A 576716-nucleotide genomic window follows, 5' to 3' on the forward strand; every position below is an offset into this window, starting at 1 on the left:
ATTAGGTTATGTGTAATAAAATGGAATTACACAGGGAAAAAGTATTGAACACGCTAACTAAAATGTATTTAACCTCTAGAGATCCGCACTATAGCCAAATGACGGCTACAGCATGGACCTGCATTGCCAGGACACATCTATTAACATCGTCCCATGCACGAGCGGCACGCTCTGTGATTAGCGAGTCTATGAGACTCGCTGGACCACAGATCGGAGTAAGGGGCCTATTTTTCCTCCTCGTGCTGGCAGAAAAAAATCCAATCACCGGCGGCAGTGACCAGGACATCAGTCCCGATCACTGAGATGTGCTCAGATACTCAGCGCCCACCTGTGCCCCCTACAAGTCCCGCCTACCAGTGCCCACCAGCGCCATCTGTCGTTGCCCACAGTGCCACCTGTCAGTGCCCACAGTGCATCTGTCAGTGCCCACAGTACCACCTATCAGTGCCCACAATCAGTGCCTGGACAGTGCTGCTGCACATCAGTGGCATCTATCAATGCCCATCAGTGTCACCTACCAGTGCCCATCAGTGCCACCTATCAGTGCCCATCAGTGCCCCACCTATCAGTGCCATCTATCAGTGCCCATCAGTGCCATCTATTAGTGCTACCTATCAGTGCCCATCTGTGCCACCCATCCATGCCACCCATCAGGGCCCATCAGTGCCATCTTATCAGTGGCTATCAGTGCCACCTTATCTGTGCCCATCTGTACCGACTTATCTGTCCCGATCAGTGCCACCTTATCTGTGCCTATCAGTGCCGCCTTAACTGTGCCTATTAGTGCCCATCAGTGCAGCCTATCAGTGCCCACCAATGCAGCCTATCAGTGCCCACCAGTGCTGCCTCATCAGCGCATATCAATGAAGCAGAAAAATTACCTGTTTGCTAAATTTTATAACAAACTATTAAACATGATTTTTTTTTCCAAATTTTCCATATTTTTTTGTTTGTTAAGCAAAAAATAAAAACCCAGCTGTGATTAAATACCACCAAAAGAAAGCTCTATTTGTTGGAAAAAAAATTATAAAAATGTAATTTGGGCAGTGTTGTATGACCGCGCAATTGTCATTCAAAATGCGTCAGCGCTGAAAGCTGAAAATTGGTCTGGGCAGGAGGGGGGTTTAAGTGCCATGATGTTCCCTCCTCCAAACTTCACTGTTGGTATGGGGGTGTTTTTTGGGGTGATGTGCAGTGCCATTTGACCTCCAAACATTGTGTGTATTATGGTATCCAAAGAGTTAAATTGTGGTCTCATCCGACCAGACTAAATTCTCCCACTATTTCACAGGCTTGTCTAAATGTTGTGCAGCAAACTACGAGCTTCAACATGCTTTTTCTTCAGCAATAGTCTTCCATGGTGTGCGTGCATACAGGCCATGGCGGTTGAGTACATTACCTATTGTTTTCTTTCAAACAGTTGTACCTGCTAAGTGCAGGTTTTTCTGAAGTTCTCCACAAGCGGCCCTTAGCTCTTGGACAACTCTTCTGATAATTTTTTTCCCTTCTCTGTCAGAAATCTTGCTCAGAGAACCTGGTCATGGCCGGTTTATGGTGAAATTATGTCCTTTCAATTTCCGGATTATATCCCCAATGATGCTGGATCATTCCGAAGTTTAGTAATCTTTTGTGTAACCAATGCCATCGGTATGTATTGCAACAATAAGGTTGCAAAGGTCTTGAGAGAGCTCTTTGCTTTTACCCTGCATGAGATGTTTGTTGTGTGACACCTTGGTAATAAGACACCTTTTTATAGGCCATCAGTTGAGACTGAACCGGCTGATAATAATTTGCACTGACAAGGGGACAAGGGGCAGGATTGCTTTCTAATTATCCATAGATTTCAGCTGGTATCTTGGCTTTACATGCCTTTTTGCATCTCCCTTTCTTCATGCGTTCAATACTCTTTCCCTGTGTCATTACATTTTATTACACATAACCTAATTTTTTAACCTATTTGTTTTGGTTTCTTTGTATTTATAGATTGCATGGGTTGTTACTAACATGTGGTGAAAATGTAATGTCAATAGCACCTTTAGAAAACAGAAAATTGTATATCAAATACTTACTGCAATTTTCCTTTCCTAAACAATCACAAATATCCACGCTTAGGAGAGTGAACTACAGCCTCCCTATAAAATGACACAAAAGTGAAGCAAAAAATGTATACAAATCTACAAAGGGATGATGGCGCTGTTCTAAAAGATAGTAGGTGCACTATGTATACACTATGTGTGTGTGTCCTACCCACACCTCTAAATAAAAGTGTGTATATGAAAACAAAACTACATATAAAGTGCAAATTGCAAAAAAAAAATAATAATAAAGTGCACTTTTTATATTTGATGCACTTTATTATTATTATTTTTATGCAATTTGCTCTTTTATTTAGAGGTGTGGGTAGGACACACATACTTCTTAGTGTATACATAGTGCACCTACTATCTTTTAGAACAGCGCCATCATCCCTTTGTAGATTCATATACAATTTTCCTTTCCTGACAAGCTCCATGTCAACCACCAGCGGGTAAGACCCTGCTCACCCCCATACAATCAGGACCTAACTCATAAATTTGACCCCCACACCCTAAATTGCATTACGAAACTAGAACTTTGTCCATAGGGTGGGAGTCCGCATTGACATGGAGCTTGTCAGGAAAGGAACATTGCTGTAATTATTTGATATACAATTTTCTGTTTTCCTGACAGCTCCATGTAAGCCACCAGCGGGAAATAACTAGATACAATGGTGGGATGCTGCTAAATTAGTTTAATTATGGCCACTGGCCACAGAAATAATAGTTTTGCCAAATTCAGCTGTGGTAAACATTTCCGGGTTAGTGCGGTAGTGAGAGAGAAACATGTACATGGACGAACAAGTTGCTGTCTTGCATATGACTTCTGGAGATATACCACATGTCCATGATGTTGAAACACTCCTCCTGGAGTGAGCCATTATTCTCTCTGGAGGTGACAACCCTTTATCCCTGTATGCCATGGCGATTTGTCTTTACGAGCCAGGTGGCGATGATCCTACTGGAGGCCTTATATCCCTTGCATATTCCGTTGGGAATTACGAACAGGGAGTCCGAAATTCTGACGCTAGAGGTTGCTTCAAGGTACACTTTCAATGTTCTACCTACTATCCAGTGGGCTGTCTTCTTGTCCATCCTCCTGGAAATAGGTGGGTAGCACTATCTCCTGACTTGGTTGAAACTTGGTGGCTATCTTAGGAATGAAGTCTGGCACTGGCCTTAGAATGACTCTACCTGCCCCGAAGGACATGTGGGGCTCTTTAGCCCTCAGAGCCACTATTTCTGAGACCATCCTGGCCAAGGTTATTGCAACCAGGAAGGATGCTTTCATCATCAAGTCTCGCATGCTACACACCTTCTGAGAAGGAAATTCAGAACTAGTGGCAGGTCCCACTTGCAAAGTGTGGGTGCTCTGGGAGGCCTTAGTTTCACTACAGCCTTAAAGAACTGGATGATTAGTTCGTTAGAGGCCCACTATATTCCCGTGACTGCGGAAAGGGCTGACACTTGGTCTTTGAGCATACTTGCACTTAATTCTATTTCTAGGCCCTTCTGCAGGAACTCAAGGATGTGACAGGCTCTAAGTTCTTCCATCCCAAGTCTGCTGATGCTGCATACTTTTGGAAGTTTTGCGAGCGTTTATTGTAGACACTGTTTGTAAGTGCCTGTACCACTTTCCCGGAGCACCCTAGGTTTCTGAACCTCCACCTTTCAATATCCAGGCCATTAACCTGAGTTTTTCTGGCACTAGGTGTAGAACTGGGCCCTGGCTCAGGAGATCTTGCCTCGTCTGTAACATCCGAGGTGCCCTGACACTCATGCGTAAGAGTAGAGGATAACATGGGTGTTTTGGCCAATCTGGGATCACTGCCAGTACCATGATGTCTTCCTGTCTCAGTCTGTTCTGAAAGAGCAGTATTAACGGCACAGGGGGGAAAAATTTAAGCTGTCTGAAAGTTCCACTTCAAAGTCAGAGTGTCCACCACGGCTGCTGGTGGATGAATCTAATTTGTGCAGAATCTGGAGAACTTCACGTTGACTGGAGATGCAAAGAGGTCCATTTTTTGGAGAAAAGACCAAGCTACCAGTTTCCTGAATACTTGTGTCAGAAGGGACCATTCATTGTTGTCCACTGTAGTCCTGGACAGGTAGTCCGCCTGGAGATTGGCATGTCCGGGTATATATATACTGCTGAGAGGCGAAGCAGGTTCTCTTGGGCCCAATTCATTATAGGTTCTACCTCTTCCAGGGGGGAAAGACTTTTTTTTTTATATATTTTTTTATTGCACACATAAGTATTTTACAAACAAACTTTTTTTTTTAAACCTAAAACTAATTGAATACCCCTGAGAAAAAAAAAAACTTCCATCCCAAGGGATGTCCGCCATCAGTGACACTTTAGGTAGAATGAAAATATCCCACCTCTGCTCCTACTGGAAAGAGACCTTCTTCCTTTTGCCTAAGTTCAAGAAGGATTAAATCTATGCAATCAAACTCCCTAGTCTCTCTCTTCCTCCAATGTATTTCTGGAGTCAACCCATCGGAACCATACTTTCTTAAACTTCTTGGGGGCACCCCTAGCCTCATAAGTCATTCTATACATCAACACATCTGCATTTATTATTTTTATCCACATCCCCAATGTCAACTGCTTATCGTGTATCCATCTCCTGGCAATGTGTTTCTTTAACCCAAAAAATAGGATCCTGAGAAATAGCTTTGTGTGAGCCTTCATCTCTCCTTCCTCGAAGATTCCCAGGAGACATCTCAGAGGAAAACAGATGTTGGGGAGATCAAAATGATCCAATATAAACTCAGTCACCTGGGACCATAATGGCCGCACTTTTTCACATTCCCATACCATATGTAGGAAAGTACCTTTCACCCCTTTGAATTTATGGCAGTTAGCCGAGTCCCTCCGCTGCATTCGATAAAGTCTAGCCGGTGTATAATATTGCTGATGCAATTAGCAGAACTGGATAATTTTTTCAGTGGAAGAAACAACAGATCCCAAATACGGGTCACATACCTCCGGCCACATTTCTCCCGAGAGTTCGGGGACAATCTTCACCCACCGCTCTATGGGTCTAGAAGTTGTAATTGTCACCTCCAGGCCCACTGCCGCATAGTACCTGGAAATTCACTTGGCTGGATCCGGATCAATTAGAACCTTCTCCAGCTCTGTATTCTGTACCAAAATGTCCCCTTCCCAAACTGTGTGGTAGCCGCATGCTTCAGCTGTGCATAGTAAAAGACCCAGGTCCTGGGCACTCCAAATTGTTCTCTTAATTGATCAAAGGTACAGAGATGGTTGTCTTGGTAGATTTGGTGCAGACCCTTTATACCATATTTAGCACAGGTGCTATGCCCATCAGGTAGCTTAAGAAATTCCTCTAGGGTTTTATTATACCACAGGGGACTATTAGGGGACAACCACAAAGGATTGTCTTTCCTCCATTGAGAGCATATGTGGAACACCTTCCCAGGAAGTGCCATGACAGTACCCATCTTCCTCCCCAGGATCCCCCTCCTATATAGCATGTTTTGTAGGGTTTCCTGTGAGGTGGCAACTGCTGCCTCCAACAGGGTAGTAGCATTGGGTGTTTGTGGATAAAGTCGCCAATGCAAAAATATAAGCTGAGAGGCCATAAAGTAGGACCTCAAATCAGGAAAGGCCATTCCACCAATCTTAACTGGCATCTTAAGGACTGTCAATGATATCCTGGGCGCCCTGGAGCCCCACAGAAAACCTACAATGATGGAGTCAAGTTGCGTAAAAAATGTTTGCGTTACAAAGACTGGCGAGTTTGAGAGAATGTACAGGAACTTAGGAAGAAAAATCATCTTAAAGAGATTTATCCGTCCCATCAATGTAATCGGCAAATTCTGCCACCTCTACGCCTTCTCTATAAAGTTTGCTGTTACTGGTGCCAGGTTTGTTTCCAGGAATTTAGATATGGGGAGTTGTACCTCCACCCCCAAGTACCTAAAAGAGGTGGACAGAGGAATGGGGCAATCTGACGGGACCGCCACAGCTTCAACAATAGGGAAGAGGGAGGATATATTCCAATTAATTTGAAATCTGGAGTAATCCCCAAACTCCTGAATCAATCAAAAGTCCTCCAACAGCGAGGGCCCCGGATCCTGCAGATATGAAAGCATATCGTCTGCATATAACGACACTCTCTCCTGAAATTCCTCACAGCAATGGAGATGTCCTCAACCTAACTGCTAGAGGCTCTATAGCCAGGGCAAACAGGTGGGGTGAAAGTGGGCACCATTGCCTGGTGCCCGGAAATATAGGAAATGCATCTGAGACCATGCCATTAACCCTCAGTCTAACGGATCTGTATACAGAAGCTGCACCCAAGAGATAAAGACAGGGCCAAATCCGTAAGACTCCAGAGGGTGGAACAGAAATGGCCACTCGACAGAGTCAAAGGCCTTTTTTGTATCCAAGGAGGCCACTATTCTAGTCCCAGAGTTGTCATGAGTGGTATGGAGGTTTACAAAGAGTCTCCTAATGTTCATCTGAGCACATCTACCTCAGATAAAACCTGTTTGATCAGCATCCACTAATTTCAGGATGACTGGTTGTAGCCTTCCTGCCAGTATTTTTGCCAGTATTTTTGCCAGAATTTTTGTGTCAACATTCATCAGCGAGATCGGACGATAGGAGTCACATTCTCGAGGGTCCTTTCACCCTTTAGGGATCAGGACAACTAAAGCTTACCTCATTGAGGGAGAAAGTCTACCGTCTGACCTGGCTGCATTGAATACTTTCAGAAGACGGGGGCCAACAAACCCCTAAAAGTGTTGTACTATTCCGAGGGGAAGCCATCTAAACCAGGAGATTTTCTAGGGGCAAAAGAGGCAGTCGCCTTCTCCACCACCTCCACCGTGATACCTGTTTCCAAAGCATTACTGTGCTCCTCTGACAACCTAGGTAGGTCTATATCTGCCATGTATTTTCCTAATTCATCCGTCCCCATAGGAGCACAAGACCTATACAGTTCCTCATAGTATTGAGCAAACACTTTCAGGATATCGGCTGAGTCACACACTTCAACTCTGAAATTTCCATATACTGATTTAATATAGACCGGTACATATTCCAACCGCGCCAAGTATGCCAGAAGCCTGCCATTCTTGTCGCCATATTCAAAAATACACCTACGTTGCGCAAGGTTAAGTTTGGTGGTATGGCCTGTAAGAACTGTGCGGCACAGTGGTGTAGTGGTTAGCACTCTCACCTAGCAGTAAAAAGGGTCCCTGGTTTGAATCCCAACCACGACACTACCTGCCTGGAGTTTGCATGTTCTCCCTGTGCCTGCGTGGGTTTCCTCCAGGTACTCCAAAGACATGCAGGTAGGTTAATTGGCTTCTGTCCCAAATTGGCCCTAGTATATGAATGGGGACCTTGGATTGTGGGCTCCTTGAGGGTAGGGACCGATGTGAGTGTGCAATGTACTGGGATAGGGACAATTGTAGACACTCACTCAGGTTGAACTGGATGGACTGGTGTCTTTATTCAACCTTACTAACTATGTAACTATGTAACTGTCTTGGACTCCCTGGTTCTGGTCTGTAGAGTCAGTAACCTTTCCCTGTTGGGGTCTCTAACATATTCTGCCTCCGCCAGTGTCACTTCTGTTTCCTTAAGCTGTACTGTGGAAGCTAGTTGTTTTTTAAACCCTTGAACTTCAGCAATAAACATCCCCCTTAACGTGGCCTTGAAGGCCTCCCATTGGAGGAGAAAAGAATTAGTATTACCATTTTCAGCCCAAAAGTGTTTGATAGCCTCTTTACACTTAATCCTTATATACTCCTCCTGCAGCCAACTGGCCTCCATCCTCCAGACACGTAGGCCTGGTTTCGGCCCCAGCTCCAATTCCAGCAGCATAGAGGAGTGCTCTGAAAGGGCTCTAGGCACATAAGAAACCCCCTTGACCAATGCCATACCGTCCCCCTCTGTCAGGATAGTGTCTATTCTCGAGAGCATCTTATGCGATTCCGAATAACAGGAGTACTCTTTTTTATCAGGATTATGTAAATGCCAGACATCTCTGGCCGCCATGCCAGAGGCCATTCCCAGCCTATCCAATGCCAGGTCAGACACAGAGTTAAAGTCTCCCAGTATGAAAATCCTCCCCTCTGCCACCTCATGGGTAGCCTGCAGCATATCATCTAAATGGGCCAGCAAGAAATGAGGAGGCACATACAGGTTAACAATTGTTAGAAATCTGTTCATCATCTGCACCACCAATATCACAAACCTCCCTCTCATGTCGGTCCGAATAGAATGTATCGAAATAGGCATACTCTTAGTGACCAGAGTAGACACCCCTCTGGCGTATGATGAATATGTGGCATGGTAGGCCCCAGCAATATGTGCCCTTTTAAGATAGAGAACCCTGGAGCCCTGGAGATGTGTCTCCTGCAATAGTATTATATGCTGCTTATGTTTTTTTATATAATCAAAAATGAATGAGCGCTTAAATTTTGAGTTGAGGCCCCTAACATTCCAGACCAAAATCTAAAGAGAAACCTTCATTACAGCAGCTTGTAAGGTGGGGAGTTATCCCACCCTCGCAAAGTAAATCTGACAATAGGAACGGGCTCCAGAGCTCCTCACTCTCATATACAGAGGCCAGCTTCCCCCTCAATGTAGACATTCCCTCATAGACATACCAAGTGCGGTCACTACCAACCAAAAACAGACATGTGATTCCCAACAAAAAGAACATCTCCCCTTCCCCCTCACCCCTCCCTGCACCAAGCCCCAACATGCTAGGCACTTTGATCCCTCAACCTTTGGTAAATTAGGCAGCAGCTGATGCGACTTAACTTGTCACATAAGCCAGGCTGCTCAAAAAAAGAGAACAACCCTTTTTCACTAAATGTCCCAGCACAGTTCTTCTGGCAAAAAAATACAACTGTAATTCAAAAACCATTCAAAATCGTATCAAAGAGGCAAATCAGCAGAAGTACTTATCCCTCTTTCCTGCAGATAAACTTTACTGCCTGAAGGTGTCTGCAGGCTCAGGATGTAGAACTGGCAAACGTGAGCTACAGTTTCAGCAAGTCAAAAAACTCTAAATCTGGATTTCCTTTGAAGATGAGATAACAGTATATCTTTGGGGATGCAGGCTTTAAACACAAAATGTTCCAGAGGTGTCCCAATTTCTGCGCCTCCCCCGAGAGAACCATAATCGCATAAAAAATATAAAGAGCCCCCCCCTCCCCCCCAGAAAAACAAAGTACCAGAAAAAAATGCCTTTTGTGAAACAGACAACTAAGGAGGGAAAAAAATTGCAAACATGCAGCAACAGGAAAACATCCAAGTGTCATCTACCACCTTGCATCCTCACTGCTTCCCCACAGTTTCCTCATAGAGCTTTGTCAGGGTGGATGGGGAGAGTACCTATTTCTCTCACGGCCTCTAGTGTCGAGCCATTCCGAAGTTTCAGTGGGGTTAGTGAAGAAAAGTGCTTTCCCATTTTCCACAACACGGAGTTTAGCAGGATAGAGCATGCTGTACCCCAGAGAGAGATCTCTCAGTCTCTTTTTTATGGGTTGAAAAGAAGCTCTCTGCTTCTGGGTTGTAGCAGAGAAATCCGGATATATCGATATGCGACTTCCATCCATCATTAAGTCAGGTCTTGTCCTAGCTCCTCTCAGTATGTTCTCCCTGTCTTGGAAATTCAGCACCTTCACTATCATGGACCTGGGGGGAGCTCCCTTTGGAGGTGGCTGGCCCGGGACACGGTGCGCCCGCTCAATAGCAAACAAATTTGTAAAAGTGTCAGGAGCCATGTGTTTAATCAGCCACTTTTCTAGAAATTCCTCCGGGCGTCTGCCTTCCACCCCTTCTGGGAACCCCACCAACCTGATATTGTTCCTTCTCATGCGATCTTCCATGTCAGCCATCTCTAAAGTGTGCTTAGACAGGGTCTTCCTTGTCACATGCGCAGAAGTAGTTAGCGGCCACACGAGTCCTCTAAGGTAGTAACTCGCAGTCTGTGGCATTAGCCCTCTCCCTCAGCTTCTGCATGTCATGTTTCAGAAAAGAGAATTCCACCTTGAGTTCATCAAAGTGATCAATGAGCTTGGTCTGACATCCCTGTATTGCAGCCATGATCTGTGTCAGGGATGGCTCATCCTCCCCCTCTATTTCTCTGTCTAGCCTGGCTCTAGATTCTCTGAGCCTATCCAGGGATCTCCCCCTTCTTAGCACCTCAGCTCTCTGTGGCTTGGGATTCACCAGGTCCGGTGGAGGAGACACCTGTTGCTGGATATTGTCAACTCTCTGCAGCGGTAGCCATTCCTCTTCCTCCTCTTCCTTATGCTACTGATCGGCGCCATTTTGGGAGATCCAGGCATACTTTGTCAGCCGTTCTGTGGTCGTATTTTACCATCCCCTGAGGTCCCCGGGGGGGGGGATCCCAGCACAAATCCCCAGCAAGCTTAGGTGGAATCTGATTGCCGGTTGCCCAGGATTTCAACAGGATCTAGTGCCTGCAGACGGAGCTCCAGTCCTGTGCTCCTCACATGTCGGCTGCTGGCTATGCCCCTCAGGAGGGAAAGTCTCTGCGTGCCTCCCTGCTTCTTGATATAGGCTACAGACATTACATTGTCCATCTTTAAGAGGACAGAGCCCCCACGGATTACCTGGGCAAAGGCCAGGAAAGCTTGATATGCCGTCCTCAGCTCCAACCTGTTGGCCACAATTTCCTTTGGTGGGTGAGACCATCTGCCTTGCATCCACTGGTCTCCACAATGGATCGATTACCAGCCTCCAGTCTCCCAACTTTTTCTGTACCAAAAATAGCGGGACATTGGTTCTATTAAGCACTGTTGTAGGAGTGTGTTCCTGTACTGAAGCAGAATCTCCTATTCCAGGGAGCATGAGGTTAGATCGGTCGGTACAAAGTTTGTCTTCAGTTTCTTGAAAAACTCCCAGAAATGGTTTGTTTTAATGGTGAGGAGCACCCAGCGGTCTCGGACGTTCTCCGTCCATACCTGCCAGATAATGCGCAGCCTGGGTCCCACTGGGCAAGCATGGATGGGCATATCGTCAAAACCATTTATGGGGCACCCAGCCCGCAGGTGTGATTGCCTTATTCAGTTTCGACCCTGAGGGAGTATTCCAAGGCCTGCAGAACTCCCTCTTTGGCCTATAGGATCTTGCTTCTCTCGCTCTTGTTCTTGCGTGCCAGCCAAAGACTGGATTTTTTTGGCGGAGTAAACTCCTATCCTGGAGGATGAAGCTGGACTTTCTCCCTGTCGCCCTGGCAATTGCTATATTGAGCTTGTCCCCAAATAAGGAGCCTCCCTCAAAGGGGATCCTGCACCAGCCTTGTTTGGAAGATGGGTCTGCCACCCAAGGTCTGAGCCACAAGAGGCGTCTTGCTGTGACTGCGCCAAGCATCACATGTGCCAGGGATCAGCCTCAGATTGTTGAGTGTGGACATTATCTCAGTTTTCTTCTGATCGCTGGCAATGGCTGATTCTGAATTGTCTAGCCATACCTCCATGGCTCTGGAGATTGCTACCAGGTCTATTGATTGCTTGCATGCTCCTCCTGCAACTGTGTAGACCCTTTTCAGGTCCAAGTCTACCCTCCAATAGAGGATGTCCTTGACACAGACCGCATTGTCTAGCGCCAACTAACATGCCTGGCTAGATGTATCATGGCTGCGTCGACTACAGGTGGGTTTTCCAGATGTTTAACATCCTTCTTTTTAAAGGGGTACAATTTGGCTAGGCGGCTCTGAAAAAAAGTGTTTTTCTCTGGCTGCCTCCACTCATTTTCTATTATGCTTTTAATTTCATCCATGAAGGGGAAGGTGAGCCCCTCTCTCTTTCTGTTCTTGAAATAGCGTCGCTGTTTCTTCAGTGGCTCCTCGATTACATCTTCCCATTTTAAGGCCTTCCTGACATCCTTTATGAAGGGCTGTACCAGGTTGAATTCGAACCCTTCATAACCTGCGTTCCCTTCCTCTCCAGACAAGTCTTCGGACACTGATCTGGGTAGCGCCTGGGCCTCTTCAGCCCCGGATCTTAGCTGAGGCGTAGTCAATTGAGACACAGAAGGGGCTTGCTGATGTGATGGCTGCAGCTGTTTAGCAAATGACTTTATCTTTAAATGCTTCTTTCATAAGAGACACCATCTCCTCCTTCCCTGCTTCCTTAGCCTTGGTTACCTCCTTAAGGTAGGTTTCGCAAACTGTTTTGCCAGGAAGCGAGTCCTTTGGACAAGCCCAACACATCTGGGGCCCAGATTGAGGATGGTGGGATGGGCTTCGGGTCCTCACAGGGGAGCTACGGCATGTGGACCTCGGCCGATCACATCAGTCTCTTGACATTTCTCTGCTCTGGCTACCCGTGAACCTAAAGCGGTACCCTTGTTAAGACCAGCTTCACTCTGAGCGGGGAGATGAATGGTGTCTTGATGAGCTAGCAGAAAATATAAAATAATTATAATAAAATATATGGTTTTGTTTGTTTTGTTTTTTTAACACAAGTGCCAAAATTCGGAACATGACCATTCCACTTATCGGTGGGTGAGCCTTCTACCTTCTCGGCTGGTCTTTTCTGGTTGTCATTGTCTCATTTGCAGCAATTGGAGATGCAGACTGTTCAGGAAGCACAGGAAGACAGGTCATCTATGGTTCACACAGCCCACAAGCTCCACAGCAGGCAGCCTTGTCTACCGCACTCTCCTCCTTGCAATCACAGCAGCACTAGCACACTGTCTCTGGTGAGGCAGCATTATACCAAACCTTCATCAGTTTAAATCCTGTAGCAAGTCGTCTGGCCCCACCCCCATGACATCCGATTGGTCACTAACCTCACACATGCTCTGTCCACCTGACTTCCTGGAACTAATGTGGAATGCATCACCATCTGGCTACAGCTGGAGGGCTTGACTGTAGCTGTACAGCGGAATCTCTGGGGCTCCATGAGCCGTTGAACGACCAGGAGAGGAGAGGCAATGCCCCCCCTGCTGCAGACCCTTGGTCCGCTTATCGATGCCCTGAAAACCAGCAGCGGGGACCCCATATAGCCTTTGCATTTAGCTAACAGGGTCTACGCCAGATGGCCAGATCATTGATCCAGCAAGGTAGGAGACTGCACCATGTCCTGACCACATAGAGGAAAGAAAAAGAACGCCGTTCAGGGCGTGGGGGTCAAATTTATGAGTTAGGTCCTGATTGCATGGGGGTGGGTAGGGCTTTACCTGGAGGTGGCTGACATGGAGCTGTCAGGAAATATATTTACCTAGAAAAATGGTGACGTTTTCAATACTTATTTTATCTGCTGTATATGTAACACCACTAAAGGGGCCGCTGAGAATATACCCAGATCTCCCAATGTAATACAGAGGTCATCAGTCACACAGGCAACATCCCATGCACACCAACAATTCAGGCTCTGTCTAGCCACTTGCTTACTGGGCACTTAAACACCCTTCCTGACCAGACCAATTTTCAGCTTTTGGTGCTCTCACACTTTGAATGACAATTACTCAGTCATGCAACACTGTACCCAAATGAATTTTGTGTCCTTTTTTTCCCACAAATAGAGCTTTCTTTTGGTGGTATTTGATCACCTCTGGGGTTTTTATTTTTTGCGCTATAAATGAAAAAAGACCGAAAATTTTGAAAAAAAACGCATATTTCTTTGTTTCTGTGATAAAATTTTGCAAATTATAATTTTTTTTTCATAAATTTTGGCCACAATTTATACTGCTACATATCTTTGGTAAAAATAACCCAAATTAGTGAATATTATTTGGTCTTTGTGAAAGTTAGAGAGTCTACAAGCTGTGGTGCGAATCGCACAAAATTGATCACACCTGATGTACTGGTGGCCTATCTCGCTTCTTGTGACCCGAACAAGTCAGGAAAGTACAAATACCCCCCAAATGGCCCCTTTTTTGAAAGTAGACATTCCAAGATGCATGGTGAGGTTTTTGATGTTGTCATCTTTTTCCCACAATTCTTTGCAAAATGAAGATTTTTTATTTTTTTTTTCTCACAAAATTTTCAATATAATAGGTTATTTCTCTCACATGGCATGTGTATACCACAAATGACACCCCAAAATACGTTCTGCTACTCCTTCTGAGTATTACGATACCAAATGTGTGAGACTTTTACACAGCCTGGCCACATACAGAGGCCCAATATTGAAATAGCACCATCAGGCGTTCTAGGAGCATAAATTACACATTTCATTTCTCAACCACCTATTACATTTTTGAAGGCCCTGGAGCATTAGAACAATGGAAATGCCCACAAAGTGACCCCATTTTGGAAAGCTAACACCCCAACGTATAATCTATGAGGCATAATGAGTCGTTTGAATGGTTCATTTTTTTTCCAGAAGTTTTGGGAAAATGTGGAAAAAAAATGAAACCGCATTTTTTTTACGCAAAGTTGTCCATTTATAAGATATTTCCAACACATAGCATGTACATAGCAAAAATGACACCCCAAAATATGTTCTACTACTCCTCCTGAGTATAACGATACCAAATGTGTGAGACTTTTACACAGCCTGACCACATACAGAGGCCCAATATTGAAATAGCACCATCAGGCGTTCTAGGAACATAAATTACACATCTTATTTCTCAACCACCTATTACAGTTTTGAAGGCCCTGGAGCACCAGGACAATGGAAATGCCCACAAAGTGACCCCACGTGGCACTGACGACATGTGGCACTGACAGATGGCACTGGAGGCAGATGGCACTGGAGGCAGATGGGGCTGGCAGATGGGGCTGGCAGATGGGGCTGGCAGATGTCGCTGGCAGATGGGGCTGGGGCTGGCACTGAGGCTGGCACTGGCAGATGGCACTGGCAGATGGTGCTGGCTATTTGCTCTGGCTAATTGCTCTGGCAAATGGGGCTGGCAGATGGCACTGCGGCTGGCAGATGGCACTGTCGCTGGCAGGTGGCGCTGGCAGGTGGCATTGGCAGGTGGCACTGGGGCTGGCGCACTGGGGCTGGCGGCACTGGGGCTGACGGATGGCACTGGCGCTGTCAGGTGCCACTGACAGATGGCACTGGAGGCAGATGGCACTGGAGGCAGATGGGGCTGGCAGATGGGGCTGGCAGATGTCGCTGGCAGATGGGGCTGGGGCTGACACTGGGGCTGGCACTGGCAGATGGCACTGGCAGATGGTGTTGGCTATTTGCTCTGGCTAATTGCTCTGGCAAATGGGGCTGGCAGATGGCACTGCGGCTGGCAGATGGCACTGGCGCTGGCAGGTGGCGCTGGCAGGTGGCACTGGCAGGTGGCACTGGCAGGTGGCACTGGGGCTGGCGGCACTGGGGCTGGCGGCACTGGGGCTGACGGATGGCACTGGCGCTGGCGCTGGCAGGTGGCACTGGCACGTGGCACTGGCGGCACTGGGGCTGGCGGCACTGGGGCTGACTGATGGCACTGGCGCTGGCAGGTGGCACTGACGCTGGCAGGTGGCACTGGCAGGTGGCAGGTGGCACTAGCAAGTGGCACTGGCGGCACTGGCACTGGCGGCACTGGTGGTGGCAGGTGGCACTGGCAGGTGGCACTGGCGGCACTGGCACTGGGGCTGACGGATGGCACTGGCGCTGGCAGGTGGCACTGACGCTGGCAGGTGGCACTGGCAGGTGGCACTGGCACTGGCGGCACTGGGGCTGACGGCACTGGGGCTGACGGCACTGGGGCTGACGGATGGCACTGGCAGGTGGCACTGGCAGGTGGCACTGGTGCTGGCAGGTGGCACTGGCAGGTGGCAATGGGGCTGACGGCACTGGCGGCACTGGGGCTGACGGCACTGACGGCACTACGGCTGACGGACGGCACTGGGGCTGATGGGCGGCACTGGGGCAGACGGGCGGCACTGGGGCTGACGGGTGGCGCTGGCAGGTGGCACTGGCACTGGCGCTGGCGGCACTGGGGCTGACGGCACTGGGGCTGACGGCACTGGGGCTGACCGCTGGCACTGGCAGGAGGCACTGGCGGCACTGGCACTACTGCCAGATGGCACTGGGCTGACAGATGGCACTGGGCTGACAGATGGCACTGGCACTGGGGCTGACAGATGGCACTGGCACTGGGGCTGACAGATGGCACTGGCACTGGGGCTGACAGATGGCACTGGCACTGGGGCTGACACATGGCACTGGGGCTGACACATGGCACTGGGGCTGACACTGGCACTGGGGCTGACACACAGATCGCTCTCCCTCCTCACACGCTGTCTCTGTGTGAGGAGGGAGAGACACGGCAATGGGAGATGATCTCATATGTTTACATATGAGATCATCTCCCATTGGCAGCTGCGATCGCGCTGTGAATGGCCGCTTTGATTGGCCGTTCACGACGATCTATATTTGCCTGTCTCCGGGAGACACGGCGAATACAATACTTCCGCGATGCGCGCCCCCGGCGGCGCGCATTGCGGAAGTAAACACCAGGCCGTCCAGGGACGGCCAGGCGAAGGAACCCGCCCGCTCTAAGGCCGTCATTCGGCTATAGGGCGGGTGGGAGGAGGCTAGAGGATTTATTTTTAATATTTATTGCTGAAGAACTTTTTTTTTGTATTTTTTTTTGTATTTTTTTAGAAAAAAATATTTTAATTAAATATTTTGCAAAAGTTCAAATACACAAATAGAACATCACAGTACGCTTCCATGAAAAATCAAAGCGACGTAGGGCCAGACATAGTCAATTGTTGCTTATACCCAACCCAAAATCTGGCTATAGTAACAAAAACCAACAAAAAAAAACTGGCAACAGAAAAAAACTAATAAAAAAAATCCCCAGTGGCAACACTAGGAACCATTAGAGTCCCTATATTTGATTGTACATTAATAAGAGAAAAGAAAGGGCTACATTAACCACTTCAGCCAGGGACCATTTTGCTGACCAAAGACCAGACCACTTTTTGCAATTCAACACTGCGCCATTTTAATTGACAATTGTGCGGTCATGCGACGTGGCTCCCAAACAAAATTGACATCCTTTTTTTCCCACAAATAGAGCTTTCGTTTCGTGGTATTTGATCACCCCTGCGGTTTTTATTTTTTGCGCTATAAACAAAAATAGAGCGACAATTTTGAAAAAAACGCATTATTTTTTACTTTTTTGTTATAATAAATATCCCTCAAAAATATATAAAAAAATATTTCCCTCAGATTAGGCCGATACGTATTCTTCTACATATTTTTGGTAAAAAAAAAATCGCAATTAGCGATTATTGATTGGTTTGTGCAAAAGTTATAGCATTTACAAAATGGGGATAGTTTTATAGCATTTTTATTAATGTATGTTTTTTTTACTAGTAATGGCGGCGATCAGCGATTTTTATTGTGACTGCGACATTATGGCGGACACATCAGACATTTTTGACACATTTTTGGGACCATTGTCATTTATACAGCAGTCACTGCTATACAAATGTAGTGATTCCTGTGTAAATGACACTGGCAGTGAAAGGGTTAACCAGTGGGTGGCAGTGTAGTGGTTAAGTGTTCCTAGGGGTGTGTTACTAACTGTTGGGGGCTGGGCTTTCTTTTAGTGAACACTGTTTTCTGCTCCAATCACATGGAACAGAGATCAGCGTCACTTGTTGCTAGGCCGAACAGGGAGATGCTGTTTACAATAACATCTCTCCGTTCAGCCGCCCGTGAGATGATTGCAGGTACACCCACGGCGATTGACTCCGCGGGACCCGCGACCAGACTCACGGGGGTCCCGACCAGCACACGAGCGCGCCACCGGGGGCACGCTCGTGATGGCAGGGTGGTACTAAAGATTGGATGTACCTGTACGCCAATATGCCTGCCTGTGCCATTCTGCCGACGTACATCGGCGTGCGCTGGTCGGGAACTGGTTAACCGGTTCTTAGTCAATAAGCCAGGTACCCAGTGGACATTTACAAGGGTTATTAAAGCATTATATTATGCAGTGCAAAAATAATCACAATGCAACTACCTTGTGGTAAAGCAGAATGACAACCACACCTGCCAGACCTTGTCAAATTTCTTCACACAACCCCTGGAAAGATAGGTGGCCTTATAGAACAGAATCATGGAGTTTACTAGGTATTTTTTCAGAAGAACACCATAGCAGTGGTGGGCCGTGCTTTGTGGGCGCATGGGCACTGCCTCCCATCTATGTGCCCGGCCCATTTCAGGGCACCGGACGCATGGATTCCTATAGCGGGGGTGGGAGAGAGTGGTACATTTTGAAGCACCTGATTACAACCTGAGGCTCTAATAGGCTTCAAAGCGGGGTGTGCTCGGGGCGCAGAAAGTGCGCCCTGATCCCACCCAATTGTGTGATGTTAGCAAATACATTTTCAGACTAATTTTCCTCTCCACCAATCAGGAGGCAGGACAACAGACCTGCTTCCTGATTGGCCAAAGTGCCAGGCCACCCTATTGGATGCCCGGCACTTAGGAAAAGGAGCAAGGAGGTCGCAGCCGATCTGAGAGGTAAGTCCCCTCGGCTACATACACCCCACCCCACCTCGGGTGCCAGAGTTGCGATCTGTGCATGTGGGGGGTGGGGGGATGCAGCCAGAGCTGCAAACCCCCACGAGTGGGGGGTGTTGGTATGCACAGTGGCTGCATTTGATGGGCACAGATGTCTGAATTTGATGGGCATAAGGGGCTGCATTTGATGGGCAGGTGGCTGCATTTAATGGGCAAAAGTGTCCGCATTTAATGGGCACAAGTGGCGACATTTGATGGGCACAGGTGGCTGAATTTGATGGGCAAGTTGCTGCATTTAATGGGCACAAGTGGCTGCATTTGGGCACAAGTGGCGGCATTTGATGGGCACAAGTGGTGGCATTTGATGGGCACAGGTGACTAAATTTGATGGACAAGTGTCTGCATTTAATGGGCACAAGTGGCTGCATTTGATGGGCACAAGTGGTGGCATTTGATGGGCACAGGTGGCTAAATTTGATGGACAAGTGTCTGCATTTAATGGGCACAAGTGGCGACATTTGATGGGCACAAGTGGCAGCATTCGATGGGCACAGGTGGCCTCATTTGATGGGCACAAGTGGTGGCATTTGATGGGCACAGGTGGCTAAATTTGATGGACAAGTGTCTGCATTTAATGGGCACAAGTGGCGGCATTTAATGGGCACAAGTGGCTGCATTTGATGGGCACAAGTGGTGGCATTTAATGGGCACAAAGGGCTGCATTTGATGGGCAAGTGGCTGCATTTAATGGGCTCAGGTGGCTGCATTTGATGGGCACAATTGTAGGCATTTGATGGTAACAGGTGGCTGCAATTGATGGGCACAAGGGGTTGCATTTGATGGTCACATGGCCGCATATGATGGGCACAGGTGGCTGCATATGATGGGCACAAAGTAGCTGCATTTGATGGGCACAAGTGGCTGAATTTGATGAGCACAAGTGGCTGCATTTGGTGAGCACAAGTGGCTGCATATGATGGGCACAAGTGGCTGCATTTGATGGGCACAAGTGGCCGCGTTTGATGGGCACAAGTGGCTGCATTTGATGGGCACAGTGAGGCTGCAATTGATGGGCACAGTAAGGCTGCAATTGTTGGGGGGGGGGGAATTTCAGTATTTTTCAGTTTGTTTCCGCCCCACCAAAAATTGCCACTGCACCATAGGGGTGGTAGATTTCTTCCAGTGTAAAATATTAATCTTATGAGCATAGAGCAATATTGTCATGGTTATGCAGTGATCTTCCTGTGTTTGCTTACCTCCCCTCATGTCTTCAGACTAGAGGTGAGCCACTTCCACCTGGTGGTTTTTATAACCTCTCCTCTAAGCATGGCTCCACCCCAGGCCCTATCAGGGAGCCCTATATTAACCTGTGCACTGCAGGCCATCAGTGCTGATCAACCATTGTGTATACCTTTGTGTGTTAGCTTCCTGTTTCCTACCGTGTGCTCTGCTACTGTTTTCCGTTACCGACTTTGGAGTGTCTTGACTATCCCTGTTTGCCTGTGATCCTGACCTTTTGGCGTGTACCTGACTATTCTTGTCTGCTTGTGGCCCTGACCTTGGCTTTGTCCCTCACCATCCCTATCCTCCTGTTGCGTACTGCGGGTTTGAGCTGGGGGACCCTGGGGGTCACGACCTGGAGCCAGTTGCAGCCAAGTCCATCCTCACCACCAGAGGCGCTGGTGAACACCTACTGGCTCTTAGACTCCGCGCCCCAGGGAATCTTAAGCTCTAACCCCAGTGGGATCTGTCCCCCGTCTGCAGCAGTCAGCCGTAGGGTCCACAACCTTGCGGTGCACTCCAGATCCCTGCGGTGTGCACCTGTCACCTCGCCTCAAGGGGACATGACAAATATTATGTTGAGTAGGATTCTATGGGAATTGGTCAGGATCACAGACTCTGCTAAGCCAAGGCAAACAGAAACTGTCATTGGAACGAGGGTGGCCAGGACCTTCACAGTACATTTTGTGACTTCTGTCCAAAAGTCATGGATCATTGGGCAATGCCAGAAAATATGGTCAAGATTGTCAGGGGAACAGACACATCTCCAGCATTCTGCGGAGCAAGATGAATACATCCCTGCCAATCTGGCCAGGGTGAAATAAATCCTGTGTAGGAACTTAAAGTGAATCAAGTGGTCTCTAGCTAAGACCAAATGTTTAAAGGGATGGTCCCACATATCATTCCCATCCTCGCCTTGAATATCGGCAACCTCAATATGCCACCTCTCTTTACACCATATCACAGAGGGAGGTGAAGTTCCAAAACTATTTTTTCTATATACCACAGACAAGGTTTTTGTCAAGGAATCGTCAAGTAACAATTTTTCACGAACCGAAGGCTGAGTCTCAATGGTCAAGCTGCCAAACTGTGAATGATATGCATGTCTTTCTTGGAGATAGCAAAAAAATATTTGGAATACTATGGTTCACTTTCAATTTGTCAAAGGTAAGTGGCTCCCTCAAACAATGTCTACTACCCTTATAATAGACTGTGTAGCCCACAACATTGGATCCGGAAGTGTAGAAAAATGTGGAAGTCGAAGATTCATCCACAGCGGAGAGGAGTGCGAGACCCCCAGTCATCTCAGGCTGCGTTCATTTTTGTGAGGTTTCCCGGGCCTTAAATCATTTGTTACCCCAACAATAGGGATAGGCCCTATGTTTGAGGCAAGCATAAGTTCGACTCAAACATCGAGTGTTCTCCTGTTCGCCGATTAGCGAACAATTTGGGGTGTTCGCAGCAAATTTGAAAGCCACGGAACACCCTTTAAAAGTCTATGGGAGAAATCAAAAGTGCTCATTTTAAAGGCTTATATGCATGATATTGTCATAAAAAGTGTTTGGGGACATGTATCAATGCCATAACCACCACTAACACACTAACCGCAAGCCGCCATCTGCCTACCTGATCAGCGCGTCATGCAGACAGACGGTGAATATTGCAGTGTTCAAAAGCCACACCTCCTCATCTGTGATAGGCGGAACACTCAATTTCACAGCAGGCAGTGTTCAGCCTATCACGGACATCCTCTCATCCTCGTCTGTGTTATGAGGAGGTGTTATGAGGATTCTGAATGCTGGGAAATTGAGTGTTCCGCCTATCACAGATGAGGAGGAGGCGCACCTTTTGAATACTGGAATGGCCGCCGATCAGGTACACGGCTGCCTGACCATAAACTTTATAATATAATATACTGTATAATATATATATATATATATATATATATATATATATATATAGTAATTTAATATATAATAATATATATATAAAACTAGTGAGAAGTAATTTAATATATAAATAAGTAATATATATATACTAGTGAGAAGTAATTTCCTTGTTCCTCATCCCTGCCATTTTTATATGGACAACCACCTCTACATATCCTCTTCTTTAACAGTGAAGATATCTTGTCAATACTAGGTTTAGTATATTGTATATGCATAGTATATTTTTATATAGTATGTTTTTTAATTCTGCTGTAGTGCAATGCATAATCAAAAAATAAAGCCCACATCTTTGGTTCAAAAAGAATCTCACTCAGAATTGTCCATTAGGTCACTTGTTTTACATATGTTAAAAATTGTATTTTTATATGAAACTTGTACATAAGTGCTAGCTGATGCAATCATAGTGATTATCACACTGACCTGCACTGTAATTAAATGTTATTTTATCAGGGAATAATGCAGAGGATACAACTACCACTGACTATAAATGTATAGGGTGCTATTTACAAAGAATATTAAAACCCTAAAACTGTTCCATTGCACACTCCCATATCTGGAATTTTAAGTGGCTATTCTCATCACCATTAAAGTGTCCAGATGTTGGCATTGTGTCCACTGATTTAGATGTTAAAATTCTTTGTTATTAGTTTGAAGTTCAAACTTTGAACTTAGTTATTTCCCCCCTCAGCAAGGACTACATTTTTTCAGGCTTGTTGGCCATTTAATTGCTGAGTGTTCTGCTCCTTGTCTGCTGTTTGGGCATTCAAAGTGTTTCTTTACTATGCCAAGAAAAAAAGCACAAAGCAGTTTTGTTAATGTTGAAAATAAAACAAAACCTTTCCTGAACACTGACTTTTAACTCATTTAAAGGTGGAAATTGGGTAGATCAGTATTTTGACTTGATTTGTGACTTGACCAAAATAAATGACTTGACTTGACTTGCTTGACTTCTAGCAGGGACTCGACTTGACTTGCTTGCTTTTCGCCACAGTAACTTGGGACTTGCTTGAGACTTGAAGGTTAAGACTTGAGACTTGCTTGTGACTTGCACACGTGTGACTTACTCCCATGTCTGCTTACCGGTAATCTCTTGTCCAGTAGTCTTTCAGGACAGCCACAACGAGAGAGATAGGCTCCTCCTCTTCCCTAGGAAACACTGCGCCAGCCCATAAATTCTTACTTCCCCCTGCCGGACCTCAGTTTTTTCCAAGATTATCTCCTGCCAGCTGGGGAGACACAATAACACATTAATAACATACTACCATCTATTATTATCATGCTGCGTTCTGGTCTTTTATAAGACCCCCCAAACTTTTGGGTGGGTAACTAGGCCTGTCCTGAAAGACTACTGAAAAAGACATGGAATAGACAAGCATTTACCAGTTAGAGTGAGATTAGAGCTTGCAAAACCTAAGAATACTGTCTTTAAAATACATTCCCTTAGAAGATATTTTTATAAAGGTTCAAATGGGGCTCCCGTTCTGCAAGACTAAAGATAGGTTCCGCCTGGGAAAGGGTGGACCTCGAGCTGATCTCTGTCTAGTCAGAACCCTGAGGAATCTGGCTGAAACTTGACTCTTAAGGGTATTTATGGATAAACCCTTGTCTGCCCCGCACTGCAGAAATTCCAACACAGCGGTGGGGCTCTGCACCGAGAAGGAGCTTTTTACGCCCCATTTGCTGAAACAAAGCCAGACCTTTTTATAAAACCAGCGCGTCTCTTTTTCTCTGCTGTTGAGGAGGGTGGAAATGAATCTCTCTGAAAATCCCTTAGATTTTAACATACCCTCCTCAGTAGCCAGGCTGCTAGCTTCCACTGGTGTACCTGTGGACAGAGGACTGGGCCCTGTAAGAGGAGATCCTCCTGAGGTGGTAGGAATAGGGGAGGTTCTCCTGCTGGTTGCTTGAGAACTGAATACCGTGCCCTTTTGGGCCAATGTGGTGCCACTAGAATCAGAGACATGTTCTCTATTTGAAGCTTCCTCAGAACTGCAGACAATAATACCAGAGGTGGGAAGGCATAGCATGTTTTGAAATGCCAGTTCTGGGTCAACACGTCCACCCCCAGTGCTCCTTCCCCTCCGTTTAGGAAGGAAAAACAGAGGGCTTTCGTGTTGTCCTTTGACATGAAGAGGTCCACATCCGGGGGTCCTCATTTTTGGATATGAGATTGAAGACCTCCTGGTTGAGGACCCAACCTTCTTTTGGCTGAGAAAGTCCGCTATCACATTCCTCTCCCCTCAGAAAAATTGATGAGAGTGAGAGAGTGTTGGACTCAGCCCAGCTCAGAATGTCTGTCGCTAGGGCCAGCAAGACTCTGCTTCTCATGCTGCCCTGCTTGTTTATGTAGGCCACGGCAGACGAGTTGTCTGACCGCACCTAAATGTGGTGGTCCTGGAGTTATTTTTTTAAAAACCTGAGGGCTAGCCCGACTGCCTTCAGCTCTTTCCAATTGGACGATCTTTTTAGTTTGTCGTCTCTCCAGGTGCCCTGTGCTAGAAGGAATCCCAGATGTGCCCCCCAGCCCATGCCGCTTGCGTCTGTGGTTACCACCTGAGAAACTGAAATGAGCCACAGACGTCCCTGAGACAGGTTCGCTACCTTCCTCCACCACCAGAGTGATCTTTTTACCTGATGTGGAACGTGTACTAAGGTGTCTAGATCCCTTTGACTGTGGTCCCACACCCTTAGGACAAAGGTCTGCAGGGGACAAAAGTGTAGTCCTGCTTCCTGCACTGCTGGAAGGGTAGAGGTTAGCAGACCCAGCGTTGACATTAGAGACCGGTTTGAGACCTGTTGGTTGCTCTAGAGAGAGGCTACTGCTCTGCCCAGTTTCAGTATTTTCTCCGAGCGTTGAGTCCAGCAGGTATCCTAGGTACGTAATACACTGAAGGAATCAGGCTGGACTTTTCCAAGTTCAGCAGCCAGGCCAGGTTTGTCAGGACCCTTTTTGTTAGATTAAGATTTTTGGCTAGTTGCTCTGGGGACACTGAAAATAGGAGCAGGTCATCTAGATACGCTATTATTGACACTCTCTGGAGTCGTAGAAAAGCCATGGCCTCCGCCAAGACCTTGGTAAATATGCGGGCGAGGAGGCTAGCCCAGAAGGCAATGCTTGAAATTGTAGATGCACTGTTACTAAGTCTACTGCTAGTAAGAGAAAAATCTGAGAGGTTTCTGCGATAGGGACGTGTAGATAAGCGTCCCTGAGGTCCAGTGAAACCATGAAGCAATTGTGGGGTAACAGGGCTCTGACCGTAAAGATTGAGCAGAATCTTTTGTAAGCACTCGACCTGTTCAGGGGTTTTAAATTCAGAATCAATATAAATTTTCCTGAGTGTTTTTTTCACCACAAATATGTGTGAATAGAGTCCCTCTCCTTCCTCCCCCCTTTGTATTCTGCGAATTACATTCTGATTTTCTAGATCCCTTAGTGCTTCTAATGCCGCGTACACACGATCAGACTTTCCGAACGAGCAGACCTGCCCACACACAAAAGGAGTTTTCCGATGGACTAGGGCTGCCGGACTATGGCGGGAGTCCGCCGTACTTTTGAAATGAACAGACTTGCCCACACACAGAGGAAAGTCCATTCATTTTGAGCGCAGCTCCAGGCAACCGGGACTAGCGAAGGAAGTCAATGTCGCCGCCTACGGCGGTGAGATTGACATATTGCTAGCCCCGTCACCTGGTATGGACTTAAAGGGGAAGCCCTATGCTGCAAAAACGGTGTGGGGTCCCCCCAAAGTCCATATAAGACCCTTATCCGAGCATGCAGCCAGGCCGGTCGGTAAAGGGGGTGGGGACGAGCGAGCGCCCCCCCGAGTCGTACCAGGCCGCGTGCCCTCAACATGGGGGGTGCTTTGGGGAAGGCAAAGCACTATGTCCCTATGTTGATGAGGACAAGGGCCTCTTCCCGACAACCCTGGCCGTTGGTTGTCGGGGTCTGCGGGAGGGGGGCTTATCGGAATCCAGGAGCCCCCTTTAATAAGGGGGCCCCCAGATACCGGCCCCCAACCCTATGTGAATGAGTATGGGGTACAATGTACCCCTACCGATTCACCTGGTAAAAAAATGTAAAAAAAAACACCACACAAGGGTTTAAAATAATTTATTGCACAGCTCCGTGGGTCTTCTTCCGTCTTGGGGGGTCTTCTCACCGGACTCCTCCGCTATCTACTGCTAACTCTTTTACTAGCGGAGGAGCCCGGCTTTATTCTTCGTCGCTGCCCAGGGGTCTTCTTCTGACTTCGGGGGTCTTGTCCCCCTCTTCGGGGGTCTTGTCCCCCTCTTCGGTTCTTCTTGCCGGGCCTCCGCGCCTTCTTCCAGCTCTTTTACAAGTGGTGGCCCGGTCTTCTATCGCCGCCACCGCTGCCTTCTCTTCTTCTTGTTCTTCTTGTTCTTCCTCCTTGAGATGTTGACTCAACGCTCTCTCTGGCCGCAATGACAGGGACGCGGTGTGCGGCGACTTATATAGGGACATCGCCGGGGGATGTCCCCGCCCATTATGATGACACCTGCACCGTAAGCAGCCCCAGGAGGAAGTCAGCATAGCACAGGGATGGTGGGAGCCCCTCATAATAAGCAGCCCCAGGAGGAAGTCAGCACAGCACAGGGATGGTGGGAGCCCCTCATAATGAGCATAGCACGGGGATGGTGGGAGCCCCTCATAATATGCACAGCAGAGTTACAGCCCCAGGAGGAAGTCAGCACAGCACAGGGATGGTGGGAGCCCCTCATAATAAGCAGCCCCAGGAGGATGTCAGCATAGCACAGGGATGGTGGGAGCCCCTCATAATAAGCGGCCCCAGGAGGAAGTCAGCACAGCACAGGAATGGTGGGAGCCCCTCATAATATGCACAGCAGAGGTACAGCCCCAGGAGGAAGTCAGCACAGCACAGGGATCGTGGGAGCCCCTCATAATGAGCATAGCACAGGGATGGTGGGAGCCCCTCATAATATGCACAGCAGAGGTACAGCCCCAGGAAGAAGTCAGCACAGCACAGGGATGGTGGGAGCCCCTCATAATAAGCAGCCCCAGTAGAAATATGACACCGCTCAACCTCTTCAAACAGGAGAGTACGGGCATATAGTACGGTGTGCTTTTTTTGGACAAGGAAGTGAGCCAAATGAAGAAAGAAGGTCTGTGTGCTCGATTAAAAAAATCGTTTATAGACATATACATGGTCTACTGGTCACATGTGTTGAATTCCTACGAGATCCATGCCTCATTCATTTTTAGAAATGTGAGGTAGTTAAGCTAGGCGAGTACCCTTATCGGTCACGATCCCCCCTGCTGCGCTGAACGTCCTTTTGGACAGGACACTGGACAAGGGGCAAGCCAACAGTTCGATTGCAAATTGGGCAAGCTCTGGCCAGAGGTCAAGCCTGCCCACCCAGTAGTCCAGGGGTTCATCACTCCTCAGAGAGTCCACATCGGCCGTTAACCCGATGTAGTCGGACACCTGACGGTCTAGGCGTTCCCTGATGCTGGATCTGGATGACACCTGTCAATGGGTCGGCTGAAAGAATTACCTCATATCCGAAGTCAGCAACACATCTTCAAACCGGCCTCTTCTTGCAGGCGCTGTTGGATTGCTACCCGCAACTCCTTCTCTAGGAGTGGAAATTGCTCCTCTGCCAGCGCACGCAAAAGCAGAATGCAGCATTTCTCGAAGCAAGGCCTGTAAGTGCTCCATTCTGACAGCCTTCTATGACGGCGGTAACATTTCCGCCATTTTGTGTTTGTACCGGGGGTCTAAGTACGTTGCCACCCAGTACTGGTCCTTGACCCTTATGCTTTTTATACGGGGGTCCCTATTAAAACACTGGAGCATGAAGGCCCCCATTTGCACTAAACTGGAAGCGGTGTGGTGGCCTGGCTCCTGCCCATCATCCAGGATAATGTCGTCCTCTTCATTCTCCTCTCCCCATCCACGCACAACAACAGGGATCCCAGAAAGGTTTAAAGCATGCTCTTCTTGCTCCTCCTTTTCCGCCCCGCCACCATCCTCCTCTGACTCCTCTTCAGACTCCTGTTGTTCACTTGTCTCAGATAGAGTAGCCCCCCCTGGGAAGTCATCCAGCATTGCGACTTCCTCATCTTCCCGCTCCTGCTCCTCCACAGCTTGATCAATGACACGACGCAATGCACGCTCCAACTGACCAGTTTGGTGATCTCCTCAAATGGCTGCAGAAGTCTGCATGCGCCACGCATGAGCAGCCACTGGCGCGGTGATAAAAAACCCAGCTCCCCAGAACCTGTTCTGTCGCAGAGTTCATACAGGTAGACGTTAACTGCACGTTTTTGCTGGAGCAGCCTATCAAGCATATAGATGGTTGAGTTCCATCGAGTCGGGCAATCGCAAATAAGACGTCTGACCGGCAGATTGTGTCGCCGCTGAATGTCAGCAAGGCGAGCCATGGCCGTGTAAGATCTTCTGAAATGGGCCAAGATTTTCCTTGCCTGCCGCAAGATGTGCTGGACCCCAGGGTATTTGACAACGAATCGCTGCACGACCAAGTTTAAGACATGTGCCATGCATGGCACGTGCGTAATTTTGCCCTGTTTCAATGCGCTAAGCAGATTGGCACCGTTGTCACACACCACTTTACCAACTGTCAAATTGAGCGGTGTTAGCGACTGATCTATAAAGTACAAAGCAAGAGAGAGCGCACACCAGCCCTAGTGCATTAACGTTTATTAAATCTAATAAGAAAGTAAAAAGCCAAGTATCACACTCACAGATTGCCGAATTTGTTGTAGCATTGAAATCAGAAGCCTCCACGGCTGCCTCATCTCCCGATTTCCTGCTCCCTGTAGCGGCTTACAGCGGGGATAACCAGACTTTCAATTTGCCTGCTTGCTATGAGTACACAATCCCTCTCTCCGCGTCAAGCCACTGATCTGCCTGTGAACGCAAAGCTGAAAGGAGTGCCGGGCCAGTGTGGCTCTTGGCTTCCAGGCACAACAGACGCAGCACGGCGTGGCAACGTCTCACCTGGCATGTCGCATAGGTTCTGGGGAGCTTGGGCGGCGCAGCGGAAGAGACGCTAGCAGCGGAAAAGGAGGAGTCAGCCGAGGAGGAGAGGGAGGAGGATGGAGTAGGAGGAGGAGAAGAAGAAGAGCCAGGCCTGCATGCAATCCGTGGCGGTAAAACCAAATCTACATGGGTGCCACGGGTTACATGCTTGACGGCCGTCAGAAGGTTCACCCAGTGAGCAGTAAAAGTGATATACCTTCCCTGCCCGTGTTTGCTAGACCACGTGTCTGTGGTCAGATGTATCTTGGCACCGACACTGTGTGCCAGAGATACATTCACTTGCCGCTGAACATGGCCATATAGCGCTGGGATGCCCTTCTGTGAGAAATACTTCCTTCCTGGGACCTTACATTGTGGTGTTCCAATGGCCACAAATTTTCGAAAGGCCTCCGAGTCCACCAGTTTATATGGCAGTAGTTGGTGGGCTATCAGTTCTGACAAGCCAACCGTCAACCGTTGGGAAGGAGGGTTATGGGGCATCATCATTTTTTTACGCTCGAACATTAGGCCCATGGAAGCCTGCCTTTTTGCAAAAAAACGTGAGCTTGGCATGATGAAAGGTGGAGTGGCGGACAATTGTGAGGAGAGAGGAGAAGTAGAAGATGAGGCTGGACGGTGAGAGCCTGGAGTGTGGCTTTGTGTGTTCCATTGCTCCCACTGGGCTCGGTGATGGCTGCTCATGTGCCTTCTTAAGGCGGTCGTCCCTAGGTAAATGTTGGGCTTACCACGACTAATGCGTTGACTGCAAAGATTGCAGATGGCAACGCTATTGTCAGCAGCGGACACGTTAAAAAAAGGCAACACAGTGGAGCCATGTGCCAGCATCCTGGGAGCGCCAGATGTGACCGTACATGGTCGATGACTCGCTCCTGATACATTAGCAGTCTGGAAATACAGAAAGCTGCGCCAACACAAAAAATATTCTATACACTAACTACCCAAAATACAAAATATAAAGAAAATATAATAAAAATTATAAATAATTAGTATACTCCAAACTTATAAAAATTATGACAATTAATATGAATCCATAATTAAAGAGTTCATGAAAAAGTCCGTAGATGATCAACACTTGAGATCCTATGTAAGAACACCACGGTGGTTACACACACTTGAAATGCGCACACGTGCCCGTCACCTTATAGTGAGTGCGCTTACCAGATTAAGGCTTAATAAAAGCGTTGTAAATATGTCCTCAATCGCCTCAGGATACTCCTCCTCTTAATGGATCAGCTCACTGTAATTAAAAGCAGTATTCACATGTACATATCTTATTCCATGATCCCACAAATTGCTATCAATGGCTCAAAGGAAGAAGAGGAAACCAACATAGTGTAATACCGATTGGAAGTTTAATAAGAGCAAAAAAGTAGCACACTTACATGAGCATCGAGTCAGTACAGCATGCACAATAAAACATAAAGAAGCCGGCCGGCATTCGGGAGCCTGTCCTCCCCTTCTGCAACGTGATGGCGTCACTGCGTGCCTTCCCAGACGCGTTTCGTCATAAGTTGACGTTGTCAATTGGGGACCTTTTTACATTAGCAGTCTGCTTTGTCCCTCCTGTGCAATGTAAGTTATTCCTGCTTCTCCTCCCTATCTGCTGGTCCATATCTCCCTCTGAACTCCCCTCCTCTTCCTCTCTTGTAGGCACCCACGTGACATCACTAGACACATCATCATCGACGTCACCTTCCCCACTGCTATAAGTACAGATCTCAGAGTAGGCAGCAACACCGGGGACCAACCTCCTCCTTGGGCTGATCTGGGTACTGTCGTCAGACTGCTGAGTGGCGGTTGTTGCTACCTCCTCTTCCCGATCCAATGCCAAGAGTGGCTGCGCATCAGAAATGTCTTGATATGGATCGGAAAATAATTCCTGTGACTCAAGCGGAAGGTATGTGGTGGTTGTGGTGGTGGTGTTGGTGGTAGTGTCTTTGGGGGTGCACATAGCAGAGAGTGAAGAAGAGGGTGCAGATCGAGAGGATGAGGAGGGTGCAGAAGAGTAAGGCTGAGTGAGCCACTCAACCAAGTCTGGTGCGTCCTTTAAAGTAATTGAATGCACCTTCTGCAACTTCCCACTTTGGCTCAAGCCTGTTGCTCCTGCCCTACCCCTACCACCCCTGCGGAAGGGCCTGCCTCTTCCTCTGCCTGTGATTTTTTAAATGACCCTGTGACAAAACTCTCAGTCCCTATACTGATAAAGGACTGCTGCAGCAGAAGGGCAGCAGTCAGCAGTAGTGCACCTCAACCCTATATATTGTGGACCTATACCAGTCCTTAAGGAATAGCAGACTGTACCTCACTCAACCCTATGTACTGTAGTACCCTATACCTTACCAGTCCTTATAAGGACCTTTGTGGAACTAGTAGGTTGTGAATGATTAGCAGACTGTACCTCAGTCCCTATACTGATAAAGGACTGCTGCAGCAGAAGGGCAGCAGTCAGCAGTAGTGCACCTCAACCCTATATATTGTGGACCTATACCAGTTTTTAAGGAATAGCAGACTGTACCTCACTCAATCCTATGTACTGTAGTACCCTATACCTTACCAGTCCTTATAAGGACCTTTGTGGAACTAGTAGGTTGTGAATGATTAGCAGACTGTACCTCAGTCCCTATACTGATAAAGGACTGCTGCAGCAGAAGGGCAGCAGTCAGCAGTAGTGCACCTCAACCCTATATATTGTGGACCTATACCAGTCCTTAAGGAATAGCATACTGTACCTCACTCAACCCTATGTACTGTAGTACCCTATACCTTACCAGTCCTTATAAGGACCTTTGTGGAACTAGTAGGTTGTGAATGATTAGCAGACTGTACCTTAGTCCCTATACTGATAAAGGACTGCTGCAGCAGAAGGGCAGCAGTCAGCAGTAGTGCACCTCAACCCTATATATTGTGGACCTATACCAGTCCTTAATGAATAGCAGACTGTACCTCACTCAACCCTATGTACTGTAGTACCCTATACCTTACCAGTCCTTATAAGGACCTTTGTGGAACTAGTAGGTTTTGAATGATTATCAGACTGTACCTCAGTCCCTATACTGATAAAGGACTGCTGCAGCAGAAGGGCAGCTGTCAGCAGTAGTGCACCTCAACCCTATATATTGTGGACCTATACCAGTCCTTAAGAAATAGCAGACTGTACCTCACTCAACCCTATGTACTGTAGTACCCTATACCTTACCAGTCCTTATAAGGACCTTTGTGGAACTAATAGGTTGTGAATGATTAGCAGACTGTACCTCAGTCCCTATACTGATAAAGGACTCCTGCAGCAGAAGGGCAGCAGTCAGCAGTAGTGCACCTCAACCCTATATATTGTGGACCTATACCAGTCCTTAAGGAATAGCAGACTGTGTCTCACTCAACCCTATGTACTGTAGTACCCTATACCTTACCAGTCCTTAGAAGGACCTTTGTGGAACTAGTAGGTTGTGAATGATTAGCATACTGTACCTCAGTCCCTATACTCATAAAGGACTACTGCAGCAGAAGGGCAGCAGTCAAGTATAATATTCTTTCTATATTTGGAAGAAAGAATATTATACGTGTACAAGCCTATTACCATACCAGTCCTTAAAAGAACCTTTGTGGACCTAATAGTAACAGCTACTGATTAAACTGACTGTCCCTCACTGCCACACACAGCTTCCTGTCTGTCCCTATTTAAACTGACAAAACACAGGCTGCTGGAACAACAACTTGAATAGCACTCAAAACTATATCCTGTACTACTTTACCATACCAGTCCTGAAAAGGACTTTTGTGGACCTAATAGTAACAGCTAATGATTAAACTGACTGTCCCTGCTGCACACAGTGTCCTGTCCCTCTCTCTACACTGACAAAAGACAGGCTGCTGCAACAATCACTAGCACAGCAGTGCCTCAAACCTATGTCCTGAACTACACCTAACACCTATACCATACCAGTCCTGAAAATAACTTTTGTGGACCTAATAGCTAGCGATTTGGGTCATTGCAGTCTCTCCCTGCTCCACACAGCAACCTCTCCCTATAGTGACATACGAAAGAATGTAAAATGGCTGCCGGATCGGGTCTATTTATAAGTTAGGGGGAATGTCCAAGTGTCCATGTGCTGTAATGTCTCAATTGGCTGTCCAGTACCCCATGATGGATGTGTCATCATAGGTCAAAGTTCTTTTACACAGTAAACACGGAAGTCCACCGGGCGAACAGCCGAAATTCGCCACGAAACGACCGCCTGGCGAACAGTTCGGCCATCCCTATTTAATAGCAATGAATAGCAGTGAACCAAATAGTGTATCATGGGTATGCATTGTAGAGGTATACTGTAACACACAACACACACTGTAGATAAATAATTTATTTGCTATGGGATTACAGTTACGGTGTGTTAATTGATATTTTTTTGCGATTTTATGAGTATTATAATCCAGTTACTTTTTTTTTTTTTTTTTTAGATAAATAACAAATGGTAAATTAAAGAGTAAATTAGCATATGGTGATTATGTATGATAGGTATAAATGGGCAACTCCACACGTTTATCTGTTGGAAGACTATATTTATAATTGTATTTATGGTCATACCTTTTATATATATGTAGCGGTACCCTCGCCACTTGGTTACTTAGCAATCCACCAATCACCCTGCTGCCAGACTCCCCACTATCAGTTAAGACATTGAACAGTTATTTTCACGGTTTTGTTATGTTTATTGTGGGATACAACTTGGGTGGAACAAGGGATGATATGAGATGCCCATAGCATTTGGTGTATTGTAAGACAATACTGAACAGCCTTGGCTTGAAAATTGATGCACATCTAGTATTCTCAGTCTCCTTCTTCTGCAAAACCACTGAAACGCAATTTCTTCACTTCCATTGGGACAAGAAAGAATCACTCTGAATAATTTCGCCTTGCAGACCATAACGGTATTGCCTCAGCGAATCAAATAACTAGAGGCCTACACAGCCTCTTCCCAATGGATCAATGAATCAGGCAGCCATACAGTCTTTTGGAAGGTTATTACCAATGTGCTAACCAGACCAGAGATACACGGTACCTCCCCCTGATGGCCTGGCACATGGTAATAGGCGGACTACTGTTCCCAGCCAGTCCTTTGCTGTCAATGCTGCATTCCACGGCCACAGCATTCTGCACTACTCTTGATAGTGTTTCTTCTCTTGTTCTGTTCACACTAACCTTTTGCTACTTGGTCGTTCTGTGTCTCCAGTCACAGAACGCTGATCTACTCTCTTCCGCTTTACTGCTACTTCTTCCGTATTGATTTTGTCCAACATACAAGTCCTGTGTTCCCCGGTCACAGCAGCTTGATACCTTTTCAGAGACGAAGATCTTTATCTAGCGGTTCCTCCATCCCTCCTTTGTGCTCGGCACATCCCCGCGTGGGGATGCCCAGAACTGCAACTCAATACTCCATGCTGTCTTTTCCTGCACTTCAGAACTCCCCCGGCAGCATGTGATGCCGGCTTATATGGGAGGCCTGCCCCCTGCCAATACCAAGAGATATTTGGTCAGGGGTCCTCACATGAGCTGCCTGCCACTCAGACTCCAGGTCCAACCCCTATTCCAGGCCCTTCTCTCTGAAAGCAGGGGAGGTATCTCTGAATCAGAGCACAGGTGACCACACCTATCACTACACTGAACACTCCCAGTCCCAAAATTCATATAGCAGTCTTATGGAAAATCCCGGTATGTTAACATCCCTATTAGGCAACAGTTGCTAGTATAACAGATTATTGTCAACCACTATTATAAAAGTGTAGATAACTTTTTACATAAAAAGTCAAGAAATACATTAATCCAATTTATACCACCAGTCCACGTGCTTTTTGAGCAGAAAATGTCTTTGTAATGTTGGCGAAGTCAAGACTGCAAAGTATATCTGATTCAGCAGACATTATAGACAGTTTGGTGAGACGACTTTGGCTCATGGTTGTGCGTTGTAGATTTTTGATCCGTTTCATTTTTGAAAAAGATCGTACACCTGAACAGTTAGTGATCATTAAAGTGAGATACATTTTTAAAGCAATTTCCGTATTGGGAAAGGTATTTTTTACATCCTTGTATTCTATGCTCTATGCTACAGTCATCTGTTTTTTTATCAAGAAACAAAGAAATGAATGACTGAAACTGAATTGCTGCTTGTAGAAGGCGGACAACTTTTCTGCTGCAATTTTAATGGAATCAAAGTCCATCACTGGAAAGTTTATAAAGAATCCAAATAAATCACACGGTAAGCTCCTAGTCGATGCTCCAGACACACTAAAAGTTTGTCAACACATGGGAGAAAGGCCTTAATATAAAAGGTCTCCTTGAGTGTTAAAGAGGAAGTAAACCCTGATGAGTTTACTTCCTCTTTCATTCCCTGCAAAGGCAAAGCATAATGGACTACTATGCATCGCATAGTAGCCCATTATGTGTCACTTACCTGACACAGGAGCCAGCGAAGTCACCGCTGTCCCCTGTAGTCCGCCACATTCATCTTCTCGGTGGGTCTCGCAGCTCCGCCACTGTCATTCGCGAAGCCGCAATGACGTCACTCCCGCGCATGCGCACGGGAGGTGAGACGCGCGGCATTGCACGGCATCTTCGTTAACGTAGACAGCGGTGCCCGTCTTCGGGCAAATATCTCCTAAACCGTATAGGTTTGGGAGATATTTCTTGGACCTACAGGTAAGCCTTAATCTAGGCTTACCTGTAGGTCAAAGTGGTTTGTAAGGGTTTACAACCACTTTAAGTGTGCTTCTTCACTGTGTCCATAGTCAAGTGGCTGCTGACGGACATTCCGGCCTTGAAGTCGACGATGTTGCACAGTATATTCTTCAATATCTGTGAGACACTTGCCAGCTTCTTCAAATGCATCAAATTGAGTACGTTGTTCATTCATAAATTTTTTTAATGATTTCAAAATGCCAATTGCTGAATTTAGGTTGAGTTGAATGGACTGCAAAGTTTTGCTGCTGCTGTTAAAGCGCTGTAAAACAGTGTTCCAAGAATTCTGCAAAAATACCGGTCTCACGTTTGCTCATCTGATCAAACAGCCATATTACGCCACTCTGACCTCTCTTCACAGTCAGCTGAAATTTCCAACAAAATGTCCATTATATTTTGATAGCCATGGACTAGTGCCTGACAAGCATCAGCATGACATGACCAACATGTGTCATGTAGCTTTTTTGGCATGGACACAGAGAGGTCATTCTCATCAAGCTTCATGTAGCGCTTCGTTGAGCCAGTAAAGAATGCATACAGAGATTGTATGAAATCAAAAATCTTGACAGCCTCACTGCATGAATTTGCAGCATCCTTTCCAACAAGGTTTAGTGAGTGTCCAAAACAAGGTATATACTTTGCATATTTATTCAGGGTAACAATTTCTGCTTGCATACCCTTGTAGTGACCAGACATGTTGCTTGCATTGTCATAACTCTATCCACGGCATTCTTGTATGGAAAGCCAACATTATTAAGGAATTTTAGAAGAGCATTCGCCATCTCTTCTTCTTTATGCCCTGTTGAGGGTAAGAAGGTTAGAAAACACTCCATAGGTTGATTTCCTTCTAAAGCCGCGTACACACGGGCGGACTGTCTGGCCAACTTAGTCCGTCAGACAATCCGACGGACAGTCCGTCATACTTTCGAATGAACGGACTTGACCACACACACCACTTTTTGAGCGGACTAATACGGCGTACTAAGTCCGCCATACTATTCGCCCTACTTTTGAACTGAACGGACTCGCCCACACACGCGGAGGAAAGTCCGCTCATTTCGAGCGCGTCTCCAGGTAGGCGGGGCCCGCGAAGGAGACGTCGCTGACCCCGCCACCTGGTATGGACTTGAAGGGGAACCCCAACGCCGAAAAAAAACGGCGTGGGGGTCCCCCCCAAGTCCACAACAGACCCTTGTCCGAGCACGCTACCCGGCTGGCCAGGAAAGGGGGGCGAGCGAGCGCCCCCCCTCCTAAACCGTACCAGGCCGCGTGCCCTCAACATGGGGGGGTGCCTTGGGGAAGGGGGGGCCACGCGGCCCCCCCACCCCAAAGCACCTTGTCCCCATGTTGATGAGGACAAGGGCCTCTTCCCGACAACCCTGGCCGTTGGTTGTCGGGGTCTGCTGGCGGGGGGCTTATCGGAATCCGGGAGCCCCCTTTAATAAGGGGGCCCCCGGATACTGGCCCCCCACCCTATGTGAATGAGTATGGGGTACAATGTACCCCTACCCATTCACCTGTAAAATAAAAGTACCAAAAAAAACACAACACACGAGATAAAATACTTTATTGCACAGCTCCGGGGGTCTTCCGTCTTCGGGGGTCTTCTCGCCGGACTCCTCCGCTATCTTCTTGTAGCTCTTTTGCTAGCGGAGGAGTCCGGCTTTCTTCCTCGCCGCCGGCCTCTTCTCCCGACTTCGGGGGTCTTGTCCCCCTCTTCGGTTCTTCTGCCGGGCCACCGCGCCTTCTTATAGCTCTTTTACAGGCGGTGGCCCGGTCTTCTGTCGCCGCCGCCGCCTTCCGTTCTTCTTCTTCTTCTTCTCCAGGAGATGTTGCCTCAACGATCTCTCTGGCCGGAATGCCAGGGACGCACTGCGCGGCCACTTATATAGGGACAATGAGGCGGTGTCACATGGCTTTATGTCACATGGGTTGGTCACATGGGTTGATGTCACATGGGGACTATCACATCGGAAGGGGGCAGGGTCACCATGTGACACCAACCCATGTGACATAAAGCCATGTGACACCGCCCCATTGTCCCTATATAAGTGGCCGCGCAGTGCGTCCCTGACATTCCGGGCCGGAGAGATCGTCGAGGCAACATCTCTTGGAGAAGAAGAAGAAGAAGAAGAAGAAGAACGGAAGGCGGCGGCGGCGACAGAAGACCGGGCCACCGCCTGTAAAAGAGCTATAAGAAGGCGCGGTGGCCCGGCAGAAGAACCGAAGAGGGGGACAAGACCCCCGAAGTCGGGAGAAGAGGCCGGCGGCGAGGGAGAAAGCCGGACTCCTCCGCTAGCAAAAGAGCTACAAGAAGATAGCGGAGGAGTCCGGCGAGAAGACCCCCGAAGACGGAAGACCCCCGGAGCTGTGCAATAAAGTATTTTATCTCGTGTGTTGTGTTTTTTTTGGTACTTTTATTTTACAGGTGAATGTGTAGGGGTACATTGTACCTCATACTCATTCACATAGGGTGGGGGGCCGGTATCCGGGGGCCCCCTTATTAAAGGGGGCTCCCGGATTCCGATAAGCCCCCCGCCCGCAGACCCCAACAACCAACGGCCGGGGTTGTCGGGAAGAGGCCCTTGTCCTCATCAACATGGAGACAAGGTGCTTTGGGGTGGGGGGGCCGCGGGGCCCCCCTTCCCCAAGGCACCCCCCCATGTTGAGGGCACGCGGCCTGGTACGGCTCAGGAGGGGGGGTGCTCGCTCGCCCCCCTTTCCTGGCTGGCCGGGTAGCGTGCTCGGACAAGGGTCTGTTGTGGACTTGGGGGGACCCCCACGCCGATTTTTTTTGGCGTTGGGGTTCCCCTTTAAGTCCATACCAGGCGGTGGGGCCAGCGACCTCTCCTTCGCGGGCCCCGCCTACCTGGATACCCGCTCGAAATGAGCAGACTTTTCTCCGGGCGGGAAAAGTCCGCTCATTTCAAAAGTACGGCGGACTGGCATACACACGGGCGGATTGTCCGAAATACTAAGTCCGCCGTACTGCACGCTGAAAAAGTCGGCTGAAGCCCACACACGAGCGGACTGTCCGCTGAAATGTGTTTCGGCGGACTAAGTAAGCCATACAGTCCGCCCGTGTGTACGCGGCATTAGTATCGTAAAATCACTATGAGCTGCTCAGTATGGGAATAATCTTCAGATGAATCTACAGATACCGAGTAGTACTTTGCCATTTTAACCCGGTTGATGACATGTTCTAAAATCTGTTACCTCTGTGATCTGTATAAGTTCTTCACAAACATTTGCTGATAGATAACTTGTAAATCTTTTGACCTTATTTGCCCTGGTTTAGATGTGTTGTGCTAGGAAAGCATCGTACTCTGACAGTAATTCCAAAATTCCAAGATAGTTGCCATTGTGTTTGGATCCAATAACTTGGTCATCTCCTCTAAAAGCCAATCCTCTTTCAGCAAGAAAAATTATGAAACTAAGCAACCAATTTACTAGGTTTTGACCATAACTTCTCAACTCTTCAATCTCTTGTTGCATTTTATGGTCAATCCGACCCTCCAGTTTAGAATATTTGGCTGTATCAATCACAGCATGAAAATGGTTTTGAGACTGTTTATGTGATGAAATTCGTTCACTGGCATGTTTCCAGTTGCTGAAGCCATCATTGAAAAATGCATTTCGTGATGCACCAAACAATTTGTAGTCAAAACAGTAGATTCTGCCGGTATTTTTTTAGTAGCAAAGCCACTTTCTTTCAACCTTGTCTCCATTGGGACAGTTACGCATAGACATGTCGATAGTAAAGCAACGTCCGTCTTTAAATGACGTTGCAAACCCTTCATTTCTCAGTTGTTCCAGAGGCTTTCTCACTGACACATTTCCATTTTTTGACCAGTACTCCCGCATCTCAATAGTAGATATGTTGGGCCACAAACCTGACTGTTTCACAAATTCAGGCATTATATCAAATTCTTCAACAGTAGGCTCCACGGTATGGAGGCTAGGCAGCAAACCAATATTTTGGAAAAGGCCTAGTTTCTCCACCTCCATGGGCACTGGTGTTGTTTCTAGTGGCGTTAGTGGATCAGAAGAATCACTTCCTGAGAAGATGCACCAGCAGATTCCTCAGAAGATCCACTTTTAGGTATAAGAAAACCAGTAATTCTTGGTATTCTGCATAGTTTTTCATCCAACTTTTGCTTCTTCTTTCGCTTCTGTGCACCACTCAGAGATTTTGACATATTGGAGTATTTATAGGCTCTTCAAAAAATAGATGTGACTGACACCTGCATTATAAAAATAAATTATGCTCTGTGCAGTCTCTTATTACCTTATAGTAAATGCTCATATGTTGTAGCGTTCAGTAGTAAAATGCCAGACTCCCAAACCACTCTTTTCCCCCCTCATGTTGTAGTCATGTACACTGATCTATGCACAATACCCATCCAATAGTCCATCTTAGGAGTGAGCAAAAGAGAGTGGCTACATTCCTTCATATAGTACAGTAGGACTATGAAGAAGGAACTCATATATCGTCTAACAGAAAGTCATATCACAGCACCCACAAAGGGAGATTTGGAGGAAGCTGAGAGCAAGAGAATCATTTTTTTTTGGCTAAGAATATAATGTATATACCAGGGTTCTAGAGTTAAAATGTATGTAGGTTCAGTTGGTAAAATATTCATCTGTCAGAGGTCTAAATATCATGTTTGCACTATAACACATCTCAGCAGTGTTTACATCACATTTGCAGACCCCCTTCACAGCAGTCCCATGGTGTCCTTAGTTCCTTTTTAGGTCACAGCATCCCATTACATTGCAGCCTCTTCACATCACATTGCCCCATTACATTGCAGCCTCTTCATATCACAGCGCCCCATTACATTGCAGCCTTTTCATATCACAACTTACCGCTCCTAAAGCCCCCCTGGCTATTGAAATCAATGGGCAGCGCCGCCAAACCACTGGCAAAGAGACGCTTTGCGGGTGCTTTTAACCCTTTTTCAGCCACTAGAGGGGGTTAAAAGCTCCCGCTAGCACCCGAAAAAGCACCGCAAAAATGATGGTAAATAATAGTGACATTTTACTGCCGATACCTGGGCGCTTTCAGTGCGAAAGCAGCCTAAATACAGTATGCCATGTGCTGTAAATCATGCTGTGTTCTCTCCTCTGAGGCCTCACTGCAGGTCTGCTCAGTGTTTTTAAACTTTCTTCTATAACACAGACATGGCATGGGGATAGGGGGAGCCAGGGGAGGAGAAAAGACCTTATCTTGTCCTGGAAAGCTCAGCTCTGATTCTCCACACTGCTTGTTTCTTTCACTTGACCAGGCAGGCACCAGGCTTCAGTGAATTCCTTCACTGCTTCTCCAATCAGGTACACAACACTGCACACATAGCAAGGGGCGGGGCCAGAGCATCAATGGAGCTCAAGGCCCCACCCACCCATGGGCCACTCCTCAAACAAAAAAAATAAGGCACTGGCACTGTGGGCACTGTGCGCGCCGCTGATCTAACATTTAGCGGCAATTTGCAGGGTTAACGGGCAGCTCTGCTTTGGGCCCCAAATAGTGATAGGGCCCTGGGCAACTGCCCCATTTACCCTGCGCTAAAGACGGCCCTGAGTCTGAGAGATTCCTCTGAGATAGATTCAAAAGGTGATCCCAAAAAGGCCTTTAAAACGATTGATAGGTCCCAGGATGGAGATTCTGACAGGTTTACATCTAGAGATTGCCTTACAGAATCTAGCAATGAAAGGATCTTCCTGTAACCGTTTCTCTAAGTATACACTTAAGGCAGCTGAACCTTAATAGTACTAGGAGTTAATCCCTTGCAGTGATGTAAGTAATAAACGGAGATACTTAACGCAGTTACTTTAGAGGGTAATGAGTAATCTAACGGATTACTCTTCCCCTCATGGTAACTCAGTTCCCATTACTCGGGCGGCGTTACCGCAATTACATATACTGCCCGGGAGGCCCGCTGTGGGCGCTCTGCCTGGCTGTTTGTTCCGCTATGGGGAGGGGGGCTTTCACCCGCTGAGCTGAGAAGAGGCAGAGACTCGGAAAGACTGTCTGGACTGCCCCATCCCGCCCCGCCTATCCAGAGAGAGAATGTAGTAAGGCGGGGCGGAAACTGAAAAATGAAGTTAGCTGACACCAATCGAGTGAAGGGGGGGGGGTCTCTCTCTCTCCCCATGAGGAAGGGCATCCCTGGAGGCATTCAAGTAAGTGACTGTCTAACGATTCAAATTGCAGTGCAATTGATCTATCCCAAGTCCTCCACCACCTCTGATTCTTACTGATCCCATCCCTACCCACCCACCATCACTTCTACAATAGAGGTGATGGGGGGGATACGGTAGGGATGAGATCAGTGGTGGTGGGGGATGGGATCAGTAAAAGGCAGAGGTGGTGGTGGGAGAGGATGGCACCACCACTGCTGCCATCCCTCCAAGTACCACCGCTGCCTGCCACCCCTCCCCAAGTATACCACTGCTTCCACCCCCCCCCCCCCCAGGTACCACCGCTGCCACCCCCCCAAGTACTGTACACCACCACCGCTGCCACCCCTCCAAGTACCACCGCTGCCACCCCTCAAGTACCACCGCTGCCACCCCCTCAAGTACCACCATTGCCACCCCTGTCACAGTTACTTTGCTGAGTAACTAATTACTTTTTCCAATGTAGTAACCGAGTTACTAACGCAATTACTTTTTGGGAGAAGTAATTTGTAACTTAACTAATTACTTTTTTAAAGTAAGATGACCAACACTGGTCCCTTGTCTATCCCCTCCTGGAGAAACTGTAGGATATTTGCTGTATCCTTTTTTACCTCACCTCAGCTATTCAGCCAGCTATTAAACTTTCTCCAGACTTTCCTGTAAATAGCTTGAGTGACTGGCTTTCGACTGTAGCAAGGTCTGAATCACCTTTTCTGTCAGGCCTTTGCTCCTCAGAATTTCTTCCTCAATAACCACGCTGAAAGGTTCAGTATGGTTACTTGTGGATGAAAGAGAGGTCCCTGTGACAGAAGATTTTGTCTGCAGGGAAGCCTCATAGGAGGCTGGTCTGTCAACTGTAAAAGTTGTGAACCATGGTTTCTTGGGCCAAAATGGTGCTACTAGGATTAAACACTTTGTTAGAACCCTCGGGATGAGGTGAAGAAGAGGAAACGCATAGGCCAAGCTGTAAGGTCCATGGAGTCTGTAAGGCATCTACTGCCAAGGGTTAATCTCCTGGGCATAGCGAGCAGAAACTGGCAATTTTTGCATTCTCCTTATTTGCAAAAAGGTCCACTTCTGGTTTCCCCCAGAAAGCTGCTATGTGGTCGAACACTTCCGGATGCAGAGACCACTTTTGATTCAAAACTAGATGTTGACTCAAGAAGTCTGCAGTGCTGTTCTGCTCCCCCATGAGGTGTATTGCAGAGATGGATTCCAGATTGGATTCTGCCCACTGAAATATATGTCTGGCCACCAACATTATCTGTGTACAAAAAGTGTTGCGCTGAAAGTAAATACAATGTGAAAGTGTACTAATGGTAACTGAATATCTCACTCATTTATATTTGAAAATAATAATAAACATCTAGAAAAATGGCAAATGGCTGTCAGCCTTTTATTGCTTTGTACATTCTCAGCAACAGAAACTGTCTGCATCCACCTGTATATCCAGTCTCTGGATATGTTGGGTTCTTTCTGCAGCTAAAACATTTATACTGTGTGAATGAGGACCAGTCTGCAAATACTGGGAAAAGTAAAGATTATGCCTGTGAAGAGCCACGTTTCTCCACACGAGGATGTACATGCATGCCTGTACAAGCAGTCCTGTTGATCTCAATTAGGAGGCAGCAGCTGCAAGGACACAGATGCTGCCCCCAGTTTGACATTCATGCAGGTTAAAGTGGTTCTTTAGGCATCTTTTAAAAAATTCAAAGTCAGCAGCTACAAAAACTATAGCTGCTGATTTTTTTAACAATAGGACACTCTCCTGTCCCAGGATCCAGAGATGTCCATGCCTGGCCGGTTTCTTCACCAGACTTCTCTCCCCGGCCCTGGCATACTAACTGTGGGCAGGTGGCTGTGACTGCTTGCGGCTTCACAGCCAGCTGCTCACTGCGCATGTGCGCACTGTGCTGCACTATCTGAATGAGACCTGTGACGTGTGACAGAAGGCTGCGGGTGAAGGGGGACCGACCGGAAGTGGGGTAGCACTTTGGAGTAAAACTTCCCTTTTGGGTGAAGTTCTACGAAAGGGCGGTAATAAACTCTCATATATAATTTTTGTTTTAGGGCACCCCAGGTGGGTTATGTCATAATGTGCTAATATGCACAACATATTAGTACATTGTGGCAGACTTATCTGTCAACAGGTGCCCTCCAGGGCTGCTGTGGGATCGATCCAACTGGCTCCTGGTGTTTCTAAGGGCGGTCTGAGGGGGATTGCTGTATAGAAGACATTTGATAGGTGGTGAGAGGGAGTTATGTGACCTACTCACTGCCTGCTTAAACCCCTAAAAGCCCGTACCATAATGGCATATATTGTACATGGCAGCAGGGCCCTATTCACTTGAATGGTGCTAGTACTGCCCACTAAATGTGACAGGGGCTTAATATCTGTCATGGCCAATATAGGATGTGGGCACCCCTTTCTGCCGCCTTGCAGCTTAAAGAGGAAGGAAACCCTGATGGGTTTTACTTCCTTGTTTTGTTCCCTGCAAAGTAAAGGCATAATGTGCTAGTATGCATCTCACTAGCACATTATGTGACACTTGCCTGCAAACGAAGCCTGTGCTGTCCCCACTGGAGGCTGCATCCATGTACCCCCATCTTCCTTTCCGGGTCCGTGGACTCAGACTCTGTGACTGGCCAGAGCCGCGTGACACGCCAGGCACGGCACTCGCTCGTGAAGAAATGGCACAGGGAACAATCTCTTCACAGCGCATTCGCTGATGACCTCATTGGCACAGTACAAAGTAAATATCTCCTAAACGGCGCATGTTTAGGAGATATTTACTGAAAGCCTTATTATAGGTTTACCTATAGGAAGTGGCATAGCGTGGGTTGTCAGCACCCAGTGCAAGACAAGTAATTTGCACCCCTAACCTGCGGACTTTTAGCACTCCCCGAGTCCCTTCAAATACAATAGTACTGACCTACCTGATTACTATACTGACCACTACACTAACCTACTTGATTTTAACACTGACCAACCTGATTCCTTTACACACTACACTGACCACTATACTATACTGTCCACTACACTGACCACTATACTAAACTGTCCACACATACTGGTACCCCCCTAAATGTCACGCCCGGGACCACGGCACCCCCCACGCTATGCCACTGCCTATAGGTACAACTTGAAAAAGGAGGTTCATCCTCTTTAAGGGATAGCATTTGAGGATGGGTTCACACTAAAGATCACAGCGGCTCACAGTAGGAGTCTAGTGTGTTTCCATTCAAAGTCCGATTTCAGCCTGAATTTGGACCAAAAGACACACAGCACTCCTGTGCAACTCGCATTGGAACCGCTGCGGAGATGTGTGAAAAGGCTCCATAGAGAGCCGGTCACAATCTCCTGCTATGCTTATTGGATGCGGTGAAACCTCATCCAATTCGCAATAATGTGAACCCAGCCTCAGGGTGGTAAAAGCATGTCTCAGCTGCTTGTTTTTACTAAAATGTAAATGTGCTCTTAGGCTTGTTAACTGTTTTTAACACCCCCGCCACTAGGGATGAGCTCAGGCGTGTTCGCATGGACCACGTGCAGAGCCCGCCAGGAAGTCGGCGCAGCGCTAATCACAGGCAATGAGACATTGCCCGATCTCTGCAGCCGCACATCAGGGCAATGTCTCACTGCCTGTGATTAGCGCTGCAGCGACTTCCTGGCGGGCTCTGCACATGGTCCATGCAAACACGCCTGAGCTCATCCCTAATGGCCACATAGTGTTTGCTGCGTGGCCCAGTGCAAAACCGCAAATCTACTGCCTATTTTGACTGCCCCTCGGCCAGCTGGGTAAACAAGACCTAAAGTGTAAAAAAAGGAAAATAAATGAAAATGGATCGATGCAACCATAAGAGAGGTTGTAATATAAAAATATTGAAGAACTTTATTTATTAACACAACATAAAACTTGTTGGTACAACAAGAACGTTCTTTAAAATCTGAAGCACGTTTTACACGTGAAAAAATGATGCCCTAAACCTACAGTGACATCTGTGAGGGCTCTAACTCTTGAGCAACGCAGCAGCTATTCCGTGAATCCGGCATATTGAATCCCCTAACAACTTCTTGTGGTGACGTCACTGGTAATTTTACTCTCGCGGCACTATACGCAGCTTCGGACTCGGGAGCGCGCGATACGTCTTGCACATGCGTAGAAGTAATTGCAGAGGCGTGAGCGCGCACTGTACCTGTTCTTCATTAGTTTACGGGCTTGCAGGTAGTTTGGACACCGAGAAGTTTTAAAGCCTGACAGAACGGTATCTTGTGAAAGTGGCGCCAGCAGCTCCAGGTAAAGGGATGTGTTTTTACTTATACGGAGAAGGTTTTTTTTAAGGTGGTTAATATAAATGAAGGAAGAAAAAATATATATATGTAGTCGCTGCGTGTAATTATGGGGCATATGTACGTTACCAGTCTAATTAATGAAACAGTCAATGAGGTGAAATGTTTGAAAAGTGATAAAAATCTACTTAGGTATAGTGAGGAGAGACCTCGTGGCGCAACGGTAGCGCGTCTGACTCCAGATCAGAAGGCTGCGTGTTCGAATCACGTCGGGGTCAAATTTTTTTTCTTTTATTTTTGCGAAGTGCTTTCTTTTTTTAATTAAAATGAAAACCTCTAGGTGCCTGTTTAATCTGTTGTGCTATTTAACACCATACAATTACTAACTGATATGCAAGCCTTAATATTAGATAATTACATTTAGAAGATCCTAATATATTATAGCGTTCAGGGAAGGGTAAGACTGCCATCTACTGGCAGCTCCCAACCAGTGTTTTCAGTCATCTTGTTACTACTGGGTTGTGTGAAGTGTTTGAAAATCGAGAAGTCGCTTGTCGCCTTGCAGATTTAGGGTTGGTTCACACTATTGTGATGGCAGACATTGCATGTAATTTGCAGCACACTGCTATTCACATGACATGCGATGTCAGCCATACAGATAGCATGGCTGATATCGCACTGCATTCGGTCCAGACACGCACGGTCGGACCAGAATGGGATTGCATGTGTGTTCACACATATGCAATCTGATTCATGTCCGATCTGTCAGTTCGCAGTGCGATATGCAAGCTGAAATGGGGGTGTCGTTAACATATGACACTCCTCAGCAGTTCTCTTATGGCAGTGTGAGCTGCCGTGCGCGTCGGGTGCGATGCGGGAACCCGCAGTGGATTCGCAGGGTTCTCGTATCGCACAAGTGTGAACCGGCCCTTAGCCCTGATTTATACTTCCAATGCCACGTTCAAATCGCACTGCCCTTGCAATCTGTAGTGGGTGTCAGAGCAATCTTAATAACCCCCCAAACGCCGGTCACGAACCCTGTGCGTTTGCCTTCACCTGGGCGCATGCTACAAAAGTACCATGCAATCAGGTTGCAGTACAGTTGGTGCTTGAATGACTTTGGTGTGTTGTGGTGCTCAAATCACACAGCATGCGGTGCAGGATTTACAGCGACCCCCTGATAGGGTTGCTGCCTCATCCCTTTAAAACTGAACGCATATTAATTACACAGGTTCTGCGGCTGATTAATGTGGTAATTAAATTCACTTGGACCCCTTTCACACCACACCGCCCATAGTGTGGGCGGTAAAACGCCGCTATTTTTAGCAGCGTTTTGCCGGCGGATTTGCGGCGCATTTCAGCCACTAGCGGGGCGCTTTTACCCCCGCTAGCGGTTGAGAAAGGGTCAAACCCGCCAGCAGTATGCCGCAATAGCGGCGTTTTGCCCGCAGTATTACAGCGCTGCCCCATTGATTTCAATGGGGAGCAGCGGTGGAGGAGCAGTACACACACCGCTCCAAAGAAGCTGCTGGCAGGACTTTTCCCTGATGTCCTGCCAGCGCACCGCACCGCTGTAGTGTGAAGGTCCTCGGGCTTTCACACTACAAACAATGGTGCAGCTTTTTTAGGGTGGATTGCAGGCGCTATTTCTAACGCTATAGTGCCTGCAAAACGCCCTGGTGTGAAAGGGGTCTAAGTGTCTTACCTACATTAAATTAGCTCCAGAACCTGTGCAATTTTATTTTATTTTTTAAGGGATGAGGTGGCACCCCTAAATCCTGCACTGCTTCACAATCTCGCTGCATTCAGGCAAACCGTTGCAAGTGTCACTGTTAAGATAACGGCAAAAAATATAGTAAAGGTCTTGCGAGCTACCAAATCAAAGTTCTCCTATCTTATAATCGTATGACGGCTGCTATCACTAACCAGTCCCATACTAATGTGTGAGAATCACAGATAAATCACGTGCTGCGCTATCCCCTTAATGATCTGCTGAACCTGCAGCAAAAATCTAAAAAAACAAAATTGTTAAAGTGATGTGCCTATAAATTTAAATCCAAGATTATAATAATATATAAGCATCTAAAGTATATACACACACATTTCATAACATTTATAAATATTGAGACACAAGTAATCCATAAACTGCTCAAGTCCATATAAGTCCATGATACTCTGACCCCCAGGGTCAGATTTTAGGGCCGGTTCACACTATTGTGATGCGAGCACCCTGCAAATCAACTGCGGGTTCCCGCATTGCACGGCAGTTCACTGCTGGGGAGTGTCATTATGTTAATGAAACGCCCCCATATCAGCTCGCCATATTGCATGGCGAACTGACAGTTTGGACATGAATCAGATCGCATATGTGTGAACACACATGCATTTAGATTCTTATCCGAACTGAAAAAAGGGTCCTGTGCGTGTTTGCGCTGAATGTGGTGCGATATCAGCCATACTATCTGTATGGCTGATATCTCACTGCACAGACATCGCATGTAATGTGAACAGCAGTGCGCTGCGCATTACATGCAATTTCTGCCATCACAATAGTGTGAACTGGCCCTTAGTGTCCTTAACACAGCAATAATAAACGTGACTTGATAGGTGACTGTGACTATAATGATCTGCAGCAGTGATTACACTGAGGTGCTCCCCACCCCAAGGTAAATGGTCGCTCACCTCAGAGCGTGTGACCTCGCAATTAAGTTTGGTCAATACATGCTTTTGAATCATCAAAACAGATTCCAGGTCAGGTTGCAAGGTCCAAACACTGCTCAAAGATGTGGCATCCGCATATATAAATATCAAAAAGATAAATGTAACACAAGAACAACTATTAGTAAACAACCATTTACAAGAAAGAAGAGCAGTGAAAGCAGGTGATGATCCTGAAAGCGACTTAAGCCCCCCACCTCAGCCCCAGGAGGCGTGATCACCCCCCTTCATCCCCTACACCCCCCCCAATGGTTTTTTTTTTCTCTTTCTCTCTTCCCGTCCCCCCTTCCGCTCCCTCTTCCCCATCTTCCTCCTTCACCTATTCCCCCCCCCCCCTCCAAACATACGAGCCCCTCCGCCATCCATACACTGACCCCCCCCCCAGTAAATCTTCTCTCTTGGTCCCAAGTCGACCACAATAGCACACCCCAAATTAAGGCCATGGACAGAAACTCATCCCCACAGAGACATACTGATTACTCCTCAACAGTCATGTAAAGCATACCACCTACGCAGATAAACTTACCAAGAACAAGGGGGCCATCCAATCTCCCTAGAGCACACTGGAATACAAGCTCACAGAACCAATCGGGAAAGGATGGGCGCACAGCCTCTTATACCGTTCATCTTGTTAGGTCTTCTCCTATGTCCTAAACTCTCGATTTAGAAATTATCCATGGCAATGTATACGCTGAGTTTGTACGATTGTGGCTTGAACTGTCTGTACATGCTAATGTGTTTTTATAATATTTCTCAACATGGAAGAGAGAGATATTGTTTTCCCTTGTTGTATCCTGTTAAAGATTTTATTTACCGCAAACAAAGCATTATTATAGGGTAATCGCATGGGTCTGGTGCGTTAGTGCACCTCTCTATAGCATGCCTTAACCACATTAAAGCCAGGCCTCTTTTTTTAGATGTGGTGTTTACAAGTTAAAAACAGTTTTTTTTTTTGCTAGGAATTACCTACTAATTACTTAGAACCCTAAAACATTATATATTTTTTTTCTAACACCCTAGAGAATAAAATGGCGGTTGTTGCAATACTTTTTGTCACACCATATTTGTGCAGCGGTCTTGCAAGCGCACTTTTTTTTTTGAAAAGTACACTTTTTTTGAATTAAAAAATAAGACCATGGTAAAGTTAGCCCAGTTTTTTTTTTATATTGTGAAAGCTAACGTTATGCCAAGTAAATTTGATACCCAACATGTCACACTTCAAAATTGCACCCTCTCGTGGAATGGCGACAAACTTTTACCATTAAAAAATCTCCATAGGCGACATTTAAAAAATTCTACAGGTTGCATGTTTTGAGGTATAGAGGAGGTCTAGGGCTAGAATTATTGCTCTCGCACTACCGATTGGGGCGATACTTCACGTGTGGTTTGAACACCGTTTTCATATGCGGGCGCTACTTGCGTATTCGCTCGCTTCTGCACACTAGCTGGGTGGGACAGGGCACATTTAAAAAATAAATAAATAAATAATTCTTATTTATTTTACCTTTTTATTTAAAAAAAAAAAAAAAAAATTCACCTTTATTCCTATTACAAGAAATGTAAACATCCCCTGTAATAAAAAAAAAAGCATGACAGGACCTTTTTAACCACTTCAGCCCCGGACCAATAAACACCCTAAGGACCAGAGGTCTTTTTACAATTTCGCACTGCGCTGCTTTAACTGGTAATTGTGCGGTCATGCAATATTGCACCCAAACGAAATTTGCGTCCTTTTCTTCCCACAAATAGAGCTTTCTTTTGATGGCATTTGATTGCCTCTGAGATTTTTTTTTTTGCGATATAAATGGAAAAAGACCGAAAATGTTGAGAAAAAATGATATTTTCTACTTTTTGTTATAAGAAAAATCGAATAAACTCAATTTTAGTCATACATTTAGGGCAAAATTTATTCAGCCACATTTCTTTAGTAAAAAAAAAAATGTCAATAAGCGTATATTTATTGGTTTGCGCAAAAGTTATAGCGTCTACAAACTAGAGTACATTTTCTGGAATTTACACAGCTTTTAATTTACGACTGCCTATCTCATTTCTTGAGGTGCTAAAATGGCAGGGCAGTACAAACCCCCCCCCAAATGACCCCATTTTGGAAAGTAGACACCCCAAGGAAGTTGTGGAGAGGCATATTGAGCCCATTGAATTTTTTTTTTTTTGTCCCAAGTGATTGAATAATGACACACACAAAAAAAAAAAAGTTGTCACTAAATGATATATTGCTCACACATGCCATGGTTATATGTGGAATTGCACCCCAAAATATATTCTGCTGCTTCTCCTGAGTACGGGGATAGCACATATGTGGGACTTTTTGGGAGTCTACCCTCGTACGGCACCCAAAAAAACCAATCACTGCCTTCAGGATTTCTAAGGGTGCAAATTTTTGATTTGACTCCTCACTACCTATCACAGTTTCGAAGGCCATAAAATGCCAAAATAGCACAAAACCCCCCCAAATGACCCCATTTTGGAAAGTAGACGCCCCAAGCTATTTACTAAGAGGCATGTTGAGTCCATGAAATATTTTATATTGTGCCACAAGTTGCAGGAATTTTAAATTTTTTTATTTTTTTTGCACAAAGTTGTCACTAAATGATATATTGCTCACACATGCTATGGGCATAAGTCAAATTACACCCCAAAATAAATTCTGCTGCTTCTCCCGAGTACGGGGATACCACATGTGGGGGACTTTTTCGGAGCCTAGCCATGTACGGGACCCCGAAAACCCAAGCACTGCCTTCCGGATTCAAATATAAAATGCTACCAAAAAAAACTTAGCGATCGCAGGGATCAGGCCTGACTCTATCACTGCAGTTATGTGTTTAGTGTTTTGTAAGTGACAGTGATCAATCGATACTGCACTTGGGTGGGCTGGGCGGAGGGGCAAAACGCAGGTGCCAGCAGGTATCTGGGCTGATCCTGCTAACAATGCGTTTTTTTGGAACCCTAAACTGCTGGGGACGCTAGTATAGATCTGATCAGATCAGATATTGATCTGTTCAGATTCTATACCACTACGGGAGGTTTATGCATTGCGTGTGGGTGTTAGCGGTACTGGCACTAACCTAGCACTGCCTGGAGCGACGCAGACCCTGACCCTAAAACCTAATTGATATCACCCGCCGGGTGATCAGGGGGTTAAACCTTTATTGGGTAATAAATGGTGGGTGCCCTGATGCTATAAAAAGCAAACTAACCAGAGTAACCCGTAACACTTATATGGTGATCACTGGTGAAAGGGTTAACTAGGGGCAATCAGGGGGTTAAAATTTTTATTAGGTAGTATATGGGGGTCCCTGGCGCTATATAAAAACCTGACGGGGAACCTAAATAACTAACTGGCTAACCAGCGTCACCAGTGACACTTATACTGTGATCGCTGGTGAAAGGGTTAACTAGGGGCAATCAGGGGGTTAAAACCATTATTGGGTAGTATGTCGGGGTACTTAGCGCTATAAAAACCTGGCGGTGAACCTAAAAAAATAACTAGCTACCTAGTGACAATAGCGACACTAATGCAGCGATCAGAAAAATTATCGCTTAGTGACACTGGCAAAAGGGGGTGAAAGGGTTAACTCTAGGGGCAATCAGGGGGTTAAATCTTTATTGGGGGGTGATAGGGGGCTACCCTGGACCTAACACTAACTGCCCTGACAGTTTTTACTTTTACAACTGACACTGAATGCAGTGATCAGTAAATAAATGATCAATGCAATCATTGACACGGGGAGGGGGGGGCGGGGGTGGGTTTGTGTGCCTGTGTGTACCTACATGTCAGTGTAGTGTTGGTGCACACTTACTTTTTGTCTTCTCCTCGTAGTCCGGTCAAAAAGACCGCCCCGAGGAGAATGACATCACTTCCTCCTTCCTGTGTATACAATACACAGTGGGAGGAAGCTTGTCATTGGCCAGGAGCGATCGAGAGGGGATGGCCAGAAACCAACGGCCATCCCCTCATCACGGATCGCTCCTGCAGCGAACCGGACCGCCGTATCCAGCGGGAGGGGGTCCGATCGGACCCCCCACCCGCTGGAAGGCAGGCACGTACATGTACGTGCTTGTGCCTGCCTGTGCCATTGTGGACCCCCCCAGCGTGATCGCGTCGGGCCGTTCCGCCGGCGGCCGGTAATTGAGGCCGCGGCTTTGAGGCCTTCTGCGGTCCTATGATTCCTTCTGGAATATGGCGCCCTCTTGTGGTGGCCGTTGGTATGACAACCAGCAATGCTAATGGAGCTTGCTCTGCCTGTTTATTACCTGCCTATCTACTTCCCTTTATTTAGAACCCCCTAAACATTATATATATTTTTTATTCGAACACCCTAGAGAATAAAATGGTGGTTGTTGCAATACTGTCTGTCACACCGTATTTGCGCAGCGGACTTACAAGCGCACTTTTTTTGGGAAAAATAATTTAGTTAATAAAAAAGTAAGACAACAAAGTTAGCCCAATTTTTTTTTTTTATATTGTGAAACATAATGTTATGCCGAGTAAATAAATACCCAACATGTCACGCTTCAAAATTGCACCCGCTCATGGAATGGCGACAAACTTTTACCCTTTAAAATCTCCATAGGCGACGTTTAAAAAAATTCTACAGGTTGCATGTTTTGAGTTACAGAGGAGGTCTAGGGCTAGAATCATTGCTTTCGCTCTACCAATCACGGCGATACCTCCTATGTGTGGTTTGAACACCGCTTTCATGTGCGGGAGGGACAGGGCGCGTTTAAAAATATATATATATATTTTTTTCCTTATTTTAACTTTTTTATTATTTTTTTCACTGTTCTTTTAAAAAAAAATTGTCACTTTTATTCTTATTATAAGGAATGTAAAAATCCCTTGTAATAGAAAAAGCATGACAGGTCCTCTTAAATATGAGATCTGGGGTCAGAGAGACCTCAGATCTCATATTTACACTAAAATGCAATTAAAAAAATAAATTTGTCATTTGAAAATAAATAAATAAATAAAATGTCCCTCTAAGAGCTATGGGCAATGACTTGGAGACGGGGGGGGGGGATGGGGGCGGAGGCGCTATCTTCCCCTCACTCGTCTCCATGTCAGGCCAGGGACAGGTCCAGATCGCCGTAACCGACCTGGCTCCTAACTTTTTAAGCTGGCTCCTAGATTCCAAGCAAATTTGTCAAGCCCTGCCTTAATGCATTCTATGCATTAAGGTGAGAAAACATCTGACAGTGCCTGCGCCCCGAGCCCCCCCCCCCCCCCCCCATTTTACTTACCTCACCCCTCGAAAATCCCTCGCTCGCCCCCGCCGTTCTTCTTTACCACTCAGCCTGGCTGCTGATTAGTTGGAGTGGATGGATGGAAAGCAGAGCAGCCATTGGCTCGCGCTGCTGTCAATCACATCCACTGACGCGGAGTGGCGGGGGGGCGGGGCCATGTGATACAGCAAGCGGCTATAGCCGACGGCTGTATCACGGGGGCATGCCCGCAGATGCTTCTCACCATGCGAGCGAGCTCGCATGAATGTGAGAAGTACCTGCGGGAGGAAGCAGAGACAGCCTCCGAGGGACCCCAGAAGACCAGGTCCGGGCCACTCTGTGCAAAACGAGCTGCACAGTGGAGGTAAGTATGACATGTTTGTTATTTAAAATAAAAAAAAATGTAACTTTACAATCCCTTTTAAAAAATAAATAAAATAATTGCCTTTTTAAGAACTATGGGCGGAAGTGACATTATGACGTTGCTTCCGCCCTGCAGTGTCACGGAGATGGATGGGGGCCCCTCACTCGTCTCCATGCACAGCACTGAGAAGGATCTGATCACCTCCGCTGCTGCAGATGGCTTCAAATTGCGGCGGGAGGGCCTCTCCTGCTGCCGATGAAATTGATCTTGCGGCGAATCCGCCGCAGAGACCACTTTTATCTTGTACCGGACCATCGGCTGAACACGGGAATACCGAGGTTATGACAGCTAGCTGCTGTCATAACGATATCTGTCCCCAAAGTAGGGACGTAAATCAGCATGCGGCGGTCTGCATGCCTTGATTGAGTTTGTGTGCTCCTACTCCAAAGGTAGACCAGCTGTCTCCTACGCCGTCCAGCCTGGTTAAAAACGACTCCAGTTAACAAGTACGTAAACAAGGTAGACTTTACTTCCACTTTAAGCTGCAAAGGCAGCAAATAGGGGTGTGCACATGCCAAACAATTGCAGTGTAGCAAAAATGATCTCATCTGACCAAAGCACCTCCTTCCACATTATTGCTGTGTCCCCCACATGGCTTCTCACAAACTGCAAACGGGACTTCTGATGGTTTCCTTTCAACAATGGCTTTCTTCTTGCCGCTCTTCCATGACTCAAGCCCCATACACATCAGATTTTCTGCAGTTTTTTGTCTTCAGATTTACCAAAACCATGTAATATGAGGTCAAACCTTAGGAGTTTCAATTTGTATGCAATCAGGCAGGCCCTTGCACTACATGGTTTTGATAAATCTGAAGAAACAAATTGGCAGAAAACCTGATAGTGTGTATGGGGCTTCATAGTTGTCCTGTGGACAGATTCTCCCACCTGAGCTGTGGATCTCTGCAGCTCCTCCAAAGTTACTGGGACGGTGCGTTTGCGGGACGTTGGGGAAAAGTCCTGCAAGCAGCATCTTTGGGGTGGTTTGGTAGCGCTGTATATATAGCGATGCCAAAACGCCCTGCCCATTGAAATGAATTTCATGAATGCATTTTGGACAGCGCCGCTGTTCTCCACATTATATATCTACAGAGCTGTTTCCTCTTTCACAGCTGGCTGTACCTCTAGAGCGCTATATACATCTTTAACCCATTCAAGCCTGAACTGAACTTTCCAGGGTCCAAGCTACCCCCCAACCCCTGGATTTTATTATAATCGCCTTTACCTATAGTTTTGTTGCCCACCTACCCATCTCTCTCCAAGCACCACTATACCCCCCCCCCCCCCTTTCTCGTTAATGATATCTGTGCATTGTGATTTGAGCCATACATTTTTGTATGGCTCAAATCGTATTGTATCCACCAAAATGGTGCGGGATCCATTTTTTCCCCACACCTGAATCGCATTGCATGGGTATTCATACATTTTGCATTGCATTTTGCGTTCTGTTTTAGGGTGTTTATCTAACATTGACACCTGCAGCAGATCACATGGATGCTCTGCAATGCGTTACAAATAATTTGGTGCTTTTCCCGTATCAGTGTTTGCTCTGCTCCTCTGAACGCATTTTCTACAGGCAGGAGAAAAGCTGCTTAATAAATGCACCTAAAGCTGTGTTTTGCAAATGCATTTAGGGCCTTTAAGCATTTTATGGATTCCGTTGGCTAGAATAATAATTTATTCTGCTGCTGGAATGAATGCTCATGCTCTAAATGCTTCTAGCATTTATGTGCATTTAGACACATTTGCATGCGTTTTTTGTGTCAAGAATTTTTAATGCACAATACTCCTCTCCTGAATGTACTGATGATGTATTTTTCTCCAGCTTGTAAACTCTTCCAAAATGCTTGTAAATGCCTATGTGTGCATGGACACAGGCTAACATAGAGGTGCATTGACAGGCTGAAAAACAAATGATGTGCCTATAACAGCAACATTGTTTGTTTGTGCCCAGTGTTCATGAGGTCTGAATGCTGGTCACACGTTTAGTATTTCTACATGAGTTGTCCCACACTAAGGAGATTCCTGACAGTGAACATTTTTGAAAACCATTAAATATAATATAATATATAAGTGGTCTGTAGCTGGTAAACTCTGTTAGTAATATTTCTGCATGTCTCTATATGTTTTAGGCTGGACATATGAGCACGCATTGGCTCACAGCGGGTCTGGTACGTCGCCATCCACTGTTTCGGGTCTCATTCCAGCCCCGATTTTTGGCTAAATTTGGACCTGAAACTGAGCAAGACGCACAGGGCTCCTGTGCAAATCGCACCGTAGATGTGTGATCTGGCTCCATAGAGAGCCGGTTACCATCTCCTGTGCGAAATGGATGGAGAAATCTGCCTCCAATTGGCACTAGTGTGAACCCAGCCTCAAACTTAACATTAAACATATATTTGTTTGAGGGCAATTAAATAATATTATAGTAGGGATAGATTTGGTAGCAATCTGGAAACGATAGTTTTAAGTCTAACATATTTATAGTGCCTATGAGATACTTCCTCACTGATCTGCACAGCAGATTTTAATAGAGACCTAGCTAGCTAATGAGACATTTAACTCCTTTTCAGGTCACTGAGCCTAGACAGAAGAGTAGAGCATAGGAGCCTGTGAGCGAGGGGCATTGCACAGCTAAAAGATTGCAGGGATGCTGAAGAGTTTCTGAGGAGGAAATTGGATCTGACAGGTGGCTGACCTTCCAGTGTGGGGAGAAGGAGCTCAGAGCCTCTGCACATCTAACATGGTTCTGGGAAGCCTTCCTCTGCAGAACTAGTGGCTCTGACAAGGCTGGACACTTGAAGTGGCAGGTGGCTGAGTATCGCAGTGCAGCTCTAAGTGGACAGAAAAAATAGCTGAAAGGTTATATTTGCCTGCCTATGTTAGAGCTAAGGTATGTTAAAGTGCTCTTCAAATGTAGTTTATGCTTGTGGATTAACTTTGTATAACACTTCAGTGTCTATATCTAATGAGCATGTCGTTTTCTGAGGGGGGGTGGAGCAGTGAGGTAGTACTGTAGACTGCTCAGGGCTTTTTTACACCAATCCTCTTTCATTGTGCTTTAGATATGTTTAAATAATGCTAACAGACTTGTGTTATGTGTTTTTAGTGAAGACACAAAGGAAACAGGAGTTAGGCCTCACATACACTGCTGCTGGTAAATGGATGTTTAGGAGCAGTTGTGTTTTATTTTTTTATTTTTATTTTTTTTTATTTCTTTTCTTCAACTGCCCTTGTTATCTTATCAGTACATGTACACAAGGGTCCTTTACAGTTGTTTCTAGGCAGTTGAGTTTAGAGGCATTTTTATTTTTTCAGACATCCCAAGACACAGCCGCCTTCCCGTCTCTCCTCTCCCGCCATCTGTGGGGATCTGTCAGGATGGCGAGTGGAGGAAGGGTCCAGTCATTTACTGGCCCCGTCTTTTCTGAATTGGACACAGTGAGCGAGATCGCTCCTGTGAAAACTGAGCGGAGCAACCTCTGTGTTTACTCTGCTCAGTTTAGGGCTGAAACAACTAATGGATTAATCGGCCAGTAACCTAATGGGGTTTAAAAAAAAAAACTAAAATGAGCCCTTTTATAGTACAAAAAGAGCAAATCACTACTGTAAATATTACTTTTACAGTTATACAGTAAAAGAAAACCCTTACAGTAGTGATTATCTGCTTTTTTTATTTTTTTTTTTGTACTATAAAGGGCTCATCTATCTGCGTGTTTTTTTTTTTTTTTTTTTTTTACCCCATTATATTACTAAACGTTTTAGACCTGTTTCACATCTATGTGTGGTTTTTTTTGGTGCTTTTTGCAGAAACTCACTACAGTTAATTTAAATGTTTTCCTATGGGACACGTTCACCTCTATGCTTTTTTCAGCCGCTGAGTATTTGGAAAGGGTCAGAGACTTTTTAAAAAAATTTAACACAAAACGGTGCTTTTTTGGTTCAATGTATTTCAATGGAGAAGCTTAAGAAAAGCATGAAATGTGTTTTTGCAGCAATTTGTGTTTTTTAATCTGCCCAACAACAAATTAGCCCAAAAAAATGCAAAATCACATGCGCAAAAATCAAAACACACAGCAAAAAGCACTGCTAAGTATTTAGTAAGATCAAAAGCAAACTGCATAGGTGTGTACCGAGCCTTATGCTGGCCACATAGATCAATTTACAGACGAAAAATCTTTGTGCATTCACTGAATGAATGTTGTTTGAAATTTTCACTTGGTTTTTAACATTCTGTTTTTAAAAGGAATTTAGTTTCTGAACGAAAACCACATACACTGAAAATTCCATTGACCGAGAAGTTTTCTATTATTTACAAATTATCCCGTCACTGTGGTTGAAAATTAAATTGTAGAAAAAAACAATATATAGAACTAATTACTAATTAACTAATTACTCTCCACCCCTCCCCCCAGAAGCACTGTGAAAAAAATATTTTAAACAATGATTTGCAAGAAAATAATAAACGCCAAAAAAAACTACACTGCTCTGCTGACACTGTCCAGTACCCCACCTCTAATCATTGTGAAAAACAAAAAAATAAAGTAAATGGTAAAAAATAATAATAATAATAAAGAACTACTGACCCCGTCCACTACCCCACTGACACTATCCTGCACATACTACTCACCGCTATACATTCCTCACTTGCACATATTACCCACTGCCATACTCTGCACTGTATATTCACATTACTACAGTCTGCACTATGCAAGTCATCTCAGACTCTATTAAACCAAATTTAAGCCATGCCCACCTCCCTGAAATTAGTTTTTGCAGGTTGTGGTGTCTGCATTTTTTTGACACGTAAAAAAGGGTTCAGAAGCTGAGTTTACAGGCATTTCAAGCGCGGTAACTCGCGTTTAACCGCATTTTGTTTATGCGCTTTTTTTTTCTCTAAACGCCAACGCAATTAACTGCAGCAAAATCAACATTTTAAACATTGGTCACTATCTGTCAAGTTAAATCGTTCAGGAGAGGTTGTAAAAATGTACTGTGTACAGCCTTAATACACCACACAAGGCTCATGTGCACCAATGGGCACGTGTTTGTTCCTTTATATAATTTTCATCTGTTGGTGTCTGCTGTAACAATGCATTGCACTACCGCTTCGCAATGAATCATATTGTTTTATTTTCATTTATTGAAGTGTCACAAAATTGCAATTAATTTAGCTTTATGAACCGCAGCAGGTTGTAATGCATCCTGTCCTAAACAATAGGGAGTCAAATTTGCCTTGTCTGTGTCTTGGGAAATGCCACCCAACGCATATGGTGTGATTTTAGCCCTGTTCTAAAAGTCTGAAAAACCCTCTCAATAGCGTTTTCAAAGCAGCTTTGATTGGACCATTCATGCAAAGCCACACATATAAAGGTTTTGTTATGCGTCTGGCAAGCTTTTACAAAAGTATTTTCAAAGCTTAATGTAAACTTCAAGCGATTTTCCCCCCCCCCCCCCCCATTTACCCCTTTTGCGGCGAGCAACGTCAGGGTTACTTTGGCAATGCAGCGGTTGTATACCCCTTTACTTGCAGGTAAGCCTATAATAAGGCTTACCTTAGGTAAAATGAATATCTCCTAAACCTGTACGGTTAGGAGATATTCACCTTGCATGCAGCTGCTGATGTCAGCGGCGCATGCGCTCTGAAGGTCCGGTGGATGCTGCTGGAAAATCGGAGCTCCTTGCGGGAAAGAAGACTCCAGGGCGCATGCGCAGGAGTGACGGCATCTTGGCTCTGGACACTTGCAGTGCTGGGGCGGAAGAATCGCCGAAGGCAAAATGTCAGCTTCCTCTACGGTGACAGGGAGAAGGTGTGGGGGCTTTGTACTAAGCCTTTGCCTGATAGTTTTTTTTTTTTTTTTTCCTTCTTCTGGGTATACAACCACTTTAACCACTTGAGGACCGCCGTATTGCCATTGTACGTCAGCACAATGGCACAGGCAGGCACAATCACGTACATCTACGTGATTGCCTTCCAGCGGGTGGGGGGTCCGATCAGACCCCCTCCCGCTGTTTACGGCGGTCCGATTCGGTCCAGGAGCGCTCCGTGATGAGGGGATGGCCGTTGGTTTTCGGCCACCCCCTCTGGATCGCTCCTGGCCAATGAGAAGCTTCCTCCCCTGTGTATTGTTTACACAGGAAGGAGGAAGTGATGTCATTCTCCTCGGGGCGGTCTTTTTGACCGGACTACGAGGAGAACAGTAAAAGTAAGTGTGCACCAACACTACACTGACATGTAGGTACACACAGGCACACAAACCCCCCCCCCGATCCCCCCCCCCGCCCCCCCTCCGATCCCCCCCAGTCACAGTGTCACTGATTGCATTGATCATTTCTTTACTGATCAATGCATTCAGTGTCAGTTGTGACAGTAAAAACTGTCAGGACAGTTAGTGTTAGGTCCAGGGTAGCCCCCTATCACCCCCCAATAAAGATTTAACCCCCTGATTGCCCCTAGAGTTAACCCTTTCACCCCCTTTTGCCAGTGTCACTAAGCGATCATTTTTCTGATCGCTGCATGTGTCGCTAGTATCGCTAGGTAGCTAGTTATTTTTTTAGGTTCACCGCCAGGTTTTTATATCGCTAGGTACCCCGATATACTACCCAATAATGTTTTTAACCCCCTGATTGCCGCTAGTTAACCCTTTCACCCCCTTTTGCCAGTGTCACTAAGCGATCGTTTTTCTGATCGCTGCATTAGTGTCGCTACAGTCGCTAGGTAGCTAGTTATTTTTTTAGGTTCACCGCCAGGTTTTTATAGCGCTAGGTACCCCGATATACTACCCAATAATGTTTTTAACCCCCTGATTGCCGCTAGTTAACCCTTTCACCCCCTTTTGCCAGTGTCACTAAGCGATCATTTTTCTGATCGCTGCATGTGTCGCTAGGTAGCTAGTTATTTTTTTAGGTTCACCGCCAGGTTTTTATATCGCTAGGTACCCCGATATACTACCCAATAATGGTTTTAACCCCCTGATTTCCGCTAGTTAACCCTTTCACCCCCTTTTGCCAGTGTCACTAAGCGATAATTTTTCTGAACGCTGCATCAGTGTCGCTAGTGTCGCTAGGTAGCTAGTTATTTTTTTAGGTTCACCGCCAGGTTTTTATAGCGCTAGGTACCCCGATATACTACCCAATAATGTTTTTAACCCCCTGATTGCTGCTAGTTAACCCTTTCACCCCCTTTCACCAGCGATCACAGTATAAGTGTCACTGGTGACGCTGGTTAGCCAGTTAGTTATTTAGGTTCCCCGTCAGGTTTTTATATAGCGCCAGGGACCCCCATATACTACCTAATAAAAATTTGAACCCCCTGATTGCCCCTAGTTAACCCTTTCACCACTGATCACCGTATAAGTGTTACGGGTGACTCTGGTTAGTTTGTTTTTTATAGCATTTTATATTCAAATCCGGAAGGCAGTGCTTGGTTTTCGGGGTCCCGTACGTGGCTAGGCTCCCAAAAAGTCCCCCACATGTGGTATCCCCGTACTCGGGAGAAGCAGCAGAATTTATTTTGGGGTGTAATTTGACTTCTGCCCATAGCATGTGTGAGCAATATATCATTTAGTGACAACTTTGTGCAAAAAAAAAAAAAGTTTGTAATATTCCCGCAACTTTTGGCAAAATATAAAATATTCCATGGACTCAACATGCCTCTCAGTAAATAGCTTGGGGTGTCTACTTTCCAAAATGGGGTCATTTGGGGGGGTTTTGTGCTATTTTGGCATTTTATGGCCTTCGAAACTGTGATAGGTAGTGAGGAGTTAAATCAAAAATTTGCACCCTTAGAAATCCTGAAGGTGGTGATTGGTTTTCGGGGTGCCGTGCGCGACTAGACTCCCAAAAAGTCCCACACACGTGGTATCGCCATACTCGGGAGAAGTAGCGGAATATATTTTGGGGTGCAATTCCACATATAACCATGGCATGTGTGAGCAATATATCATTTAGTGACAACTTTTTGTAAAAAAAATTTTTTTTTTTTTTTTTTTGTCATTATTCAATCCCTTAGGACAAAAAAAATAAATATTCAATGGGCTCAACATACCCATCAGCAATTTCCTTGGGGTGTCTACTTTCCAAAATGGGGTCATTTGGGGGGGATTTGTACTGCCCTGCCATTTTAGCACCTCAAGAAATGAGATCGGCAGTCATAAATTAAAAGCTGTGTAAATTCCAGAAAATGTACTCTAGTTTGTAGACGCTATAACTTTTGCGCAAACCAAAAAATATACGCTTATTGACATTTTTTTTACTAAAGACATATGGCTGAATAAATTTTGCCCTCAATGTATGACTAAAATTTAGTTTATTCGATTTTTCTTTTAACAAAAAGAAGAAAATATCTTTTTTTTTCAAAATTTTCGCTCTTTTTCCATTTATATCGCAAAAAAAAAAAATCGCAGAGGCAATCAAATACCATCAAAAGAAAGCTCTATTTGTGGGAAGAAAAGGACGCAAATTTTGTTTGGGTGCAATATTGCATGACCGCGCAATTACCAGTTAAAGCAGCGCAGTGCGAAATTGCAAAAAGACCTCTGGTCCTTAAGGTGTTTATTGGTCCGGAGCTGAAGTGGTTAAACACACTTCCTGCTGCTATAGTCCTTTAATAATCCTTTAATGGCCAATTCACACACTATGCAGTGACAGACGTTTTACCACTTGATATAACAACTGTTACTGCAGGGACACACAGACAGTTGTTTCCTATGTGTCCCATTCACACTGCAATGCAGCCTAGCGCTGAGCTGCAATGTTCTGCGATAAAATGCAGACATGCTGCGTTTTATCATTGTGCACCAGCCTGAATCCCCCTACAATGTCAGGCAGCACAGTGCATTGCACTGCCCAACATTGCAGAGATTAAGTGCTTTGTACCCTTCAAATAAAGCTTGTACAAAAAAAATGGATGGTGTGGTGCGTTGAAATCGCCCTCGCTGCTCCGCCATTTGACTGAGGACCAGTGTAAATCGGCCCTGTTTTCCTATATGTTTTGCAAAATTTTCATGCTGGAAGAAGAGTGTGTTTGCCACACAGTTAATGAGCTTCCTTGAGATCTGAATATGGTGGCAAATGGGAATCTGTGTGAAACAAATGTGTGTTGCATTTATGACAATGGAATGCAATACAAAGTATGCTCTGAGCTGCTTGACTTAATGTTTGCTGTTGGACACAATGGTCAAACACCTGCCTTGTATTCCCTTAACATTTATAAGGATATACCTAAAGCAGAATTAAACCCTCTCCTAAAAAATTAAAATGGCCCCTTGGAGCTTTATGTCATGTATTTATTGGTATGCACCCCATATTAGCACATTTTGGCAGAAATGCCTTCTAAATTCCCTCCAGTGCTGTGGCGTCAGCACGCTTGAGTGCCACGGGCACTGCCATTTTCTCCCAGTCTTCCTTCAGCTGCTTGACTGGCTGGGCCACAATGATGTCACGCACACGCACACACAGGTGTTGCATCATCACAGCATAGTGTTGTGCTGTAAATGTACACAAAGCTGCACATGTGTTGCTCAGTGTGAATGTAATGCTGACAGGCAAAGTGCCTGTGATTGAAGAATCCCATCGTACATGTTCCTGGAAATGGCAAGATGTAAGTTGATGTTGTAGCAATTGCCAGCTAGAAAAAAAGAGAATGGAAAAGTTGGTTGGTGGTCTCCTTTATCGGGTTTTGAATGGTGGATGGAACTTTAAACCCTAAGCCCAGGTTCACATTGGGATGATTTGGCATGTGAGTTGACATGTCAAATTGGAGCCTATTGCCGGCAATGTCACCGTCCGAATCAGTGCGACGCCGACTTTGCGGCACTGCACTGATTCCCACAAGTAGTTCCTGGACTACTTTGGTGACTTCTAGGGCTATTTCAATAGACATCTGTGCAGGTTCTGTCAAATTGCCCCAAAGTCAGACTGAAATGCCAGTTTGAAATTGTGCGAGTTCAGCTGAATTCGCACAATTTCAATCCCACCCTCAGTGTGAACGTGGGCTAAGAGCAGTTTCAAACTGCCATGCTGAAGTTTGGCTGCAGCGGGGGTGCAGATAAGTGTATCCACGGCTTCTGTACAGGTTACCTGCTGTTTTCTATAGACTTTTATTGTATCACATGTTTTTTGAAAGCGCACCAAAGTACTAATTTCATAAAATGCACCAAAAATTTGCAATCTAATAGAAGTTTGTCGGAAAATCACAGTTACTCTATGCTGCACCCACACTGCGGCAGTCTGAAACTGTCCTTATACAGTGCATACGGAAAGTATTCACAGCGTTTCACTTTCCACATTTTGTTATGTTTTATTCCGAAATGGATTCGGTTTATTATTTTCTCGCCTTGTCTTTCAGGACAGCACGTGGAGAGAGCACAGCTCCACCCACTTTCCCAGGAAATACTGCAGTCGGTTTCTTTAAAGACTGGTCACTTCCACCATGGCCTCGGTTGTAGTGTTTCCTCTGCCATGATGGAAGCGCTACAGGGAATCGGGGGTGTGCTACTCTCTCTCCAGGTGGGGATAGTAAGGGGCATACCTGTGTTATAATCTATTTGATTGTTGAAGGCCAGCCCAGCACTCTACCTGATGGGAGGGGGGTGCTCTGTTGTCTCCTCTTCATGCCCGGCGAGGGTTTAGGCTGCTGGGGGTCCCCGCTATCTTTAGACCAGCAGCTGTGGGCTGTGAAATGGATGGCGATGTCTGTTGCTACTTGCCTCCATGCTTTCCAGGTGGCGAACATGTCATTTCCAGCTGGGGGCGGACTTCTGGTGGTGCGCGCAGCTTCCAGTTCCAGCTGGTGGAATGCAGTGGGAGGAGGCGGCCTCAGCTGAAGTCATTTCTGGTCCTCAGTGGTGAAAGGACTGTGAAAATCAAATAAAAAAAAAAAAAAAAAAAAAGCAGCCATATGCCACTGGAGCAAGACTGCAAGAGGGATCCAGAGAAGCAGGAGCCACTAACACCAGCCAGACCCAGGTAAGCAGGGGCAGAGGTCCCTTTCTTTTATCCTATGGGGGTCATCCATTTTGTTTCTCTCACTTACTCCCCGGGGGGGGGGGGGGGGGGAGCCTCCACACTCTTCTTGGGTTCAAACACTAAGGAGATTGATTTTTTTTTTTTTTTTTTTTTTTTTTTTTTTTTAATGATAGTGACTTAGTGTTTTTTTTTTTTTTTTTTTTTGGTTTTGGTTTTGGTTTTGTGGGTCACTATTTTGATGTATAAGATCTATGGTGGCAGAACAGTAGCTAAAGGATTAGCTCTTCTGCTTAGCAGCACGAGGATCCCAAAAAAAGTGTAGTTTTAATCTTTTTTTTTTTTTTTTTTTTTTTTTTCTCCATGTGAATGATTCATTTGGTGAGGGGATCTTTTGGTGTATTTAAAAAAAAAAAAAAAAAAAAAAAAAAAAGCATTCCCAACCCCCCCCAGGAGAAAATGCCCATCCTGCAAAAATACACTTAGGGATTCCTGGACCAAAGTGTTGTGTAGGACCTGCATAGCAGATTTAGTCAAAGAGGAGACGTCCTCAGACACCTGCTTCCCAGCTGGAGCAGTTGCTTAGCTCCTTCCAAAAATAACTGCACTTTTTCAAACGTTACGATCTTTCCTGGACGTCTGGTTGCAGAGCCTAGAAGCAGGGGCAGTTCACTATCCTGTTCTCCTGCCCTCTATTGTGGCAGCCAGAGAGGTCAGTGAAGGGGGAAGGGATTGCCCAGGTTCAGAGATGATTAAAAAGAAGCCTCTTCACGCTACAGGCTGTCTCTAGAAGAGGTGGATGACCTATTAAAGACCATCCATGTGACATTGAACATTAAAGAGAACAAAGCCCAATGATGAAATGTTTCAGGGCTTGGGGGAAGTTAAATAGTTATATAGTTACATAGTAGATGAGGTTTAAAAAAAGTCCATCAAGTCCAACCCATGTGTGTGATTATATGTTAGTATTACATTGTATATCCCTGTATGTTGCGGTCGTTCAGGAGCTTATCTAATAGATTCTTACACTATTGATGCTCCCTGCTGAGACCACCACCTCTGGAAGGGTATTCCAAATCCTTTTGCCACTACAGTAAAGAACCCTCTAGGCAGTTTACAGTTAAACATCTCTAATTTTTAAGGGGCGTGGCCGGACGTTGAGCTGAGTGGATGCTCTGGCTGGGAGCTCCGGCCTTCTGAAGGCCTAAGTTCTAGATTCTTGGGTCCCTCTGCCCTTGCCTGGGCCTCAGTGCGGATCCCGGTGTCCCTCAGTATCTGGGGTCCTCTGGGCACCGGAGACGCGGATCGCGCACTCGCCGCGGCCGCTACTGCGCGAGTCCGCGGCTTCGGCCTAGTTGGAGCATACGGCGGCCATCTTGGTACACCCCGCGGAACGGAGGCCGCTGCCTCCTGCCATCCAGGCCCTCCCGTGGCTGTTCTTCGGCCTGCCAGGGCCGATCTCCTGGAGCCAGGCCGCCTGGAGTGGATTCCGCGGCTCCGGCCTGTTTGAGGGAAACGGCGGCCATCTTGGCCCACCCGGCAGCAACACCTCCGCTATTCTCTGGATCCACCGGCTCCCCTACACCTGCATCTCCTTTCTGGACTGTTCTACAGCTGGGCACCCCTTCCCACGCGGTCAGTGGAGCCGCGGATTCTGCTCCCAAGCCTACTACGTCGGTCAGCCAGGACATAGGTAGGAAGCAGCCATCTTGCTACACCCTGACACGAGTTATCAGCCTCGTCGCTTTGCCTTCCCTGGACCATCCCGATTATACAGCACCAGACACTGGCCTGTCTCAGGGTATCCTGCAGGCACCTTACCTGTACCAGCGCAGATACCCTTAACCACATACATCGGCCATCTTGCTCCACCCGGCGACAGGCCTTTGGGACCCTTCCTAACTCCTCCGGGTCTGGTTCGCCCCACGCAGGGTCTCTGGTACTGAGGGGCCTCAGGCGTGACATGTAGGAGGGAAGTCATGTAGTCTTTCGGTCCCTGTCCCTATATTTGCAGCTCCTGTACAGCGTCCACAGCTTCTTTAGATCCGGGAGCGACACCACAGCTGGTCAGCTACTTCCGAGCTGCTTATGGGAAAGATTGGTTTCCAGAAAGAAATTTACCGTGGATTTATCCCGCCACCACCTAATAAAACCATGGAGCGCTTCCTGTATAAGTCACAATCCCCGACCCCGAATGCTGTGTCGTGTTCACCAGTCCCTACCGACTCCCTCCCCACAGCCGAAAAATCACCTCAGACGGACCTCAGGTCCCACCCAACACAACTCTCCGATACATCAGCTATGGTAACAGTAGCTGTGTTGGACCTTAAGCTTCAATCACTGCTCCAGGACCTGACCCATAACATAGCTAGAGAGGTGGGTAAAATAGCACACGAACTCCGTGGGGAAATAGATCAACTTGGAGAACGTACAGACACCCTGGAGAACAAATTCGACGAGTTGACCCAATATGTACACGCTCTGGAGGAAGACAACGCCGCTATGAAGCACACGGCCTCCCAACTCCAGCTCCAACAAGAGGATTTGGAGAACAGAGAAAGGCGTCAGAACCTAAGAATCCGAGGAGTACCTGAGGCTATCAGTGATAAAGAACTCCGCCCATACCTCCTAAGCCTATTTGTCACCTTGGCCCCCCACATCCCAGATATCGATTGGCGCCTTGACCGGGCTCACAGATCTCTGGCTCCTAAACCTCCACTCGGCTCTAACCCCAGGGACGTCATTGTCCGTTTTCATTATTATGAGAGTAAGGAAGCCCTCACTACCGCAACTCGCAACAAGTCTCGCATTGACTTTAAACAAGCCAAGATTCAAATTTTCAGCGACCTCTCCCCCATCACCCTGGCGAAAAGATGCAGCTTCCGCCCAGTTACCACGCACTTACAAAACCATCAAGTGCCTTACCGATGGGGGTTTCCATTTCGTCTCTCTGTATCTAAAGATGGCGCCCAATTCTCCCTACGTGACCTTTCTGAAAGCGAAGCCTTCATTTGTAGCCTAGGTCTCCCACCCATCCCTGAGGGTGACCTACAGCTTCCCATCCAAAACCCCAAGCCTCTGACGACACCAGACCCCCGTACGTCGGCGACCGCAGAAGTCCTTCTCCACTCCTCAACGAGCTAATCCTGCAAGATTTCCTACCTGAGGGGGCTCCCTCTTCAAGGCTCTCTTGAGCATTTCCCAACCTTACCAATCTTACAGTAGCTTACAATCCTCTTGTTTAACTGCTAACCATCCATTGAACGGAGCTGACTATTTTTCTTTGAAGAGACAGAAATCTACCGTCGGATCGCATGGTCTGCCATGTCCCTTACTAATACCCCAGGCTCCTGCCTGGGTTCCCTGAAGTTTTTTTTTCTCTTCAGGGTCTCCAAAAATGTTTTCAAATTATTTTTTCCATTGTTTTTTTCTTCTTTTTTTTCTCTTTTTTTTTTTTTTTTTTTTTTTTTTATAGATTCTCATTCCCACTTCACGGAAGTCCTGTTTTCTGACCCTTTTTTGGTCACCAATGTTTCTTTTATGATACCATTTCAACTTAAATATTTACTTGTTACTGTACATATTGCACTAAGGTTATATTACTGTTGGTTTACAAACTATGGTACGTTAGCTATACACGAGTCTGATTTAGTATGGCTCTTAGAATATACTCCTGTAATGTGAAGGGCCTGAATTCCATCAGCAAGAGATGGCAAGCTCTGAAGGAGTTCAGGACCTCCAATGCGGAGGTGATCATGGTCCAGGAGACCCACTTCAGACCGGGTGGATCCTTTAAATTTGCATCTAAGCATTTTCCTTTGGCCCATTTAGCCTCTGATCCTTCTGGGAAGGCTGGTGTGGCAATTCTCATTAAACGTTCTTGCCCGCTACGCATCCTCTCTTCCTATCTGGATCCACACGGTCGTTTTGTGCTCCTGAGCTGTAGTCATCTGAACACTCAATTCATTTTAGCTAACATCTATGCTCCAAACATGGGTCAGATTGGTTTTATTACAAAAGTTTTGGAGAAACTCCAATCGTTTTCTCAACCCTTTATGATTATAGGGGGAGATTTCAATGTGTGCATGTCCCCGGCTAAGGATAGACGAGCCCTATTTCAAGACACCCCGCGGACCGCGGTCCAGAAGCTTTCCTCCTCATTCCGTAAACTAACTAGATCGCACAACCTCTTTGACACATGGAGAGTGAAACACCCTACTCAGACAAGCTATACGTTTTACTCTCCCGCTCACAAGATGTATTCCAGATTGGACCACTTCTTTGTAACTGCCCCTCTCCTTCCATACATTGTCTCTTCTGAGATCAACCCCATTACTTGGTCGGATCATGCACCCATTGAACTTGACATTGTCTTGACGGCCTCCACCCCCAAGACCTGCCATTGGCGTCTTAATGAATCTCTGATAAAAGACCCAAAAATCCAAACCCAATTGCATCAAAAACTATCTGAATTTTTCCACCTAAATGATGGATCGGTTGCAGAGGTTTCCACCTTGTGGGAGGCCCATAAGGCTTTTTTCAGGGGTGAATGCATCTCTGCGGGATCCCGCCTTAAGCGGGACTCCATCAAACTCAAAACTGATCTCCTTGCTCAACTGAAAATCGCAGAGATGCACCTACTCAACTCCCCCACGGTGGAACGACTGAGTAGTTACCTCTCTCCGGAACCGCATCAAATCTTTTGACATGAACAGGATTTCCAAATCTATGCTATGGGCCAGGCAAAAGTTCTACGAATTTGCAAACAAGCCACATAGAATGCTTGTTAATTGAAATCACGCCCCTTCCTTTCGATACCTGACCATTTGATGCGATCAGACGGCACTCCTACCCACTGCCCTAAGGCTATGTCCCAGGTATTTGGTGAATTTTACAAGAAGCTTTATAACTGCTTAAGTTCAGATTCTACGTCCCAATTCTCCCAGACAAAATTTGATGATTTTATGTCCTCCATAGACCTACCCAAACTGTCCACTGCACAAAACTCCATGCTCAACGCCCCTATTACTGTGGATGAGATAGCGGAGGTGATTAAAGCCTTGCCGGCTCACAAATCCCCAGGCCCGGACGGGCTCCCTTATATTTACTACAAAATCTTTGTTCCAATTCTAAATCCCCACTTGCAGACTTTATTTTCCTCTTTGCTCAAATGTTCTGTCCCACATTCACAGTTCCTACATGCACACATAACCGTCATTCCTAAACCGGGTAAATATCCGTCACTCCCAGATAATTATCGCCCTATTGCGTTATTAAATTCGGATTATAAGATCTTCACTAAACTACTGGCCAACAGACTTTCCCCACTACTACCGATGTTGATTCACAAAGACCAAGTAGGCTTTGTCCCAACATGACATGCAGGTGATAATACACGACGGACTATAGACCTGATAGATCTTTTGACTAAAACCAAGCAATCCGCCATTGTCCTAAGCCTAGATGCACAAAAAGCTTTTGACCGCCTAAGTTGGCCGTTTATGTTTGCGGCCCTTTCCAGATACGGATTCTCAGGACCCTTTATACAAGCCTTGCAAGCTCTATACTCTACACCTTCCTCTCAGGTTCAATTGTCCTCATACTTGTCGCAGCGGTTCCCCCTCACCAATGGCACTAGACAGGGGTGCCCTTTGTCACCCCTGTTGTTTATTCTAAGCTTAGAACCTCTAGCTTCAGCCATCAGGTCCCACCCAGACATCCGGGGGGTATCGTTGCGACAACAAGAATACAAACTATCACTTTTTGCTGACGATATTTTACTGACACTCACCCATCCCCTCATCTCCTTACCTTCCCTTCAGACAATTCTCTCCACCTTTGGTTCTCTCTCAGGGTTTAAAATCAACCAGTCAAAAACAGAAGGTCTACCCATTAACATTTCACCAACATTGCTTGACACCCTCCAACGCACCTTTAGCTATCGTTGGTGCCCTTCTTCCTTGAAGTACTTAGGAGTTCATCTTACTTCCTCGTACGACTCCCTCTATCAAGCTAATTTTCCTCCCATGTTTGCAGAAATAACCCGTCTCTTAAATCTGTGGTCCCCTCTTCCTATTTCTCTCCTCGGTAGAATTAATGTCCTTAAGATGTCAATACTTCCTAAATTACTGTATTTATTTGAAACACTTCCTATCCCAGTCCCAATGTCGCAATTGAAACTTCTCCAAAGAAAATGCCTCAAGTTCATATGGAATAATGCATCCCATAGGATTGCACGCTCCGTAGTCTACTCTTTAAAGTCTAGAGGTGGTCTGGCGGCGCCAGATATCATTAAATACTATTACGCCTCTCACCTCCGGGTATTGACTTCCTGGATCTCTAGAAAGGCTCCGAGCAGGTGGGCTGAGATTGAGATGGGGGTCACTGTTCCAGTACATCCGTGCTATATGTTATGACCTTCCTCTGCTAAATTTATGCCTCAATTGCGATCCTTATGCCTAGCACCAATGCTTTTCACCCTTTCCATTTGGAAGAGATGTGCGGAGCAGTTTTCCCTATCCTCTAAATGTCCCCCATTTCTGAATGTACTCTTTAACCCGGATATACCCGATGGTCTGTCTTATACAAGGATGCTTCCCTGGACTCAGGCGGGAATCTTTTAGTTGCGACATCTCGTACATCCGGCTACACGTAAACTTATGCCTTTCTCAGACCTGCAAACAAAATATGACCTGCCTACCTCCCTTCTATACTCATACCTACAGTTTAAACATTTCTTCCACTCTAACTCCCCCTCTCTTTCTTTGGAGAAACCGACTGATTTTGAGGCCCTGTGTGCCAACGGCCCCTATGAAACCAAACAGATTTCCTCTATATACAAAATCCTAAAGGAAACCCCACCTCTAACGGAACTCACTCATAATTACATGAAAAAATGGTCCCGCATACTACAACGACCAATCTCTATTAGACTGGGGTAAAATATGGGAATCTACATCCAAAACGTCACGTTGTGTAGTGCAGAGGGAAACCGCTATTAAGATCTTGATGTTTTGGTACAGGACCCCAGACTTGCTGCATGCTCGCAACCCAGCCATCTCCAATATTTGCTGGAGATGCGGCGAGTCTGTAGGTTCTCATTTCCATATATTTTGGGAATGCCCCTTTATTAGCCCTTATTGGACTAAAATTCAGGATCTTTTACAAAAGGTACTAATGACACCTATCCCTCTGAATCCCATGCACTTCCTTCTAGGCCTTCCTTTTCCGAGACTGTCTAAACCCTCGCGCAACCTGATGTCCTTTATCCTTCTGGCCGCTGAGAGAGCAATTCCTAGACATTGGCTATCCACCATTCCCCCCACATTCCATCTTTTTCTTTCCATAATGGCATATATACGTAGGATGGAACACTTGACTGCTAAAATGGAAGATACACTACCCTCTTTTTATAAAATATGGAAGAAATGGGACGACTCTGAGTTCCCCCTTGAGTCTGCTAACCCTTAAATCTCCTGATTCCCATGATGCAAATGTCTGATTAAGTTGTACCTTGCTATCTTTTTCTTTCTTTTTTTTCTGTAATGTTGTTATACGTAACTATATATCCTCTTCCGCTTTCATTCATCACATTATATGGTATGCTAATTGTACTTGAATGATCCATGGTTGGAAGATGCTTACTTTATGAACATACCTGTATGTACGCTCAATTTCGTACGTTTCTATATACATGGCTTTGTATTATCGAAAGTTGAAATGCTTTTTCTTTATACTGTATTGTACCTTTTTTCTTTTTTTGGAAAAAACTTTATAAATAAACAATTAAAAAAAAAAAAAAAAAACATCTCTAATTTTAATGAGTGGCCAGGAGTCTTGTTAAATTCCCTTCTGCAAAAAAGTTTTATCCCTATTGTGGGTTCAGCAGTATGGTATTTGTATACTGAAATCATTCTCAAGAGAGAATGAGTTCAGTGCTCGCAACCTTTCCTCATAACTAATATCCTCCAGACCCTTTTATTGGCTTTGTTGCCCTTCTTTGTACTCGCTCCACTTCCAGTACATCCTTCCTGAGGACCAGTGCCCAGAACTGGACAGCATACTCTAAGTGCAGCGAGACCAGTCTTGTAGAGCGGGAGAATTATCGTTTTATCTCTGGAGTTGATCCCCTTTTTAATGCATGCCAATATTCTGTTTGCTTTGTTAGCAGCAGCTTGGCATTGCATTCCATTGCTGAGCCTATCATCTACTAGGACCCCTAGGTCCTTTTCCATCTTAGATTCCCCCAGAGGTTCTCCCCCCAGTGTATAGATTGCATTCCAATTTTCTCTTTGGTTCACTGACGCAGCTCCATTAATCTTGACCATAGGGTTTTTACTCCACCTTCAGGAGAGGACTAGGCAGAATGTTATACGTGTGAAAAAACAGAACTTTACAGTTCTGCCCAGGGGGCGGTCCCTCTAGTAAACCTCTGCCTGCTTCCTGCAGCTCCAGTTTATTTTTTTCTGCCTAGTGAAGGAGATGGACCATCGGTCCTGGGATTTTTTTGCTGAATGTTTGCCTTTTGCGCAAGATGTTAAGATCCTGTGATCTGCTATCAACAGCCGGCTGGGTGACATTCTGGATACTGTAATCTAGATCATGGATATGCAATTAGCGGACCTCCAGCTGTTGCAGAACTGCAAGTCCCATGAGGCATAGGAAGACTCTGACAACCACAAGCATGACACGCAGAGGCATGATGGGACTTAGTTTGGACTGTAGTTTTGCAACAGCTGGAGGTCCGCTAATTGCATATCCCTGATCTAGATCCTTGTAGTCTCCCCAGCCTGGCCATCGAGCGTGTGCAGACCCTAGCTACTCGCTGAGTCGGCCACAAAATGCTCCAGGGGAGAGCGCAATGCTCAGGGGCACACATGACCGGACTATGTCTTTGTCACAGTGTGCCATGGCCAGCAGCCACCCCGTACTGTTCGGAGAGTGGGTCTGTGATGGGATGTCCCTAGCTCGTCTGGATGGTAAGTATAGCTCTCCCTGCCTCTGCGGGATTGAGCAGCTGGGCATTCCCTGGGAGGTCGATTAGGGGGTCCCTCTCCTCCCTCTATTCTCTCCCTGTCAGTATTCCCCCCCCCCCCCCCCGTGTGGGATGCTGCATGATGGGCTGCTGAGCGGTGTGTGTACCTGTAGCCAGGGGTCCCCTGAGGTGCTCTCACCTTAGATTGGGGGCTGCACTGGGTGTCTGTGGTCTCCCCGCTGGAGGTCTGCATGTGCTGATCACCATAGCGCTGTTCTGCTGCCATTTTCTCTGTCCTTTCACTATGTACAGTTGTTCGTCGGACATTTTTGGTGTGCCTCAGTGGAAAGCATGGTCAGGGGCCATTTTTCTGCAGCTCGCAGCCATTTTCTCTGTGATTGTCCTTTTATACAGGGTGGCCATTTTGTTGTAGCCCAGCATGGTTTTTCTGCTCAGCACTGGTCCCTGCTGCCCAGAACAGCACGGTTTTTCACCTGGGAGCTGATACTGGACACGGGCACGTGTAACTGAACAGCGCAGCACTCAGTTGGGGTGGTGAGTCCTGCGGTGGGGGCCCCTCAGTCTGCAGCAGCTAGGAGGGTGGGATTGTGCACCTGTCCTAAGTCCCCAAGGGTGGCAGACAGGGTGGGTCAGCATGGCTTCAGAAACTGGTGTTTCTTCCCCAGAACTCCCTACAATTGCAACCGGCTCGTCTGCAAACAGTGCAGTGCCTTTGGATGCTTTGTCGGCGGTCCTTGAAATTGTTGCCAAGGTGGTAAAAAGCGGCCCCTGTCCTCTGGGGAGAGCTCTGACGCAGACTTGGGCCCCGCTGAAACTGGCGGCCCCTGCTCTGTTGCTTCAGATGACGCTGACCAGGACAGTGAGGATGAGTCCATGTCCGGGTCCGCGCAAGACACGGCTTTAGTTGGAGCACTTATCACAGCTGTGCGTGATGCCCTGAAAATTCAGAATACAGCAGGTTCCTCTGCTGAAGTAGCGGCCCCCTTTGGGTTGCGTAAGCCAGCCTGTACACCTAAGGTGTCTGACTTATTTCGAGAAGTTCATATACAAGGAATGGGGAAGCCCACAATGGACCTTTTCGGTCCCTAAAAGAATGGCGGTGCACTACCCCTTTTGAGGAGAGCCTTTTAAAAAATGGTTGGCTCCTCTGGTCGTAGACCCCCCCCCCCCCCCCCCCAGTATCCAGGTTAAACAAAGTAACCACGATCCCGGTAGAGGGGACTCCTGCATTTAAGGACCCTACTGACAAGAAGGCCGAGGCAGTGGCCCATTTCTTGTTTATGGTTGTGGGGTCAGCAATACGACCAGTACGGGCCACAGCACTTGTGTCGCAGACACTTACTGAATGGGCAAAACTTTTGCACCGTGAATTGGAGAAGCAGCAGGCTACTCCCGTCTGCGTGGAACTAGCAGACCAGTTAGTGCACGGCCTTAAAGCGGCAGTAAACCCGCAAATTATTATTATTTTTTTTTTAAACCTGCAAAGCAAAAGGCATAATGAGCTAGTATGCACCGCATACTAGCTCATTATGAAATACTTACCTTCGAACGAGGCCCCGACATCTGGCCCGATCCACGCCGAGGGAGCTGACATTCTCCCTCTGTGTTTCTTCTGGGTATCGCGGCTCCGGCGCTGTGAGTGGCTGGAGCCGCGATATCGTCACTCCCACGCATGCGCGTGGAAGATTTCATTCCGGCCGGTCGACCACTGCTGAATTTTCAGGCCGAGAATCCCCTTGTGCGCATGCGCCGCTGCAGTCAGCGGCGCATACCGAGGGGAATATCTCCTAAACCGTACAGGTTTAGGAGATATTTTTTTTACCTGCAGGTAAGCCTTTATTATAGGCTTTCCTGTAGGTAAAAGTTAAATTGAGTATACAACCACTTTAAGTACATTTGCGACACAGCCCTGGATACGCTTCCCTTGCTGTCCAGGACTTCAGTGTCAACAGTGGTGCTGCAGCGCCTGATTTGGCTAAAATGCTGGTCTGCGGACCAGGCATCTTTAAAAAAAAATAAAATAAATAAAAATAAAAATAAAAAAATTAAAAATAAAATAAGCCTTGGTGGATCTACGCTTCCTTGGTGAGTGGCTCTTTGGAGCCTCGTTAGATGACTTTATTAAGAATGTCACAGGTGGGAAAAGTACCTTGCTCCCACAGGCCAGGAAGTCTAATAAGCCACGCCGCAGGCAAGGGCCCTCATTTTCAGCTCAAAAGAGGCTTTTTTGCCCGTCCCGGACTTTGGATAAATGCTCCCAGTCTGACTTCTGAGGTTTGCCCCCACCTGTCTCTCGGGTGGGGGGGTCTCCTTCAGCAGTTTGCAGCCCGGTGAGCCTCTCGGCTGCGACCAATGGGTCTGCAAACTGATTTCCTCTGGCTACAAGATAGTTCCTCTCTTGGCCACCAAACAGATCTTCCCCTCCAGCACACTTACTCCTGGCATGCCGGGAGGCCCTATTGAGGGCGTTAAGGGACCTGCTAAGCCGTGGGGTGATAGTGCCTGTTCCGGAGTTGGAAAGGTTCCAGGGGTTCTACTCCAATCTGTAGTCCCCAAAAAGGAAGGGGTATGTCCAATCTTGGACCTGAAAGCCCCCAATTGCTTTGTAAAAGTACAGAGGTTGATAATGGAATCAGTTCGCTCAGTAGTCCCTGCACTCCATCAAGGGGACTCCCTGGCATCTTTGGTCATCCATCATGCGTACCTGCACATACCCATATGCCTCTGGCATCAGAGGTTTCTGCGATTTGAAGTTGGAGAAGCCCACTACCAGTTTGTGGCTCTCCCTTTTGGCTTGGCATCAGCACCTCGAGTCTTTACCAAGGTATTGGCTCCAGTTTTGGCGTTGCGACAATGCAGGATCGCAATCGTAGGTTACCTAGATGATCTCCTCCTGAGAGCAGCTTCTGCCTCAGAATTAGAGGACGTGACGATCACCATGCAAACCCTGCAGGAATTTGGGTGGCTGTTGAACCTAAAAAAGTCTGTGCTCTTACCGACTTGGCGTTTGGAGTATTTCATGGAAGCGAGAGTTTTTCTCCCTTCAGACAAACTGCAGACTCTCAGAGCCGCAGTAGAACTATTGATGAACTGCAAGTGGTCGCCGCTGCACTTCTGCATGCGAGTCCTGGGCCTCATGGTGGGCTCCTTCGAGGCAGTACCGTACACTCAGTTTCACGCCAGAGTCTTGCAGAAGGAGATATTGACAAAATGGGACAAATCTCCGTTATCCTTGGATCGGTAGATTCGAGTGAGCCAGTCAGTCAGGAACTCCCCTGCTCTGGTGGCTGAGGTCCCTGGCACTTAGGTCCGGGAAGTCGTTCCTACCTCTACATTGGACAGTGATCACAACGGACGTCAGCCTGACCAGCTGGGGTGGAGTACTGGAAGTACAGTCGGCCCAGGGCCTCTGTTCGGGGGAGGAATCCAAATTGCCGATCATTGTGCTCGAGCTCAGAGCATTCAGGCTATGCCTCTGACACATGGTCAATGAGACTACGAGGGCGTCTGATCAGGATGCAGTCAGACAACCCCACGGCGGTGGCATATGTCAACCATTGAGGAACAAGAAGCTCAGCTACAGCACGGGAGGTGGCACACATCCTTCAGTGGACAGAGCGACATGTACCGGCCTTGTCGGCCATTTTTATGCTGGGAGTAGAAAACTGGCAGGCAGACTACCTAAGTCACCAGATGCTGAACCCAGGAGACTGGTCATTGCATCCGGAGGTGTTCAGGCTACTGTGCCTGCGGTGGGACACACCAGACGTGGATCTCCTGGCCTCCCGTCTCAATTGGAAGGTGCTGAGATTAGTATCCAGGACAAGAGAACCCTGGGCAGACGTGTGAGACGCGCTGGTGGCTCCGTGGGATCAATACCTACTGATCTACGCTTTTCCTCCGCTAAAACTATTACCACACCTGCTCCGCAGAGTGGAGGCCGAGGGATTCCAGTGATACTGATTGCCCCAGATGGCCTCGGTGTCCCTGATACGCTGACCCAGTATGCCTGGTTGCGGACTCTCACTGGCGACTACCGTTGCAACGGCAATGGGGTGAGTTTAGCCTTGGATAAAAATTAAATCACAAAATAGATAAAAGTACCATCATCCAGATCAGTAGTTTTTAGAGGCAAGAGGTTAGGAATACGGGGACAGTTGCTAATGTTGGTACCCAGTATATCCAAACCTACAAGATTTGTTGGGAGAAGACCTTTTGTGTCAAGGTCCGATTCTCCATCCTGCTTTACCATCGCTGGATTTAACGGCATGACTGTTGAGAGCCAGGTGCTAAGGAACCGGGGCCTGTCGGACTCGGTAATTTCACCTATGTTGTGGGCACAATTAGTCTTCTTCTCGTACCTGGAAAGCTTACATCTCCTTGTGTGAGGAGAAAGGGTGGCGTCCACGCACCTATTCCGTTTCTTGGATCCTGCTGTTCTTACAGCGAGGAGTAGACCAGAAATTGGCTTTAAGCCCCATTTAAAAGACAAATATCGGCTTTGGCTGTTTTTTTTCCAATGACCCCTGGCATCTCACACTCTAGTGAGCACTTTTTTTTTCAAGGGGTCCGGCATGTAGTCCCTCCGGTGAGTCCACCTTTGCCCCGTGGGATCTGAACCTGGTGCTATTGGCGCTTCAGAAACTGCCGTTTAAGAACATCAGGGCAATTCCCTTGTTGACTCTTTTGCAGAAAGTGGTCTTCCAAGTGACCATTGCATCAGCCAGGAGGGTTTCGGAACGGGTGGCTTTGTCTTGCAAGTTGCCCTACCTGGTTATCCATAAGGATAAGGTAGTGTTGCGTCCGCAACCTTCTTTTCTGTCGAAGGTGGTTTCGGTGTTTCACAGCAATGAAGACATTGTTTTACCATCTCTGTGTCCTAATCCCCTTCCTCCCTCAGGTTAGGAGGCCTAAAGTATACTCCCAGTATTATTTTTCCCTTAGCTTCATCCCTTTTGGATCTCTACCCATAAGGATTCCACCTCCTCCCTTAGTGATGTCATCTCTCACGTTCACTTGTACATAATTCTTGATATATAGGCTTACCCCTCTCTAGCCTTGCGATAAAGGGTATCTCTAATTCACCCATCTTGTCTGCCAGGCTCCTGACATTGGTGACCGGTCGCATATTATCCTCTTATTGGGTGTTCCGAGATTGCAACTAGGATTTGCTACTATACTTTGGGTTTATGTGCTTTGGGCAACCTACCACTAATGCCTCCAATACTACCCTCTGGAATATGTTACACGCTGACTATCTCTACCTCTGGACCCTCCCCATTGCCTACTTTAAAAACCCCTCAAACTTTTTGGCCATCTTCATTCCCAGCTGATCTGCACCCTCCTCCTCTAGGTGCAGTCTGTCCCTTCTATAGTACCAGTTATTGACTGAGAATCCAGCCCAGTCCTCCAGGAACCCAAACCCCTCCTTACCACACCAGCTCTTCAGCCACTTGTTTACTTCCCTAATCTCCCTCTTCCTTTCTGGTGTGTCTCAATGTACCGGTAGTATTCCTGAGCATATTACCTTGGAGGTCCTTTTCCTCAATTTAGCTCCCAAGTCCCTAAAATTGTTCTTAAGGACACTCTATCTGCCTCTGACTTTGTCATTGGTGCCAATGTGCATCATGACAGCTGGGTCTTCCCTAGCCCCTCCCAGTAATCTGTCCACCAGATCCATGATGTGCCGAACCCAAGTGCCATGTAGACAACATACTGTTTGGTGCTTCAGGTCTTTGTTACAGATTGGCCTCTCTGTCCTTCTAAGAATTGAGTCCCCCTACCACTAGAATCTGTCTTTCTTTTCCCTTTGCTTCCCCACCACTCACTGGAGAAGTTCTTCCCCCTGGCAGCTAGAGTCCCTCAGCTCCAGCAGTGCTGGTCCCTGACTGGTTTCATCAGTGCCACCCAATGGAGCGTACTTATTGGGATGCTACAGCCCTGGATCGACCTCCCTGGCACTTCTCCCCCTCTACCCTTCCTGTCACTCATCTACCCTTTGCTAGTGCCTGCACCTCTTTGTCACCACCCGTCTCTGTGCTGGCCCCAGCCAGCACCTGCCATGTACATTCCTGGCTCTCCTTTAGTATGGAGGGACTTCTCAGTGCTGACAGTTGCTTCCCCAGATTCTGAACCTGGGCTTCCAGGGAAACAATGCGCTTACTTTTTGTACAGCAGTATTCGTCCTCGATGATCAAAGAACGGATACATGCCGCAAGATGTACAACGAGTCACTTCTCCACACCCGTCGTGCATCGTACCTATTAAATTTAATGAGGATTGGGGATTATACCCTGTCCAAATTACCTAACAACTATCTTCCTGACACTAATGCTCAACAAGACAATACACAGGTACTCGCAGACCTACATGCATTTGCAATACACAGTACACAAGTACTAATGATCCAAAGAACACTCAGGTACTCACACTACACAGGTACTATGACCCCTGTTATAACTTTTTTTAACTCTGGTTTTTAACTCGCCACTTAGACCAGTTCCACTAGGACAGAGTTTCAGCAGACTCATAGATGAGCAGGCTCACAATGAGTTCTGCACAAGGTTATATAGGCCTCAAGCACCTATGACCAGTACATGGCACCTGTGAACGTGTGTTTCCAGTACTTAAATTCCTGTCGGAAACTGTGAAGAGGGAGTGGAAAGACCCTGAAAGAGCCCCTTTCTTCTCCAGATCACTCAAGTGGAGATCCTTTTGAAGAGGATAGCGCTCAAGTATGGAACAAAAAACCTACACTTGATGCAGCTTTTTCACAGGTGTCAAGGAATACAGACCTGCCATTTGAGGATATGGGCGTCCTAAAAGACTCCATGGATAAAAGGGCATATTCCCTGTTGAAGAAATCCTGGGACTCAACCTTAGCCAACTTAAAGCCAGCTATGGCTTCAACTGTGGTGGCTAGGAACCTAGAACACTGGCTTGAACAGTTGAAAAGCCATATTGAAGTGGGAACTTCTCGCAAGGATCTATTGGACACTTGGCCAGTATTACAGAAAGCGGTAGGGTACATGGGAGACTCCTCCACAGAATCCATAAGGATGTCTGCAAGATCCTCGGCCCTGGTAAACTCGGCACATCAAGCACTATGGGTTAAGACATGATCAGGAGATACTGCCTCAAAGGCGAAGCTATGTGGTCTTCTGTTTTTCAGGGAGCTCTAGTGTTTTGCCTGGATCTTGAAGATGTGTTGGACAGGACGGCAGACAAGAAGGCCTTTCCAGTAAGAAACATATTTGTCCTTTTCACAAAACCCAGGACATGAAGGACAAGGGATACAAGAGAACCCAGAGGTTCCAGAGAAGTCGAGGCAAGTCTGGGGCGCTATTCCAACCACCTAGCCAGACCACTAAAAATCAGTGACGGGCCTCTGACTGTGGAAGGGTGGCTGCAGTCCTTTTTCCCCACAGTGGAAGACCGCAACAACCAGTCCGTTTTGTCCTCAAGCCAATATCCGAAGGGTACAGTCTGAAATTCTCAGTCACTACCAAGTCTTATTTACATAACTCATGCTTCCCTGAAATTAGGAAAAGTCCCTAGCAGTGTCATCTCTCCTGCAAGAACTGGTTCAGCAGAAAGTGATCATCCCAGGTCCCTGAGAAGAGGAAGAACTAGGGTGCTATTCACACGTGTTCCTAGTCAAGAAACCATCAGGAAAATGTCGGTTAATTCTGAAGATATTAAACAGATCAAATCAGTTCAAGAGGTTTGGAATGGACACAATTTTCTCAATGAAGAATCTTCTAACGCCAAGCTGCTTACTAGTATCCATAGACCTCAGGGATGCTTACCTTCATGTTCCCATAGCACCAGCATTGCAAAAATATCTGGTGGTTAGCGATCAAGAGGAAAGGGGTAGTCTTGTACCTACAGTTCAGAACTCTTCCTTTCGGGTTGTATTCCTCTCCAAGTATTTTCACAAAAAATATGGAAGAAGCCTTGGCACCCCTTAGGTTGAGGGGAATATCGATTGTCCCATACCTGGATGACCTAGTTTTTGCCAAGTCAGGGGATCTTTTGGGGAAAGACCCGAAGGAGACAGACGCTTGGAGAGTCTCGGTTGGATAATAAACGGAGAAAAATTAAGCATGATTCCGTCTCAAACAAAAGCGTTCTTGAGGTATATAATCAACTCTGTACAGGAAAGACCCAGAGGAAAAGATAGTCCAAGATGCAGTAAAAAACATCCAAACAAATCTGCCAATCTCTATCAGGGCAGCCATGTCAGTGCTAGGCCTCCTTGCAGCATTAATCCCAGCAGTGCATTGTGCACGTCTCCATTCAAGGGATCTCCAGCAGGCAATTCTGAGGAATTGGTCCTATGGGGGGGGGTGGTCATTGGAGAAGTTATTCGGGATTCTCTCATATCCAGAGGGAAGTTATGGTGGTGGAGGAGACAAACTTGGACAGAGGCCTGCTCTGGACATTCCCAGTAGAAGAGTTTGAAAATAGATGCAAGCTCTTGGGGTTGGGGCACCCACCGGGAAGGGCAGATGGCCCAAGACGGAGGCCAAGAGATCCACCAATTGGAGGGAACTAAAAACGATTGTCCTGTGGGCTTTGGAGGATCGAGTCAAGGGCCACCACATTCAAGTGTTGTCCGACAATGCCACAGCAGTGGCCTACACAACAAAACAGGGAGGCATGAGAAGCGGAGTAATGCTGCCCTTGGCTTTTCAGATTCTGTCTTGGGCAGAAGGCAACTTGGCATCCCTGACAGCAGTACACCTGAAGGGTGACCTGAATCTCGTAGCAGACTTCTTTAAAAGAGCGTTCCGGCCAATACTTTTTTTTTTTTTTTTTTTTTTTTTTTTTTTGTAGCTGCTGACTTTTTTTACTAAGGACACTTACCTGTCCAATGATCTTGCGATGTTGGCCTCCCCGAGGCGCCTCCATCCTAAAGAAGGGAACGAAGTTGAGCTTCACTGCCCGTCTTCACTGCCTGGCTTCACTTCCCGTCTCCTACTTCGCATGCACGAATCATGCGGCGCTTTGTGAATGGGCCCCAACGGGGCCGCTCACCGAAGGAGGAAGCACCGATGAATAGGAAGACTGCCTAGCAACATTTTATTTTATTAATGCATATTTTATTTTATTTTTTTGGGTGGCCCTCCACTTTAAGTAGGCAAAGAGTGCTACATTCAGAGTGGTCTGAAACTAGTTTTAACCCTACTAAATAGGAAAAAGGTAACTAGGGCCACTTATTTTAAAACTTGGAAACGTTTCAACTCCTGGCGTGCGACTAAAGTGTTTTCGCCACAGGAGATCAAAATTCCTCCATCACTGAATGGATAAGGGGTAGGTGGCCACTTTATCAGTGTTTTATTTGTTTTTGTTTTTTTGTTTTTGAGACAATATCTCGGGATCCGCTAATCACTAGATTTTTATTTTATTTTTTTTAAAGCCATTGGCCAGAGCTAGGCCAGTACCATTTAAGTTTTATTCCAAGTGGGCTTTATCTGTGATTTTTACTGAAAAAAAACCCTTGAACCCCCTGGAAGAGGCTACAAGCTAATTTTTGCTCTCTAAAGTTAGCATTATTAGTGGCAGTTACATCGGCTAGGAGAGTTGGCGAACTGCAAGCCCTATCGTTGAAGTGTTTGTTTTTCTCTCTTCCCGGACTGGGTAGTGCTAAGAACTGACCCGTGTTTTCTACCAAAGATTTCTTTGGTGTTTCATAGGTTGCAAGAAATGGTTCTTACAACTTTTTGCCCAACACCATCCTGTCCTAAGGAAAGGGTATTTCATAGCCTAGATGTGAGAAGATGTCTACTGCACCATCTCGAGGTCACAAAAGAATTCAGAAGATTGAATTCTCTGTTCGTGCTGTTTTCAGGGCCATGTGAAGGATACGATGCATCTAAAAACACCATAGGGAGATGGCTGCAAATGGCCATCAATGCAGTTTATCAAGTTGTAGAAACATCTCAAAGATCATTAGTGGAAACAGGATGCACCTTAGCTCAATTTTGAGTGTCAAGGCAAAGGCTGTAAATACTTATGTACATGTGCATTTTTTATAAATTTGCAAACATTTTCAAACAAACTTATTTCACGTTGCCATTATGGGGTACTGTATTGTTTGTAGAATTTTGAGGAAAATAATTGAATTTGTTTTGGAATAAAGCTGTAACATTACAAATCCCCTCTAACAGGCCAATAGGGAATAAAACAGATGAGTCTCCTGCTCTGTGCTGGGATGGGAGGGAGGGGTGCGAGACAACTCCAGGAAGGCTTAGGTGTCGACTTGCGCTGGGTACACGTGGGCTGAAAATGGACGTCTTTCGGCTTGTGTATACCCAGTGTCTTACAATAGGCTTCTGTCGAACAGACATGCTTGAAAACCAGCATCATAGCAAAAAGATCGGGGCAGAACCACACTTGAGGGAAGTACTGTGTTCACTTTTCATGTCTGAGGTTTACAACCATTTTAATTGTTCTTTGCACTGTATCATGCACTTATCGCATGCCAGGCAAAGGGGTCCTATGTGGCCCCAAAATGTTGCACTTTGCTGTTTTGATGTGATCACCTGAATAAATGTTCAGACTGTTTCAAAGCTCTGTGGTGTGCTAGTGCTATAGCCATATACTTTTGGCTTATAGTACTGGTTTCCAGCTGGCAACTGCTACAGCACCCACTTACATCTTGGCATTTCCAGTAACCTGTGCAATGGGAATAGTTCACTGCTACTCAGACAAGAGGTATTTCGATTTCATGTGCCTGAAATTGTTGGAATGCATCCATTGATCTTTTTAATCATTCATGATCCCTGCCATTTGTCCAAATGGCATCTGATGAAGCTGTATCTTCTCAATCTAATATGAACTTTGGCAGTATCTAGTGTATAGCCAGGAGGAGATGGACACAGTTTTTTTTTTTTTCCCAAGATGCAGGTAAAGCATGTGGGACTGATACCACCCCAGACCCAATAAGGGAAATTAATAAAAAAAAAAAAAAGACTTGTGGATCTTGAATTGTACAGCCAGACATTGTCGGAACACTACAGGAAAAAAGATACGACAATGTTGGCTAAAGTCCCCTTATAAGTACTAAGAACAACTTAGCTATCTTAATTAACATTGGCCAATCCAATGGTTGAATAACTGATGAGGTGGCAGATTTTGGCTGGGTGTTTTTTTTTTTTTTTTTGTTTTGTTTTTTTAACAACCAGCTAGCATTCATTAAAATTTAGAGTGAATTGACCACCCCTTATTTAACCGCTTGCCGCCCGCCATATAGCAATATGGCGTTGTCAAATAGGTTTAGTTATTCTTTTCGGACGTCGTGTGACATGATCAGGATAACAAGCCGGCACGCTTGTCTGACAAACCACAGCTCCGATCATGGTATGACCCCTCTAACGGAGGCTTCTTACCATGTGTTCAGCTGTGACCAATCACTTGTGAATCACTTGTGAACCAGGAAGTGCCCCATCAGTAATGCCTGTCAGTGCCCTCCAGATGCCACTCGGTAATGCCGGTCAGTAGCCCCTCATCAGTAAACAGAACAAGGGTGCACACACCACTTCAGTAAAAAAATGGACACACCCGGTCCAAGGTGCTAATCCCGGCTCATCGCCATAGGCAATATCAAGAAGAAAAGAAAAGATTGATTGTGCACTTGAATCCAGAAGATGCTGTAGAAATCTTTGTCATGAGCTGGACAAAATTGCAATGCTGATCAGTTGGCACGTTTCACACGAAAAGAACTGTTTTTGTTCACAACAAAATTTTGGTCTTCTTTTTTTTTTTTTTTTTTTTTTTTTTTTTTTTTTTTAGTTTTGTTTAGCAAAAAATAAAAACCCAGAGGTGCTCAAATACCACCAAAAGAAAGCTCAGTTTTTGGGGGAAAAAATTTATTTTGTTGTATGACCGCGCAATTGTCATTCAAAGTGCAACAGCGCTGAAAGCTGAAAATTTTGTCCTGGGCAGGAAGGGGTGAAAGTGCCCGGTATATTGTATTATATGGTTAATGAATGCATTTGGTCACTTAGGCAGGTACATGCAGTGTTTAACGAAGGGTTTTTAAGTAAAGCATAAACTGCATGTGATAACCTTTTGTGAATTGACCCCATTGTTTGTTTCAGTGGGGATTATTCCTCTATTCACCTCAATTGTGGGGACAAAAATCTGTTCTCCCCTTTTTTTTCGTTAAATCCACTGGATGAATGGGGAAAGAAATGATCCATCTATGGCCAACCTTACCTACCTACTAGTAGTCCAGCAGGTGGGAGGAAGGGAAGAGACCGCTGTTTTGTTTGCTCCCTCTGGTAGATCTGATACATTTGCACGCCTTTTTATTTATTTTATTTTTTTTGTTTTTTTTTCTACAGGTCCTCTGTTTTTAGAAAACATATTTACTTGCTGGAGGGTCCAGAATAAAGTAAGCTGCCATTTTTATTTAATTTATGATGAGGCATGCTTTGTGATTTGGAACATGCTACAAATGTAAAGTAGGGGTTATCCCAATTTGGCTGCAAAAACATTGCCATATTGGGTATGCCTTTTTTTTTTTTTTTTTTTTTTTGTCATATGGGGCACAACGGTGGAGTGGGTAGTTGGCTGCATGGTTGCTGCCCACAATTAGGATGGCCAAAAGCTGCTTGGTCGGCTGCCCACAAGATGCCGCTGCTGGGAGCCTGGAGGCTAGTAAAGAACTAGCAGGGTTTTTTTTTTTTTTTTTTTTTTTTAAAGATTGCTGATGATTAAAAATGTGTGTGGATGATATAATGGAGTTTAGTCTCTACCAAAACATTTAAGGCCCACTCGGGCTCTTGGTTACAGACCATTCCATTAAATAAATGTAATACTATGTTCTACACCAAGGCATCTTCAGGCAGCAGGAGGGTGAAAGCTGCAGCAAATGCGTTTCTTCAGGGCTTGTGCACACTAAGCATAAAAACCACTGCTTTTAAGACCCCCCCCCCCCCCCCCCCAGACTGCCCTCTATTAGTCTATGTGGCCATGCACACAGACGCTTCTAGTAGTATTAGAAGTGGAGCGTATAGAGGCTAAAAAAAATAAAATAATCACGAGAGGACTGCTTTAACGGAAAAAGTTTGACCCTTAAAAGTGAAGCGTGTTTAGCTCTTCAGCATTCATTCCTTTCACTGACAAGAATAAACTAATATCCTTGCCACTGGAATGAATGAATGAATGCCCAAACGCTTGACACGCCTAAATGCATTTGCGAAAAGGAGAGAGGCTTTCAGAGAAGCTGGGCAAACGGCAAGTGTTCACGAGGCCTCAGCTCTAAAACCAAGAATGTCAGTGGAGGAAGAGAGTCACTTGCTATGATCAGCTGTGGTCACTAGGGGAGACTTGGGAGGCAATGTGCAGACTTTGAGATCATCGGTGTGGTGGAGGGATGTCATCATTAACATTATATGGCTCTTTAGATCGCGGCATGATGTGTTGCTTTTTGTATTTCAATATGTTTATTGAAGTAACAATGTTGTATAAAACAGAAGTGAAAATCGAGCGCCCTCAGGTAGTACTACTCTTTCAAATAATCCTAAACATAGAGCAAACAACGTAAAATGCACTTGGTGGGAGTGCCAATTAACATAGCTATAAAATATAATAAAAATTTTCTTTCCATCGACTGTTTCCAATGTTTAGCAATAATTATTCTAGCTGCTAGAAACATATATGTGATTAGTTTTGTAAATTTTTTGGGGACCTCATCAGGTAATTCTTGAAAAAACGCTGGTTTTGGGGATCTACGTATATTAACCCCTGTCACAGAATATACTAGGTTAAATATACAAACCCAAATCTAGAGACCAGAGGGCACTGCCACCAAACATGAAACATTGTACCCAATGTAATTTGGCCACAACGCCTGAAGCAGACGGGTGCATCTTTGCAACTCTTTGCAAATACCAATGTAGAAGTGTTTTATAATTTGCCAATTAATGTTGTATTGATTGATATTTTGGATAAAGCATAGGCAATATCTTGCCAATCCGATAATTCCAATGTGGTATTCAAGTCCCGTTCCCATTGATTCATGTAAGGGAGCTTAGCATTCGGGTCAGTAAGGATAGTGTATATTGTAGAAATCCTTCCCTATAAAAGGCCCTTCGTTTGGAAAGATAATTCAAAATTTGTAAGTACAAGGGGTCCATCCAACCGGTTAACCTTAGATCGTACAAAAGAAATATTCTGATTTATATCAAAATAGTTCGCTGGAGGGCATTGGAGCCATTCTGGGAGAGAATTCGGGGTTAAAGAATATGGGAGCTAGTGGAGTATGTGGAGAGAACAGAGGCTTACAATGTCGTACTCTGTCCCAGACCTCTAGTGAATGAGACAGGGTATGGCACAAGATAGGAGGGCAAAGACTGCTAGGGAGCCAAATTAGAGAACCTATAGTGAAAGATTGGCACGCGAGGGCCTCAATAGAGACCCAGAGGGTTGTAGATCCTTTGGCTGTTGTGTAAGAAAGCTGGGTTATTTGAGCCGCTTGATAATAAGCTTGTAGATTAGGGAGGCCAAGCCCACAGGACTGTTTCAAGACGTACAGGCAGTTTATTCATTCAATGTTTCTTATTGTTCCAAATAAAATGGCGGACGTCCGATTGCAGTCGCTGTATATCTCCCCTCGGAACCACAATTGGTAAAGTCCTAAAATAATAAAGAAACCTAGGTAGAAAAGTCATCTCAATAGACTTCTACCAAACCAGGACAAGGCATAGTCTGCCCATCGTAATTAGCCCGATAGAGTATCGATTTGAAGGTGTCAGTTGGATACCTAAATATGGGAGGGAGTTTTGTGTCGATTGGAAATTGTAGGTGTTTCGTAAGGTTGAGACCGTCAAGGGGGGTAAAGAAATATTAAGGGCCGTCGTCTTCTGGGTATTTAAAGAGAGCCCTGAGATGTGGGAAAATTGGTGGAACAAGTTCAAAAGATTAGGTAAGGTTAATTGAGGATTTGTGACGTACATGAGGATGTCGTTGGCAAACAGGGAACGTTTATGCTCCCGTTGCCCACAACATATGCCATGTATATTAGGATGAGATTGAAATGCTACAGCTAGGGGTTCAATTGCTAGCACGGGCAACACGGTCTCGTTCCACATTGAATAGGAAACTATGCTGATTTATAAACCTGAATGGAAACCTGGGCCGACAGGTTACTATAAAGTTGCTTAAGCAATAAGATAAAGGCAGAGACAAATCCGAAAGCCTCCAGGATGGTAAATAAGTAGCCCCAATTTAAGCTATCAAAGGCCTTATGAAGGTCCAATGAAAGAAGTAATAGTTCCCTCGATACAGGGGCATCGCATTTAGATTGTACCGCAGAGATCAACGCTATGGAACGATGAATCTGATCCAACATTTAGCGCTCGGTTATAAAACCAGATTGATCTTTGTGAATGTATTGCGCCAAAAGAGTACCAAGATGTAAAGCTAAAAGTTTTTTGTTAGGATTTTGAGATCGCAATTAATCGATGAAATAGGGCAATAATTAAGGATGTCTGTGTGGTTTGGGAATGACACTGATTTATGCCCTATTTTCATCTAAAGTGACTTTTCCGCCATCTCGCAAGAAATTAAAGTAGAGAGCCATGTGAGAAGCTAAGTGTTCAGAAAATTTCTTATTGTAAATATTAGGGAGGCCATCGGGGGCCTGGTGATTTTATTTAATGACAATATCTTAATAGTGGTATGCATTTCCTCACAGGTAATGGGTTGGTCCATAAGTTCTCTATGGGATTCCGTGAGAGATGGCAGAGATGAGGTGTGCAAAAAACTATTAATGGAAACGGGAATGTTGCCCTGGGATGGGTTGTATAATTTAGTGTAAAAATCTTGAAATTCCCAAACCGATCGGTCCCACCAAGTGAAAAACCTATTAGTCCAGCGTGAATGTTTCTCTGCCCTTGTGGTGAGACAATTAAGTTCTGTATGTGCCTGTTCAAATTTAGTCAACAAATCAGGGTGTGGGGAACGTTTTGTGTTGAGTAGCTATGTCTACATATTCCCTAATCCTGGCATGGAGCACTTCATCACAAGCTTTAAGTTTAGATGCCAACTGAATCAAAATGCCCTGTACAGAGGCCTTATGGGCTGCCCAATTGATGGTGGGGGTGGTATCCTCTGCTTTAATAATATCAAAATAAGTTTTCAGGTGGGTAAGGCTATCTTAAATGGTAAGATTCATTCAATCTCCAGTGGGACTTGGCCAATCTGATAGATAAATGAGTGAACATCAATACTATGGGGTTGTGGTCAGACCAGGGAGTCAAAATTATCTTAGCCCAGATAAATTTGGGCAGTAGACCCGAGGGGAGAAAAACATGATTGATACATGAATATTATGGGCTCTGGAAAAGTGAATAGTCTTGAGTGGTAGGATTGGACTCCCTCCAAGCATCAAATAAGGTCATGATGGTGTAACGGCTGAGCAAGGCTTTGTTTAGAAGGGGCTTGAAGGTGGAAAAGATGGGACTTGGCGCTGGACCACATATTAGATAAATTCGAGTCCCCCTTGAAAATTACATCTCCCTCGAATTCTAATCCCAAAGAATGGGGGAAAAAAGGCCACCTGACTTACATTGGGGGTATATTACACCAGGATCGTTACCAAATTTTCCTTCAGGTGCCCTTTTACCAACAAGTAAAGCTCCTCCTTGTCCCGCAATATTTTGGATTCAGTAAACGAAAGCCGCCTTGACAGAGCGCCACCCCTTGTTTGTTTTTTCTCTGTAGCATTGGCAAAATAGCAAACTGGATAATTCTTATGTGTATACCAGGGAGTAAAAGTAGAGGTAAAATGCGTTTCCTGAAGGGCCACAATATCAGCACCTATAGACTTATCCTAATTAAACATTTTAATACATTTAGATGGCGAACACAGCCCTTGGACATAATGGGAAAGCAGTCGTATGGTTCCAACGGGATCAGTTAACTTTGACAAGGACAAGAACAACTGTAAACTGGTAGACTTTCCCACCAACGTATGGACATCATGGAAGTCCAGGCATGATTCTAGCTGACCCTCAGGAAGGAAAAAGAGGGTTAAAAACAGTGAAAAGAGTAAAAAAGTCCCAATATCAACAAAGCCATGGTGTCCCAGAGAACACAAAGCACCAGGTTCAGAGACATATATAAAGTAATAACTATAACATAGGCAGTGACTAATGTCCCATGATAGGACCACTGAGAAGCCTTCGCCAAAAAACAAAAACAAAAAACGATCAACTGGTGCCAATCGGAGTTCTCAGTTAACGTGGCGTGAAGTCGCATGTTTCCATGATGATGGTGAAGACAGGGGACTGCTGAATCTTGGTTGATTCTGAGACGATGGATCCTGGGAGATGAATCCCCAATTTCAGCAAGATTTTTTTCACCTTCCACAAATGTGGAAAAAGAATATGATCTATTGTAGGTAAACGGAAAGGATAGTTCCAACGTTGGCAAATGTCACGTTGAACCAAATATGAAAGCAAATGTTTAAACGTTCTCCCTTTTTTGAATGGTAGCTTGGGAGATGTCTGCAAAGATCTGAATTTTGTAGCCTTCAATTTCCAGATCCGGGTGTTCCCTGACATACCGCATGACCGATTTCTTGACCCTGAAGAAGTGAGGTTTCACAATCACATCTCTGGGAGGCCCCTTCAGGTTTCAGAGGAACAAGAGCCCTGTGAACACGGTCAATTTCCATATGGATTTCATCAATATCTGGGATAGCAGATTGCATTAAAGAATAGGTGATAGAGGAGAGATCTTTAACCGTTTCTGGTAAACCACGGATACGGAAGTTGCATCGCCTGGCGTGATTTTCAAGATCATCAATTTTATTGTAAGCTTCTTCCAGGCTAAAATGATCAGTAATCATGGTAGAATGTTGTGCCACTCTATGTACAGTGTCATCAACTTTGGATTCAATACTGTCTAGGCGACATCCCAGCTCCTGGAAATCTTTTTTTCAAGTCAGCAGCCAGTTTAGTGGTAGCTTTTTCAAACTCTTTTTGCAGCATAGCTGCAAAACATGCAAGAAGACTAGTGTCTGGAGAATATGGCAGCTGTGCAGGTAAAGGAGCCAGGGGTCCTTCAGGACTGCCAGGATCTGCATCCTGGCTCCTGGGCTGCATATTATCAATGTCTGCGTCCTGGTCACTGGTCTGGCTGAGGAAAATGTCAGCCATGTCCCTATCGAAGGCAGAGGAAGTGTGGGAAGCATGGCTTGGAGATGAGAGGAGCCTGTGAAGGAGATCTGGCAGGGCTGGATGGATCACAGGGGAGGGTCAGTCGGCTCACTTGAGGTCCGGATGGCTGCAGATGGAGTCATGCTGTGTGCCCCTGAGCCTGGGGGCTTCCCCTTATTCCCCTGTGGCTGTGACTCTGGCTGCATCTGTCTCATGTCCGTCTGCATAGCACTAGTGCCGGCCTCCATCTTGGAATCTTTCCAAGACCCATGAGGCGGGTAGCGGGAGTCGATAAGGGTCTTCCCTGACCGGGTGGACATGGAGCCAGTCTCCGTGGTGTGGGCCTGCTGAACCTGATCTGCGGGGTAGGAGGGCTGCTAAGGAAGACTCAATGTGCCCAGGAGTGTGCAGAGTGGTCTAGGAATGCATCCGCTCCCGCTGCCCGCACATGCGCTCTCGATGTGTTGCTTTTATTGTAGCTTCTATTTAGGTGATTTCTTGATTCAACAGGTCTGATGGTAATCAGGCCTGGGTATGGTAAGTGAAATGTACATTAAAGTGGAAGTAAACCCACTTTTTTAACTTTTACCTACAGGAAAGCCTATAATAAGGCTTACCTGTAGGTAAAAAAATATCTCCTAAACCTGTACGGTTTAGGAGATATTCCCCTCGGTATGCGCCGCTGACTGCAGCGGCGCATGCGCACAAGGGGGTTCTCTCCGCGAAAATCCGGCAGCGCTCGTCCGGCCGGATTTAAATCTCCCGCGCGCATGCGCGGGAGTGACGATATCGCGGCTCCGGCCACTCACAGCGCCGGAGCCGCGATACCCGGAAGAGACGCCGAGGGAGCATGTCGGCTTCCTCGGCGTGGATCGGGCGAGATGTCGGGGCCTCGTTCTAAGGTAAGTATTTCATAATGAGCTAGTATGCGGTGCATACTAGCTCATTATGCCTTTTGCTTTGCAGGTTTTTTAAAAAAAAAAAAAAAAATGCGGGTTTACTACCGCTTTAACTCCGCTTTCCAAAAAATCTGGTTAATCACAGTTCATTTATGATTTAGCAAGGGTATTATGATTCCTGTTTGCGGGTGGGAGGAGCCTTCTCTCTTAGATGCTTCCAAGGCAGCATCTGAGAGAGGGCTCCTCCCACCTGCAAACAGGAAACATAATGTCCACCATTATAAAGTTTGCACATGCATGCCTCCATTCTTATATTTTCTCCGCACAATTTACTTCTGTCCTTGTGCTGGTTGCAGGGGGCTCCCTGTCCAGTTGCCTTTTCTGTACCTCTGAAGAGAGGGGTCAGGTGGCACAGGGCCAGGGCACCCAGAGACCCCCAGGGACTCTCCTTTCATCTGTGAGAATAGAAAAAGAGGGTTCACTGGCTTGGTGCATTATCCAACAGATTTATTTAAAAAAAATATGAAATGTCAAGATGTCTAATCGCAAACCCAAGCTAAAAACACGCTTGTCGGGCCACATCTCTCATCGGTGGCTTGAATCACCGAACCTAGGGGTGGGGGGGGGGGGGTCCTGAATAAGACCCCTTAAGGTGATGCATTTTAAAGGACTGGCTGCCTCCTTCAGAGCCTAGCTTGAAATGGCTTACCGTATATACTCGAGTATAAGCCGAGATTTTCAGCCTCTTTTTTGAGGCTGAAAGTGCCCCCTCGGCTTCTACTCGAGTCACCGCTGTCTGACTGCTCGATCAGCGTATCGAGCAGACAGACGGCGGACATTAAAATTCAAAAGCCGCGCCTCCTTCTCCGCCTCCGCCTGTGATAGGCGGAACACTGAATTTCCCAGCAGTCAGTGTTCCGCCTATCACGGACATCCGTTCATTCTCATACTACGGACGAGTATGAGAGGATGTCCGTGATAGGCGGAACACAGGCTGCTGGGAAATTGAGTGTTCCGCCTATCACAGGCGGAGGACGGAGGCGCGGCTTTTGAATTGTAGAATGGCCGCCGAGAAGAGCGGCGATCCTGGAGCGGCGATCCATCGGCACGACACGGGACGGAGGAGGCACGGGACGGAGGAGGCACGGGACGGAGGAGGCACGGGACGGAGGAGGCACGGGACGGAGGAGGCACGGGACGGAGGAGGCACGGGACGGAGGAGGCACGGGACGGAGGAGGCACGGGACGACGGCGGCTCGGGACGGAGGCTTGGGACACACACAAGGCTGCACGGACACACACACACACACACACACACACACACACACAGGGATGGATGGATGGATGGATACACACACACACACAGGGATGGATGGATGGATGGATGAATACACACACACACACAGGGATGGATGGATGGATACACACAGGGATGGATGGATGGACACACACACAGGGATGGATGGATGGACGGACACACACACAGGGATGGATGGACGGACACACACACAGGGATGGATGGACGGACACACACACAGGGATGGACGGACACACAGGGATGGACAGCCATGTCTCACCCTCGGCTTATACACGAGTCAATAAGTTTTCCAGTTTTTTGGGGGTAAATTGGGGGCCTCGGCTTATATTCGGGTCGGCCTATACTCGAGTATATACGGTAATTCACAATACTTATATCCCCCCCCCCCAATCTGAGTCTATTCTAAATTTTCACAGCTCTTACTGTGCAGAAACCTTTCTGTATTTGGATATGAAATCTTTTTTTCCTCTAGCCTTGAAGAGTGCCCCCTTGACCTCTGTGGTGACCTTTTAAATAACTCAACACCAAGTACAATATATGGACCACTTATGTATTTGTACATGTTCATCATATCCCCCTTAATCTCCTCGAGGGAATAGGTTCAATTCCTCTAATCTTTCCTCATGGCTGAGGTCCTTAATACCTCTTATCAGTTTGGTTTCCCCTCTCTGCATTTTCTCCAGTTCCGATTTATCCTTTCTGAGAATTGGTGCCCAAAATTGAACTGCATATTCCAGATGAGGTCTTGCTAATGATTTGTACAGGGTCAAAATGATCTCTCGTCTTCGCCCTCTCTGCCTCTTAATACAAGAAAGGACTTTGCTTGCTTTTGGAAACCGCAGCTTGGCATTGCATGCCGTTATTAAGCTTATGATCTACCAAAGCCCCCAGCTCCTTCTCCACCATTGATTCCCCCAGTTGTACTGTGCCTGCCCGCCCCCCCGTATGTACGATGAATACATATTCTTAGCCCTCAAGTGCATAACTTTTTACATTTTATCAACATTAAAGAGGAAGTAAACCCTGATGAGTTTACTTCCTCTTTCATTCCCTGCAAAGGCAAAGCATAATGGACTACTATGTATCGAATAGTAGTCCATTATGTGTCACTTACCTGACACAGGAGCCAGCAAAGTCACCGCTGTCCCCTGTAGTCCGGCGCATCCATCCTCTCGGTGGGGTCTCGCAGCTCCGCCGCTTTCATTCGGCGAAGCCGCAATGACGTCACTCCCGCGCATGCGCATGGGAGCCGACGTGCGCGGCAGCTCCGTCATTGAAAACGCCGCGCTCAGTGCGCCTGCGCGCCGCTGTCTACGGCGCATGCACCGTAGACAGCTGTGCCTGTCTTCGGGCAAATATCTCCTAAACCGTATAGGTTTAGGAGATATTTCTTGGACCTACAGGTAAGCCTTAATCTAGGGGTTTACAACCACTTTAAACCTCATTTACCTAGTTAGATGTGCATTGAGGTCAGCTTGTAAATTGGAGACCTCCTGTAAGGACGCTATTCCACTGCATAGCTTAGTATCGTCTGTAAAGGCGGAAATGTTACTTTTAATCCAAGATCCTAGATCATTTGTAAGGGTATTAAAAAGTAAGGGGTTCACCACTGATAACCCTAGACCAGTGATGGCGAACCTTGGCACTCCAGATGTTTTGGAACTACATTTCCTATGATGCTCAACTACACTACAGAGTGCATGAGCATCATGGGTAATGTAGTTCCAAAACATCTGGAGTGCCAAGGTTCGCCATCACTGCCCTAGACCATTCAGATTAAAGCCTCATACACACGATAGGACTTTGTACAAACTTTCCCTTGGATTTTTGTACAAAGGGCGTCGGCCCTGAACTTGTATTGCATACACACAGCAGGACTTTTTCAGCCAACTTTCACCAAATCATGTGGTTTTTCTGCTCTTTACCGCCACCTTTGGTCAACTTCTGTATTGTTGGCTGATCTTTTGCATTGGTTCTGAGCATGCCTGTTTGTACTTTGTACAAAAGTCCTATGGTTTTCTGTACACACGATCAGACTTTGCTCCATCGGACTTTTGTTGCCAGAAAGTTTGTCCGTTCGCACAGCCAACAAAAGTCAGATGAAAACCAAAAAAGTTTGTCCGATGGAGCGTACACACGGTCGGATGTTGCTCCAAAACAGCTAATTTGCATGTTTGTTGTCAAAAAGTCTGATCGTGTGTATGGGCCTTAAGAGTCATTAACCACTTCTGTCTTTTAGCCAGTTTTCTATCCATTTCCAAGCCTGTGGATTTTAACTTGCACATGAGCCGTGTGTGGGGAACTGTGTCAAATGCTTTTGCAAAATCCAGGTATACCACCTCCACAACCATCCCTCTGTCCAAGGTTTTACTTGCCTCCTCATGAAAAGAAATTTGGTTTAACAACTTCTATCTTTCCTGAATCCTTGCTGTCTGTTGCTTAAAATATTATTTTTTTCCAGTAAGAACTTATCTGTGGTCTTTTTTTTTTATTAAACTCTCCAGTGTCTTATCGACCACAGAAGTTGAACAGGTCTATAGTTACTTGTTAAAGACTTTGATCCCTTTTTAAATATGGGCACCACATTGGACCAATGCCAATCCAGTGGTACCTTTCCAGCCATTGAGTCCCTAAATATTCGAAACAATGGCCTTGAGAGGACAGAGCTCAATTCTTTTAGGATTTGTGGGTGGATGCCATCTGGTCCAGGTGCTTTGTCCACCTTTTATTCTGTCTAAATATTTCTGGACTATATCACTTTTGAGCCACTGTGGTACAGCATCCCCAACAGTCACAATCCTCTCATCTGTACTACACTCCAAATGCCAACAATGAGTGACCATATCACTAAATAGCAAAGGGCTTGGGGATCCAAGCCACTCGTCAGCATTTGGATTGTAGTACAGACAAGATGATTGTGACTAGAGGTCGACCGATATGGGTTTTTCTCTGGCCGATGCCGATATTTAGAAATCGGGGCAGCCGATGGCCGATATATTATGCCGATATATTATGCCGATTTTTGTGGCAGATTTTTTTTTTTTTTTTTTTTCCCTTCATTTCATTAAATCTAACAGTTTAGTTAAATAATAAAGAAGGGATACAGAAAATTGCTTAAATTAACCATTTATTAAACAGAAGTACACAAGCCTCCAGTCAGTGCACATGTATGTCAGTTAGATAAAAACATAACTATGTATGTTAAAAATACACAAAAACAGGTGAGGTAATCAAAACTTTTGAAAAAAATCAATGTAATCAACAGAATAGATAGTAAACAATAGAAAAGTGCAAATTTTCTTTAGTTTTAGGCTTTTTGCTTCAGTTCCCGTTCCCGATTCTTTTCTTCACTCACATCCATCACCTAAAAGTTCTCTTGGTACTCCCAGTTTAAGAGCTTCAGGTTGTAGTTCAGGAAACGCAGCCTCTGCATTTTCTCCTGTGAGCCTGCTCCTCTTCTTGTCATAGATGATCCCAATCTCACTGAACACTCTTTCACTGGGAACAGAAGAGGCAGGTGGACAGAGAAATTTTCTTGCCAGTGGTGCAAGGTGACACAGGTGGGATGCATTCTGTTTCCACCATTCCAGTGGCAGACCAGTCCGTCTGTCTATCAGTAGCTCTCGGAGGTACTTTTCCAACTGCTCAGAAATTAACTGCTCATCACTCTCTTCAGCAGGAGTTCCATGAGCCCTCAAAATGTTTGCATACATTTTCTCCAGAAGACCAGAGGGACTGGGTTCCTCCTTCTCTTCTGCCCTTGTCCTGGTCCGTTTTGGTTCTGGTCCTTCATCTCCACTGGTGGCTCTTTTTTGTTCGGACACAATAGCATTCTCTTCTCGCAGCCAAGTTTTTGCTTTGCTCAGTGTGTCACCTGCAAAATACATGAGCCTTGTACCAAGGATCAAGCAGTGTTGCCAGCACCAAACATTTGGTATCTTCAATCTTTGTGAATCGTCTCTCCAAGCTTTGCCACATGGTTTCCCGAAGTGTTTTGTTCCCCCTTGTGGTGTGACCCTCTGCCTGAAGCACCATCTTCAGTACAGCAATGCATGGGATGATGCAGGAGATGGAGGCCTCTGCCTTGCTGATATCCAAAGTCACTTCCTCAATAGGGCCCAGTGTATCTATCAAATTTGAAATGATATCCCATTGTTCTGCTGGAGGTGTGGTAAACTTGCCATGTTCTGCTACATAGAGATTGAGGGCACGCTTCTGCTCCAGCATCCTCTGCAACATATGTAATGTGGAGTTCCAGCGGGTGGGAACATCCTGAATGATGCTGTGGTGGGGGAGGCCAAGATCTTTTTGGATGGCTCCAAGACGCTGCTGTGCAAGCACAGAGTGGCTAAAGTGTGTAGCACAAGTCTTTAATTTGGCAATGATGTCCCCCACTACTCGCTGACTGCTGATGCCCTCTTTCACCACAAGTTGTAATGTGTGTGCACTGCAGCTTAAGTCTGATATATCTGCCAGTCTGAGGCCTTTAATCATGTTGGCACCACTGTCTCGCAGCACAAGCACCACTCTGTCTTGGTTGATGTCCCAATCATTAAGCATGCTAAGGAACATCTCCCTGATATAGTCCCCAGTATGGGAGCCAGACATGGCCTTGACATTTAGAACTACCCGTTTCCCAGTTACTGTCTATAAAATGACATGTTAGGCTCACAAGTGATTCTGCTTCACCAGACCAACAGTCTGTTGTGAAGGACAAATAGGGTCCAGCATTTTCTGTTGTAATTGGTGTCTTAATCTGCTGTGTAACCTTCTTGTACACACTGTCCAGCATGTCTGTGCGGTAGTATTTTTCACTTTTGAATATCTTGGTTCTATGGTTGCCAGCAAGCGTTGGAAGCCAATATCTGCAACAACTGTAAAGGGCTGGTTGTCTGTGGCAATCATTTCTGTGATTAGGGTATCAATTTTCTTGGACCGGGGATCAGTATTTTGCCATTTTCTTTTAGAATCAAACATCTCTACTACAGTGGGCTGAAAGTTGGCAGAAGAAGAAGCTGCATCTTCTTTCTCCCTCTGTGCGCCTTTATAAGCTTGGAGGTGGTGGACTTTCCGATGATTCCACATATTTGTGGTATTTTTAGCCTTTCCCTTTTCTGCTCCCATGCTCAGCAATTTCTGGCAGATATTGCACTTGGCCTTCCCTGATGTTGGCTCACTGAAATACTGCCATACTGGGTTTGATTTCTTTTCAGCCATCATCAAACTGTAATTATTAAAAAATGTTAAATTACAATCTTAGTCATTTTTAAAGGAGGGCACAGCAGTGGCGGCTGGTGCTCAAACATTTTTTGGGGGCGCAAACAAACTGGAAAAAAAACCCCATCAAACGCAGCCACTGTGCCCCATCAAATGCTGCCAGTGTGCATCCCCCATCCGCCCTGCACTTACCTTGTCTCGGTAAGGCAGTGGGTCACGGCGGCGGTGTGCTCCACAATCCTCAATGTCTTCTCCTGTCCTCTGTATAGGCGTCCAATCAAAGTGACTGTCGTTTCAGCCAATCAGGTGACAGGTAACAGACCCGAGCATCTGATGAGAGGCGGTTCAGGGTTAGGAAAGTGAATGAATCCGTTTCCTAATACAGCGCTGAGTGAACAGCGAGTGCCCAGCACCTTTTTGGATGCCTATTAGAGCCTATGGCTCTAATCGGGTGCTTCCAAAAAAAATGCCATGCATGAACTTATGGTGATAGAGATGTGACAGGAGAGAGGCGCCAGCGCCCGTGTGCCCCTTATAGATGCACCTCCACTGGGGTACAGAGAGGCGGCTGTGGAGGAGGGGGGTACAGAGAGGCGGCTGTGGAGGAGGGGGGTACAGAGAGGCGGCTGTGGAGGAGGGGGGTACAGAGAGGCGGCTGTGGAGGAGGGGGGTACAGAGAGGCGGCTGTGGAGGAGGGGGTACAGAGAGGCGGCTGTGGAGGAGGATCATCTATTTTCTAAATGCCAGGTTTCACTTTAAAATGATATTAATTTATAAAGTCTGCAAGGGGGCACAGTAGCATACTCCCATTTTTGTGACTTACCGTGCATACAAGCTGGCATCTATCTGTATGTACGTGACCCGATAGCATGCACCTAGCCCTGATGAGCTGACCAGCCAATCACATAGTGAGATAGCAGCAGGTTCCGCCTCCGCAGGGAAGGAAGAGGATCTTAGCTAGGGATGCACCGAAATTTCGGCCGCCGAAACATATCGTCCGAAAATGCCCTTTTCGGCAATTTGCCGAAAGAGAAAAACAGCCGATAATGGAGCCGAAAATGGGGCGGGGCCAGGGTAGGGGGCGGGGCTCCGCCCCCCGCCCCTGGTGCCACCATCATGAAGAGCTATATCATGGTATAGTGCAGGCGAGCCGTCTCCGTCGCCTGTTTGATCACAGCGCGGGAACATCACAGCTTTCAGTTCAATAGCTGTGTGTTCCCGGCCGCGCGCCGTCACGTACAGCCCCTCCCCCTTGTCAGGGCACTTTGATAGACAGATCACCCGTAGGGTTGGACGGATGATCTGTCTATCAAAGTGCCCTGACAAGGGGGAGGGGCTGTACGTGACGGCGCGCGGCTGGGAACACACAGCTATTGAACTGAAAGCTGTGATGTTCCCGCGCTGTGATCAAACAGGCGACGGAGGCGACTCTCCTCTTCTCTCTTCTGTTTTCTCTTCACAGGTTAGCTGCTATGAGGGGAGACGCACACTGGCTGCTATGAGGGGAGACGCACACTGGCTGCTATGAGGGGAGACGCACACTGGCTGCTATGAGGGGAGACGCACACTGGCTGCTATGAGGGGAGACGCACACTGGCTGCTATGAGGGGAGACGCACACTGGCTGCATTGTATCAATTGTATCATGTGTCATGTATCGTCTGCAGTCTCTGACCGTCTCCTGTACCACGTCCGCAGTCTCTGACCGTCTCCTGTACCACGTCCGCAGTCTCTGACCGTCTCCTGTACCACGTCCGCAGTCTCTGACCGTCTCCTGTACCACGTCCCCAGTCTCTGATCGTCTCCTGTACCACGTCCCCAGTTTTTTAAAACAGTCATTTTCGGTATTGGTGCTGTTTCGGTTTCGGTTTTCGGCCTAGTGTATTTTTCATTTTCGGTATCGGTTTCGGCACCAAAAAACCCATTCGGTGCATCCCTAGCTGGTGCTGGCTACGATCTCCTGCGGAGGCTTGTGATATGCGAATGACGTTCCTCTGCTACTGCCTGGGGAAGGGAGGGGCGGGGCAGTGCGGTGCCAGTGAAACTTTCTCCTTCCACTCTATAGTGGCCAGCCGCACGGGTGAAGGATCGAGGATTAATTTTACATGCTGCTGCAGCGGGGACACAGGTCTGTACTGCAGGCGGCCGAGTATAGTGTTACCCGCAAATCGGCATGGTATGCACAATAATCGGCCGATGCCGATTTCATAAAAACGGCCAAATATCGGCCGATATATCGGTCGACCTCTAATTGTGACTGTTGGGGATTCTGCATCACAATGTAGCATGTGCATTTGGCCATTGCCTGTGTAGCTGCAAATCTGCCTTGAGTGTCTTTGGTGGTGTTCATGGGTTTGGTGCATTGGTTCACTTCGCCTCCCAACCCCACCTCATTCAATCCCATGGGAGGGGCCATGGCTCTCATGTCATGGGTGTGTCTGTGGGATATAAGTATTGTGAATTAAGTAATTTCAAGCTGGTAGAAGGCCAGTCCTTTGACACGCATCTGCCTGAGGGGTCTTATCCAGAACCCCTGGGTTTGGTGATTCGAGCAACTGACGAGAGCCACTCAAGTGGCAGGACAAGCATTTTTTTTAGCTTGTTTGTGAGTAGACAACTTGATGGCTTTATTCATATTTTTAAAATAAATGTGTTGGATAATGCACTAAGCCATGCGCCCTGTTCTTTTTTCTAGTCTTGCAGTGCTGACGACCCCAGGAGGGCAGCAAGGCATCTGAGATCATCCACGGTTTGACCAGGCACCTGTGACACTACAGTCAGCTGACTCTAGCGCAGGAGTGTGTTTGTTTGTGTATTATTATTATTATTATTATTATTTTTTTTGTCTCATCTGCCTGATTTTTCGCCCCCTTGAGGGATAAGCAACTGTCCCCACAACCGACAAAGATACCTTGGGATGCCTCTCTGCAGTGCCCTCTCCATCTCTGCGGTGCAGTAGCAGTGCATTTCAGCTGGGCAGAGCTGCCTGCGGGCTGCTGGCCACTCTCCCTGCTCATCTCTCTTGCCCCCCCCCCCTTGGATCCTGTCACATTGATCGCATCAATTCTGGTGGAAAGAGCGTCCGGTAAAGCATTTAGGTGGGCGCTTGAAGGGGACAGTTAACATGGAACATACCAGTGACCTCACATCTGGTCGCAAGCGACAACCAAGAACCTGAAGACATGCAGGCTGAAAACCACAGTGCAGGTATGTGTCCACCCATATCTCGGCAGGGTGGCAAGAGGTGGGGCTGGAGCAGAGGGCAGGGGAACCTTAGAGCACCTGTCATCTAGCTCAGTGGGCTAACCATGTCAGAAGCTGCATCACCCTGCCCTGCGGATCCTGCAAGCCAGGACAGCTCCAAAATTTATACTGCTACATATCTTTAGTAAAAATAATCCACATTAGTGTATATTATTTGGCCTTTGTGAAAGTTATGGAGTCTACAAACTATGGTGCCAATCACTGAAAATGGATCACATCTGATGAGGCCTTCAGTACATCAGGTGTATCTCATTTCTTGAGACACTAACAAGTCAGGAAAGGACAAATACCCCCCAAATGACCTCTTTTTAGAAAGTAGACATTCCAAGGTATTAAGTAAGTAGCATGGTGAGTTTTTTTAAGTTGTCATTTTTTCCCACAATTCTTTGCAAAATGAAGATTTTATTTAAAAAAAAAATTTTATGACAAAATTGTCATATCAGGTTATTTCTCACACAGCATATGCATGCAACAAATTATACCCCAAAATACATTCTGCTACTCTTCCCGAGTATGGCGATGCCACATGTGTGAGACTGGCCACATACAGAACACCAACATTGAAGTAGTACCGTCAGACGTTCTACGAGCAAGACTCTTCTCATTTCTCAATCATATATTACACTTTTGAAGGCCCTGGAGTACCAGGACAATGGAATTTCCCATAAAATTACCCCATTTTCGAAAGCAAACACCCCAACATATAATCTGTGAGGCATGAGTCTTCTGAACGGTCTTTTTTTCATATTTTTTTCAGACTTTTTGGAATATGTGGAAAAAAATTAAAACACTTTATTTTATTTTTTTTATTTTTTTTTTACACAAAGTTGTCAATTTATAACATATTTCTAACACATAGCATGTGTGTGTATAGCAAAAATTACACCCCAAAACTGGTCACATAGAGAGGCCGAACATTGAAGTAGTACCTTCAGGCGTTCTAGGAGCATAAATGACACATCTCATTTCATTCCTACCTATCACATTTTTAAAGGTCCTGAAGCACCAGGACAGTGCAGTTACCCACAAAATAACCCCATTTTGGAAAGCAAACACCCCAACTTATATTCTATGAGACATGGGCTGCAAATAGGTACTTTGGTACTCTGATATGCTGCAGATAGGTACTCTGGTACTCTGATGGCCTGGTGACAGGTACTTGGGTACTCTGATGGCCTGGTGACGGGTACTCGGGTACTCTGATGGACTGTGAGTGACATGTACTATGGTGGGTGGTGACAGGGCCTCTTTATTTGGGGGGGGGGGCAATCAGTGTGATTGGTGTACACTGTAAGCGGTAACGAGATGTTACCGCAATCTTCTCACATACGATCGGTAGTAGGAGAACCCGGTAACATCTAGTTACCGTGGTTTGTTTACATTTTAGTGATCGGCTGTGAAACGATTACAGCCGATCAAGTGGGTAAACGGCCGGCCAATGGCTGTTTACCAGCGTCGGTGACGAGCACTGTTCCCGGGGAACACGCCGCCACCGACGTGCAGCGAGCTCGCGATCGCGCACATGTGCCGTGCACAGTGGGGGTGTGACCATCTGTGATCGGCCGTGACTTCGTCATGGTAAACAGCCATACCCAATGGCTGTTCACCCCCTTCGGTGGCGATCGGTGTCTCCGTGACATGCCGCCACTGACGAAACAGGGATGCGCACGATCGCGCGCATTCCCTGTTTAAACAGGAGAATGTCATATGACGCCCTCCTGCTACAATAGGTCCGGCGCCTGCCCGTCATTTGACAGCCGGCGGTTGTAAAGTAGTTAAACAAGGAAACCATGTTCCTTTCAGAGGAGGAAGAATAGGGAAGACTTTATCCTTAACCACTTCAGCCCCGGAGGATTTTACGCCCTTCCTTACCAGAGCACTTTTTGCGATTTGGCACTGCGTCGCTTTAACTGACAATTGCGCGGTCATGCGACGTTGCACCCAAACAAAATTTATGTCCTTTTGCCACCCCCCCACAAATGGAGCTTTATTTTGGTGGTATTTGATCACCTCTGCGGTTTTTATTTTTTTTTCGCTATAAACAAGAGTGACAATTTTGAAAAAAACACAATTTTTTTTACTTTTTGCTATAATATCCAATTTTTTTTAAAGAAACTTTTTTCCTCAGTTTAGGCTGATACGTATTCTTCTACATATTTTTGGTTAAAAAAAATCACAATTATTGATTGGTTTGCGCAAAAGTTATAGCATCTACAAATTAAGGGATAGATTTATGGCTTTTTTTATTTTTTGACTGCGACATTATGGCAGACACATCGGACACTTTTGACACATTTTTGGGACCATTCACATTTACACAGCGATCGTGCTATAAAATTGCACTGATTACTGTGTAAATGTGACTGGCAGGGAAGGGGTTAACACCAGGGGGCACTGCAGGAGTTAATATGTTCCCTATGAGAGTGATTCTAACTGTGGGGGGAGGGGACTCACAAGGGGAGGAGACTAATTGGTGTTTCTCTGTACTGAGAACAGACCATCGGTCTCCTCTCCACTGACAGGACGTGGATCTGTGTGTTTACATACACAGATCCACGGTCCTGCTGTGTTCCCGGGTAATCGCGAGTGCCCAGCGGACATCAGAGGACGTCGTATGACGCCCACCCAGGATGGGAGATCCCATCTGTGGGCGTCATATGACTATAAGCCGGGGCTGAAGTGGGTAACAAAATTTAGGAAAAAAGGGGGAAAAGAATGCAAAATTACTCACTAATAGAAGGTCGCTGTATTGGACCAAAAATTTAATCATTCATCCTTAATTAAGGTGTTGACGCCGTAACCAAATGGCATATAGGAAAAAAGGGAAGGGATTACAGGCCGACAGACTGTAAAAGAGGTTACTTTGGGCACCAATGAATAGTTCAATATAGAATTAATTGATTTAATTACAATATTTTATTTAATGTTATGGGTATTAATTTCGATAATATACCATAAATATTTTAATTAAAACCAATTGCAGTTCATAAAGAATATCTATACAATTAGACAGTACATTTACCACAGACAAGTAACTCACAGGACACACATAAATAACATACACAGCCATACACAACGACACTGGTTCGGACCAATTGCTATTGACTACTGTAACCATTAATTTTCATTATTGTAAATAATCTAGGTAAGCATAATTGAGAATTCCCAGTTAGTCTCTATACGGTTACCCAGTAGTCTACAGCAAGCTAATAGGAGGGGGTGGAATAGATAAGCAAAGTGTGGTTCAATTAACCTGAATTTAAAGTTGGGTACTATCAATTCAGGCTGAAATGGTGCTTAGGTTGGATGATTAATACGGAATGTCCACATCAGTTATATATATATATGTGTGTGTGTGGTGCAATTAATTTATAACTGGCGTTCATTTGCCTAAACTCCGATTAAAGTGTACCATGGGCTTTTTGTGTATGGTTGTGTATGTTATTTATGTGTCCTGTGAGTTACTTGTCTGTGGTAAATGTACTGTCTAATTGTATGGATATGCTTTATGAACTGCACTTGGTTTTAATTAAATATTTATGGTATATTATCGAATTTAATACCCATAACATTAAATAAAATATAGTAATTAAATCAATTCTATATTGAACTATTCATTGGTGCCCAAAGTAACCTCTTTTACAGTCTGTCTGTCGGCCTGTAATCCCTTCCCTTTTTTCCTGAAGTGGTTAAGCCTCCCAGGACCAACACCCAAAAAGCAATGGGGCCTTACAGGTGGGTTCTCGTCATTCGTAGACAAATGGTGAGACCTCACCGCAAACAAGTTTGTCCTTCACACAGTAGAACAAGTATATACAATGAGGGGAAAAAAGTATTTAATCCCCTGTTGATTTTGTACGTTTTGCCCACTGACAAAAAAATAAGTCTATAATTTTAATGGTAGGTTTATTTTAAGTGAGAGACAGAATAACAACAAAATATGCAGAGAAATGCAAAAAAGTTATAAATTGATTTGCATTTTAATAAGTAAAATAAGTATTTGATCCCCTATCAATCGGCAAGATTTCTGCCTCCCAGGTGTCTTCTACACAGGTAACCAGCTGAGATTAGGAGCACCCCCTTTAAGAGTACTTCTATTCTCAGCTTGTTACCTTATTAAAATACACATGTCCACTATGGCCAAGACCAAAGAGCTGTCCAAGCATATCAGGGACAAGATTGTAGACCTACATAAGGCTGGAATGGGCTACAAGACCATTGGTAAGCAACTTGATGAGAGGGTGACAACCGTTGGTGCTAATATTCGCAAATGGAAGAAACCTAAAATAACTGTCCATCTTCCTCGGTCTGGAGCTCCATGCAAGAGAATCTTGTCAATGATCTCAAGGTGGCTGGGACCATAGTCACCAAGAAAACAATTAGTAACAAACTACGCCTTAAAGGACTAAAATCCTACAGCGCACTCAAGGTCCCCCTGCTCAAGAAAGCACATGTACAAGCCCATCTAACATTTGCTAATGAACATTTGAATGATTCAGAGGTGAACTGGGTGAAAGTGTTGTGGTGAGATGAGGCCAAACTCAAGCTATTTGGCATCAACTCAACTCGCTGCCTGTGACTCCAAGAACACCATCCCCACCATAAATCATGGAGGTGGAAACATGCTTTGGGTTGTGTGGTTTTTTTTTTTTTTTTTTTTTTTTTTTTCTGAGGGGACAGGACAAATTCACCACATCAATGGGACAATGGATGGGGCCATGTACCGTCAAATCTTGGGTGACAACCTCCTTCCATCAGCCAGGGCATTGAAAATGGGTCGGGGATTGGTATTCCAGCATGACAATGACTCAAAACACAAGGCAACAATGTGACTTGAGAAGAAGCACATTAAGGCCCTGGAGTGACTTAGCCAGTCTCCAGACCCCAATCCCTTAGAAAATATGTGGAGGGAGCTGAAGGTTCGAGTTACCAAACGTCAGCCTCAAAATCTTAATGACTTGGAGAGGATCTGCAAAGAGGAGTGGGACAAAATCCCCCATGAGATGTGTGCAAACCTGGTGGCCAACTACAAGAAACGTCTGAACTCTGTGATTGTCAACAAGGGTTTTGTCACCAAGTACTAAGTTATGTTTTGTGAAGGGGTCACATACTTATTTCACTCCTAAAAATGCAAATCAATTTATAACTTTTTTGAAATACATTTTCTGGATTTTTGTTTGTTCTGTCTCACTGTTAAAATCTACCATTTAAAATTATAGACTGATCATTTCTTTAAGTGGCCGAATGTACAAAACCAGCAGGGGATCAAATACTTTTTTCCCTCACTGTACCTCTTAATTTTCCAAAACTCCATCAAACAGATTCTTGATGACCTCACTCCCCAGAGACAGAGGGGTTTCTATCCTCCCTAGAAAGCCTACTGACAGTTATCTCAGCGGTCCCGCAGGACAAACTAGGCAAAGGTTTTTACGTGCATATCTTTGCCAGGGGAAAAAAAAAAACCTGAAAAGTACAGGCCCATCCTGAACCTAAAACCCCTCGTCAAGGAAAAAAAAAAAATACAAAGTTCTGGATGGATTCCATTTACTCTGTGAGAAACTTACTGCTGCCAGGAGTCTTCATGGCAACGGTAGATTTGCAGGATGCCTGCCTGCACATGCCAATAAAAGATCACAAATATCTAAGGTTCGCAATACAAGGGCCAAAGGCCACTCTGTATTTCCAGTACACTCCCCTTGCCCTCCAGCATCTCTTTAGCACCCAGAATTTTCTTTTCTTTTTTTTTTTTTCTTACTACTTCAACGAATTTTCATGAGGTCCAATCAGTTTAACGTTCATTTACGTTGTCCTCATCTTCACATCATTGTAGCATTAATTTTTTCTAATTTTATATCACAAAAATTTCCTTTTTTTTTTTTTTTTTTTTTTTTTTTTTTCCAAGGCAAGTATAATGCAGGGAAAAGAGCACAAAGAAAATATCAAATCAACCCCTACGAATTTCTCCCTCTCTCCTCCCCCTTGCCCCCCCGTCTCCCACCCATCCCCCCCTCTATCTAACTATGCGTGGAGGTTTAGACCTTCTCATATTCTTATATGCTCGGCGTAGCTCCATGACTTTTTAAATTTTTTCCACTCTTGCCATTTATCTACTACTACCAATCCCTTATCATCATAGCTTTCCCTTCGCCTAGTCATACGGTAAGTCTCTTCCACTGTATCGATCCATTCCCAGATTGCTGGACTTTCCTCTTTTTGCCAATTTTTTGGTATCAATCTTGGCTGCGTTTAGAAGATGCGGGACCAATGATTCCTGATACTTTTTCATTTCCTCTCTAGTACCATGAAATAATACTGTCCATGGATCCTCTGAGATTGTAATATTATTAATTTTTTTTTACATAATATAAGATCCTTTTCCAGTATTTATTTATTTTAGGACAACTCCACCATAGGTGGGTCATTGTTCCCAATTCCCCACACCCTCTCCAACAATCCCTTGACTTACTTGATTGAAATTTGTGAATTTTGTCTGGGGTAGCGTACCATCTAGAGATACATTTGTAATTCATTTCTACTGTTCTGCTATCGGCTGCTGACCTGTGTATGAGTTTATAAATTTTCCCCTGGGTGCTTTTATCGCATTGTGTGCCCAATTCCATTTCCCACTTCTGTATATAAGGCGGACTCTCCAGCTCCCCTTTCTCGGTCAGTAGCCTATACAGCTTAGAGATTATCCCCTTGAGATTATCTGCTAAACAAAGCTTCTCAAGGGGTGACCACTCCTCTTCCGTTTTTAATGGCTGTGGTAGGCTTCTCACAAAGTGGGCCAACTGAAGGTACCGCCACTCATCTATTCTTCCTAAATCCCCTTTGTGTTTTAACTCGTGTAGTGACAAAATCCTTCCTCCTTTTATAAGATCCCTAACCTGTGCCTTCTCTTTTTTCAACCAATTCTCCCACCTGGCCTCAATATTTCAGAGCCACATGTCCGAGCCAAAAATTTAACAACCTGATGGAATACAATTGTATAGCGCCCAGCTTTTTTTTTTTTTTTTTTTATCGTCTCGGCCTTGCTCTTTCAGTTTCCAGAGAGCTGGTTGTGCCACATAGTCCAATATAACCCAGTGCTGTGTTGCCTGACCAAGATTAAAATACCGATCTAACCGTCAGGTAGAGCAGTTTTACTATAGCCGTTTTACCATACCCAAACTCTTATCTTATACGATATTACTCCTCCTGATTTCGGTATGCTAGTTGCACCACCTGACCCAGCAGAACCCAGCACTGCAAACCTGGCCCAAGTCAAAACAACCAAACAGCAATATCACAGATCACAGACACTTAATTTCTTATCTGTTCCACGTTGCTTCCTGGATCTAATCCTTGGTCCGTCTTCCTGCATCAGTCCTCCCACTCATATACCGGTGTTATGGTCACGGCTCTTGTGTAGCTCTATGCAACGCTGGACGCTGAGGAGATCCGACCAGAGAGAGGGGGGGGGGGCAGCGGAAGGGTAGGAAGCACACAGCGATACCACTGTTATATTCGTCTCTCGTGTGGCATCCGACGGGCGGGCGGTCTCCGGAGCGGCGGCAGGTGGAAGCTGTTTCATCCTGTTGGAGCCTCTCACTCTCCAGCTGTATTCCACGTGACGCGCCGTCCTCTCGCTCCGGCCAGCCTCGTACTAGTTCCTCCCTCAGATCCTGCATCCTACGTCATGACGCCGCTGAAAGTCCATTCATTCTCCCCTCCTGAGCACCCAGAATTTTCAACCAAAATCCTGGCAGAAGCACTGAAGAGTCTGACTAAAAGGCATGGGAGTCGTACCATACTTGGATGACCTCCTCTTCTTTGCCAGCATGAAAGAGACCCTGACCGAAAACCTCCAATCAAGTATTGTTTACCTAAAAGGTATAGGGTGCCTAATAGACAACCAAAAATCCCACCTAAACCCCAGCCAAAAGATAAATTATCTAGGGTATGTGTGGACTCTAAGGAAACAAAGATCTTACTCCCACAGGACAAAATACAAAAGGTAATGGAAGAGGTCACAGCCTTATGTCCCCCCAACCCCATCACTATCAGGAAGAGCATGAGGCTGCTTGTTCTTGTGACATCCTCTAGAACGGCCATCACGTGGGCACAACTGCACACAAGGCTGTTACAGAACCTCATCTTAGCACAGGGACCTGTGATCTATGGAGGCCCAGATCACATTCCAACTAATATACATATATACACACACACACACACACACACACACACACACACAGCCGGAGGCGCTTGTGGACACAAATGAATAGGATCTGTATCACCACAGATGCCAGCTCCTCAGGCTAAGAAGTGCACTTGGCAGAGCACCTAGCCCAAGGCATCTGGAGTCAGGATTGTTTTTGAGCCTCATCAAACAATTGTATTTGAATGTGTCTGTCCTTGATCAATGTTTGGAAGGATTTTAGCCATAGATGCACCGATAGCACTAGCCCTATTCGGCACAGTGGTGTAGTGGTTAGCACTCTCGCCTAGCAGTAAATGGAGTCACTGGTTCCAATCCCAACCACTGACACTACCTGCTTGGAGTTTGCATGTTCTCCCTGTGCCTGTGTGGGTTTCCTCCAGGTACTTTGCTTTCCTCCCACACTCCAAAGGCATGCGGCTCTAGTATATGAATGGGGACCTTGGATTGTGGGCTCCTTGAGGGTAGGGACTGATGTGTGTGTGCAATGTACAGGGATAGGGACAATTGTAGACACTCGCTCAGGTTGAACTGCATGGACTAGTGTCTTTTATTCAACCTTACTAACTCTGTAACCACCTCAGTAACCCTAAACTGGTAACCTGTAAAAAAATTGTTTTTATAAAGCTTGGAGATTAAGTGCCAAAGTTTGGCACCATTATACAAAAAAATGGGCTAACTACTGTTTTTTGTTTGTTTCATTAAACTTTTTTTTTTTTTTTACCAAAAAGTTTTAAAAATACCGTGTAACATAAAAAGTTGCAACAACTGCCTTTTTATTCCCTAGGGTCTCTGCTAAAAAAAAAAAATGTTTGGGGGTTCTGAGTCATTCTAGCAAAAAAAATGATTTTTACATGTAGGAGAGGAGTGCCAGAATAGGCCGGTATGGAAGTGGTTAGAGATATACTGTCAGTCCAGATTCAGCCAAATGCAGCAAAGTTGATTGGACAGCGCTTCACAGTACAGATGGACTGATCCAAAACACACTGTAAAAGCAACCCATGAGCTTTTGAAGGGAAAGTGGAATATTCTGCAATGGCCGAGTCAATGAATGAATGAAATACTTGTATAGCGCACAATGCGAACTGAATCGCCTCTAGGATCAATCGCCTGATCTCAACACAATTGAGCATGAATTTCACTTGCTGAAGGCTAAACTAAAGGCAGAAAGACCCACAAACAACTGAAGACCGCTGCAGGCAGAGCCTAGCAAAGCATCAAAGGAAGAAAACCCAGTCTTTGGTAATGCCCATGGGTTCCAGACTTCAGGCAGTCACTGCCAGTAAAGGATTCTCAGCAAAATATTAAAAAAAACATTTTATTTATGATTCTATTCATTTGCCAATTACATTTTGAGCCTCTGAAAAATGAGTCTATTCACACAAGGGCAACTTTGGGTACGACTTGAAGTCGTCCCAAGTTTCCTCAAGTCGCGCAACATGATAAAAATAAATGTAAGTGAATGGGAGCTGTCTTAATGTACACTACTGAAGTCGCTCCGACTTCAGAAAAGGTTCCTGTACTACTTCAATCCGACTTCTAGGCAACTTGTACCCATTGATTTTCAATGGAAGTTGCCTCCAAGTCTGATCCCCTGTCTTAACTGAAGCAACTTTCCAGGAAGTAAAAATAGTTTTCTAGGCAAACTCCTCCCTCCCACAGAGCTGATTATTTTGTGATTGGCCACTGGCAAAGTCCCCTGTCCTGGAGGCAACTTCAAGTTGCCTCAAGTCGTGTCCAAGTTGCCTCCCAAAGTCTCACTGGAAGTCGTGTTGCCTCTGTGTGAATGGACGCTAAGGGGACTGTGTATAAAAAAAAAAAAAAAAAATGGTTGCAGTTCCTAAAATGTTGTATTGATGTATAACCCCTTGAATTAAAGCTGAAAGTCTGCACTTCAAATTAATTTGTATTGTTTTGATTTTACTCTGGACACAGGCACAATTTTCATACTTTTGGCTCTGTATGCCATCAAATATATATGGAGGTAACTGTGTGTATGTGTGTGATATATAAATAATTTATATAAAAAAAAAAAAAAATATATATATATTAATCTTTTCATGTGACAACACTGAAGAAATTACACTTTGCTACAATGTAAAGTAGTGAGTGTACAGCTTGTATAACAGTGTAAATTTACTGTCCCCTCAAAATAACTCCAACCCACAGCCATTAATGTCTAAATCGCTGGCAACAAAAGTGAGTACACCCCTAAGTGAAAATGTCCATATTTACCCTAATTGGCTATTTCCCTCCCCAGTGTCATGTGACTCGTTAGTCTCAGGTGTGAATGGGGAGCAGGTGTGTTAAATTTTGGTACTCTCGCTCTTACTGGTCACTGGAGGTTCAACAGGGCACCTCCTTGCAAAGAACTCTGAGCATCTGAAAAGAAAAAAAAAATGTTTCTCTATATTAAGATGGCCTAGGCTATAAGAAGATTGCCAAGATCCTGAAATTGAGCTGCAGCACAGTGGCCAAGACCATACAGAGGTTCCAGTTAGAAAAGGTCTCGCCATGGTCAACCAAAGAAGTTAAGTGTGCGTGCTGAGCGTCGTATCCAGAGTTTGTCTTTGGGAAATAGACGTATGAGTGCTGCCAGCATTGCTGTAGAGATTGAAGGGATGGTGGTCAGCATGTCGGTGCTCAGACCATACACCGGACATGGCATTAAATTGGTCTGCATGGCTGTTATCTCAGAAGGAAGCCTCTTCTAAAGATGATGCACAAGAAAGCCCACAAACAGTTTCCTAAAGACAAGCGGAATAAGGACATGGCTTACTGTAACCATGTCCTGTGGTCTGATGAAACCAAGATAAACTTATTTGGTTCAGATGGTGTCACGCATGTGTGGCGGCAACCAGGTGAGGAGTATAAAGACAAGTGTGTCTTTCCTGCAGTCAGGCATGGTGGTGGGAGTATCATCGTCTGGGGCTGCATGAGTGCTGCCAGCACTAGGGAGCTACAGTTCATGAAGGAACCATGAATGCCAATATGTACTGTGACTTACTGAAGCAGAGCATGATCCCCTCCCTTTGGCGACTGGGCCGCAGGGAAGTATTCCAACATGACCCCGAAGGAGAGCAAGGTCTCCAACATCCACTAGCTCCATGATGATGTCATGGAGGAGTGGAAGAGGACTCCAGCGCAAACCTGTGAAGCTCTTGTGAACTCCATGTCCAAGAGGATTAAGGCAGTGCTGGAAAATGACGGCCACACAAAATATTGACACTTTGGGCCTGATTTGGACATTTTCTCTTAGCCCTTGTACACAGTCGGACATTCCGACAACAAAATCCATCGGATTTTGTCCAACGGATTTTGTCCAAAACTTGTGTTGCATACACACGGTCAGACAAAGTTGTTGGAAAATCTGATCGTATGTAACGTGATGCCGTTATTTCATTAGGACGGGACTACGTTCAGGCTAGTATCCAATAGCTTTGGTCTAGGAATTTGATCTGAGCATGCGTGGCACTTTGTCCGATCAGAATTCTCTACACACAATCGGACATAGTCCGATCGGATCATGTTTTTGGAAAGTTTTATAGCCCAGCTCTAAAACTTTGTCCGTCGGATATTCCGAAACAGTCCGATGGAGCCCACACACAGTCGGATTATCCGACAACACAGTCCGATCAGTCATTTTCCGTCGGAATGTCCGACCGTCTGTACAAGGGCTTAGGGATGCACTCACGTTTGTTGCCAGTGGTTTAGACATTAATGGCTGTGTGTTATTTTGAGGGGACAGCAAATTTACACTGCAAACTGTCATTTCTTCAATGTTGTCACATGAAAAGATAAAATATTTACAAAATGTGAGGGTTGTATTCACTTTTGTGAGATGCTGTATGTTGGTAACGTCTGACTGGCTCAGTGGCCTAGGGGGACTTGGTCAAGCATGGCAAATCAGATCCTCCTACTCTACAGTGGCTTGTGGGTAATGTCTCACTGTGGTGGTTCGTGAAGTGGCCCTTGTAATGTCTTCAGTTTTCTGTGTGCACAGTGGCCTGTGGTGACCTGTTCCAGCATGGGCATTAGCCCTACTACCCTGCAGTAGTCTGTGATTATCTGTGCCTCTGTGCACTGGAGCACCATCTTCACTATGGGGTACACCCCCTGGGCACTTTTCTGACGGGGTGTACCCTATTTATTCTCATGGGCACAGTCTAAAGGACTCCTATCGTAGCGTTATTAGCATTGTTCTGAGCCAACAAAAGTTTTTAGTAGGCCTCTTTTCTAAAAGAAACTTGGTTTCTCTTGGTTCCTTAGGAACACCCCAGGAACTTTAACCTGGATTTTTCTCTGCCATTGCTTGTGTGACTCATTGTTTTCTCATCATTGCTTCTACTAGATGAGTTCTGAGTTGTTGTCGTTTTTTTTTTTTTTTTTTTTTTTTTACCGTAAGAAGACTTCTTATATTCAAGGTTGTTTTGAGACCATGGCCTCTGTTCCTATGGTGTAAGGTGCTATAGGTTGTTCTGCATTCTAATCAAGCTGTTCTTGACTATTTTGATACATGAGCCTGTTTGCATTTGTTTTCCACATGGCCCACCCCTCAGTTGTATTTCTTTTGAATATCCCATGGTTAATGACTGAATATCCTGTTTCCTGTACGACTAATACTTTTTGACCTGTGTGTGGTACTATTCCATTACAAAGATCTCTCCCCCTGTTCTGTTCTTTTACATTTTTTCTCCCTCTTGTTTGCTACAAAAATTAAAGGGTAACTCCACTTTCATGGTGGGGAAAAAAATGCCAAAGAAAAAATATAGCGTATATAATTTGCGACACTAATCATATTGTAATTGAATGTTAGTACAAATTGTTTTCAATCTGCAGCCGATGTAATTTTTCTAAGAATGTATTGCAATATGGCTACCTGGAGTTGTTCTGTACACGGTGTACTGACCCCTCCCCAGAAACATCATTTTTTGCTTGTGTGATTGGCTCACCAATTTTCCCAGAAGTCTGCCTAAGATGCAAGTCAGATTTCAGACATCCCCTGCAACAAAAATGTCCTTTTTGGTGAGATGCTTTTATTAAGCATGTCTAAAGGGATGCAGGCCCAGCAGATTTCCTCATTGGAGCCCTGCAGCTGCACATCTGATAGTTAATTATGAAACCACTCCCATTAGACCCACTCAGAACAGAGGCAGAGACGGAGGGATTTCTTCAGAATAACAAAAGGTTGGAATCTTCAATAAAGTTTGTTATCCTTGCAATGTACATAGATCACCCAGAAGGGAATGTTGTTGTTTTTTTTTTCTCTCAACAAAGTGGAGTTACACTTTAAGCTGGCCATAGATGGTTCAAATCTCAACCGATTCAGCAGAGATTCCAACAGTATGTGTAGGCTGAGTGTACCCAAGTTGATCAACTTGGGTACAACCGGCATGTTGGATTTTTTACATGTGATTTATTGTTGGCGGCTATAGTCACTAGCAATAATCCTGGTATTCCCCCGGGCAGGGACTGCTCCCAATATCCCCCACCGGGAAAACACAATAGCTCCATGGAAGGGATTCCCCCTTCAACACTGGCTGTGTTGATGGGGGGGGGGGGGAATCGAGCGCTGTTTCCTTTCCTGCAACTTGTGAAAAGAAAATCGCATAATCTATGCCCTGCCTAAGGCTTGCTGGGAGTGAAGTTATATGGGGGGTGGGTCCCAGTTGCTTTAATTTTCACCAGTGTCCAGCTACCTTAAAGGTAGCGTCCTATAATCGATGATTAATGACGTAAAGATCCTGTGTTTTGTGCTATACTTAAACTAATTTTACTGGCAAGTCAAAATCTTTTAGTTTATTTTTTTTCTGTAAATTGCCTAGTTAAACCTACTAATGGACATAAGACTGTAATTGGAACACCACCATTGCAGAATAATCACTCTGCATACAAGTCTTTATAGAAACCGCCACAGTAATTTTGGCCAAATATTGGCCATTGACAAACCACTTTTTTTTATTTTATTTTTTTTTTTTTTCTGACAACCTTCTTATGTCAGTGGCAATTATCAAATTTAAAGTGTTAAAACCTGAATTGCTCTCTTAATTCTATTAATAGTTTCATGTTTTCCTGTGCTAATTAGTGATTTGTGCTTCTGCGTGACTGCTTTTAACACAGACATTTCTTTTCTCAGCTCTTGCCAGTTGGAGACTTCAAGGAAAATAGACAGAAGATGGACATAAGAAGTCTGAGCAATATTGAGCTCAAAGAACAGTTGCTGAAGCATGGGGTCAATCCAGGACCTATTTTACGTATGCATATCATATTTTACAGAACTTTTTTGTGTGTAGTGTCAGATAAATCTTCAGGAAGTTGGACAACAAGTACTTCATAAGTGTAATGTTTTATAAGTGTAGTTATACCTAATAAAAGTAGAATATATTGTATGCAAATAAGTCTATCTAAACCTAAGAACAAAAAGTAATATGTTAAGCTTAATTCACAATGGTAAAACACCAGGTTAAGGAACTTTTATTAAAAAAAAAAAAAAATTCAGCTGACTCCAGTCTCCTGGCTGATGTAAAGCCTTGTAAATTGAGCCTGTTGTAGGTCAGCAGTCTTTGAAAGTGATGGCTGCATTAGTTTTCTTCTTTCTTTTTTTTTTTTTTCATTTTCACCAGGTGATACTGCCAGTAACCCTTGTCCCATCAACATAAGGAGAAGGTGTTCTGTGGTTAAGAGCTGAACTAGGCTGGACTGTTAAGGCTCCATGGGAATTCAGCTCAGCAGCGGCACTTTGTTGTCAGCTCAATAACTGAAGTCAGGAGCTTTTAATTGTACATTTATCAAACCAGCAGGAAACAAATAAGATTAGTTTACTGTTAAGACTTCCCTGATGCCAATGGAAGTACCTGTGCATTTTCCTGTGTGCGCACCCACTGTGACCGCTGTGTCACTGACACAGTGGATCACAGATCAGGGTGCAGGGCCATTAAAATGACCAATCACAGTGATCACACATGTAAACAAAGGCTGCATGCTTACAGCCTTTGAGCTGTTCCTTCTAAGTGATCAGCTGTGGAAGAGAACTGACTGCTTACTAAAGTAATTCGGTCTAGCAAGAAGTCGGCGTGTAAATAGTGTGTGTGTGTGTATATATGCATGTGTGTGTATATATTATACAGGGCTCAAAATTTCAAGTGCTGAGCTACTAGCCAGGCCTTAAGTGTTACTATTGCTTGGCATGACAAATCCCTTATGGTACCTGTTGATAATGTCCCACTCTTCAAAAAGACTTTGTGAGCAAAATGTTCTAGGCTATCTTTAAGGCTGGGTTCACACCGCTGCGGGGGGAGAACCGGATGTGATTCGCACAGCAAATCACATCCGATCTCCGTAGCGCTGCGAGTTCAGCCATACAGATAGTATACAGATAGTATGGCTGAACTCGCAGCGGTCCCGCAGCAAACTCGCACGGGACCCTTTTTTGGGTCCGCAACGGAATCGGATCGCATGGGTGTTCACACCATGCGATCCGATTCCTGTGCGAGTCGGCAGATCGCACTGCGATATGCGGACGGATCTGGGGGTGTCATTAACATAACATTGACACCCCCAGCCGTCCGCATAGGGCAGTGTGAACTGCCGGCGGGAGGTATGCGATGCGGGAAAACGCCGCGGATTAGCGGCGTTCCCGCATCGCAGCAATGTGAACCTAGCCTAAAGCTTAATTTGCACCGTCAAGCTCCGATCTTGCAACCAGTGGTGGTGGCAGTTTGCCAAACCCTGGCAGTCTGGGCTAAGGACATGGTGTACAACCCCAGAGTGACCCAAACGGATCCCTCAGTGCTAAAAAAACTAGACCTTCTCCTGAACTACTGTGTAGGTGGGTTGGTGGACTTTCTACGACAAAATTCACTTTGCGCTCATGTTAATCCTCTGGCTGCTGAATTGGTCTGTGGACACTGTAAGAATAGCCTAAATATAATTCTGTTTGAATGATCCTTCGGTGAGTAAATGGACACCTTTTTAAAGGAGTCAAGGTGAAAACCCAGTAAAAAAGAATACTAAAGTGCAAATGGAAATGTCTGCTACTTCCAGGTTAGCTAAGGTTTCATTTCATTCCTCCCAGATATGCTCTAAAAGCTAAGTCCTCCAGTTAGTCTGTCACAAAACCTGGTTGGCCAATCCAGCCAGGACTGGAACCCAAGTCCCCCTTACAATAAAGGGCCCGATGTCTGCTGGCCTTTTGCAGCGTTCAGATCCATGGGTCCCAGGATGTGGTGTCCTAAGGGTACAGGCTTTATTTACTGCCTGGAGTTTGCATGTTTTCCCTGTGACTGCTTGGGTTTCCTTTTGGGTACTCCAGTTTCCTCCCACAATCCAAAGACATGCTGGTAGGTTAATTGGTTCCTGTCTAAATTGGCCCTAGTATGTGTATGTATGAATGTGAGTTAGGAACATTAGATTGTAAGCTCCTTAAGTACTGGGACTGGTGTGAATGTACAATGTATATGTAAGTGCTGCGTAAATTAATGGCACTATATAAGTACCTGAAAAAATAATTTCTCTTATATTCACTGACACAGCTCCTCTTAGCCACTGGGTTGTTACGCCACCTTTAGGCGAATACTAGGCATTACATGTTATGTAAAACACAGGGGGCGGTCCCTTAGGTAACAACCCCCCAGCCTGCCATGCAGCCATCAGTTTTATTTTGCCTAGTGAAGAAGGGCCTAGGAACCCTGAGGGGCCCATTGGTCCGTCTTTTTTCTTTAGAAGCTTTGCTTTTTGTGCAAGATGAAAGATCCTGTGATCTGCTATCAACAGCCGGCTGGGTGACAGGCTGGATACACTCTTATCCTTGTCACCCCTGCCTGGCCAGTGAGCGTGAGCAGGTCGCAGCTACGCGCTAGGCCGGCCATGACGTACCTCAGCTCCAGAGGTGGTCGGTGGGCTTTTATGCTCCCGGGCACACGTATGACCGGGCTACTGATGTCTGCATCAGTGTGCCGAGGCCAGCAGCCTGTACTGATCAGAGAATGGGTCTGTAATGGAATGTCTCCCAGCTCTTCAGGACTGGTAAGTACAGCTCTCCCTGCCTCAATGGAGAATTGGACTTGAGACAGAAGGTGCTCTCGCAACGGCAGTCGCCAGGGAGCATCTGCCGTCAGACTCACCAGGTCTGCGTTCCAAGGACGCTGAGGCCAATCTGGGGCAACCAGTATTACTAGGATCCCCTCACTTCCGGTTCCGGCGCTGCATGAGCTAGCTGCGTCTCAGCCTAGCTCCCGCAACAGAGCCCCACAAATTGGCTTAAAAAGCCAGCTTCAGCGGCCCCAGTGCCCCACATCGGACCCGGGTGTCCCCCCACGATCCCCGCTGCTATGGATCGCTTCTTGGAGAAAATGGGGGCCCGGTCGTACGCCGCCGCGGCAGCACCCTCCGAACGGCCGCTAATAGAGCCCCCGGCTTCGGCCTACTCCGCTCCAGTTACGCAGGCCTCTGCTGTGGATCACACAGACGCGGCTATGGAGGTAAGCGGGGCCGCCTCTCCTGCATCCACTGCTACTACCGGACCCTCCCACCCCCGTGGGCACGCTACAGAGACCCCTCATAAACTGACAGGGGATGCTAATCCGCCACCCCCAGGGGATGATAGCCATACTAACCGCATAGCACAAGCGGTGGCGGCCTTGTTGTCTCCCATGATCACTGCGTCAGTGGAGAAAGCTATTCAGACTGGTATGAAGCAAATTAAGGCCCAGCTCACAGAGCATACTACCAGGCTTAATGAACTTGAACACCGAGTTTCTGAGGTGGAAGATGATCTCTATCAGTCCCAAGCCGCAGAGCAGTCTCAGGAAAAAACAATTCAATATGTCATCCAAAAATTAGATGATTTAGAGAACAGATCCAGACTATCCAACCTGCGATTCATCGGTGTCCCCGAGTCGCTCCCTACAGCCGACCTGAACGACTTCTGCGCTAAACGCGTTCCAGAGGTCATGGGACTCTCGGGTCCATTCACAGTGGAAAGGGATCATTTAATGCGGACCGCAAGACCCCCCGTCCTGTTATTGCAAAATATCTCAATTATGCGGATAAAGACGTTATTCTCCAAGCTTTCTGGCAATCTCCATCTTTACATGTTGATGGTGTCAAGATTCTCATCTTTGCAGACTATTCTATTGAAGTATCCAAGAAACGCAAAGCCTTTCAACCGATATGCTCGGAACTGTTTAAACTGCAAATTAAGTTCTCTTTGGCATTCCCTGCAGTGCTTCGTCTCAAATCCCCTAAAGGGGAACAACTCTTTCCAGGACCCCTGTGAAGCAGAAACATTCCTGCGTTCTCTTCGTCCGGACCCATCGCCAGCAACGCCCTCCAAATCTGCCTTCTCCGTTCGCGCTTTGGATCAGAGAAGCCCCAGGAAGGACTCCCCTAAGCGCTTTTGAGCATCGGCTCCAGATCACCGACACCGTAACTTTCCACGCTGAAGTCTTTTTTCTGTCTCCATATGACGGTCTCTCGTATTTCCTCCCTTCGCCCGGGTCGCAAGGCAAGTTGTGTTAAATAGTGGCTGTTCGCTACCTTTTATTCCTTGACTTTCGTCTCTCCCTCCCTCCCTAATTCCTGTTACCCGGATCACATCCGTCCAGTACCGGGAGCTGCTTTTCTGCCGACCGCGGAGGGTATGGACACAGGACGCAGTAGGCCCTTTGCTTATGCCCCACTCCTATCCTTTGCCCCGAGCTCACTAACGAGTGTTCAGGTTACTTTCTACTGCATTTTCTTTTGTTTCTCCATTATGCTCTTCATTGTTTATATTTTTACTGCCATGACACGCCATACAGTTGTTTCTAAAATTATGTCGGGTATTAGCATGGCTCCACTGTATATTGATCCCCCTCATTACAGTTTTTGCCGCCGCACCGTGACACGTGTCTCAGAACGACGTGCCTATTAGGCATCCATGGTTCTGGCCGCTGTCACTCCTTTCATCCATGGGGCTCTGCTTGAGGAGCTCCCCCCTACACAGTGAACTCATGCTGAAAAAAGAAGTACTTGCGTTTGTTTGTTTGGTTATTCTTCCCTTATCACCTTTTACCCCCCATGCCCCCTCCAACCATAATCTTCCCCTGTTCCCCCCCCCCCCCCCCCCGACTACTTGGGTTCACCCCTTTATCCGTTCAGGATCCCTGGACAAGACCCTTGTCTCATATCTCTGAGTCCTGCCTAGGTTCCCTAACCCTCCATGCCCTTTTAAGCCACATATCTAGCCTCCCAAGTCCACAGCCTCCGTTCCTTTTAGAGTAATTTCCTGGAATGTCAAGGGCCTCCGCTCTCCTCAAGAGGGTGAAGATCCTTCGACACCTTAAACGTCTTAAGGCTGACATTGCCCTACTGCAGGAAACGCATTTACAAGCTTCCGATTTCCCGCGCATACAAAAACTGTGGGTGGGTACAGTACATGGAGCTGAATCAGTAGGTCGGAAGGCTGGGGTACTACTTCTAATACATAAAAATCTTCCATGCACAATCCTTTCCACTCTCTCAGATAATAAGGGTCGCTTTTTCACCGCCACGGTTCGGATAGGCACTAAAGAGCTGTTCATATCTAACATATATTCCCCTAACAACCCCACTAAGCAATTTTATACCGCGCTCTCGACATAGCTACTTGGCTTCAATCACCTACCTCATTTGGTAGGGGGTGACTTTAACGATGTTATGCACCCCTCAATAGACAGATCCTCGCTGAAAACTCTACCACCAGGTGTTGCCACAACAAACCCTACTATATTTGCATCCACCATGGATTCCCTACACATGACTGATCTATGGCGTCTCTCCCACCCTGTAGACAGGGAATTCACGTTTTACTCCAATCCCCATAGATCCCTGGCAAGGCTTGACCACTTTTTTGGTTCAGATGACATCGTTATCTTGACTTCTGACTCAGTAATACACGACCTAGCGATCTCAGACCATGCTCCTGTAGCGATTTCCTTAGACAGGCTGGACCTCCCCCCTCACACTAACCTCTGGCGCTTTCCAGCATTCCTGGCCAATAATTCCGATTTCACCGCATACTTGGACGGCCTGAGCGGAGTACTCCTCCACAAATGCCCTCCATACTGTAGACCCTAACCTATTCTGGGATGCCGGCAAAGCATATCTTAGGGGGCGCATTATTTGTTACGCCACGTCCTTTAAACGCAATGCACTCCGACACTACAAATCGGCCAGTGCCAGACTACATGCTGCCCAACAGCAGCTATCCTCATCTAGCTCCACTATACATCATGATGAATGGGTGTCAGCCAAGTCTGCTTTTGATAATTGGGCCGACACCCTCGAACGTACGAAAAAGGCTCACTTGGATGCTACCCTTCACAGGTACGGTAATAAAGCTGGGAAACTTCTCCAGATTGTGTAAAGGGGGCCATCACCCTACACACATCACCTCCCTTTGCGACCACACGGGACGCACTCACTCCTCCCCTCAAGCCATTAATGATATAATGCTGCGATACTACACAAATCTATATGCCCCAGACCCCATTGTACAAGAAAAGGCTTGGTCCTTTTTAGACAAATTGTCACTTCCCACCTTATCGACGGAGCAATTGGAGACCCTTAATGCCCCCATCACTCTCCCTGAAATGGAGAAAACCATTCGCCATCTCCACTCACACAAGGCACCTGGCCCTGACGGCGTCACTAGTGATTTTTACAAAAACCATATCCATATCGCGGCGCCCACACTTCTCTCAGTTTATTCCTCTATCTGGATGGGAGGCCCATATCTCGCTTCCAGGAATCAAGCTAGTCATTAAACTCCTCTCAAAAAAAGGGAAAGACCCGCTACAGCCCGGTTCATACAGACCTATCTCCCTTCTTAACTTAGATGTGAAAATCCTCTCAAAGATCGTTGCCTCAAGATTAGCCGATATCCTCCCCCACCTAATCCATCCAGCCCAATCGGGGTTTGTCAAGGGTCACACGGCCACTTTAAACATCCGTAAAGTTTTACTAGCTCTCGAGTCAGCCAAACAAAACCCCAATGGTACCTATGCCATCATTACTTTAGATGCGGAGAAAGCCTTCGATAACGTCAGTTTCGACTGGCTCTCCATGACCCTCTCCAAATTAGGCTTCTCAGGCCCCTTCAATCACCTCATTAACTCAATGTACTCTTCCCCTACCGCTAGTCTGGTAGCGGCAGGCCTCCTCTCGCCAAGATTCCCCCTACACAAAGGTACCAGACAGGGCTTCCCTTTATCTCCTCTCCTCTTTAACATCGCCCTGGAACCTCTCTCTAGATACTTATCCCATACGGCACCCCTCCACGGCATAAAAATCGGAGGGATGGAACTCCGTACTTCCCTGTTTGCAGATGTCCTTATCTTTACTTCAAACCCCTCGGCCGACACACACACCATTAAAAGCGTTTTCGATGACTTTAGGTTATGCTCAGGGCTCCGCATTAACTACTCCAAAAGCAAAATCTTACCCATTGGCTCTCATTCCACCCCATCCTGGGCTAGTGGCTCTCTATTTTCAGTTGCCCCTTCCTTCATTACCTACCTGGGAATAAAAATTGGGAAATTGCCATCTTCCTTGTATCAGCTGAATTATCCCCCCTTGTTGTCCAAGATATCCCAAGAATTGACCAACTGGATGGATCTGCCCCTTTCGCTCCTGGGAAGGTGCCACCTTGTAAAAATGGTCAGCTTTGCCAGACTTTTATACCCTATGCAAACTCTCCCACTATTGCTCAAACACAAAGATGTCACTTTATTAGATTCTGCTATTTCTAAATTTTTATGGCACGGCAAAAGACCACGTATTGCCTACAAAAAACTACACCTTCCCAGGGGAAAAGGAGGTATCAGTTTACCTAATATTCGATTATATAATTTAGCTTGTTTACTTAGAACTAGTCTAGATTGGATCACCCACTCATCTAGGTACTCTAACTTTGCATTGGAATCCGCTATGGCTCACCCATTCTCTTTGTCTGCCCTTTTGCATTGTCGCTGGAAATTGGTACCCCCCCCCCCACCAACATAACCTTGTCTTCAGAGACACAGCGATAGCATGGAGGGAGTCTAGGAAGCTGGCCAGACTTCCACCTTTTATATCCATCAATCTGCCTATTCAAGGAAATCCTTGCTTCACTCCAGATCTTCACTGCAAAGCTTTCTTAGAGTGGTCTGCACGGGGCCTGTCCCTCTTCTCCTCCCTTTGCAATCCGAATACTGGCAAACCTCTACCCTTTCGGAAGGTGATGGACTCATTCTCAATTCCTACCTCACATTTTCTCCACTACCAACAGTGTGTTAGTTTTATCACCCAAAATTGCAAGGAAGATTCTCTTCGTTTCCAATCCAGCTTCATGGATCAACTGATACGGGACAAATGCTTTAGGATCTCTGACGTCTACAAACCTCTTCTGGAACGGTCAACGCCACCTGCATCCTCTACCTCCATCGCAAATTGGTCCTCTGCCTTCCCAGACCCCGACCTCGTCCACAAGATTCTGCTTGGTCTTAACAAGGTACTGCGCCTCACGCCGAATGAAACCTGGAGGGAAACCCAGCTCAAGATTGCCCACAGGGCCTACATCCCTTTTATTTCTCCCAAATACAAGCGAGACGGGGCAGCCTGCCCCCACTGTCATCATTTGATGCCACTCCTCTTTCATCGCCTATGGTCTTGCCTGACTATATCTACCTTCTGGGACCAGGTCTTGGCTTTCATCTTTGATGTCACCTTGCTGAAATTATCTAAGGAACCTCTGCTCCTAATCTTCGGATATTGGGACCCCTTGCTGCTGCCATGGTCTACTTCTTCTTTCCGGTGCTGGACCCATTCGAGGCCCCACTCTCCGCGAGCTGCGGCCGACTGGATTCTGCTATGTTTACTTCTGGCCCGTCGTCTCATACTCCGTCATTGGCTATCGCCTCCTGGCCCCCCAGCCTCCCAACTCCACAAGGATCTTCTGTGCAAAGAGGCTCACGACAGACTTCTCCCATGTCAACCAAAAAGCGGCCTTCCTCGCAAGGTGGCAGTTGTTCATAACCTCAACCATGTCAATACCTGATCCACGTGCATTGGATCAACTTTCCTTTACTTACAATGAATCGTTTCACTTCTAATACCAACCTAGGAACTACTACATAGTCCAGATCTCCCTGATGCCCTTCCTTCCCCCCAGGATCCTTCTATATGGACATTACTTATGAACCCCCCCCCTTACAATGTATCTGTGTTTAAATCCACTTCCTCTTCCCTCCACCTCCCCCACCCCCACTGTTCCCTTACCCTCTCCTTGTCCTTCCCCCTCCCTCCATCATTACCTTTAATTATTAGTTTGTAGTTGGGCACTTGGTCCTTTGGGAGCCGGTCTTAGCACCTGCTTTATTTAGGGTTCAAAACCGTCCCTGATCCATCCAGTTTGGTCCTTATTGCCCTAGGCTACCATGGTTTTACTGTTTTTTGAACTTTCCTGTATCTCACGGTTTCTCCCTGCCCCAGGGTTTAACCTGGATTTGTATTTCTTTTTCATTACTGAATTTGCCTTTACATGAGCCTTTGTATTTTCTTTCTTTTTCTGAATAAAAATTATAAAAAAAAAAAAAAAAAACTGACACTGGGAACCGGCGGGGCTCTGATCCCGACCTGACCCCGAATGCTCAAACACCAGGCAGACTAACCCCCCCCCCCCCTCCTCTCATCAGGCAATCGAAACCTCCCCCCACCCTCAGCAGAACACTGGGGGAAGGAGGGGGCGGGAGAAGCGGCTGCCCTGCAGCCCCCAGGCGGACTAGCCCCCCCTGGCAGAGGCAGGCGATCGAATCCTCCCCCTCCCCGGTAGACACACGGAGAGAAGGGGGGGGCCCCCAGAGCCACCAGGTAGATGGACCCTCCCTTCCCCCGGCAGAAGCAGGCGACCTAACCTCCCCCTGGCAGAAACACCGGGAGAAGGAGGTTGGCGGGAGAAGCGGCTCCCTCGAAGAGACCGGAGCCGCCAAGCAGACGAACCTCCCCCTCCCCCGGCAGCATGCCAGGAGAGGGAGAAACAAGCAGATGCCCTCTCATGGAGCCGGACGAGCCGACACGAGAGCCGGCGTCCACGAGAGGAGGAGGCAGAGGAGGGCAGGCTTTATGCAGCCTGACTCCTCCTACAATCACAGGCTGCCCTACGGTCAGCCTTGCATTAGTAGACTAAATATGTCTCTCGCTCTGTCTTCAATTTCTTCCCATTTGCACTTCCTTTGCTCAATTCCTATGAAGAACTTATTCTATTGTTAGGGACTGTTCATGAGTTGTGTGCATTTTGTTTGCTACCCAGCAGATGTTCTTGTGCTCTGTGATCCCACTTGTTAGCCTTCTTGGCTGATGCAGTAGTTCTATTGTTGTCTGAACTTTAGCTGCCTTGGCCTTCTCTTTGTGTAACTATTTAACCTAAATACCATCTCCGAAAACCTGCCTCTTTGTGAATTACTTTCTCCCTTCGTCTTTCAGGACAGCACCTGGAGAGAGCGCAGCTCCACCCATTTTCCCAGGAAACACTGCAGATCACTTTAAAAGACCGGACACTTCCACCATGGCCTCAGTTGTAGTGTTTCCTCCGGCCATGGTGGAAGCGCTGCAGGGAACCAAGGGGTGCTGCGCTCTCTCCAGGTGGGGAGGGTTTGAGGCATGCCACTGTTGCGCGGTTGGTACAGACCTGGCCAAGCTTCCTCCCTTCATGCGCGGGGGTCGCTTCGGTGCCCGCTCTCCTTCATACCCAGGGGGGTCAGGCTGTGGAGGTTCCTCCTTCCTTAGACCGGCGGCTGGGTTTGGTACGCGGCCAATATTCATATCTCGCGCCGTTCGTCAGGCTCATGCCTTCCAGGTCCGGATGGCGAGTGCGTCATTTCCGGCCGAGGGCGGAACTTTCGACGACGCGGCTTCCGGTTCCGGCCGCTGGAACGCAGGGAGAGGGGGCCGGTCTCCTCGGCTGACATCACTTCCGGGAGGCGCGGAATTCAAACAGATAAAGCGCCCAGAAGCCATTCCATCCTCACTGACGATGGAGGAGGATCAATCGGCGGTGGCAGGAGCAGGAGCCACAATTGTCAGCCAGGCTCAGGTAAGCAGAGACAGTGGTCTCTGTCATTACTGTTAGAGCTTGTTTATTTTTTCTCCCTTCCTGACTTGGGGAAGCCTGCAGCATTGTTTTCCTAGAAATGTTATGTAGGAATAATGCTTTCAATGTTTGTTTAGTGAGTCTGTGGGGGGATTCACTGGCTGAAGAGCAAATAGAATGTGAAATCAGTTAAAATCTGTTCTATTTGGCAGCATATCTTCCTGTGTCTACTTTGTGTTTTGTAACTCAGGTTTGGAATTTTTTTTCTTGGTATATTTCAGAAAACAAAAGAAAAGACCAAACATGTGTCCCCTCCTAGCAAGAGGAGGTGCCCATCATGTAGAAATGTTCTAAAAGATTCTTGGACTAAGGTGCTATGCAGGTCCTGCATAAGCGACTTAGTCAACGAAGAAGCAGCCTCCAGTACCCCTGCGTCTCAGCAGGGAGAGCTACTAAGTTCTTTCAGGAAAGAATTATCAGACACTTTTGAATCTTTCCGGTCTTATTTAGACAGACGCCCAGCTGCGGGCGGTAGCTCAGCGCCCCGTTCTCACTCATCAGCATCTGCACCCAGGGGGGGCAGTGACTCGGAGGAGGAGGAACACGCTACGTCCTCTGTTTCAGAGGAGGAGGCAGAGGAAGCAAAGGAGGCTTCCGCTTCTTCATCCCGGTATGTTATCCTTGGGGGAGGTGGATGACTTACTGAAAAATATCCACACGACTCTAAATATCACAGAGGATAAGGCCCAACTGTCACTACATGACAAGATGTTTCAGGGTTTGGGCGAGGTGAAACGCAGAGTTTTCCCTGTGCATAAGTTTCTATCCGAAACTGTCAAGAAGGAATGGAGAGACCCTGAGAGGCCTCCTTTCTTTTCTAGGTCTCTCAAACGCAGGTTCCCCTTTGAGGAGCATAGCTCACAGGTGTGGAACAAGAAACCTAAGCTCGACGCAACCTTTTCCCAGGTCTCAAGGAATACGGATCTTGCGTTCGAGGACATGGGTATCCTCAAGGATCCCATGGACAAAAGAGCCGATTCCCTGCTAAGGAAGGCCTGGGACTCAACATTAGCAAACCTCAAGCCAGCAATGGCTTCAACTGTAGTAGCCAGAAATTTAGAGCACTGGCTAGAACAGCTAAAAGATCATATTGAGGCAGGAACACCTAGAAAGGACCTGCTCGATACTTTGCCTGTTCTCTTAAAGGCAGTAGGGTATATGGCGGATGCCTCGGCAGAGTCAATTAAAATGTCAGCCAGGTCCTCAGCCCTTATAATCTCAGCCCGTAGGGCCTTATGGGTTAAGACATGGGCAGGAGATACTGCCTCAAAAGCCAAGTTATGTGGTCTTCCGTTCGAGGGAGACTTGGTATTCGGCCCTGACCTCGAAGCCATTCTGGATAGAACGGCTGACAAAAAGAAGGGTTTTCCTCCTAAAAAGAAGGTGATTCCCCAGAGGACAAAATTTTTTCGTGCTTTTCGAAAAAACCTCTGAGACCAAGGAGACAGGATATAGGAGGCCCTGGAAGCCTCAGAGGGGAAGGGGCAAGTCGGGAGTGTTATTCCGTCCCCCTACCCCGAACCCAAAAAACCAGTGACAGTCTTCCAGCTGTGGGAGGGAGGTTACAGGCCTTCCTTCCGCAGTGGAAGTCAGTGACGGACAGTCTGTTTATCCTCAGTATAATAGAAAGGGGTTACAGACTGGAATTCGATCACTCCCCTCCCGCATGGTTTTACGTAACCCAGGCTCCTCAGGATTCAGTAGCCATGATCTCTATTCTGGGGGAACTGATGCAGCAAAAAGTGATCATGGACGTTCCCCCCGAGGAGAGGGGGTTGGGCTGTTACTCACACATTTTTCTTGTAAAAAAACCATCGGGCAAATTCAGACTGATCCTGAATCTGAAGATTTTAAACAAATCAATCAAATACAAAAGATTCAGGATGGACACAATCTTCTCGGTAAAGAGTCTTTTGATGCCAAACTGTTTTATGGCGTCCATAGACTTAAGAGATGCATATCTCCATGTGCCCATGGCTATAGCTTCACAGAAGTATCTGAGGTTTGCACTCAGGACGGGAGGCTCGGTGATACATCTCCAGTTCAGAGCTCTCCCGTTCGGTCTATCCTCATCCCCAAGGATATTTACCAAGATCGTAGCAGAGGCCCTAGCCCCCCTCAGGGTAGAAGGTATATCAATCGTTCCATACTTGGACGACCTTCTAATCTTTGCCAATACAAAACATCTATTGGAGAGGGACCTGGGGAGAACAGTAAGACACTTAGAGGGCCTCGGATGGCTAATAAACAGGGAAAAATCAAGCATGATTGCATCCCAGTCGATAAAATTCCTGGGGTACACCATCGACTCCAGGCAGGAAAGGATTTTTCTACCAGTAGAGAAGATAGAAAAGGTCCAGAGTGCTGTGAAGAGGACCCAGACAAACCTGCCTATCTCTGTCAGGGCAGCCATGTCTGTGTTGGGCCTCCTCACATCATCCATTCCCACTGTACAGTGGGCACGCTTGCATGCAAGGGAGCTCCAACAGGCAATTCTGACAAATTGGTCCTACGGGGACTCCCTGGAGAAACAATTCAAGATGCCCCCTCAGGTCCAGAGAAAGCTCTGGTGGTGGAGGGATCACTCAAATCTGGACAAAGGTCTACTTTGGTGTTTTCTGGTAGACCTGAGGCTGACTACAGATGCAAGCTCCTGGGGATGGGGTGCCCACCTAGAAGGGCAGATGGCCCAGGGGAGCTGGACAGTCAGGGAGTCCAGGAGATCCTCCAACTGGAGGGAACTCAGGGCCATTCTGCTCGGGCTATGGGCCTTCGAGGGAGTGGTTCAGGGACTCCATGTCCAGATCCTTTCCGACAACGCCACAGCTGTATCCTATATAACAAGGCAGGGGGGCACAAGGAGCAAGGTGCTGCTATCCTTGGCCAGCCAGATTCTGTCATGGGCAGAGGGTAACCTGAGGTCCATATCAGCAGTGCACCTCAAAGGGGACCTGAATGTGGTAGCAGATTTTCTGAGCAGGGAAAAAGTTCGGGAATGAGAATGGAGTCTGAACCACGAAGTTTTTCAAGAGCTGACTGTGAGATGGGGCCTACCTCAGACCTATTTGCGTCACGAAGCAACAACAAGGTGAGGGCCTTCTTCTCTTTAAACAGACAAGATCAGGCAAGCGGACTCGATGCCCTAGCACACCCGTGGGATTTCCACCTGTGCTACGCTTTCCCCCCCTTTCAATTGATCCCTCTGGTTCTAAAGAAATTGCAGGGGGAATCCACGAGTCTAATCCTAGTGGCCCCCTTCTGGCCCAAAAGGTCATGGTTTGCTACCATACAGAGGATGGCGGTGGGACCCCACTGGGTTCTTCCGCTTCGAAAGGATCTCCTAACCCAGGGACCTCTTCAGCATCCGAACATCGGGCAACTCAATTTGACCGGGTGGTTACTGAGGAGCAAATTTTGAATAGAAAACGGTTATCTGATAAGTTAGTCACAACCCTCCTAGGAAGTAGAAAAGATACTACTAGGGCAATTTATTTTAAAACATGGAAACGTTTTAACTCCTGGTGCCTATCAAAGGAATTTCCTCCCCAGGAGATTTTTTCAGTTCTTGAATTTCTCCATGAGGGCATGGAACTAGGGTTGGCAGCCAGTACCCTAAAGACACAGGTGGCTGCTTTATCGGTTTTCCTTGAGAGCGATTATCTCAGGAACAGCTTATTATTAGATTTTTTTAAAGCTCTGGCCAGAGCTAGGCCCGTACCATTTAAGTTCTTCCCTAAATGGGACCTGTCCTTGGTTCTACGGGCATTGACAAAGGAACCTTTTGAACCCCCAGCAGCAGCGACTCTCAGGTTGTGGTCGTTTAAGTTGGTCCTTTTAGTGGCCATTACATCTGCTAGAAGAGTAAGCAAACTACAGGCCTTATCAATAGTGGAGCCTTTCTGTTGCATATTCCCGGACCGGGTTGTTCTTAAAACTGACCCGGGCTTCCTTCCAAAGGTCTCAACAGCCTTCCATAGGACGCAAGAAATAGTTCTACCCACCTTTTGTCCTTCACCTGCAAGTGCTACAGAGAAATCTTTCCATACCCTAGATGTTAGAAGGTGTCTATTACACTATCTAGAGATCACAAGTGAGTTTAGGAAGTCAAACTCCCTTTTCATAGCATTCTCAGGACCACGGAAGGGCTATAGTGCGTCCAAAAATACTATAGCTAGGTGGCTACGAATGGCTATTAGGGAGACCTATAGTGCATCCGGGGTTGAACCCCCCGCAGGGGTTGTCGCCCATTCTACTCGGGCAGTAGCAACTTCCTGGGCGGAAAGAGCAGGAGCCTCTCCGAATCGAATCTGTAAAGCGGCTACGTGGACAAGCTTCGCCACCTTCACACGCCACTACAGGTTGGACCTGCTCTCAGCTTCAGACCAGGCGTTTGGCAGAAAGGTTCTGCAGGCGGTGGTCCCTCCCTAGAGTAAGTACTCTCTTATCTCCAGGTGCTGTCCTGAAAGACGAAGGGAGAAAAACCGTAGTTAGACTTACCGGTAACGGTGTTTCTACGAGTCTTTCAGGACAGCGCCGATGACCCACCCTATATTGTGTTTGATAAATGTGGTGTTATTGCTATGTTTCTGCTTATTTAATTTCAGCATGGCGGGGGTACTCTATGAACAACTGAGGCCATGGTGGAAGTGTCCGGTCTTTTAAAGTGATCTGCAGTGTTTCCTGGGTAAATGGGTGGAGCTGCGCTCTCTCCAGGTGCTGTCCTGAAAGACTCGTAGAAATACCGTTACCGGTAAGTCTAACTAGGGTTTTTTTAAATTCAGTTCAGTAGCCTGTCACCCAGATAAAACCAGTAGAGGAAGGCTGTGGTGTGGGAATGTCAAACCCAAACACACTGGTCCCTTCAAAGGAAAGACACGCTTTGGTCTCCCCATCTCAGGGGTTCCTAGGCCTACTACTGATGGCACAGGGGATCCACACCATTCTGAAACTTTTTTTAGGCTCTGGCACTCACTATCTCTATAGTTGAGGAATCTATATTTATCAGATTTTTTTTTATTTTATTTTTTTAGACTATGGAAATGTTCAGAAAATATTTCACATCCTTTATAGTTCAAACACACTCAATAACTCAATTACTGGTACAATGTCATAATATTTTTTTTGCTACATGAGTAAGATGCTGACCTGGAATATACCAACAAGTACTGGAACAGATGCAGCAACAAGGACTCTTCAGCACTTGTCAATTCATCTGTGTTATTTAATGCGTTTATAATTCACTGTTCCATCCTCATCGACAGGATCTGGGACTAACCTCATCACAGCTGACCCAACCATCAAGCTTAATACAGGGAATGGACCTAGAAGAGATACAAATAATTAAATATATACATATGCATTTTAACAGCTGTTTAAGTAACTTCTGACATTTATGATGAGAATGAAGTTGTATCGAGTTATGTTCAGCCTATGTCTTCAGAAAAAATTATATCGGTACTAGGATCCCCTCGGCTTCCACTCTGCGAAGCAGACGTGGCAACAGTTTCAGTGGAGGAAAGGCGTAGATCAGCTGGTACTGATCCCACGGAGCCATCAATGCGTCTGACGCATCGGCCCATGGATCTCTTGTCCTGGACATGAATCTTGGCACCTTCCGATTGAGACGGGAGGCCAGATGATCCACGTCTGATGTGCCCCACTTTAGGCACAGCAAACTGAATATCTCCGGATGCAATGCCCATTCTCCTGGGTCCAACATCTGTCGACTTGGATAGTCCGCCTGCCAGTTCTCCACTCCCGGGATGTAAATGGCCGACAGGGCCGATACGTGCCGCTCTGCCCACCGACGTATGTGAGCGACCTCCCGTGCAGCGGCTGAGCTTCTTGTTCCCCCTTGGTGATCGACATATGCCACAGCTGTGGCGTTGTCTGACCTTATCCTGATCGGACGCCCTTGCAGTCTAATCGACCATGTGTAGAGGCACAGCCTGATTGCTCTCAATTTGAGCAGATTGATCGGCAACTCTGACTCTTCCGTCAACCAGAGGCCCTGAGCCGACTGAACCCCCATCACTCCACCCCAGCCGGATAGACTGGCGTCCATTGTGATCACCGTCCATTTCAGAGGAAGGAACGATTTTCCGGACTGAATCACTGGGGATCTCAACCACCAGATCAGAGTCTCTGACTGACTGGCTCAACAACTGAGATTTGTCCCATTTTGTCAAAATCTCCTTCTGCAGGGCTCTGGTGTGGAACTGGGCATAAGGTACTGCCTCGAAGGAGGCTACCATGAGCCCCAGTACTCGCATGCAAAAGCAGAGCGGCTACTACTTGCGGTTCATCAGCAATTTTACCAAGGATCTGAGAGCAATTTGTCTGAAGGGAGAAAAACTCTCGCTTCCCTGGAGTCCAACAGCAAGCCTAGGTACTCCAAGCGCTGGGTCGGCACAAATCACTGACTTTTTGAGGTTCAACAGCCACCCAAATTCTTGCAGGGTCTGCATGGTGATCGCCACATCCTCCCCTAATTCTGAGGCGGAAGATGCCCTCAGGAGGAGATCGTCTAGGTATCCCACGATCATGATCCCACGTTGTCGCAGCAACGCTAAAACTGGAGCCAGTACCTTGGTAAAGACCTGGGGGGGGGGGGGGGGCTGAAGCCAGACCAAAAGGAAGAGCCACAAACTGGTAGTGGGCTTCCCCGACCGCAAATCACAGAAACTTTTGATGCCGAAGGCAAATGGGTATGTGCAGGTACGCATCCTGGATGTCTAAGGACGCCAGGGAGTAGCCTTGATGGAGTGCAGCAACTACTGAGCAAACTGATTCCATTCTGAACCTCTGCACTTTCACAAAGTGAGGGCTTTTAGGTCCAAGATCGGACGTACCCCTTCCTTCTTGGGAACCACAAACAGATTTGAGAAGAATCCCTGGAAGCGTTCTGAGACTGGAACCGGTACAATCACCCCGCAATTCATCAAATCCCTTACCGCCCCCTACAGGGCCACGGGTATGCTGGAGGGGAAGAATCTGTTTGGCGACCAAGACAGAAACTATCTTGTAGCCTGTGGAAATCAGATCGCAGACCCATTGGTCAGATAACCTGGAGGACCACCGGGCTGCAAACTCCCGAGGGTGACCCCCCACCCGAGACATGGGTGGGGGCAAACCTTCATGCGGTAGCACTTTTATTCGCAGGCTTGTGGTTTCAGGGACGTTTTTGATTGTCCGTGAGCGTCCTGTCGGGCTGGCGATGTTTTGTCGAAACGCTGGGTGAACGAAAAAGCCGCTTGTGAGCGAAAAAAGAGGGCCCTTGCCTACGACCTGGCTCCTTGGCCTTCCTGGCCTGTGGGAATAGGGTACTCTTACCACCGGTGGCATTTTTTAATGTCCTTTAATGAGGCTCCAAAGAGCCGGTTGCCAAGGAAGGGAAGATCCGTCAGGGCTTTTTTGGATGCCTGGTCAGCAGACCAGCCTTTTTAGCCAAATTAGGCGCCTCCACACCACAGCTGACACTGAAGCCCTGGATAACTGAGGGAGAGTATCCAGGGCTGTGTCAGACGTACTTAAAGCCTTGCACTAGTTGGTCTGCTAGTTCCACGCAGACAGGGGAAGCCTGTTGCTCTCCCTATTCGTGGTGCAAAAGTTTTATCCACTCAGTCAGTGTCTGCGACACAAGTGTGGACCTTCCTGTCCGTGGGATCCTTGAATGCAGGAGTCCCCTCAACTGAGATCGTGGTTACTTTATTTAACCTGGATACTGGGAGGTCCATGACCGGAGAAGGCTTTCCTCAAAGGGGTAACGCACCACCATGTACTTGGGGACCGAAAAGGTCCGTTGCGAGTGACCCCATGCCTTGTAAATGAATTTGTCAAAATAAGTCAGATATGGCAACACCTTAGGTGAACGGCCCAATCCACGACGGCAATCGGAACATCTTGGGCCTTCCGACATCAACCATCTGTCTCTAAAGTGTGTAAAGCGGCGACCTGGTCGTCTATCCACACGTTTACAAAGTTCTTCAAGGTAGATGTCAGCGCATCGGCTGATGCCTGTTTTGGCCGCAAAGTTTTGCAGGCGGCTGTATAGTTGCAATTGTATATGCAATTTTTCCTTTTTTTTTTTGGGGGGGGGGGGTTGGTTAAAAATGCAGCAGCTTTTAAGTTAATGCACTAGTTGCATTAGTTACCACAGTTTTTGGTGCGGGTGGAGGGTAGTGCCTCCTGTTGAGGGCACCCTGTTTTTTGTGGTGGTTTTTTCCCAACGCAGTGTTTGTTTGTTTTTTTTTTTTTTTTTTTTTGTTTTTTTTTTTGTGGGTAAAGTTATACTAGTTCCCACTTGCCATGGTGGATGAAGTTTTTATGCTATTTTCCCACCCCTCGTTTTGGCACTGCTTGGGGACGTCCCAATGGCTAAGCGAGGAGCTGTCAGTGGGTGAATATAAGAGAAAATAGGATCTTTTTTATAATCGCCGTAAAATCCTTTTCTCTGTAATTCACCGATGTGACACGGCACCCTCCCCTCCTATTTTTCTTTACGTTATACTGCTTGTTGATGTACTGATGGCTGCATGGCAGGCTGATGAGTTGTTACCTAAGGCACCTCCCCTTGGGCGGAACTGGAAAGTTCTGTGTTTTACATAGCATGTAATGCCTAGTATTCTCCTAAAGGTGGCGTAACAACCCAATGGCTAAGAGGCGCTGTGCCAGTCGCTGCGCTGTCAGGGCCCGTCTTTTTTTTTTTTTTTTCTACGCTGTGAGGTGCCTGAGTAAAAATTTACCTCTGGAAAGGCTGCCGCCACTTTTCTGAGGGCGCGGCCATTTTCCTGTAATCTATGCAGTGTATGGGCTGTCAGCCATTTTCTAGAAGGTTCGGTGGCCATTTTCTTGGTGATTTTTGTGCTAAGGATGGCCGGTGGCCATTTTCTTGTAGCCTCAGCACATTTTTACCTCTAGTGCTGGGTCTGTGTACCTCAGAACAGCTCGGTTTTCACTCTGAGCACTTTGTGACTGAAACAGGGCAGAGCGGTCAGCGGCAGCACGTCGCAACACTTGGTGAGGGTGGTGAGTCCTGCAGAGGAGCCCCTCAGTCTGTGTGGAGTTAGGAGGGTGGGATTTGTGTACCTTGCCTTAAGTCCCTAAGTTGTCAGGCAAGCGAGGGTCAGCATGGCGTCAGAAGCTAGCGCTTCTTCCCCAGACCTCCCTGCTATTGTAACTGGCTCACCTGCAAAAATTGCGGTGCCTATGGACACTTTGTTGGCGGTCCTGGAGACTTTTGTTGCCAGGAAGCTGTGTGCAAGTGCAAGGGGGATAAACGCCCCCTGCCCCCCCCCTCTTCTGGGGAGAGTTCTGATTCAGACCCGGGCCCCGCGGTGACTGGCAGCCCCTGTTCTGTCCTGTCAGAGGATGCGGACCAGGACCGTTCGGACAGTGAGAATGACTGACTGTGTCCGGGTTAGCGTAGGAAAACGCTAGTAGGAGCACTTATCACTGCGGTGCGGGATACCCTGAAGATACAGGATGCAGCAGGAAACTCTGCTGAGGTGGCGGTCCCTTTCGGGTCCCGCAAACCAGCCCGCTCGCCTAAGGTGTTTCCATATTTGACTTATTTTGATAAGTTCATCTACAAGGAATGGGCAAGTCCACAGCGTGCCTTTTCAGTCCCAAGAAGAATGGCAGTGCGTTTACCCCTTTGAGGAGAGCCTCCTGAAAAAATGAAGTCTCCGGTCGTTGATCCCCCGGTATCCAGGTTAAATAATGTAACCACGATTTGGGTAGAAGGAACTCCTGCCTTCAAGGACCCTGCCAACAGTAGGGCCGCGGCAGTGGCCGGTCCATGTTTATGGTAGTGCGGTCAGTGTTATGACCTGTGCTGGCCACAGCCTTGGTGTCGCAGACACTTACTAAATGGGCAACGTTGTTGCACCCTGAATTGGAGAAGCAACAGTCTCCCGGGTCTGCATAGAGCTGGAAGACCAGTTGGTGCATGGCCTTAAATATGGCTGTGATGCAGCCCTGGATGCGGTCTCCCTGCTCTCTAGAGCATCAGTATCCGCAGTGGTGCTATGGCGCCTGATTTAGCTGAAATGCTGGTCTGCAGACCAGGCCTCTAAAAACAAAGCACTGGCGGATTTGCCCTTCCAAGGTGAGAGACTTTTTGGAGCTTCACTGGATGACATTATTAAAAATGTTACCGGTGGGAAGAGCACGTTGCTCCCACAGTCCAGGAAGGGTAAGGAGCCATGCCGTAGGCAAGGTACCCTCTTTTTCCGCTCAAAATTGGCTTTTCCGCCCGCCCGGCTCGGCAGGTAAGCGATCCGTCCGACAAGGCGTCTGCTGACGTACAAAAGCGTCCCTGGTTTCGCGAGCAAAAATTTTACAGCATGAAGGTTTGCCCCCGCCCGACTCTCGTGGGAGATCGCCTTCGGGAGTTTGCAGCTCGGATGACCTCTCTACTGTCTGACCAATGGGTCTGCAAACTGGTTTCATCGGGATACCAGATGGAGTTTCTTTCTTGTGCATGAAACTGCAACCTCCAACCTACCTCTACTTCTGGCTCGTCGGGAAGCCCTGTTCGGGGCAGTACAGGACCTGCTATTGCACGGAATAGTACCTGTACTAATGCTGGAAAAGTTTCAGGGGTTCTACTCCAATCTGTTTGTAGTCCTCAAAAAGGAAGGGTTACGTCCAATCCTGGACTTGAAGGCCCTCAACAGCTTTGTGACAGTGCAAAGGTTCAGGATGGAATCAGTTCGCTCCGTGGTCGCTGCACTCCATCTGGGGGATTGGATATCTAGGACGCGTACTTGCATGTACCCATATGCCTCAGGCATCAGATGTTTCTGCGATTTGCAGTCGGGGAAGAACACTACCAGTTTGTGGCTCTCCCTTTTGGCCTGGCGTCAGCACCCCAAGTTTTTACCAAAGTGCTGGCTCCAATTCTGACGCTGTTAAGGCAATGTGGGATCGCAATTGTGGGTTACCTAGAGGACCTCCTTAGAGCGGCTTCCGCCTCAGAATTAAGGGAGGATGTTGCGATCACCATGCAGTCTCTCCAGGAGTTCGGTTGGGTGCTGAACCTAAAGAAGTCGGTGTTGGTGCCGACTCAACACCCTGGAGTACCTGGGCTTTCTGTTGGACTCCTCAAGCGAGAGTTTTTCTCCCTTCAGACAAGCTGTAGACTCTTCAAACTGTGGTGAAGTTGTTGGTGAACCACAGGTGGTTGTCGCTGCGCTTCTGCATGTAAGTTCTGGGCCTCATGCTAGCCACTTTTGAGGCGGTACCGTACGTTCAATTTCACGCTCGAGTCTTGCAGAGAAGATTTTGTCAAAATGGAACAAATATTCATTATCCCTGGATTGTCAAATTCGGACGAGGCAGTTAGTCAGGGATTCCCTTCTCTGGTGGCTGAGGTCTCCGGCCCTTCGGTCCGGGAGATCGTTCCTTCCTCTCCATTGGACAGTGATCACAACGGACGCCAGCCTGACTGGTTCAGGGGGAGTTTTGGGCGTGCAGTCAGTCCAGGGCCTCTGGTCATGGTAAGAATCCCAACTGCTGATCAATGTGCTCGAGCTTTGGGCGATCAGACTGTGCTTCTCCATATGGTCCAGGAGGCTACAGAGGCATCTTCTCAGGATCCAGTCGGGTAACACCACAGCAGTGGCATATGTCAACTATCAAGGAGGAACGAGGAGCTCCGCCGCAGCACGGGAGGTCGCTCACATCCTCCAGTGGACAGAGCGGCAAGTGCTGGCCCTGTCGGCTATATACATTCCGGGTGTAGAAAACTGGCAGGCAGACTACCTAAGTCCTCAGATGCTTGACTCAGGGGAATCGTCATTGCATCCGGAGGTATACCGGCTCCTTTTTCCTAAGGCAGGGCACACCAGATGTGGACCTCTTGGCTCAGTCGGAAGGTGCAGAGGTTTGTGTCCAGGACAAGAGACATCTGTACGGACGTGTCGTCAGATGTGTTGGTGGCTCCATGGGGGCATTATCGGCTGATTTTATGCCTCCCCCACTAAAACTTCTACCTTGTCTACTGCACAGAGTGGAGGCCGAGGGGATTCCGGTGCATCTGATTGCCCCAGATTGACCTCTATGTCCTTGGTACGCCAACCTAGTACGACTGGTGGAGGATATTCCTTGGGGGCTGCCGATGCGATAAGATCATCTTCTATCACAAGGTCCGATACTTCATCCTGCTTTACAGTCGCTGATTTTAAAGGCTTGGCTGTTGAAAACTAGGTACTAAGGGACCGAGGTCTGTTGGACTCGGTAATTTCCACAATCCTGAGGGCACGGAAGTAATCTTCTCGGAAGACAATGTGAATTAATAAATATTAGTGCGCTAAAACCAATTATGTGGTCAAAGAAATTAACACAACACTGTATCTACACTTTAAATGGACTCATAAGGATCCATCTTACACCAATATCCATATAAAGTGCTCTAATGCATGTGTGTGTGTAATAAATATAAATATAAATATATATATATATATATATATATATATATATATATATATAATATAATATAATATAATATAATATTGTGCAAAACCACCGTTTGTGAACATTAGGGAGTCCCTTGTTAACTCTTTCTCAGAAAGTAGTCTTTCTTGTGGCTATTAAATCTGCCAGGAGGGTTTCTGAGTTGGCGGCCTTGTCATAGAAGTCTCCCAACCTGGTCATCCAAAGGCTAAGGCAGTGCTACATCTGCAGCCCTCTTTCCTTCCAAAGGGGGTTTCGGCATTCGATCTAAATGAGGACATTGTGTTACCAAAGCAGACACACCCGAAAGAGGTTGCCTTACATTCCCTGGACGTGGTCTGGGCTCTACGGGTATATCTGTCTGCTACGGCTCCCTTCCGGAAGTCAGACTCTGTCTCGGTGGCTAGTCTGAAAAAAGGTCTGGCGATCTCGTCGTCCACCATTTCTCGGTGGATCAGACAGATCGTGGTTCAGGCCTATGCCTTAAAGGGATGAGTGCCCCCTATTCCTGTCTCATTCCACCAGAGCAATTGGAACCTCCTGGGCTTTCTAACCTCAAGCGTCTGTCTCCCAGGTGTGTAAGGCATCGACTTGGTCGTCCATTCACACTTTCACTAAATTCTACAAAGTTGACGTAAGCGCATCTTCGGATGCTTGCTTTGGCCGCAATGTTTTGCAGGCGGCTGTGTAAGATTTAAATTTACACTTTAAGTTACAAGTTTGTTGTAAACACATCTTTTGATGCATAAGTTGAGGTGTTGTGGGGGAAGTTATGTTTTGTTCCCCCCCCCCCCCCCCTCGTTTTTTTTTTACACTGCTTGGGGACGTCCCTAAGGTCAAGATTTAAAGGAGCTGTGTCCGTCCAATGAACGAAAGAGAAAATGGTATTTTTGTACCACCGTAAAATCCTTTTCTCTGAAGTTCATTGACTGACACAGCACCCACCCCTCCTGTTCTGCTTTTTGACGAACCAAGCTGCAGGAAGCAGGTTGAGGGGTTATAGCCAGAGGGACCTCCCCCTGGGCGGTGCTGTGCAGTCTTGCTGTTTTTTACATGTGTTGCATGTTCTGCCTAGTCCTCTCCTTTAAGGTAGCGTGATAACCCTAAGGTCAAGAATTAAAGAAGCTGTGTCTGCCAATGAACTTCAGAGAAAAGGATTTTATGGTGATTACACAAAACCCATTTTTCGCTTCCTCCGGTCTCTCTGATTATGCACTGATGGCAAACCTTGGAACCCCAGATGTTTTGGAACTACATTTTCCATGATGCTCATGCACTCTGCAATGTAGTTGTGTAGTTGAGCATCATGGAAAATGTAGTTCCAAAACATCTGGGGTGCCACGGTTTGCCATCACTGCCCTATGACCAGGCCACCACTCCAAGATTTTGGACTCTTCAGACTGCCTTACTACAGCTTCATTCTTTGAGAGTGATTGCACCAGTTCCATCTCTAGTTCCTTTTTTCTAAAGCCCAATGGTGGCATCCATACAATACTAGAATTGAAAGTTCTCCACACCTTTCAGTTCTTAATGATATCGGCCAGTTGGTCATTGCATTGATGCAACCAGGGGAATTTCTAGAATTAATATACCTCAAAGATGTGTATGTGAACAGCTCCACCCCCCCCCCCCCCCCAATCAGCCGTTCCTGCGATTTGCTGTGAGTGCAGTGCAGCACTTCCAGCTAATGGCTCTCCTCTTTGGTCTGTCCACGGCCCCCAGGTTTCATCAAGGTGCTACCCCTGATGTTTAGGCTGGTGCACTTTCACAGTTTTTGATACCTTCATGATCTTCCCTTGAAGGATCACTCCTTCCCAACCCTGGTGGCCAATGTGCATTGGAAGATGCAGACACCTCAGAGCTTGAGCTGGGTTCTCAAATTACATAAGTCTGGATCCAGCTCGCCTTGTGGAAGTATCTGGGCCTTTTCTTGGACACAGCCCAAGCTTGCGTGTTCCTTCCCCAAGAATGAGTATCGGTCCTCTAAGCTCATGTCTGGACCCTGCATTCCAATAAACTCCTTTCAGTCAGATTTTGCATGAAGGATTCTGGGCCTCATGGTGGCTTAGTTCAAGATGTTGATATTTTACCCAGTTTCATTCCAGACTTCCACAGCTCAATGTGCCGGCTGTGTGGGACAAGCCCTCTCATTATCATAACAAGCCCATGCACCTCTGTTCCAAGACCAGGATATCTCTGACCTGGTCGTTGATCAGTTCTTCACTGGAATCTGGTTAGTCCTTTCTTCCTTTGACATGGACAGTTCTCATGGAGGATGCCAGCCTGTCCATCTGGGAAGGTTTGCTAGAAGTGGCAATGGTCCAGGGACATGGTTGTCGAGGGAGAACACACTTTTTTTTTTTTTTTTAATGGGGAAACAGTGGATAGGGATACATGTCATGTTTAAACTAGCATACATCTGAAAAGCTAATAGAACGGCTGTTTAAATCCCCTCCCCTCACCTCCACTCTGAGGTGACTCTTGCTAAAGCACAGGAAAGGGCGTGCCGCATAGACAATCAAGCTCACACCTGAAAAAGCTTAAAGCTGATACTCTGGGAAACGGTGTCTATCAGAGCAGCTGAAGCAAGGCTGCCACAGGACACAGAAGCACTGGTGCATGTGAAGGGTTTACACAGGCATTTGCAGTACGGGAAAAAAGTATTGTTTAGCATTAGATCATTCTATGCTACCACTGTTTTTCCTACTATTGTTCAAATAAATAGAACAGTTCTTAGAGAACCTTTTTGCTTTTTGTGCTTTGCAGTATGGCTTCAAGGCTTACTACTAAGGCACCAAAACCACCCCCAGGCGCTGGGAACTCCAGACATGTCCACATTGTCATCCTCTGCGGAGATACCTGACATGTTAAGCCAGGGTGAGTCATTGGAAGCAATTGGTGGTGAAACTGCTTCTCACACTTCAGCCCCTGTATAGAAGTCTAAAGATGCATTTTCCTGCAGGGCTTGGAAAGAAGATTAGCGGCTTTAATCGCATCCTCCATTAAAGGGGATACGAAGTGTGCTAGATCCCTCTCTCCCACTCCAAACCCCTTACCAGGAGAACAGTGGGGACAGGATGGTATTACCCTCAAACGATCGAGAAAAACAAACTGATTACTCCTCTGCGGAGGAAACGGTTGAAGTTTCAGTTACACAATCTAAGGTACAAATCCTTACGGACATGGTTCGCTCCACTTTCATGCTACCCCTAACAGAGTCAGCTGAAAGTCTGGTTTCTTTTTTGGGTTCCTTGAAACCTTCACGACCAGTGCATGCATTTCCAGTCCACACATTACTAGAGAAGCTTAGTGGAAAATTTCACCAAAAAATGAAAAGTTCCAGCAGTAGATGCTGCAATTTCCAGTGTGAATAAAAGTAACTTGTCCAGTGGACAATGCACAAATGTTAAAAGATCCAACAGATAAAAAGTTGGAATTCCTGTTAACCTCTTTTTTCTTTAGCAGGTACTGTTGCTCAGCCTGCAATATCAGCTATAGACATCTGTCAGTCCTTTAAAAGACCATTTCACAGAGGTCCTTAACGAGCTCCCTGCACAACAGGCCAGTGAGTTGGCTGATTTACCAAAAGCATTGTTTTGCCATAGATGCTATGAAGGATTCTATTCACCAGGCGTCTCACCTTGCACTTGTGCTAGTACACATGCGTAGGGCCCTTTTGCTAAAGGGTTGGTCTGCCGAAGCACCCTGCAAAAACCTACTGTCTATAGTTTCCCATTTCATGGGGAGCTACTATTTGGCAATGATGTGGATAAATCAAAACAATTTCCAGTGGAAAGAGTACTCTTTTGCCAGTCAAAAGAAGGTATCCGTCAGATTCCAGAGGAAAATCGCAGAGTCAGGCCTAGGCTCAAAGGAAGATCGGGAGCCGCAAGACTACAAAACAGAATACTAAGACCTCTTCATGAAGAGGCATCTCCCCTCACCAAGGTGGGGGGGGGGGGGAGACTTCTGCATTTCACAGAAGTCTGGCAGAGGTAAACTTAGGACAGATGGGCTCTATTCAGTAACTCTTGAAAACCAACTAGTGTTTCGGGAGTTTCCACCATCTCACTTTCTGAGATCAAACGTTCCCAAGGATCCAGGGAAAAGACGATCCCTGTTTCAAGCATTAGAACGATTGACTCAAGGGGTAATCCTACAGATCCCCACAGAAGAACAGGGTTTAGGTTTCTATTCAAACCTGTTTATGGTACCAAAACCAAATGGAGATGTCAGGCCCATTCTGGAGCTAGAAAAATCTAAATCTGTTCCTAAAATATTTTCTCATTTCGAATGGAGTCTATCAGGTCAGTGCTCTCTATCCTACATCCTACTTCTGGCGTCCATTGACATCAGGGATGCATATCTGCGTGTCCCTATATTTCCCGCTCACCAAAGGTTTCTGCGATTCGAAGTAGAATGGCACTTTGAGTTTGCGGCTTTACCCTTTGGGCTAGCCACAGCACCACGGGTATTCACAAAATGCCCCCACCTCTAGCCAGGTTAAGGGCACAGGGCAGAACAGTGTTGGTGTACCCAGATGAACTATTAATCGACCAGTCAGTAACTCGCTTAAGGCAAAGCATACGCATTACAACCAGTTACCTGGAAAGTCTTGGTTGGATCCAAAACCAGTAAGAAGGGTGGATTACATGGGCCTGATCATAGATACAGCCCAGAAAAGGGTGTTCTTGCCTCCAGCAAAGATCAGCTCCATACAAGAGCTGGTACGGATGATCAGGTCAAAAGAAAATCCTTCAATTCACCTTTGCATGAGGTTGTTCGGAAAGATGGTAGCTTCATTTGAAGCAGTCTCCTATGCCCAGTTTCATTCAAGACTGTTGCAAAACAGAATCCTCTCTGCTTGGAACAAGACGATCCAAGCTTTGGACTTGCCAATGCAGCTATCCCCAAGAGCGTCTCAAAGCCTCAGTTGGTGGTTACAAAGCCAGAATTTGCAGAAGGGGAAATCCATCAAACCAATAATCTGGAAAGTAGTAACGACAGATGCCAGCTTCTCAGGCTGGGGAGTGGTACTAGAGGAGACTACCGTCCAGGGACAGTGGTCAAAACTCGAAAGAGCCCTGCCCATCAACATCCTAGAGATTCGGGCAGTGTATCTGTCTATGAAAACCTGGACCTCCAGGTTAAAGAATTGTCCAATCTGGATTCAATCCGACAATGCCACGGCTGTGGCCTATATCAATCACCAAGGGGGCACCAAGAGTCTCTCAGCTCAGAGAGAGGTGAACCATATCCTAACTTGGGCAGGAAAGAATGTCCCATCCCTATCGTCAGTTTTCATTCTGGAAGTAGAAAATTGGTAGGCGGACTATCTAATTCGCCAGCAGTTATTCCCAGGGGAATGGTCTCTTCACTCCGAAGGGTTTTTGGGCTGTTTGCTAAAGATGGGAGACTCCGGACATTGATCTTCTAGTGTCCAGATTCAACATGAAGTTAGTCAACTTTGTGTCCAGAACAAGGGATCCACTCGCATACAGAAGAGATACGCTGGTAACCCCCGTGGGATCAGTTTTCACTGATCTACGCTCCCCCAACACCCCCGCCCCCCGATTCAGTTGCTGCCTCGACTTCTTTGCAGAATTAAACTGGAAAGAAAGAAAGACGGTAATTCTGGTAGCACCAGCATGGCCAAGAAGGTCCTGGTATGCAGAGATCGTAAAGATGGCAGTGGAGTGTCCTTGGCCTCTCCCACTAAGGTCAGACCTGCTATCGCAGGGGCCGATATTCCATCCTACTTTACGAACGCTAAATTTAACGGCTTGGCTATTGAAACCCACATTATGAAGAAGCGTGGGCCTTCCAGGTCTGTTATCTCAACTTTAATCAATGCAAGGGAACCAGTTTCCAGAGCTGTATATTAGTTTGGAGCACTTACGTTTCCTGGTGTGAATCCAAGGGTTGGCAACCTCGGAGATATAGGTAGAATCCTTGCCTTTCTACAATTGGGCATAGAGATGAAGTTGGCCCTCAGTACTATTAAGGGCCAAGTCTCAGCCTTATCGGTTTTATTTCAAAGACTGCTTGCTACACATTCTTTTGTCTGGGGTTTTATGCAAGGGGTGATGTGGATTAATCCACCGGTTAAATCACCTTTATCCACTTGGGACTTGAATTTATTTTTGTCAGTGTTACAAAAAACCACCATTTGAATCATTACAGCATGTTCCCTTAGTATAGAAGTGTGTGTGTGTGTGTGTGTGTGTGTGTGTATGTATATATATATATATATATATATATATATATATATATATATATATATATATATATATATTATTAGAGGTCGACCGATATATCAGCCGACATTGGCGTCTTTTAATGATGAAAAAGGCCGATTATCACTTCAGCATCTGTAATAGAAGTCGATGCAAGTTGCCTAATTCTGTGGAGCAACTTTTCCTCTCTGGGCAGTCTGTCAAACAATCAAAGAGATACAATGTTTCTTCTTTAATGAACTGAACTCCGTGTAGGCGTTCTTAGTGTAACCATTTTAAAGACTAAATCTTTTCTGACACTTGTTGCTTACAAGTAAAAATCCTGTATTTTCTGATAGAAAATCACTTGGAACCTCCAAAAAATTATATATATTTTTTTTAGCAGAGACCCTAGGGAATAAAATAGCAGTTGTTGCAATATTTTGTCACAGGGTATTTGCGCAGTGGTCTTTCAAACGCAATTTTTTTGGAAAAAATACACTAATGTTACAATACACTATTAAAAACTGGCTACAAGGGCGAGTTCAGAGGGTGGTGATAAATGGGAGTACTCGGAAGGGTCAGGGGTGGGTAGTGGGGTCCCCCAGGGTTCTGTGCTGGGACCGATCCTATTTGATTTGTTCATAAACTACCTGGAGGATGGGGTAAAAGGTTCAATCTCTGTATTTGTGGACGATGCTAAGCAGGGCAATAACTTCGCAGGATGTAGAATCCATGCAAAAAGAACTGAGCAAATTAATGGGGTGGGCAACTACATGGCAAATGAGGTTCAATGTAGAACACTTTAAAATGCCAATGCCAAGCTGCTGCTAACAAAGCAAACAGAATATTGGCATGCATTAAAATGGGGATCAACTGCAGAGATAAAACGATAATTCCCCCGCTCTACAAGACTCTGGTCCGGCCGCACCTGGAATATGCTGTCCAGTTCTGGGCACCAATGCTCAGGAAGGATGTACTGGAAATGTAGCGAGTACAAAGAAGGGCAACAAAGCTGATAAAGGGTCTGTAGGATATTGGTTATGAGTAAAGGTTGCGAGCACTGAACTTGAGAGGGGGGATATGATTTCAATATACAAATACCAAACTGGTGACCGCACAATAGGGATAAAACTTTTTCGCAAAAGGGAGTTTAACAAGACTCATGGCCACTCATTAAAATTACAAGAAAAGTGGTTTAACCGCTTAAGGACCGCCTGCTGCACATTTAGGTCGGTAGAATGGCACGGCTGGGCACAAGCACGTATAGGTATGTTGCTCTTTAAATGCCCAGCCGTGGGTCGCGAGCGCAGTGGGGCGATCGTGACCCGGTCCTGAGCTCCGTGGCCGCGGGACCAGTGGACCCAATCGCCGATGGTGTCCCATGATCGGGTCACAGAGCTGAAGAACGAGGAGAGATCTGTGTAAAAAAAACCTCTCCTCGTGCTTCCTGTCACTGATCGTCTGTTCCCTGTTATAGGGAAAGACAATCAGTGATGTCAGACGCCAAGCCACGCCCCCTACAGTTAAAAAAAAAAAAAAAAAAAATACCACACTTAACCCCTACACTGCCCCCTAGCCAATTTTTGTTTTGGAGCCACGTCGCACGACCGCGCAATTGTCAGTTAAACTGATGCAGTGCCTAATCGCAAAAAGGGCCTGATCCTTTTGGCTGCAAATTGGTCCGGGGCTTAAAGTGGTGTTGCCCCACACACACACAAAAAAAAAAAGCTCAATATTCATAAAAAAAAAAAAAAAAAAAAAAAAATTGGAAGAAAATAATTTTCTGTTAAAAAAAAAAAAAAAAAAAAAAAAACTTAACCACTAGGGGGCAGCGAAGGGGTTAACTCCTTCACTGCCAGTGTCATTTACACAGGAATCTGTGCATTTAAATAGCACTAATTGCTGTATAAATGACATTAATGAATGTCCGATGTGTCCGCCATAATGTAGCACTCACTATAAAAATTGCTGATTGCCGCCATTACTAGTAAAAAAAAAAAAAAAAATGCTATAAAACTATCCCCTATTTTTTTTAAATGCTATAACTTTTGCGCAAACCAATCGCTAATTGCGATTTTTGGTAAAAAAAAATAAAATGTAGCATGTGTATCGGCCTAAACTGAGAAAAAAAATAAAACATTTTATATATATTTTATTGGGGATATTTATTATAGCAAAAAGTAAGAAATAATTTTTCTCAAAATTGACGCTCTATTTTTGTTTATAGCGCAAAAACTAAAAACCACAGAGTTGATCAAATATCGCCAAAAGAAAGCTCTATTTGTGGGGGAAAAAAGGACGCCAATTTTTTTTTGGAGCCACGTCGCATGACCGCGCAATTGTCAGTTAAACCGATGCAGTGCCCAATTGCAAAAAGGGGCCTGATCTTTTTGGCTGCAAATTGGTCCAGGACTTAAAGTGGTGTTGCCACACAAAAAAAAAAATAGCTCAATGTTCATAAAAAATAAAAATAATTGGAAGAAATTATTTTTTTTACTAGCCACTAAATGCCTTGTCCCTCGTAATCTGCCTTCTTCAGTGCCCGGGCTGGTGACATCACTTCCCCTCGCGCCGGACAGTCATCTGCGACCTATCACGTGTCCCAGATGACTCTTCGGCGTATCACGGCACCACTTGCGCAAGCGCAGTGGGTGCCCACAGTAATAATGCCGGCACTGCGAGCGGAGCGGTGAACGAGGGGGGGGGGGGACGACTTCGTTCTCCTGCATTGCTGTACCCTGGGACAGGTAAGTGTCCGATTAAGTCAGCAGCTGCAGTCTTTGTAGCTGCTGACTTTTAATTTTTTTTTTTTTTTTTAGGGGGCACCCCACTTTAAGTGGTTAACCTTAAACTACATAGAGGGTTCTTTTACTGTAAGAGTGGCAAGGATGTGGAATTCCCGGCGGTGGTCTCGGCGAGGGGCATTGATAGTTTCAAGAAACTATTAGATAAGCACATGAATGACCGCAACATACAGGGATATTCAATGTAATACTGACATATAATCACACATAGGTTGGACTTGTGTCTCTTTTTTCAACCTCACCTACTATGTAACTATGTAATTCAGTGTGCCCCAATTTTCTATGTTCTTCAGTGGATAATTCTGATGTTACATTAACAGATTCCACTAAATCGCCTTCTATTTAATGTTCTATGTTTGTTGCCTCTCTACTGGGCCCTGCCTTGGGATCACTGGAACTCTGTGCATGAGGCCTGAACATATCCGAAATTTTAGCACATTCTGAGCGTCAAGTTCCAAAGACTTCTTGTGTTTCTCTCTGATTTTTTTTTTTTTTTTTTCTGCTCCTCCTTTTTTGCTTTTTTGGAGACTTCAAAGTAAAATATAAAATCATAAAGAAAAAAAAAGGTGTCACTAATTCGGAGTCGGCAGGGAAGAGAATTCTCACAAACTTACTGTGAGAGGAGGACCAAGCCCCCTGCCAGCTTATTGGAGGGCAGCAGACCAGCACAGCACCAGAGAAGAAGAATAAAGACAGTATCTGGCGGCACCATAGTGTGTTCTGAGCACATTATGTATCCTACCTGATACATATTTTTTCCTCCTCCAGAGGGTTGCCTTGGCTAGCAGCCTACTGCCCCTCTGGCATTTCTATTGAGCGCCATGAGAGGTGACCCACTGCAGCGGAGCATTACTCAAGTAAGTTCCTGCCCATACCATAGTCCCTCCCTAAATGCCCGCACCAGCCTCAATATAGAAGTATAAAACAGAACCTGGCTATGCACATCGTGTAACAGATTTTGTTTTCTGTCTTCCACCACCGGGTTTTTACAGGCAGCTGCCATTAAGTGGTGTCATCTTGTTCTGTGGTGAGGCCGAAGGGAGAACCAGTCTGGGAGGTCGTGTCACTTGGTTTCAGCAGACAGAGACCCGCGAGTGAGAGCCAGGTGCATGATGTATACAGCCTAATTGCATATTTTATGCTGCATTTCTCACCCTCTGGAGCTCTGTCATATTCAGGGCTGTCTTTAATATTGGTTATATCCTGGGCAAATATTTTCCCAGCCCTCCCCCGTGCAACTTTGCTTTCCACTTGATCTTTATTTTTATTTTTTTCAGAGACCCTAGACAATAAAATAGTGGGTGTTGCATATATTTGTCAGACGATATTTGTGCAGAGGTTTTTCAAATCCAAACTTTTTGGAAAAAATACTTTAATGGTTTTTAATGTGCAAAGACACAATATAATACCCAACTGTTTTATAAATTATAAAAGATGATATGCTGAGTAAATAGATACCAAACATGTCGCAGAAATTGCGTCTGACCATGGAACAGGGCCAAATTGCGGTACCTAAACATCTCCATAGACAACGCTTTTAAAGTCTTTAGACGTTACCAGTTTAGAGTTACACAGGTGGTCTGGTGCTAGAATGATTGCTCTCACTATGTTTGTGACAATACCTTACCTCAGGGCTTGACAAATTTCCTTTGAATCTAGGAGCCAGTTTAAAAAGTTGGGAGACGGTTTTCTTTCTTTTTTTTTTTTTTTTTTTGAGTGGTATGGATTGTCAGCTCCTGGGGTAAGGCCAGTCATTTTCATCCCCTAACCCTAACTTACAACGGAGCACCCAGTTAATAACCCTGATGTAACGCTGTTACATCAGGGTTATGGGCTGACCAGAAAGAGTAAGGTTGGCAACAGATGGAACTGGTTGGTTCTGGCAGGTGCCACTGGTTGGCTTAGGCAGGTGGCACTGGATTGGAACTGGCAGTTGGCACTGGTTGGTGGCACTGGTTTGGGTCTGATGGCACTAGTTGCCACTGGCAGGTGGTACTGGTTGGCATTTGGAAGTTACAGGTGGCACTGGCAGGTGGCAGTGGCACTGATTGGCAGGTGGAACTGGTCAGCACTGGCAGGCAATGGCAGGTGGCACTGGTTTGGCATTGGCAGGTGATGCTGTTGGCACTGATTGGCAGTGGCACTGATTGGTGTCACTGGCAGGTGGCACTGATTGGCACTGGCAGGTTTCACACTGAGCACTCAGTATCTGTGTGAAATAGACAAGTAACGGAGGAGAGAGAAGCTGTCAGAATTGAGCTTAATGTCGGGCCAATGATTTGCCAGTTTCACACACTAAGCGGCTCTGGCAAGCATCAAGCGCTCCGCTGAGTGTGGAGAAGGGAGGAGGACAACAGGCAATTTTTTGTAATTCCTTTATTGAATGCAAGAAGAAATAACAGGCGCATGGACAGCAGTAATAAAACATACATAATTCCAAAACATAAACATCTTGGTAACACCTGGGTGGGAGATATAGAGACCATCCCAAACTTAGGCTTAAACAAAACATGAAAGCATTCCTGGACAGGGGGCTAGATTCCCCTCTAAAACCTCCAACACCAATTAGGCAATTTGAAACCACCCAGGCGAGCGGTAATCATCGCATGGCCATGCATTACAGTGAGATACACAAATTTTTGTTATTTTATAAATAAAGGGAAGAGGAGGGAGATGGGCGATGGGCCGGGCCCCTGGCGGGCAGAGCTTACACTATTGAAAACTAGTCGTTTCCGGGGAGGCCCACAACCCACCGCATCCTACATGGACTAGGCGCCAAAATCTAACTGTATAAGAAAAAGGACTGAGAAGGTGAAGAATAGAGGGAAAGGGGTTGTTGAATAAAGGGACTACAAGGGTAGACAAGGGGAAGGGGGGCCCAGAGAGAAAGGGAGAGAGACCAGAACAGAGAGAACAAGTATAAGAAGCAAAAGGAGACTCCAGGCGGGCTGGAGCAAAAGAACCTGACACAGAAAAGAGCAGAATAGTGACCGTGGGCGTCACCCAGCCGCAGGGGGGGGGGTCCAGGAGCCAGAGAACAGAGACCCTCTCAACGGGCATCCAAAGCCACCACCCAGAGGTAAGCCTCAGTGTAGGTGAAATGTTGCCATGGTCTCCAAGTCTCACGAAAGGCCTCCTCCCTGTTGTGAAGCGTCGCTGTGAGGTCTGCCATATCACTTAATTCGTTCATTTTAGAGAACCATAGAGACTTAGCCGGTGGGTTCTCCGATCTCCAGCACAAAGGGATGCAGGCCTTTGCCGCATTCAACAATTGAATAGTCAAAGTGTTCCTATACTTTTTAATGGATCGCTCTGACAGGTGCAGCAGGCAGACTGCAGGGTTCCCCTCCAGGGAGACACCCGTCAGATGACCGATCGTGTCGGTCACCTCGCGCCAGAAGGGGACCAGCTTGGGACAGGCCCAAAAGACATGCAACATGGTTCCCTCCGCCTCCTCACAACGCCAGCAACAATCAGGCACCTGAGGGAAGATGCGGTGAAGAACGGATGGGACCCTATACCACCTGGTTGTGATTTTGTAGCACGTCTCTTGGACTCGTGTGGCCATGGAGGATTTCTGCGCAAAATGGAGAATTTTCTGCTGTTGATCTGGGGTAAAGTGGGTGCAGAGCTCCGCCTCCCACTTAGCCACAAATGGGGGGACATACCCCTCAGCCGGACGGATCAGGGCAGAGTAAAGAAGCGAGAGGAAGTGCCGGACCCATTCCCCCCGATGGCAGATCCGCTCTAACTCCGTGAGGAGGCGAGAGATGCCCGGCGTCCGCAAACAGTTACGCAAGAAATTCCGCAATTGCAGTCCGCTCAAAGTCCAGTGGAGGGTCCACTGCCCGCATCCCTGCCTCTGGAGTAAGTCGACCATCCGGGCCAATAAAGTCACATAACCGCCGCCTGTCACCCGTCTGCAGATGATAGAAGCAGGGATTCTGGAAGCCCTGTATAAAATCCGGGTTGCCCAGGACCGGCACCATAGGGGAGGGCACCAGGGACACCGAAGAGCTCCGAAAGGCCTCCCTCGCCACCCGCAGGGTACCACCCAATGTGGGGTGATTTAGTATAGCCCTTGGCAGGGGCGTTGATAGCCATGGCCTGCTCCCGATTGTGTCCCCTGAGTTCTCCCCCTCCATGGTCACCCAATGCTTCGCCCCCGCATGACAATGCCAGTCCACCAACCTGGTCAGGTGAACTGCCCTGTAATATGCTTTCACGTCTGAAAGACCTGCCTAAACACCCCTGTGTTTAGGCAGGTGCAGAAGTTGTAATCGAAGACGTGGTTTCCGGTGTGACCAGATAAAAGCACGGAACAGGGAATCTATCCGCTTGAAGAAGGTGGGAGGGAGGTAAATGGGCAACGCCTGTAACAGATAGAGAATTTTCACCAACAGAGTCATCTTAAGTGCACTGCACCGGCCAAACCACGTCAGCGTTAGAGAATGCCAGTGCAGGAGATCTGCCCTTAAGCGATCCACCAGAGGTACAAAATTGGCTGTGTAGAGGGTCGCCGGGTCAGGGGTAACCTCTACGCCGTGGTAGCGAATATGATTCGTAGCCCACCTCAGCGGGTATGCCCCCCATAGACGCCGAACCACATCTCCCCGCACGGTGATGTTAAGGATGGAGGATTTAGCTAAATTGATTTGGAATAAAGAAAGAGAACCATACTCCGCCAGAGAGGATAGCAGGGTAGGCAGTGACGTAAGAGGGTCCATTAAAAAGAAAATAAAGTCATCCGCAAATGCGGCCACCTTGTGAATATCCGACGCCTTAGCATATCCAGCAATGCCCGTATTGGACCGAATATGGCACAGAAGGGGTTCAAGGGACAGAATAAAAATCAGTGGGGACAGGGAACAACCCTGTCGGGTACCGTTCTTGATAGAAAAGTAGGGAGACCTCGTTTCGTTGACCTTAACCGCCCCAGTGGGGCTTGAATAGAGGGACAAAACCCAGTTGAGCATGGAGTGGCGCAGTCCGATATGTTCCAGGGTAGCTCGGATAAACGGCCAGTCCACGCGGTCAAAAGCCTTCTCCGTGTCAGTTGACAGCAAGAGAAAGGCCCGCTTAGAGGTTCTGGCCACGTGGATCAGGTTGAGGACTCTAATGGTGTTGTCCCGGGGTTCACGCCCCGGGACAAACCCAGCCTGGTCCCTGTGAATGAGGCTAGGGATGTGTGGAAGCAACCTGTTCGCCAAAATTCTGGCAAAGAGCTTCAGGTCCATATTTAACAGTGCGATCGGTCGGTAGTTTCCACAGCACAGTGGATCCTTCCCCCTCCTTCGGGATGAGGGAAATATGAGCCCTGAGGGAGTCCACCGGAAAGGAAGTGCCCTCGGTGAGGGAGTTGAGGGCAGTGACCAGGGGCTTCCCCAGTATCCCAAAGAAGGTCTTGTAGTAGGTCGGCGTGAAGCCATCGGGGCCCGGAGCCTTCCTAGGCTTTGATGCCGCCAGTGCCACCCCCAGCTCCTCGACCAAAATGGGTTCCTCCAACTCATCCCGCACCTCCCCAGGGAGGGAGGGCATACCCGAAGCAGCCAAATACGACCGAGGGGCCAAGCCCTCCACATCATGGGAGTCAGGAGCAGGCTGCCCCTTCAGGTTGTAGAGGCCTTCATATCCTCTGACGCGCTCCGTTTCTGACCAGACGCCGACTTAATATGGGGAATGTAGGTCTGGGTGCACGGACCCCGCAAGGCCCTTGCCAGCAAGGACCCAGGTTTGTTAGAGTACTCAAATAGTCCGCCGGGCCCAGGCCAGCTTTTGTTTAGTCTTCTGAAAGAGAAGAGAGCGCAGTTCTTCACGGGCCTTAAGAAGGTCCTGAAGAACAGCCCATGCCAAGTGCGCCTTATGCTGAGTCTCCAGCCTCTGGATCGTGGCTAGGAGTTCTTCCGTGCGCTGCATCCTCTCCCGCTTAAGACGGGCCCCTACTTTCATCAGCACACCCCTAATCACCACCTTATGTGCCTCCCATACAGTAAGGGGGTTAGCCACCGAGGCCCCATTAATAGAGAAGTACTCTGGCAACGCAGTCTGGATCTCCAAGCGAGTATCCTCTGACTGGAGCAAGGCCTCATTGAGTTTCCATGATGGCGGGGGACGCGACATCGATCCCAACTGAAGGGTTAGGTGGACAGGCGCATGATCAGAAAACGAGATAACGTCTATGGAGGTGGACACCACCGTGGGCAGATCCCTATGTGATACCAACAAATAGTCCAACTGAGAGTACGTATGGTGCACCTGCGAGAAAAAAGTATAGTCTCTGGATTGCGCGTGCAGCAACCGCCATGGATCAACCAGGCGCAGCACCTGGAGATCCGTTTTCAGCCGCTTCAAGCGCGCGTATGACAAGTGGGAGGCTCCCCTAGATACGAGAGCTGGGTCCATGGCAAAGTTAAGGTCCCCGCCAAAGACCAGCAGCCCTTATGCAAACTCGAGCAGCTCAGGGATAAGAACTGCAAATGGTCAGTGTTCGGGAAGTACACGTTGGCAAAGATGACCTGCCTACCAAAAACCGTCCCCTTCAGAAAGATAAAACGGCCCTGTGCGTCTGTCCGCTGCGCCTCGAACGACCATGGAACAGATTTAGCCACTAAGCTACTCACCCACTTTGATTTGGAGATCGGAGAAACACTGTGGTAAGCCCGAGGGAAGGCCCCATTGGTAAGTCTGGGTGTGCAACCCGCGCAAAAATGCGTCTCTTGTAAAAATGCTACATGCGTCACACCTTTACGCAGATTCGTCAACAGCTGTGACCCCTTCTCCGGGGTGTTGAGGCCCCGCACATTCAGAGAGGTGACCTTAAGGAGACCCATCCCACCTCACTGGAGACCAACGGCAAGGGAGCTCACAGATCCCCGACCCGCCCCCCCCCCCCCCCCACGTCACGGGATCAACCCACAGAAGCACCGGAAGAGAGTGGGCAGAAACTACAGGGTGAGAGGGAAGAGAAGAAAAGAAATGGGGGGGAAGAGAGGAGAAGGGGATCACCGGGAGAAGGGAAGAAAAGAGAGCGGGATAAAAGGGGCAAGAGAGAGAGGGACAGGAGGGGGGGAAAGTAAGAAGGAGAATCGGCGGTGATAGCTACTCAAACTAGGTGTCCTCACCGGGGCCTACCCTAATGGTGGGGAAGGAACGCTGAGATTCTCGATGGTCAATCGAGAAATTGTAAAGAGACAAAGCTCAGTAACATTGGAGATGCAGGAGACTAGACAAGAAGAACTAAAATCTGGAAAAATACATGGCAAACATAACATTAACATATGAAAACATAACAGTTGTCAACAGTGGCATAACATATCCTAACCGGCCACCCAGGGCACTGTCCCGGGTCCCCTTACTGAGACCAGAGACAGTGAGGCAGGTACGGCCCAAACAGAGCAGGAAAATTCCCATCGTGATCAGCAATCTGGGGATGATCGGTAAGTCCATGGCAGTATAGGTAGGAGGGTGACTCCTAAAACTTCAATCAGCTACAATTGGGGGGTAGGGAGGGGCAAAAGCCCCAAAACCTGCCGGGGGAAGCCCGAGTATAATAGGGTGAATGAGAGCACCATGGAGGAACCGGGGGCACCCCAACTACCAGCCAACGGGGGGAGAGGGAAAGAACACAGGGCCTCCAGCTATGCCGTGGGCAGGTGGACCCACCCATCTCCCCGCAAACCCCCCCCCCCATCCCCCACCGCAGGTACAACCCCCTCCACAAAGAGGAGGAGCAGCCTCACCCCCAAGCAAACAGCAAACAGCTAACGGGATACGTGGGAAAGGATAGGCAATATAAAATACAATAACATCCCACAGTTCATCTCTTACAGAGTCATGGGCACAGAGGAATGTACAGAGTAGTACAGTGGCAATGAAAAAAGTTCAGCTGCTTACCCAACCCCGGACAGGGGTAGGATCAGTACTCAGAACCCAGTGAATGCCGTCTAGTGTCCTCTCTGCTGGGTGCACGGGAGCGAGGACGATGCACCCGCTGCGGCCTTGGCAAAGGTGGTCCGAGCGCCTCCTGGGAGAGCAAATAGTCAAACCAATTAGGGACCAAAACGGCTGGCTTGCCAAGAAACTCAAAGAGGTTCGGCAACTGATCAGGCAAACTAAAAAAAAATTCTGCTCCCCTCCTGCGGATGATTAGATGAAAGGGGTGGCCCCATCGATAGGTGGCTTCTGCCGTTCGGATCACCTCAAGAAGGGGGCGCATAAGGCCCCGCATGGCTCTTGTTTGCCTGGAGACGTCTGGGTAGATCCTAATGAGAGCTCCATCAGAGTCAATAGGGCCCCTTTCCCAGGCAAGGCGTAGGATTTCCTCCTTTACAGTAAAAAAGTGCACTCTGCATAGTACATCACGGGGCAGGTCCACTGCTACTGGGTCCCTGGAGGCTGACGGGGCCACTCTGGGGCCTGGAATCCGGTGAACCCGGTCTAGCTCTGTCAGTACCTGGGGGATTTTCCAGGACCTGGTTCAGCAGGGCCACCACTGTAGTACGTAGGTCAGGTCCCATGGTTGCCTCCGGGATGCCCCAGAGGTGCAGATTGTTCCTCCGGCTCCTGTTTTCACCATCATCTACACAGAGCTGCATCTCAATCAGGTGTCGCTGCAGGGCTTGCTGCCCGCACTCAAGGGCAGCCAAGCAGTTCTTCGAGGAAGAGCTGGAGGCCTCCAGTGCGGTGACCCTTTCATCAACAGTGTCCACTTGCTGGCGAAGGTCGTGGCGTTCGTGGGACAGGGCACTGACTATGGAAGCTGCCATCTCCTGCAGGTACTGCTTGGACGGCAGGCCTGCCACTAGATCCCGCCAAGAGCCATCCGCTCCAACCCACATGTCCCCGCCGCCTGTTAAACTGCAGGGAATGTCCATGTTTGGTGAGGCAGGGGAGGGGACCAGGGGAGATGATCCTTCTGCCTGAGGCGGGTCTGGACGGGATGTAGCTGCCCCCGCTGCGCCACCTATCCCCTGCAGAGTGGTACCTTGAGAGGATGAAAGACACTGTGGCGCCATCTTGGCCGGTACGGCGGGGGAGGCGAGCCTGTGCTGGCAAAGAAAGTAATTGCTAATGCCGTGTCCTGACGGTGTCCCTGAGCCCCGCCGTTGTCCGCGCGCTCCTGGCATGTATTTTTCACCGCGTCTGGCGAGTCTGCGGCCGGTTCTCTGGCTAGCTCCTGCAGAGCTCCAAATCGTTATTTGACAGGTATCTGTACAGGTTCATGAACAAATGTCTTTTCAAATGGCCCCTGAAGTTGGCAAAAGTAGTACAGGAACTACTTTTGGAAATCGGTGTGGTGCTGCAGAGTCGGCGTCGCACTGATTCGGACTGTACAACTGCCGGCAATAACCGATTTTAGCATGCGATTTGTCATGTCAAATCTCATACCAAATCAGCCCAATGTGAACGTGGGCTCAATGCAGGACAAATTTTGGGCACATCTTCGGGGAGGTGCGGGAGTAGTGTATACACTGCTCCTCCACCGCCCCTGCCCATTAAAATAAACGGGTACTGCTTTCAAAATGCCTTAAAGCGATTTGAAAGCAATGCTAAGCAGGCACGTTTAAGCCTTTCTGGGGGGTTAAAAGCGCCTGCTAGTGGCACCAAAGTGCTGCTATAACAGCAGTAAATGCCCGCAACGCCCCAGTGTGAAAGGGGGTCTCTGAGAGACTGACCACTTATTTTTTATTAAGATCAGTTTAAAACATTGGTGGGCATTAAAGGGGTTGTAAAGTAAAATTTTTTATTTTTTTAAAATAACAAACATGTCATACTTACCTCCACTGTGCAGCTCGTTTTGCACAGAGTGGCCCCGAACCTGCTCTTCTGGGGTCCCTCGGCGGCTGTCTCTGCTTCCTCCCGCAGGTGCTTCTCACGTTAATGCGAGCTCCCTCGCATTGGTGAGAAGCACTGCGGGCGCGCTCCCGTGATACAGCCGGCGGCTATAGCCGCTCGCTGTATCACAAGGCCCCGCCCCCCGGTGCGCTGCGTCATTGGATGTGGTTGACAGCAGCGCGAGCCAATGGCTGCGCTGCTTTCAATCCATCGGCGGGGGCGAGCGCGGGATTTTCGAGGGGTCAGGTAAGTAAAACGGGGGGACTGGGGGCGCCGGCAGTGTGAGATGTTTTTTCACCTTAATGCATTCTATAAAAACATTTACCTTTACAACCCCTTTAAAGAATAAAAACGTCAGCCAAGATATAAAAAAAAAAACACATTGGCAGACATGGTAAAAAACCATTGGCAACCAAGATAAAAAAAACACATTGACACTATGCCAGCCTGCCATTTACCTTTCATTCCAGGTCCTTTTTTTCGACACCAGGCAGAGGAGGTCTCCTCCAGCTCCTCCCCCTTCATGGAGACATGACCTGTCCTACCTCTTCATTTCCTCCTAAGCTGAATAGAAGTCTGGCCAGATGCCCACGGAGGTAGCCGTGGAGCTGGCTGTGGTGAGCGGCACCAGCACAAGGAGCAGTCCAGCCTGCTGCCTTGATGGTGGAGAGGGGACCCGGGCAGTACACTACCAGAAAGAAATACGGCTGTCTCCACGGAGTCGGCTGCAGAGCTTGCCGCAGAGAGGCCAGCGGCGAATGAGCAGGGCCAGCCAAGCAGCTGCAGAGTGGGGAGACGTGAGATGTGGGGAGGCATGTGACATCCGGCCCATGCCCAGTGTGCCCTATGGCCAAATCCGAGCCTGCTGATTCTACACTCTAATTTTCTGATATCTCAGCCAACAAAGTTGGTGGAATTCAAGCCTTTTTTTTTTCTTGTACAGAATTCTGTTTCCTTGTTAAATCTTTTTATTGAATTTCAAGAAAAAAAGTTTATAGATCATAACAAGCATCATATCATGAGTATCGTAAATTAACAATATAGTTATAATCAGGTATTGATCACATAGATTAGGTATGTTATAAGCGAAAGTATAAGTAACATAGAGATTGTATACTATAAGTACTGAACTAAATTAGGAACGAACTATATGAGAGAATTAATGAAATATGCCTCCAGACCACCTGTCCACCCCAAATGGGTTCAAGCTGTGAACACAGGTGGGGGCAAATATAATTCAAAAGTAAAACTCTTTTCCTGGTTAACTTTAGCTCGGCACAACCAGTATTTAAAGAAAGTTTTGAAGAATAGACCCTCTAAAAGAGAGATCGATTCTCTGTTGATGAGAAATAAACCAACTTTTGAAAATATATAAATAAAAGAAAAAAAGAAGAGGGATAGAAAAGGAGGAAAAGAGAGAAGAAAAGGGATGAGATGAAAACTCTTGAGGTAGTGACCTGGTACATGACATGAATCAATAGCACAACAGCGATACACAAGGATTTTATTGTGGGAACAGCAATGACTGGTCAAAATCAGAAGGAAAAATGTTTAACCCATGGTTGCCAAATCATGTGAAATTTACTAATATATTGTTTTCAATAGCTGTCATTTTATCGAAAATGAGAGCTTTGTTCAGTCTGTGTTTGGCTTACGTCACAATTAAATTTTTGGTTTTCCATGCCTTAGCTATGGTTTGTTTAGCTGCCGTATTAATATAAACAAGTAGTTTGAATTGTGTCCGTGTGAGTGAATCTGATTTGAGATTTAAAAGTGCAATAGCTGGGTCTGGGGCAATATAGATGTCTAAAGCTTTAGAGGTCATTGCAAATATGTTATTCCAAAATTCTTGCGCCACCGGACAATCCCACCATATATGAAAATGAGTACCAGGAGAGGAGCATCCTCTAAAACAATGATTAGGGTAAGATGGAGAAAATTTTGCAATCCTTGCTGGTAATAGGTACCATCGTGCCAGAACTTTAAAGTTAGTTTCCAAAGCATAACAGTTGGGAGATGATGATTTAGTAGCTAACCAAATGTTGGAACAGTCATTGTTGTTAAATATTCGACCCAAATCCTGTGCCCATTTAACAGAATATGATGGAAGTACCTCCATTGGGGGTAGTAATAAGGGTTTGGTACACATATGAAATTAAACCTTTAACATGTGGGCCACTTATACAAATATGTTCAAATTTAGACATCTGACTAAGTGCTAAACCTGACCCAATAAGAGGCATATAGAAATTAATTTGTAGATATCGAAATATCTCATTGTTTGAGAGCCCGTAGTTCGTACATAGCATAGGGAATGTTTGAAAGATATTTGAGGATAATAGCTTATAGAATCTAGTCAGATTAGTAGAAGACCATGCTGAAAAAGATTTCGGAAATGTCCATGCGTGATAAAAATCTGGATTCCCTAGAAAGGAAAGAAGTGGACTATGTACTGATTGTAATTTACATGAATTACCAAATCTATCCCAGATAACCAATTAATGTTTTGTGATAGGATTAGTCAGATGCGATCTGTCCTTTGGCAGAATCCATAGTAGACTGGCCACTGATATGGGGTCACAATCGATGGCTTCAATAGATACCCATAAAGGTATGTCTTCTGTTGAATGATATTTAGGGAGTATCGATAGTTGAGCTGCATAGTAAGAAGCGAAGTTAGGTAGCTCCAAGCCTCCACTGGTTTTACTAAGATATAAAGTAGATTTAGGTATACGGGGTTTAATATTCTTCCAAATAAAAGACCTAATTCTACGCTGTGTGAGTCGTAAAAAATATGAAGGTATGGAAATGGGAAGTACCCTATATAAATATAAAAACTTAGGCAGTATTGTCATTTTTATTGCGTTAATCCGACCCATCCATGATGGTGGCAGTGCGGACCATTGCTTTAATAAGCCTGTAACTTGCTTCAGCAGGGGTAAATAATTAGCTGCAAAAAAGATCAGAAAGCGAGGATGTAAGGTGTACACCTAAATATGGTAATTGGCGATCAACCCAATTGAAAGGTAGAGAGGATTAAGCCTGTAATAGGTCAGAGTGTTTTATAGAAATATTCAATGCATTTGATTTGGTGGGATTTACAAAGAGACCGGAAATATGTGAAAATGTATCCAATATTCGCATAAGAATTGGGGCAGAAATGGGGGGGGATGAGATGGATAAATAAGTATGTCATCTACATAAAGACACAGTTTATGGTGATGCCCACCTAGTTCAATACCTTTTGATATCTGGGTTGGATCTAATTAATTGTGCCAAAGGTTCCATAAGTAGGGCAAAAAGTAGTGGGGATAAGGGACAACCCTGTCTTGTGCCTCTTCTGATTTGTCTATTGCTGATTTATAACCTGCATATTTAATATACGCCCTGGGATTGTTATAGAGGGAAGAGATCCAAGTCAGAAAATGATTACCAAAACCCAATTTTTTGAGAGTAAATTGCATAAAAGGCCAGGTGACTGAGTCAAAAGCCTTACCGATATCCAAAGATAGAAGGCAAGTTGGGATACGTCTGTTTTTAGCGGCTTAAATAAGTAATAGTGTAATTCTAATATTGTCTCCTGCCTGTCTCTTGGGTATAAAACCCATTTGGTCTTGATGAATTATGTGACCTATAAAATTATTCAAGCGAGACGCAAGGACCTTAGCTAATATTTTAATGCCTAAGTTAAGGAGAGAAATGGGCTGATAATTAGACCAGATAGTTCAATCTGATCGTGGTTTAGGTAACATAACTATAATAGAAGATAATGACTCAGGCTGAAATAAATAACCAGACAGAAGGGAGTTGAAGGCTCTGGTTAAGACTGGTGTTAAAATATGCTCAAAGTTTTTATAATACGATGCCGAGTAGCCATCGGGGCCAGGCCTTTTATGTAAAATTTTAGTCCCTTTTATAGCAGTCTGAACTTCATTAGTAGTACTAGGGCTTTCTAGTCTCTCTCTTTGTTCAATATCAAGAGTAGGGAGATTAATATTAGAAACTAGCCTGTCCGCACTGGCCTGATTGAAAACAGTAGCAGGGGAGTACATTTTAGCTCATTTGGAATGAAACACCTCTAAAATTTTGACTTGATTATTGGATTACTGGTATATGAATCATGGGACGTTTTCAATCTTATGGAGGATCTGATTTGATTTATTGATCTTAAACTTCTGGCCATACGGGAGTCTGGTTTATTAGCTTTGAGGTATTGTGTATGTTGGCGTATACGGAGGAGTTTATCTGCCGAATCCGTTAAAAATAGATCCAAATCTAAACAGGCTTATAAACAGGCTAAATTAATGAAATTCTATCATCTAATATTATCCCGTTCACATGGTTCGACCATTGTGCCGTATTCACAACTATTGCTTCTATAATACCCAGATCACATACCACCTGGTGCATAAACGACTCTACATTAGAGGAAGATTGAAACGTATCATGACAGGAAGTGAAGTTAGCTTCCAGCTTTGTAAACATGAGTATACGTTCTTTTTTTAAGCTTTGCAGCTAGTTGTATCAACTTACCCCGAACAACGGTTTTATGGGCTTCCCACAATGTCAAGTCGGAAGTGTCACCAGTATCATTAAATGAAAGATAGTCATTAATCTCTTTTTCTATCGTCTGTCGATGTAGAGGGTTAGCTAATGTAGAGTCGTTTATGCACCAGGTGGTATGTGATCTGGGTATTATAGAAGCAATAGTTGTGAATACGGCACAATGGTCGAACCATGTGAACGGGATAATATTAGATGATAGAATTTCAGGTAGCATACTAGAAGGGACCAGAATATGATCAATACGGGAGAAAGATTTATGTGGTTAGGAGTAATATGTAAAACGTCTACTAGTCGGATTGGTTTCATGCCATGTATCAACCAGATTATGTTTGACAAGTAAATGTTGAAGATTAAGCTTATTAGAGCTAGTGATAGGGGCTGGGGGAGACTTGTATAGAAAAGGAAATACCATCGTATTCGAGTCACCACATAACACTACAGTACCAAATTTATGTGTCTCAACCACTTGAAAAAGATGTGATAAAGATTCTGTTTTTTTATTTGGAGCATAATATGAAACAATTGTAATAGCTATATCTGCTATATATCCAGTGAGGAGTAGATATCTACCTTCGGGATCATTTAGTTGTGTTAAGAGGGTGAATGGCATGGAACGGTGAAATCCAATAAGAGTTCCGCGTTGTTTAACTGTGGTAGAAGCGGTAGGAGGAAGAGGAAGAAATTTAGGGCAGCTTTGTCAATAAAATCGGTTTCCTGCAAACAGATTATATGTGCCTTCTTGGCCGAGAAAGATCTCATTGCTTTTGTTTGTTTGTGTGGGATATTAAATCCTTGTACATTAAGAGATAAAATATTTATGGGGGCCATAAAAAGTCTAAGTAAACTAGCTCATAATAAGAACAATGACTTGAACTTAGAATACAGGTCACCATCTCGAGAGAAAAAAAGAGAAGAAAGAATAGAATAAAGAAGAACATAGCTTGGAAGAATAACCCTAATATGAAAAAACTGAGTTAATGCAATAAGAAATCACTAGGGTATGAGAGCAACTCCTGGGAGTGAACAAAGGACTCACAGGGGCTCCACAGCCATCATCAGTCTCGCATAATAAAAGCAAGGGTCTGAGTACGGCGAAAGGGCAGCAAGTAGTTCCTAAAGTGACGAACCATGCCGGAGAACCACAGGAACTATACAAAAAGCATCTATACTATCATAATAACTGTGTGTGTATGTATGGTATGTATGTGTGTGTGTGTATATATGTATGTGTATATATATATAATATAATTAGCCAGAAAAAAAAAGGGGGGGGGGTGGGTTGGAAGACTATCAAGACAATAACCTCAGGAAATGACCACATAACTATCTTTGAATTATATGAGAGAGGGAGACAAAAAAAAGGGAGGGGGGGGGGGGGGAAGGGAAATGCAAGTAAATGAGCAGTAAAAAAAAAAAAAAAAAAAAAAGTTTTATATAGAAGAGGGCCAGCAAAGAATTGTAAGCCAAAGGGCCATAAAGTTGCAAAAATGTGTAACTTAAAAATCAAGTTGTTTCAGAAAAAGTGGAATCCTGCAGTTTTGAAAAAGAGGAAATGTATCAAAGAGGAGAAAAAAAAAATATTTATTTTAAACTCAGTCCATAGTTTTCAGTATTAGGAGGCTGATGTTCAAATCGACCACGTTTATGCTGATTATGGCGAGAAGGAGTAGATGACTTAGAGCTGGTTGCAGTGTTTTGTTGAGGGGACCTGGAGGCTGATCCTCTGCGGAATTGGTCTTTAATTGTGGTTTGATCTGCAAGACCTAATTCCACCAAGGCTGACTGTAAGTCCTCTGAAGAGTGACATACATATCTGGTTTCCAGATGTGTGAATTTGAGGGAGAAAGGAAACCCCCCAATAAGTGTTCTGGTGCTGTTGAAGTATTTGTAGCTGTGGTTTAAGAGCTCGCCTTTTTAGCCACTGTAATAGGAGATAAATCTGAGAAGAGTTGGTATACTTGTCCTTGGAACATTAGGGAACCCTTTTCTCTCGCTGCTGCCAACAATTGTTCTTTTGTACGAAAATAGTGCATCTTGGCAATTATGTCCCTGGGAGGGCTGTTGGGTTTACATGGCTCTAACGCTCTATGCACTCTGTCCATTTCTAATCTCTCCACAGGGATACCAGGGTGCAATTCCTGAAATAAAGCAATCATAGTGGCATTCACATCCATGACAGTCTCTGTAATTCCCCTGGTCCTCAAGTTGGCCCTTCTGTCTCTATTCTCCTGGTCCTCTAAACGTGACTGAAATATGACATTCTCTTTGAGACTATTCAATTCAGAAATGTAGTGCTGAGTTTGACTTTCAATATCATCTACTCGTATCTCTAATTCAGCTGTTCTCTGACCCAGCTCTCTAATTTCTCTTGTCAGTTTGTCAGTAATATGCTCTGATGTCTGTTTCAAAGCCTTCTGTAAAATATGCTCAAATTTTTTAAATATGACAGATTGAAACTCTGATTCTAATACCGAAGCACCACAATCAGTCAGTCCTCAGTATTTTCTGTGGTGTTTATATTGGATTTAGGAGGTTTAGCCAGCTGTGAAGAATGAGGCTGTGAGGAGACTGCTGCAGCCATCTTGGAAGACGGCTGAGGTAATTTCTCTTTGCTTGTTCCACTTTTAAATTTAGCTTTTGTACCCTTTAAAACCATACTTATATGTGCCTGAGTCTTAGTAGTAGGTTTTTCTCTCGTTTTGTGTAGAATTAGGGACTTTTGTGACCTGTAGTCCTCCGGCGCGTTCATCACAGGAGCGGAGCTCTAAGCCGGCATTACCGTCCTCCTAGGCATCCGCGCATGCTCCTCAAGCCTTTTTTATATCCAGTATCCTCTTCTGTAGTGTAATATACAGCACCGCTTGTATTCATAGGCATTGAACTAATCGGAAAGCAAAGGCATTCAGTACTGGAGTATGCGCATATATATCCTAAGATGTGTTTTAGAACACCCCTATTTTTCCAGGTTTTTATTGAAGTGTACACAATTTAACCACTTCAGCCCCAGAAGATTTGGCTGCTCAATGACCAGGCCATTTTTTGCGATACAGCACTGTCCCTTTAACTGACAATTGCACGGTCGTGCGATGCTGCATCCAAACACAACTGATTTCCTTTTTTTTCCCTCACAAATAAAGCGTTCTTTTGGTATTTGCTCACCTCTGCGGTTTTTATTTTTTGCGCTATAAACAAGAGTGACCATTTTGGAAAAAAACACTGTCTCTTGCTTTTTGCTGTAATAAATATCCCACTTTTTTTTCAAAACTAATTTTAGTCTTGGCCAATATGTATTCTTCTACATATTTTTGGTAAAAAAAATTGCAATAAGCGTATATTGCTTGGTTTGCGCAAAAGTCAGTCTACAAAATAGAGGATAGATTTATGTTTTATTTATTTTTATTTTTTCTAGTAATAGCGGCGATCTGCGTGTTTTTATTTTTATCGGGACTGCAATATTACGGCACACAAATTGGACAATTGTGACACATTTTTGGCACTATTGACAATTATACAATGATCAGTGCTATAAAAATGCCCTGAGAAAATTAAAAGAAAATGGGTAAGGCGCCAATTTACAATTGCATAACTATCCAAAGCTGATGCTCCTAAAATTAGTGATGGCTAATGAGCATATTGCGAAACAGTAAAGGGTGCAACAGTAGTGAAATCAAAAACAAGCTGAATATTCAAGTGAATGTAAATGTAAAATTAAATGTAACAAAGTCCATGATACTATCAAACATTGCTATAAGATGTAAATCATGACTCTTCTGTATGTGCTGCAAACACTGTGCAGTGCTAAAGTGCATATACTTCAAATAAAGTGCTTCACCCGAAGTGGTATATCAAAGAGCTCACCAGATTGCATCAGCCACTAAGTTACCACCAGTCATTTAGTATACAAAGAAACCTCTTTCATCTGATGTGTCCCTTCATATGCTTTACAGCATAAGTATGCTATACAGTAGGTGCCGTCGATATTGTGTTTCCAGCGCGACAGTATCGCGCTGGTTCCCGGCGACAGGCTCCTCTAACCAACGCGATACCGTTGTGCTGGCTGCAACAGGAAAATGTCATTTTCCTATATCAGCCAGAGCGAGGCGATAATGTCGCCTCACTCATGAAGCCTGCATGCCTTCTCGGGGGCATACCAGGCCCTAAGGTCCGGTAGGGATTTTAAGGGGAATCCCCTTCGCCGAAAAAAAACAGCGCGGGGTCCCCCCCAAAATCCATACCAGACCTCTATCCGAGTACGCAGCCCGGCCGGCCAGGAAAGGGGGTGGGGACGAGCGAGCGCCACCCCTCCTGAGCCATACCAGGCCGCGTGCCTTCAACATGGGGGTGCCTTGGGGAAGGGGGGGGGCACGCGGCCCCCCCACCCCAAAGCACCTTGTCCCCATGTTGATGAGGACAGGGGCCTCTTCCCGACAACCCTGGCCGTTGGTTGTCGGGGGTCTGTGGGTGGGGGGCTTATTGGAATCCGGGAGCCCCCTTTAATAAGGGGGCCCCCGGATCCCGGCCCCCCCACCCTATGTGAATGAGTATGGGGTACAATGTACCCCTACCCATTCACCTGTGAACAAAAGTAAAAAAAAAACACAAGGGTTAAAATAGTTTATTGCACAGCTCCGGGGGTCTTCCGTCTTTGGGGGTCTTCTCGCTGGACTCCTCCGCTATCTTCTGCTAGCTCTTTTGCTAGCGGAGGAGCCCGGCTTTCTTCTTCGTCGCCGCCGCCCTCTTCCGACTTCGGGGGTCTTGTCCCCCTCTTCGGTTCTTCTTGCCGGGCCACCGCTTCTTCCAGCTCTTTTACTAGCGGTGGCCCGGTCTTCTGTCGCCGTCGCCGCCTTCCGTTCTTCTCCTCCTTCTGGAGATGTTGACTCGACGCTCTCTCCAGCCGCAATGCCAGGGACGCGGTGCGTGGCGACTTATATAGGAACAAGGGGCGGGGTCACCGGTTGATGTCACATGGTGACCCCGCCCCCTTACGATGTCAGTCCCAGCATCCATTTTTTTTACTTTTGTTCACAGGTGAATTGGTAGGGGTACATTGTACCCCATACTCATTCACATAGGGTGGGGGGCCGGGATCCGGGGGCCCACTTATTAAAGGGGGCTCACGGATTCCGATAAGCCCCCCGCCCGCAGACCCCGACAACCAACGGCCAGGGTTGTTGGGAAGAGGCCCTTGTCCTTATCAACATGGGGACAAGGTGCTTTGGGGTGGGGGGCCGCGCGCCCCCCTTCCCCAAGGCACCCCCCATGTTGAGGGCACGCGGCCTGGTACGGCTCAGGGGGGGGGGGCGCTCGCTCGTCCCCACCCCCTTTCCTGGCCGGCCAGGCTGCGTACTCGGATAGGGGTCTGGATTTTGGGGGGACCCCACGCCGTTTTTTTCAGCGAAGGGGATTCCCCTTAAAATCCCTACCGGACCTAAGGGCCTGGTAAGGGCCTCCCAAGGGGGAACCCACGCCGTGTTTTTTTTTTGCATTTGACGTGGAGTTCTCCCTTAGGATTCATACCAAACACAGTGCCTGGTATTGGTGGGAATCCAATTAGGATCCCCGCACCAGTGTCAACCCGGCCAGCGATGCTTATCGGGCAAGGAAAAGAAACATTTTTCCTTTCCCGATGCGAGCCAGCTTGGCGCTGGCTCCCGCGACGGAGCTCGTAGGGTGTCAATCTCGCCGCTAGAAGCGGCGAGTGACACAATATCGGCGGCACCTACTGTATATGGATCATCCAGCTCTCAATCCAAGCGTGGCTGATGTACATATGTATTACTCTTTTTAGTATAACCAGCTCGCATCCAAATCAGCTGCAAGTACTGGCTCCACATACAAAGCAACAGAGAGGCTTGGATAGTAGAGGTCGACCGCTATATCGGCTGATATTTGCCGTTTTTTAATTAATCGGCATCGGCCGATTGAACTGATAAAAAGGCCGATTTCGAACAGCGCGACTTGGAAATGACTTCTGTAATAGAAGTCAGTGTAAGTTGCCTAAGTCTTCATAGAAACTACTTGTCTCCTCTCTGGGCAGTCTGCCAAGAAAAGAGCAAAAAGATACTATGTTTACACTTGAATGAATGAACTCAACTCTTCGTGTAGAAGTTCTCAGTTTAACCATTTAAAGGCTAAAATCTTTTCTGACACTTGTTGCTTACAAGAAAGTCATGTATTTTCTGCCAGAAAATCACTTAGACCCCCAAAAAATTATATATATATTTTTTTAGCAGAGATCCTAGGGAATAAAATAGTGGTTGTTGCAACATTTTATGTCACATGGTCTTTCAAATGCATTTTTTTTTTCGGAAAAAAAAATACACTAAATGATTTTAAAAAAAAACAACCTAAAACAGTAAAGTTAACACATTTTTTTTCGTCCAAAAGTTTTGACTACCTGTTTTTATTTTATAGGCTGCTTTCACACTGGAGCGGGCAGGCATTGATGGTAAAATGCTGCTAGTTTTAGCAGCGCTTTACCATCATTTTAGCGGTGCTATTTGGCTGCTAGTGGCGCGCATATAACCCAGCTAGCGGCCGAAGAAGAGGTTAAATGCGCCGTGAAGCACCGCTGCCAAATCGCAGTGCATGCTCTTCGGCAGTGATGCCCATTAATATCAATGGGCAGGAATGGTGGAGGAGGGGTATACACCACTCCAAACGTGCTGCTTGCAGGACTTTTTTTTTTTTTTTTTTAACATCCTGCCAGCGCATCGCCTCAGTGTGAAAGCACTGTCTTTCACACAGACTGCAGGGGAGCCGTTTTGCAGGCACTTCACAGGCGCTATTTTTAGCCCAAAAGCGCCTAAAAAAACGCACCAGTGGGAAAGGTGTCTGTTAGGTTTTATGAGATGAAGGGGGATAAAAAAATTAAATAAAATAAAAAAAATCGGCCTAACATATCGGCCCAAAAAAATCGGCATCATATATCGGCCATCGGCTGCCATGATTTCTAAATATAGGCATCGGGCAGAGAAAAACCTATATCGGTCGACCTCTATTGGATAGTGTAATAACTTATTTTTAAAACCTTAAAAAAAAACAAATCCAGTTAGTTTGGTATAAGGTACAGAAAAAGCGAGATACAGCTGTAGAGAGGGGCAGAAGCCGCTCCGATACCATGCTCAGGCTGTGTAGTACAAGCCCCACACTATATAAGGCCGCCAGCGCGGAGGCCTTGTGTAGTGTGTTGGCGTCTGTAGGAGTTAGTGGGTGTTCTCTGTGTACCTTCAACACAGTATATACCGTTTATCTGCCAATTTAGCATTCTTGCTCTTCTGTAATTGAGCTTTTAGCAATCTGCAGGAGTTTGTGCGTGTTGTCTGCGTGCCCTGAACGCAGTATACACCATTATATCCACCTATATAGCTAGCTATATTGCTCTTCTGTAGTAGAGCTTGTAGTCAGTTGTAGGAGATTGTGGGTGTTGTCTGTGTGCCCTGACCGCAGTATACACCATTATCCACCTATATAACTCTTCTCTAACTGAGCCATCTGCAGGAGTTAGTTGGTGTTGTGTGCTTCAGCACAGTATACACCAGTATCTACCCTTTAATTTCTGTTCTATAATAAAGGCATCTGCAGGAGTTAGTGGGTGTTGTGTGCCTCCAGCACAATATACACTACCCAATTGCTGGTTTTCCCATCTCCCTTCGGGTCATTACCATGTCTGGAAGGCCAACAAGGAGAGGCAGACAGGCACGAGCTGAAAAAAGAGGGCAAGCAGGCTCTGTGTCTAGAGACAACAGTGCTGGTCGTGGACACGGTGCATCGTCATCAACAGCACGTGGCCATGGGACACGCTTGTCCTTCTTTTCGGCAGCTGGACATGTTGAGCCGCATCATGCCGAAGACTTGGTAGAGTGGATGACCAAGCCCTCTTCATCCTCCTCATCCTCTCTCACCCAGGCTCGGGGTACTAGCAAAGCAGCTGCCAATGCATTGTCTTCCCTCGTCTGTCGTCATCAGTGACTCCTTCCCTAGACCCACCATGTCCTCCTGAGGAGTCCCTTGAACTCTTTGAGCACAGTGTTGGGTACATGCCACAGGAGGATGCTCAGTGTTTTGTAGGCTCTGATGATGACACTCAGCTAGAGGAAGGCAGCGTGAGCGCAGAGAGAGGGGATGCTCAAGAAGGACAGCAATCTGGCAGTCATGTTCCACAAGCTGCAGCATACTGCCAGGTTTGTCCAGCGATGAAGAGGGAGGGGATGAGGGCACTGACTCCACGTGGGTGCCTGGTAGGAGAGAGGAGGAGGAGGAGGAGGCACATGTCCAACGAGGCAGGATGCCCTCCGGGGGCCAGCTTAGGGGCAGCACACCAACTGAATCACACCTCAGAGCTCCGCCTGTGCAGGGCGCTGCCTCTGCGCGTTATTCTAAAAGTTCTTTTGTGTGGGCCTTTTTTGAGACGAGTGCATCAGATCACACCGTTGCTATTTGCAACATATGTCTCAAGCGTATCTTGTGTGGCCAAAACATCAGCCGCTTGGGCACCACATGCTTGACCAGACATATGTTGACCTGCCATGCAGCTCGTTGGCAAGTGTACCTCAAAGACCCACACCAAAGAACAAAGCAGACCTCTCATTGCTCCTCATCAGCTGGGATCTCCAACCCCACTTGACCTTCAGTCCTCTCTGAAACCTGCTCTGAGAGGAATGAAGGTGTAGAATTAGGTGTGTCACAGCCAAGTACTTCCGGGCACTCTGCTAGCAGTACACCCACGTCCGAGTATAGCAGTCAAATGTCCCTGCCCCAGCTGCTGGACCGTCGAAAGAAGTTCACTCCCAGCCATCCACATGCCCAGCGGTTGAATGCTAGCTTGGCTAAATTGCTAGCACTTCAACTGCTGCCTTTTCAGTTGGTAGACTCGGCCCCCTTCCGTGAGTTTGTACAATGTGCGGTTCCTCAGTGGAAGGTCCCCCAAACGTCACTTTTTCTCACGGAAGGCGATTCCGGCTCTCTACCGGCATGTGGAAGGCAATGTCCTTGCCTCGCTGGACAGGGCGGTCAGCGGTAAGGTGCATATTACCGCTGACTCGTGGTCCAGCAGGCATGGACAGGGACGTTACCTGTCTTTCACGGCCCATTGGGTCACTCTTCTGGCAGCTGGGAAGGATGCAGGACAAGGTGCAGTAGTGTTGGAGGTTGTTCCGCCACCACGCCTCCAAAAGGCTACTACTGGTTGTGACGTACCTCTCTCCTCCACCCCTCTCCTCTTCTTCCTCCATGGCCTCTTCCAGTGGTCTGTCCTCAGAACCAGCGGTGCTCCGTAGGCGTTCAAGGGGCTACGCAAGTATGCAGGCAAAACGATGCCATGCCATGCTGTGCTTGTTTGGGGGACGGGAGCCACACTGGGGCAGATTTTGTCAGCTCTGCTGGGGCAGCCCGAGAGGTAGTTGACGCCACGCCAGCTTAAGCCAGGAATGGTGGTTTGCGACAATGGGACCAACCTCCTCTCCGCCCTCCGACAGGGACAACTGACCCATGTGCCCTGTGTGGCTCACGTCCTTTACCTGGTGGTGCAGCGGTTCTTGGGCAGGTACCCGGGCTTACAGGATGTCCTGAAGCAGGCCAGGAAAGTCTGTGTGCATTTCCGCCGATCATTTAATGCCTGTGCTCAGCTGGCTGAGCTCCAAAAGGAGTTGAACCTGCCCAAGAACTGCCTTATATGTGACATGCCCACCAGGTGGAACTCAACGTTGGCCATGCTGCATCGGCATCACACTTAGCAGAGGGCCATCAATGAGTACCTGTGCGACTACGGCACCAGGACAGGGTCAGGGGAGCTTGGTTTTTTTTCTCACCATGCCAGTGGGGCATGATCAGGGATGCATGTACTGTCCTTTCACCGTTTGAGGAGGCCACAAGGATGGTGAGCAGTGACAGTGCATGCATCAGTAACACTGTACCTCTTGTCCACCTGTTGGAGCATACGCTGCGTGGAATAATGGACAGGGCACTTGAGGCAGAACAGAGGTAGGAAGAGGAGGACTTCCTTGCCTCTCAAGGCCCCCTTTATCCAGACAGTGTTCCTGCTGTCCCACCCATCACACAGGAGGAGGATGATTGTGTCAGCATGGAGGTGGAGGCTGGCACTCAGCATCAGCAGCAGCATTCTTGTAGGGATGATTTACAGTCCCAAGAAACCCATGGACTTGTACGTGGCTGGGAGGAGGTAGCTGCGGATCATGTTGTCCTTAGTGACCCAGAGGACTCCGGACCGAATGCCTCAGCTAACCTAAGCTGCATGGCCTCCCTGATCCTGCAAAGCCTGCTGAAGGATCCTTGTATTCTTCGGGTCAAGGAGAGGGACCATTACTGGCTGGCCACTCTCCTTGATCCACGGTACAAGGGTAAGGTTGCCGACCTTATCCTGCCATCGCAGAGGATGAGACATCTCCGGGAGGCCTTGCAGAAAGATCTGTGCAATGCGTTCCCAGAGACTGGGAGGTTACAAACTCCTGGTCCTGAACAACGTGTTGCTGAGGCATCAGTCAGAAGGAGCGGTAGAGAAGGTGGCCATCTGACCGATGCGTTCAGACAATTTTTTATTCCGCAGCCCCAAGGTATGATCGTTCCAGCAACCATCGCCAGCGTCTGATTTACATGGTGCAGGAATACCTAGGGGCAAGGTCAGACTTGGACACCTTTCCCACCGAAAATCCTCTGGCTTACTGGGTCTTGAGGATGGATCACTGGCCAGAGCTTGCACAGTATGCAATTGAGTTACTGGCCTGTCCTGCATCCAGCGTTCTTTCGGAACGCAGCTTCAGTGCTGCTGGTGGCTTTGTTACCGATCACAGGGTGCGCCTGTCCACCGACTCGGTTGATCGACTGACCTTCATAAAGATGAATCAGTCTTGGATCACCCACAGCTACCAAGCACCTGAAGCTGATGTAACCAAATATTTTTTTTTTGAAATATCACATCCCTTCAAGACTGCCTATGCTGATGCTGAGTGACTGTCCTGTTATGTTGATTGTCTATCCTCTTCCTCCTCCGCTGATATGTTGGAAGAACATTTTTGGTTCTGGGTGATGCCACCAGCCCAATTTTTCAGCCCCTGTTTAACAGGGGCGTTTAATTACAATTTTTGATGCAATGCTTTGCAGCCGGGCTCATTCCTGCACTACAACTAGAGTATATGGGAGAGGTTGCAGTGTCGTAGCACCAGTGCCTAAGGCCCAATTTTTCAGCCCCTGTTTAACAGGGGCATGTAATTACAATTCTTGATATAATATTTCACAGCAGGGCCCGTTCCTGTGCCCACCGAGAGTAACTGTGAGGACTTAGTGTTGTGGCACCAGCAGCACAACCACCAAAGGCCCAGTTTTTCTACCACTGTTCAACAATGGCATGTAATTACAATTCTTGATATAATAGTTCACAGCAGGGCGCTCCAGCGCCAACCAAGAGTCACTTTGAGGGCTTACAATGTTTTGGCAACACCAACACCTTGTTTCCGCCATTTCTGCAGAACATATAGGGCAGGCCCCTACTTTCAAACATCCAACTTACAAACGTCTCCTACTTGCAAACGGAAGTAGACAACAGGAAGTGAGATGAAAAAAGATGAACGGCAGAACAAATTATACAGGGGTGATAACCCTTCCCTATGTTTTCCACAAAGCTTAAAAATAGATTTTTTGACTGGCGCTACACTTTAAAAATGTACCAGTTTAAAATTACTAACAGATTCTACTTAACACAACAAATCTACACAGTCCCTGTCTTGTTTGCACCGCCTGTATACTGCTGTTCTGAGTATATAGGGCCTGGGGGCCCCGCGTCTTTCCTTTTTTTTTTTTTTTTTATATGGGTATGGGGTTCCCCTTAATATCCATACAAGACCCAAAGGGGCTGGTAATGGGCAGGGGGGGGCTACCCATGCCATTTTTCTCAATGATTTTCATCCATATTGTCGAAACCAGATATTACATTAAAAACGCAAGCAGTTTTAAATTACTTTTTTCCCGTTAAATGTCATTTTGTGCAGGGACTGTTCTAAAGACGGGGAAACGCGTGGCACTTCACAGGCATACTATAGACACCCCCAGGCATGGTGTTTAAAGGAATATTTCACTTTTTTTTTCTCACTTTAATCGTCATTAAAATCGGTGCTCCTGCCAAAACGGCCATTTTTAAAAACATTTTAGGCATTGTCCCCTGGGTCAGGAGCCAGGTCCCCAAACCCTTTATTGGACAGTATCTTGCATATTAGCCATTAAAATTAGCACTTTTTATTTAGAATGTTCGAGTCCCATAGACTTCAATGGGGTTCTAAAGTTCGTACGAATTTGCTCTCCGTTCGAAAGTTCTGATGCGAACCGGGGCGTGTTCGGCTCATCCCTAGTCACGAGCGATCATGGGTGCCCGGTTGTCATCGCTCCTGCCAGGCACTCGCACAGGCTGTGGGTCCCCCTAGTGGCCAGAAGGTAATGTCGCTTTGCCCAGCCGTGCCATTCTGCCACAGTAAAACTGCAGCGGCTGGTCGGCAAGCCGCTAATGTCGCAACATGCTGTGAAAATAAAGCACATAAACAGTTGGACATAAAGGAATTGTTTCTCTTTAAAACTCAAAACTCAAAACTCAAAAACTCAAAGTAGCCACCTTTTGCAGATATAACAGCCGAACACACGCATGACATGCTTTCTGCAATGGAAATCAAATATTATTAGAAAAGGTCTTCCCAACACTGTTGCAGAAGTTCTTGTAAATATGTTGCACTTGTAGACTGCTTTGCTTTCACCCTTTTGTCAAGTTCATCCCAAACCAGGTAGATGGGACTCAAGTTTAAAAACTGTACTAGCCATTCCATGGCCTACTGTCTTGTATCTTCTTCTAAGGTAGTTCTGACAGCCTGGAGGTATGTTTTTGGGTCATGGCCTTGCTGTAGGATGAACACCTGACAGAATAAATATTTTACCATAGAGTATTGTATGGAGCTGCAAATAGTACTTTTAGTTTAGGGTGCCACTCGCTCTGCAAGTTGCCTTCTCTGGATCCAGCAAAAGTGCCCCAGACAGTTACGCCTCCAGGTTTGACAGTTGGTGTCTCGCACCATCCTTTCACCTACTTGACCACATACAAAAACCCTGTGTGATGAACTGAAAATCTCAAATTGTGATTCATCCATCCATAAGACCTTCTTCTTTGTCTTCAGTAGTACACTGGCAGTGCTTCATGGCCAAGGCAAACCTTTTTTTTCTTTGCCATCTTAGCAATGGGTTTCTTACAGCCACGGGGCCTGCCAAACCTACAGCTCAAAGTCTTCTCTACAACTAATACTGAGGCTTGTCTACTTCAAGCATTGTTGAGCTGTGCTTGAAGCTGTCATCCTGCAAGCTGCCTGTCTCAAAAGCTGTTGACTCACAGAAACTTAATTCTGTTGTGGCTTTGGGTCTGTCAGACCTTCTCCTGTCAGTTTTACCCAGTTTCCAAGTGCCTTTTGATGGTTTAGCAAAATGTTCTCACCAACACGTTAGCCTTCTTTGCAATCTCTCTAAAGACCTACACTTTTAAGGGTTGTAATAGTTGGTCTGTCTTCCTTTTACATGTCATTTTCAGAGCAGTATACTACTTCCCTGCAGTACAGTACTGTCCAAATATTTCTGTTTCCCTGGAAAAAAATTAACTTTTATAATTCTAAAATGTACATTTTTCAGTTTTTGTAAACTGATTAACTTGCAATGTATGTGTGTATCTAACTCTTCTTGTTACACTGAAATGTTCAGTGTATTTTATGTGAAGCATAGTTTTTTCTTTAGATGAAGTATTCTCTTACATAGTGGTTGCTCTGGTCTTAAATGCTAATATTTGGGGGGTTAAAGTACACATTACTCTGCCTTATATTGGATATTATGCCTTTATTTTACTGTTGCATCTTCTGTTTATAGCCAGTACTAGAAGTGTTTATGAAAAGAAGCTGCAGCAGCTGTTGGAAAAAGTGAAAGTCCAAGAAAATGGTGATGCTCATGATGATCAGTATTCAGACAGTGATGATGAAGGTTGGTGCAGACTGCTACAAAACAAAACTTTATTTGTCTAGTTCATGTAAGCATGTGTGTATGTGTATACAGTAGCTCACAAAATTGAGTACACCACAGTTTTATAAATATTTTATTATATCTTTTCATGTGACAACACTGAAGAAATTACACTTTGCTACAATGTAAAGTAGTGAATGTACAGCTTGTATAACAGTGTAAATGTGCTGTCCCCTCAAAATAACTCCACACACAGCCATTAATGTCTAATCCACTGGCAACAAAAGTGAGTACACCCCTAAGTGAAAATGTCCAAATTGGCCCCAATTAGCCACCCCCTTGTCATGTAACTCATTAGTGCTACCAGGTCTGAGGTGTGAATGGGGAGCAGGTGTGTTAAATTTGGTGTTATTGCTCTCTCTCTCATGCTGGTCAAGTTCAACATGGCACCTCATGGGAAAGAACTCTGAGGATCTGAAAAAAAGAAATGTTGCTCTACATAAAGATGGCCTAGGCTATAAGAAGATTGTCATGACTCTGAAACTGAGATGCAGCATGGTGGCCAAGACCATACAGCGGTTTAACAGGACAGTTTTCACTCAGAACAGGCCTCGCTGTGGACGAACCATAGAAGTTGAGTGCATGTCCTCAGCAGCATATCCAGAGGTTGTCTTTGGGAAATGGACGTATGAGTGCTGCCAGCATTGCTGCAGAGGTTGAAAGGGGGGGGGGGGGGGGTCAGCCTTTCATTGATCAGACCATAGGCCGCACATTGCATCAAATTGGTCTGCATGGCTGTCGTCCCAGAAGAAAGCCTCTTCTAGATGATGATGCTCAAGGCCCGCAAACAGTTTTCTGAAGACAAGCAGGCTAAGAACATGGATTACTGAAACTATGTCCTGTGGTCTGATGAAAACAAGATGAACATATTTGGTTCAGATGGTGTCAAGCATGTGGCGGCAACCGGGATGGGGTACAAAGACAAGTGTGTCTTGCCTCAAGCATGGTGGTGGAAATGTCAGGGTCTGGGCTGCATGAGTGTTTCTGACACTGAGGAGCTACAGTTTGAGGGAACCATGAATGCCAACACGTACTGTGACATACTGAAGCAGAGCATGATCTCCTCCCTTCTGAGACTGGGCCGCAGGGCAGTATTCCAACACACTAACAACCCCAAACACACCTCCAAGATCACTGCATTGCTAAAGAAGCTAAGGGTGGTACCTCTAAGTGCAGTATGCCAAATTTAATAAAGTGCACAAAGGGTTAAAGGCACTGACAAGATTAAGTTTTTTAAGACATGATAAAATCAAGAGTCCTCATCTGTGGCATGTGTCCACCCTCAGCATGGTTGTAGAGAGCAGTGTAGAGCCATCCAGCAGCTGCAAAGTGTTCTCATACGTGTTGGAGAGAGCAAGGAGGCCTGTTCACTGCGGGACACACAGGGCTGATGGTGTCAGTGGAGAGAAGGGGGCAGTAATGCATTTCGGAGCATGTTCGACTCCTTCGTCAGACCTTCATCAGTGGTCTGACAAAGCCGCACATGCTCCTATTACAACACCACAGCAGAATAGGGAGACAAATGAGCCAAGAGGGACACACCTCAGAGGATGTAGATGCAAAATGGGGATTCAGTTAGATACACATTAGAAGCAAACACAAAGAGCTCAAAAAATATTCCATACTAAAGCTGAACTCCAGAAAAAATGCTAAATACATACAGTGGGGAAAATAATTATTTGATCCCATGCAGATTTTGTAAGTTTGCCCACCTACAGAGAAATAAAGGGTCTATAATTTTTATCATGTGTAGTTTTACCCCTGGTTTAAATGATAGAGACAGAATATCAACCAAAAATCCAGAAAAAGCACATCATAGAAATGTTATAAATTTAGTTGCAGTTCAGTGAGTAAAATAAGTATTTGATCCCCAAGCAAAACATGACTTCGTACTTGGTGGGGAAACCCTTGATGGCAAGCACAGAGGTAAGATGTTTCTTGTAGTTGGTCAACATGTTTGCATCCATCTCAGGAGGGATTTTGGGCCACTCTTTACAGATCTCTAAATCCTTAAGGTTTCTTGGCTGTCTCTTGGCAGTTTGAACCTTCCTGGCGGTCTGATATTTGAATGTCAAAACATTGTTTTGCATGGAAATTTGTTTTTATATTGTAGACCTGTAATTCTTAGGAATAACTCACTTAAATCTGTCCAAACAAGAGTCTGGTAGACATCCCAGGTATGATAAAGTTTGAATTACTAAATTGTAAATTATATTATAATAAATAACTATAAAAATAAAATACATTTTGTTCAATAATGTAATCAAATTAAAGACACTGAAATGTGTCCAAACAAGGGTCCAATATTACTAGTCCCTGTAAATATCCTAGGTATGATACATTTTGAAACGTGGGACTGCACAAAGTCCGACGTCACAATCAGGACAATTGGTTTCCTTTCTGATTTTCTTTCCACTGTAATCTTGCTTGGAGCAACAAACGACCATACTTGCAGGTGCTTACTTTTTCTCAGTTTGGGGGATGTAGTCCATGAAGTGATGACCAGTCAGGCGTTCTGGGTTGACAGTGCCAACAGCATGACGTCCAGCTGTTTTCACACCCATTGATGGAGTTTGGGGATTCACAAAGGTACGTTCGTCAATTTTCCAAATGAAGACAGAATGAACCACAGGCTTGTCACTCTTTGCTCAAAAAAAAAAAAAAAGACATTCCAAAGCATTGCTCAAGAAGATGCCTGAAGATCTTCTTGTAGTACTTTTTTTTTTTTTTTTTGCTGTTTCCTCATTACTGGGTAGAATGTCATTGCTTGGTCAGCTCTGTGGACAGCTCCCATGGTGTTATTGTAGTCTATCATCATTTGTGGCTTCATCGTTTCTTTCCCACCTTTTGTGCATACCATAACAGTGGAGGTATTATGAACTGTACTCATTAGGCACACATCTATCTTGTCGCACTAATCGTAGTGCCATCATTTTGCCTTTCTGCCAGGCAACCATTTCTCCAGTCTTCAGCTTCTTATTGCCAAACATTGGCAGCATGTTGCACCGGTTAGCCCTAACAGTTCCATAGGCATCTGTTTTTTGTTTTGCAGAAGAAACTCCTAAAGTTCAGGAGATGTATAAAAGTTGATGGTTGTTATGCAATAGCCTTGATTTAGCAATGGCTTAATGAGTGAAAGATCGAAAGATGTTGCCATTCCATATTTTGGATTGAATTTTGTTCCTTTTCCAGTGTATAGGACTGAATTCCAAATGTAGCCAGTTGACGATTCTTATAGCATGTAGGATTTTATGCCAAATCATGCTCTTTGATGCAATGTATTGTACCCAGCTGAGCCTTCCCTTGTAGTCCATTAGACTTTCATACCAGATGTGCCAGTAAATGGGAATCTTGGGGGTGCTGCGTGATCCGTACCACAGTCAATAGAGCACCAAGTTCACACATCACTGAACCCAGTCGCAGAATCGTCACTGTCGTCGCTTTAGGTGTCTGATGATGAATTTCCCCACAAATCTCTATCGCTCAATTCTGAAAGTGATTCTAATTCACTATCTCTGTTTTCTGTCTTCTAGCTTTTGATGTAGAGGGTTGCTTTTTGGATGCCATGGACGTTCTCAAGTTTCCAGGCAGAAAGAATTACAGAATGGTAAAAGTGCAGGCAGGGCACTGGACAAGGCACTAGGGACAAAACTCAGTTGAAATGATTTGGTACAGTAAATGTAATCCTAACAGACTACAATGTATTGTGTGTTTGTTTTGTACTTTTTTGAATTTGCTGCCAGTATCACCCCAATGCATTGCAACACTCGCAGGGAATGGAACCCGTAACACTGATGCATCGAGCGGAGGACATTGCGGGATCCTAGGGACAAGGCAAGTAACTGTACAAGGATACTGCGGTGTAATCCCAAGTGTGGCTTGGGGTTACTGCTTCTGGTCGAAAATAAACCCTGAGCCACTCAGGATTACCGGCAGGGAGGTTAAGGTCTGGAGACTGATTAGGCCACTCCATGACCATAATGTGCTTCTTCTTGAGCCACTCCTTGGTTGCCTTGGCTCTAGATTTTGGGTCATTGTTATGTTGGAAGACCCCATGACTAACTTTCTGGAAGAAGGTTCTTATCCAAGATTTTACAATACATGGCCCTGTCTATTGGCTCCTCAATGCGGCAAAATCGGCATGTACCTTTAGCAGAGAAACATCCCCAAAGCATCATGTTTCCACCTTGGTGCTGGACTGTAGGGATAGTGTTCTTATGGTCATAGTCAGCATTTTTCTTCCTCCAAACACGTTGTGTCGCATTAATGCAAAAAAGGGGCATTCGCCGTGTTTTGGAGGAAGAAAAATGCTGACTATGACTGTATATGCAATACATATAAGGGAACTGCTTTACCTACCAAAGGGTTTGTATTCCTTTCCATCCAGTTCTAAATTGTACAATGATCAGCTACACAGCACAGCTGCTGTCTGGCAAGCCACAAGACCTGATTTCTTTATCATCCAATGAGGGACACAAGAATTCAGAAACTCTGAAACAGTTCAGGTGAAATGCTGCTGCCCACGTCAAGTTTGAAAACTGGAAATCGGAAAAAAATGTTGCAGGTTAGCCTCTGTATATCCATGCTTTTAGAACCTTAGAATAACAAGAATAGACACAAATCCAGCCAGCAGCAAGGCTTTCTCACACCACGACTGCTTTGCAGGCATTAAAGTTTAATAATGGAGGGACTTGAGGTCCTTGGTTCACCTGGACAAGTGGTCTCAGAGGTCTGCTAAGGAGAGTAGAGCAACATCTAAGCTTGATGAGACCACATTTAATCCAGAAGTGTACTTCCGCCAGGTATCCCAAATTGTGTCAACGTGATCTCCGTGCTCTTGTAGGCTGCAATCCATGCTTTGGCTTCTATTATCTTGGTTACTTCCCTGATCCAGTCTTTGTGACTAGGAACACGTGCGCTTTTCCAATGGATCAGTAAGAGGCGCTTGGCTGCCGTAAATAGGTGGGTAAGAGTGCTATGCTTGTAATGGCCAAGTGGAAGAGGGGGGAACATGGAGCAGGAAATTTAACGATGCGGGGGGGGGGGGGGGGGGGGGTTCAAGCTTAACATATGGGGTCCAAAGCCCAGTCTCGTTAGTACAGCTGTGAGCTCCAATCTATATGGTCAAACACTTTCTTGGCATCCGTGGAAAGTACTCGATAATGGGGTTAACGTGAAGCGCCTATGGGCCCAATAAATAATTTGAATTGCTCTGATAGTTATCCCTGGCCTTCCGACCTACTATGAATACCTGATGTTGTAACTCTTGCAAAAATATTCAGGTCTGTGTTCCAACAGTGAAATGGGGTGGGGATTTTGAGGAAAGGTATCATCATCCTTTTCCGCTTTTGGGAGAACCCTAATGTGCGCTAAAAAAACTCCCTGAATGAATAACGAATAGCGCTACATATGCAAACTAAATCGCCTCAGGGCACTTTTGCCGTCAGTGTCTGTCTGGGTTTTCAGAAGAGATGGGTCTTGAGCTTCTTCCTGAAGGCCAGATAGTTTTCTTCCGAGTGGATGTCCGTGAAATCTGGCTACCAATGGTGAGCGAATTAAAGTTTTTACACGTAGGTGTAATGAACAATGGTAGAAACTTCAAGTAGTGCGCCTTTGTGTAGCCATCAGGGCCAGGGCTTTTACCATTTTTAGATAGAGATTTCACATTAGCTTCCATTTCTGCAGAGTTGAAGAGGAGTTCTAGTTCGGCCTGTTCAGGTGTAACGGTTGTATTCAGAGGAGGAAAGGTAGTCATCTGCATGGGAGAGCTTCAGTGCTCTAGCAGCAGGAGAAGGTGGGAACCAGATTGTATAGGTCAGTATAATAATCGATGAACAAGATGGGAATTTTGAAAGTGTGCAAGACTAAGCTTTTGCAGAGCTCTCGAACATTCTGCCTGTGTCTTGTTTTGGGGGTAGATGCTGCCAGGTGTTAGCAGGGATTACAAGCTATATCTATCATTTTGGAAAAGCTGTTTAACCCATAATTCTGCATTGTAGTCACAGGAATGGTAGTCTTTAAATTAGAAGAAATATACACAAAGATATAGTGAAAATTGTACATGCATTGGTAAGATTACCTTAAAAGTACTAATATATAAAACCTCTATATATATATATATATATATATATATATATATATATATATATATATATATATATATATATATATATATATATATATATATATATATATATATATATATATATATATATATATATATATATATAAATATATATATATAAATTTGTTAAAAATAGAGTTAAATTGGAACCATATCCAGGGATTTATAATGGTTTTAAAGACCCAAGGTTTTTTTACCTTAATACATTTTCTGCATTAGGGTAAAAAGCCTTGTGTGAGTTCCCCTAAGCGCTATCTTGATCCAACCTTGTGCCCAGGCGTCACTCTGTTCTCTCTCGCTTTCTCTCCTCATTGGACATCGTGGCAGCAGTGGAAGCCATCAGGAGAGAGAGTAGGACAATGCCGACCCATATGTGTGTGCCAATGCTTGCTATGGAGGCACTTGGGGGGGGGGGGGGGGTGGAACCAGGGCGCTGGCTGGTGACCCCAGAAAAGGAGACTTGGGGCTGCTGCTTGCAAAACAGTTGCACAGGCCAGGAAAGTATTGTGTTTTTTTTTGTTTTTGTTTTTTAAGATAAAGTACCTTTTTATAATCACTTTAAAAGAGCAGTATGGGTCCCCTTTCAGCTGCTCGCTGAGACAGACAGGCATCAGTCCAGGCACCTAATGGAGCAAGACTGTCGTGATGACGCAGTGCCTGGACTGATTCCAGTGATGTCAGCAGAGAGCGAACTTCAACGAATTGCACTCCTGTGACCATTAGGAGAAGCCCAGCCAATCGAGCTCAGGCTGGAGTTCTCGAAGTTTTCCAAAGCAATTATATTCAAGGCATATCTTGAACAATAACAGCTTAAGTTAGGGTCTTAGCTCTTAACTTGACTATTAAGCCATCAAATGACAGGTGTCATATTGGGTCTCATGTACAGCACCATGTCAACTGCAGATCAAACTGCAAATCAAACAAAGGCTAAGATAGCAGCTTCCTTGGCAGTTATGGCTAGGAAGGTTTGGTTCCACTTTAACCACTATACTCTTCCGCCCCTTCTTGCCCAGGACAATTTTCAGCTTTCAGCGCTGTCGCTCTTTGACAATTGTGCAGTCTTGCAACACTTTCTTTCCACAAATAGGTTTCTTTTGGTGGTATTTGATCACCACTGGGGTTTTTATTTTTTGCTAAACAAACTAAAAAAAGACTGAAATTTTTGAATTTTTTTTTTTTTGTCTCTGTAATAGGTTTTTTCTCCTTCATGGCACTGATATGTAGAATTGTTTGGCACTGACAGCCTGTACTGATGTGCACTAATAGATGCCACTGATGGGCAGCACTGATGAGGTACGGACAGATGTTACTGACTGGCACGGTGGTGGGCACTGACTGGCACATTGGTGGGCACTGAAAGGTGTTCCTGATAGGCACTGACTGGGAGCTGATGGGCACAGATTGGCATTGTCGTGGCACCTCTCATGGGGGCTGTGCTGATAATCAATGTGCTGATTATCAGCGCAGACCCCCCTCTGACAGGGAGAGCCGACAATCGGCTCTCCCTGTCAGTGCGAACCGAGGAGAGACATTTACCAGTACTTCCTGGTTTATGCTGTGATCAGCTGTGATGTGATTGGTCACAGCTGATCACATGGTGAGGAGCCTCCGTCAGAGGCTCCTTACCACGATCGGAAATGCGGTGTGTCAGAGTGACACACGGCACCACTGATCGCCGCCATTGCACGCCCCTGCGGGCGTCGTATGGCACACAGCCGGGATAACTGAGCCTATAGCAGAATGACGGCCAGGTGGGAAGTGGTTAAACAATTTATCCTAATAGTACTGAACAGAAGCTTAGTATTCGTATATAGGTTGGTACCATCAGCTGATTGGACACTTGCAAAGCTCTTGAGACCAATCTCCTGGGCATCTTCTCTATTACTCCACCACGAGTCCTGAGTTTTTTTTAGAGTGATGGATCTCTTCACACTTACAGGGAAATCATTCTTAACTTATTTTATCTTCAGATTCTTCAATCAACTCTTCACTGCCTTAAACCACAATAGGAACAGTGCATCTAGATTATTGCTGGCTCTGTAAAAGCTTGGGAGCCATACATGGACCCCACGGTGTGGGGACAGCTCTTAATTCTTCTTTGAGCACTGGACCCTACACAGGTGCTCAACTCGGAAACCAGCGTAATCAGCCACAGGGTGTTATACAGGTCCAGGCCCATGGTCCATCCCTATGGAGCTCTGAATTGTGCACACGGTTACCCTGTATCTCTGACCGTTGCTGTAAAAAACAGGGCCATCTTTGGAATGCACTGTACAGTGTACATTTTCAAATTTCACACTAAAACTTAACTGCTCAGTGTTTAGCCTCATTTGGCTAATCGAGTGTTACATCGCACCACTAATCGCACACTTTACCATCACTTTCTCCTAATGCCTTTAGAAAGTTTTCAGATGCTTCTTCCCACCAAGAGGACTGTCTAAACCCAGGTTGCTTCCTACACATTTATCCTATATTCCATACCCTAATCTGTAAGCAATGCACAGGGGATTACCCTCTCCTGTATCTATGACAGAAACCAGTTGAAAGGGAGCCATGACAAAAGCTCAGGTGAACATTTGCTCTGCTGAAAGTCTGCACTGCACACACACCTCAGAGCGACAATACCTTTCTTGCATCAGAGCAGGACCCAATTTTTAACACTGGTCACTACATCAGACTCTAGTTCTATTTCAGGCACACAACAAGCAGCTTAGCCGATAAAGGCAGTTTTTTTATTCTGAAACTATGGCACAATTTCTCAGATAACTAACTGCTTTAATACAGCCATATCTGTCCAGGGCTCTAAGATTCCAGGTCTATTCTCCAGCTCTATCAATAAGTTGGATAATAAACTTCCAAGAATCTGCTCTACAGGCTTCTCTTCACCTGGAATACTGGAGTCCAATTCTGGACACATTCCAAGCAAAGGTTTTCCTTCCAGAGACTATGATCTCCTACAGAGTTCATGCTCAGCAATTGAGGCTAAAGAGACATCCCTTGGTTCTAGCCCCATTGTTGGCTCCTTTTTGAGGCTCTTCCATTCGCCCAGTTTCATGTGACCATTCCAGCACATCATCTTGTTGACCTGGAACAAGCATACTCCTTTTCTTGACTTACCCATGCCCTTGTTCAGCCAAGCATGGAATTCTCTAGCTTGGTTGATTTCCATCCCAGCTGTAACAATGGTTAAAGGTTATAACAAATGATTATCAGTGGAAGCCAAGCTCTTCATCAACATTATGGAGCTCAGAGCAATAAGAAGGGCTCTGCAACACTGAGCTCCTGCCAGGACACCTAATCAGAGTGCAATCAGACAATGCCATGGCTGTGGCCCATATCTGCAACCAAGGGGGCAGATCATCTCACTGGCAGACTCCTTGTCCAATGGTCTTTCCAGTCCATATCCCTGGAGGGGACAACTGGAAAGTGGATTACCTCAGCTGCCACTGCCTGGATCAAGGGGAATAGGCCCTTGTGGACATCAACCTGATGTCAAAAATGGGGGACCCCAAATGTGGATATCCTGGCCTCCACTGTTAACAAGCTACCTTTTTGTTTGCGGCCAGAGCCAAGGATCCTCTAGCTTTGGCGTTTTTGAATGCCTTGATGATACCCTGGTCTCCATTCAGGCTAATCTATGCCTTTCCTTCAGTGTGAATTCTACTTGGTGTGCTCTATAAAATAGAGCAAAAGAAGAAGCTGGTAATTCTCATTGCACCAAATTGGCCCAGAAGAACCTGGTACACGCAAACTTGAACTACTTGAAAATTACCCTTTGACGTCTTTCCAACTGGCCAGACCCGCTGTCTCGGGGCCCTAAATTTAAACACAAGCTTTAATGACATGTCTGTCTGAAACCTATGTGTTAAGAGACAGAGGTGTCTCAGTCGGTCATTCCTACCTTGCTAAAAGCAAGAAAAGTCACTTCAGAAAGATCTACTACTAGAAATCCTTCTGTGCTTGGTGTGGACACAGGCACCTAATCCCAGGGATTTCTTTGTTTCTCACATTTTTGTCCTACAGTTAGGACTTGACCAACATTTTTGGCCTAAAGTACTCTGAAAGGACAAGTTTTGGCCTTGTCCAATATTTCTCCAAAACATGTGGCCTCAATCCCCTTTGGTAAAACCTTTATTGGAGGTGTATTTGAGATCTGGCCCCTCTTGTTTGTTTTTTTTGTGTTTTTTTTTTTTTTTTGGGACCTCAAGTTGGTTCTCTGCCCTGCAGAAACCACTATTATCGTACATCACAGGATTCAGAGCCATAGTTACTATGTGGGTTATAGGCCACCTTCAGGTGATGGACTCTGGCACACCCTAAGACAAAAAGTCCACTCCCTGTATAACCCCTCCCACTACTGGGAGTACCTCCATTTTTTGCCAGTGTTGAAGGTGTTGGTCACGAGTGAAGATGTGTTGTGCTGAGCTCCACTGGAGCAATTCTTGCTGGGGCTAGCTATGCCGCCGGATCCATTTAAAGTGTCTCTTAGGCTGAATTGAATGGTACCCGGGCCTCGTGTCCTAATAAACGAGGTTTGGCTTGTAAATGCTTCTCTTTTTAGAGGGCTGGATCCCCGGGATCCAGTACTTTTGGTATTAAAGTGGTTGTAAACCCTTACAAACCACTTTGACCTACAGGTAAGCCTAGATTAAGGCTTACCTGTAGGTCGAAGAAATATCTCCTAAACCTACACGGTTTAGGAGATATTTGCCAAAACACAAGCATGCACCATAGACAGCAGCGAGCAGGCGCACTGAACGCGCCACTGTCAACGGCGATATAACGCGAGTGGCGGCTCCCATGCGCATGCGCGGGAGTGACGGCTCCCATGCGCATGCGCGGGAGTGACGTCATCGAGGCTTTGTCAAATGTCAGCGGCGGAGCAGCGAGACCCACCGAGAAGATGGATGTTCCAGACTACAGGGGACAGCGGTGACTTCGCTGGCTCCTGTGTCAGGTAAGTAACACATAATGGACTACTATGCGATGCATAGTAGTCCATTATGCTTTACCTTTGCAGGGAATCAAAGAGGAAGTAACACCCACCAGGGTTTACTTCCTCTTTAAGGCCTTAAAGTTTTACTGTTGGGATGCTGTTACAGGTCCAGAATTGTGGGTTCCCAGAGGGTCCCGGCTCCTGAAGGTTTAACGGAACCCACCGTGAAAGGTGAAGATTTGTCTGTTTTACCTCAGAAAACCCTGTGGCGGGAAAGGTAAGTGGAGTTTTCTAATGCTGCATACACACGACCGTTTTTTCCATCAGAATAAACTGACGGTCTTTCAGATGCAGTTTCGACAGAGTTCCTCTGAAACAGACTTGCCTACACAAGACCACACCAAATTCCGATCGTTTAGAACACGATGACGTACGACGGGACTAGAAAAGGGAAGTTCAGTAGCCAATAGCATTTTTGGTCCGTCCAGCATACAGACTGTTTTCCCAATAGGAATTGATTCAGTCGGAAAGATTTAAAACATGTTCTATTTCTAGGGCTTTCAGAATTTTCTAAAGAAAAAGCCCAATGAAGCCCACACACGATCGGAATATCAGATGGAATGGTTCCGTCTGACCTTTTCTGTCAGAAAGTCCGACCGTGTATACACAGCATAAGACATTTTTTGAATTTTCTTATGAAATGTCTTCTTTAATTTGTAAATGTTGTCATGCCTATGGAGCACTGGGGGCTGTATGGAGCACATACCTTCTCATACTTCCTCAAACAGATCACGCTGTGTCCGGAACAGGCTTCCTTTTCTCTCCAGCCAGCAAGCAGACCTCCGGTAAGTCTGGGGGGTCTTTCCTCCCTCACCAGACACCCTCCACCTGTGCTGTATTCTCCCCCCTCTTCACGAGGAAGAGCGCAGGAGAAAACGAAAGAAAAAAAGGTCAGCACGCCGCCCTACTCAGAGGCTTGAAGGCTCTCTCCTCCCCATTTTTTCCCCTGAGTGATCCTGTGGGATCAGAGGCCCACACTGGAGTGGGAAAGTTCTTTTTAAAAAAAATAGGAGTGGGGCCATAGGCGATGGAGGGGGTGGGGCTTAGTGCAGCGTCTGGGGTCCTCCAGCGTGGGAATGTGTGTTTTAAAAAAGAAAAAAAAAAAGCACTATTATTGCTGCTGCAAGCTGACGAAGGGGCAAAAAAGAGGTTAGGTGATGCAGGCATTCCTTTGACATATTTACTATTGCATCAGGCTGAGCATTGATGGCAGCGGCAGGGCTCTGGACTATTGCTCAAGCAGTGGATGCATTCCTTCTGGTAGGACCTCTTTGTGAATCGGGCAATGGTCAGGGGGGTAAAAATACCTCAAAAAAGGGCTATAGAGGGACTTCTACAGCCATAAGGAAGCCTAGAACCGTCTCAAAGATGGCATCCTCCCCTGAGTGTGCCTTGGCTGGTCAGAGTGAGCCATCAGGGACATCGTGTGTTTCAGCTGCTCTTAACACTGTAGCCCCTATTTATTACTGAAGTGTTTTTTCCTCAACCATTTTAGGCTTGGAACAAAAGATTGGGATGCGATTAAGGCATCAGAGTGGGACCAAGCGTAACAGATCCCCGTCCATTACCCAGGACCCTCAATCTGAGGAACGGGGTGAGAGATGACGAATTTCTCTCGGGACCAGGAAGAGGCTGATGACTCCTCTTCTGAAGAGTCTAATACAGATGGGTCAGGTTCACAAGAAAGGTTGCTAGTACAATCGCTCTCACTGAATTGGTCCACTCCATGTTTTTACTGCCAGTAGCGGAGTCAGTTGCTGAGCCCATTCATTTGGGTTTGGGAAAGCCTCCCCAAGCTATTCATGCTTTTCCTATCCATTACTAAAAAAGCTTATGTATTCTGAGTGGGAGCACCCAGATAAACCGTTTTTTTTTCTTCCAAAAAAGTTTCAAAACTTTATCCTATGGGGGATTCCAGCAATTGATGCTGCTATATCCTCTATGAACAAAAACATAACTTGTTCGGTAGACAATGCTCAAATGCTGAAGCACCAACGGATAAAAAGTTGGAATTCCTATTTAAAACCATTTCTCTGGCAGGTTCAGTGGTTCAGCCTGCGCTGGCAGCTATTGGGGTATGTCAGTCCTTAAAAGACCAGTTTAAAGAGGTGCTCAACATTATTCCTGATAAGCAGGCCCAAGATTTGGTCAGTATAACAGAGGCGTTGTTTTTCAGTAGATGCTATGACAGATTCTATTCTCCAGGCCTCACGGCTTATGCTTAGCCTGGTGCATGTGCGTAGAATTCTATGGTTGAAAAATTGGTCAGCTGAAGTGCCATGTAAGTTCTTTGCTAGTTTTCCATTTCATGGTGAACGGTTGTTTGGAGACTATATTTTGTTAAATACATACAAATTTCTAATGGAAAAAGTTCCCTTTTACCAGTTAAGAAGAAGTTTAAGCGTTTTTCTTTTAAACAAGCTTCTTCAGTGCCAGGAACATCAGCCTCCAGGCAGTCACGACAGCCTCCACCATCAAGTTCAAGAGGTAAATCTCAGGGTCAACCCCAGGGTCAAGAGGCCCACGGGGAGGAAACCCACAAAACAAAATACTAAAACCTCATTATGAAGGGGCGCCCTGCTCGCTCAAGTGGGGGGGGGGGGAACTTCTGCAGTTCTCAAGGGTCTGGCAGGAATATTGTCGAGACAAATTGGTGTCATCCTCAATGTCTCTAGGTTACAAACTAGTTCAGAGAGTTCCCATCTCCCCGTTTTCTCAGATCAAATGTTCCCAGAGATCCAAGGAAAACGTCTTTCTGGCTTTGGATCATCTCTTGTCTCAAAAAGTGATATCAGTGGTCCCCATGGAAGAGCGAGGGTTAGGGTTTTATTCAAACCTTTTCTCGGTACCAAAACCAAAGGGGGCTGTCAGATCCATTTTAGTTCTCAAAGATCTAAACCAGTTTTTGAATATCCGCTCTTTTTGCCTAGGGTCAATCCGATCGGTGGTCTCCTTACTACAAGGTGGAGAATTGCTAGCGTCAATCAACATCAAGAATGCTTATCTCCCATGTACCTATTTTTACTGCCAGAAATACCTATGCTTAGAGATAGAAAATCTTCATTTTCAGTTTGCAGCTCTGCCTTTTGGTCTAGCTACTGCACCTTGAGTGTTTACAAAGGTTCTGGCTCCCCCTTTAGCCAGATTAAGGGCTCAGGGTGTAACGATTCTAGCTTATTTAGACGATCTACTCTTGATAGAGCAGTCGGTAGCTCACTTAAACCAAAGTTTGGTCACCACAGTCAACTACCTGGAATACCTAGGTTGGATTCTCATCCTAGAGAAATCCTCCTTAAAACCATCAACAAGATTGCAGTACTTGGGGCTAATCATATACAGCTAAGAGGGCGTTCTTGCCCCAGGCAAAGATCAGTTCCATAAGCGAACTGATTTAGGTGGTCAAAGAAAAGAAGAATCCTTCTATTCGACTTTGAATGAGATTTATGGGAAAGAGGGTGACTCCATTCAAGGCTGTTCCTTATGCGCAGTTTAGAGCATTCAAGACTGCTGCAAAACAGTATCCTGCTGACTTGGAACAAGAAGGTCCAAGCTCTGGACTTCCCAAAGTGCGTCAGCCTCATTTGGTTGATATCCAAGAATCTTCAAAAAGGAAAATCCTTCCTACCAGTTACCAGGAAGGTGGTAACAGATAAGAGAAGAAAAAGGCTGTGCCCTCTAAATGCAGCGTGTTTTGCAACACATTTATTATAGTGGATTAAAAACACTCGTATATAGGCAGATCATTTCCAGCATATTGGGCAGTAGCATGTGTTCATACGCATGTTCCCAAGTGGTAGGAGTATCACATGTCGGTGGAAGGTGTCCTGTATCTTGAGTCCTGCGGCTATCTGTTGGTGCTGTGGGTACTCAGCACTTCTAGGTGGCTGGGACACAGAAGAGGGGTGCTCTGTGATGTGCCTCATTGTACTGATGTCCTCGCTTCTGGGAACAGGGTCAGGTGGGCGGCGCTTTGTGTTTGGAGCATACGTGCTTCTTCATCAGTCTAAGCTGGCGGCCATCTTGGTGAAGGGAACGAATACCATAAGGGAGGGGAGGGATAGAGATGTGATTGGGCTGAGGGCAGGACTGTATGTGGTGATGCTGTGCATTTGTAACCATGGTAATGGGGCAAACAAAGTACGGGAATGATGTCTGTGTCACGGGGGAGTAAGGAAAGTTTAAAAGAATAGCCAGGAAGAAAATAGTGGGTGATGAAATGGGTACTGGAGATGGATATTTGAGTGTATAATAAAGGGTATATGATAAAAAAAGTTTTTTTACATTTGTTGGATATTATTTAAAAAGTATTATGGGGACAGGCTTGAGTACTGGACGGCTAAAAATTGAGATTTTACTATTTTTGTGGCTTTATACTTACAAAAAAGATGAAAACAACCAGTGGGAACAAAGTTTGAGATCTATATAAAAGAAATGATATTTAAAACATTAATGGGGCAATGTAAAATGACATCTACAATAAGAGAGATGAAATAAGAGAAAAAAATAAAAATAAATAATACTATATATATATATTTATATATATATATATTGTACAGGACGCCGTGGCTGGGTCCTGGAAGGACGCTATATTTCCCCTCTGTTTGGGTTGTGGTCTCTTTAAGGGAATAAAAATTGATTAACCCACCTGTTAAGGAAGTGTCTTTAAAAAACAAGACCAGAAGTGGTAGATGGGTGTGGAGAAGACATGGTGGATGGTGTTTATTTTGGACTGCAGCAACTGAAGTGGACAGTAGTGTCCTGTTTGGAAGGCTCCTGGCAGGGGAAGCTACCTGCCATCAAGATCAAGCTCTGTTTTGATAAGGACAGCTGTTCTGGACTTTGCAAGTCGGTGAGATTACAAACCTTTTTCCTTTTGTTTTTGGCTGCTGTAAAGCTATTTAAGTTAATAAACCCTTTGTTGTATGAAAAGCCTGTGTCCTGCGATCTACCTGGTCCCCCGAACATTACAAGTGGTGCTTGAATGCGGGCAGGACAAAGTAACAGGCGTTTTTCTTGCTATTTTTTATTTTTTTTGCATTGGATTTGAACTGACATTTAAAGAGACAGTACAGTGAATTTATGTCCTGGGTTAAAGCTGCACAACTGTTGAAAGCTGAAACAATGGAGGAGCTAATTAAACAGCTGTCCTTGGCTAATATGCAAGCGCAGACTCGCCATGAGGAAGCTAATCAGCACTTAGCAACCCAGCTGGAGGTACAAAAAACGCACCACAATGAGGCGCTGGCTCTGCAGCAAGAAAATACTCGCCTGTTGGTGGCTCAGTTAGCAGCCCAGCAAGCGACCCAACAAGGGGTGATGCTGGCTCAGATAACTGCCTTAAAAGAAGCAGTGCAGCAGCTTTCTCAGGGCCGTGAACAAGTGGCCGTTGCCCCTGGCAACCAGGTGACCATAAGGGCAAGCCATTTCTTGCAGAAGTTGTCCCTGAGTGATGACGTAGAGGTGTTTCTGGCAACATTTGAGAGGACGGCAGAGAGAAGGGTGGCCCCAGGACCAGTGGGCCGGCTTAATTGCTCCTTTCCTCACCGGAGATCCTCAAAAAGCCTATTTTGACCTACCACCAGAACATGCTAAAGATTATCAAAAACTAAAGGCAGAAATACTGGCTCGGTTGGGAGTGACTACGGCTGTTCGGGCCCAACGAGTGCACCAATGGAAGTATCGTTTCAAATCGGCCACCGCGATCTCAAATGCATGACCTGGTGCAACTTGTAAAAAAATGGCTGCAGCCCGAAGTGTTGTCTGGCCCCCAAATTGTGGAGCGGGTCGTGCTGGACCGATACTTAAGGTCACTGCCAGACGACCTTCAACGGTGGGTCAGCCACGGAGACCCCAAAACCGTGAACCACCTTGTCGAGATGGTGGAACGATATACAGTGGTGGAGGATCTGCTTGGCCCCGCCAAGCGTCAAGGGGCCAGTCTGCCAAGGCCTTTCCGACCAACTGCCGCCCTTCGAAAGAATGTCCCCAGGAGCCCTGGAACCAACACCCCGGAAGGCCAAGAGTCACACCCGTTACCCCCTCAGCGACCTGTTCCTGATCGGAGAGGAGGGGATGTACAATGTTGGCGATGTCATGCCTGGGGCCATACCCGGGCCCACTGCCCATTGCAGGAAGAACCCATGGAATGCGGGGTTCTTCGGAGGGGGTCTTTTTATGCCCATAAAGCGTGTACAACACATCTTGACCTTGGAGAGGGGAAGTTTGAGTGTGAAGTTCAAGTGAACCACCACCCTGCACAGGCTTTGCTGGACTCTGGAAGCATGGTAACCCTGGTTCACCCTAGAGTAATTGGGAAGATCGGTCCGGTAAGCAAAATTTTGCGGGTCGTGTGCATTCATGGTGACACTAGAGAGTACCCTCTCATCTCGGTGTCCATCTCCACAGCATGTGGCACTGGTACTCAAGAGGTGGGGGTGGTAAAGAACTTGGTACATGACGTTATCATAGGACGTGACTGTCCATTATTTGCAAAACTTTGGAGACAAGGAGAACTATCTGAAAGGTCCAGAGACTGGGAAGAAACTAGTACCTCTGTTCCTGTTGTTGAGGGTAATAACCCTGAGATGCCACATATTCGTAATATGGACCCAGTTAATAAAAACGCCAAGACTTTGGTTAATAATGATGAAAATAGTGCTGATACTGTTAAGGATGTCAATATGTGGAGTTCTCAGACCTACCTGAACACTGAGGGGGGGGGGAACCTTCCCCGCTTCAGGTATTGCTGGGGGAAGAGGATGAGGAAATGGCCTCTACCCCTGACTTGCCAGATTTGGGTGTTCCCCAGGGGGCATTTGGTACTGCCCAGATGCAGGACCCCACTTTGGCCAGGGCACGGGAACAGGTTGTAGTAATAAATGGGAAGCCCCAAGAGCCAGGTGCTAATGCGCGGTGGCCACATTTTTCAATATGTAATGAATTGCTTTATCGGGTTACTAAAGTGAGAGAAAATGTGGTAGAACAATTATTGGTACCCCAACAGTATAGACGCAAGGTCCTGGACCTGGCCCATGATGATGCTTTAGGGGGAGACCTGGGAGTTGAAAAGACGGAGGCACAGATCGCCGACCGGTTTTACTGGCCAGGCTTGAAAGCAGAGGTAAGGAGATACTGTACCTCTTGTCCCACCTGTCAGTTGACCGCTCCGGCGACCCATTTACGGAGCCCGTTGGTCCCTCTGCCCATAATTGAGGTCCCATTCGAGAGGATAGCCATGGATATAGTGGGTCCCTTGGTAAAGTCGGCTCGAGGTCATTCTTACATACTGGTGATCCTCGACTATGCCACTCGATATCCTGAGGCGCTACCCCTGCGGAATACCACCTCTAAGGCTATTGCACGGGAGTTATTCCAGTTGTTTACACGGACAGGTTTTCCCAAGGAAATTCTCACAGACCAGGGCACCCCATTTATGTCGAAGGTTATGGCTGATGTATGCAAACTGTTCCGGATAAAACAGCTGCGCACATCGGTCTACCATCCCCAAACAGATGGATTGATAAGACCCTTAAGTCTATGCTCAAGAGAGTGGTACAAAGGGATGGGAAAGACTGGGACTGCCTGTTACCAGCTCTCCTGTTTGCTATCCGAGAAGTGCCCCAGGCCTCCACTGGGTTTTCGCCCTTTGAATTGGTATATGGGCGGAGACCTCGTGGATTACTGGACTTTGTTAAAGAAGAATGGGAAAGTGAACCAATTCAGCATAAAAGTGTTCTTGAATATGTCAAATGCAGGAGAGTATCCGAACTGTGATGCCGCTAGTTAAGGAACATTTACAAAAAGCCAAGGAGGCTCAACGACGGGTCTATAATAGAGCAGCCAAAATTGGGAACTTCCAAGTGGGGGATCGAGCAGCAGTGTTGATTCCCACTGTGGAAAGTAAGTTCTTGGCCAGATGGCAAGGCCCTTTCGAGGTTGTAGAAAAAGTGGGAGAGGTAAATTATAGAGTCCACCAGCCAGGCAAGAGGAAACCCTTCCATATATATCATGTAAACTTGTTAAAGCCCTGGACAGACAGGGAACCAGTGACCTCCCTGGCTAGTACAAAACTTGAGCCTCGGGTTGGGGTGGAGAGTGTCCAAGTAGCAAATACCCTGTCTAAAACCCAAAGTCAGCAGGCAAAGGAGTTCTTGCAGAGAAATAAAGAAAAATTTTCAGACTTGCATGGGCTCACTAGTGTCATAGAGCATGATATTGTCACAGAACCAGGAGTCAAAGTTTTTGTCCGGCCCTACCGCATCCCAGAGGCTCAAAGGAAGGCCGTTTCAGAGGAAGTAAAAAAGATGTTAGACCTGGGGATTATTGAGGAATCGCAGAGTGAATGGTCGAGCCCGATTGTGTTGGTACCGAAGCCCAACGGGACTCTGCGATTTTGCAATGATTTCCGGAAACTTAATGAAGTTTCCCGGTTTGATGCCTACCCCATGCCCTGGGTAGATGAGCTTATCGAGAGACTAGGTCCAGCCAGGTATATCACTACGTTAGACCTTACCAAGGGGTATTGGCAAATACCGTTAACTAAGGCCGCTAGAGAGAACTGCTTTTTCTACCCCAGAGGGGAGTTTTCAGTACAAAAGGATGCCTTTTGGATTGCAAACTGCTCCAGCCACATTCCAGAGAGCAATGGATAGGATTTTACGACCTCACCGGAAGTATGCCTCAGTATACTTGGACGATATAGTCATTTTTAGCAAAGACTGGGAATCACATTTGCCCAAAGTGCAGGCAGTGCTGGACTCTCTTTGGAAGGAGGGGTTTACAATAAACCCTGAAAAATGTGCTTTGGGAATGGAGGAGGTGAAATACCTGGGTTATATCGTGGGTAGAGGGGTAGTGAAACCGCAGGTCAACAAGATAAAGGCTATACAGAATTGGCCCCGCCCCCTCACAAAAAAGCAGGTACGTGCATTCCTGGGCATGGTGGGATACTACAGGAGGTTTGTACCCAACTTTGCCACGTTGGCGGCTCCGTTGACCGATCTGACTAAGGGTCGGAAATCGGTCATGGTGGAGTGGAATGCAGATGCTGAGAAGGCTTTTTTGGAGCTCAAGTCGGCGCTGTGCCAACACCCTGTCCTGGTAGCACCCAATTTTTCAAAAGAGTTTGTTGTCCAGACTGATGCTTCCGATGTAGGATTGGGACCGGTGTTGTCACAGGTTATTCATGGCGAGGAACACCCGATAGTCTTCCTCAGCAGGAAGTTAACACCAGCGGAGAAAAACTACGCCATAATTGAACGAGAGTGTCTGGCCATTAAGTGGGCTCTGGAATCCCTCAGATATTACCTTTTGGGGAGGAAGTTTAGGTTGATTTCTGACCATGCCCCTTTAACATGGCTGAGGCAGGGAAAAGGGACTAATGCCAGGGTTACCCGGTGGTTCCTGGCACTCCAGGAATTTAAATTTGTAGTGGAGCCTAGGCCTGGGAGACTGCATCAAAATGCAGATGCCCTCTCCCGAGTCCATTGTTTGAGCTCCACTGTTGCCTCCACCTCCTTGGCATTGGGGCACAGGGGGGGGATATGTACAGGACGCTGTGGCTGGGTCTATATTTCCCCTCTGTTTGGGTTGTGGTCTCTTTAAGGGAATAAAAATTGATTAACCCACCTGTTAAGGAAGTGTCTTTAAAAAACAAGACAGGAAGTGGTAGATGGGTGTGGAGGAGTGGAGAAGACATGGTGGATGGTGTTTATTTTGGACTGCAGCAACTGAAGTGGACAGCAGTGTCCTGTTTGGAAGGCTCCTGGCAGGGGAAGCTACCTGCCATCAAGATCAAGATCTGTTTTGATAAGGACAGCTGTTCTGGACTTTGCAAGTCGGTGAGATTACAAACCTTTTTCCTTTTGTTTTTGGCTGCTGTAAAGCTATTTAAGTTAATAAACCCTTTGTTGTATGAAAAGCCTGTGTCCTGCGATCTACCTGGTCCCCCGAACATTACTATATATATATATATATATATATATATATATATATATATATATATATAATTGTACTTATCCAGACAGGTATAGGAAATGGGGGGGGGGGGGGGAAGAGGGAGAAGGGTTATTAATATATAAACATGTATGCGCATATATTTAAAAAAAAACACACTTATACGCATACACGCTCGAGCACCGGGCATGTGTAATATGTGCATATATATATATATGCCCACTCCAATGTTGGAGTAATAATGGGGGTACATGTAAACCAAAAAGGGATGCTCTAATAGAATGGGGTGGGGGGGGGGGAGGAAAGGATGTGATAAACGGCTTTAGATGGACAATTTTCTAGATCAGGATTGTATACAAAAGTTGTACAAATATAAGTGTGTGTGTGTATGTATATAGGTCTATTGGTATATAGACACACCAGTACATTACTTAAAAATTATTAAAAAAGACAGTCCAAATGGGTGTAGCTTTGGGATCATAATAGGATATTGATTTTTAATGCCCTTGATTAAGCCTCCTGGCAACAAGGTATCTAGTGTATAGAACCAGTAATTTTCTTGTTTGCACAAATGCTTGTAGCGTTCAGCGGTTGACAGGGTATGTGTGTGTGTGTGTATATAATATATGTATGTGTGTGTGTATACATGTACATATAAAAATAAATTGTACTTATCCAGACAGGTATAGGAAATGGGGGGGGGGGGGGGGTGGGGGGGGGGATGAAGATTAATATATATGCACTACGTGGAGGATAACCGTACACAGCTTCCAATCTAGTGCCAGCAAACAGGTCCTCCCACCGACCTTGTGTGTGTGTGTGTGTATATATAAGAAAAAAGTAAAAATTTGTTGCTTTATTTCATCAAATCTTTAGATAAAGATTCCAAAGCAAGTAGTCATTCAAGACAAAATAGTTGCAATCATCTGTTCAGACAAGGATTGCATTTCGGGCTGGTTTGTTCGCACTCTTCCTTGGATCAGTCATAACATGCACATATGTGTATAAACATGTATGGGCAAATAAAAAAAAAACATGTATACGCATACACACACGCTCGAGCACTGTGCATGTGTAATAAGCGCATATATATGCCCACTCCAATGTCAGAGCAGTCCTGGAAGAAGCGTCTGTGCAAGGAAAATGGACCAAAATGGACCTTGCCCATCAATATTCTATCTAGAGATTCGGGTAGCACGCCTGGCCCTGAAGACCTGGACGCTCAGATTACGGAATTGTCCTGTCAGGATCCAAACAGACAATGCCACAACAGTGGCCTATATCAATCACCAAGGGGGCAAGAGAAGTTGTGCAGCCCAGAGAGAGGTGAATCCTATCTAATCTTGGGTAGAAGACAACATTCTTTGCCCATCGTCAGTCTTCATACCAGGAATAGAGAATTGGCAGGCGGACTACTTGAGTCGCCAACAGTTGTTCCCGGGGCGAATGGTCTCTTCACCCTGAAATTTTTCTGTCAATATGTCAAAGATGGGGAATTCCGGACATGGATCGGTTTGCATCCAGGTTCAACAAAAAGATCAACAACCGCGTCAAGGACAAAGGATCTGCCGCCATGCTAAACGGATGCCTTGGTTTTTCGGTGGGATCAGTTTTCACTGATCTAAGCGCTCCCTCCTATTCTGCTGCTTCTGCGCCTTCTTCGCAGGAAGGGAAGGAGGTGATTCTTGTGGCCCAGGAGATCTTGGTATGCAGAGATCGTAAAGATGGCAGTAGTGGACCCTACCAGACCTTCTCTTGCAAGGTCCGGTATTCCATCCTACCTTACAAGCACTACATGTAACTGGCTATTGAGACCCACATTCTGAAAGACTGTGGGCTGTCAGGTTCAGTAGTTTCTGCTTTGGTTAATGCTAGGAAGCCGGCCTCCAGAGTCATACATTAGAGTGTGGAAGGCATATGTCTCCTGGTGTGAATCCAGGGGTTGGCACCCCAGGAAGTATGTCATAGGTAGGATCCTTAAATTTCTACAGATGAGATTAGAAATGAAGCTGGCCTTGAGTACTATCAAAGGCCAGGTGTTGGCCTTATCTGTGTCTTTTCAATGACCACTTGCTTCACACTCTCTGGTTTGTATCTTTATTCAGGGGGTAACTCGGATTAATCCTCCAGTTAGTTCACCCCTGAACCCTTGGGAGTTGAATTTAGTCCTGTCGGCTTTACAGAAACAGCCTTTTGAGCCGATATGAGATATTCCTTTGGTCCTTTTGACAAGGAAATTTGTTTTTCTGGTTGTCATATCTTCTGCAAGAAGAGTATCAGAGTTGGCTACTCTTTCTTGTAAAGAGCCATATTTGATTATTCATAAGGATAAGGTTGTATTGCATCCTCTTCCTAATTTCCTACCGAAGGTAGTGTCAGGTTTTCATTTAACCAGTTGCCGACCGCCGCACGCCGATGTACGTCGGTGCAATGGCACGGGCAGGCATAAGGGCTTACATGTACGTCCCTTGCCTCCCGCGGGTCGGGGGCCCGATCGGGCCCCCGCCCGGTGCCTGCGGCGGTCGGTATTCGTTCGGGAGCGATCCCGGACGAGGGGACGGCCATTCATTCATGGCCACCCCCTCGCGATCGCTCCCGACGAATGAAAATGCTCGGTGACAACACTTCCTCTCCTGTAATGTAAACACAGGAGAGGAAATGATGTAATCTCTCCTCGTGTCGGTCTTTTTCGTTCCGGCACGGAGGAGAGAGGATCGGTAAGTTGCACCCAACACTACACTTACAGTAGAACACGCCAGGCACACTTTTCACCCCCCTGATCACCCCCAATCACCCCCCAATCACCCCTGCCCCCCCCAGTCACAGTGACACCAAGTGCATTTTTTTTTTTTTTCTTTTTTTTTTTTTTTTTTTGCATTGGTGTCATTTGTGACTGTAATAACTGTTAGGGCAGTTAGGGCTAGCCCCCTTTAGCTCTAGGGTGCCCCCCTAACCCCCCCCAATAAAGGTTTAACCCCGTGATCACCCCCCGTCACCAGTGTCACTAATAAGCGATTTTTTTCTGATCGCTGTATTAGTGTCACAGGTGACCCTAGATAGGCAGGTAAGTATTTGGGTTCGCCGCAGCTTTTTATAGCGTCAGGGACCCCCATATACTACCGCATAGCCCCCTGATTGCCCCCCAGTTAACCCTTTCACCAGTGATCACCATATAACTGTTACAGGTGACGCTGGTTGGTTAGTTATTTTTTTTTTGTTTCAGGGCACCCGCCATTTATTACCTAATAAAGGTTTAACCCCCTGATCACCCGGCGGGTGATATAAGTTTTTTAGGGTCAGATAAGGCCTGCGTCGCCCCAGCGTCAGGTTAGTGCCAGTACCGCTAACACCCACGCGCAAAGCATACACCTCCCTTAGTAATATAGTATCTGATCAGATATATATTATCGTTGCCAGCATTTTAGGTTTCCCAAAACGCATTGTTAGCGGGATCAGCCCAGATACCCGCTAGCACCTGCGTTTAGCCCCTACGCCAAGCCCAGCCCAGCCCACCCAAGTGCAGTATCGATCGATCACTGTCACTTACAAAACACAACACACATAACTGCAGCGTTCGCAGAGTCAGGCTTGATCCCTGCGATCGCTAACAGTTTTTTTTGTAGCGTTTTGAAACAGTCGCTGACAGGCTAGGTGCTTTTTTACCTGTGAGTCTCACTAGTGTACCCCTAAATTTAGAGCCCAAAATGGCAAAGCGAAGGTACACTAGTGATGAGGCCTACACGTTTCTGAGCATGACAGATAGTGAAGAGGACGTCACTCATCTGTCAGATTCAGGCTCAGAATACGAACCTGTAGAGGACAGCGGCTCCATGACAGATAGCTCTGACGACGGAGATGAGGCCGCTGCTAAGAACAGGTGTGCCCAATCCCGTATGTATTCTGTTGTTGAGGTGCAGGAACCGCAGGTCACTCGTATGGAGCAGAGACGTACTAGAGCCGCTCAGCCTTCTGGTGAACTGGGAAGCACCAGCGGCCTAGTACACCCTGGACCTACATCCAGCACTGCAGTAACACGTGGTGACGTGGCGAGTCCCATAAGTGCAGTTCAAGCTGGCGAGGTGGCAAGCACAAGTAGTGTCCCGCTGCCACCAAGAAAACAAAGACAGGCCCGTCGTACCCATAGTGCCCTTCCTGCAGAATTCGCCAATCCTATTTGGGTGCCCACCACTTCTGCAGAACCCGTACTTCCCCCATTCACTGGCCAACCTGGCATTAACGTGGAAACAGTTGATTTTACGACACTTGACTTTTACTCACTGTTTTTCACCGAAGATCTCTATAGATCTATTGTGGACCAAACCAATTTGTACGCTGCTCAACACATCGCCACTATTCCCCAGTCCGCCCTTGCCAGACAATGGAAACCAGTTACGGTTTCCGAATTTAAAATCTTTCTGGGCCTCTCCCTCAACATGGGCATAACCAAAAAGAGTGAGTTGCGGTCATATTGGTCCATTGACCCAATTCACCATATGCGCGTGTTCTCTGCTTCCATGTCCAGGGCACGATACGAGATGATTTTGCGGTTCATGCACTTCAGCGACAATGAACTCTGTCGTCCTCGTGGAGACCCTGAGTACGATCGGCTCTACAAAATTCGGCCCCTCATAAACCACTTCAACCAACGTTTTGCAGCCTTGTTTACTCCCGATCAAGTTGTCTGCGTTGATGAGTCCCTGATTAAATTTTCTGGTCGCTTGTCATTCAAGCAATACGTCCCCAACAAGCGTTCCAGATACGGGGTCAAGATGTATAAGCTCTGTGACAGGGCCACAGGCTATACACGTAGTTTCATGGTTTATGAGGGAAGAGATAGTCACGTAGAGCCGGAGAACTGCCCTGACTACATAGGAAGCGCTGGCAAGATAGTGTGGGACTTGGTGTCACCCTTATTCGGAAAGGGGTACCACTTGTACGTGGACAATTATTACACAAGCGTGCCACTGTTTAGTCACTTGTTTGATCATCAGATTGGAGCATGTGGCACCGTGCGACCTAATCGCCGGGGCTTTCCCCAGCGGCTTGTAGAGTCCCGTCTTAGGCTGGGGGAGAGAGCCTGCTTGCGCAGTAATAATTTGCTCGCTATGAAGTGGAGGGATAATAAGAATGTTTTCGTTCTTACCTCCCTTCATGCAGACACGACGGTCCAAATTCCTACGGCGACTGGTATTGTGGAGAAACCCCTCTGTGTCCACAAATATAACCTTAACATGGGAGGGGTGGACCTCAATGACCAGTTGTTGGCGCCGTATCTAGTTGCCCGTAAGTCCAGACGCTGGTACAAAAAAGTGTCTGTTTATTTATTCCAATTGGCTATACTGAATGCTTATGTACTACACAAAGCTTCAGGACGGACTGGATCCTTCCTCAAATTCCAGGAGGATATCGTCAGAGCCCTTCTGTATCCAGGCGGTGCTCCACCTCACCTTCCCCTACCAGATGCAGTAAGCCGGCTGCATGAGAGGCATTATTCTTATGTCCTCCCGAGTACCCCTACCCAACGAGCCCCCCAAAGAAAATGTCGTGTCTGCAGAAAGCGCGGATTTAGGCGTGACACCCGTTCTTATTGTCCCCGCTGTCCTGGCCAGCCTGGTCTTTGTCAGGGTGAGTGTTTTGAACGCTACCATGAACTAGTTGAGTATTAGCGTAGGGTACAGCATTGCACAAGCTAGGCACACGTTCACAGGGTCTCCCAAGATGCCATCACATTTTGAGAGACCCAAACCGCTGGAACCGTTACAACAGAAGTGTTAAAGTTACATAAAAAAGTGTTAAAAAAAAAAAAAAAAAAAGTAAAAAAACCAAAAAAACCAAAAAAAATATAAAATAAAAAAACCAAAAATAGTTGTCGTTTTATTGTTCTCTCTCTCTCTATTCTCTCTCTATTGTTCTGCTCCTTTGTACTGTATTCTATTCTGCAATGTTTTATTGTTAACCATTTTTTGTTTTCAGGTATGCCATTCAGCTGTAGCGTGGATTTATTTATCTTGACAGCAACAGCGTTTGCTCCCACGATACGTAAAGCCACGACTCCAGCGCTGTCGGAGGTGATTTCACCACCACAGTTAAAAAAGAGCATATATGCCGAAGCATGGGGGCATAAGGGGTGGAGGAGCGATTTTGTTCCTAATGCCACGTACATACAGTCAAAATTCCGACGGAGGGCTTGCCCGTGGAAAAGTTTGAATGTATGTACGCGGCATAACTTTTTTGCGGGAGGATGCCCCCATGCTTCGGCATATATATATTTTAGGCACAGATTGTGTTAAATGTGTTATTTTTTGCGATTTTTTTTGTATTTGCTTTGCAGGTATGGTAAGTCCTACTGTTATACTGTAATGTTACTTTGTTTTATTGTTAACCATCATTTGCTTAGCAGGTACGCCATTCTGCTGCAGAGCGGATTTATTTATCTTGACAGCAACAGCGTTTGCTCCCATGATACATAAAGCCGCGACTCTAGCACTGTCGGGGGTGATTTCACCACCACAGTTAAAAAAGAGCATATATGCCGAAGCATGGGGGCATAAGGGGTGGAGGAGCGATCTGCTCCTACCTTTTGCGGGAGGATGCCCCCATGCTTCGGCATATATAAATGGTGCATGTATGCCCACCATTAGAAAGTGGGTGGATGAAGGGTGGTATCTAATGGTGGGCATACCCACCGATCAATATTTTTTTTTCGTTCAGCCCACAGGCTGCATGAAAAAAAAAATACAATATATGCCCAACCAGTTCCAGCAACATACTGGTATGTTGCGGGACTTTGAGTGCTTATACCAGAATGATGCCTGCAGGTTTAGGTATCATCTTGGTATCATTCTTTTCAGCCAGCGGTCGGCTTTTATGTAAAAGCAATCCTAGCGGCTAATTAGCCTCTAGACTACTTTTACAAGCAGTGGGAGGGAATGTCCCCCCCCCCCCGCACCATCTTCCATGGTTTTCTCAGGCTCTCCTGTCCCAACAGGGAACCTGAGAATGCAGCCGGTGGTTCCGCCAGCTGACCATAGAGCTGATCAGAGACCAGAATGGCTCCAATCATCTCTATGGCCTAAGACACCGGAAGCTACGAGCATTTCATGACTTAGATTTTGCGGGATGTAAACAGCGCCATTGGGAAATTGGGAAAGCATTTTATCACACCGATCTTGGTGTGGTCAGATGCTTTGAGGACAGAGGAGAGATCTAGGGTCTGATAGACCCTAATTTTTTTTAAAAAGAGTACCTGTCACTACCTATTGCAATCATAGGGGATATTTACATTCCCTGAGATAACAATAAAAATCATAAAAAAATATATATAAATGAAAGGAACAGTTTAAAAAAAAAATAAAAAAGCAAAAAAAATAATAAAAAAAAAAAAAAAAAAAAAAACACCCCTGTCCCCCCCTGCTAAGGCGCAACGCGGAACACAAGCGTTGGTCTGGTGGCATATGTAAACGGCAATTGCACCATGCATGTGAGGTATCACCACGAAGGTCAGATCGAGGGTACTAATTTTAGCAGTAGACCTCCTCCGTAAATCTAAAGTGGTCACCTGTAAAGGCATTTAAAGGCTTTTAAAAATGTACGTAGTTTGTCGCCGCTGCACGTTTCTGCGCAATTTTAAAGCATGTCGTGTTTGGTATCCATGTACTCGGCCTAAGATCATATTTTTTATTTCATCAAACATTTGGGCAATATAGTGATTTTTAGTGCATTAAAATAAAAAAAAGTGTGTTTTTTCCCCAAAAAATGCGTTTGAAAAATCGCTGCGCAAATACCGTGTGAAAAAAAAAAATGAAACACCCACCATTTTAATCGGTAGGGCTTTTGCTTTAAAAAAACACTTCATGTTTGGGGGTTCAAAGTAATTTTCTTGCAAAAAAAAATATTTTTTCATGTAAACAAAAAGTGTCAGAAAGGGCTTTTTCTTCAAGTGGTTAGAAGAGTGGGTGATGTGTGACATAAGCTTCTAAATGTTGTGCATAAAATGCCAGGACAGTTCAAAACCCCCCCAAATGACCCCATTTTAGAAAGTAGACACCCCAAGCTATTTGCTGAGAGGCAGGTTGAGTCCATGGAATATTTTATATTTTGACAAAAGTTGTGGAAAAAATACATTATTATTATTTTTTTTTTTTTTTTTTTGCACAAAGTTGTCATTAAATGATATATTGCTCAAACATGCCATGGTTATATGTAAAATTACACCCCAAAATACATTCTGTTGCTTCTCCTGAGTACGGGGATACCACAAGTGTGAGACCTTTTGGGAGCCTAACCGCGTACGGTACCCCAAAATCCAAGCACCACCTTCAGGATTTCTAAGGGTGTAAATTTTAGATTTCATTCCTCACTGCCTATCACAGTTTCGGAGGCCATGGAATGCCCAGATAGCACAAAATCCCCCCAAGTGACCCCATTTTGGAAAGGAGACACCCCAAGCTATTTGCCGAGAGGTATGGTTAGTATTTTGCAGACCTTCATTTTTGTCACAAAGTTTTGAAAATTGAAAAAAAGAAAAAAAATATACATTATTTTTTTTTTTCTTCATTTTCAAAAACAAATGAGAGCTGCAAAATACTCACCATGCCTCTCGGCAAATAGCTTGGGGTGTCTACTTTCCAAAATGGGGTCATTTTGGGGGGTTTTGTGCTATTTTGGCATTTTATGGCCTTCAGAACTGTGATAGGTAGTGAGGTGTAAAATCAAAAATTTACACCCTTAGAAATCCTGAAGGCGGTTCTTGGTTTTCGGGGCCCCGTACGCGACTAGGCTCCCAAAAAGTCCCACACATGTGGTATCCCCGTACTCAGGAGAAGCAGCAGAATTTATTTTGGGGTGTCATTTCACATATGTCCCTGGCATGTGTGAGCAATATATCATTTAGTGACAACTTTGTGAAAAAAAAATAAAAAAAAATAAAAGTTTGTAATTTTCCCGCAACTTGTGGCAAAATATAAAATATTCCATGGACTCAACATGCCTCTCAGCAAATAGCTTGGGGTGTCTACTTTCTAAAATGGGGTCATTTGTGGGGGTTTTGTGCCATCTTGGCATTTTATGGCCTTCAAAACTGTAATAGGTAGTGAGGCGTGAAATCAAAGATTTACGCCCTTAGAAAGCCTGAAGGCGGTTCTTGGCTTTCGGGGCCCCGTACGCACCTAGGCTCCCAAAAAATCCCACACATGTGGTATCCCTGTGCTCAGGAGAAGCAGCAGAATTTATTTTGGGGTGTCATTTTACATATGCCCATGGCATGCGTGAGCAATATATCATTTAGTGACAACTTTGTGAAAAAAAAAATAAAAAAAAAAAAGTTTGTAATTTTCCCGCAACTTGCGGCAAAATATAAAATATTCCATGGACTCAACATGCCTCTCAGCAAATAGCTTGGGGTGTCTACTTTCTAAAATGGGGTCATTTGTGGGGGTTTTGTGCCATCTTGGCATTTTATGGCCTTCAAAACTGTAATAGGTAGTGAGGCGTGAAATCAAAGATTTACGCCCTTAGAAAGCCTGAAGGCGGTTCTTGGCTTTTGGGGCCCCGTACGCAGCTAGGCTCCCAAAAAGTCCCACATATGTGGTATCCCCGTACTCAGGAGAAGCAGCAGAATTTATTTTGGGGTGTCATTTCACATATGCCCATGGCATGCGTGAGCAATATATCATTTAGTGACAACTTTGTGAAAAAAAAAAATAAAAAAAAAAAAGTTTGTAACTTTCCCGCAACTTGCGGCAAAATATAAAATATTCCATGGACTCAACATGCCTCTCAGCAAATAGCTTGGGGTGTCTACTTTCTAAAATGGGGTCATTTGTGGGGGTTTTGTGCCATCTTGGCATTTTATGGCCTTCAAAACTGTAATAGGTAGTGAGGCGTGAAATTAAAAATGTATGCCCTTAGAAAGCCTGAAGGCGGTGCTTGGTTTTCGGGGCCCCGTACGCGGCTAGGCTCCCAAAAAGTCCCACATATGTGGTATCCCCGTACTCAGGAGAAGCAGCAGAATTTATTTTGGGGTGTAATTTCACATATGCCCATAGCATGTGTGAGCAATATATCATTTAGTGACAACTTTGTGAAAAATTTATAAAGTTTGTCATTTTCCCGCAACTTGTGGCAAAATATAAAATATTCCATGGACTCAACATGCCTCTCAGCAAATAGCTTGGGGTGTCTACTTTCTAAAATGGGGTCATTTGTGGGGGTTTTGTGCCATCTTGGCATTTTATGGCCTTCAAAACTGTGATAGGTAGTGAGGAGTAAAATTACATATGTATGCCCTTAGAAATCCTGAAGGCGGTGCTTGGCTTTCGGGGCCCCGTACGCGGCTAGGCTTCCAAAAAGTCGACCACATGTGGTATCCCCGTACTCAGGAGAAGCAGCAGAATGTATTTTGGGGTACAATTCCACATATAACCATGGCATGTGTGAGCAATATATCATTTAGTGACAACTTTGTGTAAAAAAAAAAAAAAAAATTTTTTTTTTGTCATTATTCAATCGCTTGCGGCAAAAAAATAAAATATTCAATGGGCTCAACATGCCTCTTATCAATTTCCTTAGGGTGTCTACTTTCCAAAATGGGGTCATTTGGGGGGGTTTTGTACTGCCCTGCCATTTTAGCACCTCAAGAAATGAGATAGGCAGTCATAAAATAAAAGCTGCGTAAATTCCAGAAAATGTACCTTAGTTTGTAGATGTGACAACTTTTGCGCAAACCAATAAATATACAATTATTGACTTTTTTTTTACCAAAGACATGTGGCTGAATACATTTTGGCCTAAATGTATGACTAAAATTGAGTTTATTGGATTTTTCTAATAACAAAAAGTAGAAAATATCATTTTTTTTCAAAATTTGCGGTCTTTTTACGTTTATATCGCAAAAAATAAAAATCGCAGAATCAGTCAAATACCTTTAAAAGAAAGCTCTATTTGTGGGAAGAAAAGGACGCAAATTTCGTTTGGGTACAACATTGCATGACCGCGCAATTACCAGTTAAAGCAGCGCAGTGCCAAAGTGTAAAAAGACCTCTGGTCATTTACCAGCAAAATGGTCCGGTCTGAAAGTGGTTAAACCAGGATATTCTGCCTTTAATTTTTTTCCAGAACCTCGTTCTGAGGAAAAAAGGTCACTACATTCTCTTGAGGTGGTGAGAGCAGTCAAGGTATATTTGAAGGTGACCTCTCCGATTCGTAAAACAGATATTTTGTTTGTGTTGCCAGAAGGTTCTAGAAGGACAGGCAGCATATAAATCTACTAATTCTAAATGGATTCATCAAGTGATTGTTCAAGCTTATGCTTTAAAGAGGAAAATTCCACCTTTTCATATTAAAGCGTACTTCCTGGGCAGTGCATCATCAAGCCTCCATGGCTCAAATCTGCAAGGCCGCGAATTGGTCTTCAGTCCATACATTTACCAGATTCTATCAAATAGATGTAAAAGGTCGTGAGGATATCGCCTTTGGGCGCAGTGTATTGCAGGGTGCAATATAAGTCCTCTAGTCTTAGTGCCCTACTTTTATCCCCCTCCCTTCAGTTGGCATTGCTATGGGACATCCCACATAGTAACTGCTATAGCTCTGTGTCCCGTGATGTACGATAAGAAAATAGGATTTTTAAAACGGCTCACCTGTAAAATCCTTTTCAAAGTACATCACGGGACACAGAGGTTACCTCCCTTCTTTTTGGTATACAAGTGTATTGCTTTGCTACAAAACTGAGGTACTCCCAGTAGTGGGAGGAGTTATATAGGGAGTGGACTTCTTGTCTTAGGGTGTGCCAGTGTCCATTACCTGAAGGTGGCCTATAACCCACATAGTAACTACTATGGCTCTGTGTACCGTGATGTACTTCAAAGAAAAGGATTTTACAGGTAAGTTTATTTAAAAATTCTTTTTTTAAATCATCAGGCATTTCCCCTGGGATGACTTTTCCTAATTGCCTTTTTTGTTGCCATCACATCGGTCAGACGCGTCTTTGAGCTGGCAATTCTTTTATAAGGTGCTATTCCTTATTCTTCACAGTGACTAGGTAGTCCGCTTTAAGAAAAAAGATGGAACTTTACCCAAAATGACTTAATAAAAATGAATGTTCTTTAGCAAGGAAAAAAACATTCCAAATTAATAATTATGCTACCAAAATTTGTGTGTGCTGTAAATTGCCTCCAGCATTGCTCCTGTTTCTTCTTGCCAGAGGCTGCCATTTTACTGAAGTCCAGAGCCCCTGAACAGCAGTAAATCCATAAAGCGGAACTAAACTCATAGATTTGACTTTCAAAAAAAGTTACATTCCTGGAATGCCGGGATTGCTAACTGTCTCATTTGCTTGTGCTCTTAATCAAACTGTCAAACCCTTAAATGGCGGGTGTGCTAAACTGATCACGTGCAGCCCCATGGCATTTGGAGATCAAACAATAGCAGCTTCCTTGGCTGTAAAGGATAAGCGGGTTTAATTCCACTTTAAGGCTGTCAGCAGATAGGCCTCTACAAATTCGGCAGTGCCTAAAAATGAAGAGCAACTGAACTTGTGCAGAGCTGGGTGAGACAGTGCATTACTGGATTTTAAACTGTATACATTCTTATTTTAAATGTTTTACATAGGTATATCTAAAGGGGTCAGCCTGAAGTGATCTAGCAGGATTTAATTTTCTGACTAAAGTTCCACTTTAAAAAAACAGGGGGTGTGACCGGATGCGCAAGGTGGAGTGAGCGAGTGATGTGAGACGCCGTGTGTGACTCCCTCCCAGTCCCCCATGGTGAGAGTGTGGAGCGCTTAGTGCTACGGTCGGATGCAGCGTGAGGTGGGCTGGAGCTAATTATCGTAGCTGGACGGGAGGAGGAGTGACGGCGTATCACTGTACTGTGCTATTGCGCTGAGCCCTCGGAGATTTCCGTTGACTTCCGGGTTCCGAACCCCACCGAGCACGGCCAAAGAAGCACGAGTACCCCCGACCAACGCTGAACCCCTCCTGCTGAGAGACGCCGCACACAGTGGACACCAAGGGTTCTCCCGCTCTCCAGTAAGCCGCGATAGGAGGAAGGAGGTAAGCGGCAAGATTGCGGGGAGGAAGAAGTTGGCGGTGAGAGGGGCATAGCAGACGGAGGTCTGGCAGAGCAAGCTGTGACACAGCGATGCCTGAGAACCGGTAATTTGTAATCAGGAGGGCGCTGGACGGGGTAAGAAGGACTTATATCTCCTTGTTTTTTATCTCTGGATCTCATTGCCTCGTTTGTGTGCTCTAAGACGAGTGTTTGATAACCTCGGGTAGTATATGCAAGAAGTACCCGTTGTAAAAAAAAAAAAAACATTTGTAAGCAGCGAACCAGGAATATTTGAATCTGAGAGCTTGTGGACTGGCTATAAGACTAGCTCAGTATCGCATTAATTGACCAATCGAGGGATGGTGGCTGTTCTAAAAATCAACTGGCTGAACGGTACCTGAGCTAGTGCGTGCAAATAAATGTCTGTTGTGCTGTGAAGCCAAGAAACAGGAAGTTTTTTTTTTTTTTTTTTTTTTTTTTGTGATACCTGAACTGAACACTGGAATACGGCTAATATTGCACTAAGCGATTTACTGAGTGATGGGTGGCTGGGTTAAAAAGTTAAAAATCTATTAAAATACGATATATCCAGGACTGTTCTGAAGAAAGGGGCGAGAAAAGGAAAGTAAGATGCAGCACCTGCGTTCTGCAAAGGAAAGAGGGGAAAAAAGTTTGCAACAGTCCGCCACAGCAGCTAAATTAGAACAATTTGCTCATAACCCAGTACAGTCATCTCAGACCCCTCCTAAAAAAGGACAGACAAAGGGGCAGCAAGGTGTAATGTTTGAAAGGAAAAGCATGGGACAGTCAAACATTAATATTAATACGCAGGCTGGAGCAGTGGCAAAATGTTCAGTTAATAAAAATGCGGATACAGGGGAACAGAGTATAGAGCTTACAACGGGTGACTCTCCTCCGATAGAAAAAGAGCCAACTATTAAGGACGTGTTATTGGCCGTAAACGCATGTAACATCTCACTGAAAACTCTGTAACCAAATGAAGGGAGTGAAGGAGGATCTACTGGTGGTAAGGCAAGACTTACAGAAAGTGGTGGACAGGACGACAGAACTTGAGATAAGGACTAGTAGATTAGAAGACGATACAACCTTCCTAATTAAAGAAGTCGAAAGTTTGAAGGAGCAGTTTAGTGGATATAGAACAAGAATGGATGAAATGGAAAATAGACTCCGGAGGGACAATGTGCGCATAGTGGGTCTTCCTGAAAAAAGCAAGGGTGTAAATCCCGCTGAGTTTATGGAACATTTATTAATTGATTTGTTTGGTAGAGATGCTTTTTCAACAACATTCTCCATAGAGAGGGCGCATAGAGTGCCCTTTAGAGCCCCACTTGAGGGGGGTCGTCCTAGGCCATTACTGATGAAACTACTCAATTATAAAGATAAAGTGGTGTTACGGAAAGCAAGAGAAATGGGGAATATACTGTACAAGGGTGTTAGAATATCATTATATTCAGATTTTTCCCCAGAACTCCAGAGAAAAAGGGCAGAGTTTTTTTCAGGTGAAACGCAGGTTACAGAAGCTCAGGGTGTCGTATGCTCTTCTTTACCCTGCAAAGTTACGGATTAGTGCATTAGGGCATACCCAGGTTTTTAGCTCTCCAATGGAAGTGGAAAAATGGATAGAAGAAGATAGAGAAAAATTTTAGTCTTTGTGGTTCCTGGTCAGGAGTGCGAGTCTGGTAGGAAGATAGAAAGGGGTGGGTGGGTGATGTATGTATAGCCTTCCTTTTTTTTTTTTTTTTGTTTTGTGTGTGGGGGGGGGGGGGGAGGGAGGTAATACACGGCGAGTGTAGAAGGTGTATGTGGTGTATAGGTCGTGAAAAGAATGGTATAAGGTCACTAATAAGCCCCTTGGGTAACACCTGGGTAGGTGGGGGAGGGGTGGGAGGGAGGCAGGATGGGAGGGGAGGAAAAAATATGGGGGAGGTTGGGGGAAAAAAACATGTTTGCACTAATGAATGGGGCTCAGGAGATAACGCAAATAAAGAAAGGACACAAAATATGGGGTGGTAAAAAACAAGGAAAATTTTATTAATTACAAGGGAAAAAATTGTAATAAACAAGTATATAGCATAACTCACATTAGGAGATATATAATATATGAAATAGTGGTGACGGTCAGTAAATTTGTTAGCATATTGGGGATTAATGCTTGGGAAGTTTGGTATAATTTAATAAAGAAGGTAGGGGGGAGATGGAAGGAACTGGGGGATAAGTGGATCCTAGTATTGTCCTTTTTAGAAATACTCCCCGCCTTGTTTTCTCTCTCCCTCGCTCCATTTTTTTTTCCTCATCTGTTGATGTAAATGCAGGATGGGAAAATTAAGATAGGCTCCTGGAATGTGAGGGGCCTGGGGACGCAGGTGAAACAAAAAGCTGTGTTTTCCATGTTGGCGGGATATGGAGTAGGGTTGGCATGTCTGCAGGAGACTCATTTAAATAGAGATACAATATATCGGCTGCAGAGTAGAAAATATCAATCTCAATACCATTCTGTATACTCGTCATATAGTAGAGGGGGTGAGTGTCTTGGTAAGAACCGGGGTGAATTTTGTATGTAAGCGGGTCAGCCTAGATGAAAAGGGTAGATATATTTTCGTACACTGTTTAATTGAGAATAGAGAATGTATATTGGCAAACATTTATATCCCACCACCATTTAAAATGGAAGTGCTGTTTAAATTACATGAATTTTTATTGGGGGCAGATGGAATTCCCATCATAATAGCAGGGGATTTCAATACGGTTTTAGATATTAAAATTGATAGATTTCCAGAAAAGATACTGATGGAACCGGCTGGGCAGGGGAGGCTGGGTCAGTACCTGGAAGAAGTAGGACTACTGGACTTATGGAGAACTGGGAATCCGGGAGCCCGGCAGTATAGCTGCCGTTCGGTCTTACATTCCACGTTGTCCAGGATAGATATGATACTGGGGAATGACCTGGCCCTACAAATGGTGGAAAAGATTGAATATCAGCCTAGGGGGATTTCAGATCATTCTCCAGTGATAGTAGCATTAAAAATGAGAGAACGAAGGGTACAGAAGGTGTGGAAATTGAACCCGCTTTGGTTGGAACTAATAAAAAAAGACAGAAGAATGTCCAGAGAGAATCCAGTGGGAACTAAAAGAATTTTTAAAAAATAACCGTGGTACAGTAACATCAGGGATTTTATGGGACGCTCTGAAAGCATTTTTGAGGGGACTCCTGATTCAATCAATAGCAAAAATAAATAGAAAGTCAAGTGAGCAGGAGGTAAGAATAGGGAGAGAAGTGTTAGAGGCTGAAAGGGACTATATCAGTGACCCCACCCAGGGAAAAGAAAAAATCTGGCTAGATAAACAAGAAGAACTTAGGTTAATAATTTTGAAGAAAGCGGAGTTACAACATATGTTCCAATGGCAAGCCTCTTTTGCAGAAGGGGAAAGTATGGGAAAAATGTTGGCACAATTGGTGAAGAATAATTCTGGCCCTTCTTCAATCCCGGCGATTAGGACAATGGAGGGAGAGGTTACAACGGAAACTGGGAGTATATGTCAAGTATTTGGAGGATACTATAAAAAACTATATTCTGCACAGAAAGTGGGGATGGATGAGCAGATGGAGACATTTTTAGGTCACTTAGAGGTACCACGTTTGAAACAAGAAGAAAGAGAAGAATTAGAAGCCCCAATAACTTTGAAGGAACTTCAGGAAGCAGTTGCGAGCATGCCAAATCAGAAATCGCCTGGGCCGGATCGGCTGCCGATTGAAGTATATAAAAACTATGGCGAGATACTGCTTCCTGAATTGCTGGAGACGTTAAGAGGAGCAAATGGGGAGGGTAAATTGCCACCATCAATGATGGAGGCAGTTATAATTTTGTTGTACAAGGAAGGAAAGGATTCATTAGATGTAGCAGCGTATAGACCAATCTCTCTCCTGTGCACTGATACAAAGATACTGGCCAAGGTATTAGCAATTAGGCTTAATCGAGTTATAGCAAGATTAGTGCACATGGATCAAACAGGGTTCATAGCCAATAGGTCAACTAGCATAAATATTAGAAGAGCCTTTTTGAACCTACAGATCCCAACGGATAATGACACTCCGGGAGCAGTTGTGGCACTAGATGTAATGAAAGCATTTGATAGCGTAGAATGGGGATATATATGGAAAGTATTGGAGAAATTTGGCCTGGGTCCTTCTTTTATTGGTTGGATTAGGATGTTATATGATAAACCCAGTGCAAGATTAAAAATTAATAACGAGTTCTCCAATAAAATAGAGTTGGGGAGAGGGACGAGGCAGGGGTGCCCATTGTCGCCCCTACTCTTTGCTCTTGCCATAGAGCCTTTAGCCTGTGCAATCAGAGCAAATCGGGAGATAGTTGGTTTTTTAAAAAAACTGGGGAGGAAAAAATTGCACTTTACGCAGACGACATCCTGTTATTTTTGGGGGATATGAGACATTCATTGACAAAAGCAATAGGATTGGTGCAGGAGTTTGGAGGTTTCACAGGGCTGGAGATTAATTGGGAAAAGTCGGAATGTCTCCCTATGGACCCAGCCAGTCAGCAAACGGCCCTGGGAGTCCCCCAAATGTCAACAGTGAATAACTTGAAATATCTGGGAATAACTCTGACAAAGGACCCTAAGCATTTTATAAGTTATAATTTAGCCCCATTATTAGTTAAGTTTAAACAAAAAATTGCTATATGGAAGCGAATGCCTCTCTCGGTGGCTGGTAGATGTAATCTGATAAAAAATGATTTGGATGCCCCAACTTTTATATATATATATATATTGCATAATACCCCAATATGGATCAATAGAAGTTGGTTTAATAAGATCGAGATGTTGTTTAGGGAATATGGAAGGGAGGACAAGCCAGATTGAGATTGCGGATGCTCCAGCTACCGGTAGAGGAAGGAGGATTCGCAGTCCCATACCCAGAGTGTTATTTCTGGTCATCCCAATTACAACAGCTAGGGGGGATCGAAGTGGTGAATGGAGGAACTCCAAACGGGAGACTAGTTTTAACAGGCTCCCCTGATTGAGACCTTGGAAGCGGACTCATTCCAGTATAGATGCCCTACAGTAAAAATGATGTTAAAGCTATGGGATATAGTTAAAAAAAAAAAAGGGATATAGGGAAAAGTATACGCCTCTCTGGAACAATAGGAAGCTACAAGAAATATGGCGGGTTGGTAGAATTTTAGAATGGGGAAAAATGCGGTATTGAAAGGTTGAATCATCTATATGGAGGCAGGGGTATTAAATCATTTGTGGAACTGCAAAAAGAATTTAAGATATCACAAAACTCATTTTATGCATATATACAAGTGAGGCATGCTTTAAAGACCCAGTTTGGAAATGTATCACTAGTATGGGAAGAATTGCCATTGTTACATCTGGTAGCACAAGTAGGACCCACTAAGGGATTAATATCTAAATTTTACTCCCAGCTGGGTGAACAGATTAATTGTGAGAGGAAAAGTAGGGTCGAGAAGGGGAAATGGGAGCTAGATGTAGGTAATATAACACAGGCACAGTGGAAAAAGATTCTAGAGGCATGCCCAAAGGTCTCGGTTTCTCCCCCCCATAAGATATCTCACCTGATGGTGATTAATAGAGCATACTATACTCCCCAGAGGTTATTTAGATTTGGTAAAAGAGCTGATGACTGTTGCCCCAGGTGTGGGGGGACAGGAAATTTAATACATATGCTTTGGAAGTGTCCCAAACTATTTAGATATTGGGAAGGAGTAGTAGAGACGCTAAGTAGTGTCTTCAGGACTGTGATAGAATTAAATGCTATAGTGTGTATCTTAGGATATAGAAATGAGAAAGTAGAGAGAAAGGGAGTAACTATTGTAATTCTAAGATGCCTATTTCAAGCTAGAAGGATGATTGCTAGGAGATGGCAATCAAACCTGGCCCCCACAGTAGAAGATTGGGTGAGAGCTGTAAACGAATATCTATGTAAGGAGAGAGCAGTATATGCAAAACGAAATAACTTAAAAGAGTTTAATAGAAATTGGCGAGATTGGATAGAGGAAATGCATACCCCAGTTTAAACCATAATAACAAAAGGAAGAGGATAAGGGGGGGGGGGGGGGAGATGGGAGGGAGTAGGGTAGAGAGGGTTAAAGGTATTGGAATTACTTTACGAAATTGGTTATAAAGGGAAAGGTGAACAGAAAAGTAGAGAAACACACTGTAGGGTAAAAGCACAAATATATACACTGGAGGGGAGGGGAGGGGGGGATGAAGGGATAGAAAGGGAGGGAAGGAGGGGGGGGGGGTTAATTTAATAGGAAAAATGAAGGAAGTGAAAAAATAGTTGAGGATGGATAATGGGGGTTATGGTATTGTCTAGATATTGTTTTTATCTTGTTGTTTATTTTTGGTGCATGGATACATATACATGTCTCCCCCCTTCCTCAAACCTTAAAGCGGGAGTCCGCCGTGACTCCGCGTTTTTTTTTTTAAAGTCAGCAGCTACAAATACTGCAGCTGCTGACTTTTAAAATGGTGACACTTACCTGTCCAGCGCGCCCGCGATGACGGCACCCGAAGCCGATCTCTAGATCGACACTTGGGTGCTGCCGCCGCCATCTTGGGTATGGGAATCAGGAAATGGAGCCTTTCGGCTTCATTTCCCGGTTCCCTACTGCGCATGCGCGAGCCGCGCGGCGCAATCCGGACGGTCCCCGCTGCCTCTGGGATCTGTGTGTTTCCCAGCAGGCAGCGGGGCACTTGCGCAAAGGGGCGGGCAGTTGCGGAAAGGGGCGTAATCTACGCCCCTTTCCGCAGACAGCTATCCCGGAAGTGGGTGCAGTTACCTGGATTATCCAGGTAACTGCACCCCCCTCCCCCCCGGAAAGGTGCCAATTGTGGCGCCGGAGGGGGGGGGATTCCGATGAGCGGAGGTCCATTTTAGGGTGGACCTCCGCTTTAAGACTCAGACTCTTGTATGGAAGGACCATGCATTGGATTGTTGGTAACGTTGTGTTAAAATGTTGTCTGTATATTGTGAAAAATTTAATAAAGATTAATAATAAAAAAAAAAAAAAAAAAAGTTCCACTTTAAAGTGGTGTCAGTCTTTTTCCTCAGTGAAGACATAGTCCATCTTTGTGCCCTGCTCTAAAACACCAAATAGAAAATGTTGTTCATTGCCTAGAAACACTCAGCTGTCAGTTTGGTTTATCAGGAAGACAGACTCCCTATTTGTCCAATACTCAGGACCTTGTATTGCTTACACTCAAACGATTCCTCCTGCGCTTCTATGCACCCACTCGGGTAGGTTCTATGCACCCACCCAGGTTGGTGGATGTTTGCTAGGCATTCTGGCACCAAGTCTGTGTGGCCCAGAATTGTAAGGCCACCAATTGATCCTCTGTTCACACCTTTTCAAAGTTTTTTGCTAGGTGGATGACCTGTCTTTTATGAATGTTGCATCTTTCTGCTGCAAGGTTTTTACAGCAACATTATAAAGTTGGGTCTTTTGAGCTTGTTGGCACAGTTCTGTTTGCCAAGTTGTTTGTCCACCCTTCTCATTCATTGCTTGGAGACATCACAGGGTCTATGAAAAGTCAGGCTCTGTCCTGTACTGTACGATTTTAATATAAGAGGAATTTTCACTTACCTGTAACTTCCATATGTTGGAGTACAGGACATCCATACTTCTGTTCATTGGTTTCTCTGCATTGCTTCCTACAAAACTGAGGATGAAGTGGGGTAGGGTTATAAGGGAGGTGCCCTGAGAGCATGCCCTTAAAAAACAGTGTTCAATCACCTCAAGGTACAAGCCTAAAATCCAGGGTTTTTGAATACTTGGCTTGTGTCCTGTACTGCCCTTCAAGACTGTCTGCTTATAGATAAGTCACTAACTAAAGCCAGCAGATGGCAGTAAAGGGGGTGGATTTTTGTTTTTTGTATGATACTGCAAGGTTTAAAGTAGGTTCTCTTATAATCACCGACCGACAGTTCCTCTATTAGCCATTGGGTTGTATACCTCACCTCTAGTAGAATACTAGGCAAAAAGTTGTAATGCAACACTCAGAACGCTCAGTTCCGCCCAGGGGGCAGTCCCTTAGGCATCAACCCTCCTGTCTGCCAGCAGACCTCAGTTTTATTTTGCCTAGTGAAGGAGACAGACTTAGGAACCCTGCGGGCCCACAGGTCCGTGTTTTTTTTTTTTTTTTTTATGCAGAAGCTTTGCTTTTTGCGCAAGATGCATGGTCCTGTGATCTTCTATGAACAGCCGGCTGGGTGACAGGCTGCTTCACATATTCTTGTAGTCTCCCCAGTCCGGCCATCGAGCGTGTGCAGGTCGCAGCTACGGCTCGGCAGGCCACGACATACCTCAGCTCCAGAGGTGTTGAGCTTTATGCTCCGGGGCATACATATGACCGCGCTACTGATGTCTGCATCACAGTATGCCGGGCGAGTAGACTTCCCTGCACTGGCTACAATGGAATGTCTCCCAGCTCTTCAGGACTGGTAAGTACAGCTCTCCCTGTCTCGGCAGGATTGAGCAGCTGGGCATTCCCTGGGAGGTCGATTCGGGGGCCCCCTCACCCCCCCTCTTTTCTCTCCCCTGTCCCTAACTCCCCTCTTTTCTCTCCCCTGTCCCTAACTCCCCTCTTTTCCCCCCTCACGGGGGGCTGTACATGTACTGAGCGGTGTGTGTGTGTGTGCGCCTATGTGTGCCCCCTGGGCTCTCACCTGGGTTCTGGCTGTGCTGGGGTGCCTGGGTCCTGTGTGCCTTAATCCTGGAGGGTGCCTGTGAGGTTTGCCCCTGTGTTGGTGCAGCGCTGTGTCTGCCACATGTTTTCTTATTGCTTCTCATGGCTCTGGCTGGCGGTAATTTGGCGGTAATTTTTCAGTGTGGGCAAGGGAGCATGCTTCTGGGCTTCAGGCAGCCATTTTTCCGGTGATTCCCTATTCCGAAAACTGGCGGCCATTTTCTTGAAGCTCTAGCAGCAGCTCCTGTGCCCTCAGCTTCCAGTTTTGTCATCACAGAGCGCTGGGAGGCATTCTGTGTAATCTGGACACGTGTGTCAGATCGCTCATCGATCGTTCACTGATCGTGCTGGCGGACTGCCACTGACACAGCTTTGGTCCCTCCTGCATCTGGGAGCTCTAGGGAAAACAGCACAGAACTCCTCGGGGAGGTGAGTCCAGCGGGTTAGAACCCCTCAGTCAGCAGCAGCAAGGAGGGTGGGACTGTCACTGTCCTAAGTCCCCTTTGGGTGGCAGACAGGGTAGGGTCAGCATGGCTTCAGAAACTGGTGTTTCTTCCCCCGAAATCCAGGCAATTGCAACTGGGTCACTTGCGGACTGTGCGGTCCCTATGGACACCCCGACGGCGGTCCTCAATTTGTTCCTTGCCAAGATAGAGGCGGTGTGTGGGAAGAAAGGTGCTAAAAAGCAGCCCCCCGTCCTCTGGGGAGAGCTCTGACGCAGACTCGGATCCTGCTGAGGCCGGTGACCCCTGCTCTGTCTTGTCAGATGATGCTGACCAGGACAGTAAGGATGAGTCCCTGTCCGGGTCCGTGCGCGAGAAAGCGCTTGTTGGAGCACTTATCACAGCTGTGCGTGATACTCTGAAGATTCAGGTGCCAGCGGATCCATCTGCTGATGTACCGGTCCCTTTTGGGTCCCGCAAGCCAGCACGTTCACCTAAGGTATTCCCGTATCTGACTTATTTTGGCAAGTTCATTTACAAGGAATGGGTCGCCCACAACTGACCTTTTTGGTACCCAAATACATGGCGGTGCTTTACCCCTTTGAGGAAAGCCTTCTCAGGAAATGGTAGGCTCCTCTGGTCATGGACCCCCCAAGATACAAGTTAAATAAAGTAAACACAATCCCGATTGAAGGGACTCCTGCATTCAAGGATCCCACGGACAGGAAGGCCGAGGTGGTGGCTCATTCCTTGTGTATGGTTGTGGGGTCAACCGTGCGACCTGTAATGGCATCCGCACTTGTGTCGCAGACACTGACTGAGTGGACAAAACTTTTGCACTGCGAATTGGGAGAGCAACAGGCCTCCCCTGTCTGCGTGGAACTAGCAGACCAACTAGTGCAAGGCCTTAAGTACGTCTGTGACGCAGCCCTGGATACTCTCCCTCTGTTATCCAGGGCTTCAGTGTCAGCTGTGGTGCTGAGGCTCCTGATTTGGCTGAAATGCTGGTCTGCTGACCAGGCATACAAAAAAGCCCTGACGGACCTTCCTTTCCTTGGCGACCGGCTCTTTGGAGCCTCGGATGACATTATTAAAAATGCCACTGGTGGTAAGAGTACACTACTCCCACAGGCCAGGAAAGCTAAGGAGCCACACCGTAGGCAAGGGCCCTCTTTTTCCGCTCACAAGTGGCTTTTTCACCCGCCTGAGCTTCGACAAAACGTCCCCAGCCCGACAGGACGCCCACTGACGGTCAAAAATGTCCCTGGAACCACAAGCCTAACAAGCCTGCGAATAAAAGTGCCACCGCATGAAGGTTTGCCCCCACCCATGTCTCAGGCGGGGGGTCGCTTTCGGGAGTTTGCAGCCCGGTGGTCCTCCTGGTTATCCGACCAATGGGTCTGCGATCGGCTTTCCACAGGCTACAAGATAGTTTCTCTCTTGGCCTCCAAACAGATTCTTCCCCTCCAGCATACCCGTATCCCCGGGAGGCCCTGTTGGGGGCGGTAAGGGATTTGCTGAATCGCGGTTTGATTTACCAGTTCCGGAATCGGAACGCTTGCAGGGATTCAACTCAAATCTGTTTGTGGTTCCCAAAAAGGAAGGGGTACGTCTTATTGGACTTGGATTTGGACTTGAAATCCCTCAATCACTTTGTAAAGGTGCAGAGTTCAGAATGGAATCAGTTCGCTCAGTAATCGCTGCACTCCATCAAGGGGACTCCCTGGCATCCTTAGACATCCAGGATGCGTACCTGCACATACCCATATGCCTTCGGCATCAAAAATTTCTGTGTTTTGCAGTCGGGGAAGCCATTACCAATTTGTGGCTCTTCCTTTTGGTCTGGCATCAGCCCCCTGAGTCTTTACCAAAGTTCTGGCTCCAGTATTGGCGTTGCTCAGACAACGAAAGCGAGTACTGGTACTCATGGTAGCCTCCTTCGAGGCAGTACCCTACGCCCAGTTCCACACCAGAGTGCTGCAGAAGGAGATCTTGTTAAAATGGGACAAATCTCAGTTGTCCCTAGATCGACAGATCCAGGTGAGCCAGCCAGTCGGGGACTCTCTGATCTGGTGGTTGGGGTCCCCGGTGATTCAGTCCAGAAAATTGTTCCTTCCTCTGAAATGGACGTTGAGCACTACGGACACCAGTCTATCCGGCTGGGGTGGACTGATGGGGGTTCAGTCGGCTCAAGGCCTCTGGTTGACGAAAGAATCCCAGTTGCCGATCAATCTGCTCGAATTGAGAGCGATCAGGCTGTGTCTTGGTCGGTGAGTCTTCAAGGGCGTCCGATGAGGATACAGTCAGACAACGCCACGCCTGTTGGGTACGTAATTCACGAAGGGGGAACAAGAAGCTCAGCCGCTGCTCTGGAGGTCGCTCACATACTTTGGTGGGCAGAGCGACACGTACCGGCCCTGTTGGCCATTTACTTCCCAGGGGTGGAGAACTGGCAGGCGGACTATCTGAGTCGATAGTTGCTGGACCCAGGAGAATGGGCATTGCATCCGGAGACATTCAAGCTGCTGTGCCTCAAGTGGGGAACACCAGATGTGGATCTACTGGCCTCCCGTCTCAATCGGAAGGTGCCAAGATTCGTGTCTAGGACAAGAGATCCATGGGCAGACGCGCTGCTGTCTCTGTGGGATCAGTACCGGATGATTTACACGTTCCCTCCACTGAGCAGAGTGGTAGTCGAGGGGATCCCAGTAATACTGGTTGCCCCAGTTTGTCCTCGGCGTCCTTGGTACTCAGACTTGGTGGGTCTGGTGGCAGAAGCTCCCTGGCGACTACCATTGCGAGAGGACCTTCTATCTCAAGGTCCAATTTTCCATCTTGCTTTTCCATCGCTGGCTTTAACGGCATGGCTATTGAGAGCCAGGTGTTGAGGAACCGGGGTCTGTCGGACTCGGTGATTCCAACTATGTTGAGGGCACTGAAATCTTCTTTTCGGAAGATATACCATCGTACCTGGAAGGCCTACATCTCCATGTGTGAGGAGAAAGGATGGCATCCGCGATCCTTTTCCATATCCAGGATCCTGCTGTTTCTCCTGCAGAGAGTGGATCAGAGATTGGCATTAAGCACCATCAAAGGGCAAATCTCAGCCTTAGCTGTCTTTTTCCAACCACCCCTGGCATCACACGCCTTAGTGAGTACCTTCGTTCAGGGGATACGACACGTAGTCCTTCCAGTGTGTCCACCGTTACCCCCATGGGATTTGAACCTGGTGTTGGCGCTTCAAACACGGCCGTTTTAGAATATCAGGGAGATTCCCCTTTTGACTCTTTCCCAGAAAGTGGTCTTTCTAGTTGCCATCACCTTGGCCAGGAGGGTTTCGGAATTGGCAGTCTTGTCCTGCATGTCGCCCTATCTGGTTATCCACAGGGATAAGGTGGTGTTGCGTCCGCAACCGTCCTTTCTACCGAAGGTGCTCTCGGCTTTTCATATCAATGAGGACATTGTATTACCATCGCTGTGTCCTAAGCCGAAGCACCCTAAAGAGGTGGCCCTTCATGCTTTGGACGTGGTTAGGGCCCTGAAGGTGTATTTGTCTGCCACGGCTCCCTTTCGCAAGTCAGACTCGCGGTTTGTTTTGGTAGCTGGTCCAAAGAAAGGTATGGCGGTCTCGTCGGCCACCATTTTCCAGGTGGATCAGACAGATTGTAGGACAAGCCTACACCTTGAAGGGGCAGGTGCCCCCCTTTCCGGTCACGGCCCACTGCACAAGGGCAATCAGAACGTCTCGAGCCTTCCGACACCAAGTGTCGGTCGCTCAGGTGTGTAAGGCGGCAACCTAGTCGTCTGTCCATACGCTTACCAAGTTTTACAAGGTAGACATCAGTGCATTGGCTGATGCCTGTTTTGGCCGCAAAGTTTTGCAGGCGGCTGTGTTGTTGCAATTGACTATGCAACCGATCTTTTTTTCCTGGTTTTTCGAAAAAACGCAGTACTGTTATGTTAATGCACTGTTGCATTACTTCCGCAGTTGGCTGTGGTCTTGGGGATCACTCCTGTTGAGGATACCCTGCGGTTTTGTGATGGTTTTTCCATGCACTGCTGTTTTTTTGTGGGTTTAGTTTCACTAGTTCCCACCTGCCATGGTGGATGACATTTTTATGCTGTTTTTCCCACCCCTTGTTTGGCACTGCTTGGGGACGTCCCATTTTGTTACAGAGAGGCGCTGTCGGTCAGTGAATATAAGAGAAAATAGTATTTTTGTACTCACCGTAAAATCCTTTTCTCTGTAATTCACCGACCGACACAGCACCCACCCCTCCTTTTCTTTTCTCTTTACGTTATACTGCTTGTTGACGTACTGAGGCTGCTAGGGCAGACTGTGGGGATTGTAGCCTAGGGACCACCCCCTGGGCGGAACTAAAAGTTCTGAAGTGTTGTATTACAACTTTGCCTAGTAATCTCCAGTGATAGGGCTAACAACCCTTTTTTTTTTTTTTTTTTTTTTACAGAGAAGAGCTGTGTCGGTCAGTGAATTACAGAGAAAAGGAGTACAAAAATCCTATTTTCCTGACTTGTTAGTGTCTCAAGAGTTGAGATACAGCTGAAGTACTGAAGACCTGATCAGATGTGATCAATTTTCAGTGATTGGCACCATAGTTTGCAGACTGTATAACTTTCACAAAGACCAAATAATATACACTAATTTGGGTTATTTTTACCACAGATATGTATCCGTATAAATTTCGGACAAACCAAAAAAAATAAAATAGTGAACAAATACCACTAAAAGAAAGCTCTATTTGTGTGGATAAAAGGACGCAGGTTTCATATGGGTACAGTGTTGCATGACTAATTGTTATTCAAACTGTGAGAGCGCTGAAAGCTGAAAATTGGTCTGGACAGGAAGGGGGTGAAAGGGCACTCTATTGAGGTGGTTAAGGTATGCGGAATGATCAGTAAGGCATAGTATTACATACAGTAACTGGTGACCTCTAGAGATAGACATTAAAGTGGTTTAATGGTCAATTTTTTAACTTTTACCTACAGGAAAGCCTATAATAAGGCTTACCTGTAGGTAAAAAAAATATCTCCTAAACCTGTACGGTTTAGGAGATATTCCCCTCGGTATGCGCCGCTGACTGCAGCGGCGCATGCGCACAAGGGGGTTCTCGCCGTGAAAATCCGGCAGCGCTCGTCCGGCCGGACTGAAATCTCCCGCGCGCATGCGCGGGAGTGACGATATCGCGGCTCCGGCCACTCACAGCGCCGGAGCCGCGATACCCGGAAGAGACGCCGAGGGAGCATGTCAGCTCCCTCGGCGTGGATTGGGCCAGATGTCGGGGCCTCGTTCTAAGGTAAGTATTTCATAATGAGCTAGTATGCGGTGCATACTAGCTCATTATGCCTTTTGCTTTGCAGGTTTAAGTTAAAATTGACAGTTTCATACCTAGAAGATATGATTCCATTTTTATGCACGTGTTTGCAGGCTAATATAAAGGTTACCAGTAGCAACTCAAAAGCACAGAATATTTCTTAACTGGAGCACATTTTAAACCACCAGGCTTTTTTTTTTGGGGACTTTTTGTTTGCAAGTTTAACCACTTGACAACTGGGCACTTAAACTCCCTTAATAACCAGACCAATTTTCAGCTTTCAGTGCTCTCACAATTTGAATGACAGTTACTCAGTCATGCAACACTGTACCCATATGAAATTTTCGTCCTTTTTTTCACACAAATAGAGCTTTCTTTTGGTGGTATTTGATCGCCTCTGGGTTTTTTTTTTTGTGCTATAAATGAAAAAATAACGAAAATTTTGTAAAAAAAAAAAAAAAAAATGCTTTTTTCTTCATTTCTATTAATTTTTATTTGTAAATAAGTAATTTTTCTTCATAAATTTGGCCAAAAATGTATACTGCTAAATATCTTTAGTAAAAATAACCCAAATTAGTGGACATTTTTTATTCTCTGTGAAAGTTATAGGGTGTACAAGCTATGGTGCCAATCGCTGAAAATGTATCAATTTGATCACACCTGATGTAGTGACAGCCTATCTAATTTCTTGAGACCCTAACAAGCCAGTAAAGTACAAAAAAAACCCAAATGACCCCATTTTGGAAATTAGACATTCCAAGGTATTTAGTAAATGGCACAGTTAGTTTTTTTGAACTTGTCATTTTTTCCCACAATTCTTTGCAAAATGAAGATTTTTTTTAAATTGAATTTTTTTTTTCAATCACCAAATTGTCATTATAACAGGTTATTTATCTCACACAGCATGTACATTCAACAAATGAAACCCCAAAATATATTCTGCTGCTCCTCCTGAGTATGGCGATACCACATGTGTGAGACTTTTACACAGCCTGGCCACATACACAGGCCCAACATTGAAGTAGCAACTTCAGGCGTTCTAGGAGCATAAATTACCTCTAATCTCTCAACCACCTATTACACTTTTGAAGGCCCTGGAGCACCAGGACAATGGAAACGCCCACAAACACCCCAACGTATAATCTATGAGGCATAATGAGTCCTTTGAATGGTTCATTTTTTCCCCAAAGTTTTTGGAAAATGTGGGAAAAAAAATGAAAATGCATTTTTTTTTTTTTTACAAAAAGTTGTCCATTTATAAGATATATTTCCAACACATAGCATGTACATAGCAAAAATGACACCCCAAAATATATTCTGCTACTACTCCTGAGTATGGCGATACCTCATGTGTGAGACTTTTACACAGCCTGGCCACATAGAGGCCCAACATCTAAGAAGCATCATCAGGTGTTCAAGGAACATAACTTGCGCATCCAATTTCCTTACAATCTATCACATTTTTGAAGGCCCTTCATATTTCTAACATGGCACGTACATACCAAGTAAGGGGTAAACAAAAAATTACCTGTGGTTTTAGTAGTCCAATTGTCCACAGGAGGAGAGCCCTGATCCAGGCAGCAGGCAGGGACGTGGTCAGCGACAGTGAATGGAATTGTCCAGGCAGCAGGCAGGAATATTGTCCATCCTGGTAGTAAGCAGGAACATGGTCCAAGTAGCAGGCTATGAAATAATGGGGAAAGGGGTAATCTCTTTGAAGCCTCTGAGTCTCCAGTCCCTAATTCGGGAATAAGAAAACTAAAAAATTAGTTTTCTTCATCCAGAAAAACTATTTTGGAGCCCCTCACATATGTGAGACCCCTTTTGTTCCCACTAGAATAGCAGGGTAAAAGATCAATCCAAGAGGCAGGCAAAAAACGTGGTCAAACAGTCCATGGTCAGTTCCAGAGAAGGCAGAGGCAGGTACAGTTTAGCGTTAGGCAGAAGCGTGGTCGTATAACAGGCCAGGGTCAGTTCCGGAGAAGGCAGAGGTATGTTTAGCGTTAGGCAAAAGCTTGGTCGTATAACAGGCCAGGGTCGGTTCCGGAGAAGGCAGAGGTATGTACAGTTCAGTGCAGTGGCATAAGGGGTGTGGAGGAAAATGGCAGGAAATGAGAATTACGTTTACCATACTTCCCTAATAATGTAGAGAAGTATGGTAACGGCGGAAGCATTCACCTATACAGAGGCCTGGTTGGGAAGGACAATCGGGACAATAAAATGTGGTGTCTCTTCTAATTCCTCCTCTGGAGCACACCCAGCATTTTTTCTGACGTCTGCAGCCTGTTTCACGGGGGGGGGGGGGGATTTTGTCAGGAAAGTGGCGCTCGTGGAGTCTGCTCACACAATCAGAGCGAATAGTTTCTGGTGGGCCTTCAGGGTACAAAAGGGCGTAAATAACTTCTTCTTGGTAGTACAAATAGGATACAGGGTTCTCTGTAGATTTTTGGTAAAGTAAGTGTTAAATAAGTGTTATACATGGCCAAACTGAAAAGATAAATGGACACTTTTTTTATACCAGTGGCAGGATTTTCTTGTGGGAAGGTAGGGTTCAATTATCTGATCGTTAAAGTCCACTCTTCCCATAAACAAATTGTAATCATAGATGCAGGCTGGTTTCTGGATTGGGCCGTTTCTTCTGGAGACTTCTATGTAGGTGTCATTATGGATTGTCGTCAGCATGTGAACGTTTCGTTTGTCCCTCCACTCGACAGCCAATAGCTCCTGGTTCCGCAAAGATGCCTCCTCCCCTCGTTGTAGCCTTTCATTGAGTTTTTGCGGGAAGCCCTTTCTATTGGCTCTCACTGTACCACATGCTGGGGTGTCTCTCTGGTGAAGATTGCGGAAGAGGGGCAACTTCGTATAAAAATTATCCACATAAAGATGGTATCCCTTTCCAAGGAGTGGATAGACAAGCTGCCAGACCACTCTTCCGCTGGCTCCAATGTACTCTGGGCATTCAGGGGGGTGCAGTTGGGAGTCCTTCCCTTTCGTACACCAGGAAGGAGTAGATGTATCCCTTGGCTCGGTCACAAAGTTTGTACATTTTAACCCCATATCGGGCCCTTTTGCTGTGGATAAACTGTTTGATGCCAAGCCTGCCTGAGAATTTTACAAGGGACTCATCCACGGAAATATTCTGTTCGGGGGTATATAATTGGGGAAATTTTTCAGAGAAATAATTTAGGAGTGGCCGAATTTTAAATAGTTTGTCAAAAGCTGGGTCATTTCGGGGAAGGCACTGGGTGTTGTCATTGTAGTGGAGGAACCGCATAATCATTAGGTATCGTTATTTTGGCATAAGGGATGAGAAGAGTGGCATGTGGTGGACAGGTTTGGTAGACCAATAGGAGTACAATTGTTTTTTTTTTTTGAAAGTCCCATAGAAAAAGTTAGGCCTAAGAAAATTTAGAATTCCTCTACAGTTAGTTCTCTCCACTGAAAGGGACGGGCATAACTAGAGCCAGGGTTGCTTACTATGTGCTGCTGTGCGTAGAGGTTGCACTGGGCCACAATGGACGATAGTAAGTCTTTGGTGAAAGCCAAATGAAAAAAATCTAGCATTGAAAAATCATCGGTGTTCACCTGAACACCTGGCTGGGCGGTGAAAGGGGGGATATTTGCTTCTCCGGAATTAGAGGGCAGCCACAGGGGGTGTTGAAGGGCATAGGGAAGGCTGGCATGGCCCCTATTCGAGGTGGACGGCACTGCTCTCGGGGTGGACGGCTCTGCGCTGCTGGTAGTAGGCTGCTGCTCCACGCCAGAACGCATTATTTTCAGGGGCACATATTCCTCTTCTGATTCAGTATCAGACCCGCTGCTTGTAACGGGTTCATAGGCAGAATCCGAATCAGACTGAGAATCGGCGAGCTCCCCGCTGCTCTCATTGGTTATACTTAGAAGCTGGTAGGCCTCCTCGCTAGTAAAATATTTTTTTGCCATACTGGTGGCTGGTGAGCCTGCACTGCAGAGCACTGGTGGGCACAGGCGGCACTGGTGGGCACAGGCGGCACTGGTGGGCACAGGCGGCACTGGTGGGCACAGGCGGCACTGGTGGGCACAGGCGGCACTGGTGGGCACACGCGGCACTGGTGGGCACAGGCGGCACTGGGCACTATAGTGGCTTTGTTTGCACTGGTGTGGCTCTGGTGGCACTGATTAGCACACAGATGGCACTGGTGGGCACACAGATGGCACTGGTGGGCACAGGCGGCACTGATGTCACTATAGTGGCTTTGGTTGCACTGGTGTGGCTCTGGTGGCACTGATTAGCACACAGATGGCACTGGTGGACACAGGCGGCACTGGTGGACACAGGCGGCACTGGTGGACACAGGCGGCACTGGGCACTATAGTGGCTTTGGTTGCACTGGTGTGGCTCTGGCACTGATTAGCACACAGATGGCACTGGTGGGCACACAGATGGCACTGGTGGGCACAGGCGGCACTGATGTCACTATAGTGGCTTTGGTTGCACTGGTGTGGCTCTGATGGCACTGGTGGGCACACAGATGGCACTGGTGGGCACAGGCAGCACTGATGTCACTATAGTGGCTTTGGTTGCACTGGTGTGGCTCTGGTGGCACTGCTGGGCACTCACTGTATCACTCTAGCTCTCCCCTCCTCTCACGCTGCATCGGTGTGAGGAGAGGAGAGGGATGAACTTCAGATGACCCCCATATGACGTTTTTGTTTACATTTGTGATCGCTCCGTCATTGGACGGAGCGATCACGTGGTAAAGGGCCGCTGCTATTGGGTCCCGTGAACCCGGCGAGCACAGATGTTCTGGTGTGCACGCCCGAGGGGGCACGCAGGAACGATTCTCCGGGAGGACGTCATATGACGGCCTCCCAGAGATAACAAACCGACCTGTAGCCGTCATTTGGCTATAGGCCGGTTATTAAGTGGTTAAATCAGAATTTTTTGTTAGAAAATGACTTATACCCCCAAACATTACATATTGATAAAATAAAATGGCGATCGTTGCAATTTTTTGTCACACGGTATTTGCGCAACAGTTTTGCAAGAGCAAATTTTTGGATAAAAATACACTTGAATTGCCTGCCGTATTGTAGTAAAATGACAGCGGGCAGGAAGCACGAACAACGTCATATGTTGGCACCCCAGAATGGCCACTCACGCCCCCGTAGAGATGGCAGCCGCGCCTTGTTCCTAGGAGACGGTGCAGCCCCAATATCAGTAAAGAGCAGATTACCCATGTGATCAGCTGTGTCCAATCACAGCTGGTAATATGTAACCGTATGTCCTTGTGAGGCGAGGAGATCCAACCGGCGGCATCTCCTCACAGGGGAGAGGTGTAAAGGTAAACGGTAACACCAATCGGTGCCCTTCAGTGGCTGCTCATCGGTAATGCCCACCAGTGCCACCTACCTGTGCCGCATATCCGTGCCCATCAGTGCAGCAAATTAGTGCAGTCTCATCAATGCCCATCAGTGCTGCCTCATCAGCACACATCGGAGAAGGAGAAAAATTACTTATTTGCAACATTTACTGACAGAAACGAAAAAAAATTTTTTCTCAATTTTCTGACTTTTTTTTCTTTAGCAAAAAATAAACTCAGCAGCAATTAAATTCCTAAAGAAAGCTCTATTTGTGTGAAAAAATAATTATAAAAATGTCATTTAGGTACAGTGCTGCATGACGGCGCAATTGTCATTCAAAGTGTGACAGTGCTGAAAGCCGAAAATTGATCTGGGCTGGAAAGGGTTGAAAGTACTCATTAGGCAAGTGGTTAATGAATTTAAAAAAAAATAAAAAAATTTTTTGTTAAATGTTGAAAAAATGGCGTTCCGAGTAGATAACTAATATGTCATGCTCTAAAATTGTGCACACTCGTGGAATGGCGACAAACTATGGTACCTAAAAAAAAACAAAAAAAAATAAAAAAACTCCATAGGCGACACATTAAACATCTTTTTACAGCTTACCTGTTTAGAGTTACAGGTGCGATCTATAGCTAGAATTATTGCCTTTGCTCTAATGTTCATGGTGATACCTCACGTGTGGTTCTGAATAGCCAGATTTGCTGGTTGGAAGCTGAAGGGTAGGAAATTTGAGTGGAGAGTGAAAAACTGTGCTTCTTTTGACTGCTGGTGATTGCTGTTTGCATTTTTTTTTTTGGGGGGGGGGGGGGGGGGGGGGGGCGGCGGTCTTTCCTTGCAGCTTTTTCTGAGTAATTTTCTATCAAATGATTTTTACATGTAGGAGAGAAGTGCCAGAATAGACCCAATATTGAAGTGGTTAAAACTGTGTACACTTATGCAACCATATTTTAGTTTATTTTTACTTCCCTCCACCTAAAAGATTTCAGTTTGTTGTTTAACCGAGTTGTACAGTTTATAGGTCACATTCAAGGTGGAAAAAGGTCTGAATGATGTATCTTAGTCTAATTTTTTTTTTTTTTTTTTTTTTTACATCACATAAACCTGACGTTTTAACAGAGGTAAGTAGACTTTATATCCACTGCTGGGGCAGAAGTTTATGGGAAGGCTGGAGGAGTATTTAAACTAGGATATGGGGGGGGGGGGGGCGTAGAATTAGATTATAATGGGTCAGACAGGGATCAGCCCCTATTAGTGGGTGGAATGGGGGGAAATGGTACCATATTGTACTAAAATAATTTTGTCACATTTGGTGCACATATGTTGCATATTTTTTTAAAGTGTTTGTTCACCAGTGCCAGAAGTCTGCCAAGCAAAATAGGTGAGTTGGAAGCTCTGGTGCACGAGGAGAACTATGATTTAATTGGTATTGCTGAATGTTTGCTTCATTCTACATACGACTGGGCTACTAATATTCCTGGCTATGCTCTTTCAGAAAGACATGGTAAAACAGAGGGGTGGTTGTATCTGTCTCTTAGAAGTGATCTCAATGTGAGGTGTGAAAAAGGACCTAGTTGATGAGGAGTGTGATGAGTCTGAAGCGTTATGGGTAAAACTACATTGGTGTGCATCCTACAAAGGTTATCATTGGAGTTATAGACCTCCCAGTGTTAATGAGGAGGTGGAGACTGAGCTCCTTGCAAGGGCTGGGACATTGGTGATGATTGGGGAATTTAACTACCCGAACATTGACTGGAGTAATGGCACTGCTGGGACAGTTAAAGGGCAAAAATGTATAAACCTATTACAAGACAACTTTATGGTCCAATTTGAGGCCCCGACTCGAAATGACGCTCTGCTGGACCTGGTAATCTCAAACTATGCAGAGCTTATTACCAATATTCATATAAACGAACATCTGGGAGCAGTGATCATAACATGATTTCATTTAATGTTAGCTGTAAGCAACAAACACATACGGGAAAGATGAAAACTTAACTTTGAGAGCAAATTTTCTAAGGATGTGGGCTACTCTCCAAGACATGGGCATTCTTCATAAAGACTGTATATGAAGTATATTCCCATGGGCAAGAAGTTTTAAGTTATTCGCTTTAAGGCCATCACAGAGGACAAGGGGCACGCTTTGTCTAGACAAAAAAAGATTTAATCTCTAAATAGGAAAACGTTTCTTCACAGTAAGCTGTGAAAATGTGGAATAGACTCCCTCCAGAGGTGGTTCTGGCCAGCTCAGTAGACTGCGTTTAAAAAAAAAATCCCTGGATTCTTTCTTAAATGTACATAATATAACTAGGTACTAACATTTATACAGTATGTAAAGTTGATCCAAGGATGATCTGATTGCCTCTCGGGGGGATTAGGAAGGATTTTTTCCCCTGCGGTAGTAAATTGGATCATGCTTTTCTGCGATTTTTAGCCTTCCTCTGGATCAACTGTGGGTGAAGGATTGTATATATGAGATTGTATGATTTTTATTTTTTTATATTGGTTGAACTAAATGGACTTGTCTTTTTTTTTTTTTTTTTTCAACCTAACTATGTAACTGTTTTACATATGCGTTCGCTTCTTTGTGCGAGCATGTAGGGATGGGGGCGCTTTAAACATTTTTTTTTCTTATTTTAAGTTTTATTTTAACTGTCCCTTTTTAAAAAAAAAAAAATTTTTTGTTGAATTACTTATTCCTATTACAATGAATGTAAACATCTCTTGTAATAAGGATGCTAGGGCCTCTTTATGGAGAGATCTGGGATCAAAAAGACCCCAAATCTCTCCTTTACCTTTTTTTTAATGCAAAAAATCTTTTGCTTTAACCACTTCCGGATTAGCCGCTGTTATACGTCGACACTTTGACATAGAATACCATTGTTATGGCAGTAGATAGCTGCCATAACCCCAATATTTTCTAAAAAGACAGCCGGTCTTTTTAAGGTAAAAGTCTCTGGACCGGATTCACCACAAGATCACTTTTAATGGCAGCGGGAGAGGTGCCCACTGCCCTCCTGCCACTATCTGGTTGTCTCCACCACTTACCGGAGCAGTCGGTAGTGATGGAGAGGCAGTTCGAGGAGTAATAGTCAGAGGCTACAAGTCAAGTGAGGAAATGTTGGACCCACTCGATTAAATGACGGATGACGGGAGCGACGTTAAACGGCCTTAAATACTTATTTTTTTTTTTTTTTTTATTGCATTTAAGTGTAAATGTGAGATCTGAGGTCTTTTTGATCCCAGATATCACATTAAAGAGGTCCTGTCATGCGTTTTTTTTTGGAAGGGATGTTTACATTCTTTGTAATAGGAATAAAAGCAATGCAAAAAATGTTTTTGAAGTGACAGAAAAAAAGGGAAAATAAATAAAAAAATGTTAAAGCACCCTGCTGTGCTCGCATGCAGAAGTGAACACATGTAAATAACACCGTATATGTAAATGGTGTTCAAACAGCACATGTGAGATAGCGTTTTACTCTTGCTCTATCACTAATTCTAGCAAAGGACCTCCTCTGTTACTCAAAATAACCTGTAGAAATTTTTAAACGTCGCCTATGGAGATTTTTAAGGGTCAAATATTTTCGCCATTCCTCGAGCCGGCACAATTTTGAAGCATGACATGTTGGTTATCAATTTAACATTTATCTTTCACAATATAAATTTTTTTTTAAAAAATGGGCTAACTTTACTGTTTTGTATTTTTTTTTTTTTTTTTTATTAAAAAGTGTGTTTATCGCAAAAAAAATTGCGCTTAGAAGACCGCCGCGCAAATACGGTGTGACAAAGTATTGCAGCGACCACCATTTTATTCTCTAGGGCAGGGATATGCAATTAACGGACCTCCAGCTAACACGTTACGCTTAAAAGCAATAAAAAATACAATTTTTTTTTTTTAATAAAAAAAATTGGTCCCTTTTTAAGGCCAATGACGTTGCTCCCGTCATCCAGTGGTACAATCTCGAGTGAGCGCTATAATTCCCTCACTCGACTAACTGTCCATCAGGGGAAAGGATCAGATCTTCTCCACCGCTACTGACGGATCCGGATTTTCACAGTAGCCGAAAAAAGTGATCTCATGGCGAATCCGCTGCAGAGACCACTTTTATCTTAAAGCGGACTGCCCGCTGTTTAAAAAAAATACTGGGGTTATGGCAGCTATCTGCTGCCATAACAGTATTTAAAGTCAAAGTAGCAACATATATCGATGGTGGGTGGGCCGTAAGTGGTTAAAAAAAATTGTTCTCTTCCAACCTTGACTGGAAGTGATGTCATGACTTCGCTCTGGTCCTCCAATGCCATGGAGGTGTTTAAAGAGGATGTACCAGCCAGCCACACCATCGGGTGAACCGGAGGAAACAGTAAGTCCCCTCCCGCTGCTTCTGAAAGCATTCCGGTGGCTCATGAGAGAGCCAGCCATCGGTAGAAAGAAAACAATACCGGGGGTTACGTCTGATCTCTTCAGCCATAATCACAGTAAACCACTTCAAAGCCGCAATGTGTTGAATACATATTGTCTTAAAGGTTCCTGAACTAAGCGCTGCGTAGTCTATGGAACCACTTATTTGCAATGTTGCATTCATGTGAAAGTACAATATACAAGTTCAGCTTGCCCTTCACAAACAGTAATTCCCTGTGCAAACATGACAAAATAAATGTTAAAAAGTAAGGATTTTAAGAATGTAGTATAAATATGTTTAAAAATATTTTACGTGGATATTAATAAATATACAGCATAAATGATTTTTATATACCATATAGCTTAAGATGCTACAGAAAAAGGGATAGGGTATTAAACTACATTTGACTTGTACAGTACATGTCTTCAAATCCGTTACTACTTAAAACCAGTAGATGGTGGTACAGGGATGTTTTTTTTTCTTGTATAATAGTATAATGTTCAGAGCATAAATCCAGCATTTTTAATGACCGTAATCTCAGATAACCTGGCCAATTACATTGTCTGCTGCCTTTTTCTTTAAATATCTTAAATAGATTTTCCTTCTTGATTGAGTCAGTCCAAAATTTGCTGCACCAGGTTTCATCTTCTCGGGCAGCTCCATTTTCTTTGGGAATTCTATGCGAGCCACCCTTTTGCATGCGCTTCTGGGAGAGAAATTCCAGGGTTACATTATGACGCTGCCTGCACCAGCATGCACAGGCAGTCAGAGTGGTGTGCATTGGTAGTGATTGAAATCTTGAGACATAGTTCCAAGGAGGTAGATTGGAGAGGAAGTGGACAGTGATTGAGATTATAATTATGTGTTTCTCAACCAAAATTTTGGGAAATTGGTACAGAATAACCCAGCAGCTGTACTTGTAAACACATCACATTAAGGTGTTCTGTACTTTAATTACTAAATTCGAATAAAGTAGTTGTTGACCCACTTGACGACATTGCTACCATCCTCTCTGTAATATAAAAAAATTATGCTGCACTGCATGATCATATTGTAAAGCGCTGCGTAAATTGCTGGCGCTATATAAATCCTGAATAATAATGATCAGCACCATCAGCAATACTTTTGGTTGACCTATTCACCAAAGACTAATTTTGTCTGTGTAGGGGCTAGGCAGGCTTCTCATGTGTCTTATCAGGAGTTCTCTCTAGCTCATTTGGCTCTGTGCGATATGTGTACAGGTGGTATCCATGTTGGTGTCAGGGCTGGTGCTACCACTAGGCAGCCGCCTAGGGCACCCGGCCACTGGTGTTCCTACTCCCTTCTCTATGCAGCAAGCAACTAAGTCTGAGCATCAGCAGGCAGCCACCGCTTCATTCGCAAATAGTGTCAGAGGCACAGCTGCGGCAGAGAACTGTGTGTGTCCTGACTCCTGAATGAATGGAAGCAAGCAAATATTCATTGAAGGGCACTGGTGAGGCTGCAGTTGAAGGGCGCTGGTGAGGCTGCAGTTGAAGGGCGCTGGTGAGGCTGCAGTTGAAGGGCGCTGGTGAGGCTGCAGTTGAAGGGCGCTGGTGAGGCTGCAGTTGAAGGGCGCTGGTGAGGCTGCAGTTGAAGGGCGCTGGTGAGGCTGCAGTTGAAGGGCGCTGGTGCGGCTGCAGTTGAAGGGCGCTGGTGCGGCTGCAGTTGAAGGGCGCTGGTGCGGCTGCAGTTGAAGGGCGCTGGTGCGGCTGCAGTTGAAGGGCGCTGGTGCGGCTGCAGTTGAAGGGCGCTGGTGCGGCTGCAGTTGAAGGGCGCTGGTGCGGCTGCAGTTGAAGGGCGCTGGTGCGGCTGCAGTTGAAGGGCGCTGGTGCGGCTGCAGTTGAAGGGCGCTGGTGCGGCTGCAGTTGAAGGGCGCTGGTGCGGCTGCAGTTGAAGGGCGCTGGTGCGGCTGCAGTTGATCGGTGTTTCATTAAAAAGTTGGGGTTTACATGGGTAGGGAAATGGGGTGGAGTCAGGAGTGGAGCCAGGGGGAGTGGCAAAATGAGGTTTTGCCTAGGGCAGTGGCCCGCGGGGCCCTTTGAGATGGCCCTCGACCTTCTGCTCTGGGATGGCAGGTTGGCGAGCCCAGATTGTAGGTTGTCTACCCACCATGCCAGAGCATCAGTGTTGTGAATGAAGCCAGCGGTACAGGAAGCAAGCAGCTGCGGAGCCAATGCTTTTTGTATAGCACCGGCTCCTGTCATAGGTGGCGTGATACCAAATGCACTCTGCCTGGGACAGCAAGTTTATTACTAAAATCACAGTGTATATATGGACATATCTGTTCTGCCGTGGTTACTGGGCTGCTTTTAAACTGATCCACAGGTGTAGCGCAGTGTACCTGTGGCTTACCTGCACTAAGCCATAGACTTGTGGGTTTGGTGCACCACACCTCCAGGATATGATAGAATTTTATGGCAAAGTACAGCTAACCTGCAGGAAAGCCACAGGTGTGGGTGTAAAAGCCTTAGGCCCCTATAACATGATCTGTCTGACCCAATCAGACCCTCCATTCACCTCCTATGGAGCGGCAGATGTAAGCAGACTTGTGTCCGTTTACACCTGCCTCCTTCCAATCTGATCTGCTAAAAAAAACGGAAAGTGGATCCATCCCCTTCCATTTGATCAGATGAGAGGGCCTATAGAGTACAGTGGGCTGTGTCTGTGTCCGCTCTGCATACACAGATTGGACGCAGAACTGTCATCTGCTCATTGTGGCCCGTGACTGGTTACTAAGTCTCTTAAGTGGCCCACGTTCTTCAAAAGGTTGGGCACCCCTGGCCTAGGGTGTCAAAAATTCTTGCACTACCGCTGGTTTCCGAGAAACATAAAAAAGGGGCAGCTGAAATTAGACTAAGTGGTCTATTGCATCTCCCCCCCCATCCCCTTTATTTTTTATTTTTTTAACCATTTTGCTTGAGTGTAGATCTGTGCTTGTCTCAAGCATGTTTAACCACTTCAGCCCCGTAAGGTTTTGCCCCCTTAATGACCAGGCCATTTTTTTATTTATTTTTATTTTTTGTAATACGGCACTGGGTCGCTTTAACTGACAATTGTGCTGTCGTGCGACATGATACCCAAACAAAATTGACATCCTTTTTTTCCCCACCAATCCTTTAGTAGTATTTGATCACCTCTGCAGTTTTTTTTATTTTTTGCCCTATAAACAAAAAGGTGTCAATTTTGAAAAACAATATTTTTTCGTTTTTGCTATAATAAATATCCAAATAAAAAAACAAAAAAAAAAAATTCATCAATTTAGGCCAATATATATTCTACATATTTGTGGTGAAAAAAAATGCAATAAGCGATATACGATATGGTTTGCGCAAAAGTTATAGCGTCTACAAACTATGGGAAAGATTTATGGCATTTTTAAAATTTTTGTTCTACTAGTAATTGCAAGCAGTGTTTTTTTTTTTTTTTTTTTATCGGGACTGCGACATTGCAGCAGGCAGATCGGACACTTGTAACACATTTTTAGGGACCATTGACATTTATGCAGCCATCGGAACTATAAAAATGCATTGATTACTATGGAAAATGTCACTGGTAGGGAAGAGGTTAATACTAGGGGCTGATCAAGGGGTTAAATTTGTTTTACTGTGGAGGGATGGGAGTGACTAGAGAAGCCTGATCGTTGTTACTAGCTAGTAGGAACAGACGATCCGTCTCTCCTCTCCTAACAGAACGGGGATTTGTGTGCCTGTTATGTCTCTCGTGCCTGCAGTCATTGCGACCACCAGCCATGCGCATAGGCTCCCCCGCCATGCAGCGGGCTCGCGCCTGCTCTAGCTGTTTAAAGGGCCGACATACAGCTACAACGGTTTGCGGGAGAGACATCCTGCTGCCGTAGAATGATGGCGGCTAGTGGTTAAATTCACTTACTGTTGATTGACTCACTCCCTCTTCTGGAAGTTTATTCCTAGCATCAATTAATTAAAATAATAATTAGTGTTACACTAAATACACACAGAAAAGCTTTTTTTGGTTCAACCCAGCGGACTGAAAAAAAAAACCAGAGGTCTCTGTGCTAACTAAGCAATGTTGTTGTGGCAATCTCTCTCATGCAGTATGATAAAAATCTGACCTCACTAAAACAATGCCGTTTTAGATCCAGCAAGTTGTATGTTTGTGAATGATTCCATTCATTTTTCCACAGATGACCAAATCACTGGCTTGTAGTTGCCAGCTTCTATATCGCCCGTTTTTGTAGATGGTTATTTACAATATTGCAGACAAGTAATGGGGAGATACTAGAGGAGATTGAAAAGTTTGTGGCTGGACAACTATACCTCTAATTCCTCTAAGGATTCTGGGATAAATACCATCAAGACAGAGTAGTTTATTAACCACTTCAGTCCCCAAAGGGTTTACCTCCTTTCTGACCATATCACTTTTTGCAATTTGGCACTGCGCTGTTTTCACTGGTAATTGAACAAGTCATGCAGTGCTGTACCCAAAAGAAATTTGCGTCCTATTTTTCCTACAAGTAGAGCTTTCTTTTGGTGCTTTTTGATCACCTCTACATTTTTTATTTTTTTTTTTGTTTGGGGGTTTTTTGTGTGTTCTAAACGAAAAAAAGACTGAAAATTTAGAAACCTTTTTTTTCTACCTTTTTGTTATAATTATTTAATTTTAGTTAAACATTTAGGCCAAAATGCATTCAGCCACATGTCTCGGGTAAAATAAAAATGTAATAAGGGGATATTTATTGGTTTGCGCAAAATAGCATCTACAAACTAGGGTATATTTTCTGGAATTTGGTTTGCACTTTTAGTTTGACTGTCATTTCTTGAGGTGCTATAATGGAAGGGCAGTACAAACCCCCTCCCCAAATGACCCCATTTTGGAAAGTAGCCACCCTAAGGAATTTGTTGAGGCACGTTGAGCACAGTGAATATTTTTCACTTTTCAAGTTTTCGAAAAATGACAAAAAATAAAATAACAAAAATTACACAAAGTTGTCACTGAAATCATATATTGCTCACACGTGCCATGGGTATATGTGAAATGACACCCCAAAATACATTCTGCTGCTTCTCCTGAGTACTGGGATACCACACATGTGGGACCTTTTGGCAGTCTAGCCCTGTACAGGACCCTGAAAACCAAGCACCGCCTTCAGGCTTTCTAAGGGTTTACATTTTTGATTTCCTCACTGCCTATAACAGTTTCAGAGGCCATGAAATGCAGAGAGGACAAAAAAAACCATTTTGGAAAGTAGACACCTCAAGCTATTTGCCAAGAGTCATGTTGAGTGTGTTCGAAATCCTGAATGCGGTGATTGGTTTTCAGGGTCCTGTATGCGGCTAGGCTCCCAAAAAGTCTCACACCTGTGGTATCTCTGTACTAAGCAGCATAATGTATTTTGGGGTGTAATTTCACATATACCCTTGCTATATGTGAGCAATATATCATTTAGTGACAACTTTGCGCAAAAAAAGGGCTCATTTGGGGAGGTTTTGAACTTTCCTGGCATTTTATGCACAACATTAGAAGTTTGCCACACTCTTCTAACCACTTGAAGACAAAGCCCTTTCTGAAACTTTGTTTACAAAAAAATGTTGCCAGAAAATTACTTCGCTCCCTCAAACATTATTTAAGCACAGGCACTACAGATTAAAATGGTGGGTGTTGGAATTTTTTTTCACACACTATTTGCGCAGAATTTTTATACTGAAATATTAAAACCGTATAATATTTATGAAATTATGCAAAATCTGTGACTTTAGGGAGATTTTTTACATTTTTTTCCACAAATACAACCAAGTAATTCAAGTTTATCTGTTCGATTTTGAAGACAAGCGATAACAAGGATATGCTAAAATATATAAAATATATTAACTAAAATTCAGTATAAAATATCAAAAAACATACTTGGTGATACAAAAAGATAATCTTTCAAATATGAGGTTAATACAGATAATACATTTTCTTTTCATACATCAGGGGACACAGAGCCATAGTAGTTACTATGAGGTTTAATAGGCCACCAATAGGTGAGGGACACTGGCACGCCCTAAGACCAGAAGTGCACTCCCTATATAACCCCTCTCACTACTGGGAGTCCAGTGTCTAAGGTGCTGGTCACGAGTAAAGATGTGCTGCGCTCCACTGGAAGCCAATGGGGCTGGCCATGCTGGCCAGATCCGTTCAGAGTGTCCTTTAATGGGCCTAAGGAATGGTACCCAGGCCTCGTGTCCAAAGAAAAAAGGTTTTGCTTGCGAATGCTTCTCTTTATAGAGCTCTAGACCCTGGGATCCAGTACTTTTTGGTAGTAAGGCCATAAAGTTTTTACTGGCAGGGTGCTGTTGCAGGTCCATGATTGTGGGTAACCTCTGGGTTCCCCTGTTCCTGAAGGTTTCCGAGCCCACCGTGAAGGGTGAAGATTGGGTTTATCGCAGATAACCCTGCGTCGGGAGGGTAAGTGGAGATTTTCTTAAGAATTTATCCTTTTTAAGTTTATAATATTGTCATGCCTATGTGTCACCACTGGGGGCTGCATTGAGCACTCACCGCCTGATGCTGGAAACAGCGATGTGTCAGAAGCCATCATTTTCTCCTTCTCTGTCCAGAGCAGGCAGATCCTCCGGTAAGAAAAGGGGGGCTGCTCTCTCCTCCTGCACCCCCCATGTTGAACTGTATGCCAAAAGCATTCTTTTTTATGAAAAAAAAAAAAAAACAGACCACGCTCCTGCTCAGCGGTGGTTTTTAACCCCCCCCCCCCCACCCCCCCCCCACCGCCATATCAGCTGTTTGCAGGGCGCCTGAAGTCCGCCACTCGCGCGGGAAAACACTTTCTTTTGAAAGCTCGCGGGGAGGGGCAGGGCTAATGGCATCAGATGCCGGCTGCACGTGGAGGAAGTTTTTAAAGCACTGTGTGTGTGTAACTGCTGCTGGCTGTGGAGGGATCCAGGAGGTGGCTTACTTCAGGTTTGGTGACACAGGCATTTCCCTTTGACACATTATTACTTTACCAGGCTAGGTATTGCAGCTTATAGCATTGGACTATAACCTAGCAGTGTACATTCTTTTTGGTAGTGCCTCTGCTTTTGTGCTTCAAGCTATGAATGGAAAAGGGACCAGGAACTGCTCCAAGGGTCATAAAGGGTCAATGGTTTCACAACAAACTAAATCCATTTCCAAAAGAATGTCATCCTCCTCTGAGAGTGATGTGGCCGGTCAGATTGAGCTGTCAGGGGAGACTACTGTTGCAGCTCCGCTGGACACTTCTGTCCCTGTATATATCACACAGGAGGTTTTTTCTTCTACCATATGTAATTTGGAAAATAAGATTGATGCTATATCTCTCCATAGTGGGTCTAAACTTAGCAGATCCCCATCTAAGTGCTCAGGATCCTCTTATTGAGGTGCAAGGGGCAGGGATCAGGAAGATCTTTCAAGAGTTTTGGAAGATACTAATATATCCTCTTCTGAGGAGCCTAGTATAGAGGGAGTAGCATCACAAGACAGGTTGCTTGTGCACTCTCTTACTAAATTGGTTTGTTCAACCCTTTTGCTGCCCGCAGGCTCTTGATGAACCCACCTCTGGTTTGGGATCATTTAAACCTCCCCCATCTGGGGATGCTTTTCCTATTCATTCATGGCTAAAAAAAAGCTTATATATTTAGAATGGGAACATCCGGATAAACAACATTATCCTCCCAAGAAATTCTCCACACTTTATCCTATGGAGGAGGATTTTTATAAGAGATGGTGGGGGGGGGGGTTCCAGCAATTGATGCTGCAATTGCCTCAGTGAACAAGAGTCTCATGTGTCCGGTGGATAATGTGCTAATGTTAAGGGATCCAACAGATAAAAAGTTTGAACTTCTTTCCAAAAGCAATATGTCTTTAGCAAGTTCAGTAGTGCAGCCAGTTCTTGTGGCAATTGGTGTATCTCAGTCCATTAAGGAACAGTTTGTGGCTATACTTAAGATTCTGCCTGATCAGCAGGCCCAGCAATGGGCTGGCGTATCAGACGCACTATGTTTCACAGTAGATGCTATGAAAGATTCTGTCATTCAAGCCTCACGGCTTATGCTTGGACTAGTGCATTCTCGTAGAGTTCTATGGCTGAAAAATTGGTCAGCCGAAGCACCGTGTAAAACACTCTTGGCCAGTTTCCCCTTTCATGGCGAACGGCTATTTGGAGACTATCTTGATAAATACATCCACAGCATTTCTAATGGGAAAAGCTCTTTTACCAGTAAAGAAGTTTAAACATTTTACGTTTTAAATGTGCTTCCTCACCTGTGCCAGGGGCATCAGCCTCTAGGCAGTCTCGATGGCCTTAACAGTCAGGTTCAAGGGGAAGACCCCAAGGGTAGCACCAGGCTCAAAAGAGATCTTGGGGCAGAAAACCCACAAAGCAGAATGCTAAAGCTTCCTTATAAAGGGGTGCCCCCGCTGGCTTGGGTTGGAGGAAGGCTCCTGCAATTTTCAAAGATCTGGCAGGTACAATGTCAAGACAGATGGGTGGTTTCTTCAGTTTCTCTGGGTTACAAATTAGATTTCCGAGAATTTCCGTCTCCTCGTTTTCTAAGATCAAATGTTCCCAGGGATTCAGAGAAAAAGAAGTATATCTCTCTCTAGCTCTGGATCATCTATTATCCCAGCTGGTGATATCAGAGGTTTCCTTAGAGGAACAGGGCACAGGTTTCCATTATAGGACTAATTCAACTTGACAAAACAAAGAAAAATCCTTCCATTCAGCTGTGCATGAGATTGTTAGGGAAAAAGGTGGCCTCTTTCAAGTCTGTCCCTTACGTGCAGTTTCACTCAAGACTGCTACAAAACACCATCCTGTCCGTATGGAAAAAAAAGATTCAGGCTTTGGATTTTCCAATACGCTTGGCTCCCGATGTACGTCAGAGCCTAAATTGGTGGTTGATATCCAGCAACCTCCAAAAGGTGAAATCTTTTCTGCCAGTATCCTGGAAAGTGGTGACAACAGATACCAGCCTTCAAGGCTGGGGTGCAGTCCTGGAAGAATATTCTTTCCAGGGGAGATGGTCCAAGTCAGAAAGGACCTTTCTTTCAACATTTTGGAGATTCGAGCTGTATGTCTGGCCCTAGAACCTTGGACGCTAAGACTACAGGATTGTCCTGTCAGGATTCAATCCGACCATGCCACAGCTGTGGTTTACATCAATCACCAGGGGGGCACGAGAAGTCGTGCAGCCCAAAAAAGAGGTGAATCATGTTCTAGCTTGGCCAGAAAACATTCCTTACCTATCGGCAATTTTCATTCCAGGAATAGAAAATTGGCAGGCAGACTACTTGAGTCGCCAACAGTTATTTCCGGGGGAATGGTCACTTCACCCCGACATCTTCCTAGCGATATGTCTGAGATGGGGTATTCCGGATGTGGACCTGTTCGCATCCAGATTCAACAACAAAGTTGACAACTTTGTGTCGAACGAGGGATCCACTAGCATGTGGAACAGACGCATTAGTCTTCCCATGGGATCGGTTTTCACTGATCTATGCGTTTCCTCCAGTTCTGCTACTTCTGCGTCTTCTCCACAGGATCAATCAGGAACAAAAGGAGGCGATTTTGGTGGTCTCTGCCATTATGGCCAGACCTTCTCACACAAGGTCCAGTATTCCATCCTACCTTACGGACGCTAAATCTAATGGTTTGGCTATGGAAACCCACATTCTAAAGGATCGTGGGTTATCTCCTTCAGTAGTGTCTACTTTTGTTAATGCAGGAAGCCAGCTTCCAGCGTCCTTTACTATAGAGTCTGGAAGGCATATGTTTCTTGGTGTGGATCCAGGGGTTGACACCCCAGGAAGTATGTCATAGGTAGGACCCTTGATTTCCTGCAAATAGGAATAGAAATTAAGTTGGCCTTGAGTACTATCAAGGGCCAGATCTCGGCTTTGTCAGTATTTATTATACAGGGGGTAACACGGATTAATCCCCCTATCAAGGCACCTCTAAATCCTTGGGATCTAAATTTGGTCTCATTGGCTTGGCGGAGTCAGCCTTTTGAGCCTTTATGGGAAATTCCCTTGGTTCTTTTGACAAAGAATCTTTTTGGTTGCCATTTCTTCTGCTAGAAGAGTATCAGAACTAGCGGCTCTATCTTCTAAAGAGCTATATTTGATCAGGCATAAGGAGAAGGTGGTTTTGCATCCTCTTCCTGAATTCCTACCGAAAGTGGGGACAGGTTTTCATTTAAACTAGGATATTATTCTTCCTCCTTTTTTCCCAGAGCCTCAATCTAGGGAAGAGAAGCCACTACATTTCTTTGATGTAGTAAGAGCGATCAGAGTCTATTTAAAGGTGCCCGCTCAGGTTTGCAAAACAGATGTTTTGTTCGTTCTGCCAGAAGGTCCAAAAAGGGGACAGGCAGCATCAAAATCTACTATTTCCAAATGGATTTGTCAAGTGATTGTTGAAGCTTATGGCTTAAAGATGAAAATTCCTCATTTTTTATGTAAAAGCACACTCAACCAGGGCGATTAGTGCCTCTTGGGTGGTGCATCATCAGGCCTTTATGGCTCAGGTTTGTAGGGCTGCAACTTGGTCTTTAGTTCATACATTTACCAGATTTTATCAAATCGATGTGAAAGGTCATGAGGATATTGCCTTTTGGGTGCAGTGTACTGCAGGCTGCAGTATGAGTCCTCTAGCCTCTTTTTTGCCCTACTTTTTTGTTGTCTCCCTCCCTTCAGTTGCCATTGCTATGTGACATCCCACATAGTAATTTCTATGGCTCTGTGTCCCCTGATGTATGAAAACGGGATTTTTAAAACAGCTTACCTGTAAAATCCTTTTCTTTGATGTACATCAGGGGACACAGAGGTCCCTCCCTTCTTATTATACACTTGTATTGCTTGGCTACAAAACTGAGGACTCCCAGTAGTGGGATGGGTTATATAGGGAGTGTATTTCTGGTCTTAGGTCGTGCCAGTGTCCATCACCTATTGGTGGCCTATTAACCCACGTAGTAACTACTATGGTTCTGTGTCCCCTGATGTACATGAAAGAAAAGGATTTTACAGGTAAGCTGTTTTAAAAATCCTGTTTTTACCATAAGTTCTTATTACACAATGCCATATTTCAACATTTTAAAGATAACTTTGTAGCTTATGGTGAATAAGCTTTCCGTAGCTCCACAGACTTATGTAAACAACTAGGTGTTGGCTATGACACTTGTGACTTCTTCTCAAAACAAATAGACCTTCAAACTCTTTAAAAATGCACAGACAAAATGTTATACTGTGCATATAGCTTGATAATTTAATCAAGATTTGTTTTTAAAATGCATATCACAACAAAACCATTTTACAGACTTTGGTCTTAGCTTTGTAGAGAGAGACAAAAATGTGTCTTAATGTCTTAATATTTGGAATTTAATTATATCATGCTGCAGGTAGAAATAACTCCAAATTGCTAGACCACAAAATTAAATGGTTCTGTTTTGTATATGTCAAAACAAATCAATTTACCAAAAGGTCAAAATAAAAAGATTAATACTTTATCAGGACTTAAGAAATTTTGTTTTGAGAAGCATCAAATTAGGTGTCCGACAAGGGACCTCTTCCAGTACTCATACATCTCTGCATTATCAAGATCTCAACACCCTCTGCCCTCCAAGATTCTTTTTGTCTCTCAAGCTTTCGATCTCCCTCCCATCCCCCTCTGCTATGTGTAACCACTTTTATCCCACCCAAAAATTGGGTGCGTATGTCATTACTACGTAATTGATGTCAAATGACAGGTTGTTCCCATGTAACTATGACAACCTCTTCTGGGCGGCCATCTTGTACTCTTAATATTTTCACCACCAGGGGCAGTATAAGGACACAGGTAATCTTTAGGAATAGATAAGATCAAGGCGTTTAATTGATATAAAAACAATTTATTCAAAAATACAGAAATACAAGAATTTATTATCTCAAATTATGAGTCACAATTTTGTAGAGACGAATAAGGTAATTGCTCGACTAGTTTCGCTTCACAGCTTCATCAGGACATTACCTACATCTGAAAATACATTAATGTCCTGATGAAGCTGTGAAGCGAAACTAGTCGAGCAATTACCTTATTCGTCTCTACATAATTGTGACTCGTATTTTGAGATAATATATTCTTGTATTTCTGTATTTTTGAATAAATTGTTTTTATATCAATTAAGTGCCTTGATCTTGACTATTCCTAAAGATTACATGTGCCCCGTGATAGTCCCCCTGCTCACATTTCCATTGTTGACACCTCTGATAGGAGACCAGAGATATCAACACCTTTCTTTAGATTACCTCACTGGGATGAGGGTGCACACTATTAAGCTATAGTTTATTACATCCTAAAGCCATTCATTTTTCCAAGGGGCAGTATAGGATTGGAATTGATTGTCTAAATTCTGTCAAACCACTTCAGACATTGCATCTACAACTCAGAAATATGGTTGTGAGACTGTTTGGATAAGGTCATTAACTTAACTTCTCGCATAACTTGAAAGCTAAGTCATGGTACCAGGAAAACCTCCTGTTCAAAATACAAGGATTTTACATCCGTATAATTTCTATGTAAACTTTTCATAGGATTATATATTTGTAACCTTTATGATCTATGTAGTAATGGTTTATGAATACCTAAACAATACATTATGAATATATTATGATTTTTTTTTTTTAAATACATAAACCAATATATGTAAAATTATTCACTTAACCACTTAAGGACCAGGCCTCTTTTTCAGACTTGGTGTTTACATGTTTAAAACAGTTTTTTTTTTTGCTCGAAAACTACTTAGAACCCCCAAACATTTTATATTGTTTTTTTCTAACACCCTAGAGAATAAAATGGCGGTCATTGAAATACTTTTTTTCACACCGTATTTGCGCAGCGGTCTTACAAGCACACTTTTTTTGGAAAAAATTCACTTTTTTGAATAAAAAAATAAGACAACAGTAAAATTAGCCCAATTTTTTTTTTATATTGTGAAAGATAATGGTACGCCGAGTAAATTGATACCCAACATGTCACGCTTCAGAATTGCACCCGCTCGTGGAATGGCGTCAAACTTTTTTAGCCTCAAAAATCTCCATAAGCGACATTCTACAGGTTTCATTTTTTGCGTTACAGAGGAGGTCTAGGGCTAGAATTATTGCTCTCGCTCTACCGATCGCGGCGATACCTCACGTGTGGTTTGACCACCCTTTTCATATGCGGGCGCTACTCACGTATGCGCTCGCATCTGTGCGCAAGCTCGTCCTGACGGGGTGTTTTTAAAAAACTATATATTTTTTCTTATTTATTTTAATTGATTTTATTTATTTTTACACTGTTTTTTAAAAAAAATAAAAAAATGGATCACATTTATTCCTATTACAAGGAATGTAAACATCCCTTGTAATAGAAAAAAGCATGACAGGGCCATCTTGGCCTCACTCGTCTCCATACCCAGCTAACGAAAGGACCCAATCGCCTCTGCCGCTACCGACGGCTCCGGTAAGCATCGGGAGGGGGGGTGGCACCTCTCCCCCTGCCGATAGCGGTGATCTCGTGGTGAATCCGCCGCAGAGACCACCGTTATCGTACAGCCGACCGGCACCTGAAGAGATGGATATCTCGGTTGTGGCAGCAGCTGCTGCCGTTACCGAGATACCCCTCTTCAAAAATAGGACGTACATCGGCGTGCGCAGGTCGGCAAGTGGTTAATTATGCATCTAATTAATCTAATGTAATATCCATATAACTTTTGCTCATATGATTATTTGTACTTGCGTGATAAGGTTTGTTTGGAAAGCAACATTTTGAAATTAACCCAATTTCTCTTTCGTTCACTGACACAGCTCCATTATTCTTGACCATAGGGTTGTTACGCTACCTTCAGGAGAAGACTAGGCAGAACATGTTATACATGTGAAACAAAAAAAAGTAACAACCCCCCAGCCTGCTTCCTGCAGCTTCAGTTTTTTTCTGCCTAGTGAAGGAGATGGACCTAGGAACCCTGCGGGACCGTCGGTCTTGGGATTTTTTATTTTTTTTGCAGAAGTTTGCCTTTTGCACAAGATTTTGGATCCTGTGATCTACTATCAACAGCCAACTGGGTGACAGGCTGGATACCCTTATCCTTGTAGTCTCCCCAGCCTGGCCATCGAGCGTGTGCAGACCAGCTATGCGCTGGGTCGGCCACAACATGCCCCTCAGGCTCCAGGGAGGGTCGGTGAGCACAACGATCCCTGGCTACTGATGTCTGTCAGTGTGCCGTGGCCAGCAGCCACCCCTTACTCTTCAGGAGTGGGTCTGTGATGGGATGTCCCCAGCTCTCCCTGCCTTGGCAGGGTTGAGCAGCTGGGCATTTCCTGGGAGGTCGATTTGGGGGTCCCTCTCTTCTCTCCCTGTCCCCATCTCCACCCACCCCTGGGGGATGCTGCATGATGGGCTGCTGAGAGGTGTGTGCCTATAGCCTGGGGTTCACCGGGGGGCTCTCACCTGGATGGGTGGCTGTGTTCCCTGGGTGTCGGAGGTCTGCATATGCTCTTTGCCATAGCGCTGTTCTGCCACCATTTTCACTGTCTTTTCCCTGTGTACAGTTTGTCGTTCCATTTTTGGTGTGCCTCAGTGGGAAGCATGGTCAGGAGCCATTTTGCTGTAGTTTGGCGGCCATTTCTCTATCGTACATAATGGGACACAGAGCCTCAAGTATTAGTGGGTAGTGTATAAATGTCTATATGGGCGGTGGCTGAATGGTTGACGCAGCTGCTTTAGCTGTATGGTTTAATTACAACCCAGCACTTCCACCTAGTAAGGGGAAACTCCCTGTGCCTCTGTAGTTTTAAAGACTATAAATCTGCTGACAGAACTTCCCATCCCCCTCTTGTAGAGGTGTATAGTATGTCCACAAGTTAGATACTCGCCTTACTTTGTGTTGGCCATTCGTGTCCCTATCAGGGCCTGAGAATGCAGAGGGGCATGTCCGCAAAGTCACGTGGCGCTGTGTATGGATGGAACGTCCACACACAGCACTCAACGCTTAGCTGAGGGGGAATCGCTGAGGATGCCAATCAGGTTCCACCTGAGGCTTTATATCACACACTCATTTCAGAAAGACTTTTTAACTGAAGAGAGGCAGTCTGTCACACTGAGACACCAGAGCGCTGGGCACGTAAGGGTGTAAACAGGCATTTCCAGACAGGAAAAACGATTGTTACTTAGCAGCAAAAGAACTGTTATTTTGTTGACATTGTCTTTGCTAGAATTGTTGTCAAGCAAATATTTTGTGTGTACCTCTGCTTTGTGGTTTGCACTATGTCTTCCAGACGTATTGTAAAGGTACCTAAGGTGTCACCCCCAGGCGCTGGGAATCCCAGTTATGCCTCCATATGGTCTTCCTCTTCGGAGAGATCAGACATGGCAAGCCAGGATGAGTCATTTGAAGCTAGCGGTGGTGAAACTGTTTCACACACTTCAGTCCCTGTATATGTGACCGAAGATGCATTTTCCTCTGCCTTGAAAGGCTTAGAAGGAAGATTGGTGGCTTTAGTCGCATCCTCCATCCAAAAACGTCCTAGATCCCTCCCCCCCACCTTAGACTCTCACAATCTGAAGTACAGAGCCTTACAAAGATGGTTCGCTCTGCTTTCATGCTACCCCTAACGGAGTTAGCTGAAGATCTGGTCACCTCCTTGGGTTCCTTGAAGCCTTTACAGCCTTTGCATGTGTTTTCCATCCACACATTATTACAAAAGCTTATTTATACCGAATGGGATCATCCGGATAAGCATTTTTCCCCTCCAAAGAGACTCTTAAGCCTCTATCCTATGGAAGAAAAATTCACTAAAAGATGGAAAGTTCCAGCAGTTGACGCTGCGATTTCCAATGTAAAAAAAAAAAGTTTAACTTGCCCAGTGGACAATGCGCTTATGCTTAAAGATCCAACAGATAAGAAGTTGGAAGGTCTGTTAAAGTCCTCTTTTCCTTAGCAGGTACTGTTGCTCAGCCTGCAATTGCAGCTATAGGCATCTGTCAGTCCTTAAAGGACCAGCTCACAGATGCACACATGAACTCACCGAGCTACCTAAAGCATTATGCTTTGCTATAGATGCTATGAAGGATTCTATTCACCAGGCATCACGCCTTGCACTTGTACATATGCGAAGGACCCTTTGGTTAAGGGGTTGGTCAGCTGAAACTCCTTGTAAGAACCTTCTAACTAGTTTCCCCTTTAAGGGAGAACGATTATTGGTGATAGTTTGGATAAATACATTCAAACAATTTCCAGCAGAAAGAGTACACTCTTGCCAGTCAAAAGAAAATAAGTGTCCGTTTTAAACTGTTCGGCCTCCACCATCAGACCAGGCATAAAGGACGACCTGGGGCCGCAAGTCTGCAAAGCAGAATACAAGACCTCGTTATCAAGAGGCATCTCCCCTCACCAAGGTGGGGGGAAGACTTCTGATGTACGCAGAAGTCTGGCAAAGGGAGATTCAGGACAAATGGACTCTCTCCACAGTGTCTCTAGAATACAAGCTAGAGCTTCGAGAGTTTCCACCATCTCGTTTTCTGAGATGAAATGTTCCCAAGGATCCAGGGAAAAGGCAATCCCTGTTGCAAGCATTAGACCGATTATTGGCTCAAGGGGTGATCAGACAGATTCCTAAACGAGAGCAAGGTTTGGGGTTTTACTCAAACCTATTTACAGTACCAAAGCCAAATGGGGATATCAGACCAAGTCTAGATCTACGTAATCTAAAACGGTTCCTGAAGACCCGCTCCTTTTTGCATGGAGTCAATCAAATCAGTCTTTTCCATCCTTACAGGAGGAAAACTTCTGGCATCTATCGACATCAGAGATGCATATCTGCATGTCCCTATATTTCCTCCTCACCAGAGGTTTCTCTGGTTCGAAGTGGAACAGAAGCATTTTCAGTTTATAGCCTTGCCCTTTGGGCTTATTACAGCACCTCGGGTATACACTAAGGTATTAGCCCTACCTCTAGCCAAGTTAAGGGCACAGGGCATAACTGTCTTGGCTTACTTAGATGATCTGTTGTTAATAGACCAGTAAGTGGCTCGCTTGAAGCAAGGTGTAGCCATTACAAGCAGTTACCTGGAAGGTTTGGGTTGGATTCTCAACCTAAAGAAATCCTCCTTAACCCCCTCAATACAGTGCACTTACACCCCCTTTCTGACCAGACCAATTTTCAGCTTTCAGCGCTCTCATAGTTTGACAATTACTCAGTCATGCAACACTGTACCTGTACCCATATGAAACTTGCATCCTTTTTTCCACACAAATAGAGCTTTCTTTTAGTGGTATTTAATCACTAGTGGGTTTTTATTTTTTGTGCTATAAATAAAAAAAACATAAATTATGTGAAAAAAATGCCTTTTTCTTTGTCATAAAATGTAGCTAATTAGTAATTTTTCTTCATAAATTTTGGCCAAAATGTATACTGCTACATATCTTTGGTAAAAATAACCCACATTAGTGTATGTTATTTGGTCTTTGTGAAAGTTAGTCTACAAACTATGGTGCCAATCGCTGAAAATTGAGTCAGGAAAGTACAACTACCCCCCAAATTACCCCTTTTTAGAAAGTAGACATTCCAAGGTATTAAGTAGCATGGTGAGTTTTTTTAAGTTGTAATTTTTTTCCCACAATTCTTTGCAAAATTAAGATTTTTTATTATATTTTTTTTACAAAATTGTCATATCAGGTTATTTCTCACACACAGCATATGCATACAACAAATTACACCCCAAAATACATTCTGCTACTCTTCCCAAGTATGGGGATACCACATGTGAGACTTTTACACAGCATGGCCACATACAGAGCACCAACATTGAAGTAGTACCTTCAGGCGTTCTACAAGCAAATATGACAGCCACATATTACACTTTTGAAGGCCCTGGAGTACCAGGACAATGGAATTGCCCATAAAATGTCACAATTTTGGGAAGCAAACACCCCAACGTATAATCTGTGAGGCATAATGAATCTCTTGAACGGTTCATTTTTTTTCCAGAAGTTTTTGGAAAATGTGGAAAAAAATAAACACCTTTTTTTTTTTTTTTTTTTTTTTTACACAAAGTTGTCAATTTATAAGATATTTCTAACTTATAGCATGTATATAGCAAAAAATACACCCCAAAACAAATTCTGTTACTCCTCCCGAGTAGGACTTTTACACAGCCTGGTCACAAAGAGAGGCCGAACATTGAAGTAGTACCTTCAAGCATTCTAGGAGCATAAATGACACATCTCATTTCATTCCTACCTATCACACTTTTGAAGGTCCTGGAGCACCGGGACAGTGGAATTAACCACAAAATGACCCCATTTTATAAAGCAAGCATGGGCTGGTGACAGGTGCTTGAGTACTCTGATGGTCTGGTGACAGGTACTCGGGTACTCTGGCCTTGGGACAGGTACTCTGATGGCCTTGGGACAGGTACTCGGGTACTCTGATGGCCTGGTGACAGGTACTCGGGTACTCTGATGGCCTGGGGACTGGCACTCTGGTACTCTGATGGCCTGGTGACAGGTACTCTGGTACTCTGATGGCCTGGTGACAGGTACTCGGGTACTCTGATGGCCTGGTGACAGGTACTCTGATGGCCTGGTGACAGGTACTCGGGTACTCTGATGGCCTGGTGACAGGTACTCGGGTACTCTGATGGCCTGGTGACAGGTGCTCGGGTACTCTGATGGCCTGGTGACAGGTGCTCGGGTACTCTGATGGCCTGGTGACTGGTACTCGGGTACTCTGATGGCCTAGTGACTGGTACTCGGGTACTCTGATGGCCTGGTGACTGGTACTCGGGTACTCTGATGGCCTGGTGACTGGTACTCGGGTACTCTGATGGCCTGGTGACTGGTACTCGGGTACTCTGGTGACTGGTACTCGGGTACTCTGATGGCCTGGTGACTGGTACTCGGGTACTCTGATGGGCTGGGACAGGCACTCAGATGGACTGGGACAGGTCCTCTTTATTGGGGGGGCAGGCAATCAGTGTGATTGGTGTGTGCACTGTAAGCGGTGCAAGCGAGATGTTACCGCAATCTACTCCTCACACACGATCGGTGTGTGATTAGGAGAACCCTGTAACCTCTTGTTAGTGCGGTTTGTTTACATTTAGTGATCAGCTGTGAAACTATCACAGCCGATCACGTGGGTAAACAGCCGGCCAATGGCTGTTTACCAGCGCCGGTGACGAACAGTGTTCCCGGGAACACGCCGCCATCGTCGTGCACGCACAGCGTGCTCGCGATTGTGCATGGCGCTTGCGCGCAGTCGGGTGTAATCATCTGTGATCGGCCGTGTCTTCATCACGGCCGATCACATGGTAAACAGCCATACCCAATGGCTGTTCAACCCGCTCGGTGGCGAGTGGTGTCTCCATGACACGCCGCCACCGAAGGAACAGGGATGAGCGCACACGTTCGCGCACATTCCCTGGTTAAATGGGAGAACGTCATATGACGCCCTCCCGCCAAAAGAGATGTGCTGCCTGGCCGTCATTTGACGGTCGGCAGCTGGTTAAAGCCACTAACGCGGCTGGAGTATCTGAGCCTGATCATAGACACTGCACACAAAAGGGTGTTCTTGCCTCCCGCAAGGATCAGCTCTATACAAGAGCTGGTAAGGATGATCAGGTCGAAGAGAAATCCTTTGATTCGCCTTTCCATGAGGTGGTTGGGGAAGATGGTAGCTTCATTCGAAGCAGTTCCCTATGCCCAATTCCATTCGAGACTGTTTCAAAACAGTATCCTGTCTGCTTGGAACAAAAGGAAAAAGGAAAAAAAACAAAAGGAAAGAATTGTCCTGTCAGGATCCAATCTGACAATGCCACGGCTGTGGCATATATCAATCACCAAGGGGGCACCAAGAGTCTCTCGGCTCAGAGAAAGGTGAACCAGATTCTACCTTGGGCAGAAGAGAATGTCTCATGCCTATCAGCAGTTTTCATTCCGGGAGTAGAGAATTGGCAGGCGGACTATCCAAGTCGCCAGCAGTTATTCCCGGGGGAATGGTCTCTTCACCCCGAAGTGTTTCGGGCTGTTTTGCCAAAGATGGGGGACCCTGGACGTAGACCTTCTAGCGTCCAGATTTAACCCTAAGCTAGTCAACTTTGTGTCCAGGACAAGGAACCCGCTAGCATACGAAACAGATGCGTTGGTGACCCCTTGTGATCAGTTCTCACTGTCTCATCTATGCATTTTTCCTGATTCATTTGCTACCTCGAGTTCTTTGCAAGATCAAGCTGGAAAGAGAGTCTGTAATACTGGTAGCACCAGCATGGCCCAGATGGTCATGGTACGCATAGATCGTAAAGATGGCAGTGGAAGGTCCATGGCCCCTCCCACTAAGGCCAGACCTGCTATCTCAGGGGCTGATATTCCATCCTACTTTACGAACGCTAAATTTAACGGCTTGGCTATCGAGACCCACATTCTGAATAAACGTGGGCTTTCCAGGTCCCTTTATCTCTTTGATTAATGCTAGGAAGCCAGCTTCTAGAGCTATATATTAGAGTCTGGAAAGCTTGTTGCCTGGTGTAAATCCAAGGGTTGGTACCCTCGGAGATATATCATAGGCAGAATTCTGGCCTTTCTACAATTAAACGTAGAGATGAAGTTGGTCCTGAGTACTATTAATTTTTTATTTATTTCAAGGACCGCTTGCTATGCATTCTTTAGTCCAGGGTTTCATGCAAGGAGTGCTACGGATTAATCCACCAGTTAAATCACCCTTAAGCCCTTGAGACTTAAATTTAGTTTTGTCGGTGTTACAAAAATAGCCATTAGAACTGTTACAGCATGTTCCCTTAGTCCTTCTGACTAGGAAGCTATTTTTGGTTGCTATATCCTCAGCAAGGAGGGTTTCAGACTTGGCTGCTCTTTTTTTGTAAAGAGCCATATTTGAATATGGATGAGGACAGAGTGGTGTTACGCCCTCGTCGAGGCTTTTTGCCAAAGGTGGTTTCAAGCTTTCATCTGAATGAAGATATTGTCCTGCCATGGTTTTTCCCAAGACCATGTTCCAGGGAAGAAAAGTCACTACATTGTCTTAATCTAGTGAGAGTAGTGAAGATCTATTTAACCACTACAATACAGGGCACTTTCACCCCCTTCCTTCCCAGCCCAATTTTCAGCTTTCAGCGCTCTAGCGCTTTCAGTGACAATTGCGCGGTCATGCTACACTGTACCCAAATGAAATTATCATTTTGTTCGCAGAAATAGAGCTTTATTTTGGTGTTATTTATTCACGACTCCGTTTTTTTTTTTTTTTGCGATATAAGCGCAAAAATAGCGGAAATTTGGAAAAAAAACAATATTTTATTTTTTCTATTTGAAAAGAAATCCAATAAAATCAAATTTTGTCATAAATTTAAGCCAAAATGTATTCTGCTACATGTTTTTAGTAAAAAAAAATCCGTTAAGTGTATAATAATTGGTTTGTGTGATCACGGACATATGTACGCAAATGATCATGTACATATGTGTGCAGGTGATCACGTACATATGTGTGCAGATAATCATTGGGACATGTGATTTTAGTGGGACATATGTGGGGGACATGTTTTTATTATTAGGGACATGTGTTTTTATTATTTGGGGACATGTGTGTTTTGGGGACATATGTGGGGACTGTGTTTGTACTGTGTGGTGTGTTGTGTGTTTACACTACACTGATGATCAGTGAGTAAAAAGCTGTAAAAAGCAGCCCATACTCACTGATCATCAGCCGGCTGCAGCGTTCTGCTCTCCTCTCCTCAGCGGTGACTTCCGTGTGAGGAGAGGAGAGCCGATTGCCTAGCAACCGGCTGTTTACATCACATGACGGCCGTGATTGGACACGGCCGTCATGTGATCAGGAGGGCCAATCACAGAGCCCTCCTGCCGATCTGAGATGTGCCGTGTCCGGGTGACACGAGCACATCGGGATCGCGCCGCTGCGCAAGCGCGCGCACGCTCGATCCCGCTACTCCTGAAGGACGTTCCTGAACGGCCTATCAGGAGTAGACGGCTCCCACCCGGCCGTATATATGCATTGGCCGGGTGGGAAGTGGTTAAAGAAAACTGCTCTGATTCGTAAGACTGATGTCTTATTCTTCTGCCAGAGGGTCCTAAAAAAGGACAGGCAGTGTGTAGATCCACTGTCGCTAAGTGGATTCGGCAAGTTTTATAATTCAACTTATGATTTAAAGGGTAAGATTCCCCTTTTTCAAGTTAAGGCGCAGTTTACCAGAGCGGTTGGTGCTTCTTGGGCAGTGCGTCACCAGGCCTCCATGTCTCAGATCTGCAAGGCCGCGACTTGGTCTTCAGTACATACATTTGCAAAATTTTATCAAGTGGATGTAAGATGGAATGAGGATATCTCCTTCGGGCAGTGTGCTGCAGGCAGCAGTATAAATCCTCAGGTCTGGGGGTTACCCTACAGGTTGTGTCTCCCTCCCCTCAAGTAGCATTGCTATGGGACATCCCACTAAGTAAATACTTGAGGCTCTGTGTCCTATGCTGTACGATAAAAGTACATCATAGGACACCGAGCTCCCGCCCCTCTGTTTTATGGGGTGAGACTATATTGCTTTTATTGCTTGGCTACAAAAACTCAGTGCTCCTGGAAGGAAAAGGGGTTAGATAGGGGAGTCAACTTCCTGTATTGGTTATACCAGTGTCAACACCTTAAGGTAGGCCCATAACCCAGAAGAAATAAGAAGAATAAGATATTGGAAAACGAAGAATCCTACTCCCTCGGCGCTCACGGTAAAACATAAGTTGTAGCTGCTGCTATATTAATCACACAGAACTCAAAGAATGGAGCCCCAGCCAGTCAACGAATGGTGAACCTAGCAGCGCTTTGTTGTTTTAAAACTTAAACATTCAACTGTGAGTTTAAATTTAAATGTGATACACACTATCAAACTACGCCCAGTAAGGCACCTTATAATATATACAATTTTTCAAACTGAAAAAGTAAAAGTAAATGATATCACATATGCCAAAAACATAAAATATAGTCCATTAGTATATTGAATAATAGTTTATACTGGCAGGATTGGTGCTAAATATTAAGTACTGTAAGTCAACAAGTGGCAAAAGTTGCTAGCAGATCGTTCAGATTCACAGTAGTCCACCACCACACCTCCTGTGCAAATCCCTATAGGTTATGCACTTACCAGAAAACCCTGGTTTAAAAGCACATCTCATATCGCCGGAAAACCGATCGTATCCTTAGCTCTCATATATAGCAAGTCATCGGATGTATCCCGTCGGCTGTATAATAGTCACTTTCCCAGAAGGTATTTTGCACATATAAAGGGATGGAGAAACTACATAGCGTAATTCCGTACGTATCAAAAGATTTATTTCTGTTAAAAACACTCCTAAAATTGCGCACTCACAAAGTAAATATCTTGAATAATGCATAAAATTGAAACTCAAAATCCGATTGGTATGGTCTAACCTTACACCGCTGTCTGCGGTGTTCCCGGGAAGGGTAGACTGTCCAACGATCGTACACTATGCCTTGGTGCGTTTCAGTCATCAATTTCATCAGAGGGCATGGCCACGCAGCGCAGCAACCTTCTTTATATACATTCAGGACGAACGGAAGTGTCCCAACACAGTAATCACATGTCGTACGACACTTTCTGCACTTCCCAAAGTGTCAGCAATGTATGTAACAGTTTGGATATCAAACATGCTTCAACACTACAATGATTACATGCAAACATCCAAAAATAAATGCATGAAAAACAATTTTACAGAACCCTCAACTGCAATGATAATTAACCTGTTAGGCCCATAACCCACTAAGTAAATACTTGAGACTGTGTGTCCTATGATGTACTCCAAGAAAAGGATTTTACAGGCAAGCCGTTTTAAAAATTCTATTTTTCCCTGTTATGTCCTTTATACTGGATGGCCGGTGGCCATTTTGTTGTAGCCCAGTGCGGTTTTTATGCTCAGCGCTGGTCACTGCTGTTCAGAACAGCGCGGTTTCTCACTCAGGACACCTGGAAGCTGACACAGGCACTTGTATCTGCACGGCGCAGAACTCTGTCAGGGTGGTGAGTCCTGCGGTGGGGGCCCCTCAGTCTGTAGCAGTTAGGAGGGTGGGACTGTGCACTTGTCCTAAGTCCCCAAGGGTGGCTGACACGGTGGGTCTGCATGGCTTCAGAAACTGGTGTTTATTCCTCCAAACTCCCAGCAATTGCAACCAACTCGTCTGTAAACTGTGCAGTGCCTTTGAACGCTTTGTCGGCGGTCCTTGATACATTTGTTGCCATGATGGAGGCGGTGTGCGGGCGCAAAGGTGGCAAAAAGCGCCCCCTGCCCCCATCGTCCTCCAGGGAGAGCTCTGACGCAGACTCGGGGCCCCACTGAGACTTGGGGCCCCTGCTCTGTCATTTCAGATGACGCTGACCAGGACCAATTGGACAGTGAGTATGAGTCCCCGTCCGGCTCCGCGCAAGACAAAGTGCTAGTTGGAGCACTTATCACAGCTGTGCGTGATACCCTGAAAATTCAGGATACAGCAGATCCTTCTACTGAAATAGCGATCCCTTTTGGGTCCTGTAAGCCAGCCCGTGCTCCTAAGGTGTTTCCGTATCTGACTTATTTTGATAAGTTCATATACAAGGAATTGGGAAGACCGCAACGGACCTTTTCGGTCCCAAAAAGTATGGCAGTGCGTTAACCCTTTGAGGAGAGCCTTCTTAAAAAATGGTTGGCTCTTCCGGTTGTGGACCTCCCAGTATCCAGTTTAAACAAAGTAACCACGATCCCGGTAGAGGGGACTCCTGCGTTTATGGACCCCATGGACAGGAAGGCCGAGGCAGTGTCCCGTTCCTTGTTTACGGTTGTGGGGTCAGCAGTGCGACCAGTACTGGCATCAGCACTTGTGTCACAGACACTTACCGAGTGGGCAAAACTTTTTTGCACCGCGAGTTGGGGAAGCAACAGGCCTCCCCTGTCTGCATGGAACTAGTAGACCAGTTAGTGCAAGGCCTTAAGTACGTTTGTGACACGGCCCTGGATACTCTCCCTCTGCTATCCAGGGCTTCAGTGTCAGCAGTGGTGCTGAGGTGCCTGATTTGGCTAAAATGTTGGTCTGCAGACCAAGCATCTAAAAAAAGCCCTGACGGATCTATCCTTCTTTGGTGAGCGGCTCTTTGGAGCCTCGTTGAACGACATCATTAAGAATGCCACGGGGGGAGAGTACTGTTACTGCATGAAGGTTTGCCCCTGCCCGTCTCTCGGATGGGGGGTCGCCTTCGGGAGTTTGCAGCCCGGTGGGCCTCTTGGCTGTCCGACCAATGGGTCTGCGAACTGATTTCCTCTGGTTACAAGATAGTTCCTCTCTTGGCCACCAAACAGATTCTTCCCTTCCAGCATACCCTTACACCTGGCTCGCCAGGAGGCCCTAATTGGGGCAGTAAGGGACCTGCTAAGTCACGTGGCGATAGTGCCTGTTCCAGAGTTGGAAAGGTTCCAGGGGTTCTATTCCAATCTATTTGTAGCCCCCAAAAAGGAAGGGGTACATCCAATCTTGGACCTGAAAGCCCTCAATTGATTTATAAAAGTACAGATGTTCAGAATGGAATCAGTTTGCTCAGTAGTCGCTGCACTCCAAGGGGACTCTCTGGCGTCTTTGGACATCCAGGAGGCATACCTGCACATACCCATATGCCTCAGGCATCAGAGGTTTCTGCGATTTGCAGTTGGATAAGCCCATTACCAGTTTGTGGCTCTCCCCTTTTGGCTTTCCATCAGCTCCCCAAGTCTTTACCAAGGTATTGGCTCCAATTTTATCATTGTTGTGACAACGCAGGATTGCAGGCTATCTAGATGATCTCCTCTTGAGAGAATCTTCCGCCTCAGAATTAGAGGAGGATGTGGCGCTCACCATGCAAACCCTGCAGGATTTTGGGTGGCTGTTTAACCTGAAGTCGGTGCTTATACCGACTCAGCGCCTGGAGTACCTAGGCCTATTGCTGGACTCCATGCAAGTGAGTTTCTCCCTTCAGACAAACTGTAGACTCTGAGCCACAGTAAAACTATTGATGACCCGCAGGTGGCTGTCGCTATGCTTTTGCATGCAAGTCCTGAGGCTCATGGTGGCCTCCTTTGGGGCGGTGCCGTACGCCCAGTTTCATACCAGAGTCTTGCAGAAGGAGATCTTGATGAAATGGGGCAAATCTCCGTTATCCCTGGTTCGGGAGATTCAGGTGAGCCAGTCAGTCAGGGACTCCCTGCTCTGGTGTCTGAGGTCCCCTGCACTTCGGTCCGGGAAGTCCGTTCCTACTTCTACATTGGACAGTGATCACAACGGATGCCAGCCTGACAGGCTGGGTGGAGTACTAGGAGTACAGTCGACCCAGGGCCTCTGGTCGAAGGAGAAATCCAAGTTGCCGATCAATGTGCTCAAACTTCGAGTGATCAGGCTATGCTTCTCCACATGTTCGATGAGATTTCAAGGGCGTCCTATCAGGATCCAGTCAGACAACGCCACAGCGGTGGCATATGTCAACCATCAAGGAGGAACAAGAAGCTTGGCTGCAGCATGGGAGTTGGCTCACATCCTTCAGTGGGCAGAGCGACGTGTACCAGCCCTATTGACCATTTTACATTCCGGAAGTGGAAAACTGGCAGGCGGACTACCTAACTCGTCAGATGCTGGACCCAGGAGAGTGGTCGTTGCACCTGAAAGTGTTCAGGCTACTGTGGCTGCGATGGGGCACACTAGACGTGGATATCCTGGCTTCCCATCTCAATCAGAAGGTGCCGAGATTCGTATCCAGGACAAGAGATTCTTGGGCAGACACTCGGGTGGCTCCGTAGGATCTATACCGACTGATCTATGCCTTCCTCCGCTAAAGCAACTACCATGTCTGCTCTGCAGAGTGGAGACAGAGGGAATTCCAGTAAATCTGATTGCCCCAGATTGGCCTTGTCGCCCCTGGTACGCCGACCTGGTACGCCGACCTAGTACGCCTGCTTGCGGATGCTTCCTGGCGACTACCGATGTGAGAGGACATTCTGTCTCAAGGTCAGTTTCTCCATCCTGCTTTACCATCGCTGGTTTTAACGGCATGGCTGTTGAGAGCCAGGTGCTAAGGAACCAAGGCCTTCCAGACTCGGTGACTTCAACCATGCTGAGAGCACGGAAATCTTCTTGGAAGATATACCATCGTACCTGGAAGGCCTACATCTCCATGTGTGAAGAGAAAGGATGGCGTCCGCGCACCTATTCTATTTCCAGGATCCTGCTGTTTCTACAGCGAGGAGTAGACCAGAAATTGGCTTTAAGCACCATTAAAGGACAAATATCAGCCCTGGCTGTATTTTTTTCAGCAAACCCTGGCGGCTCATTCTCTAATGAGCACTTTTATTCAGGGGGTCCGGCATGTAGTTCCTCCGGCCCGTCCACCTTTACCTCCATGGGATCTGAACCTGGTGTTAACGGTGCTTCAGAAACCGCCGTTTGTGAACATCAGAGAAATTCCCTTGTTGACTCTTTACCAGAAAGTGGTCTTTCTAGTGGCCATTACATCGGCCAGGAGGGTTTTGGAAGTCGCCCTATCTGGTTATCCATAAAGATAAGGTGGTGTTGCACCCACAACCTTCTTTTCTGCTAAAGGTGGTTTTGGCGTTTCACATTAATGAAGACATAGAGATGGTATCACAATGTCCCAAAAATCAACACATCCTAAGAAGGTGGCCCTTCATTCCCTGGACGTGGTCCGGGTTCTAAGGGTGTATTTGTTTGCCGCGGCTCACTTTCGGAAGTCACTCTGTTCGTTTCGGTAGCTGGTCCGAAAAAAGGTATGGCGGTCTTGTCTGCCACCATTTCTAGGTGGATCAGACAGATTGTGGTACAGACTTATGCCTTGAAGGGGCAGGTGCCCCCCTTTCCTGTCACGACCCATTCCACCAGGGCAATTGGAACCTCTTGGGCCTTCCGACATCAAACGTCAGTCGCTCAAGTGTGTAAGGCGGCGACTTGGTCTAGAAAGTGGATGTCAGAGCATCTTCGGATGCTTGCTTTGGCCGCAAAGTTTTGCAGGCGGCCATGTGATATTGCAATTGTGCTTCTTTTTCTGTTTGTTTTTTTTCTTAAAATATAGTTACTTTTGAGTATAATGCACTGTTGCATTGTTAACCGCAAGTTCTGATGCGGATAGAGAAGGTGGTGACTCCCCTGTTCTGCTTGTGGGTGACGTTTTTTATGCTGTTCCCACCCCTTGTTATTACACTGCTTGGGGATGTCCCTGTGGTCAAGAATAATGGAGCTGTGTCAGTGAACGAAAGAGAAAATAGGATTTGTGTACTCACCATAAAATCCTTTTCTCTGAAGTTCACTGACTGACACAGCACCCTCCCCTCCTATTGATTTAAGTTATACTGCTTGTAGACGTACTGAAGCTGCAGGAAGCAGGCTGAGGGGTTTTTAATGAAGGGACCGCCCCCTGGGCGGAACTATAAAGTTCTGTTTTTTTTTTTTCACATGTATAACATGTTCTGCCTAGTCCTTTCCTGGCGTAACCCTATGGTCAAGAATAATGGAGCTGTGTCAGTCAGTGAACATCAGAGAAAAGGATTTTAGGGTGAGTACAAAATCCTATTTTTCGTTTCTCAGTCCTGAGAAGGAAAAAAATGTCCTCTAAGGTCATGGTTCCCTTATCTTTGACCAAGACTTCTCAACATTTATACCCTGGGAAGATTGTACACTGGGTCCTTTTAGTTTCAATAATTAAAGTTTTCATAGAACAAAAACAAAGATCTCAACTTTACATTGAGCATTACACAGTAGCAACAGTATCTTTAACTGTTGTTGCAGTAGTAACACAGTACTTCATATATATAAAATGTACTAGGAGTCCATCTTATGTTTTCAAAATCAATAATCTTGTACTGATATAGACTGTACCTTATTTGTTCTAGTGCTTGTGGTGTATAGAACATTTCCTACTGTGGTTATTCTGCTGTGGTCCTCATACCATAGCTTATGGCCATGTGTATGCTCTGTATCATGGGCCTTGGAGTACAGCCCAACCCCCGGGAAACACCAGCTCCCCTTCCATCTGTTGGGGGGAGTCTGGCCTTCCAAGTCTTGGGGGGGGGGGGCCCTCTAGACCACATTAAGTGAGTGTCTTGCCGAGAGAAGGAAGGAGGTAAATCCTGAAAGAAGGAAAGGGGGAGGGATCGGAATTAGTGGGGGGTAAAGTTGGGGGTTGAGGAAAGAGAAAGGAGGCTTCCAAGCTCTAGACCAGTCCAAGAGGGGTTCTGGTTTGTGATTGTCCTGGGATCATTTGATAGGTTTCTGATCCATGGTTCCCATACCCAACATTTTCATTTTATCCTGCACCATTGCTTTTAGCCGTTCATTTAACATGAGCCATGACATTTTGTCTTGGTCAAATGGTAAGGCCGCAGACCTCCAGTTCCTTGCTACAGTGATTTTAGCTGATGTGAATATAAATGTGAGAAGTCGTCTTTAATGCTTCCGCTATCTTAACACCCAGGAGTGCATGCTTTGGGGACTTCGCCAGGCTAATCTGGGTAAGGAATTTTAAAGGGAAAACACTGCGCTATGATTAAAGAAAACTAAAAATAAAAAATAAAGATCAGCAGCTAACACTCAAACAAAGTTCAGTGAAAATGGGGTAACAAATAGTGTAGCGCTAAATAAGTGAGAAAATGTCGGTAATGAAGCTGACGCTATACCGCACATAAATAATAAAATTTGCAATTACGTGAAAAAATACAAATATTAATTCGCTCAAAACACAACATAAGTGTAAAAGTGTATCGATACTGGTAGGTGTCAATAACTAAAATGTGAGTCCCAGTGAAATAGTCCACATATGTTAAATGGTAAACAAATATTGCTGTTAATCTTCCCAACGGGGAAATCGGACAATCCACAGATCGGATGAAACCGGAAACGACGGCTTGTCTGAAGTAACTTCAAAGAATAGTTAAACACTCTGGGGTGATCACATGTCATAATTTTGTTATAGTTTTTATGACCTTTTTTTTAATAAACCCAATGGTTACTATCTGATCTGCACCATTTGGAGACTTTTTTCCCTTTCTTTCCTACTTGCTGACTATCCTCTACATTTGGGGTTGGCACCCCAATGCTATCAATTGGATCCTGTCGCCCTGAGAGACGCATACCACAGCCTTTAATGCTGGAAGTCATCCCAATTTGGAGACAGCTGAGCCATCTGCCTGGACCACTATCCACTCACCATTGGTTCCAATTTTGGACCTCAAGCGCTGTTGACTCAACAGTCTTATGACAGATGAGTCCACCCTCTCTGGTAAGAGTGTTTAACTATTCTTTGAAGTTACTTCAGACAAGCCATCATTTCCGGTTTCATCTGATCTGTGGATTGCCTGATTTCCCCGTTGGGAAGATTAACAGCAATATTTGTTTACCATTTAACATATGTGGACTATTTCACTGGGACTCGCATTTTAGTTATTGACACCTACCAGTATCGATACACTTTTACACTTATGTTGTGTTTTGAGCGAATTAATATTTGTATTTTTTCACGTAATTGCACATTTTATTATTTATGTGCGGTATAGCGTCAGCTTCATTACCGCCATTTTCTCACTTATTTAGCGCTACACTATTTGTTACCCCATAATCTGGGTAAGGGTGTATATAAAGTTGTAGAGCCTGATCCAAAATCTCCTGACCCTGGGGCATGTCCACCAGGGGTGCAACGGATAGTCACCGATCCGTGATTCGAAGGAGTCACCCCGCTCGGATCGGCACATGCCGCGATTGGTCTGGGCCTTAGGAAAGGGCGCGGCTTCAGCCTAGCTCCGAAGCGGCGGCCATCTTTCTACACCCAGGCTGTTTACATTGGGATTGCTCCGGCAGAGCGATCACTTGTAAACAAACCGGCGTCATGACATGACGCCGGTTCCTCTCTCCCCTCTCTGTACTAATCTGTACAGTGGAGGGGAGAGATCGGATGGAAGCAGCCATCCCTCCATACCCTGCCAATACTCTGCAATACCCTGCCAATACTCTGCAATACCCTGCCAATACTCTGCAATACCCTGCCAATACTCTGCAATACCCTGCCAATACTCTGCAATACCCTGCCAATACTCTAGCAATACCCTGCCAATACTCTAGCAATACCCTGCCAATACTCTAGCAATACCCTGCCAATACTCTAGCAATACCCTGCCAATACTCTAGCAATACCCTGCCAATACTCTAGCAATACCCTGCCAATACTCTAGCAATACCCTGCCAATACTCTAGCAATACCCTGCCAATACTCTAGCAATACCCTGCCAATACTCTAGCAATACCCTGCCAATACTCTAGCAATACCCTGCCAATACTCTAGCAATACCCTGCCAATACTCTAGCAATACCCTGCCAATACTCTGCAATACCCAGCAATACCCTGCCAATACTCTGTGGTGCCCAGCCATACCCTGCCTTGCCCAGCCATACTCGGCCAATATTACAGTGGGGGAGATTGTGGATATTACAGTGCGGACTATATGGTGGTGGAATTTTCACAGGTTTTTGCAAATTAAATTATTTAATTTGCAAAACACAAATTTGCACAATGCGAACTGAATCGCCTCTAGGTGCTGTGACGAGCTTTGATCATCTGCTAAAAGAGGAAGGTCTTGAGTTTTTTCCTAAAAGCCAGGTGATTTTCTTCCAGGCGGATGTTGATTGGTAGAGCATTCCATAGCCGAGGCCCTTCATCCGAGGAACGATCCGATCTGTGAGTTTTTTGATCCGTTGCACCCCTAATATATGATATGCTATTCCCACCTGGCTGCATCCCCCAAAGCACTCCGGAATGGCTCTGGGCACAAAAGTGGCCAGTCCAGCTGGTACCATATACCATGTTAAAACCTTATAGTTATCCTCTATAATGGATGTATTGATGAGTGATCGAGAATAGAGGTCGACCGATATATCGGCCGATATTTGGCCGTTTTTATGAAATCGGCATCGGCCGATTATTGTGCATACCATGCCAATTTGCGGGTAACACTATACCCGGCCGCCTGCAGTACAGACCTGTGTCCCCGCTGCAGCAGCATGTAAAATTAATCCTCGATCCTTCACCCGTGCGGCTGGCCACTATAGAGTGGAAGGAGAAAGTTTCACTGGCACCGCACTGCCCCGCCCCTCCCTTCCCCAGACAGTAGAAGAGGAACGTCATTAGCATATCACAAGCCTCCGCAGGAGATCGTAGCCAGCACTAGCTAAGATCCTCTTCCTTCCCTGCGGAGGCGGAGCCTGCTTCTATCTCACTATGTGCTTGGCTGGTCAGCTCATCAGGGCTAGGTGCATGCTATCGGGTCACGTGCATACAGATAGATGCCAGCTTGTATGCACGGTAAGTCACAAAAATGGAGTATGCTACTGTGCCCCCTTGCAGACTTTATAAATTAATATCATTTTAAAGTGAAACCTGGCATTTAGAAAATGAATGATCCTCCTCCACAGCCACCTCTCTGTACCCCCCTCCTCCACAGCCGCCTCTCTGTACCCCCTCCTCCACAGCCGCCTCTCTGTACCCCCTCCTCCACAGCCGCCTCTCTGTACCCCCTCCTCCACAGTCGCCTCTCTGTCCCCCCTCCTCCACAGTCACCTCTCTGTACCCCCTCCTCCACAGTCACCTCTCTGTACCCCCTCCTCCACAGTCACCTCTCTGTACCCCCTCCTCCACAGCCGCCTCTCTGTACCCCCCTCCTTCACAGCCGCCTTTCTGTACCCCCCTCCTTCACAGCCGCCTCTCTGTACCCCCCCTCCTTCACAGCCGCCTCTCTGTACCCCCCTCCTCCACAGCCGCCTCTGTACCCCCCCTCCACAGCCACCTCTCTGTACCCCCCCTCCACAGCCGCCTCTCTGTACCCTCCTCCTCCACAGCCGCCTCTCTGTACCCTCCTCCTCCACAGCCGCCTCTCTGTACCCTCCTCCTCCACAGCCGCCTCTCTGTACCCTCCTCCTCCACAGCCGCCTCTCTGTACCCTCCTCCTCCACAGCCGCCTCTCTGTACCCTCCTCCTCCACAGCCGCCTCTCTGTACCCTCCTCCTCCACAGCCGCCTCTCTGTACCCTCCTCCTCCACAGCCGCCTCTCTGTACCCTCCTCCTCCACAGCCGCCTCTCTGTACCCTCCTCCTCCACAGCCGCCTCTCTGTACCCTCCTCCTCCACAGCCGCCTCTCTGTACCCTCCTCCTCCACAGCCGCCTCTCTGTACCCCCCACCTCCACAGCCGCCTCTCTGTACCCCCCACCTCCACAGCCGCCTCTCTGTACCCCCCTCCTCCACAGCCGCCTCTCTGTACCCCCCTCCTCCACAGCCGCCTCTCTGTACCCCCCTCCTCCACAGCCGCCTCTCTGTACCCCCCTCCTCCACAGCCGCCTCTCTGTACTCCCCTCCTCCACAGCCGCCTCTCTGTACTCCCCACCTCCACAGCCGCCTCTCTGTACTCCCCACCTCCACAGCCGCCTCTCTGTACTCCCCACCTCCACAGCCGCCTCTCTGTACTCCCCACCTCCACAGCCGCCTCTCTGTACTCCCCACCTCCACAGCCGCCTCTCTGTACTCCCCACCTCCACAGCCGCCTCTCTGTACTCCCCACCTCCACAGCCGCCTCTCTGTACTCCCCACCTCCACAGCCGCCTCTCTGTACTCCCCACCTCCACAGCCGCCTCTCTGTACTCCCCACCTCCACAGCCGCCTCTCTGTACCCCAGTGGAGGTGCATCCATAAGGGGCACACGGGCGCTGGCGCCTCTCTCCTGTCACATCTCTATCACCATAAGTTCATGCATGGCATTTTTTTTTTTTGGAAGCACCCAATTGGAGCCATAGGCTCTAATAGGCATCCAAAAAGGTGCTGGGCGCTCACTGTTCACTCAGCGCTGTATTAGGAAACTGATTCATTCACTTTCCTAACCCTGAACCGCCTCTCAGCCAATCAGATGCTCGGGTCTGTTACCTGTCACCTGATTGGCTGAAACGACAGTCACTTTGATTGGACGCCTATACAGAGGACAGGAGAAGACATTGAGGATTGTGGAGCACACCGCCGCCGTGACCCACTGCCTTACCGAGACAAGGTAAGTGCAGGGCGGATGGGGGATGCACACTGGCAGCATTTGATGGGGCACAGTGGCTGCGTTTAAGGGGTTTTTTTTTCCAGTTTGTTTGCGCCCCCAAAAAATGTTTGAGCACCAGCCGCCACTGCTGTGCCCTCCTTTAAAATGACTAAGATTGTAATTTTTAATTTTTTAATAATTACAGTTTGATGATGGCTGAAAAGAAATCAAACCCAGTATGGCAGTATTTTAGTGAGCCAACATCAGGGAAGGCCAAGTGCAATATCTGCCAGAAATTGCTGAGCATGGGAGCAGAAAAAGGAAAGGCTAAAAATACCACAAATATGTGGAATCATCTGAAAGTCCACCACCTCCAAGCTTATAAAGGCGCACAGAGGGAGAAAGAAGATGCAGCTTCTTCTTCTGCCAACTTTCAGCCCACTGTAGTAGAGATGTTTGATTCTAAAAGAAAATGGCAAAATACTGATCCCCGGTCCAAGAAAATTGATACCCTAATCACAGAAATGATTGCCACAGACAACCAGCCCTTTACAGTTGTTGCAGATATTGGCTTCCAACGCTTGCTGGCAACCATAGAACCAAGATATTCAATCAAAAGTGAAAAATACTACCGCACAGACATGCTGGACAGTGTGTACAAGAAGGTTACACAGCAGATTAAGACACTAATTACAACAGAAAATGCTGGACCCTATTTGTCCTTCACAACAGACTGTTGGTCTGGTGAAGCAAAATCACTTATGAGCCTAACATGTCATTTTATAGACAGTAACTGGGAAAGGAAACAGGTAGTTCTAAATGTCAAGGCCATGTCTGGCTCCCATACTGGGGACTATATCAGGGAGATGTTCCTTAGCATGCTTAATGATTGGGACATCAACCAAGACAGAGTGGTGTTTGTGCTGCGAGACAGTGGTGCCAACATGATTAAAGGCCTCAGACTGGCAGATATACCAGACTTAAGCTGCAGTGCACACACATTACAACTTGTGGTGAAAGAGGGCATCAGCAGTCATCGAGTAGTGGGGGACATCATTGCCAAATTAAAGACTTGTGCTACACACTTTAGCCACTCTGTGCTTGCACAGCAGCGTCTTGGAGCCATCCAAAAAGATCTTGGCCTCCCCCAGCACAGCATCATTCAGGATGTTCCCACCCGCTGGAACTCCACATTACATATGTTGCAGAGGATGCTGGAGCAGAAGCGTGCCCTCAATCTCTATGTAGCAGAACATGGCAAGTTTACCACACCTCCAGCAGAACATTGGGATATCATTTCAAATTTGATAGATACACTGGGCCCTATTGAGGAAGTGACTTTGGATATCAGCAAGGCAGAGGCCTCCATCTCCTGCATCATCCCATGCATTGCTGTACTGAAGATGGTGCTTCAGGCAGAGGGTCACACCACAAGGGGGATCAAAACACTTCGGGAAACCATGTGGCAAAGCTTGGAGAGACGATTCACAAAGATTGAAGATACCAAATGTTTGGTGCTGGCAACACTGCTTGATCCTCGGTACAAGGCTCATGTATTTGCAGGTGACACACTGAGCAAAGCAAAAACTTGGCTGCGAGAAGAGAATGCTATTGTGTCCGAACAAAAAAGAGCCACCAGTGGAGATGAAGGACCAGAACCAAAACGGACCAGGACAAGGGCAGAAGAGAAGGAGGAACCCAGTCCCTCTGGTCTTCTGGAGAAAATGTATGCAAACATTTTGGGGGCTCATGGAACTCCTGCTGAAGAGAGTGATGAGCAGTTAATTTCTGAGCAGTTGGAAAAGTACCTCCGAGAGCCACTGATGGACAGACGGACTGGTCTGCCACTGGAATGGTGGAAACGGAATGCATCCCACCTGTGTCACCTTGCATCACTGGCAAGAAAATTTCTCTGTCCACCTGCCTCTTCTGTTCCCAGTGAAAGAGTGTTCAGTGAGATTGGGATCATCTATGACAAGAAGAGGAGCAGGCTCACAGGAGAAAATGCAGAGAGGCTGTTTCCTGAACTACAACCTGAAGCTCTTAAACAGAGTACCAAGAGAACTTTTAGGTGACGGATGTGAGTGAAGAAAAGAATCGGGAACTGGAACTGAAGCAAAAAGCCTAAAACTAAAGAAAATTTGCACTTTTCTATTGTTTACTATGTATTCTGTTGATTACATTGATTTTTTTTCAAACGTTTTGATTACCTCACCTGTTTTTGTGTATTTTTAGGATACATAGTTATGTTTTTATCTAACTGACATACATGTGCACTGACTGGAGGCTTGTGTACTTCTGTTTAATAAATGGTTAATTTAAGCAATTTTCTGTATCCCTACTTTATTATTTAACTAAACTGTTAGATTTAATGAAATGAAGGAAGGAAAAATAAAAAAATCGGCATCATATATCGGCCATCGGCTGCCCCGATTTCTAAATATCGGCATTGGCATCGGCCAGAGAAAAACCCATATCGGTCGACCTCTAATCGAGAAGCTGACATTGTTATCGAGTGCCACTCTTCAAGATCCAAGGTTTCCTGAAGGTCTTGTTCCCATAGAGTCATATAGTTCCGTTTAGTCGAGGCATGTGTCAGTATCGTATATATAGGGGATAAATGACCCCTGAGTTTGTCATATTGTTTACACATATGTTCCATGGGAGTCATTGTTGCTAAATCACCTTTATGAGCTAGGGTTTGCATATAGTGGTGTATTTGAGCGAACCTATAGTGTTCAGTATTTGGCATTTGATATTTTTCTACCAGGGATCTTTCAGTTAGCGTACCCTTGTGGTCACAGAGGTTTGCTATCCGTATTAGGCTCTTGTTGGTCCACCATTTGAATGCGGGGGGTGAGGCCGGGGGGGGTTGTCTCTATTTATCAATAGAGATGCTTTCGGATTGTGGGGTGACTTGAATTTCTGGGTCCTTGAAAGTCTATCCCAGATCTCTGAGAAGGAAAGGGTAGGGCATAATATGATCGGTCTTTCATTGGTAGCCACATAATATGTGAAATTGGGTTAGGGTGACAGGAATAAGACTCCATTGCCATCCATATTGTTTGCGGTTGCTGGGAGTGGAATTTAGTAAGTTGGGCTATCTGGGCCACATTGAAGTATTTCTGTAAATCTGGCAGACCAAGTCCCCCTTTCTGTTTTGGGGTATACATTGTGCCTTTGTTCACCCTGGGCCTTGTCTCCCCATATAAACTGGAGAATCTTTTTTTGGAATGTCTGCAAGTCGGAGCAGACTAGTGACACAGGTATAGTGCGAAACCTTTGGTAACACATTCATTTTTATTGAGTGTAGTCTGCCGAACCACAATGGATTGTATTTGTCATCTGGCTAGATCTTCTGTCAGCCTTTTAAACAGAACAGGGTAGTTTTGTTTATATAAGGATTGTATAGATGAGGTTAATCGTATTCCTAGATACGGAAGGGCTTCTGGCTCTCATATAAATTGGTGGGATTGTTCAAGCGCAGTTTGGGTGGAACTCTGCAGAGAGGTTCAGTGCTCTGGATTTACTGTGATTGATTTTAAGGCCCGAAATTTCAGAGAACGGTCATAGAATAGCGTATAGATTAGGAAGGGAGATGATAGGTGATGACAGGGCTAACAAGGACTTCAGCGAAAAGTAAGCACTTGTGCTCTCTCTCTCCGCAGATAATGCCCTTGCTATCTGGACTGGTTTGAATCCTAATGGCCAATGGCTCTATTTCTAGGGCAAATAACAGCGAGGATAATTGACATCCCTGCCTAGTTCCCTCCCGATATTGAGGGGTTGGGATTAGGGATGCACCGAAATTTCGGCCGCCGAAACATATCGGCCGAAAATGCCCTTTTCGGCAAATTGCCGAAAGGAAAAAACGGCCGATAATTGAGCCGAAAATGGGACGAGGCGGAACTCCGCCCCCGCCCCTGGTGCAGCCCATGATGGGGGTGAATAGCGCAGGACTGATGCAGCCTGCGATGCCCCTCTGCAGTGAAGAGAGCCGTCTGGTTGAATAGAGCGCCGGGAACATCACAGCTTTAATTTCAATAGCTGTGTGTTCCCCGTCGCGCGCCGTCACACACAGCCCCTCCCCCTTGTCCGGGGAACCTAGATAGACAGATCACCTGTCCAGATTGGATGGGTGATCTGTCTATCAAAGTGCCTGGACAAGGGGGAGGGGCTGTGTGTGACGGCGCGCGACGGGGAACACACAGCTATTGAAATTAAAGCTGTGATGTTCCCGGCGCTCTATTCAACCAGACGGCTCTCTTCACTGCAGAGGGGCATCGCTGGCTGCATCAGTGGGGGGCATCGCTGGCTGCATCAGTGGGGGGCATCGCTGGCTGCATCAGTGGGGGGCATCGCTGGCTGCATCAGTGGGGGGCATCGCTGGCTGCATCAGTGGGGGGCATCGCTGGCTGCATCAGTGGGGGGCATCGCTGGCTGCATCAGTGGGGGGCATCGCTGGCTGCATCAGTGGGGGGCATCGCTGGCTGCATCAGTGGGGGGCATCGCTGGCTGCATCAGTGGGGGGCATCGCTGGCTGCATCAGTGGGGGGCATCGCTGGCTGCATCAGTGGGGGGCATCGCAGGCTGCATCAGTGGGGGGCATCGCAGGCTGCATCAGTGGGGGGCATCGCAGGCTGCATCAGTGGGGGGCATCGCAGGCTGCATCAGTGGGGGGCATCGCAGGCTGCATCTATCTCTTTTATCATGTCGCCAGTCTCTGACCACCTCCTGTACCATGTCGCCAGTCTCTGACCACCTCCTGTACCATGTCGCCAGTCTCTGACCACCTCCTGTACCATGTCGCCAGTCTCTGACCATCTCCTGTATAAAAATATTTTTTAAAAACAGTCATTTTCGGTATCGGTGCTGTTTCGGTATCGGTTTCGGTTTTCGGCCTAGTGTATTTTTCATTTTCGGTATCGGTTTCGGCACCAAAAAACCCATTCGGTGCACCCCTAGTTGGGATGAATATCCTCTTGAGCATTAAGGATGCTGTGAGCATTTCATACAGTGTTTGAAGAAGAGCCAGAAAGTGTTTGCCAAACCCAAAGCGACGTAGCACATCAAATAGGTAATCCCAAGATAGGGAGTCAATGTCTTCTGGATGTCCAACAAAAGCAGCATGCCCTGTCTAGGTCCCTTATTATCCCAATAAGATTGTACAGCCTAAATTAAATTTATGATTCTGCGGGTCTGGTCCGATGCTTGGTGGTTTGGGACAAAACCTGCCTAGTCTGGGTGAATATATTGTGGGAGGAAAGAGTTTAATATAAGGGCTAGTACTTTAGTCATTATCTTTAGATATGCTGCAGTCTTGTTTTTGGGGATTGTATTAGATCATTGTAATATGAGCATAAGTGTGGGACTAAGATCTCTTGATATTTTCTATAATGTCCAGAGCTTTAGATGGATGTTTTGTTTTGATAGCCATCCTGATCTCTGGTTCTGTAAATTCCCTGTCCATCAGTTCTTATGTCAGTCTGGGGGGGGTCTTATGTTCTTTCATTAGGTTATCTAGATTTGCTTCTAATTGATCGTTTGTTCTCGGGTCCGTTTCGCTCTGGCCATTTGAATTAGTTTGCCCCGCATAGTCGCTTTGTGGGCCAGCCAATTTATCGCGGGAGATGTTTCCAACGGCTTATTTGTCCTAAAGTAGGTCTGTAGTTTTTCAATTTCGGTGTATAGGATGGGGTCATTCAATATGCTTGCATTAAGTCTCCATGGAGAAGGATGAGGTTTAGTCCATAATCCCGTTGTGGAAAGTTTTGATCGGGGAATGGTCGGACCAAGGGGTGGATAGAATATTAACCAATGTCATGTATGGGAGCAAAGGAGTATTTACAATATGGTCTATCCAGGAATAAGTGTGATGAACCTGTGAATAGTGTGTGTAGTCCCTAACTGGGTTTTTTTTCCCCTCCAGGCATCAGTCAGGTCATAAGAGTGAAGGAGACGTGCTACTTTGCTGGCAGTTGTTCGCTTGAGAAGCGTTTTGGTGGGGTCTGATTTATCCATAATCCTGTCTAGTGGTATGTTGCTTCCCCCCCCCCATTATCACCTGTCCCTGTATTCTGGGCATCAATATCCTAAGCATTTTGCTAAGGAACTCAGCATGTCCGGAATTAGGGGTGTAATACAAGATGACACCAATTGATCATGTGGACATCCTTCTGTCGTCATAAATCGGCCTTCCTTATCTTTTATTATTGTGATGGGCATAAAGGGGGTCTGTTTCGAAAAACAAACCACCACCCCTGCCTTTTTTTCCAGTCCTGAGGCTATGTAGTATTACAGGTATTTGCTATTCAGGTATCGGGGGACCAAGGATTTAGAAAAGTGGGTCTCCTGCAGTAGAATTGCATCGGCTTGCTGTCATAATAGAATTGAAAAGCTTTGGTTCTTTTAGTCAGGGGAATTAAAGCCATTTACATTGTGGGTGATTACCGAATAATCAGTGGGGTATGTCTTAGCCATTGTGGTAGGGCAGAGCACTCTTATCTTGTGTTACATAGTGAGTTGATGAAGCTTTTGGGGTAGGTGCAGTCAGCTTCCATATCGACCAGGACCAGGTTGTGGGGCTGGCGCATGGAGCCAGGAGTTGGGATGAAGGGAGGGATAAGGAGAGAATAAGGACTAGGTAAGTAAAAGAAAATTGACCTTTGTTCTCAGGCCCAAGAACTCACTCTTGATAAAAAAATAATAAATCCTAAAATAAAAGAAATAAAATAATTATATCAAAACTCTAGTGAATGACGTGAAAATGGTGACTTAAGCAAATTCTTCTGTGCAAACAAATGCCAGTGCTTGTGAACCTCCACCACACAACATATGCGCTTACCAGAGGGTAAGCGATACAGGGCCCATAGTATTAAATCTGTGGCTTCAAATCAACCTCCAGACATCCATGGCAGGAATCAGCTGTGGTTAAAATGAGGACAAGCCAAACGATCCAAACTCAAAGAGCAGACCAGTAAGCAGCAATCACGATCTCAATGAAAAAGGAAAACTCACCATAGTGTAAGTCCATAAAACACAGTTTATTTTATAAGCAAAAATATTGCACTTACATTTGTAGAAATCTTAAAAGCTCGTAAAGAAATGCCGGCCAGCTGGCAAACACCCGTCCTAGACAGCGATGACGTCAACACGCCACTCTTCCAATGTCAGTTTCGTCAAAGAGTGACTTAGTCATGGGGAACTGACTCTTTGACAAAACGGACGTTGGGAGGGTGGCTAGGATTGCTTTTACATGAAAGCCGACCGGCCATCTGAAAAGAACGATAAAAAGATGATACCTAAACCTGTAGGCATCATTCCAGCATAACCACTCAATACTAGTACATTGCTGGTTCTTGTTGGGCATATATTTTTTTTTTTTTTTTTTCATGCAACCTGTGGACTGGAACGAAAAAAGATTGATCAGTGGTTATGCCCACCCCTAAAATACCACCCTGCATCCACCCATTTCTAATTATGGGCATGGATGCACAGTTTATTTTTTTTAACTTTGGTGGTGAAATCGCCTCCTACATCGCTGGTGTTGCTGATTTATGTATCGTGAGAGCAAACGCTGTTGCTGTCAAGATAAATCAGTGCTGTAGCTGAATGGCGTACCTGAAAAGAAAATAATGATTTAACAATAAAACACAGTAAACCATAAGTATAAAAGCATTACGTACCTGAAAAGCAAACGTGATAAAACCTAGTGACAATAAAACATTGCAATTTTTTTTACACTTTTTTATTTGTAGCGGTTTCAGGTTCAGGTCTATTAAAATGCAATGGCATCTTTGGAGACCCTGTGAAAGTGTGCTGTACTGTACCCTACGCTAATACTCCACTGTGTGTGGTAGCGATGGAAACCTTCAACTATGCAGAGAGGTTGTACAGGAATGACAAGAATAGCCTATATCCAAACTTGCTTTGGAAAGTTGGGATATAGCACCTTCTGGAACAGAAGGGCTGTGACAATCTCTTCCTGGAATTTTAAGGAAGGATCCAGTTCGTCCTGACGCTTTGTATATCACATAAGCACTCAGCAGAGCCAATTGAAATAGGTTTACAGACCCTTTTTTGTACAGCGTCTGGCCTTACGGGCAATTTAAGTAAGGCACCATCAACTGGTCATTGAAGTCTACCCCTCCCATATTAAGGTATATATGTATTCGTGGACACAGTGGGGTTTCTCATCAACACCTTCTCTTCGTATGTGCATGAAGGGAGGACAGAACGAAAACATTCTACAAGCCATTGCGGGACGCCCCGGCGATTAGATCGCACAGTGCCACATGCACCAGTTGCACAATCAAATAGGTGACTAAAAAGAGGCACGCTTGTGTAATTGTCCACATACAAGTGCTACCCCTTTCCGAATAAGGGTGACATCCAAGTCCCAAACAATCTTGCCACCGCTTTCTATGTAGAATGGCCAGTTCACATGACTTTTTCCCTAGTAAACCATAAAACCTATGTAAAGCCTGTGGCCCTGTCATAGAACTTGTACAACTTGACCCATATCTGGCATGCCTGCTGGGAAGATACTGTTAGAAAGACAAGCGGTCAGATGACTTAATCAAGGACTCGTCAATGCAGACAACTTGATCGGGAGTAAACAAGGCTGCGAACTGTTGGTCAAAGTGCTTTACTTGGGGCCGAATTTTGCGGAGCTGCTCAAATTCAGGGTCACCATGGGGACGACAGAGTTCATTGTCATTTAAAATGCATGAACCACGATTTGTTCATATCTAGCCCTGCTCGTGGAAGCAGAGAACACGGGCATATGAGGAATTGGGTCAGTGGTCTGCCCTTGAGGGGGGATAAGCCCAGAAAGGTCTTAAAATCGGAAACCGTAATAGGTTTCCATTCTCTGGCAAGGGTCAAATGGGGATTAGTGGCAATGAATTGCCCAGCATACAAATTGCTTTTGTCCACAATAGATCTATAGAGATCTTCTGTGAAAAACGGTGAATATAGATCAAGTTATATAGTTACATAGTAAGGTTGAATAAAGACACCAGCCCATCCAGTTAAACCTGTGTGAGTGTATACAATTGTCCCTATCCATGTACATTGCACACTCACATCTGCCCCTACCCTCAAGGAACCCACAATTCAAGGTCCCCATTCATATACTAGGGCCAAATTTGGACAGAGGCCAATTAACCTACCTGCATGTCTTTGGAGTGTGGGAGGAAACCGGAGTACCCGGAGGAAACCCACGCAGGCACAGGGAGAACATGCAAACTCCAGGCAGGTAGTGTCATGGTTGGGATTTGAACCAGTGACCCTTTTTACTGCTAGGCGAGAGTGCTAACCACTACACCACTGTGCTGGTGACTTAAGCGACTTAAAATCAACAGTTTCCACCTGAATTCCAGGTTGGCCAGTGATGTACGGGCACTACAGAAGTGGTGGGCTCCCAATCAGGATTGGCAAAAGCAGAAAGGGCACTATGGGCTTGATGGGCCTGTCTTTGTCTTGGTGGCTGTGGGACACTATTTGTGCTAGCCACTGCACCAGTTTGAACTGCACTTATTGGTCTCGCCACGTCACCATGTGATACTGCAGTGCTGGTTTGTCTACGACCAGGGTGTACTAGGCCACTGGTGCTTGCCAGTTCACCAGGATGAGCAACACTAGTACTTGCTCTCTGCTCCATACGAGAGCCCTGCTGTTCTTGCAACTCAACAGAAGAATGGGGTCGGCTACGCCTGAACTTAGCTCTGACAACGGAGTAGTGGTCCCTGCTATCTGTAAGGGTGCTGCTGCTGTCTACTGGTTTGTATACTGAGCCTGAATCTGCCAGTGAGGTGGCTTCCCCATCGCTCTCATCTGTCATTCTCAGCAATATGTAGGCTCCCTCACTAGTGTACCTCTGTTTGGACATTTTGGCCTCTAAATTTATAGGTACTAGTGCAACTCGCTGGCAAAAAGACACCTGATTGTGAGCCTGCTTCAATCGCTACCAAAAAACTGCATTCGCAGGGATCAGGCCTGACTCTGCGAACGCTACAGTTGTGGTGTTGTGTTTTGTAAGTGATAGTGATCGATTGATGCTGCACTTGGGTGGACTGGGCAGTGGGGCTAAATGCAGGTGCTAGCAGGTGTCTGGGCTGATCCCGCTAATACCACATTTTTAAGCCCCATACACACTATCAGTTTTTCTGTTGAGTTTTTCCTTCAGATTTACCAAAACCATATAATATGAGGTCAAACCTTAGGAGTTTCAATGTGTATGCAATCAGGTAGGCCCTTGTACTACATGGTTTTGGTAAACCTGAAGGAAAAACTCAGCAGAAAAACTGATAGTGTGTATGGGGCTTTAGGAACAGCTAAACTACTGGGGACGCTAATATAGTTCTGATCAGACTAAAGATATTGATCCGTTCAGACTGTACTAATAAGAGAGGTGTATGGTGCCTGTGTGGGTGTTATCGCTACTGGCACTAATGTGACACTGATGCCAAAACCGATGTCACCTGCTGGGCGATCAGGGGGTTAAACCTTTATTGGGCAATATACGTTGGGAAACCTGATGCTATGAAAATATAACCAGCATCACCCATGACACGAATACGGTGATCACTGGTGAAGGGGTGAAAGGGTTAATTAGGGGACAATCGGGGTTAAAAACTTTGGTATTATATGGGAGTACCCTGAAGCTATAAAAGACTGACAGTGAAACTAACAAACTGGCTAACTAGCATCACCCTTGCCACTAGTATGGCGATTAGAAAATAGATCTGTACACTATACTAGTGATGGGCTGATCAAGGGGTTAAAATTTATTAGGGTGTTAGTGGGGGTACCCTAAAACTACCTGGGCCTACTACTAACTTCCCTAATGCTGATTTGTGTCAAGTGACACCAGTACAGTGATCAGTGAAAAATCTGAAGACTGCACTTGATGGCACAGTGATGGGGAGTGAAGGGGTTAACACTGGGCAATCGGGGGCTTGCCCTTGAGGATATGGTTGCACTGTCATTTAGTGCATCCAAGGTTAGGCTATGTGATTTTCCACTAATGGGAGACCTGTGGTTCGACCTGGCTGTTCTGGATCGGACGGCTTTTCCCATCAAGCAAAGGACAGGGGAGCAGGCTAAAAAAAAGTTGCCCTCAGAAAAAAATGATGGCCCCCGAAGGCTGAAGAGCAGAAAAAGGCTTGGGGTCAGAAGGGCAGGAGTCACGTGGGGAGCGATTTTATTTAGTTTTTTTTCCTTCCTGAACAGCCCCAAAAGACCCAATGATGGGTTGACCACGGTGGGAAGAAGATTGGGAGATTTCCTCCCACAGTGGAAGGCAGTCTCCTCCAATCAATTCATTTTGTGGAATAGTAAATAGGAAGTACTGGCTGGAATTTTGAAGACCTCCCCCCACACAGGCTCCTTGTCGCTGATCTGCCAAGGTGCATGAGCCATTCTATCCTCCCTGAAAGAATTGGAGGAGCGTGCGGGTTCTGTCAGGGGAGATAGGCAGAGGGTTCTACTCCCACATTTTTGTAGTGCAGACAGCTTCTTGAAAATTCAGACTCTTCCTAAACCTGAAACCCCTGAATGCCTTGGTTTAACTACAGGAGGTTCAGTCTTCTCCAGTTTCGGGCTCTTCCCTTTTGGCCCCCCCGCGCGCGCATTATGGCGGAGGTTCTAGCCTTTTTGCAGCTTGGGCATTTCTGTGATTCCTTATCTGGATGATCTGCTCCTGGTTGCTCCCTCCCTGGTGCATATGTCCTGGGATCTGCAGGTTGCAACAAGCACCATAGAGAGCCTGGGGTGGCTCATGAACCTAGAAAAATCCAACCTGGTTCCATCCCAAAGGGTCATCTTTCTGGGGCCACGTGTTGCATTCTACGCAACTGAAGGTTTTTCTTCCTCAGGAAAAAAATCCAAAAATTGGACAAAGCAATGTTATTACAGAGCAGCCACCCGGTCTTGTTAAGGCAGGCCATGTCAGCACTGGGCTTGTTGATGGCTATGATTCCGTAATTGCAGTGGGTGGCGCTACACTTCCGCCCATTGCAACTTTTTAATTTTATTTTTAGGAAAAAACAATTTCCATAAAAAACCCTACATAGCAAAGGTAATAACAGTACTTTAAAACTGTAAACACGTATAAGAAAACATTTAAACCTACTCTGACCAACATATGCTTCCCCTTTTCAACCCTCACATCGGCAGTCTGACCCCCTCTTTGGGTGTTTTTAGAGACTTGTTCTTGAAAGATTTAAATGTCAAAGTCGTGAAATCTGGGATGGAGCTGGCTTTCAAAATAGGGTCTTGAGTCCCTTTAAAAAAAAAAAAGAATATCGTTGTCTACCCTGCTGATAAGGGGGAGGAGAGAACCGTTATTCTAGATCATGAATCATATATGGAGGAAATGAATAGAATTCTATCGGACGTAGGCACATATTCTGCATTACCCAATAATCCCAAGTCCCCATAAGTATGAAAAAGACCTGAAGACCATAGTCAAGGAAGGCTATCAAATGAAGATCCTTAACCACTTCAATACCAGACACTTACCCCCTTCCTGCCCAAGTCAATTTTCAGCTTTCAGCGCTGTCACTTTTTAAGTGACAATTGCTCTGTCATGCTACACTGTACCCAAACAAAAATTTTATTTTGTTTCCACAAATAGAGCTTTTTTTTTGTTGGTGTTTGATCACCTCTGTGGTAAACGGATAAATAGACAAAAAAATTTGAAAAAAATAGTTTTTTTTCCTTAGTTTCGTTATAAACTTTTGTAAAAATAAGTTTTTCTTTCACGGATGGGCACTGATAAGGTGGCACTGATGGGCGCTGATATGCAGCACTGATGGACACTCATAGGTGGCACTGATAGACAACACTGGGCACTGAAAGGCTTCATTGATTGGGTAGTTATGGTTGGCACTGATAGGCAGCATTGATGCATTGCACTGATAGGCATCACTGATGGCACTGGCAGGCATTTTTAATGGGCACTGATTGGCAGCTGCCTTGGGCACTGATTGGCATATCCCTGGTGGTCTAGGGTTACATACCTGGTGGTCCTGTGTGGTGGCCATTCCTGGTGGTCCTGGGAAGGCATCAGCGGGGAGGCTGCACTGATAAACAATCGGCACAGACCACTCCTGTCAGGAGAGCCGCCTATCAGCTCTCCTCTATTTGCATCTGTCAGACACGAGTGAGGAAAAGCCGATAAACGGCTCTTCCTGTTTCCATTGTGAACAGCCGTGATTGGACAGAGCTGATGATGTGGTAAAGAGCCTCAGTCAGAGGCTCTTTACCAAGATCGATATAGCAGTGTCAGACTGACATGGCGTACCACTGATCCTGGTGCTGTGTGCCCCCACGGGCATCCGCTGGCAGTTAACCTGAAAGACGTCCAGTCAGCATAACTGAACCACCGCCCAGATATCAAACTGAGAAGACATAGCCAAATAGCTGAATATTTTGTGAACTTTTTAAAGTTTGTTTGGCCTCTGTAGGTGAAAGTATGAAGGAGCTGAAACTTTTGGTAGAGGAAGAAGATTTTAAGGATTTTAAGCATGCTCTCATTGACTTCAATGTTAAAAAAAAAAGTTTTAAAAAGCTTAATAATCTAAAAAGTAGAAATAGTAGAAAAAAAGTTGAAGTCCAATCATCAGCTGAAAGAGCTGAACATTTTAAAAGTTGAATGACTTTAATAGCTGAAAGCATGTAGAAGTTACGCAGAGCCAAAAAATGTATGGAATAATAACTAGAAAATGCAGTTCCTGGAGAAAAATGCGTGGGAATGCTGAATAGCATCAAAATTGCCCCATCATATTGCCACCATCAAAACTGTCCCATCATATTACTGCCATCAAAACTGCCCCATCATATTTCCGCCATCAAAACGGCCTCCGTCGAAACGGCCTCCATCATATTGCCTAATCAAAACTGCTCCCCATCATATTGCCCCATCATATTCTCACCATCAAAACTGCCCCATCATATTTCCGCCATCAAAACGGCCTCCGTCGAAACGGCCTCCATCATATTGCCTAATCAAAACTGCTCCCCATCATATTGCCCCATCATATTCTCACCATCAAAACTGTCCCATCGTATTCTCACCATCATATATTGCCCCCCATCATATATTGCCCCCCATCATATTCTCACCATCAGAATTGCTCCATCATATTGGGCTATCTATGTATGGTAGTGCCGCACAGTGTATAGGGAAATTAGAGGAAAGGGAAAAGTGGTAGAGAGATGTGTAAGGGAATGATAGTTCACTAGGGTGGAAACAAGAAAAGTGAGATAGAGATGTGGAAGTGGACATATATTGTGTATGCGTTGTGTCAATGGTCACCTCTTATACCTAACGTTTATGCTATAAAATGAGCATGGTATACATCAAAATAATACTAGTAACAGTAATCCAAGCTGAATTAAATCTGAATGCTCATAGAATAAAGCTCAATACATATACAAAAGGTGCTAAATGTCAAAACCTTATATGTGCAAAAATCGCAAGAAAAACAAAGTCAGCTAATATCATAAAAAGTGCCAAGTGTCAAACCTTAAATGTGCCAATGAAAAACCACATAAAGATGAATAGCAGCAAATGAACATTGATTAATACTCTATATAGTATATATATTTCATTGTGCAAACACTGCAAGCAGCAAACAAATTAAAGTGCTGGTGCTTTAACCACTTAACAACCGCCCATTGCCGATTAACGGCTTCAGGGCGGTTGTTTAACTCTGAGAGGCCGTTAATTAACGGCCTCCCAGAATTCTGCTCTCGCGCGCACCCTGGGGCGCGCACACGAGATCATCCGTGACCGCCGCGGCCGTTTACCACGTGATCGCTCCGTCAAAGTGATCACTTGTAAACAAACCGGCGTCACGTTATGACGCCGGTTCCTCCCTCCCCCTCTCTGTACCGATCGGTACAGCGGAGGGGAAAGAGATCGGTGTTAGCAGCGCTGTGGGCTGCATCTGCAGGGCCCACATCGCTGCTCACCGAATTTAACCCCTCAATTCCCTGCCAATACTCTGCAGTACCCTGCCAATACTCTGCAGTACCCTGCCAATACTCTGCAGTACCCTGCCATTACTCTGCAGTACCCTGCCATTACTCTGCAGTACCCTGCCATTACTCTGCAGTACCCTGCCATTACTCTGCAGTACCCTGCCATTACTCTGCAGTACCCTGCCATTACTCTGCAGTACCCTGCCATTACTCTGCAGTACCCTGCCATTACTCTGCAGTACCCTGCCATTACTCTGCAGTACCCTGCCATAAATTGCCATACCCAGCCATAGACGCCCCCCACCCCTCACCGCCCTCTGGTGCTTCTACCAACTCGCCAGTACGATCAAAGCCAGAATCTTTTTTTTTTTTTTTATTTCAGGCTTCCCAGCCTAGAGGTGAGATGTGGGGTCATATTGACCCCCAGATTTCACTGTAAAGAGGACCTGTCATCCCATATTCCTATTACAAGGGATGTTTACATTCCTTGTAATAGGAATAAAAGTGATCAAAAATTAATTTTTGGGGAAAAAAATGTCAAACTAAAATAAAGTAAAATTAACAAAAAAATAACTAAAAATTTAAAGTGCCCCTGTCCCCATGTGCTCGCATGCAGAAGCGAACGCATACGTAAGCCCCGCCCACATATGAAAACGGTGTTCAAACCACACATGTGAGGTATCGCCGTGAACGTTAGAGCGAGAGCAATAATTCTAGCCCTAGACCTCCTCTGCAACTCAAAACATGTAACCAGTAAAAAAAATTTAAAGCGTCACCTATGGGGATTTTTTAAGTAGCGACGTTTGGCGCCATTCCACGGGCATGTGCAATTTTGAAGAGTGACATGTTGGGTATCTATTTACTCAGCATAACTTCATCTTTCACTTTATGCAAAAATTGGGCTAACTTTACTTTTTTTTTTTTAAGCACAAAACTGTTTTTTCCCCCCAAAAAACACGTTCGAAAAATTGCTGCGCAAATACCGTGTGAGATAAAAAAATTTGCAACGACCACCATTGTATTCTCCAGGGTCTTTGCTAAAAAAAAATATATAATGTTTTTGGGTTCTCTGTAATTTTCTAGCAAATAAATGATGATTTTTACATGTAGGAGAGAAATGTCAGAATTGTCCTGGGTGCTCCAGAACACCTGATGGCGCTCCCTGCATTTTGGGCCTCTGTATGTGGCCACGCTGTGTAAAAGTCTCACACGTGGTATCGCCGTACTCGGGAGTAATAGCAGAATGTGTTTTGGGGTGTAATTTGTGGTATGCATATGCTGTGTGTGAGAAATAACCTGATAATATGACAATTTTGTGGAGAAAAAAAATCTTGATTTTGCAAAGAATTGTGGGAAAAAATGACAACTTCAAAAAACTCATCATGCCTCTTACTAAATACATTGGAATGTCTTCTTTCCAAAAAGGGGTCATTTGGGGGGTATTTTTCTGGCATGTTTGGGTCTCAAGAATTGAAATAGGCCATCAGTCCTTCAGGTGTGATCAATTTTCAGATATTGGCACCATAGCTTGTGGACTCTATAACTTTCACAAAGACCAAATAATATCCACCAATTTGTACTTATTTTTACCAAAGATATGTAGTAGTATAAATTTTGGCCAAAATTTATGAAGAAAAAATTACTAATCTGCTAAATTTTATAACAGAAACGAAGAAAAATTAATTTTTTCGCAGAATTTTCGGTCTTTTTTCTTTTATAGCACAAAAAATAAAAAACTGAGAGGTGATTAAATACCACCAAAAGAAAGCTCTATTTGTGTGAAAAAAAGGACAAAAATGTCATATAGGTCCAGTGTTGCATGACTAAGTAATTGTCATTCAAAATGTGAGAGCACCAAAAGCTGAAAATTGGTCTGGTTATTAAGGGTGTTTAAGTGCCCAGTGGTCAAATGGTTAAATAGATCAAAAAACAGTCCATAAAGCTGAATGTGAAAATTCTGCCAGTGCAAACTTCAACAATATTGCAAAATCAAGTGCTGGTGCTTTATGAATCATGCAAACAGAGGTGTGGTGATCCTTTCTTCCCTCCGTCTAGTGGGTGAATAGGTGTACCCTTACCTCACAGCTGTAAGGTTACAGCGTAATCACAATGATGATAAAAATCTCCTTGCGTCCCCAAATATGGTGTCCCAGGGCAGATGTACCTATAATCTGTACTATTCATCGATTCTTCTGTGTATCCTTGTCACTTCGCCATGGAACATCCGGGGATTCCTCCTCCTGTGCGGTAATGCTGGGACCTTTAGCTCCTCCCCCTCCGCTCCTGATTGGTCAGTCCTCCTCCCTGAGCCCTTGGGGTATGTGTGTGTGTATATGTATATGTGTATGTATATGTATATATATATATATATATATATATGTGTGTGTGTGTATATATATATATATATATATATATATATATGTGTGTGTGTGTGTGTGTGTGTGTGTGTGTGTGTGTGTGTGTGTGTGTGTGTGTATAGAGAGAGAGAGATCTCCAATATCCTTGAGGGAAACTCAAGACTGGTAAAGCCAGTAAGGGGGAAAATGGTGATACAGAGGGATTACATGTAAAACAGCATGCTGGGTCGATCTATTGATCATCCCTTAGGCCGGGTTCACACCGCTGCGATGCGGGAACGCCGCGAATCCGCGGCGTTTTCCCGCATCGCACGACTCCCGCCGGCAGTTCACACTGCCCTATGCGAACGGCTGGGAGTGTCAATGATATGTTAATGACACCCCCAGATCCGATCGCATATCGCAGTGCGATCTGCCGACTCGCACAAGAATCGGATCGCATGGTGTGAACGCCCATGCGATCCGATTCTGTTGCGGACGAAAAAAAGGGTCCCGTGCGAGTTTGCTGCGGGACCGCTGCGAGTTCAGCCATACTATCTGTATGGCTGAACTCGCAGCGCTACGGAGATCGGATGTGATTTGCGGTGCGAATCACATCCGGATCTCCCCCCGCAGCAGTGTGAACCCAGCCTTAAAGGGGACCTGCTGTGTCTGACTCACTAGTGAAACTGGTCGGATTGTAAGGTGAGCAGCTAGAACACATTGGTGGAGGACAGCACCCAATTCCTCCTCTAGGCAGTAGTATAACCCAATTGTCTCTAATTTACTTCTGAGCATGTGTCCATTAACGAATGCTAATAGATTTTACAGTATGTACACAAATCCTGCTTTGTTATACAGTCTGTAAGGTTACTGCTGTGCTTTTTCTTCTACAGGTGCTCAGTTTAAAGACATAGCTGGATTGGGAAATGAGGTTAATTGTGATGGCGAAGATGGAGCCATTTTGAAAAACTACAGCTGCACCAATGTAAGTCTGTCATGTAGAACCCATGAACCCAGGGTTCAGTAGCTTTCTTTTTTGAAAAGATGGACTTTGTGTCCAGTATTGAACTAGTCCACAGAAATAGTTTAAAATAATGTAATTCTTAAGATGGTATACTACTGTACCTCATTCCGCATTGTTATCAGTAAAACAGTATAACATTGCTGTTTAATCTCAGGTCCACTTTAAGAATAATATATTTAACCACTCCCCCTCATACATATTAAAATCTGCTTTTTTGGCAATAAAATTCTCGATCAGCTGTGCACCCATTTTTATGTTGGGATTTTGACAGCTGTAAACCAGAAGTGCTAAAGCTGAGCTCTTTGGTTCACATTGCAAAGGAGATCAGGAAGCAGACATGCATCTGCCACTAATGTTGTTTGGTAACAGCGCTTCTCTGTAGCACAGTGATTTTCTGTGGTGTGTGTGTTCAGACTCCTCCCCTCAACGTTTAGTCACTCCTGTATGTGTTTTTAGCACATCTGATCCCGTGAAATCTATGTTTATGGCATTTTCCATGCAAATACCTTACGTAAATACCTAAAGGAAATTTTTCAATCATATTTAGAAATTTCAAACACTTAGCACCTATGTTTTGAACCTGCATGGGGGCTCACCTCAGTTACTTTGTGCAACATGTGTACTTAGCTGCAGGGGGCTATACAGGTCCAGAACCATGGTCCATTCATGATAAACCACTCCAGGTGTATGCCCACAAAAACAGGCAAAGCCTGGACCCTATATTGGGACCAGTAACATGGACAGTGGACAAATAAGACCAGGTCACCCTGTATCTTTGACTGTTAATGTAAAACTGGGGTTGTGTTTGGTATTGACTTTAAAGTGTAATGTCAGGTCACCTTGAGGCGAGTTGACAGGTGCACACCGTAGGGATCAGGAGTGCACCGCAAGGTTGTGGACCCTATGGCTGACTGCTGCAGATGGGGGACAGATCCCACTGGGGTTAGAGTGTAAGATTCCCTGAGGTGCCGAGTCTGAGCCAGCAGGTGTTCACCAGCGCCTCTAGTGGTGAGGATGGACTTGGCTGCAACTGGCTCCAGGTCGCGACCCCCCAGGGTTCCCCAGCTCACACCCACAGTAGGCAACAGGAGGATAGGGATGGTGAGGGACAAAGCCAAGGTCGGATGCCACAAGCAGACAAGAACAGTCGGGTACACGCCAAAAGGTCAGGATCACAGGCAAACAGGGATAGTCAAGACACGCCAAAGTCCGTTACGGAAACCAGAAGCAGAGCACACTACAGGAAACAGGAAGCTAACACACAAAGGAATACACAATGGTTGATCAGCACTGATGGCCTGCAGTGCACAGGTTAATACAGGGCTCCCTGATAGGGCCTGGGGTGGAGCCATGCTTGGAGGAGAGGTTATAAAAACCACCAGGTGGAAGTGGCTGACCTCTTAGTCTGAAGACATGAGGGAAGTTAAGCAAACACAGGAAGATCACTGCATAACCATGACATGTAAACTCTTCAAACTCTGTGCCAAAGAGGTTCGTCTTATTTGGATAACCAGGTGTTACATCTCACCACACAGATCACACACTTTACCACCGCTCCCACCTAGAACCCTTTTAAGGTACTCAAGCACTTCCTACCGCCCTTTTGACCTAAAGGATTTTGCTACAGGAAGGTCTGCAACCAGATATCTGTGTATTTCTTCTCAGACACGCTTACCTTATATTCCACACCATACTCCATTAGTACTCAACATACCTTCCCCCATAGCTATGGTGGAAACTAGGCAAAAGGGAGCTACAGCAAAAAACTCAAAAAAACTTTCATTCTCCAGAAAATTCGCAGAGCACTTCCCTTGCAACAAAGGAGGACCTAATTTTAACGCCAGTCTCTGCATCTGTTTCTAGTTGTAGTTCAAGCAGTGCAGCAAGTGACCTGCCTGGGTAAGGCCCCTTTTCACACATGTGGACCATTTGCTTTTCATCTGTCAATGGACGAAAAAGGACAAACATCGCAGAGCAGACGGCCATCCCCCTTGCCATCCTCTGCTGCATCTCTTCTTATTTTTCTTCTGGTGGCCCCTCTCATTTCCTTTAGATCTTTATCCTCTTTTCAGATTTTTATTGAGACATGTGGTCAGGGCCTTCTGTGGTACTCCTGAGGCCCTCTCCACGGTCTATACTCTTGCTTGTAATCTACTGCGTTGTAATGATCTGGGCCATGTGCACCAGGTGGGAGTTTATTCTCCGTTACATTCTTTCTACTCATGATGTACTATTATCATTCAGTTTCTATTGACCATTGTATTCTATGTATTAGTTAAATATGTGCTGCGATTACCGTATATACTTGAGTATAAGCCGAGATTTTCAGCCCCTTTTTTTAGGCTGAAAGTGCCCCCCTCGGCTTATACTCGAGTCACACAGATCAGGTAGGCAGACGGCGGCCATTCCACTATTCAAAAGCCGCGCCTCCCTGTCTGTGATCGGCGGAACACTCAATTTCCCAGCAGTCAGTGTTCCGCCTATCACGGACATCCACTCATTCTCATACTACGGACGAGGATAAGAGGATGTCCGTGATAGGCGGAACACTGACTGCTGGGAAATTGAGTGTTCCGCCTATCACAGACAGAGAGGCGCGGCTTTTGAACAGTGGAATGGCCGCCGTCTGTCAGACGAGGAGGAGAGGTGCGGCATTGCACACAGAGGCTGCAGATTGGCACAGGTAGGCTGCGATGGACACAGGGAGGGACGGGACACAGGGATGGACGGGACACAGGGATGGACACAGGGATGGACGGGACACAGGGATGGACACAGGGAGGTATGCAGCTGCAGATGGGCATTGTTGACCCTCTTTTCCACTCTTTTAAGCTGTAACAGTAGCTGCTGCATGTCTCACCCTCGGCTTATACACAAGTCAATACGTTTTCCCAGTTTTTTTTGTGGTAAATTAGGGGCCTCGGCTTATATTCGGATCGACCTATACTCGAGTATATACGGTATGTACGAAGGCATCTGTTAATTGTACTACTTATGTCTCTTATGCAATGCTTGTTGTTACCTACTTTCAATAAAAAATATTCAACAAGAAAAACGGACATCGTTGCATCTTTATGGAAAAATATATGTAAATGGATGATCATCCATTTACAGCCGCTTCCATCAACATTGTTTTTTTCTGGAATGGATCAAAACCCTTTTTCTCTTTTGTTCATTGACAGACACAGCTCCTTTAATTCTTGACCTTAGGGTTAATACGCCACTTCAGGAGAGGAATAGGCAGAGCATGTAACACATGTAAAAACAGCAAGACTGCACAGCACTGCCTGGGGGCCGTTCCTCTGGCTATAACCCCTCACCCTGCTTCCTACAGCTCAGTTTTTTTTCTGCCTAGTGTAGAAGGACCTGGCTCCCTGAGGGGACCATTGGTCCTGGGATTTAAAAAAAATAAAATTCTACAATTTTTGATCCTGTGATCTACTATCAACAGGCGGCTGGGTGACAGACTGGATAATAGATCCTTGTTGCCTCCCCAGCCTGGCCATTGAGCATGAGCAGACCCTAGCTACGCGCTGAGTCGGCCACGACATGCCCCTTCTGCTCCAGGGGCGGCATGTGACCTATATGCTCCAGGGAACACATATGACCGGGCTACTGCTGTCCGTGTCAGTGTGCCGTGGCCAGCAGTCACCCCGTACTGCTCGGGTGATGGGTCTGTGGTGGAATGCGTCCAGCAATCCCGACAGGAAGGGTAAGTACGGCTATCCCTGCCTCGGCAGGATAGAGCAACTGGAGCATTCCCTGGGAGGTCGACTAGGGGCTCTCCCTTTCCTTTCACCCTATCCCTCATTCCCTCCTCCCCCTGCTGGGGCCGCTGTGTGACTGGGCATGAGGTGCGGTGTATGTACCTACGCCGGGAGGGCTCTGAGCTTTCGCAGGGCTGCGCTGGCTGTTGGGGTCTGTTTTTTGTTTTTCTGCCCCTTTTTACTGTGCTGTGAGGTGCTTGAGTACATTTACCTAAGGCGGTTGCTGAGGCTGCAGTAATTTTCCTGTAGTCTTATGCAGTGTATGGCTGTTAGCCATTTTCTAGAAGGTTCTGCAGCAATTTTTTGGGTGTTTTTTGTACTGAGGACGGACAACGGACATCTTCTTGTAGCCTCAGCTCATTTTTACCTCTAGTGCTGGGTCTATGTACCTCAGAACAGCGCGGTTTTCACTCTGAGCACTTTGTGCCCGGAACAGAGCAGAGTGGTCAACGGCAGCAAAGCGCTGCACTTGGTCATGGTGGCATGTCCTGTGAGCAGCTAGGGTGCGATTTGTCTACCTTGCCTTAAGTTCCTAAGTTGTGGCAGACGAGTGAGGGTCAATATGGCATCAGAAGCTGGCGCTTCTTCCCCAGACATCCCTGCTATCACAACCAGCTCACCTGCAAAAAATGCAGTGCCTATGGACGCTTTGTTGGCGGTCCTGGAGACCTTTGTTGCCAGGGTGGGAGCAGACGCAAGGGGGGGTAGAAAACGCCCTAACCCCCCCCCCCCACACGTCTTCTGGGGAGAGCTCTGATTCAGACTCTGGTCCCGTGGTGACTGACGGCCCCTTTTTTGACGTGCCAGAGGATACGTACCAAGACCGTTCGGACAGTGATCGACTCTGTGTCTCGGTTAGCGTAGGAAAAATCGCCAGTAGGAGCACTTCTCACTGCGGTGCAGGATATCCTGAAAATACAGTATGCAGCAGGAACCTCTGCTGAGGTGGAGGTCCCTTTTGGGTCCCGCAAACTGGCCCACACCATAAGGTTTATCCATATTTGACTTGCTTTGATAAGTTCATCTAGAAGGAAGTTCATCTAGAAGTCCACAGCGAGCCTTTTCAGTCCCAAGAAGAATGGCGGTGCGTTACCCCTTTGAGGAGAGCCTCCTGAAAAAATGAACTTCTCCTCCGGTCATTGACCCCCCGTTATCCAGGTTAAATAAAGTGCCGAAGCAGTGGCCCGGTCCATGTTTATGATAGTGGGGTCAGTGTTATGACCTGCGCTGGCCACGGCCTTGGTGTTGCAGACTCTTACTAATTGGGCAAAGCTATTGCACTGTGAATTGGAGAAGCAACAGTCTCCCCCGGTCTGCATAGAGCTGGCAGAACCGGTTGGTGCATGACCTTAAGTATGTCTGTGATGCGGCCCTGGATACGGTCCCCCTGCTCTCTAGAGCATTAGTATCAATAGTGGTGCTATGGTGCCTGATTCGGCTGAAATGCTGGTCTGCGGACCAGGCATCTAAAAAAAAAAAAAAAAAAAAAAAGCTCTGGGGGATTGGCCCTTCCAAGGCTTTTTGGAGCTTCACTGGATGACATTATTAAAAATGTTACCGGTGGGAAGAGCACGTTGCTCCCACAGTCTAGGAAAGGTAAGGCACCACACCGTAGGCAAGGGCCCTCTTTTTCCTCTCAAACTTCTTTTTCGCCCTCCCGGGTCGGCAGGTAAATGTTCCCAGTCTGACGAGGCGCCTGCTGAAGGACAAAAGCGTCCTTGGTTTCGCTTTGGGCGATCAGACTTTGCCTCTCCACATGGTCAATGAAGCTACAAAGGCGTCCAGTCAGGATCCAGTTAGACAACGCCACGGCTGTATCGTACATCAACCATCAAGGAGGAACAAGGAGCTCAGCTGCAGCACAGGAGGTTGCTCACATCCTCCAGTGGGCAGAGCGACACGTGCCGGCCCTGTTGGCCATGTATATCCCGTGCGTAGAAAACTGGCAGACGGACTACCTAAGTCGTCAGATGCTGGACCCATGGGAATGGTCGTTGAATATGGAGGTATTCAGGCACCTTTGCCTAAGGTGGAGCACACCAGATGTGGACCTCTCGGCTCAATCGGAAGGTGCAAGGTTTGTGTCCAGGACAAGAGACCCCTGGGCTGACGCATCAGATGCGTTGGTGGCTCCATGGGGGAATTATTAGCTTATTTATGCCTTCCCCCCTACTCAAGTGTCTGCTGCGGAGAGTGGAGGCCAAGGGCATTCCAATAATTCTGATTGCCCCAGATTGGCCTCTGCATCCTTGGTACACCCACCTATTACAACTGGTGGTGATGTTCCTTGGCGGCTACCGCTGCGAGAGGACCTTCTAGCGCAAGGTCCAATGCTTCATCCTGCTTTACCATCTGGTTTTAACGGCATGGCTGTTGAAAACCAGGTGCTAACAGACCGAGGTCTGTCAGAATCAATAATTTTCATTATGCTGAGGGCACGGGAGTCTTCTTGGAAGATTTACAATTGTACACGGAAGGCTTACATCTCCATATGTGAGATGGGGTGGCGTCCACGCTTATTCAGTTTCCAGGATTCTGCTGTTTTTCCAATGCCCCTTGGCGACTCACTTATTGGTGAGCACCTTTGTGCAAGGGGTCCGACACGTAGTCCCTCCGGTTCGACCACCGCTACCCCGGTGGTATCTGAATCTGATGCTATCGGCGCTTCAGAAACTGCCATTTTGAGAATATTAGGGACACTCCCTTGTTAACATTGTCTCAGAAAGTCATTTTTCTTGTGGCTATTACATCTGCCAGAAGGGTTTCAGAGTTGGCCGCTTTGTCATGCAAGTCTCCCTACCTGGTCATCCACAAGGATAAGGCGGTGCTACATCCACAGCCCTCTTTCCTTCCAAAGGTAGTTTTGGCATTCCATCTAAATGAGGACATTGTGTTACCTTCCTCATGTCCTAAGCCGAGAGGTTGCCTTACATTCCCTGGGCGTGTTCCTTGCTTTGCGGGTGTATCTGTCTGCTACGGCTCCCTTCCGGAAGTCGGACTGTTTGTCTCGGCAGCTGGTCCGAAAATAGGTACTCTGGTACTCTGATGGCCTGGTGACAGGTACTCGAGTACTCTGATGGCCTGGTGACAGGTACTCGGTTACTCTGATGGCCTGGTGACAGGTACTCGACTACTCTGATGGCCTGGTGACAGGTACTCGACTACTCTGATGGCCTGGTGACAGGTACTCGACTACTCTGATGGCCTGGTGACAGGTACTCGACTACTCTGATGGCCTGGTGACAGGTACTCGACTACTCTGATGGCCTGGTGACAGGTACTCGACTACTCTGATGGCCTGGTGACAGGTACTCGGGTACTCTGATGGCCTGGTGACAGGCACTCGGGTACTCTGATGGCCTGGTGACAGGCACTCGGGTACTCTGATGGCCTGGTGACAGGCACTCGGGTACTCTGATGGCCTGGTGACAGGCACTCGGGTACTCTGATGGCCTGGTGACAGGCACTCGGGTACTCTGATGGCCTGGTGACAGGTACTCGGGTACTCTGATGGCCTGGTGACAGGTAATCGGGTACTCTGATGGCCTGGTGACAGGTACTCGACTACTCTGATGGCCTGGTGACAGGTACTCGGGTACTCTGATGGCCTGGTGACAGGTACTCGGGTACTCTGATGGCCTGGTGACAGGCACTCGGGTACTCTGATGGCCTGGTGACAGGCACTCGGGTACTCTGATGGCCTGGTGACAGGCACTCGGGTACCCTGATGGCCTGGTGACAGGCACTCGGGTACCCTGATGGCCTGGTGACAGGCACTCGGGTACTCTGATGGCCTGGTGACAGGCACTCGGGTACTCTGATGGCCTGGTGACAGGTACTCGACTACTCTGATGGCCTGGTGACAGGTACTCTGGTACTCTGATGGCCTGGTGACAGGTACTCGGGTACTCTGATGGCCTGGTGACAGGTACTCGGGTACTCTGATGGCCTGGTGACAGGTACTCGACTACTCTGATGGCCTGGTGACAGGTACTCGACTACTCTGATGGCCTGGTGACAGGTACTCGACTACTCTGATGGCCTGGTGACAGGCACTCGGGTACTCTGATGGCCTGGTGACAGGTACTCGGGTACTCTGATGGCCTGGTGACAGGTAATCGGGTACTCTGATGGCCTGGTGACAGGTACTCGACTACTCTGATGGCCTGGTGACAGGTACTCGACTACTCTGATGGCCTGGTGACAGGTACTCTGGTACTCTGATGGCCTGGTGACAGGTACTCGGGTACTCTGATGGCCTGGTGACAGGTACTCGGGTACTCTGATGGCCTGGTGACAGGTACTCGACTACTCTGATGGCCTGGTGACAGGTACTCGACTACTCTGATGGCCTGGTGACAGGTACTCGACTACTCTGATGGCCTGGTGACAGGTACTCGGGTACTCTGATGGCCTGGTGACAGGTACTCGGGTACTCTGATGGCCTGGTGACAGGTACTCGGGTACTCTGATGGCCTGGTGACAGGCACTCGGGTACTCTGATGGCCTGGTGACAGGCACTCGGGTACTCTGATGGCCTGGTGACAGGCACTCGGGTACTCTGATGGCCTGGTGACAGGCACTCGGGTACTCTGATGGCCTGGTGACAGGCACTCGGGTACTCTGATGGCCTGGTGACAGGCACTCGGGTACTCTGATGGCCTGGTGACAGGCACTCGGGTACCCTGATGGCCTGGTGACAGGCACTCGGGTACCCTGATGGCCTGGTGACAGGCACTCGGGTACTCTGATGGCCTGGTGACAGGCACTCGGGTACTCTGATGGCCTGGTGACAGGCACTCGGGTACTCTGATGGCCTGGTGACAGGCACTCGGGTACTCTGATGGCCTGGTGACAGGCACTCGGGTACTCTGATGGCCTGGTGACAGGCACTCGGGTACTCTGATGGCCTGGTGACAGGCACTCGGGTACTCTGATGGCCTGGTGACAGGCACTCGGGTACTCTGATGGCCTGGTGACAGGCACTCGGGTACTCTGATGGCCTGGTGACAGGCACTCGGGTACTCTGATGGCCTGGTGACAGGCACTCGGGTACTCTGATGGCCTGGTGACAGGCACTCGGGTACTCTGATGGCCTGGTGACAGGCACTCGGGTACTCTGATGGCCTGGTGACAGGCACTCGGGTACTCTGATGGCCTGGTGACAGGCACTCGGGTACTCTGATGGCCTGGTGACAGGCACTCGGGTACTCTGATGGCCTGGTGACAGGCACTCGGGTACTCTGATGGCCTGGTGACAGGCACTCGGGTACTCTGATGGCCTGGTGACAGGCACTCGGGTACTCTGATGGCCTGGTGACAGGCACTCGGGTACTCTGATGGCCTGGTGACAGGCACTCGGGTACTCTGATGGCCTGGTGACAGGCACTCTGGTACTCTGATGGCCTGGTGACAGGTCCTCTTTATTTGGGGGGGGGGCAATCAGTGTGGTGTACACTGTAAGCAGTAAGGAGATGTTAACTCAATCTCCTACTCGCACAGGATCGGTGTGTGAGGAGGAGAACCCGGTAACATCTCGTTACCGCAGTTTGTTTACATTTAGTGATCAGCTGTGAAACGATCACAGCTGATCACGTGGGTAAACAGCCGGCCAATGGTTGTTTACCAGTGTCAGTGACGAGCAGTGTTCCCGGGAACATGCCGCCACCGGCGTGCTCGCACGCCATGCACAGTAGGGGAGTAACCATCTGTGGTGTTCACCCCCCTCGGTGGCGAGCGGTGTCTCCGTGACACGCCGCCACCGATGAAACAGGGATGCGAGCGTACGATCACGCGCATTCCCTGTTTAAACAGGAGGACATCATATGACGCCCTCCTGCCACAAGAGATGTGTCGCCTGGCCGTCATTTGACGGTTGGCAACTGGTTAAAGCCACTAAGACAGCCGGAGTATCTGAGCCTGATCATAGACACAGCCCAGAAAAGGGTGTTCTTGCCTCCCACAAGGATCAGCTCCATACAAGAGCTGGTAAGGTTAATCAGGTTGAAGAAAAATCCTTTGATTCTCCTTTCCATGAGGTTGTTAGGGACGATGATAGCTTAATTCGAAGCAGCTCCCTATGCCCAATTCCATTCGAGACTGTTTCAAAACTGTATCCTGACTGCTTGGAACAAAACAATTCAAGCTTTGAACTTGCCAATGGGGCTGTCCCCATGAGTTTCCTAAAGCCTCAGTTGGTGGTTACCATCTTGGAACCTGCTGAAGGGAAAGTCCTTCAGACCAATTATCTGGAAGGTAGTAACGACAGATGCCAGCCTTTCAGGCTGGGGAGTAGGAGCCTTGCCCATCAACATCCTAGAGATTCCGGCAGTGTATCTGGCTCTGGAAACCTGGACTGCAGGTTAAAGAATTGTCCTGTCAGGATCCAATCTGACAATGCCACGGCTGTGGCATATATCAATCACCAAGGGGGCACCAAGAGTCGAGCAGTGTTCCCGGGAACACGCCGCCACTGACGTGCAGCGCGCTCGGGCGCCGTGCACTGTGGGGATGTAACCATCTGTGATCGGCCGTGATGAAGATCACGTGGTAAACAGCCATATCCAATGGATGTTCACCCCCCTCGGTGGCGAGCGGTGTCTCCGTGACACGCCGCCACCGAAGGAACAGGGATGCGTGCGCACAATCGTGCACATTCCCTGTTTAAAAGGGAGGACGTCATATGACTCCCTCCCACCACAAGAGATGCGCCGCCTGCCCGTCCATAACCAATAACCATGTCTCCAGCATTTCCCCAATAAACAGACAGAATCGCCATATTACGTCCTCATCTCAGCACGGCTGCCCTGCCGAGCAGTGCTCTGGCTCTTTTATTCAAAGACAACAAAAGCAATCACAAAAAGGAAGTCCTGGCACCCAACAGCCAATCGTTTCCTCCATGGGATATGACAACACGGATATGACTGTCAACACAGGAAATCCTTCCTGCAGGATGGGTCCGTTCCTGCTGATGGGAGATTATCTGCAGTTGTTTGCCATGGCACTCCAAATATGTTGATCAGGCATACAGGGGTGACACGAGCGCACATCCGCTAAACCGATAATATCTTTGCAGAGGGAACACATCCCCCCCCCCCCCGAAGATTGGTCTGCGCATCGTAAAGGGGCCCTTCGCTGGTGGACGTATCCCCACTCCCTAAACACTTCTCTCCAACCTCAGGAAGTTTTACACTACCAAACGGATCTCAGCCAGCATTAGTTTGCCCCAGTCGGCTCTTTAGAGCGGGCTGCGGGAGAACCAACACTGGGAGACACTGACAATACATATTAAAATACATTTTCATAAAATTTCCACAACACTCCCCCACCTCTGTCTGACCAGTTACTTACAAGCATGCATTTATAATGAGCTCTGAGTGGCAATGATATAGATTATAAAAATCTGCTGGCTGCTATGAAACATTGATTTCTGTGATCATGGCTGCGCCGCCTTGTTTAGGTTCAGAAGGAAAGGGAGGAGATGGGTCAGTGGGAGACAGATTATAATACAGACTACAGTGATCTGTTGTCTAGGATTAAGCATGGTACAATGATTTTTGTGATCAGAGCTCCTCTGCCTTAGCATTCCAAGAGAGAGGAGAGGGGTCTGTGAGAGGCAGATTACAATACTGAATACAATGAATTGCCAGCTGACAGTAAGTACAGTGATTCCTGTGATCAAAGCTGCTCTGCTTTATCAGCATTTAGAGGGAGGAGGAGAGGGCCAGTGAGACATTACTGTACAATGGGGCCACAATCGGAACAGGATCAAATGCTACATGCAGGGCTGGTGCAAGGATTTTTGACACCCTAGGCGAAAACCTAATTTTGCTGTACCCCCTTGCCCTCCACCCCCTTTGTCCTGCCCATGTATACCCCACCTTTTTAATTAAGCGCCCATCAAATGCAGCCTCACCAGTGGCCCATCAATGTAGCCTACTAGTGCCCATCAATGAATGTTTGCTTGCTTCCATTCATTCGGGAGTCCGGACACATACACCGTCCTCTGTCGCCACCGTGCCTCTGACACTATGTGCAAACAGAGCGGCAGCTGCCTGCTGATGCTGAGCTTTAGTTGCTTGTTCTAGAGAGAAGAGATTAGGAACACCAGTGACTGGGCGCCCCTAGGCAGCAGGGCACCCTAGGCGGCTGCCTAGTTTGCCTAGTGGTAGCACCGGCCCTGGCTATATGCACTTGGTCCTCTTGGTAATTCAGCAATGTTTTTGTAGTTTTGTTGATACTACTTTAACAATAATAAGTTCTAATTGCTTTGGGTGTGCCATGTGTTAAATATAGATGGTATTCTGTACAACCACAGTGCTGGAATGTTTTCATGCTAGCTTTCTTCCTCACTTGTCCCTAGTTTTACTGTGAATTTGTGCACATTCTCCCATTAGAAAATGGTGGTCAATTAGAAAACAAAGCGTGGATTCACAATGTAAGAGCTTTACTACAATGTTTGGGGACCAAGATGTAAGGTTAGAAAGGCTTGTTCTGCTGACTTTGAATTCTGAATTTGCACCCATGTAATTTGGGTGCTGCTCCCATGGTACACTTCACCCATGCTTCCCACTGTATTGGAAGTCATCTCATCCCTTGTCCGATTTGTTGAATTCCAAGACATGTTTTCTTAATCGTACAGGGCATAGGCAAAGTGAGTTTTTTATGCAATTCCTAGGTGGGTGAGTATTTGTTTGCGTAGTTACCAACATTTCAAGATAATTTATAACATTTTTGTTTTGCATCCAGCAAGCCATTGTAGGAGTAGAATGAACTTTTGGAGCGGGGCATTCATTTAAAATTGGAGTGGCTCTACAACAGGCATATTGTTTAAACTATTGTGCAATTTAATTATTTTTTTTTAATCCAAAAGAATTTAATTTTAAATACTGTACATACAGGAAGATGTATGATAATGACAGATACTCAACCAGTAAGTAAAATGATTTATGTATTTGTTTCGTAAGCTACAACTTTTAGCCTGCACAGGCTATTTAAAGTGCGACATCACTGCAGCTCTTGAAGAAAATACAGTGTTAAACACCAATTATACTGCAAACATATTTGGTATAAAATATTTAGAAAACATAATTTGACACTGAGAGCTCTGCCGTGTACTGCAACTGTTGTGGCTGCTGATGAGTTGAAGGTTGCAGAGCGATGGCTCAGTGAAAAGAGGTTTGGGGGGTGCACGAGGAGGTGCACCGGGCAGGGCTTCTCCTGGGTTTTGTAAAAGATCTGGGGCACCTTTTGGGCACACCAAGGAGAAGAATAATATAGAGCATGGAGCACGCCATGGTGAACAGTGGGTTTGGCCAAATTAACAGTGAGAAGGGCTAAAAGGGGCATGTTGCATAACCTAAGCCTACTAATTGTAGGCATTGTCAGTCTGGGAGAAGGAAGTGTTAGCTGTACTAGCAGATTTAGATACACTAACACATTTTAGTCAAACTCCAGCTAACAGTTACAGCAAAGCTTTTTTTTTTTTTTTTTTTTTTCATTTGGGATACAGGTTTTGCATAAATAAAAGCTGATCATTGTAAGCACCCCTGTTGGAGATGAATTGTTTGTTTCTACACTTTAACTGATATATTTGCAAGAGAGATTGTTCTGTTGGGAAAAAAAACACACATTTACCCGGTTCATCTGGTACAAATGGAGGAAAGAAAGCCTAAAAAGGAAAACAAATGCAGCCATCACATCTAGGGATTAGTAAGCTGCAGTATGTTTGCTTTTGGGTTTAATTCTGCTTTAAAGAGGACATTTATTGTAGACCTCTTTCACTAACGTATACAGTAGATCTTAAGCACTTCTGCAATCTACTAAGGGTTATAAGCTGACTTTTAATTTGAATTTGCAATAAGCAGAAGCTCTATCTTTAACTGTATATGGAGACTGAGATGCATTTTGTTCACGTCACATTTGGAGTACTAAACGAGCATTGGGGCTACCCCATAATGACACTGAAAATACAATCTATATCGACAGTAAAGATCTATACTTGGAAGAATGGACATTTTGGGTGTATTTTCATGCCTAAAAAATTCTTGGATATACACCTATTTAGTAAAAATTTTATACTGTACAGGTTTGCAAAATTTTTGTATTCTCTTTTGTGAAAAATTTAACAAATATTTATTCAGGACATTTATTAAAATAGCCACAGACTCTTAGCAGCCAGCAACTAAGACAATGAGCACTTTGGCAAGATGTGTGAAATGTACAATATGTTGTATACAGTATATAGTACAGAAGTCTGTAACATGCAGAGTGTAGGGAGTTAGAGGTGTGTAATGTACAGAGTGTTGCGGTTAGGAGTAAGCAACACAAAGTCCAAGGTATAAATGTGCAATAAAGCATGAGAGTGAAGGGTCAGGAGTGTGCAAGGGTCTGGAGAATGTGATGCACACTGCGCTAACACACCCCTGCACTGTTATACAGCTCAATTTACTGTCTATTGAGAATACAACTTGAAGGTGCTGCATGCTTTGATCCCTGGGGCACAGACATCACGGGACAGATAACTCGAAACTGTGACCAGTAGAGTTGACAGATAGGACAGGAATAGAAAGTTTAAAAGCCAACTCGGGTAAATGAAACATGATCTCCAATTACTTATTTTGTCTAGACGAGAGAAGAAACAGTTTTACATACCTCATCCTCTGTTCCCCTGGCTTGACACACTCCCCCACTCTGTGGTGGTAGACTGTCATTCAGTGTCCTAATTTCCAGTGCAGGATTATGGACCCTACAGGGACCGGTCTGGTTGCTGGGAGGAGTGGAGGATTGGGTAAGTAAATCTTTTTTTATTGCTTCCTTAGACATAAATGAGCAATCAACCCTGGCAGCCCCACTGCAAGGGATAATATTTTTAATTTCCTGGTGCTGGGCTTTAAAAATTAGACCTTGCACTGTTTTCATTGGCAACCGCTTCACTTATACCCTATTTTTCCCAACTCTGCCCCATGATCAGCACTTGGATAATAAAGTACCCTAAGTAAATCTAGAGAAATTTAATCCCTGCTAGTTCTAACATGGCATGCCATTATCGAGACTTTCTTACGTGACTCCGTCTTGAAGCACAGCTCTGTTTTTGGCTGCCATGGAGAACTCGCCAGCCTCAGCCTAATAGGTGCTTTTTGTCTGTGGATGGTATCTGACATGATCACATACTGCAAGTAAATAAAATCGCCAGGGGCCCACACTGAATGCAATAGTAAAGCGCAATATGGACTGAACAAAAAACACCAGCCAATGTCTGCTGACTCGCCCAAAGTATGTTTGGTGTGATCCAAGTAACTCAACTCAGTACTGTACAGAAATTCAGGCTGTGAGGGGCCCAGGAGGATAGTTACTAGTTAGTCACATACTGCAAGCAGCTGGTGGTGGCAGTGGCTTGTGCTCTGAAACCAGCACCTCTCCGGAAAAGATGCCCCATTGCATGACCCCATGCTCCAGCTGTATGTGCACAGATGACACTACACCTCAAAGTGAGACCTAGGTCAGTGGCGTGCATGAACTGATGGTGCTGTGCCAAGAACACTGAGCTGGCACATGCAGTATGCAACAACTTGGTGATCCCCTGATTCCAGGACACAGTTGCCAACTGTCCCAGATTTAATGGGGCAGTCACACTGCCACCACTGTGTGTGAAACCCCACACTTCTCTTTTAAAAACATACAGTTGTGCTCATAAGTTTACATACCCTGGCAGAATTTGATTTCTTGGCCAGCCATCAGAGAATACGAATGGTAACACAAATACTTTTCTTTCACTCAGTGTTTAGCTGAAGCCAGTTATTGTCAATCAACTGTGTTTACTCTTTTTAAATCATAATGGACAACAAACTGCCTAAAAGACCCTGATCAAAAGTTTACATACCCCAGTTCTTAATACCGTGTATTGCCCCCTTTAACATCAATGACAGCTTGAAGTCTTTCGTATTATGTGGATGAGGCTCTTTATCTTCTCAGATGGTAAAGCTGCCCATTCCTCTTGGCAAAAAGCCTCCAGTTCCTGTAAAATCTTGGGCTGTCTTGCTTGAACTGCACATTTGATATCTCCCCAGAGTGGCACATCTTTCTTCAAGTGCCTCCTTATTGCGCATCTTGAATCACCCACACTACATGTTTTCAGAGAGTCCTGTATTTCACCTGAAGTTTTGTGGGTTTTTCATTGTACCCGGAACAATTTTCCTGGCAGTTTTGGCTGACATTTTAGTTGACCTACCTGAACGTGGCTTAATTTCAACAGCACCCCTCATTTTCCTCTTCTTGTTTAGAGTTTGAACACTGCTGATTAGCATTCTCAATTCCTTGGATATCTTTTTATATCCCTTTCATGTTATATACAGTTCAACTACCTTTTCCCGCAGATCCTTTGACGACAATTCATTTTCTTTCCCCATCACCCAGAATCCAGAAACATAAGTGCAGCACTGGATGAAAGATGCAAGGGTCTGTCAGGAGTCCAGAAACTGATCTTTTATACTCGCACACTAATTATAAGCAAACAGATCACAGGTGAGGATGGTTACCTTTAGAGCTGGTTCACACAGGGGGGACTTGTCAGGCGACTTAGACGCCTGACAAGTAGCATCTCCTTCTGTACTATGGAACCATTCTAATAGGAGCGACCTAGAAAAAGGTTCCTGTACTACTTTTGGGGTGACTTCAGGCCGCTGAAGTTGTGTGCAGGTCGCCTGAGGCAGTTACGCTTCATGTCATGCTGCCTCTGTGTGAACCGGCTCTTAATAACCATTCAACCCCCTTTGTGTCAACTTGTGTGCATCTTATCAGGCCAAAATCGCCAGCAAAGAAAGACCCGCTCCAGGTGTCTGATTCCAAAGGATCTCCTCCCTCTTCAGGTGTGGAGACTTTGAGTGCGGCCATCCAGATTTTTGTTATTTTTGTGCATATGTAAACTTTTGATCAGGGTAATTTGGGTAGTTTCTGTTGTCATTATGATTTAAAAAGTAAACACAGTTGATAATAAATGGCTTCAGCCAAACACTAACCATGAGTGAAAAATGTTTCTTACACTTTTTTATCTGAATAAAGTGCTACTTTCTTTTACTATCACACTGACACAGGCACGCTTTCTGCTGTTTTTAAGAGCACAACTGTATAAACAAATTTAAAGCATATCTAATGCCAAGTGCAATTATTCAATATATTCTAGTTTACCAGTCAATAGCTGCGGGGCTGCATTTGCTTGTTTTTTTGTTTTGTTTTTTCTTTTTTTTCCACGTGAACTCCAATTTTTGCAAGTACAAGAATAATAGCAGTTGATCTTGCCAAAATGTTTTGCACTGATCTAAAACAAGCCTTCCTAGCTACAGTATCTCATCTAAGTGAGTATGCCCCACGCATTTTTTTAAGTCTTTTATTATATTTTTTCATATGACAACACTGAAGAAATTACACTTTGCTACAATGTAAAGAGTCTACAGCTTGTATAACAGTGTAAATTTGCTGTCCCCTCAAAATAACTCAAAACACAGCCATTAATGTCTAAACTGCTGGCAACAAAAGTGAGTACACCCCTAAGTGAAAATGTCCAAATTGAGCCCAAAGTGTCAATATTTTGTGTGGCCACCATTATTTTCCGCACTGCCTTAACTTATGTCATAGTACATGTTGGCATTCATGGTTCCCTCAATGTACTGTAGCTACCCAGTGCCAGAGGCACTCATGCAGCCCCAGACCATGACACTCCCACCACCATGTTTGACTGTAGATAAGACACACTTGTCTTTGTATGCCTCACCTGGTTGCCGCAATACACGCTTGACACCATCTGAACCACATAAATTTATCTTGGTCTCATCAGACCACAGGACATAGTTCCAGTAATCCATGCCCTTAAACAACTTAAGATACACTAACAATGACCTCCCAATTAGTATATCATCACAGCGCTCACACACCCCCTCCCTCCAGCTGCCACTTAAAAATTAAATATATCTATCAGAAGGTGGAAAGAAAGCAAATCTAACACTTGAAATGCAAACAAAGGCACCTAGTGGCGCTATACAACATCCACACTGTTAATTACCAGTGTGCTATAATAACCAAAAAATACCCAACGTGAGAATAAAAATGTGCATAAAAAATGATCAACAATACAATAAATATTGATGAAGTAGCAACAAAATACAATCGAACAAAAAAAGATTTACAGTCAAAAATATATAAATCACACAAAAAGTGATGCTGTGAATAAGTGACAAAAGGTGAAAAATAAAAAATGAACACAAGAACAAATAATGCTCTAATAAAGATGTGCAGTTCCAAAGTGGATTCAATTAATCTTCAATCAAGGAAAATTGATGGAGAGCAGTAACCATAATGGTGGCAATAGTTCAAAAAAAAATAAAAAAAATAAATAAAAAAAAATAAAAAAAAATTAATTCAGATAAACATTCTGTAGCCAAGTGTCCATCAAGTGAAAAACCTCCACCGCAAACTTGGTGCTCGTGCCCCCCTTGTATAAAAAACTCACCAAAAGTATTGCCCAGCACTCTCGTGTCAGGCAAAAACGCTTATAGTGTATATAAGTGATGATTATTTTCTCCAAGCCACTTCTTATGGGAACTTCGCAGGCAGAGGATAGTCACTTATTATCTCAGAATTACCTCAAGGAGACAAAAGAAACTTCCCATAGTGCAATAATGTAAAGCTAGTTTAATAAAACGTCAAATTTTAAAATCACACTCACATGGATCCAATTAAAAACAGGCACTTCAAATAGACAATCCACTGGTCAGTTTAAAGGTTCTTCCCTCATAGGCATTGGTGAGTATACTGGAAACAAGCTAGGTAGAGTCACATAGCACCGTCTCTATACAAGGTATCTGTGTGGTACCTGACAGCAGATAGCTCAAACTGAAACCAGCGCCAAATGGTGATATTCCGTCCTTCAATCTGTATGTTCTCCTCCCTCCGCCTTCTAACAAACGAATTACTGTGTGTGCTGGTCGCCGTATAGCCACGCCCCCGACATGTTTCGTCCAATGGACTTCCTCATGAGGAAGTCCATTGGACGAAACATGTCGGGGGCGTGGCTATACGGCGGCCAGCACACACAGTAATTAGTTTGTTAGAAGGCGGAGGGAGGAGAACATACAGATTGAAGGACGGAATATCACCATTTGGCGCTGGTTTCAATTTGAGCTATCTGCTGTCAGGTACCACACAGATACCTTGTATAGAGACGGTGCTATGTGACTCTACCTAGCTTGTTTCCAGTATACTCGCCAATGCCTATGAGGGAAGAACCTTTAAACTGACCAGTGGATTGTCTATTTGAAGTGCCTGTTTTTAATTGGATCCATGTGAGTGTGATTTTAAAATTTGACGTTTTATTAAACTAGCTTTACATTATTGCACTATGGGAAGTTTCTTTTGTCTCCTTGAGGTAATTCTGAGATAATAAGTGACTATCCTCTGCCTGCGAAGTTCCCATAAGAAGTGGCTTGGAGAAAATAATCATCACTTATATACACTATAAGCGTTTTTGCCTGACACGAGAGTGCTGGGCAATACTTTTGGTGAGTTTTTTTATACAAGGGGGGCACGAGCACCAAGGTTGCGGTGGAGGTTTTTCACTTGATGGACACTTGGCTACAGAATGTTTATCTGAATTAATTTTTTTTTTTTTTTTTTTTTTTGAACTATTGCCACCATTATGGTTACTGCTCTCCATCAATTTTCCTTGATTGAAGATTAATTGAATCCACTTTGGAACTGCACATCTTTATTAGAGCATTATTTGTTCTTGTGTTCATTTTTTATTTTTCACCTTTTGTCACTTATTCACAGCATCACTTTTTGTGTGATTTATATATTTTTGACTGTAAATCTTTTTTTGTTCGATTGTATTTTGTTGCTACTTCATCAATATTTATTGTATTGTTGATCATTTTTTATGCACATTTTTATTCTCACGTTGGGTATTTTTTGGTTATTATAGCACACTGGTAATTAACAGTGTGGATGTTGTAAAGCGCCACTAGGTGCCTTTGTTTGCATTTCAAGTGTTAGATTTGCTTTCTTTCCACCTTCTGATAGATGAATCCATGCCCTTAGTCTGCTTGTCTTCAGCAAACTGTTTGCAGAGTGGCTGGATATGATGCTAAGCGTGTGCACTCAACCATTTTGGTCAACCACAGGGAGGCCTGTTCTGAGTGCAAGTCCAAGTTCAACCAAAAAAAGAAAAAACAATCCCATATACACAAGCCTATACCCACAGTTGATCTAGAGGAAGACAAAAAACCTCAGCGAGGCATGCTCCAATTTGCTACAGCAGGGGAAGAAATTCCTTCCTGATCCCCCCCCCCCAGAGGCAATTGCATTTTCCCTGTATCAGCTTTACCTATAAATGTTAGTACTAAGTTATAGTTGTGTGAGATACTGTATCTTTTGTGAACTATATATGCTGCCTCCTAAAGTTGAAGCAAAGTGTAGGTGTTTGTGGTTCAGATCAGGAAAGCAGTAGGGTGACAAAGCCAATGCTGCTCCTCCACAGGTAAATTGCAGTGAGTGAGCATTGACACCCTAACACTCGTATTGACACCTTAACTTGGCTATAAAGCCAGCTCACAGTGATCCAACATGTCAACATGCAGCACAAGTCGCCTGAAATGTCAAAATCAATGGGTCCCTAAGAGAGTCATCTTAACTGGTCCAAATTGTTGGTCCAACTTTGAAAATGCTTCCCGCACTACTTTGGTTCGAATTGTGATCTGAGGATCTGGCGTGGATTTTGAGGTGAAACCCATGACAAAAAATAGTAAAAAGAAAAAACGTGTGGGGTCCACCCTCATAATCCATACCAGACCCTTATCTGAGCATGCCAGTCAGAAAGTGGGAGGGGCAACCACACCAGGCCACATAGAAAGGGGGAGGAGCAACCACACCAGGCCACATACCCTCAACATAGAGTGGGTGCTTTGGGGCAGGGGCCTCTTTCGGACAACCCTGGGTGGTGGTTGTGGGAGTCTGTAGACAGGGGACTTATCGGGATCTGGAAGCATTATAAAGGGGAGATCCCTGATCCTACCCCCCCATGTGAATGAATATGTGGAGTACATTGCACCCCTACTCACTCACCCCCTAAGAAAAAAAAGTGTAGTATCAAAACCATCTCTTGTTTTTATTTACAAGTCCATTATTAAAAGTTAAAATGCCCCCATCCTAGCTCTGTTTTCTTTCTCCGATTCTGCCACCAATGTGTTCTTCCTCCAGTCTTCTCCCTCCGCTGCTGTCTTCTCTTCTGCTGACCCGGTCCTCCGCTGGCTCCCGCCTGTGTGTCATCTCTGATGTCTGCCAGTTCTTATATAGCCATGGGGCAAGGCCATCCGATGACGTTGCCATGAGACTCCACCCTTGTGACGTCATGTCCCATGACTATATCAACTGCCAGAGATCATGGGTGAGACCAAGGCTTGAGCCAGCATTTTTGGCGTGGTGTTCCCCCTCGAGAATCATGCCAGACTCAAAGGGCCTGGTATGGTCGAATCAAAGTCGGATCCCATTCATTGAAGTCAGACATTAAATTACAGGGCAAAGTTGGATCGGGAAGTCGTACAACTTTTATGTTGGATCAGTGTGAACATAGCCTTAAAGAAACAGATTTTGGTCCAAGACCATTAATTTCCCTTTAAATAAATGTATTATTGCTGCTATAAATGGCTTAGTAAATAATTTTATTAAGGCGATGTGTGTATTCACTTTAGGTTTATACTGTGAATGTTCCAGTACCCAGGCGATCTTCTTTACCAAGCTCAACAAGACCCTCCTCTGCTGGCCAATATACACATGTAATTTTGCAGAAAATTCTTCTATTTGATAATATAAGCATGTCACTGGGTGAACTATCTTGCTGAGATTGTATTGTTTATTTTACAGTACTTCACAAGTCCTATGGACAACAATGCGTAAAGCTCGCTATTTTTTTTAGTGTTTAACTTCACTCTCATAGTGGTGTTGGTGTTTACTTTTTAGCACTTTGTGTTTCCATTTTACATTTGCTCCATGTACTTGCATGTACAGACTATATAATTGTCAGTAAGCTGACCTAGAAATCCTACAAAAAGCTACAATTTTTTGTAATGACAGACACCTGCATTATTTCCTCAGTATTTGTATTTAAGCCAGACAATAGCTGCTACATGTAAGAATGTGGAGCTGCATAATCCTAGATTCCTCTAAAATGTTTGTTAGATAATTGCTTGTATTGCTGATAATTTGTTAAATGAAGAAAAAAAATTACCATTTCAGATTCCCGCATGTATTGCAGCTGAATTTAACCAGACCATTGCAACACTAGGAGATGACTTCAGCGTAACAAAGATGTTAAAACAGGAAAGTAGAGTTCTTAAAGTGGATTGGTGCCCAAACCGCTAAATACAGCATTGACATACATTAACTTTGACTTTGCATAGATAAGATGCTATTTTGTTTACCCACTCTTTCATGAATGTACAACTGCTGTACTTCACATCCAGAAAAGTGACACCACAATTTACCACTGCAGCTTTGCACCTTCTTGTCACCTGCCTACTCCCTCCACTATACGTCTAGGTTCAGGTCTATTCTATCCCTTTTGTTTTTTCCCTTCCCTCCCAGGCGCCAGGCTGCATGCTTGAATAAGGGTCTGGTATGGATTTAAAAAATAAATAAAATTATGGGGGTGGGTCCCCTCCGGATTCATACTACACCCATGTCTTTTTCTTTTCCTTTTTTTCTTTTTTGTTTTTGCCATTCAGCGGGGAAGCCCACTGACACCTGATGACTCATCGGTTGTTAAGGATGCAGTGGCCGTCTTAGCGGCCTCCTTCTCAACCAGCTATATAGTGCTTTAAACAGAAAAATAAAAACCGCAAAACACATCAAAAATCGCTTCGCATACACAACACTTTTCTGGTGCAATTCCATTGAAGTCTATTTCACACACAATGCTTAAAGTCCCCAACCCTTTTCAAAAACACACCAGCTGCAAAACTCATAGATGTGAGCATGTACCATAGGACACCATGTTAAATGGATTATTTCTACAAACTGCAAAATGTACTTAAAAACGCATCGGTTTGAACCTAGGGTAAATGAGCGTCACACTAGAGTATCTGCACACATTCTCCCAGTGCTCTTTTATTCAGTAAGCCGTCTAACCCCCTCTCCTTATAACCTCAAATCCCACATTAGAATAACAGCATGGTAGAAGAGAGACAGCACAAAATGTCTCAATCTTTCTAATTTCTGCTGTGCAAAATAATTGGGGTAGATTATATAGTTTTGGTTTTCAGGCAAGTCATATATACACACATGTGTTTATGTATATAGACTATTATACTGTTAGCCTATTATACTGTTTCATACCCACACAAAAGAAGAGACCGTGTCACCTTTTTTTGTCAACGTACAAAGTTTTTAGCCAGCTTGAAAGTATTTCTGGTTTTAATCTTTCATAACGGATCAGATACATTTGGATACAACTATGTTGTAGGACTGTAAAAAGGTAGAACTTCATTGTATTCATTTGAGTAACAGAACCCTTTTCTTTTGAGAAATATATTGAACATTTGCTGTTATTAAACTAAATTGGTGGAATTCAGACACCTTTAATGTTCTGATAGGCTGCCAGCCCCAGTCAGGTAGTTGGTATTTGAATAAAAAATGTTAGAAGCAGAGGGTGACCTACTTACAGGTGTGAGCACAAAAAAAGCTGTGAGGACACTTTTTAGCTTATGTGCGTAGAGTTGTAGTTGAAGCACAGTGACATGTCCGTAACAGAGCTTTTGGAAAAGGCCATTGCAAAGCTCTTGCACAGATTTCCAAAGATCACAAAGAAAAATAAATGAGCATGGCTCATTGTAGACATGGTCTGGAGACTGCACTATAAACTTATGTTGGATTGATTACATCTAACATTATCATCTAACATTAAATTGTATATAATGGTGCCTTTGCTTACTAGTAGGCTACTGCCTCACTCCACAAAAACTATGTTTAAAATCCCAGTAATTTTGGGGTTAAATGGTATGAGAGCATGTGATACTCCCCTTGGCTTTCCTAACACAATGTTGAGATCCCGGTTGCCTGACTGGAACAATAGCATATGGGATAAGCATGAAGTGTGGCGTCAGGTAGTGTGCAAAAACGGTCTTTCGGGTTAAACTGATTTTTCCACAGAATTGGTAGCATTGGTGAATGAGAAAGAAAATAATGGTATTTACTAAGTTTTTTTTTTTTTTAATCCGCAGCTGCTGACTTTTAAAATATGGACACTTACCCGTCCAGCATGCCCGCGATGTCGGCACCCGAAGCCGATCTGTCGCTCGGCTCTTGGGTGCTGCCGCCGCCATCTTGGGTATGGGAATCGGGAAGTGAAGCCTTGTGGTTTCACTTCCCGGTTTCCTACTGTGCATGCACGAGTTGCGCTGCGCAATAAGGATGGTCCCTGCTGTCTCTGAGATCCGTCTGTTTCCCAGCAGACAGCAGGGGCCCCGCAGGAAGTGGCATAAATACCCGCAGATTCTGCGGATATCTATGCCCAGAAGTGGGTGCAGATACCTGTATTATACAGGTATCTGTACCCCCCTCCCTTCTGAAAGGTGCCAATTCTGGCACTGGAGGGGGGGAGGGTTCCGATGAGCGGAAGTTCCACTTTAGGATGGAACTCCGCTTTAAAACTTGAATCTGCTGATTAGCATGTATCTGCATAACTGAGTGAAGCAAATTTTCCAGCCCACACTTCCCTTGTGCTGTGTTGGGAGGCAAGTCAGGAATGAAACATTTCCTCACTTTGCTGCGAAGGCAATTTTCTTATTAGAGAGATCTGAATGGAGTCAGGGACCTAGTGACCAGACTCCACCACAGATATTATATTGTAGTACCTTATTCAAACTGATGTGCCAGCTGCACTGATCAGGATATCTCTTAGGCTGCATTAACACCTGAGCGTTTGTCTCATGTTTTTGCAGCGTTTTTTACTGTGATTTTGCCACAATTTTGTTCAGGTCGCCAATGTAAAGGGCATTAAAATGCCTGTAATCTGCCTCAAATAAGCTTGTGCTCTTTTTTTTTTTTTTTTTTTTGAGCTTAGGGCATTTTTAAGGCGTTTGGGTGACAAGACGCTCAGATGTGAACAGGTGCCATTGAAATTAATGGGATTTTGCTTGTTAGGCGTTTTTTTTGGGGCATTTTATGAGCTGAAAATGCTCAGCTGTGAATGCAGCCTTCATTTATTGACACCGACGCAGGAGTGATTATTTTTTTCTTCTTTTTTTTTTTTTTTTTTTACTGGCACTGACATGGGAGTGATTTTACTTGCCTTATTGTATAGTGACTTTATGCTGAGCCCAATAATTCAGCTGCCACCACAGCAGGCGTGCCTTGTTTCTAAGGGTCATGATCTTAACTAGGTTTGTCTCATCATAGATGTACAGCATTAGCTTCTTTGCTTCAACTAGGAATAGACTGAGATAGATATTACTAGAGTGCATATTACTGTTAACACTTAAAGCAGTTGTAAAGGTATTTTTTTTATTTTTTATTTATTTTTTATCTTAACGCATTCTATGCATTAAAGTGGAAGTCCACCCTAACACTTACAATCTCCACTGTAATCAAGTTCAGCCTTATGCCCCAAAATGAAAAAATCTGTTTTTCTACCTTTATTTTGCAGTATCCAGTGCTGCCACATGACTTTAATTCTACTTAGGAGTCTGAGAGCAAAAATTCCTCTAGTTAAACCATAAAAATAAATAAAAAATATCAATCATTCCCATATACCCAGACTTATACCCACAGTTGATCCAGAGAAAGGCGGAAAAAAAACAGCAAAGCATGATCCAATTTGCTACAGCAGGGGAACAAAATCCTTCCTGACCCCCAAGAGGCAACCGGATTTTCCCTGGATCAATTTTACCTATAAAGGTTAGTACCCAGTTATAGTGTGTGCCCTTAGGAAAAAATCCAGACCTTTCTTAAAGCAATCTACTGCTCTCATTGAAGAACCAAGTTCACTATATGGACCTCTTATATGTTTGTACATGTTGATTACGGATGAGCCGAACACCCCCCGGTTCGGTTCGCAGCAGAACATGCGAACAGACTGAAAGTTTGTGCGAACATTCGAACACTGTTAGTCTATGGGGACCTGAATGTGAAAAATCAAGTGTGAATGTTAAAGGCTAATATGCAAGTTATTATCCTAAAAAGTGTTTGGGGACCGGACCCTGCCCCGGGTGACATGTATCAATGCATCAGGAGCAGTGATTTTAATGTTTAAAGTGAATAAAAAAAGGTGAAATATTCCTTTAAATATTGTACCTGGGGGGTGACTATAGTATGTCTGTAAAGTGGACTGTGTTACCCATGTTTAGAACAGTCCCTGCACAACATGACATTTCTAAAGGAATAAAAGTCATCTAAAACTGCTTGTGGCTGTAATGTAATGTCAGGTGTCGGCAATATGGATGAAAATTATTGAGAAAAACGGCATGGATTCTGTTGAGCGTAGGAACGAGCCCTGCTGTGAAATATTAGAGCAAATATTGTAATTACATGCCCCTGTTAAACAGAAGCAGAAAAATTGGGCCTTAGGCAGTGGTGGTGCTGGTGACACAGCACTGTAAAGCCTCACAGATACTCTTGTTGAGTGCAGGAACGGGCTCTGCTGGGAAATATTAAAGCAAATATTGTAATTACATGCTCCTATTAAACAGGGGCAGAAAAATCGGGCCTTAGCCACTGGTGGTGGTGCCACAACACTGCAACCCCTTACAGATACTCTAGTTGAGCACAAGAACGAGCCCTGCTGTGAAATATTACAGCAAAAATTATAATTATACGTCCCCGTTAAACGGGCTGAAAAATTGGGCCTTAGGCACTGGTAGTGCCCTGAAACAAAAATGTTCTTAGAAGCTATCAACCTGAACAATGAGGTGGAATAGGATAGTCACTCAGCATAGGCAGTCTTTAAGGGATCTCCCATTGTTGGAAAAATTTATCGGTTTCATCAGCATCAGGTGGTTGGTAGCTGGTGATCCAAGATTGGTGGTGATCCAAGATAAATTTTTATGAAAGTGAGCCAATCAACTGAGTCTGTGGACAGGCGCACTCTGTGATCGGTTACAAAGCCTCCAGCAGCAGTGCAAGTGCATTCAGAAGGAACACTGGATGCAGGGCAGGCCAGTAGCTAAATTGCATATTGTGCAAGCTCTGGCCAGTGATCCATCCTCAAGACCCAGTAACCCAGTAGATTTTCGGGTGGAAAGTTCTCCAAGTCTGATCTTGCCCCTAGGTATTCCTGCACCCTGTAAATCAGATGCTGGCGATGGTTGCTGGAAACGATCAGACCTTGGGGCTGCGGACTAAAAAATTGTCTGAATGCATCGTCGGATGGCCACCTTCTCCGCCGCTCCTTCTGTGACTGACCGAAGCCTCAGCAATGCGTTGTCAAGGAGAACCAGGAAATTGTAACCTCCCAGGCTCTGGAAACGCATTGCACAAACCTTTCTGCAAGGCCTCCCGAAGATGTTTCATCCTCTGCTTCCTCTGCGAAGGCTGGATAAGTTCCGCAACCTTTATCCTTGTAACGTGGATCAAGATGGGTTGACAGCCTCTCCTTGATGCCACAAATCCAAGGGTCCCTTTGCAGGATCAGGGAGGCCATGCAGCCAAGGTTTGCTGAGGCATTCGATCCAGAGCCCTCTGGGTCACTAAGGATGTCATGATCCACAGCCACCTCCTCTCAGCCATGTACAAGTCCGTGGGTTTCTGGGGACTGATAGCGATCCCTTGTAGACTGCTGCTAATTCTGAGTGCTAGGCTCCACCTCCATGCTGACACAATCCTCCTCCTCCTCCTCTTCCTGTGTGATCAGTGGGCCCGCAACAATACTGTCTGGATAAAGGGGGCCTTGAGCAGTAAGGAAGTCCTCCTCTTTCTCCCTCTGTTCTGCCTCAAGTACCCTGTCCATTATGCCACGAAGCGTGTGCTCCAACAGGTAGACAAGAGGGACAGTATCACTGATGCATGCACTCACTGCTCACCATCCTCATGGCCTCCTCAAATGGTGACAGGACAGTCATCCTTGATCAGTAGCCACTGGCATGGCAAAAAAAAAACAAGCTCCCCTGACCCTGTCCTGGTGCCATACTCGCACAGGTACTCATTGATGGCCCTCTACTGTGTGTGCAGCCGCTGCAGCATTGCCAATGTTGAGTTCCACCTGGTGGGCATGTCAGAAAGTGAGGCGGTTCTTGGGCAGGTTGCATTCCTTTTGAAGGTCAGCCAGCCGAGCACTGGCATATGAACAGTGGAAATGCCCACAGACTTCCCTGGCCTGCCTCAGGACATCCTGTAAGCCTGGGTACCTGCACAAGAACCACTGCACCACCAAATTTAGGGATGTGAGCCAAACATTCCACAGGGGCAGAGTCTACCAGCTGAAAAGGCAGCAGTTGCAGTGCTAGCAATTTAGCCAAGCTGACATTCAGCCGCTGGACATGTGGATGGCTGGGACCAAATTTCTTTCGAAAATTTGGGCTAGGAAAATTTGCCTGCTACAATCGGATGTTGGTATAACGATAGCAGATTTCCTGCAAGTACTTGGCACACCTAATTCTACACCTTTATTCCTCTCAGTGCAGGTTTCTGAGAGGACAAAGTATAGTGGGGTTGGAGATCCCAGCTGATGAGGAGCAAGGAGTGCTGTTGCCAACTGACTGTATATGAGCTCGACATATGTCTAGTCAAGCATGTGGTGCACAAGCGGCTGCTGTTTTGGCCACGCTTGATACACTTCAGATATATGTTGCACACGAAAACGGTGCGATCTGCACACGTATCAAAAAAGCCCACACCAAAGAACTTTTCAAAATACGCAGGGAGTCGGCAGTGCCCTGCACATGTGGAGCTCTGCGATGTGATGCAGTCGGCTGCCCTTAAGCTGTCCCCTGGAGGGCATCCTGCCTCGTTGAAGATGTGCCTTATCTTCCTCTTCCTCTCTTCTATCAGGCGCCCACGTAGAGTCAGTGACCTCATCATCCCCTCCCTCCCCATCACTGGAACAATCCTGGCAGTATGCTGCAGCAGGGGGAACATGACTGACAGTTTCTTGTCCTTCCTGGGCACCCCTCTCTCTTGGCTCACGTTACTGCCTTCCTCAACCTGGGTTCCATCATCAGAGCCTTCAAAACGCTGCGCATCCTCCTGCAGCATGTACCTGACACTGTGGTCGAACAGTTCGGTAGACTCCTCCGTGCATGATGGTGGGGCTAGGGAAGGAGTGACTGATGACATTGAACCGATGGAATAGGCTGCTTTGGCAGCTGCATTGGCAGGCTAAATACTCTGAGTGTGGGTGACAGAGGATGAGGAGGGCTTTATCCATTCCACCAACTCTTCTGCATGTTGTGGCTCAATAACACTGCCAGCAGCAGGAAAAAAGGACAAGCGTGCCCCACAGCCACATGCTGAGAATGTAACCGTGCCCATGACCAGCACTGTTGGCTGTACACACAAAGCCTGCTTGCCCACTTTTAGTGGCCTGTGAGCATCTGCCTCTCCTTGGTGGCCTTCCAGACATGCTGTAAAGTTTTATTAGCAAAACACCGCCTGAAGTTTACTAGAAAAAGTACACCAGGAATGGCCTGCAGTCAGATATAGGCTTGGCTAGACTAGAAGTAGATATTGTAATTTTGGTCAGGGGACACAGGCTTTTCACACAACAAGGGGTTTATTAAACTTAAACAGATTTACAGCAGCCAAAAACAAAAGGAAAAGGTTTTTAGTCTCACCGACTTGCAAAGTCCAGAATAGCTGTCTCAACCAAACAGTACTTGATCTTTTATGGCAGGTAGCTTCCCCTGCCAGGAGGCTTCCAGGCAGGACACTGATGTCCACTTCTGTTGCTGCAACCCAAACAACAAACACCATCCACCATGTCCTCTACACTCCTCCACACCCATCTACCACTTTCGGTCTTGTTTTAAAACACACTTCCTCTGACAGGTGAGTTAACCACGTTTGTTCCATTAAAGGGACCACAGTCCAAACAGAGGGGAAACATAGCGTCCTTCCAGGACCCAGCCACGGCATCCTGTACAATATATATGTAGGAGACTGTGTATATATAGTTAATGCACTGCAGATCACTGAATCGCCTGCCTGAAAGTATATTTGAAAACATGCACCAAGAATGGCCTGCAGTCAGATATAGGCTTGGCTAGACTGGAACGCAGTGGATATAGGAGGCTATATATATTTAATGCACTGCAGATCACTGAATCAGCTGCCTGCCTGAAAGTGTATTTGAAAACATACACCAGCAATTGCCTGCAGTCAGATATAGGCTTGGCTAGACTGGAATGCAGTGGAGATGTGTGTGTTTGTGTGTGTGTGTGTATATATATATATATATATATATATATATATATATATATATATATGTATGTGTGTGTGTGCATACATACAGTATTTGCACAGGGATTTTTCAAACACTTTTTTGTTGGAAAAAACACACTTATTTTTTATTTTTTTATTTTAATGCTCTAAAACACACTATATTGCCCAAATGTTTGATGAAATAAAAAAGATCTTATGCCGAGTACATGGATACCAAACAGGACATCCTTTAAAATTGCGCAGAAACGTGCAGCGGCAACAAACTACATACATGTTTAAAAGCCTTTACAGGTTACCACTTTAGATTTACAGAGGAGGTCTACTGCTAAAATTACTGCCCTCGATGTGACCTTCATGGTGATACCTTACATGCATGGTACAATTGCTGTTTACATATGACACCAGATTGGCACTTGCGTTCGCCTTTGCGCATAAACACGGGGGACAGGGATGCTTTATTTTTTTTATTATTTTTTTTGCTTTTTTATTTTACTTTTAAACAGTTTCTTTCATTATTTTTTTTCTTTAATCATTTTTATTATATAAGGGAATGTAAATATCATTCCATATGATGGCAATAGTGACAGGTACTCCCTTTTTTTAAATTTTTTTTTTTTTATTTTATTATTTTTAAATTGGCATCTATTAGACCCTAGATCTCTCCTCTACCCTCCAAAGCATCTGAACACACTAAGATCGGTGTGATAAAATGCTTTCCCAATGGCGCTATTTATACCCGGCGAAACCAAAGTCATAAAATGCTCGTAGCGTCCAGTTTCTTAGGCCATAGAGATGATTGGAGCCGTTTCTGATCTCTCATCAGTTCTATGGTCAGCTGGCAGAACCACCGACTGCATTCTGTTTCCCTGTTGGGACAGGAGAACCAGAGAAAACCATGGAAGATGGTGGATGTTGGGGGGGGGGGGTGATACGGGGGTGAGGGAACGTTCCCTCCCACTACTTGTAAACACAGTCTAGAGGCTAATTAACGGCTAGGATTGCTTTTACATGAAAGCCGGCTGCTGGCTGAAAAGAATGATACCAAGATGATACCTAAACCTGCAGGCATCATTCTGGTGTACCAGTACGTCTCTGGTCCTTGTTGGGCATACATTGTAATGTTCTTCTTTTCATGCAGCCTGTGGGCTGAACGAAAAAGAATGATCTGTGGATATGCCCACCATTAGAATACCGCTCTTCATCTACCCACTTGTAATGATGGGCATACATGCACCATTTATTTATTTTTGTGGTGGTGAAATCGCCTCCTACAGATAGAGAAGAAAAATAAAACCACAACTATTTTTTGAAATTTATTTTTTTGTGTGTTTTTTTTTTTTTTTCTTTTTTTTTCACTTTCACTTTCACTTTTCAATTTCTTTAATCACACATCACAGGACACAGAGCCATAGTAATTACTATATGGGTTATAGTCCACCTTCAGGTGCTGGATACTGGCACACCCTAAACTGTAAGTTGCCTCCCTATATAAGCCCTCCGATACCGGGAGCATCTCAGTCTTTTTGCCAGTGTTTAAGGTGTTGGTCACAAGTGAAGATGTGCTGGGCTAAGCTCCATTGGAGCAATCCTTGCTGTGGCTAGCTATGCAGCTGGATCATTCAAAGTGTCTTTTAGGCAAAATTGAATGGTGCCCAGGCCACGTATATGAGGAAATTAGGTTTTGCTTGTTAAAGCTTCTCTTTTTAGAGAAGCTTTAGATCCAGTACTTTTGGTATTAAGGCCACAAAGTTTTACTGGCAGGGGTGCTATTACAGGTCCAGGATTGTTTGTTCCCCAAGGGTCCCCGGGTTCATGAAGGTTTAATAGAACCCACCATGAAGGGTGAAGATTGGGTCTGCTGGTTTTGCCACAGAAAACCCTGCGGCGGTCAAAGTGGAATTTTCTAAAGAATTATTACATTTTCTTGTGAAATGTCTTCTTTAAAGTAAATATTGTCATGCCTAAGTGTCACCACTGGTGGCTGTATAGAGCACGCACCTTCTCATGCTTTACTCAGATCACCTGGTGTCACAGAAGCAGCAAACTTTTTTTCCTCCGGCTAGCAGGCAGACCTCCATTAAGTTTGGGGGGTTTTGCTTCCTCCAGACACCTCCACCTGGGCTGAACACTCCTCTTCACGAGGCTGAGTAAAAGGGAGAACTAGGGGGCGTGGCCAAGATGGCACTGTGAGTGGCTGCTTTTCTAGTGAGCTCCGCTTTTAGATTCTTTACCCGGATCCAGGACAGCCTTTCTTCCACCATATTTGGCCCCTCCAGAGCTTGGGGTCAGAGACTGATAGGCCCGTGGCCCAGAGGGAGAAGTTTGGGGACGCTGCACTCCTCCAGACGTTCCGCGGCCTCCACGAGAATTTAGACCGCGGCCTTTCCTGGCGGCCTCCGCCCGAACGGCGGAACTCGGCGCTCCCGGCAGATCAGAGCGGGCCCTCCGCAGCCTGTGGCCGCACATAGAGCAAGAGTGATCCCTTCCCCGGCGGATGCTGGCGGCCTAGACATTACATCCAGACCTTTCCTGACGGCCTGCGGACCACTCGAGGGCTCCGGCCTGTAACTCCCCCCTACACTGAGGTGAGGACCCCTCCATAGCCCGCACGTTATATACGGAGGAGGGAGGGCCTGTCTTGGGGCAGATGCTGGCCTCCCCGGGATATACAGGGCCCTTCTATCTGGGACTGGGCCATGGCTGCGGCCCCTCCTGACGGTCCCTGCGGAGTGGGACCAGGACAGAGATTTCTTTCTGCCCCAGCTTCCGGATACCTTGGGGGACCCCAGCCCACAGACGGCGGACCGAAGGTGGCTCTGGGCACGAGACTGGGCCCTTCTACCCACACAGACCACGAACGAGGCAGGGCAGGCCTCTCCTAATGGCCCAACGACACCCAGATTCTGCAACCGTGGCCTCAGGGGTCTGCCGGTAAGGAGGAGGGTTTGCCTGGGGGGGCCTTGATTGATACTGGTGTCTCTCCCTGATACCCTCTGACCCCACTTGAACTTGTTCTACGCCACTCAAGCCACACACAAAGCAGTTAAGGGCCTTAACCACCTGAATGAGGCGGCAAAATTTAGTAAAGGGGGTAAACGTCTGACTTTCCCGTCTTAGCCAGACTCCCACAGACCCCCAGGAGGAGACGGGCCCCATGGATCTGGCCGAGTCCCGACCTCCCTGGTTGGGAGGTCATAGCGGCCATCGCCACTTGTCAAACCACCCTAACGGCAAAAATAGAAGCTGTGCAGCTGGATATGGGTCTCATCAGACAGGATATAGACAAACTCAGATCCAGGGTAGCTGAGACCAAGCAAAGGGTGAGCAATACTGAAGACAGTGTCCGAACATGGAGCTGCACTTCGCACCCTTCAAACCAAAGTCAAGGCCCTGGAATACAGAGCTGAAGATGCAGAGAATAGGAACCGGTGCAATAATCTCCGCATTGTTGGCCTGCCGGAAGGGGCTGAAGGGAACAACCCTACCTGTTTCGTGGAGGGCATGTTGCATGACCTCCTCCCTGATGCTCGCTTCACTACGCAGTGAAAAGGGCGCACCGCATACCGCCTAACCTGGGGCCTCCTGGATCCCCCCCACGAACCTTCATCCTCCGCCGCCTCAATTTCAGGAGATGAAAAACTGCGCGCTTCTAGAATTGTCGGCGACCTTCGATATCAGAATCTCAGGTTGATGATCTTCCCTGACTATTCGGTGGAGACTCAAAAGCTCAGGAAATCTTTTGACCATGTTAAAGCGGCTTTGAGAGCACGTGACATCCGATTATAGTATCCTTTTTCCGGCCCGTCTAAGAGTCCAGGACGGAGAGACGACCCACTTCTTTAACACCCCCAGGGAGGCATCTGCCTGGATTGACTCACTGCCGCTGGCCTGCTGATCGACCATACGCCCAGAGCTGGATGACACCCTACTTCTGAATTGACCACAATCCACTCCGCTGTTGAGATGCCCACATCTTTTGTTGCACCTGTTGTGCCTTGTTTGCACCCATGGTGGGCTCACCTCTAACGATGAAAGCTATCTCCCCGGTGGCGGGAGTTTAAGTTGGTACCCCTGACAAGAGAAACGGTCAGGAGAATGCTGCGACTTGATGCTCCTCTTTGCCCTTTTCTGCCCCCCTCCTGGAGCATGGGGGCTCATGCTATATGTACCATTTCCCCTTTGGATCATTTTTACTGATGGGACACACCACAGATTTTTTTTCTCCTCCTAGAACCATGTCCCTTACAGCTTCCTCCGTAGAGCTGGTGGTTGTCTCACGCTTGGTGAGCCACTCAATTTGTTGCCTAACCCCCCAAGAAGTTTAGGGTGGTGGAACTTGCCCCTTGCACAGACCCCCTGTTGCAGCCAGCGAGCTGATATGGTTTAGGATGTATACCCTCTTCAGTTTAAGGGGTTGGGTGGGGGGGTGGTTAATGTTCCCCTAACGGGGCCAGTGATTTTTGTTTACCTTTTTCTTCTCTTCATTATGGTTATTGGGGTTATACACATGTTCTCAGTTTAGTTTTGTTATACTTGTTTACTAAAAATCTTGATATTTCAGCGTTGCATTGTCCTCGGAAATGTATGTCTGGGGTCCAGCGGTCCAATCCCGGAGCTGGGTTCCACAATGATCCTGATCCTTCTACTGCCCTCAGAGTCCATGTCTACTCTTAACATCCATTCCTGGAACACCAGGGGGTTGAATTCCCTGGTTAAGCGATCCCTGTTCTTCCAATTCCTTAAAACTTATAACCCACATATATGCGTACTCCAGGAGACGCACCTCATCGGGAGTAGGCTTCTCTCCCTAAAAAAAAAAAAAAACCCTGGATGGGATACCATTACCACTCCACTCACTCTAGTTTTGTCAGGGGTGTACGTGTCCTAGTATTGAAGTCTCTCCCCTTTAGGCTCCTGGATCTGGCATTGGACCTGGACGGTAGGTATGTCATTATTCATGCGACAATATACTCAATGACCTGGACCATTGTGGGATTAAACTTGCCCCCGCCGGTCTCCTTGCTGGTGCTGAATCAAATCACTAGCAAGATGGCTGAGTTCACCTCTGACAATACTCCCATCTTGGGTGATTTTAATCTAGTTCCTGACCCAGACATAGACTGTCGCCGGGGGGGACACCACTGCCCTGGGCTGGCTGAATGGGCGGACACCTATGGCCTCACAGATGTCTGGAGGTGGAGACACCCTAGGTCTTGGGCATTTACATGTCAGTCTGCTTCCCATAAAACATTCTCTCGCATAGATTTGATTTTTGCGGGAAGTCCAGTCCTCCCAAGGGTCTTGGACATACAAATATTGCCCAGGGGAATATCGCATCATGCACCTCTGCTCCCGACATTGGATCTTTCCCTGGGACCAGCGGTTAGATTGTGGAGGCTATCCAGATTCTGGATTTCAGATACCGCTGTGGATGCTTAATTCAGGACTAAATTGAATAGCTATTGGGCGGTGAATGCAGGCTCGGCTGAGGCCAAGGTTGTGCGGGATGCCTTCAAGGCTACCACAAGGGGGCACTATCAGACCATTATTGCCAAAATACGCAGGGAACATAGAGCGAAACTGAATAGGGTTGAGGGAGAGGCGGTCTGCGCAGAGGCTCTTTGCCCGCACTTGGGACCCCCAACACTATCTGAAACTGCAGACCCTGACTAGGGAGGCTGTCGATCTCCGCACCCCTCTCACCCAGAAGAAATGCTGGCACAGTCCCAACGGATCTTTGAGCAGGGGGAGAGGTCGGGGAGGCTGCTGGCCTGGCTCTCCAGGGAACAGGCAGGGGGGCTGAGTATCTCGCATATCGGGGACCAATCCGGTCAGTTGACTCGCACCCCATACGGGATTAACAACTGTTTTGCGGACTTTTATAAATCTCTATACACCCCTAGGTCAGATTATAGTAAGGAAGATCTAACGACATAGTTGGCTGACATTGATGTACCAATCCTTACGGAAACGTACTGAAATAGGCTGGATGCCCCTACCACGGTTCTGGAGATTCTCTAGGTGCTTAAATCCATGCAGGCGGGAAAGGCGCTGAGACTGGATGGAATCCCGGTGGAATTCTATAAATACTACAGTACGAAGCTTGCTGACAGACTCCACCATCTATTCTCTGCGTCGTTGCATATCGAGAAACTTCCTGACACCATGAGCAAAGCGATCATAGTTGTGATCCCCAAGCAGGGGAAAGGCCCTACCTTATGTTCATCATACCGCCCTATATTTTTTTTAAATGTGGACGCAAAAATATTGGCCAAAATCCTGGCCAAACAGACAAAGCTTGGTCATTACGGCCCTTGTCCATAGTGACCAAACAGGCTTAATGTCGGGCAGAGGCACAGACATTAATATCAGACACCTACTCACACACAAGGAGCGGTCGAGGGGGAGTCGGGTGCGGTGGCCTCACTCGACGAAGGAGAAGGCTTTCGACTCTGTCGAGTGGGTTTATCTATGCGAGGTGCTCTCGCGATTCGGATTTGGCCTGGGATTCACAAACTGGCTCTGCATGCTGTACCACAGCCCCTCAGCTAGAATCCATAGCAACGGCTGCCTCTCCGGGCAGTTTCAGTTGGCTCGGGGCACGAGACAGGGGTGCCCCCTCTCTCCGGCCTTATTGCTGAGAGCAGAACCTGGGATAAAGGGAATACAGGTAGGGCCAATCGAAGAAAAGTTGTCCTTGTATGCAGATGACGCTCTGCTCTATTTAGCAGACATGTTGTCTTTATACACTGCACTGGAACTGATTAACCAATTCGCTCGATATTCAGGAATCTGCATTAATTGGGACAAATCAGTCCTTTTCCCGCTCCACTCCTCGACCCCTCGAGTGCCTAACCCACAGCTTAAATTGGTGGAAAGCTTTACATACATGGGGATTAAAATCAGTGGTAAGGTTCCGAACTATATGGATGACAATCTACAGCCACTCATGACACAATTAGGGGCTAGGTGTGCAGCATGGCGATCACTTCCCTTATCCCCAGTGGGCAAAGTCAATCTGCTAAAAATGATCCATCTCCAAGTACCTTTACTTCTTTCGCAACACCCCCATACACATCCCCAGGACTTTTTGTTTCCAGAGGCTGGAGAGTGTGCTGATATCTTTTGTCTGGGCAGGGAGGCCCCCCAGGGTAGCCAAGCAGATACTATACCTCCCACTATCGGGGGGGGGGGGGGTGGGGTCTGGCGCTCCCATAGTTTCAGATTTACTACTGGGTGGCCGTCCTGGTCCCAATTCGATGGTGGTTCTCCCAGCCTACACAGAACCTGGCGGCCACCCTGGAGGCGACCATCCTTGGCTCCTTTGCAGCTCTGAGTAACCTACCGTTTCGGGGACTTAGGGCTAGCTCATCCATGAGGAGTCTGATGCGTACCATGGTGAGGGTCTGGCGGGAGGCAAGGAAGAGTTACGGGAAGCCCAACCACATTTCCCCACACATGCTCCTATGGGGTAATCCCACGCTCCCTCACCTAAATAGTATCTCAGACCCTTCTCTGTATGCGAAAAAAGGATTTATCAGCTATAAACACATTTATTATCAGGGTAGACTAATGACTTTCCAGGAACTGAGATGTACATATGCACTTCCGATCTCTTTCCAGTTCAGATACTGGCAACAGACACACCTTTGGGGCCCAATTTCCTGCTCCTTTGACTCTGGAATCGGACTCCATTGAACGTCTACTGACTTCCAGGGTAATGGGAAGACCCCTTTCGACCTTATATCTTTTACCTCACGGTGGAATACGACACTGAATTGACCAAATCCCAGGGAAAATGGAGAGCAAACATTCCATCCTTAGATGAGGAAGAATGGGAGGAGTGCCTAGCTTCTTACATTCCATCAATGATGGCTGCAAAGGACAGATTCATACAATTTAAGTTCCTGCATAGGGCCGATTTTCACCCCAGAGGCTGGCGCATATTTACCCTCAAAGGGACCCTAACTGTCAACGATGTAAACAGGAGGCGGGCACTTTCTGGCACATGGTCTGGTCGTGTCCCAAAATCCAGCCCTACTGGACGGAAGTGGTTTCTACGCTGAATAATGTGACCGGGTCGAACCTCCAGGTTGACCCTCAAACCTTACTATTAAGCCACTTGGCAGACATTGAAGGAGACAGGTATTGCAAACTGTACACTATTTCTTGGGCGTTTTATCTTTTGAAGTCACCAATGATCAGTGAATTGAGGATTCCCTTATATGAACTTACTGTGGGAGTGTTCCTTGATCGCGAAACTTTGTTCTTCATCTTTGGTGTGGACTTTTTAACAGGGCTTCTTATTATATACTTTTTTTTATTGTTTAAGTTAAACAAATTTAATTTTTTGAGTTATAAGTGCACATTTTGACGTAACACTGTTCATCATTTACCACCAGTGGATAGGAAGCTAATATTGCTTCTATTGACACTGACATATGGTATAGGTGAATATGTCACCACATGTATTTAATTTACACAGCGCAACTTACTCTTTTGTAATGTTTTTATTGTGTGTGTCACATTTAAAGTGGGGTACCCCCTAAAAAAAAAAAATTAAAAGTCAGCAGCTACAAATACTGCAGCTGCTGGCTTTTAATAATCGGACACTTACCTGCCCCAGGGTCCAGCGATGCGGGGGAACGAAGCCCTCCCCTCGCTCCCGCTCCGCTCGCGGCGCCGTCATGCATACTGTGGGCACCCGGCTGTGGCTTCACAGCCGGGCACCCACTGCGCATGCGCGAGCGGCGCAGGGCGCCGTGATACGCCGTACAGTCACCTGGGACACATGACAGGTCCCAGGTGAATGTGCGGCGCGAGGGGAAGTGATGTCACCAGCCCGGGCAATGAAGAAGGCAGATTACGAGGGACCCCCTAGCAACCGGTATTTAGAGGTGAGTAAAAAAATTTTTTTTTGCCAATTATATTTTTTTTATTTTTTTTACGAATTTTAAGCAGCTTTTAATTTTTTGGTGGCAACACCACTTTAAGTTGCAGCTGTATATATATGTATGTGTGTGTGTGTGTGTGTATGTATGTGCATATATATATTTACTGCACTACAGTATAGTAGAATGGCTTATAAGACAGCACAGTAATTTCACCTTGACATTTAAGAAAGAGTAAATGTATTTTCGTTTTAAAGCTCCTCATCCTGTGCCAGGGGCATCAGCCTCCAGGCAGTCATGATGGCTTCCACCATCCGGTTCAAAAGGTAATCCTCAGGGTTAACCCCAGGGACAAAAGAGGTCTTGGTGCCCCTGCTCGCTCAATAGGGGGAATTTGGCCTTGGGGGAGGAAATCTACAACATACTAGAGCCTCCGTATGAGGTGGTGCCCCGGCTCGCACAATAGGGGGGAATTCTTCTGCAGTTCTCAAGGATCTGGCAGGAAGAGAGTCAAGACAAATGGGGGACTTCCTCAATAGCTCCAAGGTACAAACTGGAGTTCCAAGAGTTCTTGTCTCCTTTTTCTCTGGATCCTTAGAAACGTTTGATCTGAGAAAACAAGGTCTTTCTTTCAAGCATTGGACCATCTTTTGGCAAAAAGTGATCCTGGTGGCCCCTCATGTAAGAGCAGAGGTTGAGGTTTGGTTAAATCCAAATGGACATTTTGGATCTCAAAAATCAAAATTCAATTCCTGAATATAACCACTCTTTTTTCGGAAGGAGTCAATCCAATCAGTTATCTTCATCCTACAAGGAGGAGAACTTCTGGCGTCAATCGACATCAAAGATGCATACCTCCTCGCTCACTAGTTATATCTACTTTTCAAGGTGGAAAATCTTAATTTTCAGTGTGTAGCTCTGCTTTCCGGTCTAGCTAATGCAGCCTGAGTGTTTACAAAGGTTCTGGCCCCTCTTCTAGCCCGATTAAGGGCCCAAGGTATAAGATTATGGTTTACTTGGACGATCTGTTCTTGATAGTCCAGTCGGTAGCCCGCTTAGACCAAAGTGTGGTCACCACATTCAACTACCTATAATATCTAGGTCAGAGTCTCAACCTAGGAGAAATCTTCTTTAAAATCATGAAGACGGCTAAAATACTTGGGTCTGATCATAGGTACACCCAGAAAAATGTATTCGTGCCCCAGGCAAAGATCAACGCCATAAAGGAACTGATTTAGGTGGTCGAAACAAGATGAATTCTTCTATTCAACTTTGCATGAGGTTGTTGAGAAAGATGGTGGCTTCATTAGAGGCTGTTCCTTATGTTCAGTTTCATTTGAGACTGCTGCAAAACTGTATCCGGCTTGGAGCAAAGGGTCCAAGCTATAGATTCCTAATGTTTCTGACTCCAAAGCCTACAGCCACATCACCCTGAAAGCACCCAATCTCGTCTGATCTTGGAGGCTAAGCAGAGAGAATGGTTCCTTCACCTGGATATCTTCCTGTCAATATGTCAGAGATGGGGGATCCCAGACACAGATCTGTTTACGTCCAGGTTCAAAAAAGAAATCGGCAACTTTGTGTCAAAAACAAAGGATCTGCTAGCATGCAGAACCGATGCCTTGCTATTCCTGTGGAGTCAGTTCTCATTGATTTATGCATTTCCTCCTATTCTGCTTGCGTCCACGACTTCGCAGGATGAAGCAAGAAGGGAATTCTGTGATTCTTGTAGCCCCCAGTGGGGCCCAGAAAATCTTGGTATGCAGAGATCGTAAAGATGACAGTAGGGGACCCATGGACCCTACCACTGCGGCCAGACTTTCTTTCGCAAGGTTTGGTATTCCATCCTACTTTACAAATGCTATTGAGACCCACACTCTGAAGAAACATGGGCGGTCAGGTTCAGTGGTTTCTATCTTCGTTATTGCAAGGGAGCCTGCCTCCCATATATTGTGGAGTCTGGGAAGCATATGTCTCCTGGTGTGAAACCAGGGGTTGCACCAAAGGAAATTGGTCAAAGGTAGAATCCTTGACTTTCTGCAGATGGGGTGAGAAATAAAGTTGGCCTTGAGTGCTTTCTAAGGACAGGTTTCGGCCTTATCCATAGTATTTCAACAACCACTTGCTTTGCATTCTTTGATTCGTAACTTTATTCAGGGGGTAACGTGGCTTAATTCCTGGCAAGGTCACCCCTGATCCCTTGGTACTTGAATTTAGTCTTGTCGGCATTACAAACAGCCTTTTATGGGCCGATACGTAGAGCTGGGCGATTTTTCTCCCAAAAAATCTAAAACAAAATCTGCAAATTTAAAAAAAAACTCAATTCACGATTCAAATATTTATTTTTTTTGTTTTTTTTTTATGAACACCATGCCGGACCTGAGGAGCTGCAGGCAGGAGCTTTTAGGCGAGGCCGCGGCTTCAGCCTAGTCCTGCCTCGCGGACAAGGCCGAAGCCTTGGCCTCGCCTAAAAACTCCTGCCCGCAGCAGCTCAGGACCGTCGCGGTGTCAGTGCCGGTCCTGATTAAAATAAAAAAAAATTAGCTGAAACAATTTTCTTCTGGTAACCATATCTGCTGCAGGAAGTGAAGAGTATCAGAATTGGCTGCTCTTTCTTGCAAAGAGACATATTATTGTTCAAGGATGAGGTAGTATTGCGTCCTCATCCTAACTTTTTACCAAAGGTAGTTACATTTTTATCTAAACCAAGATAAAGGTAGGTTAAGTTTTTAGGTTAAGTTTTTATCTAAACCAAGATATGCTACATTTTTTACAGAACCCTGTTCTATGGAAGAAAAATCACTACATTCTCTTGATGTGGGGAGAGCAGTCTACTTAGACGACTGCTCAGATTAGGAAAACTGATGTTTTGTTCGTATTGCTAGAAGGTCCTAAAAGAGGACAGGCAGCATGGAAAGCTACTATTCTAAATGGATTTGACAAGTAATCATTCTAGCTTATTGCTTAAAGAGGTAGTTTCTACCCTCTCAAATCAAAACGCACTCTTCTAGGGCTGTTAGTGCTTCGTGGGCAGTGCATCACAAAGCCTCCATGGCTCAAATCTGCAAGGCCGCAACTTGGTCACCAATCCATACATTTACCAGATTCTATCAGGTGGATGTAAAAAGACATGAGGATGTCGCCTTTGGGTGCAGTGTACTGCAGGCAGCAGTAGAAGTCCTCTGATCTCATGGTGCCCTACTTTTGTTGTCTCCCCCCCCCCCCCCTCAGTTGGCATTGCTCTGGGACATCCCGCATGGTAATTACTATGGCTCTGTGTCCCCGTGATGTATGATTAAAGAAAATAGGATTTTTATAACAGCTTACCTGTAAAATTATTTTAAAGGACATCACCGGACACAGAGGTTTCCAATCTCTGGAAAGTATCAACTGGGGATTAGCAGCAATGAATTGACCAGCATACAAATGGCTTTGGTCCACAATCTATCTATAAAGATCTTCCGTGAAAAACAGCGAATAAAAATCAAGTGACATAAAATCAACTGTTTCCGTCTGAATTCCGGGTTAGCCAATGAATGGGGAAAGTATGGGTGCTGCACCCCAATGACAGCAGAAGGGTCGGGTACGCCTGACCTTGGCAGGGACCACTACTCCATTGTCGGCACTGTCAGGGTGCCGCTGCTGTCTACCGGTTCGTATTCTGAATCTGACAGATGGGTGACTTCTTCTTCATTATCTGTCATGCTCAGAAACATGTAGGTCTCTCCATTACTGTACCTTCTATTGGACATTTTGGCCTCTAAATTTACTGGTACAGTAGTGAGACTCACAGGAAAAAGAGCAACTGACTGTCAGCGACTGCTTCAGACGCTACAGAAAAAACTGTTAGCATTTGCAGGGATCAGGCCTGACTGCTGCAGTTATGTGTTTAGTGTTTTTGTAAGTGACAGTGATTGATACTGCACTTGGCTGGACTGGGTGGAGGTGCTAAATGCAGGTGCTAGCAGGTATCTAGGCTGATCCCACTAACACTGCATTTTTGGGAACCCTAAACTGCTGGGGACGCTAGTATAGATCTGATCAGATATTGATCCGTTCAGACACTATACTACTAAGGGAGGTGTATGGTGCGTGCGTGATGTTAGCGCTACTTTTGCTAATCTGCCCCTGTCTGGGGCGATGCAGAACCCTATCTGACACTAAAGCCTAACTGATATCACCCGCCGGGCGATCGGGGGGGTCCCCCTGACACTAATACGGTTATCACTGGTGACGGGGTGATCAAGGGTTTAAACCTTTGTTGGGGGAGGGTCCCTAGACCTATCTGGGTCTACCACTAAGTACCTCAACACTGATTTTTGTCACTAATGACACCAGTACAGTGATCAAAAATAAATATGAACACTGCACTGGGTGACAGTGACGGAGTGAAGGGGTTAACTGGGGGGAGGGGGCGATAAGTTTACCTACGTGTACTGGTATCATTGTAGTGTTGGTGCACTTACTCTGAGATGTCTTCTCTCCTCTCTCAGGAACGAAAAGGATTCCTTGAGGAGAGATGAAATCACTTCCCCTATCTGTGTTTACACTTACACAGGCTGGTAAAGGATTTCATTTGCCAGGACCGATCAGGCCCAGGCCAATGATTTCTGGACCTGGTGGAGACTGATCGGTTCTGAAGGGAATCCAATCGTCTTGGCAGCCTAGAGGGCGCACGCCCAATGTATAGCTAAGACGCTTCGCCCAGCCAGGGCAGCCTGCCGTAGTATAATAGTATAACTGCGGCGGCTGGTCCGAAACTGGTCAATATATTGGAAGAATTTTTTGGGGGTTGTCCTATCTTTTGCAATCTGTCATTAGTTTTGAATTTTTGCGTCTTTGATTTCCTTTTTACTTATGCTATTCTATTCTTTGTAACATTTAAATGACAATAGTGTTCCTTCATTTTTATATTTTTTAAAAGCACTTTTCTTATTGTTTATAGCTTTTTTAACTTTGCCTGTGATCCACACAATCTTTTTGAAGAATTCCCATTTCTGTTCTGTCATTGATGCTAAGATTCCATCCCAGTCTAAGTCCTGGAGAGCAGCCCTCATCCTTGGAAAATGTGCTCTCTTAAAGTTAAGTGTTTGTTTTCATCTTTTCCGTATGTGTATTTTGCTTACAGTGAATATCAAAATCATTTTATGATCACTGCTACCCAGATGTTCCTTTATATGAACATTAGTAATAAGCTCTGCATGGTTTGCGATTACCAGGTCCAACAGAGCATCATTCCTAGTTGCTCTACCCTTGCATTTACAAAGGGTCCACCAGGGGCACCAGACGACCCACCACCATTCGGCTTTATGAGTCTTCTAGGAAGGATGGTGTCCTTTGAGGCAGTGTCCTATGCACAGTTCTTTTCCAGGCCTGTACAAGAAGACATCTTGTCGGCTTGGAACAGGAGTTGGCAAGCCCTGGATTACCCCATGTTCTTATCTGCTTGGGCGTGCTTAAGCTGGTGGTTGCAGGATCAGAACCAGTGAAAGGGAAGATCTTTCCTCCCGGTGTCTTGGAGAGTACTGACCACAGACTCCAGTGTTCGGGCTAGGGTGCTACCATAGAGGGGCTCACAGGTCAAGGGCAGAACAGAGCCTGCCCATCAACATCCTGGAGTTTCGAGCAGTACATCTGGCCCTACAGGCCTGGATTGTGGAGCTTCAGACCTGCCCTATCAGGGTTCAGTCCAACAATGCCACTGCAGTGACTTTTATATAAACCACCAGGCAGTTCCTGGAGTCGTTCAGCTCAGGAAGAGGTGAACTAAATACTAGCCTGGGCAGAGGCACATGTGCTGGTTCTATCGGTGGTCCATATCCCGGGAGTAGGGAACTGGAAGGCAGATGGATGCTTCTAACCGTCCCGATCTACTGTCTCAAGGTCCTGTATTCCGCCCCAATTTACTGTCTCTAAATTTGTCAGCAGGGCTGTTGAAGCCAGGGTGCTGAAGGATCATGGCCTCTCGGAAGCAGTGTTGTCTACCCTAGTAAATGTTAGGAAAGCGGTCACTTTGAAGATCTAATATAAGATCTGGAAGACTTATAATGCTTGCTTTGAAGCCAGAAAAGGGCATCCTCGTACATGCGTGATTGGGATAATTCTCTTTTCTATAATCGGCTGTGGAAATCAGATTGGCTTTGAGTACAATCGGAGGTCAGATTTCAGCCCTGTTGGTATTCTTCCAAAGCCTTTTAGCCTCCCATTCACTGGTCCGAACCCTTATGCAGGAGAGGCAACGCGTTTGCTTCCCCCAGTGGCGGCTAATGAAGTCTTAGAATGGGGGGGGCAGAAGACCCTGTCCTTTTAGACCCCTCCCACTTCTCGTAATCCCCACCCCTTATACAATCCACCTACTTTGTCCCCTATATTCCACTTGCTTCCACCCACAGTATCAGGAGTATACAGACCCAGAATCACAGGACAGAGTATATGACTCACAGTTCAGGGTATACAGATAAGCATCACAGCTCAGGGTACACTACAGATAAAGGTATACAGATCAGGGAAGGAACAGGGTACAGCTGCCCCTGGCTTCCCCCTCATTGAGTCACCTATGTGTCTTGCTGTCATGCAAGCTAGCCTTCCTGATGGCCGTCACCTTGGCTAGAAGGGTTTCGAATTGGTGACCTTTTCATGTAGGGAACCATACCTAATTCTTCACCACGACAAGGTGGTTTTTCATCCTATTCCATCCTTCAAGGTGTTGGCCTTCCATTTAAATCAGAACATTGTTTTGTCATCTTTTTGCTCTCAGCCTCATTTGGTGAAAGAGAGACGACTGCATTCCTTGGATGTCGTCTGGGCAGTCAGTTTGTCTAGATCTGCAGAGATCCAAGGATCAGACTCTTATTGTTTTACCAGAAGGACCAAAGAAGGGGCAAGCAGCTTCCATTGCCAATTGGGTCATCCAGTTGGTTATTCAGGCCTATGGTCTAAAACGTAAAGCTCATTCCTTCAGAGTGAGAGCTCATTCTACCGGGGTGGTAGGAACCTCCTGGGCTTTTCACCATCAAGTACCTGTTGCTCAGATTTGTAAGGCTGCTACCTGGTCTTCAGTGCATATGTTCACAAGATTTTATCAGGTAGATGTTGGCGTAGCTGAAGATTCGGCTTTCGGCTGTAATGTACTGCAGTCTGCCATTTAAAGTCTGTCTATTTTTGTTTGGCAGGGTGTCTCCCTCCCCTCAAGGCTATTGCACTGGGATGTCCCAGTAAGTAATGCATAATAGCTCTCTGTGTCCCATGATGTATGATAAAGAAAATAGGGATTTTTTTGTCATACTTACCTGTAAAATCCTTTTCTTTGAATACATCATGAATACATCACGGGACACAGAGGTCCCTCCCCGCAGGATTCAGTGCTTGCTACAAAACTGAAGTACTTCCTGTATGGAAGGGGTTATATTGGGGTGGACTTCCTGTCTACCAGTGTCCAGTGGCATATAACCCAGTAATAAAAAATAGCCTAACTCTGTGTCCCGTGATGTATTCAACAAAAGGATTTTACAGGTAAGTGTGATGAAAAAAATACTATTTTTAATTTTGAAATGCACTGGTTCTGTAGGAGTCGTCGGGTGAAGCCAGCAAGTAATGCCTACCTAACAGTGATTGACATTTAGCAAATATTTTCCAGCTCATGGGGCAATGGTCTAAGTACCAGCAGACTAAGGGTGGCCATCACTGGGGCAAGTCAACCAAGCAGTTAACCCTTTAGACATGCACTGCAGACATTACCCTGGGATTTAACTGAAAAATGCACCATTCACAATCTGCTGCTGCAATTCTGACCTTTAAAAAATTATTGTATATATCACTTACTGCCACGGGGAAGGTAACTAATTTTACACTATGGTTGTTTCTTCAGGGAGGCAGAGCTCTTTAATTCCTAGTTGAAGCATTCAGAAATTTGGCTTAATGATTTTAAATTTATTGTAAAGAAATCTTTTTTTTATTTAAAATAAATAACAAACATGTTATTACCTGTTCTGTGCAGTGGTTTTGCACAGAGAAGCTCCAATCTGCCTCTTCTTGGGTTCACCCTTCCCCTTGCCAAGGGCCCCCATAGCAATCCGCTTGCTGTGGTGGCACTCGTGCATGCATGCTGGCTCCCCAGATGGCTCTCTGTGTCCATAAGACAGAGAGAACGTGGCTTAGCCCCGCCCCGCCCTGGCCTTGCTGGCTTTGATAGCAGTGGGAGCCAATGGCTCCTACTGCTGCATCTCAGCCAATCACTAAGGAGAGACCTGGGAGAGAGCCTTGGGTCTCGTGCATATCGCTGGATCAAGATCGGGCGTTGGTGGGGGGGGGGGGGGGGGGGTTGAGGGGAGAGCTGCACACTAAGGGTTTTTTACCTTCATGCATAAAATATATAAAAGTAAAAAAACCTGCCTTTAGAAAAACTTTAAAATAAAAGGGAAAAAGGTGCAAAATAGATTTACAGAAAATATATTGCAAAACAGACTTCAGCAGCAGTCAAATAAAAGGGTCTAAAAATATTTTTTTTTAAAACAGGAAAGTGTAGACTTTAGGTTACTTGAAGTTTAAGTCCAATCTGATGTTGCAGGAGTCATTGGCCCTAATAACTTATTATTCCTTAATAGTTCAGTTGGAAAATGACAACTCATACAGACATTTTATTATTGATTTATTACAGGTTACAGTTATAGCACAACAAGCTCTCAAGGAACTTAAAATCTAAGGTCCCTAACTTGCATTCATACATAAACATACTAGGGCTAATTTAGACAGAAGGTGTGCCCTTACAGCCATATTAAACCCAAGCCAAAAATCTAATTTAGTGTAGCTTCCAAATCATTAGATGTGGTGATTTCTTTTTTTAAGTTTTTTTTTTTTCCCCCTCTATTTTCACCTGGGGATTGGGCCAGTAACGCATCATCTGTATTAGGGTGGCTACACTCTGGATGAAGGAGCAACAGAGATACCTGTAGCATTGCCGGTCTGGGGGGAGGGTGATGTTAGATGTACTAGCAGATTTAGAAGCACTAACAAATTGAAGCCAAACCCTAGCTAACACTTTTTAAGCAGTTGCAGCAACGTGTTCTTTTTTCTTGTGGGATAAAGTTTTTACATAATGGCTGATCATTGTTAGCACCCAATGAGTTGTCTCAACCTTCTAACTGCTACATCTGTAGGACAGCTTGTTCTCTTGAAAAACAGACTTGGTGGCAGGATCACCAGGTGAAAATAAGAGGGCCTAAAAAAGAAAACGAATACAGCCAACACATCTAAAAATTGGTAAGATGCAGTATATTGTTTACTTTTGGGTTTAATGCCGGCTATCATAGGTACAACTGTATTTCCATATGACAAGGTTTCACAGTTTGAAAACCAGCATGTTTTTCAGCAAAATTAAATTCTGATTTAAATTATTTTCTGAATTCAATTTCTGATTCTAAATTAGATCTACTGTATAGCTGGTGTATATTTTTCCTAGGCAATCTAATGTATCGTATTAACCTTCTGGATCATGTAATATAGGTGTGTTTGGGGTCTGAGTTTTTTTTTTTCTTCTACTTTAGTGTAACTATTTTTAAGATAAATGAATTACAATAAGAATTATAGAATTTGCATGAGTGTTGAGAAATTTAGATGTATGAGTTCAGCTATATGTCAATATCCCATTTCTGTAATCTAGATAATTTAATTTATGCAGTGCCTGGACAAAGTCAACCAGTGTGTCTGGTGCTCCCCATTGGGTAAAGAAGGGGTCAGGGCCCGAAATGGTAAGCGCCAAAATGTTTGCAGCATGCAATGAAATGGTACTAGTGAAAAGTTTAAAATTTGGTGCACAAATTTGGGGCTAACGGTGGCCAAGGAAAAATGGTACTGGGTTGGTGGCGTCACTGAAATGGAAAAAAATATCCCTGTGTTGAGGTGACACAGAAATGGAAAAGATGTCCCTGGAGTTGGTGATGTGACTGGAATTAACAAAATGTCCCTGGGTCAGTGGTATTTCCCTGAGCTGGTGGTGTCACTTCCCCAGTGCACAGAACAGCCCAGTGTACAGAGAAACTCCCCTACTCCCACCCATGACCCCCAAATACAGAGCTTCCCCTTCCGCAGTACAAGATGCACACCAATCCTCTCACCCCCCAGTACAGAGCTCTGCTTTCCTCCTTCCCCAGTACACAGAAAATGCACCAGCTCCCACCTCTCCTCCAGTACAGATTTCCCCTTTCTTTCCTTCTCCTTCCTTCCCAAGTACCCAGAGCACCCCCTCCTCCCACTCCATCCCCAGTACAGATCTCTCGCCTACTCCCATCTCACCACCAGTACTCCTTACTGGATAATGCAGCACGCATTGTCACCTAACTGAAATGAGGAACACAGCAAGTCAGCACTTTTAACTTGCAGACAAATGTGCATTCATACATGGTGAGGCACACTACAACTTACAGTACACGGTTAGCTGCAGTTCTTGGGAGTCACTGTGCAGCAGGGTGGGCTCTGCAGTAACTGTCTGATCCAGATGAAACTGGCTCTACAGACATTGTATGCACCGTATAGGACATTAGCTGCAGTGATTACTACCACCTGAAGCTTAAGGGGCATGTGTGTTAGTCAATAGTGATGGGCTTGGGCATGTTCGGATCGAACCCGCCAGGAAGCCAGCACTACACACTGCCATTCATAGGCAGCGTGTATATGTGCAGCTGCCAGTCAGGAAATGCCTCATTACCTACGATTGGTGGTATACAGTGGTGGCTTCCTGGCGGTTTCGATCCAAACACGCCCAAGCCCATCACTGTTAGTCAATGGGTCCTGTGGCGCATCTTCAGACACATAGCATGCATGCTGCAATGGCTTATAATGAAAATTCAGGGGCACACAGAGGATAGGAGGAAAAAATTAAAGAACAGCACAGTTTTACACCAAGTACCAGTCAGAAGCATATCGGGGAGAAACCGATGAGACTGGTTGAGCAGATTGGCCTTTTTTTTTTTTTTTTTTTTTTTTTTTTTTTTTTTAATGCAGCGGCTTGTGCTTTAGCCTGCCTGCCTTGGGTAGCAATCCTATAATGCAGATAGTACAGTTTAATGACTTAAGCAATTGCTTTCATTCATGTCACATTTTTGTTGAGCATTGTTGTTCTGTATAGAGAAATGTAGACATGTCAAAAAAATGCAGGCAGGTGTGAACAAGCCCTTAATGTACAGCAGTCTTTAATCTCTGTAATGCACTGATTTTGGTTTTATAGCCTGTTCAGATGCAGTACTTCACATACTCCCCTGGAGGACCTTTTGCTGAATTTGTGTGCAGGTCAACATTTTCTGAGCCAGCTTCTATCCTCTGCAAAACTGGTGAAAAAAAGAAAGCTTCTCTACCTACTTCCCCAGACTGAGCTGTGTCTGGCTCAGTCCATTCACTTTCTGTTTGAGAGCTTTTGAGTGATGGAGATGAAAACTCTCTGTACCTCACGGCACCATATGACCTTGCGTTATCATGTGAGTAGTCAGGGATCAACTAGCAATGCATTGAAGACACAGATCAACATTATTTTGCAATATTAAACATATAAAAGCTATTATGTGCACAAGGTTTCATAAGTACATTAAAAAAAAAATTGTAGAAAATAAACAGTGCTTTGATAAAACATACTAAACTTTTGTATAGTTCTGTGCTTGCTCTTTGTTTTCTTTTTTGGCTCCAAAAATAACATGCTAGTTCAATTTATTTGAATGCCCCATAGCTAGACTTCTTCTTATGACCCAGATTGCCCCGTGTAAAGGGAACAGCAAGGCATTGATATATTTATGTACAGTATACAGCGGGTAAAATAAATATTGAACACATCGCCATTTTTCTAGGTAATGTTTTTAAAGGTGCTACCCTGTTTCCCCGAAAATAAGTCCTGGTGTGATTGTCGGTGATGGCTGCAATATAAGCCCTACCCCCCAAATAAGCCCTACCCTGTTTCCCCTGAAAATAAGCCCTACCCTGAAAATACCTACAAGGACTTTAACTAGGGCTTATTTGGGGGTGTAGGGCTTATATTACAGCCATCACCGACAATCACGCTAGGTCTTATTTTCAGGGAAACGGGGTATTGATGTGAAATTTTCACCACATGTCAGTAACAACCCATGCAATCCATACATGAAAAGAAACCAAAACAAATACTTCAGAAATTTAGTTGTGTACTAAAATGGAAGGACACAGGGAAAAAGTATTGAACGCATGAAAAAAGGGAGGTGCAAAAAGGCATAGAAAGCCAAGACACCAGCTGACGTCTATCAGTAATTAGAAAGCAATCCTGCCCCTTCTCAGTGCAAAATTAATATCAGCTGGTTCAGTTCTCAGCTGATGGCCTATAAAAAGGTGTCTCATTACCAAGGTCACACAAGAAACATCTCATGATGGGTTAAAGCAGGGCTCGACAAAACCCGGTCGCCAGGTCGCATTGGCGACTAGAAATAGCGACCTCGCGCCTGGGGCAGCACAGCTGGGGGTATCCTGTCTCTGTGGACCCCCCCAGCGTGATCGCGTCGGGCCGTTCCGCCGGCGGCCGAAAATTTAGGCCGCGGCTTTGAGGCCTTCTGCGGTCCTATGATTCCTTATGGAATCTGGCGCCCTCTTGTGGTCGTTGTTGGTATGACAAACCAGCAATGCTAATTTCCTCTGCAAAGTTTCCTCTGCCTGTTTTATATTACCTGCATCTTCTTCCCTTTATTTAGAACCCCCTAAACATTATATATATTTTTTATTCTAACACCCTAGAGAATAAAATGGTGGTTGTTGCAATACTGTCTGTCACACCGTATTTGTGCAGCGGACTTACAAGCGCACTTTTGTTGGGGAAAATAATTTAGTTAATAAAAAAATAAGACAACAGTAAAGTTAGCCCAATTTTTTTTTTATATTGTGAAAGATAATGTTACGCCAAGTAAATTGATACCCAACATGTCACGCTTCCAAATTGCACCCGCTCATGGAATGGCGACAAACTTTTACCCTTTAAAATCTCCATAGGCGACGTTTAAAAAAATTCTACAGGTTGCACGTTTTGAGTTACAGAGGAGGTCTGGGGCTAGAATTATTGCTCTCGCTCTACCGATCACGGCGCTACCTCCTATGTGTGGTTCGAACACCGATTTTATATGCGGGCAGGACAGGGCGTGTTTAAAAATTATTATTTTTTCTGCTTATTTTAACTTTTTTTTTTTCCACTGTTCTTTTAAAAAAAATGTTGTGTCACTTTTATTCTTATTACAAGGAATGTAAAAATCCCTTGTAATAGAAAAAGCATGACAGGTCCTCTTAAATATGAGATCTGGGGTCAGAGAGACCTCGGATCTCATATTTACACTAAAATGCAATTGAAAAAAAAATTGTCATTTGAAAAAATAAAATAAAATGTCCCTCTAAGAGCTATGGGCAATGACTTGGAGACGGGGGGGGGGGGGGGGGGGCGGCGACGGCGCTGCTATCTTCCCCTCACTCGTCTCCATGTCAGGCCAGGGACAGGTCCGGATCGCCGTCACGGACCTGGCTCCTAACTTTTTAAGCTGGCTCCTAGATTCCAAGCAAATTTGTCAACCCCTGGGTTAAAGCAAGGGGCTCGATCAAGAAAAGAAAGAAAGAACATCATTTTGCCATAAATCAGCCATGACCGGGTGTTTCTCGCAAGATTTCTGACAGAGAAGTAAAAAAGAATTATCAAAAGAGTTGTCCAAGATCCAAGGACCAGTTGTGGAGAGCTTCAGAAAGACCTGGAATTAGCAGGTACAATTGTTTCAAAGAAAATAAGTTATGTTATTTGTTTTGGTTTCTTTGCATGTATGGATTGCATGGGTTGTTACTGACGTGGTAAAAAATTCATGTCAATAGCACCTTTAGAAATGTATTTACCTAGAAAAATGTTGACGTGTTCAATACTTATTTTACCCTCTGTATTTTCTCTCCTTGTCAAAAGGAGTTCATCTGTATTGTTATTGCTTTTGATGTAAGTTATTTTAGTAAGATTGTTGAGTGCCCCCCACAGTCAGCAGCCCCACAGTCACAGCTCCATGTGTCTACTCAGACATAGAGCCCCCCCCCCCCTCTTTCCCCTGATTGACTGACAGCTGCCAATGGCACCAATGATATGTCTCAGCCAATCAGGAGGTTTGTCCTGGGCATTTGTGGACATCGCTGGAGAGAGATGGGGCTCAAGTAAGTAATTATGGGGGTGCTGGGGTGGCTTCTACACACAAGGTTTTTTATCTTGATGCATAGTATGCATTGAGATAAAAAAAAACCTGCCTTTACAACTCCTTTAAATCGCACCCCACATGCAGAGTATATGCAGCAGCGCTGTTAGATGGCTGCAGATAGTGGGATAAGTTTGCAAAACAAAATGAAACAGGCTAAACAATGGGAGACTGTATAGCTGGCACATGTCTTCAACAAGTGCAGCTTCACAACAAGAAAAACATGTGGGAGAAATCGCATGGCTGGCTCAGATGTATGCAACAGATGTTGTTGCAATAATGCTAGAGGGCTAGGCAAAACATAGCTGCAGTATACAGCTAATTTACCTTTATCCGGTTTCTGGGTGCTATCCAAACGGGACCTAAAATTACTTGGCATGAGATTACCTCCCATTTCAATTCTTCTGGGCATGATTTTTATTATATATATTTATATATATTTATTATTTAAGGTGGATGTTTAGGATCATAGACACAATTATGTGCCCGGACAAGTGATATGAAGCTTTCAGCTTCCAACAGAAGAGCGCTGTCCTCCATCTTGCTGTGCAGGATGGATTTCAAAAATGGTGCAATGCTTTTCACACTCCTGTGTGCTGTGATTTAGTAACAGAAAGTTCCTCAGTTTCAGAGCCGTTACACAGCCTAGAATAAGGCTTACTTATAGGTAGTGGAAATATCTCCTAAATGTGCAATGATGTCATAATCGGCACATGCGCTGTGAAGAAGCAGACCACTGTGCTGTTTCTTCCCCCAGCATGTGCCATTACTGACGGCAAGGGACGTTTTATGGGAAGTGACCTCACACGGCTCTGGCCAGTCGCAGAGCTGGAGTACGTGGCCCTGGAAGGAAGAGGAGCAAAGATGGACGTGGGCTTCATTTGCAGGTAAGTGTCATCACATACTAGCCCATTATGCTTTTAATTCGCAGGCCTTGCAGGGAGCAAAAGAGAAAGTAAAACCCCTCCCGACGCGCAATTATATCTCCCCCCTCTGAGAACGTGTGAGAAGTTATCAGGCTGATAACAGAGCTACAGAGCAAAATATAGGGACATAGTGCTTTGAAGAGAGATGAAAAAAAAAACACTAAAGATATGTTACCATCTCAAATTTAAAGCGGGAGTCCGCCGGGACTCCGCGTTTTTTTTTTTTTTTAAAAGTCAGCAGCTACAAATACTGCAGCTGCTGACTTTTAAAATAGTGACACTTACCTGTCCAGCGCGCCCGCGATGTCGGCACCCGAAGCCGATCTCTAGATCGACACTCGAGTGCTGCCGCCGCCATCTTGGGTATGGGAATCAGGAAATTGAGCCTTTCGGCTTCATTTCCCGGTTCCCTACTGCGCATGCGCGAGCCGCGCTGCGCTATGAGGACGGTCCCCGCTGCCTCTGGGATCTGTGTGTTTCCCAGCAGGCAGCGGGGCACTTGCAGAAGGGGGCGGGCACTTGCGGAAAGGGGCGTAATGTACGCCCCTTTCCGCAGAGAGCTAGCCCGGAAGTGGGTGCAGTTACCTGGATTATCCAGGTAACTGCACCACCCTCCCCCCTGAAAGGTGCCAATTGTGGCGCCGGAGGGGGGGAGGAATCCGATGAGCGGAAGGTCCATTTTAGGGTGGACCTCCGCTTTAATGAATCGGGTTTAAATACACTTAAAGTCCTGTGCACACGATCAGAAAATTGTATGGAAAATACCACTTTCGGAGTGATTGTACAATAATCGGATCGTCAGTACAGAGCTTTTGAGAGCCAATCATGACAGCTCCTCCTATATTATTTGATCAGGCAGGCCTGAAAATGTTTCCCGTTCAATGCCAGATCGTACAATTTTAATTCAATCAGTACAGTTGTCGTTCGAAACTGCAACACATTACATCACTTCCAAATTTTTATTCTGCCGTACGAGAATTTTCGTGACTTTAGTAAACTCTTAAGGTTTGATCTGAGGTTAACATGAAAAAAAAAATCATTAATTCGATAATTTTTGTGTGTACCAGGCATTACACTGCCCTTTTAACTCTGGCCAGCTATTTGACAGCACATTTTGGAGGAGGCACACTTTTAAGAGGATTTAAGTGAGCTGCTGTGATCCTTTTTATCCACGTTTTTTGCAGTCTGATTTTTATTTTTTTTGCCTTGGTAGGGCATATTACAGCTGTGGGACACTGTATTAACTTCTGGGCAGTTTTAACCCTTGCCACACTGCTCTGAAAACCCAGAGGAGATAATTGAAGGATGGATGTCAGGGGGCGTCCAAGCAAACCTTTTGCCAGCTAGTCAATGTGGTGGTGGATGCCCCACTAAAGACACTACTTCAGACAACAGAGGCGTGTATCCTCCTGATTTTTCTTCCTCTTCAATACTGTTATGCCGCGTATACACAACTGGAATTTCGGGTATGCTAGGTCCGACGGACTTTCGGCGTAGTTCCGACAGACTTTCCGAACAAATGGACTTGGCCACACATGAATGGACTAAGTCCATTCATAAGTCCGTTTGTTTTGAATGTGATGACGTAAACAGGACTAAACAAGGAAGTTCAATAGCAAGTAGCCAATAGCTTCCCTTGCGTCGTATTTGGTCCGTCGAACCAGCACACAGATGAACGGTTTTCCTGATTTTAGTCTGTTGGCATTGAGTCTGTTGGATAGATTTGAAACGTTCCATTTCTAGATCCGGCAGATTTTTTTTGTTTTCGAAAAATGAGTGGACTAGCCCACACATGATCGGACCTAGTCTGCCGGAAAGTCCGGTTGTGTACGTGGCATCAGACACTTCCCATTCCTCCTGTAAGATTTTATGGGAAAACTCACGGGCATGCTTGAAATGCCCCAGGGCCACAAAGGCTTTTTTTTTTTTTTCCCCTCTGTTTAATATTTTTAATAACCCACAAAAATAGGAAGCGCTGCATCTGATTAATGGAGAATCTCCACAGAAAAATGCCTTTTCGACCAGTCTCTAGAACTCTGATATCAATTCTGTGCTGGTGAATGAGGTGTTTCTGTCCAACTAAAAGTTACTAGTTCTGTGCATTTTCTGTGGTAGAGAAAGCTTTATATGGTGACTGGTCACATTTGGAAAGGTTTTTGTTATCTTTGAAATGCTTTTATAAGCAATATTCAATGGAAGAGAAGTTTTATTAAAAAACAAACTCCTGTGGATTCTGATAGTTCCTGCCTCAGTAGATCTCTCAGTTCCTGTTGCAAATGTACAGGGTTGAAGGGACGCAGTGGGCAAAAAAACTTGAATTGCTTTTTAAGGCTTCTTTTGCGACTACCATGCAGCATGTCATTGCGCCTCTGGAGATCTGTGAAACCCTTGTTGTCTGGTCCAAACATAAGGCTCATGACTCGGGTTCTATTCTCACAGATCACTCTTTACTTCAGTGCTTGAAACCTAGTCCACACAATACGTTTGGAAGGTCTTTGGCCTTTCAAAGGTCTTGGGGATTCTGTCCAGCAAATGTTCAGACTTGGCCTCCTGTCTGTTCAGATGCACAGGATTCTTTGGCTAAAATACTGGTCTGCTGAATCGGTCTGTAAAAATTGTTTGGTGCACATTCTGGCCAAAGTTTCTTTGAACATCTAGCCTCTTTTATTAATCGATTACTACTCGGCCACAGAACATTTACTGCAGAAAGGGCAAGCAGGATCACGTACATGTACATCATCCTGTCTCTTTTAGATTAGGGGTGCGCAGCAGTAAATCTGTTTGATTTTTTTTTTTTCTGACATGTTGGTGTTCTAGCTTTCACTTGGATGTTATAAGTTGCACTGAGTAAATACAGCTTGATAAAACAAAAACTGTGTCTGCCTTCATTTCAGACTGCAAAGCAATGAAATGTGATAATTTTAAAGGGGGAAGTCAGGGAAGTCAATTCTCCCAATGACTTGGAAGTGGAAAGGATTATGACCTGGGCAGAGCACCTTGTTCAGGCCCTGACTGCAGTATATATTCCCGGCATAGAATATTGGCAGACCAACTTTCAACCGTATTCCCGGCATAGAATATTGGCAGACCAACTTTCTCAACCGTCAGCGTCTGAATCAAGGAGAGTGGTCCCTTCAGAGTTTTTTGCAGGGTTGTTATTGCAGGTAGAGGATGCTGGTTGTGGGCCTGTTAGTAACTTTGTTCAACAACAAACTGAATAGGTTCAACGCCAAGTCTAGCAATCCTTAAGCTTTTGCAGTGGATGCTGTTGTGACCCATATTGGTATTAGTTTTGCCTGATCTATGCTTTTCATCCACTGAACCTCCATCACCAACTGCTCCACAGCATAAAGTCATAGGGCATTGCATTGATTCTTGTGACACCAGACTGGCCCAGGAAGGTTTGGTACTCGGACATACTTCGGCTTCTGGCAGATTCCCTTTGGCATCTTCTAGACCTTCTGTCTTAGGGCCTGATCTACCATTCTGCTTCTCAGCCTCTGGCTTTGATGAATGACACCCAGTCCATCTAGTTTAGCAAATAGGAAAAAAATAAACAAATAGAAAACCTCCATATACACAATACTATATCCACAGTCAGTCCAAAGGAAGGCAAAAAGAAAAATTAATAAAGAATGGTCCCGTTCTCTGGGGGAGGAGGAAAAAAACCTTCCTGATCCCTCAGGAGACCATCAGATATTCCCTGGATCAAAAATCCATGGTGCTTTTACATCTAAATGTTAATATCCAGATATATTTTGTACATTAAGGAATGCATCTAGCTCCTTTGCTCTAAAAAAAAAAAAAAAAAAAATCTGGGCTGGCCAGAACTAGTTCTTGAGGGAGTCAATTTCACATTATTTTTTTATTTTTATTTTTTTTAGCTCTTATTGTGAAAAAAGCCTTATTGTATTTGGTAGTTAAAGCTCTTTTCTTCCATTATATAAAGAGGTACTGCATACGTTTGCAAAGTTTTACAAGGTGGATGTTTAATTCACTGCTTGATGCCACCTTGGACTGTAAAGTGCTACAGTTATGCCCCATACACACTATCAGTTTTTCTGTTGAGTTTTTCCTTCAGATTTACCAAAACCATATAATATGAGGTCAAACCTTAGGAGTTTCAATTTGTATGCAATCAGGCAGGCCCTTGCACTACATGGTTTTGGTAAACCTGAAGGAAAAACTCAGCAGAAAAACTGATAGTGTGTACGGGGCTTTAGGGTCTTGCACTCTTGTTTGTTGCTGTGTTGCCCACCACCTTTTTTGTATTGCTTTTGGATGTCTTGGTCATCTGTGTCCTGTATTGTACAGTCAAGAAAAAGGATTTTTGACTTCCCTGTAAAATCTTCTTCTTGTAAGGCAGTAAAGAACACAGTACCCACCCCTCCCTCTCTCTTTGTATTGCTTGGTGTCTATTGAGGTTCTTTGTGGTATAAGTTAAGGAAGCTTAGACCTCTCTAGTGTATTAACATTTGCTTTACTAAACAAAAGCTGCACATACAACTGTAGGATATACAATGTATAGCATACAAAGTATAACAAAATATGCCTACAATGTGCAAACTAGCTATCCTTTCTAACAAATAAGCATGTACAATGTATGGGATAGGTATAGTAAACCGCTACTTACCGTATTTTTTGGACCATAAGACGCACTTTTTTCCACCAGAAATATGGGGGAAAATGTGCCCCCGTCTTATGGTGCGAATATAAGCTTGGCGCCACGCTCCCGAGCGTGCCTTGGCCTTAGGAAAGGCCACAGCTTCGGCCTAGCTCCGGAGCGGCGGCCATCTTGGTGCACCTGCTATTTTCAATGTGATTGCTCCGTCAAATGACGGAGTGATCACTTGTAAACAAACCGGCATCAAGATGACGCCGGTTCCTCTCTCCCCTCTGTGTACAGATCTGTACAGTGGAGGGGAGAGATTGGATGGCAGCAGCGCTGTGGGCACTACAGATGCAGCCCGCAGTCACAGCCTTCCCTCCAATACTCTGCCATACCCTGCCAATACTTTCTATGGTAATGGTCACTGCATTTTCTATGGTAATGGTCACTCTGCATTTCATGGGCACTGGAAAATATTTTAATACCATTTGGTTCAGAATATTTAGTTTTTTTTTGTTTTCTAGGTGTGTCTTATGGTTAGGTGCGTCTTATGGAGCAAAAAATATGGTAACTTGGGCATTCCATTGATGGTTCCTTCCTTCAGAGTCCCGCACAAAACATCTATTTCCTCCAAAGTTATCCAGCACAACTGTTGCTCCTTTGTTTTAGAACAAGTCTGTCCTTTGAGCATATGGTTTGTTCAAAGTCCTATTGCCCTTCCCCATTTCCTGCTACATCATATCCTGTAACCTAACTGCCTGTGCTGAGCTCATAAACTAGTCCAGCATGTTCATTTGGATATCAATAGGGGGGAGCTTTATCTTCCAATCACTACACTTGTAACTAAAATCCTACTCTGTAGAAATGCTATAAAAATCATTACAGCTAGCACCAAAACACATAGTGCAGTTCTTATCTGCTTTTTCCTTCCTCTATTTGCATGAGTCAATTCTGAAGGTTATCCCAGCACCATGTAATCTGCCCTTTCCGCACACAGGTGATTAACAACCTCAGCTGTGCATGTCTCCCTATGTATAAGAAGTGTCTATTCTCTTCATTCAAGTATTGGAATACATCCACCTCCAATGAAAGATTAGCAAAGCTGAATTTTATAAGAGACAATAAGGGGGGGGGGGGGTATGATCACCATTTATAAAATGGTCCTTATAGTAAACTTGGTGTAGCTATTCACTTTAAGGCTCCCTCAGGACAAGGGGGCACTCTACATCTGAAGTACGAGGTTTAACCTTCATATATGGAAAGTCTACTTCACCGTAAGAAATGTGATTCTACACAATGTGAGCTGATCTGCGGGTGCCACGGACTCTGGCCACAGACACAAGCCAATCACCCAGCAAAGCAGGGACACTGATTCATGCCTTCCCCTAGTAAAGGTACCTTCTACACTATAAAAAAACACTAGCTAGGCACACAGTTAACCCTTTGAGTGACCCACCCTGATAAACCCTTTCCAGCCAATGTCATTAGTACAGTGACCGTGCATAGTCTTAGCACTGATCACTGTCATTGGTCCCCAAGAAAATGTCAGTGTCCGGTCTGTTGCAATATTGCAATCCCGCTATAAGTCGCTGATCGCTGCCATTACTAGTTAAAAATATATATATATATATATACAGTGCCTTGCGAAAGTATTCGGCCCCCTTGAACTTTTTCAACCTTTTGCCAAATTTCAGGCTTCAAACATAAAGATATAAAATTTTAATTTTTTGTGAAGAATCACCGACAAGTGGGACACAATTGTGAAGTGGAATGAAATCTATTGGATAATTTAAACTTTTTTAGCAAAAAAACAACTGAAAAGTGGTGCGTGCAAAATTATTTGGCCCCGTTATTTTCAGTGCAGCAAACTCACTCCAGAAGTTCAGCGAGGATCTCTGAATGATCCAATGTTGTCCTAAATGACTGATGGTGATAAATAGCATCCACCTGTGTGTAATCAAGTCTCTGTATAAATGCACCTGCTCTGTGATAGTCTCAGGGTTCTGTTGAAAGCGCAAAGAGCATCATGAAGACCAAGGAACACACCAGGCAGGTCCGTAATACTGTTGTGGAGAAGTTTAAAGCCGGATTTGGATACAAAAAGATTTCCCAAGCTTTAAACATCCCAAGGAGCACTGTGCAAGCGATCATTTTGAAATGGAAGGAGTATCAGACCACTGCAAATCTACCAAGACCTGGCCGTCCCTCTAAACTTTCAGCTCAGACAAGGAGAAGACTGATCAGAGATGCAGCCAAGAGGCCCATGATCACTCTGGATGAACTGCAGAGAACTACATCTGAGGTGGGAGAGTCTGTCCATAGGACAACCATCAGTCGTACACTGCACAAATCTGGCCTTTATGGAAGAGTGGCAAGAAGAAAGCCATTTCTCAAAGATATCCATAAAAAGTCTCGTCTAAAGTTTGCCACAAGCCACCTGGGAGACACACCAAACATGTGGAAGAAGGTGCTCTGTTCAGATGAAACCAAAATCGAACTTTGCCCACAATGCAAAACGATATGTTTGGCGTAAAAGCAACACGGCTCATCAGCCTCAACACACCATCCCCACTTTCAAACATGGTGGTGGCAGCATCATGGTTTGGACCTGCTTTTCTTCAGTAGGGACAGGGAAGATGGTTAAAATTTGAGGGGAAGATGGATGCAGCCAAATACAGGACCATTCTGGATGAAAACCTGTTGGAGTCTGCAAAAGACCTGAAACTGGGATGGAGATTTATCTTCCAACAAGACAATGATCCCAAACATACAGCAAAATCTACAAAGGAATGGTTCACAAATAAACGTATCCAGGTGTTAGAATGGCCAAGTCAAAGTCAGACCTGAATCCAATTGAGAATCTGTGGAAAGAGCTGAAAACTGCTGTTCACAAATGCTCTCCATCCAACCTCACTGAGCTCGAGCTGTTTTGCAAGGAAGAATGGGCAAGAATTTCAGTCTCTCGATGTGCAAAACTGATAGACATACCCCAAGCAACTTGCAGCTGTAATCGCAGCAAAAGGTGGCTCTACAAAGTACCGTATATACTCGAGTATAAGCCGAGATTTTCAGCCTCTTTTTTGAGGCTGAAAGTGCCCCCTCGGCTTATACTCGAGTCACCGCTGTCTGACTGCTCGATCAGCGTATCGAGCAGACAGACGGCGGACATTAAAATTCAAAAGCCGCGCCTCCTTCTCCACCTCCGCCTGTGATAGGCGGAACACTGAATTTCCCAGCAGTCAGTGTTCCGCCTATCACGGACATCCGTTCATTCTCATACTACGGACGAGTATGAGAGGATGTCCGTGATAGGCGGAACACAGGCTGCTGGGAAATTGAATGTTCCGCCTATCACAGGCGGAGGCGGAGAAGGAGGCGCGGCTTTTGAATTGTAGAATGGCCGCCGAGAAGAGCGGCGATCCTGGAGCGGCGATCCATCGGCACGGCACGGGACAGAGGAGGCACGGGACAGAGGAGGCACGGGACAGAGGAGGCACGGGACAGAGGAGGCTCGGGACAGAGGAGGCTCGGGACAGAGGAGGCTCGGGACGACGGCGGCTCGGGACGACGGCGGCTCGGGACGGAGGCTTGGGACACAGGTAGGCTGGACACACACACAAGGCTGCACGGACACACACACACACACACACACACACACACACAGGGATGGATACACACACACACACACACACACACACACACACAGGGATGGATGGATGGATGGATGGATACACACACACACACACACACAGGGATGGATGGATGGATGAATACACACACACACACACACACACACACAGGGATGGGTGGATGGATGGATACACACACAGGGATGGATGGACGGACACACACACAGGGATGGATGGATGGATGGATGGATGGACACACACACAGGGATGGATGGACGGACACACACACAGGGATGGACGGACACACAGGGATGGACAGCCATGTCTCACCCTCGGCTTATACACGAGTCAATAAGTTTTCCAGTTTTTTGGGGGTAAATTGGGGGCCTCGGCTTATATTCGGGTCGGCCTATACTCGAGTATATACGGTATTAACGCAAGGGGGCCGAATAATTTTGCACGCCCCACTTGAAATTTTTTTATTAGTTAAAAAAGTTTCAAAAATCCAATAGATTTCGTTCCACTTCACAATTGTGTCCCACTTGTTGGTGATTCTTCACAAAAAATAAAAATTTTATATCTTTGTTTGAAGCCTGAAATGTGGCAAAAGGTTGAAAAGTTCAAGGGGGCCGAATACTTTCGCAAGGCACTGTGTGTGTGTGTGTATATATATATATAATATTGTGAAAACCAATCAATATAGACTTATTGGGATTTTTTTATCAAAAATATGAAGCGGTATACATATTGGCTTATATTGCTGAAGAAATTTTATAGCAAAAAGGTAAAAAAAATTGTTTTTCAAAATTGTCAATCTTTTTTTTTTTTTTTCTCTAGCACAAAAGAAAAAAAAACAGAGGTGATCAAATACCACCAAAAGAAAGCTCTATTTGTAGGGAAAAACTGATATAAATACAATTTTGGTTACAGTGTTGCATGACCACGCAATTGTCAATTAAAATAACGTATTGCCGGTAAATCCGAAGTGGGTAAAAAAGAGCTGGATGCACTCCTAAATGAACAAAACCTAACTGGATAGTAACATTGTTGAGCTAGGGAATATCCAATTGCCTTCTGTGTGATGTGTTCTAAGAAAGATCTGTGAAGCCAATTGTGACGTAACGTCCCTACACTGCACTTTAGTGCTTTCGTCATATACCACTTCCTCCCAGTCTGACTATAGCTATCAGATGCTCCCAAGCACAAAACAAGACGAGACTTGTTTCACTGCTAACATGGACTGATTTATTAGAACCAAATTGACAAATTTTAATAATACAGTAAGAAGAGGCAGTCTCCCCCCCCCCCCCCCCCTTCGTGCTCATAATATTCTAACAATACAATTGTAGCCAGAAACAGAATTAACATGAGCTAATTATCTACATCAACACTGGACGCCTTCATTCAATTGCAGGGTTAATTGGCACAAACAATAGGTGAAATACTCTTTAGAATCTGTGTCAAGCCAGACTAGACAAGACAACAGACAGGTGGCTGGAGTTGATGATATTTAAGAGTTTGTGTCCCAACAGTGTGATTCAGTTTATTGCTAACATTGCATATACATATCCAGAGTCTGTGTGTCTGTAGATATCCAGAGTCTGTGTGTTGTATAGCCCAGCATCCCTGGGCTATACAAGTGAAGACTGAAGTCCCATCCACCGATATCAGCTCAAGCTGCAGTTGTGAGGTGCAGATTGCATTCTCTCCTTGGGTCCTGATCTGCTGCTCAGGAGTGACCACTACCTCTTCACCCTGGGCCTCCAGAACTGCCACAGGTGTAGGGCAGAAGTCTTGGACCCTCTGTCTGGTTGACAGCACTTTAGCTGGGTTGGTGTCATCATTCTGGGGCGCCGTCTGCTGCTGGACTGTGACTGATTGCCCCAGCTTTCTGAAGCTGTAGAGACATTGTAGGTGCTAGGCAGAGGCCAGCGGCGCTCTGCTCTGTTGCCAGTGATTCGGCTGGGAGTAGCAGCTTTACTACCTCAGCTTGTCGCTGGAGAGAGGGGCCAACTGCCCTGGCTCCCTGGAACTCCACAGTTGTTGCTGGTGCTGGGCAGAGGTTGGTAGCACTCTGCCCTGTTGCCAGCACTTCTGCTGGGGACTCCACATCCTCCGCTCCTGTTAACTGTTGGGGCAGAAGGCTGGCTTCCTCCACTCCCAAATTGCGTAGCTGCCATTGTGAAGGGGAGCCAGGTGCTTTCTTTTCCATTCCCTGATCTGGCTGCTGGGACGTGACTGCCACCTTCTCACTCTGCGCCTCCAAAACTGCCATAGGTGTGGGGCAGAGGTCTTGAACCCTCTATCCAGTGACCAGCGCTTCAGCTGGGGAAGTTTCTTGTAACTCCAGAGATACTGCTGTTGGTGCTGGGCAGAGCACAGTGATGTTTGACCCTAATACCAGCACTTCTGCAGGGGGCTCAACAGATTGTTTTTCCTCAGCAGATAAGTCAGTCAAATCCCCAGTCTCTGCAACTGGTGTCTGGGGATAAAGGTTCACCATCTCCTGTCCATGGAACCCAGAAGATGCTATCGGTCCAGAGCAGAGGTTAGCAGAGCTCTGCCCTGTTGTCAGCACTTCAGCTTTGGGGATGGCAATCTCCAGATTTTCCACTGCAGATTCTCTGACATGCTGCTGGACAGGCACATTCCTCCATCCAGGATCATCACGGTCAGTCAGCACTTGCTGCATCCGCCATAAGACCTCCATGTCCATAGCTGCGGGGGGCAGGTTGGCAAAATACACTGTTACTCTGCCACATCGCTGACTCTTCAGTCAGGATTTAAGATTTTTCAACAGGTATTTCCTTATAGTCCCAGGCAAAGGGAGCCCAACCCTGGCACTGAGCAGAGTCTAGCAGCCATCCGTAGGCAATCTCCAGCTCCCATTCCTGAACTGCCAGAAATGATATATCTTCCAGTGCACTTCCGAGACGTTCAGTAGCCCTTCTCTGAAATCCATGATTTCGTCCAACCGCCACTCCTAATCACTCCTAAAGTTAGAGTCCCCTGTCAGCTTCACATACAACAGTCCCAGGCTGCCGTAGCTTAAGCCTTCCATTGGGCTGTCATCCACTATCCAGGGACATGCTTGGGATACATGCCACCAGGGGGCTCTAACTCTCATCCAGCTTCATCTCTGCCCAGACCAGCCTGCTTAATTCAGCTGTCTGCTCCTTGTGCGTTTTTTTTTTCTCCCAAAAAACAGCACCCGCAATCCATACTGCGACCAGTACCTTTCATGGTTGGAGGGGAGAACTCTTTCCTGGTGACGCTGCTCATGGGCTAGCGCTTCCTTCCAGCGTTCGCAGCGGATAGAATTAAACCATCCCAGCAGGACCTGCTCTGATACTGGTCCTCTGTGCTGTAGCTGCATCTCTCGCAAACCTCCTTCTGAATTCCTCTTCCATGGCGGCTGGTATCTGTACCTCTCCTCCTCTCTGCTATCCAGACCTTGGATCCAGGTGGAGGTTTGGATGTCCCAGACTGCAGGAAGCAATCTACCGCTTGCCACCAATGTGACGAAACGTCCCTACACTCCACATGAGTGCTTTCGTCCTATACCACTTCCTCCCAGTCTGACTATAGCCATCAGATGCTCCCAAGCACAAAACAAGATGAGACTTGTTTCACTGCTAACATGGACTGATTTATTAGAACCAAAATGACAAGTATCAATACAGTAGAAGAGGATGTCCTCCCCTCTTGCTCATATTATTCTAACAATACAACTGTAGCCAGAAACAGAATTAACATGAGCTAATTATCTAAATCAACACTGGACTCCTTCATTCAATTGCACGGTTAATTAGCACAAACAATAGGTGAAATACTCTTTAGAATCTGTGTCAAGCCAGACGACTCATTTACATTATACAAGACAGCAGACAGGTGGCTGGAGTTGATGATATTGGCATCTAAGAGCTTGTGTCCCAACAGTGTGATTCGGTCTATTGCTAGCATGGCACATACATATCCAGAGTCTGTGCGTCTTTGGGGGGGGGGGGGGGCATGGACCTGAATCCAAGTAACACACCTCAGGGGTCCCCAGGCATACAGCTCACAAAGAGCACCGTTCCCCCCAAATGTCAGGGCCCATAATCATTCGGCAAGAGGCCTGCATTCAGTTCCCTCCAAAAGCCTCGATCCCAGCTAGGTCTGTCACACCACTGTTTTCTTTTGTTGAAGTTTTATAGGCTGTGGAAAGAGCTGGGTCACATGACAGCTGTATATCGATTATGAAAATAAATACAGAGCGCAGAGCATATTCCAGAATCATGTCCTTCCTGCCCCAAAGCCTCCTGAGATGCCTTCAGTGCCTTGCAAAAATATTCACCCCCCCCCCACACCCCCCCGGCATTTTTTGTGTTTTGTTGCCTCACAACCTGGAATTAACATTGATTGAGGATTTGCATAATTTAATTTACAGAATATTGCCCACAACTTTGAAGATGTTGTGTTTTTTTTTTTTTTTTTTTATTGTGAAGCAAACAAATAGGACAAAATAACAGAAAATGTGCATAACTATTCACCCCCCTAAAGTCAATACTTTGTAGAGCGCCACCTTTTGTGGCTATCACAGCTCTAAGTCGTTTTGGATAATCCTCTATGAGCTTGCCACATCTTACCACTTGGATTTTTGCCCATTCCTTCTTGCAAAACTGCTCCAGCTCCTTCAGGTTTGATGGTTTGCGCTTGTGAAGAACTTTAGCAGGGTGTTTGTGGTCATTGTCCTGCTGGAAGGTGAACCTCCGTCCTAGCCTCAAATCACACAGTGGTACATGTTTTGCTCAAGAATATCCCTATACTTAGCAAAATCTATCTTTCCCTCAACTCTGACCAGTCTCCCATTCCTGACTGCTGAAAAACATCCCCACAGCTTGATGCTGCCACCACTATGTTGTTCTTTGGGTGATGTGTTGGGTTTGCGCTAGACATGGAATTTTCTTTGATAGCCAAAAAGTTACATTTTAGTCTCATCCCACCAGAGCACCTTCCTCCATATACTTTGGGAGTCTCCTACGTGCCTTTTTGCAAACTCAAAATGTGCCATTTTGTTTTTTTCTGAAAGTAATGGCTTTCTTCTGGCCACTCTGCCATACAGCCCAACTCTATGGAGCGTACGGCTTGTCCTATTTACAGATACTCCAGTCTCTGCTGTGGAACTCTCCAGCTCCTCCAGGGCTACCTTAGGTCTCTGTGCTGCCTCTCTGATGCCCTCCTTGCCCAGTCCGTGAGTTTTGGTGTGCGGCTGTCTCTTGGCAGGTTTGCTGTTTTGCCATGTTCCTTCCATTTGGTTATGATAGATGTGATGGTGTTCCTAGGGATAATCAAAGATTTGTAGATTTTTTTTTTTATAACCTAACCCTGACTTGTACTTCTCAACAACATTGTCCCTTACTGGTTTGGAGAGTTGCTTGGTCTTCATGGCAGTGTTTGGTGGTGCCTCTTGCTTCGGTGTTGTAGCCTCTTGGGCCTTTCAAAAAGGACTGTATATGTAATGACAGATCATGTGACGCTTAGATTGCACACAGGTGGACATCATTTCACAAATTTTGTGACTTCTGAAGGTAATTGGTTGCACCAGAGTTTTTATGGGCTTCATAAAAAGGGGGTGAATACATATGCACATGCCAATTTATCATTTTTTTTATTTCTGAAAAATTGTTTTATGTATATACTTTTCTAATTTTACTTTACCAACTTACACTATTGTGTTCTGATCCATCACATATAATTCAGATTAAAAAAACATTGAACTGAAGGCTGTAAATCGGTAAAAAGCCAAGGGGGTGAATACTTTTGCAAGGCACTGTATGTCATAAGTTGCAGGAGCCTTCGGAGCTGTGTCTAACCCACTGTGCAAGTGCAGTGCAATAGCATCAAGAGGCCAGCTGCAAGACCTGGAAGAGGGAGCCAGCAGAAGGCTTCACCAGACCCAGCGGTGCATCTGCTTTCAACAGGTGGCAACGTGACAGCGCTGGATTTGCTGGCAGGGTGAAATATGCTCCTTTTTTTTTTTTTTTTTTTTTACTCGCCCTCAGTAGACAAGGTAAGAATGGGTTAATATTGAAAATAAACCTGGGGAGATACAGAAAATTATATAAAAAATCTAATGGAGCATATTTTGTTTAAGCAGATGGAGCGGAGATCTTCTTTGGGCCAAACTTCAGGGAACAAAAATAAGGATGGTAAAAATCAGGCTCTGAAAAGTCAGGTAATGCCCTGTTTCAGGCTAGAATCTTTGAACCAAAGATAAGCAAATGTCTAAATACATTTGGTGTGTGTTCTTGAGTTTGGTGTGCTTTTTATTTATTCCAGATCTATGTAGTAATATGGTGAGAAACCTTACCTCTGTGCAGGACCGATCACTGCTGCTCTTTGGTAGGGTGACTGGTCTTGTCTTCACCCTCTCTCATAGTTTTCTGTAGGCAGCCTGTGGAAGGTGGAGCATGTTGGGGCCCCTCACACAGCTCTGCTCTCTGCACAGACTATGTATAGTGCAGTAATGATGTCACTGCTACTTTTACAAGTTCATATCTAGGGTGGAAATGCATTTGGTGCACACAAAGTAGATTTATAATTTTTGTGGCTATTGAAGAATATACTGGTGTATAATGGAAAGTTTTTGTGCCCTGGAGTTCAACTTTAACTAATTTGAGCCATAAAAAAATACCTTGCACCCTTAGAACCTAAAGCATTAAAGTAGAGGGCCACCCTGAAAAAAAAAAAAATACATTAAAAATTTGAAAAAAATCAGAAAAAAAAAAAATGAAAATTTTTATTTTTTTTTTACTTGCCAGAAATGCCTGTTGCTAGGCACATCATCCTAATCTGCCTCTTCCTCCTCCGTGGACATCTTCTTTCTTCTCTCCTCCGTGCGGCATCTTCTGGGTAATAGGTCGCGCTGTGTTCTGGGTACTGTGTGTCCCAGAACATGGCGCGCCCCATTCACAAAGTGCTGCGTGACTCGCGCATGCGCAGTAGGAAACGGGCAGTAAAGCCGCAAGGCGGTTGTATACCCCACTTTCAAATTTTCTACCTACAGGTAAGCCTAGAATAAGGCTTACCTGTTAGGTAAAATATCTCCTTAACCTGTACAATTTAGGAGATATTCACCTTGCATGCAGCCACTGACTTGAGTGGCGAATGCGCTCTGAAGGTCCGGCAGGAAAATCGGAGCTCCTTACCGGAGAGAGGACTCCCGCATGCACGTGTGGGAGTGACGCCCTTGCAGCTCTGGTCACTCACAGCACCAGAACCGCAAACCCGAAATAAATGCAGAGGGAACAGGTCCGCTCCCACAGTCCTGACCAGGAGGCGATGCTGGAGCTTCATTTCTACAGTAAGTATTTCAGGATGAGCTAGTAGCTCATTATGCCTTTGCCTTAGTTTTTTTATTTTTTTTTATTTATTTTTTTTGCAGGCATACAACCACTTTATCTTTTCTACAGAATTAAAACCAGATGCCCAATATGTTTCCTTGCATAACAATTCAGCAAAATTGTTTTTTTTTTCTGTACTTAAAGTAAGAATATTCTACAACAAAACTTACAGCTTCAATATATGGTTTTGATTCACTGTTGCAGGTGTACTAAAACAGGATGTCTAGCTTAAGACATCAGACATGTAGAAAAACATACATTTTAATGAGGTTTGTATTCACCAGGAAAAAGTGACTGCAGACAAGAACACAATGACCTACAGATCTCCAGCTAACACACCTAAGGCTTGTGTGTTTTTGAAGCAGAACAGACACCAGGCAATCATTTTATTTTATTTTTTCTATGGTTGTGGGCACATTAATTGTGTATTGTATTATTCCTTGAGGAAAAAAAAATGTAACTTGTATTTATAATCAATCCTTAAATATAAAAACATTTAAGCCGCCTTCTCCGATAGCACACTTGCTACTTAGATTTCTCCCACTGTTCATTTGGGGACACAGCGGATCTCTAGATAAATGCCATGCCTCTAGGCAAATAAAAAAGGTGGTTGTTCATATAATAGATCTGCTTGCCACTGAGAAGTTACTCAGTCTGTTTCTAGCTGTCCTACAGATTCTCAAAAGTGAGTAGCCAAACACTTGGCTTTCCCAGATTGGTTTTTCCGAACCATCTGCAATTTGATAATGGCCTTACTAGAAAGTGGTATGGAGTACTTTGTTGCCAAATGTTTTGATACATTTACCCATTCTATTAATGGTTTTATAAAAAATGTAAGCAACTGATGGCACCACTATTAGGGGACCCACTTTTTGTATCTCACCTTAACGAGGTAGTGGTTGTTCCAGTTGTTGAATGTGTGCTCTTTAACCACTTAGAGACTGCTTAATAACCAGGCCATTTTTTACAATGTCACTGCGTCGCTTTAACTGACAATTGCGCAGTCATTCGATGCTGTACCCAAACAAAATTGACATCCTTTTCCCACAAATAGAGCTTTCTTTTGGTGATATTTGATCAACTTTTTTCAAGCGTTTTTTTTTTTTTTTTTTTTTTTTTTTTTTTTTTACGCTATAAACAAAAAGCATCAATTTTGAAAACAATATTTCTTTATCGTACATCACGGAACACAGAGCCATAGTTATTAACTTTATGGGTATATAGGCACCTTCAGGTGAAGGACACTGGCACACTCAATACAGGAAGTTCACTCCCTATATAACCCCTCCTCCTACCAGGAGTACCTCAGTTTTTTCGCCAATGTCTTAGGTGTTCGTCACGAGTGAAGATGTGCTCTGAGGAGCTCCACTGGAGGGATCCTCCACAGACCTGATCCAGCCAAAGTGCCACTGAGGCCAAGGTGGATGGTACCCGGGCCTCATATAAGAACAAGGTTTTGCCTGTAACTCCTCTCCAGGCAGGGCTGGACCCCGGGATCTAGTGATTTGGTTATGCTCACATTAACTAAAGTTTCACCTGGCGGGGTGCTATATAGGTCCAAGGGAGTGGAACTTCAATAAAAAGGGACCCGATCCTTGAAGGTTTGTTAAACACAGCCCATTGTGATGGGTGATGGTTGGAATTGTCTGTCATTAGCAGTATCCTGCAGCAAGGATAAGGTAAGGGAAGAAGCCTAGGAACTGTGAAAAGTCCACCTATGGTTTTTCTTCCTGGGGGAGGGAATGTCATGCCCTAAGTCTCCACTAGAGGGAGTAAATGTACATACCTTAATTTGTTGTTCACTTCAGCTTAGTGTCGGTCTGTGTGGGTTTAGCAGCAGCTTGTCACAGCAGGGATTCCTCATGTAGGTAAAGAGATCTGCCATTCTGCATTTCTCCCCCCTGGAGGGACTAAAAGAATTGGGGAATTCAAAAAATGTTGCTGCTCCCCTTATATAGCCCCCCCCTCCCATGGGGTCAGGAGGTTGTGTTTTTGCTCTGAAAAATTTTCCCCCTATCTGCTTGCCATTTAGGACTCTGTCTTTCCTCCCCTCTCCTCTTGATGTGTCCGCAGGCACGCAGAAACTATTTGAAATTCAAAGGAGGGGGGTGGGGTGTTGTAAGGAGGGGGCAGGGCCTAGGCGCAGCGCCGTGTGTGGGATGTAGCATCCACGAGGACATACGGTGCTAGTGCAGGGCTGAAACTTTTTTTCAAGAGCAGTCTCTCTGCTGCATAGCTAGGAGAGCAAGCTGGCAGATTACCAGAGACACAGGAGCAGTGGGGCATGTAAGGGCTGCATATGGGCATTCCCAATAGTGGAAAATAATTTTTTTTTCCCAGCGCTAGGCTGAACTTTTATTAGGGGCATTCTATTGTCAGACTATTGTTCAGAAATTAGTGCATTTAAATAGTACCTTTGCTTTGTGCTTAGGACTATGCTTAACCCCTTAACGTTCTGCTCCACCTTTTGGTAGCACACATTTTGAATCACGCAAGGGTTAAGGATCCAATGGATAAAAGGTTGGAATTCCTGTTAAAATCCTCTTTTTCTTTGGCAGATGCAGTTACTCAGCCTGCAGTCACTGCAATAGGCATCTGTCAATCCCTAAAGGACCAGTTTAGACAGGCCCTTTAAGGAGGTTTCTGTACAACAAGCCCGGAATTTGTCCGAACTGCCAAGAGCATTATGTTTTGCTATAGACGCCATTAAAGAGCGTAGGATCCTGTGGTTGAAAAATTGGTCAGCCGAAGCACCATGCAAAAGGCTCCTGACTGGTTTTCCTTTTCATGGAGATCGGCTATTTGGGAATGATTTGGAAAAATACATCCAAAGATTTCAAGTGTGAAAAGTACTCTTTTGACAGTCAAGAGAAGAAATAAATGCCCTTTGTTTAAAGAGGAAGTAAACCCTGATGGGTTTACTTCCTCTTTCATTCCCTGCAAAGCATAATGGACTACTATGCATCGCATAGTAGCCCATTATGTGTCACTTACCTGACACAGGAGCCAGCGATGTCACCGCTGTCCCCTGTAGTCCGGCGCATCCATCTTTTCGGTGGGGTCTCGCAGCTCCGCCGCTGTCATTCGGCGGAGCCGCGATGACGTCACTGCATGGGAGCCGACACGCGCGGCAGCTCCGTTGTTGGAAATGCCGCGCTCAGTGCGCCTGCGCGCCGCTGTCTACGGCGCATGCGCCGTAGACAGCGGTTCCTGTCTTCAGGCAAATATCTCCTTAATCTAGGCTTACCTGTAGGTCAAAGTGGTTTGTAAGGGTTTACAACCACTTTAAGCGGGCTCTTTCTCCAGCGCCGGGGGCATCCGCCTCTAGGCAGTCACGACGGCCTCCGCTGTCGGTCTAGAGGAAGCCTCAGGGTCAGGCCTAGGCACAAAGGAAGTCCTGGGGGTGGAAACCTGCAAAACAGAATTCTAAAGCCTCATTATGAAGGGGCGCCCCCGCTCGCCAGTGTGGGGGGAAGACTTCTGCAGTTCTTAGAAGTTTGGCAAGAGGAAAGTCAGGACAGATGGGTAATCTCCACAGTAACTCTGGGGTACAAACTGTAATTTCGGGAGTTTCCACTGCCTCGTTTTCTGAGGTCAAACGTTGCCAAAGTTGCAGGGAAAAGGCAATCTGTTTCAGGTATTAGACTGATTACTGGCTCAGGGGGTGAGCATGCAAATCCCTACAGAAGAGCAAGGTCTGGGGTTTTATTCAAACCTCTTTACGGTACCAAAACTGAATGGAGATGTCAGACCCATTCTAGAGCTAAAGAATCTAAATCGGTTCCTGAAGGTCCGCTCTTTTCGCATGGAGTCTGTGGTTTCTATACTACAAGGAGGAGAACTTCTAGCGTCTATCGACATCAGGGATGTATATCTGCATGTTCCTATGTTTCTCGCTCACCAAAGGTTTCTACAGTTCGAGGTAGAACAGCATCATTTTCAGTTTGTAGCCTTGCCCTTTGGGCTGGCTACAGGACCCCGGGTATTTACAAAAGTTCTGGTTCCAACTCTACCCAGGTTAAGGGCGTGGGGCATTACAGTTTTGGTGTACCTGGACAATCTATTGACAATAGACCAGTTGGTGGCCCGTTTGGAGCAAAGTGTGCACATTACAACCAAGTACCTGGAAAATCTGGGTTGGAGTCTCAATCTCGAGAACTCTTCCTTAAAACCACTAAAAAGGCTGGAGTAATTGGGTCTGATCATACACAGCCCAGAAAAAGGTGTTCTTTCCTCAGGCAAAGATAAACATCATAAGAGAGCTTGGACAGATGGTCAGGTCAAAAAGATCCCTCCATTTGCTTTTGCATGAGGTTGTTGGGAAAGATGGTGGCTTCATTCGAAGTGGTTCCCTATGCCCAGTTCCATTCGAGACTGTTGCAAAACAGTATCCTGTCTGCTTGGAGCAAAACAGTTGAAGCTCTAGATTTGCCAATGCGGTTGTCCCCAAGGGTGTCCCAGAACCCCAGTTGGTTGTTGGTAACCCGGAATCTGCTGAAAGAAAAATCCTTCAGACCAATTATCTGGAAGGTTAGCTTTTCAGGTTGGGGAGCAGTGCTAGAAAAAAACTGTCCATGCACAGTGGTCAAGAACTGAAATAACCTTGCCCATCGATATCCTAGAGATTCGGGCAGCGTGTCTGACTCTGAAGGCCTGGACATTCAGGTTACGGGGGTTGTCCTGTCAGGATCCAATCCAACAATGCCACAGTTGTGGCTTATATCAATCACCAAGGGGGCACCAGGAGTCTCGCAGCACAGAGGGAGGTGAACCGTATCCTAACTCCTAACTTAGGCAGAAAGGAATGTTCCGTGCCTATAGGTAGATTTCATTCCGGGAGTAGAGAATTAGCAGTTGCTCCCGGGGGAATGGTCCCTTTAGCCCGACCTTTTTCTGGATGTTTGCCAAAAATGGGGGACTCCGGACATAGATCTTCTGGCATCCAGATTCAACATGAAGTTGGTCAACTTTGTGTCCAGGACAAGGGATCCACTCGCATGCGGAGCATATGCGTTGGTGACCCCGTGAGATCAGTTCTCACTGATTTAGGCATTCCCCCCTATTCAGTTACTGCCACGACTTCTTTTTAGGATCAAGCTGGAAAGAAAGCCGGTAATTCTTGTCCCCAGCATGGCCCAGAAGGTCCTGGTATGCAGAAATCGTAAAGATGGCAATGGGGGATCCATGGTCCCTTCCACTACATCCAGACCTACTCTCACAGGGGCCGATATTCCATCCTACCTTACAAACTCTAAATTTAATTGCTTGGCTATTGAAACCCACATTCTGAAAAAACGTGGGCTATACAGGTCAGTTATCTCTACCTTGATTTAATGCAAGGAAGCCAGCTTCCAGAGTCATATATTATAGAGTCTGGGGGGCATATGTTTCCTGGTGTGAATCCAAGGGTTGGCACCCTCAGAAATATAGCATAGGCAGAATTCATGCCATTCCATAATAGAGATTAAGTTGTCCTTGAGTGCCATTAAGGGCCAAGTCTAGGTCTTAATTCAAAGTTTCAAACTTTGCATTCTTTGGTCGTATTTTTTATGCAGGGGGTGATGCGGCTTAATCTGTCAGTTAGATCACCTCTGACTCCTTGGGACTTAAACTTAATTTTGTCAGTATTATTTTGAACCAATACAGCATTCTCCGTTAGCCCTTCTGACTAGGAAGTTAGTATTCTTGGTTGCTATATCCTCAGCAAGGAGGGTTTCGGAATTGGTTGCTCGCTCTTGTAAAGAACCATATTTGATTATTCATGAGGACAGGGTCGTGTTGCGTCCTCGTCCAAGTTTTCTGCCTAAAGTGGTCTCAGGTTTTCACCTGAACCAAGATATTGTCCTACCACAATTTTTTAGAAAACCGTGTTCTAAGGAAGAGAAGACACTACATTGTCTTGATGTGGTGAGAGCAGTCAAGGTCTATTTAGAGACGACCGCTTAGATCCAGAAAGACTGATGTCCGATTTGTGCTGCCAGAAGGTCCTAGGAAAGGTCAGGCAGCGTCGAGATCCACTATTTCTAAGTGGATTTGGCAAGTTATAATTCAGACTTATGGTTTAAAAGGTAAAATTCCACCTTTTCAAGTCGAGGTGCACTCTACCAGGGCAATTAGGGTTTCTTGGGCAGTGTATCACCAGGCCTCCATGGCCCAGATCTGTAAGGCTGCAACTTGGTCTTCAGTGCATACATTCACCAGGTTTTATCAGGTGAATGTAAAAAGGACTGAGCATATAGTCTTTGGGCGCAGTGTGCTGCAGGCAGCAGTATAGGTCCTCAAGTCTGCGAGTGCCCTGTGGGTTGTGTCTCCCTCCCCTCAAATATCATTGCTATGGGATGTCCCATGTAGTTAATAACTATGGCTCTGTGTCCCGTGATGTACGATAAAGAAAATAAGATTTTTAACAGCTTACCTGTAAAATCCTTTTCTTGGAGTACATCACGGGACACAGAGGTCCCTCCCCTCTTTTGGGATTTGTTTATATTGCTTTGCTACAAAACTGAGGTACTCCTGGTAGGGGGAGGGGTTATATTGGGAGTGAACTTCCTGTATTGGTGTGCCAGGGTTCTTCACCTAAAGGTGCCTATATACCCATATAGTTTATAACTGTGTGATGTACTCCAAAAAAATAATTTTACATGTAAGCTGTTATAAAAATCCAATTTTTTTACTTTTTGCTATAATATCCCCAAAAATATTTTTTAAAAAACAAATTTCTTAATCAGTTTAAGCCAATATATATTCTACGTATTTTTGATTAAAAAATCGCAATAAGTGTATATTGATTGGTTTGCGCAAAAGTTATAGCATCTACTAACTATGGGAAAGATTTATGGCTTTTTTTTACTAGTAGTGGCAGTGATCTGCAATTTTTAGCAGTAATGCGACATTGTGGCAGACAGATCGGACACTTTTGACACATTTTTCATCTCGACCTAAAGAGGGGGGAAGGGGAAATTGGGACTTTATATGAGGCAAAGAATGTATAAATTTTATCTCCACAGAGAAACGCTGGAGCTCTATCAAAGTGACCATCGAGTTCTTGGTCACCGACCTAAGGCCCTTCTCCCCTGATCGCTTGGCTTCCCCAGATTGATACAAGCCTGTCTTGGAGGTCTACAGACAATTCCTTGGACTTCATGGCTTGGTTTGTGCTTTGGCATGCACTGTTAACTGTGGGACCTTATATAGACAGGTGTGTGCCTTTACAAAATCATGTCCAATCAACTGTATTTACCAGAGGTGGACTCCAATCAAGCTGTAGAAAACATCTTGAGGATGATCAGTGGAAACAGGCTTCACCTAAGCTCAATTTTGAGTGCCATGGCAAAGGCTGTGTACATGTAATTTTTTTAATTTTTTTTGCTTTTATTTCTTTGCAAAATTGCAAAGATTTCAAACTCCTTTCACGTTGTCATTATGGGGTATTTTTTGTAGAAGTCAGGAAAATAATTTAATCCATTTGGAACAAGGCTGCAACATAACAAAAAAGTGAAGCGCTGTGAATACTTTCTGGGTGCACTGTATGTGATGCTTTCTTGGATGTATAATTGCCCATATCAGCTCCAGCTGGGTCACTGAGAATAGTTCTGTGACTTCCATGTTGGTCTGCAGACCAAACTTCAAAGATTTTCTGTGACACTTACTTTACTGGAGATTTCGCTTTTTGGGGCCTCCTTGATTGCAATTAAAAAGGACTCCAGAACAAGAGCACCCATCTCAATTAGACTTGAGACCAAGATGTTCCTACGCTAGGACGCTCCCTTCTTTCTTCCTTTCAGTGATACTTTTCTCCTTTAAAGTGGATGTAAACCTGATTCATAGACAAAACGGGAAGCTCATAAAGGGTTTTACTCCAAAAATCACCCATGAGCAGACTGTTACGGTACCCAAATGGAATAATCATGGATTATAAAATTTTATAAAATTGACATTTATGAGATTGTTTGATTTATACTTGTTATTTTTTTCTGTCTGTTTTTTATAAACTAACAATCATACATAATGTTCAGGTTTTTTAGGCAGACCTGAACGGATCTATGGAGCGTCGGATGTCAGCGGTGACATGTCCACTGACATCCGACCCATTCCTATCCAAAAAAGTGTGACGGAGGAAAAACATACTTTTCCATCCATCATTGGATTGGGTGACGACCGACTCTGCGGTCCGTCGTCATCCGATCTCCCATAGGGGAGAGCGGCACTCTGACAGGTCCGTCCCTGCACAGTGTGCAGAGAAGGACCTGTCATCTTCCTGCTCAGCGGGAATTGAAGGAGTGATCCCCACTGAGCAAGCAGATTTTCATGGGGCGGATCATCACAGATCCGTCCCATGTGAAAGAGGCCTTAAGCCTCTCTGGACACGGAGGGCCTTCTAATTGTCCAACATCTTGGAGGTTTTGGTGACCTCTCTCTTTTACCAGATGTCACGTCGGGCCAACTAGTAAAAATACAGTCTGACAATGCCACTGCAGTGGTACTGTACTTGTACTCGTGCTCTCAACAGTTCACATTCTAGGGGTATAATTTGGCAAGAAGATTTTCTAAGTTGTCAACAAATCGACTGATGAGACTCTGACTCTACACCATGTTTTCAGATTTGTCACCATTGGGATACCTTAGACATTGATCAGAGGAGCCCATAAACTCATATCCAGATTCAGCGTTCCTCTATTGGACACAGCTGATGCTGATTGTACCATGGATGCCACACTCCCTGATTTTTTTTTATTTATTTGTATTTTTTTTCCCTTTACATTTTCATAAAGGGTCAAATGTCAAAAAAAAAGACAACCCATTCTGGGTCTATAAATGAGCACATAACGGCCTGGTAGCTGGTAATCAGATTTTTTTTTTTTCTAATTGTGGACATCTGGCCTCTTCCTGTTTGGCTAAATATTCTTTCTCTGCACCCAATATTCAATCATGCTTCTTAGTCACCTATGTTTTGAGGAAATGTGGTCTGTTGATCGTTGGTGTAAATCTTACCCTCTCAGCCTTTTTAGAGACTGTTCTGGAAAGCCAGAGATCTGCTGTATCCTCTAGTTGACGCTAGGAATTAAATGTCTTTTTGTAAATTTTTGTAGAAATTTGGATTTGAGGTGATACCATTTATTGAATAACTAAATATGTTATAGTACAAGCTTTCATAGTACACTGGACTCTTCAGGCAATATCAAGTGGCAATAATAAAACATGCACTTTAAACATCAAACGACAAAGACGTATAGATATATCAACATGACACGAGTGGCATTCCTGATATGTGCCTGCTTTACCATGTACTTGTATCCTGTTCTCTTTTTATTGCTTCCTTTGTTTAAACTGCCAGGTGTTCCTGCCAGTCCCTCTGCTTTCCGATTACAAACTTACCATACTAGACATAAGAGCACAGAGTGGTCGGTGTCTTGGGCTGTGCTGGCAACTCAGCCCGCTCTACCCCAATGATCAGACTTGTGTTTACACTCTCTTGCCCCTGCACAGCTATTCACTGGGAACACCAGTGCACTGCTGTTTCTCCTCCCCTAGCTCTCTGATCTCCATATGGAGCTGACAACAGGGGGTATGCGATCACTTATAAAAAAGAGAGAAAATATGACTGCGAGTCAACCTGGATTTGTAGTAGGAGTTGAGCTGTATTTAAGCCCGCCCTCTATCCGCCATTTCCTGATGACCTTTCGTGTCATCCTTATTTCCAGTTTTGGCACGTCTGTCTGGCGTCACTTCCTGTTTCCGTACTTCCAGACAGCAGTGTTTGTACTGCAGCGAGTGGATTTTTCTTTCTCCCGATGCCTGCGGTGAGATGCGGGCTGGGGAGTCTATGTGGGTGAGCCGCCCACACTTTACTAGGCAAGGGTCGGTGACTCGTATGGTCAGTTTGGGGGCTACCTGTCTGGTCACCCCAGGCTGGGTCATCAAATCCTGCCTCATTGGCAGAATTATTGGTCAGTCTCCCTTGGCCAGGTTGTTGCTGTAATTTCAGGTAGCACTGGACTTCTCCCCACCTTGCGGTCTGCAGGTCACGGGGAAGGGTGTTGGGGGTGACCAGGTTCATTAGTAAACTGCTGTAAGTATCTTGTAGCCATAGTTGTCAGATCTCACTTGAAAGAACTGTTTGTGGTTATCCTTGGGAGGTGGGGGGTTTCCTGTGAGAACAGTGTTGAGGGGGGGGGGGGGGGCGCTGTATGATGGGGGGTGCCACTACTGCGGCCAATCAGTCCGGTTCTGGGGATCGAATTGACATTTTTTCATGTTCTGTCATAATGGGGTTGGCAATTTTGGTTTGATTCTTTTCATCAGTTGCCAGAAGTCACCAGCAGGCCAGCAATCATTTCTGCCGTTCTAGGGTTGCATTTGGTGTTTTTATTTAGCAGTCCTGAGGGTTGTCAGGGGGATGCTAGCTGCAGTTTCCTTTCGCCTAGGATGTGTTATGCTGGGACTGATAGTTCCACTGGGCATGGTTGCTCACAACTCCTTGTCTCCTTAGTACTATTTGTTACTGCACCCATGGTCATGAGGGGGTGGAGGGCTCATGCAGCTAACTACCATTCAACCCTACTTCAGGAGGGGAGGCAAGGTTCAGTATCAAACGTCCCGCTGATGTAGGGCTGGTTTTCAGGTAGGCCTATTTCTCATCAGTTCTCATTGGGCACATTTCATCTGTGTTTTGACACTTGAGTATCATGCAGTTACAGCACATACACCAGTAGCTGTTTCTATCCTCCTATGCATTTCAATGTCTTGCCGTACCTTTTTTGTTTGGTCGTTTCAGTACATATACACAGTTATAGTCAGCTGGTACTCGCATCTTAGGAACTGCTACCTCTATAGTTCCATATGGGCTGAGATTTTGTTTTTAAATGATTGTTGGACCACAATCTTCTTGCCTGTATACCATATGCCATACGATGCATGTTCATTTCATTACACCTGTACGACTACCCTCCACGGTCTGTGGGTACCTTAGCCCTGAGTGTTTTTTTATTTTAATTACCTCTCTTTGCGCTGCTGGTTACTCTGGCTTACTTATTGCATACACTAAGGTGGTGGTTGTGAGGTTCATATTCACGCGCTGTTGGTCTTGTCATTACTGCACCTACATCCATATACTTATTTTTTTACAGAAAATACATCCATATACTTGGGTAGACGTGAAGGGGTGGTGTTTTTCATGTTTTGGTTGTCTGTTGTCACTTTCTCTAGTTTGTGTTTCCTTAGATTTGGTCATGTTGTATGTTTTGGAAGCAAAAAAATTCCCGTTCATCCCTCTAACCGTACGTGGGGGTTCAGAGCATGATAGCACCCCGACATTAAGGAGTTATACTATACCTAAGCTCACAGCTGAGCTTTGTCACAGGAGTATTCCTTTCCCGGCCACATTCAGGAAGGCAGAAATCTTCAGATTTATTCCTAATTCCATCCCAGCCACTCCCATCCACCAGCACAGTACATGTTTCTGGGCATAATTCTTTAACTCTGTTTCATGCTGTGCTAAATATGCTCTCCACGTTACAGTTGCTAGACAGGATGGAGGTGATTGAAGCCCGCTCGGCTAGAGCTGAGATGTCAGCTGCACCCCCAGCCCCTGCTTTTCCCAGCACTCCTGCAGGTAATGTCGGCATTCCTCAAGTCCCCCTGTCTTGTCAAGCCTTTTGGTTCATCACGACTAAGCCACGTAAAGGCTTCCTTGATGGCTTTGGCTTTTACATGGGCCTCATCACTGTCTCTGAGTCTTTCAAATGTAGTGACTTGGCTTCAGCGGACAATCATGCTTCCATTGGTGATGAGTTACTGGAGACAGGCATTTTCAAGAGGTTTGTAATTGGTCTTTTTCTTTCACCATCGTTATGAATGTGAAGGTTCAGCCCCACCAGGGGGTCAGTGGCAATTTTTCCAAAAAATATCATTTGAGTTGCAATTTATCTGCCCTCATTCCTGTGGAAGTATTTTCATGTAAGTACTGATCCATGGATCTGGCTATCCAGCACATTCTACCGTTAGGCAGGGGTACTTGGCTATCCAAAGCTCTGATATTGGCAATGCTTTGAAGCTACTTCCATCAGACCTCCCCTCTGGTAATGGCACTGTAAATGGCGCGAACATTATTTCGCTTTACTTCGGGTCAAAAGCAATCCTTGCTTATTTGACACGTTTGCCAAGCACTTCATTGGATCTTGGCTAACTGCAAAGGGTGTCGGGGCATATTTTATTTAGTTTTCCTGCTGTTAGAAGACCCTGGTCACCTCCCAGGGATCTGTAGTCTCTCTGTGCTGTGTTCTGAGCTGAACATCCCCCTTGGCTGACCACAAAGTGTAAGGTCCAGGCCTTCATATTTTTCGGGGTCACTCTCAGCTCAAATCTCATGATTGCGAGTTTGCTCTTGGAGAACTGGTCAGATACATCAGACCATTCATGTTTGTATGATGCCCAGTCTTCCAAAAAGGGGGCTTACAATCTGTTTTGGGAGTGCTAAATCATGCCATGAGAATTATTTCACAGGGTAGAGCTTTTGTTTCAGTTTAATGTATCAAGACTGACTCAGTTGTCAGGTTTCAAGCAGATGCACAACCCGACTTAATCATGTGGCACTAGTTCCTGTGTGACTGGAATGGCATCTCCATGTTCAGTCCACAACCATGTCTCTCAGCCCTTGTACACACGGTCGGAGAATCCGTCGGAATGTGTCCTATCGGACCGTGTTGTCGGATAATCCGACTATGTGTGGTATGCATTGGACTGATTCCGTCGGACCCAATTTTCCAACATGTTGAAAATATTTCCCGACCAACTGGTTCGATCAGACATACTCCGATCATGTGTAGAGAATTTTGATCGGACCAAGTGCCACGCATGCTCAAATTCCTACATCAAAGCTATTGGCTACTAGCCTGAACGTAGTCCCATCGTAACGAAATTACGTCATCACGTTCTGAAAGATCGGATTTTTCGACAACTTAGTCTGACCGTGTGTATGCAACAGTTTCGGACAAGATCCGACGGGCAAAATCCGACGGATTTGGTTGTGGAAATCTCCTCCAACCGTGTGTACAGGGGCTCAGAGTGTTTCAGACGCCACTGCCTCAGGTGGTTTTGCAGCCATTTATAGACATGCATGGTTGGCCAACAGTTGAACTCCACCCCCCCACCCCCGAAAATATTTTCTCTGCTCATACTTCGTACTTCGGCATTGTTCGAAATGTACCTAATACTGGTGGCAGCAGTCACATGGGGACCAGTTGGCCAGGGATTTCTTTACAGATAATTTGGCCACAGCATAATTATTAATAAAGGTAGATCGGGGTCCCTTCTCATAATGTCCTTCATGCGTAAGTTGATATGGCTAGGCCTGACATACAAGTTTATTTTCTTGGGAGAGTTCCTCAGTGGGAATCAAAACAGCGCAGCCGATGCATTATCTCGACTTAATCTCCCTCAATTTTTCTTACAGCACCCAGAAGCAGAACTGGTGGGTAAGCCGGTTCCTCCTTTTGACATGCTGGTCATGGATTAGTCACACTCTGGACACAGGCAATCGATCTGGTTAATAGTTCATTATCCAGAAATACTCTTATACCACGGGTTCAAAGACATTTTTGAAGTTCATGACTCCATACCCTTCCAGTTGCCCCTGAAGACATTGATTATGTGTTGGCTTTCGCTGCAAATTGCCACAGCGAATTGGCATTATCTGCCAACACCATCAAGTTATATCTGTCAGGTGTCCAGCACTTCAGGTCCCTGCAGACCATATTGAGGGGTATTCAGAGAACTCGGGGACAATCACATCCGTCAGGTCTACCAGTTACTGGCCATATTTTTCGTAGTATTTCAGACTTCTTCTCTCCTCCCCCTTTTTGGCACAGGTCCCAGTTTAGTGCTCAAGGCAGTCTTCTACTTGAAATCCTTTGGGCTTCCTCAGACCAAGGGTAGTGTCCCAGCCTAGCTCAAAGGCAGTCTCACCAGGTTCCCTTATCACTACACTTTACAACTTCCCAATAACAAGAATAGGCAGGCAGGGGGTCAAATCTAGGTTTGGACCCCAAAGTTTATTCTGCCCATTCTTTCAGGATAGGCGCGGTTTCCACTGCCAACAGGTCCCTGTTCACATAATTAAGAAGTTAGGCAGGTGGAATTCAGCATGCTTCTCCAGAGGTATCCCAGATCCACATGTTGAGATGTCAGGCATTCGTGTATTTGCCTGATGTTACATACAATTACTTTCAAATAATCTGTTTGCTAGCTCATCCTACTGTTCCTATTCCTACTCATCCTATAGTTATTTTTGCCCCCTTTAGGCATACTGACCACGGGACTATGACACACCCCAGGTCATGCTTCCTGTTTTGCCTTCATACCTTTCCTAATACGGTCTACTAGAGACTAGACTATATACTATATTTTATATACACGATTTGCCTTTTATTTATATTCTAAACTAAATGGGTTGTTTTACAAGGTGAAGATTTACATTTACTTTAACCACCTCTCACCCGTGCTATAGCTGAAAGACAGCTACAGCACGGGCTCACATTGCCAGGAGGGCATCTATTGACGTCCTCCCATGATCGCGATTCCGGTGCACCCACTACAGGCACACATCAGCACAGATCTGTGCTCGGGGTAAAGCGCCAATCACTGCAGCTCTTTACCATGTGACCAGCTGTGCCCAATCACAGCTGATCAGTGTAAACAGTTATTGCCGATTATTGGCAGTCCTCTCCTCACCCTGACTGCAGGGGTGGAGAGGAGAACCAATAACCAGCAAATCCACACAGGAGGCACCTAGACTGATAATCAGGGTACTGATCTGCCTCTTGATTATACGTGCAGCCTCATTAGTGCCCACAAATGCTAAACTGTGGCCATCAGTGCTGCCATTTCTCAGTGTCCATCAGCGCAGCCTCATCAGCGTGCATCAGTGAAGGAAAAAAAATTACTTATTTAGTAAATTTTATAGCAGACACTAAGAATGTTTTTTTTTCCCATAAATTTCAAAAACACACTGAATAAATACCACCTAAAGAAATCTATCTGTCTCGTAAAATAATTTGTTTGGGTACGGTGTTGCATGAACGCCCAATTGTCGCAATGTTTTGTTTTTTTCTTCTCCATCCATACTACACAGAGCTGATGAATGATTCTCTCACTGGGACTATCCTACTTTGACAGCTGGCCCCAGCGCATGTCAAAATACCCCAATAGCGGCTAAATCTAATTTTCCAGTAGGCTCCTTTGACAAAAGTATATAAAATAATCCACTTTTATTGAAGGGAGGGGGCAATAGAGCCACACATTGTGTATTTCAGCTGTTGGGAAACAACCAAAATGCACAGGGTATGGCCATCTTTTTTCATTGATATTGCCTGAAGAAGCCAGTGTGGTCTGAAAGCTTGCACTACAATCTAGTTAAGAGATAAGGATCACCCTAAATCCTAACTTCTGCATTGATTGCTCTCATAGTAAATTTTTGTAAAATCCTTTTCTCAAGTAATTCATTGAGGGACACAAATCTCAGCCATTTTCATAGTTTTGACATAGTTGAGTCCCAATTGCAGTGTAGCAGCCCCCTCCCAGCCCAGCATTTATTATTTAAAGTGTTACTAAACCCAGGGCCCTGCAGTCACTATATCTGGTCTCCCACAGTACACGGTGCATGGAAATGCAATTATTTTAGTAAATATATACTGCTAAATACCTTTTTTCATCAGCAGTTAGAGCAGTCTTGTGACTTCTACAAGTGTCTGGTTAAAGCTTGTAGGAGGAGTTTCTATTCTCTCACAATTGTCCTATGAGAATGCAGGACCCCTGACCCTCTGGACAGTGCTGATTGGCGCTGTACTGATCACTTGCACCCTCCCAAGAAAAAAATAAAACACTCTAGCAATACACACCAAACCAAGCATGCTCAGCCTCTCCCCTGGCTCTGTAAATGTCAGGAGATACATAGGGGTCAGTGGAAGAAGGAGATGATGGGATTGAACAGCCTTTTTACACAATGCAGAGGACTAACCCCTTAGGTTCCACAGTGAGCATAACAAGCATGCTTTACTGCATATACACACTGTTGGGTTTAGTATCACGTTAAATGTGTTCTTAATACGTTTTTTACTACATGTCTAAAGTCCAAACAAGTGACGCACAGTCATTGTCCTTCTTTTCTGTCCTTGGCAGTAGGTTGTCCTGAATAGTGCAGGGAGCAGCATTCACATAATGTGAGTGGTGTTCTTTGCAGCATTTGCCTGTTAGTCATAATGAAGCTTCCCTTGGTCCATATTGCCCTAAGCTAACAGGAAGTGGGATAACTGAGCTTGGGAGCAATTCAACCTGAAAGTGCTGGACCTTGGAGTGTTAAGTCTGCTGGAGTCCATGCCAGAGAAAAGTTGAGTGTTACAAGGAAAGCTGTTTGTCTATTGTTTTTTTTTTTTTTTTTTTAAAGTGCTAGGCATTTTTTTTTTTTAATTAAGCTTGGAATTGGGCTTTAAAGTGTTTCTTGACCCAAAAAATGTATTGTATTGCACCTAACCAATCCATAAAGTGGATGTAAACCTGAAAAAAAAAATGTAATAAAGTTGATTCAGCTCTTAGCAATTCTCTTGTCTTTTTGTAGTAAGATGCAAATTGACTCGCGGTTAAGTTTGTGTCCCCACTGCTGTGACTGACATCTGATTTATCTCATGAACGTGCAGTGTGTGTTACAATTCCAGCTTCACATCCCTCCTCCTTTCTTCTCTAGCTCTCCCAGGATTGGCTGCTCCACACCTCAGCAAGATTGGACATGCTGAAGTTATGTGGTGCCTTTCCTGAGTTTTGACTGGATGTTATTCAAAACTCCAGAATAGGAGCGTGTAGAGGTAGGCGGGGAGCCTTGTGACATCACGACTCTGTCCACTGAGCTCCAGCTAGGAGAAGCCCGGCAATTCCAGAGTTTTGCAGGGCTCCTACTGCTGAAGGGGTTGACATTTGCAAGGTAGGGATACATGTAAAAGGCTTGCATGTGTGTGTATATATATATTGTGGCAGCACGCAGGTAAAATCACCTGGTTGTATTCAGGATGGGAAATGTGTGTCCTAGATTCAGGCTTTATGCAGACTTTTACAATTAGAGGGGAAGAGTTAATGAGCCCAGCTGTAGTAAGTGGGCTCATTAAGACCTCTACAAAAAACCCCAGCATGCATAGGGAGATGCTCCATCCTGGAACCAGTTTTGTGTGTATAGACTGGGGAGTCTGAGATCTGTTCTGTGCGGTGAGTTAACGCGTGTGTGGCAAACCCCTACAATAGAGACAGGGACTGGGGCAGCACAAGGCTGCACCCAGTTGTTAGACAGGGAGTCTACGTGTGTAGTTAGAGGTCAAGCTGACCAGGATTTATTTTCTTGTTTTATTTTGTTTGGCTGTTATATGTATCACTGCATGTAGCCTAAATAAACCGGATCTTTTGTTTTTTGCACCTACACCGCTGTCTGCTGTGCCTGACTTTGTGTTGTGAACCCATCCAGGGGGTCACACACACCCGCTACCGAGCGAACCCCCTCACAGTTGGTGGAGAATTTTGGCAGTTTTTTTTTTTTTTTTTTAAGGCCAGCATGGAGGAGATACTGAGACAGCTGGCTCTAGCAAATGCAAACCAGCAGCAAACAAATGCAGCTTTACAAAAGAGCTTTGCAGCTCAACAACAAGCCCAGCAGCAGGCAAATGCAAATCAGCAGCAGACAAATGCAACTTTGCAGCAGAGTTTGGAAGCTTAGCAACAAGCCCAGCAGCGATCTGAAGCCCGCTTCATAGACCTGTTGCAGAAGCAAGAGCAGAATTTTCAACAGCAAATAGAGACATTGATACAGCAACGTCCGCAGACCAATGAAGCAAGTGGGTACAATAATACCGCAACCTTTGGTGTGAGCCGTTTACTGACAAAAATGACTGGAGACAATGATCCGGAGGTGTTTTTGACCACATTTGAAAGGACTGCTGAAAGGGAAAAGTGGCCTAAGGAGCAATGGGCTGGACTGGTGGCCCCTCTGTTAACTGGGGAATCGCAAAAAGCTTATTATGACCTAGAGCCTGACCAAGCAAAAGACTATGTGGTGCTAAAAGCAGAAATATTGGCACGGCTGGGTGTCACCCTGGCAGTCCGGGCTCAGCGTGTGCATAACTGGACTTTTCAGGTTGGAAAACCCCCCAGGTCTCAAATGTATGATCTCATTCACCTGAGCAGGAAGTGGCTGCAGCCAGAGATTTTGACCGCACCAAACATTGTGGAACGTGTGGTTATGGATCGTTTCCTGAGAGCTCTTCCTACTGCCATCCAAAAATGGGTAAGCCATGGAGACCCAGAAAATGCAGATAAACTTGTGGATCTGGTTGAGAGGTACTTGGCTACAGAGAACTTGACCACCTCTTCCAGGGACTCACGGACTTTCCCCCCTAAGACCAGATCATCCCCAGTGGCGGGTAAGATGACTCCAAGGGGTGAGGGTGGAGAGAGTGAGAGGGTGGGAGTTCTACCTAAGGTCTGGCGGGAGCAGCCCAGGAAGCCCATGCTGCAAGAGGCAGCGAAAAAAATGATTTGCTACCGCTGCCGGCAAGAGGGACATATTGCAGCCAATTGCTCAGTTGTGGATGAGCCTATGCAATGTGACTTTATAAGGGAGAGACGTCAGTCGCTGTTTGCGACAGTTGCATGCACTGCCATTCGGGGACCTGAGAAACATTTATGTAAAATGTGTATTAATGGTAGACATGTTGATGTGTTGCTAGATTCAGGTAGCCTGGTAACATTGATAAAAGCTGAATTAGTTACTACAGAGGTCTCTGGGAAGAACAGGGTGGCTGTTATTTGTGTGCATGGGGACACCCGAGAGTATCCTGTAACTTCAGTGTTTTTTGAGACCCCCAAAGGTAACCTCTCTCATCAGGTGGGGTTAGTGTCTCAGTTACCACATGATGCTATTGTGGGAAGGGATTTTCCAAAATTCTGGGAACTCTGGGATTGTCCTGAGGCCCCCATTGGTGCCCCTATAAACCAGGAAGATGACCAGAATTCCTCTGGGAGTGGTGAGGACTCTCCTGAATTTCCCTTGTCGGTATTGGCGGGGGAAACTCGAGAAACTGGGGAGGAGCCAACATCCTCAGATGAAAACATGCCGTCTGTGGAGTTTTCGGATCTTGAGGTTCACAGGGAAAATTTTGCCACAGAACAGTTAAAAGACCCCACCCTAATAAAGGCACGGGAAAATGTGGTGAAAATAGATGGCGAGTTAGTGAACCCAGATAAGACTTGCCCTTATCCTTACTTCACTATGGAAAGGGACCTGCTATATCGAGTGGCTCAAAGAGCAGAAGAAACCATTGAGCAACTTGTAGTGCCCAAACCTTACAGGAAGTTGGTGTTAGAATTGGCTCATGGACACATTCTGGGAGGTCATCTGGGGACAGAGAAAACCAGAGAGAGGGTATTGCAGAGATTCTATTGGCCTGGGGTCATGAAGGAAATAGAAAAGTATTGTTCCTCCTGCCCTGTGTGTCAGAAGTCGGCACCTATGCCACATTTCCGTAACCCACTGGTACCTCTTCCTATCATTGAGGTCCCCTTTGAGAGGATCGCAATGGATTTGGTAGGTCCGATAATGAAGTCTGCTAGGGGGCATCAGTACATTTTGGTTATATTGGACTATGCCACCCGTTATCCGGAAGCAATTCCTCTCCGAAATACCTCGGCCAAAACCATAGCCAAAGAGCTATCCCTTGTTTTTAGCCGCGTGGGTATTTGTAAGGAACTGCTTACGGACCAAGGTACACCCTTTATGTCCCGGGTTATGAAAGAATTATGCAAGTTGTACAAAGTGAAGCAATTGCGTACATCTGTGTATCACCCCCAAACAGATGGGTTGGTTGAAAGATTCAACAAAACCCTAAAACAAATGTTAAAGAAGGTGGTGGATAGAGATGGAAAGAATTGGGATTGTCTAATACCCTATCTGATGTTTGCCATTAGGGAGGTACCCCAATCCTCTACGGGTTTCTCACCCTTCGAGTTGCTCTATGGGAGACACCCAAGAGGGCTGCTGGATATCGCCAAGGAAACTTGGGAAAATGAGAGTTCTCCTCACAGGAGTGTGATTGAGCATGTCGCCCTGATGCAAGATAGAATTGCACAGGTAATGCCAATTGTAAAGGAACATTTAACCCAAGCGCAGTTAGCACAGCAGAGAGTGTACAACCGTGGGGCCAAGACACGTACTTTTTCCCCGGGGGATAGGGTCTTGGTGCTAGTCCCTATGGTTGAAAGCAAATTTCTGGCCAAATGGCAAGGTCCATATGAAGTATTTGAAAAAATTAGTGAGGTGAACTACAGGGTTAGACAGCCAGGAAGGCGAAAGCCGGAGCAGATCTATCACGTCAATCTGCTGAAAGCCTGGAGGGATAGGGAATCCCTAGTCGCAGAGACTTTGTCACAAGTACAGCCTGATTGCTTAGTTCCTGAGGTTGGAATAGCAGACACCTTATCGAAACCCCAACAACAGGAGGTTAAAGAGTTTGTACTTCGTAACAAAGAGATTTTCTCTGAGCTTCCGGGACAAACATCTGGCGTAGAGCATGACATTATCACCCCGCCAGGAGAAAGGGTAAAACTAAAACCTTATAGAATACCAGAGGCCCGACGGGAGGCAATACGTGGGGAGGTTCAAAGGATGCTGGAATTGGGTGTGATAGAGGAGTCCCAGAGTGACTGGTCCAGTCCTATTTTACTAGTGCCCAAACCTGATGGGAGCTGGCGGTTTTGTAACGATTTTAGACAATTAAATAAAGTTACAAAATTTGACACCTACCCCATGCCACGTATAGTTGAGTTGGTTGACCGGCTGGGAACAGCCCGATATATGACAACTCTTGATCTCACCAAAGGGTATTGGCAAATTCCCCTGGCCGAGTCGGCCAAGGAGAAAACTGCGTTTGTAACCCCAGATGGGGCATTCCAATATAAGAGAATGCCGTTTGGGTTACAGAATGCACCGGCAACATTCCAGCGGAAAATGGATAAGATTCTGAGGCCCCATCATAAATATGCTGCAGCTTACCTGGATGATGTGATTATCCATAGCACAGACTGGGTCTCACATTTGCCAAAAGTACAAGCAGTCCTAGACTCTATCCGGGAAGCTGGGTTTACGGCCAATCCAAAGAAGTGTACCATTGGACAGGAGGAGGCCAAATATCTTGGGTACACTATTGGGAGGGGGGTGATAAAACCCCAAGTCAATAAAGTCGAGGCCATACAGAGTTGGCCACGTCCCAACAGCAAGAAACAGGTACGAGCCTTTCTGGGAATCGCTGGCTATTATCGACGATTCATTCCCCATTTTGCTTCTCAGGCTGTGCCCCTCACCAACCTGACAAAAGGGAAAGAGTCGGTTATGGTTAAATGGTCCCCAGAGGCTGAGGAAGCATTTCAGTCCTTAAAAACAGCCTTATGTAGCCAGCCAGTGTTGTACTCACCAGACTTCTCTAAGGACTTTGTTGTACAAACTGATGCATCAGACGTTGGGTTAGGAGCAGTGTTATCCCAGGTCTGGAACGGGGAAGAGCACCCAGTCATTTACCTCAGCAGGAAGTTAAAGTCCCATGAGGTAAATTACTCCATGATTGAGAAGGAATGTTTAGCAGTGAAGTGGGCTCTAGATTCCCTTCGGTACTATCTGCTAGGTAGGCACTTTGACCTGGTTACTGATCACGCTCCTTTAAAGTGGATGGCTCAAAACAAGGAGACCAATAGAAGGGTAAATAGGTGGTTCCTGGCCCTACAGGAATTTAACTTTACAGTTAAGCATCGCCCTGGTGTTAAAATGGGGAATGTGGATGCTTTGTCTCGGATACATGCGTGTCTGGCTGCTTGTGTTACAACCCCAAGGTTGAAACAAGAGGGGGGGTTATGTGGCAGCACGCAGGTAAAATCACCTGGTTGTATTCAGGATGGGAAATGTGTGTCCTAGATTCAGGCTTTATGCAGACTTTTACAATTAGAGGGGAAGAGTTAATGAGCCCAGCTGTAGTAAGTGGGCTCATTAAGACCTCTACAAAAAACCCCAGCATGCATAGGGAGATGCTCCATCCTGGAACCAGTTTTGTGTGTATAGACTGGGGAGTCTGAGATCTGTTCTGTGCGGTGAGTTAACGCCTGTGTGGCAAACCCCTACAATAGAGACAGGGACTGGGGCAGCACAAGGCTGCACCCAGTTGTTAGACAGGGAGTCTACGTGTGTAGTTAGAGGTCAAGCTGACCAGGATTTATTTTCTTGTTTTATTTTGTTTGGCTGTTATATGTATCACTGCATGTAGCCTAAATAAACCGGATCTTTTGTTTTTTGCACCTACACCGCTGTCTGCTGTGCCTGACTTTGTGTTGTGAACCCATCCAGGGGGTCACACACACCCGCTACCGAGCGAACCCCCTCACAATATATATATATGTATGTATATATGTATGTATATATATATATATATATATATATATATATATATATATTAATACTATGCGATTAGTTTATACTGGGTGAGTGGTTGGTTTACGTCCACTTTAGTAGATGCATGCATTTCCTTTTGTTTAGGCTTTATTTTCACCTGAAACAAAGTATATTATTATTTATATTATACAGGATTTATATAGCGCCAACAGTTTGCGCAGTGTTTTATATCCTCATATAAAGTGTACTTGGTCCAATCAATGGCACCTCAGCAAACTGCATAGTTTTTGCACACAGCAAGGCAATTCATGGTGATGCACCCCCCCCACAGACACCACTCTAGCACACAGCTGGTGATTAGCAGCCACAGACATGCATGTTTCCCAGTAAGTCTACGTAAAGGGTAGGTTTGTCTATTCCCGCCACTCTTGTGCCATACTCAGTTCTGTGCTGTGGAGTGTGATATCGATTCACAATCCCTGCCTCCTGGAAACGGTGTATGTTCAGGGAATGTAGCCCCTGGAAGGAGAGCTGCGCCCTTTGATTTTTATCTTCCATGCGCCTAGAGTCGGGGCATATACTCCGAGGTCAGCTGTGTCCTCAATGAACTACTGGAGAAAAGTTTGTGTAGCTAAATCCAGAATCTCACTGACACATTTTTAGTAGAGGACTGATTTTATATAATTGCTAGTGTCACAGTGGCATGGCTGTCTTAGAAGGACTGATGGATAAAGGGTTTACATAGAACAGGTCAGCCATACTTGTACATACAAGTTGTACCATTTTTGTTACCAAAAATATGAAGTAATAGGTGTCTCCTTAGCAAGCAATTGTATGCAATTTCATGCATCAACACCTCCAAAGGTGTAAATTTAGACTTAAATTACTTTTTACCAGTCTAGAAATTCTGTTTAATCAGTTGTCTCATGTTAGGATACAAATTTTGTTTAAAAAGTTTCTCAAGGATTAATATAGTTCCAAGTAAGTTGTATAGAACACATATTTAGCTATGCTGTGCAGGGATTTTACTGCACTATTTCTGTGTGATTGACTTCTTAAATCTGCAGTAGCAAAGTTTATGATCAAAAAATACATGTCATTTATTTATTTTGCAGCCGGAGGATACCACTTCTGGTGACCTGTCTGAACTGCTGTCACAGTCTGCACTTGGAATGAGGTAATACAGGTCAAAAGTCTGCTGTATTTTAAGTAATGGAAACAAACTCAATATATGAGATAAACACCAATAGAAAAGGTGTTTTAACTGTAGATAACCGTGGTAATGGTGTTTTGTTGATTTGGATTTAACAAGCAAAATTGGCAATGAAGTACAAGAAAAAGCACAGAGACTCAGTCAAAATACATTTAAAAGCGCATAAATCTGTCTGCCGGCTTGTCTTATCTTCTGTATTGATTTGGTTTACTGTTTACTGTAGCAGTTGGTTGTGTTGCGATGAATCCATTGCAGAACATCTGTGGCTCCCTGAAAATTGTTAACATTTTAAGTTCCATATAGCCAGCTAGATTCTTTATTACAAAGGTTGCCTGTCAGGAGATCTCTACATTATAAGCAAAACTTCATTGACCTTAATCACTTACCAATACTGGGCACTTTTACCCCCTTCCTGCTCAGGCCAATTTTGAGCTTTCAGCACTGTTGCACTTTGACAATTGCGTGGCTGTATCCAAACTATATTTTTATAATTGTTTTGAGACATATAGAGCTTTCTTTTAGTGGCATTTAATAATCACTATGTTTTTATATTTTTGCTAAACAAATTAAAGACTGAAAAAAAAAGATTTTTAATTTCTGTTATAAAATTTTGTAATTTTCTCCTTCACTGCGCTGCGTTGATGAGGCAGCACTGGCGTGCGCTGATGAGGCGGCACTGATTAGCATCAATGATGGGCACTGAAAGGCATCACTGGCAGGCATCGCTAATGGGGCTACACTGATGGTTGCACTGATACACCACCCGGCCGTTATTTTGGTACAGGTGGGGCGGGATGTGGTTAAAGTACATGTAAACCCATCTCAGGTTGTCAGGAGTCTCAAGTAATTGGTGGGTTATGGGCCTACCTTCAGGTGTTGACACTGGTATAACCAATACAGGAAGTTGACTCCCCTATATAACCCCTCCTCCTTCCAGGAGCACTGTTTTTTCACCAGTGTCTAAGGTGTTGGTTACGAGTGAAGATGTGCTCTGCGGAGCTCCAGGAGGGATCCATGCTGGATTTAAAAAACCTCCACAACTGGATCAATCATCGCCATTGAAGCCATAGGATGGTACCTGGACCTCAATTCAAGGCCCAAAGGAGTGGAACCCCTATTTAAAAGGCCCCAATCTTTGAAGGTTTAAACTACGCTGCCCGCTGTGATGGGTGAAAGTTGGATCTGTCTGTTAAATTAGAAGTATCCTGCAGCGAGGACAAGGCAAGGGAAGAAGCTTTGCTTTTTCCTTCAATATACCTTATATGCCTTATAAATGTCTCCTCTATAAGGAGTAACTTACGCTACCTATGTATGTGTCTTAGTGCAGCTCTGTCTCAGAACATGTGTGGTCCCAGCGGCAGAGGGGGTTCTTACTTAGATCTTGTGGGATTTTGTAAAAATACAGCAGTTGCTAATACAGAGATGTGTATAAACTTCTATATGGGTGGTGGCTGATTGGTTGACGCAGCTGCTTTTAGCTGCATGGGTTAATTACAACCCAGCACTTCCACCTAGTAACATTGGGAAATGTCCTATGCGTCTGTGGTTTTAAAAAATATAAATCTGCTGACAGAACCCCCCTCCCCTTCCCCTACCCCCTTGTAGAGGTGTATAGTACGTTCACCTTACTTTGTGTTGGCCTTTCGGGTCCCTAGCAGGGCCTGAGAACGCAGAGGGGCATGTTCGCAAGGTCACGTGGCGCTGTGTATGGATGTACACACACACAGCACTCGCCACATAGGTGAGGGGAAGCGCTGAGGGTGCCAATCAGGTTACACCTGAGGCTTTATATCACAGACACTCATTTCAGAAAGACTTTTTAACTGAAGAGAGGCAGTCTGTCACACTGAGACACCAGAGTGCTGGACATGTAAGGGGGTAAACGGGCGTTTCCAGACAGGAAAACTATTGTTATTTTGGTGACATTGTCTTTGCTAGAATTGTTGTCAAGCAAATATTTTGTGTGTACCTCTGCTTGTGCTTTGCACTATGTCTTCCAGACCTACCGTAAAGGTACCTAAGGTGTCACCCCCCAGGTGCTGGGAATCCCAGTTATGCCTCCATAATGTCTTCCTCTTCAGAGAGTTCAGACATGGCAGGCCAGGGTGAGTCATTGGAAGCTAGCGGTGGTGCAACTGCTTCACAAACTTCAGTCCCTGTAGATGTGACTGAAGATGCATTTTCCTCTGCCTTGCAAGGCTTAGAAGGAAGATTAGCGGCTTTTATCGCATCCTTCATCCAGTGTATAGGAAGCGTCCTAGACCTCCCCAAGCTTAGACTCTTTACAATCAGTGGAGGGTCCAAGGGCCGGTCTCTTCCTTGGGTTCCTTGAAGCCTTTACATGCATTTCCCATCCACGCATTACTAAAAAAGCTTATTTATACTGAATGGGATCATCCGGATAAGCATTTTCCCCTTCCAAAGAGACTCTCAAATATCTATCCTATGGAAGAAAGATTCACTAAAAGATGGAAAGTTCCAGCAGTTTTTTTTTTTTTTTTTTTAACTTGCCCAGTGGACAATGCGCTTATGCTTAAAGATCCAACAGATAAGAAGTTGGAAGGTCTGTTAAAATCCTTTTTTTCTTAGCAGGTACTGTTGCTCAGCCTGCAATTGCAGCTATAGGCATCTGTCAGTCCTTAAAGGACCAGTTCACAGATGCTCTCAGATGAGCTCCCTGCACAGCAAGCACAGGAACTGGCTGAGCTACCTAAAGCATTATGCTTTGCTGTAGACGCTATGAAGGATTCTATTCACCAGGCATCACGCCTTGCGTTTGTACTTGCTACCACTGCAGGGAACATTGTCTGTGGTAGGCACAGTCTCTTGTTTAACTCCATGATTCCTTCAACTTCTGTGGCTCCTTTCTTGATCCACACATCCTTTTCTTCTTTGTCAGCTGCCTCTGTTGTTCCTTGAGGTAAGTTCTGCTCACAGGAGGGTTTTGCAGAGTCATAACCGTTTGCGCTGTCTCTTCGAGATCATCTATTGGATCGTCTAGGATGGGTGCTGCATTCACTCTGCTGACCACTTCTCGCGTCCCATCTGCTGCTTGCTTTGCAGCAGTATCTGCCAGGTGATTGCCTCGTGCTTCTCGGGAAACCATTTTGCTGTGCGCTTTTACTTTAAGTATGGCTACTTGGCATCCATCAAGTTCTTGATAGCTGTGCTGTGTTTCACAGGTGTTCCTGCAGCTGTCAGGAACCCTCTGATCTTCCAGATGATCCCAATATCGCAGGCCACTCCCAGAGCATACCTCGAGTCTGTGTAAATGTTGGCTCGCTTGCCTTCGGCCAATTTGCATTCCATAGAGCTTGCAGTTCTGCTTCCTGGGCAGACATAGAGGGGGGGTAACGCTGAGGCCTGGAGAACGGTCTTCAGTAGTGCCTGCATATCCTGTGTGGTACCGTCCAGCCTCATCTGCATATCTGGAACCATCCACAAAAATTGTCAGGTCAGGGTTCTTGAGGGCTGTTTCACTGACTGTCGGTAGGTGTGATGTCTCCATCTTTATCACTTCAAAGCAGTCATGAGCAGTTTGGTGAGGATCAGCTTCCAAAAAGGTTCCCCCCTCGAGAATGGGAAGCAGAGTGGATGTTGTCAGGGAGAAGCAAGGCACACTGAAGTCTGAGGTGCCTCTGAGAAGACAGGTGTCTGGGCTGGGTCTGGTTCAGTATGGCAGTGATGTCATGCGGGGCGAGGAGGGTTAAGGGATGGCCCAGAATGAGGTCTGCAGTCTTGTCTAGGAAAATTTGGGCCACAAAAACAGCTCTGAGGCAGGAGGGTCCCCCCCTCGCCACGGAGTCCAATTGGCCAGAGTAGTAGCCTATGGGTCTGAGTCTACTGCCATGGTTTTGGGTTAGAACTCCTGTGGCATGTCCTTGTCTCTCTGAGACAAACAGTTTTAAAGTGATTCCATAGTCAGGTAGGCCCAAAGCGAGGGCTGTCGAAAGGATCTTCTTCAGAATTTCAAAGTTGTTCACAGCTTCTGGTGAAAACAGGAAGGGGTCGGATTTCAAAGCTTCGTAGAGCGGTAGCATCAAAATGAAGTCTTCTGGGATCCAAGCACGCAGTAGGAGATTAGTCCTAGGAAAGCATGGAGCGGCTTCTGCCCTTGAGGCAGGGAGAAGGCCTTGATTGTAGCAACCCTTTCTTCAGTGAGGTGTCGGGTGCCTTGGCAGATGCAATGACCTAGGAAAATCACTTTCTCTCTACACCACTGGACTTTTTGCTTTGAAACCTTACAACCTTGTTCAGCCAGGTAGTGGAGGAGGCTCTCTGAAAATATGGAGGCATCACCGAAGGTATTCGCACACAGCAGGAGGTCATCAACATACTGAAGGAGGACAATGTCAGGGTGGAGTTTCATACACGTGTTCAGGATGAGTCCCATTGCTTTGGCAAACTGGGTAGGAGAGTTCTGTGCACCTTGGGGCATGGCAGTCCAGGTGTAACAGAGGCGTGGCATTGGTCTTGGTGGGCGGTCCAAATATGGTGTACCAGAGGCCATCATGAGGAGTAATTCTTTTACTACCCTGTGCTGATTTTAAACCCTTTGCCACCAACAAAAACGTATCACTCTCCATTGTCTTGTACTCTGGTCGTGCTAGAAGCAGACCCTTTCGGATTGGTTCCCTAAGACCTGAGACAAAGGCAGCAGTCAGCATCTACACGTATGCTTTGATCTGCTTGCTGAACCCCAGGTCATTGAACACTTGTGTAATTCTGGTATGAAATTTCTCAACTGTTTCCCGCTTATCTTGTGTCATATCCTGTATTCCGGTCGCTCCTTTTCAAAAGAGAGTGCCATTCGTCTACTTGTAATCTCCCACCCAAATGCATGTCAATCTCACACATTTTGCTAATTTCTTCGCTTTCTTAGTGGCATCTTCTCCCTCCCGTTCCAACACCAAGTCACAAGCCGCAAACCTCTGTGGGCCTAATCAGTTTATTTCCCATCCTTCACAATTCTCAAGTTAAATGAAAGATAGGAAGGGATTGAGAGAGAGGAAGAGAGAGAAAATTAGAGACTTGAAGTTAGTATAGACAATGAGGAAGTAAGGGATCCTTAGTAATAAGTCACTTAGTGAAGGCACAGAGAGTGAGACCAGATGATGATTAAAAGATCCCTTGTAAAACAGTTACTGAGGAAACATACAATAAAAAATCAACAACCATTATTCAATGGGCCTTTCTAAACATTCCTAACACGTCCCAGTGCAACACACAAATTCCTCACTCTATCTTTCTGTCTCCTCGTAGTTTTCTGGTTGCGGAGGTTGTAGGGGACACCTTTTGCTCCCCGTCCTCTTAATCTAGCCTTAGCCTCAATAACTGCCAATGTCTTGCCGAGTAAAAATGTCACTGGATAATGCACATTAAATCTGAATACCATCACATGCGGACCTTCTGAGAACAGGGGTTTGTAACCGAGGAGAGTTCTGTTATAACCTGGTTCTACCTTTTTAATCAACCCCCAGCCGTTCTCATTAATACCGAACAACAATCCACAAATACTTAGGACGTACATGACATCACCACAATCAATGTGGCAACCAAGGTGAAGTATGGGATTGATTATCCTCACGGGATCCCCAAGCCCTCGCCTCGGGCGCATATGTGACGCCCCCTCTTGGTACAATTCCAGTACTCTTGGTACAATTCCAGTACTCTTGGTACAATTATTTATTCCCCCAAGAGGAGTTTGACCGCATCACCTCCATCCGTGATGACATACTCAACCCCTCCTTCCCAACAAAAGGTGGTTCCCACAAAAAAAACAGACAAACTCTAACAAAACACTCCGAATACAGGCGGGCCAGAAACAACAATTGCAGGTTCATATAAATGGACTCGAGAAGAAGATATATACCTGTCTTTTAGGCCTCAGGAAGCCGATGTCAAGACAGAAATCAACCAGATACGGATGCGGACTAAACGGTAGACAAATTAAGCAAAATGTCTTACCATTTTATCCAGAGTTGATCAGGCTCCGGCCCGTCCATATTTGGTATTATTTCGGTCTCTTTCCGTTTCGGCTGTCCCTTGGACCGACTCTCGAGCCCCACGTTGGGCGCCAGCTGTTTTGGATCCAAACTGGGAAAGCTCGGGATTGTTTCTGACTCCCTGGCCAAATTAATCCTTAATATAAGTGTGCACACTTGAAGTCAAACACTGACACACACGTAGTTCAGTATTCATATACTTCTGCTTTTTATTTCCTGAAACTCCTTATGAGCCGGATATCTCACTATCAAATCAAAAACTAGATAAAAAACAGCGTGTACAAACCACAAATTATACATATTCATTATTGTGATGAAGTATAAGCTTTTTAGCTGGGTTATGTCCAAAATAGGGGAAGAGCAAGCTTCGGTAGCTAAATTAGTCTTGTTCCCAGCCCCTTTTCTCCTTGGGTGTACTGTCACGGTGGCCGAGAACAGGCGCGATTCTTCTTTGACGTTGCTCTTTCTTTTAACTCCTGCAGTTTTCACATATAGGGAGAAGTTGGCAGACATCTTAATTGTGATTTTATGTGTATGATTAAGGTTGATAACTGAAAATGAAAGATAAGCACTTATACCTATAAGAGTACCAGAAATAGGCATTGCATTTATAACACTCATGATCACATCCATTACAGGGGCACATTCCTACATGTTTGGTGGGAGTGCCCAGAGATCCGGCCCTTCTGGAGGGATGTCAGGACCCAGATAAAGGTCATTTTAGATATTGATATGCGGGATTCCCCTATGGAATTCTTGCTTCATGTGCCATCCACCTCGCTTAACCTTTACCGCAAAACAATCCTACCACACCTTCTGAACGCCGCTCGGCACCTAATTCCCATCCACTGGAAGTCTACCCAAGATCCGGGACTTCCTGGCAGGGTTAGATTGGTTAACACTATTATGGAGGCAGAGAAGTGGATGGCAATATGCAGATAAATATGACTAATTTTACAGTATATGGGCCACTTAGATACACTACACCTCTGCCACTGTACGGCCGACGGGTGCTGCCCTTCCCGGGCTCCTATCCTAAAATACCATTTTCGAGGGCGAGACTGGCAGGCTGGAGATCCCCAAACTCCTTATAGCTTATACTAATCCATGTATGTAGTTTTGCTGATTACTTATTTGTTACATGCAACCAAATGTGTTTTCCCTCTCCCTTCCCCCTCACTTTACCCTTTCCCCCTCATTATAAGCTCTTCCTTACCCATTTTAATCAGGGTTGTAGGAGGTATGACACCTATTGAACTGTCTCTTGGAGTGACACACCCAAGACTTGATACTGTAGATCAAATGCATACATGCTCCCCTCCTTATGGTTGGGCATAATTTGATGATGTCGTAAGATGCTGACTTTCAAAAGTATCCTAGGTTTCTCTACATTCATGTTACGGTGATTAGCTCTAACCCTGATATGCCTCTCCTTGTTCCTGTAAACTCTGACTTTTGACATTTGTTTTTTGTTACTGTTTGTTATCTTGGAAAATAAAATAAAGATTATATAAAAAAATAATGGTGGGCAACAGATTCTGGATGGAATGGCCCTGCTCTTCACTCAATAAAGGTTGGGGCTCACAGAAGCTATAAAAGATGCATGCATTTGTTCATTGCCTTCCTCACCTTCTTTGAAGGAGGCATGACTCTTGCTGTTAGTGTTAACTGTTGCCTGTGGGAGAAACAAGTGTTACCTCTTGCCACCAATACCCCGAAGGCCAATACTCATAAATGCGAATGAACCTATGTGGATGCACAAGTTTGTCTTCCAAATTAAAACTCTGCTTACGCACCTTGGGCCTCTGCATGTACTGCGGCCTACTACCCTCAGTCTTAATGGCCAGATTGAGAGGACCTGCCAATCCTTAAAACTCTACCACCAGTGTGTTGCCTTTTATAATTGGATGGATTGGGGATCTCATTTAGCTTCTCCCAAATTTGGAGCTCTACCCAGTATAAACTTGTCCACAGCTGCCTCGCAAAAAATTGTTGCTGAAGCTCCTTGTCGCCTGCCTCCCAATTACAAGGTGGGTGACTAGATATGGCTGTCAACTAAAAACATTTTTATTAGGCCTAATAGCGATGCAGGTTGTGGTTGATGCGTTTTCATAGTGTTTTTTTTTTTGTTTTGTTTTTTCACAAAAGTTCTTGATGCATTTTTGGGAGGTGTCTGTTGTCTTGCTGGAGAAACCAGCAAAAACAAATTAAAAACACAAGCACTGCATTTTTAAAGTGATAGTAAAGTCTCGTTTTTTTCTAAATAAAAATGTTGTTATACTTACCTGCTCTGTGCAGTGGATTTGCACAGGACAGCCCAGATCCACCCCTTTTTGGGTCCCTCTTCGCTGCTCCTGGCCCCTCCCTCCTCTTGAATGCGCCCACAGCAAGCATCTTGCTATGGGGGCACCCGAGCCTTTGTGTGTTTTAAACACAAAGCTGTAGTTTGGCCCCGCCCCCTCTCTCTCCTGATTGGCTAACTGACTTTGACTTCAGTGGGATCCAATTGCGGCGAAGATGAGTTTCTGACCCTTTCCAAAAAGCACCAGTAGAAAATGCAGATCTGAACTTGATACCTTGGAAACCATGTTATATAGACTGTAGTGTGTTACTGAAAAACGCATAGGTGTAAACCAGGCCTTAAAGGGACAAAAAAAAGTTTCAGATGCCAATTATTTTTTCTCATATTGGAGATATGCTGTCTGTTATAGAATGGGAGATGTGGCCCACATTTAGTCAAACAGGTTATGGAAAATTTTCCTCAAGTGGGACTTCAAAAGGCCAGATCTCCTTATGTCTTAAAGTAACAACAAGATTTGTAAAAAGTAGTACATTTTATTTGTAAAAGTTAAACACACAGGATAGGTAGTGTTTAAGACTACAACTGATGTGAATATGGAAAGGGATACATGTTATAATACCATACCTAAAACTACTTGCTCTGTTTGGTGAACCACATATAACAGTACCACCAACGTGTTTCGAGTTGTAGCGTTTATCCACTTCATCAGGAGTGAGTGGTTATGGAAAAAGCATTAATATCTATGATGAATAGAAAACAGGAATAGTAAGTCATTGACTCACATGTTACATTCTCGACAATAAGAGTTGTACACTGACCGTATGGTTATGTAGGGTATCGCAAAAATTGCATTGTTTAAAAACAAGGGATATTTGCTGCCATAAACCAGTCAGAGTCTGTCCAGGGGCCCAGCACATGGGGGATCCCGCCAGTAACACCCACAGAGGGTACTCTGTCCAACCCAAAGAGAGCACCAGACCATGCATTGATAAAGTAATTCTAATGATGTAGATAGAAACAGGATATGGTCAGTCAATGGGTATAGGTTGCATAGCACCGTAAATGATCTACAGGGGTACACACTCCTCCCTGATGATAGAAACAGACTTTAATCTTCAGTGTCCAATTAATAAGAGACGGAATATCCTATACTCATACAGTATTGTTGGCTTAAAAAGAAAGAGGGGAGTTTGAGAGAAGCGCAGTATGCAAATAGTAAAATTACCAGAACAGACGGACTTATAAAGGCCATAATAGCTGGATACTGCACATTGACATCCAGGACACCGCCATGGCGTCATCCGGCCAGTGGGAGTGGCCGAATATGGCATGATGGCGACGAGGACCCGTGTCAGTGGCCTGCGGTGTAAACGGGCACCATGGAAACTGAGTGTACACTCAGTCTCCAGCGACCAAAACAAAGGCGGCAGCGAGGTGTGATGTCACTGGCGGCCTTTGTGTGCCAAGTGGAACTGGCCAGGAATCTGCATGCAACTCCCCCTATGGACAGATCTCTTGTGGCAGGCTGATAAATCATAACACAGAAGAGCAAAAAACAGAGCAGTACATACATATAATTTAGAGGCATGTGCAATTCTACAGAGATGGCATATAGAAACATTCCTGGCCAGTCCCACTCGGCACACAAAGGCCACCAGTGTTGTCACAGCGTTGCTGCCTGCTTTGTTTTGGTCGCTGGAGATTGAGTGTACATTCTGTTTCCATCATGCCCGTATGCGCCATGGGCGGCTAACGCGGGGCTCTTGTCACCACCATGCCATATCTGGCCACTTCCACTGGCAGGATGATGTCCGGCTGCCATTATCGTACTCTGCCAATGGCGCTGCATCTGGAGGCGAAGGTAATTATTTGAATATATAAACTATTGAGACATAGGATGCTTGCCGGCATCTTTCAGTGTGCAGTATCCAGCTATTTTGGACTTTATAAGTCCGTTTGTTCTGGTAATTTTAATATCTGCATTCTGCTCTTCTCTCAAACTCCCCTCTCTTTTTAGGCTAACAATACTGTATGTTGTATCATATGATATTCCATCTCTTATTGGAAACTGAAGTCTGTTAATCTCTATCATCAGGGAGTAGGTGTGTACCCTTGTAGATCATTTATGGTGCTACGCAACCTATACCCATTGACTTTCTGACCATATACTTTTTCTTTTTATCCACATAGTTAGAGTAAGGAATTATATCAGTGCATGGTGTGATGCTCTCTGGGTTGGCCTGAGTGCCCTCTGTGGGTGTTACTGGTGGGATTGCCCATGTATTGGGCCCCTGGACCGACTACCAGTCTCTGACTGGCTTATGGCAGCAAATATCCCTTGTTTTTAAATTATGCGATTTTTGTGATACCCTACATAACCAATACGGTCAGTGTACAACTCTTATTGTTGAACAATTTCATATGTAACGTATGCAAATCAATGACTTACTATTCCTGTTTTCTATTCATCATAGATATTAATGCTTTTCCCATAACCACCCACCCCTGACCGTTGGCTGTTTATATGTGGTTCACCAAACGGTTTTATGTGTGTTATTGAAACATGTATCGCTGTCCATATTCGCATCAATTGTAGTCTTACACTACCTATCCTGTGTTTTTTTTTTTTATCTTTTTTAAATAAAATGTACCATTTACAATTCTTTAATTCTTTACAAAAGTTTCTGTAACCCATTTTTTTTCTCAGTTTGCCACCTATTCTGAAGATGCACAATATGTTTTAATTTTCCTTACTAATACCGGTGCATCCTTTGACTTTCGTGACCTCTCAATCATTGATACAGAAGGCCTCATGCAAACTGGCTTTTTTACAGCCGCATTTAGGAGCGTTTTTTACTGCTTAAAAATGCCTCTCTATGTTATTCTATGGCCTCATGCCCACAGAGTTTTGAGCTGTAAATGGCATAGGCGCTTTTAATCTCCAAAAAAAAAACAGGACCAGCACATTCTGAGGCTCCACGCTAGAGCTGTAAAAATACCCCAAAGCACCCACTCCCTACGTTCAGGGCATGTGGCCTGGTGTGGCCCACTCACCCCCTTTCCTAACCTGCCAGGCTGCGTGCTCGGATAAGGGTCTGGTATGGAGTTTGGGTGGGTTCCCCAAAAGAAAGGCATGGGGGTTGCCATTAAAAGCAAATTTTTTTTAGCAGGAATTCCCCTTCAGGATCCTCGGCACACAAGTCGCACCGTAAGTCAGATCATCATCATCTGACTTCTGATGTGACTTCTATTCAAATCAATGGGATCCCATTGGGAACCATTGATTTTGAATAGAGGCAGAGAAACATGGCTGAAAGCTAGCTCGGCTAAACGCGCATTGACGCCAATGCAAAGCGCTGATTAAATTGCGTGTTTAACGTGTCTTTTTTGCTGGCGTCGGTACTAGCTTTACAACTCGTTTTTTTTATAATGCCCGTGGTCGTGAGGCCTAATAAAGATCAGGAAAAATAAGGCGCAAATGATGCTAGACTCCCGCTGGGTCAGGAAAAACAAATCAAGTATTGGAGAGGTTGCAACCCTAAAGAATGCTTCCTGGTTTCCTGCATTTTCAGTTCCTGCCCAGTGTTTAGTTAGGGAGTTCCACCAATCATATTCTGAAAAGCCAGCCCCTAGGGGTTCAGAAACTGCTTCTTGGGGGAAGGTGGGCAATATTGGGTAGCTTGTAATGTTGACTGCAGCCCTGTGCTAATCAGCTGTGAGGTAATGAATCTGGTTACACACATTCATATTTGGGATTGGTCTGTGGTCAGGAGGCACCCTATTTAAGCATCATCTGTGCCTTGGTGCTTTATGATAGCATTTTCTAGCTGATCAAGTGTGCTCCAGTATGACCTACTCCTTTGTATTGATTTTGTGGCTACATTTACTGGATTTCTGTCTGGTCTGTGGACCACCTTGAATATCAGCCATATTTACTGAATTAGTCTCTTCTGCTGCTCATTCTGGTCCCTGGCTAAGTTACCTGAATACACTGTTAACTCTGCTTCAGTCATCGCTACATACCCCATGCCTACTGTATGTTTTCAAATCCTAGAGGCATCCAAGTACCTTAAGGGAAAGGTGGCTCCCAGAGGGGAAGTACATGGTCACTATATACTCAAACCAGGGCATTGCGTATGACAGCCTTACAGGTGTGCATTTGATATTTGTTCCTTTTTTTTTTTTTTTACACTCTTCTGGCATTGACATAAATTTCTGCCACGTTCCCTCAGAGCTATAGATTTCTTATATTTTGTCAGGGTTCAACTTATGTTGAACTGTTATTTTTTAGGAATGCCTTATTAATCCTGCAAACAATGGCATGTAAACTTGCAACCTTTTTTAAAAGTAAGTCCTGCCTAAAGCCAGCTATATGTGGATAAAATTTTGGCCAATTCAGCAGGGGCCAGCTGAATTTCGATCCATGTATGAGAGGCTGGTTGTTTTTTCCTGAACGATCAGTGCCACCAGCACTGATCAATACAATAGCTCAGCAAGAGTGATCCTCCCGATCCACATCAAATGTGTGGATAGGGGAATCGGTTACATATTTATTTTTTAACCCGCTGGATGAATTAATGAAGTATGGACAGCATTGGAGTAAACCCCAAAAGTGCCTTTTACCGCTATTCATAAAAAAATGTTTCTTCTCTGTTTAGTGGGGTTTCGCTTTCCCTCTTTTCAATACTTAGGCTCCATTCACACTTGTACAGCTTTGGTGCAACTTTGGATGGGTTTGCCTTGGATGCAACTTTGGCTTTGACCATTGATAATGGACAACTGTCGCATGTAAAACATTCTGGTGCGACTTTTGAGGGTTAACATGAAAGTCGGACCAAAGTAGTGCATAAACTACTTTTGAAGTCACCATGACTTTAAGTTGCATAGATATGAACAATATTGATCGGAAAACATGGGGTGCAACTTTTTATGCAACTTTTATGTCCAAATCGCATGACAAGTCGCACGAGTGTTAAAAGAGGTTAAAGCTGATCATAGATGATTTGCTTTTTTGTGTTCAGCCACTGAACAAAACAATGAACAGATTCCTCCATCCACACACACGAGTTGGATAGAGGAATTACAACCCCCCTCCCATACTACCCCCCCCCCCTCAAACAGTGACATTTTATTCTGAAAGCAAGACTCCATATATGCTAAATACAGCTGCAGCCACTGATCAATAAGATTTTTCCAACTTGATCTTTTGACAGAAGTTGATTTAACAACTTTTGTTGAACAGAGATGGCCTCACACACTTACTGAAATAGGGCCCATCTACTGAATCAGACAAATGACAGATGAACCAGTCCGATGGGTCTGTCCTTACTAGCCACCAAAGCAGTTTCATTGAACAGTGAAAGGGCAGTAGCCAGGAATTTGCCATGATGTAAAGCAGTGTTTCAGGAGGTACTAATTTACTTGACATATAAACAGCAGTTTCAGAAGGTGCCAATATACTTGATATACAAATGTATATACCAGATGATAAACCATGATCAAGGAATAAAATTGCAGTTCAACTATGGACAAATTTTAAAAATTACCTATGAGACACTGTCGTAGCATTAAAGTGGTTCTGCCCTCGCTATGTGTTTTGAAGTACAAGACTTGGCAGACAGCTAACAACTTCCCAATAAAGAGTGAGGCTGAAGGGTTAACAGTTGTAATCTTTACTGAGAATTCGATTTTTTGTTTGTAAAATTGAAAAACGTAAACTATAAAAGTATGCATTAGCATTTTAACACGACAATACACATGCAAAATGCAAACGTGGCCTAGCTGAAAGAAATCCCTGACAGAAAAGTACCACCAAACACGCATACAAATGTAGTTGAATTAGTAGAACATATACTAGTTAATTGGATACTAATGACAGCCTTCTTACAGACTTATGCTTCCAAGGCCAGTATTAAGAAATAGTGCAGCTATTCCCAAGCTTTTTCACTGCATTAGCTATTGAGCAATAGGTTTGCTGGACAGGTAGTGGGTGTAATATACTACAGTTTGTCATTGATGGATGCCAATTTTTGTATAATCTTTATAAAGGAAAAGGTTGTACATTTCAATAAAGGTGTCATAATATACACAGAAGTTTACCACAACTGGCATTGTTGTCTACTCAGGGGCCAAAAAAGGCTGCCTGTTCACCTGGGGGAACCATAGGTACCCTCCCAGTGGACCCAATGGGAACATAGCGGGTGCTAGGTCCAATCTATTGTTAAGGCGATCCAAGATACCTAGAGCCTGGATTGTTAGCGGGGACGTAAAATCAGACAACCCTCTGTATTCCCGGGCCAACCAAGGTGCATAGGGTAGGTTTCTGCCTGCCAGGTATTTCTCTAGTGAAACCCAGAGTTCGGTTTGTGTGTGGAACCGCCAGTCAAGTATCCTCTGGCGGACAATAGCCTGATAGTACATCCTAATATCTGGCAATCCTAGGCCACCTGCTTCTCTTGAACGACGCAGAAGTCTAAGTGTGATTCTCGGCTTCCGGCCATTCCAGATGAAGCTCGAAATTAGATTGGACAATTGGGCAAAGAAACCTCTCGGTATGGGCATAGGTATAATTTGCATGTAGAACAATATCTGCGGGAGTATATTCATTTTTACTATATTAAGTCATCCTAACCAGGTGAAAGCAGTTTTGGTCCAGTGTGACAATTCCTTTTTCACTATTTTCGCGGGGGGGGGGGGGGGGGGGTGGTGTGGTGTATGTAGTTGGTGAATAGTGTCGGGTTTGTCAGTCAGCCGTACGCCCAGGTATTTTAGGGATGACTTAGTCCAGGTAAATGGGAAGGCTGTCTGTAGATTGTTAGTCAGAGAGGGTGATAGTTGGATGGGGAGTATCTCAGATTTTGTAAAATTTATTTTGAAATTGGAGAGTGTCCCAAAGTGTTGGAGCTCTCGCATCAGGTTAGGCAGGGAGATCAGGGGGTCAGTAAGGTGGAAAAGCACATTGTCGGCATATGCCTTGTGCTCTGTGGGGCCTACTGTCAGCATTTGCTTGCACAGTGCATAAGAAATGTTCGAGCACAAGGGCAAAAAGAATGGGGGGAAAGGGGGACACCCTTGTCTCGTGCCATTCCTGATTGCGAACCTGGGGGAAAGGAGTCCCTTGACCTGGGCGCCGGGTCTGACTATAGAGTTAGGGCATATGTCAGCATATGCGTTCTCAGCCCTATTGTTTCTAACACTGCGCGTAGATATGTCCAGTCCACCCAATCAAACCCTTTCTAATGGATGCCAATTTAAAGCAACAGTACGATAATGAATATATACTGTGTGGTGATCTGAACAAACGTGTATGTAAAAACACAACTTTTTTTTGGTATTGGATAGTGTGGGAAGGGGTTAGTCATCTTTTTGTTGCCATCTTTGTCCCAACGGGCAGATATTCCCCTCTAACTGACCTGTTGATTATTGTCACTGAGATGGAAAATTGAAGGGAAATCCAAGAAGAGGTGAGGGAAGATCATCCAATGGCAACAAATGTTCCAGTGACAGCTGTCCAAGATGGAAATTCTCATTACTTTGGGAATATTTTCCTGTTGCATTCCCTGGGCAGGCAGTAAAGAGAAATTTACAGGGCAAAATCATATTATACTGGTGTAGGCACTTACAGCAGTCACCTTTTTATTCATATGGCTTAAACTCAATTTAGTTTTAATTAATAAGAGACGGAATAACTCAAAACTTACCAAAAAAATTGTTTTTTTTTTAAAAGTATAATTCTAACTATTTACACTAAATTATATTATTAGAAATCAAATATGTGTAGGCTTTAATACATGCAGTGATATATTTTAGTGTTCAAATATAGAATACATTTTTCATTACTGTGGCCAATAGTTGTAATTTACAGATTTATAAAAAAAAAAATTTTTTTAGTTTTTTTTACACTTTACATTACCTATCACAGAGCCCCCTTCTTTCTTTACAACTGCAGCTGCTTGGAACATAAAGAAACTAAAATCTAACACAGCAGAAAAGTTTGTTGTTGGGCACAAATTTTCCTTTGATCTGAGTATTTACAGAATTATCAGAGTTTCCAGCTAGACTGTGCAGTGATCTGCAGGAAAGGAAAACGTTATCTTACAGTGGAGGGTTTCTGAAGAGGTTAACATATTTACATATTAAAAAGTAAAATAGCGTCTAAAAGCCCTCATTGACCTTTGTAGCAGCAGGAACTGGGGAGCAAACCTTCCAGTGGCACAGTTTAGGAGATATTTACTGTATATGCCACTGATGATGTCATTGGCGCATGCACTCTGAAAGAACGGGGACCCGTGCCGTTTCTTCAGAACCCTGTGCTGTGACCGCCGGCTCCCACGCACATACGTACGAGTAGGGATGAGCCGAACACCCCCCACCCCCCCCCCCACCCCCCGTTCGGTTCGTACCAGAACTTTCGAACGGACCCCACGTTCGTTACGAACGTTAGAACCCCATTGAAGTCTATGGGACTCGAACGTTCGAAATGGAAAGTGCTAATTTTAACGGCTAATATGCAAGATACTGTCCTAAAAAGGGTTTGGGGACCTGCCTCCTGCCCCAGTGGACATGGGTCAATGCCTAAAATGTTTTTTAAAATGGCCGTTTTGGTGGGAGCACTGATTTTACTGACAATGAAAGTGGAAAAAAAAAGTGAAATATTCCTTTAAATATGGTGCCTGGGGGGTGTCTGTAGTATGCCTGTGAAGTGCCACATGTTTCCCGTGTTTAGAACAGTCCCTGCACAAAATGACATTAAACGGAAATAACACCATTTAAAACTGCTTGCGGTTTTAATGTTATATCTGGTTCCTGCAATATGGTTGAAAATCATTGAAGGATTGCGTGTGGCCCCTACGCCCTATATACTCAGAACAGCAGTATGCAGGCGGTGCAAACAAGACAGGGACTGTGTAGGTTTGTTGTGTTAAGTTGAATCTGTTTGTCATTTTTAACTGGTACATTTTTAAAGTGTAGCTCCAGTCAAAAAAAATATTTTTAAGCTTTTTGGAAAACATAGGGAAGGGTCATCACCCCTGTATAATTTGTTTTGTCGTCCATCTTTTTTCATCTCACTTGCTGCTGTCTCTTTGCGTTTGCAAGTAGGAGATGTTTGTAAGTTGGATGTTTGAAAGTAGGGGCCTGCCCTATATGCTCTGCAGAAATGGCGGAACAAGGTGTTGGTTTTGCCACAACATTGTAAGCCCTCAAAGTGACTCTTGGTGGGCGCTGGAGCGCCCTGCTGTGAACGATTATATCAAGAATTGTAATTACATGCCATTGTTGAACAGTGGTAGAAAAATTGACCTTTGGTGGTTGTGGTGCTGGTGCCACAACACTATAAGTCCTCACCGTTACTCTGGGTGGGCACAGGAAGGGGCCCTCCTGTGAAATATTATATCAAGAATTGTAATTACATGTCCCTGTTAAACAGGGGCAGAAAAATTTGGCCTTAGGCACTGCTGCTGGTGCCACCACACTGCAACCTCTTCCATATACTCTAGTTTTCCCAAGGCGTCTTTCAGGACAGCACCTGAGAGATAGCGACTCCACCCTCCTCGTTAGGAAACACCTTCTTCCTCCAGACTTTAAAGGGAGGCGCCTCCCTACCACACATCAGTTTTTGTGTTTCCTCCGGCCCGGAGGGAACACCTTTTGGGAGGGAGTCTGTTTCTCTTGGGTGTTCCTGAGGGACTAGGCTTCTTTCCCTTTTTTTCCTCCTTTAGAGACCCGCTGTCCTCCCGACCTACCCACGCCTCGTCAGCGGTAGCAAGCGGGCTCCTCTTCCCCTCTTGTGCTCGGAGAGAGCCGAAGATTCGGTGGCCCGCACGTTCGTAGGCGGTCGCGCCGGAAGTGACAGAGCGGGTCATCGGGTCAGCTGAAATGTCGTTTCCGGCGTGGACGCAGGGGGGAGGAGGGAGGACAGGTGCTGGTGCCTATTTCCGCTTCCGGTCCGGTGCAGCTGCACGGCGTGACTCCGGAGGCGGCGTTTAGCCACAAGTGGATCTCTGCACACCTGTTATGGAGGATTCAGCGTCTGCAGCGGTGGGGACAGGCACAGGCACCAGCAAAGCCCAGGTAAGAGGCAGCAGTTAAAGTCTGCCTTTCTTTTCCTATTTCCTGGCGTTTGGTCTCGCTCTCTTTCTCCCCTTTTTTCCCCCCTGGTGGCAAGGGGCCTGTCTGGGCACTAGAAGCTGACTGGTTTCTTCTCAGTGCACCTGTGTGGTGATCCCTATCAAAGCTGAGACTGGGTCTCACTAAGGGTTCCCTGGTTTTTTTCCCTTTTTTTGTCTTTTTCTTCATAGGCTAAGAGCTCTGACCCAAAGAAAAGATGTCCTTCTTGCAGGGCCAAGCTGGGAGAAAATTGGAAGAAAACCTTATGCAGTCCCTGCATTACTTCTTTAGTTAAGGAGGAATCTGCCTCTGTATGTGAGGATCTGGTGGCCTCTGTAAAGAAGGAGCTGTACGCCACGATCCAGAATTTTCGTGACTCACTAGCAAACCCGGCTGCTAGTCAGCCTTCCACTTCAGAGTCTTCCCAGGGGTCTCTCTCAATCCCGGTGTTAGAATCTCTGCTTGAAGACCCTTCAGATAGGGAAAAGCAGTCCACTGCTCTTTCCGTTAAAGATTCGGAAGAGGAGTTGGAGGATTCTGAGGTAGCCCCCTCTAAATTCAAACTGTCCCTTGAAGAGGTCGATGGGCTCCTTAAAGCCATTCATGCTACGCTTGGTTTAAGTGAGGAGAAAAAGGAATTATCACTCCATGACCGCATGTATGCTGGGTTGGATGAGCCTAAGGGCCGAACATTCCCAGTTCATCCGGTCATCTCTGAGGCCATTAGGAAAGAATGGCAGGATCCAGAGAAAAAGCCCTTTTTCTCCAAAGCCCACAAAAGGCGTTTTCCTTTCGAGGAGGACCCTGCAGCAGTATGGAACAAGGTGCCCAGACTGGATGCCGCCTTTTCCCAGGTTTCAAGGTCCACGGATCTGTCCTTTGAGGACATGGGAGTTTTGAAGGATCCGATGGACAAACGCATGGATCTTTTGCTCAAGAGATCATGGCAATCAGTTATGAGCAATTTAAAACCAGCAATGGCCACAACGTGTGTAGCCAGAAATTTAGAATACTGGATTAACCAGTTAGTCACATATAGCCGCAGATTCCCCTAAGCAGGAAATTTTAGATTCTTTTCCTACCCTGATTACGGCAGTGGCTTATGTTGCAGATGCCTCAGCTGAGGCAATTAAGATATCAGCCAGGTCAGCAGCTCTAACTAATGCTGCAAGAAGAGCCTTATGGCTTAAGACCTGGCCGGGTGACTCGGCTTCAAAGAATAAGCTGTGTGGGTTACCCTTTTCAGGAGACTTGCTCTTCGGCTCTGACCTCGATAATATTCTTGACAGGACAGCCGATAAAAAGAGATCCTTTCCGGTCAAAAAGAAAAAGCAGGTACCAAAACGTCTTTTTCGACCTCAAAAAACTCAGGATCAGGACAGCAAGTTGCAGGGGGGAAGGAAAAGTTGGTCCGCCCCGAAGCCGAAGGGTAGAGGCGGAATTCTCTTCCGTCCTCCTACACAGGCCGAAAAATCGCAATGACTCGTCTCTGCGGGTGGGCGGAAGACTACAAGAATTTCTTCCGCAGTGGTCAGGGATAACTTCAAATCAGTTTATCCTGACCACTCTCGCGCAGGGTTACTCACTCGAGTTTGTCAACGACCCCCCAAAAAGGTTCCTGATTACCAACACCCCGCGGGACCCAGTAAGGGCCCTGGCCATGAAGTCCTCTCTAGAGGAACTGATGCAACAGGGCGTAGTAGTACAGGTACCCCTGCAGGAACAGCAGGAGGGGTTTTATTCCCATGTTTTCCTAGTAAAGAAACCGACAGGGAAATTTCGGTTGATTCTCAACCTAAAACCTTTAAACGAGTCCATAAGGTACAGGAAGTTCAAAATGGACTCAATTTTTTCGGTCAGAAATCTGTTGACGCCAGGATGTTTTATGGCGTCAGTAGATTTAAAAGACGCATACCTACATGTTCCGATCTCTCCCCAGTCTCAGAAGTTTCTCAGGCTGGCGGTGAGGTTGGGGGGTGTGGTGCATCATCTCCAGTTCAGGGCCCTACCCTTCGGCCTGTCATCATCTCCCCGATTTTTACCAAAATAATGGCAGAAGCTTTAGCGCCACTGCGTCTCCAGGGAATCGCAGTTATTCCTTATTTAGACGATCTGCTGTTTTTCGCCCCATCCAGCGAGGAATTGCAGACCAATCTAGGCAAAGCTCGCAGCCATCTGGAGGCGTTGGGTTGGATTTTGAACCTCCAAAAGTCGTCCCTAAACCCATCTCAGGAGATTCGGTTCTTAGGGTTTCTGATAAATTTGGCGGAGCAAAAGATCTTCCTTCCCTTAGACAAAAAGGACAGGATTTCCGGTGCAGTGTCTTTATTACAGACCAGCCAAAATCTGACAGTAAGACAGGTTATGTCAGCTTTGGGGGTTCTGTCTTCAGCAATGCCAGCAGTCCAGTGGGCAAGAATGCATTTCAGATGTCTGCAGGCTTTCCTTCTAAAATCTTGGGATCACACAGTGGCATCCCTAGAGGCAGAGGTGAGAGTGTCAACCCAGGTAAAAAGGGCCCTATGGTGGTGGAAAAGACAGGATGTCTTATCGGAAGGGTTAGTCTGGGCTTTTCCAGTCGGGAAAAGACTAACAACCGACGCCAGTTCCTGGGGGTGGGGGAGCCCATCTAGGAACACGTTTCACTCAGGGGTCCTGGGCCAAAGAGGAGACAGTAAGGTCCTCAAACTGGAGGGAGCTCAAGGCGATTGCCTTAGCTCTGGAATTGTTTGTTCAGGAGCTTCAGTCCCATCACGTCCAAGTCCTAACAGACAATGCCACGGCAGTGGCTTATTTAAACAGACAGGGGGGTACAAGAAGCAGGTCGCTTCAGGTACTGGCCATGGAGATTCTTCGGTGGGCGGAAAAACATTTGTTATCCCTATCAGCAGTCCACCTAAAAGGGGATCTAAACAGGGTAGCGGACTTCCTAAGCAGAAACGCTATTCGGGAAGCGGAATGGTCTCTAAACCCGGAGGTATTCACAATGATTGCCGGAAAATGGGGTTTACCAGAGGTAGACCTGTTCGCCTCAAGGGTGAACGCCCAGGTTCCCCAGTTCTTTTCCCTGGACAGTCGCGATGGCTCGCTGGGCACAGATGCGCTAGCTTATCCATGGGAATTTCGTCTTTGCTATGCTTTCCCCCCATTTCAGTTAATCCCGTTAATTTTAAGAAAAATTCAGAGGGAGAAGGTGCCAGTTATTCTAATCACGCCCTTTTGGCCAAAAAGGGCTTGGTTTTCGACAGTTCTAGGCCTGGCAATCAAGCCTTGTTGGCGTCTGCCCCTCAGACACGATCTGTTGTTGCAGGGCCCAGTGAACCATCCAGGAGTGGCCAGCCTGGCTCTCACGGCCTGGTTTCTGAAAGGCAGCTCCTTAGGAGCAAGGGGTTTTCCAACCGTTTGATCTCGACCCTTTTAGCAAGTAGGAAAAGGGTTACGAGGGCCATTTATTCTAAGGTCTGGAAGCGTTATAAAACTTGGTGTTTGTCAGCCGCCCAGGTGCCAGGGAGCCTTGTCTCCATCTTGGAGTTTTTACAGGATGGTGCAGACAAGGGACTGGCAGTTAGTACCCTGAAGGTGCAGGTAGCAGCCCTGACAGTGTTCTTAGAAAGATCTGTGGCCTCAGATCCGCTGGTGATCAGATTCTTTAGAGCTCTTAAAAGATCTAGGCCAGCTCCTGTTAAGGTTTTTCCTAGATGGGATTTGTCGGTAGTCCTACAGTCTCTAACAAAAGGGCCTTTTGAGCCTCTTGTGGAGGCTTCCCTTAGGTTTCTCACATTAAAAACCGTTTTTCTGATTGCCATTGTCTCTGCACGCAGGATCAGTGAGCTAAATGCTCTGTCAGTTAAAGAACCATATCTTTCCATTTTTCCTGACAGAGTTATTCTTAGAACAGACGCAAAGTTCTTACCGAAGGTAGCTTCAGTGCAGAACCGTATACAGGACATAGTACTGCCAACCTTTTGTGTTAACCCCAAAGGAAATAAGGAGACTTTTTTCCATACTTTGGACGTCAGGAGGACTCTGCTGAGTTATTTAGAAAGGACGGAGTCCTTCAGGCGTTCAGATTCACTGTTTGTACTCTTCTCAGGAAGAAAAAAGGGTTTTCAAGCTTCTAAAGTTACTTTAGCTAGATGGCTGAAATTAGCTATCTCGGAGGCATATTCCCAGGCAGGGTTATCTCCTCCAGCAGAAATTTGTGCACACTCAACCAGGGCTCTGGCGTCTACGTGGGCAGAGAGAGCTGGTGCCACCCCGGAGCAGATCTGCAAGGCGGCGACATGGTCGAGTTTTCACACATTTGTGAAACATTATAGACTGGATCTCACTTCTGCCAGCGATCAGGCGTTTGGCAGAAAGGTCCTGCAAGCTGTTGTCCCGCCCTAAGGGGTAAGTCTCTGTTATCCTCTCAGGTGCTGTCCTGAAAGACGCCTTGGGAAAGACCAAGTTAGACTTACCGGTAACTTGTTTTCCAGAAGTCTTTCAGGACAGCAAGCATCCCGCCCTATGGTATTGTATTATGCTACGCTGTGACTAACGTATGTGTTTATGTGTTCCAGCCGGGGCCGGAGGTTCTCTTCTACAACTGATGTGTGGTAGGGAGGCGCCTCCCTTTAAAGTCTGGAGGAAGAAGGTGTTTCCTAACGAGGAGGGTGGAGTCGCTATCTCTCAGGTGCTGTCCTGAAAGACTTCTGGAAAACAAGTTACCGGTAAGTCTAACTTGGTCTTTTTTGCTGGAATTAGCCCTGCTGCAAAGCATTGCATCAAAAATTGTACTTAAACGACCCTGTTAAACAGGGGCAGAAAAATTGGGCCTTGGGCTGAGGTGAATATCGCGGTGTATACTGCGGTCAGGGCACGCAGACAATAACCAGAAAACAGCAGAGATAAAGGGGTATATACAGATGTATACTGTGCTGTGCTGGAGGCACACACAACTTCCAATAACTCCTGCAGATGGCAAGTGGGCTCAAATAGAGAACAGCTATGTAGGTGGATTATAGCGGTATGTACTGGGTACAGAGCACGCAGACAGCACGCACTATCTCCTAACACTACTGACTGCAAGCTCTATTATTAAAGATAGATCACTAGCTATATAGGTGAGGTGAATATAGTGGTGTATACTGCGGTCAGGGCACAGACAATAACCACTACACAAGAGCAAGATAGGAAATCAGCCAAAAACGATCGGTGTGTACTGTGTTGAAGGTACACAGAACACCCACTGCTTCAGATGCCAACACACTACACGAGGCCGCCTCAATGGCGGACTTATATAGTGTGGGGCGTGCACTACACAGCCTGAGCTATGATTGGCCATAGGCATCCTGCCTGTGGCCAATCATGGCTCTCCTCGCTGCTGGCGCTGCGATTGGCCAAGCATGCGGGGTCACAGTGCATGCTTGGCCAATCATGAGCCAGCAATGCACTGCGCCATCGCAGTGCATTGTGGGCCGTGAGCGCCACACGAATTTTGACGCGAACGGACCAAGAGTTCGGATTTCGCCGAACGGACGAACAGCCAATGTTCGAGTCAAACGTACGTTCGACTCGAACACGAAGCTCATCCCTACGTACGAGTGATGTTCTGCTCCGGCCAGTCACACAGCCGGAGTCCACGGACCCAGAAGGAAGACTGGCAAACATGGATGTGGCTTCCAGCGGTGACAACGAGGGCTTAGTCTACAGGTAAAGTTTTTACATAATGTGTTGGTATGCCTATTCATACTAGCACATTATGCATTTACTTTGCAGGTAAGTAAAAAAACTGCATTTACTTCCCCTTTAAGCTGGCCAAACACCTGAGTCTTTTCATACCAATGTTCGAATGAAAATCTACATCAATACATTTGATAATGGCAACAGAGGCTTGACAAAAATCACAAAAGTACTTCAAAATGTTGTTTGCTTTTAACATGCAAGTTTGGTATGAATAGAGTTTTCTAAATGAAAAGCACAAACCATGTTAGAATTTTTTTTTTTTTTTTTTAAGAAAAATTTTCTATCCTTTTCCTTCCTTTTTGGTCTAAAATGGTTGTCAGTTTGACACCACTGATAATTATGAGCTGCCACTTCAGTGCTTCTTGCTGTGAATTTGTGAATGATTTGTTCTCCAAAGATACAGCTACAAACTTCTTTGTTTAATAAAGCTGATCTCCAGCTTTAATTCCAGTATAAATATTTTGTTCGGGCCAAGCTGGCCAAAACAAACTATTTCCCTCACTAACATGTTCATTTACCCGGTGTGCTTTATAAGCTTTATGAGGCTGCACACAGTATACAGAACTGTGTCCTTCCTGTCTCACATCCAGAACAAAATAGTGTGGGTCTGAGCTGTGCCTCTCTTCGCCGCTTCTTCCTCCATCTTCTCCCGCATCTTCATCCTCCGGTCTTCTCCTAAAGTTTTTCTGTCTTCTGTGTCCGGCGGTGTTCTTCCTCTGCTGCTGCTGCTGCTCCCTCCCACAACCCTCCTCAGATGCTGCATCCCGCTTATCTGTCGGCACCGATGTCCTGCATTCCTTAAATAATGAGGGGGTGTGGTAATCGGATTACATCACCGAAGGCCATGCCCCCTTGTGACTTCACTGACCTATCATGCCCTGGGCAGTGACGTCACAAGGATAGTGGCCTTCGGGTGACTAATCCGATTGCCACGCCCCCTCGTTATTTACGCAATGCAGGACATCGGCGCCTACAGATCAGCGGGACGCAGCATCGGAGGAGGGTCATTGGCGGGAGCAGCGGCAGAGGAAGAAAAACACCGGACAAAGAAGACCGGAGGATGAAGATGCAGAAGAAGATGGAGGAAGAAGCGGCGAAGAAGATTTTTAATAAAAGACTTGTAAAAAACTGTCTACAACTTTTTTTCCGGGTGAATGGGTAGGGGTACAATGTACCCCCATACTCATAAAGAGCAGATGCAGCACCCATCCCCCCATGTTGAGGGCATGCGGCCTGGTATGGTTTGAGGGGGGGGGGGGCGCTTGCTCGTCCCCTCCCTTTCCTGACCTGCCAGGCTGCATACTCGGATAAGGGTCTCATATGGATGTTATGGTTTGCTATTTTCTTAATTTTGACATGGGGTCCCCTCCGAATCCATAGGGCCTGGTATGGACCTGGGGGGGGGGGGGGGGGGACCCCACGCCATTTTTTTTTCTCGATGTTTTTTGTGTTTTTATATATATATATATATATATATATATATATATATATATATATATATATATATATATATATATATACATTCAGCGGGAAGTCAGCTGACAGCTGATGACTCATCGGTTGGTAAGGACGTGGCGGTCGGCATCCCAGCCCTCTCCTTAGCAACCGGCTATATACAATGTAAAAGGAAAAAAACGCGAAATGCGGCAAAATCGTGGTAAAAACACGGTACTTGTGTTTTGGATGCGGGTCCATTGAATTCTGTTATATGCAAAATGCTGCATTTTGCGGGAAAAAAAGGCTCTGACCCTTTACAAAAACACAGGTGCACTAAAATGCATTGGTGTGAATATGTTCCATAGGAATCCATGTTAAAAAAAAAATTCCAATGCGAAAAGCATCAAACGCATTAGGGTGAATACTGTCCATACTTACCAATGGTCCCTCATTAGCGCCAGCATCTTCTTCTGAGTGTTTGTCTTTGGGCCTCTTCATTGGTTGGTGGGGTATAATGCATACATAGGAGCTAGCTGTCTTGGCACTCAGAGACCAGCCTATCACTGTAAGCTGAGCTACACATGCACTACGCAGTTTACAGCACCGAGAAAGACAGTGAGCAGGCAGGGGCATTTTATTGCAGGAGAGTGCATGTCTATAATACAATAAAAGCCTGCTTGAATGCTGTTTCTTGCAGCAGAACTTAAGCTCCACTTTAAATGGCTTGTCTCCACCCTCTAACTGCTACATCTGCAAGACAGCTTGTTCTGTTGAAAAACAATTACAGGCCAAATCAAAATAAAGGAAAGAGCCTAAAAAAGAAAATGGGTGCAGCTACTGATTGATAGGTTGCAACATAGTAAATATTTGCTTTTGGATTTAATACCACTTTAGGTTTTTGTTAAGTGACAAGCTATGCTTAACCCCTTTCCGACCAGCTGCCGCAGTTGTACTGCAGCAGGTTGGCTCCCCTGGGCAAACTGACTGTACGTCTGTTTGCCTCTTGACCGCGCCCACAATGCCGGAGCCGATACGTGTGCCCGTCGGTCGCGACGAGGCAGAATGGAGATCTGTCAGTGTAAACAGACAGATCACCATGCTGTCAGGGATGAGGAGAGCAATCTGTTGTTCATACTAAGTATGAACAACGAATCGCTCTCCTCAGCCAGTCAGTCCCCTCCCCGAACAGTTAACCCCTTGATTGGCTCCTAATGTTAACCCCTTCCCTGCCAGTGACATTTACACAGTATTCAATGCATTTTTATAGCACTGATCACTGTATAATTGCCAGTGGTCACAAAAATGTGTCAAGTGTCCACCATAATGTTGCACTCCCGATAAAAATCGCTGATCACCGCCATTACTAGTAAAAAAAAAATGCCATAAATCTTTCTTCTATTTTGTAGATGCTATAACTTTTGTGCAAACCAATCTATATATGCTTATTGCGATTTTTATTACCAAAAATATGTTGAAGATTACATATCGGCCTAAACCGAGGAAACATTTTTTTAAAAAAAATTTAGGACATTTATTATCGCAAAAAGTACAAAATGTTTTTTTTATTTTTTTTTCAAAATTGTCACTTCTTTGTTTATAGCGCAAAAAATAAAAATCGCAGAGATGATCAAATACCTCCAAAAGAAAGCTCTATTTGTGGGAAAAAAGGAAGTAAATTTTGTTTGGGTACAACTTCACATGACCGTGCAATTTTCAGTTAAAGTGGCGCAGTGCCGTATCACAAAAAATGGCTTGGTCATTGAGCAGCCAAATCTTCCGGGACTGAAGTAATTAAAAGTGCTAGTTTTAAGGGGAACCTGTCTGGATAGAAAAATGTCATCCGCCCGTGTTGGATTGTTTTCGAAACTGCCTCTATGCATAAATGGTGCTGAAAAATCAGATATGAATGTGCTTGCTCTAGGTCAGTGACTCATTAATGCGCTTCAGGAGCCAGGGTGGCCTTGCATACCTGACTTGTAGAAATATTAGCGGGCCAAATGGTCTTTGCACGCCTTTGGTTGGTGAAAGATGGCGATGCAGCCACGGTTCTAGTGGGTTCCTATGAGGGTTCCCTTCTCTTTTAGGGATACTCTTTACTAACAGGCTCTATGAGGGTCCCTATCCAGGCATGGGATAAAGTTCAGCATATTATGCAGCCTAAGGGGGTAGGGTGCTCCTCTTCTACTCCACTATGGTATAATCCCCGCCTGCCTCAGTTTCGTGAATTTCCTGAGCCTATAGTGTGAGCTGAGGGGGCGATTAAACAAATTAAGAATATATATGGGGATGAGCCGGTTACTATTTTACAGATGCCATCTTCAGATCTGGAGCAGTTACTGAGGTCGGAGCTGCTTAAACAGACGCTGTCTGAGGTCTACAAGGAGCTATTTACAGTCAGGTCTAAGCCCCTTAACCACTTCAGCCCCGGACCATTTTGCTGGTCAAAGACCAGACCACTTTGTGCAATTCGGCACTGCATCGCTTTAACTGAAAATTGCATGGTCGTGCAATGTGGCTCCCAAACAAAATTGGCGTCCATTTTTTCCCACAAATAGAGCTTTATTTTGGTGGTATTTGATCACCCCAGCGGTTTTTATTTTTTGCGCTATAAACAAAAATCGAGCGACAATTTTGAAAAAAAACACATTATTTTTTACTTTTTGTTATAATAAATATCCCCCAAAAATATATAAAAAAAACATTTTTTTTCCCCTCAATTTAAGCTGATACGTATTCTTCTACATATTTTTGGTAAAAAATTGCAATAAGCGATTATTGATTGGTTTGCGCAAAAGTTATAGCGTTTACAAAATAGGGGATAGTTTTATGGCATTTTTTTTACTAGTAATGGCAGCGATTGGCGATTTTTATTGTGACATTATGGCGGACACATCGGACGTTTTTGACACATTTTTGGGAACATTGTCATTTTTATACAGCAATCACTGCTATATGCAGTGATTCCTGTGTAAATGACACTGGCAGTGGAGGGGTTAACCAGTGGGTGGCAGTGTAGGGGTTAAGTGTTCCTAGGGGTGTGTTACTAACTGTGGGGGGCTGGGCTTTCATTTAGTGAACACTGATCTCTGCTCCAATCACATGGGTCCATCGAGTCCGCGGGACCCGCGACCGAACTCACAGGGGTCCTGACCGGCACGCGAGCGAGCCGCCGGCAGTGTGCTCGCGATGGCAGGGCGGCATTAAAGATTGGACTTACCTGTACGCCAATATGCCTGCCTGTGCCATTCTGCCGACGTACATTGGCGTACGCCGGTCGGGAACCGGTTAAAGTGTAGAGAGGTGAATGTCAGTAATACCTAATTTTCAGGGTGATGACTGGGACGATATGTGGAATTACCCTTTTCACTACCTGCTGTTGGCTAGGGACTGCCTCATTCAATTTTAAATCTTACCCAGAATCTATTACACCCCAGCCAGGCTGGCCAACATTTATAAGTCTGATTTGCCGGATTGCTGGCGTTGTAAGTACGCCCTGGCAGATTTCAAGCACATCTTCTGGCACTGCACCTTGTTGCAAGCTTTCTGGCAAGGGGTTGTCTGAGCTATTGAAAATATAACTGCTCATCAAATACCAATGACTATCTCTGTGCATCTATGGGGATTTGTGAAGGAGCATGCTAGAGAGATGTACACGGTGCACGCTCCTTTGTCAAGTAGCTTTGCAGGCATAATTCACCTGCACATCTATTCCAGCAGTTTGTGTAACCTTACATAGTTAGGTTTTAAAAAGACACAAGTTCAACCACAAAAAAAAAAATATATCATACAATCCCATATATCCAATTCTATACCCACAGTTGATCCAGAGGAAGGCAAAAAACCCCAGCAGAACATGATCCAATTTGCTAAAGCAGGGGAAAATTCCTTCCTGATCCCCCGAGATGCAATTGGATTTTCCCCAGATCAACTTTACTTATAAATGTTAGTACCCAGTTATTTTATGTACACTAATCCAGGCCTTTCTTAACCACTTAAGCCCGGGACCATTTTGCAGCTAAAGGACCAAGCCCCTTTTTGCAATTTGGCACTGCGTCGCTTTAACTGACAATTGCGCAGTCGTGCGACGTGGCTGCCAAACAAAATTGGCATCCTTTTTTTCCAACAAATAGAGCTTTCTTTTGGTGGTATTTGATCACATCTGCGGTTTTTATTTTTTGCGCTATAAACAAAAATAGAGCGACAATTTTGAAAAAAATGCAATATTTTTTACTTTTTGCTATAATATCCCCAAAAATATATAAATTATTTTTTTTTTTCCTCAGTTTAGGCCGTTATGTATTCTCCTACATATTTTTGGTATAAAAAAAAAATCGCAATAAGTGTTTGGTTTGTGCTAAAGTTATAGCTTCTACAAAATAGGGGATAGTTTTATGGCATTTTTATTAATACCATTTTTTTTACTAGTAATGGCGGCGATCAGCGATTTTTATTGTGACTGTGACATTATGGTGGACACCTCGGACAATTTTGACACATTTTTGGGACCATTGGCATTAATACAGCAATCAGCAATACAGTGATTAAAAATCCACTGATTACTGTAAAAATGTCATTGGCAGTGAAGGGGTTAACCACTAGGGGGCAGTGTAGGAGTTAAGTGTGTGTGTGTGTGTGTGTGTTGTTTTTTTAACTGTAGGGGGCGTGGCTTGGTGTCTGACATCACTGATTGTCTTTCCCTATAACAGGGAACAGATGATCAGTGACAGCCTCACTAGGAAGCACGAGGAGAGGTTTGTTTACACTTGCCTCTCCTCGTTCTTCAGCTCTGTGTGGCAATCTGGTCCCACGGTCACGGAACTCAGGACCGGGTCGCAAGTGGGCCACCGGTGGCTGGGCACTTAAAGGGCAACGTACCTGTACGTTGCCATTCTGCCCACGTATATTGGCGTGAGTTGGCCCTTAAGCAGTTAAAGCAATCTACTGAGCTGGCCAGAACCACCTCTGCAGGGAGTCTATTGCACATTTTCACAGCTCTTCCACATTTTCACAGCTCTTACTGTGAAGAAACCTTTTCGTATTTGGAGATCCTCCATGCCTCTTATCAGTTTGGTTGCCCTTCTCTGCACTTTCTCCAGTTCCCCAATATCCTTTATGAGAACTGGTGCCCAAAACGAAACTGCATATTCCAGATGAGGTCTTAATAATGATTTGAACCAGGGGCAAAATGATATCTCTCTCTCTGGAGTCCATACCTCTCTTAATACAGGAAAGGACTTTGGAAACTGCAGCTTGGCATTGCATGCTATTATTGAGCTTATGATCTACCAAAACCCCCAGATCCTTCTCCACTATGGATCCCCCCAGTTGTACTCCCCTTAGAACACTGATTCTCAACCAGGGTTCCTCCAGAGGTTGCTAGGGGTTCCTTCAGCATTTTGCGATTTCTGCTTCTCAGATAAGTTCCCACTCATACCATTGATCTTTTTAGCTACCTGTAAGGGGGTAATTCTTCCCAATGACCAAAAGTGTAAGGACCATTCTTCCCACTGACCATCACACTAATGTATCATGAATTGTAGATTTCTAACTTTTAGCAGGGGTTCTCCGACCCCAGAGAACTATTTCAAGGGTTCCTCTGTGTTGAAAAGGTTGAGAAAGGCTGCCCTAGAATGTATGATGCATGCATATTGTTAGCCCCCAAGTGCATAACTTTACATTTCTCAACATTAAACTTCACCTGCCACATAGTCGCCCAATTAGATAGAGCATTGAAGTTGGCTTGTAAATTGGAGACATCCTGTAAGGACGTTATGCCACCGCATAGCTTGGTGTCATCTGCAGATACGGAAATGTTACTTTTGATCCCAGACCCAATATCATTTATAAAGATATTAAAAAGTAAGGGTCCCAGCACTGAACCTTGGGGTACACCACTGATTACCCTAGACCAGACATGTCCAAAGTATCTTTTGTGACCCCCGACGATCTCCCAGCGCCGGGGCCACAAAAGATGTATATGCCTTGGAAGGGACAGGGAGGAGGCGGGACCGAGCGCCGCACACACAGGAGAATTTCCTGTTTACGGGTGGCCTCTGTAATAGGAAGTCCCGTCTCCGGCACTGCCATTGGACGACTGTTCTGTCCATCAGAGGAGGCGGGATTTTCTATTAAAGAGGCCGCCGTGTAAACGGGAGATTCTCCTGTAGGTAATCTTAGGCGTTTGTCAGTGCATTCCTGGCAATGGTGCTGCATTCCTGGCAATGGTGCTGCATTCCTGGCTACGGTGGGGGCATTCCTGGCTACGGTGGGGGAATTCCTGGCAATGGTGGGTTCTGCGTTCCTGGCAATGATGAGGCTACAGTCATGGCAATGGTGGGTCTGCAGATGGGCACTGACCATTATTATTTTGCTTCACAGTTATTTATTTAAAATAAAAAAAAAAATTCCTGAAACTTCCCTCTTAAAATTGCGTGTTGTTATATGCCAATAAATATGGTATATCCAAATAATACACCCAAGCTCATCTCTTTATCACACCCAGCCACAAAGACAAGATAATTCTTGTTGGACAGTGTATTAGTGCTCGAACGAACACACTTAGACCGAATTTTAATGGTTCAAAGAATGTCAGGCCTCACGCATGTTCACTTCATCAAAAAAGTTTGGACACCCCTGCCCTAGACCATTCAAAGTATTGCCGCGTACACACGATGGGATTATCCGGCGAACTTGGCCCGACAAACAATCCGCCGGACTTTCCAGCCGAGGTCCGCCGGACTTTCAAACGAACGGACTTGACCACACACGAACACTCCAAAAGTCCGGCAGTTTCTAACGCTATGGAGTACAGCATGTATGACGGGACTAGAAAAAGTCCAAGACCCAGTACGGCACCCTTTGGGCTCCTTCTGCTAATTTCGTGTATATCTCGTGTTAGTAGAAGTTTGGTTAGAGATGATTCGCGCTTTTCAGACTTCAGCTTAATTCGATTGTTTTCTGCGGTTCAGTCTGTGCTTATGAGGTTTGTGTCTACTTTTCAGTGCGTGCGGATCAGATCGTACCTGTTCGCAGGCGCGTCTGGTCCACTCGTTCCTGTTTTTCAGGTCGTTCTTCATAGGCCTTGCTGTTCTTCAGTGCGTTTGGTTAAGTTTGTTTGACCAGCCGACCGTTTTGAAGCCTGGAGTGTGGACGTACTCGTTCTCAAGTTCGTGCTGTATGGGGGCTTGGTGTTGGGGTTAATACTTTGACCCAAGCCCAGTCCATGAACAGGGCGAGAAGGAGTTAATGGACGAAGAATTGGCTGTGCCAGCGTGACCAATTGTCACATATGCCTTTGCTCCGTGAGAATAATCCTGAGGAATTATCTCAGGATGACAGACCCCGTTTTTCACCATCTGCTGGCTTTGCTGACCCCTTATATCAGCAGGCAGAATACCTGCATGCGGCAAGCCATCACTCCGGAGCAGAGGCTAGTCACCACGTTGCGGTACTTGGCGATATGGAGAAGCTTGCAGGACCTCAAGTTCATGACAGGCATCTCCCCCCAGGCTCTGGGGATCATTATCCAAGAGACCTGTTCTGCCATTATTCAGGTCCTGCAGAAGGACTATATTAAGGTAAGTTTTAGCCTTTAACATTACATTATATGTATTGTATGTTTGTATTAATTTCATCATTACTTAATATCCATGACAGGAATATGCTGTGAATGTCCCCTTTATATCCATGCATGCATTTTTCAAATTCGTTGATTTTTCATTTCTCCTTTTGTGTCCTACATGCATATTTTCCTTCACTAACGTCCTCAGCATACAATCCTGGGCCCATGTACACCCAGCCTAGTCCCTTTTTTGCAATTCATGTGGCCAGCTCCATTGTACTGTTTTACCACCCCCCCACCCTCTTTTAAATGTCTTCAGGTGTAATGTGTGGTCTTCTAATTAGAACCCATCCTCTTTTAAATGTCTTTAGGTGTAATGTGTGATCTTCTAGTTAATTAGAACCCCCCCACCCTTGTTTAAATGTCTTCAGGTGTAATGTGTGGTCTTCTAATTAATTAGAACCCCCTCACCCTCTTTTAAATGTATTCAGGTGTAATGTGTGGTCTTCTAATTAATTAGAACCCCCACTCACTCACATATGTTTCATGGGCCATCAGGGGGGGGTGAGGAATCTGAGAATTGGGCCTTATCTTTGATTTTTTGAAAGACGACTTATAAAAAATGTTTTACTGCTGTTGCAAAATGTTTTGGTTTAATTTGTTAGCAATTTTTTATTAAAGTACTAATAATCTTTTTTCTCTGTGTTTGAGTTCAGTTTCCTTCATTGCCACAGGAATGGCAGACTGTGGCTTTCCATTTCGCTGCCCGTTGGGAGTTTCCCAACTGTGGAGGGGCGATCGACGGGAAACATGTGCAAATTGTGCCACCACCCCATTTGGGGTCTTACTACTGGAATTACAAGGGGGTTCCATAGTGTGGTGTTAATGGCGGTGGTGTCGGCACAATACCATTTTTTTATATGTGGATGTGGGGGAAGAACGGCCGGATGTCAGACGGAGGAGTGTTTAACCAGACGGAGTTCTGCCACCGTATCCAGACTGGTGGCCTGGGATTGCCACCAGATGCGGATAACGTGCAGGGAATTCCCCATTGTTTTCATCGCCAATGAAGCCTTTAGTCTGGGTGACCATCTGATGAGGCCATTCTCATAAAGGACCCTCACCCCGGAGAGGAGGGTTTTTAATTACCCGCTGGCCAGAGCAAGAAGGGCTGTGGAGAACGCCTTCGGGATTATGGCCAGCCAGTTCCGTCTGTTTGTACCCTGCAAGGTTTATGGATGTTAAAAACTGAACCATGTAATCCTATGCTGCTGCATTCTCCATAACTTTTTACGAAGACATTCTGGAACCTATTACTTGCAACCAATTGGGCCTGAGGCCGGACAATCACCACAACTCACAGGCCTGGATCCTGGCCGTCCTGGCTTGGCCCCCCAAACAGCACGTCAGGTGTGTGACCAATATGTCACCTATTTTAATGGTAGGGGGCCATTCCAATGCCAGCTGAGCTTTAAACATTTACCAAAAATAAATTGTCTGATAAAATCTTGAGTTTTTCTTCTTGTTTGCTTTTCTTTATGGCTGTCTCCTAGGTTCTCCTAGTGCATTTGTAGTGAAAAGTGGTTTTGCCTTTAGTAAATATTACTTTGCAAACTGGTATTGAAAGAAGCCACACAGACATTGTTAAACATTTTAATAGTGGGCATTCAAACATGTGCCTTTTTTTTATCAATCCAAAATAAATATAAATATATATATATATATATATATATATATATATAAATATAAATATATATATATATATATATATATATATATATATATATATATATATATATATATATATATATATATATATATATATATACATACACAATATAATACATATTTATCTTTTTTTTATTATTATTTAAAACAGGGTTTGTGCTATAAAAAAATATAAAATACACAACTCTGGAACTTACAAAGTTCAACAAGTAAAAAAAAAAAAAAGGTTGATGTAAAAGCCAAATTTTGAAGATGCACACAAATTGGTAATGTCAACATGTGCTATCTCCCATCATGAGTGATCAATGGACGTGTTTTGTGGGTGCAATCCCTTGCTCACCTACTAGAATGAGGAAGGGGTTGCAAACACAAAATGCGTACATTGAGATCCCCTAATGGCACATAGCACATGTTGACACACTGTGTGCATCTTCAAAAATTTGACAAATATTGTTTTGATTTTGCAAGGAAATGAAGAACATTATCAATTTGTGTTTTAGGGAAAAGGGGATTAGATTCTCCCCAAAACATCGACCATGTTCTTCATTTCCTGCTGCATGGTGTCCAACTGAATTTACATAGTGTCCATTTGGTTACGCATGGATTGTAGCTGGTTGCGCATACCGTCGATGTGCCCATTCCAGGTCATGATCTGCCCAATGAGTCTCTGGGCGCTGTCAGTTGAAAATGGCTCCGCGGCTTGCCCTTCCACAACCACATCATCACCTAAAAATCGTGTAGAGAAAAAATTGTGTAAAAATATGCAGCCATTAATTGATTACCTTAAGCTGGGTTGTCAGACACTCACTTGGTGGGGTGCATATCTCAGCCACTTCCACCACCGCTTCTTCCTCCACATCCTCATGTGGGCTTGGGCTAACTGCCCAATCAGGTCCTGGGGGGTCCTGGGATGCTCCGACTCATGTCTGAGTCTCTGTTCCCCTATGAGAATGAAACAAAAGGTATACTTTTAAGCACAGTGATATTTGATTACAGAAATAGGAATCTGAAACATTGGTTCAAAGTGGTGTCCAATTAGTAGCTGTTTGTTGCAAGATCCTAGTTGAAGACATAATTAAAATTCTCTTTTAACCAAACTGCAATTCTTTACATTGTTTGATGAAGTTTCACAGATGGAGACACCCGAATCATCCCCTGGAGTCCCTATGTGGGTTACACTAAAAAATGTTCTATGATGTCCCACACTACACTAGTGCTTCCAAGTCCAGATGTTGAAACAGCTGCTGTGTCCTCTCCTTACATTACACTGAATAACATTCTAAAACATTTGTAGCTCTTTAGACATCTACACAACGATATCCTAAACTGTGTGACAATACAATTTATCCTGAACAATGATAAAAAAAAAATAATATAACCTGGTACCAGCTAAATACAACAAATTTCTTCATGACAAACTAACGATTTTTACCAAACGCCGTATGTAGTATCTGAAAATTCACACTATTTACATACATTTGGCTATACGAACGATATGTACGAACGATCAAGTTAAGATTTAAGAGCGCACGACAAGTACTTACTTTTTTTAAGCGCCTTTTTAATTCTTCTGTACTGATCCAGCTCCCTCGATTTGATATTGGACCAGCACTTCCTCAGTTGATCTTTAGCCCTTCGGACACCAAATTTCCTCTCCAAAGTGCTCACAATTGTAGACATTTTGTCCTTCCGCAAATTGGGTCGGGGATAAGGGCCATTTTTGCCATCATAGTCCTTTCTCAAGATGTCCACCATCTCCACCATTTCTTCAAATGTCATGTTTGTTGCCTTAAATCTCCTCCTGGATCCGGATGTATGTGATTCAGGGCTTTCTTCCGTGCTGCTTGTTGAAAATGCGTCCGCCATATTTACTCTCCCACAGCGGAACGAAGGGAAAAGGGGCAGGGAAATTTGGTCACAAGGAACGTCAGAGGCGGTCGACGCAGGCAGAGCTTGACGCATGCGCAGTGTATATAATGGCTTCGAACTGAAGTAGCGAGCGGTCTGAATGAAGGTAAGATTCTAACATGGTACATCACAATGATTTTTACTGTTTTGAGTTTAAGGCCTGCACTAGGACAAAATTATGAGACTTTGCATTGTCCATAGATGTTTTACATTCTGGTGGGGGTGGTGGATGTGTGTAGTGTATGTCTCACCTGTATTGTGAGAAGAATAATACTGTGCGTTTGGACTGACATTATTGTTTTTGTCGTGTGTATTGTCTTTCAGAATACCAACAAGGCAAGATATAATCCTAACCCCTTTAAAGTGGAAGTAAACTCCCCTATCGTTTTCAGTCAAGGAAGCTGCCATGTTTGCCTCTGTTTAATCTTCAACTGCTATGGTGCTGCACATGTGATTCGTTATGACACCAGCCATTGGATGGTTTGATAGTTTGGCTGAGAGCACAGCCAATGTGCAGTTAGCATTCCTGGCATGCTTTTATTTTTTTTTTAACTGTTTAAATCAATGGGTTTACTTCCACTTTAAGGAGGAAGCTTTTTTGACCAAGTTCATTGAACTTTATCACACGCAAAGAAACCTGTGGGAGGTAAAGCACCCTTTATATTCCAACCGTGCAGCCCGGAAGGCAACACTGGTACCACTTTTGGAGTTTGTGAAGACTCGACTCCCCAAGGCAGACATTAAGTTTGTGGAGTCCAAAATTGGGATCCTGCGTAACATGTATAGGCAGGAGCACAACAAGATCATGAGGTCCCACACATCAGGAGCAGCAGAAGCAGATTAGATTTATGTACCCAAGCTAAGTTTTCTGGATGACCAGACGGAAGCCAGGGAGTCGCTTTCAACCCTTCCCTCCACCCCAGCTGAGGCGTCCCAGGAAGATCCAGGCCCTTCCATTCTGGAAGAAGTTGATGCGCCCATCTGGAGCCAGGTACATTTTATTTTAGCAAATATTGATTGTCCTAATATTAATGATGTAAAGTTAAATATTTGAATTGCTTCCAAATCTATAATTTCATCCCACATTATATATACATATAACTATACAGTAGTTTTCAGAAATGTGGATAAAATATTGGTGTACAGCTTGAAAAATGCTGGGATCAAAATTATAGCCTTTTTGATTTCTGGAAAAATGAATTTGCAAGTGAGAAACGGGAAATTGTCTGTGATGAAGCAAAAATAATAAAATGTCTTTTTTACACAGGATGAGCTCACCCAGGAGGAGGCCGGGACCAGCCACAGGCAAGAGATGGCTGGACCCAGCAGGAGCCTGACTGAAAGTCAAGTCCCTCCCTTCCGCATAACCACCAGAAGGCCCAGGAGGATGACACAAACGGAGGAAGGATCATTGGCACTAATTTGTCAGGCAAGCCAATTCCTCAGCAAAGCCCCAAATGCTGAAGAGGCCTACGGAACATATTTGGCCAGCAGGTTGCTGGAGATGGAAAAGGGCCAACGGAAATTCCTCCTCATCCTCATCCTCCTCCCACAAGTCCACCACCAGAGGCACAGCCGCCAATGAAGCGTGGAGGGAAGGCTGCACGAAAGAGTCTGAAGTGATTGCCTGCCTTAAGTCTGGTCTGACAAAAGACGCAGACTGTTGTAGTACCACAGCCTGGGGACATAGATGTCAGCTGCTGCTGTTCCTGGTCTGTGGGATTCCTGGACCATGTTGTGCTCCCTATTTTGTTTACGCACGATCCCAATTTTGTTGGCCACTGACTTGATGTGTACCCTGGGGGACAAAAGGCTTCACAAACTCCAAAAGTGTCTCCAGTGTTGCCTTCCTCTTTATTTTGTTTTAATCAGAATAAATGGACATTTAATTTTCCCCAAATGTAATGTGTTTTTATTCCAAAACCATAGTTTGTGAGTAGGCAGGTACATGTCAAAAGACTATGGGGGTTATTTACAAAAGGTACATTCATTTTGTAATACAAGTGCAATTGAAATTGCACTGCAAGGGCAGTTGGAAGTGCAGTCGCTGTAAATCTGAGAGTAACATTTGAAATGAGGGGAAGCTCTGCTTATTTTATCATCCAATCATGTGTAAGCTAAAATGCTGTTTTTGGAATCTTTCAATCTATCTACCTATCTATAGTTGCATAGGTTGGAAAAAAAAAAAGAAACGCGTCCATCTAGTTCAACCACAAAAAAAAAAAATATTATCAAAAAAAAAATATCTAATTCTAATATTAATCATAAGATGAGGATAAATAAGGAATAACGATGTTTAACTCTGTGTGAAAATAAGCAGCAAAGCAACTTCATTCTTCTAGCATTATAAAGAAGAAAAGAATGTGCTGTATTAAAAGATCACAAAATTAGCAGTGTAAGGAATGTGCTAGCTTCAATACGAATGCTAGTTTTACTAGACCGAGCACTTCCGTCCTATACTTGCTTCTGAGCATGCATCATTTTTAGTCCGCCAAACTAGAACACAGATGAACGGATTGTCCACTAGAAAGCCAAGTCCAGCGGACAATTTTGAGTCAAGACTTTTCTAAGTCCGCCTGAATTTTAAAGGGAAAAAGTCAGCTGGAGCCCACACACGATTGAATTGTCCAGCAGACTCTGGTCCGGTGGACCAAGTCCGCCGGATAATCCGATTGTGTGTACATGGCATTAGAAACATTAACCACTACTCTGAATTCTGTCTTTTAGCCAGTTTTCTATCCATTTACAAACTGATATTTCCAAACCTGTAGACTTTACCTCAGACATGAGCTCTTGTGGGGGCTAAAAATTGAGATTTGAAAAGTAAGGCATTCTAATTTACAATTTAAAATTTTTATTTTTTAATAAAGACTGAGGCAAGCATCTGTAAATGCAAACTTGTCAGGATCCTGGCATTGGGCTTTAAAGAACTATTATGGTCCTAAATGAAAAAAGCGCCCACCCTATAGCCGAATGACGGCCGTAGTGGCGCTTTCGTCCGGGTGGCCGTCCTAATGTTTACTTCCGCAATGCGCGCCACCGCGGGCACGCATCGGGGAAGTTCTGTGTTTGCCGTGTCCCCCGGGGACAGGCAAACACAGATCGCTGTAAATGGCCAATCACAGCGGCCGTTTACAGCGCGATCGGCGTGTCCAATGGGAGATGATCTCATATGTAAACATATGAGATCATCTCTCAGCGCCGCTCTCCCTCCTCACACAGAGTGTGAGAGGGGAGAGATGAACGGCTGCAGCGGCCGTCAATGTAAAAAAAAAAAAGTTAAAAACAGTGCCATCCTGCCCCAGTGCCATCCTCCCCCAGTGCCACCTGTTAGTGCTATCTGTCCCGTGCCACCTGTTGTCAGTGCCATTTGTCCCCAGTGCCACGTGTCATCAGTGCCACATAGTGCCATCTGTCATCAGTGCCACGTATTAGTGCCATCTGTCAGTGTCACGTGCCATCAATGCCACTTATCAGTGCCATCTGTCATCAGTGTCGCGCGTCATCGGTGGCACGTATAAGTGCCATCTGTCATCGGTGGCACGTATAAGTGCCATCTGTCGTCGGTGGCACGTATTGGTGCCATCTGTCGTCGGTGGCACGTATTGGTGCCACCTGTCGTCGGTGGCACGTATTGGTGCCACCTGTCGTCGGTGGCACGTATTGGTGCCACCTGTCGTCGGTGGCACGTATTGGTGCCACCTGTCGTCGGTGGCACGTATTGGTGCCACCTGTCGTCGGTGGCACGTATTGGTGCCACCTGTCGTCGGTGGCACGTATTGGTGCCACCTGTCGTCGGTGGCACGTATTGGTGCCACCTGTCGTCGGTGGCACGTATTGGTGCCACCTGTCGTCGGTGGCACGTATTGGTGCCACCTGTCGTCGGTGGCACGTATTGGTGCCACCTGTCGTCGGTGGCACGTATTGGTGCCACCTGTCGTCGGTGGCACGTATTGGTGCCACCTGTCGTCGGTGGCACGTATTGGTGCCACCTGTCGTCGGTGGCACGTATTGGTGCCACCTGTCGTCGGTGGCACGTATTGGTGCCACGTGTCGTCGGTGGCACGTATTGGTGCCACGTGTCGTCGGTGGCACGTATTGGTGCCACGTGTCGTCGGTGGCACGTATTGGTGCCACGTATTGGTGCCACGTGTCATCGGTGCCACGTGTCATCGGTGCCACGTGTCATCGGTGCCATCTGTCAGTGTCACGTGTCATTGTCCTGGTGCTTCAAAAGTGTAATAAGTAGTCAACAAGTTAGATGTGTAATTTATGTTCCTAGAACACGTGATGGCGCTCCCTGCATGTTGGGCCTCTCTATGTGGCCAGGCTGAGAAAAAGTCCCACACGTGGTATTGTAATACTCAGGAGGAGTAGCAGAATTTTTTTGGGGGTGTCATTTGTGGTATACACATGCCATGTGAGAGAAATAAATAACCTATTACAATGAAAATTTGGGGAGAAAAATAAAAAAAAATGAAAAATCTTAATTTTGCAAAGAATTGTGTGAAAAAAATTACATCAAAAAGCTCACTATGCCTCTTACTAAATACCTTAGAATGTCTACTTTCCAAAAAGGGGTCATTTGGGGGGTATTTGTACTTTCCTGACTTGTTCGGGTCACAAGAAGCGAGATAGTCCACCAGTACATCAGATGTGATCAATTTTGTGCGATTCGCACCACAGTTTGTAGACTCTCTAACTTTCACAAAGACCAAATAATATCCACTAATTTGGGTTATTTTTACCAAAGATATGTAGCAGTATAAATTGTGGCCAAAATGTATGAAGAAAAATTAATAATTTGCATAATTCTGTCACAAAAACAAAGAAATATGCATTTTTTTCAAAATTTTCGGTCTTTTTTCATTTATTGTGCAAAAAAAAAAAAAACTCAGAGGTGATCAAATACCACCAAAAGAAAGCTCTATTTGTGGGAAAAAAAGGACAAAAAATTCATTTGGGTACAGTGTTGCATGACTGAGTAATTGTCATTCAAAATGTGAGAGCACCGAAAGCTGAAAATTGGTCTTGGCAGGAAGGGTGTTTAAGTGCCCAGTAAGCAAGTGGTTAAACATCTCACTGGTTGTTTTGCAAATAAGATATCTAACTTTTCAGATGCAGCAGAATGCTCTCATGTTCACTTCCTTTAATGAGGAGACAACACTGATTCTGTTTCTAAATGTCTCCGTTGTGCCCTTTTACATGATGCCGCTCGTAACAGACTGCAACGTGCTGCCATTACTTTACTGGGGGGAGGGGTTGCTCCTACAGTCCATGAAAAGCTCCGGCATTTCAATATTTTCTGACGTCCTGACAAGGCTCCGCCCACTCCCCTTCATGATAGGCCCGCGAAGCCCCGCCTATGCCTGCCCACTGCTCTGTCTATGCAGGCTGCTCCCGTTGGCTTGGGTTTTCTTCTGTGAGTTTATCAAAGGACAACAGGCAGCGAGAAGCACACAGATTAACTTAAAAATCCAGGGCTTTTTGTTTTTGCCAGAACAGCAGTTGGTTTATGCTGCTGCCGGCTCAGGGAGTAAGCTGGCAGCAACATAAGCCGACATAGCTTCTATAGTTCTGGCTGCAGCCTTAAGAGTGGAAGGCGGAGTGATATCAGTTGCACTCCGCCTCTCCCTGCAGACAGGAAATTCCTTTTGTGAGGAAAAGATGCAGTATGGTGTTCTATCCTGTCCTGTTACTCCTAACTGCCAGACCCAAGGCTACATTGCTTTTGGTAATTGTTTCATTTGTCAGTTTTGCTGCCTTTTGGATTTGTGGGCTACCTATAAATGTGCCGCCAGGATATTGGGACTGTCTCTTGCTTTGATATATGTGGGCTGTCGATTGCGGGATGTGTGGGCCATATTTTCTCCACTTGAGGACGTCGTCCTCATGGTGTTCCATGCTATATCTAATGCCTTGAAATTCGTTTGCACCCTTCTCCTGACTGATACCTTTTAACAATGAGATCCCTCTGATGCTTTGTAAGAAGCTCTCTATGGACCATGGCTTTTGCTGTAGGATGTGACTAAGAAAATATCAGGAAAAACCTACTAGAACAGCTGAACGTTATTTGAGGTTAATCAGAGGCACTTTAAATTATGGCAGGTGTGTACGGACTCCCATTTAACATGAATTTGAATGTGATTGCCTTATTCTGAACACCGCTACATCCCCAGTTAACCACTTCAATACTGGGCCATAGTCATATGATACCCACAGATGGGTTCTCCCATCCCTGGGGGCCAGCAGCGCGGCGATCGTGGATGAGGTGTGTCCCTCAGACACAGCCCATCCCTGATCTGTGTGGTTGCCAGCCCCATCCACCCCCGATTATACGTGTCCAATCACAGCCGGTCACATGTACTTGTGCACATTCTTGTCGCTCATGCACACGCCTAGGGCGCGTGCAGAGCGACGATCAAGCATGCGGCTTGTCACCCTGACACAGCCCAACCCCAATCGCAGTAAAGAGCCAATGAAATTGGCTCTTTACCACGTGACCAGCTGTGTCCAATCACAGACGGTCACAGAATGTAAACAAACCGTGGTAACGAGATGTTACTGGGTTCTCCTCCTCACACACCTATTGCAGGTAAAAACTAATAGTGATGGTACATTATTACAAAATAAAAAGAAATATATAAAATGAATATACAGTTAAACACTTAAAGACCAGCTGCCACAGTTGTACTGCGACAGGTTGGCCCTCCGGGGCGAATTGCCAACATCGTATGTCAGCCGCTTTAATGCTTCTAGGGAGTGCGCAACGCTGGAGCAGAGCATGGCTGCGATGTCTGCCGACCACCTGCAATCACTCCTGAGAGACAGAACAGGGATCTGTCAATGTAAACAGACAGACTCCCGTTCTGGCAGGGGAGGAGAGACAGAGCTGCTGTTCCTATTCATTAGGAACATCGATCTGTCGCCTCCAGTCACTACACTCCCTCCACAGTTAGAAACACCTCCCTAGGGAAGACTTAACCCTTTGACAGCCCCCCTAGTGTTAACCCCTTCCCTGCCAGTGACATTTATACAGTAATTAGTGGCTATTTTTAGCACTGATCGCTGTATAAATATCACTGGTCCCAAAAAATGCCCGATCTGTCCGCCACAATGTCGCAGTCCCACTAAAAATTGCTGATCACTGCCATTACTAGTAAAACAATATAATAATAAAAATGCCATAAATTGATCCCCTATTTTGTAGGCGCTACAACTTTTGCGCAAACCAATCAATATACGCTTATTGTGATATTTTTGGTTAAAAAAAATGTAGGATACATATTGGCCTAAACTGATGGAAATTTATTTTTTTCTGTTTATACAGTTTTGTGTTTTGTTTTTTTTCCCAGTATTGTTGCTCTTTTTTTGTTTATAGCACAAAAAAGCTCTATTTGTGGGGGGGAAAAAAGGACATGCATTCTGTTTGGGTACAGCATTGTGCGACCATGCAATTGTCAGTTAAAGCGACACAGTGCCGTATCGCAAAAAATAGCATGGTCATTAAGGGGGCAAATCCTTCCGGTCTTCAAGTGGTGGTTAAACCTTCGTGAGAATAATTATTTTTTTTTTTTTTTTAAATCCAAGCAGTTCAATCTGTGTCACCTCTTGGTACCTATTACTGACAGAGGTTAAATAGTGACCAATGGTGTATCGTCTAGGGGAAGCCAGGGGGAGGGGTCATCCCGGGCGCAAGATCTAGGCGGGGCGCAAGAAAGCACCCACCATCCCAACTTCCAAATGTGCTGTGATTCTCCTTGCATCCATTAGCAGCCTGAACCTGGAAGCTGCCCCCCCTCCCAACCCCCTCCACCTAGCTACAACGCCTCTCCTCTGAGCTCCTAGCTCTGTCCTCCCTTGACCCGGCTGCAGCTCCCCCTCTCCACTGTGCATCTGGCTCCATCCTCGCCTCCACCTGGCTGCAACTCCCCCTCTCCTCTGTTGTACACCTGGCTGCAACTCCTCTCTTCTGTGCACCTGGTTCATTCATCATCTCCACCCCCCCCCCCCCCACCTGCCTGCATGTCTTATTCTCCTCTGTCCTCCCCTCCACCTGGCTGCATCCCCCTCCCCTCCACTGTATACTACTCAATGCTCCCCCCCCCCCCTTATTCACAGCCGGAGTCTCCGATTGGCTGCTTTTTTTTTTTTTTTGGTTGAATCTGAGATGGCTCTTTGCGCATGGGAGTCCAAGAGCTATCACTCAGACTTAACCAATAATAAAAACCTGCGGGGCTGCACACAGCCATCAGAGGTTAAGGCTGTGAATAGTGAGGAGCCCTTGGTAATCCATCACAGCAGAACTAGTGGAAGGGACCCGGAGTGCTAAAAGTCCATGGCTTAGAGGGCGCATATTACTTCCCTTGCCCCGGGCACTGCCAACCCACGCTACGCCGCTGAGGGTGACACAGGAGGAGCAGTGCCTAAGTATCATGGGGGACACATGCTAATCTGGGAACTCTGGAACCAAAGGGGACACAGGATAATCAGGGGCTCAGGATTCACAGGGGACACAGGATGATGAGAAGCACATAGGGTCACAAGGGACACAGGTTGATCAGGGGCTTGGAGGTCACAGTGGACACATGCTGATTAGGATTACAGGATGATCAGGGGTTACAGTAGACACAAGATAATTAGGGGTCAGGGGAGACATAGGCACAAGGGTCACAGGCTGATCAGGGGATGCAGGATGATTAGAGGCACAAAGATCGCAGGCTGATCAGGGGTCACAAGATATAGTTGGTAACATGGTTACATAGTTGGGGGGGGGGGGGGAAACATCAGTCCATCCAGTTCAACCTGTGGTGTGTGAGTGTCCTTGTGTTGTCAATAGTACCTTGTATATCCCTGTATGTTGTGATTGTTAAGGCACCCATCTAATAGGTTTTTTAAACTGTCAAGCTCCCTGCTGATACCACTGCTTGTGGAAGAGAATTCCACATTCTTAACTCTCTGACAGTAAAGGACCTGCTATAGTTAAACCAGTTTCAGTGAATGGCTGCGTGTCTTTTTTAAATTCCTTTTCACTGAAAAGTTTTTTCCCTATGCTAGGGTCACCAGTATGGGATTTGTATATTGCGATCATATGCCCTCTCAAGCATCTCCTCTCCAGAGAGAATAAGTTCAATGTTTGTAGTCTTAACTCAAAACTGAGATCTAGTCCCTTTTATTAGCTTTGTTGCCCTTCTCTGGACTCTCTCCAGTTCCAGCGAACCCTTCCTTAAGATAGGTGCCTAGAATTGGATGGCATACTCAAGTTGCAGCCGGACCAGAGTCTTGTAGAGTGGGAGATTTGTTTTATCTCTGGAGTGAATCCCGTTTTAAATGCATGCCAATATTCTGTTGGCTTTGCTTGCAGTAGTTTTTGCTTTGCATGCCATTGCTGAGCCTGTCATCTAGTAGGACCCCAGGTCCTTTTCCATCCTAGACACCGCCAGAGGTTGCGTTTGTATTTTTAGCACCCAAATTCATTTTTTAACATTAAACCCCATTTCCCAAGAGGTTGCCCACCCCATTGTTTTATTTAGGCCTTCTTGTAAGGTTTCCACATTCCGTGACGTTATTGTCTTTCTTAACTTTGTATCATCTGCAAATATTGAGATTGAGCCATTTATCCCATCCTCTTTTGTTTATGACTGAATGAAACAGAATTGGTCCTTGGGAGACCCCACTTACCACATCGGACCGTTCCTTGTGCTCTCCATTTATTACCACCTTTTGGACCCACCCTGTAGCCAGTTTTCAATCCAGGTACTCACCCTATGGTCCATGTTAACAGACCTCAGTTTGTAAACGTTTTATGGGGACCTGTATCCCATGTCTTTGAAAAATCCAGATACACCACATCCACAGGCCTTCCTTTATCTAGATGGCAGCTCACTTCTTTATAGTCAGTTATTAGGTTGGTCTGGCAATAACGATTCTTCATGAATCTGTGCTGATTATCACTAATGATACCGGATTTATTACTAAAATCTTGGATATAGTCCCTTATCATCCCCTACTTTAGCTTATATACAATCGATGTTCCAAATAGGCTCAAGCAGCGCATATATATATATATATATATATATATATATATATATATATATATAATTATACCCATAACCTGAGCAATCAATTCAACATATGTACATTCTCTATAGTCCGTACACAGTGTAAATATATAAAACATATATCAAAAAAGGGTTTGCAATCAAATGCTGCTGAGATAAAACTATCCTTTAAAGAGGAAGTAAACCCTGATGGGTTTACTTCCTCTTTCATTCCCTGCAAAGGTAAAGCATAATGGACTACTATGCATCGCATAGTAGTCCATTATGTGTCACTTACCTGACACAGGAGCCAGCGAAGTCACCGTTGTCCCCTGTAGTTCCGAGCGTCCATCTTGGTGGGTCTCGCTGCTCCGGCGCTGTGATTCGCCAGAGCAGCGATGATGTCACTCCCGCGCATGCGCACGGGAGCCGATACTCGCGGCATATCGCCGTGATCTGCAGCTTAACCTGCGCGCCACTGTCTACGGCGCATGTGCCATAGACACACGTGGCTGTCTTCAGGTAAATATCTCCTAAACTGTATAGGCTTAGGGGATATTTCTTGGACCTACAGGTAAGCCTTAATCTAGGTTTACCTGTAGGTCAAAGTGGTTTGTAAGGGTTTACAACCACTTTAAAGTCCGTTTGATGAAATTGCTGTCACCAAAAGATAACGCCTTCACATGTGCATAGAGAGATGAGGGGGGTGTGGAAAGAGACCCCCTCTTGGGAAAACCTTTACCAGAGAAGAGCTATCAACTCCCTTCACAGTATACACTCACAAAAATCATGTCACAGCGACGTTCACAACACATTGGGTATTGTACAGCGTCTCCTACCTTTCTCAGCTTGTATAACCGGGGACTAGTGCCGTGCTCCTGAGCTTGCTGATGTGACTACATTCGTCGTATGGCTCCACCCTGATGCGTTTCATCATTCATGACATCATCTGTAGGGTGGGGCCACGCAGCGCTCTCTTTCATGCATCTGAGATTAACTCTTGACTTGACAGCACGAGTCTCCTTGTCCGGCTGCACAATTAAATGGTCACAGCCTTTCAAGGAGCTGATCGCCAATTCGGCCGTGGAGGTTACAGCTTGCACTATGCCCTGCCGTGCAGCTTACCTACATGCGCCGACATCGGTCAATCTGCTCCAGTCTGCGAACCATTTCTACATACACCTTGCAAGCCCAGGAGCACAGCGCTAGTCCCCGTCAGTTATACAAGCTGCGAAAGGTAGGAGACACTGTACAATACCTGATGTGAGCTGATAGCTGTGACATATGTGATTTTTGTGAGTGTATACTGTGAAGGGAGTGGATTTTTAATAACATTAAAAGTTGTTTAAATGGGATTACGCTATGTCCGTTTTTTTTTTTTTATTTTTTTTTTATTTTTATTTTTTTTACATGATCCATTGAGTAATTAAGAGCGGCCGGCACAGAATGAACAGGGATAGAAGACGTTTGTAAAGTCATCCCACTGATTTGACATTTACACAAAAGGTTTTAGTTCTTCTTTGGTAAGGGTTTTCCCAAGAGGGGGTCTCTTTCCACACCCCCCTCATCTCTCTGTGCACGCATGAAGGTGTTATCTTTTGGTGACCGCAATTTCATCTTAACTCTTTCATGACTAAGCCTATTTTTGGCATTTGGTGTTTACAAGTTAAAATCCATATTTTTTGCTAGAAAATTACTTGGAACTCCCAAACATTTTATATATATATATATATATATATATATATATATATATATATATATATATATATATATATATATATATATATATAATTTAGCAGAGACTCTAGAGAATAAAACAGCGATTGTTGCAATATTTTATGTCACACGGTGTTTGCGCAGCGGTGTTTTAAACGCAACTTTTTGGGAAAAGGGACACTTTTATGAATTAAAAAAAAAACAGTAAAATTAGCCCAATTTTTTTGCATAATGTGAAAGATAATGTTACGCCAAGTAAATAGATGCCAAACACGTCACCCTTTATAATTGCACGCACTCGTGGAATGATGACAAACTATGGTGCCTAAAAATCTCAATAGGCGACGCTTTAAAAAATGTTTACGGTTGCCAGGTTAGAGTTACATAGGAGGTCTAGTGCTAGAATTATTGCTCTCGCTCTGACGATCGTGGCGATACCTTGCACGTGTGATTTGAACACCGTTTACATATGCGGGCGAAACTTCCGTATGCGTTTTCTTTGCTTCACGAGCTCGCGGGGACGGCGGGCGCTTTAAAAATTTTTTATTTTAAAATTAACCACTTGAGGACCACCGTATTGCCATTGTACGTCAGCACAATGGCACAGGCAGGCACAATCACGTACATCTACGTGATTGCCTTCCAGCGGGTGGGGGGTCCGATCGGACCCCCTCCCGCTGTTAACGGCGGTCCGATTCGGTCCAGGAGCGCTCCGTGATGAGGGGATGGACGTTGGTTTTCGGCCACCCCCTCTGGATCGCTCCTGGCCAATGAGAAGCTTCCTCCCCTGTGTATTGTTTACACAGGAAGGAGGAAGTGATGTCATTCTCCTCGGGGCGGTCTTTTTGACCGGACTACGAGGAGAAGAGTAAAAGTAAGTGTGCACCAACACTACACTGACATGTAGGTACACACAGGCACACAAACCCCCCCGATCCCCCCCCCCCCCCGATCGCCCCCCGATCCCAATCATTTCTTTACTGATCAATGCATTCAGTGTCAGTTGTGACAGTAAAAACTGTCAGGACAGTTAGTGTTAGGTCCAGGGTAGCCCCCTATCACCCCCCAATAAAGATTTAACCCCCTGATTGCCCCTAGAGTTAACCCTTTCACCCCCTTTTGCCAGTGTCACTAAGCGATCATTTTTCTGATCGCTGCATGTGTCGCTAGTGTCGCTAGGTAGCTAGTTATTTTTTTAGGTTCACCGCCAGGTTTTTATATCGCTAGGTACCCCGATATACTACCCAATAATGTTTTTAACCCCCTGATTGCCGCTAGTTAACCCTTTCACCCCCTTTTGCCAGTGTCACTAAGCGATCGTTTTTCTGATCGCTGCATTAGTGTCGCTACAGTCGCTATGTAGCTAGTTATTTTTTTAGGTTCACCGCCAGGTTTTTATAGCGCTAGGTACCCCGATATACTACCCAATAATGTTTTTAACCCCCTGATTGCCGCTAGTTAACCCTTTCACCCCCTTTTGCCAGTGTCACTAAGCGATCATTTTTCTGATCGCTGCATGTGTCGCTAGGTAGCTAGTTATTTTTTTAGGTTCACCGCCAGGTTTTTATATCGCTAGGTACCCCGATATACTACCCAATAATGGTTTTAACCCCCTGATTGCCGCTAGTTAACCCTTTCACCCCCTTTTGCCAGTGTCACTAAGCGATCGTTTTTCTGATCGCTGCATTAGTGTCGCTACAGTCGCTAGGTAGCTAGTTATTTTTTTAGGTTCACCGCCAGGTTTTTATAGCGCTAGGTACCCCGATATACTACCCAATATTGGTTTTAACCCCCTGATTTCCGCTAGTTAACCCTTTCACCCCCTTTTGCCAGTGTCACTAAGCGATAATTTTTCTGAACGCTGCATCAGTGTCGCTAGTGTCGCTAGGTAGCTAGTTATTTTTTTAGGTTCACCGCCAGGTTTTTATAGCGCTAGGTACCCCGATATACTACCCAATAATGGTTTTAACCCCCTGATTGCTGCTAGTTAACCCTTTCACCAGCGATCACAGTATAAGTGTCACTGGTGACGCTGGTTAGCCAGTTAGTTATTTAGGTTCCCCGTCAGGTTTTTATATAGCGCCAGGGACCCCCATATACTACCTAATAAAAATTTGAACCCCCTGATTGCCCCTAGTTAACCCTTTCACCACTGATCACCGTATAAGTGTTACGGGTGACTCTGGTTAGTTTGTTTTTTATAGCATTTTATATTCAAATCCGGAAGGCAGTGCTTGGTTTTCGGGGTCCCGTACGTGGCTAGGCTCCCAAAAAGTCCCCCACATGTGGTATCCCCGTACTCGGGAGAAGCAGCAGAATTTATTTTGGGGTGTAATTTGACTTCTGCCCATAGCATGTGTGAGCAATATATCATTTAGTGACAACTTTGTGCAAAAAAAAAAAAAGTTTGTAATATTCCCGCAACTTTTGGCAAAATATAAAATATTCCATGGACTCAACATGCCTCTCAGTAAATAGCTTGGGGTGTCTACTTTCCAAAATGGGGTCATTTGGGGGGGTTTTGTGCTATTTTGGCATTTTATGGCCTTCGAAACTGTGATAGGTAGTGAGGAGTTAAATCAAAAATTTGCACCCTTAGAAATCCTGAAGGTGGTGATTGGTTTTCGGGGTGCTGTGCGCGACTAGACTCCCAAAAAGTCCCACACATGTGGTATCCCCGTACTCGGGAGAAGCAGCAGAATGTATTTTGGGGTGTCATTTCACATATGCCCATAGCATGTGTGAGCAATATATCATTTAGTGACAACTTGGTGCAAAAAAAAAAAGTTTGTAATATTCCCGCAACTTTTGGCAAAATATAAAATATTCCATGGACTCAACATGCCTCTCAGTAAATAGCTTGGGGTGTCTACTTTCCAAAATGGGGTCATTTTGGGGGGTTTTGTGCTATTTTGGCATTTTATGGCCTTCGAAACTGTGATAGGTAGTGAGGAGTTAAATCAAAAATTTGCACCCTTAGAAATCCTGAAGGTGGTGATTGGTTTTCGGGGTGCCGTACGCGACTAGACTCCCAAAAAGTCCCACACACGTGGTATCGCCATACTCGGGAGAAGTAGCGGAATATATTTTGGGGTGCAATTCCACATATAACCATGGCATGTGTGAGCAATATATCATTTAGTGACAACTTTTTGTAAAAAAAAATTTTTTTTTTTTTTTTTTTTGTCATTATTCAATCCCTTAGGACAAAAAAAATAAATATTCAATGGGCTCAACATACCCATCAGCAATTTCCTTGGGGTGTCTACTTTCCAAAATGGGGTCATTTGGGGGGGATTTGTACTGCCCTGCCATTTTAGCACCTCAAGAAATGAGATCGGCAGTCATAAATTAAAAGCTGTGTAAATTCCAGAAAATGTACTCTAGTTTGTAGACGCTATAACTTTTGCGCAAACCAAAAAATATACGCTTATTGACATTTTTTTTACTAAAGACATGTGGCTGAATAAATTTTGCCCTCAATGTATGACTAAAATTTAGTTTATTCGATTTTTCTTATAACAAAAAGAAGAAAATATCTTTTTTTTTCAAAATTTTCGCTCTTTTTCCATTTATATCGCAAAAAAAAAAATCGCAGAGGCAATCAAATACCATCAAAAGAAAGCTCTATTTGTGGGAAGAAAAGGACGCAAATTTCGTTTGGGTGCAATATTGCATGACCGCGCAATTACCAGTTAAAGCAGCGCAGTGCGAAATTGCAAAAAGACCTCTGGTCCTTAAGGTGTTTATTGGTCCGGAGCTGAAGTGGTTAATAAATTATAAAAAAAAAAAAAAAAAAAATTTTGATCACTTTTATTGCTGTAACAAGGAATGTAAACATCCCTTGTGACAGTAATAGGTGGTGACAGGTACTCTTTATGGAGGGATCGGGGGTCTAAAACACCCCCGATCCCTCCTTTACACTTCAATGTATTCAGATCGCCAAAAACTGCGATTCTGAATACTGTATATTTTTTTTTAAAACCGCCGCCATTGGCAGCTGAGTAAACAGGAAGTGACGTCATGACGTCGCTTCCGTGTTTACTATTAGGAGACTGGAATGAAGCCGCTTACGGCTTCATTCCTGTCCCTGCCCAGCAGCCGGAGGCATCCGATTGAGCGGGAGCACCAGTAAGAGCAGCGGGAGGGGGAGACGTCCTCTCCCACTCCTCCGGCATAACAGCCGAGCAGCTTTTAGCCACATCGGTTGTTATGCCTGGATAGCCGATCGCCCGCTGTAAAAATCAGTACCGGGATGATGCCTGCAGGTACGGGCATCATCCCGGTATAACCACTGGAAGCCGAGTACGCACATCTGCATACGCTCGGCGGCAAGGGGTTAAAGGACAGTTTTATCTCAGCAGCATTTGTTTGCACACCCTATTTTGATATATGTTTTATATATTTATTTACACTGTGTACGGACTATACAGAATGGACATATGTTGAATTGATTGCTCAGGTTATGGGTATAAATATATAGATATATATAATATATATATAGATAGATATATGTATATATATATATATATATCTATATATATATATATATATAGATATATATATATATATATATATATATATATATGCGCTGCTTGAGCAAATTTGGGCTTGTTTTGTGTTTGTATGTTATTTTAATCCTTCTTTTTATCAAGAGTGTGGTTTTATGCAGCAGCGGTTGCCATTAGTTTGGCTGATTGATACTAATTGCTTGTTTTTGTGGGAATAGGCCGTTTTTCTCATATAATTTTCCATTTTAAATATTGGTACCACATTGCCTTCCAGTCAGCTGGTACTATTCAAGTCAATAAACTGTCCATAAAAATTAGTAACAATGGTCAAGCTATCACCTGGCTGTGTTCTTTAACCCCCCTAGCGGTAATCCCGAGTCTGGCTCGGGTTAGGAATTTACTGATAGGAGCGGTAACCCCGAGCCAGACTCGGGATCGCATCGCTGGATGCAGGGGAGGACACAGGGAGAGTTACTTACCTTGTCCCCTGGATCCAGCGATGTCCCCCGCGCTGTGTGATCGAGCTGTCCTCCGCTCGATTCACAGTGCCGAATGCCGCCGAGCTCCGTTCCCTGCGGCATTACGGCGCACGGGAACGGAGAACGGCGGCAAATTCAAAAAAGTAAAGAGACACAACACACACAACACTGTAATCTTACAGATTACCGTGCCGTATTAAAAATTACACGCCCCCTTTGTCCCTAGTGGTCTGTGCAGTGCCCTGCATGCACTTTTATATTATAAATACTGTTTTTTCTGCCTGGAATTTGGAGATTGCCCATAGCAACCAAAACATGTCCCTTTTTCAGTGTTTTAGGATTTGATTACATTATTGAATAATTTTTATTATTCTTTATTATATTATAAACTTTATCATACCCGGGATGTCCGCTAGACTCTGGTTTGAAGAGATTTAAGAGAGTTATTCCTAAGAATTACAGGACTACAAAATAAAACGCCAAATTTCCATGCAAAATAATTGTACCGCTTTCAGCACCTAAAACCGGACTGAATCATACCGCCAGGGAGGTTAAGGACCCTTGGGTATAAGCCATTTGGTACTGGTGACTTATTTATATTAAGTTTTTCAAGTCTATTTCTGATACTGGCTTCTGTTAGCCATGAGGGTGCATTCTGTGATGTGTTATTAACATTACAGTCTTGGTTACTATATCCCCCCATTTGCTTTGTGAAAACTGAGAAGAATGTATTTAAATCCTTTGCCTTCTTTTGTAACCAAATTCCCATCATCATCCTTTACATCCACGTTCACGCTCCATCCCTGGCTCATCCATCCACGTTCACGCTCCATCCCTGGCTCATCCATCCACGTTCACGCTCCATCCCTGGCTCATCCATCCACGTTCACGCTCCATCCACGTTCACGCTCCATCCCTGGCTCATCCATCCACGTTCATGCTCCATCCCTGGCTCATCCGTTCTCATGCATGCCAATACAGTGCCTCACAAAAGTGTAATATGTAGTCAAATTAGATTTGAATTGTATGTCCCTAGAATACCTGATGGTGCTCCCGGCATGTGGCCAGGCTGTGTAAAGGCTCACACATGTGGTATCGCCATTCTCAGGAGTAGCAGCAGAATATATGTTGGGGTGTAATTTTTGCCATGTACATGCTATGTTATAAATATTTTATAAATGGAAAACTTTATGTAAAAAAAAAAAAAAGTGTTTTTGTTTTTACACATTTTACAAAATCTTTTGGAAAAAAATGACACGTTCAAACGACTCATCATGGCTCACAGAATATACGTTGGGGTGTTTGCTTTCCAAAATTGGGTCATTTTTTGGGAGTTTCCATTTGTCCTGGTGCTCCAGGACCTTCAAAAGTGTAAGAGGTAGTCTAGAAATATGTGCAATTTATGCTCCTAGAACACCTGACGGGGCTCCTTGCACCTTGGGCCTCTGTATGTGGCCAGGCTGGGTAAAAGTTACACAGTTTGTATCGCCATACTCAGGAGAAGCAGTTGAATGTGTTTTGGGGTGTAGTTGCGAATACGTATATGGTGTGTGTGTGAAAAATAACATGTTAATATGAAAATTTTGGGGGAAAAAAATCTTAATTTTGCAAAGAATTGTGAGTAAAAATTACAACTTCAAAAAACTCACCACTAAATACCTTGGAATGTCTACTTTCTGAATGGGGTCATTTGGGGGATATTTGTACTTTCCTGGCTTGTTAGGATCTCAAGAAATTAGGCTGTCAGTACATCAGGTGTGATACATTTTCAATGATTGGCACCATAGCTTGTAGACTCTAACGTTCACAAAGACCAAATAATGTACACTAATTTTGGGTTATGTTTACTAAAATATAAGACCTAGCGTTGACTAAATACCACCAAAGGAAAGCTATTTATGTGACAAAACACTGGGTACAGTGTTGCATGGCTGAGTAACTGTCTTTCAAAATGTGAGAGCACTGAAAGCTGAAAATTGGTCTGATTAGAAAGGCGGTTTAAGTGCCCAGTGGGCAGATGGTTAACAGCATGATGACTATAGTTACAGCTTGTTGCCATTTTTAAGCAATCTAGTCTTGGAGCTGTATAATATGGTCTGTTATAGATTTTTATTCTTATCGTGGATTTATGCATTTGTCATTTGGAAAGTCTTTGAGAAAGCATTTTATTTTTCCCCTAATCGTCTTTCAGGACAGCCACTATGAGAGATAGACTCCTCCTCTTCCTCTGGAAACACTGCGCCAGCCCATAAATTCTTACTTCCCCTGCCGGACCTCAGTTATTAGTGTTTCCTCCGGCGGGGAGACACTGTGCAAGGAACTAGGCCGATCAGTCGGGGAGGCTGTGGCCATTTTGACGTTGAAGAGCCCGGTGGATAGAAGCAGGGGCTTCGTTTTAAAAAAGCCGGGTTCAAACCGTTCACAACCAACGTCCGCGTGTCGGACGGGTCGAACGGTTTACTTACCTTCACCAGGTACTGCCACCCCTTCCGAGTCAAGCGCGGCTTCAGGTCGTGGGGGACTCCTATCGCGTCTACAGGGACGCAGCTGGCAAGCCGTTCGGATGATTTCCCTGTACGGGGGTACAGTCCGCCTCCTTTTTTTTCTTGAACCGAGCGGGCCGAACGACGGGCGATGTCGTATCCGGCGGAAAACGAAGGCTTGACCTCGATCGACTTCCGGTTCCGGGTCGTGGAGCTGATAGGAGGGCCGGGCACAAGCTGGAGATGAGTTCAGAACGCGCGCAAGCAGCGTGGAACTCGGTGTTAAGCAGCCACCTGCAGTCATGTCGGAAGCCGAGGCTCAAACGACCGACTCTGTCTCCAGCATTCCTAAGGTAAGAGCACCCTGGGGAGGGGTTCTCTTTATCTAGGATCCCCCCACCCCAATGTATGGTTCTATCATGGGTGGGGGGGGCAGACCCCCTGGGTGGCCAGGGGGGAGGGGAGGCTCAGATCCCTTCGTTTTATAAAAAGGGTCTAGTGCACTCCCAGGGTTGTATCCCGAGCTTTTGATTGACTCTGTTTTTTCTTTCTCCTTTCTTTTAGAAAGCTGCGGAAAAAACTAGGTCTACGCATAGCTCTAGAAGGAAGTGTGCCTCCTGTAGGGACATTTTAGGGGAATCTTGGACCAAGGTGTTGTGCAAAGGCTGTATTGACTCCCTTGTTAGGGAAAGGGAATCTGAACAGGAGTCAGGACTAGCAGCTTCAGTTAAAGAGCTCTCGTCCACCTTCTCTTCTTTTAGGTCCCTTTTTGAAAAATTCCAGCTTCCCACGGGTCCATCTCCCCGGGATACAACCCCACCTCTAGCACAGAGTTCTGCCCCGGTCCAACCCCCTAGTGTAGGGGGGACAGAGGTTGCAGGCCCTTCAGGGACAGATAGGGAACTTCCAGACAGTTCCTCTTCTGATTCCGAGGAGGGTTCCGAGGGGGAGGACCAGGATGGGTCCAGGAAAGCCTCCAGATATAAGTTATCCCTTGATGAGGTAGAGGACCTCTTAAAGGCAATTTATACAACCCTCGGTATCCAGACGGATAAAAAGCCCCTTACCCTGCATGACCAAATGTATTCTGGTTTGGGGGAGCCAAAGAGAAGGGTGTTTCCAGTACACGATGTGTTAATGGAAACAGTTAAAAAGGAGTGGCAGGATCCAGAGAGAAAACCCTTTTTATCCAGATCCCTTAAAAGAAGGTTCCCATTTTCAGAGGACCCGGCATGCCTTTGGAATAAAAGTCCCAAGTTGGATGCCGCTTTCTCCCAGGTCTCCAGACACACAGACTTGGCGTTTGAAGACATGGGGGCCTTGGCAGATGTCATGGATAAAAGGATTGACTCTCTGCTTAAAAAGACGTGGGACTCGGCCATTGGCAATCTTAAGCCTGAAATGGCAGTTACAGTTGTGGCTCGCAATTTAGAGCACTGGCTCTCACAGATCCAACAACATATTGAGGCAGGCACAGATAAGGAAACCATTCTGTCATCCTTCCCTACTATGCTGCGAGGGATCTCTTACATAGCAGATGCCTCTGCTGAGTCCGTCCGCATGTCGGGCAGAACGGCGGCTCTAGCCAATTCGGCCAGAAGGGCCCTCTGGCTAAAAACATGGCCAGGGGATAATGCCTCCAAGATAAAACTTTGTGGGATTCCCCTCACGGGGGACCTCCTTTTTGGCCCAGGGCTAGAGACGGTTCTAGACCGGACAGCGGACAGGAAAAAGTCCTTTCCTCTCAAGCGGAAAATCCCTGTACCAACAAAGGAGTTTCGTCCGCAGGGGCGTAGGGAAACCTCTAAACCAGAGACAAAAAAGAAAACCTGGCCCCAAAAAGGCAGGGGCAGAGGAGGGGCGATTTTTCGCCCTCCTATCCAGCCCAGTAAAACCCAGTGACAGTCCAACTACAGTGGGAGGAAGACTGGGGGCCTTTCTTCCACAGTGGGAAGCAACATCCCCCAATCAATTTATTTTAGGGGTAATAAGAAGGGGGTACCTCTTGGAATTCCTAAGACCACCCCCTCAAAGGCTACTTGTCACGCATCTACCCAGGTGCAGGGTAAAGGCCGAGGCCTTGCTAGAAGCTCTGAGGGAGTTAGAGAATCAGGATGTTATTCGCAAGGTCCCGAGAGCAGAAGAGGGAAGGGGGTTTTATTCTCACGTCTTCATAGTAAAAAAACCCTCAGGGAAGTTCAGGCTGATTCTGAACTTAAAGCCTCTAAACGCTTCAGTGACATACAAGAGATTCCGCATGGAATCGATCTTTTCAGTAAAAGCGCTCCTGCCCCACAACTGTTTCATGGTGTCTCTGGACCTAAGGGACGCGTATTTGCACATCCCTATAGCGGAGGCCTCGCAGAAGTTTCTACGCCTTGCCATAGATCTGGGCGGGGAAACAATACATTTTCAGTTTCAGGCCCTGCCATTCGGGCTATCCTCTGCACCCCGCATTTTTACCAAGGTCCTGGCAGAAGCCATGGCCTTTCTTCGGCTCCAGGGGGTATGTGTAATTGCCTACCTGGACGACCTGCTTCTGTTTGCAGCATCCCCAGCGCAGTTGGTCAAGGATCTCAATCTAACCAAAAGGGTCCTTACAGACCTGGGGTGGCTTCTGAACTTGGAAAAATCCAGCCTGATCCCCTCACAACAGATCCCCTATCTAGGTTTTCTGTTGGACTCAACACTGTTGAGAGTTTTTCTGCCAAAAGAAAAGGTACAAAAACTGGACAGTGCGGTGGCCTCTCTTCAAAGCAATCAGCTGGTTTCCATAAGGGTTCTGATGTCAGTACTAGGTCTCCTTACATCCACCCTTCCAGCAGTACAGTGGGCAGGGCTACACTTTCGTCCCCTACAAACCTTCATCCTAGGGGTGTGGGACCACAGTCAGGAGGCCCTAGACACCCTGGTACATATTCCCCTCCAGGTAAAAAGATCCCTCTGGTGGTGGAGGAAAGTGACAAATCTGTCGCAGGGTCGTCTGTGGCTCATCCCGGTTTCTCGGGTAGTAACCACAGATGCAAGTGGAAAAGGCTGGGGGGCACATCTGGGTTCCCTTCTAGCCCAGGGCACTTGGGAAGACGACGAGTTGACTCGATCGTCCAATTGGAAAGAATTGAGGGCAGTGGGACTAGCCCTCAGATTCTTCAAAAAGGAGCTTCAGGGTCACCACATTCAGGTGCGGTCGGACAATTCGTCCGTAGTGGCCTATCTGAACAAACAGGGTGGCACCAGAAGCGGAACCCTGTTGTCTTTAGCAACAGAGATTCTGTCCTGGGCCGAGACCTACACCCTTTCGCTCTCAGCCGTTTTCCTGAGGGGAGAGAAAAACGTAGTAGCAGACTTTCTCAGCCGAAAGAAGCTGAGGGAGGGCGATTGGGTTCTCAACCAGGAGGTCTTCAATCTCATAGTAAAGAGATGGGGGTCTCCGGAGGTGGACCTGTTCGCGTCCAAAAACAATGCAAAAACCCCCTGTTTTTTCTCCCTAAAAAGGGGAGAGGGAGCTCTAGGGGTGGATGCCTTGAGCCAAGATTGGCATTTCGGAACTTGCTATGCCTTCCCACCTCCAGTGTTGTTGCCAGCAGTTCTGAGGAAGTTTCAGATGGAAAACACATCTCTGATTCTGGTGGCTCCACATTGGCCAAAGAGAGCATGGTTCTCAGTACTAAAACGGTTGGCGATAGAACCTCCCCTGCTCTTGCCCCTTCGGGACGATCTCCTCTCTCAGGGGCCAGTCCTATGCCCACAGGTACACCAGTGGAAGTTAGCGGCCTGGCTACTGAGGAGGGTTTGTTAAAATCTAAAGGATTCTCAGAGAGACTAGTTTCTACCCTTCTGGACAGTAGGAAGAAGGAAACTCGCCAGATCTATGAAAGGGTCTGGTTACGTTTCAACAAGTGGTGCGCAGAGAGCTCTTTCTCTGTACGAAGCTCCTCCGCAGTGTTGGAATTTTTACAACGTGGGGCAGATAAGGGGTTATCCATCAGTACCCTTAGAGGCCAAGTATCAGCCCTTAGTGTTTTTTTGGAGGATCATTTGGCTACCAATCCATGGGTAGTCAGATTCTTTAGGGCCCTGTCCAGACAGAGACCGGTCCAGGGTCTGTCCTTTCCCAGATGGGATTTATCTTTAGTTTTGCAGAGTTTAACTGGACCCCCCTTCGAACCTTTGAAGGAGTGTTTTCTGAGAGAGCTTACTCTGAAGACAGTATTCCTGGTAGCAGTAACAACTGCCAGGAGGGTCAGTGAGATGGAGGCCTTCTCAGTCAGGGCTCCCTTTTGTGTTATTTTTCCGGATCGGATAGTTTTAAAGACCGATCCAGCCTTTTTGCCGAAAGTGGCATCCAGCTTTCATAGAAGCCAGGAAATTGTTTTGCCCTCTTTTTGTCCCAATCCCTCCGGTGAGAAGGAATTAAGATTTCATTATTTAGATGTTAGGAGATGTATCCTACACTATCTGGAACTGACCAAGGCATTCAGAAGGTCAGATTCCTTATTTGTTTTGTTTTCCGGGGCCAGGAAAGGTTGTAAAGCGTCCCGGCGCACTATTGCTAGGTGGCTCAGAGTAGCCATTGAGCAGGCTTATTCAGCAGCAGGGAAAGAAATCCCAGTGGGTATTAAAGCACACTCCACTAGAGCTATGGCAGCCTCCCAAGCAGAAAGAGCAGGAGCGACGCCAGAACAGATCTGCAAAGCAGCAACATGGTCCAGCTATTCCACCTTTGTTAAACACTACAGAGTGGATCTGGTGTCGGCAGGTGAGCAAACCTTTGGGCGGAAGGTTTTGCAAGCTGTAGTCCCACCCTAACTGGTAAGTGCTCGCTTATCCTCTCATAGTGGCTGTCCTGAAAGACGATTAGGGGAAAATTAGAGTTACGCTTACCGGTAACGTCTTTTCCAGTAGTCTTTCAGGACAGCCCTAGTTCCCACCCGAAAATTGGGGGGAGTCTTACAAAGACCAGAGCGCAGCAAGATAATAGTATTTGATAAATATGTTATTAATGTGTTCTTGTGTCTCCCCAGCTGGCCGGAGGTATTCTCGATATAACTGAGGTCCGGCAGGGGAAGTAAGAATTTATGGGCTGGCGCAGTGTTTCCAGAGGAAGAGGAGGAGTCTATCTCTCATAGTGGCTGTCCTGAAAGACTACTGGAAAAGACGTTACCGGTAAGCGTAACTCTAATTTTTTTCCTCCCTTTTGTTTACCTGTAGTGCTACTCGTAGGAAGCCAATAAAAGGTGCGGCTGGTCGTCCTATTCAGTTCCAATATGAGGACATTGTCAGGAGAGCCAAGATGAAAGAACGCACTAAAGAAATTCAAGAAGAAAAAAAGCCACAATGCTTGATCTCTGTTCCTCTGCGGATCGCTATTTTTATTTTGGTAGCTTTTGTTGTCTTGGTCTTGCTTACCATGGAGAGCAGCCCTGAGAATCCATTTGAACCCCCCACAGAAGACACACCGTTACAGCAACATTAGTTCTCTGCACTATAGTTTCTAAACCTGTTTCCTAACCAAGATCAAAGTAACTAAAAGTAAGTGTAACAAAGGTTGAGGTACTCATGGTAATGTATGGAATTTCAATATGCAAATAGGTCACCTAGGTAACCTCTTTGAAATAGTAGATGAATGCAATTTCTTTGGCTGTTTCCTAGAGGTACTGAACATCAATTTTTTTGCTATACACTTTTCTTATTTCAGTTCATTGTTGTTTAGGTTGGGCATAGGTCCAGTATGGTGCTTGCATTATTAAGCTGAGCACACTATAGAAGTTCTTGTATATGGTCAGGTTTATCCTGGTAATTACAAATACAGTACATAATTGCGGTAATGCATGATAAAATGTCAACACTCAACACTAAACTTTCATTGGAAATTTCATTCCTGTTTTGTTAGCTTATCTTGTTTTTAACCTTGCTGCATATGCTTTATATCTGATATCTTATGTTTTCCTGAAATTAGTTGCTTTGAGACCATAACAGTTCAGAAATCTTTTCTTGTTGGACACAGTAAACTTGTAGTATTAACTAACTGAACAAAAAGCTTAGAGATGGTTTACTTCACCTATTATAGACAATGTAACAAGTGTCACTTCATTGGCGGCACCATACACTGAGCATACTTGTCTTCCCTATGCTCTCCTGTCACTGTGATCTTCCTTTGTGTTCAAAAGAGAATTTAAAAGGTGCACAGACATATTGTTGTGCCTCCTATATAGCAGACATGCAAGTTTGCCAAGTAAGTGCAAAGCACAGGTGTACTTTTAGTAAAAGCTATTGATTGCTCCCACCAGCACCATGTTTTGTATCAGTAGTGCAATGTTGTGGATTGTTAATATTTTACTATTTATTTACTTTTCATTAAACAGTGTTTGCTTGCCTTGTATTATTTAAGATATTTAAATAAAGATTGTTTATTTGCACCTCATTGTCTATAAAATGTTTCTGTATTAAACTTCTGCCTCTTTCACACAGTTAAGCGTGCGATAACAAAAACTTGCCACCGCCCTCATCTATAGCTGGCTATCGCAGTAAGCAGCATTGGAAGGCTAAAACAGGTAACAACAATGTCTGGGGAATGCCCAGGAAAAAAAACAAAGCCTACTTACCACCAGCTCGCAGACAACCAAATTGACCTAACAGTATGCGTTAAAAACAGGGGTTTAGTCCACGCACATTTGCAAATGCATGCGTGAGCCACGTCACCGCACCCTGGTATCTGTGGTCCTAACACTAAAATATAAGTGTCCCCGCAGTGGAGGTACATGCATTCTGATGGATAGATGAGAGCAGGTGGACTGAAGGGGAACCCACCCCTCCTTTAAAGGTACAGGAGCACACCAAACACCCAGCGATAGCACAATGGCTGCAAAGATGTTGGTGCACTGCTGGACCAATACAAACACACAAGTGATAACAAAAACTTGCCACCGCCCTCCTCTATAGCTGGCTATCGCAGTAAGCGGCATTGGAAGGCTAAAACCGGTAACAACAATGTCTGGGGAATGCCCTGGAAAAAACCAAAGCCTACTTGCCACCAGCTCGCAGACAACCAAATTGACCTGCCTAAAAGTATGCGTTAAAAACAGGAGTTTAGTCCGCATGCATTTGCAAAATGTCACGGCACCCTGGTATCTATCTGTGGTCCTAACACTAAAATATAAGTGTCCCCCGTAGTGGAGGCATATGCATAGTTAAGCATGCACCTGTACGAGGGCCATGTTTGGCTACATGGTGATGTACAGGTGTTCTTGCATTCCCACACACACAGCCCCATTGATGTCATTTGGGACGCAGTGGTTGTACGGACACAAGCACTGCTCCCAATTTTACATCATTGTGTAGGCAAACACAGCCCTCACACAGGCAAACTCCTAAAGTTCACCTTTTCAGGCAGAATTTCACTTCTCATAATAAATATCATTCTTTTATAATGGCATTTCTGCCACAGCTATATCAATGTTTTCATCTTTCACTTATCCACAAAGGGTATGACATTTTCATGTTTCTGTCTGAGTTTAAGTCAACCTTGAGACCAGCTAAAAGTATAAAGTATTTAGGTCTGATCCTAGATACAGTCCAAGCAAGAGTATTCTTGCCACCCGCAAGGATCTGTGCCCTGAAGGATCAGATGCATCAGATAAGGGGCACCAGACAACCCTCCATTCGGCTCTGTATGAGTCTTCTAAGGAGGATGGTATCCTCCTTCAAGGTGGTGCTCCATGCACAGTTCCATTCCAGACCTCTTGTTGGCTTGGAACAGGAGATGACAAACCCTGGATTATCCTATGTCCTTATCTCCTCGGGCACGCTTAAGCCTAAACTGCTGGTTGCAGGATCAGAACCTGCAAAAGGGAAAATCCTTCCTCCCGGTAACTTGGAGAGTAGTGACTACAAATGCCAGTCTCTCAGGCTGGGGAGTGGTCCTAGAAGGGCTCACAGCTCGGGAAATGGTCAAGGACAGAACAGATCCTGCCCATCAACGTCCTGGAAATATGGGTAGTACGGCTGGCCCTATCAGGGTTCAGTCAGACAATGCGACTGCAGTGGCCTATATAAACCACCAAGGCGGTACCAGGAGTCGTTCAGCTCTGAAGAAGGTGAACCACATTACTAGCCTGGGCAGAGGGGCATGTTCCAATTCTATCAACAGTCCATATCCCGAGAGAGAACTGGAAGGCAGATTATCTCAGCTGCCAGCAGATCTGCCAGGGGAATGGTCCCTACACCCAGGGGTGTTACAGAAAATTTGCGACTGTTGGGGATGGCCAGAGGTTGACCTACTGGCATCCAGGTTCAGTAGCAAGTTTGTGTCCCGAACAAGAGATCCTCTGGCAATCGGAGCAGAGGCTCTGGTAGTTCCATGGAGCCAGTACTCCCTGGTTTATGCTTTCCCTCTGATCCCTCTCCTTCCATATTTGTTGCGCAGAATTCGGAGAGATGGAGTTCGTCATTCTGGCGGCCCAAGCCTGGCCCAGAAGGCCCTGGTTCCCGGAGATTATGAGACTGATAATAGACGAGCCATGGACGCTTCCACGCCCCCCTGATCTACTGTCTCAAGGGGCCTATATTCCACCCCAATTTACAGTGTCTAAATTTGACGGCATGGCTGCTAAAGCCATGGTGTTAAAGGGCCATGGCATCTCAGGACCAGTGGTGTCTACCCTAGTGAATGCCAGAAAAGCTGTCACTAGGAAGATCAATCATAAGGTCTGGAAAACTTATTGCTTGGTGTGAAGCCATAAAAAGTCATCCTCGGAAATGCATGATTGGGAGAATTCTCCCTTTCTTTTCTTACATCAGGGGATACAGAGCCACAGTGATAACTATGTGAGTTATATCGGCGTATCAGGTGCTGGACAATGGCACGCCCCTTAAGGAGTGAACTTCCCCCGTATAACCCCTCCCATTACTGGGAGTCCTCAGTTTTTACGCCAGTGTCTAAGGTGTTGGGCACGTGATCCCTTGATGAGAGCCAGCCATCCTGACCGGATCCGTTCTGATGTCTCCGTAATGCACTTAATGACTGGTACCCAGGCCTCGTCATCCGAAGACGCAAGGTTTTGCTTGCGCATGCTTTTAAAGCAGGGCCCTGGAATGCAGTACTTTTTGGTAGTAAAGCCAATAAAAGTTTACTGGCAGGGTCTTCTCGCAGGTCCAGAATAACCTGAGTGTACCCCTGGTCCTGAAGGTTTCTTTTCTAGGTCTCGGAGCCTACCATGAACGGTGAAGATTGTTTTTGTTTTGTTTTTTTATCTCTGATAAACCCTGCTGTGAGATGAAGTAGGGGAGATTTTCTCAGGAATCTCTCCTTCCATGTATTGTGTTGTCATGTCTGTGTCACCACTGGAGGCTGTATTGAGCACTCACCATTCTGACGCTGGAAATGGCAGAAGCTCCAGTCTCCTCTCCGTTCAAGCCAGCTCAGACCCTCAGGTATGAAGGGGGGTTCTGATCACTTCCTGGGCCCCCAGATTGGCAGTTTTTGATCCTTTGAATGCCAGCCAGCTGCCTTTTTTTCTTAAAAAAAAAAAAGCTTTTTGGGCAGGTCGCGGACGCTTGTCAGGCAGTGGTCCCCCTCCCCCCCCGCCGCCGCCTGCCATGATGCCAGCGCTCACACACTTCCCTGCTGAAAGAGGAAGTGGAGGGCCGTTTTCGCATGGGCTATGGCTTAATGGCATCAGACGCCGGCCACACGTGGAGGAAGTAGTTTAGAGCTCTGCAAGAGAAGCTGCTGCCTGGTGGTGAAGGGACAGCGCAGAGTGGTTGCTGGTCAGGTTTGGTGACATAGGCATTTCCCTTTTGACAGTATTGTACTGTATAGCTAGGATTAATAGTAGTTGTACTGTACTATAGCCTAGCAAGTGAAACATTCTTTTGCTGGTACTGCCTCTGCTTTGTACTGTAAGCTATGACTGACAAAGGGTCCAGGAACTCCTCTAAGGGTTCTAAGGGGTTAATGGTATACAACAAACTAAAACCCCTTCCAAAAGAATGTCTTCCTCCCCTGAGAGGTAAAAAGAAACTACGGCCAGTCAGGTGAGCCGTCAAGGGTAGAACAGTTATGTCCCTGTGTATTTAATACAAACAGGTTTTTTCTTCTACCATTTAAAAGATTATTGCTATGATGTCTCTCCATAGTAGGACTAAACATAGCAGATTCTCATCTAGTCCTCTGGGCGCTTTTGTTGAGGTGCAGGAGGCTGGGGATCAGGTAGATCTTCCCAAATATTGGAAGATACTTATTTTTCCTCTTCAGAGGATCTTAACAGGGAGGGAGTAGCTGCACAAGTCGGTTGTTTGTCTACTCCCTTACTTAACCCGTTTGTTGCCTACAGCACATGCTCCTCAGGTATCTACCTCTTATAGGGTTAATTTGAACCTCCCCCACCTGGGGATGTTTTTCCTATTCATGCATAGATATGTATTCTGAATGGGAACATTTCTATGAAAGAAATGGCGGGTTCCAGCTATTAATCCTGCAATCACCTCAGTGAGCAGTCTCACATGTCCAGTGGATAATGCACTGATAAAGGATTCAGCAAGTTAAGGTTGGATTTTCCTTTTAAAAAAGACAAGATGTCTTTTTGCAGTTCTGGCTGCAATTGGAGTAGCCCAGTCCATTTACCCTTTAACGTCTGCTCCACTATTTTGGTGGCGCACATTTTGAGTCAAGCCAATGCATTGGAATATGGACTCTAAGGGGTTAAGGAACAGGTGTGAGATACCTGAAAGTTCTGCCTGATCAGCAGGCCCGGCAAGGGGCTGGTGTGTTTTACGCACTGTGTCTCACAGATGCTATGAAGGACTCGATCGTTTAAGCCCTGTGGCTTATACTTGTACTAGTGCATTTTTTGCAGCGGTCCGTGGCTGAAATATTAGTCAGCCGAAGCACCAGGTGAAAATCATTAGCTAGTCTGTGTCCCTTCCTGGGGTACGACTATATAGACTGGATAAGTACATCCAAAAGGGGTAAAGATCTCTTTACCTGTTAAAGGAGGTTCAGACAGTTCTCTTTTAATCATGCAGCCTCTCCTATGCCTTAGTTCCCAGGGGTAGCACCAGGATCTTGGGGGCAGAAAGCCCATAAAGCGAAATGCTAAGGCCTTCTCATGAAGGAGCACCCCACTCGTTCAGGTGAGGGGAAAGGACCTGTGATTCTCAAAATCTGGCAGGAACAATGTTAAAAGCAGAGATTGATTTCTGCGATTTTTATTCTCTAGGTTACATCTAACCCAGATGGCCCAGTCGGCTTTCGATCTGAGGGTCTGGGGTTCGGGTGCTGCCTGTGGGGTCCTTGGGGCTGCTGATGTGGCAGTCTTTATGCAAGAGTGTCAGTCTCCTCAAAGAATGCTCCTAAGGTTCCAGAGAAAAAAGAAAACGAAAGAGGTCTCTTTCTGGCCTCTGGATCAGCTGTTGCTTGCCATTTCTTCTGCTAGAAGAGTATTGGAACTAACGGCTCTGTCTTGTAAGAGCCATGTTTCATCATGCATAAGGATGAGGTGGTTTGATGTCCTTATCCTAAATTCTTACCAAAAGCGGTAACAGGTTTTCATTTAAACAAAGATATTATTCTTCCTTCTTTCTCCCCAGAAGCCTTAATCTGGGGAAGAGAAAGCACTACAGTCTCTTGATGTAGTAAGAGTGATCAGAATCTATTTAAAGGGGTCTGCTCAGGTTCGCAAAACACAGGTTTTGTTTGTACCGAGGATCCAAGATATGGACAGGCAGTGTCAAGATCCACTATTTTCCAAATGGGTTTGTTCATGTGATTGATCAAACTTCAGCTTAAAGAAGAAAATTATTCCTTCTCATATTAAGAACACAATCATCCAGGGCAATTAGTGCCTCTTGGGTGGTGCATCATCAGGCCTCTATGGCTCAGATCTGTAAGACCGCAACTTGGTCTTCGGTGCAGACGTTTATCCGATTTTATCAAATCGATATTAAAGGTCATGAGGATATTGCCTTTGGCCACAGCATATGCTGAAGACTGCAGTATGAGTCCTCTGGCCTCCTGTTTCCTTGATTCTGTTCCCCCCCCCCCCCTTCAGTTGCCATTGCTATGGGACATCCCAAATAGTTATTACTATGGCTCTGTGTCCCCTGATGTAAGAAAAGAAAATAGGATTTTTAAAACAGCTTACTTGTAAAATCCTTTTCTTTGATATACATCGGGGGACACAGAGGTCCCTCCCTTCTTCTTGTACACTTTGATTTCTTGGTTACAAAACTGACGACTCCAGTAATGGGAGGAGTTATATGGGGGAAGTTCACGCCTTAAGGGGTGTGCCAGTGTCCAGCACCTGATATGCCGATATAACCCACAGTTATTACTATGGTCTGTGTCCCCTGATGTACATCAAAGAAAAGGATTTTACAAGTAAGCTGTTTTAAAAATCCTAGTTTTCTACAGTCAGCTGTGGAAATCAAATTGACTTTGAGTACAACCAGAGGTCAAGTTTTGGTCCTATCAATTATTCTTCCAAAGGCCTTTAGCCTCCCATTCACTGGTCTGAACAGGCTGGCTTCTCTGGGGGAGGAATGTAGACAGGAGTCCATTTTGCATGACCCCTGACCACAGCCTTCACCACCCTAACCAGATACACTTTATCAGGATACCCCAATGTGAATGTACACCTTTCAGTCTGAATTGACTGACCTTGAAGTACATCCATCCCAAGAATATTTTCAGGTAACTCTAATACCAAAAGCTTTTTTAATAAATCTTGATCCCTTGTCAATAGCCAATTTCACCCGATTTTTCATCCTAACTGCTGGTTTGGTTTGCCCTCCTAAACCTTCTACATAAATCACTTTATGATGGGAAGGATTTTCTTGCAAAAGTGTAACTTCAGCTCCATTATCAATTAAAGCCATTACATGTGTAGGAGAAGATGACTTCCCCCACCATACAGTGACAGGTGCTTATGGGCGTCTCCTGTTGTCACTGCCCTCACTATTACAGGAGACTCTCCTTCCCTTCATAAAGGATAAGGAACCTCCCAATTCCCTTTTCTGATTCTCTCTAAATCCTCCTCGGGATAAAGGGATTTGAGTTTGGGTTAATGTTCAGTTTTGGGAATTGGTTTGGGGCTAACAGGAAGGGTCCATTCTGTTTTCTCTAAGTCTGGGCTGATGTTATCTTCACTAGGAGTAGTGTTTCTAACCCTGAAAGTTTTCCCTACGAAATATTTCCACCTCTTCAGAATTTCTGCAGTAGAAATACCATCTGTCTCATTTTTAGGTACTCTTGCCTTTAATAGGTCCACCCACATTTCTTTCCTAGAAATAACTAGCCTGTTTTTCTCCTTCTGTCTTCTCTCCCACATTCAATTTTCTGCTTGTATGCTTCCTGTCTGGCCTTGACCTTTACTGACCTGACAGGTTTTGTTTTAGTCTGTAGCTCCCCCCAACTGGCTTAAAAGGGTAGTGACGTCTTGAATCTTGCTGTTTAATCCCAGACCCTCCAACAAGGACAATAATGGAGCCCTGAGATTAAATGGCGCAGACTTCAACAGCTTAGAGCACAGAGCAAATGTAAAGGGCTCCATATCTGGACCCATCCATTTTGGAAATTTATTTAATCTGGTTATACAACACATCTCGCGTAACCTGGACATACCCTCTCCTATTGATCTCCAGGAATAGGTATTTTGAGAGTATATATATATATATATATATATATATATATATATATTACACACACACACAGGTCAGTAGGACTAGCATATACTCTATATAGACTATTCCATCTCTCACGAGGTTGCACAGTGAAAAATTCAAACTAACCTCTCTGGCTTTTTGCATTGCCTGACGCAATTGTGGATCATGGGTTAAAACTCCCATAGCCACTGCTTCCTTACCTGACAAAACACTGTACTGCCCCTTCATCCCACAAGCGTAGGAGCCAACTCAATAGGGGCTCCCCAAACCTTTTTGTTTGTTTTGTTTGCCAGATAGCTGGTGTTTTAATACCTTAACTTCTGCCTCTGCTTTCTCCCTTCTATGTGATTCTGTAAAATTAGCATGAAGGAAGTACCAACTCACCGTGGACACTGTCCTTCTCTTTTTTACTTAAATCCAATCCAAAAAATCTACAAAATGATCTGAGATTTTATCGCCCCAAGGAAGCATACTTCACAAATTCTTTAGCAAGAGGCTCCCACTCATTGTCTCTGACCCAGATAGGTAAGCTGCACACTTTCTACTGGCCACCAGAACACTCTGCAGCCTCGCTTTTCCTAAATGGCTTATGCAGCATTTTGCCTAGCACAAGCTACACAATAAAAAAACACAATAAAAAAATTAACCCTAGTTAAAGTCCTTGTAGGTCTTATTTTCGGGGAAACAGGGTAATAAGCAAAATAGCCTATGGTCTGTAACAGTAGAAATATACAAAAGTTACTTACAGTATCTCACAAAAGTGAGTACACCCCTCACATTTTTGTAAATATTTTATTATATCTTTTCATGTGACAACACTGAAGAGATGACACTTTGCTACAATGTAAAGTAGTGAGTGTACAGCTTTTATAACGGTGTAAATTTGCTGTCCCTTCAAAACAACTCAACACACAGCCATTAATGTCTAAATCGCTGGCAAAAAAAGGGAGTACACCCCTAACTGAAAATGTACAAATTGGGCCCAATTAGCCATTTTCCCTCCTCAGTGTCATGTGACTTGTTAGTGTTACAAGGTCCCAGGTGTGAATGGGGAGCAGGCGTGTTAAATTTGGTGTTATCGCTCTCAATCTCTCATACTAGTCACTGGAAGTTCAACATGGCACCTCATGGCAAAGAACTGAGGATCTGAAAAAAAGAATTGTTGCTGTACATAAAGATGGCCTAGGCCAGTGATGGCGAACCTTGGCACCCCAGATGTTTTGGAACTACATTTCCCATGATGCTCAACACTGCAGAGTGCATGAGCATCATGGGAAATGTAGTTCCAAAACACCTGGAGTGCCAAGGTTCGCCATCACTGGCCTAGGCTATAAGAAGATTGCCAAGACTCTGAAACTGAGCTGCAGCACAGTGGCCAAGATCATACAGCGGTTTAACAGGACAGGTTGCACTTAGAACAGGCCTAGGCATGGTTGGCCAAAGAAGTTGAGTGCAGGTATTCATTGTCATATCCAGGGGGTGTCTTTGGGAAATAGACGTATGAGTGCTGCCAGCATTGCTGTAGAGGTTGAAGGGGTGGGGGGTCAGCCTGTCGGTGCTCAGACCATTCACTGCATCAAATTGGTCTGCATGGCTGTTCCAGAAGGAAACCTCTCTTAAAGATGATGCACAAGTAACAGTTTGCTGAAAACAAGCAGACTATGAACATGAATTACTGGAACCATGTCCTGTGGTCTGATGAGACTAGGGATGGGCCAAACACACCCCTGGTTCGGTTCACACCAGAACATACCGAACAGGCAAAAAAGTTGTCAGAACACACAAACTCAGCTAAAGTCTATGGGACACGAACATGTATAATAAGTGCTCATTTTGCCCAAAGTGGTGTCGGCCTTTCATTTAAATCCAGACATTCTTTTGCCTTCCTTTTTCTCTCAGCCTAGTTCGGCGGAAGGGAGATGACTACATTCTTTGGACGTTGTCTGGGCAGTCGAGGTTTATTTGTCTAGATCTGCAGATCAGACTTTTTTTTTTTTTTTTTTATCAAAGGGACCCAAGATGGGGCAGGCAGCTTCCATTGACAATTGGGTCTATCAATTGGTCATTCATGCCTATGGTCTGAAACGTAAAGCTCCTCCCTTTAGGATGAGAGCTCATTCTACAGGGGTGTAGGAACCTCCTGGGCTTTTCGCCATCGTGTATCTTATCTGTAGCTCAGATTTGTAAGGTTGCTACCTGGTCTTGCAAAATGTTATCAAGTGAATGTTAGAGCATCCGAGTATTCGTCTTTCGGCCGCAGTGTACTGCGGGCTACCGTATAAGGTCTGATGGCTACTGTTTGGCAGGGTGTCTCCCTCCACTTAAGGCTATTGCTCTGTGAAGTCCCAGCAGGTAATGAATATTAGCCTAACTCTGTGTCCAATGATGTATGAAGAAAAAAATAGGATTATTTCGTCATACTTACCTGTAAAATCCTTTGTCTTTGAGTACATCATGGGATGCAGAGGTCCCGCCCCTCTTTTTGGGGATTCAGTGCTTGCTGCAAAAGTGAAGTACTTCCTGTATGGGAGGGTTATATAGGGGATCACTTCCTGTCTAAAGACCTTTGGTCTACCAGTGTCCATTCACCTGGAGATGAAGTATAACCCAGCAGGTAATGAATATTAGCCTAACTCTGTGTCCCATGATGTACTCAAAGAAAAGGATTTTTTACAGGTAAGTGTGACAAAAAAATTTCTATTTTTGTATTATGCGTTTTGTTTTTAAAAATTCCTGCATGGTACACTTTTGGTGCCTTGTTTCAAAATGCGCCATCCATTGACTTCAATAGAAGCTCAACAAAAACGTTTATTAAGCTGTAGAAATAGAAAGAAATAACACTTATGCACACCTTGCCTTTCCTGAGTAGCAGGTAAAAGCAGCCTCAGCTCCATTCACCTAGGCCACGCCACCAAGAGGAAGTAAACTCCCCTTATCTATTTGTAGCTATAGATAAGCCTATAATAAGGCTTACCTATAGGTACTGTAAATAGCTCCTAACTTGCACTATTTAGAAGATATTTACTGTATACTGCGCCTATTACGTCATTGGCACATGGGCTCTGAAGGAACAGCCACCCATGCCGTTTCTTCAGGGCCTGCGCTGTGACCGGCGGCTTTTGCGTATATGCCCTGGAGTGACGTTATCGTGGCTCTGGCCTATCGCCGGAGCCAGTGAACCCGGAAGAAACACAGAGGAAGATGTCAGTGGTGTGTGGGTGCCGCTGCAGGGCTTTGTTCTAAGGTATTTCATAATGATGTAGTATGCAATGCATACTAGCTCATTATGGCTTTGTCTTACAGGGAGTTTTTTTGTTTTGTTATTTCTGGGTTTACAACCTCTTTAAGTGCACTTTTGAGTCACATGTCCATATTTCACAGATACATGCTGGGAGTCAGGGAAATCTTTTTTTTTTTTGGTGTAAAAACATTAATTTGTGGGCCAACGTGTCTTCGAAATTAACACCATCACTTTGCTTCATTAAATTATGAAGGACACATGCCGCTTTGACCACTCTACATGCATTTTCTATTTTCAAATTATTGGCCTGTACATGATTTGCCATTTATGAGGATGTCGAAAGCATACTCCACAAGCCTCCTTGCCCTGCAGTGATGTTTATTAAAGATTCTCCTTTTGTCATCAAGATTTCTCTGGGAGTAAAGCTGGCTATACACAAATTCAATCAATGTATGGACAGACTGATTGTACCCTCGATCAACATGGGTACAACCAACATGTTGGATTTTTAGAAATGTGATTGCCAGCAGCTATGGTTGCTAGCACTAATCACTGTGCTCTCTCATAAGGGACTGCTCCCTATACCCCTCCCCCCAATTTTATTTCCTGAAACCATGGGAAAACCTCAAATAAATGTGCATAATATATGACCTGTCTAAGGCTTCATTAATTGTTCCTCAAAAGCAAAGGCCTCAGCAGTCACAAAAACAAATGCCTTGAAGGACAATCAATTCCAGGAAAGGGTCAGTTGTCAGGAAAATCAAGAACAAAAAACAGCGACTTCTAAGCGTAGCAGTTAAATGAATTTTTAACGATGAGGTAAATAAATGGCAAATGCACTCACAAACAGAGGAAAAAAAGAAATAGGGCATATCTCAGTGGTCATCCGCTCTGTCCCGGGAAGGGTGTCAGCTGGCTGATGGAATGGGCTGCAAAGTCTGTGTACGGTCCCTCGTGTGGCACAGCTGTGGTGGATCAAACACCTAGATGATATCCGGGGACAGATGTGTGGACACAGGAGTACAGCATAATGCAGAGGTGACGTCACTTCCAGGTACAGGGTCAGTGGGGAGGTGCGCATGTTCGAAGCATGCGTGCTTCTTCTTCAGGCTCTAATGGGGCCATCTTTGAAGCGGTATTTGATGCTGAGCTTAGTGTTACCTGATTGGATAGATAAGTAACCATGGATACAGACAGAGACCACGGCTAAGGGTAGTGCAATGGGACATACCGGGATGCATTACGGCTGGCGCGACACACAATGGCATGGCAGCAAATTTAACCACTTGCTTACTGGGCACTTAAACCCCCCTCCTATCCAGACCAATTTTCGGCTTTCAGCGCTGATGCACTTTGACAATTGCGCGGTCATACAACACTGTACCCAAATTACATTTTTATAGTTTTTTTCCCCCAAATAGAGCTTTCTTTTTGTGGTATTTGATCACCTGTGTGCTTTTTATTTTTTGTTAAAAAAAATGTAAAAAGACTGAATTAAAAAAAAAAAAATTATTTTGTTATAAAATTTTAAAACGGGTCATTTTTCTCTGTCGTTATGTACGCAGATGAGGCGGCACTGATGGGCACCGATAGATGGCAGTGATGGGCACTGAAGGGTGGCAGGGATGGGCACTGATCGGTTACACTGATAGGCAGCACTTCTATGTGGCACTGATTGGCACCACTAGTGGGCATTGGTGGGTGTCACTTGTGGGCATTGATAGGTGGCACTTGTGGGCACTTACAGGGTGCAATTATGAGGCATAATTGCCTCTTGTGTTTCGGGGCCGATGTCCCATTAAGGTGAGCCGCAATCGTGTTTTGTTTTTTTTCTCCTCCTCTGTCACCGAGCTTTTGTTTTGATCATGTGATCAGCTGTCATTGGCTGACAGCTGATCACATGGTAAGGGGAGGGGACCGGACCCTTACTCAGTTCAATGATCATCCGAGTCTCAGGGAGCGTGCACAGGGGAGGCCGTCATAGGACGGCCTCCCAGGAATTCACATCCGCACTGTGGCCGTCATTCAGCCATAGCACAGATGTCAGGTGGTTAAAGGGACGTACAGGTACACCCATTTGCCTGTTCGTGCCATTCTGCCGACGTACATCGGCGTGCGCTGGTCGGGAAGTGGTTAAAGAATTTCATCAACAATCCACTCAAGGACTTTGGGTTTGAGTCCTAGAAGCTATCTCTAAACATCTCCCGAAGGCAGAACATTACAAGAGGTTGTGTGAAAGGGAGAACTATTGGATTTTTACTTTGGATAGTCTCTCGCCTGTGGGCCTAAATGAGGGAATTTAAATAAATATCCTATTGTAATCACATCCAAAACCCCTAGCATATTATCATTGTCCCCCTATCCACAATTGTCATAAAACGTAGTTGCTTGTACACCCCCAACACATATATTATATACATTCCCAATATCAAGTATTTTCCTTTTTATTAAAGCGGAGGTCCACCCTAAAGTGGACCTTCTGCTCATTGGAATCCCCCCCCCCTCCGGCGCCACAATTGGCACCTTTCAGGGGGGAGGGGGGTGCAGGTACCTGTACAGTACAGGTATCTGCACCCACTTCCGGCGTAGATTCTGCAGAAGGTACGCCCCTTTCCGCAGAATCTACGCCCCTTTCCTAAAGTGCCCCGCTGCCTGCTGAGAAACACACCGACCCCAGAGACTGCGCATCCTTATTGCGCAGCGCGACTCGCGCGTGTGCAGTAGGGAACCGGGAAATGAAGCCGAAAGGCTCCACTTCCTGATTCCCGTACCCAAGATGGCGGCGGCGGCAGCACCCGAGAGGCGATCGAGAGATCGGCTTCGGGTGCCAACATCGCGGGCACGCTGGGCGGGTAAGTGTCATTATTTTAAAAGTCAGCAGCTGCAGTATTTGTAGCTGCTGGCTTTTAAAGAAAAAAAAACGGCGGAACTCCCGCTTTAAATATCTTACAAATATGCAACAAATATGAAACCTATATTGTATATCCTATTAGTGACAATTTTTTTTATTTTTTATTAATGTGCAGACATAAGTTCTTTGTTTTTGTTTTTTATCCACATTTTTTGCATTTTTTTTTTTAAATCAAATGAGTTTTTTCAAAAGTATTTTCTATCACTTATTCAAAAATATATACTGATAAACATATACATTCTAATATTTCATGAGATATCATATTTTCCTTACCCACTTTATATATTACATATATATATATATATATATATATATATATATATATATATATATATATATATATATATATATATATATATATATATATATACATACATAGGGTTTGTCTGTCTGACCCATTATCATTCTTTAACAAAATTTTTTAATTCCCACGATATCTGTCCTCATATATCCTCAATACTATGATTTTTGTGGTTGTGTAATTTAATTTTCACAATTTTTAGCCACTTGTGTATTTTTCTTTACTAATTATTATTGTAATGCATCCCGGTATGTCCCATTGCACTACCCTTAGCCGCGATCTCCGTCTGTATCCATGATTACCTATCTATCCATGGTTACCTATCTATCCAATTGGGTAACACTAAGCTCAGCATCATATACCAATTCAAAGATGGCCCCATTAGAGCCTGAGGAAGAGGCATCCATGCTTCAAATGCGCGCACCTCCCCGCTGACCCTGTACCTAGAAGTGACGTCACCGCCGCATCAAGCTGTACTCCTGTGTCCGCACATCTCCATCCCCGGACATCATCTAGGCGTTTGATCCACCGCCGCTGTGACACACGAGAGACCATACACAAACTTTGCAGCCCATTCCATCAGGCAGCTGACACCCTGCCTTGACAGAGCGGATGACCACTATGTGATATGCCCTATTTCTTCATCTGTTTATGAGTGCATTTTTCATTTATTTACCTCATTATTAAAAATGTATTTAACTGCTACACTTAGAAGGCGCCGCTTTTTGTTCTTGTATATGTTTTTAGATCCACTTCAGTCTGCAAGCAGGCAGCTTTCTCTGATACTAGCTTTTTGCCTAGCACTTTTATGGACCCATTACTATGGACGTATTCACTGTGCACTTTCTAAAAACATTGTTTGACTCATTATTTTTCCCTTGCCAGTTATATGTGATTGCACCCCCACCCAGAGTGCGCTTAATTCATTTACTTTTGTCAGGCAAATCAAGATAATTTGTTAAAAATCTAAAGGGTTGTGCTTAACCAGTAAAACGGACTGCTGTACAAACAAAAAATCCCTGGAAAGCGGGATACAATAATAATGTTGAAAAATAAGTGCGCTGTCTGATCAGTTTTAAATAATATGATCATCAAAATGTGCATGATCAAATTAGGTGACTAAATGTGTGAATATTGTGCTCTCAACAAACCATTGGAAATGTAAAAATGATTTAAATACAAAACAGTGTATAAAGTCTACAACTGTGCCAAAACTGCACTAGAAGGTTAAAAAAAATTGCATCAATCTGTAAATGCTTCACCACTGTGTAATGGGATAAAGTGTCCACTTACCAGACCCAAAGCTCCTCATGGGATCATATTGCACGTGTGGGGTATCACAGCAAAGCGGAATCGTCAGTCAGAAGATTGCTCACCAGGACCTGAGGTGAACACCGACTCTCCGCTCACAGACCATGGAAGTAATGGAGGTAGGGAAAATTCATAGGGGTTTATTTACTAAAGGCAAAATCCACTTTGCACTGCAAGTGTACTTGGAAATGCAGTTGCTGTAGATCTGATGGGAAGATCCGAAATGAGAGGAAGCTCATTTTATCATCCAATCATGTGCAAGTTAAATGCTGTTTTTTTTTGTTTATTTTTCCGTGCATGTCCCCCTTAGATCTACAGCGACTACTCTTCCAAGTGCACTTTCACTTTGCACTACAAGTGCACTTGAATTTGCCTTTAGTAAATAACCCCCATGGTGCGTTTATCCTTAAAACTGCACTGTTTAATGTAAAAAATCTGCACTTGCAGGAAAACACTTGAGTATGAGCAAACCTTCAGCACGGCCGGTGCGGCTGCCACTTTTTTAGTTTTGCAAAAAATAAACGAAGTAGTGATTAAATACCTCCAAAAGAAACCTCTATTTGTGTGAAAAAAAATATTTATAGGAGTACAATGCTGCATGACTGCACAATTGTCATTAAAAATTTGACAACACTAAAAGCTGAAAATTGGTCCGGGTAGGAAGGGGGTAAAAGTATCCAGTAGGCAAATGATTAATCAAATACGTTTCTAGGGCTGAAACAACTAATCAACCTAATTGGTAATAAAAATAGTTGTCAGTGACGATCTCTCCCCCCCCCCCCATACTTGCCTGAGTAAGATCTCAATCCAGCGCTGTTCTCTCTCCTTCCTCACAGAAAGCAGATACAGCTGTGGGAGCCAATGGCTCCTGCTGCTGTTAATCATAGTCTGTCAGAAGAGGGGGGTGGGACCAAGCCACACTGTGTGCATTAATAGAAGCACACAGGGGCATGGCCTGGAGGGCATGGAGCGCAGACACATCACCGCACCACCTTCAAGCCACCCGGCGGTGGTAAGGCTCCTGCGAGCAGGTTCCAGGCTTTTGTCTCCCCGCATGCCGCAGGCTCCGGACATGCTGCCAAGATGGCGCTGGGTTGCAAGGTGAGACCGCGCAGCTCTCCAGGATTCTGGGCCACACCACAGGTCCAGTATTCTAGCCCTTCTGCCTCCACTCACTCCATGGGTCAGTTCTCCCCACACTCTGACTTCGACACTGCAGAGGCTGACTGGGACCTCAGAGAAACACATTAGGCCTCTCCCCACTAGGGCAAATATGCAGCAGCTGATAGATGCTGTGGAATTGTCCTGTAAGCAAGAGGTATAGGGGCTCAGGGAGGACACAGTGGCATTGGGGCATAGAGTGGAGGCTTTGGAAACTGGACAGGATGATATTATGAAGGCTGTTATTGCTATCCATGCACCATTAAGGGGTTCCGAATTCCCTTATGGACCAGCTTTATGACTACGAAAATTGAGACTGGCATCAGAACATCCATATCTGAGGCCTACCTGAAGCAACCTGTGTTCCTGACCTGCTCCCTAGTGTGCAGGGCTTTTTTTTTTTTTTTTTGCTGAATTTTGGGGCGCTTCACACCTGACACCATCGAACTGGACAGAGTTCATTTAGCCCTACTTCCTGTTCCCCCGGATACGCACCAGCCAAGAGACGTTATTGCAAACTACATAGATCCTCCGTTAAGGAAGCCATTATGAAGGCAACCCGTGGCAAACCCGTCATTGACTTTGATGGAGCCCAGCTTTCACTGTTTCCTGATTTGTCCCATCGCACCCTCATGCAGTGTCGAGCTGTTTGCCCTCTGCTTGAGGGTTTGCACTCAGTAAATGTCAATATCCGCTGGGGCTTCCCCCTTCCACTTAACAGCCTCTCAGAGTGGTAAAATGGCAGTCCTCTGGACCAAGGATGACCTACAGCACTTCGTGGATATGCTGGATCTTCCCCGACTGATTTTCCAGACTGGAGACTGAACATTTCATACCTCTTCCCCAGCACCCTGAGCATTGGTGCCAAGCTCTGTCCAGATCACGACACAAGAATTGCTCTGGCAGGCGCAGTCAAAACCTGTCTCACACCTTACCTACATAAACCGTCTTTGACCTATGTGTAGCATGAGTCACCTGCTTGAATCGGGTTATATGTTGAGGAGGTTGTGCAATTTATAGACATATTTTTTTCTGTCCATTTTTATTACCTACTGATTGCTCTGGCCTCCTTACTGTCCATCTATTTACATATTGTTTCAAACTGACTCATTTGGTGGGCGATCTTTTTCTGTTCTAGCTTCATGGTCACTAGGTTCGTTGTTTTTCATATAAATTTACTTACGGTTGCCTGGAAAATGCTCAGTGCTCTATTATGCCTTTGGTTATTCCCCTCCCATTAGATTGGTCCCAAAGCGGGGGACTTTGTATTCTGCTTAGTTGCAGATGGGAAGAATGCCCCGGACACAGGATGTTTACCCCCTGCCCGAACCCATCTCCTCGTTTATCGGTTCTCTCCACATTTTGTTGAATATTGTTTTGTTCCCTTTCTCTCTTTTTTGGTTTATCTTGTTTGTATGTATTTCACTTTATTACATTTGGAGATGTAATCTCAACCAATTGTGAGTTTCTTTATGGAACAGCCAATGCCCATCCTTGTGAGCTGTGCAGTATTTGGTCTATTTTTCTATATGTCCAACCTAGATCTATGCAATGGGTGACTCCTTGAAAATTGTTTCTTATAATGTGGGAGGTCCTTGTTTACCCCATGAACAGGGTCCCCTTTGGCAGAAACTGCATCACCTGGCTGCAGACATTTCTTTGCAGGAGACGCACTTTGCGACAAATTTCACCCTCCGTATGCTCCTTCTACCTCATAGCCCGTGGTTTCATGCACCATCTCCTATCCCTAAGGCTGGGGGAACAATAGCTGTTCAGAAATCGTGCCCCTTCTCCATCATGTCTCTACTAGCTGATCCTGAGGGTCGCTTTCTTTTCATACAGGGCATGATGCACAGCCACCGATATACTTTTGCCTCTATCTGTGCCCCTAAAATCGCTTTTTGGGGGAGATTTCAACCTTACCCTAGACACCTAAAAATCCTCTTGTCCTTCAGAGCCCTTGAATACGTTAAGCAACTCTTGTGATCCCTCCATCTGGTAGATAAGTGGCGTGTGTTTCATGCCAGGGAAAAAGACTATAGTTACTATTCGAAAACATGACACTTATTCCCACCTAGATTTGTTATAGATAGATCAATTTTATTTGAGACTTTATTCTTTAATCTACTATTGAATCCATCACTATTTCAGATCATTCCCCCATAACTATAACTCTTCACCCTGTTTCTGCATACCCTCTGCAACAGGTGTGGTGAATGAATGAGTCTCTTTAAGATAAGTCTGTTTCTGAGGCCCTGTCCCATACATTGGCATTATATTTTGAAACAAATTCCCCCAGAGATGTGTCCAGCCTGCAATCTGGGAAGCTCACAAGCTCCCATATCAAAAAGGAAAAGCTGAGGGAAATTGCTGATCTTCTAGATAAAATCCACTCTCTTGAGACCAAGCATAAGGTGAGCTTTGACCCCGTTGATGCCTAATAACTAGAGATGTTGCGACTTAGTCTCTCTGTGTTTGCATTGCAAGGCATATGCACTTTGAACATGGTTTTTATGAGCAAGGGAACAAGTGTGGCCGGCTGTTGGCTAGACAATTATAGAAGGATTCCTGTCATATCCATGCTTTGTCCATCCACAACAAGCAGATAGTGGACAGCCAATCTATAGCAGTGGGATCCCCCCGACTTGTGTGGATGGTCATCAGGTTGATGAGATCTGTGCATATAATAGTCTGCCTTCCCTGCCCTGCCCCCCTCAGTCCTTGAGGAGTTAGCCCATTCACTGCTAAGGAATTGTGCACTGCAGTAGCTGCCTTTCCACCATGCAAGAGTCCTGGTCCTGATGGCCTAATGAACAGGTATTATAAAAAGTTCCTCTCTACCTTACCTTGATATCCCCCCGGGTAGTTACTTTAACTCAAATACTACCTCTAACCCTCTGCTCCCGGAAGCCCTGTTAGCCCATGTAGCAGTGTTAGCAAAACTGTTGTACTATTTACTCATCTGGCTTAAAAAATTCTGACACGAAACTTCTAGCTAAGCTCAGGGTAAAGGTGATGGACTGGTCAAGCATGTCTTCAGACCTAAACCCTATTGAGCATCTGTGGGGCATCCTCAAACAGAAGGTGGAGAAGCGCAAAATCTCTAACATCCACCAGCTCCGTGATGTCGTCATGGAGGAGTGGAAAAGGACTCTAGTGGCAACCTGTGAAGCTCTGCTGAACTCCATGCCCAAGAGTGTTATGGCAGTGCTGGAAAATAATGGTGGCCACACAAAATATTGACACTTTGGGCCCAATTTGGACATTTTCACTTAGGGGTGTACTCACTTTTGTTGCCAGAGGTTTAGACATTAATGGCTGTGTGTTGAGTTATTTTGAGGGGGCAGCAAATTGACACTGTTATACAAGCTGTACACTCACTACTTTACATTGTAGCAAAGTGTAATTTTTTCAGTGTCACATGAAAAGATATAATAAAATATTTACAAAAATGTGAGGGGTGTTCTCACTTTTGTGAGATACTGTGTGTGTATGTATGACACTGTTGACCACCCTCTTCTCCTCAAAAAACTTTACTCCCTTGGTCTCCATGACTGTGCTCTTCAGTGGCTCTCATCCTACCTATCCCAACGCACCTTCAGTGTCACTTACAATTCTACTTCCTTCAATCCTCTTCCCTTCTCTGTCGGAATCCCTCAAGGTTCTGTTCTTGGACCTCTTTTATTTTCAATCTACACTTCTTTCCTGGGTCAGCTGATAGCCATTCATGGCTTCCAATAGCATTTCTATGCTGACGACACACAAATCTATCTCTCCACCCCTCAACTCACGCCATCAGTCTCCTCACGCATCACCAACTTACTAACAGACATATCTATATGGATGTCGCAACACTTCCTCAAACTCAACTTGTCCAAAACCGAACTTATAATATTTCCTCCCCCACGCGCCTCTTCCCCTGACTTCTCTGTCAACAGTAATGGCACAACCATCCACCCATCCCCACATGTCGGGGTGCTAGGTGTTATCCTGCATTCTGACCTCTCCTTTCAGCCCCACATCCAATTACTTTCCAAAGCTTGCCGCCTCAACCTCCGAAACATCTCTAAACTACGTCCCTTTCTAACCAATGAAACCACAAAGCTCCTGATTCACTCCCTGGTTATCTCTCGGCTTTACTGCAACTCCCTCATTGGCTCAGCTCTATACAGACTATCTCCCCTTCAGTCCATCATGCTGCTGCCAGACTCATACACCTTACAAACCGCACAGTGTCTGCTACCCCTCTCTGTCTCTGCCAACCCCTCCACTGGCTACCACTTGCCCAACAAATTAAATTCAAAATACTAACACTTACGAAGCCATCCACAACTCTGCCTCGCCCATCCTCTGGAACTCACTACCCCAATCTGTCAGAATGTATCCACTTTTAGACGATCCCTGAAAACTTTCCTCTTCAGAGAAGCCTATCCTGCCTCCATCTAACAACTGCACTATTTTCTCCATTAGCTCACCCCCCACAGCTATTACCCTTTTGTAGAACTCGACCCTCCCTCCTAGATTGTAAGCTCTAAGGAGCAGGGCCCTCTGATTCCCCCTATCTTGTATTGTATTGTAATGTCTACCCTAATGTAAAGCGCTGCATAAACTGTCGGCGCTATATAAATCCTGTATAATAATATACACACACTGTGTGTGTGTGTATATATATATATATATATATATATATTATATTACTTTCACAGTATTAATTAACCCCTTTTAGTTGTGATTATCTGCAACTGAGTTGCAGATATTTGTTTTTGTACAAGTTTTGTTCACTTAAAGTAGCACGATTTCAAGATGGCAGGTAAGCACAATTTCAGGTGCTACTTGGCTTAGTTACATAGTAGGTGAGGTTGAAAGAAGACACAAGTCCAACCTATGTGTGTGATTTTATGTCAGTATTACATTGTATATCCCTGTATGTTGTCATCGTTTGGGTGCTTCTCTAATAGTTTCTTAAAACTATCAAATGCTCCCCGCTGAAACCACCGCCTGTGGAAGGGAATAACACATCCTTGCCACTCTTACAGTAAAGAACCCTCTACGCAGTTTAAGGTTAAACCTCTTTTCTTCTAATTTTAATGAGTGGCCACGTGTCTTATTAAACTCCCTTCCACGGAAACGTTTTATCCCTATTGTGGGGCCACCAGTTGGTATTTGTAAATTTAAGTCATATCCCCTCTCAACCGTCTCCTCTCCAGAGAGAATAAGTTCAGTGTTTGTAACCTTTCTTCATAACTAATAGTCCCTTTATTAGTTTTGTTGCCCTTCTCTGTACCCGCTCTATTTCCAGCACATCCTTCCTGAGGACTAGTGCTCAGGACTGGATAGCATACTCCAGGTGAAGCCCGACTTCATGCACAGATGTTTATGCACGTTGTACCTGAAATCGCAAAAAAATTGTGCAGGAACCTTTTTTCAAATCGGTGCTGCACCGCAAAGTCGGAGTCGCACCAATTTAAATGGTTCCATTGCCGACAATAGGGTGCGACTTGTCATGCGATTTGGAACTGTCAGATCGCATGACAAGTCACACTGGTGTGAACGGGGGCTAAATGTCTTGGTGAGAATAGGCACACGTTGCTTGTGTAATACCCTCTAGGTAGGTAGGTGGAGTGTTTTAGAGGGAAGTCAAATTTAGGCAGGCCTGGCTGGCAGCCAGGCCTGTTTGTTTTGATCTGGGCTGGGAGTGACTCAGGGTAGCAGCTGGTGACTCACAGGCTCACTGAGACCTCCCTCTTTCCTGGTTTGCTAGAAAAATAGGAAACAGAGAAGAGTAAAGGTGGAGCTGCCTGGGGAGTTTTAGGGAGCCCTGACCAATCCACAACCTGGATTGGCAGGGGGCAGGCCTCCTAAAATACGGAGTGTCAGCATAGCTGGGGAGGAGTTTTCAGGTGGAAGAGCTGGAGTGATAGAGGGTGGACGCTGTCAGGGCCTGGGTGGAAGCTCCCCAGTCTGAGGGTGAGACCTTGGGCCTGGGCTCGGGTGCTGTCGGGAACACTTCCAAGAACCCATGGAGAGGTCTTGGACCGGAGGCACAAGAGAGAGCAAGGAGAGGACAACAGGAGAGAGCACTGTTAAGAGACTCCAGGAAGGACACCTGGTCGCAGCCAGGAGGGCTGGTGAGTGAGGCACAATCAGGAGGACTGGGAGCTTGCAGTCTGAGATGGGTGCAGAACCAGAAGTGTGGACTGTGATGGAAGGGGCAGTGGAAAGAGGCAGCTGCAGCCAGGAGGGCTGGCGGGCCTGATGGCTAACTGGGATCAGTAGCCATAGATGGGGCGGCTAGCACAAGGACTTTTCTGCTACACCTGTGGCGCCCATGGTCCCAGCCTGCAAAGGGCATATGCTGAGGCCTGGTCAGGTTTAACCTACAAATAGTGCTAGCTGTCCCTGGGAAACCAAGTGATGTGCTGAGGAGTGGAACCTTTAAGCAATTTGTGCAGGAGGAAGTTGGAGTATGTACAATTAGTGTACATAGTTGTCCCAAAATCAATTGCTATGTCTATTTATTCATGTTGGGCATCCCATATCTCCTATCCCCATTTAAGTTATACTCAATAAAACAAAAAACAAAGTTCAGTGACTGCTTTATGTCTTGGAGTGCCTAAGAGTGAATGCAGGGCTGGACAAGGTGACAGACAAACCACAGTTCTTAGCAGCTCCTACGGGGGGGTACCATTACATTGCTACACGTGTATCAAACTGCCTGCCTAGGAGTTTCCTGTCATGCATAATACTATATTAGTCCTGTCTGAAAATCTGCAAAACAGTGTTTTAGGTCTTATTTCTTTAACCACTTCAGCCCTGGAAGCTTTGGCTGCTCAATGACCGGGCCATTTTTCTTTAATCGTACATCATGGGACACAGAGCCGTAGTAATTATTGTGGTCATAGTCCACCTTCAGTTGCTGGACACTGGGACGCCCTAACCAGGAAGTTGCCTCCCTATATAACCCCTCCCACTACTGGGAGTATCTCAGTTTTTTCGCCAGTGTCTAAGGTTTTGGTCATGAGTGAAGCTGTGTGGTGCTGAGCTCCACTGGAGCAATCCTTGCTGGGGCTAGCTATGCAGCCGGATCAATTCAAAGTGTCTTTTAGGCCCGAATTGAATGGTACCCGGGCCTTGTATCCAAAGAAATTAAGTTTTGCCTGTAACACTTCTCTTTTTAGAGAGCTGAACCCCGGGATCCAGTACTTTTGGTATTAAGGCCATGAAGATGTACTGGTGGGGTGCTTTTTACAAGTACAGGATTGTGGGTTCCCCAAGTGTCCCCGGTTCCTGAAGGTTTAACGGGACCCACCGTGAAGGGTGAAGATTGGGTCTGTTGGTTTTACCACAGAAAACCCTGCAGCTGGAAAGGCAAGTGGGGTTTTTCAAAGGAATTTTTTAATTTTCTCATGAAATGTCTCCTTTAAAGTAAATTTTGTCATGCCTAGTATCACCACTGGGGGCTGTATAGAGCAGGTACCTTCTGCTTTGCTCAGAGTCACGCTGTGTCACAGAAGCAGTAGTCTTTTTTTTTTTTTTTTTTTTTTTTTTTTTTTCTCCGGCTACCAGGCCAGACCTCCATTAAGTTTGGGGGGTTTTGCTTCCTCCTTCCTCCTGGCGGGTCTTGGCACGGTGTTTGCGTCCTCCAACGCGGGAGTCTATTTTTTTTTTTAAGAAAAACTCCATTTATGCTGGCTGCGAAATTGTCAGAGAGACATAAGAGCAAAGAAGAGCATGAAAGAGGTTTTGGTGATACAGGCATTTCCTATTTGACACATTTACTATTTGCATCAGGCTGAGCGTTAATAGCAGCGGCAGTAGTTGGACTACTCAAGCAGTGGATAGGATTTCTTCTGGTAGTACCTCAGCTTTGTGCATCGGGCTATGGTCAGAAGGGGGGGTTGAAATACCCCCAAAAAAGAGCTAAAAGGGTCTCCCTCAAGCTCTGGAAAGCCTACTCATCTCTACAAATGGCATACTCCCCTGAAAGGGGGTGGCTGGTCAGAGTGAGCATCAGAGCCATGAAATGTCTGCAACTGTTTTTAACACTGCAGCCCAGTGTATTTTATGATGATTAAAAAAAAGGTTTAGCGACTTTAAATCGCATCCTAGTGTGGGTCAAAATGCGACAGGTTTTTTTCCATTACGCATAAGATATAGCGCCTACAAAATAGTTAGATTTTTAGAATTTTTTTTTTTTTACTAGTAATGGCGGTGATCTGCGATTTTTATTGTGACTGCGACATTGCAGCGGACATATCAGACACTTTTGACACGTTTTTGGGACCAGTCACATTTATACAGCGATCCGTGCTATAAAAATGCATTGATTACTGTATAAATGTGACTGGTAGGGAAAGGGTTCAAGAGGTTAATATGTTCCCTAGGAGTGATTTTTAACTGTAGGGGGAGGGGATTCACAAGGGGAGGAGACCAATTAGTGTTTCTCTTTACTGAGAACACACCATCGGTCTCCTCTCCTCTGACAGGACCGTGGATCTGTGTATTTACATACACAGATCCACGGTCCTGCTGTATTACCGGGCAATGACTGGTGCCCGATGGACATCGAGGCCGCCAGGCACTCGCATCAAGTCCCAGGTGACACGTCGGGCGCGCGTTCCCCCTGGTGGGCCAAAAAGACGAGGGCGTAATTTGACACCCTCCCACAGTGAGAGCTGCGCCACCTGGCTGTCAATTGACAGCCGGTGGTTGGCAAGCAGTTAAACGGGTCTTCAAGGTTATCCTGCTCAGCAGGCCCAGGAGGCAGCTTTATGTTTGCAGTAGTTGCTATGAGAGATTCTATCTTTCAGGCCATGCGCCCTTCGCTAAGTGCCTTGTAAGAAGCTCCTGGCTAGTCTTCCTTTTTGCGATGAAACAGCTATTTGGGGATGTTTTGGATAATACATCCAAAGAAATTCTAGTAGAAAGCACCCCTTTTGCCATTTAAGAAAAAGAGTAAATGTATTTTAGTTTTAAAGCTTCTTGTCCTGTGCCAGAAGCATCAGCCCCCAGGCAGTAATAACGGCTTCCACGTTCAGGTTCAATCGAATAGGGAGAATTCTTCTGCAGTTCTTAAGGATCTGGCAGGAAGAGTGTCCAGACGAATGGGGGACTTCCTCAATAGCTCCAGGGTACAAACTGGAGTTCCAAGAATTCCCGTCTCCTCGTTTTCTCAGATCAAACATTTCTAAGGATCCAGAGAAAAATAAAAAAGTGATCATGAGGGTCCCCATGTAAGAACAGATGTTGGGGTTTGATCCAAACCTATTTTTTCACGGTGCCAAATTCGAATGGACATTCTGGATCTCAAAAATCTAAATTCAATTCCTGAATATAACCACTCTTTTTTCGCATTGAGTCAATCCAAATCAGTTATCTCCATCCTACAAGGAGAACGTCTGGCATCAATCGACATCAAAGATGCATACCTCCATATGCCTATTTCCTCGCACACGAGTAATATCTACTTTTCAAGGTGGAAAATGTTCGTTTTCAGTGTGCAGCTCTGCTTTCCGGTCCAGCTACTGCACCTTGAGTGTTTACAAAGGTTCTGGTCCCTCTGCTAGCCAGATTAAGGGCCCAAGGTATAACGATTATGGTTTATCTAGTCGATCTGCTCTTAATAGACCAGTCGGTAGCCCGCTTAGACCAAAGTATGGTCATCACATTTAACTACCTGGAATATCTAGATCGGATTCTCAACCTAGGAGAAGTCTTCCTGAAGAAGGCTAAAATACTTGGGTCTGATCTTAGGTACACCCAGAAAAAAGTATTCTTACCCCAGGCAAAGATCAGCACCATAAAGGAACTGATTTAGGTGGTTAAAGCAAGATGAATTTTGTCTATTCAACTTTGCATGAGGTTGTTGGGAAAGATGGTGACTTCATTCGAGGCTGTTCCTTATGCTTGGCTTCATTTGAGACTGCTGCAAAATCGCAATGTGTCTGACTCCAAAGCCTATGGCCACATTACCCTGATAGCGCCCAATCTCGTCTGATCTTGGAGGCTAAGCAGGGTTGGGCCTGGTTAGTACCCAGATGAGACCACCTGGAAATACCAGGTGCTGTAGGCCGGGTATGCCGGAGCCTCAGTTTATGATTAATATCCAAAAATCTACTAAGGGGAAAATACTTCCTTTAGTTACCTGGGAAGTGGTAACCACATATGCCAACCTTTTTTTGTTTAGGTTGGGGAACAGTCCTGGAAGAGGCAACTGTCCAAGAGACGTGGCCCAGATCAGAAATAGCCTTGCCCATTAACATTTTAGAAATTCAGGCAGAGCTCTTGGTCCTGAGGGCCTGAACGTTCAGTTTATGGTATTCTCCTGCCAGGATTCAATCTGACAATGCCACAGCAATGGCCTATATTAATTACCAAGGGAGCACAAAAGTTGTGCGGCCCAGAGAAGGTAGAATCATATCCTACCTTGGGCAGAAAACAATGTACTTTGTCTATCGGCAGTCTCCATTCTAGGAATAGAAAATTGGCAGGCGCACTACTTGAGTCACCAGCAGTTGTTCCCAGGAGAATGGTTCCTTCACCCTGATATCGTCCTGTCAATATGTCAAAAATGTGTCAAGAACAAAGGATCCGCTAGCATGTGGAACAGATGCCTTGCTATTCCCATGGAATCAGTTCTCACTGATTTATGCATTCCCTTCTATTCTGCCTGCGTCCATGACTTCTTCGCAGGGTCAAGCAGGAATGGAAGTCATTGATTCTTGTGGCCCCCAGCAGGGCCCAGGAAATCTTGGTATGCAGAGATCGTAAAGATGGCAGTAGGGGACCCATGGACCCTACCATCATGGCCAGACCTTCTCTCGCAAGGTCCGGTGTTCCATCTTTGGTTCGTAACTTTGTTCAGGGGTAACACAGCTTAATCTCCGGTTAGGTAACCCCTGAACCATTGGGACTTGAATTTAGTTTTGTCGGCATTACAAAACAGCCTTTTTTTGGGCCGATACAACATATTCCCTTGGTCCCTTTTTGACAAGGAAACTATTTTTTCTGGTAACCATATCTGCGGCAAGAGGGGTATCAGAATTGGCTGCTCTTTCTTGTAAAGAGACCTATTTTTATTGTTCACAAGGATAAGGTAGTATTGCGTCATCCTAACTTTTTACCAAAGGTAATATCAGGTTTTTATCTAAACTAGGATATTGTTCTATCTTCATTTTTCCAGAACCCTGTTCTATTGAAGAAAAAATCACTACATTCTCTTGATGTGGTGAGAGCAATCAGTCTACTTAAAGGCGCTGCCCAGATTCGTGTTGTGATGTTTTTGTTCATGTTGCCTGAAGGTCCTAAAAGAAGACAGGCAGCATCGGAATCTACTATTTCTAAATGGATTAGACAAGTAATCATTCAAGCTTATGGCTTAAAGTAGTAGTTCTACCCTCTCAAATCAAAGCACACTCCTCTAGGGCTGTTAGTGGTTTGTAGGCAGTGCATCACCAAGCCTCCATGGCTCAATTCTGCAAAGCCACAACTTGGTCTTCAAACCAATTCTATCTGGTGAATGTAAAAAGACATGAGGATGTCGCCTTTGGGCGCAGTGTACTGCAGGCAGCAGGCAGCAGTATAAATCCTCTGATCTCATGGTGCCCTACTTTAGTTGCATCTCCCTCCCCTCAGTTGGCATTGCTCTGGGACTTCTCACATAGTAATTACTATGGCTCTGTGACCTGTGATGTACGATTAAAAAAAATAGGATTTTTATAACAGCTTACCTGTAAAATCCTTTTCTTTTTTTTAATGTTATCTTTATTTTGAAAAGAGGGTTTTAAACAGACAGATAAGCATTCAACAAAACATAAATGGTTATTACATGACAGGTAGTGCTTGCACCGGATGCATATGGTCATCAGACATATTCAGGGACGTACACTCTACTGGGGCCAGCCTAGGGCTTTAGTTATCAACATATTACACCTATTGTATGAGTGCAAACAGCAATGAGTCACCCCTGTCATCTCCGTCTGGTGTCGCACTGCGAGCCCCCCCCCCAGTGAGCCTCTAAACAGAGGTATGATTCAGACCGCACTTCTGGCCTCGGGCCCATGAGGAAATTTAAAGGAGATGCATTAAATGGGTGGAGGATAAAGTAAAGTAAAAAGAGGTGGGGGGGTGGATCTACATCTGCTAATACATGCTAATACCTTGAGCTAGTAGAAGCTATGGCAAACCTGCTGGTATGCGGTTTTTACGTATCCTTATGTCCCCGGTGTCTCGGGCCCTCCCTGACCAGACCCCTTCACACACGGGGTGCCACTGTTGGCGAGGGTCCCGAGGTAGCATAGTTTATCCAGGTGGCCCAAATGGCATAGAATTTCTCATATCTGTCTTTACACTTTGCCATCCACTCCTCAGCCGCCATAATATTGACTAAAGTCATCCATTCTGTACGGGTAGGTACTCGGGGTATCTTCCAGTGGATTGGGATTAACCGCTGAGCTGCGTTAAGCAGGTGGGGCAGTACAGATTTGCGGTATTGGCTGAGAGGAGTGGTGGGGAAGTGCAGCAGGGATTCTAGTGGGGAGTCCGGGAGCTCCAGATCCAGTATCAGCAAGATCTGTGCATGAATATCCAGCCAAAAGAGCCGTAGCTTGGGACACTCCCACCAAATGTGAAGGAATGAGCCTCTAAGGCCACATCCTCTCCAGCATGCCTCTGACAGGGAAGGGTATATCTTGGTGAGCTTGGTTGGTACCCTGTACCATCTAGTTATAATCTTGTAACTATTGTCCTGCATTTTTGTATCCACTGTGCTCGAGTGTGTAAGTTTAAACAGAGGGTCTAGTTGAGGCTCGGTAAAGACGTGCTGAAGGTCCCTCTCCCATTCCCTGATGAAACTCGGCTTCCTCTCTGTCTGTAAGGTCTGAAAAAAGGTCGTACAGTACTGAAATGGCATGGGGGACAGCCGAGGCCGACATACACAGTCGTTCAAAGGGGCGAGGCCAGGGTAGGTGACAGAACGGACTGGGGTAGGCTAGTGATGAAGTGCTGAAGCTGTCTGTAACGCCACTCATCCATTAGGGAGGGGCCATACTGTTCCCTAGTGTGGCCAACGATAACAGGCCTTGGTCCTGGACAAATCTGCCACATCTGGACTCTCCATCGGCCGTCCAGGTCCGAAAGAAAGAGGGGGTGTTCCCCTGGAATGAACCAAGGGAAGCTGCCTAGGGACGCCAAGGGGGAAGTCGGCTGCACAAGCCTCCCCCCCCCATTTAGAGCGTCCCAGGTTGCCAGAGCATGGACGGCCAGTGGAGAGACCAGCTCTGAGAGACCTCTATGCTCCCGGGGGACCCATGGGGCATGTGACAGATTGCAGGCAGCCAGGAACTTGTCTAGGGGTACCCAGAGTTTGTAAGAAACATTGTGGTACCAATCTAAGATGCATTGTAGGGCTTCGTAATATCTGCGGATTACAGGAACCCCAATACCTCCCTTCGACTTAGGGCGCTGTAACATGCGGAGGGCTAACCGGGGCATTTTCCACACCATATATACTGTATAAACAGGCTGTTGAGAGTTGAGAAGAAATTCCTTGGCAAAGTGATTGGCATCATCTGCAGGAAGAATAAAATACAGGGTAACACATTCATTTTGAGAACACTGACTTGGCCCATCTACGAAAATGCAAACCTGCCCCATCTTTTCAGGTCCACCCCAATGGTGGAGAGCAGCGGGGTGTAGTTACTTTCGTAGAGCTGGGAGCAGCTCGTGGGCAAATAGACCCCCTAGGCATTTTAGGGAGGTGGAGCACCATGTGAATGAGAAGGCAGATTGCAGCCCTGTACGTAGGCCCGAGGGGACATTCAGGGATAGGATCTCAGATTTGTTATAATTTATCTTAAAGTTGGACAATATGTTAGGCAGTGATATGAGGGGGTCTGAGACAGAATAGGACATCGTCTGCATAAGCAGATGGTTTGTGTTCTGCCGACTTTGAAGCCTTGGATATCTTCGTTTAGGCAGATTCTATTGAGCAGTGGTTCGAAGGTTAGAGCGAAGACCAGAGGTGAGAGTGGGCACCCCTGGCGTGTCCCATTGCTGATTGGAAAGGTGTTGGACAATCCCCCGTTCACCTTTACTTTGGCGGAGGTCAGGGAGCTTTACATGGTGGATATACAGGCCAGCATGTTGGGGCCTAGTCAGCACCGTTCTCATATAGGTCCAGTCCACCTTGTCAAATGCTTTCTCTGCATCGGTGGAAAGCAAGAGATGGGGTGTGGCATCCTCTGGGATTTTACCTAGTGTATCAGTTGGAGCGCCTTATTGTAATTGTCCCTGGCCTCCCTGCCCTAATAAATCCTGTCTGGTCAGGGTGAATCACTGTCAGGAGGATCGGCTTGAGTCTGTTGGCCAATATTTTGGCCAAGATATCGACGTCCGTGTTCAAGATCGATATGGGCCGATAATTACCGGGTGAAGTGTGGTCCTTCCCTTCCTTTGGGAGTACGGTAATGTGCGCCATTAGCGCCTCAGAGGGCATTGCTGTACCATGAGCTAAAGCCATGAAATAGCAACACATGGGACCAGCAAGCATCTCAGAATGTTTCTTGTAATAGGCATTAGTGTAGCCGTCTGGGCCGGGGCTCTTGCCATTGGGGAGGTCTTTCACTACCGCTTGAATTTCGGATAAGGTAAGGGGTTGTCTAGCTGTTCGCCAACTGAAGCCTCCAGCTGTGGGGATTGGGCCTCTGTGAGGTATTGGAGAATATGGTCAGCCCGTTGGGGTTCCGTTGAGCCGGGTAATGTGTCTGGGAGATGATATAGCCGAGTATAATAGTCTCTAAACGTGTTTGCTATTTTTGAGGAATGGACTACCGATACCCCTGTCATGGATGTGAGTTTGTGCACATGTCCTGTATTAAGTTGGCATTTGAAGGCTCTTGCCAGCAGCCTCCCAAACTCCTAAAATTTGTCCGTCAAATGACAAAAACGTGCTTTAATCTTGGAGTCTAGTAGTGTAGCTAATTCCTGTCGAAGGGAATGTAGTTCTGCCGCCTTTGCATGGGTGATGTTCTTTTTGTGTGTAAGTTTCGCTGTGCATATTCTGGCTAGGAGGGTCTGCAATTTTTGTTCCCTGGCTTTCTTCAGTCTTGGTCCCTGGGATATCAGTTCCCCTTGAACCACTGCCTTATGGCCCTCCCATACAGAGCCAATGCTTACTTCGCCTGGTTTATTTTCCACAAAGTACATAGTGATGGTATCTGATACCTGTTTTAGCGCAACCGCATCATCCAGGATGCTGTCATTCAAGCGCCAGCTCCATGTCCTTGCCTTCAGTAACAGAGGACGCAGGGAGATAGAGACTGGTGCATGGTCAGAAATGGTAATGGAACCTATGGAGGCGCCCACTAGAGAGTCCAAGGAACATTGGTCCATCATCAGAAAGTCTATACAAGTATAGACACTGAGTGGTTGAAAAATAGCTGTAGTCCCTATCCGTCGGTTGGAGTATTCTCCAGCAGTCGACCAGGTGATGTGCCTGTAGGGTTTCCTAAAATGTTTTAGAAAGGCAAATGAGTGAGCTGAGCGGCCTGAGGACGTGTCTATTTGAGGGTCAGGGCTAACATTGAAATCTCCCCCTAGGATTAGCTGGCCCTCCCGGAAGGCAGAGAGGGACTCTAAGGTGGAGTCCAGGATGGTAAGCTGTTTACTGTTCGGGGCGTACAAGGCTGCAAGCGTGAACTTGCGGTTACAAATGGTGCCTTTAACAAATACAAATCGGCTCTCCAGATCCAGCAGTTAGGGAGTGTGAATAGCTATGGCTACCCCCCTGATTTAGAACAAGGGGAATTACTGAGATACCATGATGTGTACAGGTACGTGGGAAGGTGGGGGACAGAGTCAGTGTGGAAATGTTTCCTGCACTAAGATGTGTGCCCCCATGCGTCTCATCTCAAGCCACAACTTACTGCGTTTCGATGGGGATCCCAGACCTCGCATGTTATAGGATACGACCTTCAAGGCTGCTATGACGGGGAGTTAGAGTCAAGCCAGTAGACCGGCGCCAGGGGGGAGATGGTACCAACAGCACGTCCAAGCCCACAGCAAAGAGCATAGGGAGCACCTTGAGCTTAAGCAAAGGCCTGGAAAACAAACCCCAGTTATAGCAGACGTAGAAAACCTAGAGCTTAAGAAACAATGGAAACATTAACATAGAAAAATACAAATGGCAGAACATAGTGCAGCTTCTCCCTTGGTTGGGAGACTACACCCTCCCCCCCCCCCCCCCCCGTATTGAGGGGACGGCGGGGAGTCCAGTGAGCAGAGGTATTTCCCAAAAGGGAGCATAACTCCGAGGAGTTGTCCTACTGGGGGGAAGTGGTAGGGCACTAAGAGCGAGTCCACTGGAGGACCCGCGGCCAATATGAAGAGCTTACTCTACCCACAAAAAAAACGAACGGGTAGAAAAGCAAAAAAAGTAATACGGCGGCCAGGGGGAGGATCAGATAATGTCCATGAGATGGCTTAGGGGCCATCAGTGTGGTGGACAACTGTTCAAGCCGCCTCTTGTGGAGGATGAGAAGGTGGTGTGTGTCCAGAGGGGCCTCTCCTCGGTCCATTTTGGCGGCGACCTGATTGCCATGGTTCAGGGCGCGTAGGGAGAGGTAGGTCTGGGATGTCCACTTGCGGCAGTCCAAGGGATTCCAGGAAACGGGGTAGATCAGCTTTATTTTGCAGGGTAGACTGCTTGCCATTCTTAGTAGCTGAAAGACTAAACGGAAAGCCCCATCTATAAGGCAGTTGGGCATCTTGTAAAGTCACCAGCATCGTTTAAGCGCATGGCGTTGCATCAGCATGCGTCTTGAGAGATCTGGGAAGAAGGTAAATTTGGCGCCATCAAAGTCCACATGTCTGACTCCTCTAAATTGGTTCATGATGCGCTCTTTAAGTGAATATTTGTGCAACTTGCAGATAATATCTCTGGGTTTTTCTGGGTCGTCTGAGAGAGGTCTGCACAGTGGTGTAGTGGTTAGCACTCTCACCTAGCAGTAAAAAGGGTCGCTGGTTCAAATCCCAACCATGACACTACCTGCCTGGAGTTTGCATATTCTCCCTGTGCCTGCGTGGGTTTCCTCCGGGTACTCCGGTTTCCTCCCACACTCCAAAGACATGCAGGTAGGTTAATTGGCTTCTGTCCAAAATTGGCCCTAGTATATGAATGGGGACCTTGGATTGTGGGCTCCTTGAGGGTAGGGACCAATGTGAGTGTGCAATGTACAGGGATAGGGGTAGACACTCACTCTTTATTCGACCTTACTATGAAACTAGGTCACATGATTTCGATGTGTTCGGGTGCCTGCCAGCCTAGTATTTGTTTGAAGACCCCTTGCAAGGTGGGTATGATGTCCCTTGGACCTGTTGCTTCAGGGAGACCTCTTATGCGGATGTTAACCCTGCAGCTCCTGTTTTCAAAATCGTCCATTTTATCCAGTAGGGCCTCAAGCCTGCAATCTTGCATTTTACAGTGGTCAGTAAGAGCTTGCAGGGTTGGTGCGGTCTCATCCAATTGTGTCTCTAAGGTCTCCACTCTCCCTCCCAGGTGCGCTGTCAGCCTGCAAGTTTTAAATGTCCTGTCTCAGGGCCTTCTCTACTCTGTGAGCAAACCGCTCTAAATTAGCTTTAGTGGGGAGAGATAAGATGTGGGACCGGATGTCTTTATCCTCCTAGGGATGGCTTCTGCTTGTGGGCCCCTCAATGCTGTCGGATCTGGAAGGAGAGGAGGGGGGAATCGGGGACCGCACAGGCATATGTGGGGAGCCAATGGGTGAGGCAGCCTCGGCCGCATTGGTGCTGGGCGCCATTTTGGCTGTACTTGCCGGTTCTCCATGGGTCCCAAAGTAGTTATCCAGGGATTCGGATCGGCTCCACTGTGATTGCTGAGGCTGCGGGGATGTCCTGCGTTTCGGTGGCATCTTTTTATGTGAATATTCCCCCCGGGGAGCCGCCGTTTAGGCTCGTGAAGGCACGGGTCTCACGGAGCTCAGGGAGAGCACGTCTTCACTTGTGCATGCTGTAGCCACGCCCCAAATCCTTTTCTTTTGAACTCCCTGACAGGACACAGAGGTCCCACCTCTCTTTCTAGTATACACGTGTATTGCTTTGCTACAAAACTTAGCTACTCCCAGTAGTGGGAGGGGTTATATAGGGAGGCAACTTCCTGCTTAGGATGTGCCAGTGTCTAGTACCTGAAGGTGGACTAACCACATAGTAATTACTATGGCTCTGTGTCCTGTGATGTACTTCAAAAGAAAAGGATTTTACAGGTAAGCTGTTATAAAAATCCTATTTTTGTGATACGGTACTGCGTCGCTTTAACTGACAATTGTCGTGCGACGCTGTACCCAAACAAAATTGATGTTCTTTTTTTTTTCCCCACAAATAGAGCTTTCTTTTGCTGGTATTTGATCATGCGGTTTTTTTTTTTTGTTTTGTTTTTTGCACTATAAACAAAAACATTGCAACAATTTTGAAAAAAACACAATATTTTGTACTTTTTGCTATAATAAATATCCCCTTTTTAAAAAAAAAAAATCTATTTTTTTTCTTTCAGTTTAGACCGATATGTATTTTTGGTAATAAAAATCGCAATAAGCATATATTGATTGGTTTGCGCAAAAGTTCTAGTGTCTACAAAATAGGGGAAAGATTTATGGCATTTTTAGTATTTTTTTTTTTACTAGTATTTTTTACTGCGTATTTATTTATTTATTTTTTCCCGAGACTGCGATATTATGGTGGACACATCGGACACGTTTCACACATTTGGGACGATTGACAATTTTACAGCACTCAGTGCTATAAACATGCACTGATTACTGTATAAATGTCACTGGCAGGGAAGTGGATAACACTAGGGGGCGATCAAGGGGTTAACTGTGTTCCCTAGTGTGTGTTCTAACTGTAGGTGGAAGGGATTATAGGGGATGACAGATCGTGTTCCTAGCTATTAGAACTCACTATCTGTACCTCCTCTTCTCTCCTCACAGAACAGGGATTTTTGTGCTTTCACATGCTGTCCCTGTTCTGCCTCTCGCCCGTAATCGTGCGTGGCCAGTAGTCATCGCAACTGCCGGTCACTAGCATCGGCATTTCCGAATAGCAGCGGGCGCGCGCCTGCTATCCCGCTTAAAGGAGCCAACATACAGCTACGACGGTTCACGGGATCGTGCCAACCTGACGCAGTATAATGACGGTGGCTGGTTGGCAAGTGGTTAAAGATTTTGATCTCTCAGGCTGGGTTCAAACATATGCGGCCACAGTTTGTGTGCGGCAGTCTGGTGCAGTTCTGTACATCGGTTCAGGTGTGATTCAAGTGTGAATATTAACCTGAAATTGCACATGAACCTGAACTAAAAGCACACATGACCGTTTTTACAATCGCATTGTGACTGCTCCGCACATGTGAACAGGCTCCATTGAAAGCCGGTTTGATTCACATGTTATGCTTTTTTTAACCGCATTCAATTCGCATATCTGTGAACCAAGCCTTAAGCCTCGTACACACGATCAGACTTTCCGACAGAAAATGTGTGATGACAGGATGTTGGCGGTAAATTGTTGTCGGATTTTCCACAGACAAATGTTGGCTAACAGGTTTTAAAATTTTCTGTATGCAAATGTGTGTTTTCGGATTTTCCAAAAGTCCAAAGTACAAACACGCGTACTTGGAAGCAAGGGCGAGCCAGAAGCGGTCGGTCTTGTAAACTAGCGTTTGTAATGGAGAATTAACATTCGTGACGTGCCAAATTATGAAATGTCCCTTGTGAATTTTAATTTGTATTTTCTCTTATATTCACCAACCGACACAGCTCTTCTCTGTAACTAAATGGGTTGTTTAGCCTGCCATTAGGAGAACTAGGCAAAATTGTTACACAATGCACAGAACTTTTAGTCCCGTCCCAGGGGGGCGGACCCTGTGCTAACAACCCTCCCCGCTGCTCCCAGCAGATTCCGTTTTTATTTTGCCTAGTAAGGAGATTGACCTAGGAACCCTGCGGGCCCTTTTGGTCCGTGTTTTTGCTGCAGGTTTGATGTTTTTTGAGCAAGATGAAAGATCCTGGGATCGTCTATCAACTGCCAGCTGGGTGACAGGCTGGTTAATGATTATCCTTCTAGTCTCCCCAGTCCTGCCATCGAGCGTGTGCAGGCCGCAGCTAAGGCTCAGCAGGCCATGACATGCCTCAGCTCCAGAGGTGGTCGGTGAGCTTCAATGCTCCGGGGTATACATATGACCAGGCTACTGATGTCTGGATCACAGACACAGCTACCCTGTAACTGCACAGGAGTAGGTCTGTGATGGAATGTCTCCCAGCTCTTCAGGACTGGTAAGTACGGCTCTCCCTACTTCGGTGGGATGAGCAGCTGGGCATTCCCTGGGGGGGTCGATTCAGGGGCCGCCTCACTTCCTTATCTTCTCTCCCTAGTCCCTATCTCTCTTTGTCCTGTCACCACATGGCGCTGTCTGGCAGCCATCTTGACTGTGGAAAAGGCAGGTTCCCCTTGTGAGCCTCAGCAGCCATCTTCTATGGGATTCCCCTATTAGTTGCATTGGCGGCCATTTTCTTGAAGCCTGAGCGCTCTTTTCACAGCAGTTCTTTTGTGACAGCTTTACATGTGCTCTGTTTCCTGTGTCCACTGTGTGTGCAGGACGCTGGATGGCTCTTTGCTGAACGCTGGAGCAAGCTATGCAGAAAGTTTTACTGCTATTATTGACAGCTGCTGCCGACACAGTTTTCTCCACTCTGCATCTGGGTAACCTACTAGGGACTACAGGCACGGCTAGTGGCATTCACAGAACGCCCCAGGGTGGTGAGCCTGGCGACAAGTACCCCTCCCCTCCCCACGCGGCGGCAGCAGGCGGGTGGGACCTTCACTGTCCTAAGTCCCCTTGCAGGTGGCAGACAGGCTGGGGTCAGCATGGCTTCAGAAACTGGGGTTTCTTCCCCCGAAATCCAGGCTATTGCAACCGGGTCACCTGCGGATGGCACGGTGCCCATGGACACCTTGACAGCGGTCCTTAATTTTTTTGTTGCTAAGATAGAGGCGGCGCGTGGAAGGAAAGGTGCACGTAAGAGGCCCCTGCCCCCCCCCCCGTCGTCTGGGGAGAGCTCTGATGTGGACTCGGGCCCTGCTGCGGCTGGTGACCCCTGCTCTGACCTATCAGATGTAGTTGACCAGGACCGTTCAGACAGTGAGGATGATTCCGGGTCCGGGTGTGACAAAGCTCTTGTTGGAGCACTTATCACAGCTGTGCATGATACCCTGAAGATTCAGGATCCCTCTGCTGATGTACCGGTCCCTTTTGGGTCCCACAAGCCAGCACGTTCACCTAAGGTGTTCCCGTATTTGACTTATTTTGACAAATTCATCTACAGGGAATGGGGTCGCCCGCAACGGACCTTTTCGTTTCCCAAAAACTTGGTGGTGCGTTACCCCTTTGAGGAAAGCCTTCTCAAAAAATGGTCAGCTCCTCCGGTCGTGGACCCCCCAGTATCCAAGTTAAATAAAGTAACCACGATCCCGGTTGAGGGGACTCCTGCATTCAAGGATCCCACGGACAGGCAGGCTGAGGCAGTGGCTCGTTCCTTGTTTATGGTTGTGGGGTCTGCCTTGCGTCCAGTACTGGCATCCGCACTGGTGTCAGACACTGACAGAGTGAGCATAACTTTTGCACCTTGAATTGGGAGAGCAACAGGCCTTCCCTGTCTGCGTGGAACTAGCAGACCAACTAGTGCAAGGCCTTAAGTACGTTTGACGTGGCCCTGGATACTCTCCCTCTGTTATCCAGGGCTTCAGTGTCAGCTGTGGTGCTGAGGTGCCTGATTTGGCTAAAATGCTGGTCTGCTGACCAGGCATCCAAGAAAGCCCTGACGGATCTTCCCTTCCTTGGCAACCGGCTCTTTGGAGCTTCATTGGATGACATTCTTAAAAATGCCACGGGTGGTAAGAGTACACTACTCCCACAGGCCAGGAAGGCTAAGGAGCCACACCGTAGGCAAGGGCCCTCTTTTTCCGCTCAAACTGCTTTTTCGTCCGCCCAGTGGTTTGGCAAAATGTCCCCAGCCTGACATGACATCCACGTACGGCCAGAAGCGTCCCTGGAACCGCAAGCCTATCAAGCCTGCAAACAAAAGTGCTACCGCATGAAGGTTTGCCCCCACCCACATATCAGGTGGGGGTCGTCTTCGGGAGTTTGCAGCCCGGTGGACCTCCTGGTTATCCGACCAATGGGTCTGCGATCTGATTTCCAACGACTACAAGATAGACTTTCTCTCTTGGACGCCAACCAGATTCTTCCCCTCCAGCATACCCACGTCCCCGGTTCGCCAGAAGGCCCTGCTAGGGGCAGTAAGAGACTTACTGAATCAGGGGGTGATTTTACCAGTTCCAGAATCGGAATCCTTCCAGGGGTTCTACTCAAATCTGTTTGTGGTTCCCAAGAAGGAAGGGGTACGTCCAATCTTGGACTTAAAAGCCCTCAATCACTTTGTAAAAGTGCAGAGGTTCAGAATGGAATCGGTTCGCTCAGTAGTCGCTGCACTCCATCAAGGGGACTTCCTGGCGTCCTTGGACATCCAGGATGCTTACCCGCACATTCCCATTTGCCTTCGGCATCAAAAATGTCTGTGTTTGGCAGTGGGGGAAGCCCACTACCAGTTTGTGGCTCTTCCTTTTGGCCTGGCATCAGCCCCCCGAGTCTTTACCAAAGTACTGGCTCCAGTATTGGCGCTGCGCAGGATCGCGATAGTGGGTTACCTAGACGATCTCCTCCTGAGAGCATCTTCCGCCTCAGAATTAGAGGAGGATGCGGCGATCACCATGCAGACTGCTAGAATTTGGGTGGATGTTGAACCTAAAGAAGTCGGTGGTTGTACCAACTCAGCGTCTGGAGTACCTGGGGTTACTGTTGGACTCCAGGGAAGCAAGGGTTTTTCTCCCCTCAGACAAATTGCTGACGCTCAGATCTGTGGTCAAGCTACTGATGAACCGCAAGTACTGGGACTCATGGTGGCCTCTTTGGAGGCAGTACCTTATGCCCAGTTCCACACCAGAGTCCTGCAGAAGGAGATATTGACAAAATGGGACAAATCTCCATTGTCCCTGGATCAGCACCTGGATCGGCTGATCCAGGTGAGCCAACCAGTCAGACTCCCTGGTCTGTTGGTTGAGGTCCCCGGTGATTTAGTCCGGAAAATCGTTCCTTCCTCTGAAATGGACGGTGATCACTACGGATGCCAGTCTGTCCAGCTGGGGTGGAGTAATTGGGATTCAGTCGGCTCAGGGCCTCTGATCGCGGAAGGAATCCAAGTTGCTGATCAATCTGCTCAAATTGAGAGCGATCAGGCTGTGCCTCCACACTTGGTCGATGAGTCTTCAAGGGCGTCCGATCAGGATTCAGTCAGACAACACCACGGCTGTGGCATACATAAATCACCAAGGGGGAACAAGAAGCTCAGCTGCTGCTTGGGAGGTCGCTCACATACTTCGGTGGGCAGAGCGACACGTTCCGGCCCTGTCAGCCATTTACATCCCGGGTGGAAAATTGGCAGGCGGACTATCTGAGTTGTCAGAATCTGGACCCAGGAGAATGGCCGTTGCATCTGGAGATATTCCAGCTGCTGTGCCTGAAATGGGGCACTCCGGATGTAGATCTCTTGGCCTCCCGTCTAAATCGGAAGGTGCCGATATACGTGTCCAGGACAAGAGATCCGTGGGCAGACGCGTCAGACGCGCTGGTGGCTCCATGGGATCAGTACCAGCTGATCTACACCTTTCCTCCACTGAAACTGTTGCCACGTCTGCTTCGCAGAGTGGAAGCTGAGGGGATTCCAGCAATCCTGGTTGCCCCAGATTGGCCTCAGTGGCCACTGAGGGAGGACCTCCTATCTCAAGGTCCAATCTTTCACCCTGCTTTACCATCGCTGGCTTTAACGGCATGGCAATTGAGAGCCGGGGTCTGTCAGACTCTGTGATTTCAACTATGCTGAGGGTGCGGAAATCTTCTTCACTGAAGATATACCATCGTACCTGAAAGGCCTACATCTCCATGTGTGAGGAGAACCGGTGGCATCCGTGCTCCTTTTCTATATCCAGGATCCTGCTGTTTCTTCAGCCTGGAGTGGACCAGAAATTGGCGTCGACCACCATTAAGGGGCACATTTCAGCCCTGGCTGTCTTTTTTCAGCGACCCCTGGCATATCACTCATTAATGAGTACCTTTGTTCAGGGGGTACGACATTTAGTCCCTCCGGTGCGTCCTCCGTTACCCCCATGGGATTTTAACCTGGTGTTGTCGGTGCTTCAGAAGCCGCCGTTTGAGAATATCAGGGAGATTCCCCTGTTGACCCTTTCACAGAAGCTGGTCTTTCTAGTGGCCATCACATCGGCCAGGAGGGTTTCGGAACTGGCGGCCTTGTCCTGCAAGCCGCCTTATCTGGTCATCCACAGGGATAAGGTGGTGTTGCGTCCGCAACCGTCCTTTCTACCAAAGGTGGTTTCGGCTTTTCATATCAATGAGGACTTTGTATTACCATTGTTGTGTCCTAAGCCGAAGCACCCCAGGGAGGTGGCCCTTCACGCTCTCAATGTGGTCAGGGCTCTGAAGGTGTACTTGTCTGCCACAGCTCCCTTTCGGAAGTCAGACTGTTTGTTTCAGTGGCTGGTCCTAAGAAAGGCATGGCGGTCTCGTCGGCCACCATTTCCAGGTTAATCAGGCAGATTGTAGTACAAGCCTACGCCTTGAAGGGGCAAGTGCCCCCCTTTCCAGTCTTGGCCCACTCTACAAGAGCAATCGGAACCTCTTGGGCCTTCCGACACCAAGCGTCTGTCGCTTTGGTGTGTAAGGCTGCGACCTGGTCGTCTGTCCATACGTTTACCAAGTTCTACAAGGTAGACGTCAGTGCATCGGCTGATGCCTGTTTTGGCCGCAAAGTTTTGCAGACGGCCGTGTAGTTGCAATTGAGTTTTTTCCTGGTGTTTCGATAAAAACGCAGTACTGTTTTGTTAATGCACTGTTGCATTAGTTCCGCAATGTTGCGGTCTTGGGGCTCACTCCTGTTGGGGATACCCGGCTATATGGTGTTGTTTTTCCACACACTGCTGTTTTTTCTTTTTTTTTGTGGGTTTAGTTTTGCTAGTTCCCACTTGCCATGGTGGATGAGGTTTTTATGTTGTTTTTCCCACCCCTCGTTTGGCACTGCTTGTTACGTCCCATTTAGTTACAGAGAGGAGCTGTGTCGGTCGGTGAATATAAGAGAAAATAGGATTTTTGTACCGTAAAATCCTTTTCTCTGTAATTCACCGACCGACACAGCACCCACCCCTCCTCTTCTCTACGTTATACTGCTTGTTGACGTACTGAATCTGCTGGGAGCAGCGGGAAGGGTTGTTAGCACAGGGTCCACCCCCCTGGGGCAGGACTAAAAGTTCTGTGTAGTGTGTAACAATTTTGCCTAGTTCTCCTAATGGCAGGCTAAACAACCCATTTAGTTACAGAGAGGAGCTTTGTCGATCGGTGAATTACAGAGAAAAGGATTTTACAGTGAGTACAAAAATCCTATTTTTTTTTTTAACTGTAACTGCCTACTCCCAAACTGTCATTTGAAGTAAAACACAGTATTATTCTACACAATTTTTTTATTGTGCATTAAAAAAAATAAAAATTTATACATGCTATCTGCCAATAGAACTTAAAGCGGAGCTCCACCCTAAAGTGGATCTTCCGCTCATTGGAACCCTCCCCCCCTCTGGCGCCACAATTGGCACCTTTCAGGGGGGAGGGGGGTGCAGGTACCTGTACAGTACAGGTATCTTCACTCACTTCCGGCATAGATATCTGCAGAATCTACGCCCCTTTCCGCAGGTCCGCTGTCTGCTGGAAAACACGGATCCCAGAGACAGCGGGGACCATCCTTATAGCACAGCGCGACTCGCGCATGCGCAGTGGGGAACCGGGAAATGAAGCCGCAAGGCTCCACTTCCTGATTTCCATAGCCAAGATGGCGGCGGCAGCACCCGAGAGACGATCGAGAGATCGGCTTCGGGTGCCGACATCGCGGGCGCGCTGGGCGGGTAAGTGTTCTTATTTTAAAAGTCAGCAGCTGCAGTATTTGTAGCTGCTGGCTTTTTTTAAAAAAACGGCGGAACTCCCGCTTTAACCAATCGGTGCATTCTGTGCATCCAAAAATATAGAAAATAAATCAAATCATTATTCAGCCAAAAAAATATCAAAGCAATAACTCCAAGGCCAATAATGAATAACACGTTATCTCCTCCGATTCCGCATCATTTCTGGTTGGCAAGCGGCCGTTCAAAAACAAAATGAAAAGCGCAAATCAACACTCTCCAAACTTCTACTAACACAAAATTAGCAGAAGGAGCCCAAAGTATGGCGCTAAAGAGTTGAAACCACATAGTACGTCACTATGTTCATGTTTGTTGGCCAACAATTGTGTGCCGTGTGTATGCAACACAAGCTTGGGCCAACCCCCTTCGGTCAAATTTCCATGGTTTTGTTGGCCAACAATCTGATCATGTGTACGAGGCTTTAGTCTGATATATACCAGATTCTACTGCTCTTCTGTTATTCTGAGAGTGGATTTGATATATAACGCGGACATATGCATTTACATTGTGAAAGAACTTTGACCCATGATGACACATCCATCATGGGGTACAGGACAGCCAATTGAGACATTTCAGCACATGGACAATTGGACATTCCCCCTACCTTATAAATAGATCTGGCGGCCATTTTACATTCTGTCTTTTGTCAGTGTAGGGAGAGGTTGCTGTGGTGAGCAAGGACAGACTGTAGTGACACAAATCACTAGCTATTAGGTCCACAAAAGTCCTTTTAAGGACTGGTATAGGTGTACAGTATATAAGGTTCTGGTGCACTGCTGCTGATTGCTGAGTGCACTGCTGACCGATTCTGCAGCTGTCTTTTGTCAGTGTATGGACAGGACGCTGTGTGGAGCAGGGACAGTCAGTTTAATCACTAGCTATCACTATTAGGTCCACAAAGGTCCTTTTAAGGACTGGTATAGGTGTACAGTATATAGGGTTGTACACGTATAATATACTTTCTTTCAAATATAGAAAGCATATTATACTTGACTGCCGTGCTGAGTGCTGACCGATTCTGCAGCTGTCTTTTATCAGTGTAGGGACTGAGGGACAGTCTGCAAATCACTGGGATTAGGACTGGTATTAGGACTGGTATAGGTGTACTATTTGGTGTGCAGTATATAGGGGTGTAATACACGTATAAAATACTTGCACATATAGAAAGCATAGTATAGTGCATTTCCACTGTGCAGCATTGTGACTGCTGAGCGGTTCTGCAGCGATACTTCAAAGAGTGACAAACGCAATTTAAAAAAAGTATTATAACTGGTGTGATAGACCAATGGCCCCCAAAAACGACAGATTGAAGCGGGGTGTTATATACTTTCTTCCACATACATACTGCACTTCTCTAGAGACTTTTGTCACAGGGTCATTTAAAAAATGACAGGCAGAGGAAGAGACAGGCCCTTCAGCAGGGGTGGTAGGGGTAGGGCAGGAGCAACAGACTTGAGCCAAAGTGGCAAATTGCAGAAGGTGCATGCGATTACGTCAAAGGACGCACCAGACTTATTTGAGTGGCTCACTCAGCCTTACTCTTCTGCACCCTCCTCATCCTCTTGATCTGCACCCTCTTCACTCTCTGCTGTGTGCACCCCAAAGACACTACCAGCAACAGTGCTCTCTATCACGGTGCTGGTGTCAGTGCTCTCTATCACGGTGCTGGTGTCAGTGCGCTCTATCACGGTGCTGGTGTCAGTGCGCTCTATCACGGTGCTGGTGTCAGTGCGCTCTATCACGGTGCTGGTGTCAGTGCGCTCTATCACGGTGCTGGTGTCAGTGCGCTCTATCACGGTGCTGGTGTCGGTGCGCTCTATCACGGTGCTGGTGTCGGTGCTCTCTATCACAGTGCTGGTGGGGTGTCAGTGCTCTCTATCTCGGTGCTGGTGTCAGTGCTCAGTCTCTATCGCGGTACTGGTGTCAGTGCTCAGTCTCTATCGCGGTACTGGTTTCAGACAGTGAAGGAGATAGCAGCGGAGAAGCCAATCAGCAGGCAGTGCCAGCACTATGGCTGAGGATCAGCACTGGACTGGCACCTCCGGACCACCGCAGTGGAGCCCTGCATAGGTGGGGGTAAGGGCCGGGCAAAGGGAGGGGCTCAAGCACAGGTTGGTACACTGGGACACTGGCACAGGACTGCGCTGCCCTTACTGTGGCACTGATCATCTCCTGCACCCCCTTCATAGCCTGCCCTGACCTTGCCTCTCCTCCATGGCCTTCATGCGCTCCTGAATTGTCAAAATTTCACAGATAAAAAAAGAATGCTTGTCGTTGTCGATCCTAGATTCACTTAATACTTTTGTTATGTTAGTGTCCTTGTTGTGGGACTATGTGTGCACAGCTAGTAAGTATTTAGTGGCTGAAAATATGACCTGTAGGTTTTTAACGTTCGCCTGCTATTAAAGTCAATGGGGTCCGCCGCATTCTTTGCAGTTCACAAACTTTTGGCCGCTTTTGCGGTTTGCGTTCGCGAAGTGTCCTGTCAATTCGTCCATCGCTAATATTTACCACTGCATATACACTCAATGGCCACTTTTTTAGGTACACCTGTTCAATTGCTTGGTAACACAAATTGCTAATCAGCCAATCACATGGCAGAGACTCAATGCATTTAGGCATCTTGATATGGTAAAGGCAACTTGCTGAATTTCAAAGCGAGCATCAGAATTGGGAAAAAAGAGGATGTAAGTTACTTTGAATGAGGTATGGTTGTTGGTGCCAGGAAGGCTTGTCTGAGTATTTCAAAAGTTGCTGAACTATTGGGATTTCCACACACAACCATCAACCACAGATAATGGTCATAAAAAGAGAAAATATCTAGTGAGCAGCAGTTGTGTGGATGAAAATGCCTTGTTGATGTCCAAGCAGAATAGGCAGACTGGTTCAAGATGAAAGAAAGGCAACATTGATGCCGCGTACACGAGACCGGTTTTCCCGTCGGAATAAACTCCGAAGGTTTTTCCGACAGAGTTCTGCTGAAACTGTTGTGCGTACATACACACACACCAAAATCCGATCGTTAAGAACGCAGTGATGTACAGCATGTACGGGACTAGAAAAAGGAAGTTCAAGACCCAGTGTGCCACTCTTTGGGCTACTTCTGCTGATCTCATGTTAGTAGAAATTTGGTTAGAGACGATTTGCACTTTTCAGACTCCAGCTTTTTCAGATCGTTTTACTGCTGTTCAGTTTGTGCAAAGGGTTTGTATCTGGTTTTCAGTGTGTGTAGTCAGTTCGTATCTGTTTTTCAGTGCATTCTGGTCCGTTTGTTACTGATTTTCAGCTCGCTCTTCACAGGCCTTGCTGTTCAGTTCCTTCTGTTATAAGTTCGTTCTGACCAGCTGAACGTTTTGAAACCATGGTGCGGGTACGTACTCGTCGTATTGTTTGTGCTGTGTGGGGGCTTGGTGTTGGGGTTCATACTTTGACCAGTCCATGAACAGGGCGTGGAGGAGTTCATGGACCAAAAATTGGTTACTCCAGCATGACCAATTCTCGCACATGCCTTTGCTTCATGAGATCCAGTAGAATAAGCCCCCGTACACACAGTCGGACATTCCGATCACCAAATCCGTCGGATAATTGCTGATGGATTTTGTCCGAAACTAGTGTTGCCTACACACGGTTAGACAAAGTTGTCAGAATTTCCAATCTTCGAGAATGCGGTGACGTAAACGGCATACGAAGGGACTATAAAAGGGACGTTCAGCACCACATGCGGCACCCTTTGTACTCCTTCTGCTGTTTATTGCGTGTTCGTTGAAATTTGGTTAGAGACAATTCGCCCATTTCAGACTTGTGCTTCAGATCGTTACTGCTCCACAGTTTGTGCTTGTCAGTGCGTATCTGCTTATCAGTGCGTGTAGTCAGTTCGCATTTGTTTGTCATTGCGTCCTATATTTTATTTAGTACGCTATGATTTTCAGTGCTTATTGTCCGCTTGTTTCTGGTTTTCAGTTTGCTGTTTATCGGTGCTTTATGTTAGTCCGTTCTGACCAGCCGACCGTTTTAAAGCCATGTTTCGTGTACATACTCATCGTAGAGTTTGTGCTGTGCAGGGGCTTGGTGTTTGGCTTTTAGCTTGGACACAATCCCAGTCCATGAACAGGGCGAGGAGGAGTTCATGGAGCAAGAATTGGTTGCTCCAGCATGACCAATTCTTGCACATGCCTTTACTTCGTGAGATCCAGGAGAATAATCCTGATGATTTCAGGAATTCTCTCTGGATGACGGACCCAGTTTTTCACCGTCTGTTGGCTTTGCTGTCCCCTTATATCAGCAGGCAGGATACCTGCATGCAGCAAGCCATCACTCCAAGCAGAGGCTAGTTGCCACGTTGTGGTACTTGGCAACAGGGAGAAGTCTTCAGGACCTCAAGTTCTCGACAGGCATCTCCCCCCAGGATCTTTCCTAATAAACAAGGATTGCAATATGCTGTAATTAATATGCTGTACCCCTTTGTCCTCATCCATGCTGGAAGCTTTTAAAGTTCCTTTTTTGTCCTTCCTGCATATTTGCCTTCACTAACCTCCCCAGCATGCTCTTCTGGGCCCATACACCTCTAGCCTAGTCACTTAGCAATGTATTTTGTCAGCTCCATAGTATTGCTTTCCCCTAAACACCCCCTAAAATGTGTGCAAATGTTGTGTGTGCTTAAATTCATGCAAAGTGCCAGAGGTTTTTTTCGGAGGGCCTGAACTCAATAGCATCCCCCCTCCCCCAACTGCTAGGTCAGCAGATACCAATCCTCTATCTGCTGACTTTGCCAAACCCAATACACACTATACCTACCTCTTTTGTGGTCAGATTTATGGATGAATTCACCAAAGCATGTAGTGCAAGGGTCTGCCTCAATACTTTCAAATGCTACTGTTTTAAGTTTTTTTTTCTCCTAATATTATCTTGATGGGTAATAGCAGAATGTAAAAATGTGCTTCCATTTGTTCATTTTTTTTTTTTTTGTATTATGACACTTCTTACCTGTCAAGTGGGCTGCCAATAGTGTAAGTAAGGAGTGGCTATCCAAAGTATCACACATTATTTATGCATTCAGCTCTCAATGAAGTGGAGAGGGTTACCTGTCCAAAACATCATCCCCTCCCCCTAATTTTTTGCAACGGGCCATCAGAGGGGAGGAGGAATCTGATAAGGGAACCTTTATACTTTTGGCTTTAAATACTAATTTCCAAAAATGTTATACTGATCTTGGCCAAAAATGTTTGTGTCTAATCTGCTTGCAGTGTTGATGTGCGAAATTACTATTTTTTTTTTTCTTGTTTGACTCCACAGTTTCCTTCAACGCCACAGGAATGGCAGACTGTGGCCTCCCACTTTGCTACCCATTGGGACATTCTCAATTGTGGAGGTGCAATTGATGGGAAACAGGTCCGCATCGTCCCACCCCCCAACTTTGGTCCTACCATTATAATTACAAGGGGTATAATAGTATCGTGATGTTGGCGGTGGTGTCAGCGACATACGACTTCCTGTATGTGGACATGGGGAAAAATGGCCAGATGGTGGAGTGATCGCGCAGATGGAGTTCTACTGGCGTCTCCAGAGGAGAATGTGGAAGGACTCCCCTTCGTCTTCGTCGCGGATGAAGTGCTTGTGCTGGCAAACCATCTGTTGCGGCCTTTCCTGATGAGGACCCTCACCCTGGAACAGAGGGTTTTTAATTTCCGGCTGGCTAGAGCCAGAAGAGTAGTGGAGAACACTTTCGGGATAATGGCCAGCCGGTTCACCCTATTTTTTGAAACCAATCCACATGGCGGAATATAAACTCATATTGTGCTTTCATGCTGCATTCTGCACAATTTTTTGAAGAAGTACTTGCCAAACTATGTGGCCTCAGTTGGGCCTGATGCAGACTTACCTGAACACGCCAACCTGGCGGCCTTTGAAGCTGGCCATCCTGGCTTGCACCCCCAAAGCGCCCGTGAGGTCAGAAACAGATATATGAAGTACTTTGGGGGTAGGGGGGCATTGATATGCCAGACAATGTTTGAGAGGCATTTCTTTTATAAATTTCTCCTGCAAAGTGCAATAATATTTGTTTTCATTTACTACTTGGGTTTGTATTAGGTGTCTCCTAGCTTTTTTTTTTTTGGGCCTTTTTCTTCAACAGTGCAAACCCAATTTCTGTGCGAGATGAGGTGACGGTGTCTTCTTCAGATAATATTATTATGTTGTGAGTCTGCTACACACACACCTTGTTTTGTTGTTAATGTATGTAGTGCATTACTGACAAATATTGCTCTTTTTCAGCACCATGACAGAAATATGTGGAGTCATGAAAATGGCGTGATTGGGGAAAATTAAAAAGCACTGTGGGTGTTATTTATTAAAGGCAAATCCGCTATGCATTACAAGTGCACCGCAAAAGTGCACCTGAAACTGAACTTGGAGACTTGGAGTGCAAAGTGGATTTGCCTTTAGTAAATAACACCCATTGTCACAGAAAACAACTTTACTACAAATACAAATGCGTTTGCACATTGAAAAAGGAAGTCACACTTTGTTCATAATTAAACTTTTTACTCAAGCACATTCACATGTAGAGATGGCCTTGCGGTTCGCCCCACGGTCGGTTTGCAGCGAACTTTGCGTGTTCGCTATTCGCCAAACCAGCGGACATATGGCGCTGTTTGCGGCTGCCATTTTCTTTTACATTGTGAAGAACTTTGACCCATGACACATCCATCATGTGGTACAGGACAGCCAATTGAGACATTTCAGCACATGGACATACCCCCTACCTTATAAATAGACCTGATCTGGCTGCCATTTTACATTCTGTCTTTTGTCAGTGTAGGGAGAGGTTGCTGTGCCAAGCAGGGACAGTCTGTAATCACTAGCTATTAGGTCCACAAAAGTCCTTTTAAGGACTGGTATAGGTGTACTATTGTTTGGTGTGCAGTATATAGGGCTGTAATACACTTATAATATACTTTAAAATATAGAAAGCATATTATAGTGCATTTCTACTGTGCAGCATTGTGACTGCTGAGCGGTTCTGCAGCTCTTTTGTCAGTGTAGGGAGAGGTTGCTGTGCGGCGCAGGGACAGACTGTAGCGACACAAATCGCTAACGAATATAGGTCCACAAAACTCCTTTGAAGGACTGGTATAGGTGTACTATTAGGTGTGCATTATATAGGGGTGTAATACACGTATAAAATACTTTCAAATATAGAATGCATAGTATAGTGCATTTCTAATGTGCGGCATTGTGACTGCTGAGCGGTTCTGCAGAGTGACAAACGCTATTAGAAAAAAGTATTATAACTGGTGTGATAGTCCAGTGGGCCCCCAAAATGACAGATTGAAGCGGGGTGTTATATACCTTCTTCCACATGTACTGCACTTCTCTAGAGACTTTTGTCACAGGGTCATTTAAAAAATGACAGGCAGAGGAAGAGGCAGGCCCTTCCACAGGGGTGGTAGGGGTAGGGCAGGAGTACCAGGCTTGAGCCAATGTGGGAAGTTGCACAAGGTGCGTTCGATTAGGTCAAAGGACACACCAGACTGGGTTGAGTGGCTTACTCAGCCTTACTCTACTGCACCCTCCTCATCCTCTATCTGCACCCTCAAAGACACTACTACCAACACCACCACCATATACCCTCCGCTTGAGTCACAGGAATTATTTTCAGATCCATCACAAGACATTTCGATGCGCAGCCATTCTTGACATTGGATCAGGAAGAGAAGGTAGCATCAACCGCTACTCAGCAGTCTGACGACAGTACCCAGAGCAGCCCAAGGAGGTTGTTCCCCACTGTTGCTGCCTACTCCGAGATCTCTAATTATAGTGGTGGGGAAGGTGACATCGATGATGACGTGTCTAGGGATGTCACGTGGGTGCCCACAAGAGAGGAAGAGGAAGGGAGCTCAGAGGGAGAGATGGACCAGCAGATAGGGAGGAGAAGCAGGCGGAACTTACATTGCACAGGAGGGACAAACCAGACTGCTAACGTATCAGGAGCGAGCCATCAACCATGTACGGTCAAATCTGACGCTCCCAGGATGCCGGGACATGGCTCCGCAGTGTGGGCTTTTTTTTAACGTGTCCGCTGCTGACAGTGTTGCCATCTGCAGCCTTTGCATTCAACACATAAGTCGCGGTAAGCCTAACACTCAACTAGCAAAGCTGTCAGAACCCACAAAGCCACGCTCCAGGCTCTGACCGTCCAGGCTCTTCTACTTCTCCTTCTCCTCTCTCCTCACAATTGTCCTCCACTCCACCTTTCATCATGCCGTCCTCACGTTTTTCTGGAAAAAGGCAGGCTTCCGTGGGCCAAATGTTCAAACGTAAAAAAATGAAGACGTGGGGCGTGTCCGGAAGCCAAAGAGGACGGACGTGAATGAGAGGAGCTCCACTGAAGCCGGACCCCATCCACCTCCAGCCACGATCGGGATACCTGCAAAGGGACCCCAACCCACCCATCCATACTGCTGGAGCCACCCGCTGCCTGCTACAGCCATTATTTTTTGGCCTCGTCGTATCTGCTCCCTCCGGGCTGACTCACGGCCGCCGCCATTGCAGGAGATCCACCGCCGCCATCTTGCGGCCTACCTCCGCTACCCGAGTCCCGACCGCTATGGTAACTGCTCCCACAGCTAGATCGGCCTCATACACGAACCAGAGGATACCCCCCGCCTGGGGATGCAGAATTGTGGCCTTTCAGCGGTGGATCGAATGGCGATCGCGGCCCCGGGACCTCATGTGAGCGCCGACGGCCATCTTGGTACACCCAAGGCTGGTCACAGGGTTCCCTTTCCAGCATCCTTTACCCTCAATAACACGGACAACTCGGAGAGGGATAGGGGACCCCGCCACAATAAGAAGCAGCCACCCCTGGGAGTGCCATATATACTTCTTCAGCCGCCATACCACTCAGAGTTTGAGGCTTAGGCCTAGCCAGTGGCCATCTTGGGACTCCCGGGACATTCTCCCCCCCTAGCCCTCTACTCCTGCTGGCTTTTCAGGCTTACCTACTGGACAGTGCCCTAACCCCAGGAGTCCACCTGCACCACTGCCTATCTGCCACCCCCCCCTCTTGTTTTCTTGAGATTTGCACGTTACAGCTGCCACCACTTGTCATGAAAATCTCACGAAGAGATTGTCCTCCAGGTCTTCTGATGTACGATCGTCGCGGGTACGCACGATCGTACGAACGCCCTTACGTTCGTACACAGGTGCGCAGGCACGCGCACGGTCGCGTGCGTGCATCCGTATTGGCGCCAAACGGCCTATTTAAACCAGCCTCTTGCCAACAGTCTTTGCTGTCTGCTCAACAGCATTATACCTGTGAGACCTGATCTGTGTTGTTTGTTCCTGTTTGACCCGGCCTGCCTGTGACCCATCTGCTATCCGCCTGCACCCGACCTCGGCTTGTTGTGACTATTCTCCTGCCTGTTCCCTTGTACTTCGTTCCTGCCTGGTATCCGATTCGGCTTGCTCTGACCATCCGTCTGCTAGAAGGGTAACCTGCTTATATACTGAACTGTTCATCTGCTATAAGTGCCTGCTCATATTGAACTACCTATCTGCTGCAAATAATCTGCTTACTGAACTGTTCATCTGCTATAAGTGCTTGCTCATATTGAACTACCTGTCTGCTGCAAGTCACCTGCTTATACTGGATTGTATTATCTGCTACAAGTGATCTGCTAGTATTACACTATCCATCTGCTTCTAGTACCTGCTTATATTGACTGTTATCTGCTGCAAGCACTTGTGTATATTACCCTGTTCACCTGCTACTAGTGACCTGCTTCCCTGCACTGTTTATCTCCAAGTTACCTGCTCCATTGAACTGTGTATCTGCTATAAACTACCTGCTGGTCCCTTCACTGTGATCACCTGCTCCACTGATCCTCGCCTACCCATCCTACCCATCTGTTGATCCTGCCAGGCACCTGTACCCCTCCTTACTCCTGTGTTCCCTGTTGTATTGCCAGGAAACCGGTAGTGGGAGTCGTAAAGGAGGCCTCTCTCCGCAATTCGGGCTCGCTACTAGAAGGTACGTGACACCACTGTGGGCACACATCAGGCCTCCCATGATGGCAGCCATGTAACCATGTAAGCATGCTACGTTGACCCTTGCCACCTTCCTAAGCCCTTCCGCAACACATATCCACTTTCGCATCGGGGGGCATCATTCATACGTATTTATCTAACTAATACCTAGTCCCAGCATCTCATGGTGAAATATGGGCCAAAGCACCCCTCTCAGTCTCAGTCCCTGGATTTGCGGCCTTCACCGACTCTAGACCGCTTCCTGAGCAGGCCTGCATCCCCATCCCTGCACTCAGGCACTCCTGCCTCCTCACAGGTACCCTCTCCATCAATCGCACTAGCTACTTCGCAGACGCTGATGGACGACCCCTCAGGCACAATGTCTACACCCATGACGGTTGATGTACTAGACGCCAAACTACAGGCGTTAATGTTGTGGCCCCTTGGATCCCAGACATAGACTGGAGATTAGATAGAGCTCACAGATCTCTGGCTCCGAAGCCCCCTGCAGGAGCTAACCCCAGGGACATGATAGTCCGCTTCCATTACTACGATAGCAAAGAAGCTCTGACCGTGGCTACCCGCAATAAATCCCGGCTGGAATTCAAGGGGGCCAAGATACAAATCTTCAGCGATTTATCTCCAATTACCCTTGCTAAACCCCGCAGCTTCCGCCCTGTGAGCATGCATCTACAGAACCATCAATTCCCATACCGCTGGGGTTTTCCTTTCCGCCTGTCGGCCACTAAAGACAGGATCCAATATTCCATGAGAGACCTACAGGAAAGTGAAGCATTCATCCGCAATCTTGGTCTTCCACCGCTACCTGATGAGGATCCCACTCCGCTCCCGATGACACCTAAACCCACATCCATCCCAGGCCGGATTTGGACTCCTGTTCGTGGGAAGTCAGGGAATTCCTTCTCCACTCCCCAACGAAATCCCTTTCCTAGACTTCCACCTTGAGGGGAACTCAACTTCTATATCTGACTTTCTCCGGCTTCGGCCCTTATGTCACCATGTTCCCCCTAATTTGGGGGGTTTACACCCATACCCATGGGTTACCGGTTTTTCTTTTTTTTTTCTCCTTTGGACTATGGTATATTTTTCCCGCTGCCCTTAACCACCACTGGAAGGTGGCGGGGGTCACTCCAGATGTGCTGGAGCCCCTTGTGTGCTTCCTTTTGTTCCACGGCCGTGGACTGCTGGGTGGTTTTTACCCCCCAGGCCATATTTCATTGTTTTTTTGTTTATTTTGTTTTTCTCTAGGTCTTTTTTTTTTTTGGCCTGTTTTCCATATTTGGTTCGTTTTGTCCACATTCTGCTTAACTTTTTAACCTTATTGTTGATGTTGTATGCTACTATATGCTTTTCCTTCCTAGGATACACCATGAAACTCTTTGCTCATCTGGTTTATACGGGTATTTATGGCCAGTATTTGTTTTTTATGGTTACCTTAAGCTAAAGTCACTTTATAATAATGGCTTTGCGGGTCCTTACCTACAATGTTAAAGGTTTGAACTCCATCCCCAAGCGTTGGTTAGCTTTGAAGGAGTTCAAATCCTCAGCTGCAGACGTAGTCCTAGTCCAGGAGACCCATTTCCGCCCAGGGGGCTCTCTTAAATTCGCTGCTAAGCATTTTCCAACCTCCTTCATGGCCTCTGACCCCTCCGGTAAAGCAGGGGTCGCAATCCTGATTAAGAAATCCTTTCCTTGCGGATAAAATCCTCATTTGCTGATCCTAAGGGTAGGTACATTCTCCTGGACTGCAACTATCTTCTCTTACTTTGATCAATGTATATGCTCCCAATGCAGGTGAAATGCAATTTCTTACTGAAGTCTTTGGAAGCCTGGGCAAATATGCCCAACCCTTTATGTTTATTGGGGGTGATTTTAATATGACCATGTCCCCGAGACGAGACAGACAAACACTATTCTCCTCTACCCCTTCATCTAAAATAGAACGTCAATCCACCGCATTCCGCAAACTCATTAGGTCCCACAACCTATTGGATATTTGGAGAGTTAAACACCTTACACACAGACAATTTACTTTTTTTCTCCCCCCCCCCCCCCCCGCACAAAATGTATTCCAGACTGGATTACCTCTTTGTAACAGCCCCTTTACTGACATCTGCTGTGGCCTCAGAAATAGGCCCCATAACGTGGTCAGACCACGCCCCTGTCCATCTTGATCTTATGCTTACCTCCTCCACGCCTAGCACCTGCTGCTGGAGGCTTAATGACTTCCTCCTACGAAATTCCATCACTGAAACTCAACTATCCAATAATTTGATTACATTTTTTCATTTGAATGAAGGTTCTGTGCCAGACGTGTCCACCCTTTGGGAGGCCCATAAGGCGTTTTTTAGAGGCTTGTGTATTTCAGCCGGCTCTCACCTTAAGCGGGACTCGGCAGCTCAGAGACTAGACGTTATATCTCGCAATTGCAAAAAGCGGAAGCTTTGCTATTGGCATCTCCTACGGTGTCACGGCTGTGCACAGTTACCTCCTTATGTTTTATGAATTCGCTAACAAACCCCACAGAATGCTGGTGAACAGACTTAAACCTTGCCCATTCCACTCTTATCCTGAACTCCTTCAGGTAGATGGTCCCCCGACTCACTGCCCTCTTACAATGTCTAAAGTATTTGGGACGTTTTCGAAGAAACTGTATGTCTAGCCTCCGATCCCAAGCACCTGTTCCCTCAGGAGGAATTTAATTCTTTTTGCGCTCCATTAAAGCTGCCTAAATTGTCACCGTCTCAGGTAGATACCCTTAACGCTCCCATTACGTCGGAAGAGCTAGCGGCAGTTGTGAAGGAATAACCCTCCCACAAATCCCCGGCCTTGATGGTTTACCATATCTCTATTATAAAACTTTCCTCCCGATCCTGAGTCCTCATTTGTACTAAACCCCACCCACAGTTTTTACACGTCCTACTTAATTCTGATTATAAGATTTTTACCAAAATCTTAGCTAATAGACTCTCATCTCTGATTCCTACCTTGATCCATGGCGACCAGGTGGGTTTTGTCCTAGGTAGACGAGCAGGAGACAATACCATTGACCTCATAAACTTACTCGACAAAGCATCTCGCCCTGCTATTATCCTTGGCTTAGACACACAAAAAGCGTTCAATAGACTTGGTTGGCCCTACATGTTTGCCACGCTTACCCAATTTGGTTTTTCAGGCCCCTTTATATCGGCCCTACAAGCCTTATATTCCCTTCCCACTTCCCAGGTACAATTAGCATCTTTTCTCTCCCCACTGTTTACACATAGCAATGGCACTAGACAGGGATGTCCTCTCTCTCCCCTGTTGTTTATGCTATGCCTTGAACCCCTAGCTGCGGCCATCCGGGAGAACCCGGATGTTAGTGGGGTATCCCTGAGACAGAAGGAATATGAATGGTCTTTTTGCAGATATACTCCTCACTTTGATAAAACCACACATCTCACTCCCCAATCTTCACGCCATTTTAGATACCTTTAGTAAACTCTCAGGATATAAAGTAAACACAACCAAGACAGAAGCTCTTCCTATCCATGTACCTCCTCCCCTTCTTACTTCCCTACAACATAATTTTCTTTATCATTGGTGTCCTGTATCACTTAAATACCTTGGCATCCATTTAACGGCATTGTACGGTATTCTTATATCAAGCTAACTTTATCTCCCTGATTTCAGAAACACACAGCCTACTCCGCAAGTGGATGGAATGTCCTCTGTCTCTCCTGGGTAGGATTAACGTTCTCAAAATGGCCATACTCCCCAAATTCCTCTACCTTTTTGAAACCTTGCCAGTTGCCCTCCCTATGCCACAACTTAGGAATATTCAAAGAGCCTTCACTAAATTAATCTGGGGGAACAAATCATAGTCGTTCATACAGTAGTTTTTGCCCCGTGTTCCCAAGGTGGATTGGGGGCACCTGATGATATCAAATACTACTATGCAACTCACCTTTTGGCAACCATCTCCTGGTCATCATCTATGGCTACCAGTAGATGGTCAGAGCTGGAGATGAGCATTACTAGCCCCGTTCATCCCTGCTCCTTGTTGTGGTCTGATTCTCTTCCATAACACAAAGTAAACACATAAACGTTAAACCAATGCTGTTTACCTTGTCCATTTGGAAAAAATGTCACAGGAGGTTCTCTCTCTCTTCTCCATGCCCACCCCTTTTAAACGTTATTTTCAACCCTGACCTCCCGGATAGCCTTTCCTCTGTGAATATGCTCCCATGGTTTAAAGTGGGCATATTTCAACATCGGCACTTAGTCCACCCGGTGACCCGCAAACTATTATCCTTCACGGAGCTCCAAAACAAATATGATATACCAAAACAGCTCTTCTTTTCCTACCTCCAATTTAAACATTATTTCCATTCCATATCATCCACCATGACCCTTGAAAAACCTAATGCATTTGAGATCCTGTGTACCCATGGCCCTCATCAGAAAGGCCTCATATCCTCTATATATAAGATTTTTCACGACTCATCACCACCTACGTTAGATTCCCACCTCTATATGCGGAGATGGGCCAAGATTTTACCTAACCCACTATCCCTCTCACAGTGGCAGGAGATCTGGACTTCCATTTCTAAAGCTTCCAGGTGTGTGGAACAGAGAGACGCCTATAAGGTTTTGATGTTTTGGTACAAAACTCCTGAAGTGTTGCATAAATACGACCCCTCACTATCTCGATTGTGCTGGAGATGTCTGTGGGCCGTGGGTACACTTTATCACATTTTTTGGGATTGCCCACTAATTACACCTTTCTGGTCCTCTGTTCAATCTCTATTCCATTCAGTATTGGAAAAAGATGTCCCATTGAATCCTACACATTACCTATTGGGTCTTCCAGTCCCGGGAGTGCCTAAGCATGCTAAGAAACTGGTGGCATTTATTTTTTTAGCTGCCAAAAGAGTGATCCCTACCCACTGGTTGTCCCCCGCACCACCAACGCAATCACAACTAATTTCAGCCATTGCACATATTTGCAGGATGGAACATATGATGGCCCTGGTCCAGGACTCTCTACCCCGATTTTCTAAGATTTGGGATGTATGGGATAATTCCCCACTTACCGTATATACTCGAGTATAGGCCGACCCGAATATAAGCCGAGGTCCCCAATTTACCCCCAAAAAACTGGAAAAAATTATTGACTCGTGTATAAGCCGAGGGTGAGACATGCCTGTCCATCCCTGTGTGTCCGTCCATCCCTGTGGGTCCATCCATCCCTGTGTGTGTCCATGCATCCGTGTGTGTGTGTGTGTGTCCATGCATCCGTGTGTGTGTGTGTGTGTGTCCATGCATCCGTGTGTGTGTGTGTCCATGCATCCGTGTGTGTGTGTGTGTGTGTGTGTCCATGCATCCGTGTGTGTGTGTGTGTGTGTCCATGCATCCGTGTGTGTGTGTGTGTGTGTGTGTGTGTGTCCATGCATCCGTGTGTGTGTGTGTGTCCATCCATCCCTGTGTGTGTGTGTGTGTGTGTGTGTGCATGCATCCGTGTGTGTGTGTGTGCTTTTTCCCACCTTAGTTTGATTGGTTCATTAATATATCAAAATTGCCCTAAGGAATTAGAAACAACTGTCAAATAGGCTACTAAGGAATAAACCAGTAACACCAGTAATAGAAAGGTTTTACATTGCTGTTGTTACAAAAGCACTATAATAAGCATATGTGTATGTATATTATTTGCTAAACATTGTTTGATCATCATAAACACCAGTCAGAGGAAGTAGCCATTGAAGTAATGGGTTCCATATGGTACAAACTGAAAGAAAAATGGAATAGGGCACATGCATTGATTTCTTCATTTCCAGGAGAGGCACAGTAAAGACACAGTAGAGCCTACCTGTGTCCAGCCTGCCTGTGTCCGTCCCGGCCTGTGTCCGTCCCGGCCTGCGTCCCGTCCCGGCCTGCGTCCCGTCCCGGCATGCGTCCCGTCCCGGCCTGCGTCCCGGCCCGTCCCGGCCCGTCCCGAGCCGAGCCTCCGTCCTTCAGCTCTTCGTCGGTGGCCATTCTAGGATTCAAAAGCCGCGCCTCCGTCGGTGATAGGCGGAACACTCAATTTCCCACTGACTGCTGGGAAATTGAGTGTTCCGCCTATCGGATGTCCGTGATAGGCGGAACACTCAATTTCCCAGCAGTCAGTGGTCCGCCTATCATGGACGTCCGCTCATCTTCATACTACGGACGAGGATGAGAGGATGTCCGTGATAGGCGGAACACAGACTGCTGGGAAATTCAGTGTTCCGCCTATCACAGGCGAAGGCGGAGAGGGAGGCGCGGCCTTTGAATCCTAGAATGGCCGCTGTCTGTCTGCTCGACACGCTGATCGGGCAGACAGACAGCGATGACTCGAGTATAAGCCGAGGGGGGCACTTTCAGCCTCAAAAAAGAGGCTGAAAATCTCGGCTTATACTCGAGTATATACGGTAACCCAGAATCCATACATTAACACTTTACCATATGTCTTCTAAGGCAACTGGTTGAGGTTAGGCCTCAGGATTTGTACTTCCTACCTCCGAATATCCTCTTTTCTTTTTCTTTTATTATGCAGTTACTGTTTTCAGATCCATGGTGTTGCTTCCCCCCCTTTTTTTCACCCTTATTGTTATCTATATGTGCCTTAACCACTTAAGGATCGCCGCATACCAATGTATGTCATCAGAATGGCATGTACAGGCACAAGCACGTACATGTACGTGCTTGCCTTTCAGCGGGTGGGGGGTCCGATCGGACCCCCTCCCGCTGGGTGCGGCGGTCCGTTTCGCTGCAGTAGCGATCCGGGATGAGGGGATGGCCGTTGGTTTCTGGCCACCCCCTCTCGATCGCTCCTGGCGAATGAGAAGCTTCCCCCGCTGTGTATAGTAAACACAGGTAGGGAGGAAGTGATGTCATTATCCTCAGGACGGTCTTTTTGACCGGACTGCGAGGAGAAGAGAGAAAGTAAGTGTGCACCAACACTACACTGACATGTAGGCACACAACCCCCCCCCCTCCCCCCTCCCAGTCAGTGTCACTGATTGCAGTGATCATTTATTTTCTGATCACTGCATTCAGTCAGTTGTAAAAGTAAAAACTGTCAGGGCAGTTAGTGTTAGGTCCAGGGTAGCCCCCTACCACCCTCCAATAAAGGTTTAACCCCCTGATTGCCCCTAGTTAACCCTTTCAACCCCTTTTGCCAGTGTCACTACGCGTTCGTTTTTCTGATCGCTGCATTAGTGTCACTGGTGCCGCTAAGTAGCTAGTTATTTTTTTTAGGTTCACTGCCAGGATTTTATAGCGCTAGGTACCCCGATATACTACCCAATAATGGTTTTAACCCCCTGATTGCCCCTAGTTAACCCTTTCACCCCATTTTGCCAGTGTCACTAAGCGATCATTTTTCTGATCGCTGCATTAGTGTCACTGGTGCCGCTAAGTAGCTAGTTATTTTTTTAGGTTCACCTCCAGGTTTTTATAGCGCTAGGTACCCCGATATACTACCCAATAACGGTTTTAAGCCCCTGATTGCCCCTAGTTAACCCTTTCACCCCCTTTTGCCAGTGTCACTAAGCGATCATTTTTCTGATCGCTGCATTAGTGTCACTGGTGCCGCTAAGTAGCTAGTTATTTTTTTAGGTTCACCGCCAGGTTTTTATAGCGCTAGGTACCCCGATATACTACCCAATAATGGTTTTAACCCCCTGATTGCCCCTAGTTAACCCTTTCACCCCCTTTTGCCAGTGTCACTAAGCGATAATTTTTCTGATCGCTGCATTAGTGTCAGTAGTGCCGCTAGGTAGCTAGTTATTTTTTTAGGTTCACCACCAGGTTTTTATAGCGCTAGGTACCCCCATATACTACCCAATAATGGTTTTAACTCCCCTGATTGCCCCTAGTTAACCCTTTCACCAGCGATCACCGTATAAGTGCCACTGGTGATGCTGGTTAGCCAGTTAGTTATTTAGGTTCCCTGTCAGGTTTTTATATAGCGCCAGGCACCCCCATATACTACCTAATAAAGATTTTAACCCCCTGATTTCCCCTAGTTAACCCTTTCACCAGTGATCACCGTATAAGTGTTATGGGTGACTCTGGTTAGTTTGCTTTTTATAGCATCAGGGCACCCACCATTTATTACCCAATAAAGGTTTAACCCCCTGATCACCCAGTGGGTGATATCAATTAGGTTTTAGGGTCAGGGTCTGCGTCGCCCCAGGCAGCGCTAGGTTAGTGCCAGTACCGCTAACACCCACGCGCAAAGCATACACCTCCCGTAGTGGTATAGAATCTGAACAGATCAGTATCTGATCTGATCAGATCTATACTAGCGTCCCCAGCAGTTTAGGGTTCCAAAAAAACGCATTGTTAGCGGGATCAGCCCAGATACCTGCTGGCACCTGCGTTTTGCCCCTCCGCCCAGCCTACCCAAGTGCAGTATCGATCGATCACTGTCACTTACAAAACACTAAACACGTAACTGCAGCGTTCGCAGAGTCAGGGGTGATCCCTGCGATCGCTAACAGTTTTTTTGTAGCGTTTTATATTTAAATCCTGAAGGGCGGTGCTTGGTTTTCGGGGTCCCGTACATGGCTAGACTCCCAAAAAGTCCCCCACATGTGGTATCCCTGTACTTGGGAGAAGCAGCAGAATTTATTTTGGGGTGTAATTTCACTTATGCCCATAGCATGTGTGAGCAATATATCATTTAGTGACAACTTTGTGAAAAAAAAAAAATTAATATTCCTGCAACTTGTAGCAAAATATAAAATAGTTCATGGACTCAACATGCCTCTCAGTAAATAGCTTGGGGTGTCTACTTTCCAAATGCACCCTTAGAAATCCTGAAGGCAGTAATTGGTTTTCGGGGGGGCCGTACACAGCTAGACTCCCAAAAAGTCCCACATATGTGGTATCCCCGTACTCAGGAGAAGCAGCAGAATATATTTTGGGGTTCAATTCCACATATAACTATGGCATGTTTGAGCAATATATCATTTAGTGACAACTTTTTGTAAACTTCTTTTTTTTTTGTGTGTGTCATTATTCAATCACTTGGGACAAAAAAAAAATATTCAATGGGCTCAACATGCCCCTCAGCAATTTCCTTTGGGTGTCTACTTTCCAAAATGGGGTCATTTGGGGGGGTTCTGTGTTATTTTGGCATTTTATGGCCTTCGAAACTGTGATAGGTAGTGAGGAGTGAAATCAAAAATTTGCACCCTTAGAAATCCTGAAGGCAGTGATTGGTTTTCGGGGTGCCGTACGTGGCTAGACTCCCAAAAAGTCCCACATATGTGGTATCCCCGTTCTCAGGAGAAGCAGCAGAATATATTTTGGGGTGCAATTCCACATAGAACTATGGCATGTGTGAGCAATATATCATTTAGTGACAACTTTTTGTAAACTTTTATTTATTTATTTTTTATTTTTTGTGTCATTATTCAATCACTTGGGACAAAAAAAAATATTCAATGGGCTCAACATGCCCCTCAGCAATTTCCTTGGGGTGACTACTTTCCAAAATGGGGTCATTTGGGGGGGGTTTGTACTGCCCTGCCATTTTAGCACCTCAAGAAATGAGATAGGCAGTCATAAATTAAAAGCTGTGTAAATTCCAGAAAATGTACTGTAGTTTGTAGACACTATAACTTTTGCACAAAAAACAATAAATATACGCTTATTGACATTTTTTTTACTAAAGACATGTGGCTGAATAAATTTTGCCCTAAATGTATGACTAAAATTGAGTTTATTTGATTTTTCTTATAACAAAAAGTAGAAAATATATTTTTTTCTCTAAATTTTCGGTCTTTTTCCATTTATATCGCAACAAGTAAAAATCGCAGAGGCGATCAAATACCATCAAAAGAAAGCTCTATTTGTGGGAAGAAAAGGACGCAAATTTCGTTTGGATACAACATTGCATGACCGCGCAATTACCAGTTAAAGCAGTGCAGTGTGAAATTGTAAAAAGACCTCTGGTCCTTAGGCTGACAATTGGTCCGGGGCTGAAGTGGTTAATAACTTGAAACTCTCACGAGGTTGACTCCTGTGTCGAGTCTGTATTGACAACATTGTCTGTCTGTACCTGATGTGTACTCTTTGTTTTGCAAAAAAAAAAATTTTTTCAAGAAACATACATTTAAATTTTAAAAAAATTAAGACGCCGGATTAGCCTCTTGCCCAACGGTTGACCCCTGGCTTGCCAGAACTGATAGCCCGCCAACTACTGCCATATAAACTGGTGGACTCGGAGGCTTTTTGAAAATTTTTGGCCATTGGAACACCACAATGGAAGGTCTCAGGAAGGAAATATTTCTCACAGAAGGGCATCCCAGAGCTATATGGCCATGTTCAGCGGCAAGTGAATGTATCTCTGGCACATAGTGTCGGTGCCAAGATACATCTAACCACAGACACGTGGTCTAGCAAACACGGACAGGGAAGGTATATAACTTTTACTGCCCACTGGGTGAACCTTCTGATGGCCGTCAAGCATGTAACCCATGGCACCCGTGTAGATTTGCATGCAGGCCTGCCTCTTCTTCTCCTCTTCCTACTCCATCCTCCCTCTCCTCCTCGGCTGACTCCTCCTTTTCAGCTGCTAGCATCTCTTCCACTGTGCCGCCCCAAGATCCCCAGAACCTATTCGACATGGCAGGTGAGCCACACTGGCCCTGCACTCCTTTCAGCTTTGCGTTCACATGCAGATCAGTGGATAACACAGCTCAATTTGACAGTTGGTAAAGTGGTGTGCGACAACAGTTCCAGTGTTTTAAGAGGGAACCCTGTATAAAAAGCATAAAGGGCAAGGACCAGTACTTGGTGGCAACGTACTTGGACCCCCGGTACAAACAAAAAATGCCGGAAATGTTACCACCATCACAGAGGGCTGTCAGAATGGAGCACTTCCAGGCCTTGCTTAGAGAAATGTTGCATTCTGCTTTTTCTGCGCTGGCAGAGGAATTTCCACTCCCAGAGAAACAGTTGCGGGTACCAATCCAACAGCGCCTGCAAGAAGAGGGCAGTTTGAAGATGTGTTGGTCACTTCTGATATGAGATCATTCTTTCAGCCGACCCATCGACAGGTGTCACCCGGATCCAGCATCAGGGAATGCCTAGACCACCAGGTGTCCGACTACATCGGGTTAACGGCCGATGTGGACGCTCTGAGAAGTGATGAACCCCTGGACTACTAGGTGGGTAGGCGTGACTTCTGGCCAGAGCTTGCACAATTTGCAATGGAACTGTTGGCTTGCCCCCCATCCACTGTCCTGTCCGAAAGGACGTTCAGCGCAGCAGGGGGATTGTGACCGATAAGTGCACCCGCCTAGCTCACGACAGTGTTGACTACCTCACATTTATAAAAATGAATGAGGCATGTATCTCGGAGGAATTCAGCACATGTGACCAGTAGACAATGTATATGCATAACTGTATAAACGATTTATATAATCTAGCACACGGACCCTTTTTCTACCTTTGGCTCACTTGTAGAAAAAAAGCACACGGTACTATATGCCCTTACCCTCCTGTTTGAAGAGGTTGAGCGGTGTCATATTTTTGGGTCCTTCCTTCCTCTGGTTCTCCCCTCTAGAGTTTAGAGGCAAGTCTTTACCTTTCCCAAAGAAGGCCAATGTCCACACCATGCTTCAACTCCAACACAAGTTTATTTTCCTTTTATGCTTCAGTAAACGGAGAGTTGAAAAGATAAAGGGGTTAGCAGATAGAACTGATTCAGGCACACTCTTGGCTTCATCGCCACTCGGTCCCGAGTGGGTACAGCTCACTGGCACTAGCAGCCAGCATGCAGCTCGAACAGTGACTTAGTCCCCTCCAAGGACAAAGTCAAGGAGATCCCTCCTTAGGTAGCAGGCTAGCAGCACTCCGCAAAGGCAGTCTGCAGAGCAAGAAATCCTTCCCTCCGACAGGTCACCAGGCCTCTCCCGAGACAGCAATCTTTATCACTTGCCTCCTGTTATGGGACCAATCCTCCCCTGGATTCCTCTTAGTCAGAGCAGTCACCCTCACCTGGGCTCCCTGGGTTTCCTTTCTGGCTTTGTAGACCCAGTTAAAGGTACTGGGCCTACCTGGAACTCCGTAGCCTCGGGCTGAAGGTGCCCGAGACCCCACAGTCAATACTTGTATCCCCCCTCGAGGGGATACACTCCTCCAGGTACAGGCCCCCGGGTATTCACGCCCAGAACAATGGCATCTGACTCTTTTGCCCCCTCTTGGCATGCACAGCGGGTAGACCATGCCCACTGCATGGCTGCCTAGAGCAGACACCCAATAGCCACTCCATCACCTGTGGTTCAACCCCGGGTACAAGTGTCAGCACCACCTATACACCTGAGGGGAACTGCACGCCAGGTGAAACAGCAGCAAGGCAGAGTCCAAATAATTAGAAGACCCGAGCCCACTATTGCTCAAGTCAGCCCTAAATTTGGGATACCCGCTACAATAACTTATAAAAAAAAATGATGGCAACTTTTCCAATAGCAGGATCATCTCCTGCACCCCCTTCATAGCCTGGCCTGGCCTTGCCTCTCCTCTATGGCCTTCATGCGCTCCTGAATTGACGAAATTTCACAGATAAAAAAAGAATGCTTGTCGTTGTCGATCGCAGATTCACTTAATACTTCTGGTATGTCAGTGTCCATGTTGTGTGACTGTGTGCACAGCTAGTAAGTATTTTGTGGCTGAAAATATGACCTGGAGGTTTTTAATGTTCGCCTGCCATTAAAATGAATGGGGCCCATTTGTGCACGTTCGTGCACCGTCCCATTAGATGTTCGTCCATCACTATTCACATGTGCGTTTATAAAAGGGTTTTACAACAAACCAACATATTTGGTGAATATAACATTTTTGGTAACATTAAATATAACTTGCAGTTTTTGTGGAAACAAGCTTTCTTTTGGTGGTATTTAATTACAGCTGGGAGTTTTTTTTTTTTTTTTTGCTAAACAAAAAAAATGCAAAATTAAAAATCATGTTTAATAGTTTGTTATAAAATTTTGCAAACAGGTAATTTTTCTCCTTCATTGAAATGCACTGATGAGGCGGCACTGGTGGGCACTGATAGGCTGCACTGGTGGGCACTGATAGGCTGCACTGATAGGCACGGTTAAGGTGGCACCGATAAGGCGGTACTGATGGGCACAGATAAGGCGGCACTGATGGGCAAAGATGGGCACAGATAAGATGGGCACGGATGGGTGGCACGGATAGGTACCACTGATAGATGGGACTGATGGGCACTGATAGGTGGCTCTGATAGGTGGCACTGCTGGACACTGATGGTCGGCACTGATGGGCACTGGTAGATGACACTGATGGGCACGGATATGTGGCATATGAGGTGCAGCACTGTTGTTGAGGCAGATTGTGGGCACTGATAGGTGGCACTATGGGCACTGATGGGTGGCACTATGGGCACTAAGGGATGGTACTGATGGGTGGCACTTTTACTTTATTTAGGTGGCACGGGCAGGTGGGCACTAATGACTTGGCCGTGATCGGGACTGAAGTCCCTCTCACGGCCGCCGGTGATCGGCTTTTATTTCTCTCCTCGCGCTGAAAAATAGCAGATTACCGGCTGTTGTGATCACATGATCAGCTGTCATTGGCTGACAGCTGATCAAGTGGTAAGGGGTCGGGATCGACCCCTTGCTCCGATCTGTGATCAGGCGAGTCTCATAGACTCGCTGATCACAGGGCGCACCGCCTCAGGGGGCGCGCAGGCCGCTCGTGCACGGGACGACGTCAATAGACGTAGTCCCAGCAAAGGAGGTCCTCTCTGTAGCCGTCATTCGGCTATAGCGCGGATCTTAAACGGTTAAAAATGAAAATGGATGCTAGCTAGTTTTGGGTATTTCAGATTCTCCCTAAAACATCAATGATGTTCTTCATTATTTGTTGAACATTATTGATGTTTTTCTTGATATTATCTAAATCGTGATTGCACCCCATTATCTCCCCAATAATGATCTGGGCACTTTCACTGGTAAAATGCGATTCTTCGACCACAATATCCACATCACCTAAAAAAAAGCCAAAAAAAAGTGTATTATAAATATGCATGCATACATTGATTACCTTACCTGAAGCTGTGGTCTCAGACACTCACCTGTTGTGGTACCAATTTCAACAATCTCTCCTTCCTCCTATGCTTCTGGTGTTGGTATTTCCCCTTCTTTGGGAGGTGTGGGGTCCCCGGTGTCCTCAAATGTCCTGAGTCTTCTCTCCCCTATGAGAATGTAAAAAAGGAATACTTAGCACACTGATATTTGAGGGCAGAAATAGGAATATGAAGCATTGCTTGGAAGTGTTGTACAATTGTGTTATTTGGCAAAGTTCAAAGCTGAAAACATTATTTTTGACACTTTCTAAAGCTGGAGTACTTACCTGTTTTGTGCAAGTTTGACAGATGGAGACACCCCTATAGTATCCACTGGAGCCCGTGTGTGGGACATCCTAATAAAAAGGGTATTCTGGTGTCCCACACTAGTGCACAGATGTGTAAACAGCTACTGAGTGTCCTCTCCTTTACACTGAATCAAGTTTGCATTTCATTCTATTACAAACCCCTCTAGACAACAAACTTCCTTTGACTAGAAATAGGCCTGAACAAATGTAGTTAAGTGCAACTTGCCAAAACATCGTCTTAGAAGGGGGCGAACGAATGATGTTTAATACGAACGATTGAACCCATGAACATGAAAGTGGCCATTTTAAACTGTACAACATTAAATCAAAGCACATGGAGCAGTATGCAACAATAATAATAATATGAACACACAACTAACTTTTTTGAAGAACTCGCTTGATCCTTCTATACTGATCGTGCTCCCTCAGTTTCAGGTCTGACCAGCGTTTCCTCAGTTGATCCTTGGATCGTTGTACCCCAAAATTCTTCTGAAGACTCTTCACAACTTTAGTCATGATCTTGGCCTTTCTGACATTTGGTTTTGGGTAAGGTCCATACTTCCCATCATAGTCGTTCTTCTTCAATATGTCCACTATGTCCAACATTTCTCCAAAATACATATTTGAGGCCTTAAATCTTCTCCTCCGGGATCGGTAAGTTTCTGGATCCAGGCTTTCCTCGTCGTCCTCCTCCTCATTACTGGTATAATTAGTGCGCACCTGCTGTGTCTCCGCCATGTGCTCTCCCCACTGTGCCGAAAGAGAAGGGGCAGGGAATAGACTAGAAAGAACGTCGGGCGGGTGGAGTTTCATGCATGCGCACTGTATATAAAACGCAACACACTCTCATCCACAGTTAGCTCCCATATGGGGTGGATGCCATTACCAGAGACTTGGTGCATGTTTATAGGTTTGCATTTTTTCCTCTCTGGCCTGTAATGGGTTTTAGTAGCTACTGATGATTGGGGTACTCATATCCATCACTCTTACGCCCACTACTCTTATGCCCCAGTCTTCCAAGCAACGTGATAGACAGTAGTGGACCCCATGTAATACATTACCCCGCTTATATTACTCAGTTATTTTTTCTTTTCCCTTTTCTGAACAATAAATGTTCAAGGTATGCTCAATCACCGAATCTTTACGCTTCGGTATTACATTGACTATGCATCTGAATTGTATGTCTCTGAGATGATACATTGCTGTTTTATCTTTCTACATATGTATGCTCTGTTTGTTATATTTCAAAACTACAATAAAATATTTTGAAAAAAAACAAAAAAAAACGCAACACGCATGCGCACTGTATATAAAACACAACGCGTGTGTGTCATACGTACGATCTGTGTGTGGAGGAAGGAGGAACTGAAGCACAGATCGTTCGAACAAAGGTACAATTTTAACTTGGTACATCACTAGCCTATACTGCTTCTAGATTGAGGCCTATATTGGGACAAGATTAGGAGAGTTTAGCCTGACATTAGGGTTTTGTCTTGTGTTGTATCTTGCAGAGAATATGGATGGGTTCAACGACCATAGTTTCCTCCCCCTGTTCATCAACAAGTACAGGGAGCTGCCCTGTCTTTGGCAATCTAAACACCCCCAACAGCAACAAATTAAAGAGGCAGGCAGTGATGAAGAAACTGCTGGAGGTGGTGAAGCCGGTGGTCCCCGGGGAAGACATCAACTATTTAAGAATGAAAATTGGTGGCCAGAGGAATACATATCTGAAGGAGTGCAAGGAGGTGCAGGAGTCCATGAAATCTGGAGCTGCAGCAGATGAAGTTTGTCCCCATGCTGTGGTACTATGAAAGGCTGCATTTTCTGTCAGAGCAGACTGAGGTCAGGGAATCACTCTACACTCTTCCTTCCACGATTCCTTCTATGATTCGTTCCATCCCGGCTGAGGCTTCCGATGCCCAACCTGGGCCTTCCAGACAGGAGGAACTGGAGGAGCCCAGCTTGAGCTAGGAATAGTATTGTTCTACATATTTTTGGAGTAAAAATGAATGATGTTAACTTGATTTTTGCTCACTAATTGCTGATTTTATAAAGTGTTTTACATATCAATAGACAGTAATGGCCAAAATATTTGGGCCAAGAATGAAAAATGCTGGGCTCAGAATGATAGTCTTTTCTATTTGTTAACAATTTGCAACAGTCAAGAGCTGAAAATTGTGTGTGTTTGATGAACCAAAAACTAAAACTATGTCCCTTTTTCATACGCAGGAAGACCTCACCCAGGAGGAGGGCATGGAATGCGACAGCCAGGAGGTGGCTGTGGAATGGGGCAGCCAGGAGGAGGCAGGGGTAAGTGGCAGCCAAGATGTAGGCAGGCCTAGGAGCCTGACTGAATCACAGGTCCCTTCCCTCTGCCTTCCACCCAAAAGGGCCAGAAAGGGGGGGAATGCAGAGGAGTCGGCGCTCAGGCTAATTGGGGAGGCTTCTGCTGCCCTCAAAGCCACCCCCACTTATCAAGAGGCCTTTCCCACCTTGGCTGTGTGCAATCTGCACCAAATGGAGGAGGGGCAACGCCTCAAGTGTGAGGAAATCATCATGAAAAGTTTAAATAAGGGATTGTTGGGCCAAATTACACAAAAAACACACTTGTGTGACTTGGACCGTGCTCCTCCTCCTTCTGCCACACCTCCAACGCCACAGCCTAGAAGGAAGACCAGAGTGTCTGCCCTGGGGGCCAAAGGCTTCGCCAATTTCCCCAGTTTCTACAGCGTTGCCTCCCTCTTTATTTGTTTATGACACCTAATAAAGGTTTTTTTTGGTTCAAGAAATACTTGCCTATGTGTTTTACTTCAAAAAGGACAGTTTATTTGTGAGTAGGCAGGTACATTTCAAAAATACAAAGTCAATTTAACAAGGGGCACCAACACCAAACAACCTCCTCGAGATTAAAAAATAAAACAATAAAATAAAAAGATAATAATGGTGGTGTGGTAAGTTGACACACAAAACACACCAAAAAATTACGAAGATGAGCAAAATGTAAAAAAAAGGAGATACTGATTTAAAAACCAACCACACAATTTAAACAAAAGAAATAAAAATGATTCTGGAGATCTGACGAATAAAAATATTCTATTCATGAAATCAGGAAAAAGAATAAAGAAATAAGTTTTGCAGAAGTGTGTGTGAATATGAGCAGCAAAACAACTTCATTCTTCTAGCATTATAAAGAAAAAGAGTGCGCTGCATTAAACAGTTTTTAACATTGCAGCGTGATGAATGTGCTATATCCATTACGATCGTTAGTTTTACCTGACCGAGCGCTTCCGTCTCAGAATTTATCCGTCGGACTAGGCTACTGACGATCGGAATTGACACGATCGGATCATGTTGTTGGAAAATTTTAGATCCAGCTCTCAAACTTTGTTGGTCGGAAATTGCGACAGAAAAAGTCAGATGGAGCCCACACATATCAGATTTTCCGACAACATGGTCCGCTTGGACATTTTCCATCTGAATTTCTGACCATGTGTACAAAGCATAATTTTGATGATTTCAGGAATTATCTCAGGATGACAGACTCCGTTTTTCACCATCTGTTGGCTTTGCTCACCCCTTATATCAGCAGACAGGATACCTTCATGAGGCAAGCTATCACTCCGGAGCAGAGGCTAGTCGCCACGTTGTGGTACTTGGTGACTGGGAGAAATCTGCAGGACCTCAAGTTCTCAGGCATTTCCCCCCAGGCTCTGGGGATCATTATTCCAGAGACCTGTTCTGCCATCATTAAAGTCCTGCAGAAGGACTATATTAACCACTTCACATCCAGGCCAATTCTGACATTTCTCTCCTACATGTAAAATTCATATTTTTTTTGCTAGAAAATTACATAGAACCCCCAAACATTATATATGTTTTTTTTAGCAAAGACCCTAGAGAATACAATGGAAGTCGTTGCAACTTTTTATCTCGCACGGTATTTGCGCAGCAATTTTTCAAACCGAAAAAAACAATTTCATGCTTTAAAAAAAAAAAAAACACAGTAAAGTTAGCCCAAATTTTTTGCATAATGTGAAAGATGAAGATACGCCGAGTAAATAGATACCCAACATGTCACGCTTCAAAATTGCACACGCTCATGGAATGGCGCCAAACTTTGGTATTTAAACATCCCCATAGGCGACACTTTAAATTTTTTTACTGGTTACATGTTTTGAGTTACAGAGGAGGTCTAGGGCTAGAATTATTGCTCTCGCTGTAACGTTCGCGGCGATACCTCACGTGTGGTTTGAACACCGTTTTCATATGTGGGCGGGACTTACGTATGGGTACGCTTCTGTGTGCGAGCTCACGGGGACAGGGGCGCTTTAAAAAAAAATGTTATTGTTAATTTTAGTTTTAGTTTTTAGTTTGACACTTTTATTCCTATTACAAGGAATGTAAACATCCCTTGTAATAGGAATATAGCATGATCGGACCTATTTACAGTGAGATGTGGGGTCAATAAGACCCCAGATCTCACCTCTAGGCTGGGAAGCGTAAAATCCAAAAAAAAATAAAAAATCACAGCTTCCCTGCCAAGGCGGCGCTGTTATTTGAATGCAGAGGCTGGGGTGAAGTCATAACATCGCGTCCGGCCTCCGAACGATCATAGAAACTCCGGCGACATTTGATCCGCCGGAAATCTCTATGATCACCATCCGGGGGCCAGCGGATCCTGTGTCCGACTCACCGATGGAAGCGGGGAGTCGGTAGATGCACCGGAGGGAGGGGGGACGTCCCCTCCCGCAGCCCGTAAGAACGATCAAGCGGTGGAACAGCCATTATGATCGTTCATATGGTGCAGGGATTTGCCGGCTGAAAATGCCAATATCTGAATGATGTCTGTAGCCTTAGGCATCATTCAGATATAAGCCCGGAAATTTGAGGCCGTCATATGACGTACCTTGGGCGCCAAGAGGTTAAGGTAAGTTTTCTCCTTTAACATCACATTATATGTATTTAATGTTTGCTAATGTATTGTATTTATTTCATCATTCCCTAATTACTATGATTGGAATATGCTGTTAATGTCCCCTTTATCCTCATTCATGCTGGAAGCTTTTAATGCTCCTTTTTTGGCCTACATGCATATTTGCCTACACTAACCTCCCCATCCTGGGCCCATATACACCTATAGCCTAGTCCCTTAATGTATATTGTCAGCTCCATTTGACTGCTTTCCCTGAAACACCCCCTAAAATGTGTCCAAATGTTATGTGTGTTCTTATATTAAGGCTGGAGGTTTTTTTTTGGCTCCCAAAGTCACCTCAAACCCCCCCCCCCCATACAATTTTATCAGTGGGTCATCGTTTGTGATGAAGAATCTGATTAACTACTTAAGCCCCGGACCAATTGTCAGCCTAAGGACCAGAGGTCTTTTTACAATTTCGCACGGCACTGCTTTAACTGGTAATTGCGCGATCATGCAATGTTGTACCCAAACAAAATTTGCGTCCTTTTCTTCCCACAAATAAAGCTTTCTTTTGATTGTATTTGATTGCCTCTGCGATATTTATTTTTTACGATATAAAAGGAAAAAGACTGAAAATTTTGAAAAAAATTACTTATTTTCTACTTTTTGTTATAAGAAAAATCGAATAAACTATATTTTAGTCATACATTTAGGCCAAAATGTATTCAGCCACATGTCTTTAGTAAAAAAAAAATTCAATAAGCGTATATTTTATTGGTTTGCGCAAAAGTTATAGTGTCTACAAACTAGAGTACGTTTTCTGGAATTTACACAGCTTTTAATTTATGACTGCCTATCTCATTTCTTGAGGTGCTAAAATGGCAGGGCAGTACAACCCCCCCCCCCCACCCAAATTACCCCATTTTGGAAAGTAGACACCCCAAGGAAATTGCTGAGGGGCATGTTGAGCCCATTGAATATTTTTTTTTTGTCCCAAGTGATTGAATAATGACACAAAAAAAAAAAAAGTTTACAAAAAGTTGTCACTAAATGATATATTGCTCACACATGCCATAGTTATATGTGGAATCGCACCCCAAAATATATTCTACTGCTTCTCCTGAGTACGGGGATACCACATATGTGGGACTTTTTGGGAGCCTATCCGCGTACGGCACCCCGAAAACCAATCACTGCCTTCAGGATTTCTAAGGGTGCAAATTTTTGATTTCACTCCTCACTACCTATCACAGTTTTGAAGGCCATAAAATGCCAAAATAGCACAACCCCCCCCCCCCCCCAAATGACCCCATTTTAGAAAGTAGACACCCCAAGCTATTTACTGAGATGCATATTGAGTCCATGAAATATTGTATATTTTGCCACAAGTTGCAGGAATATTACAATTATTTTTTGTGCACAAAGTTGTCACTAAATGATATATTGCTCACTCATGAAATGTTCATAAGTGAAATTACACCCCAAAATAAATTCTGCTGCTTCTCCCGAGTACGGGGATACCACATGTAGGGGACTTTTTGGGAGCCTAGCCGCATACAGGACCCCGAAAACCAAGCACCGCCCTTCAGGATTTAAATATAAAACGCTACCAAAAAGAACTGTTAGCGATCGCAGGGATCAGGCCTGACTCTGCGAACGCTGCAGTTATGTGTTTAGTGTTTTGTAAGTGACAGTGATCGATACTGCACTTGGGTGGTCTGGGCGGATGGGCAAAACGCAGGTGCTAGCAGGTATCTGGGCTGATCCCGCTAAGAATGCGTTTTTTTGGAACCCTAAACTGCTAGGAATGCTAGTATAGATCTGATCAGATCAGATATTGATCTGTTCAGATTCTGTGCCACTACGGGAGGTGTATGCTTTGCGCGTGGGTGTTAGCGGTACTGGCACTAACCTAGCGCTGCCTGGGGCGACGCAGACCCTGACCCTAAAACCTAATTGATATCCCCCGCCGGGTGATCAGGGGGTTAAACCTTTATTGGGTAATAAATGGTGGGTGCCCTGATGCTATAAAAAGCAAACTAACTAACCAGAGTCACCCGTAACACTTACACGGTGATCACTGGTGAAAGGGTTAACTAGGGGCAATCAGGGGGTTAAAATCTTTATTAGGTAGTATATGGGGGTCCCTAACGCTATAAAAACCTGGCGGTGAACATAAAAAATAACTAGCTACCTAGCGGCACCAGTGACACTAATCCAGCGATCAGAAAAACGATCGATTAGTGACACTGGCAAAAGGGGGTGAAAGGGTTACCTGGGGGCAATCAGGGGGTTAAAACCTTTATTGGGTAGTATATGGGGGTCCTGGACGCTATATAAAAACCTGACGGGGAACCTAAATAACTGGCTATCCAACATCACCAGTGACACTTATACGGTGATCGCTGGTGAAAGGGTTAACTCTAGGGGCAATCAGGGGGTTAAAACCTTTATTGGGTAGTATATGGGGGTACCTAATGCTATAAAAATCTGGCGGTGAACCTAAAAAAATAACTATCTACCTAGCGGCACCAGTGACACTAATGTAGCGATCAGAAAAACGATTTCTTAGTGACACTGGCAAAAGGGAGTGAAAGGGTTAACTCTAGGGGCAATCAGGGGGTTAAACCTTTATTGGGGGGGTAGGGGGGCCACCCTGGACCTAACACTAACTGCCCTGACACTTTTTACTATCACAACTGACACTAAATGCAGTGATCAGTAAATAAATGATCACTGCAATCAGTGACACTGTGACTGGGAGGGGGGGGCGGGGGGAAGGATCAGGGGGTGATCGGGGGGTGATTTGTGTGCCTATGTGTACTTACATGTCAGTGTAGTGTTGGTGCACTTACTATCTCTGTTCTCCTCGCAGTCCGGTCAAAAAGACCGCCCCGAGGAGAATGACATCACTTCCTCCCTGCCTGTGTTTACACTACACAGGCGGGGGAAGCTTCTCATTTGCCAGGAGCGATCGAGAGGGGGTGGCCAGAAACCAACGGCCATCCCCTCATCCAGGATCGCTACTGAAGCAAAACGGACTGCCGCAGCCAGCGGGAGGGGGTCCGATCGGACCCCTCACCCGCTGGAAGGAAAGCACGTACATGTACGTGCTTGTGCCTGTCGGTCTCATTGTGCAGACGTAAATTTACATTCGGCGGTCCTTAAGTGGTTAATGGCCTTATATTTTTGTCTTTTTTAAATACTCCTTAAAATAAATGTTATACTGATGTTGTGCAAGAATGTTTTTGTGTAATCTGCTTGCAATGTTATGTTCAAAAGTACTTTTTTTTTTTTCTTGTTTGACTCCACAGTTTCCTTCAAAGCCACAGGAATGGCAGACTGTGGCCTCCCATTTTGCTGACCGTTGGGACTTTCCCAACTGTGGAGGGGCTATAGATGGGAAGCATGTCCACATTGTGCCACCAACCCATTCAGGGTTGTACTATTATAACTATAAGGGGTTTAATAGTGTATTGGTAATGGCGGTGGTGTCGGCACACTATGAGTTCCTCTGTCAGGGGTGCCCAAACTTTTGAAGAGCGAGGGCCACTTAAGCAACTTGGTAACCAGTCGCGGGCCGCAATGAGCAGAGCAGTCGGATGAGAGGTCTGTGCAGAGCAGACACTGACACAGCCCACTCTACAGGTCCTCAGATCCGATCCTCCTTGAGGAAAGGGGATTGATCCCCTTCTTTTTTTTTGTTTTTTTTAGCAAATCAGATTAGAGGTAGGCAGGTGTAAAAGGACACAAATCTATTTAAATCTGCAATTTCATAGAGGCGAATGGAGGGTTCGATTGAGTTAGACCGATTGTGTGAAAGGGGCCTTTCACACTAATGCAGCGCTGTGCACCTATGTCTTTCCTGCGGGTTAGCTATACTTTGCCATAGACTTCTATTATATCCTGCAGGTGTGGTGCACTTTCTGAAAGCTCACCAAACCCGCAGGTAATAACAGAAGTCTATGCCTCAGTGCAGGTAACTTGAAGGTGCACCGCACCTGCGGTTCAGTTTGAAAGCAGCCCAGTAACCACCGCGCAGATATGCCCATATGTACACTGCAATTTTATTAATAAACTGACCTTTAATAACTGTCTTCCATTCAGGTATCGCCTGCTGTTGCTGTCCCTGGCAGAGTGCATTTGGTATTATTGCAGCTGTGGCAAAAGACAGCACTATACAGGAAGCATCAGCTTATACAGCTCTGCTCCACAGCTGCTTGCTTTGCCGGCTTCATTAACAACGCAGATGCTCTGGGATGGTGGGTCTGCAACACGTGATCTGGGCTTGCCAATCTGCCATCCTACAGAAGGAGGTTGCGGGCCACATCAGACTGGTTGGGCACCCCTGCTTTATGTGGACGTGGGGAAGAATGGCCGGATGGAGGAGCTTTTGCCCAGACTGAGTTTTACCAGCATCTCCAGACTTGTTGCCTGGCATTGCCACCTGATGCGGATAACGTGGAAGGACTCCCCTTTGTCTTTATTGCAGATGAAGCCTTTGGTCTGGGCAAGGACCTGATGAGGCCATTCCCCCAAAGGGCCCTCACCCCGGAGAGTAGGGTTTTTTTTACTACCGACTGGCCAGAGCGAGAAGAGTAGTTGAAAATACCTTCGGGATAATGGCCAGCCGGTTCTGCCTGTTTCTGACAGCAATCCATATGGCGGACTACAAAATCAATCATATCATCCTATGCTGCTGCATACTGCACAATTATTTAAGAAAAAAATAATTGAATTATATAGCTTCATTTGGGCCTGAGGCTGGACTTATTACAGACAATTCCTTGACGGGCCTGGATCCTGGCCATACTGGTTTGGCACCCCAAAGTGTCAGTGAAGTTTGGGAGAAATATGTTAATTATTTTACGGGTAGGGGGCCATTGCAATGCCAGACAATGTGTAATTTTTATTACTAAAAAAAAAAAAAAAAAAATTCAGATAAAATCTAGAATTTTCTTTATTGCTTGCTTTTCTTTTTGGCTGTCTCTTAGGTTCTCTTTTTTTTTTTTTTCAAACACGCATGTTTTAAAACATAACATACACAACTCTAGAACTTACAAAGTTCAGCGTCTAAAAATTGAAGGCAATATCAGACATTATAGTGTCAAAAATGTCTTGATATTGTCAAAAATCAGATGGGGTGATGTCACCCCTGTAAAAGCCAAATTTTGAATATGCACACAAATTGGGAGTCCAAATGGGTAATGTTAACATGTGCTATCACCCATCATGGGGGATGTCACGTACCTGATAGTCGAGCCTGGAGTGCAGGGAGCGGCCCCTCGTATCCCCTGGCTATTGAACCCCTGAAGGTGGAGACAGGTATTCAACAGTCCAGAGGGCACAAGTGCCTGGTAGATGGTATTAGTCCGGGAGGTCAGCTGGGCACAGATAACAGGCTGGTATAGCGGATGGTGCTTGACTGTCGCTGGCAGGCACAAGTGCGGGAACTGGCTGTGAGCAGATGTTCCGTAAAGCAGGAACTCAGGTAGGTAGCAGGAACAGCGGAATCAGATACAGGCCGGGTCAGCAGGAGACGATCAGCAAGGTACAAAGGGATGAGGCAGAAGACGTGGTCAAACAGGCAGAGGTCGTAGGCAGGCAGCAATCAATCAGAGTCAAGGAACAAGCCGGATGTCAGGAATCAGATAACAGGTTTCGGATACAAGCAGCACGGATCACGGACACGCTGTAGACTGGACAGCACAGATGGAAGGGAGCCAATGACTAAAGAAGGCTTCAGGGCGCCAAGCGAACGTACGACGGGTCAGCGCGCCCTCGCACGTAGACGTGCACCCGTTCGTGACCTACGTGTGCGCGTGCGCGCGTTCGTGTCGACGCGAGTGCGTTCGTTAGCTTTGACGCGCGTTGACGGGAAACGACGGACTCTCCACGACAGGCTCCGGCGGGTAAGGTTTCTGTGTCTAGTCGAGACGTTAGGGCGATCGTGACAGGGGATCAATGGACGTGTTTTGGGGTTGCTTCCCTTCCTCTCACTAGAGTTATGAGGAAGGGGTTGCACCCACAAAACGCATCCATTGAGATCCCCTGATGGCAGATAGCACATGTTGACACACCATGTGCATCTTCAAAATTTGGCTTTTAAAATGTACAATCTAAAACTTTTATGGGGAGTCGAAAAAAATAAAAAAGGATGTGATTAGGGAAAACTTTAGATTCTCCCGTACACATCTATCATGTTCTTCATTTGCTGTTCCATAATGTTCTATTTCGAATATTGACGATTTTCCCATTCCATTGCATTATTTCCTGAATGAGCCTTTGGGTGCTGGCCCTAGTGAAAGATTCTGCCGCTTCCTCTTTCACAACCAGTACATCACCTAAAAAGTGTTTAAAAAACATGTATTTAGAAATATGCAGGCATACATAGATTACCTGAAGCTGTCGAACACTCACCTGTTGGGGTGCCCATGTTGCCCACTTCCTCCACCTCTCCTTCCTCCAGATCCTTGGGGGGGGGGGGGGCTCGGGCTGATTTGCCAATCTGGTTAGCAATGCGGGGGTCCCTAATCTTCTCTGAGTGGTGTCCAAGTCTTTTCTCCCTTATGAGAATGAAACAAAAGGTATACTTAGCACACAGATATTTGAGTCCAGAAATAGGAATATGAAACATTGCTTTGAAGTGGTGTGCAATTGTTTGGGCAGAGATCCAAGTTGAAGAAATGATGAATTCCCTTTTAACCAAGCTGGAATACCTTTTGGCCAAGTTTCACAGATGGAGACACCCCAAGTATCCACTGGAGCATCTATGTGGGCTAAAAAATGTGCTCTGGTGTCCCACTCTAGTGCTCCTGAGTCCAGATGTGTAAACAGCTACTAAGTGTCCTCTCCTTACATTCCACTGAATCAAGTTTGCAATTCATTCAAGTTTCAAAGATATCTAGACAACAATGTCCTAAACTTATTTTAATAAGACAAATTAGCATGACCAAAATGTAGTTAAAACCCTGTATTAGCTAAATACATTGTATTTATTTGCAAACGAACAATGTTTCCTACGAACGATTACTGTGCCCACGAACATGAAATTGGCCATTTAAAACTGTACAACAAAAAAAAAAAAGCACATGGAGCAGCATGCATGTTAATCCTAATAGGAATACAGAAGTACTTATGTTTTTGAAGCACCTTCTTTATTCTTCGATACCGATCCAGCTCCCTCAGTTTAAGGTCAGACCAGCGCTTCCTTAATTAGTCTTTGGAGCGTCGTACCCCAAAATTCTGCTCCAGAGTTTTCACAACTGTTCTCATGATTTGGTCCTTGCGCAAATTGGCATGGGTGTACGGCCCATGTTTCCCATCATAATCCTTCCTCCGCAAGATGTCCTCCATCTCCACCATTTCTTCAAAGGCCATGTTGGTGGCCTTAAATCTCCTTCTCCTGGATCCAGACGACTGGGGCTCCGGGCTTTCCTCCTCATTAGTTGAAGAATTTGCAACCACCTGTGTCACGGCCATGTTGCTCCTACTGCACACCGAAGAGAGAAGGGGCGGGGAATATTTGCAAAAAAGAATGTCAGGGGTGGGCGTAGTTTCATGCATGCGCAGTATATAGAAATCTTACACGTGTCGTACGTACGATCTGTGTGTGTAGGACGAATGAGTGGAAGTGGCGAGTGTGGTAAACGAAGGTAAAATTTGAACTTGGCCCATCACAGTGGCCTATACTGATTGATTGAGGCCTATATTGGGATAAGATAATGAGAGTTTAGGCTGACATTAGTGTTTTGGTCTTGTGCATTGTCTTACAGCAAAGATGAATCAGTTTAAGGACCCAGAATTCATGGGCAGTTTCATAGACGCATACAGGGAGATGAGGATTTTGTGGGAGGTGAAACACAGCTTAACCAGTTGCCGACCGCCGCACGACGATGTACGTCGACAGAATGGCATGGGCAGGCATATGGGCGTACCTGTACGTCCCTGCCTTCCCGCGGGTGGGGGGCCCAATCGGGCCCCCCCCCCCCCCCCCGGTGCCAGCGGCGGTCGGAATCCGTTCAGGAGCGATCCGGGATGAGGGGGGGCCATTCATTCATGGCCACCCCCTCGCGATCGCTCCTGATGAATGAAAGTGCAGCATGACATCACTTCCTCTCCTGTAATGTAAACACAGGCAGAGGAAGTGATGTAATCTCTCCTCCGTGTCGGTATTTTTCGTTCCGGCACCGAGGAGAGAGGATCGGTGAGTTGCACCAACACTACACTACACAGTAGAACATGCCAGGCACACTCTCACCCCCCCCTTCACCCCCCGATCACCCCCCCCAATCACCCCTGCACCCCCAGTCACAGTGACACCAATTGCATTTTTTTTTTATTGCATTGGTGTCATTTGTGACTGTAATAACTGTTAGGGCAGTTAGGGTTAGCCCCCTTTAGTTCTAGGGTACCCCCCTAACCCCCCAATAAAGGTTTAACCCCGTGATCACCCCCGTCGCCAGTGTCACTAAGGCTGGGTTCACATTGCAGCGGTTTATGAGAACGGATGTGATTCGCACCGCACTGCAGTGCAAATCACATCCGATCTCTGTGCGATGCGAGTTCAGCCATACAGATAGTAAACTCGCACGGGACCCTTTTTTTGGTCCGCAGCAGAATCGGATCGCATGGGTGTTCACACCATGCAATCCGATTCCTGTCCGAGTTTGCAGATCGCACTGCGATATGCGAACTGATCTGGGGGTGTCATTAACATTTCACTGACACTCCCAGCAGTGCGCATAGGGCAGTGTGATGCGGGAACCCGCCGCGCATTCGTGGCGTTCCCGCATCGCTCCAGTGTGAACCCAGCCTAATAAGCGATCGTTTTTCTGATCGCTGTATTAGTGTCACAGGTGACGCTAGTTAGGCAGGTAGGTATTTAGGTTCGCCGCAGCTTTTTATAGCGCCAGGGACCCCCATATACTACCGCATAAAGCCCCCTGATTGCCCCCTAGTTAACCCTTTCACCAGTGATCACCATATAACTGTTACAGGTGACGCTGGTTGGTTAGTTATTTTTTTTATAGTTTCAGGGCACCCGCCATTTATTACCTAATAAAGGTTTAACCCCCTGATCACCCGGCGGGTGATATAAGTTTGAGGGTCAGATAGGGTCTGCGTCGCCCCAGGCAGCGTCAGGTTAGTGCCAGTACCGCTAACACCCACGCGCAAAGCATACACCTCCCTTAGTAATATAGTATCTGATCAGATCTATATTAGCGTCTCCAGCAGTTTAGGTTTCCCAAAACGCATTGTTAGCGGGATCAGCCCAGATACCTGCTAGCACCTGTGTTTAGCCCCTCCGCCCAGCCCACCCAAGTGCAGTATCGATCGATCACAGCTTTCTTACAGCGTTCGCAGAGTCAGGCCTGATCCCTGCGATCGCTAACAGTTTTTTTTGTAGCGTTTTGATACAGTCGCTGACAGCCTAGGTGCTTTTTTACCTGTGAGTCTCACTAGTGTACCCCTAAATTTAGGGGTATCTACTTTCCAAAATGGGGTCATGGGGGGGGGGGGGGTTTGTGCCATCTTGGCATTTTATGGCCTTCAAAACTGCGATAGGTAGTGAGGAGTGAATTTAAAAATTTACACCCTTAGAAATCCTGAAGGCGGTTCTTGGTTTTCGGGGCCCCGTACGCGGCTAGGCTCCCAAAAAGTCCCACACATGTGGTATCCCCGTACTCAGGAGAAGCAGCAGAATTTATTTTGGGGTGTCATTTCACATATGCCCATGGCATGTGTGAGCAATATATCATTTAGTGCCAACTTTGTGAAAAAAAAAAAAAAAGTTTGTAATATTCCCGCAACTTGTGGCAAAATATAAAATATTCCATGGACTCAACATGCCTCTCAGCAAATAGCTTGGGGTGTCTACTTTCTAAAATGGGGTCATTTGTGGGTTTTTTGTGCCATCTTGGAATTTTATGGCCTTCAGAACTGTGATAGGTAGTGAGGAGTGAAATTACAAATGTATGCCCTTAGAAATCCTGAAGGCGGTGCTTGGTTTTCGGGGCCCCGTACGCGGCTAGGCTTCCAAAAAGTCAACCACATGTGGTATCCCCGTACTCAGGAGAAGCAGCAGAATGTATTTTGGGGTACAATTCCACATATAACCATGGCATGTGTGAGCAATATATCATTTAGTGACAACTTTGTGTAAAAAAAAAAAATTTTTTTTGTCATTATTCAATCGCTTGAGGCAAAAAAATAAAATATTCAATGGGCTCAACATGCCTCTTATCAATTTCCTTAGGGTGTCTACTTTCCAAAATGGGGTCACTTGGGGGGGTTTTGTACTGCCCTGCCATTTTAGCACCTCAAGAAATGAGATAGGCAGTCATAAACTAAAAGCTGCGTAAATTCCAGAAAACATACCTTAGTTTGTAGATGTGACAACTTTTGCGCAAACCAATAAATATACAGTTATTGACTTTTTTTTTACCAAAGACATGTGGCTGAATACATTTTGGCCTAAATGTATGACTAAAATTGAGTTTATTGGATTTTTCTAATAACAAAAACTAGAAAATATCATTTTTTTTCTAAATTTGCGGTCTTTTTACGTTTATATCGCAAAAAATAAAAATCGCAGAGTCAGTCAAATACCTTTAAAAGAAAGCTCTATTTGTGGGAAAAAAAGGACGCAAATTTTGTTTGGGTACAACATTGCATGACCGCGCAATTACCAGTTAAAGCAGCGCAGTGCCAAATTGTAAAAAGACCTCTGGTCATTGACCAGCAAAATGGTCCGGTCTGAAAGTGGTTAAATTATAGTCAAAAAGCTAGGAGGTCATCGCTGGAGAAACTTCTGGAATATGTGAAGACTCGGTCCCCGAAGCAAACAACGTTTTTGGAAAATAAAATTGGGATCTTGAGGAACATGTATAAGAAGGAGCATAATCGGATCCAGAAATGACTCCAATCAGGAGCATCAGCAGAGAATGTTTATGTCCCCAGGCTGTGGTACTTCAACAAACTGCGGTTTCTGGACAACCAGACTTTAGCCAGTAAATCTCTTTGGACCCTTCCCTGCAGCCTTCCCTCAACCCCAGCAGAGGCTAACGAGGAACAACCTGGCCCTTCCATCCTGGAAGAAGTGGATGCGCCCAGCTTGAGCCAGGTATATTATTTTTTACATATTTATTGTCCTAATATGATGTTAACTAGATGTTGTAATTGATTACAAATCAATTATTTTATCCAAAAAATTACGTATACATATCACTAGACAGTAGTGGCTAAAAAATGTTTGGGACCAGCTTGAAAAATGCTGGGGTCAGAATGATAGTCTTTTCTATTTATTAACATTCAATTTGCAAGTCATGAGCTGAAAATTGTGTGCAATTGATGAAGCAAAAACTACAACTGTCCCTTTTTTTATACACAGGATGAACTCCGCCATGAGGATGCTGTGCCAAGCGTCAGTCAGGAGGAGGCTGTGCCAAGCGTCAGCCAGGAGGAGGCTGTGCCAAGCATCAGCCAGGAGGAGGCTATACCAAGCATCAGCCAAGAGGAGGCTGTGCCCAGTGGCAGCCAGAAGGAGGCCGTGCCCAGTGTCAGCTCAGGAGGTGGCTGAGTCCAGTAGAAGCCTCACCCAATCCCAGGTGCCTCCCCTCTGCCTTATCACCAAAAGGCCCAGGAAGGGGACAATGACGAAGGAGGCAGCACTGGGCCTCATTAGGGAAGCCAACCATTTACTCAGGAGTCCCCCTCCCCCAACGCTGAAGAGGCCTATGGGTGCTATCTAGCCACCAGGTTGCTGGAACTGGAGAAGGGCCAACGACACCTCTGTGAGGGATTTTTTTTCTGATGCCCTTCAGAAGGGGTTGAGGGGCCAGCTGACTGAGAACAGCCACATATGTGAGCTCGCCCATCCTCCTCCTCATTTTGCCACAAGTCCACCACCAGAGCCACAGCTTCCAAGGAAGGCTGCAGGGAAGACTGTGTAGTCTGGTCTGACAGAAGACGCAGGCTGTTGTAGTACCACTACAGATATGTCATCTGTTGCTGGTCCTGATCTCTGAGATTCCTGGACCAGATTGTGCTCCCTATTATGTGGACTTCTCAAGCTACCAATTTTCTTTTCCACAGACTTGATGTGTGCCCTGGGGACCAAAAGGCTTTGCAAATTCCAAAAGTTTGTCCAGCGTTGACTTCCTCTTTTGTTACCCAGAATAAATGGATATTTTATTTTCACAAAATACTTTCCCATGTGTTTTTCTTCAAAAAGGACAGTTTGTGAGTAGGCAGGTACATTTCAAAAAGACAATGTCAAATTAACAAGGGACACCAACCTCCATTGTGGTAACTTGACACCCAAAAAAAACAAATTATATGGAGATCGCTAGAAATAACTTTTAAGTAATCATAAAATAAATCTAGATGAAATAAAAAATATGGGAAAAAATTGAAACACATTTTTTTTTACACAAACTTGTCAATTTATAAGATATTTCTAACACATAGCATGTATACAGCAAAAATTACACCCCAAAATACATTCTGCTACTCTTCCCGAGTATGGCGATACTACATGTGTAGGACTTTTACACAGCCTGGCCACATAGAGAGGCCGAACATTGAAGTAGAACCTTCAGGCGAGCTAGTAGCATAAATTACACATCTCATTTCATTCCTACCTATCACACTTTTGAAGGTCCTGGAGCACCAGGGCAGTGGAAGTACCCACAAAATTACCACATTTTGGAAAGAAAACACCCCAATGTATATTCTGAGGCACGGGCTGCAAATAGGTACTCGGGTACTCTGGTGGGCTAGTGACCGGTACTCTAGTACTCTGATGGCCTGGTGACTGGTATTTGGGTACTCTGAAGGGCTGTGATAGGTACTAGGGTACTCATATGGACTGTGACAGGTACTCATATGGACTGTGACAGGTACTCATATGGACTGTGACAGGTACTCATATGGACTGTGACAGGTACTCATATGGACTGTGACAGGTACTCATATGGACTGTGACAGGTACTCATATGGACTGTGACAGGTACTCAGATGGACTGACAGGTACTCAGATGAACTGTGACCGGTATTCAGGTACTCATATGGACTTTGACAGGTACTCAGATGAATGTGACAGGTACTCGGGTACTCAGGTGGATTGGGACAGGTACTCAGGTGGACTGTGACAGGTACTCAGGTGGACTGTGACAGGTACTCGGATGGACTGTGACAGGTACTCGGGTACTCAGATGGACTGTGACAGGTACTCGGATGGACTGTGACTGACAGGTACTTGGCTACTCAGATGGGCCGTGACAGGTACTCGGCTACTCAGATGGGCTGTGACAGGTACTCGGGTACTCTGATGGACTGTGACAGGTACTATGATGGGTGGTAACAGGTCCTCTTTATTGAGGGGGGACAATCGGTGTGATTGGTGTACACTGTAATCGGTAACGAGATGTTACCGCAATCTCCTCCTCACACTCAAGGAGGAGAACCCGGTAACATCTCGTTACGGCGGTTTGTTAACATTTTATGATCGGCTGTGAAACGATCACAGCCGATTACGTGGGTAAACAGCCAGCCAATGGCTGTTTACCAGCGTTGGTGACGAGCAGTGTTCCTGGAGAGCATGCTGCCACCGATGTGCACATGCAGTGCGATCGCGCGCACGCGCTGTGTACAGTGGGGGTGGAACCATCTGTGATCACGTGGTAAACAGCCATACCCAATGGCTGTTCACCCCCCTCGGTGGCGAGCGGTGCCTCCGTGACACGCCGCCACCGAAGGAACAGGAATGCGCGCACACGATCGCGCGCATTCCCTGTTTAAATGGGAGGACATCATATGATGCCCCCCGCCACAAGAGCCGTGTCGCCTGGCCGTCATTTGACAGCCAGCGGTCGGCAAGCAGTTAAACAATTTATGTAACAACTTGGAGGAACGCCAGTAAGTGATTCATAGATTGCCCAGCTGGTTCCAGAGAGCTGCACAGCGGCATATACTGTGAACATGCAGTAGCCCTGGGGGGTAAGGCCATCTAGTGGGTGCAATTATACTACCAGCACAGATAGGATCACTGGCACCTAAAAGGATAAACAGCATTATTCTGATCAGGCACTGGACACTGTTTTTGAGCACTTTATTGATTTATCATGGATTAATTATAAATATATACTGTTTGAATTTGTTTTTGCACACCCACCTTTGTTTTACACAGTGGGATACAGATATATATTTTATATTTTTTGTATTCTGTTTTGTCATATCTCAGTTTGATTGTATGCTTATGCAGTGAGACACAGGAAACAGAGCGTCAAACACATATGCTATTTAGCATACACAAGGATCAACCAAATATTGTATGGTAATGGAGGATTCTTACCCCCATACATATCAACAATACTAAATCTTGTATAATTTATTTTTTTTGACACCCTGCTATTGCAAAGGGTGTAAAACGCTAACACACACCAATTTTATTTTGTTTTTTTACTTTTAAATTAAGGCCTATTTCATCAGGCAGAATATATAACACCCTTAGAACACCCCTTTTTTATTGCAACTCTGCATGAGGCAGAGGGTGCAACACACTAGCACTTATTCTTTTTAATGATCATTTTATTTCACTTTAAAAAGGATTTCCACATGGGACTCTGTAGTAGGTTTCCAAAACTCTTTACAAATTATTTGTTTTTTATTTCAATATTTCATGAATTCTAATTAAAAGAGGAATATCGCCACATCTACACCCTTCCTACCAAACTCAATTTCAGCTGCGACATTCAGATGGTAAGGTCAGAATTTGGCATAAACAACACAAAAGCATGGATCCATCCTGCCTTGTATCAACGGTTCAAGCTAGTGGCATAGAGGTGTGGGGGATATTTTCTTGGCACACTTTGGGCCCCTTAGTACCAATTGAGCATCATTTAAATGCCACAGCATACCTGAGTATTACTGACCATGTCCATCCCTTTATGACTACAGTGTACCCATCTTCTGATGGCTACTTCCAGGATATTGCACCATATCACAAAGCTCAGATCAACTCACCACTGGTTTCTTGAACATGACAATACGTTCACTGTACTCTAATGGCCTCCACAGTCAACAGATCTCAATCCAATAGAGCACCTTTGGGATGTGGTGGAATGGGAGATTTGCATCATGGATGTGCAGCTGACAAATCTGCATCAACTGTGTGATGCTATCATGTCAATATGGACCAAAATCTCTGAAGAATGTTTCCAACACCTTGTTGAATCTATGCCATGGAGAATTATGGCAGTTCTAAGGGTAAAAGTTACTAGCAAGGTGTGCCTAATAAAGTGACCGGTGAGTGTAAATATTCAAGAATTATTTTCTTGAACATGACAATAAATTCACTGTACTCCAATGGTCAACACCATGCCATACTAATCTCTCAACCCCAGAGGGGAACTGATGATTTTGACCCGCTGGTGAAACGGGTCAAAATATGAGGTGAGCGGCCATTGCACACTGGTGGAGACGAGCACTAGTATTGTTTTTGGATTTTCCTGCACTTCCTGGTGGATAGTTTTTGTTGATTGGTCACATTAAGATATTATTTGAGACACCATTTTAAACATTTTCAATGGACTTTATTTTCATATCTATTTTCAGAATTGTGGTAATATGGTCATGGTTGTAATATTGTTTGTCATTAGCACTGTATCACTTTATCCTATTAGTGTTTGATTTTTATTCAGCCAATGCACATTCAGTAGCGCAGCACATTTATTATATTATTAAATGTCAGTGTGGCCTTCTATATGTGGAGGAAACACAGAATGTAAAGGATCGCATAGCTAGACATAAATATTCTATAGGACAAGCTTTAGCCCATGGGACTTTGAATGAGGTGATCATAAAGGTCATAACAAGTAAATAGAGTAAACTAGATGTACAGACATCATCCTGTAATAAGCATGGACATGCATATTAAACTCATAAAAACAGCATGTTGCAATTTGCGTACAACCATAAACATATTTAATGTAATAATGGAAGTACACAGTGTACATATACATCTATAAGCTCAACGTGTTTTGCGAGCTCTGCTCGCTTCCTCAGGAGTTGATGCATGTGTGGAGTATCTATAAAATACATATCAATGAGATAAAACATGCAGTTGTGGTTAGAAAAGAAGCAGGGGGCCTAGACAGGGAACCCCATATTTTCAAATGGGTCGATTGGCTCCAAGGACTGATACCCAATGGCGACAGTGAACGGCATGCTGTTTTTATGGGTTTGATATGCATGTCCATGCTTATAATATGATGTCTATACATCTTTTAATAAACCAAAACATTGTTTACTCTATTTACTTGTTTATTTTTATTACATATTCTATACGTGAGGAACTAACTCAATTTTCGGTAGCAAGACATTTTGTACAAATGAAACACTCAGTGGCACAACTCCGCTTTATGGTATAGATGAACTTCTCCCTGATAGAGGGTTAATCGAGTTAATCAAGATCAAAATTTACGGAAACGTGAGGTCCAGTGGATACATTGCCTGGACACATTACAGCTTAGGGGGTTAAATTCCAGAAATTTTGATTTGACATCTTTTTTATAAAAAAAAAAATCTATATTTGTTGGTAGCTACTTTGTTTTGATCCTTTTCAGAATGACAGCTTAATGACAACTCATGTGCAATATCCTTATTGTAATATTGTTTGTCATTAGCACTATACCGCTTTATCCTTTTACTGTTTGATTTTTATTCAACCAATGCACATTCAGTAGCGCAGCACTTATTTTGAGTAGAATATTTTGTTAAGTGTAGTGAAAATACTTTTAGTGATAGTGACTACTGTTTTTTGTTCTTAGTGGTTATTATAATTTACACAGGGATTGTGCTGATAGATTTTTTGACTTTTTAATATTCTGTTTAAAAAATTCTCTGACGGGGATCCGTTCAAGTTTCTCACATTTATAGTACCAACATCCCGGGAATAATCATATATACACAAGAAATTTGGAGGTAGGGGACTTTACAGTACCAAAGGGTCAAAAACGAAAAACCATGTGAATAAAAATATGGGAATTTATTAAACCATACTAAAATTTCACAAACATGTAAAATCTGACATTTAATTAATTTCCTTATGGTCTATAACAGAAATCTGATATGACAAAGCGGGTAATGATCTATTATGAACCAACATATTCTCCATCCCAAAATGTTCAAACATTTTCGAACATTTTGGGATGGAGAATATGTTAGTTCGTAATTGAATGAAATGTCAGATTTTACATGTTTGTGAAATTTTAGTATGGTTTAATAAATTCATATATTTTTATTCACATCGTTTTTCATTTTTGATCCTTTGGTACTGTAAATAGTGATGGACGAACTTCCGACAGGACGTTTCGCGAACGCGGCCGATAGTTTGCGAACCGTAACGTTCACGGCGGGCCCCATTGACTTCAATAGGAGGCGAAATTTGCAAACCTACAGGTCAAATTTGCAGCCACAAAATAATTACTAGCTGTGCAAACATAGTCCCACCACATGGCCAATGACATAACACATGTATGAGGTGAATCTGGGATCGACGACTACAAGCATTCTTTTTTTATATGTGAAATTGTGACAATTCAGGACGGCAGAGCGCATGAAGGCAATGGAGGAGAGGGAAGGTCAGGGTAGGCAAAGAAGAGGGTGCAGGAGATGATCACCAGCAGCGGGACATACAGCAATGACACCTGCACTGTGATAGAGTGATCTGACACCAGCACCGTGATAGAGAGCACTGACATCAGCAGCGTGACATACAGCACTGACACCTGCACCATAAGCAGCCCCAGGAGGAAGTCAGCATAGCACAGGGATGGTGGGAGCCCCTCATAATATGCACAGCAGAGGTACAGCCCCAGGAGGAAGTCAGCACAGCCCCTCATAATAAGCAGCCCCAGGAGGATGTCAGCATAGCACAGGGATGGTGGGAGCCCCTCATAATAAGCACAGCAGAGGTATAGCCCCAGGAGGAAGTCAGCACAGCACAGGGATGGTGGGAGCCCCTCATAAGCAGCCCCAGTAGAAATATGACACCGCTCAACCTCTTCAAACAGGAGGGTACGGGCATATAGTACGGTGTGCTTTTTTGTCCCTATTAAAACACTGGAACATGAAGGCCCCCATTTGCACTAAACTGGAAGCGGTGTGGTGGCCTGGCTCCTGCTCATCATCCAGGATAATGTCATCCTCTTCATTCTCCTCTCCCCATCCACGCACAACAACAGGGATCCCAGAAAGGTTTAAAGCATGCTCTTCTTGCTCCTCCTCATCCGCCCCGGCACCATCCTCCTCTGACTCCTCTTCAGACTCCTGTTGTTCACTTGTCTCAGATAGAGTAGCCCCCCCTGGGAATTCATCCAGCATTGCGACTTCCTCATCTTCCCACTCCTGCTCCTCCACAGCTTGATCAATGACACGACGCAATGCACGCTCCATAAAGAAGGCATAAGGTACCATGTCACTGATGGCGCCATGGCTGCGACTGACCAGTTTGGTGATCTCCTCAAATGGCCGCAGAAGTCTGCATGCGTCGCGCATGAGCAGCCACTGGCCCGGTGAAAAAAAAACCAGCTCCCCAGAACCCGTTCTGCTGTAGAGCTCATACAGGTAGACGTTAACTGCACGTTTCTGCTGGAGCAGCCTATCAAGCATATAGAAGGTTGAGTTCCATCGCGTCGGGCAATCGCAAATAAGATGTCTGACCGGCAGATTGTGTCGCCGCTGAATGTCAGCAAGGCGAGCCATGGCCGTGCAAGATCTTCTGAAATGGGCCAAGATTTTCCTTGCCTGCCGCAAGATGTCCTGGACCCCAGGGTATTTGACAACGAATCGCTGCACGACCAAGTTTAAGACATGTGCCATGCATGGCACGTGCGTAATTTTGCCCTGTTTCAATGCGCTAAGCAGATTGGCACCCTTGTCACACACCACTTTACCAACTGTCAAATTGAGCAGTGTTAGCCACTGATCTGCCTGTGAACGCAAAGCTGAAAGGAGTGCCGGGCCAGTGTGGCTCTTGGCTTCCAGGCACAACAGACACAGCACGGCATGGCAACATCTCACCTGGCATGTCGAATAGGTTCTGGGGAGCTTGGACGGCGCAGGGGAAAAGGAGGAGTCAACCAAGGAGGAGAGGGAGGAGGATGGAGGAGGAGGAGAAGAAGAGCCAGGCCTGCATGCAATCCGTGGCGGTAAAACCAAATCTACACGGGTGCCACGGGTTACATGCTTGACGGCCGTCAGAAGGTTCCCCCAGTGGGCAGTAAAAGTGATATACCTTCCCTGCCTGTGTTTGCTAGACCACGTGTCTGTGGTCAGATGTATCTTGGCACCGACACTGTGTGCCAGAGATACATTCACTTGCCGCTGAACATGGCCATATAGCTCTTGGATGCCCTTCTCTGAGAAATACTTCCTTCCTGGGACCTTCCATTGTGGTGTTCCTATGGCCACAAATTTTCAAAAGGCCTCCGAGTCCACCAGTTTATATGGCAGTAGTTGGCGGGCTATCCGTTCTGACAAGCCAGCTGTCAACCGTTGGGCAAGAGGGTTATCCGGCGTCATCATTTTTTTACGCTCGAACATTAGGCCCACGGAAGCCTGAGCTTTGCGTGATGTAAGGTGGAGTGGAGGACAATTGTGAGGAGAAGGAGAAGTAGAAGACGAGGCTTAACGGTGAGAGCCTGGAGTGTGGCTTTGTGTGTTCCGTTGCTCCCACTGGGCTCGGTGATGGCTGCTCATGTGCCTTCTTAAGGCAGTCGTCCCTAGGTGAGTGTTGGGCTTACCGTGACTAATGCGTTGACTGCAAAGATTGCAGATGGCAACACTATTGTCAGCAGCGGACACGTTAAAAAAAGCCCACACTGCGGAGCCATGTGCCGATGTCCTGGGAGCGCCAGATGTGACCGTACATGGTCGATGCCTCGCTCCAGATACATTAGCAGTCTGCTTTGTCCCTCTTGTGCAATGTAAGTTATTCCTGCTTCTCCTCCCTATCTGCTGGTCCATATCTCCCTCTGAACTCCCCTCCTCTTCCTCTCTTGTGGGCACCCACGTGACATCACTAGACAAGTCATCATCAACGTCACCTTCCCCACCGCTATAAGTAGAGATCTCGGAGTAGGCAGCAACACCGGGGACCAACCTCCTCCTTGGGCTGATCTGGGTACTGTCGTCAGACTGCTGAGTGGCGGTTCTTGCTACCTCCTCTTCCTGATCCAATGCCAAGAGTGGCTGCGCATCAGAAATGTCTTGATATGGATCGGAAAATAATTCCTGTGACTCAAGCGGAAGGTATGTGGTGGTGGTGTTGGTGGTAGTGTCTTTGGGGGTGCACATAGCAGAGAGTGAAGAAGAGGGTGCAGATCGAGAGGATGAGGAAGGTGCAGAAGAGTAAGGCTGAGTGAGCCACTCAACCAAGTCTGGTGCGTCCTTTAAAGTAATTGAACGCACCTTCTGCAACTTCCAACTTTGGCTCAAGCCTGTTGCTCCTGCCCTACCCCTACCACCCCTGCGGAAGGGCCTGCCTCTTCCTCTGCCTGTCATTTTTTAAATGACCCTGTGAAAAAACTCTCAGTCCCTATACTGATAAAGGACTGCTGCAGTATAGGGCAGCAGTCAGCAGTAGTGCACATCAACCCTATATATTGTGGACCTATACCAGTCCTTAAGGAATAGCAGACTGTACCTCATTCAACCCTATGTACTGTGGTACCCTATACCTTACCAGTCCTTATAAGGACCTTTGTGGAACTAGTAGGTTGTGAATGATTAGCAGACTGTACCTCAGTCCCTATACTGATAAAGGACTGCTGCAGTATAGGGCAGCAGTCAGCAGTAGTGCACCTCAACCCGATATATTGTGGACCTATACCAGTCCTTAAGGAATAGCAGACTGTACCTCACTCAACCCTATGTACTGTAGTACCCTATACCTTACCAGTCCTTATAAGGACCTTTGTGGAACTAGTAGGTTGTGAATGATTAGCAGACTGTACCTCAGTCCCTATACTCATAAAGGACTACTGCAGCAGAAGGTCAAGTATAATATTCTTTCTATATTTGGAAGAAAGAATATTATACGTGTACAAGCCTATTACCATACCAGTCCTGAAAAGAACCTTTGTGGACCTAATAGTAACAGCTACTGATTAAACTGACTGTCCCTCACTGCCACACATAGCTTCCTGCCTGTCCCTATTTAAACTGGCAAAACACAGGCTGCTGGAAGAATAACTTGAATAGCACTCAAAACTATATCCTGTACTACTTTACCATACCAGTCCCGAAAAGGACTTTTGTGGACCTAATAGTAACAGCTAATGATTAAACTGACTGTCCCTGCTGCACACAGCGTCCTGTCCCTCTCTCTACACTGACAAAACACAGGCTGCTGCAACAATCACTAGCACAGCAGTGCCTCAAACCTATATCCTGAACTACACCTAACACCTATACCATACTAGTCCTGAAAATAACTTTTGTGGACCTAATAGCTAGCGATTTGGGTCACTGCAGTCTCTCCCTGCTCCACACAGCAACTTCTTCCTATAGTGACAGTAGAAAGAATGTAAAATGGCCGCCGGATCGGGTCTATTTATAAGTTAGGGGGAATGTCCAAGTGTCCATGTGCTGTAATGTCTCAATTGGCTGTCCTGTACCCCATGATGGATGTGTCATCATAGGTCAAAGTTCTTTTACACAGTAAACACGGAAGTCCGCCGGGCGAAAGGCGGCAATAGTCCGCCGATCGGGCGGACCGCGAACAGCTGAAATTCGCCGCGAAACGACCGCCGGGCGAACCGTTCGGCCATCCCTAACTGTAAAGTCCCCTACCTCCAAATTTCTTGTGTATATATATTTAATATTCTAAACCATAAATGATGATTGGCAAGTATGATACCCTTTAATCCCTATATTATTCCCATGATGTGGGGGATTTCAATATACAATGGTGTAGTGGGTAGCACTCTCACTTAGCAGTAAAAGGGGCCACTGGTTTGAATCCCAACCACGACACTACCTGCCTGGAGTTTGCATGTTACATAGTTAGGTTGAAAAAAGACACAAGTCCATCCAGTTCAACCTTAAAAACAAATAAATAAAATAAAAAAATAATCGTACAATCCAGATACCCAATTTTATGCCCACAATTGATCCAGAGGAAGGCGAAAAAAAACCCAGCAGAGCATGCTCCAATTTGCTACAGCAGGGGAAAAAAATTCCTTCCTGATCCCCCAATAGGCGATCGGATTTTCCCTGGATCAACTTTACCTATGTTAGTACCTAGTTATATTATGTACCATCAGGAAAGTATCCAGGCCTTTCTTAAAGCAATCTACTGAACTGGCCAGAACCACCTCTGCAGGGAGTCTATTCCACATTTTCACAGCTCTAACTGTGAAGAAACCTTTCCGTACTTGAAGATGAAATCTCTTTTCCTCTAGACGTAAAGAGTGCCCCCGTGTCCTCTGGGTTGACCGTACAGAGAACAACTCAACACCAAGTTCACTATATGGACCCCTAATGTATTTGAACATGTTGATCATATCCCCCCTTAATCTCCTCTTCTCAAGAGTGAATAAATTTAGTTCCTCTAATCTCTCCTCATAGCTGAGTTCCTCCATGCCTCTTATCAGTTTGGTTGCCCTTCTCTGCACTTTCTCCAGTTCCCCGATATCCTTTTTGAGAACTGGTGCCCAAAACTGAACTGCATATTCCAGGTGAGGTCTTACTAATGATTTGAACAGGGGCAAAATTATATCTCTTTCTCTGGAGTCCATACCTCTCTTAATACAAGAAAGGACTTTGCTCGCTTTGTAAACAGCAGCTTGGCATTGCATGTTCTCCTTGTGCCTGCATGGGTTTCCTCTAGGTACTCCGGTTTCCTCCCACACTCCAAAGACTTGCTGATTGGTTAATTGGCTTCTGTCCAGAAAAATTGGTCCTAGTATATGAATGTGAGTAGGGGGCCTTGGATTGTGGGCTCCTTGAGGGTAGGAACTGATGTGAGTGTGCGATGTATGTGTGGAGCATTGCATAAATTGACGGTGCTATATGGGTACCTTAAATAAATAGGGATAATTGTAGACACGCACCCACACTCGCTCAGGTTGAACTGGATGGACTGGTGTCTTTATTCAACCTTACTATGTAACTATTCTCTCTTTCCTAATAACTTGTCTAAGGTAACCTTTTCCAATTTATCTAGATGTTTTTCTTGTTGAACTGTATCACTCACTATTCTTTAGCTCTAGAAAGTTGACTAAACTTTTATAATATAATTGATTACGGTCTGTTGGCTTAATATAAAGATCACTAGGAATAAAACCTCCGCTAATCGTTAGACATGTATCTAAAAATTGCATTTTGTCCTGGTTGATATTAGCCCCGGATCTGGCTGCTCAATGACCAGGCTATTTTTTGCGATACGGCACTGGGTCACTTTAACTGCGATGCTGTACCCAAACAAAATTGATGTCCTTTTTTCCCTTTTGTTTATTCATTGACAGGCTGGATAATATAGATCCCTAGCTACGTGCTGGGTCGGCCACGACATGCCCCTTCTGCTCCAGGGGCAAGTGGTGAGCTATATGCTCCGGGGCACACATATGACAAGGCTACAGCTGTCTGTGTCATGGTGTGCTGTGGCCAGCAGCCACCACGTACTGCTCGGGTGATGGGTCTGGGGTAGAATGCGTCCAGCAGTCCCGACAGGAGGGGTAAGTACAGCTCTCCCTGCCTCAGCAGGATAGAGCAGCTGGGCATTCCCTGGGAGGTCGACTAGGGGGTCTCTCACTCTCCCTTTCCTCTCTCCCTATGCCTCATTACCTCCTCTCCCTGCTGGGGCCACTATGTGACTGAGCATGAGGTGCGGTGTATGTACCTAGTCCGGGGGTCCTCCAGGGGGGCTCCAAGCTGTGGCAGGGCTGTGCTGGCTGTCGGGGTCTGTTTTTGTTTTTCTGCCCCTTTTTACTGTGCTGTGAGGTGCCTGAGAAAATTTACCTCATGAGAGGCTGCCGCCATTTTGCTGAGACCGTGGCCCTTTTCCTGTAGTCTTATGCAGTGTATGGCTGTTAGCCATTTTCTAGAAGGTTCAGCGGCCATTTTCTTGGTGATATTTGTACTAAAGACGTCCGGCAGCCATTTTCTTGTAGCCTCAACTTGTTTTTACCTCTAGTGCTGGGTCTGTGTAGAACAGCGTGCTTTTCACTCTGTGACTGAAACAGGGCAGATCGGCCAGCGGCAGCACAGCGCAGCACTTGGTCGGGGTGGTGAGTCCTGTGGAGGGGCCCCCAGTCTGTGAGCTGCTAGGAGGGTGCGATTTGTGTACCTTGCCTTAAGTTTCTAAGTTGTGGCAGGCGAGTGAGGGTCAGCATTGCGTCAGAAGCTGGCGCTTCTTCTCCAGACATCCCTGCTATTGCAACTGGCTCGCCTGCAAAAAATGCGGTGCCTAGGGACGCTTTGTCGGCGGTCCTGGAGACCTTTGTTGCCAAGGGGGAAGCGGCGTGCGGGTGCAAGAGGGGTAAAAAACACCCCCTGCCCCCCCGTCTTCTGGGGAGAGCTCTGATGCGGACTCGGTTCCCGCAGGTGACTGGCCGCCCCTGTTCTGACGTGTCAGAGTATGTGGACCAGGACAGGTTAGCGCAGAAAAAAGCGCCAGTACAAGAACTTATCACTGCGATGCGGGATACCCTGAAAATAAAGGATGCAGCAGGAACCTCTGCTGAGGTGGTGGTCCCTTTTGGGTCCCACAAACCGGCCTGCAGGTGTTTACGTATTTGACTTATTTTGATAAGTTCACCTACAAATGGAGAAGTCCACAGCAGGCCTTTTCAGTCCCAAGAAGAATGGCGGTGCATTACCCCTTTGAGGAGAGCCTCCTGAAAAATGGACGTCTCCTCCGGTCATTGACCCCCCCCCCGTCTCCCCCCTGTATCCTGGTTAAAAAAAAGTAACCATAATTCCGGTAGAAGGGACTCCTGCCTTCCAGGATCCTGCCGACAGGAGGGCCGAAGCAGTGGCCTGGTCCATATTTACGGTAGTGGAGTCAGCGTTACGACCTGTGCTGGCCACGGCCTTGGTGTCACAGACGCTTACTGAATGGGCAAAGCTGTTGCACTGTGAATTGGAGAAGTAACAGTCTCCCCCGGACTGCCTGAAAAGCTTGTCTGTGGACCAGGCATCTAAAAAAGCTCTGGCAGATTTGCCCTTCCAAGGTAAGAGGCTTTTTGGAGCTTCGCTGGGTGACATTATTAAAAATGTTACCGGTGGGAAGAGCACATTGCTCTAACAGTCCAGGAAGGGTAAGGAGCCACGGTGTAGGCAAGGGCCCCCTTTTTCCACTCAGAAATGGCTTTTTCGCCAGCCCGGGACGGCAGGTAAGCGTTCCCAGTCCAACAAATCACCTGCTGAAGGACAAAAGCGTCCCTGGTTTCGCAAGCCAAACAAGTTTGCGAACAAAAAGGTTACCACATGAAGGTTTGCCCCCGCCCAACTCTCGGGTGGGGGGTCGCCTTCAGGAGTTTGCAGCCCGGTGGACCTCTCTACTGTCCGACCAGTGGGTTTGCAAACTGGTTTCATCGGGATACAAGATAGTTTCTTTCTTGTCCACCAAACAGATGCACACCATCAGGGAAACTTCCTGGCAAACCCCTGGATATACAGGATGTGTATTTAGATGTACCCATATGCACAATTTAGTAAAAAAAAAAAAAAAATCTTCATTTTGCAAAGAATTGTGGGAAAAAATGACAACTTAAAAAACTCACCATGCTACTTACTTAATACCTTGGGATGTCTACTTTGTAAAAAGGGGTCATTTGGGGGGTATTTGTACTTTCCTGACTTGTTAGTGTCTCAAGAAATGAGGTACACCTGATGTACTGAAGGCCTGATCAGAAGTGATCAATTTTCAGTGATTGGCACCATAGTTTGTAGACTCTATAACTTTCACAAAGACCAAATAATATATACTAATGTGGGTTATTTTTACCAAAGATATGTAGCAGTATAAATTTTGGCCAAAATTTATGAAGAAAAATTACTAATTAGCAAAAATTTATGACAGAAACGAAGAAAAAGGCATTTTTTTCACAAAATTTACGTTTTATTTTATTTATAGCACAAAAAATAAAAAACCCACTAGTGATTAAATACCACTAAAAGAAAGCTCTATTTGTGTGGAAAAAAGGACGCAAGTTTCATATGGATACAGTGTAGGATGACTGAGTAATTGTCATTCAAACTGTGAGAGCGCTGAAAGCTGAAAATTGGTCTGGTCAGGAAGGGGGTGTAACTGCACTGTATTGAGGTGGTCAAGGTTGGAGTTCAATTTTTCCGCGAACATTTTGACAGTTAGCTCAGTGCCAAACCAGATAAACAAGACATCATCAATAAACCTCCGATAGAAGATCAACTGTTGTGGTCAGGGGCGGATCCAGAGTCTAGTCTCGGGAGGGGCACTGCTATAAAATATGTTTTTTTTGGGGGCAATTTATATGGGAAATGGCTGGTATTTGCGCTTCAATCATTACGGCACCATGGTTGTTATGGTGTCAGGATGATTGAAGCGCATTATTTCTATTAATACATTGTAATATAAAATTAAATGGTTCATCTCACCATAATGCAGAATCAGTGGGAGCCCTGAGGATGTCACTTGCCATGTCGCCTGCCACCAAATGTGGATTGTCACTTGCCACGTCACCTGCCACACATTGCGGATTGTCACTTGCCACGTAGCCTGCCACACATTGCGGATTGCCACTTGCAAGGTAGCCTGCCACACATTGCGGATTTTCACTTGCCACGTCACCTGCCACACATTGCGGATTGTCACTTGCCACGTCGCCTGCCACCAGATGCGGATTGCCACGTAGCCTGCCACACATTGCGGATTGCCACGTCACCTGCCACACATTGCGGATTGTCACTTGCCACGTTGCCTGACACACATTGTGGATTGCCACTTGCCACGTCACCTGCCACACATTGGGGATTGTCACTTGCCACGTCACCTGCCACACATTGCGGATTGTCACTTGCCACGTTGCCTGCCACACATTGCGGATTGCAACTTGCCACGTCACCTGCCACACATTGCGGATTGTCACTTGCCACGTTGCCTGCCACACATTGCGGATTGCCACGTCACCTGCCACACATTGCGAATTGCCACTTGCCACGAAGTCTGCCACACATTGCGGATTGCCACTTGCCACGTAGTCTGCCACACATTGCGGATTGCCACTTGCCACGTAGTCTGCCACACATTGTGGATTGCCACGTAGTCTGCCACACATTGTGGATTGCCACTTGCCACGTAGTCTGCCACACATTGCGGATTGCCACTTGCCACGAAGCCTGCCACACATTGCGGATTGTCACCTACTGTGTCACTTTTCTGCTAAGGTGGTCTTTTGTTGGGTCCCAGAGTGAAGATAGGCAGCAGAGAGATGATGCAATCTCTCTGCTGCACACAGCTTCCTACACAGTGAGGGCAGGACTGGAGGGATGCAGGGCAGTGAGAGATGATGTCATCTCCCTGCTCCCCTGCCTGCTGGCTGCCTGATTGGCCAGCAGCCCTCCTAAACTGCCCAGCTGCCCCCCCCCTCACCCATCCACTCAGCGCGGGTACCCGCGGAACCGGCCGCGATTGGACCCGCGGAACCGGCCCGCTGGTACCCGCGGAACCGGCCGCAATTGGACCCGCGGAACCGGCCCGCGGGTACCCGCGGAACCGGCCGCGATTGGACCCGCGGAACCGGCTTTGCCGGTATTCTCGGAGGGGGCAATTGACCCGTTGCCCCCCCCCCTGGATCCGCCCCTGGTTGTGGTCTACTCGAGAAGACAGTCCTATCCTCCCACTCCGCCATAAACAGGTTGGCAAGGCTCGGGGCATATTTAGCCCCCATTGCCACGCCAACCTTCTGAGAGTAGAAAACTCCCCCATACCAAAAGTAATTATGGGACATGCAAAAATCTAAAGCATGGCCCACAAACACCTTTCGAGCATGAGGGATATCATCCCTCCTGCTTAAAGCCCAATTAAGGGCCAGCAATGCATCCTGATGTTGGATGATGGTGTACAAACTTGCCACATCCGCTGTTACCAAGAAAACTTCAGCATCAGGTGGGATTTGTATCTCATTTAGAGCTTTTAAAAGGTCAGTGGTGTCCCTTAAGTAAGCCCTTGTGTTTCTAACACTAGGTTGAAGGACTCTATCCAGATACTCCCCCAGTCTTGCCGTAACTGAACCTATACCATTGACAATCGGACGTGGAGGAGGGGTGATTTGGTCCTTGTGTATTTTAGGTAAGGTGTAAATAACCGGTATCCTGCACGCACTTGGGACTAAATACTTAGTTTCTTTACTGTTTAAAACCCCTTTACCATATCCCCATTGGATGAGAGCCTCCAATTGATTTTTATAATTATCAGTGGGATCTACATCCAATTATCTATATGTGGTAGTGTCACTCAATAATGCTTTTAACTGGTTATCGTAGAAAGTTCTATCCAAAATGACCACCCCCCCTCCTTTATCAGCAGGGCGTACAATAATGTCTTTTTTGTCCTCCAAAGACTTAATCCCGTCCTTAAAATGACGAGCATTAACGCCTTTCTTCAGAAGTAATGCATCTAGATCATTGAGTACCAGATTTTTAAAAACTTCCACAAAATGATTACTAGGGATCTGAGGGTTAAACAAGGAACGATTTTTTAAACCACTGTCACTTAGGGTGTCAATTGAACTCACAGTAGAGCTTCTCTTAGAGGGGTGCATAAGAAAATGTTTTTTGATATTTAGAGTGCGCACGTACTTGTGTACATCCATATAAATATCAAATTTATTCAACATTCTTCTCGGTGCACACTTAAGGCCCGTCTTTAGAATGTTTAATTCTTTAGTTTCCAATTGCACCTTACTTAAATTGAACACACCTCCATCTACATGTCTCTCATTCTTTTTCTTGGATTGTTTGTGTTGTTTTCGCTTTCCCGCACGGCATCCTCTCCGTTTTTGCCCATTGGACCACTGTATTGCAGAGGTGTACTCCTCTGTCCCGCATATGTCCCTGTACCTCGACCTCTTGGGGTCCCTCCTCTCCGTCCTCCTCTCCCCCTCTGATTTAGAAAAGGTGGAGGAGGGGGGTGGTAGGATGGGTACATATTCTCATTGTACCTCCTTTCCGCATCCCAATGGTGCGAACCTATTGTACACTGGTAGTGAAAAACCCCTGTTGTTATCTAATATTTCTTGTGGCCATCTTTGATCTCTAAAGGGTGGGTAAGATGTTGGATGTGGGTAACCCATCATCTGAGGTTGAGGTTGTTGAAAACCATACTGTACTGGAGGAAAGCCTCCCTCTCTTTCAATCGGTGCTCTCCTAGGTGAAGGGTATCCCCCTTGAGATATTGGTCTCCTTTGATGGGTATCTCCATCTCTAGGTTTGACACTTTGAGATGTGGGTGTTTTGTTGTTGGTTTTAGTGGCGGTCTTGCCCCTCCCCTCTTTGGTTTTAATACCCTGTTTAGAGTCATCATCTCCTCTGTTACCCCCATCGGGGTTCCCTTGATCATTTCTCTCAGCTGGACCATTAGACTGCCATGCATAGACCTTATTATTCTTAAAATCCGCTAAATCCCTATTGTATTTTTTGACTTTTTTCTTTTGTGTGTCCTTATCCCACTTTTCTAGTTTCTTCTTCATCATAGTATTAAAGTCTTTTACCTGAATAGTTTCACTTAGAGGTTCTAATTTAACCCTTATTAGTTCAATCTGTTCCTTTAACTTCATTAATTTAATCCCCTTTCTTTTTAGTACCAAAGCCTGTAGTTCAATTCCCATTTTATTGAAAAAAAACAGCCATTCATCCATAAATGATTGATCGTTTAAGCCATCCTGTGGGGGAACATCCCACCTCAGGCTCCTAAAAATCAGACCCTCCTTTAAATATTGCTCAAAGGTGAGTACGTCCCACCACGTTTTAACTTGTTTCTCTAACAAGTGATCCAAGTTCTTAAGGAGTCCTGAAATGTCTTCCTCCTCCTCCATCATTTCATGATTATTAGAAAAGATGTTATTGGGATTAATTTGTCGTGATGCAAGGTAATTGATGGCCTCCATCGTGAAGCCTTCAATATAACTCACAGCAAAGACTATAAAGGGTTCACCCCAGCTGCTAGTGATTAAACAATAATTAGAAAAAACTCAAGATACACTATTAATGTCCTCCCCTCTAGTATATCATCACAGCGCTCAAACATCCCTCCCCCCAGCTGCCACTTAAATATTTAAATATATATCTCAGAAGGTGAAAAAAAGAGAAAAACTGACAATAGCAATACAAAAATCACCTTGTGGCGCTTAAAAGAAGAAAAAACTGCTGAATAACAGTGTACTACAATGTTCAAAATAAACCATGTGAAGATTATAAACGCATGTGCATAAATACAGTACAATAAACATTGAAGTAAATTGTGATTAAATAGCCACAAATAATAATAAACAATCACATATGGGTGATGAAGTAAATATGTGACAAACCATAAATAAGTAGAAAAAATAAATAAAAATATATAAATAATATTCTACTAATAGTGATCTAATATCGATGTGAACAATAGTGATCAAAGTCCCAAAAAAAAAATTTATTTTTCAAAAGTCCAATAATCAAACAGACACAATTATTATCTAATATAAAAAATTATATTGGTAGTAACATTAGTTCAAAAGCTCCTTTTCCAGTGAAAGTTCTACAGCAAAGTGTCCATAAAACGAAAAGCCTCCACCGCACCCTTGGTGTTCGTGCCCCCCTTATTTAGAACACTCACCAGCAGTATTGCCCAGCACTCTCGTGTCGGGCAAAAATCGCTTTTAGTAAATAAAGATGATTACTATTTCTCCAGCCAACCGCCACTAAAACCAACAACAAAACACCCACATCTCAAAGTGTCAAACCTAGAGATGGAGATACCCATCAAAGGAGACCAATATCTCAAGGGGGATACCTTTCACCTAGGAGAGCACCGATTGAAAGAGAGGGAGGCTTTCCTCCAGTACAGTATGGTTTTCAACAACCTCAACCTCAGATGATGGGTTACCCACATCCAACATCTTACCCACCCTTTAGAGATCAAAGATGGCCACAAGAAATATTAGATAACAACAGGGGTTTTTCACTACCAGTGTACAATAGGTTCGCACCATTGGGACATGAGGATGCGGAAAGGAGGTACAATGAGAATATGTACCCATCCTACCACCCCCCTCCTCCACCTTTTCTAAATCAGAGGGGGAGAGGAGGACGGGGAGGAGGGACCCCAAGAGGTCGAGGTACAGGGACATATGCGGGACAGAGGAGTACACCTCTGCAATACAGTGGTCCAATGGGCAAAAACGGAGAGGATGCCGTGCGGGAAAGCGAAAACAACACAAACAATCCAAGAAAAAGAATGAGAGACATGTAGATGGAGGTGTGTTCAATTTAAGTAAGGTGCAATTGGAAACTAAAGAATTAAACATTCTAAAGACGGGCCTTAAGTGTGCACCGAGAAGAATGTTGAATAAATTTGATATTTATATGGATGTACACAAGTACGTGCGCACTCTAAATATCAAAAAACATTTTCTTATGCACCCCTCTAAGAGAAGCTCTACTGTGAGTTCAGTTGACACCCTAAGTGACAGTGGTTTAAAAAATCGTTCCTTGTTTAACCACTTTCAGACCGGACCATTTTGCTGGTAAATGACCAGAGGTCTTTTTACAATTTGGCACTGCGCTGCTTTAACTGGTAATTGCGCGGTCATGCAATGTTGTACCCATACAAAATTTGCGTCCTTTTCTTCCCACAAATAGAGCTTTCTTTTGATGGTATTTGATTGCCTCTGCGATTTTTATTTTTTGCGATATAAATGGAAAAAGACCGCAAATTTTGAAAAAAAATGATATTTTCTACTTTTTGTTATTAGAAAAATCCAATAAATTCAATTTTAGTCATACATTTAGGCCAAAACGTATTCAGCCACATGTCTTTGGTAAAAAAAAAGTCAATAACTGTATATTTATTGGTTTGCGCAAAAGTTGTTATCTACAAACTAAGGTACGTTTTCTGGAATTTACGCAGCTTTTAGTTTACGACTGCCTATCTCAGTTCTTGAGGTGCTAAAATGGCAGGGCAGTACAAAACCCCCCCAAATGACCCCATTTTGGAAAGTAGACCCCCTAAGGAAATTGATAAGTGGCATGTTGAGCCCATCGAATATTTTATTTTTTTGCCTCAAGCGATTGAATAATGACAAAAAAATATATATATTTTTTTTTTTACACAAAGTTGTCACTAAATGATATATTGCTCACACATGCCATGGGCATATGTGAAATGACACCCCAAAATAAATTCTGCTGCTTCTCCTGAGTACGGAGATACCACATGTGTGGGATTTTTTGGGAGCCTAGCCGCGTACGGGGCCCCGAAAGCCAAGAACCGCCTTCAGGTTTTCTAAGGGCGTAAATATTTGACTTCACTCCTCACTACCTATTACAGTTTTGAAGGCCATAAAATGCCAAGATGGCACAAAACCCCCACAAATGACCCCATTTTAGAAAGTAGACACCCCAAGCTATTTGCTGAGAGGCATGTTGAGTTCATGGAATATTTTATATTTTGCCACAAGTTGCGGGAAAATTACAAACTTTTTTTTTTTTTTTTCACAAAGTTGTCACTAAATGATATATTGCTCACGCATGCCATGGGCATATGTGAAATGACACCCCAAAATAAATTCTGCTGCTTCTCCTGAGTACGGGGATACCACATATGTGGGACTTTTTGGGAGCCTAGCCGCGTACGGGGCCCCGAAAACCAAGCACCGCCTTCAGGCTTTCTAAGGGCGTTACAGTTTTGAAGGCCATAAAATGCCAAGATGGCACAAACCCCCCCCAAATGACCCCATTTTGGAAAGTAGACACCCCTAAATTTAGGGGTACACTAGTGAGACTAGGTAATAAATGGCGGGTGCCCTGAAACTATAAAAAAATAACTAACCAACCAGCGTCACCTGTAACAGTTATATGGTGATCACTGGTGAAAGGGTTAACTAGGGGGCAATCAGGGGGCTTTATGCGGTAGTATATGGGGGTCCCTGGCGCTATAAAAAGTTGCGGCGAACCTAAATACCTACCTGCCTAACTAGCGTCACCTGTGACACTAATACAGCGATCAGAAAAATGATCGCTTATTAGGCTGGGTTCACACTGGAGCGATGCGGGAACGCCACGAATCCGCGGCGGGTTCCCGCATCGCATGCCTCCCGGCGGCAGTTCACACTGCCCTATGCGAACTGCTGGGAGTGTCAGTGAAATGTTAATGACACCCCCAGATCAGTTCGCATATCGCAGTGTGATCTGCAAACTCGGATCGCATGGTGTGAACACCCATGCGATCCGATTCTGCTGCGGACCAAAAAAAGGGTCCCGTGCGAGTTTGCGGCGGGTGCGACACGAATTCAGCCATACTATCTGTATGGCTGAACTCGAATCGCACAGAGATCGGATGTGATTTGCACTGCAGTGCGGTGCGAATCACATCCGTTCTCAAACCGCTGCAATGTGAACTCAGCCTTAGTGACACTGGCGACGGGGGGTGATCACGGGGTTAAACCTTTATTGGGGGGGTTAGGGGGGTACCTTAGAACTAAAGGGGGCTAACCCTAACTGCCCTAACAGTTATTACAGTCACAAATGACACCAATGCAAAAAAAAAAAAAAAGCAATTGGTGTCACTGTGACTGGGGGGGCAGGGGTGATCGGGGGGGTGATCGGGGGGTAAAGGGGGGGTGTGAGTGTGCCTGGCATGTTCTACTGTATGTGTGGTGTGTTGGTGCAACTCACCGAACCTCTCTCCTCGGTGCCGGAACGAAAAATACCGACACGGAGGAGAGAATACATCACTTCCTCTCCTGTGTTTACATTACAGGAGAGGAAGTGATGTCACGAAGGATTTCCATTCGTCGAGAGCGATCGCGAGGGGGTGGCCATGAATGAATGGCCGCCCCCTCATCCCGGATCGCTCTCGAAGGAATGCCGACCGCCGCAGGCACCGGGGGGGCCACCCGCGGGCAGGCAGGGACTTATATATACGCCCATATGCCTGCCCGTGCCATTCTGCCGACGTATATCGTCGTGCGGCGGTCGGCAAGTGGTTAACCCTCAGATCCCTAGTAATCATTTTGTGGAAGTTTTTAAAAATCTGGTACTCAATGATCTAGATGCATTACCTCTGAAGAAAGGTGTTAATGCTCGTCATTTTAAGGATGGGATTAAGTCTTTGGAGGACAAAAAAGACATTGTACGCCCTGCTGATAAAGGAGGGGGGTTGGTCATTTTGGATAGATCTTTCTACGATAACCAGTTAAAAGCATTATTGAGTGACACTACCACATATGGAAAATTGGATGTAGATCCCACTGATAATTATAAAAATCAATTGGAGGCTCTCATCCAATGGGGATATGGTAAAGGGGTTTTAAACAGTAAAGAAACTAAGTATTTAGTCCCAAGTGCGTGCAGGATACCGGTTATTTACACCTTACCTAAAATACACAAGGACCAAATCACCCCTCCTCCACGTCCGATTGTCAATGGTATAGGTTCAGTTACGGCAAGACTGGGGGAGTATCTGGATAGAGTCCTTCAACCTAGTGTTAGAAACACAAGGGCTTACTTAAGGGACACCACTGACCTTTTAAAAGCTCTAAATGAGATGCAAATCCCACCTGCTACTGAAGTTTTCTTGGTAACAGCGGATGTGGCAAGTTTGTACACCATCATCCAACATCAGGATGCATTGCTGGCCCTTAATTGGGCTTTAAGCAGGAGGGATGATATCCCTCATGCTCGAAAGGTGTTTGTGGGCCATGCTTTAGATTTTTGCATGTCCCATAATTACTTTTGGTATGGGGGAGTTTTCTACTCTTAGAAGGTTGGCGTGGCAATGGGGGCTAAATATGCCCCGAGCCTTGCCAACCTGTTTATGGCGGAGTGGGAGGATAGGACTGTCTTCTCGAGTAGACCACAACAGTTGATCTTCTATCGGAGGTTTATTGATGATGTCTTGTTTATCTGGTTGGGCACTGAGCTAACTGTCAAAATGTTCGCGGGAAAAATTGAACTCCAACCTTAACAATATAAGATTGGACTTCAACATCAGCCCCATTTCTGTTAATTTTTTGGACCTCACTATAGAAAGAGATAGGGATCACTTGAAGACGACAGTATTCTTCAAAACCACAGACCGGAATAGTTCGCCGCAACTGCACTACAGACATGGACTTTGCTGCTCAGTCTGGTGTATTGAAGGAGAGATTTCTACAGAAGGGATATAATTGTACCCGCCTTGACAAAGTAATAGAGGAAGTGGGAAATATCCCTAGGGAGGTATGTCTGCAAGATCAGGTGAGAAGCAGTGATCAGACACAGCATCAATTCAAATTCTTATCAGGTTTTCATCACCAATATAGGGACATAGAATCTATTTTTGCTAAGCATTGGCATATTTTGGGCAGGGATAAATACCTGGGCTCAGTTTTACCAACTGTTCCCAGGTTTATCTATAGAAGAGCTCCCAATATTGGTGACAAGATAGTTAAGAAGATACTAGATCCGCCGATAAGAGTTACTATTTCTGGAGATTTAAAAGGATTTTTTTCATGCAGAAAATGTATTTGCTGCAGAACAGTTTTAAAGATCAATAGGGGTATAACCTCAGTGACCAACGGGGTGGGTGAATCCTTCAGAATAGAGGAATTTATGACCTGCAACACGACCTTTGTGGTATATTTGTTGTGGTGTCCATGCAGGCTCTATTATGTGGGACGCACTAAAAGGCAATTGAAGGTCCGTATTTCGGAACACCTTGCCAATATACAGAAGGGATACAAGTATCATAGTGTGTCTATGCACTTCAAAGAGTGCCATCAGCAGGATCCATCCCTTCTACAGTTCTGCGGCATTGATCAGGTTCATCACTCTTGGAGGGGTTCAAACCGGATCAGAGACTTGTCACAAAGGGAAACGAGGTGGATATTTTTGATGAGGAGCTTGACACCAACGGGAATGAACATCGAGTTGGATGTCAATAGCTTCATCAATAACTCCTGACATAATTTGCTGTTGGTGAGAGTGTCCGCTTCGTTTTCCTTTTTCTTGCTTAGAGGGTAGTATTGAAAATATGGCCTGATTATAAGCAATTAAAATCTTAGTTACAAATATAGCTATTGGACGCATCTTGGGGGACTCTTGGATTTTGTTAGTTTTATATATATTTTTTATTTTTTTGATCTTGATTTTTTTAGGAGTGTACATGTGTATATGGAGGTACACCGTGACACCAACTATTATATTTAGGTGTTTTTTAAAATGAATGTCTACTGTCCATGTATCTCATGTTGTAATGAGTAGATGGGTTTGGGATAAGCAATGTATACGATAGTTGTTGCTTTGATTTTGGCGTTTTATTAAATAGTGTGTCTGTAGAGTAGGAGAAGTTTTATACATTTATGTGAACTCCTGGGCATTGGTCGCATAAGGATATGTCAGCAGGTGTGTTCAATAATAAGGGGGACATTGAGCATCCCCTCTAAAGTAGGGGGGATAAATACACATTGCTTGTACTCCTTTGTGTGATCTCCTCCGCTGCCTGATTATTTTAGTATTTTTTATTTTTGTCACTTGCCCATATAGGCATTCAAAGATTCTTAATATTCAAATGTTTTGTAATACGTGCATACACATTACCAAGAATTTTGTTTTATGTATACATTCTGTATGATGGATCAGTCTCACCGTAGGGGTTAATATCTTTTTGTGTAGTTGAGATTGGGAGCGTTGTTAGGATGCTATGCTGAGCTGAACGCTATGTGCAAAGTCATTGCTTTATTTGGGAGGAATAGAGTAACTTTGCCACTGAGTAGTATCTGATGTGACCACTGATCTTCCCCTGATTTGCCCACTGGCGATTTCGATTGGAGGGAGCTGCCGATGGGGAGAAGACTGTGTTCTCCTCGCCATGAGGTTTTGTAGGGACCGGCGCCTGCGCAATCTATTAGTGAATCCCAGGGGTAGCAAGATGGCGTGGGTGGAGTGGGCGGTCCGGGGTAAACACGCTAGCGCAAGCATGATGACGGAGACGCCCAGTTGAGGGAGGTATAGCCAATCAGCCTGCGAAGTGAACAAGCTTCCCCGGAAGTCCGCGCATGCGCGTGGACAAAATAAACCGTCCATTACTGCTTGGATGAGGTAAATGAAGAGAAGAGCAATCGGAAAGAGAGGTGGGTGTTTTAGTCTCTCTGGAAATGTGCGGTGATCAGCCGATGATTCACTTTCCTGATTTAATTGGGAGTAGTATATGAAGGAGTGATGAGTGGTTCTATACACAGAGATGGGGAGGAGTTGGGGAGGAATTGATCATTAACCACCCACCGGAAGGGTTTAACAACCAATTGGAAAGCATAGGGGGGAGGAGTTACCTGTACTGGGACGGACTGGTCGCATGTGTTTTTAAATAAAAGGGGGGTTGTGATAGCTGGATAGCCAAACCCATGAGGAAGTCTATTGGACGAAACATGTCGGCGGCGTGGCTATACGGCGACCAGCATACACAGTAAAAGGTTAGAGAGAAGGCGGAGGAAGGAGAACACACAAGTGGAAGGACTGGACATTACTATTTGGCGCTGCTTTCAAATTTGGTTGTCTGCTGTCAGGTACCACACAGCTACCTTATATAGAGACGGTGCTTTTTGGTATTAACTTAGCCTGCTTCCAGAGTGCTCACCAATGCCTATGAGGGAAGGATCTCCTGATTGATAAGTGGAATGTCTATTTGAAGTGCCTGCTTTTAATTTGATCCATGTGAGTGTGATTTTAATCGATTTTTTATTGAGATTAAAAACAGTTTTGCAATTTTGCACTATGGGAAGTCTCTTTTGTCTCCCCGAGGTAATTCTGAGATATTAAATCATTACCCTCTGCTGCGAAGTCTGTTACAAGAGTTGGCTGGAGAAATAGTAATCATCTTTATTTACTAAAAGCGATTTTTGCCCGACACGAGAGTGCTGGGCAATACTGCTGGTGAGTGTTCTAAATAAGGGGGGCACGAACACCAAGGGTGCAGTGGAGGCTTTTCGTTTTATGGACACTTTGCTGTAGAACTTTCACTGGAAAAGGAGCTTTTGAACTAATGTTACTACCACTATAATTTTTTATATTAGATAATAATTGTGTCTGTTTGATTATTGGACTTTTGAAAAAAAAAATTTTTTTTTCGGGACTTTGATCACTATTGTTCACATCGATATTAGATCACTATTAGTAGAATATTATTTATATATTTTTATTTATTTTTTCTACTTATTTATGGTTTGTCACATATTTACTTCATCACCCATATGTGATTGTTTATTATTATTTGTGGCTATTTAATCACAATTTACTTCAATGTTTATTGTACTGTATTTATGCACATGCGTTTATAATCTTCACGTGGTTTATTTTGAACATTGTAGTACACTGTTATTCAGCAGTTTTTTCTTCTTTTAAGCGCCACAAGGTGATTTTTGTATTGCTATTGTCAGTTTTTCTCTTTTTTTCACCTTCTGTGATATACACTAAAATGGATAACTGCAGTCTATAAACAATAGAGAGGCAGAGATATGAATATGTATCATAAAGTGTACCTGGGACAGGGTCTTGAGTGTAGACACCTCCCAGCAACCAACCCCTAAACAAGATGACCAGACGATTGGTCGCTGTCAACACCCCTTTTGATTTGACAGAAAAGAGGAGAGGCCAAGGCAATGGTCAGTTCTCCTTTTACCATCCAAGAAGAACATCTGCCAAGTTTGAGAACCGATTACCTTTGCTCATCGATTGAACTCTGATCAACCCTCGGACATTAATTGCAAGTATTCTTCCTTCTCAATTCTACCTTATTTCTTTGTGGCTGTATATTGTCTTTATTTTTTGAAACATCCTTTTTCTGTAAATGTTTTATTCGCACCAACCTTGACCTTTTCATAATAAACCCTTATGTTGAAAAGTGTTAACCTTGTCTTTAAAGCTCTTGATGCAAACTATAAACGAACCTCTCTCTTAAAAGGGCGCTACTGTGGTAGAGTAAGGCACTGAGCGGACCTGTCTGTGGTGGCAGTGTGTGTTGCAGGCGCTTACTCTAAACTTATAATTGGTATTGTTAAAATTACGAGTCCCCCCGGCTCTGTCTTTTAAACGGGGGTGGTGGCAGTTAAAGGGTTAATTGCGTAATTAGCCCAGTGACAATCGCTTTCAGGCTGCCTGCACCTAGATTGTGGTCCCGCAAGCTGGAAAATCTTTGTGCTGGGTGCAGCTGAGTGTGGCATTGTTACGTAAGTGACAGCGGGGTGCGAGGTTGGCCAGTCCTTTGTCGCCAGTTAGCGAGGAGGGCCGGAATCTGACACCCGCGTTCGTCACACCTCCCGGTAACGCTTAAGGGTACTGAGTCCCCTCTGATCCCTGAGGTCACGATTCCAGACACCTTGTCATGTTCCCAAAAACAGGAAGCTAGAGAGTTCCTGATAAGGAATAGAGAAAAATTTTCAGTTACCTGGCATGACTTCAGCAGTTCAGCATGATATTGTTACTGAATCTGGGGTACGTGTCAAGCTCAAACCGTAGAGAATTCCTGAAGCGAGGAGAAAGGACATCAACAATGAAGTTAAAAGAATGTTGGAGCTAGATGTTATTGAGGAATCCAATAGTGACTGGTCTAGCCCAATCGTGTTAGTCCCAAAACCGGATGGCACTTGGAGGTTCTGTAACGACTTCAGGAAGCTTAATGCAGTGACAAAGTTTGACACATACCCAATGTCCAGAGTAGACAAACTTATAGACCGACTTGGCAAAGCTCGCTATATTACCACATGGACTTGACAAAAGGGTATTGGCAAATACCCCTGACTGGTAGCGCCAAAGAGAAGGCTGCATTTGTGACCCCGAAGGGTTCATTTCAATATAAAAAAAATGCCTTTTGGGTTGCAAAATGCCCCCGCGACATTTCAGAGGGCCATGGACAGGACCCTAAGACCCCACCGACAATATGCATCAGCCTATTTAGATGATATAGTAGTATATAGCACTGACTGGGAGTCTCACTTGCCTCGTGTCCAGGCTGTCCTTGATTCCCTCTTCAAAGAAGGTTTTATGGCAAATCCTCACAAATGGGCCATTGGTCTAGAGGAAGCCAAGTATTTGGGCTACACTATTGGCCGTGGTGTCATAAAACCTCAAGTGAGTAAAAGAGAAGCCATCCAGGAGTGGCCACGCCCTGCAAATAAGAAGCAGGTCAGGGCCTTTCTTGGCATTGCGGGGTATTATAGAAGATTTATTCAAAATTTTGCAATGTCTGCCCCTCTGATGAAAGGTAAAGACTCTGTAATGGTGAAATGGTCCTCAGTAGCAGAGAAGTCTTTCCAAGTCCTGAAGAAGGCTCTTTGTGGATAGCCAGTACTGTACTCCCCCGATTTCTCCAAAGATTTTTTGGTTCAGACGGATGCGTCTGATGTTGGTATCGGAGCAGTACTATCGCAGGTACACAATGGGGAAGAACACCCTGTGGTGTACCTAAGCAGAAAGCTCAATGACCATGAGAAAAATAATGCAGTCATTGAAAAGGAATGTTTAGCCATAAAGTGGGCCATGGATGCACTCAGGTACTATTTGTTAGGGCGCCACTTTGAGTTAATAACTGACCATGCTCCCCTGAAATTGATGGCCCAAAAGAAGGAGACTAATAGATGGGTGAACCGGTGATTTTTGGCTCTACATTATTACTCCTTCACTGTAAAACACAGGCCAGGTGTTGAGATGGGGAATGTAGATGCCCTGTTCCGTGTTCACTCCTGTTGGGCCACAGGTGTTCCAACCCTGGGTTTGAAACAAGGGGGGAGGATATGTAGCAGAGTGTCCCAGAGAGAGCCAGGAAAAGTCCTGTTCGGGGTTTATACATCTCCCAGGCTCCTCTCGTACACATTCAGAAATCTCTGATCCATGATCACGTTTGGGTCTTGGTCCTCTTCCCCAGGTTAATTTGAGCTCGCCTGAGCAGACAGCCTTTGCTCTCTGCCTGGGACATACAGACAAAGTTGGTCTGTGAAGAGGAAAAGGTTGGTAAAAGCTGTTAAGCAGTTTATGTAGAGCCTGACAAGCGGTAGGCTTGTTCAGCCTGGTAGTGAGTGCTGCATATTGTATAGTTAGAGCCGAGATACGGCTAGGATTTGTGTTTTGCTATTTTTTGTCCTTTATTTGTTTTCTGGAACACTGTACAGCGCCTATATATGGACTTGTATATAACACAAATAAACACAGCACTGTTTGTCACTACATCACTGGATTTGGTATCTGTGCCTGAGCAACTGCTCATCCCAGGGAGCTTTGTACCTGCTACCTGTCCCCCAGGTTACACCCCCTACTGGAGAAAGGAGAAGGAGAGTACATAGAGTAAGGAAACCACCTGGATTAAAGGAGGATGTACCTCGAGATGTTCTCGTCAAATTCCACAAGTACACAGATAAAGAGAGAATATGAAGTAATCCCAAAAGGAGACCCCCCTCTGCAGTATGAACAAGTGACTCTTCAAGTGTTTGCGGACTTATCGGCAGAGACATTAACAAGAAGAAGAAAGCTTAAGCCACTGTTGGAACAATTAAGAGAGTCTAATATTACATAGGGAGGGAAAGACAGTGAGGCTGAAATTACTGGAAGAAGTACAGGATTTTTGTAAAAAATTACAGATCCCAGTGCCAAGCATTTATGAGAGTTTAGTAGGAGAAGAAAGGTCTAGCGCGGAGGGAAAATGGCAGAGAGTATAGGGGAAAAGGGGAGGGTACCAAGGTACTGAGAATCCAAGAATATGAAGAAGTCCGTCTGACATATTAAAGTATGAATAAAAAGTGGGGGGTGGGGGGGTCTCTTCTGGAACGCCCGAGCTGGTCTCCCCGTCCCTCAAGTTATTGATCTCCGATGTCGGGGGGGGGGAGGCAGAACGCGGGGGGCCGGGACTGGGTTTCCACCTCAAGGGTGGAAACCCAGGTGCAAACACTAGGCTGGGGCTATATCCTAGTTGGTGGCACAATGGCCGAAGAAGGGCCGGGGAGAGGGGGGAGGGAAAGAAGAACTGGCAGCCTAGGACCTCGCTAAAGGGAACTATTAGTATGGGACCATTTAAAAGATAATGTCAATAGTTAACTGTGTGACTTATAATGTGAGAGGCTTGAATGCACCAACAAAACGGTTTAAAGTCCTGAAAGAAATAGAACAGCTCAATGCAGGGATTGTGTTCTTGCAGGAAACACACCTAGTTCAGAATATACTCTCCGCAAGGTACCCCGTCTGGTTTTATGGGGATTCAGGGTCAAACAAATCAAGGGGGGGTAGCTACGGGTATAGGACGGGAAGTACGCTTTATCCTGGAAGATAGGTTAGGGGACTCAGAAGGAAGATTCCTTTTCTTAAAAAGGGAAATTATGGGGAGTAAAATATACTTTAGCTGATATAGATTGTCCAAAGGTTTATTTGAAATAAATCTTGGAAAAACTCTGGGAATTTAAGAGTGGGAGGGTGATTATTGCGTGTGATCTGAACTTCTATATGAATCCAGAACTAGACAGTACGTCACGTGCACAGGGGATGGGGAATGCACACTTGAGTGTAATAAAACAGTGGCTGTATCAGTTCCAGCTGATCGATGTGTGGAGAGTACAGCACCCAAAGAAACGGGACTATTAGTTTTATTCCCATGTGCACAGGACGTACACTAAGATTGATTATTAGTTAGTGGAACATCAGGTATTAGATGAGGTGGTATCTACGAACATAGAAATCAGGACCCTCTCAGATCATGCCCCAATGAGTATGAAAATTTAAATTCCAGAGTTGCAAAATCCCTCATTTTCTTGGAAACTTAACAAGGAATTATTAGCTGTAGAAGGAGAGGAAATAATAAGAATAGAGTTCTTTGCCTGTAATGAAAGTGGAGATATCGCGGAGAACTCGATATGGGAGGCCCACAAGGCCTATATAAGAGGGATATACATTTCATTGGGGGCAAAGAGAAAGAGAAAGAAACAAGAGTAATGCCGCGTACACACGAGCGGACTTTTCAACATCCAAAGTCCGAAGGACCGAGTCCGTCAGACTATCCGATCGTGTGTGGGCTGCAACGGACTTTTGATTCACCAAAGTCTGACGGACTTTAGAATATGGAACATGCTTCAAATTTTCCCGAAGGAACTCCGCCGGACCCGGTCCCCTTCGAAAACTCCGCTCGTGTGTATGCTACTCCGACGGCCTAAAACCGACGCTAGGGCAGCTATTGGCTACTGGCTATGAACTTCCTTATTCGAGTCGAGTCGTACGTCATCACGTTCGAATCCGTCGGAGTTTAGTGTGATTGTGTGTGGCCAAGTCCGTTCGGCCGAAAAGTCTGTCAGAACTCCGTCGGAATTCCAGCAGAACTCCGACGGAACTCCTTTGGAAGTCTGTCGGACTTAAGTCCGCTCGTGTGTACGGGGCATAAGGGTCTAAGAGAGGACATTTATAGATTGGAACAAATCCACAAAAAAGAGAAAAATAATGAACAAGGACAAATCCTGGACCTACAATGTAACCTAGTTATCAAAAGAGAGGAATTAAAGGAGAAAATGGAACAAGAAATTAAGATAACATAATAGGATTGCGAAAGTGATACTTGTGGGGGATGGGGGACAAAAATAGTAAGGTCTTAGGAAGGATACTGAGGGAAAAAAAAGATCTATAAATTATAATCGAGAAAATATCAGATAAGAATAGTGAAATGATATATAAGACTAGGGATATAGCAGAGGTCTTCAGGAAATATTATGAGCAATTATATCAGGTAAAAAAGAAAGAAAGAGACAGGGCAACAAGAGACCATCAGAAGGGAAAAAAAAATCAAAGAATATGTATTACAAGCAAAGGTCCCTAGATTATTACAGGAATTAGCTCAGGAACCTGAGTCCCATATTTGTGCAAGAAATAAATCAGGCAATAAAGGAAACCTTGGGAGCGAAAAGACCTGGCCCTGACGGCTTTATAATAGAATATTTTAAAAAATTTGGGGAAATATTAGCACCAAAATTATGTGCATATTATAATGGATTAGGTATAAAATATGGTTTAAGTAAGGAAGCCTCTACAGCTACGATTACTATGATACTGAAATAGGGGAATGAACACAATATGCTCAAATTATAGACCGATCTCATTATTGAACACAGATATAAAATGGTTTGCAAAAGTGCTAGCCGCCATAATAAAAAAGTGAATGCCGAACCTGGTCCATCCAGACCAGATGGGCTTCGTGGTGGGCTAGGAAGGAAAGGACAATGGAGTGAGGACACTTGCTTCTCCAGAAGATGCGGGAGAGTAGAATGCCCAGTCTACTCTTATCGATAGATGCTGAAAAGGCTTTCGAACGAGTAGACTGGGGATTCATGATGGGTACCTTGGAGGGAATGGGGTTTGGCCCTTGAATACTGAGCTAGATAGAGGTACTCTATAATAGTCCAATGGCAGCTGTAAGAATTAACGGTATACGTTCTGCTCCTTTTTGGATGTACAATGGGACTAGACGGGGTGCCCGCTGTCACCCTTATTGTTCGTATTGAAACTGGAACCATTTCTGGAGACGGTGAGGGGAAACCCTGATATAGTAGGAGTAGAGGTCGGAGAAGAGACGCATAAGGTAGCCGCATTTGTGGATGATGTTTTGTTTTATTTGTCAAAACCCTGAATCTCTATGCCAAATTTGGTAAAGGTTATAGAGGAGTATGGAGAGATATCAAACTTTAAAATAAATAAGGAAATCAGAAGTGTTAAAGGTAAATGTCAGTTATAAGAAGAGCAGAGTATCCAGAATGAATTTCCCTTCCTTTGGAAGAAGGAATTAAAATATCTGGGGATAAAATTGATTGCCTCAATGGAGAAAATGTATCAGGTAAATTATATGCCCCTACTGGACGAAGTAAGAGAAGATATAAAAATGAATAATTACAAAACCTCTGTCTTGGATGGGAAGGATAAATGCCCTAAAAATTAATGATGGACGAACTTCCGACGGGACGTTTCACGAACACGGCCATAAGTTCGCGAACTGCAAAGACCCCATTGACTTTAATGGCAGTCGAACCTTAAAAACCTCCAGGTCATATTTTCAGCCACAAAATACTTACTAGCTGTGCACACATAGTCCCACAACATGGACACTGACATAACAAAAGTATTAAGTGAACCTGGGATCGACAACGACAAGCATTGTTTTTTATCTGTGAAATTTTGACAATTCAGGAGCGCATGAAGGCGATGGAGGAGAGGCAAGGTCAAGGCAGGCTATGAAGGGGGTGCAGGAACAGTGCCACAGTCAGGGCAGCGCAGTCCTGTGCCAGTGTCCCAGTGTGCCAACCTGTGCTTGAGCCCCTCCCTCTGCCCGGCCCTTACCTCCACCTATGCAGGGCTCCACTGTGGTGGTCCGGAGGTGCCGATCCTCAGCCATGGTGCTGGCACTGCCTGCTGATTGGCTTAGCCGCTGCTATCTCCCTCACTGTCCAAAACCAGCACCGCAATAGAGAGCACCGACACCACACCAGCACCGAGATAGAGGGCACCGAGACCACACCAGCACCGAGATAGAGGGCACCGAGATCACACCAGCACCGAGATAGAGGGCACCCAGACCACACCATCACCGAGATAGAGGGCACCGAGACCACACCATCACTGAGATAGAGGGCACCGAGACCACACCAGCACCACTATAGAGGGCACCGAGACCACACCAGCACCGAGATAGAGAGCACTGACACCAGCACCGTGATAGAACTGACACCAGCACCATGATAGAGAGCACTGAGACCACACTAGCACCGAGATAGAGAGCACAAAGAGCACTGAGACCACACCAGCACCAAGATAGAGAGCACTGAAACCACACTAGCACCGAGATAGAGAGCACAAAGAGCACTGAGACCACACCAGCACCAAGATAGAGAGCACTGAAACCACACCAGCACAGAGATAGAGAGCACTGACACCATACCAGCACAGAAATAGAGAGCACTGACACCACACCAGCACCGAGATAGAGAGCACTGACACCAGCACTGAGCTAGAGTGCACTGACACCAGCAACTCGCTGCGGGACCCAAAAATATGACACCGCTCAACCTCTTCAAACAGGAAGATACGGGCATATAGTACAGTGTGCTTTTTATGTACAAGGAAGTGAGCCAAAGGTAAAAAAAAAAGGTCTGTGTGCTCGATTAAATAAATCGTTTATAGAGTTATGCATATGGTCACATGTGTTGAATTCCTCCGAGATCCATGCCTCATTCATTTTTAGAAATGTAAGGTAGTCAACACTGCCGTGAGCTAGGAGAGTGCGCTTATCGATCACGATCCCCCCTGCTGCGCTGAACGTCCTTTCGGACAGGACACTGGACAGGGGGCAAGCCAACAGTTCCATTGCAAATTGGGCAAGCTCTGGCCAGAGGTCAAGCCTGACCACCCAGTAGTCCAGGGGTTCATCACTCCTCAGAGCGTCCACATCGGCCATTAACCCGATGTAGTTGGACACCTGCCGGTCTAGGCGTTCCCTGATGCTGGATCCGGATGACGCCTGTCGATGGGTCGGCTGCAAGAATGACCTCATGTCAGAAGTCACCAACACATCTTCAAACCGCCCTCTTCTTGCAGGCGCTGTTGGATTGGTACTCGCAACTCTCTGCGAGTGGGAATTCCTCCTCTGCCAGCGCACACAAAAGCAGAATGCAGCAGTTGTCAAAGCAAGGTCTGTAAGTGCTCCATTCTGACAGCCCTCTGTGATGGTAGTAAAATTTCTGCCATTTTGTGTTTGTACCGGGGGACTAAGTACATTGCCACCCAATACTGGTCCTTAACCTTTATGCTTTTTATACGGGGTCCCTGTTAAAACACTGGAGCATGAAGGCCCCCCATTTGCACTAAACTGGAAGCGGTGTGGTGGCCTGGCTCCTGCTCATCATCCAGGATAATGTTGTCCTCCTCGTTCTCCTCTCCCCATCCATGCACAACAGGGATCCCAGAAAGGTTTAAAGCATGCTCTTCTTGCTCCTCCTCATCCGCCCCTGGCACCATCCTCCTCTGACTCCTCATCAGACTCCTGTTGTTGACTTGTCTCAGATAGAGTAGCCCCCCTGGGAATTCATCCAGCATTGCGACTTCCTCATCTTCCTGCTCCTCCATGGCTTGATCAATGACATGACTCAATGCACACTCCATAAAGAAGGCATAATGTACGATGTCACTGATGGCACCATGGCTGCGACTGACCAATTTAGTGATCTCATCAAATGGCCGCAGAAGTCTACATGCATCGCGCATGAGCAGCCACTGGCGTGGGGAAAAAAAACAAAGCTCCCCAGAACCTGTTCTGCCGCAGAGTTCGTACAGGTAGTCATTAACTGCATGTTTCTGCCTGAGAAGCCTATCAAGCATATAGAAGGTTGAGTTCCATCGTGTCGGGCAATCGCAAATAAGACGTCTGACTGGCAGGTTGTGTCATCGCTGAATGTCAGCAAGGCGAGCCATGGCCGTGTAAGATCTTCTGAAATGGGCCGAGATTTTCCTTGCCTGCCGCAAGATGTACTGGACCCCAGGGTAATTGACAATGAATCTCTGCATGGCCAAGTTTAAGACGTGTGCCATGCATGGCACGTGCGTAATTTTGCCCTGTTTCAATGCGCTAAGCAGATTGGCACCGTTGTCACACACCACTTTACCAAAATCAAATCGAGCGGTGTTAGCCATTGATCTGCCTGTGAACGCAAAGCTGAAAGGAGTGCAGGGCCAGTGTGGCTCTTGGCTTCCAGGCACAACAGACACAGCACAGCATGGCAACATCTCACCTTGCATGTCGAATAGGTTCTGGGGAGCTTGGGCGGCGCAGCGGAAGAGGTGCTAGCAGTGGAAAAGGAAGAGTCAGCCCAGGAGGAGAGGGAGGAGAATGGAGTAGGAGGAGGAGAAGAAGAGGCAGGCCTGCATGCAATCCGTGGCGGTAAAACCAAATCTACACAGGTTACATGCTTATCGCCATCAGAAGGTTCACCCAGTGGGCAGTAAAAGTTATATACCTTCCCTGCCCGTGTTTGCTAGACCACGTGTCTGTGGTCTGATGTATCTTGGCACCGACACTGTGTGCCAGAGATAATTAACTTGCCGCTGAACATGGCCATATAGCTCTGGGATGCCCTTCTGTGAGAAATACTTCCTTCCTGGGACCTTCCATTGTGGTGCTCCAATGGGCACAAATTTTCGAAAGGCCTCCGAGTCCACCAGTTTATATGGCAGTAGTTGGCGGGCTATCAGATCTGACAAGCCAGCCATCAACCGTTGAGCAAGAGGGTTATCCGACGTCATCATTTTTTTTTTACGTTCAAACATTTTGCCCACGGAAGCCTGCCTTTTTCCAGAAAAACATGAGGATGGCATGATGGAAGGGGGAGTGGAGGACAATTGTGAGGAGAAGGAGAAGAAGAGGCTGGTTGGTGAGAGCCTGGAGTGTGGCTTTGTGGGTTCCGTTGCTCCCACTGGGCTCGGTCATAGCAGCTCATGTGCCTTCTTAAGGTGGTCGTCCCTAGCTGAGTGTTAGGCTTACTGCGACTTATGCGTTGACTACAAAGGCTGCAGATGGCAACACTATTGTCAGCAGCGGACACGTTAAAAAAAGCCCACACTGTGCCGGCGTCTTTGGAGTGCCAGATGTGACCGTACATGGTTGATGCCTCGCTCCTGATACATTAGCAGTCTGCTTTGTCCCTCCTGTGCAATCTAAGTTCTGCCTGCTTCTCCTCCCTATCTGCTGGTCCAAGTTTAGGTCTGTTCGCAGGTTCTGGTGCGAACCCAACTGGGGGGGGGGGGGGTGTTCGGCTCATCCTTACTCCTTACCCTTCCTGGACTGTGGGAGCAATGTGCTCTTTCCAACGGTAAAATTTTTAATAATGTCATCCAGTTAAGCTCCAAATAGCCTCTCACCTTGGAAGAAGGGCAAATTCTCCAGTGCTTTTTTAGATGCCTGACCACAGACCAGCATTTCAGCCAAATCAGGCACTGTGGCACCACTGTTGATACTGATGCTCTTGAGAGCAGGGGGATCCAGGGCCGCATCACAGACATACTTAAGGCCATGCACACACTGATTTGCCAGTTCTACACAGACCAGAAGTCTGTTGCTTCTCCAATTCACAGTGCAACAACTTTGCCCATTCAGTAAGCGTCTGTGATACCAAGGCCACCACAGGCTGTAATGCTGACCCCACCACCATAAACATGGACCAGGCCACTGCCTTGGCTCTCCTGTCGGCAGGGTCCTTGAAGGCAGGAGTCCCTTCTACCGGAATCGTGGCTACTTTATTTAACCTGGATACTGGGGGGTCAACGACCAGAGGAGACACACATTTTTTCAGGAGGCTCTCTTCAAAGTGGTAACGCACCACCATTCTTCTCGGGACTGAAAAGGCTCATTGCGGGCTTCCCCATTCCTTGTAGATGAACTTATCAAAATAAGTCAAGTACGGAAATGCTGGTCCATATCTCCCTCTGAACTCCCCTCCTCTTCCTTTCTTGTGGGCACCCATGTGACATCACTAGACACGTCATCATCAACGTCACCTTCCCCACCACTATAATTAGAGATCTCGGAGTAGGCAGCAACACCAGGGACCAACCTCCTCCTTGGGCTGATCTGGGTACTGTCGTCAGACTGCTGAGTGGAGGTTGTTGCTACCTCCTCTTCCTGATCCAATGCCAAGAGTGGCTGCTCATCGGCAATGTCTTATGATGGATAGGAAAATAATTCCTGTGACTCAAGCGGAAGGTATATGGTGGTGGTGGTGTTGGTGGTAGTGTCTTTGGGGGTGCATACAGCTTAGAGTGAAGAAGAGGGTGCAGATCGAGAGGATGAGGGGGGTGCAGAAGAGTAAGGTTGAGTGAGCCACTCAACCAAGTCTGGTGCGTCCTTTGACGTAATCGCACGAACCTTCTGCAATTTGCCACTTTGGCTCAAGTCTGTTGCCCCTGCCCTACCCCTACCACCCCTGCGGAAGGGCCTGCCTCTTCCTCTGCCTGTCATTTTTTAAATGACCCTGTGACAAAAGTCTCTAGAGAAGTGCAGTATGTATGTGGAAGAAGGTATATAACACCTCGCTTTAATCTGTCATTTTTGGGGGCCACTGGTCTATGACACCAGTTATAATACTTTTTTTAATTGCGTTTGTCACTCTTTGTAGTATTGCTACTGAACCGCTCAGCAGTCACAATGCTGCACAGTGGAAATGCACTATACTATGCTTTTTATATGTGCAAGTATTTTCTACGTGTATTACACCACTATATGCTGCACACCAAATAGTACACCTATACCAGTCCTTAAAAGGCCTTTGTGGACCTAATAGTAGCTAGCTAGTGAATTGCAGACTGTCCCTGCTCCAAAAACCAAACTGTCCCTCCCTACACTGAGAAACGACAGCTGCAGAATCGGTCAGCAGCAATGCATGCAGTGCACTATAATATGCTTTCTATATTTGAAAGAAAGTATATTATACGTGTACAACCCTATATACTGTACACCTATAAAAGGACCTTTGTGGACCTAGTAGCTAGTGATTTGCAGACTGTCCCTGCTCAGAACACCAAACTGTCCCTCAGTCCCTACACTGATAAAAGACAGCTGCAGAATTGGGCAGCAATCAGCAGCACAGCAGTCAGCAGTGCACCATAATATACTTTGTATATTTGAAAGAAAGTATATTATACGTGTACAACCCTAAACTGACTGTCCCTGCTCCACACAGCGTCCTGTCCCTACACTGACAAAAGACAGCTGCAGAATCAGTCAGCAGTGCACTCAGCAATCAGCAGCACAGCAGTCAGCAGCAGTGCACCAGAACCCTATATACTGTACACCTATACCAGTCCTTAAAAGGACTTTTGTGGACCTAATAGCCAGAGATTTGTGTCACTACAGTCTGTCCCTGCTCCACACAGCAAGCTCTCCCTACACTGACCAAAGTCAGAATGTAAAATGGGCGCCAGATCAGATCTATTTATAAGGTAGGGGTAATGTCCAATTGTTCATGTGCTGAAATGTCTCAATTGGCTGTCCTGTACCCCATGATGGATGTGTCATGGGTCAAAGTTCTTCACAATGTAAACAAATATGGCCGCCGTGAACAGTGCCAGAAGTCCGCCGGTTTGGCGACTCAAACAAGCAAAATTCACCGCGTACCGACCGCCGGGCTGGCCTTGCAGTTTGCAAGGCCATCTCTACTAAAAATGACCATACAGCCTAAAATATTATACAAGCTCCAGATGCTCCCGATATATATCCCCCCAGTGTACTTCAGAATTATTAAGTCCTTAATCACCAAGCTTATTTGGAAAAATAAAACCTAGAATATCACTAAAGACCTTACAAATGGAAAAAGAGCGGGGAAGATTAAAATGTACCGGATTTAAAAAAATATTATGAATCAGTAGTTTTAACACGGGCTTGTAGAATGGACAAAATTAGAAAGCAAAAAAAGATGGATGGCAATAGAGCACAGCTTAGCAGTGACACAGTTAGGGAAGGAAATTTGGATACCACCAAAATATAGATCATTGGGGGAAGCAGCACTTTCACTTACAAAAAATGTGCTTAGAGTATGGGAGGGAGTCCATAAACATAATAAATGGAAATACAATTCACCATTAATGTACCTAAAGAAGAATAACTTATTTCCACCAGGTAAAAGCGCTATGGGAAGACACTGGATAAAAAGAAAATATTCCATTGCGACACATAATAAAAGAAGGGAAAATGAATACACTAGAAACACTACAGAAAGGAAAAGAATGGATAGATATAAATGGATGACGGTACCTCCAGCTCAGACACTTTGTCTCAACACTACCTCAACCGTTGAGAGATGGAGAAAAATTAACCGCTTTTGAGTGGATGTGTGATGGAAAAATATCACGGATAAGAATCTCGCAGATATACAAGATACTGGGGTGGATTGAGGAGATGGAAGTGCCAACTTATATAAAAAATGAAATCGGACCACGGGGGGAGAAGCAGAACATAGGAAAAATGTTGTATCTGATACGTGGAACCTCCTAAATACCAGCCTGATAGAAATTAACTATAGACTAAAAGTCTAGCAAGGTGGTACAGGACACCAGACATAAAATGGCGAGATTTCAAGAAGATAAATCTGGGAAATGCTGGAGGGGTTGTGGACTTTTAGGGAATATGGCACATATCAGGTGGAATTGCCCCAAGATCAAAGGGTTCTGGAGAGAGATTTTAGGGTATATTAAAATAACTAAGACCCAGATATCAGAAAACCCATGGACATGTCTTTTTCATGGTGTAGACATCCCGATAAAAGAGTATAGAAACTCCCTTATAAGTCGTTTAATAAATGCGGCAAAGAGCCCGATCCCAAAGAAATGGAAAGAAACCGAAGCACCCAAAATAAGGGAGTGGATAGAAAGTAGATGAAATATACAAAATGGAAAGATTGGTGGTAGATGAGGAGAGCGAAAGTAGGGAGCCTCCGAAGAAATGGGAACGATGGAAACTATTCAAGTTAGCGAAAAAGTATAGAGAGGTAAAAGGGGTGTAAGAGGGTGGGGGGAGGGCTCCCCGGCCTCCCACCCACAAAATAGAGAGTGGGGTGGGAGGCCTGGGCGAGGCATAGGTGGGGAGGGAGGAGAAAAAGGGGAAAACAAGTTATGGTTATTCTAATTTTTTTGGGGAAAACAGAGCCCAAATAGAAGAGAAGTGGGACATTAACAGTGCAATATTATAGTAGAAAAATACAACAGAAAAATATTTTTAAGAAAGATAAAAAAATAAATTTTATTTATAACAACAATTCAATTAAAACCAACAACAGCCTTTTAATTTTACAAGGATGTTACATAAAGCGTGCGGTCCAGGTAGTGGTTTAATTAACCACTTGACCACTGGGCACTTAAACACCCTTAATAACCAGACCAATTTTCAGCTTTCGGTGCTCTCGCATTTTGAATGACAATTACTCAGTCATGCAACACTGGACCTATATGAAATTTTTGTCCTTTTTTTCAAACAAATAGAGCTTTCTTTTGGTGGTATTTAATCACCGCTGGGTTTTTTATTTTTTGTGCTATAAAAGAAAAAATACCGAAAATTCTGTAAAAAAAATGAATTTTTCTTTGTTTCTGTTAGAAAATTTAGCAGATTAGTAATTTTTTCTTCATAAATTTTGGCCAAAATTTATACCACTACATATCTTTGGTAAAAATAAGTACAAATTGGTGGATATTATTTGGTCTTTGTGAAAGTTATAGAGTCCACAAGCTATGGCGCCAGTATCTGAAAATTGATCACACCTGAAGTACTGACGGCCTATTTCAATTCTTGAGACCCTAACATGCCAGAAAAGTACAAATACCCCCCAAATGATCCCTTTTTGGAAAGAAGACATTCCAATGTATTTAGTAAGAGGCATGATGAGTTTTTTGAAGTTGTCATTTTTTCCCACAATTCTTTGCAAAATCAAGATTTTTTTTACTTTTTTTTTTTTCACAAAATTGTCATATTATCAGGTTATTTCTCACACACAGCATATGCATACCACAAATTACACCCCAAAACACATTCTGCTATTACTCCCGAGTACGGCGATACCACATGTGTGAGACTTTTACACAGTGTGGCCACATACAGAGGCCCAACATGCATGGAGCGCCATCAGGCGTTCTGGAGCACCCAGGACAATTCTGACATTTCTCTCCTACATGTATAAATCATCATTTATTTGCTAGAAAATTACAAAGAATCCCAAAACATTATATACGTTTTTTTTAGCAAACACCCTGGAGAATACAATGGTGGTCTTTGCAACTTTTTATCTCGCACGGTATTTGCGCAGTAATTTTTCGAATGCTTTTTTTTGGAAAAAAAACAGTTTTGTGCTTAAAAAAAAAAAAAAACACAGTAAAGTTAGCCCAATTTTTGCATAATGTGAAAGATGAAGTTACACCGAGTAAATAGATACCTAACATGTCACTCTTCAAAATTGCACACGCTCGTGGAATGGCGCCAAACGTCGCTACTTAAAAATCCCCATAGGCGACGATTTAATTTTTTTTTACTGGTTATATGTTTTGAGTTACAGAGGAGGTCTAGGGCTAGAATTATTGCTCTCGCTCTAACGTTCGCAGCGATACCTCACATGTGTGGTTTGAACACCGTTTTCATATGTGGGCGGGACTTACGTATGCGTTCGCTTCTGCATGCGAGCACATGGGGACAGGGGCGCTTTAAAAAAAACATTTTTTTTTATTGTTCATTTTACTTTATTTATTTTAGTTTGACATTTTTTCCCCCCAAAAAATTTTTTGATCACTTTTATTCCTATTACAAGGAATGTAAACATCCCTTGTAATAGGAATATGGCATGACAGGTCCTCTTTACAGTGAGATGTGGGGTCAATAAGACCCCACATCTCACCTCTAAGCTGGGAAGCCTGAAAAAAAAAAAGATTCTGGCTTTGATCGTATTAGCGATTCGGTAGAAGCACTGGAGGGCGGCGGGAGGAGGGGGGATGTCTATGGCTGGGTATTGCAGGGTATCACCGACTATGGCTGGGTATCTCAGAGTATGGCTGGGTATCTCAGAGTATGGCGTTGCAGAGTATTGCGTTGCAGGGTATTGGCGGGTGTTGCAGAGCATTGCAGAGTGTTGCAGGGTATTGGCGGGTGTTGCAGAGCATTGCAGAGTGTTGCAGGGTATTGGCGGGTGTTGCAGAGCATTGCAGAGTGTTGCAGGGTATTGGCGGGTGTTGCAGAGCATTGCAGAGTGTTGCAGAGTGTTGCAGGGTATTGCGGAGTGTTGCAGAGTGTTGCAGGGTATTGCGGAGTGTTGCAAGGTGTTGCGGAGTGTTGCAGGGCATTGCGGAGTGTTGCAAGGTATTGCAGAGTGTTGCAGAGTATTGCAGAGTATTGCAGGGTATTGCGGAGTGTTGCAAGGTGTTGCAGAGTGTTGCAGGGCATTGCGGAGTGTTGCAGGGCATTGCGGAGTGTTGCAGGGCATTGCGGAGTGTTGCAGGGCATTGCGGAGTGTTGCAGGGCGTTGCGGAGTGTTGCAGAGCGTTGCGGAGTGTTGCAGAGCGTTGCAGGGTATTGCAGAGTGTTGCAGGGTATTGCAGAGTATTGCGTTGCAGAGCATTGCAGGGTATTGGCGGGTGTTGCAGAGCATTGCAAAGTGTTGCAGGGTATTGGCGGGTGTTGCAGAGCATTGCAGAGTGTTGCAGGGTATTGGCGGGTGTTGCAGAGCGTTGCAGAGTGTTGCAGGGTATTGGCGGGTGTTGCAGAGCGTTGCAGAGTGTTGCAGGGTATTGCGGAGTGTTGCGGAGTATTGCAGAGTATTGCAGAGTGTTGCAGAGTGTTGCAGGGTATTGCGGAGTGTTGCAAGGTGTTGCGGAGTGTTGCAGGGTATTGCAGAGTGTTGCAGGGTGTTGCAGAGTGTTGCAGGGTATTGCAGAGTGTTGCAAGGTGTTGCAGAGTGTTGCAGAGTATTGCAGGGTGTTGCAGGGTGTTGCAAGGTGTTGCAGGGTGTTGCGGAGTGTTGCAAGGTGTTGCGGAGTGTTGCAGGGTATTGCGGAGTGTTGCAGGGCGTTGCGGAGTGTTGCAGGGCGTTGCGGAGTGTTGCAGGGCGTTGCGGAGTGTTGCAGGGCGTTGCGGAGTGTTGCAGGGCGTTGCGGAGTGTTGCAGGGCGTTGCGGAGTGTTGCAGGGCGTTGCGGAGTGTTGCAGGGCATTGCGGAGTGTTGCAGGGCATTGCGGAGTGTTGCAGGGCATTGCGGAGTGTTGCAGGGCGTTGCAGGGTATTGCAGAGCGTTGCAGGGTATTGCAGAGCGTTGCAGGGTATTGCAGAGTATTGGAGGGTATTGCAGAGTGTTGGCAGGGAATTGAGGGGTTAATTTTCGGTGAGCAGCGATGTGGGCACTGCAGATGCAGCCCACATCGCTGCTGACACCGATCTCTTCCCCCTCCGCTGTACCGATCGGTACAGAGAGGGGGAGGGAGGAACATGACGCCGGCTTGTTTACAAGTGATCACTCCGTCATTTGACGGAGCGATCACGTGGTAAACGGCCGCGATGAGCGGCCGTTTACCGTGATTCGTGATGCGCCGGGTCCACTGGAAGGTGCTTGTGAGTTTGCCTATCCCAACATGTTTCACTGTCGCTTCATCAGGGGATATACAAGCTAGCAAAATAACAAAATAACATGAAAATCAATTAAAGTACAAAAATGCATATCAAAATAGATTTATGTATGTTGATATATATATATATATATATATAGACATATATACAGATATGACAAGGGCTTTCATTTGACAGGTGTGCTTACCCCCACTTCACCACCCCTTTCCCCAAGAAAACATCATCCAGTTGTTTGAAGGTGCACGGGCAGCGGGACCAATAGCCAAGTAAAGCAGCAGAGAGAGCACAGACGATGGTCTGTCTGGGCAGATAAAAAATGCATAAATGTATATAATATTGTGGGAATCAAGAAAGAAAATCTCAAAGATATTTGTTATATAATTCATTAATTACCCAGAACTTGGGTTAAAAAAAAAACAGGCAATATAAAGCTACTTATAAAAAACTTTTTAGGCTAGAAATATATATAGCCAGTCACGGAGGAGCCGTGCTGGGAAGATACATCCAGCCATATTGCCGGTAAGTTCCCCTTATGCCGAAAATCTTGTACAGACCTTCTTGCCTTGAAATTCTAAAAAAATTTTATAGGATAAAACTCTCCTTTTTTCTTCTATACATTAGAGACACCTTGGAAACAAGCTTGAATAGCTTGTGGGTGCTAACCTTCTGCACTATATACCACCTTTAAAGGGCTAGAGGATATCCTTATCTTCTTGAATAGAAATACAGGACTTTAGGAAAGCATTCCAATTTTCATATAAACATGTAAGTAAGCATAACAATATATGCATCCTTTCATATCTCCGCTTTATATAAAACTATAAATCACACAACATATAAGAATATATATTTCTAGCCTAAAAAAATAAATTTATAAGTAGCTTTATATTGCCTGTTTTTTGTTTTGTTTTTTAACCCAAGTTCTGGGTAATTAATGAATTATATAACAAATATCTTTGAGATTTTCTTTCTTGATTCCCACAATATTATATACATTTATGCATTTTTTATCTGCCCAGACAGACCATCGTCTGTGCTCTCTCTGCTGCTTTACTTGGCTATTGGTCCCGCTGCCCGTGCACCTTCAAACAACTGGATGATGTTTTCTTGGGGAAAGGGGTGGTGAAGTGGGGGTAAGCACACCTGTCAAATGAAAGCCCTTGTCATATCTGTATATATGTCTATATATATATATATATCAACATACATAAATCTATTTTGATATGCATTTTTGTACTTTAATTGATTTTCATGTTATTTTGTTATTTTGCTAGCTTGTATATCCCCTGATGAAGCGACAGTGAAACATGTTGGGATAGGCAAACTCACAAGCACCTTAATTAAACCACTACCTGGACCGCACGCTTTATGTAACATCCTTGTAAAATTAGAAGGCTGGTGTTGGTTTTAATTGAATTGTTGTTATAAATAAAATTTATTTTTTTATCTTTCTTAAAAATATTTTTCTGTTGTATTTTTCTACTATAATATTGCACTGTTAATGTCCCACTTCTCTTCTATTTGGGCTCTGTTTTCCCCAAAAAATTTAGAATATTGTTAATAGGGATGAAGTGCCATTTGTCTTGGGTGTTGAGGGAAGTCTGAATCATGCTTGTTTGAAAAGTTATGGTTATTATGAATTATTATTACTATTTGAGTTATGCCCCCTTTATCCTATTATGTTTTATAAAGATTGTATTTGGGATGTATTGAAAAACTAAAGAATAAAAAATAAAAAAAAACTGGGTGAAGGTCCTTTATTCGGCCTCCAGAGCAAGACTCTCTCCTGGCAGTTTTTGCTACATGGGGCACTCGACAGGGATACCCATTGTTGCCCCTGTTTGCCCTTGCAGTGGAACCACTGGCCATACTAATTCGTAGTTCATCTGATATCATGGGATTTCGCAGAGGCCCCACAGAGGAAAAGATTTCTCTTTACGCCGATGACTCCCTGCTTTACCTAGGAGACATGACAACCTCTTTGCGAACGCTGATGCCGCTTATAACCAGGTTTGGCAACTTCTCGGGCTTCTCAATAAATTGGTCTAAATCCATCCTTGTGCCTCTAGATCACATGACGAATCCCCTGCCCCAGGAGGCTGGACAAATCACTATAGCCAATTCTTATGGATATCTGGGTGTGGTTGGTGACTCTTGACACTTCTAGTTACCTAGAATTCAAATTTGAGCCCCTTGTTAGATAAACAGAGGGAAAAATCCCTTAGCTGGTGCAAAATCCCCCTGTCAGTGGTAGGGAGAGTGAACATAATAAAAATGATCTGGGCCCCATAATTGCTGTATATCTCTCAGAACTCACCCATGGGGATCTCTAATAAATGGTTCAAAATATTTGGGATTGTATTTGGGATGTATTGAAAAACTAAAGAATAAAAAACAAAAAACAAAAAAAAACTGGGTGAAGGTCCTTTATTCGGCCCCCAGAGCAAGACTCTGCATTAATAATACTCTCTCCCGGCAGTTTTTGCTACATGGGGCACTCGACAGGGGTACCCATTGTCGCCCCTGTTTGCCCTTGCAGTGGAACCACTGGCCATACTAATTCGTAGTTCATCTGATATCATGGTATTTCGCAGAGGCCCCACAGAGGAAAAGATTTCTCTTTACGTCGATGACTCCTTCCTTTACCTAGGAGACATGACAACCTCTTTGCGAATGCTGATGCCGCTTATAACCAGGTTTGGCAACTTCTCGGGCTTCTCAATAAATTGGTCTAAATCCATCCTTGTGCCTCTAGCTCACATGACGAATGCCCTGCCCCAGGAGACTGGACAAATCACTATAGCCAATTCTTTTAGATATCTGGGTGTGGTGGTGTTGTAGAGATTTGGCTGTATGCTATCCACACAGCCCCATCTACTGCTGTGCTTCCAATAAGCACCCATTTCCGTCTTAATGATATAATGCTTTAGCTTACCTTCAAACACATTCATCCCAATGAACAGACTCAACCATCCTTTTACGTTCTCAGTTCCATGCTTATGCCCACCCCCCCCTGGGGGCTCTACATCGCCTTTTATTATCTCCCAAATAATGACAAACAGGAAGTCCTGCCCCCAACAGGCAGGCACTTCCTTAGTACAGAAAATGACATCACAGGAAATGACATACATTAAAGGGGAGGGCATTCACAAGAGGAAATGCACACGCCCCCTTTTAGTCAGTATGGCGCACAGACCATAGTGCTTTCAAAGTAAACAGTATGGGGTGAGCTCATTATGATTCTTAAAAGCTTGAGACAATCTGCGGGGACATTGCTACTGGTGTTGTCAACATACGGTACTAGTATATTAACAAGGCCGATACCTCTGTCATCGATACCGATGTCCTCTTATTAAAGCAGATATGTATCCAAAA

The 576716-nt window shown here is 45.5% G+C and overlaps 1 protein-coding gene, 1 non-coding gene and 1 pseudogene across 9 annotated transcripts; all 3 read left to right on the plus strand.

The window, feature by feature from the left end:
- Positions 1-45868: 45868 nt before the first annotated feature.
- On the plus strand, positions 45869-445284 carry LEMD1 (LEM domain containing 1). Of its 8 annotated transcripts, none has more exons than XM_077481225.1 (11): positions 45869-46011; positions 86695-86744; positions 117548-117665; positions 178338-178448; positions 289221-289312; positions 310857-310940; positions 311401-311481; positions 357938-358018; positions 359471-359563; positions 382764-382825; positions 444077-445284. In XM_077481225.1, the coding sequence occupies exons 3-11, from the start codon at positions 117587-117589 to the stop codon at positions 444339-444341; spliced, it is 948 nt and encodes a 315-aa protein (XP_077337351.1). In that variant the 5' UTR covers positions 45869-46011; positions 86695-86744; positions 117548-117586; the 3' UTR covers positions 444342-445284. The 8 variants fall into 8 exon arrangements, with proteins under 8 accessions (XP_077337351.1, XP_077337356.1, XP_077337355.1 ...); XM_077481226.1 differs by lacking the exon at positions 45869-46011 and adding an exon at positions 56978-57277; XM_077481230.1 differs by lacking the exon at positions 359471-359563.
- On the plus strand, positions 46211-46282 carry TRNAW-CCA (transfer RNA tryptophan (anticodon CCA)). Its single transcript has one exon. It is a non-coding gene; the product is annotated as a tRNA-Trp (tRNA).
- Positions 445285-471407: 26123 nt separating the features above from the next.
- LOC143985807 (5S ribosomal RNA) lies at positions 471408-471524 on the plus strand (annotated as a pseudogene).
- The last annotated feature ends 105192 nt before the right edge of the window (positions 471525-576716 follow it).

This window comes from Lithobates pipiens, unplaced genomic scaffold, assembly GCF_037356315.1.
Source record: "Lithobates pipiens isolate NorthernLeopardFrog02 unplaced genomic scaffold, aLitPip1_a1.2 Scaffold_16, whole genome shotgun sequence".
Lineage (NCBI taxonomy): Eukaryota > Metazoa > Chordata > Amphibia > Anura > Ranidae > Lithobates > Lithobates pipiens.

What these genes read in the sequence shown, in the direction of transcription:
- LEMD1 (XM_077481225.1), top strand. Translation starts at nt 117,587, where the DNA reads ATGGACATAAGAAGTCTGAGCAATATTGAGCTCAAAGAACAGTTGCTG. An exon ending in CTGCTGGCCAATATACACAT is followed by an intron (nt 310,941 to 311,400) that starts GTAATTTTGCAG and finishes TTACCATTTCAG; the next exon opens with ATTCCCGCATGTATTGCAGC. An exon ending in ATCAGGCTCTGAAAAGTCAG is followed by an intron (nt 358,019 to 359,470) that starts GTAATGCCCTGT and finishes TGTATTCACCAG; the next exon opens with GAAAAAGTGACTGCAGACAA.